At 45.6% G+C, this 503,441-nt stretch overlaps 1 protein-coding gene and 1 long non-coding RNA gene across 3 annotated transcripts; one reads left to right on the plus strand and one right to left on the minus strand.

Moving 5' to 3' along the window:
- Window positions 1–12,826: 12,826 nt before the first annotated feature.
- Window positions 12,827–381,961, minus strand: GPN2 (GPN-loop GTPase 2). Of its 2 annotated transcripts, none has more exons than XM_069622875.1 (6): window positions 381,653–381,961; window positions 162,927–163,371; window positions 147,568–147,724; window positions 54,007–54,167; window positions 26,403–26,533; window positions 12,827–13,307 (listed from the first exon to the last, which is right to left on the minus strand). In XM_069622875.1, the coding sequence occupies exons 2-6, from the start codon at window positions 163,335–163,337 to the stop codon at window positions 13,235–13,237; spliced, it is 933 nt and encodes a 310-aa protein (XP_069478976.1). In that variant the 5' UTR covers window positions 163,338–163,371; window positions 381,653–381,961; the 3' UTR covers window positions 12,827–13,234. The 2 variants fall into 2 exon arrangements, with proteins under 2 accessions (XP_069478976.1, XP_069478975.1); XM_069622874.1 differs by lacking the exon at window positions 381,653–381,961 and adding an exon at window positions 257,156–257,249.
- LOC138503271 (uncharacterized) lies at window positions 332,207–464,844 on the plus strand. Its single transcript, XR_011279594.1, has 3 exons — window positions 332,207–332,329; window positions 332,467–332,551; window positions 464,422–464,844. It is a non-coding gene; the product is annotated as an uncharacterized lncRNA (long non-coding RNA).
- Window positions 464,845–503,441: the final 38,597 nt, after the last annotated feature.

Below are 503,441 nucleotides of genomic sequence, written 5' to 3' on the forward strand. Positions count from 1 at the left end.
AAGGGGAAGGGCGAAACAACTTTTCCACTCTTGGGTTCACTGCCCGAGTTTGAGCTGGTGACACCAAATGAGGGGGCCAACCTTCTCTTAATAGAATTAAGGAGGGGGATGGCCTGGCTGGATGGAGGCTTCTCCTTAAGAAGATCCTCTACAAAATCCTGCTCAGGCACAGCTTGTGTGGAAATTTTAAAGTATTCTGCTGCCTTTTTTAACATGGAGTTGAATGCTATTTGGTCATCTACAGGTGAGGCCTGCCGAACCAGAGTAGGAGGAGGAGAATCCAGGCACAAAACATCAGTGTCCTGATCTTGCTGTGTCCGTGGGTTTCTTCCCAGTTGGCTGTAGTATCCTGTTGTTCCTCCTCATAGCTTTGTAGAAATGAATTTTCTTCTTCTTCATTATAAATGTCCCTATATGTGTCCATATGGACAATGTCTTCCTGCTGAACAGGGGCAGAAGACTGATCTTCTTGAAATTGAGAAGGAAATTGGAGGTTAGGGTCTAACCCAGGCCTCTTAGGGGGAGGAGGATCAGAAATACTGAAAATCTTCTCCAGCCGATCCATACACCCTTCGAACTTCTCTGTAATCCATTTAGTGGACCCAAACGGCCCTACGGGTGGAAGAACGGTGTCCTCCACCTTACGGTGTTGAAAAGAGTCTCTTAGGGTGTCGGAAAGAGGCTCTTGGCTATCCTCGTAGTTATCGTAAGAATCGGGATCCCAATCCGCATCTGAAACTTTTTCTGCGGCTTGTCCCATAGCTTTAGGCGGAACTGGGGTAAGACCCACCGCCGCCGTAATACTTTCGATACTGCTTTCAATAGTCGCCGAATCGGCATGAGATAGTATCTCCGATGTACTATCGGTAGGTGTACTACCTTCCGCGGCACTAGAGGGCCTAGGGGTTGGTTTTCCGGGTAGAGGCCTAGCCGTAGTTTTCGGGCCTACTGCGGTCTTCGGGACCATCGCAGCGTCGGGTTTCCGCGCTTCGACATGTGAAGTTTTTGGAGTAGCGTCCTTACTTGACTTTGATTGCCCATTTGCACAGCGCTGCTGCGGGGAAGGCTTTGGATCTGACCGATCCGAGGAAACCGGCGAAATTTTCGGCGGCCCTGTTGGTGCTTTCACATTTTTCGTCGAAGACGTCGAAAACGGTGTAGAGGTGGTTTACTTATTGTGATGCGTTTGTACACCCCTGTCGCTGGGTGTTGTCCCTGTAGCAAGACCAGAGTCAGGCCTTAAAGGGTCGGGGACGGGCGTGGCGGACCTAGAAGTGTCCGCCTCAAGGTGGCAGACCTAGAAGTGTCCGCCTCAAGGTCTAGAACATCCACAACGGATGTTTGGTCATCCGAGGTACCCCCGTCACTCTCAGCGGGTGTGGCGGTGGGGGAAGGGGGTTCCACCCGCGACATACCGTACGCAGCCCACCGCTTTACACAGCGCTCCTTAAGGGTCTTAGGCCGAAGGAGTTTGCAGGCCGCACACCGCTTTTTCGTCATGCTCTAGGGGGAGACAGGTGTTACACGTCCTGTGTTCGTCCTTCCAAGGATATCTGACCCTACACTTAGGGCAGAATCTAAAAGGAGACCTTTCCATAGCTAAAGGGAAAGAAGACCAGACCAAAAGGGAAAAGAGGGGAAAGGAGGAAAGACATACCAACAATATGGCCACCCCGACCCCACTCTCCCTACTGTATATCCCGGCCAGAGGGCCCGACCACGCGGAAAATCTGGCCGCCGGATCTTAGGCGCCGAAATCCACAGCCGTAGACAAATCCCTGGTAGTCTTCATCGAAGATGTTCTTGTGACTTAACGGGGAATAACCGACAAGTCGGTAAAGATAAACAATGTCTTTTGTAAGAGCTCTGCTTTAGGGCGACCAGTTATCTGGGTGGAAAAAAACAATCTGAGGGACCTCAGCGCGTGAGGGATTTTGGGTACACTATACGTCACGATAGGGATAGTGTTACAGACACGCCTATGCCGACGTCCCCTTTCGGTCCCCGAAAGACAAGATGCAATACTCTGCGGTTACCACTGGATGTCGGACCATATGCAAAGCATGTGATTCTAAGCAGATTAACAAGCATCAGAACTCTTTTTTCTTCCCCTCCTGCAGATACTAAAGAAGGGATTCTTCATCTGATTTTCATTTCATCTGAATTGTTTAACTACTCCTGTCATCTCAGTTCCACCTACTAATCATATATTACTTTTCTCTATTTCAATCAATTCTAAGCATTCAGCTATTAGACCAAATAGCCTCTTTTTTAGGTCCACTCTCTACTTCTGTTTTACTGGACTCCATTACCTCTACACATTTATTGTCCAAGGCATTTTCCTCTTCCAATGTCGTTCCTATGAAGGAAACCTTTAATTCAGCTATTCGTTCTTTCTTAGATAAGGTTTGCCCAGTCATCTCCTTTGTTTATAAAGGTAAACCACTGCAGCTATGTTTATCACAGTCACTTTAGGGATCTTAAGAGATCAGTTCTGTAATGCTGAGCGCAAATGACAAAAACAAGAATTCAGCTAATTATCATTCCTAATTAAACTGGAGTGTGGAAGCCCTTCTACCGAGAACCAACATGAGTCAAATACCCTGTTCTGTCGAAATTCCTCCACTCAGCAGGGTCTACAACCATGTTTTAGCTCACTGCACCCTTCACAGAGAAGACATATCCATTTGCATATCAGTCTGGTCCCACCCACAAAGGCAGTTCAGCACTGAAATGCTAGGGAATTCTCCTCAGAACAAGAGTACCATCAGCAACCGTAGTGACGTGTTTTGGCCTTGTTGGGCCTCCTCAGTGAGGTGAAGCCGAGCCTTTCTAAAGCACCGTGAGCAAGATGTCGACGTCTGGATTACCCTGGGTTACTTACAGCAGCATCTTCTGATACCTTTCTGGTTTCCCTGACTAGAAATATTTTCCTTCTCTTTCTTCCTTTCTGATAACTTGCTTCAAACCTTCATTGTCATCTGCAGATTATTCTGTTATCTTTAAAAGGGCTAAACATTAGTCCTCTTTTAAAGAAGGCTATGCTTGATCCATCTAACTTTCATCCAAACTCTCTTCTCCTTTACTTATCCAAAGAGTTAGAAAGGATTGTACACGTTCAAATTTCTTCGCATTTGAATACTCAATCCTTTTTTCTTTTTCAATTTGCTTTTCGTTCTGGTTTTTGAAACTGAAACCACTATTCCATTTCCGATAAAATTCTTCATGCACACCATCTCAAGCTTTCTTCAATCTTGGTCTTACTAGATGTCGGCACCACCTATGACACGGTCGACCATTCTATCTTGCTTCAATCTCTCAGGTTATCTATCCTGCTCATAAATTATTTTCTTCCCATATGTCTGATCATGTTTTTATAGTATCTTGGAAAGGTTGGATGTGCACACTTCCCCAGGTCTCTGTGCTGTGGCCACTTTTGTTCACTTTGTATACTACTCCTCTTTCTTACCCAATTACTAGCGTTGGGTTTCAAGACACTTGTATGCTGATGATACCCAGATCCTCTTTTTCTTTCCTTCTTTAAAAGATTCCTTGCATCAACAGCTATCTTCTTGCTGACAGTCTAATAATTCCTGCATGGCTTCCCATTTTTTTCATTTTCATCTTTAAAAATAAAACAACGGACATTTTATATTTCCCAGCTACTGTTAGGTAAGATTCCCACAGAGCTGGTAGATCTTCCTTTCCTGGTTCAACCCCAGGCTTTTTGCTTTTCTAGTCGGATATTTTTTATTAATACCTCAGTGAGTGGGAACCTTTTTCCACACTCACCTAATCTTTAACTCTTCTTATGGGTGTCATTTTTAAGACTCTCCATAGTGTCTTTTTAAAGTTATCATGTTTAACAACTTATTGGCAATAAGTGCCTGTTGTTGCTGGGTTGCCCTAGGAGCTCCCCATTTAATGTTCTTGTGCTAACCTTGAGTGAACTACAGTTCCCAAGGGTAGAAAGGATCTTTGGATCCCTTTTACATTTTATTCTGTGAAACCAGCACACCCCACCTTATGTGGAATGCTGGGGAGATATAATGAATCCCCTTTTCACATTAAAACGGTAACAATTCTGTTACAGTGACAAACTTACCTTTAATGGCTGGTGGCAGTGATACCTTTTACTAATTTGAAGCACCTTTACCGCGGGCTGTGATCACAGCTGCAGTAAAGGCACCTAAGGGTGCTAATTTTACCAAAATGACCCCGGTCTTCTTTTTTCTGCCATTTTAGTGGTTCTTGTTGTTTCTTGTTCCTTCCCCTGACCTTCAGGGCAGGAAATTCCTTTGGTTGAGTTTTGTCTTTGGCAGGAGTCCCCTGGACACCCCGCCTAGGCTCCAGTCAGTCTGTAAGCACAGGAAGCGGGGGAGGAGTCCAAAACTTCCCCATCCTTTGTCTTACGCCTTGCTTCAACTGGGACAAATCCCAGTGTGGGGCTGGCTGTCCTGATTGGACAACCAGACGCCCCTTTCTTGTAAAATGTGGGGAGAGAATGCAGAGGTTGTGCTGTAGTTCCTGATAAATACTGGAAACCTGGAAGCTGAAGTCATGTCGACCACTGGAACTTAAACCAAAGAGGATGACGAAGGAAAAGCGGCAGAGACGATTTCCAGCGATTGGAGAGCCTGCTGTGTAATCCGAGCCTGCTGCAGCCCTTCCTTCCAATCGACCTGGGGACTCCGAAAATGACAACCCGAACCCAGAGCCTGGTGAGACCCACTACACTCAGGAAGCCCTGCATTTTGAGCCATCCCACAGGTTGCAACGACCTTTCGTTCCTGCAATACTCCAATACCCTGGGACCTCCAGCTATTGTGCAGTACATGGTCGTCCGAATTCCGAATCTCGCTGAAACTTTGTGGGCATCTTGGTGCATCTCCAGGGACACGAATCGAGTCCGAAAAGTCCCCTCACAAGAGTGCTGGACCTTTAAAACAATGAGAATTCAACCGCGATTTTCAGTCTTCTTCTGTGCTCCTTGAAAAGGCGCCAAATCCGCAGAACCGCATTCAGCCGCGAGAGAAATCTTGCCTAGAGCCTTCTTCATCGATCCCTGATTCAAAGTCCCTTCTGAGGTCATGTGTTCAGTCTCCAGGACAAGGAATCTACTGACTGGGTATTTGGCTGCAGTCCCTGAAGTTCTCCTGCTGCAATCTCTTCTTCATTGCTGAGGTACTGTGTTGGCTAGGGTATATACTTACCTTAAACCTTTTGGGATTTTGTGTAGTCTTAGGGTGTTTTCTGTGATTGGGGGGTCCCTCGTCCAGTGCACCCAGTCCCACTGCTAGAATCCTGTTGGGGTGTCTTCTGTAAAGCCCCTGGACCCTCTTCTAACTCCAAAGTAAAGTACTCACCTGTTTGCCAGTTTTCCTAAGGAAACTCTGACTTTTGCTATTAAAGAACTTACTTTAACACTGCCTGTTGGTCACTAGTCCTAGTGACCCCCCTTCTGCCACTGAGAACACTCATGCTCCAAGAATAAGGGAAAGACATTGAAGGGATTGGGACTTCTGCCTAGAAAAGAAATCATTTGTTTAACTTACTTGTAAAGAGTTGGTTGGTAACTGTAATTCTAAGAGTGAACAGTTACAAAAGTTCTTACTGATCTTGAATGTGTGATGCACTATTCTTAAAGGTCTGGTTAACATCTTTTTCTCCCTTAGCCACTGTTTTGCCAGTCTAATAGAAAGTAGATGTGAAGGTATTTTACTCTCCTGTGATTAGGTTGTGCCTCTTTACAAAAGTAATGTGTTGGTTTCACCAGATTATTCCTGTAGGGTAATTGTATGAGTGTCCTCCAACTGTTGGTATCGCCAGGTTAGTCCTGTTAGGATAACTGTTTGAGTGTCCCCCAACTGGGCCTTGCTTCCCATGACTTGCCGTTAGCCTGTCCTTAATAAGTCTACATTAGGTTGTTGCAATAACTATTCAGTAAAATGTGACATTGGGTTTTACTTTCCCCTTCATTGTGAAGTATGTGGGTTTTACTTGCCTTGTGTTAGCTGCGTGCCATCCAAAATAAGTTACCAGAGTTATTGCTTACCTCAATAAGGGGTTGCCTGATTTCAAAAGCATCTGTAATTGTATATTACATCCTTAGGTTTTACTCACCTGGTATAACTGTGTGTTATGACAAAAGTAGTTATAGGTTTTTACTGCACCTAGAATAAGTGTTTCACTATTCACCAAAAGTATATTGTCCAGTTGACTGTTTATGTGATTTGTTGCTGTACAACTGGAAGGGCCTACTGCCCTTGTATTACTGAATGTAATCTGAAAGTAACCATCTTTCAGATTGGTCTTTTACTCCCAAAGAATAGGCTTGACTTATACTAAATGTGTATAACCAGGTTTGGACTTCCCTAGATCTACTGTTAGGTGTTCCAAATAAGGTCTATACTTGGGTCTGTGGATTTCAAGTATAGTGTGTGCTATATTGTGATTTCATATAATGTGTTAGTACTTACTTACCCCTAGATTTATCTGGGCCTACCTGTATTTAAATAAATCCTTTATTTTTACAATACGTAGTGTTTCAGTGTTTCTTTTGATCATTTGTATTACAATTTCATTTGTACTGTATCTACTGCGCTCTCTGCCTCCTAAGATAAGCCTGGCTGCTCTGCCTACGCTGCCATGTACTCAGGTGGTACAGCCATATACTAAAAGTGGAGTCTTGTACTGCCTCAGTTGAATGGTTTTGAAGAAGTTGGTAGCACTTCAGAAAAACTGTCCTAAAAGCTACTACAACAATACATCCTCGACAATGTATTTCCTTTCCACTATTACAACTTACAATTTCGAATAATGCCAGTAATATTGGTTTCATTTTTTAGTCAAATCATTCATACTGGGAACAAATTCTCCTGGTTGTGCGCACTTATCAGTTTCAGTTATTAAGATTTCAAAAATCCGTCATGTTAACTTTCTCATCTACTAAAGGAAACCATGGTCCTTTCCCACTTAAACTATTGTTGTTCCCCTTTAGTTGGTTTGCCTAGTTATGCTTTGTTACCTTTCTGTTCTATTTTGCACTCAGCTCTTCAGGTACTCGTCAAACTTAATTTCTCTGCCAGAACGTCTCCATATATATTGCTCAACTTTACTGGCTTCCCATTCAAGCTCGTTTTTAGTTTTACTTTCTTTGTGTTTTTTTATTGCATTCATGCCTGTTAAGAATAAGAATGAAAATCCTCAAGCAAGCAAGTAAGACATAACAAATTACTTTATTCAGTTTCTTCATGAATAGCTTTAGAGGTAAGGAACAAGGGCATGAACAGCGAGAGTGGAGCCCACTGGCTCCGACCACCCAGGTTACATCTCTAACTGCCATGGGTGCAACACTCATCCACACAGCAACATTCAAACACTGCAGAACATTCCATCTGTGACCTCATTCAATCCCTGCAGCACACACACAAGACAGGATGTAACAGATCTCCCTTGCTTCACTTACTAGTACAACACACAACAAAACCAGATCCAACACACCTCCCTTTCTTCATACACCAAGACCCAATCTGCACACTACCAGCACACAGACAGACACCACAAAGCAACCAAGCACACCATCACCACAGTCACTGGCAAAGAAGGATTCAACACCTTTTAACTAACTAGCCAGCGGAATGCCCACATCAACTATACTACACTCACAGCCAACCAAACTGACAAAAACGTTATATCCATCGCTGCCACCAATGGATCTTAGGGCTGCCTCCCCAAAGTACAAACCTGCCCACATAGGGCCACCAACCTACACATCAAACCACCAGGAGAACAAGGCACCTTTTATCCATCGCTGCCACAGAGGGATCTTAGGGCGGCCACCCCTAAGCACGAGCTGCCCTACAATTTGGGCACTGGCACACAGGCATCCCACTCAAACCAAGCATATCTAACAACAATAAACTGAAAACCCAGCACATGCCAGAGCCATCACTTGCCAAACTTCTTCATCACACAACACACATGATGCGCACACCTGACATCACCAAACTCGCTTACATGTAACACAAAACAGGAAATGTGGAAGTAAACACGCAAAATCGATCACCACACAGGGTAAATACAGGACAGACCAACAAAACTCCACACCGATCCAGGTTTGTTGGCCAGACAAACCAGACCCTAAGCACTACAATGCTACTCTCCGCAATACACCTTGCGGACAAAATAGGTGCTGATGCCGCAAATCAACACCTAGATGTTATATGTGCAGATACCGTAGGTATGTTAAGGTACCAAAAAGTACTGCCCAATACAAAAATAATGATAGAAAAACGTACCATTCCTCTGGTAAACAAATGATAACTGGACAGGACTCCGACTCTCAACTGGTCAATGCATACTCCAAATATTTGTAATACCAAGATAACGAGCACATCCAAACCAGAACACCAAAACTCCAGAAAGCAAGACATGTTTGCCTTTTCCCACTGATTGACACTTACAAAGGCCCAGCAAGACGAACATGCCTTTTACCACCGGGTCCAATGAACATACGCACCTGCATGAATGTGGAATTCCTCCCAAACCACACCAGCAAAAACACACATGCACCCACCACTGTTGCATGTCCTACAACACATGTGTCAACAACCATGACAACATATCCAAAACTCATCACTAAGCACCGATGCGCGCACACATACATTCCCAATCCAAGCGTTGCATGTCAGATGACATAACCCAAAATTGCATGGCATCCATCAAACACAGGTCTTAGCAATAAGCTAGGATACACAAACTATTATGTGAAATACGTTAACTAAGCATCACATATAAGCACACCCACTGAATAAGCAATTAAACAAAAGGACAGAACACAGCTGTTGACTGATAAAAGTACACATTGTAAAATACTTTCTGTTGAACTAACTTAACATCGAAGTCCAAGTAGCAATCACCTGAAAATCCTCAAAATGTTAAACTATCTTATCTACTTATACCCCTCGATCACGCCCAAACCGTAAAACAGTTAATCGTGCTAACTTCTTTAAAAGTCCAGTCCATGAGTCCAAACTGCACCTGTCCTAATATTCCTCAAAATGTTAAGCTAACAAAAACGGTGCAACTATTACCCACTAACAGCACACAGGCAAGAAACTTCACCGTGCATATAAAAGCAGACTTCATTGCCATGAATATTCCCTGGCGCTTTAATGACAATCAAACAAGCCACACGCTCAAAACAATTTGTTCGCTCCACAAATCAGAAACAATTTCGAAGATGAGAACTAACAGGCAAGCTCTCATTCTCTAAGTACATCCTTACAGTGAGAGAAACACACAAAAAACATTTCCAGAAGTGCACAATCCGTGCAGACACTTTACTTCTCACCAACATCAACGGAGAATAGTCAGCAGAATATTGACTACTGAAGAGCAATGAATGTCAACATAATCACTGCCGAACTGAAAGATGCTTCTAGTAATCTCCCGAACTGTGTCCCGGCAAGCAGACAAGCTAAATGATCCGCACCTGCCTGCTTGTGTGAGACAGCGGCGTACATATCGACATTATTCCTCACGTCAAGATGCCGCTATGAGCTCCGACATGACTCCCTCAACGCAGCTGTCCGTGGTTCTTCTTTCGGGAAGAAACTTCCTGCTAACACATAATGGGAATCGAGGGGTCCCTTCCTTCAAACCCACCTCAGCAAAGCAAAACGGATGTCCCCAAAAAGAAAGCGAACGCTGACCAGCATACAACATTCCACAATCACCAGCACCCATGCCGTGCTGATGACATCATTCAGGCCACAGCCGGGGCATAGCGCAGAGCTCTGCTCGACAAACCCCCACAATGGCTGATGGTGCAAACACCCGCTTGGCACAGACCTCCAATGGCAGTCACTCCAGTAAACAGGCTTGCCACTACCAGCAAACACTCTGGTAATCTCCAACGTCATCTTTATAGAGCGCAAAAACTGCCTTCACCACATAAGAAAAAACACTTAGCAGAGGGCGCTGTCCTTCTCCTTGCAAACAATCCTGAACCTCTGCGGGCACCAGAGACCCACACAACCTCTCACGAAGACAACAGTTCTTACTCCCCCACCCCCAGTGTTGTCTTCACTCAAGAGGGAGAGGGCACTCACGTCTCATGGGTGCACTGGCAAATCATTCAGAGGTACTCTTCTTGCCCACTCCTTTAGTTGGAGGGCCACACTCTCTTGGGACGCTCACTATTTTACTTGCCCTGGGCGGTGGGTTGACTCCTTGGGGGCAGTGGGACCTCTCCTCCATTCTCCAAAACGTGCGCCTTCTGACTGCACTCCCCGCAGCAGCTGACCTGCCCCATCTTGTGCTTCTTTACATCTGCAGATGTCTTTTCCACCTTCATCTTCCTTCAATTCTTGGCCTTGGATCAAGGAACAGCTTGTCACTAGTTGTTAAGCATGAAAGTCCTCGAGGCAGCAGGTAAGGCATAACTAGTTACTTAATTCACTTTCTTCATGAATAGCTTTAGAGGTAAGGAACAAGGACAGGAGCAGAGAGAGGGGAGCCCACTGCCTACCACCACCCAGGCTACATCTCTAACTGCCATGGGTCGAATACTCATCACCACAGCAACATTCCAACACTACAGAACAATCCATCTCTGGCCTCATTCAATCCCTGCACACACACAGGACAGGCCACGACAATGCCCTTGCTCCAGCTTACCTTTATTGGTTGGTTTCTTTATATTGACTGTCTAAATTTCTTTTCTGCTCAACTTATTTCTCCTCCTACTCCTTCTAGCTTTTGATCCTTTAAGCTCTTGGCTCTTAAACCTTTGGATATTTCTATAGGTCCCACTCCGAGAATATTAAAAAGCAACATCTGCTTCATACTGCCTTGTATCGATTGTGCAGCTTTTAGGACTTTGTTTGCATTGTTGCTTGTCTTTGTTTGTGTTAAGCCTATGGCCCTCATTAGGAGTGAGCCGATCCAGCTCACTCTGAGTCTGCCAGTAGGGGCTGTGAACAACCGGCAGTTCTGACCTGCTGGTAGTTCAGGCCCCTACCAGCAGATACATCACTGAAGCACCTGTGCTGATGCTTCAGTGTTCCCATTCCCAACGAGTCCTACGGGAATTTACTGTTCGCCGCCCGTAATATCCTGGTATTACCCGGATATTGGGTGTCGGAAACGGTAAGCAGAGTTCACCGGTACTAAGAGCAAACTCATAATGAGGGCCTATTTCTAATAATATATTATTGTACTAGTTTGCTTACTGATTCTTCAGTGCTTAAGTTAAAGTCGGTATATAAATAACTGGGAAAAAAAGAATCAGGGGCTTCCTTACTAAGTATGGCAGTTATTTTTGTTCCATGTGTTTTTGGATCAAAAATGTATGTTTAGGGATCCTTTTGTAGGTTTTAGGAGCTAGTAAAGCACTCATCTTCGCTAGTACTTCTTCAGACATAGGTAAAACTCTTGAGTTAGCAGCTGAAATGTTGATAGCTTTTTGTGCTATTAGCATTAGTGTTAAACGTAGTTTCTATGACAAGCAGACACTACTGCCTTGTCAATGTTTAAATATTTATTTTTGACAGATACTACAGGCCAGTAGAGTTGCATTTTAGGCTGCTAAGAACTTGACATGGAAGCAGACATTGCAGCAGTTACTAGCAGTCGGGTAAAAGGTGGGAGATGATGGTGTACTTAGGATATCCATCTCTCTTTGCATCTGCTACTGCCCAGACACGATACACAACATAATAAATCACCCTACAGTCTTTATAATTATAATTGGTTACTTATAACGTGCTTAGTACCCAGAGGTTTCTAAACGCGGACCCCAGGCATCGAACCTGTGTTGCTCCGTGTCGTCTTGCTTCCATGGAACCATGTGTCTGTACTTTGTCACTTACTTTTGGCCCTTCCTACTGTGAACGTCATTGAAATCTTGATGTCCTCTTTGCTTATTCTTGTGGTGAGTTGCTATTTTCTCTGCTACTCTCCCCAAAAGGGGGTCCCTTTACAGGTAGGACAAGAAAGTACAAGGCAAGGACATGATTGGTCTGGGATGTTAATGGGTTGGGGTTTAAATCTTCATACTGTACCAGGATTTGTAACAGTGAGCCCTGCCTCCTCTAAAGATGAAGTGTGAAAAATATTTTAATCTGGCAGGCTTCCCATCAGTCATATTCTTCTAGACTACCAGCAGCGGATCCGCATCCACAGGCTGAGCCATGGGTTTGTAGTAGTTCTGTGTTTTAAGTAATTAAGTCACCATCAGAATCCGAGAATGAATACACTTAGGCCAGAGAATCCTGCTCGACAGTCCTCTGCCCCATTTCAATAAATCCACCATCTTACAAACAAAACCACATGCAAAACGTATTTCCCGGTCAATGCAGAACCCATCTGGTAATACCCACCATCACTCTGCCTAACAAATATATTGTCTATGCAAGAGATAATTGTTTTGATATACAAATTACTTACTTTCTCATTAGTCCTTTCTCATTATCATCTGTTTGGCTCTATTAAGCAAAGTATCCCACTAATATCCCACTACAATTGTTCCAATGCATGCATTTTTAAAATGCATCTGTGGACAATCAATCTTTTATTTCAGTGATATCCATATAGCTGATTCCACACACCATTCTGCCAAAGGATGCATGTTGATATGGGGGTTATAAGACGAGATTCTGCCAGCTGAGTTAAAACATGAGGTACGAGTATACTGGATGTTGGAGTTCCTCGTGTGTTGGGTACTTTTAGAGAAGCGCAGAAAATCCCACAGAAAGAACCACTTCAAAAATGTTCTTTTTCGCTGGAAGAAGGATATTAAATAGTATCCAGGGATAAAATCTCCAAAATAATTATGTTTTTTATTGCTAAAGACCTAAATACAAATTGAATATCTCTTTGCACACAAATAAAATATTACATGAAAAGCAAATCTATCCCAGTCATGGGAAGAATCCTCCAGATTTCTTTAAGAGTCATCGTAAAACAGGATCGTAGAAAACCAGTGACGTCCGCTTTCAGCATCACAACAACCACTGTCTGAACAGTTGGCCCCAAGGCCTTTCACAGTAGCTGAAAGACAGCTAAGCATCCCACAGAGCCTCCCAGTAGCAAGCTTGCGGCATGGAAAAGAGTGCTGCATTTTGCATCAGTCCCTTTATACCCGAATTATGTCATGTTCACCGGAAAAGCTTGTTCAGCCTAAAGAGCCTCCAAAAGCTAAGGCGTGTAAGTTATGGGATTACTGAAATCACAACTCCATTGCTTCTTGCTCCACTGTTCGATTCTCAGGCTCCACATACCTATCCTGAACGGCCAGCGTACTGCACAAGAGCACGTTAAGGAAGCAAAAACAAGCATCAGGCATTCATCAGTAACATATTGCGCACCAGAATTTGCAATGCAAGAAGAGCATGATTAATAGTAGGAGTCGGCAAATAGGATTGTAAAACACGGACTGTTTGATAAAAACAGACAACACATACCTTACTCAGATGGGGATTATAAAAATAGACCAAATTCATAGCAACAGTTGACCCTTTGCAACATTTAATCATTTGGTGTCATCTTTATCCAACTTAATTGTGCTCATTTAAGCAACATCTGATGGGCCATTTTTTGAATTGATTGCAGCTGGATTTAAACCCACAATATGCAATGTGCATTGTAAGGGCGCAGGAGGAGGAGACTGACACAAATGTGGCATGGTTGTTGGCATAAATCTTTATTAGTAATGAAAATAAAGAGAAAATCTAACTTTCCCTAACTCTAAGAGTGGTTTCCCTACCTCAACTAAAAGTGATCATTTGTTAAGATGTCGGTGTAAATCAATAGTCCACCGTCCTGTGTTCATAACCTACCTCTGTCCCTCACATATATAACTAAACTAAAGAGGTAGCGAATCTTCTTGGTCCATAGGAATGGCCCCCTTTGTCTGGACAGCGGTTCACAGTTCCAATTGTTAGGTGGTTATCTTTACCTGACCTGAAGGAATTACTCCCTTCCCCAGGTCTCAATCTCTTTGCCAAGGTACAAAACAAAGTTACAGGTTGTAAGGCCAAAAAGCAGTTAAGTTCTCCATTCAAACTCAAAAGGTAAAGTACAAACATTAATATTCCTTATTGGGTTCTAAGTGATTTTACCGAACCCAAAGGTTCGACTTCCCAAAAGTTTGAATTTCTTTTTTTTATTTTCCGCAAATATATATTTGGGGGGAGATCCCCCAAATTCCCCCCTACCTTACCCCTATATATTTTTTATATACTTTACCCCCCCCATATATATATATGCAGGAAAATGGGGCTTGAACTTTTGGGAGTCGAACTTTTGGGGTTCGATAAAATTGTACAATACCCCTTACTGCCCATTGTTGCTTCTTCACTATTGGGTTCCTAGAGAATGCCTCCCTTCTCCAGGTGTCTGGCTCTCAGTGTTATTCCCCATACAGAGCCTGGGGGAATGACACCCTTCCCCTAAACTCTCTCTTCACTTGTATGATTTCACAACACCATGGGAATGGCTCCCTTCCCCTGGCCTTTTTCAGGCACTCCTTTACAGTTCACAATACCAGGGGGAATGCACCCCTTCCCCTGGCCTTTCTCAGGCTCTCTTTTACACTTCAAAATACCAGGGGGCAGGGGGGAATGTTTCCCTTCACCCGGCCTTCTTTGGCTTTGTTCTCACACTTTCTTGGTTTTTTACTTTCACATTTCACAACACCAGTGGAATGACTCCCTTCCCCTTGCCTTTCTTGGCTTTAGTTTTACAGTTCACAACACCAGGCGAAAAGTCTCCCTTCTCCTGGCCTTTCTCAGTTTAACAAGGCAGTTGTTGTGGGTCCCAGAGCCAAGTTTCTTTAGTGGCCCGTACTGGGCAAACCTGGTTCACTACCCTGCCAGGTAGTGCCACAAAGAAGATGAGCAATGAGGATTTTCTCCTCCTCAGGTTGCACGTCCCAGACCTGACTTTCTTCACTGTATCTTGTTCCCCTTATACCCAGTTCACTATCCGGCAAGGTATTAGAATGATTCGAGATTCTCTGCGATATTATTACTGGGTCCCAGACCCTGCTTACAAGGTTTATCTTGTTCCCTTGTAAGACCCAGACTCTGCCACTCTCAGGCTCTTGCGATGGGTCTGATCGCTTTCCTCGTTCTTCTCCTGCTTTCGCAGAGCTCGCATTGACTCTGTAGCGTTGCTTCTTGGGCGGGCTGCGCATCTCTCAGCGGCTGCATGGTTCGGTGGCTTCTCTCGCCCGGACACCCATCCTTTTTGCTTTTTGGTCTTCCCGTGAACGGGAGACCAGGTAGCGATGCATGGATTCTCCCTCTCGAGTCCTGGTCAGTAGCCCCATCTCCTTCCCAAGCTGGACTTCCTCCTCGCATGCGGTACATCCGGGGAGGATCTGACTCCCATGTGAGTCCTTTACTTTTTATCTGTAATGGATGATTGAATCTAGACTGCTCTTTCCAATCCCTTGGAGGGCTTGGCATGACTCTGTGCCTCCTCGTCTCAGCGTCTCCATTGGTGGTGTTAGTCCAGTCAGCCCTAATCTTCCTCGTCTCAGTAGGTCTATAGCTCTTATTGCAGACGTACATGGAGGTGTGTAACATGGAGGTGTGAAGTGAGGATGCTGGGTGAGGGGTGTCATACAGAGTTTCCCTTAGATGGTCGTACCTGTCCTCATGGGATCCTCCCCCCACTGCGTACCACCCGGAGGAAAACTATCGGGTAACAGCCTCACCACCTTGGCCTCATCAGAAGGGATTCCCCTCAGGTAGAGGCGACAACATCTAAGGATTTGTCACACCATATAGATCTTCGCAGCAGGACATCTAAGTAATGTCTCAAAGGTTTGTTTCCTGAGCCATCTATGATTGACATAGAGGCAAACTAATTCAATATTCTATTTCCAATCAAAGTACCAACATTTCAACTGTAAAGCTCATCCAGAATTGAACAAGCTGCTTTAAAAATAACATCTACTCTGTCCAGCTGTAACCATAGTGAGTATATTAATATCCAGGAAATAATCAAAATGGAGAGTCTCTGGCCAGTAGATATTGCTTGTAGGATTACTTTATATTGGGCGGCGCCTGTGGCTGTGCTCAGGTGGCACTGTGCCTGAAGCATGACAGCAGTGCAAGACTGTCCCTACAGTTAGGGTCCCCTGGGGGTACCAGACATGCACAAGTGCAAAGGGGGGTTTAAAACATGCCAGACAATCCCTCGCAAAATGTAGTACCTAGAAAACAAATTTAAAATTCAAAACTCTAGACATGAGTTTTTTTCATTTGTTATACGTCCCTCAAACGAGAATGAAAGTACACTTAGATCCCTGCCCCCCACTCTACCTAAAGGAAATCCCGCTTCAACCTGTGCCGGCGACATCGCAAGATCTATTGTTAACATTTCTCTTACCTCCAGTTCCTTCCCAGCAGGATTCAAGACCTCTTACATCAAGCCCCTGCTCAAAAACCCCCCACTAGACCCCCTTGTGCCAACCAATTACAGACCCATCTCCAACACCGGATTCATAGCTAAACTAATTGATCAAATGACCTACTCCCAACTATGCCATTTTTGATGAAATCCGAGCAACTCCTCGACCCCGCCCAATCCAGTTTCAGACCCCTAAGAGGAACTAAATCGTGCCAAGTCGCCATCTGAGATGTTCTTAAAAGGCACTCAAACTCTGAAGGTTGCGCTGCACTAATCCTACTCGACCGCTCAGCAGCCTTCGACATTGTTGACCACCCCCACCCTCAAGGACAGATTCCACTCTCTTGGCATCAGGGATGCAGCTCTGCAGTGGATAACCTCCTTCCTCTCCAACAGATCCCAAATAATAAACATGTCTCCTTTCCCCTCGACACACCGCCCTGTTGCCTACTGTGAGGCAGACTTGGTATCACAAGAAGGGCGAGGACACAAAAGAAACAAATCACCAGTTGTATTTACTTCAAAAGGGGGTTGGAAGAACTCTGTCCTAACACTAAAGATGGGAGCACACTCTACCATCTAAATGAAAGGAAACCAGTTCTAGTCTGTCGTTAGTCCAAAAGAATAACAATTAAACTAGAAAACCTATTGCCTGCCCTCACTCCAATAACGTACAAGTGAAATAGGGAACTGTAATGCAAATGGAAAATCAGCGGGAAACAAAAGGATGACAGAATGGCATCAAATGATTTTTGCCCACGTTGTATAACACGTGGGTGGGGTGGAGCACTTGAAGTATGGGCATACTCTGCTATGCAAGTACATCTGGGGTAGCTGGCTCGGCCCTCCGGAGCCTGCTTGGCAGTCAGGATTTTTAACCCCTATCACCCCCCAGCCCCCCAAGTCCAGGTCAATCCCCTGCATCTTGCAGCACAAACACAAACGTTTCAAGCTTTTCAGCACAAACACAAAAGTTCTAAAGGAAAATGTATTTTAACTCTTTTATAGGCCCCTTCAACCGGGCTCTGGCCTCTCACTTTCAATATCTTTCCTGGGTTCCCCTCTTTTGGGCTCAAACCGTTTCACTTCACTGTCTCTGGGTTCCCTTCCTCTAGCTTTATTCTTTAGTGTTTGCTATGCCTTATGGTACTCGTAGGCTTAAGAATGTCTCTCTTTAAACACAATTTCTGAGTCTCCCTCGTTCAGGCTCAGACCCCTTGCAAACACAATTTCTGGGTCTCCCTCATTCGGGCTTGCACCGCTTTCACAGTGCACAGTGTCTTATGAATGGGAGCACTTTCGATTTTCGCCGGACCACTGTGTTACTTTATTTTACAGTTCAATTTCACTTAATTTCAACAAATAACTTCAAGTCCCATAATGCCTTTCATGGGCTTTTTCATTTCTTGCTTTCTTTCTCAAATTCAATGCTCAGGTTCCCGCTCCAGTCACATACACGCTCACCAGGATTTCCTCTCTCTTGATATGAGACTCACCTAGTTAGCAACTTCTCTGGAGCTCTCTGGGCCATGGTCATGGTCTTCCCACCTGCCCCTCAGGTATCTGGGCTTCCTTTCATATGCCCAGGGGAAACAAGTACTTCTGTGGACAGAGTCATCAGGATATGATCTGCCCTTTCTGGCTCTTGGAAGGAATATCTCCTCAGCCCTGCTGCAGCCCTTCATCAACACAGGATCAGCGCCTTGGCCCTCAGATCCCTCCCGCACTCTCCAGGGTTCTTTCAGCACTCTCCTCTGCTCTTCAGCTCCTCTGGTCCACATTGCATACCCAGCTCGCTCAAAGCGTGGCTCAGTGCTCCACCTTTTATATTGTCAGGGAATAATTGGAGTCAGGTGTGGGTGGTTGAAAAGGGAGGCCTGACTATGCCTGTCCTCGTTAATGGGACAAGATGGAGACTGCCCATAGGAATCCATGGTACATTGATTCCTATGGGTAATCTACATAGCCAATTCCTCTTCTTCTTCGTCCCACTGAGTTTGACAGACGGCAATAGGGAGGAAGTATGGGAGTTGTAGTTTTCCCTAATGATGAAGGGACACCTCTAAGTGTTTGTCAGGGTGAAGGAGACAGATGTGTGGTTGTAGGTCAATGGGTTTTAGATGATAAACACCCCGTAGTGACTGTGGGGATGTCGGATAGGGATAGATTTCTTCTCCTACGCCTCCCTTTAATGTTAGTACCTGTTGAAATTGGGGAGGGGGCAACGGGAACGGATTCATAACAGGTGGATGAAGTGTCCGGTAGGGGTGTAACAGAAAAGGGGAATTCTGCGTCTCTCCCAAGGGCATTCCTCCAACTGTCCCCAAGGACCCCCTGCTCAGGTGATCCTCCCACACTGGTCCACCCCCAGAGTCTGGTTCCAAAGGCGATGGACGAGCCCTGCCACATGAACAAAAAATCCCTGGGGTCCATAAGTGAGAAAGCCCTCAGGTTTCTCACACTACGGAGTTGCCTCGCTGCCCTCTGCTCTTTAACCTCTACCTGATGCCCCATTCCATACTCATCCAATCCTATGACCTACCTTGCTATAACTACGCAGACACCCAAATCGTCTTCAAAATCCCAAAGGGCAACACCTCTGCATCCCCCAATCTTGCTCATGTCTCTCAGAAATCGAACACTGATTGACTGCTAACCACCTCCTTTTCAACCCAGGAAAAAACAAGATCTGGGTCTGTGGGATGACTGCCCTCTTCCCCAACCCACCCCCTGGCCGCTCGCTCTAGGCCCACCACCTCCAACACCGTAAAAAATCATCTTGGATGCATCATGGACATGGACCTGACCCTATCACACCACAGCACCTCTGTGGCAAAACGCTGCTACCTACACAGAGTATCTGCGATCCTTGCCATCGTCCTCTCACGTTTAGAGTATACGAACGCCCAATACCTGGGGGCTCCTGTATCACAACTAAGAAAACTACAACAGCAGCAGAAAGGCTCCTCCTCACCCCAGGCCTTAGAGAACACATCACACCGTCCTCTGTGCCCTTCACTGACTGCCAATAGGGAGGCCATCCACCTTCAAGGCAATGCGTATCACCCACTGAGCTCTCCACAACACAGTACTGGAATATCTGCAACATAAATTTACATGCTACAGGCCCACCAGAAACCTAAGATTAGCCGCAGCACTCCTCGTTATCCCAGTGGCAAAATCAACCAGAAGAACAAGTTACTTACCAACTGTAACGTTCTTTTGACTGAATGTTCCTCCCACGTATTCCTCATTTTATGATATTCGTATCTCGCCAGCTACGCTGCTTCGGAAAAAAACATTCTCGGCAGAGGGCGCAGTGCACAAGGTTGTGGCGTTGATGTCCCTCGACGGGCTCTGTACCGTGTCAACGTCACCATCAGTATACGTAGCTTGTGCCGCGCCCGTTGGCTTCTGTTCTGTTTTTTCGAGGAAAATATTCGAGGAACACCCAGGCGTGCCTCATGACTGAAAAACTCTTTGTGAGAGAGAAGTGTCACTAACGTAAACTGTACTGTGGGGTAGGAAGGGAGGGTCGATGAGGAATACGTGGGAGGAACATCCAGTCGAAAGAACGTTAAGTAACTTGTTCTTCGAATGGATTGTGTCCTCCCACGTATTCCTCATCTTATGATAGACTCCCATAGCAGTGGTAATTTTAGAGGTGGGAGTACCAATTATTTTTCTCATGGACGGAATGGAGTACCGCCTTGGAAAATAAACCTTCACTGGAAGAAGAAGCATCTAAGCAGTAATGCTTGATGAAGGTATGCATTGATGCCCATGTTGCAGCTGAACAAATATCTGCTGCAGGGACTCCCCTCTTCAGAGCCACAGAAGTAGCCATACCCCTAGTGGAATGGGCTCAAAGCCCATCTGGCGAGTCCTTTTCTGCCAATCTGTAGCACTCAACTATAGCCAAAATGATCCAGCGGAATATGGCTGGTCTTGTCACCGCTAATCCCAATTTATGGCGAATATTACCCACAAAAAGTTGGTCATCTGAGGCAATTTTGACATTCTCGATATATAAAAACAGAGCACTTTTTGGGTCCAGTCTATGAAACCTCTCCTCTTCTTTGCCCAAATGAGGAGGAGGGTAGAACGTTGGTAGTATGATTTTTTGTGACAAGTGAAAGCCAGAAACTACTTTTGGTAAGAAATAAGGTTTAACCTTAAGTACCACTTTGTCTTTCTGAAAAGTAGTGTACGGAGGTTTGCATGAGAGAGCCTGCAACTCACTAACCCTGAGGGCTGATGTAAAGGCCACAAGAAGGACAGTTTTTAATGTTAGAAGCCTCAAGGGACAGGAATGCAGAGGCTCAAAAGGTATACAAGTTAGGAACTTAAGTACAAGAATTAAATCCCAAGTCGGGACATGAAAAGGGACTGGAGGGTACACATTAGTAAGCCCTTTCAGGAATTCAGGAATGGAATTTTGAAGTAGGAAACCTCTTCCGAGGAACGCTTGAAAATGGACAGGGCAGCCAGATATCCTTTAATTGTTCCGATATCCTTTAATTGTTCCGATCTGGAGCCCCAGATTGGCTAGATGCAATAGGAACGAAAGCACCATTGGGATGCCACATTGAAAAGGGTCCACATCCTTATCCCTGTACCAGATACTGAATTTATTCCAACGACACCGGTACAGGGATTTAGTTGCTGGCCTTCTGGCCTAAAGCAAAATTTCCATTACTTCATCAGGAAGATTTCAATCCTTTTATCTCAACCTCTCAGAAACCATGCGTGAAGGTTGAGAGTCTTGACCTCTGGATGGAGAACCCGACCTTCCTCTTGCGAGAGAAGACCCTCACTTTACGGAAGACGTATTGGAGGGCAGATGGACATGTCCAGATGGTCTGGGTACCACGTCATCCTAGCCCAATCCGGGGCAATTAGGATCATGGTTCTCCTGAACTTTCTTAACCTCCTGATTACGTGAGGAATCACGGGTACTGGCGGCAACGCGCTCAGAAGTGGAAAATCCCAGTCCACCACAAACGCGTCTCCTAGATCTCCTCTCAGAGGAAATCCCCTTGAGCAGTACTGTTCGCACTTCCGATTGACCCTGGTCGCGAACAGATCCACTTCAGGGGTTCCCCAAAGGGTGAAGATCTCTCGAAGGACTTCCTGAGCTAGTTCCCACTCGTGCAACACTCTGTTCTGCCTGCTCAGAGCGCCTGCCGCTGTGTTCTGCTCTCCAGCTAGGTGAACTGCCGATAGAGAGATTCCTTCTCGTATTGCCCAGAACCAGAGCTGCATTGGCTCTCTGCACAGTGGTAGTGACCCTACTCCTCTCTTGTTGAGGTAGTACATGGCCACCGTGTTGCCCGTCATTATCAAGACATTCTTTCCTTGTACAGAGGGCTAGGAAGGCCTTCAGCGCTAGCCTAATGCCCCTCAGCTCCAACAGGTTGATGTGTAGTTTGGACTCCGATGGAGACCAACGACCGCTTATAGTCACATCATTGGTGTGGGCTCCCCACCCCGTGAGTGAGGTGTCCGTCACTACAGTTATCTCCGGCCATGGTTGCCTAAAGGATTCTCCCTTGAGAATGTTTTCGTTGCAAGCCCACCAAAGAAGGTCTTGAGCAACTATGCTTCGAACTTGCAGAAGATCTGACATATTCCCCGAGAATTGGGGCCACTGAGTCTTGAGAGCCCATTGAAGGGTTTTCATCCTCAATCGGGCCTCTGGCACGAGAAAGGTGCAGGATGCCATGAGACCGAGCAACCTCAGAAAATTGAAGGCCGGAAGATGTTGAGCATTTTGGAACTTTGTTACCATCGGCAGAATGTGGAGTGCTCTCACCACGGGAGGCGAGGCTTTGCCCGAGGAAGTATCCAGGACTGCACCGATAAACTGGAGCTTTTGGGATGGTATCATGTGGGACCTCTTGAAATTGAGGGAGAAGCCCCGTTTGTGAAGGGAGTGACAGGTGATTGACAGATGTTCCTGAGCTTGTTCGGGAGAACGTGCTCTGATCAACCAATCGTCAAGGTAGGGGTAGAAGTGAATCCCCCCCTCTCCTGAGACTCGCTGCCACAACCGCCATCAGTTTGGTGAAAACCATCGGGGCGGAGGTCAACCCGAATGGCAGAACTCGAAACTGATAGTGAGAACCGCCAACCGTGAACCTCAGGTACTTTCTGTGCTTGAGAAGGATTGGCACATGAAAGTAAGCATCCTGAAGGTCCAATGATACCAACCAGTCTTGGAGCTGGAGAGCCTGAAGGATCTGAGAAAGGGTTACCATCTTCAACTTGTCCTTCCTGAGGAACCTGTTCAAGTTTCTTAAGTCCAAGATGGGTCTCAATCCTCCGTCCTTCTTTGGGATGAGAAAGTATGGGGAATACCAACCCTTGTTCCTCTCCGCTACAAGTACTATTCTATTGCACCTTTCTCTAGCAGGGTTAATATTTCCTGCACAAGGAGCGGATCTGGAATTTTGACAGAGTTGGCTCCCGGTGGATGGTTTTAAGGCCTTTTTAGGAAGGCAGTAACCTTGAGATATTGTCTTCAGTGCCCAAGCATCTGAAGTAATGCCCTGCCATTCTTTCAGATGCTGTGAGATTCTGCCTCCCACCAGTGTCTTGTGTGATAAGGCCTCAGAGTGACTTGGAGGCAGCTGCAGGAGCAGCTGAGGGCAAAGATGCTGTTCCTGAGGCTGGTTTCGCACCTTTTCCTCATCCATCACGAGGGACATTTCTTTTACCTCTTTGTATGGCCTGTCCTCTTCCTCTACCACAAGAGGAGTAGTATCGAAAAGAACGACCTCTCCAGGAAGATGAGCCCGACTAAGGTTTCTGAGGCTGTCGCATAGAGGCGCTAAGAGATTTAGCCGCCGCTTTGGAGGTCTGCAGTTTTTCTAAGCTTTCATCAGCTTTACTGCCAAACAGCCTCAAGCCATCAAAAGGCATGTTGAGTAGCGTGGCCTGCACATCAGGTTCAAACCCTGACTTTCTCAACCACGCAAATCTACGTAGCACTGTTCTTGCAGCCATGGATCTGCTGATGCTATCAGCAGTATCCAGTCCAGATTGGAGACATTCCCCCATTGCCTCATTGCCATCTTTTATAATATTCAGGAAGCCTTCCCTTTCCTCGCCTTCCGGAATATGATCAGCTGCCCCCGTGATGCAGTCCCACAGGGTATGGGTGAACCTGGCCAGGGTACAGGTGACATTTGCTGACTTGAGAGCCATGCTACCCGAAGTAAAGACCTTACGGGCCCAAGCATCCACCTTCCTATCCTCTCTATCCAGGGGGATAGATGGATAGGCTGTTTGTCTTGACAAAGTTGCTGTCTGAATAACTAGACTTTCAGGCGTGGGATGCCTCTTTAAGTAATCAGGGTCAGTACTAGAAGCTCTGCATTTCTTAGGAAAATTACTGTTAACTGCAGAAGCAGTCTCAGGAGCCTCCCAGTTTTTTTTCACTGTCCTCTGAAGTGCCCTATGGAAGGGGAGAACTGGGTCCTTCTGGGGGCCCTGGTCCAGGATATCAGTCATGTCATATCCTGATCAAATGTGGGTGAAGATCTACCCCAGCCCATGTATTCAACAACCCTATTCATCAAACTCCTGTACCCTGAATCTGCATGTTCTGCAGGGTCAGGTTTTGTAAATTCTAGCTCTGGTGATGTATCAATGCCACTAGCAGAGTGAAGGGTGTCACACAGGTCTCTCATTTTCGATTCTGGATCGATTAACACCTCTGGCACCCCCTGGTGCCAAACTATACCCGAAAAGTAGAAACTTCTTCTGAGGCACTCTCTTCTTCAAAGATAGAAGACAGACTTCTAAAGTCTGATTTAGGTAAATCTTCTTTCCTGTGTCTGAATTTGTCTCGAAGGAATCGAATAAGGTGTCAAAAACTCGAGGACTTCGTAGACTTATGTTTCTTCGTCGGTGTATCGCTTGATTCACGAAAAACCTTCGACGATTTGACGTTGGGTCGAGATTTTCAGGGTTTACCCTTACTACTGGATTTTTCTACAGTAGTTTCTGACTCTCCTGCGTCATCCAACGGAGCGACCGGGGTCTGGCTCTTTCTAGGTTTCTTTGTGGGGGTTGAGGCCGCATTCTCAAAGACCTTCATCATCTGCCTTCTAAATTCATCCCATTTCCTTGGGGAATCCGACTTAGACATTTTACCAATTCGGTAGACGTATTAGAGGAAGCAGAGGGAGATCTATGTCTCCTCTTCATCTTCTTCTTCTTCAAAGAAGAAGATGAAGAACGTCCCGATCTATTACGTGATCAAGACCTCTTTGAATGTTTATGCCGATCCGAATCTTTCGATTCGCCCCCGACTTTTTATGTTTTTTTGACGAGGACTTCGAAGAGGCCTTGGAAGCTTCCCGCCCCACTGCCAGTTTACCTTTTCTCTCACAGAGTCTTCTCCGTCATCGACTGACAGGAGCCACAGTCGCCGGATCGATGGTCCGAACAAATGCGGTGAGGGTCTGTAATTGACATTTTCGATCACAGTCGGTACATTTTTTTAACCCCGTCTTCGGAGTAGAAGGGGTAGAAGAAGATGACATTTTCTTCAAGAAAATGTCGAAGCGTGCCGTTAACTCGAGAGCGTAACAATCGGAAAAACGGAACTGTAGCCATGGCACAAGCTACTTATACTGATGGTAACGTCGACATGGGACGGAGCCCGCCGAGGGACATCGACACCACAACCTTGTGCACAGCGCCCTCTGCCGAGAAATTCTTTTTACGAAGCAGCGAAGCTGGCGAGATAGGAATATTATAAGATGAGGAATACATGGGAGGACAAAATCAATTCGAATAGGGGGTTCGTCTTTCTCAGTCCAAGCTCCCACTATCAGGAACTCAATCCCATTTACCATCCGCTGCATAAAGGATCACCTTGCCTTCGTGAAGGCCCTCAAAACCTGGCTCCTTCCCACAGAATCCTCACAGCCTTAGACCATCTCCTAGGTTAACTATCAGCCCCACCCTATATGAAGGCTGGGGCACCAGCTGAGTTGACAAGGTTGAACCAAGTCCCCCATGGAAACCTTATGAGAATCTCTGCAGGGCTTTTCCTCTACAAGGTCTCAACCATGCTTCTCTGTAACGTCTAACACTCCATCGCAATGGAACGAACATAGCTGTACATGTCCCGGGGCTCAGCCATTCACCCCGATACATCTGCAATAAACACTGCTCGACTTCACCCATCCAACACACATCACTTATTCCAACTGAATGCAGCAGAGTCCCACGAAAACATTCGGCCCAGATGTGCACATAATCAGTCTCCTTGTCTCTCCTTCTGTCGCGAAAGTCCGTCACAGCACCCATCTTCTCTTCCGTTTTCTATGGGCTGCTAGTATGGACCGAGCCACTTCCCACTTACGTTTGTGCTGGCAAAAAAATAAACAAAATGCACATGCACTTTAAAATACCAGGGACCTAGCTACTACCTACCTATCATTGTGCTCGCTAAAAAATGCACAAATGTATTTTAGAATCCTGCCTTCACAACTTAGTCCTCCAAAGGGCGCTCATCCCCACAACACTCTGAGGCCATACCAATGGCATTAGGCGCCATACAAATGCAAATTAACATAACATACCTCTACCAATGTACTGCAATCTCTTGCTTTACGAAATGCGATTCATGCTGACATGACAAACTTTACAGTTTGCATTAGAGAGCAAAAAAAAGAAAAATAACTTGACAACTCTATATTCAGGATAATTCACCCCATGACAATTAGTGGATATTTGCACAGAACTGAGCTCAAGAAAATGGACTTGCACGTTCAGCAAAAACTCACAATCATACACCACAGTCTTGATTAATCTGTATCAGTTACAATAAAACATAGTATTGGGAAGAAAGTTAATTTGATTAAACCTCATAGTTGTATGTGGCAGTAGCTGTAGCTGCAACATGAACAGTTTCATTGTCCTGTGCATAGCACACACCAACATCACAGTACAAAGGATACGATGTGAACTGGAAGTCTGCCCCCACTGCGGCAGACATCATGGCCTCCAGGGTCCTCTTCTCTGCGTCCCCGAAACAGTAACCATTTGCCTTATCCACAGCTTTAATCACATTCCGCATGCTGTCCTTGTCCTGCATAAGAGAGAAGTTTCCAGGTATCAATGCCTATTTTGCAAAACAAAGGCCAGGTTTTGAAGAATGGAACACTGTATGCACAAGTGGAACATGCACACTTTATGCCGTGCCCTCCGCAACCACCTAGCAGACTTTACATCCGCCTCTGATGGCACGAACTGGTAAAACGTATGGCAACGATGACAGACCGGCATATGGAGCAAAGGAAAGTAAGGACGAGCAGTCAGTAAATGCTCTTACACCCTTCCCCGCTGCTCTGGGACATTAAAGGTTTTCCAGTCGAAACAGACTGTAGTTCGCTGATCCTGTGTGCTGGTGTCTGTGCAAAATGAAAGGCTGTCATACAGAAAACATGGTGAATGCCCTCCAATGTCATGGGTTTAGGAGCCCTAGGTACCAAGACAAAGATCAGATCCAAAGTAGGAAGCGGTCACCTGATCAGATGACAGATGTGCAATTGGACACTGTGGTGGCGAAAGACAGAATTTTAATTCCTGTAGGTTCCTAAAGCTGCCTAGTAAGTACTACACCTGCCACCTGCATGTTGCAGGATGTCAGGTGTGAGTTAAACAACAGAACATGTTCTAAAGAGAGATCAAGGGATTAGATGCTTGCATTAAGGCACCAATGGTGCCACTTATTGCGCTACTGGGTGCTTTCAGGCCATTTGGCCACCTAAATAATATTGCTATTTACCTGGAGTGGCCAAAAAGTCTCAAGGTTAGGATCTCATGAACCATGATGCCTAGTTCACTGATCAAGGTGTGGAAGAACCTCTTGAGATAGCAGTTCCTCACGGATCAGCAGTGACTAGATGCGGAAGAAGAGACAATTAGTTGTAGACAGGTGGGCAGTAATGGGTAGACACAGGTTATGCTCTCCTATAGGTCCAGGTAGGGTGTGGGGGTGATCATAAGTTACTGTCCTGTTACTGGGTAATAGATCTTGGTTTATTAATGATTTGGGTTGATTTCTTTATGTACTACGGGCCTCATTACGAGGATGGCAGTTTGGGGATAACGTGGTGGTCATTCCATTAACACCACTTTTCCTGCACCGCCAAATAAGTTTGGCAGAATTACCACTGGCGGAATTACCAAAGCTTCATGGGGGAGCACACATGGTTAAAGGGTTGGAGGACCTAGCTGTTGCCACATCAAGAGGTGAACAGTGTAAAACAGGCTTCCCTTAGAGAGGCAGAGTTTCACTCTCAGAAGGATTAGGAGTTGGCAGCCCAGCAATCAATAAGGATCCTCAGAGACATGCCATCTCCCCAGTTCCTTCTACAAAGTTTCAGGTAGGTTATCCCAAGACTGGCTTTGAGTATTTGTTAGGGAGATTTTCTATAAGGTCAACAGGTCAGGGTCCTCCGGTATATCTTCCTAACTCAGGTACTACTAGTGATTCCCTCAAGCTTAGCGGGCCCTTCTGGAGGTAGCCGTGGCAGAGCAGTCCAGGCTTAACTCGAACAAGGTGGAGTTGTGTGGTTCACGGGTACAGAACACACTTTTTGTTCGATACAACATATAAAGTTCTGCGCACTAAATTTATATGAAAAACAATCGTGATATTAAATAAATGGGAAAAAAAATGAAAAAAATAATAACACACCAGCAGGGAAGTAATTTTTTTTTAAAGACACAAAAGGCCACAATGTGGGAATCAAGTGTCACTTATTTTTAAATAAAGAGTTTTTTTAGAATCAAAGTCCTACCTGAAAAAGAAACAGCAGTAACAGGTAGGACCAAATGTTTTCAGTTCAGGCAGTCAAGTTCACAAGAGACCAAGAGGAACCAGCATGGCAAATAGGGGCAATCTTTGGCAGGACAGTTACCTCCATGCAAAGGTTTCCCCAAGGAGCAGTTCCTGGCGTTTCATTGGAGGAAGACCCACAAGAGTTTGTGAAGATGAAGAAGAGGACAAGGGATGAAGAAATCAGCATAAGCACAAACTCATATGCCAAGAGACAAGAATTACACTCCTATTGTATTGTCAGTGTTCCATTCTTTTATTTCGTTAATCGAATAGTGTTCAAATATTCTATGTCAAACCTTGATTACTCCAACAAATCCATTATTGTGTACCATAGTTTTACAAAACTGTAATACATCCTACCAGAATGGCCTAAAAACATCTACAAACACCCACTGTTTCAGACAACTCAGAAATGCTAACACAGATACGCAACTGAACACTGTGGCTTTTCTTCATTCATACATAAAGTGCAGAATATCAAAAAATTATTGGACACCTCCTCAAGAAATCCATATGGCAGCAGATAAATGTCTGAGCTATGATGATAAATATGTTGCAGAATTACGATCAAAAACCTCACTATTTCGTGAAGGGATAGAACCTATTTCCACAACTAACTTGAATAACTGGGATGGACTGACACAACTTAAAAAATGACTTTTAAGAACAGAACTGCATGGAACAGTGCTGCTCGAATACCAAACAGCACTTCTGGATAACAAAGAAATTATTTTACAATGGAGTTACATCTCCAATAAATGCGGGAGAGATTGGATAATCCTAATTATTGATACAGCGAAAGGGGTGTCTGAAAAAATCATAGATCTGACCAAGAAATTAAACTGTTAGTACCATTGCAAAATCATAAAGCGAAATTAGAAGAAATTCAGAAAGAGATCAAAGACTTTAAAGTTGCAGTTAAAGAACGCAATCTTAGAATGAAAAAAAGCTTGCAAACTTTAGCCATGAAAATGCTTTCCCGTATTCAAAATATGGTTTTGTTTTCAGAAACAACCTAGAACAACTAGAAGGAAACAACAACAATTAAAAGAATGCGTTTCGGTAATACATCATATAGTTCAGGAGAAGATACATAAGAAGAGGAAACAAGAGATAGAGAATACAAGGCTTACTCGAGAGAAGCATCACAAAGAAACAACTTTAGCAACAGGAGACCAGGAGGCAGAAGGAATAGAGATAGAGGACGCAGAACATACTAGACAAGGCCGTTTTTAAGACAGGATAAGGTGCCAGAACAATGGAACCCAGAACCGAGAACAAGAAGAAGCCGGAGAGCTTGGTAACGAATCTCTCGAGTTATGAACCCAACCTACAAGAGATGCAAGTCCTCGAACGAAGTCTAGGATATGTCGGTACTAATTTACACGACAAATTTGGATCCAGAATCGAATTTAGTCAATTCATGAGAAAAATTCACCTAAAAGAAATATTTTGAGGAAGCCAACTATAAAAGCGAAAATAAATAGATCAGGACTCAAAGAAAAATCGACCTTCACGCCCCCCTAGCAGATCGTATTCAGCTGAATCTCGAGTATTCTTAAAAAGTACTACCAGATGTTACTAGGTTAGAACAACAATACAACTAACGAACATTCATGAATATCTCCAAACAAGAAATAGCAGCAATCAATCAGTTGAATAACAATAAAGAAATCATAATTCAAAGAGCTAATAAAGGGGAGATATCATCCTCTTGTACAGGACAGATTATATACAAGAGTGCCAAAGACACCTGCAAGATGAGATGTGTTATCTAATATTAAAAGAAGATCCTACATCCTGCCTCATATCTTTGATTAAAGAGAAAGTACACACAACATTTGAGAGAGAATGGATTATCTGACAAGGGGTAGAGTTTCTTGTAAAAGAGAACCCCAGAATGCCTAAATTTTACATACTCCCAAAAATACAAAAAACATTAATCAAACCACTGGTGAGACCAATAGTGTCAGGCATTAACTCGGGCCTAAGACCACTCTCACAATTTGCAGATGTGTATTAAGGCCATATGTCAAAGAAATGCAATTTTTTGTTCAAGTACGACAGCAATCATCACAACAATCGAAGGCATGACTTTCGAATATGAGAATGAAATTCTGATGAGCCGAGATGTCACTTCGCTATACGCTATGATTCTGGAAGATGCAAACTTAGAAATTATAGAGACATTATTGATGGAGAAACGAAGGGAGGGAATAGTCTCCAACTAATTTATCCTGTATTGTTTGTCAATGACTCTAAAAGAAAGCCATGTCAATTCCAAGATACCATATGCAAACAAATTCCTGATGACTGCAATGGGCGCCACAGTAGCACCTAACGTGGCAAATGTATACAGAGAGGTGTTGGAAAAAAATAAATTATTCGCTGACACCAACCCCTACAAGAACACTATTCGACTATGGAAGAGATACATCGACGATGTATTGTTAATATGGAGGGGAAACGAGAACACAGCAGAACATTTTGTACGTTGGTTGAATGAGCAAGACCGATACTTGAAATTAACAGTGACCTATAGCGAATCAAAGAGATTTTTCTGAATGTTACGATCTTTCACCACAAGGCAAGGAATACATTATGAGTAAAACCGTATCACAAGCCAACAGACAAAAATGCCCTTCTTAGATTTGACAGCTTTCACCCCAGACACACTAGGAATAACTTGCCCTTTGGGCAATTCCTTAGGTTGAGAAGAAATAGTTCCAATATACAACTGTACAAACAAGAAGCAGACATCTCAAAGAGAAATTACTAAGGCGAGGCTATCCCAAGAAAATAATAAACAAGCCTATAAAAGAGCTAGCAACAACAATTGGGAGGCTTTGCTTGAATACAAACCGAAAGAAAAGGACTATGAAAGACTAGTCTTTGAGAGCACATTTAGCCACCTTTCTGACGAGATCAAGAAATCCGTAATGAAGAACTGGAGAATCTTTAAGAAACAGGAACAATGAACGATATAAGATTTCCAGCTCAAAAAGAGAAATCTAACCGAAATATGCGAGTTAGAAAAAGCCAAAGGAGACACACCACGCGGGAACTGTAGATGTTGCACATCCATCAAAAGAAGCGTAGAATGTGACCTAGGCTTGAGATCATCATGGCAACAAAAGTCTCTAACAAATTGTAACACAAAGATAGTGATATATGCAATCTGGTGCACATGCAAGCTCCTATACATTGGAAAAACAGGGAGAATGGTTCGAACCAGGATTACAGAGCATAAGAGCTGCATAAGAAATAAGGTTGAAAATGCTCCACTGGTAAGACACTTTAGTGAGAAGAACCACACAACAGACGATCTACACTGGATAGTGATTTACAAACTACCCATAGGTAAAGATATGACAATAAACAAAGAAAGATTATTTAGGAAAGAACAAGAATTTATTTTCCTAATTAAAAGCAACCTAAAAGGGCTCAACGAGAATATCGAGTGGTTGCAATTTAGCTAATCTCGCTAATCCAAGAGACATTCGCGCATGAAGACTATCACTAGAGAAAGATAGTGCGAGCAAGAAGTCGCATACATTCTTGAGTAAGCGAAGCACCTGCTGGTACGAGTTCAAATGCTTAGAGATAGCAACCTACGATTAGAAACACTCAAAAATACGGGACATGTACAACAATCCAGTCGTCCGTTACAGTTTATTCAGCACCAGGCAGTTATGTAAGAATTAGAGAAGCTAAACTAAAACGCTGGTCACAAAAACAACGATAGAGCGTGTTCAATCAATATATATCAACCAGTTCAGCAAGTAAGTATAACAGCGCAAAATTAAGACTGCAAAACAAAAAAGTTAAAAATAACAAAGAAAAAGAAGAACTGAAGAAAATACAAGTACCATGATGCCTTGCGAGTAATGATGAAGCCGCACACATTGTAAGCCATGAAACGTAACATCACAGGAAATAGGTCACATGAAGTTTACAAAAAGAGCACAGACGAACTACGAGTCAGCAAGCACTCCAGATTTACTATGGGGACGTTTGAATTTTGAAATAGGTAAGAATAAAAGACGAGGAACACACATATGTTGGTTGTTTGAATGTTGTGCGAACATGCGCAACTAAGGCAGGTATGTCTCCACAGGTCACAACTACAATGTGGTTACTCCCGGAGGGAGAATCACCTCACAGCCACATATGAACGAGCAAGGCATAAACAATACAAAGTACTATGTAAGTGAATTTTAGATCGAGATGCAAAATAGTGGTACAACACAGAGATATATAATAACAAAAAGCACCAAAAGAAGTTACTATAAATAGTGTTACAAGTTGTTTATGTGTATTTGCAGCCTAGGGAATGCCTGCAAAAATCCAATTAATAGAGCCCTCTGAGGCAGACCACGAGGAACGGGAGAAGAAATCCCATGTAAAATATATGTTTGAAATATAGCATGCAAATATCAAACATTACCTACAGCATATGGAGAGGGAAATGTTTTAAATGTGAAAGCAATTTAGAAATTATAGCTATTGACCAGTAGGCATAATGGAGAGATCAAACAGTCAATCCATCAAAAATGTAGACACGTGTCTGAATTGTAAAACTGTAGAGATAGGACGTTCGTCGTGTTTGGCAGCATGCTAATAATTAATTAGCATCCAGGGACGATTATGTTAAATGTTCTATGTCATACCTACAGAAGATTCAGTAACACAAGATATGTGTTTGGTTTAATTACAGGTGGATAAACTTAAAGATCAAAAGTAAAGCAATACAAGACAAGAATCGAAGAGCTTACGCCAAACACGTTGATTTATGTGAACCTGTAATAAGCAAATTGGAACTCTAGAATTCTAAGAAACACACAAGAGAGAATGTGTATACATATATAATCGACAAGCACCTTAATGTTTGCAGACAAATTAGCCCCTGAAGAAGTTCCAGAGATTAAGTCTCATGCCAAGAAGGAACAAAACATGTTGGGTAGGCTGCATCATAAAATGTTTTTTAACATAAATGAGATGTATTAAATTATTGTTTGAGTTTCAGCACTTTATGTATGAATGAGTATGAATGAAGAAAAGCCACAGTGTTCACTTACGTATCCGTGTTAGCATTTCCGAGTTGTCTGAAACAGTGGGTCTTTGTAGCTGTTTTTGGGTAATTCTGGTAGGATGTATGGTATATAATAATGGAATTGTTGGAGTAATCAAGGTTTGACATCGAATATTTTTAGATCATTTGAGCAACGGAATAAAAGGATAGAACATTGACAATAGGAGTGTAATTCTTGTCTGTTGGCATATGAGTTTGTGTTTATATAGGTTAGAATACCAGGTGTGCTCATAGAGCCTTCTTCGCCCTGGAGCCGCTCCTTTAGTACGTTAGAGATGAAGAAATCAGTGCCAGAGGGAGAGGAGAGCAAGAACTTGTGTTAGGACCGTTTTTCTGAAGTCCAACTAAGGGCTTAGTAAAACCAATTAACTGCAACAGTACAAGACTCTACTCTTAGTATAAGGCAGTGCCATCTGAGTATATGGTAGCGTAGACAGAGCAGCCAGGCTTATCTTAGGAGGGAGAGAGGGCTGTAGGAAAGTACACAGAACCTGCAGTATTCCAAGGATTCAATAGAAACACAGAAGTATTATTAAAAAAAATAAAGGTTTATGATAAATACAAGTAGGCCAATTTAAGTCTTTGGGTAAGTACTGGTCACAGTCATAAACACATCTATAAAAAAAACACCACAATGCTTGAAGGTACCCAGCCCAAAGCATAAGCACCTTCTTTAGAATACCTAACAACAATTCTAGGGAAGTCAGACCTTATCATACACATTTAGTATAGGCCACACCTATTCATGGGGAGTAAAAATCATGAGATACTTTCAGATTTTTTTCTGTAATACAAGGGTAGTAGGCCTTAGCAGTTGTACCGTGATGCTCAGCTAAGAAATCACTTAGTAAACCAACCTGCTAGCATACTTTTCTGAACAGTGGAGCACTCATTCAAGGAACAGTATATACCTATAACTACATTTACGATAACACACAGTTATACATAGGTGAGTATGATCTTTTGGTGTAATATACAATTACAGTTCTGTGGAACACAGTTTAAGATAATCAAGAACTCTTTACACTAATTTAGCATGCACCAGGCAGACCAAGGTCAGCTACACCTAAAGGACACTTTTCTAGAATTGCACACCGCTATTCTAGGTAGGTAAATCCTAATGTTGTAATATGCTATTACAGTTGCTTTTCAGATCAGTGGAACACAGACTGAGGTAAGCAATAACTCACTTAATTTAGGATGGCACACAGCTAACTCAAGGTAAGTAAAACCTATATACTTTTTAAAGGAGCTATCAGCAATTTAAAAGGTAAGTATAACCTAAGGCAGACTTCTTCTAGACAGGCTAACAGCAAGTCAGGGGGAGCAAGGACCAATTGGGGCACTCAAATATATATATCCTAACAGGAATAGTAAAGTGGAGCCAACACCATTACTTTTGGGGGAGAGGTACAACCAATTCAAAGGTGAGTAAATTAACCTTATATATACACTTTTCAGAATTGCACAACACACATTCAAGGTAAGTAAGAACTTTTGTAACTGTCCACTCTCAGAGTTACAGTTACCAACTAACTCATTTACAAGTAAACATTTAAACACTTGTCTCTTTTCTAGGCAACAGGCCCACTCCTTAGAAGGTCTTTCCCTTATTCTTGGTGCATGAGTGTTCTCTTTGGCAGAACTGGGGTACTAGATCCAACAGACAGTTTAGGAAGGTACAGAAGTAGCAAAAGTCAGAGTTCCTTAGCAAGACTGGTCAAACAATTAAGTATTTCACTTTAGAGTTAATTGAGGGTCCAGGGGCTTCTGGGAAGACACCCTGGGAGGATTCCAGCATTGTGCCTTAGTGAACTGGATGAGAGGACTACCAATCAGCGCCTTGATGCCTTCGGGTCTTTGACGCGCTTTATATCTTGGTATACAATACAATCACAAGAACACCCCAAAGCTTTACAGAAATCACAAAGGCTAAAGGTAAGTAAATACCCCATCCAGCACAGTACTTTTGCAAAGAAAGAGGAGTTCCAGCAAGAAGACTTCAGGATCCGCAGCCAAAAACCCGTTCGTTGAATTCCTTTATCATGAAGACAGGACACTGGAAGGACTTTTGCAGCAGGGATCATGGCAAAGGCTCTAGGCAAGATGATCTTCACATGGTTTACTCAGCACAGAAGAAGAGGTTGCAACAGGGGAGGCTTCAGGATCACCAACTAAAAACCTGATTTCTTTATCATGACGGCTGAAGATAGGACCCTGGAAGGACTTTTAAAGCAAGGATCAACAAGGAAGGCTACAACCAAGAGTTTCTTCGCGGCTGGATGCGGTTCTGTAGTTTTGGGAGCCAGGCGAAGACTGAAAATCGCTGGTTGGATTCTCGTCGTTTGCAAGGTCCAGCACTCTGGGGAGGGACTTTCAGACTCAATTCACATCTCTGGAGGTCCAGCAAGATGCCCATAAAGTTCCTGCAAGGTTTGGAATTCGGAAGACCGTGCAGTGTCCGATGGCTCAAGATGCAGGTTTTCTTGAGTCTAGTGGATGCCACCTGGCTCTGGGTCGGGGTTGTTTTTGGACTCCCCAGGTCAATTGTAAGGAAGGGTAATACCAGGCTCGCCGGTCGACGGAAATCGTCTCAGCCACATTTTCTTCGTCTTCCTCTTTGGATTTGGTTCCATTGGTCGACTATCTCTTCAGCTTCCAGGATCAGACTTTTATGCAGGAACCCAGCCAATCAAACAGCCATGTAACATTCAAACTTGGGGGTTGGCAGTGCTTTCAAGACAGCTAAGCTAGCCTCCCAGTTTGAACTGGATTTTCGCAGTCAGGCTGGAAGACAAAGGGCTGCAGAGCTTTGAACTCCTCCCTCACTTCCTGCCTTCACAGACACTCTGGAGCTTGGGCGGGCTTGACCGAGGTCTCCCGCCGAAGATAAAATGGACACAAAGGTTTTTCTCACCCTGGAGGTAAGGGGAAAGAACAAGAAAAGACAAGGAACACTAAAATGGTCAAAAAAGGAGACAGGGGCCATTTTAGTAAAATGGGCACCCCTGGGTGCCTTTACCGCAGCTGTGAAAACAACCCGCAGTAAAGGTGCACTGAATTAGGAAAAAGGTTCACTGTCACCAGCCATTAAAAGTAAGCTTGTCCCTGTAACAGAAATGTTACAGTTAAAAGGAGAAAGGGGATACACTGTATCTCCCCAGCACTCTACATAAGGTGGGGTGTGCTGGGTTCACCTAACAAAATGTAAAAGGGATCCAAAGATCCTTTCTACCCTTGGGAACTGTAGTTCTCACAAGGTTAGCCAGAGAAAGTTAAAGGGCAAGGGAAACCCGGCAACACTAAAAAGGTGGTTCTATGTCATTTCATCGACGGTCGTTATTTTGATGGTTTTTTTTAACGAATATAAGAACTCATTGACATTTTTTATTTTGGGGGTTCGGCTCACCCACCCCACCCTCAAGCCCCTCATCACCTATTGTTTTTAACTATTCCCTACCCCACTCCCCTTATATATACTTTCCCAACCCCGCTTATATATTTCAATGAGTTTTTTTGTTAAAAAAATTATCAAAATAACGATTGTCAATGAACGGACATTGTACCAAAATGGTATATACCAAAAATTGTCAAAGAGGATAAAATCAGAAAGACACTAGGGGGAGTCTTAAAAAGGACACCCATAAAAAGAGTAAGAGATTCTGTGAGTGTGGAAAAAGGTTCGCACTCACTGAGGTATAGGGAAAAATAATTCACCAGTAAAGCAAAATGTTCTGGGGGTGAGACAGGTCAGGAAGATTTTATCATTGCTATGAAAATCTTACCCAACACCTTGGAACCGGTTAAGCAGCTCTGCAGGATGCAGTTGCATTGGTCAAGGATCAATGAGGGAGGCTGATAAAGATGGGACCCCATAACATTGGGAAGGATGATTATTGGATATTTGGTGATTCCCTGGTCTGGACTAGAGAAGTAGAAAGGCAGTACTGATTCGGTTGGCAGTTACCAGTGAGGCAGGGTTTATCACGTTGTCCTCGGCTACGGGGATCAGCTTGACGAGAGCCCAACGAAGAGGGGATGTTGCAGAAAGATTAAAGAAAGCACACCGTAGAGGAGCCAGCCACGGAAATGACCCAGGAAGAAGACTTAGGCAGTGCTGTCACTGCAATGGAGGGAGCACGGTCTTGGGAGCTTCCCCAGAGAGGGGTGACGGAATCAGAGTACTTACCTGGGTTCCTGTGTGGAATATCCCTGGGTTGGTTTGGCTTGGAAAGTCTTTGGTGTCCTGGAAACTAAGGGGCACCTGCTTCTGGGTCCAGTGGTGTCAGCACGGTCGAGCGGCTGCGATCCAGTTGTACCCCACTGGATCAAGGGAAAAGTGTGCCACCGTGGAATTCCTTTGGAGAGGCAGAGCTTTGTTGTGGGATTGTTACAGGCCTTCGATCCTTCCTTGAGCGGCAGGCTTTCCATAGTGCAGGGTCATAGATCCAAATGTACACCAGATGAGTGGTTAGGTGAGGTCTGCTTTTATCTCCCTTGGAACCAGTCAGAGAACACTGCACCCAATCACACACCAAGCATCATTTAAACAGTGTGGTGTTCAGCCAATGGCAGACCTCCCATGCCCTCCAAGAACATCCATGCATTCTGAAAATGTCTCTCACACAAAGTAACAGCTTTAAAAAAAAATTGTGCTTTATGCCAGTTAACAGCCTCTAAGCGCTGGACTGTGCTGGTCAGTGCAGTCTTGTTCCCAAGACGAGCACGTTGCCCCTGATGTAGTATCCTGGCCTAAAGGAATACATCCACACTGTCTGAGATAGGAATCTGCATATGTCAGTCAGAACTGGTTTCAGGGTGACTACAGCGCCCCGTCATCCTGGTACACGCACACCCGGTGGCCAAAGATGGACAAAACCTCTCCGTCCTAGAATACTGACCCACACATCTTTCGAAGTTTTGGAAGCCATCAAATCACGATTGGTCAGTCTAACTCCCCTTTTGTGGATGGACATGGAGACAGATGACAGACAGAAACACGGTTTTGGGATATCTGAGAGACCCTCATCCAGCCTAAACCATGTCCCATTCACTCAGCCTTTGTGAGCTCTGCTCAGAGCTCACATAGGTAGAACAACTAAAATGGCTGTTCCTCAGTCAAAATACCAACATAAATACCACTGAGAAAAATGACAGGTTATAAGACTAAAAATGCCATAGAAATCACTTTGTGTCTGTACAGGGAGAAGCAGCTAGCAATGTAACAATAAAAAGGTTAGAGAGTAGAACAGAAAAGATAAAAGCACTCAGCTGCCACCAGCCTATGACCCAACCCGCTATTTGGGTGTGATAACGCACCCAGGCTAAAATGGGGTACTCTGGGGATGTCACTGCCCATATAGTCTTATAGGTTACTAAGGATAGCACACCAAAAAGATCTTAAAAATCCATTTAAGAGCCCGAAAAATAATAAAGGCACTTTTAATTCCCAAGTCACAAAGATTGAAGAATAGCATGAAACAGGAAATATAAAAGCTGCCACAAAAAAGCCTAATTCATTAAACACATTTAACCAAGAAAAAGTGCAGGAAAGGAAAAGCCAATAAACTAAAAACATCTAGCTTGTGAATTTGATGTACAGAGTGTGACCACAGATGAAAACTAACACCAGAAAATCGGCAAACTGTACAAAAAAACCCCATTTGAAATCCAATAAAACACTGGATCCCAACGGAAAATGGGAATTTAGCGTGGGGACATGAAGGACATATTTCTAAAAGCTTAGCAGTTTGGAAGGAGCCCGCACCGGAGCAGTCTGTTCACTATTGTTATCCTTTCTCTTGGAGGTGGAGCGGGTTGAAAAACACATTGTATCCCGGAGCGCAGCAGAGTCGCTGCATAGTCCTGCAGTTAATGGTAGTTTGAAAGGAGCCGGCATCGCAGCAGCCTGTTCACTATTCTTATGCTTTCTCTGGAGGGGGAGTGGGTATAAAAACACATTTTATCGCGGAGCGCGGCAGAGTCGCTGCTGAGTCCTGCAGTTACTGGCAGTTTGGAAGAAGCTGGCACCAGAACAGCCTGTTCACTATTGTTATCCTTTTTCTTGGAGGCGGAGCATGTTTAAAAACCCATTGTTATCGCGGCGCGACGCAGAGTCCTGCAGTTACTTGCAGGAGTGGCATGTGGCCATTGGGGGCCCCGAGTACTTGAACTACTTGAATTACATCTGTGTGCCCCCAGGGGGGTCCATTGTCTTTTTGAAGCACGTGGCACTTTGCGTCGTGCCTCGTCTTGCTTGTACAATCTCTTGCCATGACTACTTAAGACATTCGCACCCGCACTGTTGCGCTGGCAGTGCCTAGCTCCTCTGGCCCTTGTACTTTACCTTTGCCAAAAAATCAAGTGAGTTCTTCTTTAACTTTAACTCCGGTTGGTGACCGGACCGCAGACTTAGGCAAGTCTATATCAGAACCGGAACCAGCAGTGGAAAGTTACACTTTTGCTTTGGACGTCTGCAGCCACTTGCAGATGCAGCAGCCAGATTCTGAGGGGATCATGGTGGAGTCGTAGGTCCATATCGCCTCTGCCGTTATGCAAACGGCTGAGACCCTTTTGATAGAAAGGAGGGGGGATGTGACCTGCTGTAATCGCATTGCAGCAGTTCCTGCGCCTGAACCCTAAGAGTCCTTTTTCCCATTTTTGGCGTTTGTAACGCTAGGCCTAAAGTGGTAAATAAGCCACCTGGAGCCAAATCGAGGGAGCAGAGGGTGGCAAGCAGCAGCGATCTTGGTCATTAAGAAACCCAAAAACAGGAAAGGTCTCCATAAGAATGCGGGCTCCTGACAATTCCTGCGCAATTCAACACTCGAGCGACTCCCTTTTGAGCTCCATTGCCCGAGGGTGCAGCAGTCACAGCCTCAGCAACAATCTATGGTAGGGTGACCAGATTTAAAAAGTAAAAAACCGGGACAGGACAACTAACATAAAGGTAGGACTAACTCTTGAAAGTGGCTGTCAAGGCACTACGCTTCCGTAGCGTTTGGAGGAGAAGGGGGTTTAAGTGTTAGTGTTCAAAGAAACACACATTCTAATTAATTTATCACAAACTAACACTATCTTAAGTTGTAAAATGCAGCATTTCTTCTGTCTGAGATTGTGCATTCCTGCCGGTCAGCCATGAAGACCTACTACCAAAAACCGGGACCACTGCAGTTTCCAATGGGAACATAATCTTGAGAAAGGGGGACAGAGCAGCAAAAATCGGGACAGTCCCGGCAAAACCAGGACGTCTGGTCGCCCTAATCTATGGATATGGGGCAGTCTGCACCAAAACCTGTGTTATCATCAAAATCACTGTAACCACAAGCCTAGCTCTGAGTGAGGCTAGGGAAGAGGGCGATTACACAGAAGGTTTAAATAACTATGACTAAGGTCGTGGAGATGCTGGAGTAGCTAGCCTGGGTGGGGTTGGTTTGGTGCAGCAGAGCCCCCCGTATCTTTCGGGTCTTGACACATGGTCCGCACCCCATGCAAGAAGCGGCCTCTGTGTGCCATGCACTGCTTCATGTCCCGCATAGCCCCCCTAGAGCGTGTGAAGAAGGGCGCTGGGGTGCTCAGAGGTTTGATCATCGCTATGTGGGTTGACAGGAGTCCCCCCAGTTTAGAACCATGGAGGAGCGACGTGCTCCTCTTCTAAATAAAGGTTAAGCAGAGGCCCTGTTAATCCCCCCACCCCCCAAGTCAGCGTCTTCAAATCAGTATTCGCTTTTGACTTGGGAGTTGAAAGACTGTGTAAAACTGACATTAAATAGGTCAGCAGTTTTGAAGCTACTAACTAAAGTACCTATGCTATCACACCATGTCTCAGCTGACATCCAGCAGGTGGAGTGTTGGAACAACCTCAGACTGGATAAGGTTATTCTTCACTTTGATTGCCATCTGGTTTTGGACCAGGTCTTATCAGCCACGGCCCATTTGAGATCATGGGGATTCTCTATTGTTGCCTACTCTGGTAACCTGCAAACGTCTAGTTTGCCCTTTCTTGTTGACAAGCATGTCACGCATTGTATTGATCAGGTAGCAAAGGTGTTGCAGTGTCGTCCCATTGTAACAATAACTTGCTCAAGGGATGACTGCTGGCAGACAAGCTACTAGACATTTAATGGGAAATGTGGAATCTCAGGATGACATGGACTGGAATTAGGTAGCAGCTTGTTTGAATACGTGTAGTCATTAGCAACTCAATGCGAGCAGGGCTTTAGCTACTAAACCATTCAGTTGCGTTTCATGGAACACAAGGGGTTATATGTCAGTTTGCTCTCCACTTCCGTTTTGCCTATTTTTGAAGCCAACTTGTTTTGCGTACAGGAGTGTTGGCTCCTGGAGCCCCCAAGTGTGGATGGATATCATTGCTTGCTGAATCCAGCCTACAAGAGGGACAAAGGGAGACCGTCTTCTGGGCTCTTGTTTGGGATTCAGAAGGACATTGGAGTAATAGCCACTCCTTATGCAACTCCGAAAGCATTTGTACAAGCAGTGGAGTTAACCTGGGATAAGGAGATGTATTCAGACATGTCTTTTACTCTGATAGTTATCTTTACTGGAATCCCAATACGATTACACAAGATGCTTTGTTTAATGCAATCAAAGATTTGATTTATGTCTGGCAGACTGCAAAAACGGACTCAATCCTGTTGTGTGGTGACCATACTTGTTTTGTTTGGAGCATGTTGGCTTGAGCAGGTCTAGCAATAGCCTGATGGCAAGGAAGCGTGGAAGCGCATGGATGGAGTTTATGAATGCATGGGAATTAAACATGGTGACGGGTGACATACCTCTCAATCCAACATGGCATCGAGTTAGTTCGAGTAGCATCTTGAACTACTTCTTTGCCTTGGGGGAAGTTATACAGAATGTCACCTCCCTGACAATTAAAAAAAACTAAAGTTAGCAACCACAACCCCTTATCTTTGGAAGGTGGGAAAATTGGAAGAGGGTAGATTCACCTATGACCAGGCGCTAGAGGCGAACTCATGGAAAATAGGGAGAGTATGGAGAAGTTCTATGTTGCACTGCTCCATCTTTTATCACCAGGCAAACTTGAGGTGGCTCTGTTAACCGTCCCATATAGGGACATTTTGGATCAAACTCTATGCACTTATGCCTCACCCCGGCCAGCCAAGAAGTGTACTGAGGAACCATGTCTATGATCATGTAATTCAGTTAAAGAAAAGGGACTTGAGGCGTGCTTTACGCCTGTTCAATTTCTGATGCTGAACAGCAAAGGGCCTTGAAGCTTAAATATAGACAATGGCTCTGATTTCATAAATATGACATGCTGCTGAATGATGCATCCAAGATGCTGCAGCTGGTTAAATCTAAGGATGTTCGCTCCTTCTGTCACGTACCATCAATAACCTTGCCCAACTGCTTTCTCTTGCCTTGATCAACCCTACTGGGGTGCAAGGGTGGATCGAGCACTTCACTAATGTGTATAATGGGGGATCCTGTGGAGAATCATTGGCATTTGGAACTTCCATCGGGTCTGTGGCAATGGGCCTGCTCTGAGAAGCATGTTGCCTCAATAATTACTCGAAGTAAGAACTCTCGAGCGCCAGGGCCTGATGGTCTGTCCAAAGCGGTGTTAAATCTTGACCCATAACTGTAGGCGCACATATTGGGCATACTTTGTGGTCAAATAACTTTGCCAGATAGTAAGCCAAAATCGTGGGCAAAATCCATCATTGTCCCGATTTACAAAAAGTTTCAACAATTGCTTCCGTCCAATTATAGGCTCATTGCGCTTCTAGATGTCCCTGCAAAAATGTATGCTACTATCGTTTTAAGGGAACTGACTGACTGGGCTTGTGGTGCTGGGAGATAAGACCCACTGCAGACGGGATTCAGAAAGGGAACCGGCACGAATGCCAATATTTTAATTCTAGGTATGTTGAAAACATTAGCCATGGTGAGGTCGAGACCAATATATATGCCATTTATCGACTTCTCCATGGCATTCAGCAGTATAGACAGATCCCGCTTGTGGATCAAACTCAGATAGTGGGGGTGCCCCGACGACTTGCTTACTGAGTGCATCTTAACGCCCAGGGTAAACTGTCAACATCTATTGTTACCACGCACGGTCTCAAGCAGGGTTGCGTCTTGGCCCCGCTACTTTTTATTCTTTTTCTCTTGGATCTTGACGAGATCTTTCAGAACATCTGCAGCTTCTCCCCATGTTTGACTAACTTTAGTTTGGATTATTTTTTGTATGCAGATCTTGTTTTGTTTGATTACACCTGGATAGGCCTACAGTACCAGCTGGACGCCTTGGTAGCATATGCGGATCTTACCAAGATAAGTATCAATATTTAAAAAAATCTCATATTTTCACTCAGGCCAGGGATGAAACAAAAGTATAAGACCTTTCGCTGGAACATGAATGGCCTGTCCCTGGAAAGAGTGTCGAACCTCTGCTACCTGGGCTGCAGATTGTTTGAATTACAGAATAAAATCCAGTTTCAAAGTTACTATCCCTCCAAAATGCTAATGCTAGCTATCGAAGCCTGTGATATGAATCGCAAATTCAGCAATTTTTCCTTTTCTCCAGTCCTTACATTTTACAAAATGAAGGTCCTACCAACTATAACTTATGGGGGCAAGAACTGGGGTTTCACCAATATCCTTGGACTGTGATGCCTTGGAGGGGCTGTTTTGGAGGAAAGTCTTGAACCTACCTATCGGAGTTCCTGCGGCTGTTAGCCACTATAAGCTAGGTCTATCCTCCATTCAATTTTATCTCAATTGGAAGAATCTTTCCTTATTGAGGAAAATTGTTTGTGCAGAGGCAGGCTCGATTTGGTGGCTACCAAACTTGGTGCTCGACAAAAAATCCTGGAATGCCTTAAACACTTGGGAGAACAGGTGTTATACCATTTCTGAGAGGTATGGACTCTCCAGGGATATAACCTTGTACCAACCAACTGTTCTCAAAAGGAGACTCCAAGAATGGGACTGGATAGACACTATTGGCAGAGTTAGAATATATCATCTATATTGAGACTTTCTGATTGATGTCAGACCAGCGGGAAAAGGTCCTGAATACTTGAGTAAATCTCCAGGAAATTCCTGGCGATTTAGGGTGATGAGGCTGCGGTTAAACTTGTTGCCGACTAACGAAATAGCAGGTGCTAGAAATAAAATACACAGGGCCTTGAGATTGTGCAGATTTTGCTCCTCGCCAGATGAGGAGGAAACTGCAATATATTTTGCTGCATTGCCAGTGTTTTAGAGGGGAGGTGTGTGTTTTACTTTGATCACCTGCTCCAACATTATGGCCAGGTTCCTACCGAAAGAGTTTGGCAATTTATTATGAATTCTTAAGGTCGCAATAATTGGTTGGTTGCTGCAATTCATTTCTTAAAACACGTTTCAGATTTGTAACATATTATGATTGATTTACGACACTAATGTTTATTTGCTGTTTATTTTTTGGGGGTATTGATTAACTTTTTCATTGTGGTATTGTTCTCTTTTTTATGTTTTGTTAAAGGTTACTTTGTTAATCAAATAATAAAAACATTTTTTTTTTAAAGCTTTAAATTCGGAATGGCCCCACATTGGCAAATAAATATTTAAACTGTAAATAGAAGGGGTCTATTAGTCTGAATAAGAGAACAAAAGGGGGAACAAAAGGAAAAAAAACATTTGTGCAGTACCAGATTGTAAAAGACACAGGGAATGCATGCAGCAAAATAGGAAACCGACACGGGCTAGAGAGAAACACAGGCTGATTGGGCAAAGGAGTGAAAGCAAAAGAATTAAGTGAAAATGGGAGCAGCAATGAAAAAAGCAACAAAAAAATCATGTATGTAGAGAAGGAAAATGCCACATGAATGAGGGAATGCAGGAGAAAAAATAAAGTAAACGGAAAACGGACCAGCCGAAAGTGTGAGAGAAACATTGACATGACAAGAGGGCGAACGTTTTTTACTGCACAACAGATGAGAAAGAGAAGAGACCAAAAAACCAGAACAAAGGGAATAAAAGAGAAAATAAAGAAAAGGGAGCAATGGAAAGCCAGAAAAGATGTAAATTGCAGAAAAACTTGCTATTAGCTCAGCTTGAAAATGGCAGAGCTAAAGAGAAATGGAAGGAGAGGTAATAAGAGTCCCATAAAACAAAACATAGTGGCGAGGCGGGGGAACGCAAGTAAAAGAGGGTATCAAAATCCCACAGAACAGATACAGAGCAAAATGGGGAAAATGGGAAAGGGATATGGAATGGAAGTGATGGATGAGCATTTAAAGTGGACATTGGTTACCCATCACATACCAGCTGATGAGATTCAGACTCCATATCATCCAGCACACCAAAAGTTGCACCGTTTCAAGTCAAAAGACCCTAAATAAACTGGCATTTCTGACTAAAGCACTACCAATAGCACATAAAACATGAAGGAGCTTAGCCACAACTCCTGTCTTTTTTCCCAATCTCACCCAAACCCCAAGCCGCCGGCAAACCGGGTCTCTAAGTGCTTTAATGTAGCATATCTTGAGCACTTTCCCCCGGCAAATCCTGTGACCCCCATCCCAAGATCCACGATACCCTTACTCAGTCCAGTCTCCCTGTGTGGTACAGGACATGTATATACATCTCTGTCTGCTCTGTACTTGTATTATATTCTGTTAATGGTACACCTCGGTTTATGTATATATGCTGTATATTTTGTAACTTACTGTGTAACTACTGTTTTATTGTAACATGTTTAAGAGTATGCGCCCGGTTGCGCCCGGTTGCCCCAGGGCCTGGTTTTCTGCGCTTTATAAATAAAATAAAATCCAAATCAAATACTTGCACTTAGGACTCTGGTTCTTCCGAGCCTAGACTCGGGAGACTGCAGAGATCGCACCTGCCTCCCATCTGACCCACTCAAAACACCCTCACCTCCTCTTTAGGGTGCAGAACTGTGTGGTGTAGAACTGTGTGCAAAGAGGCTGCCAAAACAGAAGAGGTGAGTCATAAAAGATCACTTTACATTACATTGAAAGTTGCACCCGACACACCAATGCGCACAGCAGGAATTTCCCATTGGAAGCAAACAGGACACACAAAGCCGAGTCGCGATCGCAGAGCTTGTAAGAAGCAGGACTTCCGATTAACATTAAGATGGCTGTCAGGTCTCTTGGGGACAAGATTCATTTTTATGTCCTGGAAATGGAAGAAAATCTTATTGTTATCTAATTGATTTACAGATCTCTTCTGGTATAAAAACAATGGGCCTCATTACGAGTCCGGCGGTAACCGTGCCTGAAATTCCGGCAGGTTACCGCCACACTCGTATTACCATTCCGCCTCCGTGATTCCCGGGGCATTACGACCCCAGTGACCCAAGAATTCCGGAGGCGGAATTCGGTAAATCCCCATTCCCATTGAGTCCAGTAGGACTCAATGGGAATGGGGAGGTGGAAACACCGGCAATATCTCGTGATGGTGCCAGTGTTTCCACGTTCGCCTGCAGGCGGGTGGTGTTAAACCCTCCAGGTCAGACCTGGCAGGAATGACACCTCCGCCTGCAGGACTCGAGATCACCCGGTATAGAAACAACAGTGGTGGCGGATTTACCGCCACCGTTATTTCCATACCGGGTGACTCATAATGAGGCCCAATGAGTTTTGGCAAGGCAGCACTGCCATCAACCACACAGAGATATGTAGTCGCCACTTAGGTTTTACCTTCTCCCAGTTAAAGCAGGCAACGTGACGAAATGACTACTGCTCTATGAGTATATGGATGAGCAGTGGCTAAACCGCCTACTCAGCCCCACACCACTACTAAACCAGAAGAGATCCCAATCAGAAACGTGAAACAGGCACAGCCCGAAAGGTACACCTGCTTTGCCCATTTGGTAGCGCAAGCCGAGGGCAGGCTATATCTTCAGCTGGGGGCGTGAACAGATAACAGTAGCAACCCAAACGACTTAAGTACAATGGTTGCAAAATAAAAATGTCTGATCAAGGTTCCATCATAATATAGACTTTTAATAAAACAAAATGCTAACAAACTAATTCGAAAATACTAGAAAAAAACCACCCCTGTAAAGAAACAGAATGCACGCTGTTGTGAAAGGGCACTCTGGGCAGATTGTGGTGTTCAGGCCAATAGATTACCAACAATGTGACTATTCAGCAATATGTCTTTGAAGAACAAGGTAGAGAAGGGGGGCATTACATTCACTATTGCCCCAAAGGTGGAAAAGGGGGATGGCCCTATGGCCCTCTTCAAAGCACCTGAAGACTTGCCTTTGGCACTTGACAGCGTTGAGCTGGGCTTCTGCGAACCAAGGTGGTGGAGCCCTTCTCTCAGCCCCCACTCCCACCTGGCTACTCTAACTCTGCCCTCATCCCCTCCCTGGGAGTCAAAGGACTACAGTGGTCAGCACCCAAGCGTGAGAGTGGCTTTATGTCATGTCAATGCTGCCTTTGAAGCACTGGTTCTCAGGAGACCTTCTCAAGGACGTTTCTGCGACTTGGGAGGACGGTGTTATCCTTCCTGCACAGGGATCAAAAAGGCAGCACCCTGGCCACTGTACTACAGGGCAGCTGTGGAGACTGTCGGACCACACAACAATACACGCAAGTCAGGTCATAGCTGGGCCCTGCTCACTGAGCTGACACACTACTGTGATATCGAAGTACTGCAGCTGTAGAATTGTGTGTTCTTAGTAGTGGCTAGGCCATAACCAGACATGGCTTATATTTATAGATTCACATGCCTCCAGTCTGAAAAAGGCATACAATTATTACGTTTAGAAACAGAGGTGCAGAAGATTAAAATGCCACCTCTACACCTGCAGGAATATTGTGTTCCAGCAGTTGTCAGAAATGCTTTTGTGTCCTTTGAACCAGCCCTATGTCTCTGCAGAGCTGAGGAAGAGGGCGCTGGTAGGCTGTCTTTGCAAAGGCACGCGTCTGCACTATAATTTTAGTATGGAGCATTTATGTAAGGTGGTTGGAGTAGCAAACCTCCCTTTCAGAAACAGAATTACTTGCATCATTCTATATAATACGAATTAAATAATCCCAGGCTATTCCGCTCTTAGTAGATGGCATTCTGATGTATCAAGAATAGGTCACCTGGCCACAAAAGCGCTGATATGATCACATTTAATGCTTGGTGTGTGCTTTCCTATACTTTTGTCACTGCATCCATGTGAAAGGATTGTGGTTTATTATTTTCATCTACAATAAATACATTGAAAAAATAAAATCGGGTGTAATCATGCTTTTTTACAACTTGGAAGGACACAAGCCCACAACGGTATGGGCAAAGTACAGAACTACAGTTATTAATCAGTGGGAGCCCCACACAAAGTAAACAACGAGTTCAGCCTCAGAAGTGATTAGCGAGGGGCATTTAATTAGGAGCGCCAACAAACAAGTCCACCGAACGAGAGATAGAGGGAGAAGGGGACGAAAGAAGAACCGGAGAGCAGAGCCAAGCAGAGCAGAGCAGCAGGAGAGAATGTCAGAGGCACAACAGAAGAGGCAGTAATCCAGGTGACAGCACTATATAGATAAGGACAGCGGGGCGTCAAGAAGCTACTGGCCAGACTGCTGCTCGTCAAAGCTATAGAAACTTCCTAGGAGGTAGACTTTTGGGAATCTTGAAAAAAGGCTTGCTGGTGTGATAGGCAGAATGTCCCTAGAGAAAGAGAAGGGCAGTATACTCCTTAATGGCAGAAAGGGGAATATATCCCTTAACATTGACTTGGGGCCCTAAAACCCTGTTTCAGGAAGAAGTGGATCAAGAACTATCAGATTACAAACAGTGAGCTGGACGCTACAACCCTATGAAAAGAAGTGGCAAAGACGTGCTGGGCACTATATCCCTTGTTACTGAATTTGATACAAAAGGCTAGGTATGCCTGTGACTGTAAATGTAATCAAGAAGTGGCTCTGTTATATCCCCGAGACTGTTAATAGTATAGAACCATGGTGACACCAATAATCGCCACTGGAGTGGGAGCCCTGCCACCTTATAATGTGACCCATCTAGTCACCTTGTATTTGAACTATTCCAAGGAGGAATAGCTTGTTTGTTTTAAACCCCCTAGACCTCAAAGGTGTTTATTCCATCTCATACCTGCTTTTGAATAAATAAAGGTTAGAAACATATTGCTTGCGCCACGTTGTTGGTCATTCGTCACACCACCCAGTCAGCCCGTCACCATAGATAATTCCTTATTCCTAAAGGACCTTTTTATACTTCATATTCTTCCCTGCCAGCCGTTTTCTGGTAGCGGACATTCATAACAAGCTGAGCTTTGGGATTGTCTACATGCTAGGGGTCCCTAGAAGACTACCTATCGTACTAGGAGACTTCAATATTTGGCTGGACATTCCCACCAACTACATGACCCATCCACTGGTCAACAGTCTTGACGCGCTCAACCTCTCCCTTCATATGAACGGTCCAACCCACTCTCTACAGGGCACACCCTAGATGCTATCTTCAGCTCCCATGTCCTGTTCCATCTAGCCCCCCCTTACCACTCATCTTGTCCAACCACTTTCTCGTCCCTTTCACATCCTCTCCCCTGCCCCTCCCCAATCGCCTCCCCTCCACCAGACCTCCCCCCATCCCCGCAAATGCTGGAACAAAGTAAAGATCGTTCTGGACCTGGCAGAAGCCCTACTTCTCAGAACCCCTACAACACCCCGCCCCCTGACAGATAGCCATCGACTCCTTCGACTCATGGACCAATGAATCACTAATTCCTCTCACCCCCTCACGCCCATCTTCTTCACGCAATGGACCACTTCCCAAATGGTTTACTCAAGAACTGATGAATGCCAAAAACCTAAATATATCTCTGGAACGCAAATGGCAAGCAGAAAAAAACAATCTCAGCAGATCAACTTTCACCTCGCACCATCGCAACTACAAAGCTCAAATCTGGAAAGCCAAAAAAGCTTACTACAACAATCGGGTTCTCACACTGTGGAAACCGCAGCAAAGAACTCCACAGAATTATATCTGAATTCGTCAAACCCACTTTCACCTCTTCCCAATCTGCCCCATCACAATCGCTCTGCGACTCTCTCTCCCTCCACTTCTACACCACCGCTCTTGACAGGACGACCTCCCCTAACAACAAACTGTCATTGCACTAATTCTCCTCGACCTGTCTGCAACCTTCGACACGATTAACCAGTCAATCCTCCTTGACCGTCTCCACACCCTTGGAATCCGTGGCACCGCTCTCAAATGGATCGCCTCCTTCCTAAACAACAGGAAACAAATAACCCGCCTCTCCCCTTTTGTCCCAGCTGCTCGCTCGGTTAATACTGGAGTACGGCAAGGCGCATGTCTATCTGCTCTCTTATTTAACCTCTATATGTCCACCCTTCCTCGAATCATCCGCCTGCACAATATTTTGTGCTACAACTACACCGACGATACCCAAATCATCCTTAAAATCCGCCTCCTCTTAAACCCCTCTAAAACCGAAATCCTGGTGTGCGGCAACACTGAGCTTCTACCTCATCCACTCCCTTGGCCCCCTTCCATGGGCCAACCCCTCACCCCCTTCGTCACAGTAAAAAATCTAGGATGCACTATGGACACTGGCCTAACCCTCTTTCGACAGATCAACAACGTGTCTGAATGTTGTCACTGCCATATCAAACATCTCAGGCGCATTTTTCCCTACCTCTCCTTCCCAAACAGACTTCCCGCTGTTATATCTACAGTAATGTCGAGACTGGACTATGCCAACTCCCTATACCTAGGTGTCCCTGCATACTACCTTAATAAACCCCAAAGAGCACAAAATGCTGCTACTAAACTACTCCTCGCCCTGGGTCCAAGAGACCACACCTCTCCAGCTTTCCGAACCCTCCACTGGCTCCCAGTCGGACGCAGGGGCCCTTTCAAGACCTTGTGCATCATGAGATCGGATGGAATGGATGGAACGGATGTATGTGGAATGGATGGACGGAAGGGATGGAATGGATGTATGTGGAATGGATGGAATGGATGGAACGGATGGGATGGAATAGAAGTGACGGAACAGATGGAAGTGACGGAACGGAGGGAAGTGACGGAACGGAGGGAAGTGTCGGAACGGAGGGAAGTGTCGGAATGGAGGGAAGCGACGGAATGGAGGGAAGCGACGGAATGGAGGGATGGAAGGGATGGATGGAATCATAAACCCACACAAACACTCCCATCCCATATCATTCCGCTTACTTTCAACTCTACACCATCACACAATTAGAATGCAGCTATACCCCTGATCAATTTGGCCTAGCTGTTCACATACGAACATTACCCCATGAACACCTCATCACTCTAATACCCCCGACATTCTGGTCTAGCTGCTCACATAAGCGTCCTACAGGCCTAACACAGCCAGAACCCAGTCTGGGTGTCCACCCACCAGTCTGGACACATTCAACTGATACCTTCAACACCTAACGCTAGGATGCAGCTACCATCTAGCATTTACATCAGCTGCGCACATAACTGGTGCACCCACGCACCCTATGACACTTTCTCTCTCTACTGACCAGGACTGCGGTCCCCGAGGGCGTTCAACCTACCAGCGCTTTGAGATCATACCAATGATATATAGAGAGCTATATAAATGCCACATAACATAACAGACCAGAGAAAGCCTCTGCACTGGGTTGCCCCTGATCTCCGGTGAGAAGCAACTGCCTTAGCCAGACTAACCTCCCTGAGTTTCTTTGTGGAGATTTATCCACCTCTGAATAGGGAAGTAAAAGTACTACCCGACGAAGTCCTGGTCCGACTTCCATGGCTGTGCCAGTCACAATGTCAGTATCAAAATGAGTGCTTAGCATAAAAACGTGTTTGTTTTGGTGTTTGTGATTTTAATTCTCGTGGACAGGGTATTCCAGGAGCACAGAGGGATGCTGATGACGGGGGTTCCAAATTATTTGTAAAGCTTTGTTCTGCTTCTGCATGCTGAACGAACAGGGTGCCCAATAAGCTGGGAAGAGGAAGAGAGAGGACAGACAAGTTCTTCTACGTCATGGTATGGTGGAATGGCTGTTGAAAAATTAGGCAATTAAACAGAGTTCAACAGGAGTGGGGAAACAGTGAAGGAGAAAAGGACACCCCTTTTGATTGAACAAACAATAGCAACAGGAAGTTAAAAATAGTAAGTATAATATTCAAATGTTGAAGAGTGAGTTAGATAATCAGATAAGAGCATTTTCGATGCCAACTTTAATCATGACTTGGACGGCAGAATGGAATTTGGTGGGGGAAGTGATAGATCTATTTTTTAAGTTGAGTACAAAAAAGCAATTCTTCACAAAATATGCAATAGCAAGTTCGAAGAGCAATGAATCCAAGTTACATTCCAGTTGTGTAAAAGACAACGAAGATGCCAGAATGAATAAGTGTAAGAAAAAAAACAAAGAAATTCTTTCTTAACCAGGCTCAGTTTAATCATATAAGAGATGGCCACTGTTCCCTCGCACCAGAAAAGCCCCCTCAAGCAGTGCAGTCTATGTGATTACACTGTATGCATTTTCTTTATGTACGCTTTAAGTTATTATCTTCATTTAGATTGCTTCTAGAAAAGCAGGGTAAATTGTATTTGAAAAAGAATAGCTGCAATTTCTTTGCAATTGCTTTGCCCTTGCATGTTGAGATCCTCCTGGGCACCAAGCCTTCCCACCCGCTGCAGGCTGGGCCCCATCTCTTTAAAACACCACAGTTTCTGTCTCTGCATTATATCCTCCAGCTCATAATCTTGGTTACCCTAACCAGCCAAATCGGACTTCCTTCACTTCTTCTAATTGTGTCTCATTGCTCCCTGCCCCCCTTTACTTCTGATCAAGCACCCATTGCGTCACACCTTAGAATCTTTCTGTCTCCACTGGTTTTTCCTTTATCCTCCCTATGCCTGGTCTACATATGTCCCCTCTCTCCACAAATGGTTCAAGTTCCTGGTCTTTTTGCTACATATTGGTCTGTGTTTTCATTCTATACCAGCTCCCTCTTTGCAACTTATGCCACACCCTTCCCTTTTCCTTGTTCATTGTCTGCATGCCCTGTACCTCTTTGCTCCATCCATTAGTCGCTATGCCAACTCCCCATCAGGTTTTATTTCCTGTGCCAAAGGGCCCTGGCCAAGACTGGTATCTAGTACATGTTGCTATGCTAGTCCTTTCTCCATCATTATGACTGTGCCAATGTCACTCCCGTTTTACTGCTGGTTGCATCCCCAGCTCTTTGGTCTACATTCGATATTTTGTATGTTTAGGATTGAGACAAACAGTTTTGTATTGAATAAGAGCCTAGATAGGAATTTCAGAAATCAAATCCGTGTAGAAAGGCATTGGACTTCTGCCAGGGACATCATCTTTAAACCACCTATCCATGCATCATTTGAGTTCTGGGTGACTGAGGCACCACTCAATATATTGTGTAGCTAACAATATTGATTTGAGCCCTAGGAAATAGGCATTTCTTCTAAAAAACAAAATATGCTTTGCTTTGTGTTAAATTGTTTATCTTTTGTTTAGGGTTAGATAAATACAGTGACGAAGGCCCTCTTTGATAACAGGGGGGTTGTTCTTTCCACCACCCTTTACCCGACTAACAATCCGTCAGCAAACCGTACCTGTACATTGAGTGGCACGAAAGAAACCAGGCTGTAATCTTCGATCACTTCAACAAGCTTCTGGTTAAGACGTCGATAATGTTGAAAGAAGGGATCAGTAGCCAAGTGATCCACCAGGTAAGAGAGGTCCAAAACCTCTGTGTAGAAGTCCAGGTTAAAAGCTGCAAAGAATCAGATGGACAGTTGGTGAGGTAATCCAGTCACAACACCTAGAGATGTAATGATTAATACAGATCATGCAAACAGACAATGGCACTGTGAGTGAGATCATGCATAAAATGTGCACCAATGTGACCTTCTTGCCCCATTTAAATATATTCCTGAAGTGAGCTAAGGAGGTCTTGTGTAATCCAATAAATTATACTCAGTTTGTAGACCACAGAGATTTTTCACAACCCACAGGCATTTTCCAGGAATGCATGATTGCTTACTTGTCATCTCCGTTGGTCATCGTCACAGTGGCTACTTGAGAAGTACCCTGGGCCCGGAGACAGTGAACAAAGTAAGGGGAACCTTATTAACCCCCTAAAGAAACAGAGGTAATCTATAACATTATATCAGTTTTTTCCTGATATATGCGACATATATTAAATATTTGTAATAGTCTTTCCGACGCTTTTATCTGTTTGGATTCAGATGCTTTGCTGACATCTAGTGGTAGGTGGGCGGTATTGCACAACTTGTTTTTGAAGCTCAAAAATGGCCGTTGACAGCGCTTGTTTGAAATACTATCCCTAGTGTGACGTGTACTGTACCCATGGTGCTTCACACATCTAGGTCCCCATATTGTTTTGTTTCTGAAATGATGAAGCATAAAGCTTATGCGCAAGTACAGGAAAGAAAGGTGTAAGATGTCTATCTACCTTCAACTCCAAGAGAGGAGGAAGGGTGGGCGCATGTGTATCTAAGCAGATACAAGCGTCACAAAGACAATTACAGGTATGTAATATAGGTCTTCTCAGGCTTGTGGATCGGCTGAGAATCACATGCTTTACATAGACTTGCGACCAGTACTTGGAGAAGTTGGAGGGTTGCTGGAAGGTACAGAGGCAAAGAGAGGTCTTAACAGGCTTTCTGGGGCCTGGGTCCAAAATACCTTCAACTATCCCTCCGTAAATACCTCCCCTCTCGAGCCCTTTGCTCCTCTACTTCTAACTCCCTCAGGGTTAGTCGTTTTGCACCTTTTCCTTGCACTTCTCCCCCATTTTCCTTTATCATGGTTCGTTGAGTTGAGTGTGCTCTGGATGCACTTGAAAATCCATTTTAAAATAGTAGATTTAGAGACAGGTTGTGTCTTTGTTTTGTTTAGGTAGTACATTACAGTTCTCCAGACATCTAGTGTATGGAGGCTTCTCTCTGCTGAATTGGGTGGGTTTTTGTAGAAAGCTGGAAGTTCTATAGTTTGATTGACATGGAACTTTGAAATACATTTAGGAGAAAAACATAGATGTGTTCATAACAGTACTTTGTCATTGTGAATAATAACAAACAAATCTTGAACTGAGAGAGCTCACAGTTCATTCGTCGTCCTTGTTGAGGTGATGGCTACAAGAAAAGTAGTATTAAGTGAGATGTTTAAAACTGGTTTTAAGCGTTGGCTCAAAAGGGGGTCCCATGAGTTTGGTAAGGACAACATTCAAGTCCCATGAAATTGGGGGGTATAGTCTTTTAACCCCCTCCACAAAGGCTTTAACCACTGGTACTTTCCACCACAATAATTTACTTTGAGAGGTGGTGTATGTTGAAAGTGCAGCTAGATGAACTTTACGAGAATTAAAGACTAATCCTGAGTCCAGAAGATAAAGCAGCTAGTGTACTACATGTGAGGGTGAGCAGTCAATGGGGTTGATGCTGCATGTTTTGCACCATAAAACAAGGCGTTTCCACTTGTTCAGTGTTTGTGGACATGGATGATGCATTGTCCCCTGATGCTGTGATAACGTGTTTTAAGGGCACAGTAGTTATTTTCAACAGGTGTGTGAACCATGTTTGATGTTCCCACATTGGCGCGTTTAGTATCATCTTGACATGTTCCTGGTGCAATTTGTGGATTCTTTTGTTTAGAAGCGGTGTTGGCGGAAAAGCATACGTACATCTCCCTGACTAATTCATCCACAGTGCGTTCCCCTTGGACCCAGTCAGGGGATACCCAGATGCGTAGTCTTGGCATTGTGTGTTCTCCTGTGTTACAAAGAGATCCATGTCTGGTTGGCCCCAGTCTTTGAAGACATTGTGTAGAATGTCTGCGTGCAACTGCCATTAGAGCTGAGGGAAATTGCATGTTTCTGCTTAGCACGTCTGCTAGACAGTTGTGGTCCCCTGGAACATGTTGTGACAGGAGAAACATGTTGTGTTTGAGGGCTCAATTCCAGATATTCTGGGTGTGTCTGGACAGACCTGGAGAGTGTGTCCTGTCTTGTTTATGTGGCTGTTGTGCTGTTAGCTGCTGAAACACTTATAAAGTTTTGAATATCGCTAGTAGCTCTAGCAGGTTGATATGTTTGTTTGACATCGTTTGCGTCCAAAAACTGTGTGCGGGTTGATGGAGAAAGAGCACTCCTCACCCTGACAGCGATGTGTCTGTTGTTAGAGTGGACTCTACTGCTGGATTGGTAAATGATTTGCCCTTCAAAAGGTTTTCCTTTGTCCACTTTTGCATAGGATGCATGCGCAATTGTGCGTGTGGTACAAGATAGATGCATGAAGCCATGATTCTGAGAAGACGCATGTGCTTTCATGCGGTTATCTGACGACCAGACACATACTTTGAATCGGTAGTGAACTGACCCTTCCTTGAACCTTAGGTATTTTGTGTGCGTTGGCAACATTGAAATATGAAAGTATGCATCTTTCATGTCCAATGTTGCCATGTAATCCCCCTTTTTTCTTTTTTAGAACTGGGATTACTTCCTGCAGTGTTGTCATCCTGAATTGTGTGGTATGAAATACTTGTTTGTAGGAAACAGGTCTAACACAGGGAACATAGTTAAATCCTTTTTTGTAAACAGGAAGTATATTGAATAAATACCTTTGTTTACCTTTAGAAGTGGAACCAGCTCTTTTGCTCCTTTCTGTAGAAGTGTTTGAATCTCTGCTTGTAGTATCAAGTAATTCTCTTGTGATATTCTTCTTGATCTTGGTGGATGGTGGCAACGTTCTTCTAGGAATTCAATGGAATATCCATTGGCCACTGTTGACAACACCCACTGGTCTGATGTTATGCATGGGCGAAAAGTGTAATGTGACCCCCAACTGGGGATACATGGGAGGGCACCTAAACAAATGTGTCATTTGTTGGAGGGGGCAGAGGAGCCTCTTGATGCTTAACCTCTGCCCTGACCTTTACTCCGCCAAAACCCTCTTTGATGTGAGGTTTGAAAGCTGGTTGATTGACCTTGAGTTTAATACCATGGGGAGGAGACTGCTCCAAACCCTGACTGCATAGACCTTAAATAACCCTGGCCTCGAAAAGAACAGCAGGTATTAAACACATTGCGTTGGACGTAAGGTCTATTGGATATTTGCCCTAACGTATGTAAGGTCTAATGCTCCTTTTAGCAGTTTCAAGCGAGTCAACTGCTTTACCAAACAGGACAGATTCCTCTATTGGCATGTTAATTAGGGTGGCTTGTGTCTCTGGCTTAAACCTGGAATTGCAAAGCCATGAGTGGTGTTTTAGTAGGGTACCCTCTGCTATTATTCTGCATGCAGATTCTGCGGCATCTAGGGTGTTTTTAAGAATATTATGAGCCACTGTTTCCCTTCATTAATAGTTTTAAGTAATTATGACTTAAGCGGTTCTTGAACAGAATCCAATTGGTTTTGCACTGAGTCCCATTGCACACTATTGAAGCTTGCAAGCAACATATTGTTATTAGCTCTGCGTGTAGAATAGGCTGCTGGCGTAGCTACTCTTTTCCCAAGGCCATAAAGAGGATTACACTCTGTATGGAGGAGCTTCAGCATTAGACAAGGGAACCCCTGCCCTTTTTCTAGTAGTGGTAATGACTAATTAATCCGTTTTTAAATGGCCCCTAATATAAGTGGGTCTATAGGTGCAGGTTTAAAAACATTTTCCACTCTAGGGATTACCACTCTTGTAAGGGCTGGCGTAGTAAAGGAAGGTTGGATACACTTTTTTTTTTATAGATGTAGCAATGGTATTGATTGGCTAACTGATTTTCTCTCATTAAGAATACTATCCACAAAGTCTATGTCTTCCACAGACTCGTGTTTTCATTTTGAAATGATCTGCAGCTTTCACAAGCAGATCATCAAATACAAGTTAGTCGTCAATAGGAGAATTGGATCCAGGATCCTCTGTGATAGTGGGAGACTGCAAGATACAAGTGTCAGGGTCATAGTAGGTGGGATCACTAGGTTCATCATTCCATGTACCCTGGTCATCAATGCCCTGATCATCCTGAAAGTTGTCAAGTTGTGCATCCTCAGTCACACCAATGGATGTTGAGAGATGGCAATGTATGCTTTGTGTGTACTTTAGGGGTCTTAGCTGGTGTTTTCCCTTCTGTTGTATATAGAGACTTTTATCTTACATAACATTCCATAAAGGTGAGAGCAGGAAACATTATCCATTGTCTCCTCAAAACGGTCTCTGTTCCATGTTCTAGTGCTGGGTGTTGCTGGAAGTGGAAAAACAATTTCCTCTGGGCTAACAGTATGTTGTTTCTTTTGAAGAGAAAGAGACAATGGAGAAGTAGCCCAAGTGTACTCTGAGGATTTATGTGATGTTTTTGCAAGGACCTGTAGGTGGTTCATTGAGATCTCTGTGCCTTTTTGTCCAAGTTTGGCAGGTTTGTGCTTTCAACGTATATCTTGAAACCTTTTCAAATGAGCGCAACCGCAAAACACATTCCGTCGAAGTTTTATGACCGGCAGTTGGCGTCTGTTACTCTTTATCGCCATGCGCAGGATGCAAGGTCTGGAGCGCAGGGGGGCTTTGGACTCGTCGAGCCAGATGACCCCGAAGAGCCTTCTGTTGCTGTGTGGCCTTTTTTTGACAGATCGTCGGAATGGCTAAGGGATGTGTGCTTATGGTGTTTGTGCCCCTCCCCCATGTAGAGTGCACTTGTGGGCCAGGTGTTGTCCCCATAGCAGAATGCTGGGCCTTCCGTTCGGGGTTGGGGACAGGCACGCAGGAGTCTGCAGACTCCTCTTGAATGTGTTCGGCATCCAAAGGGGAGCCATAGCTGCCTAGGTCTTCCACATCTGATTCAAGTGCGCCAGAGGGTGAACACGACTTGGCCTGTAGTCTGCCTACCGTTTAGTTTATTTTTTTATTTTTATTTCTCAAGCGCGCTGGACCCTTAGGTAACTGGGTAGTGCATCTCTTTGAGCGTCTTGGGCCGAAAGAGCTTGCATGCTGCACAGCGCTTCTCCGAGCGGTCACGGGAAAGACAGTGGTTACACACGTTGTGTGTGTTTTTCCACTGAAATTTTCGTTTGCAGGAAGGCCTGAACTTAAAAGGAGTTCTTTCCATATTTAATTGTAAAGGGAAAGGCAGCTAGACAACGGCAACAAAAGGGGAAAGTGAGAAGAGGCATTCTCTAGAAGTGAATATGTTCAATCCCCCCACTGTCCCAACTGCAAGGCTGAAGTATGGTGTAGGCCGAAGTCAGCTGCGAGATGTTGAAGAGTCCATCGGACGTCTTCAGTTGATGGTAGTTGAATTTCACTCATCGAAAAGTGTGTCAAGAATGCGTTCGGCAAAAGACGTGAATATAGATATTAAATTTAAGTAACAATATTAAAAGTAGCAAAAAGCTACAGACTGCACATATGAGCAATCGACCACAATGGCGGGAAAAAACAATCTGAAGACATTGAAGCATGAAGGACCAGGGGTACAGTACATGTCACACTAGGGATAGTATTACAAACACGCCCTGTTGACATCCCTTTTTGAACTTCGAAAACAAGTCATGTAATACTCCACACCGACCACTAGATGTCGGCCTATGCAAAGCAAGCGATGCAGATTCAGAAGCCTCGGAAATGTATATATATGTAAATGTTCATTTATTTTTACACAGACACACCACTCGAACTTTGAGTCCGACGGTATAATCAAAATTACAAATGTATTAAATGCCAGCAGAGACATAGGGCCTCATCACGAGTGTGGCAGTCCAGAAACAAGGGTGCCGGTAAATTTACCGGCACCCTTTTTTCTGGGACGCCACACTACAATTCTGCCTGCAGGTGCCCGGCGGAACGCACCCTGCAGGCAAGAGTTGTCACGGAAGCACGGGCACCGTTAGCAACAGTGCCGGTGCTTCCGAGTCCCCATTCCCGCGGGGGAATGGGGATTTACCAAATTAGACGCCTGACTTTCCGTGCCGCCAGGATGTGTAATGTTCTGGTGGCACCTGGAAGTCAGGCACCGGAAACAGTGTTTCGGGGTTACCGCCGACTGCGTAATGAGGCGCATAGACTACATAAAACAGTTCTAAATAACCCAAAAATGGGGAGGCTTTAGGGACTACAGTTCAAAGCAGAGGGTCCGAACAAGACGTTGCATTATAAAAAAGAAACTCCAATTGGAGCATTCCCTAAACACAATACAGATTCATTAGTAAGTTGGATTTTCAATATTAGCCCTGGTAGGGGGATTTTGGGATGCCACCCTCTTATGGTGAACAGGGAAGATACAGAGTTTAGCCAAACCCAATTGAGGTGAGGTAGCGCAGCGGCAAGGCTTAGTCCCAGCAAGGGCGAGAGAGTGGTCTAGGGTTACAATGAGCACACACAGAACACCACCAGTAATTTCAGTTAAACGCAGAAGTATATAAAAATACAATTATCTATTAGGTAGGTCTTTAGTTTCCACACTAAAACGATAAAAATACCAGGCAAATATTGTCACACTAAACCTTTATAAAACAGATATATACATAGATATATAGATTAGCATTTCATACAATGACCAGTGCAACACAGGTAGGTAGATCTGATGGGCCTGGTGGCTGCAACAGTGTCACTACCACTGTGTCTCCACTCTAGGCGTTTCTCCGACTGCTGCTGTACTTTAAATCTAGGTGTGCTTTTAAAATACTGGTGTGTTCTTTAAATCTAGGTTTTGTCCCACTACCACTGTTTCCACTCTAGGCATTTCTCCCACTGCCGCTGTACTTCAAATCTAGGTGTGCTTTTAAAATACTGGTGTGTTCTTTGATATAGGGTTTGTCCCACTACCACTGTGTCTTCACTCTAGGTGTTTCTCCCACTGCTCGTAAGTTTCAGTTCCGGGTTTTATACTGTTATTACTGTGCTTTGTGAGAGGTCAGAAATGTGAGGCAGACAACTTGGCAAAGGTTTTTCACAAGATGCATTGTATTAACTCAATGGATTACAAACGCCTCACTATCCCGGACCTAATGAGGATTTCCCTGCCTATCAAAATAAACTAAAGGAAACACTAACAAAAGCAATCTGTCCTTCGCACTTAAGCATACATCAAACTCATAAAGAGAATATATGGAAATTCAAATACAACAGAAATAACAGTTATGTTCAACATAAACATAATAACTGTATATCCTTGTACCCTGGTTGGATCCCCTTCCCCAGAATCAAAGCAGGACTTTCAATCAACCGTTCAAATTGGAAAGTTACGGTTTGTAACCAAGTTCTGATTATAAAGGTCTTCTTGCTGCAAAAGTCTTTGACTTGAATGTTGACCAACAGTTCAACTAGACAAGTCTTTATCTTTCCACTTATAACAAAAGAGTTCAACACAACTACTACTTCTTAAGGAACAAAACACTTCCACAATTCATTTGTATCAACAACAATGTTTTGTCAGGATGATTCCACAATTGTTCATGAAACACTTCAGTGGTCTTGCCACTTCTTCAATACTCTTAACCACAACACAGTACTTCAATGATTTCTTCCTGGTCCACTAACCTGCCAGGACTACCACTACAAAGTCCCTATCCTGGTATACTCTCCTGCTAAGAAAAACAGCTCCTAACACTGCTACAAGTACTTCTGTGGTAAAGTCTACTTCAAACAGTTTGATCAAGTCTTTTGACTTTCAACATCATCAGTATGTACTACTTCTTCTGGGAAGACATGATACACATTGGTGCTGTTGGTTCCACTCTTGTGATTGCTACATGCAATGCAGGTTATGCTCCTCGCCTCCTGAATGCTTTCTATCAGGAGGGCTTCTTGCCAGCCTCTTTTAAATCAAACACATGCTGACAATATCTCTGTGTCACACTTGTTCTTCTTTGGTTTAGACAATAGTTGTTGAGGTTCTTTTCAACTATTGCCTCTTCCTCACTCTGGCAATAAGGGTTATAATTAGCTTGCTTCAGTATTGCCCTCTATTGGCTTAGGCAATTTTGGTTACTGTTAACTTCTATTAGTATTGCCCTCTTTTGGCTTTGGCATCTAGTTTGACATTTATAAGTACAATTATAACCACCTTTTCTGTTCACAAAGTTCTTATTCTGCCACTTTAACTTCTTTACATCGGTTCGGTATTCAAATCAATGTTAGTGGCCAGAGGGAAATTACAGAGCGTGCCGGGGTTATCAAACAGTGGTGAACTCACGGGTTGCTGCATACGCGTCTATTCGCTCTGCTGCCACAGTGCCATTTGCTTCCTCCGCCTCCTCCGGCACAGTAAACGGCTTCAGTGTCGGAAAGAAACGTTCCTCACTCCATGAACACTTTGCTGCTCGCCTGCCACCGGAGCACAACTTATTGTGAAAAGCTTTCCCCCTAACGCTTCCCACAGTGCAAACCTCTGCATTCATGACCATTAAAGGCGGGAATCCCTCTTGGGACCGTCATCCGCTCTGTAGATAGCGGCGGCTCAGTTTCCCTTCTTCTGCTGCTACCACTGCAACGTGGCGGCTCTGCAACCACTACACCTCCTGCTTCTCATGTCCTGCACCTGAGGGGGTCTTATATATTCAAATGTCTCGCTCAGATGTGGGTTATTAGCAACACTAGACATCACTTTGCAGTTTAGTGCCTTTCGAATCCTTCTTCGTCGTCCTAGTACTTGAAGTGTCAATGTTCAAATTACATTTTTCTTTAAAAGTTTCAATTCCACAGTAGGCCATTAAGATCGTAAGCTCTCCAGGGAAGTTAGTGAAAGGGTTCTCCCAGTCCTCCTGACCAGATTCCCCTCTCATGTGATTGTCCTGCAAAAAACCACCCCAAGGTCAGGAAGCGTCTGCCTTTCCCTGGCCACAAGAGAAGGGACCCATAAAAGGTTTTCTGGGAGACTCCTCTCTGATTCATCACAGCTTCCACTCTAGGTGTTTCTCATGTTACTATTGCGCTCCAATTCAAAGTGGTTCCCACTTCTGGTTTATAGATGATCTAGGTTGTAGTCCCATTACCTCCGTCCCTCGACTCTAGGTGCTTCACATTACCGCTAGATTTGTAATCTAGAAACTCCTCCCTCTACTACTGCTGTCAAACTGGGTGACCTAGCACCACTTTGCCATCCCCCTCCACCCCGGTGACCCACCCTAGTCATACTCCAAACACAACCATGGCTGCCAACACAGACTCAAGCTGGGCACACCGATGACCAAGACTACCGAACCTCACACACAACTCTCGTCTATCAGAACCACACTCGCCCAGAGTCACTTTCCCGCACACGGCTACATACCACTCACCCTCCAACTCACAAACAAGGGGAGCTCCCAGGCAGTCCAAACAGCACCCCTTTTGCACTGCCTCCAAAAACGTTGCACCCACATTCAGGAACCCTCCGGACAAGCCGCAAAACCTTTTCATCTACAACCCTTCCACCCCATTCTTTCCCATAGACCGACCCTGTGCCACCTTCTCTCACCACACACCCTCCAACTCTCAGACTAGAGGAACTCTCTAGAGAACCATCCCAGGCCCTTACTCAACTACCTCCGCCCACACCCTCCTCATTCCCAACCCCCATTCCCACCTCCCCTACGGGAAGGCTTAAACCCACTCACCACACACCCTCCAACTCTCAGACCAGAGGAACTCTGGCACACAAAGTTATACTCCAACCCTTCCCCTTACCAAACTACCATCGGCCACACCACCCTCACCTCTAACCCCCTCTTCACGCCTACCCCACCGGAAGAACTACACCCTGCCACCTCCACACATCACAGAGCTTCAAACTCTCAGACCAGAGGAACCCTCTGGTGCTCCAGAAATCTGACCGCCACAACACCAGCACAATCCATGCACCAAATTTCAAAAACTCTCCTTCCACTACCGTCCTTCCCCAAACCGCTGCTCTCTGGCAAAGGCAGAACCCGAGGGACCTCCTCGCATCGCACCTCAACAAACTCTCAGGCGAGAGGAGCTCCTCCGCATTCCAATAGAACCCCCTCAACCTCTTCAACCATCCGACCTCGTACCCACATTCCTGATTACATCTGACCCATCCCACATCCATTGAAACCCCCTTCCAATGTATTCCGGGAGCGCGGTGACAGCCAAAGCCCACTGCCACTGCTCACCAACCATGCCACTTGCAGGACAACCGGCCAAACATCCGTTGCCCCTGTCACTTCCACACCTCCCCAGACAATCATGCCCCTTCAAACAAACCCTTTCACCACCCCAAGACCACCTCCTGCTACTCCCTTCCTTTCTCTCAGCGTAGCGCGTCTTGTCCTATTGCGAACCATCGTCTCAACCCCCCCCTCACCGCCGACCCTCCCCACCCTCTCGGACACTCCTCTAGCACCCAAATGTTCAAGACACAGAGGCAGGGACTGCCCTCTCACCCTCAGCTCTACACGCCCCTCCTGCCCTGCATCAGTTTACCTACCACATTTTTCCTATCTCTTCCTGCACGACCCCTCTGGTGCCTATGCCTCCAACTTCCCTCTTGACTACAACTTCTCCCCTATCCATCTCCTACCTCCTACTACACCACCACCTCACCCTTCCTCTGGGACCCAAACCCTAACAGCACCAGGACCACCAGCACTATGCCCCCCCACCACCAAACACCCCCACACCAAACCTCCCAACCCACGCCAGTCCTCTCCCGAAGGCCTGCGACAGCACACTCCCTCTCTCGATCCACCTCCCACTCTCACCCCTCCCAGCAACAGAATTGTATTGTATTGTTTATTTGTATAGCGCTCCAAACCATCGGGTATCTGGGTGCATTATACCAGTTACATTTGTACAAGATATAGTTACAGTTACATGTTAATTATATAAAAACATCAACATAATATATACAACATTGGCATTTTACAGGAGCAGGAAATAATACAGGCCATTATGTATAAGCAGGCAGGAAGCAACAAGCAGAGCCATTATAGCTTAGTTGGTTTCAAGGGTGGCGAGCAATTTTTTAGCATTTGCCCTGAATTGGGAGAGAGCAGGTACAGTTCTTATGGCTGTAGGAAAGTTTGTACGATAATACAGGGAAGCCCTCCAGATTTCTGGCAGGAGGAGCCAGGACGCTGGTTGAGGTAGTGAGCGGGGAGGGCTAAATGGTGAATGTGATGGCATGATGGTCAGTCCATGCGCATGGTGCATTGGCGAGGATATTAGTTTCACAATTGAGGTCAGCTATCCCATCAAGGGTTCTGCCTTTGTTATGGGTAGGTTTGTTGATACAGTGGGAAAAGCCTAATTCTGTTATTGGGTTGGCTAAAGACATGGCTGGGCTGTCGTTAGGGTCCAGGAAGCCGAGGTTAAGATCGCCAAGGTGTAGGATTTGTGAACCAGGTTTAGTGTCTGTGGCAAGGAGTTGTCGCAAATCTTCCTCTAACGTGGAGAAAGGACCGGGTGTGGTCTGTAGATAAAATGGATCTTAAGGGTGCGCGAGGCCAATAGGGGGAGTTTCACAGAGAGAAGTTCCGCAGAGGGGAATGGAAGGTGGGGGAGGGCTCTGATTCCAAGGTCAATTTTGCTGATGATGGCGACGCCACCACCTTTGGAGGATTCTCGGTCGTATCTTGTGATGGTGTATTTGTCAGGGATGGCTAATGACAGGGAGGGGCCTGCAGCAGCATGCAGCCAGGTCTCTGTAATGGCAAGAAAGTCTAGTTGATTAGCGGTGATATGGTCGGCCACTTCTAATGTATGGGCAGTCAGTGACCTGGCATTGATAAGGGCGCCTTTGATGGCCATGCTAGGATTGGTAGGGTTGCTGCTGCTAGCAGTACCCTTCATAATGCAGGGAGCGCCCCTGTTAGTAGCATTCTTGTGGGCCTTCCTAGTTTTGCTAGTAGTAGTGCTGGTAGTAGGCTTGATTGAGGTTTTAGTAGTTGGTGTGGAGATGTGAGCTTGGATGAATCTGGATCGAAGTCTCAGATTTCTGGTTACTGAATCACATGGTTGATTAGGAATCAGTCGGGAAGCGAAACGTTGGATCCATTGTAACAGTGAGAGGTCTGTGGTGTCAGTAGCAGGAGTGATGCCCGTTTGTATCTTATTGTGGGATTGTGGTGGCCATTGTGGTAGGAAGTAGGTGGGTAATATAGATTTAGGGTGTGGTAGAGTAGAGGACATGGAGATAGTTACACTTTTCATATTAGTTGATGGGCCCAGTTTAATAGGAGTATTGTGCCACATAATGCTAATGTAGCTGACTAGCGCTAGTAGAAACAGTGTGGTCTGTGTAGCCTCAGTTGCATTTACTAGAGGACGTGAGTTTGGAAATGGTTTGGCGTTGTACTGAGGCATGTCTTGCTCAAAGATAGGCTGCGCTGTGTGAGATACGCTATACTAAGGCGAGTACCCCATGTGGGGAGTCTAGGGTCAGGTAGGTGTGAGTCAGATGTATATAACAGTTTCATATGAGAAGCATAGTCATATATAGTATCAGGCAAGTACATTTAGGTTATTCACAGTTGCTGGCAAAGGAGAGGGCGGCAATGTCAGAGGAAGGCTTAGTACATATAAGTTCAAACAAGTACATTTAAGTTATTCACGGTTGCAGGCAAAAAGGCGAGAGAGGCAATGACAAGAGAGTGCTTACTATCCTAAGTAACATGCGATTTACAGACATTACGTGCCGAATGGTGGCAGGTAAACGCTTGGCAATGTACCGTGAGTAAGTTAAAAATAGTGTGTGATCACGGAGAGAGCGCTTAGGTGAGTAAGTTAGGGGGTTAGCACAATAGGTCCGTTGAGAGAGGCTCGAGCAGTCCACAGTAGTCCTATGTGGTTTAGAGCGGTCGTAGTAGCAGTGCATGCATGTGGCGAGTGGGATTAAGGTTAACAAGTACTCCGTTATAGCAGTCACGATTGTCAGTGGTTTCAGGGCGAGAGGGTTGCCACCCAAAGTGAAATGAAGAGGCTTGATAATAACCAGTGAGGAGAGTTAGGCACAGCTTAGCTCTAATGTAATAGCAGGAGTATAGTACAACTCACCGGACAGGAAAGATATGAGGGACACGTGGATTAGATGATTCACATGGGCAGTGTGGAGTGCCCTACGGCCCGGACAGAGAGGGCCTTGTGCTAGGGGGCCTTAGGCGTGGGGGGCCGGCTTCCGCCTTCGCTCCTAGCCTATAGGAGCGTATTTTTAGCTAGTTGGTAGGCAACCACTAGTAAACAAAACACGACGCTCATGGCGGCGGCCGTCTTAGGGTCCTTATTTCTTCGGTAAAGGCTCCATTGAGTCACAGCTCCATGTGGGGGACAAGCTAGTCTCAGGCCAGGTAGGCCTTGAGAATTGTAGGTCTGCAACAATGGCAAATGCAGATTCTTGGTGCAGCAGTCTCAAGAATCCTTGTGTGGAGTTCTTAGCTGCTCCTGCAGCGCTCGTAGTCACAAGGACGAATCTTAGCTGCTCCTGCAGCACACGCGGATTCAGGAGGGAGAGGGGAGACTGCTCCAGCAGCTCCGGTGAGGAGGGGGTTCTACCCTGGGCCTGGAGGGTGGTGATGTGAGCACAGACATGGAGGGTCTTAGTCATGCGGGGGCGACTTCTGCCTTCCGGCTTCGCTCCTAGCCTATAGGAGCGTAATTGTAGCTAGTTACTAGGTAACCACTAGTAAACAAAACACGACATTCATGGCGGCGGCCATCTTAGGGTCCTTACCACCAGCTAACCAACACCATCCCCCCTGCCACACCGGCCCACCCAGTTCCACCATTCACACCATCCTTCCCAGGGACCAATACCATCCCACCAGCCACTATGACCACCCCAGTCCTCCCAGCACTGAACACCCTGAGAAGCACCCCCCCTGCCATCTCCTACTAACTCACCTACCTCCCTATCAATGCCCACTCCGTGGCCAAAAACAAACACAGCATCTATGACCTCATAACCTCTGACAACCCAATCTCTTTGTCATCACTGAAACATGGCTCTCGAATGATTTCCAACCGATAGCACACAAAGTATTCCAGCGGACTACTCACTCACCACCTACAACAGAGCATCTAGAGGAAGAGTAGCCATTCTCCACAAACCGATCCTCGACAAACAGCAGATATCCATCACCTTCTCCGAAACACAGCTCTACACCATCTTCAACAGCTTCCTTCTCATCTCCAGGCCCCCGCGGATACGACAGACATTTCACCAACACCCTATGTGACACGCTAGCAACTACATTAGTCAGCCACCAAGCACTCACCCTACTGGGGGACTTCAATGTCTGGTTTGATGTGCCCAACAACCCCATGACTCAACCCGTGGTCGACAGCCTAGAGGCACTCAACCTTACCCAGCAGATCACAGGACCCACTCACACTGCCGGCCACACGCTTGATGCCATTTTCAGCACATCCAATCTCATTTCCACACCCCTAGACCACTCATCTGGACAGACCACTCAGCCATAACTTTCTCTCTGCACCCAATCGCCCCCTCCCCCTACCTCTGGAGGCTTGCTCCTTTCAATCTCAGTTCAAGTGCTGGAACAAGGTCAAGTGAATACCTGACCTGGCAGAAGCCCTGCAATGTGCCCTCCCTTCACTCCCGCCCACCGATAGACCCCAACCCATCGACCTCTTGACTCCTGGCTAAAGAACTGACTCCTTGCCCTCACCCCTTCCAGTTCCACCTACTCCCGCAAAGGACTGACCCCCAAGTGGTGCAGCTCCCACATTTGGCGCTCAAAACTGGTAACCGGTATCTGGAGCGCAATTGGCGAACCTTCAGAACCCCTCAAAGCAAACCTGTGTATGCTCACCATCACTGAAATTATAAATCAGAGATCCGAAAAGCCAAAAAAGTCTACTAAAATAAAAGAATCCTGAGCTGCCACAGCAGCAGCAAATCATTTCACAGGATAATCTCTGAATTCCTGAACCCTTCTTGCACCTCTTCCCAGACCACCTCCTCGGAAACGCTCTGCAACTTCCTCTCTGAACACTTTTACAAAACAGCCCTAGATAGGACGGCCACCATTAAGGTCAAGCTCTCCAACCTCACCGCCTGCCCAACACCCACTTTTCTAGAATCAACCCATTCACTCTCCGAGACCCCTCGGTTGTGCTCTTTCAACCCAATTTCGAGCGAGGAGTTCATCAAACTGCTATCTGACAGCTGACCCGCCGGCTCCCCCTAGACCTGCCTCTCTCCTCAAAGAAATCTTCACCTCCACATGTGCAGGAGAACTGGCAAGGTCCATCCTTAATGACTCGCTTACCTCTGGCAACTTCCCAGAACCCTTCAAAATCGCGCATATCAAACCCCTTCTAAAAAAAATTCCCTCAACCCTCTCCAACATCCAATTTCTGGCAAAGTTCATCGACCGCACTGCATCTCCCAGTTCAACGATTTTGTGGAGTCCAACAACCGCCTAGACCCAGTGCAATCAGGTTTCCTTCCTCACCATGGAGCAGAAACTACACTGATCTCTATCTGGGATGACCTCAAAGTCACTGCAGACTCAGAAGGATGTGCAGCACTCGTTCTCCTTGACCTCTTGGCAGCGTTTGACACTGTTAACCACACAATCCTCCTCGACAGATTATACTTCCTAGGAATCCGAGACTCTACACTCAACTGGATTGCTTCATTTCTCACTAACAGACAGCAAATCACCTATCTTCCCCCTTTCCTCTCTACCGCACGCCCCGTGAGCACTGGAGTATCCCAAGGCGCCTGCCTCTCACCCCTTCTCTTCAACCTTTACATGACGCCTCTGCCCGGCTCATCCGCTCCCACAACCTCACCTATTATAACTATGCCGATGACACCTATATCATCCTGAGGATTCCCAAATCGACCTCTGATCCTCACCCTGACCTTGCAGCCTGTCTTCCAGACATTGACCTCTGGATGACTAGTAACCATCTTCTTCTGAACCCAGGGAAAATGGAGATCATGGTGTGCGGCAAGACAGCTCTATTCCCGTAACAGTCTCCCTGGCCACCATCCCTCAGCTCCCTTCTCCTCACCCCCCGTCCCCCAACTTCGATCACGGTCAAAAGCCTTGGCTGCACAATGTACTCTGACCTAACTCTGTCAAACCACATTAACAACGTATCTAAATCCTACCACTTCCACCTTAGTCTTCTGAAACACATCTTCCCTTACCTCACTTACCCCAATAAACTAACAGCAATTATGTCCATTGTCATGGCCAGACTTGAATATGCAAACTCCCTTTACCAGGATGCTCAGGCCTACCAACTAAACAGACTCCAAAGAGTCCAAAACTTGTTAGTCTGACTACTCCTTGCGCTCGAAGGGATCCCATCTCACCTGCTCTCCGCACCCTACACTGGCTCCCGATTGGCTGAAGGGCCAGCTTCAAAATCCTATGCATTACTCATCACTCGCTGCTCAAAACCGGACCCAAATACCTACAAGAAAAGATTACACCTTTCTACCAAACCCGCACTCCAAGGTCAAGCACTGCCCTCCTCCTAGTGGTCCCCGCCGCCATGTGAGCCAGGAACGGGGGATCCGCCTACTCATCCCTGGCATCCACATTGTGGAACTCAGTGCCTACCCTCCTTCTTCACACTCAAGACTACATGGCTTTCCAGAAAGCACTCAAAACCTGGCTCTTCCCCGGAATTGGTGCAAAGACCGATTTGACCTTCGATGACCCATGAAATCTGCCCTCCCGACCTACCATTCACGGCCAAGAATTGGCTTAGAATCCATCATTATGGGCAGGTAAGAATAAACGGGAGACATGGAACCTGGTTTCCAGTAACAAATTAAATATAATGCTATTAAACTGTTGGCCCCTTACATGTTTGGCAATGATGCCAAGTTGCCGATGCGTGGATTGTGCCTACCCTAAACCGGCACGGAAATTAATGGCCATAAATTCAATCCAGGGGCCTAGTAGCACTTACACATGACTAGGCTTAATCTGTGTCTTCCACAAGGTACGCACTCTGCTCTCAGACCAGGTGATTGTATCTTTATTTGTATGGAAATGAATTCACAGAACTCCAGACGCTGGGCCTAGGAGCAGTTATTTTTTTATTTTATTTTATTCTTAGCTTTATTCGGCATTAAAACCACTAAATAAACAGAAAATAGGGTGGCGAAGATTGACCGAAGATGGGGGAGGGAGTATAGAGAAGCTAGAAACTCCTATGAAAATGAATAGTGGCAATAGGTTAGGCATCATATCCCTGAATATAAAGGGATTAAACTCTCCTTTGAAGAGGAAAAAACTGGAGAGGTACATAAGGAGGGAGGGACCCGATGTATTTACAACCATGTATGCCCCAGATTCGGGTCAATATGCCTTTATCGAACACGCCCTGGCCAGACAAGAGACAATCGCGAAGGGTCCTATAATATTGACAGGGGACTTTAACATGGCTTGGGATCCAGAAAAGGACAGATCTACGAAAACCAAAGGAATCCAGGGGAAACTTTCAAAAAAAAGTGGAGAGGCTAGCCCTAGTGGACATATGGAGGTGAAAGTAAGGGGACAAGGAAGGGTTCACATTCTTCTCTCATGTCCACCATACATTGTCATGAATAGATTATGCATGGGCCTCCAGGAAACTCCTGGGACGAGCAAGGGCCATAGAGGTGGGGGCAATCTTGTCAGACCATGCACCCTTGACATTGAAAACAGGTAGAAAGCCAGGTCCCCAGGACTTTGGAAATTAAGGTACCTAGTGCACTTGTTTAGGGACAAGGTTCTGAGGGATGAATTGAACGAGGCGATTGTGCCCTTATTTGAGGATAACAACTCGGAAGACACGAGGGGGGTGTGGCTAGCGGCCATATAGACAGGCAGCATTTCCACAGAGACAAATCATCCACAAAAACGCCCAAATTTGCCTGAAAACGCAGGATCGGGTAGATAAGCAACCCAACAACAGCATACGCGAAGGAAGCATAATAGCTGCCGCTGCAAGCCGGGGACGAGCCATTTGAAAAGTGTAGCCGTGGCTCCCAAGATGGCGGCCGGGACCCGAGCGACCTGGTAGTTCAGGTCCTGCCGGCAGATGTGGGACGAGGGTGAATGCATAACGGCCTGAGCAGTGAAGACAGGGCGCGAGGCTCCGGAGAGCCCAGAAGACAGAGAGACACCTCGCAGAGGAAGGAGTGTGAGCTGAGGAGCAGACTGCAGGGGAAGGATTCACACCGCAGACTTGACTGAGGCCAGGGAGAGAGCCCGACACGGGGTGCAAGACCCGGAAGCAGCACAAGGTCCTGCAGCGCTCAGATGTAGTCGGTAAAACCCCCCCAAGCACCCTGCTGAGAGAGAGCCCCAGCCACAGATGAGAGCGCGGCACAGGGGTGGGGAGACAAATCAGGGAAAAACTGCATTACACTGGCAGCACACACTGCAGAACTAACCACAAAGAATAGATTGGCTCACCACAGGGAGAGGTTGACCCTGACAAGGCAACGCCAGCACAGATCCCGAGGGAGCCACCCAGACACGGAACACTGGACACCGCTCCCAGCGGTATGGAACTGGAACCCTGAGTAACACCAGTGAAGCAGCAGGGGAAGAAGGAACACATACCCATAAAGGCCTTTTGTTACTGCTAGCTAATAAGAATCTGACACTGCACAAACAGCGGTGACCCAGGGAGCTGCGGGAGAACAGAACCCTAATAGAACTTAACGGCGAGACCCAATATGGCGGCCGCAAGATCCCAGTGAGACTTTTTGCGGCACATGAGACTGAAGCTGAGTGAGTGTAGGGTGAGGAGCCGGCACAACCAACAAGTGAGGAATAAAACAACCGCTGCCCCGGGCGCTGACAAAGGCGAGACGAGTTAGCCACGAGAACAAGCGTCACACTGCCGTCCATCAGGGCTGGACAGCCGGCCGCGGGACGCCGCTGGTGAGCACTTGTGACTGGGCTTTGGGGTTGTCACTGACCCCTGCAGGCTGTGCTCTTACCCCGTAGGATGCAGAAAGTAGCAGAGGAGCATTAAGCTCTGGTGACCCGCGGGCCTGCACCTCTCTAGCAGTTGCAGAACACAAAACTACTGGAGGAAGTGACTGGCATGATCCTGCTGAGCACCCAGGAAAAGGAGAGGTGCATGAAGGTGAGGAGCTGGGGGGCACCCGCACTACGTAAGAGAGCCCTGCCTAGACCTTATAAAGTGATCCTGGGAGTGCTGACATACCAGGAGGGGCTGCTGAGCGAGAGCCGCCCGGGCAGCGTACATCGTCAGACATCTGGTGCCATCTGCCTAAAGGGGTGCTGATAAAGACCAAAAGTTGTCAAGGGCCCGAGTGGTGTGCCAGGTAACGAGCCTGCGCGTGCCACCTCTGTGATCTCTGGGAAGACGCCCCACCAAAAGCAGACGACACCTATACCGCCAAGCGTAAGCGTAAGCACCCCCATCGAACACCCGAGACCAGGGGCGGGGCCGCGCTGGCCAGCGTTGATAGCAACGCCAACCAGGCACAACATAGACCCCAGATGCCTGACAAGGGCCGCAAAGGAAAGGCCATGCAAACCGTAATGGAGGTCTACGTGAGCAAGGGAAGGAGACGGCATTAAGATGTTCAGGGAGCCCAGGCGAAGTGGCTGTGGCACCACTAGTGGAGTGGCAAGAAGAGGGGCCTTTCCTGGCAGCAACAGCAGCCCTGCAGGTGACACTTTAGCACAAAATCGATGCAGTCATGGTGGACGTCGACCTGTTGAACCAAGAGGTGCGTGCATTGGAGGACCGCCTGGGCACAGCGGTAATAAGAGTGCAGGACAACATTGCCAACATCACTGCCACTCAAACCCAGGTAGCTGATGTACTTGCACAGGTGCAAATCCTGGAACACCGAGCGGAGGACACGGAGGGAACAATTTTCGTAGATACTCTGCCTTCCGGAAGGGGAAGAAGGCAGAGACCCCACATCCTACATAGAGTAAAGATTCACTGTAGAAAGGGCTTCACAGGTCGCTTGGGAAAAGACCATCGCCGGGCGCACCCCAGAGACCGATAATAGGAAAGATAATGAACTAGAAAGATCGAGAAAGGATCCTTGCCTTCTCTAGGGAGGGGGGCACTATTATGAGAGGATTTTCAAAACTGGCAATCTACCCTGATTACACAGCATTGGTCCAACGGCACAGAGCAATGTTTGGCCCCACCAAGGAATGCTTACGCCGTGCAAATATGTGATACATGCTGATCTACCCAGCTGAGTTGTAAGTACAGCACAATGGAAGATCGCTCTTTTTTGATAACACTGGAAAGGCGCAATCCTGGATGGATGCGCAAGGGATACTGCAGCTCCCGGTCGATGGTCATGCTAGACCCATAGCAAGGTAACACAAGAGAAGATCGCTGCCTATGCTTCTGTATCCCCTCTACCCCCTCCCCTGCGTGGCTGACGGATTCTGGAAACAAAACGCGTGGGCAGGCAGTACCAGGGCACCGGGACAACCAAGGTGCTTGAGCGTCTGCTGCTGGCTGAGACTGCCACACACCCCGACGCAACCCAAGATGCCGCGTTTTAGGCATTGAGCTGATGCACGAAACCTGAGTGGAGGGAGGCGGGAGAAGCGTCTGAGCCCGAGTCGGCGAACTGACGATGGGCTATTGTTTGGAGTTCAAAGTTACTGTTGGGATGTTATAGACGCTGTCAGGCACCTAAGAGAAGAAGGGCTCAGACCAGCGCCTAAAGGTGGGGGGCGGAGGCCGGGCAGCAGGGAAAAGGAGTATGCATCTGTCAAAGGGGGTTAGGGAGATGTTGTGTTATGGTACTGGTTGCAATATGGCAATCACGGCTGGGACAGACAACAAGCAATTGTGGGCAAGGTCGGAGGGTCCGACTCCCTAAACAGTATAGCAGCAGGGCAGTGGGAGACGGGTGGCCCTGGTCTAGGGATTTGGTATGGCAACTAATGGGCTGCGAATAATCACTTGGAACCTAAGGGGCCTTAATAACTACATTAAGAGACTGAGGGTGCACGCCTATCTGATCAGGAAAGGCGTTCAAGTAGCAATGCTGCAGGAAACTCACCTCACCACAGACAGACAAGTACTGGCTAAGAAATGGGGAGGCAAAATGTACGGCTCGCCCTTCTCAGGGGAGACTGGTCTTAGTACATGGGCTATTAAAAGACAGGGACGTCTGCCTCATCGACACATACGCCCCGAATCATGATGCCCGGCTTTCATCAAATCACTATCTCTTCCTACAGAGAATCCACATGAGTTTGGGCAGCGACTTTAACTGCACTCTAGATCCTACCCTGCACAGGTCAGTTAGGAAACACAAGAAGCCAGCACTGCCAGCCAAAACCCTGGGCGCCCTCCTGCGAGACCTCAGGCTGGTGGACGTCTGGAGGGAAACACATGGAAACACACGGGGATACTCACACTTTTCGGCCCGACACGGGGTACACACGTGACTCGATTACATTTTCACAGGGAGAAAGCATCTTGGAGAGTTCACACAGACCGAGTATATGGCCAGTGTACTCTCTGACCACGCACCCCTAACAGTAACATGGCAGAGCACACTGCAGAGACCTAGAATACCCACCTGGCGGCTGAGGGCAGAGGCGCCATTGCATGACACTTTCAATGATTACTTGGGTGAACAGGTAGAAGAGTACTTTGTCTCCAATATGGGTAGTGTGGCACGGGCAAACACCCTATGGAATGCACTTAAAGGCATGGTCTAGTAAAAAATGTTATTGTCCCTACGGGTCGGCCATGTTTTTTAAAGCCTAAGTGGCTCGATTGTAGAAAACTTTCCCATGGACCATACCCGAGTTTTCGTCCATTAAACGCACGCGAAAACAAGCACCAGGGAGCTGCCATTTTGTGATAATCCTATCACTTGCCGCGTCGCCCTGGCTGACCTGCTTCTGCGGCACTAAATCAAATTCCCCGCCCCTGAGCCTGACATCAGCAGACTCGTACCACCCATTTCCCAACGCCAAAGCACGTCTCGTGTCAACAATCGCTGCGCCTCAGCTAATGACGTGTCACCATGGAAATGGCAGGAGCCTCTTTCCTCAATAAGTATAAACAGACCGTTTCCCAACACACAGCAGCAGATTTTCGATTCCATTCCTCTCTCTGTGTTACTTTGAGTATTCTGTGACTCGTTTCTGTGCTCTGGTCAGCTACCTTCGCCGCTTGTAGCCCGTGTGAACACCTGTACCATCTCTGTAAATTATTTTACTTTGTTTACCACACAATGGCTACAATAATGCCCTACATGTACGAGCCCGAGTATACCGAGGAACTACTGGAAAGGGAAGCACACGAAAACGATGGGGATTCTTACGGCAGTTGGGAGGACGATTCAACAGATGAAGAGCCTGGGCCTAGTCGCATGGACGGCGTCTCCACATGGTGCACATGCAATCGGTGCGAGCTAATGCCAACCGAGGACGAGAACTGCTGCTGCCGAGAAAACTCGGGATGCCTGGCCTACATTTCGGAAGGCGAGCCACGACCGCAATGCATCACCGAGCTGCCAGACTTCAGGGCAGCCTGCCTCACACGGGCCGTGTTGAGAATAATGATGGTGCTTATGCACGAACTTCGCGCAACTGTTCGTCCTCGTAATCCGAGTAACGAGTAAGTATACTCTGCTCGTCATGCCACTCCTATTTCATGTTCTTCTACTATATCCAAAATTATATATTCATATCATAGTAACGCATGAAAGTCGTTCAATAGTGTGCATTGTCTAGATAGCATTTGTCCGTGCAGAATGCCATTAGTTACAAGAATTGTCATTGACAACAAACGTTTATTAAACTTATCTTGGTCATTTAAAAACAGTTTGTTTCATTCCTTTTCACAGGTGGTACAGGCTGGTGGCCTATCGTTCCTTTACATGGTGGCTCCACGGGAGGCTTGGACACCGCGTTCGAAGAGTGATACCCGCCTGTGCCGTTCGTGCCATAAGAGAAACGTTCCCGAGTGACAGCGGTCAGTACAGGGGATTTTCTCTCGCTGTGCTGCAACCTGACCTGTATAATCTTTAAAGTCTTGTATTTTTGTATCATGAAAATAAGATACAAAATAAAACACCACATATATTTTAACAACGGTTGTTTCGATTTTTTAAATGAATCAAGTGTGTCTCCATTCAAGGATGGATGTCAAACATCTGTGCTCCGAATGGGTGAAGGTCTGGTCGCTGTGAAGCAGGGTGGTCACTATCTATCTAAGCTAACATAAAATATTCTCGATAATGCATGCACTAAATAACACTTGTTCAAAGTCTTTCAGTAGGTTATGTCTCTATAAAAGTAACACATATATCTATACTAACAATTACCATTGGATTATACATGCCTTAGGTTAAGGGTCTTGACCACTATAATACACCGGTTGAAGTGTGGGTCTGTGCTCACAAGAATCTCCGGTATGTGGCATTTGTTATTGATAAGCAACGATATACTATCAAAGGCAGTTCGCACCCGTGGATGAGCGATGGCATGTGGCGCTGGCATGTGGGGCGCGAACGGCCAAGGTGCCAAACAACATGTACACTTCAAAAGGTATCCTACGCCAAGAGGCCATCGGTCACATGGCCTCCTCAGACCCCGTGTCTCCAGCCAGGCCTCCCCTTGAAGCAGGACGCCCCCCTGCAATCCACATAAGTGTGTCTCCATTCAGCAGTCTTCCTGTGCCTTATCTGCACGCCCCAGGCCCCTCCATCCCACCCACCCTCTATCAAAGGCGGTTCGCGCCAGTGGATGCGCGCTGTCAGGGGCGCGAAAGGCCAAGGTGCCAAACTACATGTACACTTCAAAAGGTATCCCACGCCAAGGGGCCATCGGTCACATGGCCTCCTCAGACCCCGTGTCTCCAACCAGGCCTCCCCTTCAAGCAGGCCGCCCCCCTAATACCACAACATACATACGTCATTCATTCACAAACACACCCCTGTTTCTAATACTTTATAAACCACTTGATATGTCTCATGAGAACATCTTTGTGCTTTGCAAGTCAACTTCTGAACGTGCTACCTGGCAACCACTGAGATATACGCTAATCTGCTCGTCGTTGTGCTATCCGTGAACTTCTGTGACCGCTTAGAGCAAACCCATCAGTGTGCTACCTGTGGCCACCCACCTATTCTCCTGCAACATACTGCTCTGCTTGCTGAATCCAACTGTTTGTTGGTCAAGGTAAGGCCATGTATCCTAGTCATATTTCGCAGATTTTAAAATTTCTATCTATTTGCGAGTAGAGTACACAATAGTGCTATGTTCATTGGTCTCATTGCTATTAACCTGAGTTTCCATTGGTATGCTATCAATAGATCTATTTATTTTCATCTGTGTCTATTGTCATCGAATTGCATCCTTCGGGGGTCCAGTCTATAATGTAAGCATGTTTCCTTCTCGTGCAAGACAGAACATCCAAGGGACGAGTCACATGTTCAGATTTTATTCACATTTATACATTTCTGCAACTTATGCAAATACTAAGCAGCACATAATGAACTGGTATAGTTCCTGCGACCAAAACAAACCTTGCATTGATCATTGTATGATTCATTTACTTTTGTATCAAATCTTTATTCATGAAGATTGTATAATAATGTCGATATTTACTTTTCAGATTTATCAACAATGCCTGCCTGTTCGATTAGCGGTTGCCCTTCGAAGACCCATGCGAAATCTGAAGGCACTACAATGCATGTATTCCCGAAAACTGTTGATCGAATAAGAGAATGGGTCAGACATTGCGGATATCCACTGGATGAGCTGGAAAGTAGAGTCCAACAAGTCTTACAGGACAAGAGGGGTGATCGATACTGCATCTGCAGCCGGCACTTTTCCTTGGACATGTACACAACATCTTGGGTAACAAAGAAGAATAAACAGCGAACGACACGGAAATTGCTCGAAAACGCTATTCCCACTCTATTCGTCCACATTCCGCCACCGGTGAGTCAAGTGTCCGGATTTAGCTTTAGGCCTTGTGGTAGTGTGTAGGTAGCCGAATGGATTAATTGAAATTGTAGGTGTTCTATCCCTTGTAATAATTTCGATATTGATATGAGTGTATAGCTTTTTGAATAATGACATTTATCAATATATTCTTTTTTTTCGATTTCATAACCCACAAACAAAATGTATATATATAGGAACAGGGAACTGTGCTGTATTGTGCATTTTTCAAGTATTCTGTCGCCTTACATGGCTATTTTTAATATTGGCATTTCATTATCAATCATTAATTTACCTTTACAACTTCTTGACTATCCCTTGAATCTGAAGCAAGAAGATTCTACTTCCTTGACGTGGTCGCAGTTATCAACCACTTCTACCGCGTATCAGGTAATCTTACTAGGCTAATCCGCTACAGACTTGTTTTATGCATGTCAAGTAATAGTTTTATTCTATCGTGTAATTATTTTACCGAATGTTTGGTTAGTGCTTTCCAATTGATATACACCTTAGTTATCGTCCACTGGTGTTTGTTTTCAGTTATAATTAGTGTTATCCATACTAATGCAAGTACTGTCTTTCAGGGAGATGCTGAAGCGTCCGCCACATCTACAACATTTCTAGATGTTCTTCACCATCAGGAGGTATGGATACTGACAGCTCCATCGAGCGTCATCATCAGAGCTGGAATTCTTGTTGTTTGATTGTTCTACACAATGTTTCATTCGTGGTTAGCCGTTGATATGTACCTGTGCTGTCGACCTCAGGTGTGTGTTATGTTTTCACTATTGTACTCCTCACTAATGCAAGTACTATGTTTCAGGCAGTTGACGGAGCGTCAACCCCTGCACTTGATGCGGAGCCTGACATTCAAGTAATTCCAGGGGAAGTGGAAGCGGGACCATGCGTATACGAATCGGCGCAACAGCTTTCGGAAGTGCGCACTACATTTGCAACATCCATAGATATTCTTCAGCAGCACGAGGTATGGATACTGACAGCTCCATCATGCGTGATCATATAACGTGATTCCATTTGCTATACTTTCTTCCCTATTAACGCAAGTGCTGTGTTTCAGGGAGACGACGGAGCTTCCACTACAATCACAACATCCCATTTAGATGATGCAGATGTAAATAAATCGGAGAAATAAGTCGATGAAATGTGATCATATTTAGATTTTCCTTGATTGTTTTAGACAATGCATCATTTGTGGTTATCTCTTTATATGTACCTGTACGTTCGACCCCAAGTGTGTGTTATGTTTCCAATATTGAAAACCATACTAATGCAAGTACTGTGTTTCAGAGAGACGACGGAGCTTCCACTACAATCAAAACATCCCATTTTGATGATGCAGATGTAAAGGAATCAGAGAAATAAGACGATGAATTCTGCATATTTATATTTTCCTTGATTGTTTTAGACAGTGCATCATTTGTGGTTATCTCTTTATATGTACCTGTGCCGTCGACCCCAAGTGTGTGTTATGTTTCCAATATTGAAAACCATACTAATGCAAGTACTGTGTTTCAGGGAGATGCTGATGCCTCCTCTCCAATACAACCATTCATGGCAGTCCATGCAGAGCCAGAGGTATGGATACTGACAGTTCCATCGAAATAGATCATCACAGGTCGAATACTTGTCGTTTGATTGTTGCACACAATGTTTAAATCGTGTTTGGCTATTGAGATGTACCTGTGTGTTCGTCCTCACGTGTGTTTTATGCTAACAATATTTTGATACATAGTAATGAAAGTACTATGTTTCAGGAAGACGATGGAGCCTCATTCTGTGCTGTCTATGCGGATACAGAAAATATAGTCGTTGCAGAGCAAGAGGAAGGGAGGACATGCGGAAACGAATCGGAGCTACAGCGTGCAGATGTTAAAGGTCGAGTCAAAAAAGTTGCAAAGAAAAAAAACAAAAAAAGGTTAGTTACAAACAGTTCATAACTTTAAAAAAATGTTTGTGCTGGGGACTATTTTATGTTTTTTTCCAGTCAATCGGACTACACTTTATCTTGTGTTTAAACTGAACATCCCTTTTCCAATCTCTCCTCTAGTTTCCCGTGGGTGTCAGAACTATACATACACAGACAGTGAAGCGAATGAGAGATGTTGCTTGCCAGACCATGTGCACTATGGAGGAACTATTAATTGAGGCGAGGCGTGCTCGGGCTCAAGATGCTCATGTCCAATTGCCAGAATATGAATTAACTGTGTTTGGAGAATACAGCAAAGTTACATTGAACCATTGCTACAGTGCGACCGCACCACCACAAGAAGATGATATTGAATGTATTGAAGATAGCTCTGAAGTAGCTGCAGATCAATTCACACAATCTACACCCGCCAAAAAATTGCCACCCAAAAACCTGTCGACATTGTTGTGTTCTCCCATCAATGTTGAAGTAACAGATGTCGAAATGACAGAGAATGAACCAGCCGCAGCATCCATAGACGCATCAGAACTTGATATCAACAATATTACTTTCCAATGTGTTGAAATCTCCGCAACGTCACAGGCCGAAACAACGTTGACGCAGGATGACAGTCTAATGAAAGAGAGCAAATACATTGTATTCGACAGTTGTTTGATGGATATTATAAGTATGCTGAAATGTGTGCATTCCGTTAGAGAGAAAGTATGTGGGAAGCCATTGATTAATGTGACTCGTCAAATAAAAGGCAGTAACGTCAAAATAAATGCCGCCTGCAGATTAAATCATAGGTTCTCATGGTCTGCACAAGCGATTCTGGGGAAAATGCCAGCAGGCAATCTACTGTGTGCAGCTGCATCACTTTTTAATGGCTCCAGTTTTAGAAAGTTAGAGGCTTTCTTTCAGTTTGTGGGACTCCATTTCATTTCTAAATCACTGTACTACATATACCAACGTGATTATCTGTTTCCGGCCATTAGTGATGCTTGGAAAATTAAACAATTGTCTCTAGCAAGTACATTCGAAGGGAAACGTTTCAGGCTAGCCGGCGATGGACAGTGCGACAGCCCTGGATTTTCTGCCAAGTACTGCACCTACCACTTTCAGGACATGGATAGTAAGAAAATGTTGAGTTCGGTGGTCGTGCAGGTAACACAATGTACATCCTCAGTGGCCATGGAGAAACTAGGATTTATAAAATCAGTGGAATATCTACAATCAAGGGGAATGCACATTGACCTCATAGCCACGGACAGACACGTTTCAATTGCCAAGACAATGAGAGAGCAGTTCCCGCTTATTAATCATCAATTTGACGTATGGCATCTTGCTAAATCAATCAGTAAGAAAATCTCGGCTGCAGGAAAAAAAAAAGGTTTTGAAAGTATTTTGCAGTGGTCCCAGTCTATCACCAACCATCTTTGGTGGAGCTCAAAAACTTGTGAAGGGTCAGTGGAAATACTACTTGGAAAATGGCGGTCACTGATGCACCACTGTACCAACGTTCACCGCTGGTCAGAAAACCTACATTTCAACCAATGTGAACAGGACCCTTTGTCCCCAGAGGAGGCAAGGAAGAAGAAGTGGTTGATTCCATCTTCACCGACACACAAAGCCACTGAGAAGATTGTTTTCGACAGAACTCTATCAAGAGATTTGAGAGGACTGACAGAATTCTGTCACACAGGAGGTTTGGAGGGGTTCCACAATATGTGCCTAAAGTACAGGCCAAAGCGCTTGCATTTTAGCTTTCGGGGCATGAAACATCGCACTCTACTAGCGGTCTTGGCCCATAACAGCAATGTCGGATGTGAACAATCTAGGACTAGGGGTAAAGTAAGGATGCCACGCTACACTAAGGTGTTTTCAAAACGAAGTAAGCAATGGGTGATCAAACCAGTCTATGATGAAATGCAGTTCGACTTTGTGAAAGGCCTTATTGTTGCTGTGTTAGAGAAGCACAGATATGGAATTTTGGACGTTTCTGTGCAGAGCAGTGATCCATTGCCACCGAACATTGCAACTGTGCCATGTCCACCCGAAGCAGAGCTGGTTGTGAAGTACAAATCCCGGTTTAAATAATTGCAATACGATTGTCTTTTTGTAAATAAATGTTATTGTACTAACTTCCTCATTTGAAATGTCTTACTGGCTAGTTCGGGAATAAACTTTGCCTAAGACTCAGCCATCCCTAAAAATGAAATAAGTTTCTCTTTGTTTTCTGGACTAGGAAAATTCAAGATGTTATTAACTAAATCCTCTTTAGGTCTTATTCCTTTTTCTGATATTTCATGACCCAAATAATATTTGGTACATCTATTGAACTTACATTTATCTTTACTCAAGGTAAGTCCTGCATCTTTAAATATATCTAATACCTTGTATAATCTATCATCATGTTCCAATTGATCTTTACCATAAATTAAGACATCATCCTGAAAACACAAAATTCCTTGCATTTGATGAAAAAGATGATACATTACAGGTTGGAACACTGATGCCGCAGATACAAGACCGAAAGGCATTCTTTTGCACCGAAACAAACCTTCACTGGTAATGAATGCAATAATATCTCTTGACATGGCATGTAAAATTATTTGGTGTAAACTGACTTTAGATCCAACATACTCATAATCTTAGCATTTCCAATGGTACCTAAAATTTCAGCTGTATTTGGTAACTGGTGCCTATCAGGAATCAAACATTTATTGACACATCTAAGGTCTATGCACAATCTCAATTTTCCATTTGGTTTGTACACTATCACTAAGGGCGACCCCATTTTGAAGAGTCTATTCTCTCAATCACACCATCACTAAGCAATCTTTCAAGTTCTTCCTTTACAACTGGCTTTACATTCAATGGAACTGGTCTAAATTTTTGTACATATGTATAATGCAGTGGTAATGACCCAACATTTTTGTTAACGGGGGAACAATTCATGAATGGGAAAGTATACGTAGAAAAAAGGGGTGCAAAAGCACAGAGAATTGTTTACCCCTCTCTAAATCGACCTGGGAGTTGCGAGAAAGGAGTGTTTGTCACACATACATTTACACAAAATAGTGAGTGCAGTGTTTTCTCGCTGACCAGAGAAATGCTAGCAAAACAGAAAGACATATGAAATGATTTTTAGCAAAATAATTTTTCTTTTTAATATAATTCAAACGTATTAAAAGAAATGCATGGATTAATACATATTCATCATTAAAACAGAGGGGTATGTCAATCAGTGGACAAAAAAGTTTTTTCAGAAACAAATTAACTGATTAGACGACTATATTTAGACGTCCTTTGAGATATTGATCAATATACCCATCTGTTTTAATGATGAATATGTATTAATCCATGCATTTCTTTTAATACATTTGAATTATATTAAAAAAGAAAAATTATTTTGCTAAAAATCATTTCATATGTCTTTCTGTTTTGCTAGCATTTCTCTGGTCAACGAGAAAACACTGCACTATTTTGTGTAAATGTTAATGTATGTGTGACAAACACTCCTTTCTCACAGCTCCCAGGTCGATTTAGACAGGGATATACAATTGTCTGTGCTTAATTTTTGTACTACAGGTATTGCATCATGCTTCGATCTAATTTTGTGAAAAAAATATTTTAAACACACCCAGTTGTTCTCTAAATACTATATGATCATCAAATGTCTTTATTTGTGTTGTTGCTGGTGCCTGATCTGCCGCATAAACAGACTCCTCCGCAGCCGCATCTAACTTAATCTTCAATCTAGCCTGGTGAGACCAGCTTAATAGTGGTTGCATTCCTTTCACTGTACCATATATTTTTCCTTTTGCTGACCTGTCCTTAAATATAATTCCTGCCCAAAACCATCCAATAAGATCAATTTGCTTCCCTCCATGCGCCAATGGGTTAATGTCAATCACATTTAAGCCTACACTGGTTCCAAATATTTTCTTAAACATATAGTTGGGTAATAGAGTATATTTTGCACCAGAATCAATTACCATTTCTAGTTTCTTACTATTTAATTCTATCATAGTCATGGGATATTCCTTGTCAGCATCATCATCACCATTCTTGTTCTCACAGGGAACAACCTCTTCCACTGAAAAAGTACATTCTTCAGAACTTTCACATAGTTCTTCCAATTTATGTTTTCCTTTTAAGTTTTACAAAACTTAGTGAGATGCCCTCTCCTATTACATCTCTTGCTTAACTCCTTTATGGCTGGGTATTTATCACTTGAAGCTAAATGAAAAGAGCTATTGCACCTGTAGAATCGACGTTTGTCATGTTCTTCTCCTTTGTCTTTAGTCTTTATATGTTTCTTCTTCACATTCATTATTTCTTTCTTGATGAAACCTTTTTTCTTTGTATAGTAATTTCCCTCTATAGCCAATACTTCTGGAATCTGTGCCATTTTCTCTTTCTTATTATCGTCATCATTTCTCCTTTCAAGATCTTTCACACACTTATTGGTATGCTCCACCTCTTTTGCAACTTAAATTACTTCTTCTAAAGGAGGATTTCCTTTTGCCCAAAGAGCTTCTCTTATTTTGCTATCGTTGCATTCTAACATGAACTGATCACAAAGTCTTTCATTAAGTGTAATCCAAAATTCACAGGATGTGGCCAAACCTCGCAAAGCAATGATATATTGCTCAACTGTTTCATTCTCTTCTTGCTTTCTCTTGCCAAAACGATATCCTTCTAGAATGATGCTGGCAGTTTTATCATAATGGAAATCTAATATTTTGATACATTTTCCATATTCAGTAAGTCCAACGGCATATTCTTCAGAAAGTGCTGGTAAATTCTCAAATATTTCTTGCCCATAATTACCCAAACAATGTATCAACAGGCATTTTTTCCTTTCATTAGAAAAATTCAATCCATGGGCTGCAAGAGCATAAGGATCGAATCTTTTTTTCCATCGCTTCCTTTGTATTTATGAAATAATCTGGAGCTGGTATACCTTGCATAGGGACCAGCTATGTTTCTATCCTTGGAGGAATTGTTTTTTCAGTACATATATCTTGATGTTTGTTATTTATGGCTTACTCAATATACTTTTATGTATATTATGTCCAATTGTTTCAGCAATTATGATTTAAAATTGTTCACTTATTATTGTGATTGTTGTTTCTTTATCACCTTTGTTTTTTTATATATAAGGTGTCAATCTGCATACGTTCTTGTTATTCTTGCATGGTAATTATATGGGATACAGCAAGTTTTAAATGTCACTTTTAATTTGCATTATGTTTTTCAATCCATGCATTTATTGTGAGTTCTGTTTGCTGCTAATAAGTTTTGTTGCGCTCTGAATTGTTTAATTGTTCGATGTATCATTTCATTCATGTTATGAAAGCGTAATACAATTGCTATTGTGCTCCGCAGCGTTATAGCTGTGAATGCCACAAAATGGAGGCATGTACGTTTACACTTTTATGTCCTTTCCTCTGAAAGCAGAGGCGATTCACGTAACTCTGCTTTTTGCTTACGCGCGGTCACACAGAATTTTAGAGTCCGTGCAGCGCTGGTGAGTAAACTAGACTTTTGAATAATGCGTACCGTGTTTTTCAAATAATGCAACTTCAGCTGTATGGTCTGCAATGGTGCTGTATGTGGTTTTTGTTCACAATTACAACATCTTCAATGTTGGCACTTATTAAATATTACGAGTATTTCCCCAATGGCACACATTTATTTTCTTCTGAAAAGTTAAAGAGCTTGTATGATACTTTCGCATTTACTCTAGTTATATAACATTAATCTCATATGAAAGATCCTTTAAGATTGAAAGCTCCCAACTCTGACAGAGACATTAAATATAGTCACGGTTCAGTCTCATGCCTGTTCTATGTTTAAAACACACACTCTGGATATTTTAATCCAATGGGGATACTTATTCACTGCAAAGCACACACACTTTGGATATCTTAATCCAATGGGGATACTTATTCACTGCAAAGCGCCTGACTTACTTGTTCTCAGTGAAACTTTCTCTTTCATCAGATGTGCCTCTTTGCCAAGTCCAAATTCTACCATAAACAAATGAAGCACTGTAGTTGCACAAAAGTCTTCCAAGGTTTCCAAGAAACGTCTTTCTTTCTTAAAATGCTTGATCTTCCTGACAATATTTTATAAGCAACATCTACTCAGTGGGTTGTTGTTTTTGAATAATCCCATCCTCGTCGCCACTGAAATATCTTCTCATACCACTTTTGTAGTTTTAATATGTTTAAGTATAGGATTAATAACCCACCGGTCACATCATAAACAGCTTGATAACTGATGTTTTTCTGTGCATCATTTCTACAACCAATACATTCTAACATTCTAGTATTCTGGCTTCCTAGTACATTCTACATTCCATACCTATAGCCCATATTTACATGTGAATAACAATGTAAAACATAACACTATTAAATTACTAATGACTTACACAATGAAATACTACACAGGAACATTAGGGGTCCCATACTGGAGACCAAAAAGGACAACATCCTCATCAGATTGTTCCTCCTTCTCATAAATATCAGTGAGGGACTTAAAGAAATCCTTCCTTGGGAGAGGAGTATTGTATTGTTTATTCAGTTATATGGCGCTTCGAGCCCTCAGGCATCTGGGCGCATTACAAGTTACATAGGTTACAGTTATTAGACATCAAATATATTTACTTCGTTTTATATCCATATACATAATATACAGTTTCTAGTATACAATATCTACAGTTTCTTGTTGTGAGGATACAGACAAGCTTGTGTTCAGTGGTCGCAAGAGTGCAGCCAAAGTTTAGCATCAGTCTTAAAGGAGTGCAAGGATGGTAGGGCTCTTAAGGAGCCAGGAATAGAGTTCCATAATTGGACCGCCATGACTGGAAAACTAGTTCCTCCTGTTTTTTTTTGTTTGAATTTGGGGACTCTGAGGCTGTTGGTTTGCGCCTTTCTGATGGGACATTTTGAGGTATGTCTAGCCACAAGGTATTGTGCGTACTTGTTGATGAGACATTTGTAAGTGAGGTTTAGTGATTTAAACTTTATTCTGTCTTTTATGGCGAGCCAATTGGTGGAGCTTCTAGCGTGTGAGATATGCTGAGTTTTCGGGATACCGAAGGCAGTTCTTAATGCGTTATTTTTAAGTGTTTGTAGTTTATTGATGTTATGTTTACTTGTGCCCAGATTTAGGGCATTGCAATAGTCCAGCTTTGATAGGATGAGGGGGCGTGCAATCACAGTGCAGCTTTCAGTGGACAGGCATGGTTTGCATGCATGGATCAATTTACAGGTGTAACTGGTGGCAGAGGCTGTGGCGTTGACTTGTTTATTGAGGTTTAGTGCCGATTCCAGATAAAAAACTAATATTTTTACTTCCTTAGAGACTTTATTCCATCAATGATGAAGGAATTATATTGGGGAGAGAGTTTGTTTAGTCTGTTAGTTGACTCAATGAGTAAGAGCTCGGTCTTGTCATTATTGAGGCACAGGCCATGGGTGGCCATCCAGGTTTGTATGATTAGGTATATTTTATTGATTAAAGTTACATCTGTGTCGTAGTCCACTTGGATAGGGATGAGAATCTGGGTGTCGTCAGCATAGTTGGTATATGAGACACCCATATTGTCTAGTATATCGAAGAGGGGCTTGGTAAATATATTATTCAGGGTTGGAGAGACACAGGATCCCTGTGGTACTCCACATGTAATTGGAACTGGATCAGCTGCAGAAGAAGGTGAGAATACCCTCATAGATCTGTTATCAAAGAATGAGTTGATCCACATAGTAGCTTCCTTTGAGAAATGGGCGGCTGATTTTAGATGGTTACACAGAACTTTATGGTCAACCAAATCGAACGCGGCGGATAAGTCCAAAAGGAGAAGAATGGAAGCTTCTCCTTTGTCTTTTCGGTCATCCATTTGGTTCTTAAGGTCAATGAGGGCGGTCTCTGTCCCATGTCTTGGTCTAAAACCTGATTGGAGGGTACCTAATAAGTTGTTAATCTCCAGATAAGATTGAATCTGGAGGTAAGCAGCCTTATCAAGGATTTTTAGGAGGAACGGTACCGTTGTAATTGGCCTATAGTTAGTGGGAATGCTCGGGTCTAGATTCGTTTTTTTTAGTAGCGGTAGTACCCAGGCGTCTTTCAAGGTAGTGGGTACTGAGCATGTTTTAAAAGAAGAGTTGATGAATGTGGTGATGAAAGGAGCTAGGTCCTTGACCGCTTCTTTAATAATCAGTGCTGGACAGGTGTGCCCAAGCCATCTGGAGGGTTTAAGTGAGGTGATGATATTTTCTACCTCTGCTGTTGAGATAGATTTGACTTTAAACTGGTTACTTGCTTCAATTTGTTTTGGTGGGGACTTCTTGCAATATGGTTTCTTGTGTCGCTAATGCAATCTTATGTACTATTTTCTCTTGAAGCATAGATATTTTGTTGCAAAGGGCAGTTTGGATGTCAGTGCACCAAGTTTTTTTTTTGATGCACAAGTCTTTGGGAGTGGTGGTGGATTCCAATTCCCTAGTGCTCGAGTTAGCTTTTTCATTGAATGTATCTTTTTTGGTTTGAATGATTTTCTTTTTGTACCTGTCTGCAAGTGAGGTGAGATTTTTCTTATTCTGTCCAGACTGGTTATTTTTCCATCTAGCTTCAGCATGTCTTCTCATTGCGTAAGGCTTTCAGGCTGGGAGTAAATCAGGAGTTCAGGTGAGCTTTAGATTTCTCTTTACTGAGTTTAAGCGGGGCAATTGAGTCGATAGCTAAATTGATAGTATTGTTGTACAGGTCAACCATAGCCATCGGGTCAGGTGAAAGGTTTGCTAAATTAGTAATAGGTTAGATGAGGGGCAGGAGGTTATTGACTGTTATGTTCTTTTTATTTCTTGTTAGGGCTGGTGGGGCCATAGTCTTCGCTGAGTTGGGTTGTGGGTCGTCTTGTATGGTGAACGAGATCAAGTAGTGATCTGTCCAAGCACAAGGTTCAATAGTGGTTATAGAGGATATGCAGTTGATATCTGCAATCCAGTCCAAGGTGCGACCTTTTGTGGGTGTAGGTGCATTGCTCCTAAGGGTGAGGCCTGCTTCTGTGTTAGCGTTTGCTAAAATAGTTGCATTGGCATCGTTAGGATTGTTCAAGCCTAAGTTAAAGTTTTCGAGTATAATAGTTTGAGACCCAGGTTTAGTATTAGTATTAAGGAAGGTCGTCATGTCTTCTTCAAATGTCCCAATAGGGCCAGGGCGTCTATAGACAAGGTGCATGGTGATGGTGCGTGAGGCTGATAAAGGTAGTTTAACGGCGGGTAGTTCAGCAGAGAGAAATGGCATGTGATCGGTCGCTCTCATGCCCAAGTTGGATTTGAAGATGAATGCGATGCCCCCCATTTGGAGTTTCTCTATCTAATCTGATGATGGTGAAGTTCTCTGGGACAGCTAAGGAAAGGGCAGGGCCAGCTGCTTTGTGGAGCCACATCTCTGTGACGGCTAGGAAATCTAACTGGTTGGCTGTAATAATGTCAGCGATTTCGGTGGCATGGGCTACTAGGGATCTGGCCTTAATGAGTGCTCCTTTAATTTCGTGTGTTTCCTTAGTCATGTTCTTGACTGGACATTTGCGGAGAAGGAATGAGGGGCAAATCTCAGCATTGGGTTTAGATTTATGGATAATTGTACACGGCTTGAAGGGAGTCTGGATGTTCCTACAGTAGAAATGGAAGAGAGATTAGTGAGTCTAGAACCTAATCTGTGATTTCTCCAACTTGTGATGCATGGTTGGTTAGGTTTAGGCCTACTTGCGAAACGCTGAATCCAATGGACTGGTGTTATTAGATAAGAAGAAGATTTAGTGTCTTCAATGATCGGGGGTGCTTGCTTCTGTGTGGGAAAGAGGTGCAGGAAATAGGTCGGCCTGATTTGGTTAGAGTGTGGAAGGAGTTTTCTCATCAAGGGGGGGCCTAAGGGTCATGTTAGTCATGGTTGTGTTTCCACCCTGAAATGAGGATGGTATGGCAGAGGTGTGCACCTTGGGAATTGGGTGAGGAATGGTGCTTATAAGGCAGATGAGCATTAAGCTGGTAGCAGTCTTTGTCAGAGCATGATTCATGACTAGATGTTGCACAGACAAAGGAAGGTCTCAGTGTGTGTTTTAGTAGTGGATGCAGTGGCTAGACCGGCTAGATCAAATTTAGAACAAGTTACTTACTAACTGGTAACGTTCTTTCGACTGGATGTTCCTCCAACGTATTCTACATCTTAGACATGTAATGTCCACACCTGTGCACTTCGGAAACTTTTTCGGCAGAGGGCGTCCTGCGTCAATGACGTCGGGTCGATTTCCCTCGAAGGCCTCCGTCGAGGGCGACGTCAGCGGATGTTATAAATACGACGCACGTCGCCCGTAGCCTCAGTTTAAGTATTTTCCCCCAGAACATGTGGCACCAGTCTCATGCCTGCTCGACTGCACTTAGCCTTGGGGAAATGGAAGCTGCAATCGCATAGGAAATTCTCCAGAGGGGCAGGCTGGGAGGGCAATGTGTAATACGTTGGAGGAACATCCAGTCGAAAGAACATTACCAGTTGGTAAGTAACTTGTCCAACGTATTCCACATCTTTGACAGACTCCCAAAGCAGTACCAGTAAATGGAGGAGGGAAAATAATTTAGAGCACCCAATTAGATTGCAGAATAAAGAACTGCCTTCCCAAGGCCATATCCTGACCATGGATTGTATCCAGGGAGTAATGTTTAACAAAGGTGTGGATTGAAGCCCATGTGGCTGCATCACAAATGTTCCTAATAGGAACCCCCCCGTTGGGGGGCTGTGGAAGTAGCCACGCCCCCAGTGGAATGAGCTTGCAACCCTTCAGGAGGGTCCTTACCCTCCAATCGGTAACACTCCGCAATGGTGAGGATAATCCACCTGGACAAGGTCTGTTTGGTAACAGCCTGGCCCAATCGATGTCCAGCATATTCTACACAGAGTTGTTCGTCCACTCTGACCCTGGACATCCTAGAAATGTAAAAGCTCAGAGCTCGCCTAGGATCCAATCGATGGAGTTGCTCCTCTTCCTTACCAGGATGAGGAGGAGGGTAGAAAGATGGAAGAACCACCTTTTGACTCAAATGATATTCAGATACTACCTTAGGTAGAAAAGAGGGATGTACCCACAGTACAGCCCTGTCCTTATGAAACACAGTAAAGGGTGGCTTAGATGAAAGTGCCTGCAATTCACTCACTCTGCAAGCAGAAGTAACTGCAACCAAGAATACAGTCTTGAAGGACAGTAATCTCAAAGGACAAGAATGCAAAGGTTCAAACGGAGCACCCGTGAGAAATTTCAAAACCAAATCCCAAACCAGCACCTGGAAAGGAGAATGCGGGAACACATTAGTCAGTCCTTTAAGAAACTGAGAAATCAAAGGACTCTTAAAGTAAGAACATTTTTCAGACAAGCGCTTAAAGATAGACAGCGCCGCCAGGTAACGCTTAATGGTACCCACTTGAAGGCCCCTGTGGGCCAATGAAAGTAAGAAAGACAAAACCATAGGAACGGAGCCCAGAAAAGGATCAACATCGTGACCTCTGCACCAGTCGCAGAACTTAAGGCAACGGCACAGGGATTTGGTTGCCGGCCGCCTGGCTGAAAACAATATCTCCATCACGTCATCCGGGAGGTCCCAATCCTTATACCTCAACCTTTCAGATAACAAGCGTGAAGGTTGAGAGTCTTGACCTCTTGATGGAGAACATGTCCCCCCCTCGCACGAGAGCAGATCCTCTTGGTAGGGATGAAAACGTGGAGGGCAGATGGACATTTCTAGAAGGTCCGGGTACCACGCTCTCCTGGCCCAATCAGGAGCAATGAGGATCATGTGAGAACCAAACCTCTGTAACCTTCGCAACACTTGAGGTATACGGGGACCGCAGGAAATGCGTACAGCAGTGGGAATGACCAATCCACTAGGAACGCGTCCCCTAAGGCTCCTCTTGGAGGAAATTTCCTTGAGCAGAATCTCTCGCACATCTGGTTGACACTGGTGGCGAAGAGATCCACTTGCGGGGTTCCCCAAAGGATGAAGATCTCCTGAAGGACTTCCTGAGCCAACTCCCACTCGTGAGAGACCATGCTCTGCCTGCTCAGAGTGTCTGCCGCCGCATTTTCGTCTCCGGCCAGATGAACTGCCGAGATTGCAATTTTCTGCTGGATGGCCCAGAACCAGAGCTGCATTGCATCTCTGCACAACGGGAGTGACCCTACATACCCTTTTTTGTTGAGGTAATGCATGGCCACTGTGTTGTCCGTCATGATCACGACACTCTTCCCCCATACAGAGGGCAGAAAAGCCTTCAGGGCTAGTCTGTTGGCCCTCAGCTCTAACAGATTGATGTGGAGTCTGGACTCCGACAGAGACCAACGACCGTTGGCGGTCAAGTCGTTGGCATGAGCGCCCCATCCTGTGAGGCAAGCGTCCGTCACTACTGTCACCTCCGGCCACGGTTGACAAAACGGCCCCCCCCCCCCCATCAGGTTCCCCTCGTTGGCCCACCACAGAAGATCCTGGGAAACCGAGAGTGGAATCTGAACGGGATCCGTCATTTTGCCAGAGAACTGCGACCATGCATCCTGAGGACCCATTGCAGGGATCTCATGCGCAGCTTGGCCTCTGGCACCAGAAAAATGCAGAATGCCATGAGGCAGAGCAACCTTAAGAATTCAAAAGCTGGGAGACTATGGCCATGTTGTAACTTGTCCACCATCTGCACAATGTGTTGAGCCATCACCGTGGCAGGCGAGCACTTCCCAAAGGACGTCACTAACACAGCCTCGATGTACTGGAGCTGTTGGGAAGGTGTCAGATGCGACTTCTTGACATTCAGGGAGAAGCCCATCCTGTGGAGGGTGCAGCAGGTGAGACCGAGGTGATCCAACGCTTGCTCGGGAGAGCGCACCCGGATCAACCAGTCATCCAGGTAGGGGTAGACGTGAATCCCCCCCTCGCCTGAGATATGCTGCCACCATCACCATTAGCTTGGTGAAGACCCTCGGGCGGAGGTCAATCCGAATGGCAGGACCCGAAACTGAAAGTGCGAGTCACCAGCTGCAAACCTCAGGTACTTTCTGTGCTTGGGATGAATCGGCACATGAAATTAAGCATCCTGTAGGTCCAGAGACACCAACCAATCCTGAAGATGAAGGGCCTGGAGGAAATGAGAAAGAGTAACCATCTTGAACTTGGCCTTCATGAGAAGTTTGTTCAACCAACACAAGTCCATGATGGGTCTCACTCCCCTGTCTTTTGTGGGGATAAAAATATAAGGGGAATACCATCTCTTGTTCCTCTCAGCTAAAGGTACCAGTTCTATAGTGCCTTTCTCCAGCAGGGTTATGATTTCCTGCGCAAGGAGTGGATCCGGAAGCTTCAAGGAGTGGATCCGGAAGCTTCAAAGAGTTTCCCCGGTGGATTGTCGCGAGGCTGCTGAAGGAAGGGTCGTCAAACTCAGACCTTTCCTCCTCTTCATAAATGTCAGCCAGAGGAAGTTGAAACCCAGGTCTGGTGACAAAAGAGGGCCTAGAGTCCAAAACAGGCCTCACAGACTTCGCCGTAGCCTTCCTAGGAGGATCCACCACATCGGGGTACTCCGAAAGGTAGATTGTGGGCAAAAATACCCACAGGTGCCGACAGCGCCGTGGGCTGATACGATGGCAAAGCGTTGACGTCCGAGTCGACGCCGGCATCGAGCCCTCAGTAGGTTGCTGCGGTCTCGCTGGGGATGAGGACCGAGACCTAGAAGCACGTCTCTTGCAACTTTTCAAAACCTTGTCCGTACGGGACCTCGAACGCTCCTGATGCGAGACGCGACGTGGACCCGAGCCCGAAGGTGTGTGAGCCACGGTACAGGACCAATCCTGGCCAGCTTCGTGAGAAGGCGTGACTGGACCTGTGCCCTGCGATTGAAAAATCACTATAATTTGTTCATTAAAGGCAGCCCATTCCTTCGTCGGGCACGCTACCTTCCTCGACGCGGAGAGTCGCCCCTCTAGTTGTCGGTGGAAACCCCCTTGGACTTCGATTTGGATTTGCGGGACTTGGCAGGCTTAGAATCCCTACTTACCTGGAGCTTCCCCTTCCGCTCCCACAAGGCCTTGGCAGTCAGCGACTGTCATTTCGAGTAGTCGTCAGTGTCGTGCGACTCGCCCAGGCACCACAAACAAATGCAATGCGGGTCGGTGATCGACATTTTCGACTTGCAGTCCCGGCAGGTCTTGAAACCAGACCGCGGAGTCGGAGGGGTCGAAGAGAAAGACATCGCAATGAAGATAACACACGAGGCGTGCCGAGTCTCACGATCGTGGAAAAAACGGAACTAAGGCGCTGTGACAGAGGCCTTCGAAGGAATCGACCAGACGTCATCGACACAGGACGCCCTCTGCCGAAAAGGTTTCTGAAGTGCACAGCTGTGGACATTACATGTCAAAGATGTGGAATACGTTGGAGGACACAATCCATTTGAAGTGGTACGCAAGCCAGATAAGTGAGGCAGTTCTGTTGGGCGAGGCAATAGTACAGCATAGGCAGTCTAAGAGTTGGGTAGTGAGTCTGCATAATCAGTTTAAGATGACAGTACAGTGGGTACAGCGCAAGCTGTTCTAGCAGGCAGTTGGCCGAAATGAGGCAATTGCTGTTCTAATATGCAATACAATCAGAAGAATTACATGCTATTTGGTAGTTAATACACTATGTGATATGCAGGGGCCAGCTGTGAAGTGACTGTTCTAATAGGCCGCGCAGCAGTGAAGCACACGCTGTGCTAGTAGGCAGAGCGCTGAGAACGGACACTGGCAGATCAGGGATGAGGGTACATTTTGTCACAGTCTGTTATAGTGGACAGTCAGCTACAAAGGCGCAGGCTGTTCTTCTATGCAATACGATAGTTAGAGATTGTTTAGTTTAGTTTATTTATTTATAGAGCGCACCGAGCCCTGATGCAACTCGGCGCTAAGATTACATGTTACAATAGTATAGACATTTGTCATAGCAATGAAAAGACATGCATTAATCACCGTAATAGCATTTCTGATGATTGTATTTGCTTAGATTCACATGCTGTACATTTGGTCCGACATCCAGGGGTAACCGCAGAGTAGTGCATCTTGTCTTTCGGGGACCATAAGGGGACGTCGGTATAGGCGTGTCTGTAACACTATCCCTATCGCGATGTGTAGTGTACCCAAAATCCCTCACGTGCCAGATCCCTCCGATTGTATTTTTTCTGCCATGAGGGAGCCCAAGGCTATAGTGAGTGAGTACATGAAGATGAGAGAAGTAGTTAGATGTCTACGTTCCTTCCACCACGAGCGGGGAGGTAGGGAGGGCGCATGTGAATCTAAGCAGATCCAATCATCAGAAATGCTATTACGGTGAGTAATGCATGTCTTCTGCTTGTTAATCTGCTTAGAATAACATGCTGTGCATAGACTAGCAAATTGGAGGTGGGTTGTGAGAAGGAAAAGTAGAGAAAAGATGTCCTAATACTGCTTGTGCTACCTGAGAATCAGACCTAGAATGAGTGTCTAGGCAATAGTGTTTGGTAAAGGTGTGTACAGAACTCCAGGTTGCCGCTTTGCAAATGGACTCAAGGGGAACATTTGCAATGAATGCTATGGATGCCCCAGTGTCCCGAGTAGAATGTGCTCTAGGCTTAAAGGGCAGTTCTCTCTTAGCAAGAGTGTAACGTAGTGTGATGCATTTGACAATCCACCTTGAGATAGCTGATTTAGAGACAGGATCTTTCCAGGTAGAACAAAACTGCCCTGCGCACATCTAGTTTGTGTAGGCTTCTTTCCGCCATGCTAGTAGGATTCTGGAAAAAGGTAGGTAGTTCAATCGATTGGTTCACATGGAACTTTGAGATGAATTTAGGCGCAAATCTGGGGTGAGTGCGCAGAACTACCTTATCCCTGTGGACTGTAACAAAGGGGTCTAGAACAGAAAGAGCCTGTGGTTCTATCCCTTCTAATAGAAGTGATAGCCACTAGGAAGGCCGTTTTATAAGTCAGGTCTTTTAGACTTGCTTTATGCATTGGCTCAAAGGGAACTCCCATGAGCCTGGCCAAAACAACATTTAGGTCCCACCCAGGAGCTGGGTGAGAAATGGGAGGATAAATCCTTTTAACCGCTTCCATAAAGGCCTTAATCACAGGTATCTTCCACCACAACACCTTTTGTTGTGATGTGGTGCAGGCTGAGAGAGCAGCCAGATAAACCTTTAGGGAATTGAAGACCCACCCAGTGTCCGACAGATGGGTAAGGTACAGCACAATGTGTGTGGGTGAGCAATCGATGGGATTGACGCCCTTGGAATTACACAAGATGACAAAATGTTTCCATTTGCTGGCATAGCAATAACGTGTGTTAGGTTTTCTAGCTTCCCTGAGTATGTCCATGCACCTCTGAGGGAGCTGTAGGTGTCCAAACTCTATGACCTCAGGAGCCAGGCTGCTAAATTCAGAGTTTGTGGGCATGGGTGTAGGGTCTCCCCCCTGTCCTGAGACAACATGTTGTACGGGCAGGGTAGTTTTACTGGTGGGGAGAGGGACATTTCCATCGAATGAGCGAACCAGGGTTGGGGGGCCCACATGGAGGCCACCAGTATCATGGTAACTGGTTCCTGGTGCATCTTGTGCACAATCCTGGTGAGAAGGGGAGTCGGGGGGAAAAGCGTTGACAAATTTCCCTGACCATGTTATCCAGAGACCATTCCCCTTGGAGCGGTTCTGGGGGTACCTGGAGGCGTAGTCTTAGCATTGGGTGTTCTCCTGAGTTGCGAACAGGTCAATCTCTAGGAGCCCCATTCTGCGAAGACGTTGGACATAATGTCTTCGTGCAGACGCCATTCGTATTCTTCGGGCAGAGGAAAATCTTTGCTGAGCACGTCTGCCAGAACATTGAGTTCCCCTGGAACATGTTGGGACAACAGAAACATCTTGTTTATATCCAAATGTTTTGGTACAGCTTGGATAGCCCTGGAGAGTGAGTGCCCCCCTGTTTGTTCAGGTAATACATGGCTGTAGTGCTGTCTGTTAGAATCAGCACTGTCTTCCCATCTAGTTGCATCTGAAAGGCCTTCAATGCCTTGAACACCGCTAATAGCTCCAGTATATTTATATGGTTGGACGCTACATGAGGGGACCACACTCCATGTGCTGTCTGCTGACGCAGGTGAGCCCCCCACCCTGTGAGAGATGCGTCTGCCGTGAGAGTGGCTTCCACTGCAGAGGTGGCGAAGGTCTTCCCCTTCAAGAGGTTTTCTCTTGACCACCACTGCAGAGAGAGAACGAGGGCTGGCGAGACAACTACCAGATCTTCCCATTGTCTGCTGGCCTGACACCACTGGCTGTTGAGCCATTCTTGCATGGGACGCTTGTGCAGCCACGCGCGGGGAACCAAGTATATGCACAATGCCATCATTCCTAGCAAACGCATGGCTTTGCGCACAGCCACCTCACGACTGGCTACATATTGAGGGATCTGAAAAAGCATGTTCTGAAACCTCTCGTTGGAGGGGAAGACGAGGCCGTCTTTCGTCCGTATCAGAGCTCCCAGAAATTGTTTTATTTAGCTGGGGACTAGACTGGATTTCTTCTCACTGATAGAGAATCCTAGACTGAACAGAAGGTCTACGGTCTTTTGTGTGTTAAAAAAACATGTTGTACGAGTCCCCTGTTATGAGCTAGTCGTCGAGGTAAGGGTAAACCGGGACGGATAACCTGCGCAGGTGTGCTGCAGCTATTGCCAGGACCTTCGTAAACACCCTTGGCACCGAGGCGATGCCGAAGGGGAGTACCTTGAATTGGTAATGCCTGTCCTCTATCATGAACCTTAGATATTTTCTGTGCGCTGGCAACATTGAAATATGAAAGTATGCATCTTTCATGTCCAATGTTGCCATGCAGTTCCCCTGTTTCAACAGTGGGATCACCTCCTGTAGCGTTACCATGCAAAACCTATGAGGTTTTATGAACTTGTTCGCTGGGAGCAGGTCTAGAACAGGGAGCATGGTGAGGTACTTTTTGGGTACAAGGAAGTACACTGAATAAATACCCTTGTTTACCTGAACAATAGGAACGGCTTCCTTTCCCTGCAGCACTTCCAGCTCTTGATTCAGGATCTCCAGGTGTTCCAGTGAAAGGCGCCGTGAGCGCAGTGGTCTGAATTGTGGAGGTCGGGCGAATTCCATGCAGTACCCGTGGGCGACCATCTTTACGACTCACTGGTCTGAAGTTATCCCCTCCCATGCCATGAGGAAAGATGTTAAGCACCCCCCGACCGGGGTGACATGGGAGGGGACCTGGATCTGATGGTCATTTCTGACCGGAGGCTGCGGCTCCTCTAGGATTGGGGCCTCTACCTCTGGCTTTACCATGTCGCTGATCCCTTGCAGGGGAGTATGCCGGGCTACCTGATGTTTGTACGGTTTTGAAGTTTCTCATGCCATAGTTGTTCTGACTTGCACGGGACGGCCCACGAATGGACCGCCGAGAGTTATTTCCTCTCTGGGGGGGAAGGTCTTTGAGTGATTTGTTGCAGAGATTTAAGTCTTGTGCTCTTTTTTGGCTGGTTCTAGGGCCTCATTGTTAGGGAGAATTCTCTGTTAAGGCTAATTTCCAAAAACTAGTGAGTCCCCCAGCAGCTTTGCTGGATTTGTGGGGTTTATTTTTTTCTCCTGCTAAGAGTGAGACTCTTTTTCTCCCACTCTTAGACATGATTTGAGATATCCTTTGACTTTGTAATGTGTTTTATGGGCTATGGGGTCTTTTACTCCATAGGGCTTCATGTATTTTTGGTATGTGTGTTACACAGCACCCTCTGTGCCGTAACACTGGGGTGTCATAGTGACCCCCAAACATAGACTCCGTACCCTGGGACTGGCTACTGTCTCCCAGGGCATGTAAAGTCACCATTGGCTTTACTAGTCCTAAATTGTGAACAGAACCAGTACAAGCCATTATATTGTGTGCATACTGGTAGGGGCAATTCGATTGCCCATGGGTCTGTTGTTCGAGGGGGCACTGTCCAGTCCCCCCTGAGCGAGTTTTGGCTGGTGGCAGTGGATACTACTTTTTATATTCAACCGCAAATATATTCCTATGGGATTTTCCCAATGTTTTTTTAACATAGCCTCGAACATACCGCCGGTTTATTTATTTGATATTAATTCACCGGTTGGTATTTTTTGCCAGAACTCGGTTCCAAGATGGCGTTTGTGTTCGCTTCTGTGACTGCAACCCAAGTCGAGCCCTTTGTTCCACTTTTTGGCGGGCTTCTCCACAGAAGCCTCCAAAAGTGGTGCCACTCTGTCTGGGTACCACAGGGGGTGTGGGAGGGGGTTTAGGCACCCTGGACTGAGTTGCCTCGGCCACTCAAGTCGCACTCTTGTGTGATTGGCCCAGTGGTGAGCCGCCCGGCTCACCACTTAGCATGTTTGAGTGACAGCTAGGACTGATGAATGGGGGTTTTCTGCATAAAAGCAGGGCTTTGAGGACTGGGACTTCAGACGTCGCCACAGGACCAAAGAATCCGAAGAGGGAGAAGCTGAGCCGACCTGCAACGACGACACCACCGGTGGAGCCCTGCTGAACCGACTCACCACTTCTTCCAACGACAGAGGAAATCTTCATCTCAAAGAGTCTTCTTCCTTTGACTGGTGGGGATAACCAGTTTGCCCGCCTTTTCGCCTTCCCGGATCATCTCGTGGCCGCCTTGCCTGTGCCAAGCACCCCGGCAACCAGAATACCATGTTTTTCCACTACCGCGAATAAAAGGGTAGTACTTTTTTACCAGAGAACTCCGCGGCTGGTTTCTTCCCTGGCAGTGCAACGACCTTCAGCTTTCCTCCACGTCGAGATCATCTCTTCCTCTGGACGACGCCGCGACTTGCACCCGCTGCCAGGAACAACTGCCCCCGCTGGAGGATCCTCTCCACTTTAAAGATACTGTGTCCGCCTGGCCTCCCTCGCAACGGTCTGTGTGGGATGACTCTTAAAGCCTCAACTTACCACTTGGGTTGGCCCTAGGCTGGCTAACTGAACTTTTCTAAACTGAAATAATTCCTTTCTGAACTCTCTGCAAGACTCTTCAAGACTTTTAAACTGTGTGATCTTGGGCGCATTAGTGTTCTACTCTCTCCAAGAGGGAGCCTGGCCTTTGAACTTTTTGCTCACAAGTAGACTTTGACTTTCCTGCCTTGCTGAGTGCTTCTAAAGGATTGTGTTGTGTGCTGTTCCTAATTTCTGCCTTTTCCCTCCCTTTTTCTTAAACTTATTGGAGTGCCATCTTTAGTTAAGCGCTCACCTCTGTCTGGAAATAAGTGGTGTTAACTAAGACTTGTCTAATAAGGAATAAGGGATGTATATATAATAATAGTGACTGTGTTTTTGAACTTACTTATAATAATAGTGCTAGAGTGTTTCTAAGTGTGTCTTTAAATAAATAATTATATACTTGATACCAAAGCTCTGGTCAGTGTTTGCTTGTGCTACTGTATTTTGGTACCTATCTTCTATACTCTATATACTGTCTAACTCTTCTTGAGAGAAGTCTGGCTGCTCAGCCACAGCTACCAGGTAAATCTGGTTGAGACAGACTGCTACTAATTGGGTTTACTGCCAACACCTGTAGTCTTAAGCCTTTTGCAGTGGTCCCTAAGGGAACTGCACAGGTTTTTGCCTAACACTCATCGACCGCCTTTCCGAAGAGGTTAGCTTCTTCAATTAGTTTATTGATGAGCGAGGCCTGTGTTTCGGGCATAAATCCTGAGGTACGCAGCCAAGCGTGCCTTTTGAGTAAGGTTCATTGAGCCAGAGACCTGCCTGCTGTTTCAGCCGTGTTCAGAGTGTTCTTTATTACATTCTGGTTCACCTGCCTTCCTTCGGCCACAATAGAGATAAGCTTGGACTTGATGGGTTCTGGGACCTCTTGGAGGCCTTCCTGAAGTAGGTTCCACTGAGTGTCAGCATAACTCGCTAGCAGCGTGGTATTATTCACAATACATGTGGTATTTGCGGTAGTCGAGGTGACTTGCTTGCCTATGGCATAGAGCCTCTTGGATTCCCTATCTGGAGGTGCCTCCCCCATGGCAAGGGGGTACACCTGCCCGTTTCCGGGTGGTAGTCACTACCAAAGAATCGGGGGTGGCGTGCCCTATAATGTATTGTGGGTCCGAAGGAGCTGGACGAAATAACTTTTCAACTCTTGGGTTCACTGCCCGGGTTTGAGTTGGTGACACAAGGGAGGGAGCCTATCTTCTTTTAATAGAATTAAGGAGGAGAATGGTCTGGCTAGAGGGAGGTTTTTCCTTAAGAATATCCTCTACAAAGGCCTGCTCAGGCACTGCCTCTTGAGTAGAGATTTGAAAATGCTCAGCTGCCTTTTTTAACATGGTATTAAGGGCCATCTGGTTGTCTACAGGCGAGGCCTGGTGAGCCGGGGTGGACGTAGGAGAATCCAGGCACAATAACATCAGTGTCCTGATCTTGATGGGGAAGCGTCCATGGGTCCGCCCCCACTTACTGGGTTTCTTCCCAATTGTCTGTGGGATCCGACTGGTCCTCATTATAATTCTGTAGGAAGGAAGTTTATTCATCTTCACTGTAAATGTCCCTATAAGTGTTCATCTGAACGATGTCATCCTGCTGAATGGGGACAGAAGGCTGATCTTCTTTGAAATGTGCAGCAGATTGAAGATTAGGCTCTCCACGAGATCTTTTCGGGGGAAGGATGGTCAAGAAACACTAATAACTCTTTCTAGACGGTCCATACACTCTTGGAATTGCTCCCTTTTCCATTTAGAGGACCCAGAAGGGCCTACAGGTGGAAAAGCGTCGTCTTCCGCCCTTCGGCGCCGTCATTTGTCTCTCAGGGTGTTGGAAAGAGACTCTTGACTGTCCTCATAGGTATCGTGAGAATCGGGGTGCCATGATTTATCCATAGACTTGTCCGCGGCCTGCCCCATGTTTTTCGGCGGAACAGGAATAAGCCCAACCACCGAAGTAATTCTCTTGATGCAGTCTTTGATTATCGCCGAATCGGCGTGAGATAGCGGTTCCGAAGGTCTATCAGTAGATTTATTACCTTCCATGGTGTTAGAGGTCCTAACGGTCTGCTTTTCGACTTCAGGCCTAGTCGTGATTTTTGGGCCTACCGCGGCCTTCGGGGCCGTCGTAGCGTCAGATTTCCACGCTTTGGCGTGTAAATCTGATTTAGGGTTAGCGCCCTTGTTTGTTTTCGAATGCCCAGTCGCAAGACGCTGCTGCGGATGCGGGGAAGGCTTTGGATCTGTACGATCCGAGGAATCGGCCGAAATTTTCAACGGCCCTGCTGGCACTTTCACCTTTTTCGACATACTCGTCGAAATAGGTGTAGGAGTTGTGTGCTTTGTGAAATGCGATTGTACGCCCCTGTCGCCGGGTGTTGTCCCTGAAGCGAGACCAGAGTCAGGCCTTAAAGGGTCAGGGACGGGCGCGGCGGACCTAGAAGTGTCCGCTTCAAGGTCTATCGCATCCGCAATAGATGTTTGGTCATCGGATGTACCCCCGTCACTTTCGGAAGGTGTGGTGGTGGGGGGGAAGGGGACTCCACCCGCAACATACCGTACGCGGCCCACCGCTTTACACAGCGCTCCTTAAGGGTCTCAGGCCGAAGGAGTTTACAAGCCACACACCGCTTCTCGTTGTGATACAAGGGGAGACAGGCGTTGCACGTCCTGTGTTCGTCCTTCCAAGGATATCTGACCCTACACTTAGGGCAGAACCTAAAAGTAGTCCTTTCCATAGCAAAAGGGAAAGATGACCAGACCTAAAGGGTAAAGAGGGGGAAAGAGGAAAGACATACCGAAAATATGGCCACCCCGACCCCACTCTCCCTACTGTAAAGGTTGGCCAGAGTGCCCGACCGCTTGGAAGCCCCAGCCGCCGGATCTTAGGCGCCGAATTCCACCGCCGTAGACAAATCCCCCGCAGTCTTCGTTGAAGTTGTTCTTGGCGTCGAAGTGACTTACCGGGGAATAACCGACAAGTCGGTGTAAGATAAACAATGTCTCTTATGTAAGAGCTCTGCTATACGGCGACCAGATATCTGGGCGGAAAAAAATAATCTGAGAGACCTCGTTGCGTGAGGGATTTTGGGTACACTACATGTCACGATAGGGATAGTGTTACAGACACGCCTATGCCGACGTCCCCTTTCGGTCCCCGAAAGACAAGATGCAATACTCTGCGATTACCACTGGATGTCGGACCATATGCACAGCATGTGATTCTAAGCAGATTAACAAGCATCAGAAACAACATTTACAAATATACAAGATATGAGCGATATGTACATCAAATTTACATAGTAAAGGGTATTTACAAAGAAGTATAAGTCAGAGCAATCTTAAGCGTTGGGTATAGATTCTTGCTCAAGGAGCCAAACATTAGTCTTATTCCGGAAATAAGTGGTAGGACGGTTCCTCTCTTAAAGGAAGGAGTGAGGGCGTTCCATTGTTTAGCTGCAAGGATGGGGAAACTAGCCCCAGCTGCACTTTGTCTAAATCGAGGTATGTTGACACAGTGTCTCATGGCAGTTCTGATAGGCCGTGAAGATGTGTGGCGGGAGAAGGTATTAGCCAGGTAAATGGGGGCCTTGTTAGAGAGGCACTTGTGAGTGAGGGAAAAGGTTTTGTAAGCTATTCTTTGGTTGATATTGAGCCATTTTAGCGATAATCTAGTTTCAGAGATGTGATGATTCCTTGGACTATGTAGAGCTGCTCGTATGGCATTATTTTGCAGGACTTGCATTTTATTGAGATGTGCATAGGTATAATGCATTAAAATAATCTAGCTTAGAAAGGAGTAGAGCTCTAGATATTGTGATGCAGTTGGCTGGGGATAAGTAAGGTCGGCAGGCTGTTATGAGCTTGCAAGTATAGGCGGATGAGGAGGCTAATGCATTGGTTTGTCTGATTAGTGTTCGTGCAGAATCAGTGTAAATTCCTAGTGTTTTCACCACTTTGGCGACTTTAATGATGTTGCAGTCGATGTTAAAAGAGGAAAATGACACGTCTAAATTATTCAGGTTGGCCTGCGATCCCAGGAGGAGCAACTCTGACTTATCGTCGGCTATCTGTGAACTCTGACTAGTGTATATAAGGTACCATAAGAGAGATACAGTGGCTAGGCAAAACTGGTAGAGATAACATTGCAGATAGAATGAGCAGTACTTAATAAGACAAATGCAGCTAAGCATCAAAGGCTGTTAAAGTTAACATTAGTACGTTACAGCGTAGTTATGCAGTATAGAGCGACGAAGGTAAGCAATACATCAGGTAAAGATGCAATACAGTACAGTGTAGTACAAACGTAGTACTGGCGTATTTATACAGTATAGTACGGCACAGATATGCAATACCATAGTTAGAAGTTGGCTATTCAGAAGGAGGTCCCAAAGAGAGATACAGTGATTAGGCAGAGCTGATGGCGATACACTTGCAATTAGAGTGGCCACAACTAAATATGACATGCGGCTAAGCATCGTAGGCTAATGGGGAAGGTAGAAAGGTATGGGATTATACGCCAGAGGCAGCGGATATATAGCTGATACCAAATCCAAATTCCTGATCTAAGGGCACTATAAGTAGGTAACCTTCAAGATATATGTGGCAGAACAAAAAGACAACAGTTGTATGCTAGCGGAAAGGCAGTTACAGACCAATTTACAGTTGCAGATTCGCTGAGCAACGACAACAATGATCAAAGCAATAGTAAGTTAGTGGAATAGGCATACGAAGCGGTTAAGTCTCAGTAAAAGTTGGGTTGTAAGCATGCTGAACACGGCAATAGTAGAGATGAAATTTAAGAGTCTTCTTTATGGATGAAAGTTAGTGGAGAAGATTGTTTGGGGTTAGTGTTCTGCGGAACGGGTTAGGGGTGATTGTGTTGCTTACCCCAGGACAAGGAGGATTGGGAGAGTCTGAGGAGTATGATGAATCGGACAGGGGTTGTCGCCTCGCGGCTCTGATGCGGCACAGACAGGCAAAAGACAGGCTCTGGCCTTATGAGGCGGGTCTTGCAAGGAGTGAATCTCTTTTCAGCTACAGGTCATAAAGACTTAGCAGTAGCCTTCCTCGGAGGGTCCACTTGCTATGGGACATTCACTGGCAAAATTGGCACAGATGGCGTTGATGGCTATGACGGCAGCGGCAATATCGAGGGCCCCGGCGGGAATGGTGCTGATGGCGTTGATGCCTTCATGGACTTCGAGGTTGTCGAAGGCTTCGCTGGTTTAGCCGGAGACGAAGACCTTGACCTTGGCTTGGCAAGTCTCGAGTGATCTTCCGATGCCTTGTCCGAACTGGGCCGCAAAGGCTCCCAGTGTTTATCAGGCTGTTTACCCAGGCCTGAAGGAGTGCGAGTATCCAGCCGAGGACGTTCCTTGCCGGCTTCGTCGGAAGGCGCGGGCGGAACAGTGCCATGTTTATCAAACATTTTTATCATCGCTACCCGGAAAGCATCCCACTCCGCCGGGGTTGATGACTTGGAAAGGCATACCATCCGTTTTGGGGAGGCGTCCGACGACGAGGAAAGCGACCAATGGTGCCACTTCCTGGAACGCCTCGACGAGGCCGAGTGGCGGGAACCACTCCTAGAATGTGACCGCTTGGACTTCTTCCTCTGAGAAGAGTGACCTTTCGACTCATCGGTTGAAAGTCCAGCAGGCCGGGATTTACGGGACTTGGATAAGTTGCCGTCCTTCAGTTTCCCCTTTTGTTCCCGAAAGGCCTTAGCAGTCAACGACTGACATTTCGAACAGTCGTTTGTATCGTGGCACTCGCTGAGACACCACAAACAAATCCAATGTGGATTCGTGATCGACATATTGAAGCCGCAATCCCGAAACATTTGAAATCCAGACTTCGGGGTTGTCAGGGTAAAAGATGAAGACATAGCTCCACTTCACAGTATGCAGGAGGCGTGGCGTGTTTTCAACGAAGCAAACATGTTTGCGGAAAAAACGGAACTGAGGCTACGGGCGCCGTGCGTGCTACTTATAACATCCGATGATGTCACCCTCAACGGAGGCCTTTGCAGGAAATCGACACAACGCCATCGACGCAGGGCACCCTCTGCTGAAAAAGTTTCTGAAGCAGCCAAGCTGTGGACACCATGTCAAAGATGAGGAATACATTGGTGGACACAATCCATTCGAAATTCATGTTACAATGGCACCTAACTCAAGACAAGATGCACACATTTTACCCCTCAGTGTCCAATCTTTGTTGGAGACAATGTGGAATGGTGGGGATTTGGAATCATATACAGGATCACTGGAGGGTAATATGGGAAGCACTAGGAGAGGCACTGGGTGTGAAGGGAAGGGGCAACAGAGGTTTGTCTATATTGCGGCAAGGGGGTAGTCGGAAGACTTGCCCTCCAGAGCGGACCGTAAAATATCTGTGATTCTGATGATGGCAGGGGTGCTGGGGGTGGCGCAAAGATGGAAATCAAAGGACACCCCAACAGAATATTAATGGGTCTGAAAAGTCTGGAACTTTGCTCTACCGGAATAGGCTACCTACTCTATGCAAGTAGACCATAAAGGCTTTCTGGGGGATTGGTCTCGGATTCTGGGGTTTCTTCAAAAAGGGGCAAGGGGGAACTGGTGCCGAGGAGGATGAGACTGCTAGGCCTGATGGAATAAACCAGGTTAACTGACAATAGGAGGTGACGACAAAGGAACTTAAAAGGAATCCCCACAATCGATGTCAGACTCTCGGGGAGGGCGGAAGGGTGATGGCGGAGAGGTTTACAATGTTATGGAAAAATTGTGAAATGTTAATAAAAAGTTACATGAAAAAAATATAAAATTCTTAAAGGAAAACGGAAAAATAAGCAATGTCATCTTGAAATAGAACCTAAAATAGGATACAACAGAAAAAATATATTAAAAAGTCCATAATAAAATTAGAATAATAAGGCTATTAGGAGTTTCGTTCTTCGCAGTCATTCCCGATACACACATTTCAAAAGAAAGAAATGGAATTGAGGTCAACCGTATTTATACAAAGATCCACAGCAGCAGCAGTCAGTCTGACATTTTTCAGTTTAAGAAGCGTGATTAAATAACAGGCCCTCAAATCAGCATACCTCTGGAAAAATAATAAACAGTGAACAATAGTTTCCTCAGCAGTACTAAAAGCCGGACATAATGCCACATTGTCTTGCTTCCATTTTGGGGTAAATGAGGCTAACCTCAAAGTACGGGTGCGTAACTGTATGAAGAGCGCACGTGCATATCCTGGTCTAACACACTCAAGATACAGCTCAAAACCCTGATTCTGTTTATTTTGGTAAAACAGATGGCACATGCTTAAATCCCGACTGGTCTGCCTCATCCTGGTGATGCTAGCCTCATTGCAAGCCCTTCTTACCACTGCCTTAGCCCCCAGTGACAGTCCTACAGGATTTAGCCATATATCCGCTTGCTCCAACGCAATGAGCGTGGAGCAGACAAACTTGAACCATGGGAGCGAGCCAGAACCAGAAATATTCGACAGATTACTCAGCGCTTCTCTGTATTTAACCAATTCGGGGGCACGCCAAATCCTGATCCAATGCATTAGAGGTTTGTTCGCTAAAACCTCAGAAATAGGCAGAAAATCACTTTCTTAACGAAGGCTAGCCATCAGGGCTCCACGAGGTTGCATCAGTAAGGCTCTTAAGAAATTATTCTCAGTTGTACTTAGAGAAGGAGCCTTATGATGACCCCATTTCTCTGCCCCGTACATGGCTGCAGACAGGCCCTGTATCCTATATAGCTGTAGGGATGGGGAGATTGCTCCTCCTCCTCTCCCTTCCTCCCTCCCTTTTTTCTTTGCACTTACTCTATTAGAATAGTCCCAGACCTAATATGATAGCATAAAATGTTTGTCTTCTCCTCCTTCGCTTACTTGTCTCCCCAAACTCCCCCCGAACACTTCTGAAATGTCGTCAGGCCTAATATGATAGTCGCTTGTTTTGTTCTTCTCCCTCTCCCTTTACTCCAACCCTGCTCCCCCACCTATTGTTAAATTCCGGCACTACCTCAATTGTCATCAGGCATAGTAATGTAGCCGCTTGTCTGTAACATTCTCCTTCCCATCCCCCCTCCCCTCCTTATTGTCAATAGCTCTACCTCCATCACTAATGTATCCTGACCTGTTTGATAGCAGCTCGTTTGTCTCTTCACCACCCTTCCCTCTCCCTAATTTGTTTTCTCCTCTCTCTCCCCCTCCAGCCCTATCTGAAATGTCAGGCCTAGTATGATAGTCGCTTGTTTTGTTCTTCTCCTTCTACCTTTACTCCCCCCCCCCACCTATTGTTAACTTCCAGCACTACCTCAATTGTCGTCAGGCACAGTAATGTAGCTGCTTGTCTGTCTCATTCTCCTTCCCATCGCCCTCCCCTCCTTATTGCCAAAAGCTCTTGCACTATGTGAAATGTCACCAGGCTGATTACAATAGTTAATTTCACATTCTGAATGTATCAAGGACTTGTAAGAATGTCACTGTATTCTCCGTTGTTTCCTCCCTGCCTTTAATCGCTTTGAAACACATTGTGTGCAGGCGCAATATAAAAACACAAATAAATTCAATCCAATTCAATAGCTCTTCTGCCATGAATGTAAAAGAAACGGGAGATACCCCCACCCTATTTTTTAAGTGTCACTTGTAAGGAACTCATGGTGGCAACAAGTAAGACAGACAAGTGATCACAGTTCAAGGGTGTTTATTAAACAATGAATGCTGTATGCTAGTTGGAAAAACGCCTAATCTAAACCTAAAGCTGGGATGGTAGAAAGCGTCAACCATCAAATGAAAATAAGGCAGTCCTATTGGCGTTGTGTCAAAATAAAAAGGGCGTATACTAAGAAACCTATTGCCAAACCTTAACACTATTACGAAAAGGGTGTGGGATAGTTTTCAAGAAAAGAAAGAAGTGTTCTCAAATAATATGCCAGGATGCTGTAGCCTGGGTCTCCCATGCCCACGTTTTGAGCACAGGGTAAGGTGGTATCTTGGAGTGCAGTACAGTCTTTGGCTTCTCCAGCACGAGACAACAGTTCCAATGGCAGTTCTCAGGACCGTCGATGGCCAAGTCTCGCTTCCTTTGAAAGTCTCTTGCCTTCGAGGGCCTGACATGTTCAATATGCAAAAACAAAAGTTCCTTTAACAAACAAATAAAGTTCAGTTTTTCAATGTTCGCTGGGTTCACCCTTGGGTCCCCCTCTTCTGGGCGTTGACCTTTCATGCATCATCGTCCACAAATAATATAACAGTTCTTTTCTCAATTAACTTTTCGGTGATAGCTTCACCCCTGGATTCCCTCGGTCGGGCTCGGAACCCTGTTGACTGTCAGTGCTTGTGTGACGGCTTCACCCCTGGATCTCCCTCGGTCGGGCTCAGACCCTTTCCTTCCCTTAATTTCTCAATGTCTTTTCAAACAGCTCATAGTAGACATCCCTTGGCCGGGTTCACATCTGTCAACACACTGTTTCTCGGGAATTTAGACTTTGCTCCTCTCGTCAGCATCCCTCGGTCGGGTTCACTCTTGCCTTCTCTTTTACTCACTGTCCAATGTTGGTGGGATTCGCTTCCCTCGTTTCCTCTCACTGCGGGATTCACCCTTGCTTTCTAACAGTCTGTAGATCAAAGTCTTTTGATTGTATGGGGATTTTGCTCGACATCCTGTATGACCGCTTAGATCTATCTTGGCCGCCTTCCTACGGCCTTCTGGTACTTGTACTTTCAATCAATAATTTGTTGAGCAGACTCTCTTGAGTTAGCACCCACGTGGTGCCAGTCCCCTCTGCAGCTAGTCGTCCCTTTTACAATTTTACAGCTCACTTTGTTTTCAACTTGCCATTTTGCGACTCTCAATGAACACAGCCCAGTTCTCACTCCAACTCACCGGCTATGATGAACCACTTGGCCTTTTGGCTTCACTAGAGTCAAGACAGGTACCACAGTTGCAGGAGCTTCCCTCGCTCCTGCTTATCGGCATAGGCTTGCCCTGTGTACCGTTGACATCTGCTGCAAGACACCTGAGCTATTGTTCGCAGTCTTAGGCTTCAACAAGGTTCCACAGGCCTGGGATGAAAAGGGCAAGGTAGTTTCTCTCCTCGCCACCCTCTCGATTCCTGCCGCCTTTCTCCTTCGATTGAACTGCTGCGCCTGATTAGCCGTCTCATCATGCTGTCTGCCGTGCTCGCCTTTCCCACCTTGCCCGCACTGCACTCGATTCAGGTTAATTGCCTGACTTTGCCTGATCCACATGTCGGGACATGTCAGGTAAACAGTCTTATTACAAGTCTGTTGATTTCTACATCGGGGAAAAGGGTTGGTGTTGGAAAAGGTGAGCAGTAGAGTTTCTACATGTTCTGCGTGGTAGGATGGGGATAAGGATAAGGTGTTATCGGGAATTATAGTCTTTGTATTGGAAAGGGGAGGTATTAGAATGTCAGAGTATTCTACGGGACGGGAAAGGGAAGGTTTGTGAAATGCACGAGAATGACTGGGATGGAGAACAGAACATAGGGGATTGTGGGAATAATAGTGTTCTGTCCTAGTAGATTGGGTGTTTGGGACAAAATAACTAGAGGGATGTGAAAAGGAATATCCGGGGTTGTTTGGATAAAATGCAAGCGGGTTACAGATGTTAGAGGATGGGTTTTGTATGGAGGGTTTATTGGACCTGGGTAGGAGAGATTTAATGGGAGGGGGAGGCAGATGTATTGTAACCTACAAAGGCCTCAGGGATCTTGTCCTCTTTTCCCTCCTCTGTACAGTATCGCGCCTAACCTTGGATATCCTCCCAAACATAACATCGGTCTCCCTCACTCAGGTGATCCTCACTGGATACAACAGTGATGGCTGTGTCCTGGCCACCCGGATAAGGGATTCCTGGGCTCTATCTAGGAGAATACCTTCACGTTTCTCACATGCTATGGCCTTGAGTTGTTGGGCCGTCCATGACAAATCTTCAGACAATTTAACTCCAAGATATTCAATTGGAGCCGACTTGTTCTAAAAGGCTCCTTTCAATTGAAATCTTGAGCTTGTTTTTCCGACCTGCCCTTTGACCAAACACCATTACCTTGGTCTTTTCAGTATTTAAGACCATGTCAAGCGCCTTACATTCGTCGTTAAAGACTGCCAGATCATGCCTCAGTCCCATTGGGGTGGTTGACAGGATCACTGCGTCATGAGTGTAGAACACAGGGAACCTGTTGTGTGAGAAACCAAAGGGTGTCTCACCCACCAATACCTACGGATCTGACATCCAGGGGCCGGGCCAGGGCCATTGCTATTGGATCCAGACCCTGGGGGTGGACCAGTGCGGGAACATAACCTGGATGAGGGGTCCCTGGGGAGTGGGAGTGGGGCACCCAGAGGAGAGACTCGGTATCCCAGTTCCCATTTTTCTGTAGAACACCCTCATTCCATTTTCTATCTAAGAACTTTACTCCCCCGCCCCTCCTTTCCTGCACACACTCTGCTACACGGACCACACCCTGGAAGGGAAGACAGGCTCACACACAGCCAGTTTGGTTGACATGTTCCAATATTAAGGTCAGACGGATTCAGGCACTTGATCCTGACAACTCACACCAGAATCCTATTACCTTTCCCCACTTGGATAAAAGGCAGAGCTTGAGAACACAAGTAGAGCAAGGTGAGAAGGGCAACCGAAGCGAGCAAGACCAGCAGAACGGAAGGGCAGGACTTCCCGGTAAGGCGACAACCATAGAAGCAGAGCAGACAGGGCTAGGAGGCGAATGAAAGCCTGTGGCCCTACTAGCTGGTGGGTGAAGGTCGCTTCAGAATCCCAAACTGGCAACTCCCTACTACTGCAGAAGGTCACGCCGGTACCTCCTTCATGTGCGGTGTGAGGACTTCAAAGGAAGGGAGCCGCACTGGGCCAAAAGCCTTGACTAGACGGAAGGTCTTGATAAACTGCATCAGCCGCTGCCGGTGAGTGAAATGGGAGACTGGCTTGTGTTGATAAATGAAAAGGACATTAACATTTGAAGTGCTCGCTAGGTTGTCGAGAAACCGTGAGCGAATGCACATTGTTGCAAGAACGAAGAATGCACAGATTGTGCGTCTGAGAGAAGCCGCAAAAGAAATCTGAAGCACACAGAGGATGCGAATAGTCAAAGTGGTCATATGAGGGTAAAATCAAGGGTACAAGCCCACTCCTCGTACAGTCAAAAGTCTTTGAGAAAAGGTGAAACGAACTATAAAGCTAACCTAAGGAATTATTAGCCCTGTGATGCTAACTAAGAACTGCAGATACCAGAAGGCCTCGGTAGAGGACACCGGTATAAACCTTTGAACTGTATGCGTTATTGTGGGCGTGTAGGACGGCAGCCGTGAGAAAGAGAAGCCTGATTGTTGAAAGTAAACGCACTTCCTACAATATAAAACGCACTTCCTACAATATAACAGAGTGACCCGGCGAGACGCGATCGCCTATCGGAAGTCTTTGTATTGAACTGGCAAGTACTTTGAAGTGGAAGCGTAGTAACAAGTGTGATGCTAGCGGTTTGAAGGCTCGGGCCCGATTGAGGGAATCCAGAACTGCCTACAGAGCAAGGTCTGAGCCCGTAGGAGGGGCCCTGTTTGAATCAGTGAAAATGAACCAAATATTTGCTCCTGAGTGTTATAAGCTAGTAGATCTGGTTAAGTTAACTGAACTGTGATTTGAAGGTTACAGTGAACCCGACAGAGGGATGCCAAGCAAAACACATTGATTCAAGGGATCCTGCCTTTTCTGAAGAAACGGCTTCCTGATGCCTACAGACTCAAGGTGTGCTCACAGACATGCCACTATTCTGCCTTGTCCCAGGATGTAACGTGGGTAAGGGAGTGCATTAGTTCAGAAGTCCTGAACTACCGAAATCCTTTTGGACATTTCAGTTTGCACTACACTCTTGTTATACATATCATTGCCCCACACCCTTCTGTTATATAGAGTAAGGATTTGGCAATAGGTTTATTAGTATAGGCCATTTTGTTTAGACACAACACTACTAGGACAGCATTTCTTTACTTTGATGGTCGTAACTCGCTCCCATCTTAGATTTAGGTTTAGATTAGGCGCTTTTCTCACCCATATATTGTTCAATAAACACCCTTGGATTGTACTCTGTGTCGGTCGTACTTCTGATAACTATGCCTTCATTACATATGGTGTCAGGTGTGGGATGTGACTCAATTGAGAAAAATTGGGGGACCCAAACATTTCAGAAACTTGGTAGTCAAGCCTCTGATCCCTCAGTTGCCACAAGGGAGTCAAGTAGAGAGGCCACGATCCCTCCAGGAAAGAGAGGACTGCTTCCCACTGACTTGGTCGGGATACACCTCCTCAATTGTTACATCAGGTTGGCTCAGAAGTCTGGCCTAGCCTGGAAGTTTGGTATAGACATATTGTCCGGAGTCATAGACCTAGACTTTACAGGGGACATAAAAGGATAAAAAGTGTTGATCCAGAACTATGGGGAAAACCCGTTTGAAATAAAAACAGAGAGATAAGATAGCCAAGAGTATTCTTGAAAAAGCAGTGTTCCCACGGTGTGAAGATGTCAACCATGTTGAGGAGATAGAAAGAGGGAATTAGGGCTTTGGGGAAGCAGATAAAACCATAGACATCTAGAATCTCAGGGATGATGAGACAACCCCCCTCCCGGATTTAGCATTTGCCCAGCGAAACAATCTCATGCCCGCTGAAGCTTTCCTACAGGCCCTGCCCGAAGGAGGACGGAGGAAAGGCAGCCCCTTTCTTCTTCCTAAAGCAGGGATAGTTATACAGAGGAGACACCACTGTGGATGGTCTTGTCTGAACCCAGTTGATGATACCTAGGAGCCACAAGAAAAGTGTACTGGAGATGGCCCAATCCCATCTGACAGGGGGGACATCTAGGGTAGGCTAAAATCCAACCTCATGCAGGGGGGAGATTCTATTGGCCAGGCACTCATGCAGATGTGAAAAACTTATCTCAACATGCAAAATTTGACAAATGACCAGTGCCCGTATTCCCCTTCCTGCCCCTTTCAACCCTTTAGCCATAATAGAAATCCCCTTCTCCGGAAATTGGGATGGGCATTGTGGGTCCTCTGCAAACCGCCAAACTTGGAAATAAATACATCCTACTGATAATGGACTACGTCACTCGGTACCATGAGGCGTTCCCGATGAGAAACAGCTCTACTCAACAGATTTTAAAACATCTAATACCATTCTTTGCCCGAGTGGGCTTCCCTAAAGAGATCCTGACTGATCAAGGATTCAACTTTATGAGCAAGTTAATGGGAGAAGTAAAAGAGTTGTTGCATATTACCACACTAAGAACCTCTCTCTACCATTCCCAGACTGACGGGTTAGTAGAAAGATATAATAAAACCCTGAACATTATATTGAAATAATTAGTAGACGAGGATGGAAAGGATTGGGATCGCATGATACCCTGGGCCCTGTTCGCCATGAGGAAAACCCCTCAAGCATCTACGGGGTTCTCTCCCTTTGAACTACTCTATGGTAGAGAACCTCGAGATGTCTTGGATATGCTTAGAGAGACCTGGGAAGAAGCCACTATACCTCTATTCCAAACAGCCACTCATTTAAAGGAACATATGACCTTAGTCAGAACCCTGGTGCAATCCCATATGGAAAAGGCCCAAGCACATCAAAAACAAGCATATGATAAGAAAGTAGATCTCCGTTCCTTCTCTGTAGGGCAGAAGGTATTAGTTATTTTACCCACTAAAGAGAATAAGCTCATCTCGAAGTGGCATGGTCCGTATGAAATCTTAGAACGTATAAGCATCTGCACATACAAAGTGGTACAACCGGATAAAAAGAAGAAAACCCATTTATACCACATTAACCCCCTAAAAGAGTGGAAGGAGAACCCAACAACCACCACCTCCTCCATTCTAGCTTGTCTAGCCCCAGAGGAAAGAGATGATGGTGATCCTATTCCCCAAGATATATCTAAAGAAAGACAGGGATACTTAATGGATCTTATCAAATCCTTCCCGGATGTATTTAGTAAAAAACATCTAGAGTCCAGGGCACATACCATTACATCCAAACCCTTAGAGGAAAAATAGTCCATCTGAAGCCCTATCGACTCCCTGAGTCCCAGAGAAAGTCATTGAAGAGGTAGAATCTTTGTTAAAGGCCAATTTCATAAAACCCTCCTCTAGTCCCTGGTCTTCCCCAATCGCTCTAGTGACTAAGCCATACCAATCCTGACGGTTTTGTATTGACTTCTTCCAGCTAAACACCATCTCAGCCTTCAACGCCAATCCTATGCCACAAATCGACGATCTGATCGACAGGCTGTGTAGTACTGTCTACCTATCAATACTGGATTTAACAAAAGGTTACTGTCAGGTGCCATTCCATGGACCTGATAAAGAAAAAAAATGCTTTCTCCACCCCCATTGGATTGTTCCAATTTCAAGTTCTACCATTTGGACTCCATGGGGCTTCAGCAACCTTTCAAAGACTCATGGATATCATACTCAAACCATATTTCCATTTTTGTGGAGCCCATATGGACGATATCGTCATCTATAGCCAGACCTGGGAAGAAAATCTTTGGCATCTCTATACAATCCTAAGAGCCCTCTGACAGGCAGGATTTACAGCCAACCCCAAAAAATGCTGACTCGCCCAGTCAGCAGTCAAATATCTAGGATTCTTTGTGGGTAATGGCTGTGTCCAACCACAATGCGAAAAAGTAAAAGCGGTCTTAGATGCTCCTACCCCAAAAACCAAGAGATCTCTGAGCTTTTTTAGACCTCATCGGGTATTATCGAAAATTAATTGCGAAATGTTCCGATAAAACGGCCCGATTAACTACAAACTTAAGAATGCGGAACCTCAAAAGATCCATTGAACCAATGATGACATTTGTATTACCAACTTAAAACCGGTTCTGTGTCAAGCCCCTATCCTAAAAGTAGCCGATTTCCCCTGAGAATTTATCCTACAAACTGATGCCTCCTTGACAGGTTTAGGAGCCGTGTTATCCCAAGTTAGTGATGGTTTTTGAACACCCCATCTTATTTGCCAGTAGGAACCTATTCCCAAGAGAGAAAAACTATTCAGTGATAGAACTGGAGGACCTTGCTATCAAAGAACAAGTTAGTCTCTTACCTGGTAACGTTCTTTCGATGGGATGGTCCGACGACGTATTCCATATCTATGACAGTAATCACCACAGCTGTGCTGCTTCGGAAAATCTTTCGGTGTCTGCGTCCATGACGTCGATACGCCTTCCTCGAGGGCCTCCGTCGAGCCGACGTCACCGGATGTTATAAGTAGGACGCACGACACCCGTAGCCTCAGTTGTAGTTTTTTCCCAGAACGTGTGGCACCAATCTACTGCCAATATGACCACAGAAAGCCTTGCGGAAACGTAAGCTGCAATCGCATAAGAAATTCTGTAGTGGGGAAGGCAGGGAGGGAGCGATATAGAATACGTTGTCGGACCATACCATCGAAAGAACGTTACCAGGTAAGAGAGTAACTTGTTCTTCGAGGGGATTGGGACCTCCGAAGTATTCCATATCTATGACAGACTCCCAAAGCAGTACCAACGTAAGGAGGTGGGAAAAGAATTTAGAATATACAAATTTAGAATGCCCAATCAAATTGCAGAGTAAAGGACCGCCTTGCCAAAGGCCAGATCCTGCCCATGGATAGAATCAAGGGAGTAGTGATGTACAAAAGTATGGAACGAAGCCCAAGTGGCTGCATCACAGATGTTACGAATAGGAACACCCCTCTGCAGGGCAGTAGAGGCAGCCATACCCCTAGTCGAATGGGCCCGTAAGCCTACAGGAGGATCCTTACCCGCCAGGCAGTAACATTCAGAAATTGCCAAGATAATCCATCTGGACAAAGTCTGCTTAGTCACAGCTTGTCCCAAACGCCTTCCAGCGTAACCAATAAAGAGCTGATCGGCCACTCTGACCCGGGACATGCGTGAAATGTAGAAACTTAAAGCTTTCCTAGCATCTAACCTATGGAGCCTCTCCTCGTCCTTATCAGGATGCGGAGGAGGATAAAATGCCGGAAGAACAACCTTCTGGCTCAAATGAAAATCCGACACAACTTTCGGAAGAAAAGAAGGACGAACTCTAAGGACAGCCCTGTCCTTATGAAACACAGTGAAGGGTGGCTTAACTGAAAGTGCCTGTAACTCACTCACTCTGCGAGCGGAAGTGACCGCAATTAAAAATACAGTTTTAAGGGTTAACAGTCTCAAAGGACAAGAATGCAAAGGCTCAAATGTAGCACCCATTAGAAACTTGAGAACAAGGTTCAAATCCCAACCGGGCACCTGGAAAGGTTACGGAGGGAACCCATTAGTGAGCCCTTTCAGAAACTGAGAAATTAAAGGAATTTTAAAATAAGAACACTCCTCAGATGAGCGCTTAAATATGGACAGCGTCGCCAGGTAACCTTTAATGGTACCCACTTGCAAGCCCCTGTGGGCTAAATAAAGCAAAAAAGACAGAACTACAGGAATGTCACATGAAAAAGGATCCACATTCTTAACCCTGCACCAGTCGTAGAACTTACTCCAACGGCAATGGTACAGGGACTTTGTTGCCGGCCGTCTGGCTGAAAGCAACACCTCCATCACGTCTTCTGGGAGGTCCCAATCCTTATACCTCAACCTTTCAGAAGCCAAGCGTGAAGGTTGAGGGATCTGACCTCTGGATGGAGAACCGGACCCCCCTCCCGTGAGAGCAGATCGTCTCGGTAGGGAGGACGACGTGGAGGGCGTTGGACAAGTGGAGAAGGTCTGGGTACCACGCCCTCCTGGCCCAAGCCAGAGCAATGAGGATCATCTGGGAACCGAACCTCCGTAACCTCCGCAGCACCTGCAGGATGACGGGGACTGGAGGAAACACGTACAGCAGTGGGAAGGACCACTCCACCACAAACGCGTCTCCTAAGGCTCCTCTTGGAGGAAATTCATGCGAGCAAAACCTTTCGCACTTCCGGTTGACAAAAACAGATCCACTTGAGGGGTCCCCCAAAGGACAAAGATCTCCAGGAGAATCTCCTGAGCCAACTCCCACTCGTGAGAGATCGCGCTCTGCCTGCTCAGAGCATCCGCCGTCTCGTTTTCGTCTCCGGCCAGATGAACTGCCGAGATCGAAATTTCCTGCTGGATGGCCCAGAACCAGATCTGCATCGCCTCCCTGCACAGAGGAAGTGACCCTGCCCCCCCCACTTTTCTTGAGGTAGTGCATGGCCACTGTGTTGTCCGTCAGGATCAGGACATTCATTCTTCGCATTCTTCGCACAGTCGGCAGAAAAGCCTTCAGGGCCAGCCTGATGGCCCTCAGCTCCAACAGATTGATATGGATTGATATGGAGTCTGGACTCGAACGGAGACCAACGACCGCTGACTGTCAGATCGTTGGCATGGGCTCCCCATCCCGTAAGGGATGCATCCATCACGATTGTCACCTCCGGCCAGGACAGCCAAAATGGAGCCCCCCTCATCAGATTGCCTTCGTTGCCCCACCACAGAAGGTCCTGGGCGACCGAGGGCGGCACCTGAACGGGGTCCGACATCCTGCCGGAGGACTCTGACCACTGCATCTTGAGAGCCCACTGCAAAGATCTCATCCGCAGTCGGGCCTCTGGCACCAGAAGAATGCAGGATGCCATGAGGCCGAGCAACCTCAAAAACTCGAACGCTGGGAGACTCTGGGCATGTTGAAACTTGCGCACCATCTGCTGAATGTGGTGAGCCCTCACCTGGGGAGGAAAACACTGCCACAGGGACGTGCTGAGCACTGCTCCAATGTACTGGAACCGCTGAGTTGGCGTCAAGTGAGACTTCTTTAAGTTGATGGAGAAGCCCAGCTTATGAAGGGAGTGGCAGGTGACGGACAGATGATCCAGGACTTGCTCTGGAGAGCGCGCCCTGATCAACCATTTGTCCAGGTAGGGGTAGACGTGAATCCCCCCTTTCCTGAGATGAGCTGCCACCACCACCATGAGCTTGGTGAAGACCCTCGGGCGGAGGTCAATCCGGACGGCAGGACCCGGAACTGAAAGTGCGAGTCGCCAACCACGAACCTCAGGTACTTCTTGTGCTTTGGATGGATCGGCACATGAAAATAAGCGTCCTTGAGGTCGAGAGACACCAACCAGTCCTGAAGTTGAAGGGCCTGGAGGACTTGGAGAAAGAGTAACCATCATGAACTTGTCCTTCCTGAGGAGCTTGTTCAAACGGTGCAAGTCCATGATGGGTCTGAACCCTCCGTCTTTCTTTGAAATCAAAAAATAAGGGGAATACCATCCCTTGTTCCTCTCCGCTACAGGCACCAGTTCTATGGCATCTTTCTCCAGCAGAGATTGAATTTCCTGTGCAAGGAGCGGATCCAGACTCTTCAAAGAGGTTCCCTGGTAGATTGTCGTGAGGCCTCTGCCGGAAAGGAAGACAGCAGCCGTGGGCTATGATCTCCAGAACCCACACATCTGAAGTAATGTCACGCCATTCTACAAGATGCTGCACCAGCCTTCCCCCAACCGGAGAAGCATGAGCCTCAAGACTGAGCTGGAGTGGCTGCGGCAGTGCCTGAGGGCAAAGAGGCAACTGCTCGCGCGGCCTTGGCACCTCGAGTACCTTGTTTTCCACCTCTGGCACTCCTACGGTTGCCCCTTTGACTAGCAGCTCCTCTCGATTTACTAAAGGACGAGTAATATCGAAAGGAACCTCCCCTCAATTGCTGTCCCCTAGGACGAAAAGGCAGAGGTTGGCAGACTGCAGCGCCCAACGACTTTGCTGCAGCTTTGGAGGTCTGCAACCTCTCAAGACTCTAGTCAGCCTTGCTGCCAGAAAGATGTACACCATCAAAGGGCATGTTGAGGAGGCGGACCTGCACATCAGGGGCAAAACCTGACTTACGCAACCACGCAAACCTGCGCATCACGGTGCTCGCCACCATGGACCGGCTGACGCAATCAACCATGTCCAGACCCGACTGAACGGATTCACACATGGCATCCTTGCCATCCTGCACGATAGCAAGGTAACCATCCCGTTCCTCCCCTTCAGGAATACGATCAGCCGCTAGGGAAATACAGTTCCACAGAGTGTGCGTGAAACGAGACAAGGCGCAAACGGAGTTGGCAGCCTGAAGCGCCATACCCCAGAAGAAAACACCTTCTTCGCCCAGCCGTCAAAACGTTTGTCGTCCCTATCAGGAGGGATGGTAGGGTACAACGCCTGCTTTGCGGGGGCTGTAGCCGCCTGCACCACCAAACTCTCCGGAGTAGGGTGCGTGGTCAATTAGCAGGGGTCGCCACTGGCTGGGTGATATTTCCTCGGCAAGGACTTGCTCACTGCCGGGAGACTCTCCGGAGCAGTCCAAGCCGCAGCCACCCTTTTCTGCAAGGCCATATGGAATGGCAGCACTGGGTCAGTTGGAGGACCTTGGTCCAGGATATCAGTCAGGTCATCCTGCTGAAAATCCCCAGGGGGGGCAGACCAACCCAGGTATTCAGTGACCCTCGACATGAGGCGCCCATATGAAGATTCGGCATGCGTGCCAGGCTCCGGCCTACCAAACTCAACCTCCGGAGAGGTGTCTAGACCACTGGCGTCGTGCAGCGACTGACGCAGGTCCTCAAGCTGACTGTGACCGGAAACAATGTCATCAGGAACTAATGCAGGAGCCTCACCTTCCTCAGAACCCTCATCCACCTCAGAAATATAATCTAGAAGCTGGAAAGAGGGTACAGAAAAAGGCACAAAGACATGTTTAGCCTTAGCCATCACCTTTCTTGGGGGTGCCACCGTGCCACGGGGTACCTCCGACAAGGCTGCCTCGAAGCGCGTTGAGGGCGTCGATGGAATAGGCGTCGACGTCGAGCGCGGCGCCGACAGCTTCGACAGCGTTGACACAGGCCTTGAGGGCGGAGCCCCGAGCGTGTCTCTCGACAGCCTAGGAGTCGATGGCATCGACAACTTCCTCGGAGGCGGGGCCTCGAGAGAGTCCGTCGATGTCTTCTTCGAAGACTTCACAGAGTCTCGCGGTCTCAATGGCGTTGAGGACCGGGACCTGGAACGGGCATGCCTAGAGCGACCATCCTTGTCCGACCGGGACCTCGAAGGCGCCCGGTGGTCGCGACGACTGCTCGAGCCTGAAGGCGGACGAGCGGTGTCTCTAGCACGGCCTCGACCGGCGACCTCAGACGGCACGGCCGGACCAGAGCCCTGCGATTGAAAAATTGCCAACATCTCCTTTCGGAACGAATCCCATTCCTCCAGAGTGGAATGCTTGTTGGGACAAGCTACCTGCCGACGGGCGGAGTCCTCGGAAGAGGATGGGGAAGGCGACCTGTGACGGCGCTTTCTGGAGTACCTCGAAGAGGCAGAGGAATGGCGGGACCGAATCCCAGACCGAGAACCCCTGGACTCACGACGACGATGCGGAGAGCCATCCCTCGAATCGTCCATCGAAAGACCAGTGGAACGCGACTTCCGGGGCTTGGCCACCTTACCGACAGACAGCTTCTTCTTACGCTCCCGCAAGGTCTTCGAAGTGAGCGATTGGCAATCGACACAGTCGTCTGTATGATGGTCCTCCCCGAGGCACCAGAGGCAAGCATCGTGCGTATCCGTCAGGGACATCTTGGACCCGCACACCCGACACTTCTTAAACCCGGACCGCGGGGTGGAAGAAGCCGAAGACCTCATATTCGATAGCAATGAAGAAACAGGTTCGAAGAACCGAAAGAACAGGATTCAGTAGAATCGAGGCGCGCCGAGATCTCCGAAGCGAACACGTTCACGGAAAAAAAGGAACTGAGGCTACGGACATCGTGCGTCCTACTTATAACATCCGGTGACGTCGGCTCGACGGAGGCCCTCGAGGATGGCGTATATACGTCATTGACGCAGGACACAGACGCCGAAGATTTTACGAAGCAGCACAGCTGTGGTGATTACTGTCATCGATATGGAATACGTCGGAGGACCCAATCCCCTAGAATGGGCGATTATACATCTTCGCTACTATTTAATGGATAGGAAATTCAGACTGATAATTGACCATTCTCTGCTAGTCTGGATAAGCCAGAGGAAAGACTCAAATCCTAGAATTATGCGATGGTTCCTAGACCTTACTGTTTCACTGTAGAACATCAAAAGGGAAAGGAACAAGGAAACGTGGATTTCCTTTCACTGTCAGGTTTCCCTCCTGTGCCACTAGTGCAGGAATCAGACTTCCCGCATTATGTAAAGAAAGGGATTCCCAGACACGTTATAGGCGCACGTTCCCAGCTATTGTTGCTCATAGAAAGCGGAGAGCGTTCAGTCCTTTGATGGGGTCACGGCAGGGTGCCTGGAAGTTGGCATGACAACGCTGTCATCCTAGGCACCATTGTTAATCCCGCCTCCTGCGTGGAACAACGCGGAACGCTATAATGTGACCTCGGAACCTATAACCGTGATGACCCTGCGCCGAAAACCAGCTGGAAGATGATTGATTTTTGGAGCCATCAGATACCCACTGCTGCAAGCGGGTCGTCTTAGCGTACACTTTGCTAATGGCATCCAACAAGGAGATGGGTCTATAGTTATCTGGTAAATTATTGTCCCCCTTCTTAAAAATAGGGAGTATATCTGCCTCGTGCCATGATTTTAGTACGTTACTCGTTCTGGCATCCACATCAAACACCCGAACCAACACAGGGACCCATATACCAATTTCATTCTTCACTAGATCAATAGGTATTGAGTCTGGACCTGGGGCTTTCCCACCACAGAGAGAAAGAATTGCCTCCTCAACTTCCTTAGTTGTGAATGGGGGTGGGGAGGTTCTCCAGTAGGTGGATTAAGTAGATACCCATATTCAATTCTGGGCCAACATCCCCATATGATTTATACAGGCCACTAAAATGGAGGAACCAGGAGTATGCTGAAATGTGAAAACAGAACGGCTCCACAGGGTTCAGATCTTTCCCAGTAATCAGCTTCCAAAATCTCACTTCATCCCCACTGCAACAGCAGCTCACCAAATCGCCCCACTTATTCTTAGCACATTCCGCTTTCTTGGTTTTTAGAACTGTCTTATATCTATCCCTCAAAGTTCTTATACAAGCTTTATTAGATTCAATTGAGCTCCTCAGATAGGTTAGCAGTTTAGATTTAGCGTGCCGACAGTCCTCATCAAACCAATCCCTATTTCCTAGGGCAGCATTTCTGATATTCCAGACTGGTTTGGTAAAGAAAGGATACAAAGCCTTCACCATGTCATTAAACAGCTCCAGAATGTGGGAATCCAAAACAGAATCCATAAAGATGCCTGCAACAAATGGCTCAATACTTCCACAGATGTTTGGTCTATTAACACACAGATTATTGAAGGACCACTTCACAGCTTTTCTTGCATGCCCTGTAATCTCCACCTGAATAATCATCTTTACTCCTGGGTCACTGATGGTGATCACAACCCTGTAAGTGGTGTTTTGCGCTATCACCACGCTTAAGTTCCTCCAGACTAATCACACTATCCCAGTCTTGCATGCTGATCATAACAATTGATCCTCAAGCTCCACTGATGGCCAGCAAATGTGTACAGTGCCGGCTTATCAGGGGAGACTATCAGTACAAGCCCGAAGATCAGCCTCATACAACAGTCTAGCAGCCTCAAATCTAGGAGGCTTTTCTGACTCCAAAGGGAGAATCCCATAGGAAGTGTCCTGGTAATCTCATAACCCAATTAAATCATCAATAGGTTCAAACTGGAGATTAAAATCTCCCATTGCCAGAATTAGGGGAGTCATTTCAGTCGTGCTTTCATATTCTGTGATTATGTCAACCATTTTCTTAATGCTTTCCAGAGTGGCAGGGCCACAAGGTCTATTTATAGATGTTAAAGATCAAAAAGGGGGTCTCAGAGTGGTTATGGGCCCCAAGAAGGAGAATACTGACTAGGTCCAAGGCGCATCCAATCCTGGAAACTATTTGGGAAATATGGAAAGAAGGCACAGGGATGAGAAATATTACCACATGGCCACCACCATTAAGCCACTTATGGTCCCCGGGTATAAACAATCACATCCATAATGTTGAGAGATTCGAGACCTGGTATGAGGCGGGGTTGGAAAGGGTGGGTCAGCTTGTGCGGAGCAAATCCTTTATAACACTACCGGAACTAACAGAAGCGCTAGGAATAGGAGTACTGTCCACATTCCACTTTTTACAGATAAAAGGAGTACTGACCAAAAAGGAATGGAAGGATAAATTGAGCAGGGAACTTACCCCCTTTGGAAAGTTACTCGATTCCAGAACAAGCATGAAGGGCCTAATATCCGTCATGTACAAAACATTAATAGAGGCAGGAAAAGGTAATACACAACATCTCAGAGTAAGAATGGAGAGGGACCTGGGGACAGACATTGACGATGACACATGGGACAAAATGTGCCCTGCAACATTCAAAACTTCGATATCATCTCAATATAAAATGCATGCCGTTAAGCTTCTACATAGGTGGCAATATGACCCAAGTAGGCCCATCCAGAATGTATCAAACAACTAATCCCCTTTGTTGGCGTGAATGTGGAGTAATCGCAGATTATTGGCACATGTGGTAGGAATGTACAAGAAAGAAGGTCTACTGGGACGAAGTCCTGGGATGGATCAGGGACATAGATGGCATCCAGCGACTCGTTGATCCTCACCTTGTCTTGTTTGGGTTTGAAAAATGCAAGGATGAATGGAGAAAAGTACAGGGCCCGGCCCCACACCTTTTGCTTGCCGCCCGAGCGCTTCTAACAATCAAATGGAAATCCGCCACAACCCCTTCCGAAAAAGAATGGGTCAACGTGGTAATGAATATGTGCACTATGGAGAAAATAACGCCATCCTTGCATGGTAAATCGACCCAATGCGATATCCTATGGGCAGATTTCCTGAACAAATACGCACCCGACGTAGCGCATGGGGAAGACACTACCCAAGCTTAGTTTAAAATACATACACCCACAGTAAAGTAGTAACACCTTCCCCGACCCTAACAATACATACAGAATGACTCAGAGAAAGACCAAAGAAACTAAATGGAACACATAGAAGCGCCCCCAATAAAGGAGACCCCAAATAAACCAAAATGTCAAGCAAGAACCCATTGACACACAAAATCAAGAATGAACGCACAGACTCACGTCACTACAGTGAGTTATAGACCCATCCCTGGGGGGAGGGGGAATTGGCAGAAGGGGAACGATAGAAGTAACTCGTTGTGTTTTGTCAAACTCAACTGTGAGATCAAGTATGAAATTATGTTATGGTATCATCAGGTACAATATTTTCCTGTTCTCCACCTGTTTAATTCTACTTTTCTTGTTTCTTTGTTATTCTGATGTACAAATAAGCATGTATGAACAATCATTGTTCATTTACTCTCGAACACGAGAGAATTGTTTTGTATGCAAAAATCAATAAAACCCAATTAATTTTTTTTTTTTAAAAGATCAAAAAGGGATCTTCTGCTCGAGGAAACAGCTTCCAAACACTGGAAATCATCAGATTCCGTTGAGATCGTTTTAAAATCTGTATTAAGTGATGGACCCACCAGGGTTACCAAACCACCCTTTGGTCCGCCTTGTGCACCCTTTTTTGCAGGAAAAGAGTTAATAACCCATTATTAAATATCAATCACGGCCCACGTTTCTTGCAAGAAGACAAGACCAAAGGAGTGAACAAATCTTACCCACTCCGTATATAGCAGAGACCCCGCCACATTCAAAGATAACAACTTAAACTCTGCGGGCACAATAGTAATGTGCGAACCCAGAAGGGGTCTCACCCACTAGTCCCCAGGGATCTGTCATCCAGGTGGCCAGGACAAGGCCATCGCTTTTGGATCCAGTTCCTGAGGGTCTTTGGGGAGTGGGACACCGGATGGAGGGACGCGGTATCCCTTCTCTGTAACACATCTACCCCATCCTACCCTGTAGGATATTTAGGAACCCAACCCCCCCCCTTTACAACACAACACTTTCACACAGATGGCCCGCGATGAGCGAAAACAGACTAACACCCGAGACGTATACCTCACGTATCCCAATGGTCAGGCAATTACTGACCATCACACACGCCTGACTTCCATTAAGCTTCTCCACACAGATAAAATGCTGAGCACGAGAGCACACTCTGAGCGAGGCAAGGCACACGAGGAAACAGCAGTTCCAATATGGCAGTTTAACGAGAGAACAAAGACGGCAAAACAGAAGGGGATCGCAAGGAGGAAAGTTCCCTTGACCTTTTCGACAAGGAACCGTTACTTTTATGAAACCTTGAAAATAGAGAGCGTAAGACCAGGAAACAAGACTGAAGAATACTGCATTGGGTGTCGGAGGTGCCTAGGGGCCCTCACATGTCAATCAAATAATAATAATAATAATAATAATAATAATAATAATAATAATAATAATAATTTCGCATTTATATAGCGCTACGAACCCTCAGGTATATGAGCGCTGCTTATTATTACCCACGGTGTGTGGTGCTCATTTATCGACCTCGGAAGGATGAAAGGCTGAGTTTGGCCCTGCCGGGATTCGAACCTGGGTTAGCAGGCTCTGCACGGATGTCAAAGCGAGTGCTCTACTCGCTGTGCCACTTGACCAGCAAATACGATATACAAATCAAGGCAGGAAGAAGCGCCAGCTGCCGTGGTACTGTCCTTGTCTCCAAGAACAAAGCAGCGTCAGTGAAATCAACACAGCCGGTGAGTTGGGGAGACTGATACAAGACCGATCTGTGTTGAAGCCAAGGTTGCAAGCAGCACCATTGTATGGCGACCGCTGGAACAAACATTGTTAAAACGCGTGTGGTAAAGGACGCAAGTAAAGCAAACTGCTGATGAGTAATTGAACTTTTAAAACAAGATTTACTACCCTTGACAGAGTGGTCTGGCGCCGCGTGGGTGCTCACTTAAAAGTCTCTGTAGGGTATTGAGCTGAGAATTGGCAAAGTGAAAGTGAAAAAGAGAGCATATCAAGAAGAGAGCGAGTAATTATGAATCGAAGTGGTTCTGCGGCAGGTTGAGCAAAATCCTGCACACAATCGAAAAGTAAAGAAAGCTTTGAAAAAAATAGAGAAAGTTGGTCTGAGCAGAGTGGAGGTGGACCGGGGTGAAAAGTGAATCACCCGAGAAGTTGTTCATGAGAATCCTGAGGAGAAAGGAACTTTTGAATGTTTTTTTGTCGCATCAGGCCCTCTGAAGTAAGAGATTTTGAATGGCAAAGATTTTGGTACAGAAGGCTCTGATACTGAGATTTGAACTGCATCCTTGTGTTAGAGAAGCCAGAGACTGTGCTAAGCTCCAGTGTGCCACCTTGTCACGTGCTGAAAACGTGGGGAAGGAGAGCTAATGGCTTGAATATCCTGACACATCATTTCTTGAACACTTTCCTTTTTCATAACTTTGTTTCCCACACTATTTGCATTTAGAAGTAAGGAGTGGCAATAGGTTTTAGTGTAGGTCCTTTTATTTTGACAGACTTGACTAGGACTTTATTATTTGATGGTTGTAGCTTGCTCCCATCTTTAGATTTAGGATTAGACAGACATTTTTCAAACCCAAATGAAGTTCAATAAACCCCCTTGAACTGTGATCTCGTGTGTATGTCTTACTGTTTGATTCCATGTCTTCCTTACAGTAACCGCCAGGAGCGACAGTACAGGATCAGTTAACACACAAGGATTCACAGATAACCTGTTGAGTCAATCAACACTCTCTAATCCCTCATCCCACTCTCTCGCCTGTTTGGACTGGCCTTTCCTTCCATGGCCACTACAATGACTGACTATACTGGAGTCCACCATGGGAGCACTCTGGCTTAAGGTGATATTGATGCCAGCAGGGAGGAGCATACAAAACTCAATAGACTATAGTAGCACATGTTCTTACGCTATAACTGGGCCTGACCTTTTACTTCCTGCAGCTATGCACTGCGCTCTCAGACCAGGTGACGTCTATCTTTACTTGTCTGGAAATCAGTGCACAGAGCGGGGTCTGTTCTTACCTAAACCAGATTTGCATTGTATTCTCTGATCAGGTGATGCCTGCCTTTATTTGCCTGGAATTAATGACCAGAACTCCACCACCAGGGGTCTAGTAGCACTTATGTTCTGAAGCTATGACTGGGCCTGCCCTACGTCTCTACCGGGTACACACTACGCTCCCTGAACAGTGAGGTCTACAGCACGTTCAGCTCTTGCAAGGTTCTATGGGGAAGTATAACCTGGGGAGGAAGGATAGCTCAGGGGCAACACGTTTGTCTTGGAAGCAAGACAACACATCGCAACACAGGTTTGAATCCTGATACCGCGCTTAGAAGCCACTTGCTGGTATTAAGCACATTATAAAAAGAACAATTATAAAAAAAGAACAATTATAACTTACAACTGAAACGATAAAATAGAACGGGAACACCCATCCATTTGCTGTAAACAAATACCCGGAATTCTGGGTAATGGGACCACTAGCATTCATGCTCTACCATAAGAAATAGACCGGCTTTGGCTCACCGTCAAGGTAATAAGCTCTTTGGTCAGGAGACAAATAGGCAAAACAAGCTGCTACAAGTAACAACGATGCACCCATAGTTCCAGTACACATAAACATGTTAGACAGATATAGTACCAACAAGACAGTCTCGTCTGTCTTTGGCCATATTTTGCCTTCTTCCTGCCTTGTCAGGTCAGGAAATCCCTTGTGTATGTGTGTCGCCCAGGAAGGGGGTTGGACGTCAGCAATATCGAGAAGCATGAGATCCAGAGCGGAGGAAGGGAACCCGAGCGAGCGCCGAGCCCGACAGCGTTTCCCTGCAGACACAGAGGTAACGGGGAGAACCGAAAGAGCGCCGGGCATCGTTATGAAGCGGGAAAAGCTTGTCCCAGTGAAATTGACGAGATACTGAATTTAAAACCATTTAAGTGGAACTGTAATAAAGCGATAAATAGAACGACGAATAAGCCTGACAGAGGGGTCATTAAGGACTGACCACCAAAGCTCTAGGAAAAGGGGAAAGTACCCATTGGTTTAAGAAGTAAAGAGTGGAACAATGTTAGGTAGGATTTTCATATTTATGATAAATCTTCCTAACCTATGTCAACCCCAGAACTTTTTCCTTAGACTTGGTGATCATTTTTCCATGTCCCTAAGTGAGTGGGAATCCTTTCCCCCTCTCACCTAGTCTTTTACTCTTTTTATGGGTGACCCTTCTATGTCTCTCCATAGTGTGTGTATGGATTTATAGTTCCCTTTAACTTTTGGGCTGTATTATTATTATTATAATTGGTTATTTATAATACACTTCATACCCAGAGGTTTCTAAGCGTGGACCCGGGGATCAAACCTGTGTTGCTCCGCGTCGTCTTGCTTCCAAGGTGAGCGCGTTGCCCCTGAGCTATCCTCCCGATAGTCATTTACTATGGCAGCACACAGCATATTAAATGCAGTGGTGCTGGGTTGCCTTTGGGCTTTCCTTTGTAATTGCTCTTATTATCTCTTGGGTGAACTAATGTTCCCAAGAAGTAAAATAGGATTCCCATCCCCTTTACATTTTAGTGTGCCAGCACACCCCACCTTATGTGGAGTGCTGTGGAGATACAATGTATCCCCTTTCTCACTTACTTGCTAACGTTATTGTTACAATAGCAAGTTAACTTGAATGGCTGGTGGCAGTGGTTTTACCATAATGACTTTTAGGTAATATTACTTGCAGGCTGTCAAAACAGCCACGTTAATGCATAGGAGAGTCAACATTCTGCTAGAATGGTGGCTTTCTTCTTTTTTGCTATTTTAAAGTATCTTTGTTGTTTGTTAGGTCTTCTTGTGCTGTCCTAGGCAGGAAAGATCTTGGCTGAGGTTTTGTCTTCGATGGGAGCCCTTTGTCTTCCATCTTGCCTGATAGGAACCAGTTCCTACTGGCTGTCCTGATTGGACTGCAGGGAGAATAGGCAGAAGTTATGCTGTAGTTCCTAATTAAGACTCTGATTCTGGAAGCTGCTGACAAGTCGACCATTGTAACCAAATCCAAAGAGGAAGATGAAGAAAAGACTGCTGTAACGAATTCACCATCCAGAGAGCCAGCTGTGCAACCAGAGCCTGTTTTAAACTTTCCTTACGATTGACCTGAGGGTCCCAAATGTGATGACTCCTACCCAGAGGCTGGTGAGACTCACTAGTCTCAAGAAGACCGGCAAAACGAGCCATCCCTCGAAGCGCTGTAACCTTGCTGGGCTGCAAACTGCCAATACCAGGGGACCTCGAGCCCGAGTGGAGTGGAAGGTCTTCCAAAGTAAGAGTCCTGCTGAGACCTTAGTGGACTCTTGCTGGACCTCCAGAGACACGGTTCAAATCCTTGAAGTCCCCACACCAGACTGCAGGACCAGATTAGTGAAGAGAATCAGACCAGCGATATTCGTTCTTCATCAGGTACCTGGAAAAGGGCGCCAAATCCACAGAGCCGCGAGAAGCCTTGCAGAATCCTTTGTTGAAAGCCTTTCCGGTCTACTGCTGTTGCCAGTTCCCATCCAGTGTCCGTTTTTCAGTCACCAGACCAAGAATCCACCCACTGGGTCCTGTGCTGTTGTCTCGGGAAGACGACTGACTCCAAGCTCTTCTTCTTAGCCGAGGTCCTGTGTTGGCTTGGATAATACTTACCTTAAGTCTTGTGTGAATATTGTGAAGCTGAGCGGGCGATTCAAGTATTTGGGAGTTTGCCCATATCATTTGCCCAGGCCTAATGCTGGAACACATATAGGGAGAATTCTGTGAAGTCCCTGAACACCTTCAACTAACTCTTGTCTGAAGAGATATCCTCTGGAACTCTGACTTTCCTACAATGGAACCCTATACGGACCTGCCTACAGCTGGTTCCTAGACCACTATCGTCCCTCTTCTGCCTTTGAGAAAACTCATACTATAGAATAGGGAAGCAGAATAGGGACACACTTTGATGATAAGGCTTCTGTCTTGAAAACAAGTGTGAAAAGTACTTACTTGCTAAAGAAGTTAGTGTTGTAACTGTATCTCTGTAACGGAATAAGTTACAAAGTGTCCTTGAGTTATTACTTAGCTTTAAATTACTGGTTAATCCTTTTAAAAAGTACATAAGTTGTTTTACTTCCTTTGAACTGTGCTTCATTCTTAAAAGTAATTGTGTTGGTACGGTTTTACTATTCTAAGCTGAATGAGTATAAAGGCTTACCAATAGGGTGTACCTACCTTGAATAACTGTTCTTCCTAAAAGTGTACTATTGGGTTTTGCTTCCCGTGTTCTGCTTAATGCCTTTCTAAAACAGTCGTGGAGTAAATGTAAGGAAATATGATAAAGCGCAGACAAGTCCAGTGAGGGCATCAAGGCGCTGGGGGAGAAGCAAGAGGATAGAGCCTACACATAGTACTCAGAACAGAAAAGTTTTCAACTGCTTACGAAAAGAGAAATTGCGGGATAGATCTGATCTCCACCGTGAGGGCATTCCATAAGGTCAGTGCAAGCACAGAAAAAGAGCGTCCCCCAGCCCGGGAACTCGTGGGATACAGAGCAAAGAAAGGTTAGCCGATCGAAGAGCTCTACAGTGTTGATAAGGAATCAATTTGGATTGTAGAAATTCCGCCCTCTTTGTGAGTTGCTCGATACACAAGGCATAGAACCTTAAATTTAATGCGGCTTCGTACAGGATCTGAATTAAGTTGACGCAGGAGTGCATGAAAATGAGCAGGTCTAGGCGACTTCAAGGCCAGACGAGCTGCCGAATTCTGTAGAGTCTGCAGACGCTGAATCAGAAATTCGGGCTGGCCGAAATAGATCCCATTGCAGTATATGATATCATATTTTATTTGTATCGCGCTCATACACAAGTGTTTCAGAGTGCGATATAGACAATAGTCAATAGACCCCATAATGGAGGCCATAATAATTTTGGATCTTGATTCAGGCGGGAGATAGGGGAGAACCTTTTTCAATGTTTTAAGTTTGGCAAACCTGGTTTGACAGATACCCGTAACTTGGGCAGCTCTAGATCCTGAGAACATGATTTTTATGCCCAGACTTTTGACTGTCGTAATAGGTTCAGGGCAGCGGCCCAGGCAAGAGGGCCAATAATCAGAAGACTAGGAGGAGATGGCACAGGCAGAGCCTACCAATAATACCTTGTTCTTGTCGCCATTATGCTTAAGCCAGTTGGTTGACATCCATTGAGAAACTGCCAAAAGACAATTCTTAAGCTTATGAGGAGGCTCAGTAGAAGAGGCCTTAACACGAAACAAAATTTGGGTGTAATCGGCATATGAAAAAAAATGGATGCTGTGACTAGCAATCAATTTTTCTAAAGCCAACATATATAAATTGAACATAAGAGGTGAAAGAGGCAATCCCTGCGGAACTCCACAGTCCAAAATGGTCTGTGAGTTGCTTGAAGCCCCTCTGAAAAGTATATGGGATGTTACTTACCTTGAACTGCTGATAGCTTTTCTTAAAAGTCTGCTAGAGTTCTTACTTACCTTAGAACTGTCTCCTACACTATCATTGGTTAGACTGTCTATTCCCGTATTAGTAATAGTGTAATACGTTTATATACCAATGGGTTATACTGACCTTGAATAGATGGTGCTCTTCTAAAAAAACTGTAATTGGGTTATGCTTTCCCAGAATTGCTTTAGTGCACTTCTAAAATATTTACACTTGGTTCTTACTTGTCACCGAGTAGCTTAAGGTCCCTCTAGAAAGTATATGAGTTGAGTGTCTCCCTCTGAACTGTGTTCATAAAAGTAACAGTGGTGTTGGAATTGTATCCATTCATAATAGAAGGTTGCATATGTTGCAAGATATACTTTAACAGTGTTGGTCTAATTAATCAATTCTGTAATTGAATTACACTGTATGTTATGACCAATAAGGTCTGCTGCCGATTGAATTTCTTCTGATATTCTAAAAGTATAACTATCCTGGTCTTAGTCCCTAGGAATAGCCTAGTGCCATTCTGAATGTATAACGTAAGGTTTAACTCACCCTTGATTTGCTTGTTGCTCTTCTTAACAAGATTATACTTTGGTTTGTATACCATAAGTATCAAGTTGGCTTTTTATAATTGTGTTTATATGATATGCTATAGTACTTCCCCAAGATTTATCATGGCCTAACTGTATTTAAAATAAACCATTTTACAATACTTAGTGTATCAGTGTTTCTTTGAAACATATGTAAGCTACGATTTCTTTGTACTGACCTACAGCCCTCGCTCCCTCCTAAAATGAGGCTGGCTGCTCTGTCCATGCTACCCACATTCACAGGCGGTACAGCCTTATACTAAGAGTGGAGTTTTTGTACTACCTCAAACATGGTTTTATGAAACCCTTAGTTGGACTTTAGAAAAACTGTCATAACAAACAAACAAGAGAGAGAATCCTATAAGAAGGATACATACGTGGAACAGACTATAAGAAAGGGCGTTGAGGAGAACTGTCTACAGTCAGGCCCTAAAGTGGAGATGAAACCCAAGTGTATTGTGAAACAGTTGCAAGAACCTGGCAAGAGACTCTCTAAAGTTATCATACCAAAGAGAACTTTTGAGTAAGGAAGGGACATTTCAATAAGAGACGACCAGGAGAAGGAAGACATTCTCCTGATCTTCTTTAAGTTAGTTAAGTGGTAGGGTCAGTTAGAACTAGTTTGGACTGTGGACATATTCATTTGGGTCTTTCTGACGAGCACCTTCAGTTCATTTAGATAGGCAGGGATACCCCCCTCTAGCAATAGGGAAATATAGGCCCTATACACATTATTTTAATAAACATGAGGAAAAATCAGGAATAATGTCGCTCAAGTGTTAGACTACTACTCCTCCTAACCCACCAGTGTCCGTAGGAATTATGGAGGGAAAGTTACGAAATGAACCAAAGTTATTTCTACATTTCAAATTGGTCTTCTTTGGAATAAAAAACCAGAATCCCTTTCAAGGTAAACAAGCAGGTTTCAATAGAACTGTACATCCCCAAAGCATTTTGGCAGTTTGGTTAAATATAATTACAAAGCTATATCTGGGGTGTCTTTGTGACCTACGGGAAGATACAGTGATAATTGCCAAACACTGATCTGATGTCATTTATTAGTAAAACTGGTTTCTAGTGACTTGCACAACTATCAGAGTTTGTGTGTATCACTGTCTGGGATAACGTTTCACCTGCAACAAACTGGCACCCTTTCGTCTTTGCTGGACACCTTTTCAGGAGGGCCAGATATGCACCCAGAGGGTATAAGAGGGGACCAGTGCTTCAGAGGAAACCCTTCCAGCACAATTGGGAAATCACATCAGGGAAGTAATGGCTGCAGTCTCTTATCTAAGGAAGAAAAGGGGCAAGCGAGGGGGGAGAGTTTAGAGTAGTTCGGGAGAAAAGTTACAATCGAGAAAGGAGTTCCACCATGTTGGAAATTCCTAGGCCACAGACACTTCCTGTGTCCCTCCCCATTTCCTGCAGACAATGCACTCTGGAAAGGCAAAACCTTGGACAGGGCCTCAAAGCACCCCTGGATCAAATAAAAGCTGCCTTTGACTCTCCCTGTACCTTCAAGCTGCGGCAAGCCATCTCAAATGACTTAGTGTGACTGTAAGGACCAACGATAGCTGTTTTTGACACTCAAGTGTTTGAATGCTTCTACCTTTGGGCTTGACTGCTCAATGCTGACTGAGTCTCCGGACATGGTTGCCAAAAGGGTTCTCCCTTCAGAATGTTGTCCTCTGAGGGCCCACCAGAGAAGATGCTGTGTGACCCTGCTGGGAACCTGAAGTAGGTCCGACATCTTTCCTGAGAACTGGGGCCACTGAGTTCTGAGGGCCCATTGAAGGGATCTCATTCTCAGGCGAGAAAAATGCAGGATGCCATGAGGCTGAGCAACCTCAAAAAAAACGAAGGCCGGGGGAGACGCTGGGCACTCTGAAATTTGGAGACCATCTGTAGAATGTCTTGAGCCCTCACCTCGGATGGTGAGCTCTTTCCCCAAGGATGTATCCAGTACAGCTCTGATGAACTGGAGCTTTTGAGAAGGTGTCATATGGGACTTCTTGTAATTGAGGGAGAAGCCCAGTGTGTGGAGAGAATGGCAGTTGACGTTGAGATGATACCGGACTTGTTCGGGGGAACGTGCCCTGATCAGCCAATCGTCCAGGTAAGGGTAGAAGTCAATCCCCAATACTTCACCCGTTTGGATTACTCTGTAATTCCAATTCACTGGTATGGCACAAACTGGTTATTTTCGATCTGCTCAATGATAACCACCCCGATTTCCTTGGTATTACCGAAACGTGGCTTACTAAGAATTCGGTTTCCGATACAAACCACACTGTTCCAGTAACTTGTTCCATTTTACATCTAGATCGGGATACTGCTCATCCTGGAGTGGGGGGTTGCATGGGTTTTTAAACAATCATTGAAATGTACTTCGATTCCAGTTAAGCATAGTTTACAAATGGAGTTACTGCTTGTGCAGCTCTCATTCTCTCCCACTATGTATTAGTGGGCTATCGCCCACCTTCTTATGCGCAGGTTTCCAAGTGGCTTTTTTTAACTTGGTTGCAGCATTGCATTTACAATACTGGCAGGTAGTTGTACTTGGGGATTTCAACCTTTCGGTTGATAACCTATCTGATACGATTGCAGCTAATGTTTCGGTGTTCAAATCTTTTTATTGCAGTCTGAAAAAACATGACATCACAAAAATGGAACTCCAAATATGCACTAAGAAATTAAGTCTTACTTAAGTCTTACTGATGCTTATATTACAGCTCGGTAGACAGAAAAACTGCAACTTTGCAGCAAACCACACCACCCACCCTCAGTCACATCCACAGCACATTCTTCTGCTAGTTTCCTTTTAAGCGACCCTCCCAACAGTCTATCGCAAATTGCACAGTTTTGTCCTTTATGACAGTTTCAGCTGTCCCAAGGCTCTGAGCCTCGGGGGACATGAGCAAACCTTGTTGGTGGTCTTTATGTATTGTAGAAAGCACTTCCATTTTGTGAAAAGGAGTGCAGCTGTATTGTGCAGCATATATGTAATTTTCTCACACATGAGACGCCGCCACATGCCTCTTAGTCATTCATCCAAAGAGGGGATCTGCTTGGATTTCCATCGAGCTGCAATAGTGTTTCTGGCCACTAACAACATTAGCATGAGTAGCCGAATGGAGTGCCATTGCGTTCCAGCAACACTGGTTCAAGGAGGTGCCCACCTCTCTAGCAGGCAGACCTCTGGGGAACATTCAATCAGCAGACCAGTTATTTGCTTTAGTGTGTCCACCACCTCTTCCCAGTAAGGTTGTAGCTTGGGACAGTTCCACCATGTGTGTGTATGTATGTATGTGCCTGGCGCGCCACACCCCCTCCAGCACAGCCAAGATTCACTGGACCCTAAATGAAAACCTCTTTCAGGGCAAAAGTACCACCTCGCTAGCATTTTATAGTTTTGTTCAGCATACGGTGTACTGCCTGCTATCTTTGAGACTCCTTTCCATATCTCCACCCAGTGTGCCAGCTCTAGCTCCTTGCCCAAATCCCTATGCCAACCCTTCGTGTACAGTCTAGCTAGTGCTTGCATGTTAAGACATGCACACAACTGCGATATTAGACCCGCTGACCCTCCAAGGGTGAAAATCTGTTTTTCAAATGTGGTAAGCGGTCTCGTAGCGCCAGTCCTGTTGCTACTCTGGAGAACCCAGTATGGCAGCTGCATGTATGTGAAGCGTTCTCCCTCAGTTACTCGAAAGGTGTCTTTGCAGTCTGCGAAACTCGAAAGGTGTCTTTGCAGTCTGCGAAAGAGCTGATGTTGTCCCCCTCAAACATGTGCGCAATGTACACACATCCCCCTTCCTGCTACGCTCGGAAGGCCTCGTCATCATATGCTGGGGTGAAATTTACATTATGATGGATCGGAGTGGCCGGTCCAGAGTATGTCGTCAAGCCAAGTCTCCTCCCCACCATGTCACAAATTCTAAATGTGGTGGCAGTAGAGGGAAGCTCGTATAGGCACGTGGGAGGTCTTGTCGGGGAACCCACAACATGTATCTCAGGGTGTCTACCAGCTACGTGCTCTTCCACCGGCTTCCGGGGGTTTTGTAGACTCTGGATCGACCCATTCCCGCAGGACCCCCAAATGAGCTGCATGATAATATTTGTGAAGTTGTGGTAAAGCCAAACCCCTGCGATTTCTCGCCCTAAATAACGTAGCAGCTGCAATTCCTACATGGTGATTTTTTCCAGACAAATGTGTTTATTTCCCACTGTAGATTCTCGAATACTTTCCTGGCTACCGCTACGGGAAGGGTTTGAAAAAGCTACAGGAGTTTGGTAGAGCAGTCTAGCCAGCAGAGATAGCTCTTGTCCATTCAATTTCAGCAAGCTGCTCTTGAGCACCGCAAGAGTCTCAGGATAATTTGCGTCATATAAGTTCCTTGCCCGCGCTGTAAGCCTAATACCCAGGCATTGGATGGACTTCGTCGCCCACTCAAATGGTGATATGCCCAGTAAACTTTGTCTCGCCCGCGGGAGATGTTATCAAGGTTTATTTTAAACCCTGAGACCGATCTGTACTCATCTAAAAGGTCTAGCGTCGGCACGAGTGAGACCTCCGGCTCAGACACCCCTAGGAGAATGTCGTCGGCATATAACACTATTTTGTGTTCCATTCTTTCGTCTCTGATACCCTGTATATCTTTCCTATGTTTTTGCTCAGCTAACGGTTCTACTGAAAGTGCGAAAAGGAACGAAAGCGTAAATCCCTGCCTCGTTCCTCTGTTTACTCTGAAGCTTCGAGAGAGTTGCCCATTGACCACCACCTTCCCAGTTGGGGGTCTAGACAGTGCAAATACTCCCCTTATAAAGTTCTCACCCAGATCAACCTTATGCAGCACTGCCCTCAAGTAGTTCCACTCAACCCAATCAAACGCTTTTTCAGCATCTAAAGCTACCAGCATCGTTGGTATCTTTTTCATATGCGCGATGTCGATGAGATTTATTACTCGTCTGCCACAAATCCCAACTGGTCGGTCGTCACCAAGCCTGGTAGGACCTGATCCAGCTCAGTAGGATAAATTTGGCATATAGTTTCCTATCAATGTTCAGTATCATGATGGGGCGGTATGATGAGCAGAGACCAGGATCCTTTCCCTCCTTCGGAATCACTGATACCCTCGCTTCCTCTATTGAGCCCAATACATTTCCCTCCCTCCAGATTGTATTAAATAACGCATGAAGCGGACCCAGAAGCAAGTTCGAGTAAGCCTTGTAAAATTCTGGTGAGAATCCATCTAACCCTGGTGCATTGTGTGTTTTGAGGGAGCCAATGGCTTTTATGTCCCCTTCTAATCCTTGCCTCTGCTCTTGTTTCAGCTTTGGTAAACTACATTTTCCCAAGAATTAGTCAATTGCTTCCAGCCTTGTAGAATCAGACATATACAGCTCACTAAAGAAGTGGTCAGATATTTTTTGCTTCCCCAATTCAGAGGAGGCAGTGCTGCCGTTGGGTGCTTGCAGGGTCCCCACTGCTCTCTTACTGACTCGAGCCTTGAGTTTCCAGGCTAGCAATTTGCTTGCCTTGTTCCCCTGTTCGTAGTGCCGCGGTTTGATTTTCAACAGAACAAATTCCGTTTTGTTTCCCTCTATTAAATTGACCCGACTCCATATTGCTTGAAGTTTTCTGTAAATCCTCTGAGATCCCGATTCCCTATGCTGTCCTTATAGGTCTTTCAACTGCGCTAAAAGGTTCTCCAGCTTCAGAGCTTGTGCCTTGCGGAGCCGCTCCCTTGAAGATGATCACTCCCCTGATATAAACCATAAATACCTCCCACTGTGTCTCTTCTCTTGTCTCCCCATGTGCATTTTCTTTGAAGAAAAAATCTATATTCTCCCCAATCACCTGCCTGTACACCGGATCAGTAAGCACAGCTGGATTTAGCCTTCAGTAGGAGGACCTAAACTACCTCGGTTGCACGTCCCATGAGCTGGAAACCGGGGCATGACCTAAGTAGTGTGTGATTGTGCCTATTTCTACTGTCCTCACCCGGCTAATGTTCTGTTTCCCAATGTGATATAAACCAGCCAGGAGTACGCTTTGTAGAAGGAGAAGTCGTGCACTCCGGGATGCATGTGCCTCCAGGCGTCTATTAGTCTGCCTCCTATAAACCCCTAACAAGAGCTCTGGAGGGTTGAGTTGTGCCCATGTATGTGCCCCTAGAGACATCCCAATTTGGGTTAAAAGTCATGTTAAGATCACCTGCTAAAAGTACGTTCTCTGAAGCGAATTCGACTAGGTCTCGTAACACTGCACAACAAAATTCAATTTGGCCGCTATACAGCAAAGAAATTGAGGCAATTGTGAGAAGCGCACCATTGAACCACCCTTCCACAAAGAGAAACCTTCCTGACTTGGCCTTCACCAGATTGAACTGTACTCGTTTGCTCACCAGAATGCCTGCTCCTTTACTCTTGTTCTTTGCGCACGCAAAGAATTGATGAGGAAAGTCTTTTGTGGGAAGCCCATGTGTGTCTCTCCTCACCAAGTGTTTACCTGAATGCAAGCTATGAGCTCTGATAAAAGTCTGCCTCTTTTTTTGTGGGGTATTAAGACCCCGTATATTGTATGTCAGCACCTTCATAGTTGCTGCGTTACAGGACTGTGCAGATGACCCGGATATGCTCCTGCAACTTGTTCTCCCCCACTTCTTTTAGCGCCATCATGTGTTGTGACTGGACTTTAGCCCCCACCCAACCCACGCCACCCATCCCGATACCCCACCCCCAAAAACAGAGGTTTTAGGTCTACTTAAAACCACTCCTCAAAAACACCATTCATTAAGCAAGACTAAGGCGCCCAATTCGATCCCCCTGGGAAAACAACAGCTCCTTCAAATATAGATGTAATCATATGTCGTTGATGTCAGGCCTCTGATGAGTGTGACGTTAGCGGCTGCGAGTCTTGTCTTACACTAGCCTCCGCAAGGTCACGTGGACGTCTGAATGTTGGAATTTTGGACCAGCAAGTGTCGCTTGATTAACATTGCTCACTTCCAATTTGTAAGCCCAGTATCTGTGCCGCCTCCTCTATGGTTGGGGAACTCGTGCATCTCGTTTCTCATCCATTACAGGCAAATACTAGACCAAAGGTAAAAGTCCACCTGTAACAGACCCCTTCTTATTGCAGCTTTCCTGTGATCTGTCGGAAGGCTTGTCTTTTCTGAAGGGCGAGTGCTGCTATATCTTGAAAGACTGATAGGGAATGGCCTTGGAAGCAATAGTGACTCCTCAATTGAGAGACTATCTTGAACAGTCCGCTATGTGTGATGTTTTTCAGTCTGGCTTTCTTTCTGTAAAGGTGAACAGAGTCAGTGCTGGTCTCGTTATTGACGACCTGTCTGATCTGTGAACAGGGAGGCGTTGGACTGGTTATACGGTTAGATCTCTCGGCAGCGTTTGACACAATTGACCATGCCATATTGTGTCAAGGCCTTGAGGAGGTCAGTATTGGTGGGACAGCACTTGGTTGGTTTATGGCTTTTCTTGCTGACTGGACACAAATGCTTTCCCTTCCTCCCTTTCTCTCTTCCCCATCCTCACTTTCTTGTGGGGTTCCCCAGGGTGCAGCTACCTCACCTTTGCTGTTTAATATCTATTTCCTCCCTTTGGCTAAACGTATTCATGCCCACGGTTTTCATTTCTATACTTATGCGGATGATACCCGACTGATTCTCCGAATCGATCGTGACAATGACTTGATGGCTTCTCGCTTGAGCAATTGTCTTACTGACATAGGCAGTTGGATGAATGCCAACTGGTTCAAGATAAATTCTGAGAAGACAGAAGGGATGGTTCTAGGGAGATCTCCAGTTGCTCATTCTATGTGGGTGAGGGAGTTTTGGCCAGTTTCGTGGGGCCCTTTGCCTACTATGGTTTCCACAGTAAAGAATCTGGGAGTAAAAATCACCTCATTGCTCTCTATGTCTACAGAGATTAGTGTGAGATGCAGCTATGGTCATTTTAAACTCTGGGGGGAATCATGCTCTATATTCCCGAGAATCTGAGAAGCTTGGTGGTCTGAGCTACTATTTCAGGATTGGACTACTGTAATGCTTTGCTACTTTCACAACCAAAATTTCTGACTCAACACCCATATTTCTCTAGTGCTACTGGACCTCCACTGGCTCCCAGTGGATGCTGGAATTAAATTTAAGTCACTCTGCCTGATCCACCGAGCCCATTATGGCTCAGAAGCTTTGTATTCTCCAGGAAAGGTTTGTCAAATATGCCCCCTAACGCAATCTCTGCTTGGCCGATCTTCTGCTTCTACACGTCCCCCGGGTGTTTAGTAGCACAATTGGTGGTCGGGCATTCTCAGTGGCGGCTCCAGTTCTTCGAAACTCAATCCCTTTGTCTCTGACCATCAGTCCTTTGGCAAAAAAGAGACGTTTCTATTTGTTCAGTAATCATGAGTGCGACCTCCAGTGCCAAGATACCCCCGGATCATAGCTGTGCTTAACAAATTAATTTAACATAACATAAGTAGAACATTTCTGTCACTCTAAAACAACACTTGCTCTTCTGAAGGGTTAACCCTGCTCTGCAAAGCTCATTAAATACCAGGTAAGAGCTCACCTCTCTCGGGTAGGCTCTTAGTGCCTGGATAAGGGGAAGGAAAAACATTTGCCACCCAACCCACCCTACAATAATAACGGAAGAAGAGGGGTGCAGGCAGGAGCCGATACGCCGAGTACTCTTTCGGTACACGGTCCAAGAAAAGAAGGAGCAGGCAGAAGAAGGAACGCTGAGTACTCTTTCGGTACACGGTCCAAGACATGTCATAGGTGGCATGTGCCCAGGAACGAAGGCCCAGGGATAACAAGGACTCAGGAGGAGCCTTGGGCAACTTCGGGACTGGACACAAGGAGCCCAAAAACATATGGCAGTGTATTTATTTTGGATCAGAGCACAGTCAGTCTTCCCTACCTAAGTAATCAGAACGTCATCCTATGCCATGTCATCCATGATAGAAAACGACTCCTCTTGATTTCTTTAAAACTGTATGCATAGGACATGCTGAAAAAATGCTGCTGCAGAAACCAGCCCAAAAGGCATACGTTTAAATCTAAATGTACCCTGGTGCGTGATGAAACGTAGTGTAGAGCTTTGAGTCAGGATGCAACACTAACTGATGGTATGCCGATGCGAGATCTAGAGTGCTAAATACTTTGGTACCAGCAGTCATACTGATCATTTCAGCAATGTTGGGTAGGGGAAACATATCCACCACCGCGCACTTGTTAAGTCCTGAAATGCCTACACAAAGTCTCCTACTTCCATTGCTTTTGCGGACCACAACACTCTCTCCAGTCTCCATAGTCTGGGGCCATAGACCCCAAATCTGCGGTCCCCTTTACTCACGCACCTACTGCGTGGTACCTGGGGCAGGTTCTTGTCAAAGGAGCGCAACTGCCGAATTGACACATGACTTTTAAATGTTGTCTGATAAGTATCTTGGTTGTATTTTGCTAACACATTTAAATACCAGACAGAGAATTTTAAAGTCAATCCGCTCTTTTTAACCGCTAACCAGTGTAAAGATCTTCTTAGGTCAGAAATGGGGGCAGATTTATTTACCCTATACACTTACCTGACAGCCGCATTTTGGGCTACTTGGAATCTTTGCAGTTGATAGGCTGGTATGCCTGATAACAGTGCATTACCATAGTCCAGTCTTGAATTGACCAGTGTGCCTACTACCACTGCTCTATCTTCATTTGCAATGAATGGCAGATGTGTCTCAAGAGACGCAAGGAATGGAATGCAGACTTCACCTTTGCACCACATCCCATCTTGTCCTCCCAGACACAGCCCAGGTTCTTCATTTTCTTCGCCAAGAGAACATACCCAACTCTTGCAGCTAAAGGGGTAGGATTTTTTTTTTTAAGCCTAATCTTATGACCGTATTCTTTTAGGCAACCAAAGTAGTAACTGAAAACAAGGTCATAGCCATCCTATGGAAGAAAGACAGATTGGCTGACTGCTGAAATTAGATCTGGAACTTTGGGATCAATAACAATATATAAGCTGTTTTGTTCGTACCAACCTAGGAGGCACCCTCCCTTCTCAGACAGACATACTTTGGCTTCGGTTACTCTCCCCAAACACCTTAATGTTGCCTGAAAATAACCCACTGTGCCAATCCATACCCCTTGTTAGGTAGGAATGTGTGTAGTAACACTGTGTGAGACTACACAACACTTCATCTGCTTGGTATTAGGAAACCCACCTTTTGGTATAGGTCTGTATTACACAAGTTGGTAGTGTGACTGAGCAGCCAGGTCATTCAAGAGGGGTGAATGTGAGCTGTAGAGCTGTAGCAATGAAATCCACAAATACAAAGTATCCAAGTAATACTTACACTCAAGGTTTCATTCATTTATATAACATCAATTTTTAAATAAGCGTTCTTTAAAAAAAGGGCAAGTTATGTAACAATCAAATATACTTTAAAATACTTTTCAGAATCAGCACATTTTAGTGGATACTCTTTGGATATGCTTCTTACACAATTCCTACGCCCAGAGGTGACTTCATTCTCAAGGACAGTCATGACATTTATATATCACTAGTTATACTTTGCAGATTTGGAGGTTGCAGAAAGGAAAGGTTTAAGGAAGGAAACACAGGAGGTAAGTACCCCAAGTCTAAACAGTACCTCTGGTTTGAAGAAGAGTGGTCCAGCTGGATTCTGTCATGTCCTGTTGCAGCGGTGCAGACCCTGGGTTCCTGAGCCTCAGCCGTGGGGACAATAGGGAGGACGCCTGGAGGGCTCCTGCGGCGCAAATTTGGAGGTCGTCGGCAGGTACGGGCTCTTGTTGGATCAGCGGCACTTCACGGTTTTAGCGCTCGGTAAACAACACCACTGCGGATCTCTGATACCGGTTGGGCTTCCTTTACTCTGCTCCCTGGTGAGGGGACTCGAGCTCTGGTCGTCCTGCTTCTAAAGGGTCGTTAGGAGACTTGTGGAGCTTCTGGATGGATTTCAGACACGGCACTCGTCTACGGTGAAAAGGTACAGCCAATCAGGGAAGATGGTCCAGTGGAGTTCGCCTCGGGGTTAGTTGGTCTCACTAACCCAAGGGAAGAAGTCGTCCCTTCCGGAGCTTCTATTGTCGATGAGAAAAAGGAGTTTCAGCACAGCAGCAGGGCTTCACCAGGCAATTCAAAGCGCCAGGAGGATGCAGCAAGCTTCTTTCACAGTTTCTTCGTCGGGTCTTTCTCCCAGTGGTCGACTCTGCCTCTGGTCCCAAAACCCTTGCCTTTTAAGCAGGTTTCTCCCATTCATGCACAGCCTAGGCTGTCAATCACACAGCAGGGTGGCTGTCCTGAAAGAACAGCCAGCCAATCAGGAGTGGTTGCATTCAGGCATTCCTAGAGACAAAGGTGCTGTGTGTCACCATACAAATAAAAGTAGATGCCTATGGAGTCTGTCAGACTGCAAAAATAGAGGAAACATAATCCAAATCCGGTCAAAACACATGAGAGAGTGAGAAAAAGGTCTCACTCATTCCGGGGTTAAAATAAAAAAATCCTTAAGTCCAGCAAACGAGCTGGGGGTCTCTAAGGTGGGAGGAGTTAAACACTTAAATGAAAGTTCTCCCTAACACCCCTCAATAGACATTAGCTTTAATTTGTGGTTTTGATAAATGAACTAAATTAAACTGTTCACGCCACACAGAGTTAAATAGTATAGTCTGAACCTGGGTCATCTAACATGAAGACACCCACAGCATTCACAAGCACCTCTGCATGTGGCTTCCCATCGTTTTGAGCTTGGACACCAAACTCACTCACAGACCAAAAGGCACCTCTACATTAATCCTCAACCGTCTCTTCTGAACTGTCACAGTCCTGTTCAACCAATATTTCTTTTACTCCCTTTCGGGAGAAATTCTGACTACAATGGGCAAAATGTCCCTTCTAGCCACATCTAAAACACAATGAATTGTGCCCTGGGCATGTGTCTAATTAGCAAAATGGGAGATGCTCCCACAAATAAACATTTTTTAACATGAGGGATTTGATCCACCTTTGTTTCGGATACTTAGTTTCTGACGCTCCCCACATTCCTTCTTTTTGTTGAAAGGTTTCACTTATGATGGAGTCTTTTTAGCAGGGGGAGTAACCCTTTTCAATTCATTACCCACAACATTTGAAGTATTCATAACAGACTCTGTTCTCCTTCTCTTCTAATTCTTTGATGAACGCCAACATGTGTGCAATTATTTTGACAATATCAATAACATCCTCAAAACTGGGGTCGCAGTTTGCCCATATTTCTCTTTAATTGTATTCTCCTGACCTTCATCATGAATTGGTCCATTATCCTTTTGTTGTAAGAAGGTCCAAAATTACACTTATATGCTAGCTCCCTGAGAGCGGTAACAAAATCTTCATTGGACTCCTCTCTGCCTTGATCTCTTATCCTTAAGTAGTATGTTTATTTTATTGTATTTATTGTGTGCATTAGATAAAGAAAAACGTTTCACACATTTTACACATAAAACAGGTTAACTTGATTTTAAATTGGGGGAAAAAAGGAAAAAAAGTTTTTTTTAAAACAGTAGAAAACCTTAATACAACCATGACTGTGCAAAACTAGATTGACACACAAATCCGTTCTTTCAAGTAAATAAATTAGGTTGGAGTTCAATCATTCATAACATTTTATAGCTCACTGTATAAACAGTTCCTTGCAGGTCCAATCTATAGACTCCAAGTTATTTTCAATTCATTAAGATTAAAAACACCACAAGAGGACTTACAAAGATTTCATAATAAAATGTAAAATCCATCCTCTAATGCCAAATTCCCAAAGATAAAAAAAAGTACAACCATTTTTTCCCTAAAAATAGAATCCAGCCATACTAACATACCAATAATAATCTCCAAATAGCAGAGCTAAAAAGTTAAGTGCTGCTATAGCTAGGACTGCCGCTGGTTCACAAAGTAGCAAATGCCATACCCTTTCCCATGAGACATCAAGAGACATCCCCCTTCAGATGCGCCTGTCGCTTCTCACTCCCGTTTCTATCCAATTGCATCAGTCTCAGGCCTCTCCCATTCAGGCAACAGCCCAGTCCCTATTCTTCCCCATTTTGTCTAATTGCATCAGTGCCTGTCTCCGGTTTCCTTACCCAGCTTTCCAAATTGTTCAATGAGGTCCATCTTTGACAGAACATTCACGTGAGGCAGTTCTACATGCAGCATAGTTGAGAGCGAGGTGCACAGGACAGAGATGAACTTAGCGGGATCCGTGCAGTAATGAGAGTCCACCAAATGCACAGCTGAAAGCTGCAAAAGAAAAGAAAGCAAGAATGCATATAAAATACCACTGACAAGAAATAGGACACCATCCAAGAAAACATTCCTGTCAGGAAGCAAGGATAGAAATGACAATGGGGGAAAGAAATGTGACGCACATCTAGTTGGGAGAGCAGCAAAGCCAGAGATGAAAGGACAGCCAAAGGAGTCACAAGAAACCTAAAGCAAGCAGAGCGTGTGGCCAAGGCTCCCATCATTATACTCCCCTCCCCCATGAGAGGCTTTATTCACAAACCAGTGGCAAAGCGTACCATTTACACACTGCAGCGACCAGGCTTTACTTGCGCAACACTGTCACATGGCACAACAATGTCACATGTGCAAGATTTAAAATAAATAAATATACAATATCAATGCAACTAAGCAGTCATGCACAGAAGGCAAATGTGTTGGAATGTCTTTTACCATATTTGCTAATCTATCATAGTCCAACTCAGAATGCAATGCCTGTCTCTTAGCCCGCACACATCATTGCACAACTAGGATAGAGCAAAAGAATGGAACGGCTTCGTTAGTGCCCTTAAAAGGTTTTCACGGAGATCATTTGCAATTGTCACATTTTGAAAAAGTTTGGTATACTACACAATTGCAGGTAAAGACCACAGGCAACAACACCACAGAAAACTGTACTAATACCAGCTATGAATTCACAGGAACAGTGCGGTTGCCAATTTTTCTACCATATTAGAAAATGTATTTCTTTTTACATTTGTAAAGCGCAGTAAGCCCGGGGACATCAAGACACTGATAAGTAAGTTCAAACTTTACAGCATTCACAGGCAGGAGAGCTGAAGCATAGGTTGCAGCCCATACCGGCCTGGATCTGCACCATCCCCCTCTGCGCTCATGGAAACGAGCCAACCAATCAGAGAACACAGTGTTGACAATGCTCTCTCAAACCTCAGCTGATCAATTTGTGTTCAATAACCAAAGACAGACTACTACCATGATACTTGCGAGGAGGTGGACAGGCACATAAAATTGGCCACAAGACGACAAGTAACGCTCTACAAAACACATAACTAAGTACATAAATAGGTCCTTTAGAAAAGCCATTGCACAGAGTTCTGGGCTAATCACGGAGGAAGTAAGGAAAGTATGATCCTGCTGCATCATCTACATGGCCGTCGTCTTTAAGCCCCCAAGCTACCTTGCTGACGAGCTCTACAACTCTGGAGGCCTACAATCAATCAACAAAAAGCAAGGACATGTGCAGTCTTCAAGCCCACCGCTGCAGGAAGGAAAGACCTGAAAATAGGCCTTCTCCGTCTATGTATCGAGACTCTGGTACCTCCTTCCTATCAACGCCAGACTCGCCCCTCGCTTCTAAATCCCCAGAAGGGGCTCAAGACCTTCCTCTTCAAGGAACACCTCGGTCCACACCCCATCCACTTTCCACCTAAACGGAGACTGAGCAATCTGCTCCCCTCTCCCCCATGTTTCTTTTCCTTTTTGGTCCAAGGTTTATATTCCGTAGAAGCTACTAGACACCACTGCCCAATTTAAAAGCTGAGAACAGGCAACCCGAAAGGGAAATTAGATAAAATAAGAAACAACATAGGTTCAACTTGTCTTCCTGGATCTCAAACCTGCACCAAAACAAAAAAGATGTTTTCCTGAGTTTCTATTAACTCCTCCCAAACACCACCTCCTACAATAACCCTAATCTGACTCCTCGGCTAATGCCCAGAGGAGGTGATCCAGATTCAGAGAAGCCTGTCTGGCTCTTTTCTTAAAATGTCAAGCCCTTTTCCTGCATTCTCCCTCTGTTTCCTGTGGATCCTTATTTTATTACTGAATTAAACAGTTTGATAATCTTTATTTCTAAAGAATTTTCTTTTATATTTACAGTTGAATTTGGTTCAGTACTAATGAATTTCCGCTGACAGTCCATCAGTCTTACTTAAATGTATTGAAGAACAGAAACTCTCCATTGGCTCCATGGAATGTGAATCAGAATACATGGGCTATGCATCCAGAAGATTTCGCAAAAATCAAAAACGCTGTGTCAAACGTGCAGAAAAAAAACGTAGAACAGCAAATGGAAAAAAAAAAAAAAAAAAAAAAAAAAAAAAAAAAAAAATCACAAAAAAAAGAACAACACCGAGTCCCGAAAGTGGCAGCGAAGATCCGATTGACGTGGCACAACTTTCAGTGGAATGCCAATCACATCTGGGTGCAGATCATAAAAATGCAACCAAACTAAAGGAAGATAAACCAACATCAATCCCTGGCGGCATTCACAATATAATCACAGTCGATGTACACAAAGAACCTGCAGCTATTGCGCCCCAACTAGATCGAAAACATGATTTAGACAATAAGAGCAAGACTGAAGGGGCCGCACCCAAAACTCAAAAAATACTTTCTAACTATTTTTATAGTGCAGGAAGGAAAAAAACATCGACCAGCGGCACATCCTCATTTAATCCTACTAATAACCAAAATGTAGTATCTAACCAGTTAAACGGTGGAATGGTTAAAAAGGATTGCCAGCTTTATTCAAAAACCTTACAAAGAAATCTAGTGAATGCGCACATATTGAATCCCAAAAATGTACCAATAATTGTAAATGGAAGTGGTAAACTGACCAAATTATCTAATGATATAACTATTGTTAAGACTTTGGCACTGAATGAGTCACCAATGGATGATTCTGCCTGCGCCGTACAGAAAAAACAAACTACCATGACAGAGCTGCAGGTTAACTGTTTCCAACATACAAGAGTCTATGCGCATAGCATTAACAGCAGGTATTCCCCCAATTGAAATAATCAACCAGCTTCCAACTACTCAATCTCTTGGCAATGAACCTAATGCGCACAATGACTCAATTGCCACTCAAAATGAATCTGCGGGATTAGATGGTGACCCCATTAGCAAAAATGTAAACGATCTAAAAAGTATTCTCAACCTCAAAGATCTGATCACAAGGAACAGCCCAATGACACTCATATAGGAAGTAGTATTCTTGCAAGTGATAACATCGATGATGCCAGACCCTCATGTTCCAATGCGAACAATATCAATCATATTAACATGATTGGGTTCGAGGGCAAGCAGGAAATTTTAAGTGGTGCACGAATTAATAGAAGATACCTTTTAGATCTCCTTTATGTCATTGCATCACTAAGAATTATATCTTCCAATGATATTGACCACATCTCATTAGCTCCTACCAACAACTTTCGTATGACATGTCATTTGCTTTCTGAACACGTACTCAAGCTTATTTGGTCCTTTAGAAGGGAACTCTTAGAAATGGGATTTACATTGTTCACCTTTAATGATGAAAAAATGGCAAACAAATTTTTCTATGCTAATCAAAGCCGCAATCCAAATGAGCAGAAAATGAAAGGTGATCATTCAATCAGTACCAAAAATGATACATTTTGTATATCTCAACTCTTAACAATTAGTCGTACCAACAATGAAATGGCATGGATAGAACCACTGCTAAAAACGATTTATAGGGCTAATCAAGATATGTTTACATCATAAGATAAGGTGAGTTCTGTTCTTACTATTCTGTCTTGGAATTCATGTGGGTATAATAATATTTCTATTTGGCTCTCCACACTTGCAGAACCATTACCAACCATTTTTTTGGTCCAAGAAACAATGAAAATGGATCCATTGATCATCCCTGATAACCATTCATATTGCTTTCCCGCCTCCAAAGGTGCGGGTGGCAGGGCCTTTGGGGGTCTAGCCATCGCAAGTAATAATGCTGTTGAATGTAAGGTAACCTTGGTCTATTGTTCTGTTCATGTCTTAGCTGTAATTCTGTGCCTCGACAAGCGTGAAACAAATGTAATTCTAATAATCAACGTGTATTGCAATCCTCTGAAATATTCTATCTTAGACATCTTTGATGATTTGGATTGCTGTTTTGATCAAGCCTCAATGTTACACTCTAAATATGAGACTATTGTAGGTGGGGATTTTAATTCACGTTGTAATGAACAGACTACTAATGATTCTGTGAGTAAGCTATCCAATTCAAACAGCTCTAAAAGAGGAGCAATATTTTGTGAATATTTTGAAAATTGGGGCATGTCATTTGTCACATTCAGGGAGTCCTTGAATGTACATACTTGGAAAAGAGGCTCTAATGGCTCTGTGATTGATTTTTTTTTTGTGTCTCCGAATTACTGCTATCCAGAATTGATTCTGTCAAAATAGGAGACATTATTCACAGTGATCATGCCCCCATTTTTCTTACATCCTCCCTTGATACCAATCAATGGCACTCGTACATCCTCTTATGACCTATTGAAAACAAAAGGGATAACATTTCCCTAAGATGGAATCCAACTTTATGTAGGAAATTAGCAGAACGGGTACATGACCGCCTTAATAGTCTGTTGGACTGGGATTTTAATAACTCATATTCCATCAATTATGTAAATGTAATAATCAACAATTGTATTGAAGATGCCCTTAATCAGTATAGAAATAAAATTCCTCTTAATGTTTCCACTCACAAACATAGTTTCAACTATAACATCAAAATGATAAAAATATATAAAAACCGTGATATTAGACGATTAGAAAAGGAGAACTTTCCTGTTGCGTTATATATGTTAAAAAAGAAGCGCATCATTCAGGAATACAAATTCAAAATGAAAGGTGCACATTTGCAGCAATACAATGAACAAAATTGAAATATGAGCAAAGCAATTTGTTGTCGTAACTCACGAGACATTTGGACCACGTTGAAAAAGGGAAATACGTTAGATAGATCTGACAAGTGTGAAATAAAAGCAGAAACATGGATATCCTATGTAAAGGAAAAATATATAATACCCGCCCGTTTTGCAAATATAAAGTATGACACAGTTCCTGCCTCTTGTGCCAACTACTTTGCTTGGTCCACAAATGACATCTTGTGGGCCATTAAAAAATTGTCTAACTCCCGTGCACCGGGTCCCGATGGGATACCCAGCTGTGTATATAGATCAGATCCCGTTTTTTGGAGTAAGATCCTAAAGATCAAGTTTGATAATATTCTTCAAAAGGGCCTCAGTCCGAATTCTTCGGTCACGTCCATTCTTATCCCTCTCTATAAAAAGGGTGACTCCAGATTACCTGAGAACTCTCATCCCTGATGCAGCAGCAAAGGTTTTTTTTTCTATTTTAATTATCCATGACTTAGAAAAACACTTATCTACTCACAAAATGTATTTCAAATGTCAGGTAGGATGTAGGCGCCAGATGGGCACAACTTTAAATGCAACAATCATGTCCCATTTGATTGCTGGTATTAAAAGAAAAGAGCTTGGCAATGTTTATATTGCTTAAATTGACACGTCTTCTGCTCTTTTTCACCACTTAGCAAGCCCCGCCCACCTGGTACCTTCCTGCTTGCTGCTCTTTTTCACCACTTAGCAAGCCCCGCCCACCTGGTGCCTTCCTGCTTGCTGCTCTGTTTTCCTACTTAAGGAGCCCTCCAGCCTCTTTTCCTTTGCAGATGGGGAGCAGGTGCAAGTGGATCTAGGTCACCTAGTCTAAGCACCACCCACCTTCTTAGCCCTACCTCTTCCTTCCTGCTCTTAACTATTAGATCAAGGGCGTCTCTCGCCCGGGCGTCTGCAGTGAATGGCAGATGAAGAAAAGGGCAATTCCTGTTTGATCTATACGGACCAGGATGACCCAGGGCCCAACCCCCTGCTCAGACAGCAGGTAAGCATACACCAACCCTGCTCCCCCTCAACCTCCTCCAGCCTACTTCTGCAGCAGTCTGTCCTGATACAGTCTGGTTTCACCATCACCGTCTTGTGGCCAATGCTGGATTTGACTTTTATGGACTTTATTCATTCACGGTGCATCACTCTTTCTCAACTCTCATGCTGGACTTCCTTTGCATCTGGTACTCATGGTGGACCCGAATCATGCTGTTCCCATCTTCATCTTGTATCCTGGCTTGCAACATTATGTGTTACTACTGACTTCTGCAATTGTATTCGCTCTCCACTATTGCTTCCCCACTCTTTTTGACTGCTTACTGTCCGTTCTCTTCTCCTTTCCCTTCTCCCTTTTCCTATCTCCTCCCCTTACTTTCTTCTATGCACTTACTCTATCAGAATTGTCCCTGGATCTAATATGATAACAACCTCGTCTGTTTCCTCCCCACCCCCCGTCCAGCACCATCTTTAATGTCGTCAGGCCTAGTATGATAGTCGCTTGTTTTGTTCCTCCCCTCCCTTTCTGCACCCCTCTCCCTCACCTTTTGTTTTTCTCTGGCTCTACCAGAAATATCGTCAGGCCTAGTACGGTAGTCGCCAGTCGTTTCCATTTCCTTCCCACTCTCCACCTCCCTTCCTTATCTATGTCTTAGCTCTTGCACTATCTGAAATGCCATCAGGCCGAGTACGATAGTTAATTTCACATCCTTAATGTTCATGGCCTGTAAGAATGTCACTGTATTTTCCCTTGTTCCCTCCCTTGCCTTGAAGCGCTTCGAAACACATTGTGTATAGGTGCTATATAAATAAACTATCATATCATATCATATAATTTGACACAGTAGTGCGAGAAGTTCTATGGAATAAAATGAGGAAGTTTGGATCATCAAATTTCATGCAAATACATCCTGTAGAATTCGCTTAACCCGGGGAGGTTCTCTAACTGAGTCTGTTCCCCTTTATCTTGGTTTGAAGCAAGGTTGCAATTTTGCACCCATGCTTTTCAACCTGTATCTTGCAGACATTGACGACCTTTGGGAATCTGTCATCACATATCCAGCAAGGCTTTGCTCTCTTCGACTACACTGGTTAGCGTTTGCTGATGACCTGATTATTTTCGATCTAACTCCATCTGGCCTCCAAACCAAACTTGACATATTCTCAGCATTCGCCTACAATCATAACCTTATTCCCAATCCTAGCAAGACCCATGTTATGATTCTCCAATCTTGCAAAAAGCTTAATAAATTTTGATGGCGTATTGGTGACACCCCCATAGTTGAACTAAAAGAGACCATCTACTTGGGATATTGTTTGAGCAATGTGAGTACCTATAACTCATGGGTATACTATCTCAAGCATAAATCCTGACCCTTACTGAGCCAAATGAAGTTCATTTTCTCTACTCTGTAAATTTTCAATTATTCCGCTTTTGGATTTCCTCACACTGAAAGTGGAACCAGTTATTCTATATGCATTGGACATTTGTCCCAGTAGCATGCTGAAAGAATTGGATATATTACAGGGTAGTATGATAAAAAAAAAGCTCTGCATCTGTCTTTACCCATTCCTAACTGCATTATCAGACATGAGATGGGTCTTATTTCTCTATCTACCAGGTTTACATGGCGTGCTCTGTCTAACTACTCTAAAATTCTGAATTGCCCCGAGAATTCTATTTATGAAGATTTCTTGGATTTCAAAAAGGGGTGTTCTTCTAGATCTATTAAAAACTACTATGTGACCATGGAGAATGCTCTAATAAATGTGAGTGTTAATAGCGAAGATTTGCTCAGGTGTCCAAATTATGTGAAACAAAAATGATTTCAGTATGATTGGTGTAATACCATTGACCAAATTTCCACTCTGTCTTCATATAAGGAATATGCTCAATTTCCCCATAAAAGAGATGGTTGCAGTGATTATCTCAGGATGTTCCCATGTAACATAACGAGAAGATATTACATGCGTTTTAGGCTAAACCATACTCTTGAAAGAACAAAGTATTGGGTGACAGGTAAAAACAAGTTGGGCATTTCGAATTGTCGGTTTCCAGAATGTACAGAGTGGAATGAAACTTTAAAACATCTCATTCTAGAATGTCCCTTTTTAAGTATCAAAGGACAAAGTCCTTTTTAAGATTTATCAATGTGAAATATGAAGATTGCCTAACCTCACTTTGGAATAGACTCATGAAAGGCAATGAAAAGGCTTTAATTTTTGCTTTGGTTGTTTTTCTAAAGTTTATTGAGAAAGAGATTTTGTTACTTCATTGTTAAATTGTTCTTAACCTGAGTTTAATTTTATCTGTTTTTTTAATATATTGAAATGTGTTGTCAAATTGTTAAATGGATGTAACTGTGAACATTTTGTAAAGGTTCTTTGAACTACATACAAATAACAAAAAATATATTTAATATACATATAATGATAATGGCCTAAAACCTGTGGAAAGTGTTTTGACTATTTACACTATTTGACTGCAGTTTCAAAGTCCTCTTTCTTTACTCGATGCACGGGATGCTGGCGGACCACTTGGTGATGGTTATATTCCACATAGTTAATGGGTTTTAACACAAAAACTTTCATCACCGGTCTCATGCAGCGATTCCTACAAACACTTCCAGAAATTATAATTACATATTCTTAAATGGTTCCTAAACACTCTACTTATAATCTTTGACCAAATTACTCTACATATTGTTTAGCGTTATAGGTTTTGGACACAGACTTAAATTGAACTTTCTGACTCATACTTTCCTTAGTTTCGTTACATAGGGAAATCCCACCTTAGTATAGGGCAACTTAGGACTTCAACCATCCTGACATTTTATTTAATAAATTATTTCTGCTTGAACTTTGAATGTGTTGTCTGTGTCTTGCTTCATGATGCCTTCAGTCGACGGAAGCATTTCCGCACCCTATGCACCACGGGCAAACAACTGCTAACCCTAACACCTCCCCTTGGTTGCTTGTAGATTGCTTAGCAAATTGCCTGCCTTCCTCCTTCCTCGTCATCACTCAGTTCCTTTACATTGATCCCTTGCAATCTGCATTCCTTGCTGCATAACCCCCTACGGAATTTAGTGTGCCCTGTGATTCCCTGAAGCAAGGTGAGTGCTCAATAAATACAACCATAATAATAATAAGAAGAAGAAATGTCAAAGGGAAAACTCAAGCTCAAAGCAAGGAGGACAATGACAATCTTTTATAACACGCTTCAAACCGGAGACCATTTCTAAGCGCAGGACCAGGATTAGGAGCGGGACTCGAACCGTGTTGCTCTGCATTGTCGTTGCCCCTGAGCTATCCTCCCGGCCCACATGAAAGAGAACCATATTCAGGAAAAGAGAGGAGCGGTCAGTGAGAAAGTTTATGAAAAAATAGAGAAGGAAACAAAGCCAGCTGGTGTCTGCTGAGCAAAGATTAGTGGAGAAGACAAAATGGTGTAAACAACCAACTACATCAGAATGCCAACGTATTGTGTGAGGCACTGATTAAGCAACAAGAAGAGAAACTTGAAATGCAGCAGGTATCTAACACTGGGAACCAGAGTGCGCGTCACACCCACCCTCTGTTTTTCTACAAAATTGGTTCAGAAGTCCCGGGCTTTAGAGGCAGCGGTTAGAAGCAGCGGCACCGGGGTCACCATGCCCTACCTAGGAGAGCCACATCATTGGTTTTCCCTCCTACCCCCACCAAGAAAAAATTGTGCTTTTGGAGGGGAGTTGGTTCCTGGTTACCTTAAACAGACTACAGCTACCACAATTCCTTGAGACCTATTGAGACAAAGTTGAAACACCTGAAAAGACAGCTCCCTGATGATTGTTAGAGACATGAAATCGGTTGGAGGAGAACAGCAACTTGAAATGCAACAGGAATCTAACACTGGGATATACAACCTTTTGCCCCCCCTAGCAGCAGCCACTCTCCAGAATCAAAGGTTTTTGAAAGAAAAGTGCTAGCGGAGATTAGCCGGCTTGAGAAACAGTAAACTAAATGTTTTCAGAACCTGAGTAAATTGGAACGTGAGGCGATTCAATCATTGGCTTCTAATACACAAATAGTGGTGAAGAAGGCAGATAAAGGAGCAATAGTGATGCTTAACAAGAGCGATTATGTTAGTGAATGTGACAAACAGCTAGCCAATACCAGATACTAGGTTAATTTGGAAGGAGATCCAACTAAGCAACTACAACAACTGATCACAAATAAAGTATCCAAAGCAGAAGAACGGGGATGGTTATCTAAACAAGAGGCCGATTTCTTGATCAACACCAAACCTTCCGTGCCCACCTTTTACTGCCTCCCAAAAATCCATGAGACACTGGTTAACCCCCCCGGGGTGCCTGATTGTGGCCGGTATCAACTCAGTACTTGAACCACTGTCGAAACTTGCCGACCACTATTTGCAGGGTTATGTGAAGAATATGCAGTCTTACCTGAAAGACTCTAGAGATGCCATTAATCATTTTGAAAATACAGCGTTTAATCCAAATACATCTCTATTACTTGGTCTGGATTTTGTCTCTCTATACACGAATATTCCGCAGCAGGCCACCCTGGAAACAATTGAGGAGATCCTACTTACTCGAGAAGACACCGATCCAGTACCAACGTCATTCCTCATGTGGTGTATTGAACTAGCCTTGACTAAGAACTATTTCGAGTTCAATGGAAAGTTTTTTCAGCAAATAGAGGGGACTGCGATGGGGGCTACTATGGCGCTCAGCGTGGCAAACCTGTATGTTGAAGCATTTGAAAAATCTCATATTTACAATGCTACCAATCCATATCTACAACACATTACAAAATGGACACGATTTATAGACGATATATTGGTCGTCTGGACCGGGTGTCTAGAAACAGCACAAGCTTTCTGCAGGTGGTTCAAAAGCCTCAATAGGCATTTGACAATTTACCATGACAGCTGATCAATACATCACCAATTTCTTGGATCTCACCATTTTTCACCATCAAGGAGTACTTAAGGTGAGACCGTTTCACAAAGCAACAGATCAGAACTCCCTCCTACAATACTCCAGCCATCATGTTAAACACTTGAGGGACAATCTCCCCTTTGAGCAGTTTTTGCGCCTCAAGAGGAATAGCTCTAATACCGAAACATACCAAGCAGAGGCAGAGGTTCTAACTAAGCAACTGAGAGACCAAGGATATCCGAAGAAATTGGTGAGGAAAGCAGCTAAGCGGGCTTATAACAACAACCGAGACGCACTACTGGAAGAAAAACCAATAAAAGCACAAGAGGACAGAATGGTCTGTGCAAATACCTTTTCCAATCTCAGTATGAAAATAAAAACCATCATACAGAAAAACTGGAAAGTCTTTGAAACCAAAGAAACACCCATGCCACGACCGTTGTTTGCTTTTAGAAAAAGTACATCTATTGGAAATAGAGTGAGCAACAATAAATTGAAACCAGTGAAGAGTGATCAGCCCAGTATCGCGGCCCTATGGGGGTTAAATCCAATTGTGGGTCACTATCCGTGTGGCTCTTGTGGAGTTTGTAAATTGACCAAGAAGACAACAGAGGTGGACATAGGAACTGGTAAACCTTGGCAACAGAAAACCATGACAAATTGTAACTTGGACCATGTAATATATCTAATTAGATGTAAATGTGGGTTGCCCTATGTAGGGAAAATGATGAGAAAGATCAAATCAAGAATAATGGAGCACAGAAGCTGTTTAAAGAACAAAACAGAAAATGCACCGATGGTTCAACATTTCCTCTCGATGAAACATGGGCATGAAGATTTCACAGGGACAATTCTGCAAGCGGTAAAAGGAGGTTTCATTAATAGTGACTCCAGACTGTTCAAACTTGAACAACAGATGATTTTCAGAATGAGGAATGATCAACATGGACTGAATGAATTGATTGAGTGGAATAAAATAAGAAATTGAAGTTTAGAAATAAGCTGTTTACCATTCTTGCATACTTAAAACTCACTTGATCTCAAATAGAGTCTAGAGATCTGTGGTTTGGTGGTTTACTGTTGGTTAATTTAGTTGCCAAATGCATGCGTTCTGCTTGTTTTGCTTCCCTTTCCTCCCCTCCAAAGGTTAGGAGACAGAGAGTACTAGGTAAATATGTAAGGTGAGAAACAAGCTAAGAGGGATGAAAAAGTCTATACATGTATGTGATCATTGCCGACTAGACTTCTAAAAATGTATATTTTTCAGTATCACCAGTTTTGGGTATCTTTATTGTACCTCCAGATTTGATTCTGACTGTCTATGAGCTCGCTATGATGGAGAGGTCCTCTAGTTCCTAGTGTGTGCTCCATTGGGGGAGGTTAACCACAGTACGTGGGTTCAGGTTGAGTCGGTTGTCTTTGAACATTTATTTCAACTTAAGCTTTGCTCTGCCTGATTGTGGTTGTTCTATCTTCGGTTTGAAGATTGTATTGCTTCATTTTAGTTTGATTTATCTGCAATAATAGTGACCCCTACGCGAGTTGTGGATAGTTGGTGGCAGGTGGGCAAAGCCTGTATGCCCGCATTATAAAGGCGCCGGGCTTCGTTCCAATATGGCGTCCAGGTCTATGCATCCCACACACTACCAGGTGATTGCAGTAGACTTAGACATGTGCCTGCAGGGTTACTATGGTAACCAGGACATCGAACTTACAGCGCCCTTTAAAACGGAAGTCCGTCTTTCTTTGCTGCACGCGAGTGATTTTTTGACTTGACACAGGCGCGGAAGCTAAGTGGCGGATTTCTAGGACCTGGACCAGAGATTCTATCCAGGTAATGGCTTATTTTGCAGTTTATTTTTCAGTTATTAGAGACCCCCGTTTTATAGCACAGGCGGGTCGTGTAGAGCTAGTACACCTTACTGCTCTAGAGTTTGTTTACGTGCTAAGGTGCTAGTGGGAACGCACGTTTTGTGGTTAGTTAACCCTGCTTTCATGACGTATTTAGAGACCTATATTGATATATTTATTTAACCATAGCGTTACAAGCTTGAGCGGTTTATGTGTATGTTTTTTGTACATACTGAGGGATTCTTTCTCCTTGGTTGTGTAGGAGGAGTGACGCTCCTGCAGCGATTTAGCGACTACCATCTGCCTTCTGACTTCTGGCTGTTTGTGGGAATAACTACTGCAGGTAATTGGTATTGAATACCCCTGCCATTGCTATGTTCTAAACGAGTGATTACGCTCATTGTAGGTCAGGGCCGTGGTCAACACAGAGCTAATGAGTTTGTAGCATGGCTCTCTGTCTTTACTTGGTACACGGGTGTCCTAGGTTTCCCACGGTAGTTGGGTAATTTCAAACTTTTCCTCTCTATATTTTAGATTATGGAAGGACATGTGGGAAAAGCTACACCCCCTTAGATACCAGTGTTTACAAAGTATTGCGACACCTTTCCCTGGTTTTGGAGCAGGATAATTATTTGTCTACTCTCCTATACTATTAGAACGATTGATTCCTGATTCAGGTGGGTGTTTTTTGACACATTTTTACCTGGCTTCCCTTAATATGCCTTGAGTGTGCCTCTTCTTTCATTGTGTGTATGGCTAATCTAGACTTTGTGCTTTATTTTTGTAGCTGCCATTTAGTGGGGAGAGTATTGTACCCCATTACAATTCATTGCAAGGATTATTCGTCCCCGCAAGAACTCTCTGAGGTAATTTGGTGATCTTAGGTGGTGGGTTCTGAGTTCATTGATGAACGTTCTTGAGACTTAATCTAGCAATTATAGCTTAATAGTGCTCTTTTTCTTTTAAATTTGGGCAGTTTGTGGTTTTAACTTTACTCAAACTGGACGCACAATAGGAACTGGATGCACACTAATTTTCTCCTGACGAAAGTTCTGTATTCAAGACATAAAGAACTGATACATGTCGAGATGAGTTATCTCTGTGGAAGAACAGAGTGAGAATAGAGACATCAATTGTAAAAGTAATTAATGATTGAGAAATATGATGTATCATTTTTTCTGCATTTTTTCTATGCTCCAAATTGAGGTTTAGCCTATGAATTGGTTTGATATTAGAAATTTGTATTCTGAATATATTCGATTTAATATTGGTTTTATATATGTGATTGTATTATTAAAATATCAAAACAGTTTATTTCACTGACCTGCCCTTTTAGTTCCATTTTCTTATATTTAATAATATCTAACACTGGGAACCAGAGTGCGCGCCTCACCCACCCTCTGTTTTTCTACAAAATTGATTAAGCAACAAGTCGAACAAAGCCAGTATTTAGCTAGTTTGTCCCATTGGTAAAGGTTGGTACTTGGAGTCAAGGATGTGGTATTCTGATGGCGAGTTTGGCCATGTGCCATTTTGGATCTGTTTATCTCGGAGCTTCTGTGTTGCATCAAACATTAAGCTGTGCAGAGTCTGTGCTGTCTGGACATTTTCAGAGCAATATTAAGGGTCACCACTATGTGCACAACCACAAACCCTCCTAAGAGTATCGAACTAGCTTGCCACTACGCTTTTATCAGGCTCTGATTATGAAGTGGCAGTGGTAGGTCATAGGTGAAATGGATGGGGCAAGAAATGATACATATAGTGGCTCATTTTCAGCACGGCGCACCGTTATTTGAAAGCGTAAAGTCCTTTCACGCTTTGAATTAATGGTGCCCCCCCATTTTGTTAATTTGTATGATGGATAGGTTGTGTGGAACGCAACTTGCGTTCCCACCGCTCCCTTCCTGTTCGCCATAAAAATCCTCCAAAAGCTGGGGTCCCTACGTGGTCTGCCTGCTTTATGTGCAAACAAAAAGCAGGCAGGCCGCATAGGAATCCATTGCAAATGCTGCCTGCCATAGCATTTTCTTCATTTGCATAGTGGAGTACAAAAGCGGAGGGCAAGAGGCGACAAAAATGCTTCTACACCTCCTTTTGTCCTCCGCTTTTGAAATCCTCCGTGCAAATGACGAATATTTGGTGGCAGGGAGCCATTTATATTGAGGTGTTCACGTAGCGTCTCCCATCAGTCAAATTATGAGATCCAATAAAGTGAGCTCTACAGGCTCACAAAGATAGGGTAATCTGTGGCATTGCTATGTTTTTCCTTGGTTGGTACTGCAGCACAAGAGGTTAGGTAGGAAAGGGAGCTTCAAACCATTTCCAACCAGGCCTATGAAAGTCAGCTTTAGAATAGACACAAGTAGTCCCAGAGGATCCATTTGTGCACAGCGAACCAGGGTCTGTGGTATGGGCCGACATGTTCTCCTATGCTGACTCAACATGGTAACTGGGGTTTGCCTTGCCGATGACCGGGGTAGAGGGCATTATCATGGCTGTGAGATGCTGGAAGCATTACTTATCTGTGTTTGGAGTGGGTGCGAGAGGATGGGGAGGTTCGCAACAAGGTATGTAATTTATCGGTGAACTGACTTTTCACAAGCACAAATTACAAACCGCACCCTCCTCCTCCACCACCCACCAGTAAAAAGAAACAACAAATTAGCCCATCTCTTTCCTTAGATAACTCACCCGGAAGCACCACTTGGCCAGTTGTGCAAAGACATTCCTCACTGAGCTCTGGTGTGTGTATAGTTCCACCTGTCCTGGGCAGTCAAACAAGAAATAGTGGCCCTTCAGTGCAGCCAGCTTCTCCTGCAGCCAATCTATGTTGGCCTCTAGATATTCCATGCAATAGATCAGGCCGCCGTTTGGCCCCAACTTTAGGTTGTCCATTACATCTGCCAGGGTCACCAGCTCAGAGATGTCGATGGCACACTCATAGGGAGTCCCGTCGTTAGCAGGATCCAGGTTCACCACAGCTACTTTGCGTCCCACCTTAGTAAGAAACTCCTGCATTGCCAAGCAATAGGTTGTCTTCCCGGAACCAGGTGGGCCAATCACTACCTGGCCAAATTTGGTGGGTGACTGCTTCTGTGACATCACACCTACTTTGCTTCATCACTTGGAGTGAATTCTGAAAAAAAAATCAGATCAGATTTTACTTGTTTCGCATTCCACACCAATTGACATATATCATCTGCTTGCGGATCTCCCGAGAGGTTCCCCCATCTAGTAAAGCATTTAACAATTAAACTGCCTCCAGGTGCTGCATAGCTACATTTCGCAATAGCACTGCATCTGTAAGAGCATTAACTGCTGGGTCGTCAATAGGAACAGGGTAAGCATGCATGTATGTATTATTCCATGAAAGGGGGAATTTCCTCACACAATGAATAACTGCGCCACACATGTATTTTGGTGAACAGGTTTTAGATTTTAGTCATAATGCATACAAATTCTCAGAAGTCTTATAGCAACAAGGTGCCCATTTGGATAACACGTGTTTCAACACAGCAAGTGTCTTTATCAAATCAGGGCTAATTGTAACTGAAAAGTCCAAAAAGGAAGAACAAAAAGAGAAAGGGATTGCCAATTCCAATGCACATTCCATTAGTCATGGAGCAAATATAACAATTAGTAATGCCAAAAGAAAAAATAATGCAGTGTAACAATTGACAGAAAAAAGAGAGGGGGATCGGGTAGGAGTTTGCAGAAAAACAGAGAGACAAAATGTAAATAAGGTCAGTTTAGAAATATCTACAGTTGTTCTTCAATAGTAAATGTCCATGCAGCAACCAATGGAAAGTATCTACAGTACGTTTATATTTCACTATTCAATGATGCTGCATAGTTGTGCAAACATACAATAGCCAATAGAGTTTACAAACCTAATACATTGGTCGTTCAAATTCACTATTCCGTTATTGTTAAGTGGATCTGCAGCATCTGCGTCAACCGCGGCATCCGCACCATCCGTACCATGTGTGGCATTCACAACAAACGTCTGTACCAACCGTAGCATCCACCAGATCCGTGACATCCGCGCCATTTTCAGCATCCATAACATCTGTGACAAATGCGCTGTCTGTGTCATCCGCAGCATCCATGCCATCCAAGACATTCGCTTGGTCCGTTCAATTCACTCCATCCGTTCTGTCCAATCCATCCGATCCATGCACTCCATCCGATCCATCCACTCCATCCGTTCCATCATTTCATCCTTTCCATCCATTTGATCCGTTCCATCTACTCTATCTGTTCCATCCATTTAATCTGTTCCATCCATTTCATCTGTTCCATCCATTTCATCTGTTCCATCCATTTCATCTGTTCTATCTATTACATCCTTTCCATCCTTCTCGTCCGTTCCATCCTTCTCGTCCGTTCCATCCTTCTCGTCCGTTCCATCCTTCTCGTCCGTTCCATCCTTCTCGTCCGTTCCATCCTTCTCGTCCGTTCCATCCACAAGTCTGTTCCATCTGCTCCATGCGTTCCATCATTTCCATTCTCTCCATCCGTTCCATCCACCCCGTCAGTTCCATGTGTTCCATCCGTTCCATCCACTGCGTCCGTTCCATGTGTTCATCCGTTCCATCCACTCCATCCGTTCCATCCAATCGTCTGTTCCATCCCTTTCATCCGTTCTATCTATTACATCCGTTCCATCCCTTTCATCCATTCCATCTACTCTATCTGTTTCATCCACTCAGTTTGTTTAATCTGCTCCATGCGTTTCATCATATCCATCCCTCTCATCCGTCCATCCTTCCCGTCGGTTCCATCCCTCCCGTCGGTTCCATCCCTCCCGTCGGTTGCATCCCTCCCGTCGGTTCCATCCCTCCCGTCGGTTCCATCCCTCCCGTCGGTTGCATCCACTCCGTCCGTTCTATCTGCTCCATGCACTCCATTATTTCCATCCACTCCATCCATTTCATCGTTCCATGAGTTCCATCGTTCCATCCACTCCATCCGTTCCATCTACCTCATCCGTTCCATCTACCTCATCCGTTCCATCTACCTCATCCGTTCCATCTCCTCTATCCGTTCCATCTCCTCTATCCGTTCCATTCCATTCCATCCGTTCCATTCCATTCCATCCCATCCCATCCGGTTCACTCACTCTATCCGCTTCACTCACTATACGTTTTAATCATTCTATCCGTTCCATTGACTCCTTTTGCTCTTTTTTTTTTCTTTGTTCGAACAACCCTGGATTTCTGTTTATTGTGATTATTCATTCATTCCATTTGCTCTATGCGGCGATTGTTTATGGAAGAGCCATGTTTTCAGTAATTTGCGGAACGATAGGTAGTCTTCGGTGTGTCGAATGTCGAAGCGAGTTCTACAGAGTGGGAGCCAAGCCTGAGAACGAAGATCCTCCTAACCTGACTGAGTTGGTATTTGGCAACACTAAAAGAAGGGCGTAGCTTGATCTTATAGTGCGCGGTAGGTAGTAGGGTTTAAGCTTGTCCTGTAGGTATAAAGGGCCGGTTTTGTGCACTGCTCGGTGATGCATAGGGTTTTCAAGGTCGCCCCTCCTCCAAACGGGAGCCAGTGGAGAGTTCTGAGAGCTGGTCTCTTGGGCCAAGTGCTTGAAGCATTTTGGCTGCAGCATTTTGTGCTCTTTGTAATTTAAAGTGGTGGTATGCTTGGACCCCGAGGTAGAGGGAGTTGGCATAGTCCAGTCTCGACATTACAATAGATTGGATGGCGGCAAGTCTGTTGGGAAAGGAGAGGTACAGAAAAATGCATCCAAAAATTTTGAGGTGGTAGTGGCAGGACTTGGAGACGTTGATTTGGCGAGAGAGGGTTAGGTCCGAGTCGAGAGTGCATCCAAGGTTTTTTACTATGGTCGAGGTGGTGGATGGATTGCCCATGGATGTGGGCCAAGGTAAAGGGTGGGGGAGAAGCTTGGTGTTGCCGCACACCATAATTTCGGTTTTAGTGGGGTTTACGAGGAGGTGGTTTGTTGTCTTCCAACGATCAATGTCAAGGAGGCATGCTGCGAGGTCAGACTGACAGTCGGAGTTTGAGTTGAGAAGTTTTAGGATTATTTGGGTGTCATTGACGTAGTTATAGCACAGGATATTGTGCGGGCAGATTATTCCTAGGAGGGTGGACATATAGCGGTTGAACAGGAGGGCTAATAGGCATGCTCCTTGTGGAACTCCGGTATGGACTGGTCAGGCGGCAGAAGCAAAGGTGGAGAGGAGGGTAATTTGTTTCCTATTGTTGAGGAAGGATGCTATCCATTTGAGAGCGTTTCCACGGATTCCTAGGGTGTGGAAGTGGTCAAGGAGGATTGAGTGGTTGATTGTGTCAAAGGCGGTGGAGAGGTCTAGAAGGATTACTGCAGCGCATCCCGCAGAGTCCACAGTGATCTTAAGATCGTCCCAGATTGAGGTCAGAGTGGTTTCGGTTCCGTGGCCTGGACTGAAGCCGATTGTGCAGGGTCTAGGTTGTTGTTGGATTCGACAAAGGAATTTAGTTGGGAGTATGCCGTTTGATCAATGAGTTTAGCAAGGAACCTGGTAATTTTTGGGGTCAAAGGAAGTTTTTTTTAGAAGAGGCTTGACATGTGCAGTTTTGAAGGCATCGGGGAAGATTACCGAGGTGAGGGAGTCATTTAGGATGGTTCTTGCGTACTCTCCAGCACAGGTGGATGAGAATATTTCTTTGAGGCGGGGCAAGGACCAAGGGGGGGAGCCAGATGGTTTCCAAGCAGAGAGAAGGTTGAGAAATTCATCTCTCCATAGTGGTGTGAACGAGTCGAAGGTGGGTTGGGGTGTTGTTGTCGTGGCAGGCGGGGGGTGACTGGTAAGGAAGATGGATTACGTGGCGGAGGGTGACTGGTAGAGCAGATGGATTATGTGGTGGGGACAGGAGGGCCAGTTTGTTGTTAAGAGAAGTTGTTCTGTCGAAAGCAGTGGTGTAGAAGTGGAGAGAGAGCAAGTCGCAGAGTGACTGAGATGGGGTGGAGGTACAGGTTGGTTTTGTGAATTCAGAAATGATTTTGTGGAGTTCCTTGCTGGGGTTTTCACAGTTGAGAATTCGAGCATTGTAGTGGACATTTTTTGCTTTTCAGATTTTGGCTTTGTAGTGGTGATGGTGCCGTGCCAGGGTGGATCTACTCTGGTTGCTTTTGTCTTTCCGCCATTTGCGTTCGATGGATTTATACAGTTGTTTTGAAGTCTTCAGTTCTGGTGTAAACCATCTGGCATAAGGGCCACGGCGAGCGGAGGATTGGCAAGTGGGCGTTATAGTGCATCATACACCTTTGAAGACTCATGGTAATCGTGGGAAATCGAACAAGTTACTTCTTACCTGGTAACGTTCTTTCGATGGGATGTTCCTCCGACGTATTCCTTATCTTGACAGATCATCTCCAGCTTGCTGTCCTCAGAATTTTTTGTTTTCAGTAGAGGGCGCTGCGCGTCGACGTCCCTCGAGCCGATGTCCCTCGACAGCCTCCGTATCGGCGCCGACGTCATCATGCGTATAAATAGACTCGCGCAGCGTCTGTTGCTCAGTTCTGTTTTGACGTTTAACAGTAGCTTTATATGAATTGGTTATTGACCCGGAAGGAGCGTAAGCTGTAACCACAAGGGAAGTTTTACTGAGGGGATGGATGGGAGGGGCGATAAGGAATACGTCGGAGGAACATCCCATCGAAAGAACGTTACCAGGTAAGAAGTAACTTGTTCTTCGAAGGGATTGTGTCCTCCAACGTATTCCTTATCTTGATAGACTCCCATAGCAGTGGTGTGTAACTGGAGGTGGTAGTAAAATTGCCATGTTTCCCTTTAAGAATGAACAGAGTGTAACACAGCTTTGCCAAATCTAGTCTCTTGGCTAGAGGAGGAATCCAGGTTCTACAATGTTGTGAAGGTATGTGCAGATGACCATGTGGCAGCCGCACATATGTCTCGAATCGGTACCCCTCTTTGGAGGGCCGAAGAGGCTGCAATACCCCTGGTTGAATGAGCCCTAAGATTTTGAGGAGGCTCTTTCCCTGCCAGTTTGTAACATTCCAGAATGGCCAAAATAATCCATCTGGAAATGGTCTGTTTTGTTATTGGCAATCCCAATTTGTGCCCTGAGTAACCTACGAACAGTTGGTCTGCTTGCCTAATCCTAGCAAGTCTGCTGATGTAAAAGCTCAAAGCCCGCCTTGGGTCCAGCCTATGTAGCCTTTCTTCCTCTGTCCCAGGATGGGGAGGAGGATAGAATGAAGGTAAGGTAATCTTCTGAGTGATCTGGAATTCAGAAACCACCTTTGGGAGGAAATTAGGCTTCACGTGTAGGACAACTTTGTCTTTATGAAAAATTGTATGAGGGGGTTTACAAGATAGAGCTTGTAATTCGCTCACCCTCCTAGCAGATGTCAATGCCACTAATAAGACAGTTTTAAGGGTGAGAAATCTTAACGAACAAGAGTGAAGTGGTTCAAAATGAGTACCCATCAGGAAATGTAAGACTAAATTCAAGTCCCATAAGGGAACTTGGAATGGTCTTGGAGGATAGACATTGGTTAATCCCTTCAGAAATTGTATTACTAAGGGTAACTTGAAATACGATGGCTCCTCTGCAGTGCGCTTGAAGATCGATAGCGCTGCAAGATAGCCCTTGATAGTGCCAACCTGAAGGCCCGAATTTGCCAAATAGAGTAGAAAAGATAACACTGTTGGTGCACCACATGAAAAGGGATCGATATTCTTTTCTCTTCACCAGCTGCAAAATTTGTTCCAACGGCAGCGGTATAAAGTCTTTGTTGCTGGCCTTCTGGCCGAAAGCAACACCTCATGACGTCATCTGAGCGGTCCCAATCCTTGTATCTCAACCTTTCAGATACCAAGCGTGAAGATTGAGGGTTCTGATGTCTGGATGGAGAACCTGACCTCCCTTCTGTGAGAGAAGATTCTCCTTTAAGTGGAAGACGAATTGGAGGGCAGATGGACATGTCCAGAAGGTCCGGGTACCACGTTCTCCTGGCCCAGTCCGGGGCAATTAGGATCATGCTTTACGGAACCTTCTCAACCTCCTGATCATTTGAGGAATGACAGGGACTGGAGAAAACGCGTACAAAAGTGGAAACTCCCAGTCCACTACGAACTCGTCCCCTAGAGCTCCTCTCGGGGGAAATTCCCTTGAACAAAACTGAACGCACTTCTTGTTGATGCTGGTGGCGAACAGATCCACTTGAAGGGTTCCCCAAAGGGTGAAGATCTGTTGAAGGACTTCCTGAGCTAGTTCCCACTTGTGGGAGACTGTGCTCTGCCTGCTCAGAGCGTCCGCCGTCAAGTTCTTCTGTTACGCTCACCTGGCTCCCACAGAGGCGTCGATCGGAACTGGACAGCTGCGGTCTCAACCAATGTGACGCGTAGGGCTGAGATGACGGACTGGACTGGCCCACCTAGCTTCGTTTGCTTGGCCCGTAGGAATATTCTTCTGCAAATGGAGAAAGGGAATTAACCACCCGTGGAGTTGAGCGTGAATCCCACCACCCCCGCTGTTCTCCCAACAGATCACTTTTGATGTCCCTCTCTTATAGTCTCACCTGATGGTTTGAAAAGATGAGCTCTCCATCCTGCATTGAGCGCAGGGGCGCGTTGATAACCAGTTGCTTCACTGGCTCGAAGGAATTGGTGAGTTCCAGAACAATATTGACTCCGAGATTCCCGGCAAGACGCCGTAAGTATAAAGTTTGTAAGAGTTCAAATGCCTGACTTTCACTCTTGTCCGATTCCTTGCAGGTTGCAGCTTGACTCTAATGAAGAGTTCCTCGTGGCAACCGGTACTATTCTGGTAAGGATTTGTATTTTCCAACACAGTTCGATAAAATAATGTCAATATGTAACCTGTTGCTTTCTCCCTTATTCAGGCGCTGAGAGAAAGTATGCAGTCTCGGGGAATAATACCTCGGGCGGTAAAATCGGGTAAGTCTATTGTGGTGAGGAGGGTTCCCCTTGTTAGTCCCTTTGTTTCACCTTGCTGTCCTTTTGTTTCCCCTTAGGGGCCGGGGTTAGGCGAAGATGCAGGGAAGCTGTGCCACCCGTGAAGAGGAATAGTACCCCCGGTGGTAAAATCAGGTAAGACTATGGGGGGGTACTAATATTCCTCTGTGTATTCCCTTGGCTCACCTTGCTGTTCTTGTCTTCTCCTTAGGGGCCGGCGGGAACATGCAGGAGGATGCGGTGGAATGTGAAGATGCTGCGAAGACCGGTGAGTTCAGCGCGGCGCTGCAGCAGGCGAGGCGACACGCATAAAATCATAAAATAACTTCTTTCTTCCAGCTCGAAGGCGCGATGGATCGGGAATTCAGGTAAGGATCAAAGGTATTGCTCTTGTTCTAACCTTTTCTCCTTCTTTCTCTCTTTTTCTAGGAGCTCCAAACTCGAGGCGGGCGTGGCAGAAGGCTGGATGCAGACTTGCAGGCACGGTGAGTGTTACGCTGCTGGATGCAGAATAACGCGAAGCGTGTGCTGCTCTTCGGGCGTGGTTTAAATAGCCTCCAAAGTAGTCCCAGGTAAGCATTCCTCCCCAGCCCCATCTGAGTAAAAAAAATAGTCCCTAGGTAAAATAGTCCCATCCAAGCCTCTTTTGGCTTGGAGCTCTTGCAGCATGGTCTGCATCAGGTAAGTTTGCAGCATGGTCTGCATCAGGTAAGTTTTAATCTATGAGCCTGGCGCCTATGGCGCCAGGACTGACTCTTCATATGAGCCTGGCGCCATAGGCACCAGGACTGGACCCAAATAGCCCCTAGCAGGGGTTGTTGGGCTTGCTTGGGATGACTTGATGCCTGCTTCCGGGGTTGCTGGACTTGGTCTGGGTCCCCGGGGGTAGGCATCGTGACAGCACTGCCCCCGCAAGGCCCCTCCTAAAGTCATTCTTCCCTGAGGTTTTGGTTTGTCTGGGAAATTCCGGTGAAATTTTTTCACCAATCGGGGTGCATGAACATGGTCACTAGGTTCCCATGACCTTTCCTGTGGTCTTTAACCTTTCCAGTCGATTAAATAAAAAAAGTTTTTACTTTATCAGCTTGGAGTCCAGGATGTTCTTAACTTCAAATTCAGGTTCTCCGTCTACAAGGATGGGGTCTGGTGGCTTGGTTAGTCTTGTCCCTGGTTGCACTGGCTTCAAAAGTGACACATGAAAGACGGGGTGAGTCAAGGTCTGAGGTTCTAGGATGGTGCCCATATAGGATATAAAAGGGGCTTTGTTCAGTTCCAGAGTGTACTGAATTATTGTATGCATATTCGGCGATCCAAAGAATGTCTTTCCAATTACTCTCAGTCTGATGTAACATACAATGCAGGTATTGTTCGAGAGTGTGGTTGGTCCTCTCCGTTTGACCATCAGTCTGGGGGTGGTGACTGGTCGATAACCTCACATCGATTTGCGCCAATTGACAGCATTTTTTCCAAAAATGTGAAATGAATTGACTGCCCCGGTCAGAGACCAATACGGACGGAAATCCGTGTATGCGAACAATGTTTTCGAGGAACTCCTTGGCCAGGATTGAAGCTGAAGGTAATCCCTTTAAAGGAATAAAGTGGGCCATCTTGGAAAAAATATCCACAATAACTAGAATGGTGTTAAATCCATTGCATGGGGTAGATCAGTAATTAAGTCTAACGATAAGGTGTGCCATGGTGTAAACGGAATGTCTAAAGGTTGTAAGAGCTCAGCTGGTTTTTTCTTTTGACTTTTGTTTTGGGCGCAAATGCCACAAGACATCACAAATGATTTAATATCGTTTCACCAGGTGGGCCACCAGAATTGTCTTTTAATTTTAGCTTTGGTTTTTGCAGTACCTGGGTGCCCCTCCATTAGTGTATCATGATAACGGGAAATGACTAGCTCTTGTACTTACTTGTGTGGCAGAAATAGCCACCCTTGGTAATAAGGCAGATCATTGGTGACAGAGTAGTCCGGGCCTTTCTTTACCCAGTCCTGCAGGGCTGTAGGATCAAAGAGTTGCTGGATCTTTACCTGAATGTCCTCAAGTGTCTGTAGAGTAGTCATGCTAAGAATCCTTTGTTTGGAAATTATAGGTACTGGTTCTGGGTTCACTTCTGCCTCTCCCATCCCTATGCGGGACAAGGCGTCTGCCTTACCATTCTTAGAACCTGGTCGATAGGTTATCACGAAATCGAACTCGGCAAAGAACAATGCCCATCGGAGATGACGTGACGATTGGGCCTTGGCTGTCTTTAAATACTGTAAGTTCCGGTGATCGGTGATCACAGTAATGGTATGCCTGGCACCGAGAAGATAGTGCCGCCAAGCCTTGAAGGCGGATTTAATGGCTAATAACTCCTTGTCGGTAACTGCATAGTTTAACTCGGGTGCCGAGAACCTTCTGGACCAAAATGCTACTGGATGAAGCTGGCCAGTTTCAGGGTCCTTTTGAGACAGGACAGCTCTCATGGCTAGACTGGAAGCATCAGTTTCCACTATGTATGGAAGTTCAGGGCGCGGGTGCTTTAATACAGGTGCAGACGTGAATTTCGCTTTCAGCTCTTGGAAGGCATTTTCAGCTTCTTCAGTCCACATAAAGTGTTTATTTTTTCGCAAGAGTGCTGTGATGGGATGTACAACATGTGAAAAATCCGGGTTGAATCTGCGGTAGAAATTGGCCAAGCCGAGCATGCTTTGTACTCCTTTAACTGAACTTGGTGATGGCCACTGAAGGATTGCGTCCACCTTTCGTGAGTCCATTCGGACTCCCTTGGGGGTCATGATAAACCCAAGGAATTCAACTTCTGTGGCATGAAAAACGCATTTTTCCAGTTTTGCATATAGTTTGTGCTGGCGCAATTTCCCAAGGAATGCTCGGACGTGCTTCACATGGTCAGATTCTGAAGAGGAGTATACTAGAATATCATCGATATATACTACAACACAAACGTCAATGAGTTCATGAAGGACATCGTTCATGAAGTATTGGAAGGCTGCTGGTGCATTGCACAACCCGAAAGGCATCACCTGGTATTCGAATAACCCATACTTAGTGCGGAAAGCAGTCTTCCATTCGTCGCCTTCTTTTACACGTACCAGATGGTATGCCCCCCGGAGATCTAATTTAGTGTATATACAAGCGTCCTTCACTTGGTCTAGTAGTTCAGGGATCAGAGGCAATGGATATCGGCTCTTAACAGTTATCTGGTTCAATGCGCGGTAGTCTATGCACGTTCTGAGGTCACCTTCCTTTTTGGGCACGAAGAACAAAGCTGAAGATGCAGGGGACTTGGATGGGCGAATAAAGCAATTGGCAAGGTACTGGTCTAAGTATTGTTGTAGGTGAAGGTTCTCAGGTTCCGTAAGGGTATAGATCCTGCTACAAGGGGGTTGTGCACCGGGTATGAGATCGATTTGACAATCGTACGATCTGTGGGGAGGTAAGGTGTTTGCCTGTTCTTTTTGGAAGACATCCTGGAATTCTTGGTATTCTGGAGGTAGTTGCATGACTGCTGTGGTTACTGTGGCCAGGCCTGCGTTCTGACTTTTCTTTGGGTAACAGGTTTGTGCACAATCCAGGAAGGTTATTCTCTTCTCTCGCCAATCAATACAAGGATTATGTGTTTCCAACCAAGGGTATCCCCAGTATTATTTGGAACTGTGGGGCTTTGATTAGATCAAACACAATAGTCTCTCGATGCCCATCCTGACCCAATAGTGTCATCTCTGCGGTGGAATGAGTTACAGGCCCAGAGGCAATTTCAGCTCCATCGACTGTGGTGATGACATCTGAGGTGGTTTTTCGGCAGAGAGGTAGATTCATCCTGGAAGCCAATTCATAGTCCACATAGTTTCCTATGGCCCCGCTATCAATGTATGCCCTTACTGCGTGCATACGCGATGGCTGCCCTGGATCTACGAGGACAATTGGTATGATTAAATGCGAGGTCTGAGTATCCTTCTTCAAGCTCGGCAAGCGGACCTCTACACTTGTCGGGCGTGGTCGTTTCCCTGAGTCTGACTCCATAGGGCTTTTATCAGCAGCTCCTACCACCTTCTTGGGTGGTTTTACAGGGGAATCCCGTAGAAAATGCCCAGAAGTTCCACAATATAGACACAATTGCATTTGCTGTCTCCTTTCTCTTCCCTTCTGGGTTAAGGGTCCTTTAACCCCCTCCGATTTGCATGGGTTCCGAAGCATCTGCTCCTTTGGGGTTAGCGTGGGTTTTGACCAACACCCGATTCTCAAACTTGACTCGATCAGCCTTTCTGTTCTGAAGTCTGTGATCTAACTGGACCACTAAGTCTATATATTCGGCGCAGTCTTGAGGTGGGTTCACAACTTGAGCCAAGACATGCTTGAGTTCTCCTCGAAGCCCTCGATGAAATAACGTGATTCGTTTTACCTCAGGCCATCCAGTTTCCACTATCAACCTATTGAAGGTTGCGATGTAGGATAGAAGGTCCTGGTTACCCTGTCGTAGGGACAAAAGTTTGTTATCCAGGGCCTGTCCTTGGCAGTGCCGGGCAAATAGTCTTTCCATGCTCGTTTGAAAGGCCTGAAAATCCCGAAGAATTGGTTCATCCTGAGTGACTAGTGGAATTGACCAATCAGCTGCACTGCTGCTGAGATATGACAATACGAAGGCTACCTTGGCTTGATCGTTTGGGAAGGCTCCAGGTCTGCATAAAAAGTGCAAGCGGCATTGGTTCATAAACACGGCAAAACTTTTGGGATCTCCAGCAAAGCGTTCGGGTGGAGCTAATGGAATATTTCCTGGTAGGTTCATTTGCACATGGTTACTATATAACACAGGAGCTGGATTTCCCCCGGAACCAGGTAGGGGTGCTTGTCCAGCCTGGCTTTGCAATAGTTGCCTAGCAAGGTCATCAGTTCGCTCCTTTGACAAAATCAGTTCTCTCCTAAGAGCATTGGTTTCTTGACGGGCGGAATGAACTTCATCCCTCAGTTCCCCCTAGTAATTGGGCCAATTGGTCAGTCTCTGAGGTATCCATAACGCCCGGGTGGGAATTTGTGGGTAGGCTTCGCGTTCTATTACGCTAACCTGGCTCCCGCAGAGGCGTCTATCGGAACTGGACAGCTGCGGTCCCCACCAATGTGACGCGTAGGGCCGAGATGACGGACTGGACTGGCCCACCTAGCTTCGTTTGCTTGGCCCGTAGGAATATTTTTCTGCAAATGGAGAAAGGGAATTAACCACCCGTGGAGTTGAGCGTAAATCCCCCCACCCCCGCTGTTCTCCCCACAGATCACCTTTGATGTCCCCTCTTATAGTCTCACCTGATGGTTTGAAAAGATGAGCTCTCCATCCTGCATTGAGCGCAGGGGCGCGTTGATAACCAGTTGCTTCACTGGCTCGAAGGAATTGGTGAGTTCCAGAACAATATTGACTCTGAGATTCCCGGCAAGACGCCGTAAGTATAAAGTTTGTAAGAGTTCAAATGCCTGACTTTCACTCTTGTCCGATTCCTTGCAGGTTGCAGCTTGACTCTAATGAAGAGTTCCTCATGGCAACCGGTACTATTCTGGTAAGGATTTGTATTTTCCAACACAGTTCGATAAAATAATGTCAATATGTAACCTGTTGCTTTCTCCCTTATTCAGGCGCTGAGAGAAAGTATGAAGTCTCGGGGAATAATACCTCAGGCGGTAAAATCGGGTAAGTCTATTGTGGTGAGGAGGGTTCCCCTTGTTAGTCCCTTTGTTTCACCTTGCTGTCCTTTTGTTTCCCCTTAGGGGCCGGGGTTCGGCAAAGATGCAGGGAAGCTGCGCCACCCGTGAAGAGGAATAGTACCCCCGGTGGTAAAATCAGGTAAGTCTATGGGGGGGTACTAATATTCCTCTGTGTATTCCCTTGGCTCACCTTGCTGTTCTTGTCTTCTCCTTAGGGGCCGGAGTGCGGCGGGAACATGCAGGAGGATGCGGTGGAATGTGAAGATGCTGCGAAGGCCGGTGAGTTCAGCGCGGCGCTGCAGCAGGCAAGGCGACACGTATAAAATAACTTCTTTCTTCCAGCTCGAAGGCGCGATGGATCGGGAATTCAGGTAAGGATCAAAGGTATTGCTCTTGTTCTAACCTTTTCTCCTTCTTTCTCCCTTTTTCTAGGAGCTCCAAACTCGAGGCGGGCGTGGCAGAAGGCTGGATGCAGACTTGCAGGCACGGTGAGCGTTACGCTGCTGGATGCAGAATAACGCGAAGCGTGTGCTGCTCTTCGGGTGTGGTTTAAATAGCCCCCAAAGTAGTCCCAGGTAAGTATTCCTCCCCAGCCCCGCCCGAGTAAAAAAAAGAGTCCCTAGGTAAAATAGTCCCTTCCAAGCCTCTTTTGGCTTGGAGCTCTTGCAGCATGGTCTGCATCAGGTATGTTTGCAGCATGGTCTGCATCAGGTAAGTTTTAATCTATGAGCCTGGTGCCTATGGCGCCAGGACTGACTCTCTATATGAGCCTGGCGCCATAGGCACCAGGACTGGACCCAAATAGCCCCTAGCAGGGGTTGTTGGGCTTGCTTGGGATGACTTGATGCCTGCTTCCGGGGTTGCTGGACTTGGTCTGGGTCCCCGGGGGTAGGCATTGTGACATCTTCTCTCCGGCTAAGTGAACTGCCGATAGAGAGATTCCTTCTTGGATTGGCCAAAACCAGAGCTGCATCGCCTCTCTGCACAGAGGCAGTGATCCTACGCCGCCTCTTTTGTTGAGGTAGTGCATGGCCGCTGTGTTGTCCGTCATTATCAGGACATTTTTCCCCTGTACAGATGGCAGAAAAGCCTTCAGCGCTAGTCTGATTGCTCTCAGCTCTAACAGGTTGATATGTAGTCTGGACTCCGATAGAGACCAACGACCGCTGATGGTCAAGTCGTTGGCATGGGCTCCCCACCCCGTGAGGCATCCGTGACTACTGTTATCTCCGGTCATGGTTGCCAAAACAGTTCTCCTTTCAAAATGTTCTCCTGACAGGCCCACCACTGAAGGTCTCGAGCCACCTTGACCGACTGGAGTCTCTGTAATGGTATCATCTGGGGCTTCTTTAAATTGAGGGAGAAGCCCAGTTTGTGAAGGAAGTGGCAGACATAATCTAGCTGGATCTGAGCTTGTCCCGGAGATACAGCTCTGATCAGCCAATCGTCCAGGTAGGGGTAGACGTGAATCCCTTCCCTCTTTAGACTTGCAGCCACTACCGACATTAGCTTGGTGACGACCCTCGGGGCGGAGGTCAGCCCAAATGGCAGAACTCGAAATTGAGAATGAGAGCCGCCAATTGCGAACCTCAGGTGTTTCCTGTGTTTGAGATGGATTGGCACATGGAAATAAGCATCCTGAAGGTCCAGAGATACCAGCCAGTCCTGGAGCTGGAGGGCCTGAAGGATCTGAGAGAGAGTTACCATCTTGAGCTTGTCCTTCCTGAGGAACTTGTTCAATTCTCATAAATCCAAGATAGGTTTCAGTCCTCCGTCCTTCTTCAGTATTAAGAAGTAGGGGGAGTACCAGCCCTTGTTCCTCTCTGCTACAGGTACCGGTTCTATGGCACCTTTCTCCAGCAGGTCTACAATTTCCTGCAAGAGGAGCAGATCTGGAGCTTTCAGAGAGCTGTTCCCCGGTGGATGATTCTGAGGAATGCGTAGAAAAGGCAGGCAGTAACCTTGGGCAACTGTCTCCAATGCCCAAGCATCTGACGTAATAGCCTGCCATTCCGTCAGATGTTGAATTAGCCTGCCCCCTACTGGTGTCTTGTGAGGAGAGTCCTCAGAGTGATTTAGAGGCGGCTGATGCAGATGCCGAGGGTAAAGAGGCACCTGCTGCTGCGGCTTTTGTATTTTCAACCCGTCCACCTCGGGTGAATCTTTTTTTACCTCTTTGAACTGACTGTCCTCTTCCTTTTCCGAATGCGGAATAAAAGCGAAAGGACTTACCTCTCCAAGAGGTTCCTGAGGGGCGATATGGCGTTTGAGGGATTGCAGCTCCCAGGGATTTTGCTGCTGCTTTGGATGTCTGTAACTTTTCTAGGCTGTCATCCGCCTTCTTACCAAACAAAGAAGAGCCGTCAAAGGGCATATTTAAAAGTCTGGCTTGTACATCTGAAGCAAACCCAGTCTCGCAAACATGCAAATCTGCGGGTTGTAGTACTTGCCGCCATGGCCCTACTGATACTGTCAGCAGAATCAATGCCAGTTTGAAGGGATTCGCACATTGCGTCTTTACCATCCTTAATGATGTTTAGAAACGCTTCCCTTTCTTCTCCTTCTGGGAGGCAGTCAGCCGCTGATGAAGCACACTCTCAAAGTGCATGGCTGAACCTTGCGAGCGTACAAGTAGCGTTAATGTATTTCTACGCCATGCTACATGCAGAAAAGACTTTCTTAGCCATAGAGTCGTATCTTTTGTCATCCCTGTCCTGTGGAACAGTAGGATATGCCGATCTACTGCCTGATGCAGTTGCTGCTTGAACAACCAGACTCTCTGGAGTTGGATGTTTAGACAAAAATTCAGGGTCAGTAGCAGATACCCGATAATTTCTTGTTAACTGCCGGGATAACCTCAGTAGTTTCCCAGTTAGCCAATATTTTTCTTTGTAATGCAGCGTGAAATGGAACCACAGGATCCTCCTGTGGGCCTTTAGCTAAAATGTCTGTAAGGTCATCCTGTTGAAATGCAGGTGAAGGTGTAGACCAACCCATGAATTCTATAATCCTTGCAATTAAAATTCTGTAAGGGGTCTCGGCATGTTCCCCTGGTTCTGGATTGGCAAATTCTAATTCTGGGGAAGTATCTAACCCACTTGCCTCATGTAAGGATTCTCGAAGGTCCTTCAACCTATTTTCCTCAGAGGTAAATTCCTCTGGTTCAGGTGTTGTGGTTCTCTGCAACCCAAAGGGTCTTTCTTGATCCGAATCCTCCCCTTCTTCATAAATTGAAGACAAGGGTCTGAAATAATCAGATCTTGGAAATGGCTTGAATCCCATTTCCAGAGCAGAAGGGGCCAAATTTGTTGTAATTGGTTGAGAAAACGTCGACGTCGTCGACGTGGACGTTAAAGGCTTCGAAGACACCGAAAAAGGCGTTGAGAAGATCGGAAGAGGCCTCGAAGAGCTCGAGAGGATAGGAATCCTACTCGAGGTTGTCGATGACATTCTCGAGGTCGTGTTAGAGGCCCTGGGTATGACCACTGGCTGTGAGGTAGTGACGGCCGTGGGTTTGTTCTTTATCAGCGTCGAAGACGGCGTCGATTCGATCGACCTATGCGTCGATGAGCCCTTCGATAATGGTGTAGATGACGCAGATTTATGCGTCAAAGGGACTTTCGATGATGGCGTCGATGGCACAGTGGCTTTGCTCGAGGGTGCGTGATGCTCTCGAGTAGTTTCTTTCGCCGGGTGCAACGACTCGCAGCGTTTCAATTTTTCCGGTCTTTCACCCAGGGTATCACCCTCAGCTGTCTTCGAGGGGGTCGAGGCCGCTTTCTCAAAGACGTTAAGCATCCTTTTACGGAATTCCTCCCACTCAGCCTGAGAGCTATGTTTTGTGGGGCAGGTGACTCTTTCCAGGGAAACAGAAGAAGACGAGGAAGGGGATCTTCGACGTCTCTTACTCGAATGCTTGGATCTCGAAGAGTGGTGGGAACTGCTTCGAGATCTAGAATGAGAATGTTTCCTGTGTCGGCGAGGAGACGAATGTCTCGACTCTGCCGAGGAAACTTTCGAAGGAGTTTTAACTGTCTTACCTCTCTCAAGCTTTCCCTTACGCTCCTTCAAGGCTTTCGCCGTCATGGACATGCAGTCCTCGCACTCCGAACATTGGTGCTCCGATCCCAGGCACCACAAACAGATCCTGTGAGGATCTGTCAACGACATTTTCTTTCCACAGTCTGGACATTTTTTAAAGCCGGACCGTGGAGTCGTCGGTTCGGATGAGGAAGCCATCGAGTAAGTGTTGGTATTCTCGAGGAATAATGAAGAATATATCTGACTAACGAACTGAGCAACGCGATTCCGAGGCCCACGAAGCGAGGAAAAACGGAACTGAGCAACGGACGCTGCGCAAGCCTATTTATACGCATGATGACGTTGGCGCCGATAGAGGCTGGCAAGGGACATCGGCTCGAGGGACGTCGACGCGCAGCGCCCTCTACTGAAAAATAAAATCTGAGGCCAGCAAGCTGGAGATGATCTATCAAGATAAGGAATAGGTCGGAGGACACAATCCCTTCGAATTTCAGTTACTTAGGAACATTTTGCCTACTCAGTGTTTGTGTGTAGCACTGAAACAAAAGGAAAGAGCTTTGCTTCTATAAAAGATCATGGATTTCAGTCCTCGTTCTAGTACTTCCTTACATATGAAGCCCCACCTCCCCTACAGGAACTAATTCTTTTTTAAGAGGTATATATGTCCCCCTTACACACAATACATCAGTTTTTTTCCGTTTTTTCTCTCCTGTCTCCGTCAAAGACTGGTTGCCGGGCTCCGGTGGACGACGTTGCAGTGCCCTCCGTGCTGCGGTCTTCTGCGGGGCAATGGCGATTTGCACAGTGGAAGGTAAGGATCCCGGGCCTCCTGCGGGCTGGGGGCTCGGTTGAGCAGGCTGTGAACAGGATCCCCCCCTGGCCTTGGGGTCCTGGGGTGGACTTTAATTTCCTGCGCCCGGCGGCTTCAGACGTCCATGTAGGCTGAACAGTGCAGATTCCTAGGTTTCTGGTACTCTCTGGGTTCCCGTTTCCATCTCTCGGCCACTCCCCTCTTCCAGCATCTGCCCGTTTGGGGGCAGGGTTTGTCGCTCGTTGCCTGGCTGGGGCTGCTCTCCTTTTGAGTCCCGGGGATCGGCTTCCTGCCACGCTCTCTTGCCAGGTTGCGGTTTCTGTGGCCTTCGGCTGTTTTCTGCTCTGGGTGTGTGGTTTCTGTGCTGGAATGGACAAGCATTCTGGGAAGAGGAGGCATGTGGACTCTCCTGGGTATGTGAGTCCTGCACATTATCATTCCAGAAAAAAAGCAAAGGAAGCAAAAGTCCTTGGCTTTGAAGTTTTCCTTGACCATCAAAGGCCTTATGAAGCAGGCCATTGAGGAGCATGATGGCTATCGGGTCAGGCATGGGCATAGGGCCAGCCCCTCCTTGTCCTCTTTGTCGTCCTCTTCTTCCGCTGCCTCAGACAAGTCTTCGTTAGTTTCTGAGTCTGATGAGGCAGAATAGAAATGTCTCTCCAGACACGAGGTTGAGACCGATTTCCCAGGTATGGGATTCCATGGGTTTTTTGGTCCCAGTGGAGGGCGAGTGCTGTTCTGACCCCAAGATCCGGCATTAAAAGCCCACTCCTAAACTGGGGTTTCCCCTTACCTTGGATATCAAGTCAAAGGTTCTCTGGGAGTGCAAGGACGCAGGTGAAGCCGTCTCCATGCCACGCTTTATGGCTCATCTGTATCCTCTGAAGGGTGCTGAGGATGTTCTGCCGGACTCTGTTGCTGTGGTTAATATCCTGTCCAGCTTGGCAATCCTCAATGGCAGCTGAGGACGCTGCTCTTCAGGATCCTGTGGACCGTAAATCAAATGCTGCTCTGAAGAAGGCTCATGTGGGTTCTCATCTTGCCCTGCATGCCAACATATATGGTTCTTATATGGCTGAAACAGTTCTAAGGTGTTTCTGGCTTCTCTTTAAGGCCATGGAAGATGGTTCAGACTGCGCTCCTGTACTTGATATGCAGTGCCAGGTTCAGCTCCTTTCTGATCTATTTTATGATGGTGTCAGGGGAACCGCCATGGCCATGGGCGCCTACATTTCTGCTCGTCGTCAACTTCATCTACGGGACTGGAAATCTGACAACTCCCACAAGGCTGACGCTCTTATGCATTCGTTTATGGCTAGTAAGCTTTTCGGGGACTCCCTGAAGGACAAGGTTCATCAGGTGTCCCGGGCTGATAAACACACTGGCAGGTTGTGGCGTAAACCAGGTCCTATGGTCCGGAGATCTTCGGGTGCTGCTCCTCGGAATCGTGGGTCTGCGGGCAGCCATTGCCTGTTTCATCGCTACAGGGGATTCTGCCCCAGGCCGGGGGTTGGGGCGTAAGCCAGCGGACGACGATCAGAAGTCCAGACAACCAATTTGGGCTTGTGGGAGGCTGCCTCCAGCGTTATTTTCCTGAGTGGGAGCAGTGGTCCTCAGACACCTGGGTCCTTCAGGTTGTCCGGGAAGGTTACCGATTGGATTTTCTTTCTCCTCCTCCTCAGCAGGCCTGGATCACGACTATGCTTCCCCAGTATCCCGTCAAGAGGGTGGCCATGTCTTCAGCGGTGGACGAACCTCTGGCCAAGGGGGCCATTGTGACGGTGCCCCAGCCCCAGTGCGGTCTGGGTTTCTGCTCTCTGGTGTTCTTAGTTCCAAAGACCCGGGAGAAAGTTTTGTCTGATCCTGGACTTGAAACATCTGAATGCTTTTGTCAGGACTGTTCATTTTTGGATGGTGTCTTTGCAGAAGATGATTACTCTGGTCCGGCATGGGGACTGGATGGTCTCCTTAGATCTGCAAGATGCATGTCATGTGCCCATACACCCATCTTGCATGCAGTTGATCAGGGTCTCTGTGGGGGGGCGGAGGGGATGGTCATTACCCGCTCCGGGTCCTTCCCTGTATGTTGAAATCGGCTCCTCGTGTGTTTACGAAGGTGGTGGCTCCTTTGGTGGCTCACTTACATCTGGCAGGGGTTCAGCTATTCTCTTACCTGGATGACTGGACTGGTTGGTCAAGGCGGATCTCTGCTACACTGTTCTATCCCACCCTCTGCTTGTCTGTCAGTCGCTCCAGGAGTAGAGGTTCCTCATCAATTGGGGGAAATCTCAGTGGGCCCCATCCCAGGACCTGGTATTAATAGGGGCCCCGTTCTGCACCCGCAGTGGGAAGGTTCTTTAGCCCAGGCCCAGGGCTCTCCGGCTCCAATCACTTCTTTCCGGGGTCCATTCCAGGAGCACATGGCTTCTTGTGTCTTTCTGGTCCCCTGGGCCCGTGTCCATCTTCGTCCACTGGTGGTCCATCTTCTGCTTCACTGGTCCCCCCTCGTCGCCTTCTCTGGAGATGAGGGTTCCGATTTCGGACAGCCTGTGTGTTTCTGTGAGTTGGTGGTTGAGGCATTCCTCCCTGTTGAGAGGGCTGGGGTTGGATCGTCTCCCTCGTGTGGTTCTAACCAATGATGCCAGCGACTTGTGTGTGGATGGCTTCCCTGGGTCTCTCTCTGATCAGGGGCTCTGGGTCGGGGAGGGTCTATTTCGCTCCTCGAATTGTAGGGAATTGGTGGCTATTCATTGGGCTCTCCTGTGGTTTGCTCCCTTGTTGCTGGGCCGGGTTGTGTTGGGTCGGACTGACAATTCCTCTGCCATGGCATATGCCAACAATCAGGGGGTTTGGGGACCGGGGCCCTGAATTCTCTGGCGAGTTGCATCAGGATTTGGGCAGAGCAGCATTTGCTTTCGCTGGAGGCGATACACATTCAGAGACTGGGGAATGTGGTGGTGGATTGTCTCAGTCAGGTGTTCCCGGTCATTCCGGAGTTGGTGTTGTCCAGCCAGGTGTCTACGGGGATTTGTCGCTGGTTCAGGACTCCAGTGTTGGATCAGTTTGCTTCCCCCTCCTCGGCCAAGGTTCCCAGGTTCTGCTCCCAGTTCCCGTCGGTGGGAGCTTGGGTGGTGGACACCCTAAATGTCGAGTGGCCTTGGGGTCTCCTATCTGCTTTTCCTCCTTTTGGCCATCATCTCCCGGGTGGTGCAGAAAGTCTGCCAGAGTTCTTCTCTGGTGTTCTTGGTGGTTCCCGTTTGGCCTTGAATGGGGTGGTTCCCATTGCTCATGGATCTCCGGTTGCGGGAGGTCTGGAGGATTCCCAGCTGGCCGGGCTAGTGATATTGATAGTTTATTTGTATAGCGCCTATACACAATGCGTTTCAATAGGTTGCCTCTGAGCCACTGGTCTGCTTGGTTCCTGAGAGGAAAAGGTTATTGACTTTGGGTTTCTCGGCTTCGGTGGGGGAAACCATTCTTTATTCCAGGATGCCTAGTACTTTGAAAGCCTATCATCAGGCATTGGGCCCATTTTCTTGGCTGGTGTGGTAGGGCAGGTGTTTCCCCCCTGTGGTTGGTGTTCCAGGGGTGTTACAGTTTTTGCAGGATGGCTTCGATAAAGGTTTGGCGCTAGCCACTTTGCATGCTCAATGGGCTGCTTTGAAGGCCCCGTTAGGTTACGGTGTGCGCCTCTGCTGGATATGGGTCTGGTGTGCCGGTTCCTTAAGAAGCTGTCTTCTTCTAGGCCTCCTTTGTGTTCGGGTTCCCCTACTTGGGAACTGCCCCTGGTTTTGCGTTTCCTTCAGTCTTCTCCCTTTGAACCCATTGGCCTGGTGGATATTAAACTCCTTACTCTTAAGACGGCTTTTCTGGCGGCCATCACCCCTGCTTGGCGGCTTGGGGAGATTGGGGCTCTTCTTTGCCGTCCTCCTTTTCTGCGGGTGTTTGGCTTGTTGAGATGTGATACCTGGTTCTTGCTTAAGGTTGCCTTGAAGTTTCATCTGGCTCAAGAGGTGGTGCTCCCTGGCCTTTTTTCCAGATCCTGTGTCTCCTGAGGAGTTTTTTTGGCATTCCCCTCAATGTTCGTCGTACTGTCCTGAAGTACCTGGCAAGGATGGAATCGGTTCGACGTCCTGACAGTCTTCTGGTGACATTTGGCACGGCAGGGGCTGGGAGGAAAGCTTTGTTTATTTCCATTAGTCGGTGGATCAAGTCAGTGATTTCTATGACCTATTTGGCTTCTGGTCTTTTTATCCCCTTTGGTGTGGAGGGTCGTTCTACCAGGGGTATAGCTACTTCCTGGGCAGATGCTCAATGGGTTCCTTGGCATGAGATTTGCAGAGCCGCTATCTGGGCACATTACAGGCTTAATGTGGGTGATTGTAGGGATGGTACCTTTGGGGCGGGGTGCTGTCTGTGGCCCAGCTGTAGTGTTCGCTTGTTCAATTGCTCATTAAACTTAGTGTTTTTGCATTGTCTGCTGGTTTCCTTTAGGTTCCTGCTTATCTTCTGACCCTTCCACTGGTTTTGGCTTGGGTATACCTCATAGGTAAGTACTGGGTCGAGGAAGAGGGACGTATAAGTAATGCTCAGATTAATTACCAGTACTCTTTATTACTCCTAGTCCTACTCTTCCCCATCACAGTACTGCCGTGCACCGCCCCCTCCCGTGGTGTGGAAGTGTCTGGTGTATTTGCAGGCTTGCTATGTACTGATGTATTGTGAGTAAGTGAGAAGTATATATCTCTAAAAAAAAAAAAATTCCTGTAGTGGAGGTGGGGCCTCATAGGTAAGTACTGTGGCGAGGAAGAGTAGGACTAGGAGAGTTATGAAGATTACTGTTAAGTAATCGGATCACCGACATGGCAGTTGTGCCTCAATCCGTTTTCAGGTACCTGATGAACGCTTAAAATAACCTATGTCAGAAAAGCGAATAGTTTCAGCATTTTGCGCAATAAGGTTAAAAAAAAGTATTCCTTGTTGCTATTGTCCTTTGATCATTCTAAGTACATAACAAGAGCACAACATCAACAAAGACTTTGCCCCACAACGGAGGTCGAACTGACAATAAAACCTCAAACACTTTGTTGGGAAACATCACACAACAATGTTTCATTTCAGCTTGCTTCTGGAAGTGGAAGGCAGCAGCTCTAAAAGACATGTCCCCACAGAGACAATGCACAAATACCTATTCCATGCCAGGACGAATCTGCGGACTAAGCAGTAACTTGTTATTCATAGGACGTCTATGTAAGTGTCTGGCATAGAGTTCCCAAACAGGTTCCAAATATTGCTTAATCCATCATTTGTAATGGTTAGAAATTGTGAAAATATGATTTCTGATATTGTCTCGACCAATGCCCTTGCATCCCTCATCAGTTTGAGACATGAAGCCCTGTGCGTCTGGGATAGTCAGCTCTTATGCTTCCAAGATGTAACTTTGGTAGATCTATTTTGTCTTTGCATGTTTTAACATTTCACCCATTGCATTGCAACAGGCTAGTGTGCAATTGCTTTTCAGTAGGATAGTGTGCCGAAACACTTTTTTTCTCCAGGTGTGCTCTTTGATTTTCTCTACAATGCACTGGTGTGACCATTTGAACTAACATATTAATGACTAATAGAACAATATTTTGGCATCTAATAGTTAAGGTGGAGGCCTGGCAAAACTGTCAAACTGCACATGAAGCAGTAGACCTCAGACCTTGGCAGTCACTTTTTACTGACAGATTTGCCCCTGCGGCGGTTAAGAAGATCATTTATGGGTCTTGGGTGCTTTGGCATTTTACTTCTCACAAGCCCATAGACGGTGTGTGCTTTATAGAAACAAACTTTTTCACAATAGAAGAAAAAAAAATCATACATGATTCACATGTTGTACATATAGTCCGACATCTAGTGGAAATCGCGGAGTATTGCATCTTTCTTTCGAAGATCGAAAGGGACGTTGACATGGGGGTGACTGTAACACTATCCCTAACGTGACGTGCAGTGTACCCAAAATCTCTCACGTGTCAACGTCCCAAGGGTGTTTTTTTCTGCCGTGAGGGAGCCTTATAGAGTGAGTGAGCGAGTAGAGAAGAGAGAAGGTGTAAGAAGCCTATGTTTCTTCTACTCCATGAGGGGAGGAAGGGTGGGTGCATGTGAATCTAAGCAGATACAATCATCAGAAATGCTAATACGCTGAGTAATTCATGTCTTCTGATGCTTGTGAATCTGCTTAGAATCACATGCTGTGCATAGACAGGCGAGCAATACCCAGAGATGAGGGTGGGATGTGTGAAGGACCAGTAGCAAAGAGATGGCTTAGCACCGCTTGTCCCACATGAGAATCAGACCTAGAGAGTGTATCCAGGCAGTTATGTTGTGTAAAGGTGTGTACAGAACTCCAGGTTGCTGCTTTGCAAACGGAATCTAGAGGAACATTTGCAATGAATGTTATTGTAGCCCCTGTGCCCCGAGAAGAGTGTGCTCAAGGCGTGAAGGGTAGATCTCTCTCTTGGCAAGAGTGTAACAGTGTGATGCAGTTTACGATCCACTTAGAAATAGCTGATTTGGAGACAGGGCCCCGTTTTCTACCAGCTGCCACTGAGACGTAAAAACTAGTAGATAACTGCTCTCCTTACATCCAGTGTGTGGAGGCTTCTTCCTGCGACGTTAGTGGGGTTCTGGGTTCAATGGACTGCTTTACATGGAACTTTGAGATAAATTTGGGCGCAAAACAAGGGTGTGTGCGCAAAAACCACCTTGTCTTTGTGAATTGTGATGAATGGGTCCTGAAATGAAAGGGCCTGCAGTTCACTAACTCTCCTTATACAGGTCATAGCCACTAGAAAGGCAGTCTTGGAGGTGAGTGCTTTAAGGCTAGCCTTGTGCATGGGTTCAAAGGAAGGTCCCATTAGACTGTTAAGAACAACATTCAGGTCCCACTGAGAGCTGGGTTGGAAATAGGAGGATGAAGACTTTTTACCCCTTCCATAAAGGCTTTAATTACAGGAATTTATCACCATGAAACCTTGCTCTGGGATGTGGTGTATGCCGAAAGCACGGCTAAGTGGACTGAAAATCACTCCTGAATCTAACAGGTGGGTTAGGTAAAGGACGATATCTTTAGGTGAGCAATCAATAGTATTGACGCCCTAGACATTACACCAGATAACAAAGCGCTTCCATTTGCTGGAGTGTCAGTAGCAATGTCTGGTGGTAGGTTCCATGTCTCTCTGAGTATGTGCATGCATCTCTGAGGGAGCTGAAGGTACCCAAACTCTATGACCTCAGGAGCCAGACTGCTAAATTGAGAGTTTGATGGTATGGGTGTAGTGTCTCTCCCTGATCTTGAGATAGCATGTTGTACGGGCACGGCAGCTTCCTGGGAGGGGAGACTGACATTGCCATGAGAAGGGCGAACCACGGTTGCTGGTCTCACATAGGGGCCACCAGGATTATCGTGACTGGTTCCTGGTGCATCTTGTGCACTATTCTGTTGAGTAGGGGAATCTGGGGAAAAGCATAGACAAATCTCCCAGACCATGTTATCCAAAGATCGTTCCCCTTGGAGCGGTTCTGTGGGTACCTGGAGCCGTAATCTGGGCATTGGGCGGTCACCAGAGCAGAGTGGCGAATAACTCAATCTTTGGGTAGCCCCATTCTGTGAAGATGCTGAGTAAAATGTCCTCCTGTTGCCACCACTCATGCTCTACGGGTAGGGGGAAGTCGCTGCTGAGTATGTCTGCCAGAAGAGTGAGTTCCCCTGGAACATGTTGTGAAAGAAGGAACATGTTGTGTTTGAGTGCCCACTTCCAAATGTTCTGGGATAGTTTGGACAGCCCTAAAGAGTGAGTGCCCCCCTATTTAAGTAGTACATGGCTGTACTACTGTCTGTGAGGACTCAAACTGTTTTCCCCTGGAGGTGTGTTTGGAAGGTCTTTAGGGCCTTGAACACTGCTAGTAGTTACAACAGGTTAATGCGATTGGATGCTACTGCTGGAGACCACACGCCGTGCGGCGTCTGTTGAAGGAGAAGAGCTCCCCACCCTGTCAGAGATGCATCTGTGGTGAGAGTGGTTTCTACTGTGGGGGTGGTGAAGGTTTTCCTCTGCAGAAGGTTTTCCCTTGACCACCACTGTAGAGACTGAACGAGGGCTGCCGAGACAGCCACTAGATGGCCCCACTGGCCGCTGGCCTGACACCATTGGCTCGATAGCCACTCCTGCATGGGGCGCATGCGCAAGCGAGCGTAAGGAACTAGGTAGATGCAGAAAGCCATCATCCCCATCAGTCGCATGACTTTGCGTACAATCACTTGGTGACAGGCTACATAGTGAGGGATCTGGAACAGCATGTTTTGGACCCTCTCGTTGGAGGGGAAGACGAGCCAGTCTTCTGTCCAAATTAGAGCCCCCAGAAACTGTTTGACTTGGCTGGAGGTTGGACTGGATTTTCTCTTGTTGATAGAGAATCCTAGGTTGTAGAGGAGATTTACTGTCCTCTGGGTATTTGTCTGGCATGTTCCGTACAAATCCCCTGTTATGAGCCAGTTAAGGATAGACTGGGATGGACTGCCTGCGTAGGTGAGCCGCTACTATCACCTGGACCTTTGTGAACACCCTTGGGGCTGAGGCAAAGCCGAAGGGGGGAACCTTGAACTGATAGTGGGTGTCCTCAATCATGAACCTGAGGTACCTTCTGTGTGCTGGCAACATTGAAATATGAAAGTATGCATCTTTCATGTCCAATGTGGCTATGTAATCCCCCTGCTGCAGCAGTGGTATAACCTCCTGAAGTGTGGTTATTTTGAACTTTTGAGGTTTAACATACTTGTTTGCAGGTCTAAAACAAGGTGCATGGTAAGATCCTTTTCGGGTACAAGTACTGAATAAATACAATTGTTTACCTGGAGAAGGGGGGTGACTTCAATGGCACCCTTTTCCAGCAGGACCGGAACTTCTTCCAGCAGGATGCACAGGTGTTCTGGCGACAGGCGTTACTTCTTGGTGTGTGGTAGCGAGGTGGTCAGAGAAACTCGATACAATACCCGTGGGCAACAGTCTTTAGTACCCACTGATCTGAAGTGATCTCCTCCCAGGCGTGGATGAATGAAGACAAGCGACCCCTGACTGGGTAAGCGTGGGAGGAGACCTGAACCGGCGAGTCATTTTGAGGTGGAGGCCGGGGAGCCTCTAGGAGTAGAGTTTCTGCCTCTACCCTTGCCCCTACAAGAGCCTCTCTGTTGGTATTGGAAGTTACCAGAGGATCCTTGACCAGAGGACCAGGAATTATTTCCTGAGCCGTAATGCCCTTCGGGCGAGGGGGGGAGATTAGCCCCGTAAGGACCGGCGTGAGTTGGAGCCTCCGCACTGGTGAAAGGGCTTAGCCGTGATCTAGCTAAGTGATTTCAGGGTCTTGTGTTCTTTCTTTGCCGTCTCTAGGGCGTAGTCAACCGCTTCGCCGAAAAGGTTTGAATCGTCCACTGGCTTATTAATTAGAGAGCCCTGAGTTTCTGGGTTTGAAACCAGAGTTTTTTAACCAGGCATGGCTTTTAAGCAGGGTGCGTCCAGTGGTCTCAGCCGAGGTCAAAATGTTCTTCAGTATGTTTTTTGTTACTTGTCTGCCTTCAGCCACGACCACTGGCGTGATCGGGTGGGCTCTGGAACGTCCTGAAGGCCATCCTGCACTAGGCCCTACTGGACATCACTAACTTGCCAGTTGCGTGGTGTTACTTGGGATCCTTGTGGAGTACGCTGCAGAGGTGGTGACCCGCTTGTCCAGAGCGTAAAACTTCTTGCAGTCCTTGTCTTGAGGGGATTGTGCTGAGGATAGAGGCACCCCTGTCCTTTTCCGAGTGGTCGTAACGACTAAGGAGTCGCATGTAGCATGACCCCTAATGTAGAGGGGGTCTGAGGGCGAAGGGTGAAATAATTTCTACATGTGGGGGTTAACTGCCCTAGTGAGAGACGGGGACAGCAAAAAAGGGGCCAGGCATTTCTTTATAGAATTCAGTGAAGGGATAGCTTGGCTAGTTGGAGCCTTCTCCTTGAGGATACCCTCCACGAAGTCTGAGTCTGGAGCGGCTTCATGCGTTGCAATTTTAAAATGGTCAGATGCTCTTTTTAAAATGCAATTGAAAACATCTGGTCATCCACAGTTGACAAGTCTCTTTGAGGAGGGGTAGCAGGGGCATCTAGATAGATGGCGTCTGGGTCGACAGTATGTGTCGGTGAAAGCCAAGTACCCTGATCCTCCCCCTGGTCCCAGTGTAGGTGATGATCAACTGGGCCCTGCTCAAAAGGGTTAACACCTCTTCATAAGACTCCTCCTGGTCTTGGTCATCTGGGACCTGCAAGAGGTCTTCTTGTTGTCCCTGTGCAGAGGTGGGGAGTCTCTGCAATTTGGAGGGGATGGGGCAAGAGTCCACTTCGCTAGGTCATTTGGGTATAATATACTGCTCTGAAAGGTCAATGAACTGGGACATTTTGTCCATGTATTGCTCAAACCTTTCTCTAGTCCATAGAGACGCAGCTGAATGGTCAGAAGGAGGAAAGGATTCCTCAAAAGTGGCAGACTTTCCTAAGAAGGCCTTAGAGAGGGGCTGAGGGGCTTCAGAATAGTCCTCTCGACAGGAGTGGGTGTCCTTGTACCCCTTGGCCGCTGAAATGACCTCCGAAAGGCTTTTGCAAAAGTTTTAGCGGCTGTTTAGAGGGTCTTGACGCACCTGAAGGCGCAGTCATGGTAAGGGACTCCCCCGGGTCCTTTGGCCCTTGCGCGCTCTTGGATGGTCGGTCAGCGATTGAGGATTTTTTAGAGGGAACGCCCGTTCCAGAAGGGTGCACTGTCGCATGCTGCGCATGTTGTTGTGTGGAGGGCGTTCAACCGCGAGTTTCAGCAGGAGCCGATTAAACATTTGACGGTCCTGCGGGCGTTGAGCACTTCTTCGACTCCGTCAAAGAGGCCTTAGAGGTTGTGTGCTTTTGTACATGTGGTGCTTGGCTTACCTCGTCATTGGGCTGTGATTTCCCCATAACAGTGCCAGTGGCCTGTCTATCCGGGCCGGGAACAGGCATCTGGGAGCACACAGGCTCCGCTGAGAGGTCGATGGCTTCCAAATCAGAGCCATGTCTGCCGACAGATGCCTCGTCGCCAGAAGTGACGGCATTGAAGGGGGAAAGGCCTTCAGCCAGCATAGCGTAGCCCGCCCACCGTTTAGTCCACCTGTCTTTCAACGTCTTTGGTCCAAAGAGTTTACAGGCCTTGCATGAGCGCTTGTCGTGGTCAAGAGGAAGACACTGATTGCATCGGTGATGGGTGTCCTTTCAAGGAAACTTGCTTTTACATGACAGGCAGAATATAAAGGAAGCCCACTCCATAGCAGAGGGTGGCAGCAGCCAGACCAATAAGAGAAAGAGAGGGGTGAAGGAAATACATTCTCAGAGAGACCCCACTCTCCCTACTGTAAGGGCCTGACCGGAGGGCTGAGGCCACGCAGTCTACAGTCGTCGAGCAGTTAATAGTCGGCAAGCAGATGAAACCCACGAAACAGTTGTCGAAGTGACTTAACGGCCATAGGCCGTGGAAATAAACTTTATCAATATAAACTCTTACGAGCTACGCATAAGCGACCAACTAGGTTGGCGGAAAGAAACAATCTGGTGGGACCACGACACACGAGGGATTTTGGTTACACTGCACGTCACGTTAGGGATAGTGTTAAAGTCAAGCCCATGTCGACGTGCCTTTCGATATTCGAAAGAAAGATTCAATACTACGTGATTTCCACTAGATATCGGACTATATGCACAGCATGTGATTCTAAGCAGATTCACAGCATCAGAAATATTTGGACACCATTCAATGATTTTTATGGTGAATGAGAACTTGACGGTAGTCTGTAATTGGTCTATTTGTTGGATTGGTGGTAAGGATTGTGATGTTGCTCTGGGATCTTTATGTCTGTTTGTTTCTGTGTTTTGTTTGTTTGTTTGTCCTGTCTGTGGGAGTGTCTTTGTATCTGTGTGGTAATGGTGTTTTGTGTGTGGAGGATTTCTGTTTAGGTTGCTATGCATAGGGAGGAGGAATTTGTATTGCCTGAGAGTGTTATTGATGTTTTTGATGTATTCTATTGGCTGTGACATGTTACCCTATGTATTATTGAGCGTTGGAAAGTATTTTTTTTGTTAAACTACTCATAACTGTTTTTCTTTTTATTGCATTTGAAATCATTAAATAAATGTTTAAAGAAATATTTATATACACATTACTCAACTTAATCGTATTTCTGATGCTTGTATCTGCTTAGACTCTCATGGTATGCATAGGCCGACTAGTGGTAGTCGCGGCGTATTACATTACTTGTTTTCAAAATTCGAAAAAGGGACGTTGACGGGGCATGTCGGTAATATCTATCTATGTGACGTCCACTGTACCCATGGTGCTTCACACATCGAGGTCCCTCAGATTGTTTTGTTTCTGACATGAGGTAGCATCAAGTGCAGCACGCGTACAGATGTAAAAGCTGATAAGAAGCAATAAAGACAGAAAAACATATATGCACCTTCTACTCTAAGAGGGGCGGAAGGGTGGGCGCATGTGAATCTAAGCAGATACAAGCATCAGAAATACGATTACGGTAAGTAATGTATACCTTCTTAGGCTTGTGGGTCTGCCTAGATCACATGTCATGCATATACTAGCGAGCAGTATCTGGAGAAGGCGATGGGTTGTGAGAAGGTATGGCAGCAAATAGATGTTTTAGCACTGCTTGTCCCACCTATGAATCTGCATTAGAATGTGTGTCCATGCAGTAATGCTGAGTAAAAGTATGTATGGAACTCCATGTAGCTGCTTTGCAAATGGCATCTAGAAGGACGTTTTCAATAAATGCCAAAGTAGCTCCTATAGCTCTGGTCGAGTGAGCTCTTGGTGTGAAAGGCAGGGTTTTCCTTGATAGGGAATAGCAGAGCTGTATGCATTTCACTATCCATCTGGAGATGGCATAATTTGAAACAAGATCACCCACCCTGCCCGGTGCTATAGAGACAAACAATCTGTTTTTCTTAGAGGGTTTGTCTTGTTTACATAGTACAATACTGCCCTCCTTACATCCGGTGTATGGAGGTTTTTCTCAGCTGAGTTGGATGGATTTTCAAAGAAAACGGGTAGGTCAATGGATTGGTTAACATGGAACTTGGATATGAATTTAGGTGAAAACATAGGGTGTGTTCCAAGTACCACCATGTCCTTGTGGATAACAAAGAAAGGGTCTTACACTGACAAAGCTTTTAGCTCACTAACCCGTCATATTGGCTACTAGGAAAGCTGTCCTGTATGTTAGGTGTTTTAGGCTGGATTTATACATAGGTTCGAAGGGTGGCCCCATGAGCTTTGAGAGTACAACATTAACATCCCAACCTGGAGGCGGGCTGGAAATGTGGGGTAAAGTATTTTTACTCCCTCCATGAAAGCCTTAACAACAGGGACTTCCCACTAGGACACCTTGTTTTGTAAAGTGGTGCACGCGGAAAGAGCCGCTAGGTGAACCTTGATGGAGTTAAATACTAGGCCATAGTCTAGTAAGTGGAGCATGTAGTAAAGAATGTGTGATGGGGTACATTCAATCGGGTTTACACCTTTTGATCGGCACCGTATTACAAATTTTTTCCATTTGTTGAAGTAGCAGTGCCTGGTGTTAGGTTTGCATGCCTCCTTGAGGCTATCCATACACCTTTGAGATCATTTTAAGTGTCCAAACTCTAGGACTTCAGGAGGCAGGCTGCCAAAATCATAGACAGAGGATGTGGGTGAATGTTGTCCCCCTGTGCTGGGATAGCATGTTGTAGGGGCACAGGAGTTTGACTGGTTTGCACATCGCCAGTTAGAGCAGATGTGGAAACCAGGGTTGTCTCACTCACATAGGAGCAACCAGGATTAGAGTAGCTTGTTCCTGGTGCATCCTGTGCACTATTTTGCTCAGGGGTGATATTGGTGGAAAAGTGTAAGCACATTTCCCTGACCAGCTCATCTGCAGGGCGTTCCCCTTGGATCTGGGTTGGGGAAAACTGGATGCGAAGTTTGGGCATTGTGAATCTAGATTTGTGGTGAATACATCTAAAGGAGAATAACCCCAGAGGGAGAAGACATTGTCTTGAATTCATCTGTTGAGTTGCCACTCTTATTCCTCACGTAAAGGATTTCTGCTTAGAGAGTCTGCCAGAGGATTGAGTTCCCCTGGAACGTGTCAAAATACTAGGAACATGTTCCGTTTGAGTGCCCACTTCTAAATCTTTGGGGCTAGCCTGGATAGACTTGGAGAGCGTGTGCTCCCTGCTTGATTATGTAGAACATGGCAGTGGTGCTGTATGTGAGGATTTGCACCGTTTTGCCTGTTAGATGCAGCTAGAAAGCTTATTGGGCTTTGAGTATCGCTAGTAGTTCTAAGAGGTTGAGGTGGTTCTAGGCTGTGATCTGTGTCCACAGGCCATGTGCTGCGTGGTGAAAGTAATGGGCTCCCCATCCGGAGAGTGAGGCATCTGTTTTAAGTATTGCTTGGACTGGAGGATTGTGAAAGGGTTTTCCCTTTAACAGATTTTCCTTTGACCACCAGCAAAGTGCTTGTACTAAAGTTAGCGAAACAACCACTAGATCGTTCCATTGACCGCTTGCCTAAGACCATTGTCTTGCTAACCACTGCTGCATTGGGCCCATGCGCAACTGTGCGTGTGGAACCAGATACATGCATGAAGCCATCAAACCGAGCAGGCACATTGCTTTGCGTACGGTTATTTGGCGAACGGCAAGATGCGGTATTTGCAGCAGTATGTTCTGAACTCTTTGATTTGAGGGTAGACTAGCCCCTCTATTGTCTTTATGATAGCTCCAAGGAACTGCTTGGATTGGCTTTGAACGAGGTTCGATTTTCTCTCGTTGATTGAAAACCCCAATTGGAACAGAAGGTTGATTGTTCATTGGCTATTCTGCTTGCAAATTTGAGGGGATTCCCCTGTTATCAGCCAGTTGTCGAGATAAGGGTACACTGGGATTAATTCTCTGCGTAAGTGCGCCACCACTACTGCCAATACCTTGGTGAATACCCTTGGAGCTGAGGCCATGCCGAAGGGGAGCACCTTGAATGGGTAGCGTTGATATGCTATTTTGAAGCGCAGGAATTTTCAGTGCGCTGGGAACATTGAAACATGAGAGTATGCATCTTTCATATCCAATGTTGCCATGTAGTCCCCTTGTCTTAGCAGTGGGATTACTTCTTGTAGCCTTGTCACGCAGACCTTTTGTGGCTTGACATATATGTTTGCAGGACGCATATATTGACCAGGGAGCACTGTAAGGTCTTTCTTTGGCACAAGGAAGTATGTTGAATAGATACTCTTTTACCTGGTTTGCCGGGATGATCTCTATAGCATTGTTTTCCAGCAGTGCGTTGTCCACTTCTAGCAGAATGCGTTGTTGTTCCTCCTTGTTTGTCTCTTTCTTGGCGGGTGGTTGGATGGTCTCTAGCCTCCCACCAAGGTGGAAAGAACCACTTGTCTTACGTGATCACCTCCCATGGGTGGGTAAATTGACAAATGTGTCGTCCTACTGGAGAGGCATGGGAGGGGACCTAGAGAGGTTGTCATTGCTTTCGGGGTGGGGGTGGAGCTTCTGGTTGAGGAGGCTCTGCCTCTACTCCTGGACCTTCTGTGCCCCTTTGAAAATTATGCTGGGAGGACTGCCCTGTGAGGTACCCCAAGATGAGGTTTGTCCACCCTGACTATAGTTAGAGTACCGTTGAGAGTTTTGCCCTCGAAATTGGTGTGAATTAAAGGCACCTCTTTGCACAAAAGGTTTGTTAGTAAGGTGTCCCAGGGACTTAAGGGTATCGTACTCTTCTTTAGCACTTTTCAGTGTGTCCTCGACTGCTTTCCCAAATAAGGCATTTGGTTTGATTGGCATATTGAGTAGGGTGGCTTGAGGTTCCAGTTTAAAGCTGGATTGTCTTAACCATGCATGGTGGTGATAGTACCCTCTGCTACTATACGGCCTGCATTATCTGTTGCGCTCAGATTATATTTCAGGATGCAGTTGCTTACCCTGAGACACTTTTTTAAAAGCTGTGTTTTAAAGGGCTCTGGGACTGAGTCGATTTATTGTATGATCTCGTTCCATTTATGGCAGTTATAACTTGCCAAGAGCGTGGTGTTATTACCTATTCTTATATGATATGCAGCCAAGGAAGCTACTTTCCTGCCCAGTGTATAAATCTTTTTGCTCTCCTTGTCACGAAGGGCTTCAGCAGAGGCTAAGGGTGTGCCCGCCCTCATTCTTGTGGTCGTTACGAGAGAGTCAGGCTTTAATTGACCACTGATGTATAATGGGTCAGAGGGGGCTGGCCTGAACATCTTTTCAATTCAGTGTTTACTGCCCTTGAAAGGTGGGGGGTGAGTAGGCTGAATGTGCCTCTGGATGGGCTGGTGGAGTGGTATAAACTGTGCTGCAGACCTTTATCCCCAAGGATGTCTTCGACAAATTCCTTGTCCACTTGTACTTCTTGGGTATCGATCTTGAAATGTTAGACAGCCTTTAGGAAGATCTCATTATATTGCAGCTGATTATCCACGGGGGTGTCAACGACGCATTGGTCATTATGGTCCGGAGATTGTATGATGTAGACGTCATTGTCATCATATGAGTGGTCTTTGTCATAAAAGACCCCTTGGTCTGCTAGTGAACCAGGACCTTGAGAGCCAGAACTGTTAATGTAATAGAGATCCTGGGACATGTCCTGCGAGGTGCTAGGCTGGGCAGTGTATAGATGTGGTTTTTTTTTGGCAGCAGGTTGGTCTTTAGCAGCCTCCCCTTGTGAGGGCCCTTGGAGGTTGGACAGTTGATCAGGGTGACGATCAAAGAAATCTACAAAGCATAACATCCTTTGCATTATTTAGTCAAATATTTCAGGTATCCGTTGGGTGGAGCTTGGAAAACCTGTGGGAACAGGGGTAGAGATGCTCTCTGATGTAGAGGGATGTTTAAGCTGCATGGCACCTGAAAGGGTGTCACTAGAGGAAGAGGGCTCATTGGCCTTTAAAATAGGGGATTTAGAGAGTAAGGGCGTCAGAGATTCTGAATTTTTTGACGCCTTGGACTTGAGGAGAGTGTCTGGGGCATGTTTTTAATAAGCTCCCTCATTTTTGAGCTATTGGAAAGGGCTGTTGAAGCGTCTTTCAATACACGCTCGCTGGTACCAGAGGGTTTGTCTGGTTTATTTGCGATGTCGTGAACAGACTTTGGGGGCCTGTCATGTGATGAACGAGATTGCCCAGAGGACAGGGATTTCTGAGACCTTCCCTTTAACACTGCTTGTGGCTCAACGGTTGACGAAGCGGTCGACTGTCGGCCATGAGGGCGTGTGCTTTGTGTGGCGTGTAGTGATGGTGCCTGAGCCGCGGGTGTCACCTCCGTAGCAGAATCGCCGGCCTCCCTGATGGAGTCGGGGGCTTGCACACGGGAAACCGTTGGATCCCGATCACCCTCTGCGTCACTTAGGACGTAGACGCTGCCATCGCTGGAGGCTCCTCAACATCCATAGCGGCTGTTGGGAAGGAACCAGGGTCCTCCCACGTACTTTAGTTAGGCAAGACCTATTTTAGGCACTATAATGGACTAGGCGGGAGGGGCACTGTGAAGGCTCTTTCATGCAGATATAATCACACATAAAGACATGGGCAGGCACTGAAGAAGGACTTGGGCAGACAATGAAAAAGGCAGTTATTGTTTAAATATAAAGCACAATTAACTATTAGCTGGATAGATTTGTAATGTCAGATCCTATGCATTGTAACATCTTAGTGTGGTATGAGTCAAAAACTCTCCCTCCCTCCCAGAAAGAATGGGCCTGTGCTCAAAATGGACTGCAGGGGCTTCTGCTGTGTTTGCCACTAAGGCTAGCCCTGGAAGACGACAAACTGACTCACCAGCTGTCTACCGTCAGTCAGGGGTCCATGCGGGCTAAAATGGGATTTACATGCTCTGTGCGACAAAATGTAGAAATGGGACATATTATAAGTATTAAGTGTGGGGGGAACCTACAGGGCCGAGTAGAATGGGTGGAATATGGAGAGAATGACTGGAAAATGTTTTTATAAATAAAATGTTCATAGGTAGCTAAATGAAGGAAAGCATGAGCTATAGTGTATTCTTGCATAAGCTAGCAAAATGTACAACAGCACGCTCTGACAAAACTGCTGACAAATAAGAAAAGAAGGTTTTGAAGGTTTTGGAGCATCCCTATTATGGAAGGAGGACAGACTGGGATGAAGCTGTGGCCCGTATCCAGTGACGCCACTACAGCAAGACGGGCCTATATAAACTCCTGCCTGGCATCACTTTGGCAGGAAGGAACGGAATAGGGTCAGGAGAAGACTGTTCAGGCAGCAGAGTCCTTTGCTACCATCCTCATTTTTTTAAGATTAAACTTGTTATCCTTACAAGATAAGATAGACTCTTGGCCTTATTTCCCTAGAGGGGTGTATTTATTCTGGTGTGAGCGTAATAAGGGACACCCTTACAAGGCTTCGGCCTGCATGGCGTGATGGGCCCAGTGCTTAGTCTTAATGTCCTTTAGTGTCTTGGGCCGAAATGTTTGCATAACTTACAATGTTTTTTGGGTTGGTCCCTGGGGAGACAGAGGTACACACCTTGTGCGAGTCCTTCCAGGGAAACTTCCTGTTACAGGAAGGGCAGAATTTAGAGGGTGTGTTTTCCATGGTACAGAAAGATGGCAGCCCAGCGATGGAAAAGGAAGAGTAGGGAAGTAGGCATTCTTTAAAGTAAAGAAATTATGACCTTCCTCCACTCACCCTACTGTGAAGGGTCGAGGCCTGTTGAGGCTTAAGTAGGCCACAGTCAAAGTTCGTCGACACGGTCTAAGTAGTCTGTCCTTGCAAGCCGTCACCGAAGATCTTACTGTGCTACGGCCGTCGAAAGGATAGAAAGCTAACTTTTAAAACGTGTATAATCAATGACGTTAGCCAGAAAGAAGGAACTCTGCAACTTGCGTCTGACCATGATGGCAGAAAAAATAAAATCTGAGCGACCTCGGCGCGTGAAGAACCATGGGTAGAGTGGACGTCACACTAGGGATAGTATAACTAACACGCCCTGTCGACGTTCCTTTTCGAGTTTCGAAAAACAAATGATGTAATACTCAATGACTACCACTACATTTCGGCCCATGCATAGCATGTGATCTAAGCATATCCACCCGCCTCCGAAATATATATATTTCCTGGTTGCCGCTCTTTTTCCCTACTTAAGGAGCCCTCCAGCCTCTTTTCCTTTGCAGATGGGAAGCAGGTGCAAGTGTATCTAGGTCACCTGGCCTAAGCCCCGCCCACTGGTTGCTGCTCGTTTTCCCTACTTAAGGAGCCCCCCCAGCCTCTTTTCCTTTGCAGATGGGGATCAAGTGGATCTCGTGGGGGGGAGAGAGAGAGAGAGAGAGAGAGAGAGAGAGAGAGAGAGAGAGAGAGAGAGAGAGAGAGAGAGTGTGTGTGTGTGTGTGTGTGTGTCTGTCTGCTTCCCCCCTCCCTTCCTCCCACCACGCCCCCATTGGTTGGCAGGCCCTTTAAATAGGCCAACCAAGTCACCCCATGCCGTGACAGCCCCCTCGGCCAACGATCAGAGGCTTTGCCCTTCCATGCGTTGCCCCAGGTATTTCTTGATCGCGTACCCATCTGCGCCCCTCCATCCCTGCGCGCTATGCGCGTGCAGTTGCCAGCTTCATCCTTGTATCGCTCGCACTTCGCCTCCCTTACCTGCGTGGTCCCTTGCAATCTTCGATCGCACATGCCTTCGCTCCCTCTACTTACCTGCCTCCCGCTCGCCCCGACCTACGTGGTCCCTTGCAATCCCTGATGAAGTGGTTCCTCGCACTTCCACCCTGGGTTTGCTCTAGGTTCTCCTCTAGGTTCTCTAAATGACTGCTCTGTTCCTGATGCCCTGGTAACCTAATTTGCTTACCGGACTGCCTTGTTTTCTGCCTGCTCTTCCATCTGAGCTCTTGTCTACTTAGTCAATCATCCACTATTGTCTTGTCCTTTACTTCTAGTCTGCTTGCACCCCTCCTTGTGTCCTCCCCTAGTGTCTCCGCACCCCTATCCCCCCCCAACTCCTTTTCCTCTCTCCTTTTCCCCCACCTACTATGGTGCCCTCTTTCTCCTATCTTTTCAAACTGCTTCTTTATCGACTATCCTGCTCTCCTCACCAAGTCTGGTAGGAAGAAGTTCAAAAAAGATACCCTGGTCTCCAACGCAGGCCTCCCCATCGCTGACACCTATATTAGTGCTTCCTCCAGAAAGACCCTCATTGACATCCTCTTTGTCGTTCCCTCGCCAGACCTATGGACTCTTCTCTGTTCTCTCTCCTTTCTCTTCTTCTCCCATTAATGGTGCCACCCGGTGGGTTCCATGTGATAAAATCGCGGCAAAAATTGCTGTGATTACAAAATATTGCGGCAAAAATGCTGGGGTTTTTGCGCCGCAATCCATGTAAAGTCCCCCGCAACCCCCGGACCCATTATACCATTTAAGGGGATCGGGGACACCCCTGCAGCCCCCGCTCCCCTTAAATGGTTAAATGGGGCATACCTTTACCGAATCAAACCACAGCATTTTTACCGTATTTCTTTTTTACTGCAACATTTTTGCGCCCATTTTATTACCTGATACCACCCAGTGGGAGGCCCTCCTGGCTCACTTCCACTGCTCTAAGGTCATCATTAATGTTTACTTGAATGGCACCATCTTGGCCCAAGGCCCTCCGGCCAACCTTCTCCTCTTTGATAGGCGCTTCCTGCGCTGCATCAATTTCCTTTCTTCTCGTGCTGTCCCTTCTCTCTTTTCATCTCCCTTGCCTCCCCCCCTCTACCTCCTCCTTGGCTACCTTTCCCTCCCTTCCTCTTCTGCCTCCCCCTGGCTCCTTCTACACCTCTGCAGGGCGTACCTCTGATTTGTACACCTCCCTGGAAGTCTTTCAAGGTTGGCAACCTTCTCCATATTGCCACTCTCGACTCTCGCTCAGCTGTTAAACACTCCTCTGACATCTGCCACCTCCTGGAAGAACTTGATCTCTATATCCTCGGTCTTACCGAGACGTGGTTCACAACTAGCTCTGTCAAAAGTGTTGACACTCTCCTCCCTGATGGCTACAAGATCCTCTCCATGCCCGCGTCCAACAGTTCCAGAGGGGGTGTAGCCTTGATCTTCCTGGAGTGGATTCCTGCTTCTGTCATTCCTGTCAAGGCCTACTTCTCTTTCGAATGCCTTGTCTGCAGGCTCTCTTCCTCTCCTGGTCACTCTCTTACCGTGGCTACTATCTATCGGCCACCTGGTCAGATCACCTCCTTCCTCTCCGAGTGGGCAGACCTCTCTTCCTCCCTCCTGGCATCGACCACTAAACTCCTCCTTCTTGGAGACTAACATATACCTGGATGTTTCCTGTCCCTTCTCTAGACTCCTTCGCGACCTCTGTGACTCACTCTCTCTTTCTATTCTCCCCTCTGGCCCGATTCACTCTGCAGGACACACTCTGGATGTTCTGATCTCCTCGGAACCTCCCCCTCTCCATCACCCTCACCACTCCTCTCCTCTCCTCTCTCCTGGAGTGATCACTTTCTCCTTTCCTCCCATCTCTCCCTCTCTACCCCTCAGGCCAAGCCAACTCCAGCACTGCCACCTACCTTCGCGGTCATCCAACCCATGAAGTGTGCGTCAGTTGAGGCTTTCGCTGGCACTTTCTCTCCCCCTCCTCCTCCACTGCCTGACTCACATCCTGACACAGCCCTTTCCATGATCCACTCTTCTATCTGATACTCTTGATGTTCTTGCCCCCATCATGAGGATCCGTTTGAAGCACAAAGCCACGTCCAACTCCTGGTATTACTCAGACGTTGTCACCCTTAAACGCACGTGCAGGGTGGCCGAGCGGAAATGGCTAGCTTCTTGCGCATCCTCTGACAAACTGGCCTGCCGCCTGTTCCAAAGACAATGCCGGCTCTCTGTCCACACTAAGAAGAGAGCCCACATTCAAGTACTCGTCTCTGCGGCATCTAACAACTCGACCAAACTCTTTAAAATCTGCAAGGAGCTGGCCAACCCTGCTGCAGTCTCTACCTCTCCTGTCCTCTCCAAGGCACTCTGCACGGATCTGGCTTCTCATTTCATCTCCTCCTCCCTCTACTCTCTCCTCTACTTCCGGCCCCCCTGTGGCCACTCTCCTCCCTCTTTCTCTTCCTTTCCTCTGTTCTCCATTGACAAAGTTTCTAGACAAGTCTGATCTATGAAAGTGTTGTCAAAACAGGTTCTTCCCTGTTTTTCCAAAACCATCAAGGACCACATCGGCACCCTCGCTCCTGCCCTGGCTGACTTCAGCAACCACTCCTTCACCACTGGAGCCTTCCCAGCCCCCCTGAAGCACTCTATTGTGCACCCTCTTCTCAAGAAACCCTCAGCCGACCCCTAGTTTGATAGTGGTGGTATATTATCATTCACCAGCTCCTTTCTATCTATTTACTGTCTGCAGTCCATTGGTGGTATATTCTTCTCTTCCCTTTCCTGGCTGTCTAGTTTCAAGGGCAGTGGTGAGGCTAGCCTCCAGCTAAATTATTGAGTTTAGTACACCCAAGGGGCAAGCATAATCCCTGCTTTGGTAGTGGTGTTATATTATCATTCCCCGCTCCTTCCTATCTATTTACTGTCGGTGGTCCATTGCTGCCTGTTTTTACGAGGTGGGCCAAGTGCTATTGCTGTGTCATACCTTGCTCTCCCTTCCGATTGATCTGTGGGTGTTCTTTGGTATGATTCGATGTGGTTTGTCTTTTAATTGATAAGTGGATATGTTACAGATCTGTATATCCTTATTTTATAAGGGTTGATGACTTAGGGAATCAGGGTAGGTTCTTCCCTCGGCCTAGTTCCTCTGTGTATTTTCTTATGGGCATTATTTCTGGTTATGGGGTGAAGAGCCACGATTTGAGGAGTTTCATGAGTTGTAGGTGATCTCTTGTGTTCCGTATGTTCAGTGGGACTTTGTTCTGTCAGTTGGTTCTGATCCTCTTGAGTTCTGTCTGGATGTTTGATGGTGTGTTTTTGTTCAGTCAGTTGGGTATGGTGTTCCTCTTTCAACGGGAGGGCTGGCCTGGGGGGTATTGTAGGTTAAAGGTTGGGTGTATGGGTTGGCCTAAGGGTGACGGTAACTGGAAGGGGATGATGGTAGTAGTTACTGGCTTAGGTGCTTAGTGGATGTCCTGGGTGTCAGTTTCCTAGGATTCAGTTGTAGCAGTTACTGATAATCCCTAGATGACTGAGGGACAAGAGGTGGACAGTTTAGAATTTTACAGGTGGTTTACAATGAGATTGTATTCTTGGGTGTGGGGTATCAGAAAGCCGAAGTGATGTAGGTTTCAGCGGGAGCGAAAGATGATTGAACAGCCTGATTTCTGATCCTTGACAGCAACGGGTAGGTTTGGTTCCGCAAGGTGGGCAGTGATCAAGATTGGGACATCAATCTATCGGGAGAGGGATTTGGCTTCGCAAATAGCATGGGGTGATCAAATATCAGGTTGGGGAGTCCTGGGGGACAGGGGAGGTAGGTAGTAATTAACGCCCAATTTGACGCCTAGATATCGGGAGGAAGGTTCAAGGCTCAAAGTGACTGGCAGCAATGAAACACCTAGACTGGTAATCCTAGGCAGCAATTGAACACCTAAGCTGGAGTATCTGGATAGCGGGAAAGGCTCCGGCCTCACATTGTGGCAGGTTTAAGTTGTGAGATGGAGGAGGGGACACCTAGATTTGTCTTTCTCACAGTGTACGTTGATACAGGAGAGAATATTTGTACTCAAGGGTCTTGTATTGAGGTGGAGAGGCCTAGGTTTCAGAGTGTAGTATATTACAGGAGATCACGCTGAGATTCGAGTCCTGTATAGTGGGAGAGAGGCATAAGTTTCAAATGTAGATCAAAGGCAGTTTCAATGCATTCTCAAATATAGGGCAGCCCACTTAGAAGGGTGCTGTTTAGTGGGAGAAAGGCCTAAGTTTCAAATGCAATTTCAATTGTAGTTTCAGTGAACTTTCAAATACAGGGGAACACTTGGAATGGTCCTGTATAGTGGGAGAGGTGCTTAAAAATTGCAAATGTAATTTCAAATGAAGTTCAAATGCAGTTTTGATGCACTTTTAAAATAAGGGGGCACAATTAGAAGGTCCTGTCTAATGGGAGAGAGGCCTAAGTTTCAAATGCAAATTCAAAACTACGTCAATGAAGTTGTGTGCCATCTGCAGCAATTTTCATGAATGGCCATTTCTCTGCACCCATACCCATTACTAGTGGTTCAAGACAGGGTTGCCCAATATCTCCCTTACATTTTGCCCTCTGCATCCATACTTTTGCTCACAGAGCCACATATGATGCACACAAAGGGTCTTGCAGTGGGGGGAATCTCAAAATAAATGAACACTCTTTGCAGAATTTTTTTTTTTATAGCAGACCGTAAGGCTACATTTCTGCATCTAGTGCAAGAGTTACCCAAATTCTGAGCTTGGTCAGGCTTTACAGTTAATTACCAAAAGTGACATGCAATGGGTATTACTGTACCGAAATCCATGATTAAAAATCTTGAACAGCCGTATAGTTTACCATGCAGCCCAAAAAGGTCAAATCCCATTCCAAATTGCTTAAACATATGTCCCGGAATTCATGTCCTCTATAAATAGAGCTTTGACTAGACACGCCCCCAATTGAAATATCATGGATGGGTGAGACTACTTCTGTAAAGATGAGCCTTCTATCATAAATATATTTCAAGCTCTCCCTAGCCACTTTTCTCCCCAATTTATTTTCAAGATGTAGAATAGGAGTTCTGCGTTTGTTTGACAAGCAAGCCGCCCAGATAGCCCGTACAAAAGTAATGACTTCCGAATATAGGGGTGGTCTCACTCAAATATCAGCCGTTATCTATTTGCATCATAGGTTCATGTGGTTCCGTAGTGGTGGGTTGGGTAATTAGTTAATAGATTGAAAGGGATTGAGGAGCACATAGTTGAACCCCTTTTGCCAGGGTCGATTCATCTTCAGCCACAAGTTCAGCATGCCCTATTATGTAAATCGATAACAATTGATATCAAACTCTCATACTGGGAACAAGCCCGTAATAAATTTAAATTGTCACCCTAGCCATCGCCGTTTACTCAGATAGTGGGAAACGCAGATTTTCCTCTGGGTTCGCCTTGATTAGGGTTCTGGATATGGGTGAAGTGAGGTGTAACTCTGCTTAAACTGTTCTATGACCAGGGAACCGCCTTAAAGCTTGAGGAATGAAATGCAGGGTGCCAGATTCCGGAATCAGGAAGATTTAATTACCTGCAATTACATAACGGGTTGATGTATCCTTAGAATGGGCTTTGGAATCCTGGAGAAACTACTAAATGTTAAGATATCCTGTTGACTGGATGATCCACGAGAAGAGTCTAGACCCATGCACAATCAAGAACATGCAAGCCTGTTCAAACTGTTTTGACATCAAAGGCTAATATTTGGGCAAGGCTTTGCAAGTCCTTCCTATCTGCGCAGGTAAAAGAGAAAAGATAGAAAATATGTTTTTGCTGATATACAACTCCCTCACGGTTCCATAAAATGATTCTTTTAATGTCTCCCCTTTGCTGGCACTGCGCCTTACCACTTGGAACGACTGTCCTTCAATGGTGGGAATGCAGAAGAGTTCAATCCTTCTTGCATGAAGAGCTCAGTAATATACAAGTGACTACTCCTAGTGACCTTCCGATGGACCCCAGTGTTGTATTGTTGGGCGAGGTCGATGAGGGAGAAACTTATGGCATGAGGGGGATGAGGTCTGCCTTAATTACCTAATGTCTAAAAGGGACCTGAATTACCATAGAGGCACACTGTAAGTCACCCAAGAAACACCTGCCCCCCATGACATGGGATTGGTGGGCCAGTTTGTGGAATCATATGGTCATGGATAAAATGATTAGGGGTGCACTGAAATTCGGCTTCAAGTTAGTATTCGGCCGAATTCCAGCTATAAAAGTGATTTTCGGAAAGTTATATTTGGCTTCGGCTAAATACTTAATAAGTTTTGCATTTGAAGCTGAATTTCAGTACTTGGCTGGCGTGGTGGAAAACAAAGCCGACCTAGCAATAAAAAAAGCCAGCAGATCACCACTCTGGGACAGACCCCACTCGTGCAGCATGCTCCAGACCCCATGTACTGTCACCTCGGTCCGTTCTGCCTGCTCAAAAACCAGCCCCCAACTCCATCCAAGCTGCCTACATTCTTTTTGCTTCTTCCAGACGGTGTCACGTCCCAAGCCCTTGTGCTGCTGTTAAGACAAATACCCCCTTCCCAGCGGCAGGCATACGTTGTGGGCCCCATAATGACGGTTCTCTCAAACTGTAAAAGCTCTGCTAGAAGAAAGAAAATGATAAGCAGTCATTAAGGGGCCCACATTGTCTGCCTGCCGCTGGGAGGTGATATTTGTCAAGGGACGGCCCATTTAGAAGACCATTGTTTTGGGCAAGACATTCTTAACATTTCAGTGTTAAGAAATGCAAGTTATTAGAATAGTTTTTTTATAACACGCTTAATAACAACTAGTGGTTTCTAAGCGCGGGATCGGGATTCTAACCTGTGTTGTGCTGCATTGTCTTGCTTCCAAGACAAATGTGTTGCGCCTGAGCTATCCATGCTCCTTTTTATTTTGAAAGCACACAAAGCACCAGTTACCTGCCTAAATCTACACCCTCCTCCAGGCCACTTAAAACATATCACACAAAGCAGTTTAAAACTACATTATTTTCAAGTGTCCATATTTAACACACCAACACGCTTTTATTTTAGGTAGAATGTAACATTTTCATTACACCATATAGAAACCCTGTATTTGTCAAACAGGTAACCTTTCCATTCATTACCTTTTGTTACGAGTGTAAGAATTGAAAGTACATTTTCCAAATGCAAAGGTCATTTTTTGCCTTCTGCTGAACTGCATTTTGGCATTTGTAGTCTCCCATTTGAGATGGAGGTGAATAATGCTACAATTGTACACTTTTTGCCTAACTTGTTTCTATAAGGATTTTTATATTTGTGTGATTACCTTACTTACGAAACATTTATAAATGAGGATTTGGTAAGAGGTTGCAATCCTGGAGAGGTTTCCTCGTTGTGGTCATGTGTTGCTTTACAGTGCACAAGTAGAGGATACATGTGGGTAGGCAGACTTTTTTCAGAAGGCAGATGCTACCCAAATTGGGTGTTTTTGAGACTGGTAAACTTGCTCAAGATTTTACCTACAAGGATTTCAACCAGGTTGTCTTGTTCCAAGTGCAGACATTTACCCACAAGACCACATAAGAGAGTCATCATAACACATGTCTTGTATTGGGATTTTGTTTTCCTGGGACTACTTTACTACAGAGTACTACTTTACTATCAGGTAATCTGCCCATTCTTCCAGCTATTGATTGCCCTAGATCCTCGTGCTCTCATTTTCCGACTTTCTCGGAAGATATGGTCTCTAAAGCACTGCTAGGGAAAAAGCCTGTGACCCTTCCGATCCACTCCCTTTGGCAGTGATGAAACAGCTATCGGTCAATCTCTTAGGTGAAATCACCACCGCCATCAATCTCTCCTGCCAGTCGGGATTTATTCCATCAGAGCTTAAGGCTGCTCTTTCCGTCTAACTTCCGCCCCATTTCTCTCTTTCCTTGTCTTATGAAACTGCTCGAATCACTGGTGTCTCCTTTGCTGTCTTCCTTTGTTGAGTCGTCCATGATACTCGACCCAGCCCAGTCTGGTTTTTGCCCTGGTAGGGAGACAGAAAGCGTTCTTGTCTCCGTTCAGGACGACAAGGGCAGGCTGGTGGATGGGGGCGGTGTCGGCGCCCTGATTCTTTTAGATCTTTCAGCCGCGTTCAACACTGGGGATCATGCTACCTTGCTTACCCACCTGGGCCAGATCGATGTCTCGGGTCGGGTATTGGCGTGTTTCGGCTCCTTTCTGGAAGACAGATCCCAAACTCTTACTCCCCCCTCCCCTTTCTCTCTAAATCTTCACATCTCTGCTGTGGTGTACCTCCGGGTTCTGCTTTGTCCCCTATTCTTTTTAACATCAACATCTTTATGCTGATTTGCCTCATCTGCTCCTACGGCATCAGGTTCTATTCATATGCGGAGGACACCCAGCTTCTAATCCGCCTAGATCTGGATCAGGCGGAGGTGTCGGCTCCCCTGCACGAGTGCCTGACCGCCGAGGGCAATGGATGGGGCAAAATTGGCTGAAACTGAATGTGGATAAAACAGGTGCTGGGTTCCGATCTCAATCCCTTGCTATCAATTTCTTCCTTCTGGCCCTCGTCCCTTGACCCACTTCCGGCGCCTTCCACAAAGGTAAAAAATCTTGGTGTTATTTTGTCAGCCAACTTGTCTCTGGGCCCCCCAAGTCTCCTCGGTATGTAAGCAGGGACATTTCCAGTTGAAAAGTCTTAGGAAAGTGCTCCACTTGATCCCTCCCCTGCTGCGTCCACCTGTAGTAGCAGCAATGATTCTTAGTAGGTTGGACTACTGTAATTCTTTGTACCTTGCGCAGCCTAAAGGGCTGATTGTCAGATTAAAGCGCCTCCAGAATCTGCTTTGGGCACTCCTTATGGGTCTCACATATCCCCTATACACCCGTTCTCTCCATTGTCTCCCGGTGGCACAGCAAGTTCAATTCAAGGCGCTGTGCATTGTCCACCGGGCTTTGCATGGCCATAGGGCCGAGTATCTGAGTTAAATTTGAGCGGTACGTTCCTAACCGCTCGCTGTGCTCAGCTTCAGCTGGTCTTCTCATGGTGCCCTCCTTTTGTCGTGCGCGACTGGAAGGACGTGCCTTCTCTGTTGCAGCGACTCTACTATGGAACAGTCTTCCACTGACCATGAAGTCACTGTCTAATCACTTTGCCTTTCGGAAGGATCTTAAGACCTATCTTTTTTGACTCTGATGTTTCCCTAAGCCTCTCCGTGCCCTCATGCTCGTTACTCTTTCCTCCTCCCAGTGCCAAGATGCCTTCGGGTGAACACGTGCTCTATAAATAAACATAACATAACAGATTGTTGTTATTAAAAGGTGGGAACCTTTGATACTTTGCCAGCATACTTATTGGTAACTCTCTACTTGCAGGTAATTTTTCTGGCGTCGATAAAAAATGTTTTAAATGCCAATGCTCTTTTTTGATGTGTACTTTCTTGTAAGGAGAAAAAAATAGAACCAAACATATATTTCACTTTAAGATAGGTACACTTACAGTGCATATATTCATAAGTGCCAGCTTTTGATTTGGTTCTACATTAAAATCATTAAAATAACAAATTCCGAAAAGCTTGAGATTCAAAATTGTGAAGCAGACTTGCTCACATTTTGAGCCTCAAGCTTTTCGAATTCTGTTGTTTTGTCCTAGTTTCGCATTTAATGTATGCGGGGAAGACCCCTGCAACACCTTAAGCCCATAATGCCCAACTAGGTGAGCAGGGTAATAGTTTCAGCGTAGTTGTACAGGTGCACTGCCCACCATGAAGGCGTCGTGGGCGCGCCGGGAATTGAGTTCCTGCCTCCTCAGTTTCTCTCTTCTTATAGATGCTGGGCATCCACCGTTTTGCTTTCACTCTCAGAGCAGTTCTGAAAGTTGCGGGTTCCGCTGCTTTCTTTGGCTCCGCCTCTGTCAGGTGTTACGCTGCCAGTGGTCTACCCTGTTTGCATACGTATCTCTCTGCCTCACTGTGTGCTCCCTTTCAGTCTCCTCGTCTCGTCTCTCCTTTTCTTATCCAAAATCCAGCCTAGAAGTAATTTGAAGCCCACCAATGGTAAGGATCTGCAACATTCAAACAGCCAGTAATTGTTCAATAAGGGACAACTATTGGTTTCACGGATGGTTAATGGGATCAGACAGTTTGTGTGTGTGGGTTTTTCTTTTTTTACTCCCTCTCCCTCTCTCCGTCCATCCATCCATCCCTCCCTCCCTCCATGGTAGGCAAGAGATTAAATCTGATTCTCATCAGCTTGGCTCTATAGGCCTGGTCCGCAAATTTCTTTAAGTTTCTCTGTGGCTGGCCATAAGGTTTCATCTCACCCTTAACTGCTTGAACAGTTTGTACTCATTCCCTTCCTCCCCAGTATTTATCCAGTCATGTTCCCAAAGTTTTTTCTTGGTTTTGCCTGGGTTGGGCAGTAGTTCTTCCTCCGAGGTCTCAATTATGGTTAATAGATTTCTGCAGGATTCAAGCCACGAGGAGTCTAAGATGTTATCACTTTTTGCTATTTCAACTCGTATCGATTGAAAGCAAACAGCCAGGTTCGGTAATATAAAGGATTCCTGTAAAAGGTTAGAGATTTCTAAACCACTGCTGCCTTCAATGATATTAAACCCAGTTCTCTTCTTACAATTTGTATAGGAGTTGATTTTGGCAAGCCCAGTACCTGTTTCCAAAATGTCCCTTCTAGTAGCGGCCACAGGTTAGGGTGAACAGTCACCAATGTCTCTCCTCTGTATGTTAATATTGGTACCACCTTAGCTTTGTAAAAATCGATTACTGGTTGAAGAGAGAAATCATAAGATTTTCTCTTCAGAATCTTTGCTTGATTAGCCAATGGCTCTACTTTTCTTGTCAAGGCAGCTATGATGGCCTTCTCTCCTTGATTCCCTGAAATTGACAGACCCAGATATTTGAAGTGTTGCACGCATTCCAAATTTGCCCCATCGATTTGCCAGCTGAACATTCGCCTCCCTTTGCTATGCGCTTGAATTTGCATCACTATCATTTTTCCTCTGTTAATCGAGAGTTCTTTCAGCTTTGTGTATTCTTCCAAGCGTTTCAATTGCATCTATAACCCGATTTGGGTTCTATCCACCAAGACAAGGTCATCGGCATGCAGAAGGTGCGTTATCTCGTAGTCCCCTATTTTCGGATGGAAGCACCTGCAATCCTTCATAAATGCTGTTAGATCTGATATGTACAAGTTGTAAGCATAGGGCGCAAGTGGGCAGCCCTGTTTTACTCTCCTACCCGCTTTGATTTAATCTGTTAGTGTTCATTCCGTGTTTAGTTTTATTCTCACAGCAGTGTCTGCATGCAAAGCTCTTATCTGGGCTACCAGGTCTGGAGGACAGTTCCATTTTGTTAGTGTCGCCCACTCGGCTTATGCTGTCAAAGGCTTTTGTAAAGTCAACGAATGCCAAGTAGCATTTGCTCTTCAGCATTTTGTTTTTCAAGAGAGCTAGCAGGAACAATGGGTGAAAGGTCCCAAGGACTTTGCTGAAACCCAATTGAAATGTGTCTTGGTGGCCAGCGTATTTTTCCCATGTTTTTTAGTCTCTGCAGGAGAAGGGTTGCATAAATCTTTCCCAGGATGTTAAGTAGCACAAGGGGCCTATAATTGCCCAGATAGGCACGATCACCACTCTTAAATATCGCCATCACTATTGCTTCCTTCCAGGAATCCGGTATTGATCCTGATGTAAGGACTGATTTCAAAATTGAATCCAGTACGTCTGCCCATTCTTTCGAATTTTCTTTTAACGTTGCATTGGAAAGGCCGTCCGGGAAGCTTTCACTTTCATGATTAAGGCAACTATGTCCTCCTAGTTATATTTTAATGACCTGGGCACCTGCTTGTATGAAGTTGTTAGTTCTCCTTCTGGTGTTGTGTAGAGACCCTGAAAGAACAATGACCAGTTTTTTCTGAGACCCCATTTATTAAAGCATGGTGTTGGTTGCAGACCGTAGAATTTATAATTGCCCATATCTATCTTGCATTGTTTTTCTTCTTCAGGGCTTCCAACATCTGGGTATCTTTTATAGTTAGTTCCCATTTCTTAACTTTCACCCAGTATTTGTAGGCGTTTTGCAGCAAAGCAGCCCTCTTCATATCCTTAAGGATTTTTAATTCCTGTCTCAATGAAATTGTTTTCTTTGCCACATCCTCATTATAGGCGTGTCTGTGTATAGTCTGATGGTGCTTAACAGAGTACTTGGGATTTTGATAGGGTACAAGTAAGGGACGGTAGTCGATAGCTTTCGCGCCTTGTTGTTGACTGTTTGCTTTTAATTGAACAATTTGGCCATCGCGCTAACGTCTTGTTTGCAGAGTCTAAGCGTTGTCCCATTAGGCTCTACCGACACTTTGCAATGTTGTTTCTTCGGGTAGTAAGTGGCCTCCCCAGACCACTGAGCTCTCAGGAGATTCTGATCGATTTACGCCGTGTAAATTAGCTCCAGTGATTCAATTTTCCTTACCATGCTTGTGGAGGCAAAGATGTAATCAATAACTGAAGACCGGGTTCCCCGAGTGCCATGTGGCGTTACATATCTTCCTCTTTTCCAACTCTCCATTTAACATATGCATGCCTCTTGATTTCATCAGGGCCACCCTGTGACCTCCTCTTTTATTTCGCTGTGACATGACGGGCTTACAAGTTTTACCAACCTCCGGCCTACCCTCCTTGCAGGCCAGATTTAGATCCCATTATTTTTGCAGCATTTGATTCTCCTCACATGTTTTCGGATTCCAATGTATGTTGATTAAAACTAGGAATCATGGTTCTTTCTGCTAATAATTTTTAATGGGGGCTCGTTGTTTTAAAGTCATCTCCTGCAGGTATGGACCATGGTTTAATGAACTAAGAGGTTCAACAACTGATCAGTTTTTCACGAATGCCAACAAACCCACAGCAGGGCGGCCCCTTGTTCATTTAATAGCTGGGTTTATGAAAGAAACAAATCCATCCAGGGTAGGATTTTTTGAGAGCCACGTTTCCTGAAGACATTAAATCTGCATTGGTCCAATTAGTGTCACTTTCTTTTAACAGGCGGGAGAAGCCTCCGTGTTCTAAGACATCAGCAATTCCAACTCTTCCGCTCGCTGCAAAAATTTGTTTCCTGTAGCTTTTAGGACTTGCGTAATGCAGAAATTGTAATAATGTATCTGCTGTCACCACCTTGTCTTTAGGCACATAAAAGTAACCATAAATCCCATGTGTAAAAAATAAGGGCGATACAAAATTACCCCATTGCACTGCATTGAAAGATGCTGTGGTGAAGGTTAAAAAGTTCCATAAATGTAAAAGATATCAGTTTCCCCATAAGAAATGAGCAAAACGGAAGCAAAGCTGAAGGCTTTACTCCCCTTCACAATGTCTAAACAGGTTAAAAAACAAATAAAAAATATTGGTAGTAAACAGAAACTATGGAGGGAAATTTGCCAAAAAGAGAAATCTTTCCTAAAAGACATGATAACAAAAACTAGAAAAGGCAAAAAGTGGCACAGTTAATCAAGTGCAAGCTCCAAGCAAAATATAGGTCCCCGGTCACCTAGCACAGCGTCAGATGTAATGTTCCATTGAATAAATGTGTTTAAGCGGTTAGGATAAGCTCCACAATTTCATTAGGTCTTTGTTTGCTCCAGACCCATGAATTACGAGCAACAAAATAAAAGAGCCAGTATTTTTCATGATCCAAGCTGTGTAGCAACCCCAGTCACCCGACTGGCATAAGTAGGAGAGCTAGTTCCAGGCCGTCTAAGAAATTGTGCAAATACATATCAGTCTCAGGTCTGTCCCCCAATCACTTTTAATCAAGTTAATTATCTGACACAACTGGTCTCCAAATCTGATCTCAGTGAATTTATGAGACATTTGAAAGTGCTTCAAATAAGTGTTTTAAGTATAAATAAATAAAACAATAAATACAGGGCCTAGGCTTTTAGGCACTGTGAGGAATCTAAGGCAGTCGTCCCTTCTCCCCAAGGGGAGCCTCCCCTTTGAGGCTAGGGAGATGAGACAGCTCCGCAAGATCCTGCATAGGGGTCTGGGCATGCCAAACCGCAGAGAGAGAAACTCACTTTCCTGTGAGGAACTGCCCATCATCCACTATAGCAGCATATATGGTTCTATCGGGTGTGAAGAACAGTAATAACTAGGGATTTGGCTGAAGGTAAAACTAAAATGCATCATTATGCACAAGGGAAAGCATCGGTCTCTTAAGGAGAGGGGAAGAAAGGCGGGAGTCAGAAGGGTAAGAGAGGGGGTAAGGACAGGGGGGAGTGATAGGAGGAGAGAGGAGGAAGAGTGAGAGAGGATATCCAGCGTTTACGACGAAGGACAAGCAGAGGAGAAGGGAATCCTAACCCCCCAGGTGGCGTGATCACAACGACTTTGTGGTGGGCCGTGAGCACATTGAACTGCGCCAAAACAATCCAGCTGGGAGTGGACAAAACTCCCTGGTGCCCGCACCCACAATCGGTCATAAGAAGAGAGCACAAGATCCAGAATGGAGGAAGAGAACCTGAGTGAGTGCCGACCCACACAGCGTTCCGCTGAAGATACAGAGGTAGTGGGAGAACCGGGAGGCAGCCAAGGTATCCTTCTGAAGCGGGAAAAACGTGTCCAAGTGAAATAGATAAGATACTGAATAAAAAGCGATTTAAGTGGAACTGTGATAATGCGATAAAGAGACTAACGAATAAGCCTGAAAGAGGAGTCATTAAAGACTGAGAACAAATAGGGGAAGTACACCACGGTTTAAGAAGTAAAGAGGTAAGCAAACAGAGTGAGAATCCTATAATTATGAATGGGAAATGAAAGCAAATGAACCAGGTAGGAGGAAAGATAATCTAAGTGAGAAGCACCAAGAGAGGGGGATGGTCAAGTCACAACAAAGTACACCAAACTAAGAAGGCCTGTGTTACAAGAGTCAGGGAGGCATACAGGTCTGAAACAGACTAGAAGAAAGGGCGTCAAAGAGGACTGTCAAAAAGCTGTCCCTAAAGAGGATAAAACCCAGGTGTATTGTGAAAGAGTTACAAGAACTTATCCAGTAGGTGGCAAGTGACTAAAGATATCATACTATAGAGAACTTTGGAGTAAAGAAGAGATATTTCAATCAGAATGGAGACATTCTCTTGATCTACTTTAAGTTAGTTAAAATGGTGGTAGGGTCAGTTAGAACTAGTTTTGACCACGGACATATTCATTTGGGACTTCCTGACGACTAACAAGCCCCCTTAGTTTAATTAGATAGGCAGGGAACACCCTCTAGCAATACGGAAAGACAGGCATTATCTGTATTATTTTAATAAACATCAGTAAATATGTCCCTCAAGCGTCAGACTCCTCCTTCTAACCTGCCACAACGGTCAATAACGGTGCTCACCAGATGAATGGTCTGAAATTTAAAATCTCGTTAAGATCAGTTGTTGGTTAATAAGTTCAGGGAATACAAATTGAAGGGCAAAAATTGAGCAAAAAACAACCTGAATCATCCTTCAAGGTTGTTAAACAAATGACCACACAAGATAGCGAGGATTCCCAAGTGCCCAATACAAACAGATTGATAACCACCAAGCACCCTGCTTAATTCACTCATCACATTCTCCACCTGCTCCCATCGCCTACTTCCTGTCCCCCCGTCCACCCGATAGGCAGATAGCATGGGGAAAATGGCTAATAATAGTGAGGAACTCCAGATAATGGCGCCAATACAACTGATCTTAAATGATGCCAAACTCCAAAATGTAGGTCCCCTGTCTGATCAGATGTCTTTATCCACGCTTATGGACTGGCTATGTCAGGTTGGCAGTAGTAAACTGGCAGAGCTCCCTGCCCAAAATGCCACACCTGCAATAATGTGAAGTCCCAGCATTTAGTGCTGCATTGAGCTGCAGGTTTCTCAAAGGACTTAACAAGTATCAAACATGGTTTCCAACACTGCTCAAAGCGGACTGCCCAATCTGCTGTACACTAGCTGACGTCATTAACCAGCACAACAAGGCTGCCCTTCAGTCTGTGACTTGGCGCAGAAAGCAGCATTTACCTGCTCTGCCCCGATTTGCCAAAGATCCCGCTCAGCAGGCTGCAGTTCCATCACTGCATAGTGGCTTACACTTCTGCGACCGCAGGGCTCCCTGGGGACCGATGTACCACTGAATGCTACCACTGCCACCAAAGCCCCTGGGTTCAGTGTGACTCCAGTGAGAATTCAGGCACTTTACAGAGACAAGCAAAAGTAGCATCTCCCTCTGCAAACTGTCATGCTGAGCTTGCTGTGGGAGGCACTACTGAGTTTGAACCAGTGTGTCCCCTCCAGAACTGTGTTAGTCCAAGGAAGAGTCAGCTAAACCTTTCTTCATTAAGTGATGCAAGTAGAAGCAGAAGGCTGCATGAGCAGCATTCCTTATGCTTTGCTTGGGACGTTCCTCCAACCCTTGCTCCGCAGTTCCAAATCATTGCACGTATATAGTGTTGACTCGATGTGGCTCAACAAGGGAATTGAGCACAATGCCTGATGCAAATGACATTCGCAGAAAAGTAACGACAATGTAATTTCCAGAACATTCGATAAGTTGCTATTTGGCGAATGAGCATCTGAGAAGAGAAATCTTTCAGCCTCATAAGAAGTAGATCATCAAAAGTACTTGTACAAAATGTAATTATAGTTAGTTTAGGTTTAGTGTTAGGGATAGGAAGTTAGGACTTTCAATAGAAGTACCTTCGGACAAGTGTACACTCACCCAGCAGAAATAGATCCAAGGGTGACCGAACCTGTTCAGATGGGTGGAATATTCAGTTCAGTCCATAGTGAATCATCAGCACCAAAGGCTACAATATTCTGCACCCCTCAAGCCTTTTAGCTGAGGTTGTTTAAGTAGAGCTAGGGAGAATAACTGGGTAGTTCAGAACTACTTATATTGGGTATTATATCCACTTCCACCACTCTGAGGACTGAATACACTAGATAAAAACTACATGGCGAAGAGCAAAGTGTTTTGGAGAAACTGTCGGTCTAGCAGCGTCTGTAAAGGACCAGGGTCCTTACACTGCTTACTCTCACTTTGAAGTATTGTTGAATTGTAATGTAACGCGTTACAATGATCGGGGGACAGACCCGAGACTGATATGTAAACACATACCCTGATATGTAAGTACAACCCGTTTCTACTATTATACCTATGAATCAATGGATATCCTTCACCATGCAAGCAAGAGAGACTTACTGCAAAATATATATAACAGGCACACATGGGGTAAATTATATGAACATCAAGGTGGTTTCAAGTTCACAAATCTGTAAAAATACAATAACCTACAAATGTTATACCTTTTTGTTGCTAGCACAAGTATCAGACAAGCCAAATAAGGATCTAATTTGTCTGAGGTCATCAAAAATGGTTGCGCTTCAAGACCTTCAAGTACTTGCCCTCAACCCCCCACACGCAGTATCATAGTACCCGCTTGCAGATAAAAAAAAAGCCTTGGGCAGCCACCCCTTAGATGGGACAGAGTGGAGGAAGACTGCGGAGGGAGCAGTCCGAGAACTGCCCGTGCATCCTCAAGCTCTGTATAACAGATATGACTTATAGACATGGGTTTCAGCTTTTACATTTACAGAGGGCGGAGGGGTGAGCCTTATGGTGAAACCTTTCGCCCAGGTGAGTTACAGGGAGTGACATCACAGACACATGCCTGTGGACGGTGCACTGGCAATACCTTGTTTTCTAATGACAGTGCTTTCCACCAAAACTAAAAAGTAAAGAATAGCAGGAAATAAAAAAAAATCATAACCATTAGCAATCATTGCAACAATTTTACATACCACACGCTAGTGCCTGGACCATAGATTATGCAGCGGTCTAGTCCCCCTTCTGTAATGGGGCAGATGAACTTAAAAGGGAAGGCATTAAAGGCTGCCCAAGCAATGATTGTCGTCATAATTAATTCAGAGCCTTGTATCCATCTCTTCTGTAGTACAATGAGGCTACCCAAATGGAAGACGTTCCATTGTGCAAAATCCAGTTACATTACTTTTAATTTTACACAACTTTCCGTGCAAAATGATAGTTCGCATTTATTAACCTTTATTTTTCACCTTTCCTTAACCCACAGAATCATTTGAAAGATACCTAAATTTATAACTGCTGTATTCTCATATAGCACTTAATGTCAGACTCCTCCAGATGCTAAGCGTTGTAATAAAGGTGTTAATACCCCAATTTCAATTTTGATTTATTGAACTCAAAAGGATAAAATCATGGCAATGTCGACCCGGCAGCAGGAGTCAAACTTGTGAAGTGCAGGCCACTCTGAGGTAACAGGCAAGGCTTTACTTTTGTAGCTATCAACCTTAGTACAGCTGTTGGATGATGCAGGTTTGCACCCTGGTTGTGCCTGCAATTAATGCAATCCTTCTGAGGATTAAATAATGAGTAGCACTATGCCTGCTTGTCTAGGGCAGGCAATAAATGAGCTGAGCTACTAAAGGGTTTAAGCTCTAGTGCTTCCCCAATCTCAGAGCAGGCAAACGTGTGAGCCACAGACAGCACCCATGTGTTCTGGGTGGTGGGAGAACAACTAAAGCAACTTGTGTAAGAAAGAAAGCCTTAAGCTTCGGCATCTAGCCTCCATACCTAAATTGAGTTTCTGGCCCTCCACCACACCACTAATAAACTGTGTAGCAGATGCAGGCCCTGCGGCCAAGGGCCATATGCTGATGGTGGAGGGTATTCAGAGTCAAAGCAGGCTGATTGACTCCTTACAGAAGTGGCCTTCAAACTTGTTTGGCCTGTGCCCACCCTGAGCAAAATGTGGGCAGGCCGGGACCCCCCAAAAATGTCAAATGGCTATGAACTATTGTGTGCCGTCACTGCACCCTACTTCCAATATAGTCTCGGGGGTCATCAGCCTGCTCCCATCACAGTCGCTAGGCTCCCTCATCCTAACCCAGTCTCTAGGCTTTCCCCACCCCACCACAGACCCTGGGCTCTCCCCACCCTTCCCCCACCAAAGTGCCTGGGCTCTCCCCACCCTGCTCCCACAACTATCCCATGCCCCCTCACCCTGCTCCAACCACAGTCCCTGAACTCCTCCCACCCCACTCCAAGCACAGCCCTAGAGTCAGTGGCAGATAGTTCTGCTCCTCCACCTAAAAAATCACTATTTCCCCCAGATATGCTAAAGCGACCGAGTATAGCAAGTGAGCCCAAACCAATGAAGGTGGGTTCTGGGGGGGTTCTCCCCCACAGAATTATTTTTAAATAATGGGTTAAAATGTTGCATGCTTTAAAAAAGAAAATGGGTAAAAAGCCGAACAGTTTCCAATTGGCACTGGGGAGCCCATCGGGCAGGCATGGTATTTATTTACTGGACATCTAAAATAGATGTCAATAAAAAGATACCATCCCTGTCCCCTGGGCCCCACAGCTCCTAACACACTCAACGTGATTATGTGTATATGATAGGCGCTGAAGGGCCCAGGCATGGTATTTTTTTACTGCTGATTTTGGCAGGTGGGTAGGGGGATTGTGCAACAAAGGCATTTTTTAAATGCCTTTGTTGTACAACCCTCCTCCCCTTGCCCCTCTCACTCGCCAAAATCAGACAGACAGACAGACAGACACACACACACACACACACCCTCCCCTCCTCCCTCCCCTCCTCTTTTGCTCCCCTCCCCTTCTCCTCCCCTCCCCTGTAATGGAGGCTAGCTCGGTGTTGCTAAGCAACATTGTGTTTATTAAATCCATGCACTTCCGCCGGCAGGCAGACGCCGGCCTGCCTCTGCAAAGGCCCGACGAGATAAGGCCCTGTTGGCACCCCTGTTAGCGCACCAGAGCGCAGGGACTCTATTCCCACCACCAGGGCTCACGTTGGTAAGCACTACCTGACCAATAAACTTTTGCCTCTACTATTATTCTGTAAAATTGCCTCGAGTATATCCACTCCTGCCCGGGAATTTCTTTTTTCCCCTCATTGACATTGCGCCCAATTAAATACTATGCTCCTCATCATCCCTGGCATTGATCGCACTGTTAACTATATGGTCTCATATTCGCTAGCGCCCCCCTTGCGAAGTACCGCCACCCCTCGATCACTGCCCTATGTCTACCGTTTGCACTGAAACGTATGTGCCCAAAATTCTAACATTCAAGGCCTACAGCAAAACAAACCACATCACACAGGCAACGACAGTATAACAGAGCCATTCCTGTAGTGTCCGCCATAGCTCCAGGATTACCACGTGGTGGCCATTATTGACTGTGATCGTTAATCCCCCCCACCCCCACACTGGCATATACGCGCTATCTACCCCACTATTAATAACTCACCCACCTTAGCACCTGCACGCATATGAACGCTAACTGCCCAGCGAGCCAAGGTAGCGGTCACTGACACACGGATATGCTCAAACCCTGCTAACTGCAACTAGTCTCATCCTAGGAAACTACTGCCATATAAGTCTCACAGTAATTGCTTTAGATGCTATGTCTAGCCTACTGCCCCTCTATACTCTAGTGGCCCACTGTTTGCCCATTGTATACTGCTTGCCCTAGTGCCCTACTGCATCTCACTTGGCCTGCCCTTTTGCTTGCCTACTGCATTTTGCCTGTCTAGCAGTCTCTTATTTGCCTTTCACATTTTACTTGTCTAGAGGCCTATTATTTGCCTATTGCATTTTGCCTGTCTAGCGGCCATTTTGCCGGTCTAGCGGCCTATTATTTGCCTATTGCATTTTGCCTGTCTAGCAGCCTATTATTTGCCTATTGCATTTTGCCGGTCTAGTGGCCTATAGTTTGCCTGCCTAGTGGCCCATTGCTTGCCTATGGCTTTTTGATTGCCTATTACCCATTGTTGGCCTACTGCATTTTGCCTGGTCTAGCGACCTATTGTCTGCCTATCGCATCTGGCCTGGTCTAGCGGCCTATTGCCTGCTCACTGCACTTTGCCTGGTCAAGTGGCCCAGTATCTCCACACTATATCTTGCCTTGACCTAGTAGCCTATTGTCTGCCTATTGCAGCCTACCTAGCCTACCTGCCTAATACTGACTCACGGTCCACTGCCAGACTGCGAGTCCTTCTGATTATCTATCCTATATTAAAAACCCTTGCTCAGTTTAACCAGCCACTTTGCCACCAGTCATGGCCACTCTAAGAAGAGTAACACTTACAATGGCTACTATTCTCCCACTATTCCATAACTATCACCTTCGTTCAAACCTCCCACCTGCCATACTGCACCAAGTATCGCCGGCCATACCGACCACTGTCACCCCCTTATAGAATCACCCGTCACCTGTAGAATGGATACAAAATTCGCTACCCCCCACACCACTTATTCCATGCCCCACTCATTTGAGAAATGCAAGACTAGGTTCTCGCTTGAGATTCAAGTTTAAGCCCCCTAGGACCTTCACCTTGCACACTAAGGACAACAACTTTCTGCCTCCAGTGGCACATACCGACACACTCAATGACCACAGCCTCTCCACATCTTCTGATCTCCCCCTAGGAGACTTAGCCTCCACTGCCCTCAAATCAATCAAGGGCGCTCTCATCAACACTCGATCCTTAGTGGCACACGCTCCTGATATCGCTGACCTGATCACTTCCAAACACCTTGACTTCCTCGCAGTCACTGAAACATGGCTACATCCCGCTGCGGGTCCTGCACTCTTGATCGCTATCCCTGAGAATTACACCATTATCCGGGCAGATAGAACCTCTGGGATTGGGGGTGGTGTGGCCCTCATTGCGAAATCCAGCTTGAACATTAGAGAAGTCTCCAACCCAGGTTTACCTTCTGCTGAACTTCTCTCAATCAAACTCCCACTATCCAACACCCAGACTATACTAATTGACCTTATTTACAGACCTCCTGGTGCCATCACTTCCTTCGAGGAGGACATTTCCCATCTATTGACATTAAACACTAAACCAGGCTCACAAATTATTCTACTGGGTGACTTCAACTTAGGTCTACACAACCCTAACGATAAAAACGCCTCCTTTCTCAATGACACTATCACGCAATTAGGTCTCACACAAAGTATTGATAAGCCTACACATTCCAAAGGCAAAACTCTGGATTGGCTGGCCGACGCCAACTGTGACATTTCCCTGCTTAACATTACACCATGCGCCTGGACAGACCAACATTGTATCACCTTCATCATTCCCAAAGATACTCTCAAGAGCGCACCCACGCCCATTGTACCAACAATTAGGTCTAGGAACAAACGTAATATCACCATAGAGAATCTAAGACCCCTTCTACAACCTATCACCAATACCCAGACCATCACTAAAACTAACCCTACTTCCTTAGTCGACCTCTACAAGGACACACTGGAACAAGCTTTAAACCAAATAGCACCACTTAAACTAAGAAAGGCTAAACCAATTGCTCATTTGAACAAATGGTTCTCGGCAGAACTGAAAGCACTTTGGAATATTAAAAGGACATCGGAAGCCAGCTGGAGAAAAGCCCCTTCTCCCTCCACTAAAGAAAGGTTCTCCACCACAGCCGCCACCTATAAAGCTGCCATTACGAACGCCAAAAAAGAGGTTTTCAATACTAGAATTCACAACGCCAAATCTGGTACTAAAGAGTTATTCTCTATCCTAGAGAATTGGAATCACCAGTGCCTCCCTCCGATGACTATATCAAGGACAAAACATGGTGTGACAACATCAAACAAGCTCTATCAAACAAAATAGCTCCCCTTCAAGCCAAGATAGAACACAAAAAAGCCCACCTTGCCCCAAAGACCACTCTCGCAATGCTCCCAACTCTCCCCGACCTGACTGTCCCCCTTTCCACTTCTCCCCAGTCACAGAGGATGAAGTAGTTAACATAATTGCTAGCCTCAAACCTTCCAATTGTCAAAGCTCCATTCATCACCTCCTTGATCAATTCATCATTTAAGAACTTGTCTGTCCCTAACAACCTTAAAGAAGCATGGGTTTTGCCACTACTCAAAAAGCCTAACTTAGACCCTAATATACCAACCAACTACAGACCCATCACGACTGTCCCCTTGTCTTGAAAATATTAGACAGGGTGGTATACCTCCAAATTCAACAACATTTGGAAGAGAACAATCTCTTAGGCCTGCGACAATCTGGCTTTAGGCCCAGGCATGGGACGGAAATGGCCCTCCTGGACCTAAAAATCCAATGGACAAAGCTAAAGACAAGGGCAAACTGGCCAGCCTGCTCTTGTTGGATTTGTCTGCAGCTTTCAACCTGGTTGACCATCAAATTCTTACCAAATACCTCTTACCAGTTGCCACATTCTCACAGAATGCCACCAATTGGATCCAATCCTTCGTGTCTGACATAATGACAAGGGTCTTCGACCCATCGGCTGCGGCTGACTCTGTCCCCATCCAATGTGGAGTCCCCCAAGGGTCTTGCATTTCCCCCACGCTTTACAACGTTTACTTTTTTTTATTGTACATGGTTAAAATTAACCTTTCACAATCATATCCACATCATATTTTCCTACTTCACATATAACAAAGACAAATCATTAATCAGTTAAATTAAGATTAGGCAGACCATACTATAAAAACCTATATAAAACATAAATTACATTTCCAAACAATAGAGGTAGAGGTAAAGTCTTACCATGGCAAACTACACCTTCTTTTATGCAAGAACACCAGATAGAACATCTCTCTTTTATCAGATTTCTTTCCCCTTTCTCCTCTGGACTAATTCACACTGCTGAGACCAGTCTAGAATGTACTAGTGTTGCCTAATTAGATAACCTCAACCTTAAGCCTAAGCTTATAGCCCAATCTTACAACTTTGAAGCATTTGTATCACCGCTATTGTCATACACTGTGACTGCCCATCTATCAATCTTTCCCAAAGTGAATCTTGCATATAATGTGTTGTGTCATGGACAAATTTACTAAAGAAGTGCTGTCTAGCATGTCTTGTACCTTCACAGAACATCAGCAGATGTTTGTTGATGGATTGGGATTCTGGGTTTTTGCAGATCTGACATAGATTTATGGCTAAGTCCCACATTCCTCTTTTTTTGCCAAAACTTCACCAGTATGAATAACATTCAGCCTCAGTCTTACAAACGTGTTCCTGGTTCTTCAATCAGGAAACTTTATCAAGTACTTACTCAAAACTGTTTGCAAGGGATTTGGATTGGCCCCCAATCTTATTTTTTCAATGGCATGGATCCATTCCATTTCATACCATTTCCTTTTTGCCTTCATTGAATCCTCCAGTACAAATGTACTCTATATCGGCACCCAGCAGTAATTCTTTCACCAGAAGATTTAAATTACCAAGAAGTTTTGATTTACCCATTTCCATATGGACTTTTATATCTGTATACAGAGAGTCTTCCTGTACTGTATTAATCCATTGCAGTAGTGATATTAAGTTCCACCCTGCCTGGGTTTTTAGAGATCTTAAGCCTAATTCATACCCAAGATTATCCATCGAGAGGCTCATTGGCAATCCCAGAGCGCGTTTCCACAAAAGCCCTACCTATTTTTGCCATGAGGTATTCCACAACTGGGGTTTTGCCTCCAAACTGTAAAGCAAAACTGGAATTACTTTTGCTTGGTAAAATGTTAGTACCGGGATAAGCAAGAATCTTCCATATCTCCAGAGTATTTTCTTCATCTGGGCAGCAAGGGATTTTATTTTAATTGCAATGTCATGCTCAACTTTACATAGTGCCGGAAGGGCATATATTTTACAACCAAGATAAACCAACTCTTCCACCCTTGTTATTGTTTCACCCCCCAGTGACCATTGATGGAATGCAACATTTTTATTTTTCTGTCTGAAGACCAGCACTTTCGATTTGTTTGGATTTAGGGAGAGCACATTTTCACATGCATAGCGGTGCAGACCATTAAGCAACCGTTGTAATCCAATGGCTGTTCTGTCCAGGACAACCACATCATCTGCATAGGCAAGCCAGTCGAGTTTTACCCCATTCAGTACTGGACTTGCCAATGCATAAGACGCCAGATAGTCCCCCATGTCTGCTGTATATAAATAAAAAAAATAGTGGGGCCCCCAGACACCTGTGCCTGAATCCCCAATTCACTCTAACTGGTTCAGACAGATGGCCCTCCGCATCCAAGCGCACTCTGATTTTGTTCTCTCTGTGGAATTCTATGAGCATCCCTAACATTCCTTCCGGTATACCCTTTGCCCTTAGCTTCTGCCAAAGCCTTCCCCTATCCACTTGATCAAAGGACTTCGAGAAGTTGACCCATGCCCCATACAATTGCTCTTCACCACTCTTCTGCTTTTTTTCACTTAACAACTTTAACACCATACCATTTAGAGCAGTGGATAGGCCCCTCCTAAAATCCGTTGACATCTTTACAAGATCTTCGTTTCTCTTTCCCAAGTCTCCAGTTTTCCAAGCAATATTTTCATAAAAAGTTTGCAATCTATGTCCAGAAGGGCAATAGGACAGTAGTTTGCCGCCACCGTCCTATAACCCCCCTTGAACAAGGGGATTATGGTTGCAGTTCCCCAGGAGGGTGGCAGTTGTTTTCTAGCCAAAATCTCCTTAAAAAGCCAATTGAGCAACCTCGCACATAAATCCAGGCTGTTCCTCAAAACCTGATAGGTGAGGCCATTTGTGCCCGCCGCTTTCGAGATCGACCCTTTCAAAATTAGTATTTCAATATAGGTTTCATCGAATGTTAGGCAGCAATTCTCTTGTGTGTTATATTGGAATATAGTTTTTTGGGGCTTCCCAAAAGCCGAATTTAGGTGGCGGATCCATTCTTTCTCCGGAATCAGTTTACATTGCTGGTTTACTGTTTTTTCCTCCAATTGATGTATGACAGACTAGAACTCCTTCGAATCCCTTTTCCCTAGTAGCTCTAACATATGTTCCCTGTCCCCTTGATATCTTTCTATGTTCCTCATCAATGACCAATCTTTATAGTTCTTAATCAGGAGTCTTTCATCTGCTTTTTGGGCCTCTCTATTTCCCTTATTTTTTTAAATCACTCCTATTCAGCTCTTTTTTCTTTTTCATCGTTTCTTCATTGTTTGGGGCCACCTCCGTTTATCCTCGTCGGGCAGATTGACCAAATGAACTTTGTGAATCCTGTTGGGGAACAGTTCTCATATTGAATATGCTCAGGATGGGCTGATAACCTTTCATTGAGTTTTACCCCCCTGCTTTGTATTTATGGAGGTGCACTCTTCCCTTCCTACAGTCATATCGTTGATTGTCTCCCTCTTGTGTTTCCAATAATATCTCTGGGAAAGAGAACTCTAACCAGAGGTGATCACTACCTCCCCCTTCTCGGATGTTCAAAGTGGCTTTTTGTTCAAATAGCGAGCTTGATAAAAACAGGTAATCCAGAGTTGACACTGAATTCTAGTTGGTTTTGCTGGCGTGTCCCCTGGAAGATTACCGTTTGATATTTTTAAATCCCAATCATTTAGAAACTCCACACATAGATGACCATTCTCTGTCACTCTCCGCACAGTTTGTTTTGTTTGATCTTTTGACAATTGAATACATTGGGAGTCCAGATCCCCTCCCAATATTATGTCAGCCCCTTTGTATAGTGTTTTCATTTTCCCCAGAGACTGTGCTATGATATCTAGAAAAACACAGAGCTCTGAACACACGGGATTCCAATATATATTACAGAACACTACTACGTGGTCACATTTCTTTTCTCAAGGTTACTTTACAAATTTGCAAACCATGTATGTTAGACTCAACTGGGGTGAGGCCATAAGCATACACCCACTGGGACGGCATCTGGCTTTCTGAGAGGCCACTTGGACCTCTACATGATACCCCTCAACTGCAATTTGGTTGATCATCCTTGCAACATTAAGACATCTCCCTCCCCAAAAAGATAGTTTTTCATGGACCTGGAAGTGAGATTATTAGGACCCCATGTGTTCCAAGAAAAGACATTCAAGCCCGCATTTTTTAAGAGGTTTTTGGCCTAGCCCAAGTTTCTGTAAAACCTGTTAGAATACTCGGGAAAAATGTCAGAGTATTTTCTTTATTTATAACTCTTGGTATTCCTTCAGTTCTTGGTGGGATAGTGAGGTGGGTAGGGTTACATTTTTCACTTCCCTGTTTTGGAGTGCATTTCGGGGCCCCTAATCCGCATGATGTCAAAGCCTCCGGCTGAGAGTTTGATATCAGTAAGTCAAATTTCTTTAAGTCAGCTTTTGCTTCTTCGATGGCTGCATACACCTCTCTTGATACACATTCTGCCTCTGCAACAAGGGGATGGTCTAAATCCAGAAATCTCACAGACTCAATGTCTTGGCTGTTAAGTAGGAAAAGACTCTGTACTTTCTTCAACACTGACATAATCACTCCTCTGTTTAAGGATTTTATCTGATTTTTATTTGCAGTGAGTGATAGCCAAATAATCGGCATAGCAAATGGCGACGGAGCTTTAACTTCCCTTTCCATTTGTTCTCTTGGATTCTCCACGAGATCCACAGTGACTGTGCCTAAATTAGATGGCTGTCCTACTTCCTTGAATTTTCCTGTTCCATTCCCTATGGCCCCGATCGTCCTGCGTTTACATTCGCCCATTTTTATTTCCTCTACAATGTCTAACATTTTATGTTGTACTTGGACCATTTTCAAGAATATCGGGACAGTCTTCTGAGTAGTCTTCACTCCTCCAATGGTATCATACTTGTGTAATTGTTTTGTCACTCCTGCCTTTAACTTGGTCCTTAAGAATATCGGGGCTATAGGTATGCCTCGCTTTGGCTTTGATGTATCATTAGTTATTGTCAAGCCAACCCTCACACTTTCCGTTTATGATCCTGTCGATGTCATTGATTACCTATTTTGTTTCCCCCTTATAAGTACCGGTCTTTCCTAGCCCCTCCTGACATTTTTTACTGCTTTCACCATGTTCTTTTGACTTCTGAATCATGTCGGCATTCCCCCGGATACCATCCTCGGGGTCTAGCTCGATTATCTCCTGTTCAACCCCTGTTGACTTTGTCGAGGCATTGGCCATTTTCTTCAAGAATGAGTTTGTATCAGAGTTCTTATTTTTCCCTCTCTTCTGGTTCTTCGATTTTTTTTCCCTTTTCTTTTGGACTACCTTCTCTTTCAGTCTTCTTTGTCTCCTTGCTTCACAACATCTTTACTAAGCTCCTCTTCGACTGTCTTGACGACCTGGGTGTCACATACACAAATTATATTGACAATACCCAGGTCCTCATCACCCTCACAGGTTGCTATGAGAAAGATGTTGTAAAACTAAATGAAATCTACCTTGAAATCCAAGCCTGGATGGCTACACACAGCCTTTGTTTAAATGACGACAAGACAGAACTTCTGATCGTGGGTTCCCAGGCCCGTCCCAACAAAGTCGACCCACAGTCCTTCACCATTGACGGTAACATTATAAAAGTCTCAAAAGAAGTCAAAACACTGGGAGTGTATCTCGACACTATCGCTCAAGAAACAAATAAACGCCACCATTTCACCTACCGCTTACACTAATAAACTTATCAATGCATGTAAACCATTCTTATCTACCAACAGCTGTCTCACCCTGGCTAGGGCCCCGATTCTGTCCAGATTGGATTATTGCAATACGCTCTTTCTCGGTTCCACCAATCACAATCTGAATAGATTGCAGGTTCTCCAGAACAGCGCCCTTAGATGTGCCCTCAATCTACCCCGCAAGGTCCACATCTCCACCTTTAGAAAGGAAGTGCACTGGCTCCCTATTCGTGACAGAATAAAAATACGAACACTCGTCATCACACACAAATGCCTCTCCTTGACAGCACCACATTACCTATCAGACAAATTCACCATACAAGGCACTTCCAGACCGACCAGATCCCCATATCTGTACCAACTAAACACTCCAAAATTCAACCTGAAAACAGCACGGGGAGCAGCTGGAGTGATTATGTCAGTGTTGAAGAAAGTACAGAGCGAATCCATAGACTTGGACCATCCTGTAACCTGGTCCCACATGTTATCTATTGTATTTATTACTGTCATTTGCTTCACCCTGCTTGTGTAATCATCTGTAACCTATGTTGTTCTACAAGTTAATGCGCCCAGTTACCCCAGGGTTTGGTTGCGCTATACAAATAAACAAACTAAACTAAATACACATTCACACAGCAAGCACTCAATCATTCACACGAGCACCCATCATCATACACTCACTCATAACACAAGCATACACGCATCAACACACATATTGAACTACAAAATAAATTAACAAACTTGCCTTCTGCCCCAGCTCTGATGTTTCCTCCCCTGTGCTCCAGCTCCCACATCATGTAGCAAGAGCTTCCTGTTTCATGGACACACATGGCGCAAGTGCTCCTCCTCGCACATACAGACATGCAGTTTCCCAGCCAGCACTGAGCTATGCAAGGCTGGTGAAGCAAAGCACACCCAGCCTTGCATGGCTCATTGAGCATGTGCAGCTGGGGAATTGAACTGTCAAAGGGAAACATTGCTTCCCTTTGACAGTTCAGCCATCCCAGGAGTGCTGCCCTCAGCTGGAAATAAAATCAGCTGAGGGAGTGCTCAGCGTTTCAGTGGGCTGGCTACTCCAGAATGGGTGAGGGGGTGGCTGGGCCAACGCCCCCTCGCCCTTTATGGACGAGCCACTCCTGCACAGGGCTACCCCCTACACTGCTCCTCTCTACCCCACTAGCTGAATAGTCCCAGGGCTCCCACTAACCCGCACCCTACATAGTCCAAGGGCCCCCCACCCTCTCCAAAAATAATCCCAGGGCTCCCCCATCCGCTCCAAAAACAATCTCAGGGCTCACCCCATCTGCTCCAACTCCAGTGCTCCCCCCACCCTTCCCAGATATAACCACAGGTCCCCCCACCCGCTCCTAAAACAATCCTAGGGCTCTGCCCGCTCCAAAAACAGACCACGAGTCTGGGAGGTTCTGAGAAGCATGCATCCTGACAGTTACGACCTAGGGACAGTAATGGCCCCCAAAATGAAAAGCATCAATGACCCAGAAGAGTATATAAAACAAGTGCAGGATCTGTGGACACAGGAGACGCGAAGGTCCTGGGATGAATGCGTACCCGTTTTATCACATATTGATAAAGGGACTGCTGACAGAAGTACAGACAGCATTAGATAAAATTGTGGGTATCGAAGCTAAGGGCTGGCCAGAAATACAGGCAACAATAGTGCACTATTGAAAACGAAAACAAGAGAGGGAGAGGAAGGTGGCAGAGAATGCTGCAAAAGCAGACAATAAATTGGTGCGAAAGAAGCTGGCAAAGTACACCATAGAAGGGGCACTGCTTGTACCCAACACCTCCACAGTGGCACCCGACCTGCAGGGAGGGTTTCCTGTAGGACACACGCCACAAACAGGGGGTTCGAGAATTGCGAGAGAACATTCTCAGTCCCCCCCTTGTGGAAATGTGCCAATATCATCCCGATCTTTAAGAAAGGGGCGAGGGACAATCCGAGGCACTATCGCCCAATTGCTTTACTGGACACAATAGGAAATATTTTTGCTTCGTTTGCTCTGGAAAGATTTCAAAACTGGACGTTTATTACAAAAATTAACAACCTGTTTCAGACAGGAGTCATGAAATCTATGGGGACAACGGCAAATATTCTCCTAATGAGCATACTGAAAATAAAAGTATTAGAGGGAAAACCGAGAGTGTTTATGGCCTTTGTTGACCTGGTCCAAGCCTTAGACCAGGTCAGGGCGAAGCTATGGCACAAACCGATTATGTGGGACTGCCCATCTTATATCTTGGGGCCAATCAAGGACTTGTACACCGAGACTTCAATAAAAGTTTGTCTGTCGAATGCTGGCCACTTGTCAGATTCAATCATCACAGGACGCAGGGTAAAACAGGGATGTCCGTTAGCCCCGGCATATACAACACCTATACGGCAGATTACAAAGTCAGTGATCAAGATACAAAAGCTTTCCCTCCTACTTTTGCCGGTGTCCCTCTGTCGAGATTAATATATGCAGATGACATCATTATTGTGCATCAGACGCCGGTTGGTCTCCAGAGGAAGCTAAACAACTTGATCTGCTTCATTAAAGGGAACGACCTGGAGATCAACAATGCAAAAACAAAGGTTATGTCTTTTCAGGTGAAACAACAAAGGAATGAAAATTTGAAATGGTTTGCGGAGGCCGTTGTTCTGGAACGTGTTAAGAGCTTCAAATTCTTGGGAGTAGTACTAAATTCTAGTGCCAAGGAGCTCCCGATGCAAGAAGCTCTCTACACCAAGACGAAAACCATGATCTCCCAAGCTAAAGCTGTAAACAAAAGATACGGCTGCTTATCATTTACACCAGTCTTGAACTTCTATAAGGCCAAAGCTATACCCAGCATTACTTAAGGGGTGGAAGCAATTCCCAATTTACCAGTGTCTCTTTGGCCAAAACTGGAGGGTATGTTCTGGCATCAAGTTTTATCTCTTCCACAATCCACTCCGATATCTTCCATTGGAATCGGTGGTAATGAGTAAAACCATCATGCTATACAAGAAAGTTATCGATCCGAACAGTCCCATGATCTTTGAGTTAATGAGAAAAGAGACTGGTTCTAAAGGCATGCAAAGATGGGTTTCCTGCATCAATACCTCATTGGAATCATTGGGATGCACAAAGGAAGACCTGTTGACCATCCCTAATAAAATCAAAAGAAAACTGAGCACGATTGGATTCTCACGCAGGAAATGGACGACAAAAACAAGCTGACAAGGGGGGTGCTGTTGCACACAACGAACATGGCTGCCTGAGAGGAGAGCTCTGGTTCAAACATAAATCCTGTTTTGAATTAATCCTTTCAGAGCCGCTCCAAACGCTTGGAAGAGGTGGATTCATGTGGCGGAAGACCTCCGGAGCAAGCACCCAAAAAATCGTGTGACTACATGAAATAAAACCCGCAATATCCGGCTGGAAGCGTTTTGGCAGACAGGAGGTGCTGTCGCGGCCACCCGCCGGCTCCACAGAACATCTACTGTGTTTTGTGGAGGTGCGCCGGGAAGAACAGGCCGCAGTGGGGGAGGGGCGCAGCGGTAAACTCGCACCTTGTCGCCCGAGAAGCGAGGGGCAGTGCAGCCGTCCCCGGCTTGGGACACGGAGAGGCCGCCGACGGAGAACACCAACACCCGAAGCTGATTCCATCGGGAGAGGAGAGCGGAGGGCCGGCTGAGCAGCCGAGGGAACATCACACAGCTCTCGCGGCCGTGCCACGCGCGGCAACGCAGCTGCCGCCGGCGGGCCACCTCCCTTGTCCCCGGTGTTGGCGGACCGAGGGAAGCACGGAGGAGCAAAGCGGAGGCACATGGGGGGTTCGTGTCGCAACCCTCACATCAAGTAAGTGCAGCGGGCGGAAAGGCCCCCCCCCACAATGACGAACACCAGTGCCACGCCATAACCCTCGGGGTGAGACCACGGGGAGGCTCAATGGCAAATCCCAGGAACTGTTGCTGGCACCAAATTGAATTAACATAGCGCCATATGTGCACAATGTATGAAACACGGCGGAGACCGCTGAGGACGCTCCCGTGAGGTTGCAAGGGGCTGGGGCTGCCACGGCTGAGGGGGCATTGAAGGCTGCATTCCCCCCCCGGCACTTGGAGGTGCTCGCCGAGCAAGATAACATTACACCCCACGAGGTGTGGTTACAAGTGCACTACTAACATCCCGGTATATAGAAGCAGAACTTGGCGACTCCTGCCGAGCACAACCCCATCAATCCTCGAGTGGTGCAGGGGGGACACCCCGCTGAGAGCCGCGTGGGGGCAATCTCTGTGATCAAACTTTCAGGATCCGCCCGGCAAAGATCCTGCCCTATAGAAGGCACAAATAAATACCCAAACACCCTGAGGAAGGAGGGTGTGAAGAAGGCCAAACGCTTCCACACTACCCGCCTTTTTGCTCTTCTTTGAACATTTACACGGCAGTCTATACTACGTGGGAGGACACAGTCCACTCAAAGGCCGTATACCACACCACATGGGACGCACCAAGAGGAAAGGCACAGGAGGGAAAAAGACTGGCCCGATGGACTCCTTCACCAGCTCCCAGCCACATAGGGCGGCCGATGGGGCGCCACAGGAACACGACAAACAAGGGGAAAATCCCCTAGACCGCCTGGCGACACTGGTCCAAAATGGATTCATGGCAGAAACTGGGTGACATAGTCGCAACGATTGGGTCTCTGAAGGCTCGAGTGAAAAAGGAGACCACGCGTATCACAGAGAGCAGGATAAGCACGAACGAAGACACAATCACACAGCATGGCCGCGACATAGCCCACCTCCAGACAGAGCTACGAAAAACTCAAAATAAGTGCGAAGATTTAGAATCAAAATCTCGAAGGAATAACATCCGGATTGTTGGAATTGCAGAAATTTTTGGCAAAGGCGACATGGAGAGACAAGTGGAAAACCTGCTGAGAAATATCCTAGGTGCAGACTCTTTCTCCGAACACTTCCTTGTGGAGAGGGCCCACCGCACGTTGGCACCATTGCCGAAACCTGGGGCACCTCCCCGCACCATAATAGCACGTCTCCTCAATTACAGAGACAGGGATTTGATACTCAGACTGTCTAGAGAGAAAGGCACTCTACATTTTGAACACAACAGAATCCATATATATCCAGACTTCTCCGCTGGTATACAGGCACAGAGGCAATCCTACAAACTGGTTAAAAAACAGATGCGGATACGCAATGTACCGTATGCCCTCATGTTCCAGCGAAAATGAGAATCCAAGATGGTGGGAGAGCTCACTTTTTCGAAAACCCTACAGAAGCCATGACATACATTGAGGCCTCCATTCCACTACCTCCCAGGGACCGGATGGTCGACCAGAACGCCAGACCACAACCCGGAGATGAGATACCAGACTCAGCTGACTGACCAGAGCAAATCACTGGCTCCCAAAATGGGGGGGGGGGAATCAAGAAGGGGGAGGGAATTCTTTCTTAAAGGGATTGCCGGCTCCCTACCGCCCAGAGAAAGGAAAACTCTGCAATATGGACGGACTGAATGAAGACTTATGATTAACTGAGCCGAGCCTCCGTCGGGGCAAGCCAGGTGTATGCAACGGGCGACCCTCAGGAAGGACTCCACCAGTTTAAGGGAATGAACGTTACAGGGCATCATTGTAAAGTTGGGAGAGATGATGTGGGTGGGGGACCAAAATATCACAGGATGTTCCGCTCTGTTGAGCAATGCAGGAAGGGGCAGGGGATTGAGGGTTTGGGACTCAGTTGGAGGAGTCCTACAAGTTAAAAATCGTGGTGACATTGCAGCACATGGAACTCTCCTGAGTAACAGCAAGTCAAGAGACGCAACAAGGGTATACAGACATGGCTAATCCTGTCAGAACGGGCCGAGGGCTTAGACTAAAACTTCTTACATGGCACGTCCGCGGGCTGACCAACCGAGCCAAATTGAACAAGGTGGGAGCCTATGTTACTCGTCACCATCCCCAGATTATCATGTTACAAGAAACTCATGCGCCCCAGAAGGTCAACGCTGAGCTCTTGAAAGGGTGGGGTAAGCATAGATACTATACTGAATACTCTTCACAGGCACGAAGAGTACTTGTCCTGATCCATCCCTCTGTTGGGTTCCAATTGGGGAAAAGTAAAATAGACCCTCTGGGTCGCTACGTAATAGTGTGGGGAAGCATTGCTGAGGAAGAACTGATATTAATAAACACATATGGTCCAAACGTCGATGACCCTGACTTCTACACAAATGTAATGCAAGAGGTTGGCTTCTCTGGAAACGAGCAAATATTGTGGGGGGGGAGATTTCAATACCATATTAGACACTACCCTATATCTCTCCACCTCCAAACACAGGAATCCCACAAAAACAGCTGGTATTTTACAACAAATCATATCGCAACTAACACTGGTAGACGCCTGGAGAACGCTACACCCCCATAAAAGACAGTATTCCTTTTACTCCTCGGTGCATGACACAGAATCTCGCCTAGATTACTGGCTGGTGTCCGCATCTCTTATGAACCAAATCGACAATAGTGAAATACTTCGCCGCACCCTGTCGGATCACTCCCCTATCCTGTTAGACATGGCACTAGGAAACCTTAAACCCCCGGTCAGGAGATGGAGAATGCCTCCCGACATCCTTAAGGATCCTGCGGTGGCAGAGGAATTACATACAGAGGTAGAATTCTTCCTTGAAACTAATAAAGACTCAGTCAATAGGTCTGCGATTTTATGGGAGACATTTAAGGCATGGGTGAGGGGGATCCTGATTTCCAAATCCACGGGGCTGTTGAAGGCGGTCAGGGGGGAACTGTCGGAAGTAGAGAAACGGTTGGGGGAGTTAGAACAGCGATATACAACTGTACATGAAGACAGCACCCTTGCGGACATCAATAGTAACCTACAAGAATTCAATAAACTAGCTACCAGGGAATTGCTGTATATGGCTACTCCAGTCAGAGCACGCCGGTATGGCGAGGGGAACAGGGCAGGTTGCACCCTAGCCAACCTACTGAAAGCCAAGAGACACCATACTACAATTTCCAGCATAGTAGCGGGGGACAGCACGGTAACAACAAGTGAGGAGGGCATAAATAGACAATTCTCCCATTTTTACACAGAACTGTATGCCAATCATGACCTGAAAACTCCCAACGACATTAGGGAATATTTAGACAGTATCACGCTCCCGACGTTGTCAACAGAAAATAGACTGCTGCTAGACAGGCCCCTTACGGTCGATGAAATAAAGGAAGTGATTAAATCACTAGCCAACGGAAAGGCACCCGGTTCCGACGGACTGGGGGTTGAGTTATATAAGGAGATCAGTGAGGAGCTGGCCCCGATACTACTGTCTGTGGGGGAGCAGGCCATAGAGGTAGGGACACGAGAGAGGCCATAATAACGGTACTCCTTAAGCCCAGGCGACCGCCGAACGAGATGTCCTCGTACCGGCCCCTATCCCTTATAAACTGTGATGCCAAGGTATTTGCAAAGATTCTGGCCACTAGACTCCTGCCCAACATGCCCGTGTTGGTACACCCGGACCAATGCGGATTTCTCCCCACCAGATCGACGGCACTGAATCTGCGTAGGTTATTTGGTGTCATGGCCCAGATCAAGCCAGAAGCCCAGGCGGTGGCTGTATCTCTAGATGCCGAAAAGGCGTTTGATTGGGTGTCATGGTCATACCTGTTCATGGTGCTTGAGAAATTTGGACTAGGCCCATACTTCCGAAAATGCGTCAATGTACTATATACTAACCCGGGAGCCAAGGTATTGACCAATCGCACCATGTTGGAATGGTTTGAGCTGGGCAGTGGTACGAGACAGGGCTGCCCGTTCTCCCCCATACTGTTCGCCCTTACTATGGAACCAGTCACAGCAGCAATTAGGGAACACCAGGGACAGAGGGGTATATGGATGGCGGGCCTGACCCAATCAATATCACTATATGCAGATGACGCCCTACTATACATCCGGGAACCAGACACACACTTGGGGCCAGTGATGGAGACCGTGCACAAATTCGCAGAATACTCAGGATACAAAACTAATTGCTCCAAATCCGAAATCTTTCCCCTGACCCCAGCCATTAGATGTCCAAACAACACGCACGGCCTACAATGGTCCACTGACAAGATAAGATACCTGGGTGTTATTGTGTCGGGAGACAGAACATCCTTTTTCTCGAACAACCACGAGTCCCTATTGAACACGATTTCTACTAAACTCCGTTTCTGGGCTAAACTTCCCATCTCACTTATCGGCCGGGTCGCCATATTGAAAATGGTCATTCTCCCCAAGCAGCTATATATATTTACTAACATCCTGATATGGCCTGGTAGGCGGTTCTTTGACACTCTCAGATCCATGGCGGTGGAGTTTGTCTGGAGCGGGGGGCGGCCAGAATGAAGTGAGAAAAAATGGTGGAACCCTTTAACAAAAGGTGGCATAGCAGCTCCAGTCTTTGAATTGTATTACCTAGTGGCACGGGCTCAGTTCGTTAAACACTGGTATGACGAGCAGGACACCTCACCCCACATTTGTCTAGAAAAACACGCTACACGCCCAACCGACTTAAGGTCAGTCATCTTTAAAGGAAAACACAGAGATGAGTGTCCATTCGACCCAGTCAGTACAACAGCGCATGCATGGTCCAAACTGTACCATAGGCTCGGGTTGGAGACACCTTACTATGCTCAGGCCCCGTTCTGGAACTTCCCCGGTATAGCAACCACATATGATCCAGATGTATGATATGATATGGCATTTGTAACGCGCCTATACACAAGTGTTTCGAACAGAAATGTTTGTACAAAAACATGGGACCCGGAGGAAGAATTTAAAATCAAAGGCATATTCCCTAATGGCAAATTTATAACGCTGGAAGAGTTCAAAACAGGGATGGGAAGGGAGCAATTGATGATATTACAATACCAAAGAATGAGAATGGCTTTTAAGGCTAGGTGGCCAATGTTCCCAGATGAACCCCCACCGCACCCGTGCCTGGTGGCCCTGTCAACCCGGTCGGGAACCAGTGTCTCGGGGCTATACATGGCTGTACAGGCCAACACTCCAACGGTAAATATGATGACGTCCTCCTTGGAAATGGATCTGGGTACTACCATAACTGACAGAGCCTGGGAGAGGTACTGGGAACTGACCAAGAGGGTATCCATGAACGCGGGCCTCCGGCTGATCCAATTTAAGGTGTTGAACAAGTTGCACTACACCCCGCAAAAAATTGCAAAATTCACAAATACCAGTCCCGCCAGGTGTCAGAAGTGTGGGGCGGATCAGGCCGACTCGATACACATGTACTGGAGCTGCCCACACATATGTGTATTCTGGGGGGGTGGCGAATATCCTAGAGGAAGTAACCCTCACAGACCTCACACCACAAAAATATCTGTTTGGGGATATTGGTAAACAGTCAGAGGTAATCAGAAGACTCTTTAATATTGCATGCGCGGTGGCAAAAAAGTGCATTCTGCTAAAATGGAAGAGTGCACAGGCACCACAAGTGAGCCACTTTCTTAAGGAACTGATCTATGTTAATGAATGTGAGGAACACTACGTCATATCACTCCCGAACTCATGTAAACCGAAGGACATTTGGGCCCAGTTTAGAGTATATCTATGCGAAGCAAACTCGGCCAGTAGCAGCCCGGCAGGGCCCAGTAATATGTCTGATCTGTAATACCGCACACTATGTTATATAACTGAACTGAACTGAACGTCTCTGTTATGGATATACAGGGAATGTCATGTTGTTGCAATGTTGTGTACCACAATAATTAAATAAAGTTTTTTTTTTTTTTTTTAAAAAGCTGGCAAAAAACATTCCTTCGCCGATATTAAGACTGAATCAGCCGGCAAAATATCTTCAAACATTTCTGAATAAAAGCCTAAGAGAAAACTTTTTGCGGATTAGACTAAACTTGCTAAAAACAAATTAGGTCCTCACAATAAGGAAATAATCAACTAACAATCAATGTCGGTTTTGCAAAGTCGAGGAGACTGCTGAAACCGTAAGACATTTACTTTTGAATTGTCAAGATTTATTGGAACGGCGCAGGACCTACTTAGGTCACATCTTATTAGGTCGCCATTTTTATGATGAAGAGGAATGGTGGCGCTGCCTGTTGAGTGGTGAAAGGACTTCATGGGTGATTGCTGGGACTACATTTTTTGAAAGCATTACACTGGAACTGTCTAGAGACATATGAGGACATCAAGGATAAATTGGCCCGGGGGGGGGGGGAGACGCAAGGAACTTAAAACGGAACATCAAGCCAGTGAGGCTTTGGAATTTAGAACGAAAACTGGCTCATGGACAGATTATTCTCCTGCCTGCTAAAGAACGCCAAAGAATGTGACTTTCTGTTCAACTATGAAACTCATCCATTGTAGCAAATGATTCTTGTAAAAATTGAATTTTCAATTGAAACAAGTAAATAAAAAAAATGTTCAAAAAGATAGTGAACATATGAGTCCCACCCCTAATGGGAGTATTTTATAAACGAGCAAAAATATGTTCAACTGTAAAACAGAAATATTTTTGTGAGAAATACATCTTTGCACCAAGTTATTCATGCACATTTAAAGATAAATGTGTCCTCTTCCATAATTATAGTCGGTTTGTCCTGTAGTACTACATGAACTACTGGTCCATAAACATCCATGGATTTCTTTTGGTGAAAGCAGGGGCACAACATGTCCCATTTTTTATTGTATTTGTACTCCCTATTCTTACTTTTGGGAGCGTTTGCCTATTTTAGAGTAAAAGTGGCCGATATACCCTTATCTGTAGGGCTGGTTGGGTTTCCCATTATCAAACAAGGTCACGGACACGCAAGGCTTCTCTGGGTTGGTGGTCACAGTTCCAGTCACAAAAGATTTGCCACTAACAATAGGGACAAAACACATTGTAGGTCCACTATTGTACTCCAAGGACACTCACAATAACATACTAGGGAGAGATAGACTCAGCAAGTTCAATGCCACTATATCATTCACATAGAGAGGGATGGTATGCACAACACCAGGCGTCTACTATACCAGAGTGGCTGTGCTCTTGTTAGCAGCACACGCTCAAAGCCCATTGCGAGGTCAACCTATGTACCCGAGCATGTTTTTGTACACAGTGTAGATACTGCTGGGATGGGTCCTGGGAATACAAGGTAAGGTGCTCCAACTGGCATCAGAATTCTTGTTCAGACCACAGTGTCAAAGGGACAACATGAAAGGCACCACACTCGTGCTACAGTTAGAGGGGCTAATAGTCCATAAGAACATGGTGATCCTGTGTGGGACACACAATGACATTATGGAATGGTGCACAGTGTTCTGCATTGGCCCAACATTAACAACAACAGGAGTAACGGATTAACAGCTGTTCGACAAAGAAGAGGAGGGAGAGATGGTATTTCAGCTACAAATACCTTGCACAGTCAAAGTAGTTGAGAAGCTGGTACCAATTCTGACACAACTGGTGAAGAAGGGTAGTGTCCACGCAGATGACAATCTCAAGAAGGTCCCCAAAGAATTATGGACCAAGGGGCCCCATGACATAGCGGTACTAAAAGGAGGGTGGGCGGTGAAAATAAAACTGAAGGAGGAAGCACTACTCCCCAGAGCTAAACAATATCCCTTGTCTAGAGAAGCGGGTGAGGGAATATACTCAACCTTGCATGATCTCCAGGGGCAGGGTATCATACAAACTTTTTCCCCGCCATGTAACATGGCCATATACCCGATAAAGAAATCCAAGGGAGGGTCCTGGAGATTCATACAAGATTTATGCCTCCTAAACAATGTTGTTGAGGCCGAATTTCCAGTAGTTCCAAAACCAGCCACAATATTGTGTGACATCCCAATACAGGCAAGGTACTTCATAGTCATTGACTTTAAGAATGCCTTCTTTTCCATTCCACTGAACTCTGATTCACAGTACCTGACAGCGTTTAGGTATCGGGCAACGAGATTCAAACACACTAGACTGTCCCAGGGGTACTGCAAATCACCTAGTATTTTTAATAGAGTGATCCAAATGGACATGAGCAATTTACAAATTCCAAGCATAGCGATCCAATATGTTGATGACTAGTTGATATGTAGTGAGCCAGAGGACGAGTTTAGGGCAGACTCAGTACACCTGTTGACATTACTGGCAGAGGAGTACAAGGTGGATAAGGGAAACCTACAATACTGTCAGGAGGAAGTAGTGTACCTGGGGCAAATAATAGCCATCAAAGGTCGCAGGATAACACAAGAGCGTCTGGAGGCAATTCACTCAACAGCACAGCCACACACAGTGAAGAAAATACAGAAATTCCTGGGGTTGTGTAATTATTGCAGGGCATGGGTTTTTGACTACTCAGCCTACACCAAGCCCTTGCTGCAGGCCCTAAAAGAAGCTCAGAAAGAGAAGAGGGGGTTCAAATGGATTGCCGAAATGAGAGAATTTTATAGAACTTAAATAAGCATTAGCACACGCGCCCAGTGCTCCAGATAAGATTTTGAGGTAGGAGTATTTTACGCAGGATTTTTCAAATTAGAGAGTAAATGCAATTTCAAGAGAGTAAAAATGAGTTTTCTCCTCTCCTCTGCAAGAGAGTAAAACGTATCCAACACATACACCTAATGCATACGTAAAATCAGACCCATAGACCAAAAGCGTTGCAGATCAAAGTTGTCTGGCTTGTGCAGAGCCCTTCACTCCACATGAAAACGGCACACCCCGTCTGGGCACACGGTAACAGCACATCACTCCACTTGATAATGGCATATATCCTCCTGAACATGCTAGCTACGGATCTCCTCTTGACACATACGCCACGTACTCTGTGCACTTGGTAAAGGCACATCTCCTTTCAGAGATGTGCTGTTAGCATTTGAAGAGGAGTCCCTTCTTTCTTACAAGAAATGCAATAATGAAGAATGACCGTTCACAAAAGTTACTATCAGTGCTGGAAATAGACAAAATGTACTGGGGCCAAATGTACCCGGTTTTCCCCCTCCCATTTTCTTATTCAGCCTGACACGAACATGTCCTTGCCAGCCCCCACCACAATGCCCAACAGTGCTGGCATTCTGCTCTGTTTTGCTGTAATAAATCAAGTAGCATTCGAAATGGGATAATAACCGTTACCACAGTGCTTAAAAGCTGAAGGAATTTGGCTAAAAGCGCTTTGTAAGAACACATACTCCCGTTCGACCTGTTATTGGCATAGCCTCCGTACACATGCAGCAGCGCATCTCCTATCTGCAACTGCTAACAGCATCTCTTTTCTGCATGCGCCAGTGGCACATGGCCTCCCTGCATGTGCTATTGGCAAATATATTCAGTTCAGGCTAATGGAACTGTTCATCCCTGCATGGGGTAATGGCCCACCCCTCGTGGTATAGCCCAAAAGCAAGCGCACGTCTTACTACAGCCAGGATAACTTTATAAATTATACATTACAGAGCAGGTTTGCAACAGGCAGCAAGTAAAGGAATAATTGCAGATGTGTTGGCTCCCGCCCCTTTATTTCAGCACTTTGAGGGGAGAGGTGGGGGTGGCTGGTGGCTAGGGGGATTAAGCCGACCTACGTGACCTCTCTCCCATGCAGGGGCACAACAAAACCTACATTTCGGGGGACAGGAGAGGGGAATTAAGTTGTGATGGGAGGGGCCACTTCAGAAAATAGGCAGGGCAAACTTGGAGGCTCTGCCCCGACTGTTCTACCCACCTCCTCCCATGGTCTGGTGTGGGGAACAACTATTGAATAGTATATTTTAAAACGCAATATGCAGAGAGGTGATGGAAGACTTTCTTGAAAGTAACAGCTTTAAAGTTTTACTGTGTTTGTTCAAGTACATTTTTCTGAGCACACACAGTAAACTGCCAGTTTGGGGGGCAAGACTTGCCTCACCTCCCTGCCTATCAAAATGCAAGTGCACACATCCAGGGGTGCACCTAGGCTAAAATGTAGGCTGGGGCTAACCCTTCAAATGTTGGGAGAGGCACTAACTTCAGAGACTGTGGAGGAATGGCAAACTTACTTGTGTAGGGCATCTAACTTCATTACTCATTGTAATAAGAATATTCTACAGTTAACTGCTCTCTCCTTTGAGTTTGAAACACCCACTTCTTGCAGAAACTGAAGGTCCTAGAAAGTGTGAAAATGGCAGATGGTGTGTAATGAAAGACTCAATATCCTAGCATAACAGGTCATTGCAGAGTGTGGGGCAGTACTCTGGACGGCCAAAGCACCTTCAGTGGCTGGGAGCCACAGGGGAGAAAATGTAATGTTGGTTCTACCACAGTCCGCTATACTAAAATCTCTGGTGCACTGACTGGCTGGTGACACTATGTCTACCTGTCAAATCCAGTGTTACAAGAATGGGGGAGGGCCAGTGCAGCAATAATGTAATTCTATGCAGCAGTATTGGAGCCACTAGCAGAGGAGCACCAGTATACACCAATGTGTCCCTACACTTATTAAAACTGTCCTTTTGTAAGGGTGTAAACTTATAAGCACTCCGATTTGTGCAAGCAAAGTCAGGTGAGATTACATTATTTGCCCAGCATCACGCACTTATGCTAAACAGCGAAGCTGGGATTTTAACCCGCTCTTTCAATTTGGGCATGGCCACCTTCTTCTGCGCTTAACTTGGAACAAAACCTTTAGTTTTGGGTGTCAAGACCTACAATAATACTGTCCACTTGCATAGTAAAGCATCATAACATGTAAATCCTTATAGCAACATTTTGTGCCAAAATAATATCACTGTACCTTTATGGTCCACATCCTGCATGGAAAACTAGAAGATGCAAAAGGCAAAACATCCTGGATTTAAAACACCCCAAAAAATAAGTTGTGCCATAAACTCACTTAGGTTTGGAGATTCGTCACACACTTCCAGCGTGTTGTCATGTATGGTTATTAAAGAATATTCAACTAAGGACATCAAAGCAAACTTTACTTTTGAGCATATTAAGCTATTAGACATTATGGGCATGAACTCATTTTAAAAGGGTGAATGCTTTATTGTGTTGCTCGATTAGCTGTCACAGATTTGGTCTTTCAGTTGGAAATTCACCATCATGCATAAGAACTCACCGTGGAAAACCTGGCACCATTCCTAATGATTCCCGACCTTCAGACGCCCTCCTCCAGCAATCCAGACTTTCTCGCTAGCACCTTCAAAAACATTATCACCAATGCTATAGACACCATTGCTCCCCGGGCCCCTAAGAAAGCCAAGAAAATCAAGCACTCCAACACTTGGTTCTCCAATGAGCTGCTCAAACAACGCTCAGAAAAACGCTCCGCCCTCTCTACCTGGAAAGCTAAACCCTCAGATTCTAACAGGGAGGCCTTCAAAACCATCTACAAAAACAATGTCATCAAAGCTGAGGCACTCTCATTTAACTCAAGGATTAATGACGCCAAATCCAACTCCAAAGAAATATTCTCCATCTTCAGAGAATTGGAAAAACCCTCCACCCCTCCTCCTACGCTCATTAGGGATGCAAACTGGTGCAACAGCATTCAATTAGCAATGCTAGACAAGCTCAACACCCTTCAATCCAAAATCATTGGCCACCAAAAAGTGCTTGAAAAGCTAATAGCTAGCCAGCACAGCAAAGCGCCCACCTCACCTGGCCTGAACGCACCTCCCCCCTTCGCATTCAAAGACATCACGGAATCGGAGGTCATTACCCTGCTCAAATCCATTAAGCCCTCCAACTGCAAAGGTGATGCCTGTCCAGCCCAACTCATCAATGACTCTGCGCCCACATTGGCTCCCTTTCTCACTGCCGTTATTAACGCCTCCTTCAGGACAGGTCTTGTTCCCAAAGATCTCAAAGAAGCCTGGGTGCGCCCACTAATAAAAAAGCCTTCACTCGATCCCACCATCCCCAGGAACTACAAGCCCATCACCACGGTCCCATTCCTGCTACAAATTCTCGATAAAGCTGCATATATGCAAGTACAAAAGTATCTGGAAGAGAACCAACTCCTAGGCCTGTGGCACTCAGGCTTCCGCCCACGACATGGCACTGAATCAGCCCTCCTCGATTTAAAGAACAATATGGATGACATGAGAGATGTAGGCAAACCTGCACTCCTCCTGCTCCTTGACCTATCAGCTGCATTAGACCTGGTCGACCACAACACCCGTGCCGTCACCTTGCCTCTGCAGCTAACTTCTCCCCTAAAGCATGCGACTGGATTACTTCCTTTCTCCAAGATAGGGCTATGAAAGTCTTTTCTGAATCAACCTCTGCCACCCTCAGCATCCTCAAATGTGGAGTCCCACAAGGATCCTGCATTGCGCCAACACTTTATAACCTTTTCACTAGGCCATTGTTTAGCATCCTGGATTCCTTGGGCATTTCATACACCAATTATGCGGATGATACGCAGGTGTTAATCCCACTCACAGGTGACTACAAAACTGACCTGTCTAATCTCACGGCCATTTACTCAACTATCCAATCCTGGATGGCCGACAACTGTTTTGCCTAAATAGTGAAAAAACAGAACTCCTACTTATCGGCTCACCCACTAGCCTGGGTAACCTCAGTCAGGAATACTCCTCTTTCACTATCGACAACACACCCATCAAGGTATCTGAGTATGTCAAAACACTTGGTGTGTACCTAGACTCTAACCTCACCATGGACAGACAAGTGAATACTATCTCCACCTCCTCAGCCTACTATACGAAAATCATCAACGCATCCAGACCATTCCTGTCTCAACAGAATTGTCTCACCATAGCCAGAGCCATTATTGGCTCCAGACTAGACTATTGCAACGCCCTACTATGCGGGACGTCATGCAAAAACCTCTCAAAACTACAACTAAAAATAATGCCCTGAGGGCAGCCACGGGGACCTCTAGGAAAGAGCACATCTCCGATATCAGGAGACAGGTCCACTGGCTCCCAGTTAAACAGAGAATCATTTTCAAAACTCTCTCCTTGGCACACAAATGCCTCCATGATGGTGCCCCTCCGTACCTTGTACAGAGGATTGTCAAACACACTGCCACGAGACCTCTTAAGGAAGGCTACTCTAACCTTATCCTTGTGCCTAAAACGAAAAAGGCCCGTGCAGGGGGATCCAGTTTCCCCACGATAGCTGCTATACAATGGAATGCCCTTCCACCTAACCTATGAATGATTCAATCTCACCTAGCCTTCCACAAAGCACTCAAAACACAACTCTTCATCTAACTAATCAGCTGTTTCCTATGTGCTACATAATCTGTGATGAGTAATGTAAATTCTTTCTGTGATGAGTAATGTATGAGTACTGTAACTGTAACCAAGAGACCTCGTGGACACATGTAACCTGGCCTACTGAAATTGCTTGTAAAAATTCTTATAACAAGTGCCACGATGCCTCTGGCTGTAGGAGCGCTATACAAATGCAAATAAATAAAATAAAATAAATAAGAAAGGCTATGCTGCTGACATAAGAAATGCTACAATGCCATCTAATGGTGGAAAGAATGTTTTTTTAATGAATAAATCGAAGAGTACACGGTACGCAGTAGAACATTAAATCATCCGTATTTGTAACTAAAAGGGCAAGATACGCATGTTATCTGGAGGGCTGCACGCACCAGTACTGGCCACCCCCAGCTATAAAGACAAATTCCACTTATTCTCCCACTCGGATGGTTCAGTAATGACGGCTGTCCTTTTGCAAAAGAAACCACAGGGACACAAACCGCGTCTCAGATACAATTACCATTAGACTATTCAGCGCAAGCCGCAGAGCTAGTTGCAATGATAAGTGCATTAAACATGATGGAGGGATATGCGGCAAACATATTTTCCAACTCTGCCACGTAACATCTACCATACATTAAGGATTGGCCCGATGGGAATGTAGGGGTTTCAAGACAGGTGATGGGACTCCAGTACATCATGTCGAATTACTTGGGCAGTTGATAGAGGCGTTGAAAGTGCTAGTGGAAGTGGCAATAACAAAATGTGCAGCCCATACAAGACAATACCAAATATCTTTGGGGAAGAAATGGCCTACAGAGCAGCCAAAAAAGCAGCATACTTACCAGAGGGAAGAAGGGTACTGTACTCTGCGGGCAAAAGAGGAAAACAAATGATGTCAGGGGAAGAGAGTGTGGAATATTTTTATCCACACCAATGCGCCACACTGCACCCCTTTGCCAATGTGGAAAGAAAACTGCCAAAAATGGAGACGATAACCCCTGGGCGCACTAAATCTGCAAAATTGTGCATGGTTCATAAACCACAAAAGAGCTGCACACCCTGACACACAGGCAAAGTCGGTGTAAAAACACCTGTCAACTGTCACCTGGCACCTGTCAACTGAATCAAGGCCACAAAAGTGGGCTAAAATCCGAAAACGCCTTGAAAACACAGTTCTCTTAGTAAATTGCAACCTTCAAAGTGCTGTTTGGCACAAAATTCTGTCATCTTTCCAGTGAATTATGGGAAGGAAAAGTGTGCTGAAATCAAAGATTCTGCAGGCAGTCAGAGGAATCCACGCGTCACTGCCTGACAGCTGCCTAAGGAAATTGGCTGTCAAACCCAGTTTAAATGTGTTTTCTTTTTCCTGAGGAAGTGAAAAATCCGCCTGTTTAAAGCATTTTTCTGTGATGGGCTTAATTCCTTTAAAATGTCAAAATCCATTATAAACTCTGTTCATTTTATATCTTTTAAATAAAAGATTGTAGGTGAATCTTACAGGAACCCAGTCTGGAGCTAAGCAACTATTTAATTCTGATCTGACAGTGCCTGGCCTGGGATAGTTGACATCTCAGCTGACACTCCCTTGCTACAGGAAGTATTAAGTGATGCTAATGATTCCCGCATAATGATAACAAGTAGTACAATGGGACCTCAGTAGAGTTTCGTCTGGGGCTGAGCCGAGGACAATGGCAAGCTGCCCAACTGATCTCTACAGGGGAGCTTCCCTCCAGGAAGGGGGACACACCTCCCTAATCAAAGGACTGGACAGCTGCTGCCTGAGAAGGGGAGGTTACAGAGGAGAACTTTTAAGTTAAATCCTTATGTGGAATTAAAAGTTAAAATTCTTTAACTGAGCAACCTAAAGAGGCATAAATCTGAAAATTGATAGACATGAACCTACTTTCAGGCTCTTGATTTTAAGACATTGATGAAATATGTACCATTTAAGGAACCAAAGTTATGAAAAAAGTCTCATTATAGCAGAACAATTAATATTGCAAACCCCAAGAGTGTGTGTACATGGTCCACTGATAAACACCCAGAGATGTACCGAGTTAGAAATGATTAATCCAAACTGTGATGTTTAAATTTGATAAAAATCCATAGAATGAGAAAGACAGCTCGCACACAGATGGGGATTGAATGTGAATGTAGACAATCAAATATGAAATATATGGGTCCAATTCTATTAGGGTACATAATGTTAGAAATGTACATTTGTGCAAAGGTTATGTTTTGATAAAAATCAAGGTGGGAGTTCCCAAATCCTGTCATAAAGATGACAGCTCTGTTCAGACCGCCAACCAGGACAAAGCACATTCCTGTAGCCACTCACAGACATGGGGGTGTGTTTTTGAAGTTCTGCCCACGCCATAAACTTTGTAATGGATAAATATAGGAGTTTCACTACACATAGACACTGCTTCCAGAACCCATCCAGATGTCCGCGCGGCACCTTATTCCAGAACTCTTCATCTTGTAGCTGACTCATGAATTCCTTGAAGATACAGATTTCTTTGCAGAATCCAGACTTAGCATTGCTGAACTATTACTAGCGTGACCCAATTGCAAACATACAGAGATTAAAAGAATAATTCTGATTCAGCTTGGCTTGCTACCATTAAGGCTTGCCCGCTGAAACTTACATCCTGTAATCTGCCGTGTCCAGTAACCAGAAGGGGCCCTTCCAAATCCAGTCTGAGGTGCAGTCCAAAATTGACAAGAACCGCGCCGCGGATCCAATCCCTCCACAGGTGCCCTGCTACCGGTAGACCTGCCTGATCCAATGGCCAGAGCTGACAGTCCAATATAATTATAAAGGACTGTAAGTATAATAGGAAGAACAGTGACCCATAGTATATCTGCATTGTATTATCTCAATCTCAACCCATCCCAGCTTTAAATTCAGAACCCTAGTATTGTTAGAATCCTTCTTGTGCTGATTGTCTCATCTGTCTTACAAAACCATAACTCCTTAGTGATTTTGAATAACTAAAGTAAATCCCAGAAATTGAGTATCCACCAAGGACTGCTTGCCCTGGCCACGTAGCTGTGAAGTTTCATGTGTGGCATCCTCTTTTTCATAGTCAGTAATATAGTGGAAAAAAACCCATCTGTCATTTTTAAAACTGAATTCCTGTTTTCATGGTCGCGCCTATTTTGCAAAAACGCCTCTTACTAAAACCTCTATAACTTCTTCAATTTTAAAGATAGAAACGATATTTCAACTCTCACTGATACCCAAGACCCTTAGCTACATCCACAACTGCGGAACAGTGTAGTTGACCCGTTTTCCTCCAATATCGCATAGTAAAAGTGTTCCCGCGAATTTGCAATTTAGCCAAAGTTACATGTGTCTTTTGCCCATTTCAAAGTGCTTTTTCCATGCCATCCTGATCTGAAGTGTGTATTGTTGTTCATATTATAGTTCATGTGTGTTAGGACTTATTTAGAGTTGCTTTCCTTAGAATGTTTCTCCATTTAAGCATTTTGCCACCCTTTTGCATTATTTTACAAAGCATAGTTCACCTGTCATTTTAAAAGTGTCCTTTGCCAAAAACGGTTTTCTCTGTTGTTGGGGGAGGGAAGATTGTATCTAATTTCTAGACCTTGTCATTCATTCCTGAATACCTGCTGATTACTCACATTTGTGTAGGTTTGCTCATTTGTACTTCAGTACTTTACGGGGGGAAATGGTAACCTAAACGCTATCTGTTCACAAACCAAAACTGTTCTTTTTCCTGTGCTTTCTATGCTGCATCATTTTACATTAACTCAATTGCTTGACTTATATCCTAAATTGTATTGTCACTGTTAGTTGATTGCTGCTATATATATGTGATATGGCATTTATAACGCGCTTATACACAAGTGTATAGATATATATATTAAACTTATGTGTGATTTAAATATTAAATAAATAAAATAAATATTTACCTTTACAAACTAGCCTGATTCCTGGTTCAGTGTGACCTGGGGGGTATTTTGAGACAAGTGTGATATGAGTGGTATATCATTCAGAATATTGAACTTATAGACAAAAATAATAAGGGTTTCATCGCACGCTACATGCTAGGCGAGACCTGGGTGAGTGCCTGATTGAAATCCCTTACATGAGGAAAGAGCAGGAAAGAGAGAAGGAGGAAAGTTTCAATGCAACAACAATTGTTTAGATAACAGAATTGCAAGGAAAGGAACTGAAGGACTCGTGGTTATAAGGAGGGTGTTCTCTTCCCCAACAGACTTAATATGGAGGCAAAATAGTACGGGAAAACCAGCGATGCCTCGGAAATTGCTGAACTTAGCTCTCAAGCAATTGCATTTTCCGACGCATTCATCCTAAGAAAGTATATCATCAGAGATAAGTGAGGGGTGGTATGTACCAAATCTGCATGAGTGAGTGGCAGAGTTTATGGTGAACTGTGTGGTCTGTCAACAGTTTTTTTCTGGGCATACATTCAAAACCATACGAGGAACGATACCACAACCAGAAGGGCCTTTACGGCACTTGCATATCGACTATGTTGATATGCAAGAAAGATGCTCATCTTATAAATAACTAATTGTGGTCATCTGTTCCTTTTCGTGCTTGCTTGAGGCTGGGCCCTGTGCAAAGAACGACGCAAAATCTGCAGCCAACTGCTTGGTAAGGGACGTGCGTCCAAGGTTGGGAATATGTGAAGAGATAAGGTCGGACAATGGCCAGCATTTTGATGAGATTACGCACCTCTTAGGGATAAAACACAAGCTTTTTTCAGTGTACCGACTGCAGGCGAACAGGATTGTTGAAAGGCTCAATGGTTTGCTTAAGAACGATTAGCGAAGCTAACCTCTTCTGTGCCAAAACTGGCTTTCTTGCCTCCCCCTCGCTCTTTTTGCCATTTGCAACTCAACCAATTGGGATCATCACTTGATTCTGCACCAAATTTTAACGGGTAGGAGGATGCATGTGCCTGTCCCTTCTGCACGTTCAATTTCGGATGCTTACCATAGCTCAGAGATCCTCAGAGACGAAATGACAAATTATTTAACAGAAATGACAAATGCGCTCTGCTTCATCTCCTGTCAGGTTCAGCGACCTACATATCGTCCGCAGCGCTGTAAGGAAGTGGAAGGAACCAAGGTTTTGCGGTCCATTTGAAGTTGTCTTCGCAACCCCAATGGCGGTGAAGATAAAGGAAAGGAGGGCATGGATCCATATAACCGACATCCACAAAGACAACAGCAGCACAACGGAAAGACAAGAGAGGAGCATCAACTAATGGGAAATATAACCCAATTATCATTGACTCTGTGTACTGCTATAAGACTCTATAGAAGGCCCATAAATGAAGGAGAAGATAGGCAAGACACTACTAGGATAAATGGGAGAAGAATAAAACTCGATGCAAGTGTAATAGGGGTTGGATTGTTCCGTTTTTGTCTTCTCTTGCTCTTCTCTTTCCTAAAGCATAGGGTGTGGAAGGGCGACCCGCACTAATAGAAGTACATCTCGTATTGAAGGATTCTACAGTGCTCTTGGGGAAGATGGAGACCTCGCATCTCAAAATATATGTTATAAAGAGATGAAGAGGGTGGGGTGAGGAAGCACCAATGGCACAGTCTATGTGTGCTCACTCATCCCACACCTCGCAGGGACACCAAAACAATTCCTGCCACAGGTAGTGACAGTAAAGGAAGGGGGATGTCTGATGCATATGTCCCTGTGCAAGGCCAGGGGGCTGTTCCAGGAGCATACAGTAGAAGTAAAATTGATAGATTGGGGGGGGGGTGTACGCAGATAACTATATACAACTAGAAAGCATGGCCTAGGGAAAAACTACCAAGCACATTATATTAGACTATACACCGAAGGGGTGCAGAGGGGAAAACAGGTGGTCACTGCCCACAAGAGAATTATCTGTAGGAATTCAACAAGACACAATATACCATGGTGCCACACCAGACCCTTAATGCAAATACAAGGTTCGGTGTACCAAAATGGAAAATGGGAAAAGGGGATGGTACAATGACGCACAGAAGGGATGGCGAGGTCTGAAGGCAGGGTGGTGAAGAATATAGATGGCAGATGCAGGAGAATATGGGATGCCAATATACATGGATAGATGAAAAACATCACCCCAGGGTCAGACTGGGGCAAGAAATAGGCCCGGTCACCCAAAGAAAAGTGGCCCACCCATCACCTCAAAAAAGTGGCCCACCCCTCACGACCCTTGACCTGATGACATTGCCGGAAGTGATGTCATTTGACCCCACTCCAAAGTGACATCCCAGGAAGCGATGAAACACGACCTTTCACCCCTTGACAAAACAGAAGTGGCATCAAATAGCATTGTTCCCAAGTACGGTAAATTACTGTGAATCCAAGCAGACGTCCATGGCCAAATGATAATATGTTATTGTATAGCATTTACACTTAAGCTCTTTTTTATAGAACAAAAATGCATACAATATCACCCAACCTGCATTGGTACTAATTTATCGACTTAAGAAGCAAGAAAGGCTTTTTGAAGGAAAAACAAAATTGAAAAAAAAAACACTTTTTTTTTGTTCATTTTTTAGTTTTTCCAAATCGGCCCATGCATGGCCAGAAACCGCCCCCACTTCCCAGGGACGATTTCGGCCCGAGCACAGGCCGAAAGGCCGAGGGGCCAATCCGACCCTGCATCACCCAGTTTATATAAAACCGCTCACACAGAATTATTTGTGTTTCAGAGCAAACGAAACGGTGGAGCGAAACGGTGGAGCTGGGGATGAACACTGGCTGCGGGAGGACGATGAGCATTGCGGCGTTGCAGAAGGGGACAGCGGCAGTGATGGACATATGGTGGGCCTGTGGTACAAGAGAGTACGTCCAGCTAATACCAGACTGGGGAGGATTATGTGCACCTGTGATCCTCCGTAGTCCTGCATTGGTGGTGCCCCATGCAGATTTTATGCTATCCACTCAGAAATTGAAGAATAAAGCAAAAGGGCAAACAGGAGGAGAAAAACCAAAGATAACAAGAAAGAAGAGAGCAAGCAAAAAAAAATCAGCAGAATCTGGCCAGTGCTTGGACGCTATGCTACCACATTTGAGACTCTTCAGCAATGCATCCATGTTTTTCATCTCGCTCCTGCTTCCCAGGGTGCAATGCACCGGTAACACGAAATGGATTCAAGTAACGCATTACGAGCTGCCCCAATTGGATAATGCTACCGAAAAAGGACTGAAAGCAGTGCGAGAAGAGCTCCGAGCTTTGCATCTGATGGCCCTACAAAATCATTACGTGTTGGACCTTATGACTGCTATGGAAGGCAGTGTGTGCCACAAGATCAGGAGGGAATACATGTTGCACAGCAATACCCGCTAATGATGCTGCCAATGGGACACTTACAGAAGCTGTTGATGAGATACGAACCATACATGAAAGAATGATAAAAGAGACGCAGGACACAACAAACACACGCCACAACTTGTCCACAGATTGGCTGGCAGCAATGTTCAAAATAACTGTCCCTGTGCTTGTCGTGATGCTTGCTTCCATCTGTATCGGTCGGTGGGTCATCAGCCGGTGCGACTGCCACCAAAGAAATGCATGTTACATAATGACAGCTAATAAAATTGAGCTTGGTAAAGTGTTGGATGAGGAGCCTCCAGGTGTGAATGAAAGTGAGGATGATGTAGAGTTAATGTTAGCAGCGCCCCCACTAGGTTTAGAAAACTACGAAGCCCTTTGGGCTGAATGATCGCCAGATGGGAAAAAGATACTGGTGTTCGGTGGTATCAAGTGATTTTTTCGAAAACTTTTACAGCAGGCATTTTTTCACGAAACTATACCACCGAAAAAATATAAAATTTTAAATTAAATATATATGGGGTGGGGATTAAAAACATAGGGAAAGAGGGCAGTTGGGACCTCAAATAAAAAATAAAAAGAAATTGTGTTTTTTTTCTCCGTATTATAGTTTCCGTAAATAATGCTTCTCTTGTAAAAGTAAAAAAAGAGAAAAAAAATAATAATAATCACATAGAAACGTGTTCGGAGAATGCCTAGAAGTGTACAAAGGAGAAGGGGACATGAACAGGTTCACACGGGTGTGGGTGTGCAAGGAAAAGCGTAAGGAAATTAGTGGGAAGGAGATTTCAATCAAAAGACTGATCGAAGGGGGAATGTATTAAAGGTGCTGATTCACCGCCAGGTAGGGGGTGCACCTACCAAGTAAGCAAGAGGGGATGGGGCACCTCATAGGGGGGAAATGCCAGCTTTTTCTTTCCACTTTTCTTTTTTCCATTTCAGGCTGGGGTTCTGTGCTCCCCCAGGAATGAGGCTGCGGCCCCCCCGGGCCGTGAGGGCACACTGCTGTTTGAATACCACTGCCTTACAGAGTCTAGGCCCAGAGACGCCCCCTTGCATACCAAATTTGCAGCACTTCTTTTGTGTCTTTTTTCCGTTATGCAGGTACCATAGCTCACAAGGCGTCAGGAGCAATGATCAGGCTAAGGGTCAATTCGGCATGTGATGCACGGGTACACAAATGAAATGCGGACACACCATGAAATAATCCTTGCAGGGAAATGTGGGGGTAGGGATGCACTGTGTATGCAATTGGCCCAGTGAGCTTTTGTATATTATTACGAAAAAGGTAAAATCCCAGGTAAACACAATTAGCAGGGATGTCCCCAGGTTGGGCCTCGCCCAGGAAACTTGCTCTGAACACATGATCAGCGCACCACGGGTTAGGGAAGAGGGAGATGGAGCTCAAGCTTCGCGTCACCGGCAGACCGAAGCAGCCAACACGACACTGGTTGATGTAATGACAGGGTGGCATGCCAATCCTACAGGCACTCAGCGCTAGAGAGGAAGTGGACCTGAGCCAGAGAACCGTTCACATTGCTACAAGTGCCTGCCGTCAGGTGGATATGGGAATGGGAAGCTGAAAAGAGTGGCGTTCTTGGGAGGACCAATCAAACTGTATGTTTCTATGTCCCTGGGAGGTGGCCAGTCTTCAGAGTATCCACTACAAGGTTTGCAAAGGCCATTATACAGCATGTACCATGTGAATGTCTCCCTTCCCACCAGAAGCAGGGTGTCTTGTGTTCCTTTGACAATGGTGCTGACCAATGGCTGAATAATAAAGCCCCAGCATTCAGCACTAATGCCATTTTAATTGCAAACTATTCCCAGGAGGAGTGAGAAGCGATGTGGCGCCACATGTGGAGGCGATGAGTTGGGATACCGTTAATCTGGTTGCTCCACTCACGTTCTACTAACATACGTTTAGCTCTAAGGATAGCCAATGAGTTAGCCAATGAGTTTCTTGGAAAACATGAACATCCTGAACTGCAACTGTTTCGAATGCCTTGACCATTTTATGTGTAGTATAAAACTAATGTTCGCTGTATGCCCAGATGTCAGCTCCAGTCCACTGTTCTGTTTCATTTGTGCTTGCCCAGCTGTAATAAACAGCATTGGTTCTTGCCCGCTGTGTGCTCCTTTTTTATCAAGATTTTTATATGGTGGGATCGGAGGACCCCTGATTCAGTAGGATAGGATATGCACAAACGTGCATGTCCCATCCTACGCCAGATTTTTATTTCCACTTTTCTTTTTTTTATTTCAGGCTGGGGTAGTGCACTGCCCCCAGGAATGAGGCTGCGGCCCCCCGAATGGGTTGCACCCTACAGTTTGTATACCAGTTTTACTGAGTCTAGGCCTAGAGACGCCCCCTTGCCTACCAAATGCAGCTTTGTGATTCAGAGCTTATGTTAATATATTGTGCTGTTATTTTTAGAAAAGCCTGACTAGTTGCTCCATAAATAACAATAGTCCAATATAGGTATTTTGCAGCAAAGTTATTTGCCACTTGCCTTACTTTTGGAAACTTATCACAAGGTCACTTCCAAGGTGCCATCAAATATCAAAGACTGATGATGCTCCATGGGATGCATGCTGGATACTCCCCTGGTGCTCAGTGGCTGTGCACAGGGCCAATTAGACCACCGAATATGCTCTGTCCAGAGCCACAGAGCACATTACATTACCGTCGATTATATTTACAAGTGACTGGAGCGCTTGTTTAAAAAACAAAAAAACAAAGAGCTCCAGTCACTGGTAAGCAAAGCAACAAAAAGCGCTTTGTGTAGCTTAACAAATATAACCGACGGTAATGTAATGTGCTCTGTGGCTGTGCGCAAGACAGATATCACTGAATCCGCCCTGTGCACAGCCAGAGCACATTACGTCACCATTGGTTATATTTGCTTAAGTTATACAAAGCGGTTTTCGTTGCGTTGCTTAGCAGAGACTGGAGCGCAAGTATAAAATGTTTTTTAAAAAATTAAAAATAAATAAACGTCCAGCTTTATGGGGCTGAGTGAGGCTGGCCGGATCGCAAAATCAGGCTAGACATCGCCGGATCTCGGATCCGGCGAGAACCGGCCCAATGGCCAGCGCTGACAAACAGTAAATCGTCTTATTCACATAGAAGATGCATTCGCATCCAAAAACGAAATCTACATCAGCTGGGTGGGGTGAAGGTACTGAAAACCTTCAGCCTGCCATACTCGGCGCCATTGCTCGTGGTTTAGCTAAACGCTGGGGTCTTGGTAAAAACGAGAACGCATTTTGGCGGAGGAGAGGTGTATTATTATCGGATGTATGGCCACAGAGGAAGGCTAGGCAAGCTCGGCACTATTTCTTCACTGTAGCGTTCTGGTAGTGATTACGTTTGTATTGTTAAGTTTCATAAAGTGTGACCCATGTGAGTCCTTCCTTATACATCACTATTATCGCCTCCCACCGATACGCACTCACCCCTTACTGCACATCCCGTACTGGGTTCTGCTAGCACTGCACTGTAGTCAAGAAGATACTCTGTGAATAATTAGAGAAACGGACCTAGCATCGCCTCCTAGTCACGTTACAGGACACGTGCTGTTAAATTGACGTCCTGCGGAATCTCGTTATTTCACAATCTCCTGTTCTATACCTAGAGTCATGGTGGTGTAATAAGCCGCGGCAAGGCTGGAATCGGTCTATCAGGCGCGCAACCTCATTGAGCTGATCGGGCTGAAGCCTACCTCCCCGCCTCCCGAAATGTTAGAGGTTCAAGGATCAGGAACATGCTTCTGGGCGTATTTTGTTTCTTCCGAGACAAATCTATCTGCTTGGCAGGATAATCAAGCACTGCCCATTTCCCCCTAGTCACAGCCCCCTGAGACAAACAGCCAGCCTCCTTGGCTCGGCAGCCTGTGCCATAATGAACTCAACAGTAGCAGCATAGCCTTTCTTATGCATGATGGGTCATTTGCAACTGAAAGACCAGTCACCTTGCACCTAAGTGAGTCCATGACACAACTTATTTTATTGTGTGTCTTAAAATGCTGAAAATAAAGTGAGTAAATAGATATTTTGCCTTTTGCATCTTATAGTTTTGCATTCAGGGTGTGGAAAATAAAAGGTACACTGATATTATTTTGGCTCAACATGGTTGTGGTGGTCTAAATGATGACAGGACGTCTGTAGTGCCTCTAACTGTTTATTGGGCAGTTACAACATAACAGGTAAACTGTTGTCCATGGAGAGTGGCTGTACTTACAGTTTTGATCACGTGCCCTCTAGTTGCTTCACTGAGGGCAGGGTGTGCACAATGGTGGCACGCTGTAAAGCTTCCAGTGCACCCATGTGGCCTCCTGTGGCCTTGGAGTTACGCTCCTGGAAGTTGGGGCCCTTAGTTCTGGTGTTTGTACTCCTCTATGCAGGAGCAGCACTGGGGCAGTCTGATCACTGCGCTCTACCCCGCTGAAGTCCCGGAAGCAGGTCCTCGCGCTTCTCGCGGACCCCAGATCTCACGAGAGATAGGCCTGCTCGCGATCTCGCGACATCTCCACACACCTCCTTTGGTGGGAAAAAGGATAGGTGGTTGTTATTGCATGCCAAAGTCTGCAAACTTGCTGGGTTTTCTTTTCTCTCGCTGTGGTCTGCCTTGATCTGGGAGCGAAGCGGGGCTGCGGGAGACCACTTGGGGAGATGCGGGTGGATCAGGTTCGCCTTGTCTTGTTCTTGCTGTTACTCACATGGTGGGGTAGACGAGTTGGTGCCTGAGAGTTCATCGTGGTATGGTGTCTCCGATGCATCGCTTTCTGACTGATGGAGGTTGTCGGGCGGCTCTTGTTGGCCTTGCTCTTCTCCAGTTTCCAACAGTGGCTGTTCGATGGATTCCTTTCTGCGATACATAGCCACCCTTTCTAGATTCCATTTCCTTCCGTCGCTGGTGCAGATGTGGTTGGACCCCTTCGCAATGACTTCTATGGGACTACTGTATTTGGAGCCGGTCGTGGTGTCTTTATGGGGAAGGCGTATCTGCGTGTGTCCCCTTGGGCCTTCATGGCTTCTTTGTTTCATTGCATGCGAAAAACTATATCTTTCATATCCACGTCTTTGTCATCCCTCACTTGGTGGAGCCAGGGTGGCACCAGCATGGATGCTGCCCTTCTCCCCCTCAGCAGATGGAAAGGTGAAACGCCGGTGATGGCGTTGGGAGTGATGTGGTGGGCTGTGACGGCTTCCTTGACGGTCTTGTACGGGTCTAGGCCCTAGGCGTGCGCCAGATGCAGCGTACCTTTGACGAAGCGGTTCGCCCTCTCTACAAGCCCATTGGCCTGTGGATGGTAGAGGCTTGCTCTCAGCTGTCGGGGGTTGTTGAATTTTAGGAATTTCGCCATTTCTTGAGAAACCAACTGGACCCCATTGCCCGTTAAAATCTCCTCGGGGAGGCCCTCGCGCTGGAATATGGCAGTGAGTGCCTCGATGACTGTGCTCGTGGTGATGTCCGAGGTGAAATCAACTTCCACCCACTTGGAGAAGTAATCAACCATGACTATCCCATATTTGTGTTCTGGGGACATGCTGTCCAAGGGCCCGATGAAGTCCAACCCTAATTTGCGCCACACCCCTTTAGGGACTTCGGTGGGACGCATGGGGGCTTGTCTCACCGACAGGCGCTTGTCGCTGTTCATGCATTCGTGGCATCTCTCAACCATTTGCTGTATGTCCTGATCCATGCCGGGCCACCGATAGGCGTGCGTATCCTGCGCCTGGTCATGTTGCACCCCAGATGGCCTGAGTGTGCTCTGCATAGTATCACCTTGCGGATGCCGCCGGGCGGGATCACTTGATCACCTCTCAAAATGAGGCCGTTCATGGCAGTGATTTCGTCGCTCACTTTCCAGTAGGAACATAGACATCAGGGATTTCTCTTTGATCGGGCGACCCATCGTGTACCCAGGCTGCTATGCGCCGTAGAATGTCGTCCAGCTCGCACTCCTCCAGCCAGTGGCGCTCGCTCAGGTCCATGTACTCGCCGTCCTGCAGGTCACTTATGAAGGCCACGACACACTCATCCTGAAGGAATGTAGTCCCAGGGGTGTTTTGATTTAAGAGCCTGGACATGCAGTCCGCTTGTGCGTTCTTCCAGCCGGCAATGTGGGCTATCTCATAAGTGTACTCTTGAAGCTTTACAGCAGGGGTGCACAACTGATTTTGACAGAGGGCCGAAAGTACTTTACATGAGGGCTATAGTGGGCCGAAAAGTAAAAGTGGGCGGGGCGGTAGGCGGGACATGTCAGGAGGCTTTTTCAACCCCCAATTTGTATTAAACACATGGAAAAAGATATGTTTTTGAGGGGTAACGATTTTTATTGCATTTCAAACTTACATTTTGTACTACACATTTTCCATTGCTATCATTTATTTCGATTTAGTTATTGTATATCGTCTGTTTAATTAAATTATATATATTTTATTGACCCTTGAATGGACATTCCGTTATTTTGGACTGCTATAGTTTGCTGTTTGGGTTACCCAAGAGGAGTATGGCCTTTGTTGAGTCAGGTTTCCTCAAAAAAGCAAATGCAAAGGATGTACATCTCCTAACTGTGCCTGTTTTAGCTTTATTATTGAGTTCACTCTTGGAGTGCAACACTATGCCCCATGGCTCCCATCCCCAACCAAACACTATGCCCCATGGTCCCCTCACCCCCAACCAAACACTATGCCCCATGGCTCCCATCCCCAACCAAACACTATGCCCCATGGCCCCCTCACCCCCAACCAAACACTATGCCCCATGGCCCCTTCACCCCCAACCAAACACTATGCCCCATGGGCCCCTCACCCCCAACCAAACACTATGCCCCATGGCTCCCACCTCCAACCAAACACTATGCCCCCTGTCCCTCACCCCCCAAGCAAACTATGCCCCCTGTCTCACCCCCAACCAAACACTATGCCCCCTGTCCCTCACCGCCAACCAAACACTATACCCCATGGCTCCCAACCCCAAACAAACACTATGCCCCATGGCCCCCTCACCCCCCTAACCCCCAACCAAACACTATGCCCCATGGCTCCCACCTCCAACCAAACACTATGCCCCCTGTCCCTCACCCCCAAGCAAACACTATGCCCCCTGTCTCTCACCGCCAACCAAACACTATGCCCCATGGCCCCCTCACCCCCAACCAAACACTATGCCCTATGGCCCCCAACCAAACACTATGCCCCATGGCTCCCAACCCCAAACAAACACTATGCCCCATGGCCCCCTCACCCCCAACCAAACACTATGCCCCATGGCTCCCACCCCAACCAAACACTATGCCCCATGGCCCCCACCCCCAACCAAACACTATGCCCCCTGTCCCTCACCCCCCAAGCAAACACTATGCCCCATGGCCCCCTGACCCCCAACCAAACACTATGCCCCCTGTCCCTCACCGCCAACCAAACACTATGCCCCATGGCCCCCTCACCCCCAACCAAACACTATGCCCCATGGCCCCCTCACCCCCCTAACCCCCAACCAAACACTATGCCCCATGGCCCCCTCACCCCCAACCAAACACTATGCCCCAAACACACTCAAGCATGCACCCATACAGACCTGAACCCCCCACCCCCCAAATCAACACACACACAAACATGCACCCATACAGACCTGAACCCCCCACCCCCCAAATCAACACACACTCAAGCATGCACCCATACAGACCCGAACCCCCCACCCCCCCAACTCAGCACACACACAAACATGCACCCATACAGACCCGAACCCCCACCCCCCAACTCAGCACACACACAAACATGCACCCATACAGACCCGAACCCCCCACCCCCTCCAACTCCAAACCCCCAACTCAGCACACACACACTCAAGCATGCACCCATACAGACCCGAACCCCCCACCCCCCCAACTCAGCACACACACACATGCACCCATACAGACCCGAACCCCCCACCCCCCCAAATCAGCAAACTCTCAAACAAGCACCCATACAGACCCGAACCCCCACCCCCCAACTCAGCACACAAAAAACATTCAAATCAAAACATCCATACACATCCGACACCCCCCGACCCCCGCATCTCAACATACACACAAAATACATTCAAATACAAACATTCACACACCCCCACATCTCAACATACACACAAAATACATTCAAATACAAACATTCATTCACATCCGACACACCCCCCCACCCCCGCATCTCAACATACTCACAAAATACATTCAAACACAAACATTCATACACATCCGACACACCCTCCCACCCCCGCATCTCAACATACACTCAAAATACATTCAAATACAAACATTCATACACATCCGACACACCCCCCCACCCCCGCATCTCAACATACTCAAAATACATTCAAACACAAACATTCATACACATCCGGCACACCCTCCCACCCCCGCATCTCAACATACACTCAAAATACATTCAAACACAAACATTCATACACATCCGACACCCCCCCACCCCCGCATCTCAAAATACATTCAAACACAAACATTCATACACATCCGACACACCCCCTCACCTCAACATATACACAAAATACATTCAAACACAAACATTCATACACATCTGACACACCCCCCCACCCCCGCATCTCAACATACACTCAAAATACATTCAAACACAAACATTCATACACATCCGACACACCCCCCACCCCCGCATCTCAACATATACACAAAATACATTCAAACACAAACATTCATACACACAAACATAAAGCAAAACAAACCCGACACACAAACACAAACAGACCACTTACCGGAGACGTGCTGGAAGGCAGGCAGGCAGGCAGGTAAGCTGGAATCGCACTACGGCTGGCATGGTCCAAGGCTGAAATGCCTTCCGGCATCAAGCCTTATGGGCCACGCCAGCCGTAATGCTGGCCCTCCATTGGTGCAGCACACACGCATTACGTGGCTCGTAGGAGCGACGTGATGCGTGTGTGTGCTGAGCCAATGAGGGCCAGTGTTTTGACCGGCCCGGAAGACAACAAAGACTTTCCTAATGGAGGGCGGCCGCGGGCCGCCCTCCATTAGGAAAGTCTTTGTGCCTCGCGGGCCGGTCAAAAGGGCATGGCGGGCCGCATGTTGTGCACCCATGCTTTACAGCGATCCTGGCCAGCCGCGGGGTGGCAGTCTTGGTGCCGCCTGGCCTTAGCATGTGGATGAGGGGCTTGTGATCGGTGACCAATCAAAATTTTGTGCCCCAAACATAAGATCTGAAGTAGTCGACGGCCCAGGCACATGCCAGCATCTCTTTTTCTACGGTGGAGTAATTTGTCTCCGCTGAAGATAGGGCTTTCGACGCAAATGCGACGATGTTCTCTGTGTCACCCTTCTTCTGGGTCAGTGTGGCCTCTAACCCGTACGCGCTGGCATCCTTTGTGATGCAGGTGCCCCATTCAGGGTTGAACGGTTTCAAACAGGGTGCGTGTAGGATCCTTCTTTTGATTTCAGTGAAGGCTTCATCTTGCTGGGGCCCCCAGACGTAGGTTGCACCCTTCTTCAGGAGTTCCCTCATGGGGTATGTGGTTTTCGGAGAACCTCGGGACAAATTTTGCGTAGTACTCCGCAAGGCCCAGGAACGAGCATAATTCTTCTCTGGACATCAGGGCCGGGGCGTCTGTTATGGCCTCGAGCAGGTTCTTCTTGGGGCTCACCCCATCCTTTGAGATACGGTACCCAAGGTACTCTACCTCGCTCACTCCAAAAACACATTTCTCGTGGCGTAGGTGGATGCCTGCTTCTTGAAGTTTGCTTAAGACTGCTGTGAGTGCTTTGTCATGGGTCTCAGTGTTCTTGGCATACACAAGGATATCATCCTGAAAGTAGGAAACGTTCACGACTCCCTTTAATAGTGAGCTCATCATCCTTTGGAATGCGGACGCTGCCGAAGACAACCCAAACGGCATGCAGGTATATTTGAATGTGCCAAATGGGGTGATGAATGCCGTTAGGGGGCGCAAGGATTTGTGTAATGGAATCTGGTGGTAAGCGTCACGCATGTCCAGCTTCGATAAGATTGCTGCTTCTTTCATCATGAGCACAATTTCGCTGATACTGGGGAGCGGGAAACTATCGATAGCGACCTCTAAGTTTAGGCTCCTTAGGTCGATGCATATTCTGAGGTTGTTGCAAGATTTCTTCTTAACCAGGACCACTGGGCTCAACCGCTCAGAGGATTCCACTGTTTTTGGTCCCTTCCAAGACCATCTTCCGGATGTGGGCTTCTAACTCTGGTCTCGCCGTAGCGGGTACTAGCCTGACTTTGTGTTTCACTGGCATTGCATTAGGTTTTAGGCGGATTTTGTGGACGTAGTTCCTCACTTTCCCCGGGGTTTCGGAAAACAGACCTGGAAAAACTTCTTTAAAATGTTGCGCTGCACCTGCAGAGACCATGAGTACCTGTTCCGGGGTGCTTGGGTCCAGTCTTATACTGAGCCTATGTTGGTCATCCCATCCAAGCACGGCGGGGCCTTTGGACGAGAAGTACACCTTGGTGGCGGTGGACCTGCCTTTGAACTCAATTTGAGCTCTGATGTAGCCGAGTAGATCGACGGTTGCGCCCCCGAAAACCGTCGGCTTTTGCCTGGTTGTTCTAATTTCCACTCTTGTCTTGTCCCAACATCTCCTTGTACGTGTTGATGGGAAGGATTGTGAGATCTGAGTCTGCCATGACGCGTGTTTCCATGGCGTCCACTTTAATGGTGCAGTGGGGCTTTTCTCTCCTGGCGTGGAGGGCGTTGACCATGATGACCATGGGTCTGTCTTGTAGCTCGTCTTTTTCACTCGACTCGCGGTCGCCATCGACGCGAGTGACAGCTTTTTACCGCCAGGTGCAGGCCGGAGCCACGTGACCTATTCGTCTGCACTTGGAGCACTCCTTGTTCCTGGCAGGGCAGTCGCAATCTTTCGCTGTGTGTTTAGTGCTGGTACACCTGTAGCATTTTGGTGCATCTTTTTGCCTTGGGCCCTTGTCTCTGGGGCTGTCACGGGCCTGTTTATCTCTGCGCCCTCTCCATTGCAGCGCTGCAAGTTTGGGCACTGGCGGGTGGCTTCAAGCTTCTTTGCGTCTGCTGGGGGTTTCTTCGTCCGCCCTGGCAATTTGGATGGCCTTGTCAAGGGTCACCTCCTTTTCTTGGATGAATTTGGCCTGCACTTTCCTGGAGTTCATGTGAACCACCAGCATGTCGCGGATGACTTGTTCTGCGTTTTCGCCGAAACCGCATAGGGATGCAAGCTTCCTCATCCTGGTGATGTAGTCATCCACAGGCTCGTTCCCCTCTTGCTTGCGGGTGTAGAACCTCAGCTTGTGCAGCACCACGTTCTCCTTATTGGTGAACCTCTTCACGATGCGGCAGATTGCCTCCTTGTAAACAACGTCCTCATCCTCCACTTCAATGGCCTTTAGACTGGCAAAGATGTGCTGGCCTTCAACACCCATTGCGTTTAGCAACATCGCCTTCTTCCTGGCAGGTGCGTATCCCATGCCACCTACAGCCTCCAGGTACATGGAGAAAAGGGGCTCCCACTGCATCCATGGAATTGCCTGGGTCCCAGGTGAGGGGAGGAATGCAGGTGGTGGCGTGGCGCCTTGCATGGTGGGCCCGTGGGTCTTTTGTATCCTCGTCGCCAAATATGTGGTGGTCTAAATGATGACAGGACGTCTGTAGTGCCTCTAACTGTGTTTATTGGGCAGTTAGAACATAACAAGTAAACTGTTGTCAATGGGCGGAGAGGGACTGTACGCACAGTTCTGTTCACGTGCCCACTAGTTGCTTCACTGAGGGCAGGGTGTGCACAATGGTGGCACGCTGTATGCTTCCAGGGCACCCATGTGGCCTCCTGTGGCCTTGGAGGTACGCTCCTGGAAGCTGGGGCCCTTAGTTCTGGTGATCTGGTGTCACTGGGCTCCTCTGTGCAGGAGCACTCTAGGGCGGTCTGGTCACTGCGCTCTCCCCCGCCGATGTCCCAGAAGCGCGGGTCCTCGCGGATCCGAGATCTCGCGAGATCGCCTGCTCGCGGTCTCGCAATGTCTCCACAATGGTGCTATAAGGATTTGCATGTTCTCATGATGCTTTACTATGCAATTTGTGTATTTTGCAAGTAAACTCTATAGGACAGTATTATTATAGGCCTTGACACCCAAAATTTTAATATTTGTTCCAAGTAAAGCTTGGAAGAAGGCAGCCATGCCCAATTTCAAAGTAGGTTAAAATCCCTGCTTCTCTGTTTAGCTTAAGTGTGCGATCCCAGGCAATTTTCATAATCTCACTCTGACTTCAACTGCTAAAACTCTTGTGCTTATAAGTGATTGTGTTTACACCCTTATAATAGGACAGTTTTAATAAGTGTAGGGGCACATTGGTGTACCCTAATGCTCCTCTACTAGTGGCTCCAATACTGTCACATAGAATTGCATTATTGCTGAATTGGCCCTCCCTCAGTCTTGCAAAACTTGATTGACAGGCAGACATTGTCTCACCAGCCAGTCAGTGCACCAGAGATTCTAGTATAGCTGACTAACTGTGGTTGAACCAAAATTACATTTTCTCCCCTGTTGCTCCCAGCCACTGAAGTTGCTTGGGACGCTGCCCCACACTCTGCTATATGCTGTTATGCTGGGATATTGAGTCTTTCATTGCACACCATCTGCCATTTTCACACTTTCTAGGACCTTCAGGATCTGCAAGAAGTGGGTGTTTTCAGACTTGAAGGAGAGAGTTAACTGATTGTAACGTTGAAGCTGCACTAGAATAGTCTCATTACGGGGGCGCTGTTGAGCAGCCTGGAAAATGGCTGCCTAGCTTTTCAGCTCTGCGCCACAAGCGAAATCTATCCAGTAAAAACAGCGGATTCCTCGCTGATTAAGATGCTAAAATTCCTCATCTGGCTTCTGAGACACGGGGGCACCGACGACCCAGCTTTCGGCCTGCTGGGGACCCTGTGTGCAGAGAGCTAACCCTCTCTTTGATGGACCGCAGCGGAGTCTCACGCTGGGCTCATCCCGCGCCGAACACTGAGGATCCTGCCTCTCCTGCCGCGTTGGCTGCAACCTCCCACCTTCACTATCTCTGGGCGGACCCACGTCCATGTGCGATTGGGACCAGCGCCTCATGACACCTTTGCCTACCCGGGTGCCCCAGCGGGGTGGGCTCAGTGACCCGCAACCCTGCATTGTGCCCGACGGGCTAACGCTGCAACTTCGCCTGACCCTCAGGCCACCTGACGCTGCACACACCCCGTTGCAGAGAGAGGTTGGGCTCCTGCAACCCCTGGCCCATCCGCTCTGTGTCTGGGACTGGCGGGCGCTGGTCCCAGAGTGTGGGGGTTCCGTACGCTGTCTACAAGGAGGACATTATCTTGCTGGTGCGGATCACCTGGGCCATGGCTGCTGCCTGTGGCGGTCTCCATGTCCGGCATCCCTGTGCCCCGAGACCTGCGGCCGCCTTGGGGTCCCATCCGCTGCCTTCTGGGCCCACATCACGCCTCTGACAGACCCCCGTCCGGCCCGCTTACCCGAACTTCTGCTGCTTCTGCCCTTGTACCTGCCACTCCGGGGTTGACATTGTGCCGAGGGCGCGCTGGGTTACAGCGGACACTGGACCGCACATGGTGATTATCCGCACAATTGATTTCTACAGTACGTGCTGCGATGCTGCTCCTTGCAGCTTACAACACGGCACTCCCACGGGTGCTTTGCCAAGCAGTTACATCCACTATCCACGTTCTCAGGCGGGGTCGGACCTGTGCCTGCTGCACTGCTAGGTGGCATGAGGTGAGTCCGCCCATTCCTCCTCTTTTCCCTCATGCCCAGCTCCACCTGGCCCGGCCTTCTCCACAACATCAGATTGAGCCACCTCTTCCCACCCGGCTCTGAACCTAACGCACCTCGTTTGGAACCACAGGCTATATTATGTTTCTGCGGTTGGCTGACTGATTGGGCCCTTGCAGTGCGGGAGCGCCCCTTATGTGGGAAGCCTGATTGTCTCCCCCTGCATCCTGCGGAGCCTCCTCCTCTTTTTGGGATCCCCTCGACCACCAGACCAACTGGCACTGCCTTCCCCCCCAGAGGGTCTAATTTCCATTCCGTCAGCTGGGCCTAGAGACCGAAGCTACTCCAAACTGATGACGCCCAACAAGGTTGAAACATGTCTGGGGATGCTTGTGGTCTCGTGCAGAAGGGATGTGACCTAGCAGTTTGGGCTGGACTACCCCTTTGGGGGTGGGACCAAGGCTGATTTGCATGTGGTCTTTCCCCTTTTGTAATGGCTTGGCAGGCGAAGAACGATGGTCTGGAGGGTTGCCCAGAGCAATGCCAGAGGTTAAGATTTATTCTAAACCTTCCAACCATCACCTCTTTTGTTTTGCTTTTGTCACCCCGAGTGGGACGGGTATGCCCAGACGTGGGTCCCGTGCCTGCTGGGCCTAGAGACCGAAGCTACTCCTCACTGATGACGCCCAACAAGGTTGAAACATGTCTGGGGATGCTTGTGGTTTCGTGCAGAAGGGATGTGACCTAGCAGTTTGGGCTGGACTACCCCTTTGGGGGTGGGACCAAGCCTGATTTGCATGTGGTCTTTCCCCTTTTGTAATGGCTTGGCAGGCGAAGAACGATGGTCTGGAGGGTTGCCCAGAGCAATGCCAGAGGTTAAGATTTATTCTAAACCTACCAAACATCATCTCTTTTGTTTTGTTACAGCAGTAACCCCATATTCCTGAACCCAGACTTTTCCCTCAGAGAGCTACGCCTGATACCACCCATCCGGTCCAACTCTCCTCCACCACTCTGTTCCTCCAGGGGCATCCGTTGGCAGGGGGAGGATCGATAGGCCTGGTCCCCGAACCATGACAAAGGGAGCCAAAGAGGGATGGAAAACTGGTGCCATGGACAAATTCACCATGTCGACCCCGAGGTCTGAACAGAGCACTTTGATGCTCACTGAAGGGGAACCATCCATGCCATCCTCTTCCCCTCCCCCGGATCTTACCAATATGATGGAGCCCATGGCCAAAAACTTTGCTGCCATTCATGAAAAACTAGATGACATTAACGCAAACGTGGCGTCACTCCAAACACAACTGGATCTCAAGGGCGCCCGCATGACTGAGACCAGGATAGGGGCCAACAAAGACGGTCTGCATGCCCTTCAAGATACAGTGGTGAACCTCACCCGAGACATGAAGTTTGTAAACACAAGTGCAATGACTTCGAGTCACGCTCATGACATAACAACGTCCGCATTGTCGGTGTCCCCAAGGACGCCCTTAAAGGGAAGATGGAAATTGCCACTAAGAACCTGCTTAAAAACCTTTTGGGAAACCCGGACCTTTCTCTCTTTTTTGCAGTGGAGCGCGCCCATCGGGCCCTGGCACCCCCGCCCTAAGCCAGGCGACTTTCCCAGGCCCATTATAGCGAAGATTCTGAGCTTCTGGGACAGGGATCAACTTCTTAGGCTGGCCTGCGAAAAGGGGGAATTAAAGCTAGGATCCCAGATCATCAGGATTTTCCCGGATTTTACCATTGGAGTGCAACAGGAACAGCGCCAATTCAGCGTGGTCAAAAAGATGCTCAGGGAGAGAAATATTCCTTATGGCATGCTATTCCCAGCTCGTCTGAAGCTCACCTTTCGAGACAAACTATTTCTTCACTGTCCCGGGCAAAGCTGTGAAATGTATTGAGGCACAGATCCCTATGGCTAGTCCAGTAGCTAACCCGATGGTGGACATCTGACACATTGGAGGATGACTGGTTCACGTGATATGACTTCAGCTGCCTGATAATTTCATTGCTATGGGCCTATAGAGGCTTACTAAAGTAACTGCTGCCATTTCATACCACAACTAGGGCTATCCATTCTCCCGTATTGTTGTTTGTGGTCGCGGCAATGGCAGTTGCAATGTTTGAGTTCAGGGTTCAGTGGTCCGCCGATCCTGTTTGGACCGCATCTTGTGGGAGGGGCGAGGGTGGGGTGTGGCACTGCCAGTTTGGGGTTAGCAGTGGGGGTGGGGGGAGGATGGTTTCTGTTTTGGCGCGGCATGGGAGCATGTTGGTGCTCCTGGCTCGTCTCCTGAGGGCTCTTGGGGGGGGGGGGGACTTAAATCAGTTGGCAATTTGGTGCTCTGGAGGGGAGGTTTCAGTATTTACAGCTTGGATGGTTGTTACAGCGCATCTGGCACATGTTGAAAAGACACACAGAATATGTCACAGCAACTGAGATTTCAAAGTTGGAATGTCAGGGGGCTTGGGAATGTAGTCAAGACTCGTAAAATCATTTTAATATGCGACAGAAAAACGAATGTGCTGCTCCTTCAGGAAATGCATGGCAAGGAAAAAATTTGCCGCAGCATGGCCAATGGCTGGGGACCCAATAGATATTTCACAACTTTCTCCTCCCAATCTCGGGGAGTTGTAACCTTGGTGCACAAAATCCTTAGGTTTGTGGAAAAAAAAGCCTCAAGTAGATCCTGAGGGGATATTCATTGTTTTGCACTGTGTTGGAGGGCATGGAAATGGTGCTAGCCAACACTTACTGCTCGAATATTGACTCCCCAGAGTTTTTTGAGGCGTTGGAGCGACTGTTGTCTGTATATGTGGGTGTGCTGAGCTCGGGGGAGGGGACATGAATCTGATATTGGACCGCACACTCGACAGAACCAACCCAGCCCCTCTACCACATTCTAGAGTTGCCCGCCTGCTACACTCTCTCAGGCTTTCACTAGACCTTTGTGACCCATGCCCTGTTAGGCACCCACACACCCGAGACTATACATTCTACTCCTCTGTGCACGATATGTCCTCCCGCATCGATATGTTCTTGATTTCCAGTTCAATATTGGGGGTGTCACGGATTCGGATATTAGACCCCGAACTCTCTCAGACCATTCCCCGATATTTCTGACATCGTGGATGGGGTGGTAGATGGGGCACCTGTCCCTGGAGGTTTAAATCTGCTGCACTTGCCGATATAGTCTTCCGTGCATGTATCAAGGCAGACATAGATACCTTTTTTGTCAGTAACGTCGCAGGGGATACCTCCCATGGAATTCGATGGCAGGCCTTCAAGGTGTTCATTAGAGATATGGCGATATTCGCAGAGACTCGGAGGAATCGGAAGATTCCCTCAAGAAACTGGAAATCGAGTATGCTTGTTCCCCCAACCTAATACTCTCCTAGAAATCAGATCGGAACTAGAAGCATTTGAAACACATGCTGCGCGCGAGGTTCACTACTTCTCCCACCCCGTGGCTTCTAGGAAATATGGGGAAGGGGACAGGCACGGTTGGACTCTGGCCAGACTAGTACAGGCGGAAAGAGGGCAATCCCACGTTGAATCATACTGGATGGGAGGGGTGAGGGCGGAGCGGGTGTTGGCGAACACTGTGGTGATGGAGGTGTTCTGGGTTTTCTACCAAAAAGCCTTTGACATGGTGTCCTGGGAGTACCTGTGGTTGGTCCTGGAGAGGATGGGGTTTGGCCCTAATATGATTCAGTATATTCAACTTCTATACACACTTCCGGTGGCTAGAGTGATGTTTAACTCCTTCGTGTTTGAACAAATTCTTCTGAGCAGAGGCACCCGCCATAGGGACCCCTTCTCCCCTATCCAGTTTACCCTGGCCATTGCGCCCATGGCAGATTTCATCAGAGAGCGACATGGACACCAGGGCCTCCGACTAATTGGCCAGAAAGAATTCGAAAAAAGCCTAAAGGATTTAATATTTCAGCAACATTCGCTTACCTGGTGTGCTACTTTGCAGCTTTCTTCTTTGGGAACTACCACTCAACTTTAAAACAAAATTCAGCATTGCAGGCGGAGCCCCAATGCCTTTCAATGTCACTGGATTTAAAAGTGCGGTTCATCCACATGACTTGTGTCTTAAAAAGCCAATGATATTGTATGTCTTAATCATTGTCAATGCATGTAGTCTGATTTGGAAAGAATAGTCTGCAAATGAAAGTAGAGTCATCTCTATTAGCAAAAGGGGCAAAATTGGTTCCTGCCCTGTTGCTGCAGAAATAATGGGTCAGTAAGACCCTTTGCCCCCCACCCACCACCCAGGCCCTTGTATCCGGCACCAATGATGGGATGTATTGCATGTCTCACTCAAAGCCTCTTGGCTCTATACAGTCAGATATCTGGCAGGTCACACCCAATGTATTTTTTCTTATCGAACAGAGTGAAGAGTTAGAGTTTATAGATCAAGTAGAGGCTAAATGCCTGGTGTAAGTACACACAATATATGCGATAAATTATATTATACCATCTATGCATCAATGTGCAATTTACCTGAATAAGAAACCAACTTGTGAAAATGGCCCTTTCTTCTGAGTGTTTCATTTTTATCCGGAACAAAGGCGTTCAATAATGAATGTATATAGAGAATAATTAATTTGTTCTGTGCAGAGTCAATAACCCTTTGGCAGAAGAAAGTTGCCAGTGTGCAACATACTAACCCATGAAAAAGGAAATGATTTGTTGTTTGTACATTGTAATGTTTCTTTATGTTTTTTAAGAAAAAGAACACATGTGGAACACAGGAAACTATTGTCATAATGAATACATTCATAGTTACCAGAAAAAAAACACAGATGTTTTGAGTTTGGTTTACACGCACCAACAAATGTAATAATCGATGCGTGCCGGGTTTGGGTTCATGGAAAACAGCAGATGGAGGTAGCATGTGGTTCTTATATACAGAACGTTGTTTTCACTCAATATACCACAGACCCCTCGATACCAAAAAATATATTGGGTGTGACCTGCCAGATATCTGTCTATACAGTCAGTCCACTCACAAGGCAACCCCATTTATTTACCTTTCCATATACTTTTATGGCTCTCGCCTACAAATATCTGTTTTCATCCGCCCTGGCGGCTCAAAAGGTTGAGCGAAATGGGTCTCTGGTTTGTAGGTATAGGCGCAGAGTACCATACCGCCCAACCTTTTCCCCTGGGCGGGTGAAAATAGACATTGTTTTTGGAGGGCGAGAGCCTAGGTGTATGGATGGATTAGGGGCTTGGCAGGTAAGTTAAGTGATTTCATGGCGGGTGACACACGCCAAAAGCATTTGGGTTGAGGGGTCTGGAGTACAGGGAGTCAGTGGGTGCGACTGGCCCCTTTAGTTCCTTAGCAATGGGGCAGGAACCTTATTTTGGCTAAGTAGATCTGTTTTTGTTTATCAGTTTCTGACTGTAAATCCCAAATGATATTGAAGTCATGTACCTTGTATCCGCTGAAAATTCGCCTACTCAGACCCGAATATAAGCAAGCAATGAAGAGAAATAAGAAATTCAGAACCATCCCTGGGTTGAAACTGTGCATTTAATGGCATCGTTTTCAGACGACATTAGAAAAAAGCAGTATGATATGATATGGCATTTATAACACGCCTATACACAAGTGTTTCAAGGCGCGACAAGGCAAGGGGGGGGAACAGAGAGAAGACAGACAACGATCCTACTAGGCCAGGTGACATTGAGATTGTGCAGGGGGGAGGGGGCAGTGCAGTACATAGGATAACAGTGAAATAAATAAAGACAATAAATAAAAGTGCAGCCAGCTAGTGGCAAGTACAAGGGTAAGTGCAGACAACCAGGGTCAAGTGCTAGTAAGGGCTGTAGGGATACAGAAACAGTCCCAGAGTGCAAGGGTTGCCAGGGGGGCAGTGCAAGTGTGCAACTGGCGGGGAGGGGACCTGGGCCTGAGATCAGAGGGTAGCCAGGTAACCAATGCAGTTTCAGATTCAGCCAGGGGATCAGCAGGGGAGAGGAGGAGAGAAAGCCAAAGCAAAGAGGAAGGTTTTGAGATGCTTCTGGAACAGGAGATGGACCTCCTCAAGTTTCAGAGAGGCAAGGAGGCTGTTCCAGAGGGAGGCCCCAGCAGAAGAAAGAGATCTACCACCAACTCGCTGCTTGGCGAAGCGACTGACCCTGTGGGAGTTGAAGGTGAATGAGCGAAGAGCTCCGGAAGGAAGATATTTAGGGAAAGAGAGGTGAAGGTATTGAGGTCCCAGGCCCCAGAAGGCCTTGTGGACAATGCAGAGGGTTTTGAACTTAATCCTCGCCACCACTGGGAGCCAGTTCAGAGATTTCAGTCCTGGAGGGATACGATCCCTGGGATTAAGGCCAAGGACGAGTCTCGCAGTCCTATTTTGGATGAGTTGCAGAGGACGGAGAGTAGAGGCAGGAAGCGTTAGAAAGAGGCTGTTGCAGTAGTCCAGCCTAGAGAGAACAAGAGCTCTGGAGACAGTGAGCTTCTGGGGGACGGAGAGAAAAGGAAGAATACCTCTAAGGAGGTGCAGCTGGTAGTGTGACTTTTTAGAGATGTCAGAGATGTGAGGAGAGAAGAAACGTGTGGAGTCGAAGATTACCCCAAGGTCTTTAGCCTCACAGGTGGGAACAGGAACAGGGCCAAGAGAGGCCGGCCAGAGAGTGACTGGTAAGGAGGAGGCAGGTGTGCCGATGAGGAGAATCTCAGTCTTACTGGCATTAAGGCAGAGATCATTGGTGCACACCACTCCTGGATGGCGGACAGACAGTCAGAGATGAGAGAAGGAGAAGGGTGGCAGAAGGGAGCCTGAAAATGAGTTGAGTGTCATCCGCATTACACTGAAAGTTGGGGCAGAGAGTGGCAATGCCGTGGGCAATAAGTGCCAGGTATTGGTTGAACAGCCAGGGAGAGAGGTTAGACCTCTGGGGAACACCACAGGTAGAGATAGAGGAGAGGAAGGACCCAAGATGGACCTGGGAGGGTCGATCGGAGAGGAAGGTGGTCAGCCAGGACAGGGCCTGACCGGTGATGCCCAGGTTATCACAGAGCCGGTTGAGCAGGATGGCATGGTTGACCGTGTCAAAGGCAGAAGAGAGATCAAGTAAGATGAGGACACAGGAGGTTTTGGAATCAAGGTTGGAGAGCAGGTCTTCATGGATGTTCAGGAGAGCAGTTTCCATGCTTCTGGCAGCTCTGAAGCCAGACTGATGGTCATGGAGACAACCAACAGATTCAGTATGAATATTAAGCTGGGCGCTTTTCCAGGAGTTTGCCAAGGAAAAGAGTGATGGAGATTGGATGAGAGTTAGCCAGGCAGGAAGGGTCAGCAGAGGTTTCTTAAGAATAGGGTGCACAAGGAAGTGCTTCAGCGATAAGGGGAAGACTCCAGTGGCGAAGGAGTGGTTGCAGAAGTCGGCCAGAGCTGCAGCCATGGTGTCAATGTGCTCCTTGATGGTTTGGATGAACAGGGGTGAACCTGTTTTGACGAGACATTCATAGATCGGACTTGTCTAGAAACCTTGTCTGAGGAGAATAGGGGAAAGGCAGAGAAGGAGGGAGGAGAGGTGGCCGAAGAAGGGCCAGAGGAAGAGCAGGGAGTAGAGGGAGGAGGGCGAAGAGAAAAAGAGAGAGGACAGGATGTCCTGAGTTTTAGAGATGAAATGAGAAGCCAGGGCTGTGCAGAGGGCCTGAGAGGGGACAGGAGAGGTAGAGACTACAGCAGGATTGTCCAGCGCCTTGCAGATTTTAAAGAGTTCGGCCGAGTTGTTAGATGCCGCGGAGACGCAGGCTTGGATGTGGGCTCTCTTCTTGGTGCGGACAGAGAGCCGGTATTGCCTTTGAAGTAGGCGGCAGGCCAGTTTGTCAGAGGATGTATTGGAAGCGCGCTATTTTATCTCAGCCACCCTGCACTTGATTGATTGATTGATTGATTTATTTATAGAGCGCTTTACACCAAGGCACTTATGTTTAAGGGTGACGAGGTATGAGTCATACCAAGAGTTGCACTTGGCTTTGGGTTTCAAGCGGATCCTCATGAAAGGGGCAAGAACATCAAGAGTATCAGATATAGCAGAGTGGAGCATGGCCAGGGCTGTGTCAGGGTGTGAGTCAGCCAAGGGGGGAAGGGATGAAGAAAGTGGCGGCGAAAGCCTCAACTGACACACGCTTCATGGGTTGGATAACCAAGAAGGTAGGTGGCAGTGCTGGAGTTGGCTTGGCCTGAGGGGTGGAGAGGGTGAGATGGGAGGAAAGTAGAAAGTGGGCCCTCCAGGAGAGAGGAGTGGTGAGAGGGATCCAAACGGGAAGGATGAAAGTAGAATTTGTATGCAGCTCTTCACAAATAACATCACAGCAACAGTCACATAACCTGCTGAGCTATGTTTGCAGCTTTTGCTTTAGGTTTCCTCACTGAACTTTGAAATAATTCAACATCTGATGCGGATTCCTGATAGTGCTCAAAATCACTGCATTATCAATAGTGCAGTTCATATACATGACTTTAAAGTCAAGTGTTCCATTTCCAGCCACGTTGATACCAAAATCTCATGTGGGTTGCACAGCCAGAAAATAACTGTAAACATCCCTAAGTGGCAAAATGAGCTTGCTGCCACATTGCTAAATAACTAAGGGGGTTGTTGTCTTTTTTGCCCCCCTGTACTCGGTGCCTGTGGTCATGAACCGTACTGTTGGAAATGCAGGAGTTTTGACCAGTATCAGGGATCTCAACTGACGCAATTCTTTGAAATTGAGTGTCAGATCCTAAAACAGAAAGCTCAAAAGGTAGCTCAACATGCTGAGTGATTGTTGCTGAGTTATGTGTTTAGAGGTGTCTGTAATTCCATGTTTTTTTCTCCAATTCCTTCTGAAAAATATGCTGTAAAATTCATCATTTGAACCTGGGGAGGAAATGATTTGGGTTGTTTCTCATATATTGGAGGTTAGTTAGGAAATTCCTGCTTCCATAGTGAAAATCAAAAGCTGGCACCCGTATTTGTAGGGCTCGCTCAGCAGAAGCACAGTGCAGAGGGGCTAAATGTGTTTTTGTTTCAGTGGTCTGTGTTATGTCTCTGTGTCAGTGTGAGGTAGAAGACAAGTATATGGGAGACTAAGTAAGTTCACTTCCTGCTATGCAGCTCCAGTGTACTGATGTGAGCGAGCCAGGTGGGGGTTGGGCCAGTCTGGGACAAGTCGCTGTCGGTAGCTCGACTCAAGTTTGAAGTCTAGACCCATCTGCTCACAAAAAGAGTAAAGAAAATTGAAAATAAATATTGCAGAGGTTGGGCTCAGCTCAGTTAAACTGATCACTGAAACATGTGTGCTCAAAGAGGTGCGGGCCAATGCCTCCGCTTCTGCTGCCCTTCTGTAAAATCCCATGCAACCATAGTTTGCTGTCAGGGACCAGGCACATTCACACGCCACAGCCTCCCTCTCTGAGCTCCTCCAACATCTCTGGCTCAATGGCCTCCACACATCCTGTGCCAACCCTATTCATACCCACCCATCTTTCAAATCAATACAGAGGGAGGCAGGTTCCTTCAGTAGCCTAACCCACAAAAAAGGAAAAATGCTGCCTTTTCCTTTTTTCTTATAGCATATTCGTTATTGAATTTCCAGACACATTTGGTGCAGAGTAACAATGGGGACCTCCCCAATACACTTCAGCCTCCCCGGTTATGAGCCGGCCTTCTCCACTTCATCCATTCAGTTCCAGCCATTTCCTCCAGACTTGCTCATGCTTGCGTGGGCAACCTCTGTGTTTATACACCCGATGTTCCATTGCACAGCAGTGGTCCATACCCTCCAACCAAGTTGAGAACCTCGGGGCTTGTATACGTGCCCAACTCGCTGCAATGTCTCTTTTGACCACCATCATTGCTGTCTTTATCAGTTCCCACTCCTTGCCACCAAAGTCTGTATCCCTGCATGTTTACAACAGGCAAAACTTAGGGCAATTGGTATGGGTTTTTCCCACCGATTCCCGCACCCTCTCCCAAAGTGACTTAGTCCAGGGCATGAACACACGGTGTGACTGAAGGTGCCCTCGCACTCTTCACATCTAAGACAGTTGGGATCCCCTGCTCTCCCCCTTTGGAGCATGACCCTGGTGAAATAAACCCTATCTATACACTTGAACTGAACCAGTCTCAACCTGTTAGAGACCTACTAACATACGCTATATAACATAACATAAGCTCTAAGGATACGACAGAGTTTAGCCAATGAGTTTCTTGGGAAACATGGAAAATATGAACATCGTGAGCTGCAACTGTTTCTAATGCTTTGACCATTGTATGTGTAGTATAAAACTAATGTTCGCTGTGTGCCAAGATGTCAGCTCTCATCAATCAGTTCCAGTCCACTGTTTGATTTGTGCTTGCCCAGCTGTAATAAACAGCATTGGTTCTTGCCTGTTGTGTGCTCTTTTTTTATCACCATTTTTATATGGTGGGATCAGAGGACCCATGATACAGTAGGATAGGATATGTACAAACGTGCATGTCCCATTCTACAGCAGCCTTTTCTTTCCACTTTTCTTTTTTCATTTCAGGCTGGGGTCCTGTGCTCCCCCCAGGAAGGAGGCTGCGGCCCTTTGGGGGGTTCGCACACCACAGTTTGAATACCACTGCCTTACAGAGTCTATTCCCAGAGTCTATTCCCAGAGATGCCCCCTTGCCTACCAAATGTTGCAGTACATCTTTTATGTCTATTTTCTTTTAGGTGGGTACCATAGCTCACAAGTAATGGTTTCAGGTGTAATAATCAAGTTGAGGGACAATTCGGCATGTGACGTGCACTATATTATTATATATTGAGCAAACACTGTGGTCTATTAAAGCAATTAGGAGAGATGCTTTTTGTGTAGTTAACACCTCCTAGAATCGCTTTTAGGTGATCGCAATTTTTGGCAGTCAAACAAAGAAAGATCCATTTAGTGATTTGCCTATGATCACATAGTTTTGTCAAACCGGAAAGCCCAGCTGTAAACTTAAACACCCTTGAACTGTGATCACTTGTGTCTGTCTTTACTGTTGCCACCATGAGTTCCTTACATATGGTGTCAGGAGTGGGATGTGACCCAATTAAAACTATTTGGGGAGCCCTACAATTTCTAAAATGTAGTCGAGCTTCTAACCCCTCTGTTTCCACAATAGAATCGATAGGTTTCGATATTTGTGGCAGTACGGAAGCTGTTGTTCCCCCTGAGAAAAGAGAAAGGATTCCTACTGATTGGGTTTGATACGCCCTCTGGGGTGTTACATAAGGTTAGCACCCAAATCTGGCCTAGCATGGAAGTTCGGTATAGCCATTTTAACAGGCATCATCGGATCCCAAATTCCAGAGAGACGTAAACGTTCTCTTACTGAATCATGGTAAAATCCTATTTGAAGTACATCGTAGAGATCAAATTGTTCAAGGAATTTTGGAAAAAGCACTAGTCCCTCAGTTTAAAGAAAGTGAACCAGATGAAACAGAAAGAGGTACATTAGGCTTTGGAGAAACTGATAAACCTTCTAACGTCGAAGAAAAGAAGGGAGAAGAGCCTACCATCTATCCCGATATAGCCTTCGCCCAGCAAAACGATCCAGCTCTTGCTGAAGCCTTTCTTCAGGCTATTCCAGTAGGAGAAGGTGTAGAAAAAGGGAGCCCCTTTTTGTTCTTAAAGCAGGCATTGTTGTATAGAAGGGAGACATCTACTGAAGCATTGATAAAACCACAGTTAGTAATTCCCAAAACCCACAGAAAGGTTGTACTGAGATTGCACATTCCCATGTTACCGGGGGCCACTGAGGACAATCCAAAACCCAAGCACACATCAGTGGGAGGTTTTACAGGCCAGATATCCACGCCGTTATAAAGACCTTTATCCAGACGTGCGAAATATGTGAAAAATCCAGCACACGCATCCCGTTACCTGCCCCTCTGAATCCTTTACCATTCATGGTAGTGCCCTTTTTAAGAATCGGGATGGACATTATTGGACCTCTAGAAACATCCAGACTAGGCAACAAATACGTCCTTGTGATTGTTGATTATGCAAATAGATACCCCAAAGCATTCCCAATGCGAAATAATACCACACAGCAAATCCTTAAAACACCTCCTACTGCATTTTCCAGGGTTGGCTTTCCCAAACAAATACTGACCGATCAGGGTTCAAATTATATCAGCAAGCTTATGGCAGAAGTCAAAGAGCTACTCCATATTACCACCTTATGAACTTCTGTGTACCATCCCCAAACTGATGGCTTGGTAGAAAGATTGAACAAAACCTTAAAATTAATCCTGTAAGAATTGGTAGACAAGGAAGGGAAAGACTGGGACCGAATGATCCCGTTGGTGCTATTTGCAGTGAGGAGAACCCCACAGGCATCTAGGGATTCTCCCCTTTTGAACTACTTTATGGCAGAGAGCCCAGATGTCCTGGACATGCTCCATGAAACCTACGAATAACGAGAAGAGGCACCCATTCCCATCTCACAAACGGCGACCTGAATGCGAGAACATATGAGACTTGTTTGCGATCTAGTCTGCACTCATATGGAAAAAGCCCATAGCCAACAAAAATCTAATTACGACAAGAAAGTACGATGGAGATTGTTTTCCATAGGACCAAAAGTATTGGTGCTATTAGCCATCTCAGAAAACAAGCTTGTTTCTGAGTGGCATGGGCCCTATGAAATATTATAACGAATGGGAACCTGTACTTATAAAGTAGCCCAACCGGACAGAAAACAGAAGGTCCATTTATATCACGTAATTCTCTTAAAGGAGTGGAAAGAGAAGCCGTCAGCTACCTATGCCAAAGTACTGTCTTGTTTGGTTCCTGAAGATATAGACAACTTTGAACTAATTCCTCTAGAGCTATCTATTCAACAAGATCTAAAAGATGTAGTTACAGCCTTCCCTGATGTGTTTTCAGAAAAACTAGGAAGCATCAAAGGTACCTACCACTATATTAGAACACCCAAGGGAAAAGTGGTTAATAATTTAAAACCGTATAGACTCACGGAGACTGGTAACAAGATAGTGATTGAGGAAGTCAACAAAATGTTGCAAGCAAATATTATCGAGCTTTCTTCGAGTCCATGGTCCTCCCCTATCATATTGGTCACCAAAATTGACCGTTCTTGGAGGTTTTGCATAGATTTCCGTCAAGTTAATGCAATTTTCGACTTCAATGCCTATCCCATGACACGCATCGATGACCTAATCGATAAAGTTGGAGCAGCCACCTTATCCACCATAGACTTAACAAAAGGATACTGGCAGGCCCCAGTATATGGGCCAGATAAGGAAAAGACAGCGTTTTCAATGCCTTTAGGACTGTTTCAATTCAAAGTCCTCCCTTTTGGCTTTCACGGCGCACCAGCCACTTTCCAACACCTAATGGATAAAATCTCATGACCCTATTCTGATTTCTGTGGAGCTTATATTGACGATATAATTTCTAGTAAAACCTGGGAAGACCACCTTTTCCATCTTCATACTATTATGAGAGTCCTCGGGGAGGCCGGCCTAACTGCTAACCCATCCAAATGCAGGGAATGGGAACGTACGCCCCAACATGAGAAAGTGAAAGCCGTTCTAGATACACCTACACCCAAAACTAAAAGGGATCTTAGAGCCTTTCTAGGGTTAATAGGATATTACTGTAGGTAAATCCCAGACATTTCGCACAAAACAGCTATGCTGACATATAAAATTAACATCGCCGAACCCCAGAAACTGATGAGGATGATATAACATCTTAAAGCAAACTCTATGCCAGAACCCAATCCTGAAGATAGTAGATTTCTCTTGCGATTTTGCGCCTCATTACAAGTTTGCCGGTCCGGAAACAACAGTGCCTGTAAACTTACCGGCACCGTTGTTTCCGGACAGGCAAACTACGAATCTGCCTGCCGTAGCCGATGTGCCCGACAGGACGGAACCTGCTGGACACATCGGCCACGGTAGGCAGACTGTTACGGAAGCACTTGTACCTTTAATAACGGTGCTGGTGCTTCCGTGTCCCCATTCCTGTGGAGTTGGGAATGTGGACTTAAAATATACCGACGCCTGACTTTCCAGACCTCCAGGGTTGTACTCCCCCGGTGTTACTGGCAAGCCAGGCACCAGTACATTTTACAAGTCTGGCGGCAACCCCCCGGTAGCACCAGCAGTGTTCCTGCCGGACTTATAATGAGGCCCTTTATATTGCAGACAGACGCCTTCCTTACAGGGCTAGGAGCATTCCTATCTCAGGTTTGCAACAGATTAGAACATCGCATCTTATTTACAAGTCGCAAGCTCTTCCCACGGGAAAAAAAACAACTCTGCTGAAATTAGAGGCCCTGGCCATCAAGTGGGCCATTATCCACCTTAGATACTACCTATTAGGAAGAAAGTTTGCACTAGTCACAGACCATACTCCCCTAGTTTAGATTAGCCAACACAAAATCCAACTCACGTGTCATGCAATGGTTTCTAGACCTGCAGCCCTACTGTTTCACAGTGGAACACCAGAAAGGTAACGACCAGGGGAATGTAGATTTCTTGTCCCTGTTCCCCTGAGAAGCAGATGCGACTACTTTGCATAGAGGAAGGGTATATGAGAAAACGAAGGTGTCTCACCCGCTAGTTCCCAGATATCTGTCATCCCGGTGGCCTCTGACACGCCAATCGCTATTGGATCCAGTCCTGGGGTGGACCAGTGTGGTAGGATTACCTGGATGAGGGGTCTTCGGGGAGTGGAAGTGGGACACCGAAGGATGAGACGCGGTATCCCCTTCCGTATGACACCTTTTCGCCATCCTACCCCGTAGGATATTTAGAATCTCTACCCCAACCTTTCCTACACAAACACTTTCTAACACTGTGAAAGACAATGGACTAACATCAGAGCTGTTTACCCGACATGTCCCAATACAAGGATCAGGAAGAGTCAGGCAATTGACAATAACCACACACCCCTGACTGTCCTTTCCCTTCCCTATAGGGATAAAAGGCAGAGCATGAGAGCACACTCGGAGCAAGGCCGAATGCACAAGGAAGCAGCTAAAACGGAGGAGAAAGGCAGTGAGGCCTGAAAGGACAACCAGGATAGAATTGCCCTTGCCCTTTTCAACCCATACCCGCGAAGACTCCGAGAAAGGAAACGTAAGACCGGAAATCGCAGCTGGCGAGTGGTATGATGGATGTCAACGGTACATGTGACCCTCCCACACTGATAGCCAGAGCGGGGAGATGCGGTTTCCATCGTGGTACCGTCCTTGACTTCTGCGGCAAAAGAAACACCAACGAGTGCAGCACAGCCAGTGTCTCGGAGGAAACTGATAGTGGACCGGACTGTGTTAGGCTCAAGGTAACAGTGACAACATTGTATATGAAGTCAGAAGATAACAGACAAGGAGTGGTCCGGCGTCACGTGGGTGCTCATTCGAAGGACTCTGGCTGGTAGCCCTCTCCTGAACAAGGAGAATGTATTGTGCTAATATTGTGGAAACTACAAGTACCAAGAGGCCTTAGGGGAGGCCAGTGTGAGGTGTCAAAATGGTCATACTAGGGACAAACCAAATCCCTTGTACAGTCAAAAATCTTTGACACATGGAAACTAACTGAACTGTGTTATAGTGGCAAACGTGAACCCGACTGTGGGATGCATGCGAATTGGGGGTGAATAGTAGCACACCTGTGAACATTGTGACGACAAGCGTGAACCCGACTGAGGGATGTCCACAGTGAGTTGTTGGTCTGAGGCCGACTGAGGGAGGCTAACGGTCAAGTTGTTGGTCTGAGCCCGTCTGATGGAGGCTAATGTTGAGAGAAGGATCGGCGCCCGGCTTAGCGGGATACAAGGCTGAAGAGTACTCACCTGACATGAAGATTAACAGAAGGAACTTTTGTTTTGTTATTTATGTCACATCAGGCCCTCTGAAGCCAGAGACTTTGCATGAAAGAGACTTGGTCATACATGGCCATGATATTGAGAAAAGGAACCTTATCTTCGTGCTGGAGAAGCCCAGGAACGTGCTGTGCTCAAGAATCCCGCCTTGTCCCGTGCTAAAAATGTGCGGGAGGGAGACCCCAGACATAACATCCTGACCTATCATTTTGTGAACACTTTCTTTTCTTGTGAACATTATCCCACACTATTTTGTAGTATAGCGGTAAGGACTGGCAATATTTTTTTTTATATAGGACCTTTTTATTTGACTAGACTCTACTAGGACTATATTATTATTATTTGATGGTCGTAGCCTGCTCCCCTCTTAGATTTAGGTTAAGATTAGGCATTTATCTCACCCATTTTACAGTTTAATAAACACCCTTGAGCTGTGATCACTGTGTCTGTCTTGCTTTGATACTGTGTCTTCCTTACAGGTCCTTCAGATGGACCTAGCCAATATACAACCTGAGAGCATGATAATTCAGTACATAGGTGACATATTAGTGTGCAGTGAGATAGAAGAAAAATGCAGAGAAGACTCAGTCCAGTTGAGACAGACATGGTATCAAGAGAGACACAGACTCAAAAGCATTCGGTTTAAAAACTTTATTTAGTAAGGTTGCTGGGTTGGTGGAATGCCTGACTGGCACTGACTCTAAAGGGATGGTTCCCTTAACTGATGTTTCTAATGGTCATCATTGTCTAACAGACCAAAATAAAAGTCTGTCTGTATCTAAATCTATGCTTGCCCTCAGACTGTTCAAAAATGTGATAGGAAGTATTTTTAAAAGTAAAAATTGTGATTCAACAAAAATGGCAAAACCGGAGTTGGTTTCAGGTGGTCTTCTCACCAGGTGCAATTTGGTCAATGTCACAAAGGTGGATTTACTTAACAAAGCTGTCCGCAAGACCTTCTACACAGAGTCCTTACAGTGCTCTTAAATACCTTCAGTGTCCTCGAGTTCCTTGGGATTCCCTTCCCCAAGTTTCAACATATTCACTTTACATTTCTCAATAGGCCCCTTAGGGTTCCCTTTCCCAAGCTCAGGCCTCTTCCAGTTTTCAACAGAAAACACAAAGTCAGATTCCTCAATAGGCCTCTCAAGGTTCCCTTCCCCAAGTTCAGGCTTCTTCCAGTCTTCAAAACAAAATACAAAGTCAGATTCCTCGATAGGCCTCTCAGGGGTCCCTTCCCCAAGCTCAGGGCTCTTACAGCTTTCAAAACAAAATACAAGGTATCACAGTTCCTTTTGGTTTCACAGGGTGCCCATCCTCAAGTTTAGGATCCTCTAGTTCCAAACACCACGTCAGCTGGTCAGGATATGCCTTTACTTTACATATAGTCTTTCTTACACGCCATCCTTTCATGCAATAGAATCGGAGGCTTTTGAAAATGCCAAGCTGTTTGGTTTTCCTCAGCGTGACCACTCTGACCCTTTGGCCCTCTCTTGCTTTCTTACTCTTTTAGTTTTTAGCTTCAGGTGCTTCCTGCACCACTTTCATGTGATCATTTCCCTTTATTGTGCACACTTGCACTGTCTTTTATTCTTCCTCTTTGTTGTGCATTTTGCACGCTTCTCCACGGGCTTCTGGCCCCTTTTCACTTTCTTTTCCTTTTGTGAGTCTTGCATCTTTTCCATGGGTTTCTAGCCCCTTTTACACTTCCTTTTTATTCTGGTCCCTCTTACTTATATCATTCCAATGTCTGACTCTAAAGTCACTTATTATTTCACACACACACGTTTCCTAGTTTCGCTCTTACACTCTTACTTTCAATTGTTTGAAGTCTCCCTTTTAACTTCACTCGAAAACTCACACAAATGCGATCCTCTATCTTACGCGTTTCAAAAGTTACTTTGTATCACGCTCTTCACAACTCGGCTCTGTAAGGCTTTCAGGTTCACTGGGTTGACTTCTGTTCTTTGGCTTCACAGCGGTTCTTTGTTCTGAGGTCAGGGTCTCACCGCCTGCCCCTCAACTCTCCTGGGCTATTTCACTGGCACAGAGGAATGGGCACCTGCACTCGCGGTCTCTGCAGGAGACCAGCACACCCCTCCGCTCCCATAGACAGACTCTCCTGGGCTCCCTGGAGACACGGCTCCCTCACCACACTTCTGCTCCTGTGAACTGCAGCTTCTCAGTGTCTCAGCACCCCGATCTCTGGCCTCTGGTCCTGAGCAGCTCTGGCATCTTGACTCGCCTCCCAACCTGCTCTCCTGCTTGCCCTCCTACTCGCTCATCCATTTGTGTAAGATGTAAGGGAGGCATGGTATCAAACAGTAAGATAGACACAAGTGATCACAGTTCAAGAGTGTTTATTGAACTTCAATTGGGTTTGAAAAATGCCTATATAATTCTAAATCTAAAGATGGTAGCAAGCTACAACCATCAAATAATAACGCAGTCCTAGTTGAGTCTGTCAAAATAAAAGGGCCTATACTAATACACCTATTGTCAATCCTTACTTCTAAGTACAACTAGTATGGGAAACAATGTTATGCAAAAGAAAAGTGTTCAAGAAATGATATGTCAGGATATTCAAGCCATTGGCTTCCCTTCCCCACGTTTTGAGCACAGGACAAGACGGCACACTCGAGCTTAGCACAAGCTTTGGCTTCTCTAGCACAAGGATGCAGTTTGTAGCCTCAGCATCAGGGCCTTCAGTCCCAAAGTCTCTTTGCCATTCAAAGTCTCTTATTTCAAAGGGCCTGATGCGAAAAACAAACATTAAAGTTCCTTTCTTCTTAGGATTTAACATGTACACAATTTCTCCGGTGATACACTATTTACCTTGGGTCTCCCTCTGCCAGGCACAGACCCACTTTGACACAATGTTCTCAGGATTTTCACGTGCCCAATTTCTCGGGTGGTTCACTGTTCACCCTGGGTCCCCCTCTGCTGGGCTCAGACCCAATTTAATACAAAACCTTCACTCAGTCTCCCTCTGCCAGGCTCGGACCAATTTATCTACTTAAACACAAACTTTCTTCACTGAATCAAAATCGAAGACTTTCGACTGTGTACAGCATTTTGCTTCACCCACCGCAGGACCACTTCGATTCACAATTCTTTACAACTCGTTAACTTCTGCCACTTCTCAGCTGGATACCTTACAGAGACCTTCGATTGAGCAGACACACGATGCCGGGCCACTCTGTCAAAAGGTATCATATCTTTTATTAATTCAAGTACTCCTTACATTTCCCATGAACCAGGCTCCTCCCATATGCTCCTCCCACAGGCTGACATAAGAAAAGAAGGCTAGGGTCCATCACGAAGCAGCATCCATTGAAGCAATACTCATGGTGAGGCAAATGCTTGGCTAAGTAGCCCACTTTATGTATTTTGTTCCTGCCTTCTGTGCCCTGTTGCCCACCAGAGCCCCGCCTGTGTACTTGCACACCGTTACCTCGACTATCCTCCATTTTGTCTGCAGATGCGGCCTGACCCCAAAATGACGGTCGCAACACGGCCCAAAAACGAGGCTGCCCTGGGTTGCTAAGCAACCTGCTACATTGATCAGCCAATCCCCTACACCGGTAGGCGGAAGTCGGCTTTGGAAGAAGGCCCGTGGAAAAAGGCCCTGTTCTACCCCTGTTCGCCCCGGGACGCTGCAGCAACGCGGCCCCACTTTATACTTCGCCCTACCTATTCCCTATGATCACTCGGCCCCTTATCGACTTTTGCTGCCTGTCTCACCTGTGCGCCCGACATTCTTGGTCAATGATACCCTACGCTGGTAAGCTGCTTACCCTCTGCTACACTGTCTAAGGTTCAGCTCCGGCAGATTCACCTGTATAATTGACATTTGCACTGAACGAACACTGCGAAATGTTATTATGTTATTTGGCTTTTACCGTAAGATAACACTACCCGACCAGATATTTAGTGGCCTCCACTGCTAACAAAGTAAATACTGTATTGCTGCATCTCTGCTAATTGACTAGGATCCCTGATATGGGTGACCTAACAATATTTGTGCAATGAGCAGGCAAAATTGTGGTGACGGTGTCACATGTTGCCTACTGGCTAAGCTAGCAAATTGCACTCACATGTCATAGCAGTGCTTATGCACACAACTGCAAAGATCGTCAATGCTATAACTGTCCACTAATCCATACCTTCGAAACTGCTTAGGAAATACAAATGCCTACACTACTTGGACTAGCCAGCAGTGTTGCATAGCCTAGTAGTTCTTAGACATGCTATCCTTAGTATAACGTCCTAGCCATTTGATGTTCATGTTAATGCTTATGATAATCTACATTAACTAATATTTAAATCATATGCCTAGTCCATGATCGATTGCCCGGGCTACTCATAGTATCTAACCTTACTCTATGCGAAGATAGCACCGTTATTGCCAAGCTACCGCACTTTTATATTGTACGCTCTACTAATACATTATGTTCCTACGGCCTAACCCAATCTACCTGGGTGCCATTCTCATGTTAATGCTACTCTACATAAGGTCGACACCAACTAGGATAGCAGATATACTGGACAACCTTACCTTGTCTCCAAAACTACCCTTGTACAAGTCCAACGCACCTTTCCTAACGACCCCTTGCAACACTATGCTTAGAAATTCTAGACTCCGAGCACGATTACCTAGAATATTTGACCCGCCTATTCTAACTTCCAGAGTAAAGTACCCTACAAACATGCATCTAAACCCAGTCACACTACTAATAGTAGCAACAACAAACCCCACACAAAAATAACTAAGACCCACACCCGCTTAGCCGCTCCAGACAGCACCACCCCACCATCCCCAGATAAATCTACCCCTAAGCTTAAAGGAGCCTTAATAAACCCAAGACCTGTAGTCGCTCATGCCATAGAAATAGCAGAAGCTATCTTAACAGAAGACTCCGACTTTATCGCAGTCACAGAATCCTGGCTTCACAAGGCAGCAGGCGCTGCACTGTCCCTAGCTGTACCAAATAACTACACCATCCTTAGAGTTGGCAGAAGAAAAGCCCGAGGTGGAGGACTAGCTATTATTATCAAATCCAATCTCTCTATGAGAATTTCACCTTCGCCTTATATCAACTCTTGTGAAGTTATGTCAATCAAAATACCTACAGCCAACTCGCAAACGCTGAACATACACCTTATATATAGACCCCTTGGCCCTATTAATACTTTCATTGAAGACCTCTCTACGATTTTATCGGAAAATCTAAAGGATACCTCCCAAACGTTACTGTTAGGAGACCTCAACATAGGCTTTAATAATGCCAATGACCAACATGCCACTGCAGCGGCCAACACCCTCTCAAAACTCGGCTTCATCCAGAGAGTGAACAAACCAACTCATAACAAAGGGAGAAGTCTCGATTGGGTTGCAGATCATAATTGTAATGTTTCCATCACTTCCTTCTCACCCCAAATTTGGACAGACTACTACCTCATATCTTTTACAATAGCAACTAAAAGACCCACCCTACAGGCACCTCTTGCCCTTCCCACATTTACGAGAAGCAAGAAAAATATTACAGCAGAAAAACTGCTCCCTTGTATCCTGCCTACTCTCAACTCCCTACCTGACACTATGGATGCCAGCACTCTAGTCGAAGAGTATAAAAAAGCTATGACCACAACTCTCGACAACATCGCCCACTAAAACTTAGAAATAGTAAGCCTAAAAACCACCTCAACAATTGGTTTACTCCCCATATACAAAATCTAAGACTAGACAAAAGGAAATGCGAAACTGCCTGGAAACTCCATCCCACTGGAGACAACAAATTAAAGTTAACAAAAATCTCATCCCAATACAAGAAGGATATACTTCTGGCCAAGCAAGACACTTACAATACTAGAATCACACAAGCAAATTCGAGCATGAAGGAACTCTTCACGATTCTAAAAGAATTAGAAAATCCCATCACAGCCTAAAACAACTGTGTCAAAGAAAAAACATGGTGCTCCAATATCCAGAATGCGTTAGCTAACAAAGTGGCTAACCTTCAAAACAAAATAGCACTAAAGAAAGCCTCACTAACTGTCACCACACCAACCCCCCAACAAAACAATTCCACTTAAAATTAAGCATGTCACCCAATTTCACTTCTCCAAAGTCTCCATTATAGAGATTGAGAAGGTTATACTGAGTCTCAAACCATCTAACTGCAAAGGTGACCAATGCCCAGCACAATTTATCAAGGATGCTGCTAGGAACTTAGCACCTTTCATTACCAAACTTATTAATGCTTCCTTCAAATCCGGCACAATACCCAGCAATCTTAAGGAATCTTGGGTACTCCCACTACTTAAAAAACAAACGCTAGACCCTACCATACCGACCAATTACAGGCCCATCACCACGGTGCCATTCCTATTGAAAATCTTAGACAAGGTAGCATATATCCAAATCCAGAACTTCCTAGAACTTAACCAACTTTTAGGCTCTCGCCAATCTGGTTTCCGGCCACTACACGGCACACAAACGGCTCTCATTGATCTTAAAGCCCAAATAGACAAATTAAGAGACAATGGAAAGCTTGCATTACTCCACCTCCTGGACCTGTCGGCGGCTTTCGACCTGGTGGACCACAACGTCTTATGTAGCCACCTGGACTCAGCTGGCCACTTCTCCAGCGAGGCTATAGCGTGGATACAATCCTTCCTCAGTGATCGAACCTTGAGGGTCTTCTTGCTCTCTGCAGCCGCGGACCCCATCCCCATCACTTGCGGGTTGCCCCAAGGCTCATGTGTTTCTCCAACCCTGTACAATATATTCACCAAGCCCCTGTTTGATGAGTTGGACCGTCTGGATATCACCTACACTAACTATGCAGATGATACCCAGATCCTCCTACCACTTACCGGGGACTACTGCAAGGATTTAGAATTGGTGAATGGAATTTACAGCATTGTTCAGACATGGATGGCCACTCACGGCCTCTGTCTGAATGATGACAAAAAAGAGCTTCTCATCCTGGGATCCGCATCTCTTCATACTAGACTTGGCACAAACTACTCATCATTCATTATTAATGGGAACCTTATCAAGGTTGCCAAGGAAGTAAAAACATTAGGTTTATACTTAGACTCCACCCTAACATTCACTAAACAGGTAAACTCCCTAGCCTCCACGACAGCATACACATGCAAACTAACTAAAGCTGGCAAACACTTCCTCTCAGCCAACAGTTGTATGACACTAGCCAGAGCCATGATTTATCTAGAATATACTATTGTATGCCTTAAAAACTGGAGCGAATACATACATTACCAACAAAATACAGATACTCCAAAACAATGCCCTTAGAGCTGCACTCAGTATCTCTAGGAAAGAACATATTTCCCAAACAAGAAGAAAATACAAGTGGCTATCCACACTGGAGAAAATCAAACTAAAAACAGCCTCCCTCAACCATAAAAGCCTAAACAACAAAGCACCACGATATCTAGAAGATTTTCTAGAAAAATATCTACTAGACCCACGAAACTAGTCAATTCTAACTGCCTTCAAGTGACTCGCTTTAAACTATCCGCTATTGGAGGTACCAGTTTCCCAGTTAAAGCAGCTCAACTATGGAACTCACTATCTACCACACTCAGACCGGACCAAACCTTCACTAAATTCAGACAAAATTTGATCAAATGGCTCTTAGAGAATGCCGACAAATGAACTTGTAGAATTCAACCTCATGTGTAAATATCTGTACATTTCTGTTGTATATTGACTGTCTATTTTTGTCCCACCACTGCCTACTGTTTGTACTATACACTAATAATGACTAGATTAGATGTTCTGCCATTACTTTGTAACTAATGGAACGTATGTACTAAGCTGTATGACTTCTTATTGCCTGCGCCCTGATACCTGCGGGTCTGGCGCGCATAATAAATAACAAACAAACAAGGCAGAGTCGACCACTGGACGAAACATCCGACGAAGGAAACTGGAAGAGAAGCTTGCTACACCTTCCTGGACCATTAAACTGCCCGGTGAAGCCCTGCGGCAGTGCTGAAGCTCCAACTCAGAATCGACTAGAAAAGCCCCGAACTTACGACTTCTTCCCTTGGGTTGGTGGGACCAACTGACCCCAACACGAACCATGCGGGTAGACCTCTCCCTGCTGGCTTTACTTCTTCGCTGCTGCTGGAACCAAGAGACAGGGGTCAGGAAACCCAGAATCGAGTGCATCGTCTTTAAGCCGGACCCGAGCTCCAGGAAGATCTTGAGGGCCCTCCCGAAGCAGGACGACCCAAGCCTGAGCCACCTCAACAGAGTGCTCGACCACATAAGCAAAGGGGGCCCATCCCGTGTCCAAGATCCGCAGTGGTGCTATTTGCCGGTAGCTGAAACTGCAAAGTGCCGCTGATCTGAAGTGAGCCACGGACGACATTCGAACTGCAGTGCAGGACTCCTCCAGACGTCCTCCCTCTTGTCCCCATGACCGAGGCTCAAGAACACAGGAACTGCAGGACTGCAACCAGAACAGAAGCCAGCTGAATCCTTTTTCTTCAGATTTAAGGTACTGTCTTAACTAAGGGGTACTTACCCCTTGTTGTCTGGAGCTTGCTTGTTCTCACTGGAGACTTGCATTCGCTTCTTTTTACAAAGTTGATCTCAGCTCTGATCTTCACATGTCCAACAGCTTGTGGCCCAACAGTGATTTATTTACAAACTCTCTAAAATCTTTGTGCAAGACTTTGTGCTATCTAAAGAAGTGCCTCAGCACCATATACATTGTTCAAATTGGCTGTCCTGGCTCCCTGCAGATTCTTCTAACCCATTGACTTTGATTCTAAGTGTCCCTCATAGGTGGTGCATAAATGTACCTTGTATTGCTGGGAAATATCTAATCTAGACTTCATTGGGAGATTAAAAAAGGTATTCACATGCTTTGAGAACCTGGTAACCTTTTCCCTCCCCTAACCTTTTCCTTTTTCACAAACTCAAAATTTACCAAGTATAAAAAGTGATATGTAAATGCCTTTACTGCCTAGTAATCGAAGTCACCTCTGAGTGTAGGAAGTGTATTGTCAGCATCTCTAACGAGTATCAACTTGCTTATTCTAAATCTGAGAAAGTGTTATGAAGTGTATTTTTATTGTTGCATATTGCCCCTTTCTAAAGAAGGCTTATTTAAAATGGGCACAGCGGAAGTGCCAGCAGAAGTGCCTGACGGCTGACAGCTGTGCAGCCGGGCAGCCGCGGCACCTTCCGCTCGTGTTTTGGTCGGAAGTAGGAAGGGCTAGACCGACTACTTTTCAAAATTGATTCTTCATTTTTGTTCCGCAAGTCCTTACAATTCTGCTGTTTGTTCCCTGGGCTTTTGAAGTCGCTTGGCTTCTACTGTGAACCAGCAGCCATGTGCACGATATGAAGTAAGCCATTTCCAGGACTCTGTAACCTTTTGATTATTGTTCTTGTTTTATTTTGTTGTAATTTGGCTTCTATCAGTAGCATTGCTCATTGTGGCACCTACATATCTTTTTCTTGGCCTTAATAGTATAGTGTCCATTTGATTGACTGTAGTTTGTTTTTCACTTTGCCTAGAAAAAAGTGTGTCCATGCCCACGTGGGTACGAAAATAACTTCTGTACAGGGGGCCAACTGAAGTCCATACTTCGGATTAAAAAAATTCCAGGCATGTACAACGATATCCTCTCTGCCCCACTTGTCTTTACCCCAGTAAAAAACACACTGAAGCAGGCTCTGGCTTTGCCGCTTCTACCATAACTGCCTTCACCACCCCTAATTACGGACACTACTATATTAGGTGTGGTGTGGTGGATGGGGAACTTTCTCCAATTTTAATAGAGTCTGATCCGGCTTGCGCAGTGCCAGGGGAACCTAACTATGAGGCCTGCGCAGTCCCTGGGGTAACTAACCATGAGGCTTGTAGTGAAAAAGTGGCCATGGGCGCTGCTCCTGAAAACTCTTTTCCAGATTCGCCACTGATCTTCTCTGAGGGGGTAATTTCTTTAATGACCCTCTCCCAGCACGTTGTGGATCGGCTGGGGGAGGGGTGGGGGGGGTGAAGAAGAGGGTGTATTTTCGGCCCAGCCTCTGAGAGAGGTTGGGGCGCATGAGGATGACCTTGGTGGCCTTGAAATTGGACAAAGTATTCTGCTGGTTTTATTACAAATACAGAAATTGGGAGAGCAGTGATTATGTAGAAGCCTGTCCAACTGTAACTTAAAGAATAACGAGGGACAAGTGAAAAGGGATGTGGAGGTCGTGCCTGCACAGTTGCAGATGCTGCAGGAGGATTTTTCCTGCCCCCCCCCCCCCTTCACCAGTGAGGCCGCCTGAAGTCATCTTGGGGACGGCCACTGTTCCGGTGGTGCGGGAGGCTCAATGGAACGTGTCGGCAGGAACTGCGACTGTGGACCTGACCGAAATAGGGAAAAGAAATTCAAGCTGCTGGTTGAGAAGGAGGTAAAAAAATGCTCGCATAGATCATGGCACAACTTGATTGATAAAGAAGTGCTGGCCTCCCAGGACTTAGATGCTGTGGTGGTCATAATGGAACATAACATTCCGATGTGCCTGCAAATATTGGGACTAGTTAGAGATATGTCCCTGCTCTAGACTCACTATCCGAAGCCATGAACCACAAAGGTACAAAAAAATAAACAAAAAAGCTAATAAATAAAACGAGAATATAATGCTCCTGGCTCCAAACAAGGAGCGGGTATTTACCAGCTATTTTCTAAGAACCACAATCCCCCTGTAAATGTGGTACACAAGGGAACTTCCATACCTAATAAGGTAGTGCCTTCAAATCTGGGTGGCTCCACAGTGAGGATGGTGTCCTATTTCTTTAACCTCCCCAGCAAAACCCTTGGAACACGTCACTGCAAGGCCATTAACTCCGTTTACAATACTGGACTCGGCCCCTGTCTGTCCTCCTAGCCTTGAGTCAACCCATGAAGATATGAATGTGGCAGAGGTGGTGGGTAGTCACTCTGAAGTACATCCAGTTAGACTCTCCCCTGCAGAGGACATGCACATTCTTGTTAGGCAGTCATTGCTTAATCTCCTGCAAATATCCCCAAATGCTGCTCCAATGCAGTTCCAACATCCAGTGTGTAATCTAATGCGAAATAATTAGGAAAGCAGAGTATGGCCGGTCCTACCCCCACTTTCAAAGGCCCCGCTGGCGCAGACCCTGCCTTTGGGGGTCGCTGTGGATGTGTCCCGCAATCAGGATACCTATGCTGGAAGCAATTCAGGGGCGCCTGCCCAGCAAAATCGTGTTTCACTGGAAATCTCTGGTAAAACCGACTTCCAGTGTCAATTGGGGGGACCCTCGGGTGACTCCCGGACGCTGATAGCTAGGGACTGTCCTGGCATTGCTTTGCAAGGAGGGGGCAGTGGCGTAACTAGGAGTCTAAATAAAACCCAGGAGGCTGCCATGGGGCCAAACTTGTGAAACGGTGGGGCTAGACCCCACGGGGCTGAAAGTTGGAGGGGGATCCATGGAGGGCCCACAAAACATTCCATAACAGAGAGTCTGAGGATGTGCAATGGAGACAACCTCAATATCCTGATGACCCAAGTATTATACTTTATTTTATGTTCTCATATTGGGGTCCTGAGTCTCTGAATCGGTGGAGGATCCTCTCTTTAATGAAATTCCCGCCTTGTCCCTTATTTCATCAGGGGACATTAAACTGGTAGATTTTATACACCACGAGCATTTTGACTATGTCCACATTGTTTTTTACTCCCGTGTTATTTAAGATGCAGTACTTACGGAAGTGGAGGCCTTCAAAACATTTGGTTATGATGTATTGATCTATAGCTCAGGTTTTCTGAACACACAGGTTGGGGGCTCTGCGTAGGTGCATAAAGGAAGGAACAGCAAAGTCCCCCAATGGTGGATTGCTCAGACGCGGGGGCCTCGGACAGAACATGATCCTGTCTTGAGATGGCTAGCCCTGAGTCTCCAAGAGTCCATCTCTAAATTACAGGCTTTCATGGAAAATTCTTAGCCAGTCCACAGAGCTTTCACTGCTATCTTGGAACTCAATGAGCTCTTGGTACCTTAGGAACTCGCCTGATCTGTGTACTTTACTTTGTGGATACACTTTTCTGTGTATTCAGGAAACTTGTCTCACCTCTTCTGCCGTTTTGGACGGCTTCGTAGTTTTTCACGTAGCCGCTTTTAAGGGCCCCAAGGGTAGACCATCTGGTGGTCTAATTCTGGCAGTTAGGACGGACATTGATGGGAACATACTTACATGCTTAAATATCTCAAACTGGTCCCTAGCCATCCTGTTGGAGTTAAACTTGGGAAGGTCCTATACTAACATACTGATTAGTAACATCTATTGGTCACCGGAGTACAATTTAACTGAAGCTTTGAAGCTGCTACATATGGTTATCCTGCTAGAAATATTATAATTGCTGGTGATTTAAATGCGGAAATGTGTAGGGAGGGAACCCTGAATGACCCTATGGGAACAACCAACCTTGGTTCCCGCCTCCATGCCTACTCATGCAGGGGGAAATAAGGGCATGACGAGGACAAAAATCACAGGGATTGCTGTGGCATACTTTCTTTAAAAATTGGGGTTTGCTCTGTGCTAATGATTTAATAGCTGACTCCTCTGATTCCTACACTTGGTCCAACTGAACATTGTTTTCGATTATTGATTATGTGTTCTTGTCAAAGATTTTAGTTGAGGTGGTAAAATCCTTTTCTCTCATTCAAACGCAGAGAAGTTGTGGTATATATTGACCCACTCAACGGCATTCACCACATCAACAAGCTGCATTTGCACAAGAAACAGCAACCTGGCTGCGCTGGCTCCTGTGTGCACCAGAACCTCAAAACTGCGTTTGGCAGCAACAGCAAAAATGGCTGCACCATCCGGCCTAGCACACTTCAGGCAAAATGGAACACGGGAACACCCTGAAAAAGTATGCCAGTGTGTTCTGAAACCTATACATGGAATCAACATATCTTGACCCTGCTCCTTCTGACCCTTGACCTCTTCACTCTGCCCTCCTGGTTGAGGAGATAATGTTCATCCGGCACCTGTATATTTTACTGCCCCTACTATACTAGGACTGTATATTTACTGCCCCTACTACCATCTGGGACCTGTATATTTACTGCCCCTACTATATATACTATATACTTTGTAACTATGTCTGTGTCTTGTAAATTATAATTGCCTACTACTTGTGATATCTGTATATGTAACCTGTATTTTGTATGTAACCATTGCTACTTTGTAACCTAAGCTTTGCATCTTCTTGACTGTTGCGCCCGGTTACCCTCGGGTCTGCCGCGCATTACAAGTGAATCAAACAAACAAACAAACAAACAAACAAGCAAACAAACAAGTGAACAGGCAGCACTGCTTTTCTGCAAAAGCCAAAATCCCCTTCAAAATGAAATGTTTTCACCCTTTCAAAATGCTGTCTTTATGCTAATTCCATCTGTTCATTTGGAAACCACTGGGATTCAAAAGGCCCTGTCATGCCCCGGATATTTCACTGTGCTTCACCAAAACCCGGCATAATTCCTGAGTGACAGGCTCAGTGAAAACAACTCAGAGAAATCAAGAAGCAACTTCATTTTCACTCACACGGGAACACGCGTTTATTTTCCTTCAAGATGTATCCAGGCACAGCAGTTCAAAGAGACTTTTAACTCTCTGAGCCAGGTCAAGTGCAAATGTATCTATACTTTAGGTAAGACTCCTGCTTCAAGGAAATGAAATGACTACAGCTGAAAAGACAGTGTGGGCAATCTGAGGCAGCTACCAAGCCCAATGTAAAGAAAGAAATGCTAGCAGTTTTGAGACATGTGGAAAATGGGCTTTGCTGACTGAAGAAAAATTGGCCTGTTTGAAAATAAATTGTTTTATAAAAGCCTGATTACTTAGCAATGTAAAGGGATTATGTTAGTGGTGATAATACACACATAGGCTATCTTATTTCATAGGTTTGTTTAATTCAGGACCCAAAGTAAGAAATTAAAGAGTTTAAACACATGGGCAGGATTTGTAAGCTCTCAGAAAAACCAGTCATTCCAGTTGTCAGCCATGAAACTTCCCCCAAAGGGAAGGGGACTATCATAAAAACTCTCAGCAGATACTGACAACCCCCTGATAATTACGGGATTGAACAGACTTTTAGCTCTGCTGGGACCCACACAATGGAAGTCCTGGGACACTGACCTGTCAAGTGTAAGGAGCAATAAAACCTTCAATTAAGATTAAATTGAACGAAATGACAGTTGGCAGCAGTTTAAGCTAAAGAAAATAAAAATGACCCAACAAAGGAACTGCCTTTTGGTGCCAAAGATTATTTTATAAAGAAACTTTAAAGACTTTTTATCTTGTCAGCAAGAATTAGTAAAAATCTAAAAAGTTCGCAATTTCAAATCTAATTTTATTTGCTGACTTTTAAAACTTGGTAGAACTCATTGCCGCATGGGGAACAGAAGTTACAAAATATGACCGATTCCAAGGAAAGTATTAATGTTGCGAACACAACATTTTGTATCCCTCGGGATAATTCGCATCTGTGTATAAAATTGTGGAATTTTAGGCCAAATCTTTCATGTTTAAAATTATCAAAATGTAACAGAAAGGCGAAACAAGGTCGCACAGAATGGAGGTTTGGACTGAAATGTGATGCACAAAATATGTAACCTGTGTATCTGATTTGCTAAGAGGTTGCAATTGTGTAAATATGTGTTTGTGGCCAAATTAGATTTCAGTTCCAGTAACTATGGGAGGTTTCTGGACACTGTAAAAGTCACCCCATAAACCTGACATCATTTTTCTGAAATCCAACCAGCGGAGAGCAAGGCAGAGAGTAGCTCCCCTGCCCAATCCAAGTAGTTTAGGGGTGTGCGTAGTTAACCCTGCCCAGCCTCTACCTTGATGATGTCATTTTATACTATATACTTTCGCTTAACTAACCCAGTCCCCTGTCATCTACAGGTGGACGTACCTTTCTTTTAACATCGACCCTACCACAACAAACTGTCCTGAAGATCGTTCGGTACCACTCAGCAGCGCTGTTTCACTCAATACAGCCACTGCCACCTGCCATCAATACCGAACCAGAAACACCAAATAGTGTGTCGACAATGTTAATGTATTGTCATTTAAAGCAATACATGAAATAAATATTTCTGTCACTCTGCCTACTAACTCACAAATATGCAGACCATAATGTGCTCAATAATGCATATCTTCAGCGCTACTGCGCAGTTTGTATAAATGTTTAGTTTCCTGATAGTATAAATTAAAACTCCTTTTTTTTGTTAATCCTGCATCTTCAGGTGTTTTGTCTGTTTAGCTAGTAGCTACCTAGCTTCGCTGCAAACCTGGTGACCATATGTCACGCCTTTGGTTAGGGTAGCTTTGACTCACTCTTGCTTCTACAACACTATGACATGGACATAAACCATTAGCTTATTACAGTGGGATTTTAGACCCAGTGATGAGAGGGCATTACTCCTGCGAACAAGCATTAGCTGTTGCTACTTTCGTAATTGAAAAAGCTGCAAGTATTACAATGGGGTTCTCAATGACGTTATATGTCAAGCATTCCTTAGTCACCATTTTGGAGAAATCTAAAAGCATGTTGACTACACAAAGAGCGTCAGGATATGAGGTGATCATTTCAAACCCAGCGATCAGTGTAGAGTAGTGCATCCAGCGACATTCATAACAGAACAAGTAGAGAAGGAGAATTATGTACATGATTGTTCAACATATACTGAGTTTTATGACGATATTCCCCTCGTTAAAGAAAACATTCTTGGAGGGCAGGACATTCTATTCATTGATCGGTCTTCAAAAATGTATCAAACGACAGGAGAAAGGCATATGGGATTGGCAGTAGTAAAGTTAAAACTTTAAAGGTTGAATTTGAAGTAGTGATAAGTGCAAGATTGCATTCACGTTGTTCAGCAAAAGCTGCAGTATTAGTGGGACTTATCACCGCACTTCAGAGATATGAGATTGAGGAAGTGACAGTGTACTCTGACTTCCCCTATGTGATGTCAACCATGCACGCAGGGTTGTCAGGCTGGATAAGGAAGGGCTTCCTCTATGCAGACGGCACACCAGTGCAACATGCGCCGCTATTGGACGAGCTTATTAAGATACTAAAGTTCCCATTGGCTATCGCCGTGGTGAAGTGTGCAGCCCATACTAAGAGGGCAGACATGATTTCTCACTGTAATGAAGACGCAGCCATTGAAGCAAAAAGAGCAGCATATTTTCCAAATATTAATAATTTTGAAGTCAAAAGTGTTAATTACTATTATTCTTTATTTGTTTGTGATTCTAAAATAATCTTTACAATAAATTATAATACATTGCTTTTAAAATGTAACATCATTTATACATACATTTAATAAATAATTACATTTAACCTCACACTCAGTTAATACCAATTTAAAATCTGTTTAAATAAATAATGTATAAACAATAAACAAATAAACAATGTATATCTTTAGTGTACACAAGAGTGCAGGTGGTGTACAAATGTAAAATAAAATTTTAAGTCTGGCTAAATCTATACATTCAAAGTTTAAAATCATCTCAATCAATATTTGCAATATTTAAAATTCATTAACTTCATATTACAATTATTTCAATTTCAATTTTACACCTGCCCAATCAGTATTTATACATGAACATTGTAACAACATTAAAAATATCATCATTATGGTTTCCTAATCATGTCATAACTAGAGGTCTACGTATCACAAGCCTGTTAAATTATTCCCCACCGTCTTCCTCGGATTGGGATTTCACTTTGTCGATAGACAATCGCTTAACAATATTGCGCCAAACCCAGTAAAGGGTTATATGAAGGCTTTCTAAGTCTGAGTTAAGGCAGTAAATCCAAAATGTGTCGCTCTTTATGAACTCATAATTGTGGACATATTCCCCCAAAATAGTCATATACATATCGCCTATAATTTGACATTCAGTGAATACGTGTTTTGGAGTCCCTATAACTCCCCGGCTTTTTACATATACTCCATACTCTTTTTTTCAGTGGGGATTTTTAAGCGAGCTCCCACAAAAACCAGCAGGGGTAACTAGTTAATACAAAGTCTCAAAATTCGTTTTCGTACTGCCAGGGAAGGACTTTGTCGAAGGTAAGGTTGCAAGCATAAATACATATGCGCCACATGTACATAGGGCTTTAGCCTAGATAACCGAGTATAATTACTGGTCCAGTCCCACTGGGCCAGTTTATTTCCAAACAAAGATCTTAGAGTTTCGTATTTAGTTCCGCATTAAAATTTAGGGTACTATCTTAAGTCCTTGTACAGATCCTGAATCATAGTGGTAAATTCATCATTAACCGTTTTCCAATTTTTTCCCACTCTCTGCTCCCACAAGGGCCAATAGTTTACATCCAGGATTTGAATTTGCCTTTAAGTGCAATCCACCCTGGCACGTGAGTAATTGTCCCCGCGGTGATACCAAACCCAGTTCTAATCTTATATATTCTACTGAAGTATTCTTTGCCCACATCAGAACTGTTTTCCAGAAATAGCCCTCTGGTTGATCAAGACATCTTAAATCTGTCATGACCAAGGCCTCCAGTCCATATAAGACCATAGGACAAAAGCTTTGCTGGTATTGTGCCAATATGCCCTCCAAAGAGTAGCCGGCAGTCTGGTGAGCAAACCTCTCTGCCAGATTTGACAATCTATGTCATTTGGTCATTTTGGCGTTGATAATATGTTTATATGACACATTTTGGCTCACGTCAAGGCTCAAATAGGAATATTTGCTCACATATTCAATAGGACCCAGACTCGTATGTACCTGGTGTCGGTTCATCTTTTTTGCAGAAATCAGTATGGCCTTGGTTTTTGACATATTGATGGTCAGCTTGTGTTTGGAGGCAAAATCAACTAGGATTTCGAACATATTCTTTATTCCGCCTAATGTATGACTAAAAATAACCAACTTGTCTGCATAGATCAATCCTGGAATGGTAATCCCACTTATTTTTGGACAGCAGCCAGTTGACTGAGCTAAAGCCGTGGGCAAATCACTCATATAAAGATTATACAGCAGGGGAGCCAAGACACAATATTGCTTGACTCCCCTGGTCAGACTCAGCGAGGATTTAGCCAATCCAGCATTGTCCTGATGTACCCTCATGGAGACTTCTCAGGACATCTAAAAGCCAGCTAGGACATCCATTGTCCACCAGCCTAGACCATAATCTAAAGCGGTTGACCCCATCGAATGCTGCTCTGAAATCTATAAAAAATGATATATAAAGCCTGTGATAGAGGCAGCTTTAATCAATCTATCCAGGATTCTCAAATTTTGCGTAGTTGATCAACTCTGTCGAAACCCCATTTGGTTGAAGTGTAGCAAATCCTTTTCCTCAACCCATCATTGAAGAGGCCCCCTAATCAATGAAGAAAAGACCTTGCCCGTTACCTCCAGCTGCGACAATAGCCTATAGTTCGAAGGCAGCAGCCTTTCTCCTTTCTTATAAATAGGTAGGAGGATTGACGGCCACCAAGATTCAGGGATTTGTTGCTCCTCGCATAATCTACCGAACAAGACATGAAGAAATCGCGCCCACCTATTTGGATTTTCTTTTAGGACTATACTAGCAAGACCATTTGGGCCTCGAGCTCGAGACCCCTTGAGGTTCTTAACAATATACTCAATTAACTCTATTGAAAAAACATCAATGGCCACTCACAGGCAACATGGTTGAGTTTCATCTTTTCCTACTTTGTCCACCATATACAGTAGCCAATCTTTTTGCTGAATAGGATTCCAGATTGTCTCAATATATCCCCTTTTGAATGAGAAAATCTTCCATATATGGGCCACCATTTTTACTCTGCAATGCACCAATCATGTCTTGCCAATGAATATTTCTAACTGCGGTGCGCTAGCGTTTTATCCATCCTCGATATACAGCTTGTATTACTTTGGCCTGATGTCTTTTGTCGCTCTGCGCACAACCTCCATTAGAGAGTTTTCTTAGCTTGCTTCTCATTAAGCGTTTGTCATTTGTTGGTATGGTTTTCAATTATGACCAGGTTTTCTCTCCGGTCCTTCCCAGCAAAAGATGCCACATTTTTCACTCAGCTTTCTATTTCATTTCCATTTGCCTCAGCCAACCAACTATTATCTTGTGCAATTGCCTTACTAAGTTGGTAATGTGTTTTGCTGTCCAGCTTATCCGGTTTCCCGCATGATTAACGAAAATCCCACTACAACAACTTTTTATCCTGGTTTTATTTGTGGAGAGCCAAAGTCAGTGTCAAGATGGCATGATGGCTGAAGCTGTTTAATTCTATTTTAAGTTCTCTAGTTTTCAACATACAGGTGTTATTGCTGAACAAATAATCTAGCGTGGTTTTACTCTTATTTGAACACCAAGTGAACTTTCCCAGCATATCTCCCTCTGTTCTCCCGTTTAGCATTGTAAGCTCCCAGGTTCTTAGGAATTTTACCCATTGGTTCCCCTTAAGATTGCCCTCTTTTTGCATCATTTGACATGTTTTCATTACATGTCTATCTAGGGGGCTTTATTTGTCATCTACACATCTAGGATTTAGTTCACCTCCTACTAAGGTTATCTGCTCGTCCCCCTGCCCGAGCCTACATCCAGTAGCTCACCCAGGGCTTCCTGTATGTCTTCAAGATTGTGAGTATCTGGTGTAACATACAAAGTCACGATCGCCATTTTAAGTTCCTTTTCTGCCACTTGGAGGGTTAACTCAATTCCCATCATAGAGCTACTTGTAGAAGTGAGTGCCCGAGGTCGGGTGCCCAAAGTATGGCTAATGCCTATCAAAAGCCCCCCGAAAGGCCTGCCTCGAGGGCCTCTATTCGCTCTTATTTGGTATATTTTAAATCCCTCCACAACCAGGGGGACTCTAGCCATGTTTCCTTTAGTAGGAAAATGTCCACACTTGCAAGTAGTTTAGCCAAACCCCCCTTTCTTGCAATGTGGGCATAACCTCTTGTATTCCAGCTTGCAATTTTACAACTTTATAGAATCATTGATCTCTGGGGTGGGAACACAAGGGATGTTTAAAGGCACCATGACAGGTAGGTTAGTTTTACCAGCCCATTTGTCCAAAGGGCCGTTCAGAAAGACCTGTCTTCTGGACCCGTCTCCCTGGTCTCTACTGACAATCTTTGGGCTTGTATTATGTCTCTTCAGGCATTTGTCTTTGTTTCTGGCCGGTTTGGGTGATGGAAGGGGCAATCTGGGAAGGTGACCTGTTTTGTAGAATTCTGTGTTACAACCTTCATTCCCTTATCCTTTGTTTCTTCTCTTTCCATCATTGATAATTCATTACATAATGCGTCCAATGCATCATCTTCATTTTCCACAAAGATGGTCAAGGAATCAGAGTTTGGGTTAGTGGCTGGCAGGAGGGGAACAATAGTGTCTTCATTTCAGGCATCTTTTTTACCCCTGTGGCTTCACCGATTTTCTTATTTCATCCATGTTCCGATCCTCCCGAGTTGCCTCTTGTGTGGTTTTTATAGCTTCAGGGTGTGAGCCTAGTATAAAATCCGCAATTTTGTCTGTAAGTGATTTCAGCTGTAGTTGGTCAGCTGTAATATCAAGGCAAAGACTATTTAGGCTTTTGATTTTGGATAGCATTGTTGCCATTTTTTGCAATATAATTTCCACATCTGAGTCCATATTATGATCTAGTAAAAGACTGGAGGTGGTCACATCCAGCGTGCTAACATCATTGGTTTCTGTCCTGTTTACCAGATCTGCCATATTAGGGGTGTTTGATAGTCTAGTTATAATAGGATTTTCATTCAAGTGCAGATTTGGCCCCACAGAACTTTGCTTGAACGATGTACACATTTTTAACAGCAAGCCATTATTATCAATTGATGAAATAGGGCTCAGAATGTGTTTGTCGAATTCTTCACAGTCAACAGAATCTGATGTTTTGCATGGGGATTTCCCTTGCTGGTGGCCACCTTTTGCGCGTTAGTTTGATTAGGCTCTGTTGTGGGTAGAGGAGCAGGTTGCGCATTCGGCATAAGGGAACATGGTAGAGAAATTCTTCTTCTATTCATGACTTCATAAAAGGCTGTAAGTAATGGTTAGTTGTTGTTCAGGTTTAGCACAGTAAACTGTTGCCTTTCCTTTGATCCCTTGTTGTATTTAGATGGAAGTATACTGCATTTCATGGGAGCCATCCAGCTAAGAGTGGATATGTCTGGATTTTTTATTCCACTACGCAGCCCCGGTCGGCGTTGGTTAATAAGTTTATCTGTGGGGCGACGACGGCCCATACTGCAGTAAGTCAAGTACAAAGAATTCAAACCAACAGGAAAAGGAAGTAATAAAGAAAGCCAAGAAGGAAAAGAGGAAGCGAGGCAAGAAATAGATGGAAGGAAAAGAAGGGAGGATGGAGAGGGGCAAGGAAGAGCGGGGCGGGGAGAAAGGATGGATGTAAAGGACCTAAGAGGAACTTAAATAAGGAGGCTCAAAGGCCCCTAGCCCTGCAGTCACTTCCCCAGTTAGAACGCAGAAAAAGTTTTATGCTGAGTGCGCAAAAGGTTTGAATCCAAACAACCTCCTACACTCTTATTAGGGGAGGAGGGGGAGTTCAAAGGCTCAATGGCCCGCAGTCATCTCCCTCCAGGAGTGATTCTTAGTGGTTAACAACTGTCAGGAGTGATTTGACCTGCAAGTTTAGGTCTCTAGTAGGGTGGGGTTATATCTTATTTTACTCAGAGGGGGGTCTTATTATGGCGTTGCTTCCACTTTGACCTCCGTGGTACTCTGTGGGCCTCATTACAGGTTCGGCGGCAACCCTGCCGGTGCTACCGGCGGGTTGCTGCCGGACCAGTAAAAATTTACCGGCGCCTGACTTCCTGGTGCCACCGGCTCATCGAGTCCGGCGGCTGGGAAGTCAGGCGCCGGTAAATTTGTTAATCCCCATTCCCATAGAGTGCCATATGACTCTATGGGAGTGGGGACATGGAAGCACCGGCACCGTTGCGAACGGTGCCAGAGCTTCCGTGACGGGTTTGCTTACCATGACTGCTGCACCTGGTAAGGTCAGACCTGTCGGGCACAGCGGCTCCGGCAGGCAAACATGTAGTTTGCCGGTCCAGAAACAAGCGTGCCGGTGAGCTTACCGGCACCCTTATTTTCGGACCGGCAAACTTATCATGAGGCCCTGTGAAATCATGAAATATTGGGCACGCAGAGATGTACCAAATACATGACCACCAGCAACTCCCCACTCCCAGTTCGTAGCTCACCCAGAGCACATCACAGCTTATCGCCGTCACAGCACCTTTCAAAGCACTGATCGTGTTGCAAACACCTCCCCTGGTTCTGGGATCCTGGGACTGCCATGATTTTTGGAGTAAACCGAGTAGGCCGAACATTAGCCATCGAGACCACAATACACTGAATGCTAAAGCACCAAACTCGAATGCTGCCCTCAACGTTCTCCAAGAGATTAGAGGAAAGCACCTAGAGTCAAGCCACACTGCGCAATCTCAAAACCTCCTGCAGCCGCTTCCAACTCTCATGACCTCTCAGAAAGTGTTAAGCAAATGTCAGAATGATGTATGATGGTGAAAGAAGGCTTTAATATGTTATCCATTGTAGTTAATTGAGCTGCCTGGTTGAACTCCGCAAAAAGAACAGGATTCATGGAAAAGACAGGGGTTTTCTTTATCCCCCACAGAGGCTATATGGAGACAAGAGTGCACTGGAAAGCCAGTTATGCCTCTTGCACTATTGAGAGTTGCGCTGGATCGGTGTCACTATCCTGCGCATACAAAGATAATCTTGCTGCCATGATCACAGAAGACTGGTTTTCACCAAATGTATTAGAACACGTTGTACAGTTTATTGTGAACTGCATTGTTTGTCTGGAATTCACAGCAGGGCATACCTTGCAAACAGTGAGAGGAGCAATACCCCACCCCAATGTTCCAGGATCTTCTTATATACCAAAGAGAGAAACACAAATTAAGAATATCAAATACTAGTGACTCCCATCCTCTCCCCTATTTTTTCCTATACACAACAGATTGCATAGTTATACAAAACACTTTTATTGTAAAATTCATACATTAAAAGTATTGCACGAAATGTCACACCACATAAAACCCACTATACACATAAAACAAATACTGCACAAATCCAGATACATATGCCTTAATAATTCGACCTACGCACGGGCTTTAGTGCAAATCTACATTGTCATGTAAAAACAACCCGACATGTTTCAGTCCCCAAACATAGATGCTGGGACATTCTTCAGGGGTCAAAAAGCCACAATTTCTAGAATAATAGACAAATGGGTGAAATGGTCTCTACAGCATAGTGTAAGGAAGGCATGGTATCAGCAGTAAGACAGACACATGTGACCACAGTTCAAGGGTGTTTATTGAACTTCAAAAAGGGTTTGAAAAATGACTATCTAACCCTAAATCTACGGATGGGTGCAAGCTACAACCATCTAACAATAATAACGCAGTCCTACCGATGTCTTGTCAAAATAAAAGGGCCTATACTAATAAAAAGATTGCCATTTCTTACCTCTAAATACAAATAGTGGGAGAAACAATGTTATGTAAAAGAAAGAAGTGTTCAAGAAATTATATGTGAAGGATGTTCTGGCTGTTGGCCTCCCTTCCCCCCATTTTCAGCATGGTATAAGGCAGTACACTCGAGCTTAGTCCAGTCTCTGGCTTCTCTATCCCAAGGGTGCAGTTCAAACATTATCAGGGCCTTTTGTGCCCAAATCTTTGTCTTCCAGAGGGACTGATGAGACAAACAAACAATAAGTTATTTTCCTCTCGGAATTTCACACATACTCAATTTCTAAGATGATTCACTATTCACATCGGATCCCCCTCAGCGGCGCTCAGATCCCCTTTAATGCAAACTTCATAGGACTTTCATGCGTCCAATTTCTGGCGTGATTTTCTATTAACCCTGATCCCCCTCATCCAGGTTCAGATCCTTTTTAACACAATGTTCAATCAGTCTACCACCGCTGGGCTCAGACCAATTTAATTCACTTTAACACAAACTTGCTTTATCCCAAAAGCTTTCAATTGATCTCCCATGTTCGGGCTCGGACCAACTTCCTCTATTTTGTCATCAACGTATTCAATTGATCTCCCTCATTCAGGCTCGGACCAACTTCCTCTATTTTGTCATCAAATTGCTTGGCAGTATCAACATCGAAGACTTTCGATTGTGCACAGGATTTTGCTTGACCCATTGCAGGACCACTTTGATGTACAGTTTCTTGCCACTCTCTCACCTTTCTCAACTCTCAGTTGGATACCTTGCAAAGACCTTCGAAGGAGCATGCACGCAGTGCCATACCCCTCTGTCAAGGGTATCGTATCTTTGGTTCAAATTCATTCACTCCTCTCTTGTTCAGTTTTTACTTGCGTTGGCTATCACATGCGTTTCATACACTATTCGCTTCAGCGCTCACCGTACAATGTTGCCCCTTGCAACCTTGGCTTCAACACAGACCGGCCTGGTATCAGTCTCCCCAACTCACTGGGTCTGTTGATTTCACTGGCACTGTTTTGTTTTAGAAGCCAATAACAGTACCACATCAGCAAGCGATTCTCCTCTGCTTGGTTATTGATGCAGGAAGGCCACGGGTATCTTCGACACACAATGCAGGATTCTTCAGCCTGGTTTCCTGGTCTTATGCTTCTACTTTTGAGAGTTTGTGAAAGTAACAGTTCCTTGTCGAAAAGGTCAAGGGCACTTCCTTCCTTCCAATCCCCTTCTGTTTTGCCATCTCTCTCCTCGTGTTAAACAACCATCTTGGAACTGCTACTTCTTCCTGTGCTTTACCCTGCTCAGAGTGGGCTCTTGTGTTCCGCTTTTTATCCGTGTGGGGAAGTGTAATTGAAGTCACGGGTGTATGATGTTGCAGTAATTGCCTGACCCTGTCTGACTATTGTATTGGGACATGTCCATTTGCTCTCATAGCGAGCTGTCTGTGTGAAAGTGTTTGTGTTGTGAAGGGGGGCGGGGTTGAGTTCCTAAATATCCTACCTGGTAGTTTGGGGTAAAGATGTTACAGGGAAGGGGATACTGCGTCTCACCATCTGGTGCCTCACTCCCACTCCCCAAAGACCCCTCACCCAGGTGATCCTCCCGCACTGATCCACCCCCAGGAACTGGATACAAAAGCGATGGCCATGTCCTGGCCACATGGATGACAGATCCCCAGGGACTAGCGGGTGAGACACCTTCAGGTTTCTCACAGTAGCTGTCATGACCACTGTGAGGGGGCACAAGTTGTGCCATAAGCAGGCTCCCACCAGAACCCTGAGGGCCTTAAAACCACTGCAAAAGGGCTCCTGGAGCCAGTCCTGGCGCCTTTGGCACCAGGCTCATATGTAGGAAGGAAGGGCTGTTCAAACTAGGTCCCATTTATGTACATGGGCCTTTAAATCCAACATGGAAGTACCCACACAGTCTAGTTCTAAGAACCAAGCCATGTGGTCTAGTGTTTTGGGTGTGGCAGGCCTGGAACAACCTTCCCTGGTACTACTTTACCTGGGCTATATAAACCACACCCAGACTGCAGAATACGCTTCGTGTTATTCTTTTATTTTATTTTTTTTTAATTTATTTTATTTTTATTGGTTATTGGATCGGGGCTCATTGATGGCGATGCCAATATCCGAGAGAAACAAGTTAAATATAATCGCTGCCAGCGGGCAGCCCTGTTTAACTCCACAGAAGGTGTTAATTTCCTCTGTAAGAGATCCACATTGATCGAGGCGCACTCTGATGGAAGTAGCAGTGTGGATTTCTTTGATGGCGGTTAATAGACTTTAAGGACAGCCCCAATTTGACATCTTTGTCCACAGTAGTTCTCGGTCGATGGAATCGAAAGCATGGGAGAAGTCTATCAGGGCTAAGTAGACCTTTCTCCCAGATCGGATGGCTTCCATCTTTAGCAGATTTATTAGCAAAAGGTTTAGGCCACAGCCGACCCCTTTTACGAAGCCCATCTGTCGTACATCACTTTGTGTTATTCTGCAACCAGCAGCATGACGCTCACCGTGTCCAGCTCCTGGTCTTCAGCATCTTCCTGTAATCCTGTAAGAACAAGAACAAGATTATTCTGTGTTACCTGAGAAAACACCATCCAGCACTCAGCATCTCAACTGGGCTGCAATCTGTGGAAACCGAGAGAAGAAGAAACATCACTCACCTGTGAGTGCTAGCTTAAGGACTTCCGGCGAACCGCTACCACAGCTGCTGTTCGAACATTGCGACCTGCAATAACGAGAAAGGGAAAACAATTTTAGAATGCACGCTTCCAAAACATTGAATTCCATCAGTCTTACCTGAATTCCATCGCGCTACGCCACGCTTCCATCCGGAGCACCACAGCAATATCTGCAAAGGAAAAGAGACATATTCAGCTTCGCTTTCAATATTAAACAACCGCACAGCGCTGTACTTACCTTAACGGGTTCCGGGGCCTGTTTTTCATCGCGCTCTCATCCACTCGCAGCACCACAGCGGCCTGTGAGGAGAAGAAGAAGAAAACACAGGTTAGCTTTAAAAGACAATAAAGGCGCTGCGCTTCGTGCTTTCTCTTACCTAGAAACGTGCCTCTCCATCCGGCACGCCAGCATCAAGACCTTTGCACCTGAAAAGAAGGAGATAAAGACATTAACAAATTCCCACCATAAACAGAACAAAGACTTACAATTAACAAACCCACCTGCCTACCAGCAGATTCGGGGGCACATCGGGCCTGGGCCCAAGGATGGCGTACCGCACCGGTGAAGCAACTTGGGCAGCTCGCCAACAAATGTCAAGCGCCCCTGCACAAGAAACGCAGGACGGATAGCTCACCCTACAAATAACTAAGGTGAGAAAAGCACCCAGTGGGAAGGGACTCAGTCAGTGGGAGGTGGGAGATTCACCCATTAGAGACAGTTATCACAAATCCTCCCTTCTGTAATTGCAGATTCATTATTCAGCACTGGGCAACTACGCATCCAGGGTTCCAGATCTCAGAGCCTTACAGACGCCCCCGGGGATATCAGGTGAGCGTAACAGTAGCAACCACACCATACACTGGTTTAAACTTAAACACTAAAAAGAAAAAGAGGAAAAGGGGTCACCAACAAATTTTATTCCAACAAAGTTCATAAATAATGATTATCACAGACTACACCAAAAATGGAGAGTAATCTAGTATGTGCCAATTAATGCACCATCAAACAGCTAAGTTTGATCCTATATGCCTGCTTCCTGTGCTCAGTATCTTCTTTAAGGCTTCAATGCGATCAAACTCCTCTTATGTAGGACTGATGTTAGTTAGGAACGGGCATCAAAAGATTACCCATACCCCAAACGCTGCAAAGACACAAAAGAGTGCACCCTATGTCAAACACAAGCCAACCTTTCTCACAACATTCCACCAAAATTATTGCTCATCATTTCTCAAACCTGAAAGACACTACCTACCTTCTTGGGTCTGATAGCAGTATGGCATTTTCTTACTTCACAAACTCAGGTCATTATTTATAGCACCATAACAGAGACCACACTTAGGAAACCCTATGGCATACGCAATATGGGAAATAAAACTCGTATGCTACTTCATCAGTCACTCCCTATCCTATATGCAGTGAAATAGGCGGGTGAAAATCGCCCGGCAAAAAAGAGTCACAGATGATATCTTTACTCTCACGGCAGCCCGATGGCATCTCAAAACATTTAGCACTGCCCAAACATTCCGAAAGTGCGCATTTAACATTATACACCAAATGTGCTTGTTTCTACCAATATTAGCCACTGCATACGGCCGGCAGCAGGGCTGACCAAAATACAAACTTCAAATTGCTTCCATTGAAACCACATTGCCATGCACCATGTCCAGCCACAAATGTTTTCTATAGGCAGTCTCCACTTACCAATTCTCCATTTCACCAGCACTCTCAAAGCACCTTATCTCACTCCACGCCGGAGCTACAAAAACAAACACTCAACGCGTTATCCCAAAACCAGAAACAAATAACCGGCATCAGCATTGTCCCCTAATCAACATAAACATAGGACTACCATACCACAAACTGCTTAGCAAGGACAAACAGGCCTTGTGACCTAATAAGAGTGCCATTTTGGACGTTCCCTTGTGGTCGGAAAAACACAAACAAACCATCTACAGCTCTGGAGACCACAAAAACCCCTTTGAATTGAAATGGGAAAAACATTGTTTAATGTAATTCAAACCATCATGAAAACTCATGGATGATTTGTATTTTCAAGATATGACATAGCGTACCATGAATCAACAGACCATGACAGAACAAATGAGCCACACATTTACAGGCATTCACATTTGTAAATCTGTTGAGACATTTCATGAACACAAGGTCATATTGCACATTTTCAGGAAGGTTCAAAACATTTTAAACAATTGCTCTAGCTTCAAAAACACATACAGTACAATTATATGGCATATTTTACTGAGGGAGCTGCTTTGTTCTATCTATTTGTAACTCTCTCAAACCTATTTGCTTTTGAGTTTGTATTATTGATCCCAGGTGAAAGTCAGGCAGGGTTCTTACTTGAATATGCAATGTGAGGCACTACAAATATCAACCATCACAGGGCTTCACAGTCGTATGGCAAAGAGGAGACCTATTCCCATAAGAGAGTCAAGACACTTCTTTCTCTAGTCATGGGCATTATTGTGTCAGATAAACATTGGTCACTCCAATCCCTCATTCAGTCCTGGGATGTGACTGTTAATTCTAAAGATAATTCTCTGTTCAAAGGTCAAAAGCCTTTGGTTAAAAATTTCCCTAGTGGGAACCTTAATTTCTTTGAGAATCACCAACTCAATATTGTCATCGTTATGTCCCATATCTTTGAAATGTTTGACTAAAGGGGCTTGGACAATGTTATTCTTTATACAACTGCGGTGCTCAATCAGTTTGGTTTTGCATTTCCTGTTGGTTTTCCCAATATACATTAACCCAAATGGGAAGTAATTATATACTCCACATTTTCGCTGTTGGAGTTGGTCTGACCTTTAATGACCTTTTTGTCCTTCAAACCAATGTCCACTTCATTTGTTTTTATGGTAAATTGGCACATGACACATTGGCCACACAGGCAATGCCCAGCAATCGGCATCATTCCCCAGTAATTGTTTCGCCATACTCAATCGCTTGTCAGTGATGGCATTCCAGATAATCATATTCCTAATGTTCTGGCTTTTCTTAAAAGCAACCAGGGATAAGTCTCTTTTTCAGTGAACACCTTTTTCCAAAGCATTATGATGACAGATTTTATAAGAGAGATCTGAAAAGGTTTTCACAAAGACTTGTCCTGTTTCCCTTTTGGGGTTGGAGGTTGCATCCTCCAATAGAGATTCATGGTTGTTATTATACGCTCTTTTGGCTGAGTCTTTCACTAGACGGCTCGGATAACCTCTCGCCACTAGCTTCTCAAAAAGGACATTGCCACTATCCTTGTAATGTTCTTTCATGCGGCTACTATTTTTTAACCTAAGGAACTGTCCAAACGGTAAGTTAGTCTTGATGTGTTTAGCATGATGCCTAGAGAAATATAAGAGAGCATTCCGATCAGTTGGTTTGCTAAAGGGTTTGACCCAAAGTGTTCACTCTTGATGGAAGATGGATATATCCAAAAAGTTAATTTCATCTTTGTTCATCTCCTTGGTAAACTTTAGAAATCAATTTTGGGTATTCAACCAGGTGACAAACCTGCAGGTATCTGTATCAGAACCTTCCCATATAATGACGATGTCTTTGATATAACTTAGCCATTGTTTAAGATGACTTTTAAAGGGATTGTTGTCTTCATACATTATTTGCTTCTAAAAGAATTCCACTGAAAGGTTAGCTAAATTCAGCGCCATGGCTGCCCCCATGGTGGTACCCTCTACTTGTTGGTTGAAATGACCCTGAAATTGGAAGACATTTTTTGTTAACACATATTCAGTGCACCACATTATGAATGTGTTGCTCACGGGATGATCATCCGTTCTTCTCAATAGCGTCTCTTCCACTACTTCTAGTGTTGCCCTTTGTGGTATGACTGTGTAAAGAGATTGTATATCTAGGCATATTCATGGTTTATTACCTATTGCCTTATTGGTATTTAGGCATGCTGAACAATGTTGAATCTTTGTGTCCACCTCACAGTCCATGACAGGCAACCAAAACATAACTCAAAGCCTTCTCCTGGTCAATCTAGCTCTCAAATGGCTTTGATGAGCTTTCCCTTTGAGACTTTTCCATACATTCTTGGTAGAACAAACATTGTTTATCACTACCATGTGTGGGGGGAAAGTCTGGAATTTAAAATTGTATGTACTCGCCTAGCATACTTCTGCATTATAATATTAAGTAGGTACTGCAAAATGCCATGTTTAAACTAGTGTTTCTTGCTTGTGCGAGGTGAGGCTTTAGGCTTTACTGCGCATGTCTTTGCGATGAGGTCTCTTCACCTAGTATGTATCTGTGCTCGCCTTCACATCTCTCGCTTCTGAAGTGTTTCCCTTTTGCCATCTGCAAGCGTGTTTTAGGCTCCTGATTTCTTAGGAAAAGCAGCTTTAGTGGACGGAGGTCAACATACTGTAAGTGTGCTTGCCTGCCTCAATGTGTGTCAACCCAGTCCTGGTACGCTACGTATTCCAGGACCTATTTCATTTGTGGGGACAAAGCTTATCCCTGGCTGCCCATTAATTGGGGAGGGAGTTGTTATATAGGGTATATTCTGCCTGAGTGTGTCAAAGTCCCACCTTTCCAACTCAGCCCCGCCCAAGGAGAAGCACTGCCTGGAAAAACCTTGTTGCTGGGGTAGGATATCTCATACCAGCTCTTGGGATTAAGATGAACAGAGACCATTTGGCCCAATTGTCAGGATCAGTAGAGGATATTGCAAATGCAACTGCATTTCCCTGACTCTATTATCCTAGGAATAAGTAGCCATCCGAACCATTGTACTTCAGAATCGTATGCTATAGATATCATTCTAGCCTCACAAGGAGGAGTTTGCGCAATAGTAAAGAGTGAGTGCTGTACGCCAGTTACTTAAGTAATATTACTGACATCATCATCCACATTAGTCACACTGTAAGCCTCATTCACACTAGTCCAGAGGCTTCCTGGACATTTGGGTCTTGGATTGAGTGTCTATTGGGACCTCTGGGTGCGTCTATTGGTCAGATTTCACTCAGTCATAATTCTAAGTCTGTCCCGTCTACTTGTCTTTACATCACAAAACTATTTTTTTGTGTGCTTTTAGTCACACAAAAAATGACTTTTTACACATTTTTATCAATTTCAATTACAAATAAGAAATCAGAAAAACAGATTAAAACTTACTATTAAAACACATTTAAAATAAAGAAAACAAACAAAGGAAAAGATGTTGTTTACAAAAATCCTGCACATAAATCTTAAAGCGTCAATTGTATACATTTTCATTCGTTCAAGAGTTTTAGCAGTGCTATGGATAGTTGAATATCCTTTCCTGCCAAACGTCTATGCCCAAATTCTTGCGTAGATAGCCAATTTACATCATGGACAAAACCAGAAAAATATTTGACCCTAAGATTTAGAGTCAATGAGCAAGAAATCAATAAATGCTGCATATGTTGTGAAAACTATTTTCACATAGTGCAAAACGATTATGATCTTTTTATATCAGAAGAACTGTCAACTGCATGGCCATGAGTTTTCGCCCATCTGGCCTTTTTCAAGGAAGATTGTCACAATCTTTTAATTGTCAGGTTAGTTGTTAGTTCCCATATGCTGAGCATCACTAGTTTTTCGATCACTTTTTTTGCACTGTTAACTCTGCCTGTCCATAAAGTGATTGAAAAAACAGTGATGTAGGCCCATCTAGCTTCGTTTGCTTGGCCCTTAGGAGTACTCTTCTGATGGTTTGGAAAGATGAGCTCTCCATCCTGCATTGAGCGCAGGGGCACGTAGATAACCAGTTGCTTCACTGGTTCGAAGGAATTGGTGAGTTCAAAAACAATATTGACTCTCAGATTTCCGGCAAGACGCTGTAAGTATATAGTTCGTAAGAGTTCAAATGTCTGACTTTCACTCTTGTCCGATTCCTTGCAGGTTGCAGCTTGACCCTAGCGAAGAGTTCCTCGTGGCAACTGGTAACATTCAGGTAAGGATTTGTATTATCCAACACAGTTCGATAAAATAATGTCAGTATGTAACCTGTTGCTTTCTCCCTTATTCAGGTGCTGAGAGAAAGTATGAAGTCTCGGGGAATAATGCCTCCGGCGGTAAAATTAAGTAAGTCTATTGTGGTGAGGAGGTTTCCCCTTGTTTGTCCCTTTGTTTCACCTTGCTGTCCTTTTGTTCCCCTTAGGGGCCGGGGTACGGCGAAGATGCGGTGGAGGCTGTGCCGACCCGTGAAGAGGAATAGTACCCCCGGTGATAAAATCAGGTAAGTCTATGGGGGGTAACTAATATTGGCTCTGTTTTTTCCCTTGGCTCACCTTGCTGTTCTTGTGTGTCCCTTAGGTGCCGGAGTGTGGCGGGAACATGCAGAAGGATGCGGTGGATAGTGAAGATGCTGCGAAGGCCGGTGAGTTCAGCGCGGCGCTGCAGCAGACGAGGCAACACGCATAAAATAACTTCTTTCTTCCAGCTCGAAGGCGCGGTGGATCGGGAATTCAGGTAAGAATCAAAGGTATTGCTCTTGTTCTAACCTTTTCTCCTTCTTTCTCTCTTTTTCTAGGAGCTCCAGACTCGAGGCGAGCGTGGCAGAAGACTGGATGCAGACTTGCGGGCACGGTGAGCGTTACGCTGCGGGATGCAGAATGTGCTGCTCTTCGGGCGTGGTTTAAATAGCCTCCAAAGTAGTCCCAAGTAAGTATTCCTCCCCGACCCCACCCGAGTAAAAAATAGTCCCAAGGTAAAGTAGTCCCTTCCAATCCTCTTTTGGCTTGGAGCTCTTGCAGCATGGTCTGCATCAGGTAAGTTTTAATCTATGAGCCTGGTGCTTATGGCGCCAGGACTGACTCTCCATATGAGCCTGGCGCTATAGACGCCAGGACTGCACCCAAATTGCCCCTAGCAGGGGTTGTTGGGCTTGCTTGGAATAACTTGATGCCTGCTTCCGGGGCTGCTGGACTTGATCTGGATCCCCGGGGGTAGGCATCATGACAGCACTCCTCCCCAAGGCCCCTCCTAAAGTCGTTCTTCCCCGTGGTTTTGGTTTGTCTGGGAAATTTCGGTGGAATTTTTTCACCAATCGGGGTGCATGAACGTGGTCACTAGGTTCCCATGACCTTTCCTGTGGTCCGTAACGTTTCTAATCGATTAAATAAAAAAGCTGTGACTTCACCAGCTTGGAGTCCAGGATGTTCTTAACCTCAAATTCGGGTTCCCCGTCTATAAGGATGGGGTCTGGTGGCTTGGTTAGTCTTGTCCCTGGGTGCACTGGTTTCAAAAGTGACACATGAAAGACGGGGTGAATTTGCATATTAGTAGGTAAGTCCAACTTGACAGCCACTGGGTTGATAATGGCCTTAATAGAGTAAGATCTCAAATATCTGGGGTTAAAGGTCCGTGTTCCGTTTAGAGGTATGTGTTTTGTGGCCAACCATACTTGGTCCCCTATCTGGTACTGTGGAGTATCACTTCTATGCCGATCAGCATTTTTCTTGTATTTTTCTTTCGCTTATTTTAAATGTGCAGTTGCTTCCTTAAAGGCTTGTGTAATCGTAGCGTGCAGATGGTCCACTAAGTGTTGGGGGGAGTCAAGGTCTGAGGTTCGAGGATGGTGCCCATATAAGGTATAAAAGGGGCTTTGTCCAGTTCCAGAATGTACTGAATTATTGTATGCATGTTCGGCGATCCAAAGAATGTCTTTCCAATTACTCTCAGTCTGATGTAACATACAACGCAGGTATTGTTCAAGAGTCTGGTTGGTCCTCTCCGTTTGACCATCGGTTTGGGGGTGGTGACTGGTCGATAACCTCAAATCGATTTGCGCCAATTGACAACATCTCCTCCAAAAATGTGAAATGACTTGACTGCCCCGGTCAGAGACCAATACGGACGGAAATCCATGCATGCGAACAATGTTTTTGAGGAACTCCTTGGCCAGGATTGAAGCTGAAGGTAATCCCTTTAAAGGAATAAAGTGGGCCATCTTGGAAAAAAGATCCACAATAACTAGAATGGTGTTAAATCCATTGCATAGAGGTAGATCAGTAATAAAGTCTAACGATAAGGTATGCCATGGTGTAGGCGGAATGTCTAAAGGTTGTAAGAGTCCAGCTGTTTTTTTCTTCTGACTTTTGTTTTGGGCACAAATGCCACAAGACATTACAAATGATTTAATATCCTTTCACCAGGTGGGCCACCAGAATTGTTTCTTAATTTTACCTTCAGTCTTTGCGATACCTGGGTGCCCCTCCTTTAGGGTGTCATGATAATGGGAAATGACTAGCTCTTGTAGTTCCCTGTGTGGCAGAAATAGCCGCCCTTGGTAATAAGGCAGGTCATTGGTGACAGAGTAGTCCGGGCCTTTCTTTACCCAGTCCTGCAGGGCTGTGGAATCAAAGAGTTGCTGGATCTTTACCTGAATGTCCTCTAGGTTCTGTAGAGTAGTCATGCCAAGAACCGTTTGTTCGGAAATTATAGGTACTGGTTCTGGGTTCACTTCTGCCTCTCCCATCCCTATTCGGGATAAGGCGTCTGCTTTACCGTTCTTGCAACCTGGTCGATAGGTTATCACAAAATCGAACTCGGCAAAGAATAATGCCCATCGGAGCTGGCGTGATGATTGGGCCTTGGCTGTCTTTAAATACTGCAAGTTCCGGTGATCGGTGATCACAGTAATGGTATGCCTGGCACCGAGAAGACAGTGCCGCCAAGTCTTGTAGGCGGATTTAATGGCTAATAACTCCTTGTTGGTAACAGCATAGTTTAACTCGGGTGCCGAGAACTTTCTGGACCAAAATGCTACTGGGTGAAGCTGGCCAGTTTCAGGGTCCTTTTGGGACAGGACATCTCCCATGGCTAAACTGGATGCATCAGTTTCCACTATGTATGGAAGTTCAGGGCGTGGGTGCTTTATTACAGGTGCAGACGTGAATTTCGCTTTCAGCTCTTGGAAGGCATTTTCAGCTTCTTCAGTCCACATAAAGCGTTTGTTTTTTCGCAAGAGTGCTGTGATGGGATGTACAACATGTGAGAAATCCGGGATGAATCTGCGGTAGAAATTGGCAAAGCCGAGCATGCTTTATACTCCTTTAACTGAACTCGGTGATGGCCACTTAAGAATTGCGTCCACCTTTCGTGAGTCCATTCGGACTCCTTTTGAACTCAGGATAAACCCAAGGAATTCAACTTCCGTGGCATGAAAAACGCATTTTTCCAGTTTTGCATATAGTTTGTGCTGGCGCAATTTCTCAAGGACTGCTCGGACGTGCTTCACATGGTCAGATTCTGTAGAGGAGTACACTAGAATATCATCGATATATACGACAACACAAACGTCAATGAGTTCACGAAGGACATCGTTCATAAAGTATTGGAAGGCTGCTGGTGCATTGCACAACCCGAAGGGCATCACCTGGTATTTGAATAACCCGTACTTAGTGCGAAAAGCAGTCTTCCATTCGTCGCCCTCTTTCACACGTACCAGATGGTATGTCCCCGGGAGATCCAACTTTGTGTATATGCAGGCGTCCTTTACTTGGTCTAGTAGTTCGGGGATCAGAGGCAATGGGTATCGGTTCTTAATAGTGATCTGGTTCAATGCGTGGTAGTCTATGCACGTTCTGAGGTCACCTTCCTTTTTGGGCACAAAGAACAAAGCTGAAGATGCAGGGGACTTGGATGGACGAATGAAGCCATTAGCAAGGTACTGGTCTAGGTATTGCCGTAGGTGAAGGTTCTCTGGTTCCGTAAGGGCGTAGATCCTGCTACAAGGGGGTTGTGCACCGGGTATGAGACCGATTTGACAATCGTACGATCTGTGAGGTGGTACGGTGTTTGCCTGTTCTTTTTGGAAGACATCCTGGAATTCTTGATATTCTGGAGGTAATTGCACGACTGATGTGGTGAATGTGGCCCGGCCTGTGTTCAAGTTTTTCTTTGGGTAACAGGTTTGTGCACAATCTGGGAAGGTTATTCTCTTCTCTCACCAATCAATAACAGGATTATGTGTTTCCAACCAAGGTATCCCCAGTATTATTTGGAACTGTGGGGCTTTGATTAGATCAAACACAATAGTCTCTCGATGCCCATCCTGACCCAATAGTGTCATCTCTGCGGTGGAATGAGTTACAGGCCCAGAGGCAATTTCAGTTCCATCGACTGTGGTGATGACATCTGAGGTGGTCTTTCGGCAGAGAGGTAGATTCATCCTGGATGCCAATTCGTAGTCCACATAGTTTCCTATGGCCCCGCTATCAATGTATGCCCTTACTGCGTGCATACGTGATGGCTGCATTGGATCTACGAGGACCATTGGTATGATGAAATGCGAGGTCTGAGTATCCTTCTTCAAGCTCGGCAAGCGGACCTCTACGCTTGTCGGGCGTGGTCGTTTCCTGAGTCTGACTCCATATGGCTTTTATCAGCAGCTCCTACCACCTTCTTGGGTGGTTTTACAGGGCAATGCCGTAGAAAATGCCCAGAAGTTCTGCAATATAGACACAATTGCATTTGTCATCTCCTTTCTCTTTCCTTCTGGGTTAGGGGTCCTTTAACCCCTCCGATTTGTATGGGTTCTGAAGCATCTGCTCCTTTGGGGTATGCAGGGGTTTTGACCAACACCCGATTCTCAAACTTGGCTCGATGTCATGATCTCTGCTTCCAAAAGGTCAGGGTTTTCCCAACTCCCTTGGAAGCAGATCCATAACCCAGGTTCCGAGTGCCAACCAGTCCCAATTGGGACCTTTTGGACCCAGTCCTGGCGCCAGTGGCACCAGGCTCATAAACATGCCCAGTCCCAGCGCTGGAAGCGCCGGGCTCATAATGCTTGGGTGGACTTACCTGCAGCAGACCATGCTGCTTACTTGCCTGCCAGTTGAGCCTCTGATCCTCTTCTGTTTGGAACTACTTTTCCTGTTGGGTGGGGCAGGAGCCACTCCCTAGGTTCAGAACACTGGAACTCTTCTGGAAAGCAGGAACTCTTTTCTTACCTAGGCGTGGCTGTGGAAGGAGACACCTAAGCACTACAGGAGGCTATTTAAATCACACCCGATGGATGAATCTTGCTTTGCGTTATTCTGCATCCTCTGCAGCAGAACGCTCATCGTGTCTTCTGCATCTGATCCTGGGCCTAAGGAAAAAGGCTTACCATCCTGAATCCAGTCTTCAGCAACACCTATAAAGACAAGAAAGAACAGGTTAGCATTACGGTCTTCAGTGACAGCGCTTCACTTACCTGGTCTATCGGCTGTCACCAACGCCTCGCGCTGCATTCCGGCATCTGAAAGACAAAGGCTTACCTACTCTTCGTGCGCTCCGGAGGTCTTCGCACTGCATTCCGGCATCTGAAAGACAAAAGCTTACCAACTCTTCGCACGCTCCGGAGGCCTTCGGCGCTGCATCCCGCATCTGAAAGACAAAACAAGGTGCGTTTAAAGACATTGGGGAACTTTAATACTCACGTGCCATTACTCCTTTCCACATCTAACCCAGTGGGTATTCCGGCACCCTGCAGCCGCTGCGAACTTTTACCTGCAAAATAAAAAGACAGTTAGAGCGCATCGTGAAGCAGTCAACAAGCGCTTACTTACGTGCTTCCAGGCGCTTCTATTCATCACACGGGCTCCATCTTCAACTCACTCCAGCCCGTCATCCGCCATCGCCGGAACCCTGCAAAACAAGAGACATCATTACTAAAGACTTTTAAAGACATTAGAATTACTCGAAACTTACCGTTCGTGCAGTAAACGACGGACAGCAGTCCTCTGAAGTCAAGAGGCCTGCTCCCCTTATCCAGTGAAGAAACTGGTTACAGCACCCTGCCCCGAGGCAGATGAAGAGCACGGCGTTCACTTACCTAAGGTGAGAGCGTTAACCTTTGGGGTTCTACAGGAGAAGAGAAAGGGAAGAAGAGAGAGACATTCAATAACCCAGTTCATTAATCCCATATTTTCTATCTGCAGACATCTTACCCTTCGAGTCAGACATACAGTGCAACAGTGCACAGAGGTCCAGCCCAAAGAGCCAGCCGTGGGTTACACATCACCTTTGAAGATACGGTATACGCCCAGTCAAGACCGGCGCCTCTACGGGAATCAGGGGAGCGTTACACTCGATCAGCCTTTCTTTTCTGAAGTCTGTGATCTAACTGGACCACTAAGTCTATATTTTCAGCGCAGTCTTGAGGTGGGTTCACCACTTGAGCCAAGACATCCTTGAGTTCTCCTTGAAGCCCTCGATGAAATAACGTGATTCGTTTTACCTCGGGCCATCCAGTTTCCACTACCTATTAAAGGTCGCGATGTACGATAGAAGGTCCTGGTTACTCTGTCATAGGGACAAAAGTTCGTTATCCAGGGCCTGTCCTTGGGAGTGCCGGGCAAATAGTCTTTCCATGCTCATTTGAAAGCCCTGAAAATCCCGAAGAATTGGGTCATCCTGAGTACTAGTGGAAATGCACTGCCGCTGAGATATGACAATACAAAGGCTACCTTGGCTAGATCATTTGGGAAGGCTCCAGGTCTGCATAAAAAGTGCAAGCAGCATTGGTTCATAAACACGATGAACCTTTTGGGGTCCCCGGCAAAGCGTTCGGGCGGAGCTAATGGAATAGTTCCTGTAGGTTTATTTGCACAGGGTTACTCGATGACACAGGAGCTGGATTTCCCCCGAGTCCTGGTAGGGGTGTTTGTCCAGCCTGGCTTTGCAGTAGTTGCCTAGCAAGGTCATCAGTTCGCTCCTTTGACAAAATCAGTTCTCTCCTAAGAGCATTGGTTTCTTGACGGGCGGAATGCACTTCAGCCCTCAGTTCCCCTAGTAATTGGGCCAATTGGTCAGTTTCTGAGGTATCCATAACGCCCGGGTGGGAATTTGTGGGTAGGCTTCACGTTCTGTTACGCTCACCTGGCTCCCACAGGGGCGTCGATCTGAACTGGACAGCTGCGGTCTCCACCAATGTGACGCGTAGTGCCGAGATGACGGACTGGACTGGCCCACCTAGCTTCGTTTGCTTGGCCCGTAGGAGTATTCTTCTGATGGTTTGGAAATATGAGCTCTCCATCCTGCATTGAGTGCAGGGGCGCGTAGATAACCAGTTGCTTCACTGGTTCGAAGGAATTGGTGAGTTCCAGAACAATATTGACTCTGAGATTTCCGGCAAGACGCCTTAAGTATATAGTTCGTAAGAGTTTAAATGTCTGACTTTCACTCTTGTCCGATTCCTTGCAGGTTGCAGCTTGACCCTAGCGAAGAGTTCCTCGTGGCAACTGGTAACATTCAGGTAAGGATTTGTATTATCCAATACAGTGCGATAAAATAATGTCAGTATGTAACCTGTTGCTTTCTCCCTTATTCAGGTGCTGAGAGAAAGTATGAAGTCTCGGGGAATAATGCCTCCGGCGGTAAAATTAGGTAAGTCTATTGTGGTGAGGAGGTTTCCCCTTGTTTGTCCCTTTGTTTCACCTTGCTGTCCTTTTGTTCCCCTTAGGGGCCGGGGTACGGCGAAGATGCGGTGGAGGCTGCGCCGACCTGTAAAGAGGAATAGTACCCCCGGTGGTAAAATCAGGTAAGTCTATGGGGGGTAACTAATATTGCCTCTGTTTTTTCCCTTGGCTCACCTTGCTGTTCTTGTGTTTTCCTTAGGTGCTGGAGTGTGGCAGGAACATGCAGAAGGATGCGGTGGATAGTGAAGATGCTGCGAAGGCCGGTGAGTTCAGCGCGGCGCTGCAGCAGGCGAGGCGACGCGCATAAAATAACTTCTTCTTCCAGCTCGAAGGCGCGGTGGATCGGGAATTCAGGTAAGGATCATAGGTATTGCTCTTGTTCTAACCTTTTCTCCTTCTTTCTCCCTTTTTATAGGAGCTCCAGACTCGAGGCGGGCGTGGCAGAAGACTGGATGCAGACTTGCAGGCACGGTGAGCGTTACGCTGCGGGATGCAGAATAACGCAAAGCGTGTGCTGCTCTTCGGGCGTGGTTTAAATAGCCTCCAAAGTAGTCCCAGGTAAGTATTCTTCCCCGACCCCATCCGAGTAAAAAATAGTCCCAAGGTAAAGTAGTCCCTTCCAAGCCTCTTTTGGCTTGGAGCTCTTGCAGCATGGTCTGCATCAGGTAAGTTTGCAGCATGGTCTGCATCAGGTACGTTTTAATCTATGAGCCTGGCACCTATGGCGCCAGGACTGACTCTCCATATGAGCCTGGCGCCATAGACACCAGGACTGCACCTAAATGGCCCCTAGCAGGGGTTGTTGGGCTTGCTTGGAATAACTTGATGCCTGCTTCCGGGGCTGCTGGACTTGATCTGGATCCCCGGGGGTAGGCATCATGACACCCACGCAACCCCCAGACCAATTATGCCATTTAAGAGGAGTGGGGGACACCCCTGCAGCCTCCGCTCCCCTTAAATGGTGTAATGGGGTACACCTTTAACGGGTCAAACCACAGCATTTTTGCCACGATTTTTTGTTCAGACGAAATTTTTTCTGCAATGTTATCACTGGATACCGTTAAGTCACTTACTAACAACATCACACAAATGATTTTACATATATGAATACAAGGTGATGTGCATAGAATTGGAATTACGTGGTCAAGAGAGCATCCAGCTCTTCTGTCACTCCAGCCTACACAGGGACACGCTCTTCTGGCAGCTCTCTGGCCTTCTTTGGTCTCCTTGAAGGTTGAGAATACCAGACCTCTATGTTCTTACAGCCCAGGGTCTGGCTCTCGGTTCACTGCTCCACCTCTCAGAGCCTGACATATCCTCCCTCTATGGTACTTGCTTCTCTGCTAGAATCTGCCCGATCTGACTAGCTTGCTATTTCTGTTCTATGCTTTCCATCTGGCTTCCTCCTACGACCTGTGTCTCTCGTCATCAACCTCATCTCCAACCCCTCTTTGCAAGGACTGGAAACTCTTCTACCTTTCACTTTCAGACAAACCTCCAGTCCCCTGTTATTCTTCTTTCTCATCCTTCTTATATATTCCAACCTTCTGTCCCCTTCTGCCAGCCTCTTGGTATTTTCCACATGCCTGCTTGCTGTCTCCACCAACCTCTTTTCAGTTGCGACCATTCAACTCCCGATTTTCTCCACCAACCTCCTTAAACTCTCCTGTTGGCACTTGCAGATCTTAACCTGTCTCTTTCGCCCTGTCGCCAAACTCCTCCAAATCCTTCCCAACCCTTTCTGTATTTTTGTCAAATTTCTTCTCTCTATATACAACCTTCTCACTACTCTCTTCCAATCTTTTCCAATCTTTTCCAATCTCCTGCAGACTATCACCAATCTCCTCCTCTGTGTCACTTTGAACTGAATCTACTCCACCACCGTCCTGTAAGATTTCGACATGCTTTAAATGGCCTGAGCTTCACCTTCAGCAGCCTCTTCTCCACTGCCACCAACGACCTAATACTCTCCTGGTGTCACCAGCCTGTAGATTATGTTCCCTAGTTCCAGGTATCCATCCAGTATGGGTATCTCCTGGGGTTCCTCTATCCATCCCAGACTTTCCCTTTCCTGGCCTCACACATTGTCCTGGATCTTTCTGCCAATCCCCTCTGACCACTTTCTGGGCCCGTGTCATGATGCATACCCCCGGGCATCCAGACCACGTCCATCAGCCCCAGGAGCAGGCATCATGTCGCCTTGAGAAAACCCAGCAACCCCTGCTAGGGGCTGTCTGGGTTCAGTCCTGGCGCCTATGGTGCCAGGCTCATATGGGACATCAGTCCTGGCGCCATTGTCAAATCGATCTCATACCCGGTGCACAACCCCCTTGTAGCAGGATCTATGCCCTTACGGAACCTGAGAACCTTCACCTACGACAATACTTAGAACAGTACCTTGCCAATGGCTTTATTCACCCTTCCAAGTCTCCTGTATCCTCACTTTGTTCTTCGTCCCAAAAAAGGAAGGTGACCTTAGAACGTGCATAGACTACCGCGCACTAAATCAGATAAGGGTAAAAAACCGGTACCCATTGCCTCTGATCCCCGAATTACTAGACCAAGTAAATGATGCTTGTATCTACACTAAGTTAGATCTCCGAGGGGCATATCATCTGGTACGTGTAAAGAAAGGCGACGAATGGAAGACGGCTTCGCACAAAGTACGGTTTATTCGAGTATCTGGTGATGCCTTTCGGGTTGTGCAATGCACTAGCAGCCTTCCAGTATTTTATGAACGATTTCTTTCGTGACGTCTGTGTTGTCGTATACATAGAGGATATCCTTGTGTACTCCTCCTCAGAATCAGACCATGTTAAGCACGTACGTGCAGTCCTTGAGAAACTACGCCAGCACAAGTTATATGCAAAATTGGAAAAATGTGTTTTTCATGTTACGGAAGTTGAATTCCTTGGATTTATCTTGACTCCAAAAGGAGTCTGAATGGATTCACGAAAGGTGGATGCAATTCTCAAGTGGCCATCACCAAGTTCAGTTAAAGGGGTGCAAAGCATGCTCGGATTTGCCAATTTCTACCGCAGATTCATTCCGGACTTCTCACATGTTGTACATCCCATCACAGCACTTTTGTGAAAGAACAAAGTTTCTTGTGGACCGAAGAGGCTGAAAAGGCCTTCCAAGAGCTGAATGCGAAATTCACGTCTGCACCTGTCTTAAAGCATCCACGCCCAGAGCTTCCATACATAGTGGAAACTGAGGCATCCAGTTTAGCCATGGGAGCTGTCCTGTCCCAGAAGGATCCTGAAACTGGTCAACTTCACCCAGTGGCATTTTGGTCCAGAAAGTTCTCGGCACCCGAGTTAAACTATGCGGTTACCGATAAAGAGTTATAAGCCATCAAATCCGCCTTTAAGGCTTGTCGACACTATCTTCTCGGTGCCAGGCATACCATTACTGTAATCACCGATCACCGGAACTTGCAGTATCTAAAAACAGCCAAAGCCCAATCATCGCGCCAACTTCAATGGGCATTATTCTTTGCCGAATTCGATTTTGTGATCCCTTATCGACCAGGCTGTAAAAATGGCAAGGCAGATGCCTTATCCCGAATAGGAATGGAAGAAGCATATGCGAACCCGGAGCCGGTGCCTATAATTTCTGAACAAAGAATTCTTGGCATAACTACTTCACAGACACTAGAAGAAATTCATTTAAAAATCCAACAACTCTTCAATCCAGCAGCTCTGCAGGACTGGGTAAAGAAAGGCCCGGATTACTCAGTCACCAATGACCTACCCTACTATCAAGGACGACTATTTCTACCACACAAGGAATTACAGGAACTTGTCATCTCCAATTATCATGATTCCCTAATGGAAGGTCACCCAGGTATCGCAAAAACGGAAGCCAAAATTAAGAGACAATTCTGGTGGCCCACCTGGCGAAAAGATATAAAGTAATTTGTGATGTCTTGCGGCATTTGCGTCCAAAACAAGAGTCAGAAGAAAAAACCAGCTGGCCTTTTACAACCTTTGGATATGCCACCTACACCATGGCACACCTTATCTTTAGACTTTATTACTGATCTACCTCCATGTAATGGATTTAACTCCATTCTAGTTATTGTGGATCTGTTTTCCAAGATGGCCCACTTTATTCCTTTGAAGGGATTACCTTCTGCTTCAGTCCTGGCCAAGGAGTTCCTCGAAAATATCGTTCGAATACACAGGTTTCCTTCTGTATTGGTCTCTGACCGAGGTAGTCAATTCATTTCACATTTTTGGAAGAAATGTTGCCAATTGGTACAAATCGACGTAAGGTTATCAACCAGTCACCATCCCCAGACTGATGGTCAGACGGAGAGGACCAACCAGACCCTTGAACAGTACCTTTGTTGCATGCTTCACCAGACCGAAAGTAATTGGAAAGATATTTTATGAATTTCCGAATATGCATACAATAACTCAGTACATTAAAGAACCGGACAAAGCCCCTTTTATATCATATATGGACACCACCCTCGAACCTGAGAACTCGATTCGCCTCAGCACTTAGAAATGCCTGCAGTTAGTCATTTACATTCTACTATTACACAAGCCTTCAAAGAAGCAACAGAACATTTGAAGCAAGCAAAAGAGAAATACAAGAAAAATGCTGATCTACATAGAAGTGAAACTCCACAGTACCAAATTGGAGATCAGGTTTGGCTAGCTACAAAACACATGCCTCTGAAAGGAACTCAGACTTTTAATCCTAGATATTTGGGACCTTACACCATTAAGGCCATTATCAACCCGGTGGCCGTCAAACTGGAATTACCCTCCAATATGCGAATTCATCCTGTCTTTCATGTTTCACTTTTAAAACCAGTTCAACCAGGAACAAGATTAACCAAACCACCAGATCCTATTTTGATAGATGGAGAACCTAAATTCGAGGTGAAAAACATCCTGGACTCCAAGGTGGTTAAATCAAAACTTTTTTACTTAATCGATTGGAAAGGTTACGGGCCACAGGAAAGGTCATGGGAGCCTAGTGACCACGTTCATGCACCACGATTAGTGAAGAGATTGCATCGGGACTTCCCAGACAAACCAGGACCAAGGGGAGGAACGACTTTAGGAGAGGCCTTGAGGGGGAGTGCTGTCATGATGCATACCCCCGGGCATCCAGACCACGTCCATCAGCCCCGGGAGCAGGCATCATGTCGCCTTGAGAAAACCCAGCAACCCCTGCTAGGGGCTGTCTGGGTTCAGTCCTGGCGCCTATGGCGCCAGGCTCATATGGGACATCAGTCCTGGCTCCTATGGCGCCAGGCTCATAGGTGCACACTTACCTGATGCAGACCATGCTGCAAGAAGATCCAAGCCCATGTGAGGCCTGGAAGGGACTACTTTACCTTAGGGACTATTTTGTTACTCGGGTGTGGTCGGGGAGGAATACCTACCTGGGACTACTTTGGAGGCTATTTAAACCACGCCCGAAGAGCAGCATACGCTTCGCGTTATTCTGCATCCAGCAGCGTAATGCTCACCGTGCCACCAGCAGCATCCAGCCTTCTGCCACGCCCGCCTCGAACCTGGAGCACCTAGAAAGAAGGAAAGAAGCAAAGGTTAGAACAAGAGTATTACCTGATTTCTTACCTGATTCCAGATTCATCGCATCTTCAAACGAGAGGAAAGACTTTGTTTTAAACGCGTCGCATCACCAGCAGCAGCGCCGCGCCATACTCACTGTTCCACGCAGCATCTCTTCGATCCGGCGCTGTCTCCATCTTTACATCGCCGAATCCCCGCACCTAAGGGGGACAAGAAACAACAAGGTGAGCACAGAGAACAGACAGAGACAATCTCTTTAGCCGCCATTTGCTTACCTGATTTTACCGCCGGAGGTATAATTCAATAGCACGCCACATCTTCTAATGCCGCACCTGTAAAATAAGGAGAAAGCAGCAAGTTTAACCCTTGCCATTATTTACCGGACAGTTTTGGGTAACACAGACTTTTACCGGAGCACTTTCAGCTGTCAATCTTCTTATTGGGTCACAACTGCAAGATAAAAGAGGAATTGGACAGGAGTGAATTCCAGACATTTTGAACTCTTACGAACTATGTACTTTCGGCTCTTCGCCAGGACCTTTTGGAGTCAGGATTCGTCTACAACTCTTCCAATATCTTCAGGCCAGTGAAGTAACTGGTCATCAACGCGCCCCTGCGTGCTTCGCAGGATGGAGGGCTCAACCTTCAAGAATATAAGGTGAGACTGCTGAGGGCGCTTCAGAGGTGATTAGTGGGAAGGACAGTGGGGGTGCTATCATTTGAATCCACAAGTGGCTAAATCTATCTCTCCACTTGTAGGAGAATATTTCTACGGGGAAAGCAGACAAGATTAGGAGGGCAGATCCAGTCAGTCATCGCTGCACTACGCATCACGTGGGTGGAGGCCACAGCAGTCCGGGTCCGACCGACGCCCCTGTGGGAGCCAGGTGAGCGTAACAGCCCACTACTCGCCTCCAAAGTCTTCTCTGCAGTTGTAACTTCTTCATAACTCCAATGACTGCTCTTCAAACTCAAACTGCCTTCCTCATCCAAACAGCCACCCTGATTGCCGGCGATCTCTGGCTTTTATAGTGCTCTCCCTTCGACCTATTGGCTGGGCTCTGGGTGAGCGCCTGCACCTGCGTCCTGTAATTGGAGCAGGGTTGTGTGTTGCTTTTGGCTGCACTTGGCTTCCATTTTGGCATAGCGGGCTCAAATAAGCCTTAATCTGGCCAGCGTGCAATCTTGGTTTCCACTCTGCCTTTCCTGCTACTCTGCTGCAGCCTGTATAGGATAAAGGTCTCCTGTTTCTCCAGTGGCTGTCTGGTGTGCTGGAAACAGACTTGACAAGCTCTTAATTTCCCCTGAATGTGTAGAAGGAAAGGCTGTCTTGCGGTGGATTGGTAACATTGTATCCTTGGCAAGGGAATGGTTTGCCAAGAGGAAATGGAATTGTAACTTTGTATCACCTGCAGTTAAAGTCAAGGTTGGAAAGCCGTGAATTAATCTAATTGTTTTCGGGGCTCTGGAAGCAACTCTCTGAAGAGTCTGGGTGCTGCTAACAAATGAAATAAATGAATAGAAGCCCATGTACATGGGCCAAAGTGCAGGTTTTCATTAACACAGTAAGGCCACTATATATTCCAAGGCAACAGCTTCCTCTAGCGGTGACAACAGGCGAAGCAATGCAAATTCTCATTGTCTCTATGTATCCTAAGGCAACAGTTCCCTCTAGCGGTGACAACAGGCGAAGCTATGACTGCATTAGACAAACATACAGGACAAACATACATCTGGCCTTTTATTATATTGTTAGATTAGTATTAACTTTAATAGTATTGTATGTGTGAAACGGAGCTTGCTTAAAGGTAGTGTTTTCTTTTCTTCCTTAGGACTTTTGGTCATCTAAAGAAAACATCATGACCTCTCTGCTTGGAAAGGGGTCTGCAGCCACTTTTCCTGTAGCTGTCTCCTGACATGGGGGCAAGGGGTGAGTGATTAGGGGATCCACTCGAGCGCTGTCATTTGGGGTTCACCAGGGGTCACAACTGTTGCAACCCCCGGGACTCCCTTGCGACCCCACATTTTAAAAGAAAAAATAAACACCTTTTTTTCTTTTGCCCCCCCCAAAAAAAACTGGTGCTCCTGGTGTAGCGGGCCCTCCCGCGGCATCGGGGAACCCACCACACCAGGTCTGGTGGGTCCCCAGCCCATTCATCACCCATCACGGTGAAGGCTGAGCCAGGGAGGCACTCGGTAGGGGTTGGAGCTGACCGTGACATGTGGCACATGTCACATGGCACATTCAGCTGCAACCCCTTCTCCCTCTGCTTCCTTTTAGCTCACATACAGGAACCAGGAACCTCTTGCAGCTTTTTGGTTCCTGTTTGTGAGCAGCACGGAGGAGCCGAGGGGGTCTGGAAGGACGGACTGAAACTGTAAGAAAAGGGGAAGAATGCTTTTTTTGAAATAATGTGTGTTTTGCATGTGTGAAGTGTGTCAGATGTATGTATGTGAATGGTAGGGTGAATGAGAAGTGATGTGATGTAAGTTCTTGAATGGTCTGGGTGTTTGGGTGTATGCCTGTGCACAGATAATGTAATGAGTGGATGTAAGAGAAAGTGTGAGAGACTGGTGGGGGAATGAGAAGTGATGTGATGTGTGTTTTTGAATGTTCTGGGTGGGTGGTTGTGTGCCTGTGTAGAAAATGCAATGAGTGGATGTAAGAGAAAGTGTGAGAGACTGGTGGGGGAATGAGAAGTGATGTGATGTGTGTTTTTGAATGTTCTGGGTGGGTGGATGTGTGCCTGTGTAGAAAATGCAATGCGTGGATGTTAGAGAAGGTGTGAGGGACTGGTGGGGGGAATGAGAAGTGATGTGAAGTGTGTTTTTGAATGTTCTGGGTGGGTGGGTGTGTGCCTGTGTAGACAATGCAATGAGTGGATGGAAGAGAAGGTGTCGGTGACTGGTGGGTGAATGAGAAATTATGTAATGTGTGTTTTTGAATGTTCTGTGTGGGTGTGTGCCTGTGTAGTGTATGTAATGAATGGATGCAAAAGAAAGTGTGAGTGGCTGGTGGGTGAATGGGAGGTGATGTGATGTGTGTTTTTGAATGTTCTAGGTGGGTGGGTGTGTGCATGAGTAGAGAATGCAATGAGTGATTGTAAGAGAAATTGTGAGTGACTGGTGAGTGAATGAGAAGTGATGTGATGTGTGTATTTGAATGTTCGTGGTTGGTGGGTGTGTGTCTGTGTAGAGAATACTATGTGTGGATGTAAGAGAAGGTGTGAGTGACTGGTGGGTGACTGAGAAGAGATGTAATGTGTGTTTATGAATGTTCTGGGTGGGTGGGTGCCTGTGTAGAGAATGCAATGAGTGAATGGAAGAGAAGGTGTGGGTGACTGCGCATATTTCCAGACTTCCAAACATATCCATGCACACATGCTTTTCTTGAACATCGTAAACACTGCGGCACCCCATTCCAACATGGCGTGCACATGATTACATATTCCCGAATGCGTCTAAGTGACCCTCACGTTACAGCGTTCATTTTTACACATGCCTTTCTTGAACATTGTAAACACCACGGCACCCCATTCCAACATGGCGTGTACACGATGACACACTCTCGAATGTGCTCATGTGACTCCCACGTCACAACGTTCATTTTCTTCTTACATTTCCGGGTCAAACCTGGCAGTGCACACAACAAGGTCATCACGGCAATCGTACCAGAGTTTTTGGATCAGATTTGGAACTTCGAAAACAACATGTTTTACATTGAGGTAAGAAGCCTTGCCCTAAAGGCAGAACCTAGCAGTACTAACCCAATAATATTCACACTTTTAAGCGTGCCATATTTCTTTGCTATTCACAACACCAGGCATCATTGACATAAAATACATATATTGTTTTCACCTAGGGATTCTGCTGAAAGCAGCTACCAGCAGTACTGAAAATAGAACGCTTGAACTCTACATATCTCCCACGTGAAATAAGCTGCTCCAGTAAGTTGTCAAGTTGTTTTTTATGTGTTCAGTAAACCGTGTCTCGAACACCAACTCCCCCACAGTCACCCATTTTTAGTGTTCTAATAACAAAGAAAATCCAACAAACAGGAAACATTTAAACTGGGAAACCATCTTCCTCTTTTCATTGAAAGTAATTTTTTCTCGTCTTCATTTTTTTTAATTTCTTCTAGGCACCGTGGGTTAACGAATATCACCATGAGCACAATTTAACATCTGTGAATTAGCAACCTCTTTTCCCTTTTATTTTTTCAATTTTTGAACCAATTTCAATTTAAAATCCCCTGAAGAACCGCCAAACACCAGACAGTGAAACACGTGTCGGGTTTAGATTGAAAGGATATAGACCCAAAGGGTACAGATTGAAAGGATATAGACCCAAAACAATTATATCAGTGCTGAAAGTAACTAAACTGTAAAGTAACAGTGCCTATTTGGATGCAAATCTCATTGGATTGAAAAGTAACTAAGGGTTCAGATTGAAAGGATATAGACGCAAAACAATTATATCAGTGTTGAAAGTAACTAAACTGTGAAGTAACAGTGCCTATATGAATGCAAATCTCATTGGACTGAATTAAGCAAGTCAAACTCTGTGATGCAACAGTTTTTGTCCTGCATGTATCCATAATTTAACTAATCACTTCCTGGTTGGAATAAAACAAAGGCTAAGACAACAGACAATCTATTTGGCTCAATTTATTATTGAAAAAGATTTTGAAAACCATTCATTTTTTGATAAAACTTCTTTTTTCTTTTTTTTTCCTTGCTGACTGAGTACATAGTCTCTTCTATTGCAGAGCGCAAATTACTTGAAGGTCTAAATAGTTAATTGTGGGTGACTGGTGGGTGAATGATAAGTGATGTAATGTGTGTTTTTTAATGTTCGGGGTTGGTGGGTGTGTGCCTGTGCAGAGAATGCAATGAGTGGATGGGTGTGTGCCTGTGTAGAGAATGCAATGAGTGGATGTCAGGGAATGTGTGTGTGAGTGACTCAGGTGACTGAGTATGAATGTGATGGTTTGTTTATGAATGTTCTGGCTGGCTTGCAGCACCTGTGTAGAAAATGCAATGGGTGGAGGTAAGAAAAAGTGTATGATTGACTGACTGGGGGTTGAATGAGTATGAATGTGATGGTGTGTTTTTGAATGTTCTGCGTGGGGGTATGGGTGCCTGTGTAGAGAATGCAATGAGTGCATGTAACAGAAGGTGTGAGTGAGTGACTGATGGGTGAATGAGCAAACATCTGGTAGTGTGTGTTTGACTGTTCTGGGTGGGGTTTGGTGTGCGCCTGCGTCGTGAATCCAGTGTGAGCGAGTGCGAGAGGAGATTGAAAGTGAGAGGTCCCCAGAAATACGGTCAATTCACTCAATAGAGTCAATCAGGACACCTCCCTGGAGGGAATGAGACCAAGACCAAGTGCTGATGTTAAGAAAAGGCTTTTATCTAAATAGGGCAAGCAGAATCTACTCTGCTCATGCCAATAGCGCTCTGCCGAAAACATGTTACAAATTGTTTTTATACAACAATATCATCATCGAACAGGGGGAAGGCCTAAGGGGCACCTAATCGATTGGGATTGGTCACTAGGGGCGAACACCTATAGGTGCCATAGGATTGGAGACGCTTGGTTGGCTTGAGGATATGTGATGTAGCAATGACGCTTCTCTGGCCACTCAGTGAGCTGGGCTCATCGAATTGGCATGTAGGATCGGCAACATGTTATGCTGGGTATGCATTAAATGACAATTTGACATTTGCCCTTTTGCCACATATTCCCATTCATTCACTACCATGATCTGCTTGTCCAGTGAACTCAAAGGCTTGCAAGTACAGGTTAGTTTATCTGTGGACACAGGTCACAGTATAACCATTAAATGCAGCACTTGATCTGTTGGTGGGAACCTTAACCATACGTTGATACAATGCAAGATGTATTGGCTAAAAAGGTGAGGCCTTTGAGTCCACTGCATGGTCTGGACTGTTCATCTGATAACCAACAAAGAGGGCTCCACATCTAAGACTGGAATTACACTTTAAAACAGGTCACAAGAGGCACATACCATTGTGGATATAAATCTCCTTGTGGGGGGTTAGTGGTCGGTGGTTCAAACATAATTAAACCTTTGCTAATCTCCTTTGACACCACGAGGGAAATCGAAACACTTCTGCGGTACAATTCTGCGTTGCATAAAGAGACAGGTCCTTCAGGAACAGGTTTTACATATGGGCTCTTTACAGGTGGCCGATTTCTCTACATTCTGGTTACATTTGTTTAAAGCATACTATAGTTCTTTTAAGCTTAATATCCCCATTATTATAACAACTCATTAGGACAGTAAACATATGTCAAAGTTAATGTTCATTCTACACTAAACAGTTCATGGTTCAGGTTCTACACATGTGGCCTTAACACATATCGTTATAATATGAACATCAGAACAATTGGTTGCGGTATTAATTTCACATAATATCATTCATGTATTCACAGTTAAACTAAAAGATGAGGTAGCTTTATGCTGGCGTGTACAGCGTTATGCTGGGTATGCATATCGTTACGGCAAACCATTTCAATTAGCAGCATCATTCCATACTTTACTCTATATCACACTTTTAAAATTGAATTCTAACGTTAGGGCTTTCTGCTACACACATATTATATAGTGCGTTACCATACCTATTATTTTACTACAATCTTTATATTATTTTGCATGAGATAAAAACCGGCCCATGAGTGACATTTCCTGACTAAATGGAGAAAGGCACTTCGGCTCTCGTTTTACTAGGGCGCGAACAATCAAATATACTTGGGGGTTGCTTCAACTGTTTGATCTTTGTTTTAAGGAGTGTGGGGACAGTATTCCTTATGGCTAGGGTCTGCTGGGTGGGGGGCAGGTTCATAGAGATGAATGACTGTCGTGCTGGCCTTTGTGCTGGGCCATGTCAGGATCAATGAAGTAAGATGGAAGGCAGAAGATACAGTGTAAGGTTTGTTGCATTCTTGCGGCTAGTCTCTCATGAGAACCGAACAACTACAGAGACGGCAGAGGGGAGGAGGTGGGGGGAGTAGCTCGCTCGCTGTGCGCGTTTACGTGGGAAGTGCGTGCCTGCATTTTAAGTTCACGATTGTCTCACCATTACAAAATGGAGTCGATAACTTGAAAAATTGAGTCTCGTTCAACTCTGGTTTCATACTGTCTTGAGGGGGCGGTCACAGTTCCTAGGGGTGTTCCCGCACGGGTGCTCCGGGGCCGGGGCCCTGGACCCACAGCAGCCGCTGCTGGGCCTACCCCAGAAGTGTGTAGAATGGCGGGGGGGTTCCGAGACCCTCCCCTCCCACACATTCCCCTCTTTTGTTGCTTAACTAACAAATATTGTAACTGTCCCAACCTTTTACGCTCTTCCTCCTCAGCTATTGTCTCTTCCCATGCTGGTGTTCCCTTTATTGGCATCCATGCTCTGCATACCGCTTTAAGACTCCCCTTCTCCTGGCATACTCATCCGGGGTACAGGTCATATAAATACACCCTCCATCTCCCTCCAGATTCACCCATACCTCCTTGTACCACTGTAACTCCCTGGGCTCCTTGATGGTTGTGTGGTGTAGGTTATCCACCCTATGCCCCGTACTGTATATAGCAGTAATCCTGTATTTGGGCTCTGAACTATCTCCTGTTTCCACTTCTGCCTCGTGTTTGATTTGCGCCACTCCATTTGCATGGCCCATTGTTGCCATCATTAGCGCACCATTAGGGACTGCATTGGCGCAGCATCTGAGTCCTAATTGGTGCACAAAAAAAATGAGAAGCAAAAAGACGATGAGCTGTATGAGGAGCTTCACTGTCATCCCAAGCCATGATGGTACCCAAGAAAAAGATTGTCGAACCAGGTGCTAGACTGGGCTCCTCCTTCATCCTTCATACGTTCCCTAAGGTCATGCGCTGCTGTCATGTGTGAGAGCGAGCCATTCTCCGCGTCTGCAGAGGGTGCAAAAGTGCAACATGCGCTCCTGATTTTTCTGCAATCACCTCCATCGATTGCTGTTAACAGGTCTAGCACATACCTGTCCTGCATGGTCATTAGTCGCAGGGCTCTAAGTTCCACTTTGATAACGTTGAACCCCTCTTCAGTGTCATTGGCCAGTTGGATGAGCTACCACCTGGTGATTTGAAGCCACTTTGCATTGTCTCTCGCTTGGATACTGGGAACAAGAGACGCAAAGAACGTTTCAACAGAGCTGAACAACCGGAAGCGATCGGGGATCTGTGCCAAGAACTTTGATGATTTGGCAGGGATATAGCTTGATGCTCGTTTCTTCCTCCACATTGTGCTCTGCAATCCTTCTTCGTCCTTTGTATACATGGGAACTCCTTCAGGCGGCATTAAAGAAAGTTTGGTTGATGCCGCTGTTCGCGTGCTTCCATCTTGGATGTGGCTTTCGGGAATTACCATCAGCGCGGAGTGCAGCCTTGCCAATGAGTATGTGACCCTCCATGACTGCGGGAGGTGTAGGTATGTCACGTTGCCACAAACCCAATATGTGTCCATCATTGCGGCTTTGCCCTTCTTCATATCAGGTATTATGAGAGTTTTGTTGCAATTTTTGTTTTCTCCCATGTTCTTTTTACCCGCCCACGAAAGCAGAGTTCGTAAGAGATGTCTTTTTGCAGTTTGAAGGGTTTCTCGATGGCAGTAACCCAAGTGAGCTTCACTATATGTTCAGTCCATATGGGAGCGCATGTTCTTTGTACCCATGAAAGTTTTTCTTCAGACAACCCTCGCAGTGCTTCTGCTTTGCACAGTATTTCTTCATTCTGCCGCCTATTGTCCCAGTGCAATGTTCCTTTTATCACCAAAAAAGGCTCCTTTACACACATTACTCCTTGCGGCCGGGAGTAACATGTTTGCTCGTTTTGCAACAGTTCAACTGAGACGGTGTGTGCTTGAGAAGTATTTTTGATTCGACATATCGCAAGATGTAGGAGACACTGAGCCTCTGCAAATGGGATTTCTTGTGGCAATAGGACCTTTGGGGTGCCTGAAACATGGGGTATAAGTGAGCACACGTAGCAACTCTCGTTAGTTGTTTGCTTTGCCGTGTTGCTCATGTCAGCATACCACTTGTTTGTTTGGTGTGGGTGCTGAGGATCATCGACTGTGTCTAGGTCGAATTTATAGTGCTCTTCACACTTTTCTGTTGTGTTTCTCTCTTTTTCCTCCTACGTTCACCTCCCTCATTCCCCAGGGCCGTTTTGCAATCCTCTCCCCCCCCCCCCCCCCCACTCTGTGTACTCGTTATAGTAGCTGATGGCTATATGTTTCTTATTACTGCTCTCTTCGCTGGTTGTTATATTACCTAATGGTACAGTTTCTGGCACCGGCTGATGTTTGTGTAGGGGCGATTTTGTACCCATGTGAGCTCAGAAGGTGTTTTGTCATTCATTGTATAAATGCTAAAGTCAGATTCATTTACATATGGGGGCTTTTGAGTGGCCTGTTTAGTGTGGCATTTGAAGTACCGTTGTATTCATTCCCATCACCCCGGTGGGCCCAGATTAATTTTACACCATCCCAAATTAAATGGGTTCCTTTTTTGATTGTTTTCGTGCCCACACCCGCCTGGCCCACATCAATTGAAATATAGGTATTTGTCCAATACAAGAACAAACCAAATAGTGTCGTAAGGAATACCACTGCACACACAAACAACACACACTCATATGAATAACTAGGATACACATGTCCTCGTCGTCTGTTCCTATCTACACTACTATTTGTTGCAGCTGGGGCCTCTTCAATGCCCATTGTAGCTCCTAATAAACGAGATACAAGCATTTGTTAATCATGCATATTAAGCTTTCAATATTTACACCGCTTACTCGTAAATTATTTCCATGTTTTATTTTTCTTGCACTTGCTTTTCATATCATAATATGAGAAAATATTTTTGCATCCCTTCCTTCCCCCTCCCCACACCTTGCGTCTGGGTACGAGAAACCAAGGGAGGTGGTTCGCTGTCAGTTCAGAATCAGCAATAAAGAAAACACGCTCATATGGGTGCATATGTACATACTAAAAAAAAGGAAAAGATAGAGAGAGAAAGAAAGGAAGAAGAGAAGAAAGAGCATGGAGGTACATCTATTCTCATTTATTTTCACTTCAACAGTTGGTTTCGTATCTTCCTGTCACACTTTTTATCATTATTCATCGATATTGCGCATCCTTTTAAATATTCCCGTTTACTCTTTGTTTTGTCTCTGTAATGCGCTTACTATTTATTCGTGCACTCCTGCTTCTTCGCTTTCTATGTTTGTGCGCTTTGCTCATTTCTGTTATCTTCATAATCTGCACAGTTTGTACTCCCATGGGCTTTGCAAACATATGTCAAATGCACCCAATACCTGAGGCCATGCACCTTTACTGCTGTTGGCGTGCAGTATATTACCTTATATGGACAATGGGACCTTGGCCCGTTCCACCGTCGCACAAAACTCCTCACGTATACCATGTCACCTGTCATCAACTGGCAGTCTGGGCTATCTGTGGCTGGGGTGGTTGTATCTGTGGCGTTTTCCTGTGTAAAGGGTGGTGCTATTTGCTTAGCTATGCCTCATGCAGCTCTTGTCAAGTTCCTAGGATACTCATGGAATTCTTCTCCTAGGACTGTGGCACTTTGGTGTGCATCTGATTGTCTGCGCAGGGTTGAGTGGGCTGTGTGCATCCTCCTACCTGTCACAATCTCATGGGGCGACAGGTGGTGGTCCTTGCTGGGCTGATTCCTCATTTCGAAAAGTGCCAAGGGTAAGCAATATATCCAGTTTTTCTTAAGTGTATGGCACAATTTTGACAATCTACTCTTAAGCAATCAGTTCGTTTTCCCAACAATTCCGTTCGATTGCGGATGATAAATCGTACAGAGCTTATGAGTTATACCTAACATTGCAGTAATATGCTTGAACATGTCGTTTACAAAGTGTGTCCCGTTGTCGGAATGTATGACATCACAGATGCCCCAACGGGGGAACACTTCCCTGCCCAAGAACTTGGTGGCGCATCGTGCATTTGGATGAGCGCAGGGGCCTGCTTCCACCCATCGGGAAAAGGGCCATACCACAACAATCAAGTATCTGGCCCCATTACACCTCTCTCCCATGTCTGCATAATCTATATGCAGTTCCCTGAATGGCCCTTCAGGCTTCGGTAATGTTCCTCTGAGTGTTCGTAGTGTCATGCCAGAGTTGTACATCTGGCATGTCATACATTCTATTATCAACTTGCCACGTGTTCCTGTAGTCCTGGGGCGAACCAATCTTCTTGTATGTCTGCAATAATATGCTGCTTTGCATTGTGGGCTGGGAAGTGAAACTGCTTGAATGCCACCTCTAGTAATTTTGCGGGCATTACTACCTTACCAGTGTTATTCTGTCTCCATAATAGATCAGTGGATGACTGGCTACACCCCCTTTTCACCCATGTTTCCCTTTCCTCACTGGGTGCATCTTGCTGAAGCTCAATGATTTGGGAGACTGGTAATGAGTTAAATCCTTCCGGTTGTATCTCTTCTACCACCTTTTGTAATATGTACTGACCTGTTGCAGGTTTTAATAAATAGGAGGCTTCCTTGGCGGCAGCTTCTGCTGCCGCGTTTCCCAATGAGATGACGTCATCACAGCAGGTGTGGGCCTGACATTTCACAACTGCTACAAGTGTAGGCTCTTTTAGCGTGTCAATTAATTCCCCTAATAATGTTGCATGTTGTACTGGGGATCCGTCTGCCCTCCGGAATCCTCTCCTCCCCCATCTTGCTAATCCTCCATGTACTGTTGTTGCCATGTAGGCAGAGTCGGTGTAGATGATGACCGCAAACACCTTTGCTGTATGCAAAACTTCAATGAGTGCCACTTGTTCTGCTGCTTGGGCTGAGAAGTGTGATGGTAATCTTTTCTGTACAATCACTTCAAATTCCCCATCTTCCACCCGTACTTCGGCAGCTCCTACGTGTTTTTCTCCTGTGTCACAATCTATAGAGGCACACCCATCTACAAAATAAATTTCTCCTTCTGACAGTTCGTTTTCATGTGCTTTGGGCGTGTCGTCATCATTTCCTGTGTATGTGGCGCAGTCATGCTGCTGCATGTCTTCTACTGTGCATGCTTCTGTGATAAACGTGGCAGGGTTTACGCTTTTGCACCGTACGATATGAATGTTCGCGCTGGATATGATCAACTCATATGCTGTGGCCCTTTGGGTAGTTAATGTGCTTTTTGATCTTTCTAGGATGGCGAAAAGAGAATGTTCCACATATAACGTGACGGAGCATCCCATCATGATTGTGGAGCTCTTTTCAATTGCGAACGTGGCGGCTGCGAGAGCCTGTTCGCAAGCAAAATGTCCTTGCATTACGGCATCTAGTGTCCCGCTGTAAAATGCAAGGGGCTTGTGGCCCAGGGATGTCTTTTGGGTCAGTACTGCCGTCATGAGTGTGCCGTTGCAATGTGAGAACAAATAAAATTCCTGCTCATAATTAGGTGTTGCAAGAACTGGGGCAGTGGATATCAATTCTTTGAGTGTGTCAAAAGACGTGTGCATTTCTTGTGTCAACTGTAATTTGGTGTTCTCTCGCTGTGCTTCTTTGAGTGCTTGCAGCAGGGGTTTTGTGCATGCTGCATAATCTAGTATCCACACTCTGCAATAATTGCACATGCCAAGGAATTTCTGCATTTCCTTTACTGTGTTAGGCTCTCTTACTGCTTTTATTGCTGCTGCGCTGTCGGGTATTATTCTCTTACCATCTTTAGATATCAGCTGGCCTAAGTACAGCACTTCTGTCAAACAATATTGCAGTTTTTGTCTGTCTACCTTGTATCCTTTCTGTGCCAGGTGTGTTAACAGGGTAATGGAATCCTCTCTGCACTCTTTTTCATCTTTTCAGCAGACCAACAAATCGTCCACGTACTGAATTATTGGACTTGTATATTTCCGAGATCTTCGTGCAATATCCTATAAAAAATACTGGGACTTTCGCAGTACCCTTGGGGCAATCTGCAGTGCTCATATCTTTCCCACCTAGCATGAATTCTGTCAAGTACCAGGAGCCTGGGCCCAGAGGAATTGAAAAGAAAGCATTCTTCAGATCCACTACTGTAAAATGGGTAGCTTCTGTTGGGATGCTGCATAGTATTGAGGCAGGATTTGGAACAAGAGGGAACTCTTTCTGTACTACGTCATTGAGGGGGCGTAGGTCCTGGATCATCCTCCACGTCCCTCCCTTTGCTTTCTTGATTGGGTAAATGCACGTGTTGCAGGGCGAGTTGGATGGCACTATTATTCCCTGTTTCATCAATGCACATATCGTGTCTTTTATACCCTCTTCGGCTTCTCTAGATATGGGATATTGTTTCAGTCATGGTAGAATAGCTCTGGGCTTGGGTTTTATCTTTACAGGTGTCACTTCATGCAGCACCGTACATCATGTGGGCCTGTGGTCCACAACTGCTGCGGAACTTGGGACATGGCGACCTCAATGTATTCTGATGGTGCTTTGATGACTGCTACGAGTGGTAGTGGCACTTCCCTTCTTTGAATCATTATGTCACAAGGGATTGCTATTTCCATCACTATCTCCCCGTCATCTTCTGTGTCACTGAAGAGTTCTTTGTCTGTTACCTCCCGCAGAGCCATATTGGCGTCAATGCACAGCACTGTTCTCCACTGGCATCCCTGCATGTCCATTGCAATTACTACTATTCTTTGTGACGACACCTGTACTGCATGTATATCTAAGGATACTATTGAGCCTGGCACTATTTCTCGGCCTGCGATGGGGCGGAAAATGAATTCCGAAGGCACCCTCCAATTTTCATTTTTCAATTCTGGCACCACTCTCGATAGTATTCTCAACCCTTGTATGAACATGTCGGGATTTACAGGTATGCCACGTGTTTGCGGAAAGTTGGCTTGCGTGTGTATTGCTAACATGGCGTGGATTGCACATATGCCTGGTGTACAGCACAGTATTCCTCTGTCTGTGAAGGATATGGTCATGTTAAGTTTGCTGAGAAGATCCCTTCCCAGCAAATTAATGGGCCATTCTTCGTAGTACAACAGGGGCGCCCACACAGTTTTTCCCTCCACTATTATGTCTAACTCCTCAGTATATGGAACCTCGACCACCGCCACAGAGAATCCTTGCGTTTCCAAAGTCTGATTAGAAAGCAGGAACTGGCCTTCTTTAAAGCATGATTTTTCTGCTCCCGAATCTACCATAAAAAGAAATTGTTTGTTTCCTATCGCTGCCCCTACCAGTGGTTGTTCTGCTGCGTTAAGGGTTGTCGACAGTACTGGACACGCAAGTGTTCCCTGTGGGCTGTCCTATGCTGAATGCCATGGGAGTCCTTTGCATCTTGTACTCATGGTGGCCCTGAATCATGCTGTTCACATCTTCATCTTGTATCCTGGCTTGCAACATTATGTGTAACTACTGACTTCTGCAATTGTATTCGCTCTCCACTCTTGCTTGTCCACTCTTTTTGACTGCTTACTCTCTTTTCTCTCCTCCTTTCCCTTCTCCCTTTTCCTATCTCCTCCCCTTACTTTCTTCTATGCACTTGCTCTATCAAAATTGTCCCTGGACCTAATATGATAGCAACCTCGTCTGTTTCCTCCGCCCTCCCATTACTGTTTTTTTCCTCCCCACCACCCCTCCAGCACTATCTGAAATGTCGTCAGGCCTAGTATGATAGTCCCTTGTTTTGTTCCTCCTCTCCCTTTCTGCACCCCTCTCCCTCACCTTTTGTTTTTCTCCGGCTCTACCAGAAATGTCGTCAGGCCTAGTACGGTAGTCGCCTGTCTGTTTCCATTTCCTTCCCACTCTCCCCCTCCCTTCCTTATCTATGTCTTAGCTCTTGCACTATCTGAAATGTCGTCAGGCTGAGTACGATAGTTAATTTCACATCCTTACTGTTCATGGCCTGTAAGAATGTGTTTGTATTTTCCCTTGTTCCCTCCCTCGCCTTGAAGTGCTTTGAAACACATTGTGTATAGGCGCTATATAAATAAACGATCATATCATATCATATCAGCATCAAAAACATTTCCTATTACCATTGTTGTTCCTCTACACGGTGTGGGTGCTCCATTTGCAGTGGTGGCATACATGTTATTACGCATGGGGGCAGTACTTTCGTGAGACTGGGGGTGTAGAGATGTGTGTTGTGGGGCTGTTTGACGCTCATTCATGTACCTAGGGTCGGGCTGACTATCCCTTCTATTCCCATCCATTGGTAATCCGTAGGGGCTCCCTGGGTGAGTGTGTCCATTCTGTTGTTCATTTGGGTATGAGTTATTGGGTCTGACGTGACATTCTCTCATGAAGTGTCCTCACCCCCACTGTCCTTGTCCTCATCCTTGGGCCCCTCCATACCTGGCACCCCCTCCTCTTGGTCCCCTGAATCCTCCTCTATTGTCCCGCCCACCTCTCAGCGGCCATTGTGGTCCCTCATACTGGTTATCCCCGAACCATGAGTCCTGGCTGTTACCTGTCCAGTTCGCTGCCATTTGCACTGGTATTCCCATCTGCCCATCGTGCTCCTCCCGCTCCCTTCCTGCCACAATGGTTGCTGCTACTGCACTAACCTTCAATAGTTTGCTTTGTACTAATTTAGCCTCGTCTGCCAACCGCCGCTGAGTTATCTCCTTTTCCCTCTCTTTGATCCTCTTGCAGTGGTGCACTATTTTGCTTTGAATTTCAGGCCATCCCTTGGCTTCTATCCCAGCTATTTTATCTAGGGCATTCTGTACTTCCTTTGGGAGCCCTCTTTTTATCATAAAGTAGAACAGGGAAGTTGATTGGTCCCAGGCCGTACCCGTTTCCGCTCTCCACATGTCCTGCACCCGAAGAATGAAAGACATCGCGTCTTCCTCATCTCCCATTGTGCACTGCATGACTGACTGTAAATTTGGGGTGTCTGGAAATGTTTCTCTTAGGGCGTCCCACACTCGTGCTCGTACTGTGTTGAAGGAGGCCCCATCATGGCGGTCGCAATCTAGTGTTTTTCCGGGAAACCCCACTTTCGCCCAGACCCTGTTTGCCTGGTCTCCCACTGCAGATACCAGCAAGCTTTTAACATCCCCCACTGCCAAGGGCACTCCTGCCGTGTGTTTCTCAAACGCATATATCCACTTACTGGTGCCTTCCGGACAGTGGGGGTAACTGCTTGAGCAAGTTTGCCTTATCCATTTGGGCCCATGGTATGTAGTTGGGCCTCCCTGCCCCCCTGTGTATTAGTGGCAGCTGTAGATTTTTTCCCCCTTTGCTGGTGCTCGCCTTCTTCCCATTCTTCCCTATTACCGCCATGCGTCCCGTTCTGCTCCTTAACCTCCTTCTCCATTCTTCCATGGGGGACAATCCCTCCCCAAATGCAGTTCCACCTGTGGCAGTTCCCAACCTCCTTTCTTCTTCGTCCTGCTCCTCTGTGTCACACCAGTATTCTTCTTCTCTGTCTGATACCGCCCCTCCCTCTTCTAACTTGCGTTCACTGTCAGCTGCTTTTATTTCTATGATTCGTGTGGGGGTATTATTTATTCGGAATAGTATTCCCCCTTTTTCCATTCATCTTCTGCTGCCCCTTCACTTGGCCGAGACATTGCGTCTCGCTCTGCTCAGGGGGTAAGCGACCCTCCCTGTTCCCCCAGGGCCCTAAAACGGGACAGCTCAGTCCGAGCCATTGTTAATCGTGAATCTAGATCTTGTGTTAGCTTCTCAATATCGATTGTAGGGGTACTTACTTGTCCTGCTACTCCTTGTCCCTCATACAGGGGTGGTGCTGTGGCAGAAGGCTTAGGTATGGAGGGTGGTGTGGGCTGTGCTACGTACACAGGATCACTATATCCTTCTGCGGGCACTGGTTTTGTCAATAAAGGGTATACATGTGTGGCCTCTACCTTATTCTCACTGCGTAATTTGCCCTTCAATGCCAGTTGTTGTCAGGGGAGGCGTGTTACACTAGCCACTTTTCTCTGGGGGGACTTCCTCGAACAGCCGCCACAGGTCCAATATCTCCTTTCTGTTTTGTAGCTGTTTACCTTTGTATTTAATGAACAGACAGGTGGCAACCATATCTAACACCGCTTTATCAAAAGACCCCCCTTGTGGCCAAACTTGGGGCAGTCCTTCCCCCTTCAGTTCTGTGACCCACTGATCATGGTACTTACTGATTTTTCTGCGTATCCGGGCAGAGTCTTACAAATATGGGCTAGGGGCGTCTCTGCGCCCATTATACCCGGCTGCACGTGTTACTCAACTGACACCCCTTCTCTAGGCCCTTACACTTCTTATATGACATACTCAATATGTTATGCAACCTTTTTCAAAGCAGTGAACCTTTACACGTTTTCAGCAGTTCTAAATCACATCAATTTAAGCACCACACTCTTGTCCACAATGTCAATCCAATGTCATTAATATTCTCTAACAACAAACAATGCTCACATAAAGAGACCACGACTTAACGAATTTCACATACAACAGAAAACATAGACAACATAAATTGTACTTCGCTTTCCCTACTGCCCCTTCTACCCCAGCTCCATTGCACTTCCCTTGAACAGTTCTCTCCCCTATACTCTACTTCAATCCACCCAAGAGGGAGAGAGGAATAGATAAGATAAAGTCGGAAAAAGCGTTTTTAAATACTACTCCGGGTCTTGCTTTGAGAACCCTACGTTTTTCTTCTTTTGCCTCAGTTTTCCCATATCCACTTATTCTGTACTAGTAGAGATAGCACTATGCGGCGCCGCCTTCCACCCCCCAACGGAGATAGGATCCCTTTAACCTCTTCTCACCTTGTTCTCTGTTACCGTCCTAATGGCCATATGCGATAGATAAAAGTAGAATGGAATACAGAAAGGACCCAGACCCCTCAGATTACCCTCTACACTACGAGTCTCTGCACCTGTTCACCCCAAATTATGCTATTTGTCCCAAACCCTCCTAATCTGACTCCCACCTTCCTTTCAATATAACCCGCACTTGATACTCACGAGTCCGTCTTGATCCGAGATCCACTGAACCCGAACGGTCAGTACGCCGCTCCTCGCTTAAAGACCACGCCCTGCTCCGGCGAGTGGTACGGTGGGTTTTGTAAAGGGGGATCCCGTACCCTTTCGCCCTATTGCATGCGCACGTCTAGGTGTACCGCTTGCCGTTGGCGGGTATCTCTTGAGGGAGCGCACTCTGGGTCATAAACAGGGGGACGTCTCGTGCCAGAAGGACGGAAAGAACGCTATCGTGTCGGGGTCACCAATGAAAGTGAGAGGCCCCCAAAAATACAGTCAATTCGCTCAATAGAGTCAATCATGACACTTCCCTGGAGGGAATGAGACCAAGTGCTGATGTTAAGAAAAGGCTTTTATCTAAATAGGGCAAGCAGAATCTACTCTGCTCACACCGAGAGCGCTCTGCCAAAAACATGTTACAAATTGTTTTTATACAACAATATTGTCATCGAACAGGGGGAAGGCCTAAGGGGCACATAATTGATTGGGATTGGTCACTAGGCGCGAACACCTATGGGTGCCATAGGGTTGGGGATGCTTAGTTGGCTTGAGTACACGTGATGTAGCGATGACGCTTCTCGGGTTACTCGGTCAGCTGGGCTCATCGAATTGGCAACATGTTGTGCTGGGTACGCATTAAATGACAATTTGACATTTGCTCTTGTGGCCACACATTCCCATTCATTCACTACCATGATCTGCTTGTCCAGTGAACTCAAAGGCTTGCAAGTACAGGTTAGTTTATCTGTGGACACAGGTCACAGTATAACCATTAAATGCAGCACTTGATCTGTTGGTGGGCACCTTAACCGTATGTTGATACAATGCAAGATGTATTGGCTAAAAAGGTGAGGCCTTTGAGTCCACTGCATGGTCTGGACTGTTCTTCTGATAACCAACAAAGAGGGCTCCACATCTAAGACTGGAATTACACTTTAAACCAGGTCACAAGAGGCACATACCATTGTGGATATAAATCTCATTTTGGGGGGGTTAGTGGTTGGTGGTTCAAACATCATTAAATCTCTGCTAATCTCCTTTGACACCACGAGGGGAATCAAAACACTTTTGCGGTACAATTCCGCATTGCATAAAGAGACAGGTTCTTCAGGAACAAGTTTTACATATGGGCTCTTTACAGGTGGCCGATTTCCCTACATTCTGGTTACATTTGTTTAAAGCATACTATAGTTCTATTGAGCTTAATATCCCCATTATTACAACAACTCATTAGGACAGTAAACATGTGTCAAAGTTAATGTTCATTCTACACTAAACAGTTCATGGTTCAGGTTCTGCACATGTGGCCTTAACACATATCGTTATAATATGAACATTCTAGTCAGAACAATTGGTTGCAGTATTAATTTCGCATAATATCATTCATGTATTCACAGTTAAACTAAAAGAGAGGTAGCTTTATGCTGGCGTGTACAGCGTTATGCTGGGTATGCATATCGTTACAGCAATCCATTTCCATTAGCAGCATCATACCATACGATACTCTACATCACACTTTTAAAATTGAATTCTAACGTTAGGGCTTTCTGGTACACACATATTATATAGTGCGTTACCATACCTATTATTTTACTACAATCTTTATATTATTTTGCATGAGATAAAAGCCAGCCCATGAGTGACATTTCCTGACTGCATGGAGAAAGACACTTTGGCTCTCGTTTTACTAGGGCGCAAACAATCAAATATACTTTGGGGTTGCTTCAACTTTTTGATCTTTGTTTAAAGGAGTGTGGGGACAGTATTCTTTATGGCTAGGGTCTGCTGGTTGGGGGGCAGGTTCATAGAGATGAATGACTGTTGTGCTGGCCTTTGTGCTGGGTCATGTCAAGGTCAATGAAGTAAGATGGAAGGCAGAAGACACAGTGTAAGGTTTGTTGCATTCTTGCGGCTAGTCTCTCATGAGAACCGAACAACTACAGAGACGGCCGAGGGGAGGAGGTGGGGGAGTAGCTTGCTCACTGTGCGCGTTTGCCTGGGAGAACTGTGGGCCTGCATTTTAAATTCACGACTGTCTCGCCATTACAAAATGGAGTCGGTAACTTACAAAATGGAGTCTCGTTCAACTCTGGTTTCACACCGTCTTGAGGGGGGTCACAGTTCCATGGGGTGATCCCGCACGGGTGCTCTGGGGCCGGGGCCCTGGACCCACAGTAGCCGCTGCTGGGCCTACCCAGGAAGTGTGTAGAATAGAGGGGGGGGGGGTTCTGAGACCCTTTCCTCCCACACAAGATGTATGGGTGTGTGACCCGTGGGTGAAAGGGGATGCTGGAGCATTTTTGCCACATCCTTTATTGACTTTGCATGTTTTACTGGTATTTTTGGGCAAAGGCAAGTTCATATCTACTATTCCCTGGCTGGACTGGCATTTTGGTACAGTCAGTCTCGCCATTGCTTACTGTGGATTGAAATGTATTACTCAGCATCTTTAAAAAAGCAAGCATGATAAGTAGTATTACCTCGCTAGACTGATGCTTTGGCGTAGCGACTGTTTATTCTTCACTGTATCATGACTTTCTATTGACTGAGCATCTATGATGAATCAAGCAAGATAAGTGTTCTTATGGGTCTAGAGTGGCTTACATTGGAACCACTTTGGACAGGTTTTCCTATTGTGACATGTCACTTTTAATGGCCAAACCAACGGGAGTATGTGCAGATCCAGTTTTGTACCCAGTGCCAATAATGATACTATAGAAAAACATCTCAAAGCGAACACAAGTATGGTCTTATATGGGAATACTAGCATATGCTGGTGGAGTCATGGAAATGTATGGGCACAGCCAGCATACAAATGTTTTTATACTGGCATAAATTGCAGGGACCAGCATGATAATGCATTGGGAAATGCCCTGTGCACTTTTGGTGACTTGCATCTACTGTACCTTTTTCATGATTGACCCTACACCCTACAAAACCGATTGTTAGCCCTTTATCCACATTGTTGGCCTTTTACCCAAGTTTTCCCAGAAAGTGTGCTTTGTAATGCACCATTTTAACCCATTATTCAAAACATTTACTCTGGGGAGGGAGAAGAATCCCTCTGCCCCCACCCCCCACCCACACACACATTTTCGTTCGTTTTGGGCTCCTCGCTATGCTCAGTCGCAATCACATACTTGTGGCAAGTATTTACACCCTCCAAAAAAACAACTCAGGCACTGCCCCCTTCTCTCTATGTTATGTTAAAGATTTAAGCTTTGATTGAAAAACATATTTCCTTCTTTCACTTGCAGTAGTGCATGCCCCTGCAGCAGCATAATCATCATGGACATTCTGCACACGTGGTGGTCCGGACCGGCCTGGGGTGTGGCGAGCCCTGTGCTTTGTTAAGGAGCCGGGGGCCCCACAGCATGTTTCACAGGGGAGCGGCCAAATTTTGTGTTTCGCTATTGGGCACCACTGGGTCTGACAAAGGGGTAATGTGCAGTGTGCGCCTTGAAGTCTGACAGTGAGTCCCCAGCTGATAAGCAAATCGTGCGTGTTTTCAATTTTAAATAACTGTGTGGTGCTATGAATTTATGTGTGTAGCAATGATATTATATTGAATGGTGTTTTTTTTAAAATGTCCTCTGGCACCCAGTATTACGCTTAGATAATAAAAACTATTGGGGGGTCTTGGGTATATTGAAAGAAACTTTCCCAGGTCTTATACTCCAGCAAAGATAACATTATCAGGTGCACAGACCAGTCTAATAGGTTTCTTCTATCGTAGTCAGGGTTGGATTGGCCCCTATGCCTTTCAGTCCGGTTTCCAAAAAGCCTTTCATCCTTCTTAGGTCGATAAATGAGTACCAACACAGGTTGGGTGATATTGTATGCATATTTGTTCTATAAAAAAGAGCTTAAGCGTAAGTGCTATACAATAATTTGGCCTTGGACGTTTGCTTGGATTCACAGTAATTTAGTGTACTTGGGAACAATGCTATTTGATGCCACTTCCTGTTTTGTCAAGGGGTGAAAGGTTGTGTTTCATCGCTTCCCGGGATGTCACTTTGGGGTGGGGATCAAAGAACATCACTTCCGCTGATGTCATCAGAGGTCAAGGGTCATGAGGTGAGGGGTGAGCCACTTTTTTGAGGCGAGGGGTGGGCACTTATTTTTGGGTGTCCAGGGCCTATTTCTTGTCCCAGTCCGACCCTGATCGTAGTGGTAGCTGACTCGGATACATTTATAACCAGGGAATTTTGTTGATACTAAATCTTGGTCAATGATTCAATTTTGAAGCCTTTAACGTGCAGCATTTTTCTCCTGGGTAAACAGCAGCGCAAGTCTCCCCAGCTCAGTGCTTTTTTGGCTTGTTTAACACAGCAGCGCCACAGATAACGTGCACTTCTGTATCCATTCATCTACAGATGTTTCATACACTAGCTGTAGCCTGCTTAACACATTTCGGTTACCCTGTTAGAAATACTGCATTATGTATGTTTCACATATAGACCCCAGGTCGAATCTGGAAATGGCATTCCCGGAATGTGTCATCGTGGACAAATCATGCCTCCCCCTGTGCCTCAGTTCTTATATCTGGCTGAAATGAGAGCACCTGGAAACACGGGTGCTAGATGCATCTACACAATCTGCAGGTCGTTTGCCATCACTTCCTATGATGTCACTTGCTGGCAGAGTCAAATGAAATCACTTCCTGTAATGTCAGGCGCGTTGTAACTGCCAAATCATATATCATCAGGGGCCCAAGGGTCGTGTGACGTCACTTCCGCTACCCCTGTCATTTTTGTGAAACGACGTCCCTGATCCACTCCATACTGACCCTGGGCCCTCCGTCCTCTAGCTTGGGGACATACCCAGCCACCATGACCATCCCACCAGGGACACCCAGGGACAGGCATGAATACACGTGCCTGTGTGCTTTTATAAGTAACACAGGGCGAGGCCAGTCAGTGGGGTGCACTGGCCAATTACGGCCATGCATTACCAACTGTTCGAGTTAGTCTTGTAACGCTTTCCTGGCATCAATGGGAACCGGTCTGAACTTTGATTTGGATGGTACTGCGCACACTTTAAACTTCGTATCCTCTGGCAAACACAGCGTGCCATTTCTGTGCGTGATTATCTTCCTCCTGCCAATCGAAGTCCAACCTTAGGTAACTAATGGGTGCCCTTGATATAGTACGGGTCAACTTGCATTTTGCGTGCCCTCTTATTCAGTGGTCGAAGTGTACGAAAAGAAGTAGTGGAACTATGTTTCCTGCTGGCCTGCACTGCTCCCCACAAACCCCATCATCAGGTCCCCTCCAACACACAATACACACCACCAAACACTTACACCTGCTGTTTAAGGGAACTTTCAGTGCAGTGCACTGAAAGGGCAAGTTTCAACTTCTTCCTACACTTTTATTTTAAAACGAAACCATTCCGGAATGGTTTCTTTTTAAAATAAAAGTATAGGAGCTGTAAAAGGTCATAAAAAAGTAGAGGAGCACCGCTCCCGCTGACTTCGACCACTGCCTTCCAGCGATGGCCATAACTTTTTTCCGCAGTAATAACTGATGTTGCTATCAGTTTGTCAGCTGCAGTACCAAAGCATGCCAAAAGAGGACACCGCTGAGCTACGTTCTGCACCTCATATAAGCCTTCTTTCGCCACGGGGCGTTTTGGCGCGCCACTGGGGAAGCAAAGCCCCTTTAGGCGCGTCATTCAGTTGGGCGCCGCGTATTTGGTGCCATAGCAATTTTGCCGCAGCTGCTAAATGTCGGCTTTTACCAGCCACGCGGGAAATGATTGGCACATTATTGCCAGCAACATTCTGCTTTATTTATTCAATTGTATGGCTTCATGGTAAACACATAAAAGCGCGAATTTTCCATAAATTGTGATCTAGCCGAATGCCATTTTTTTTGCAGAAAACTACAACAAAGCACTCTTGTGCAGTGTTTCACTATTCCTTTACTGGGCCGGAAGGTCAACTTTCTACCATGACATTTATTTTTCTCTCTTACACAGAGTGCGTGGGTTATTTGGGATGAGGTGCCCCGTTAAAGGGTGTTTAGATTTATGTATGTTTGACTAGAATTTCGGCAGTTCAATCCTTCAACTGCCCTTTTCCCCTTTATATCGCTCACTGCCATGTTATTTTGTATCTCTGTCTGGCCATTGTCGAACTTCCAAATGTATCCACGAGATGTCAGCATGTGCACACTTGCACGTTCCGTGACGGCAACATTTCCTGGTGTCCAACAGGGCGTGCTGGCAGGGGATGGATGCCCAAGTCGCCGCGCCGTAATGGCCGGCACCAAAGGAGCTGCACACAATCGTCCTGCTTCGAGCCAAACCTTAGTAAGATATGGCATTGTACATCGGGCCAGTCTACAGTATTACACATGTGAGGTAAGCTGAAGATATTTTATGTAAGGTTCCGTGGGATGGCTGCTCCCAGGCTGGCCCTCGCCCTTCGCCACTGTGCCTGTTTCCCATATGCCCTCTCCCCTTCTCACTCACCCAGTTGTTCAGCAAGGATGTGAGAATAGCAGTTAAGGAGGGGGTGGCGGGCTGCCTGCCAATTCCCCTCATTACCCTAAGTGTAATGATGTGGCTTCTGATTTAGAGAATCAGCTCCTCAGTATATGCAAAATGTCGGCTCACGTTTCTTCTTAGCATGCAGGCAGGGTCAGAGGAGTCTACCTTCCACAGGTGCCCAGGTGTTTCTCCTCTGGTAGGTAAATACTGACATGTGTGTGTGATCGAGTCCCGTGCAAAAATCCCTGGCCATTAGACACAGAAATCTGCCCCATTGCTGCCAAAGGAGGCAGCTGCAAACTGGTGGACCCTCAATTTTTTGCAAGTTGTGGCTGGAGTGGGCAGTTTGCCCACCCCCTCCTCTGCTATTCCGAGGGAGAGCAGAATCTATTTTTCAGTGACACCCCCACACCCTGAAAAGGACATCAAATGCATTAGCAGCACTGGGTTAAGAGTTTCTATTCTTCAGCCTGAGCTTGTGTAATAAAGGTGCCAGACAGGGGGCCACACCTACCAATTGCGGGAATAAGGGGGAGGGGCCGGGACACCTCGTAGGGGTGAGACACCGGTCCCTGGGTGCTGTAGCCAGCCCCAAGGACCAGACATGGAAGGGAGGGGGAGACACTCTGCATATAACACAACATGGATACAAGGTAACCTGCGGCACGAAAGTGTGAAAGACCAAACCACAGGTAAACGCTCTTCATGGGGGCACCGAGGTGGGCTACAATTCATAGGCCCCCTTTGAACACATGGCCCTTGCACCAGGGCTGAGGGAGGGGGGAAGTTGAATTCAGGCTGCTCGTCTCAAGCTTATCGCTGTCGCTGGGAACAGCACCCGGTGATGTAATCAAGGCCAGCGAGCCAGTCCCACGGCTGCTGGGGAAATCAACCTGACCCATAGAGGCACCACCCCGCATATCGCCAATGCGGTTTCACCCCCCCCCCCTTGGGCAGTGGGTATGGAACGAGGATGTGGAATGGTGGGGCGCACCAAGAAGAGCCAATCAGACTGTAAATTTTGGTGTCCCTGGAAAGTAACAAGCCCTCATAGTGTCCACAACGGTGTTTGCCAAGGTTACTATCTTGCAGGTGCCGTGTGAATGTCATCTTTCCCCTAGTTTGGGGTGTCTCATGTTCCTTCCTTTCTAGTGCTGACCAATGGTAGGTTAATAAAGACTAAGAGGTCAGCACAATAATTGTATTACTAATTGCAAAATGTTTGCAGGGAGGGGCAGGAAGCAATGTGGCGCAACACAGGGAGGAGATTAGCAGCAGGGGGGGTAGGTATGTTTGCTCCAATCATGTTTAACTAATCAATGTCTAGCTATAGGGTTATGACATAGTCTAGCCAGTCAGCTCTGTGAGAACCGCGAAGACGTGAAGTTTGAAGTGCAACTGTTTCTAACTCCAGGCTCATTGTATTAGCACAAACAAAAAAGTGATGTCCGCTGTGTAATTTTGTCAGCTCTTATCAATCCATTTTGTTCCACTGTGCTGTTTGATTAGTGCTTACCCAGCTGTAATAAACAGTGTGCGCTCCTTTGTGGACTATTACTGGCACATTATTTATTACAAGCCCTAAGGACCCCAATACACTTGTATCAATGGAAGGCTCAGGCTTTCAAGGGCAGGCTCTCCATTCAAGTATGGAAGAACTTCAACCCTTCAGACGAAGCTCACTCCTGAACTAAAAGAAGGATTGCCAACAGACCCATGAATGGTAGGAATATGCCTTGTCCACTGCTACAATGAGACACATATTCTCTCACTTAACTGAATAGGCTCAAGACAGAGGCTTGCATTTGACATATCGTGTAAACCTGCTTTTATATCCATCCACAGGAGAAGACTCGATAGTTTCAAACATGAACAGCCACTACTCCATCTCTTACTGTTATATGTATTCGAGTAACTCCAATGCATATTCCCTGTGTCATCTTATTGCAGCCGTTGTCTCTGGCCAGGCTGTGGGGTCTCCAGAAGAGATTGATCTGGCTGGGCGTGGGAAAACACAGAGGCGAAAGTATGGTAAAAGCCTTTCCCCCAATAAAAAAACACAAACATCAAGAGTCACAGGACTGTCATATCTTGGACACCTCCAATAAAAAGCAATGGCAATGCCAACAGTTTGGGTATTTGTGTAGGCATTGGAAAGGCACTTGCCAGGCACTGCTGTAGTAGTATTAACTGTCCATTGATGATAGCAGAGCAAAATGGTGCGAGCATTTTGGCATCTAATAGCAGTTCCTGGCAAACCCCTAATACTTCTATACAAGCCAAACTGTTAGCTTTGCCAATGCTTGTTTTGAACAGGACTTCATTGAAGGACATATAAAGTGCTTATGAAGCGAGTGGCTGAAGCAGACCTGGTTTAGACATTTTTGTTACACCAGTAGTGTGTTTAGAACTCCAATTAAGTAATGTACTCAGAAGAGTGCTTTGAGAAAACACTGGAAGGAACTTCCAGTGTAAAGTTGGATGGTAAGGCTTGATTAAAGCCAGCTGAAAGAGTTCCCAGGAGGAGGTGTTTTGGGTGGGGAGGGGCAGAAACTGGGTGTGAATATCCGCTTTTACTCATTATGTCCCTCCTCAAATACCATTTTCCCCTATCTGTACTCTAATACAATCGTTTCGGCGTATAGGTGGCTCTGCCACCTAATTGCCCAAACTAAAAATATCAGCTCATAAAGAACAAAGAGCACATTCCTGCCATTGAGAGAGATTGATTTGCTCTGTTGCCGGTGGCGTGTCGGAGGGGAAGCATGGCAACGGGTGGGTAAGTGCAAGGAAGACATTATTTTGGGGGTGTTAGTAAGGGTTGTGGGGAAGGCGTATGTCAGAGGAAGGAGGGGCAGACGGCCCCCTGACAAAAGACACACTGCAGAGCAGACTTGAGTTTGCTGAGAGAGAGCACCTGAGGGAGGAAAAGAAAGACCTGCGGTAAGAAGGCTCACAGTGAGTTGATCTCAAGAGAGAGGTGGCATTTTAATCATCTGCACCTCTGCTTCAAAATGTAATAATTGTGTGCCCCTAGTTTGCCTGGTGGCACATTAATATCTTAATATAAGCCATGTTTGGTTAGGATATGATGGCTACTGTGGTCACACAATGATAAAGTCACAAGCACTTGGATGTCATATTAATGTTAGCTCTTTTGATCCCCCGATGGGAAGTCCCCTCGAACCGGTTCTCCAAAGACAGTCTTGACATGATGAAGGCCCTCTCACACCATGTGCTGATTACTGGGGTCCTTTTGAAGTAGGCAGACATAGTAATGGGTAGAGGTAGAGTAGCCCGGAGGAGAGGTTTAGTCCAGAGAGAGGTTCCACAATCTTGGATTCTGCTAGGGCTTCCAAATACCCCACCCACTCTACACTTCCTGCAGACAAGACACTCTGGGTATGACATTAGCAGGTAAAGGAAATTTGTTACAGCACACACTTAGCAACAGGATTGCGGTGGACCGGACCAATCAACAGTAGCATTTTCATTATATAAAGGGGTAAACTCTACCCTTTGTGGATTCATCTTTGGACTTCAAGAAGGATTCACCCGAAACCCTATTGGGAATACAGTCTATTTCCAAGTCCTCTGCACCAGAGGTGAAGACAGAGGGCTCTAAAGGAGAGGAACACTCTGTTCTGTGCACACTTCAATGACACATTCAGGGTGAACCTGCTGAAGACCAGTGCCTCTCTGCTGCCTGTGCATTGGACCAGGATACTGTTCAATGGAGTGAAGGACCCCTGCAGGTGCCAGACAAGCTTCCCGGAGTGCATGTGCAGAAACAAAGGACTCGCCGGATTGAGCCTCCCAGCAACTCAGAAGCCCAGAAGCAGCCCAGAACCACCTTGGTGTTTACCCCCTTGAGAGCATTTTGAGCCTACAAGACCTGCAATGCTGCTTTTGGCAGTAAGTTAACCTCGAGGAGGGCAACTTTAAGCAGTCTCATTTAAGGGCAACTATCAAACGAATGCCCAGCTTTGGACATAAGACCCTGATATCCGTTCAGTCTTTGGCCTCTTTCTTAGGGTGACTAGATATCCCGGTTTTGTCCGGATTGTCCTGGAATTGGACCCTCTGTCCCCCGTCCCGAGAGATTTTTGTATTTAAAAACCCATCCTGGGTTTGGGGTAATAGAGGGTAACCACTTAAATCTTTACAATGTACAATCTACAAACTATTTAACATAACAGTTATAAATCAAACAAACATTTTAATAGTTTTAACCACATCTCTGCTCATAGAGGCAGGACCAAGACTCACCACAGCAGATAATTGCCTTCCTCTCACTTGTTCTCCTCTTCGTCATCCACAGATTTCTCTTCTCAGTCAACCGAGGAGACAAGGACCAGAGGGGGAAATACATGGATGAGTCGTCATAGGCAAGGTTTTGGGAGATGCTGGCTCAAGAATGCAGTTCTCAGCTGATGAATCCCTCTCTGTCAACCCTTATCCAATTGTTCTGAAATTGAAGACAGCCATACAGCTAGACCTCCTCTCTATCTCAAGGTTTATGGCGATATCTCCCTCAGGCAGGGGTGGAAGTGGAAAAAAGGAACTAGTGGTACTCTGGCCGCATCCAAAAAGGAGGAAGAGGGATGGTCAGACAGATGGGCCGACAGATGGCCCAGAGGGCACTGTGGTGTGGCGAGTGGATGGGTCTTGGGTGGTGACCAGGATCACAAACTTTGGCTCAAATAGTTGGATTTCAAGGTCTACAGTAATAATGTCTTATCGAGTTTACTTACAGAGAAATTGCATAATAAAGCCATATGACAGCATGTAAATCCTTATAGCAACATGTTAAACCAAATGAATATCACCGTGGCTTTAATTTTCACATCCGGAAGAGTAAACTGTAAGTCCCAGAATGCCAACCTGAAAAATCTAGTTAACCCCAAGGTACTTTCAGTGATTTAAGACATGCAATAAAAGAAGTTTAGTAATAAACAAACATAGATATGCAGATTCTTTGTCACAAACTTCCATCACGTTGTTTTTCATGATGTTGAAAACATTTGATTGGTGACTTAAAGCAACGTTATTGTTTTGCATGTCAAGATAGTAGCATCATGGATATAAACAAATCTTTAAACGGGCGCTTTGTGTTGCTCACTTTAACAAGCACAGATGTGCAAGGCAACTGGTGTTTTGCCAGCTCTTTGAGTTTGAAATGTTCCATCATGAATATGCAAGGCTCTGCCACTGATAAAAGAAATGTGTTTGCAACCTGAGCACCTTAACGACCTGCAGAGCCACAGCCGCTGTGTGTGTGTCTGCCCAGCTGTGACTTCGGAAACTGACAGTGCTTGAATGTCCGGCCTGAGCCTATTGTATATTGTCTCAGGAGAAAGACAAAGCGTCAGGGGCGCGTTTCTTGAGCCTTTGAACTAAAGGAAGCCTGCGGGACAAGGGCGCGGGGTGTTGGCGTCCCGCTCCCACTCCTCTTCTTTTGGTGATTTGGCCCAGGAGGGCCTCCATACTTACCAGACTCTGGCCACGCCCTTTTGGGTTCATCTAGCCCCATGCTAGCCCGCAGGGTGAAGCCTGCAGGAGGACAAGGGCGCGGGGTGTTGGCGTCCTGCTCCCGCTTTCTTCTTTTGGTGATTTGGCCCAGGAGGGCCTCCATACTTACCAGACTCTGGCCATGCCCCCTTGGCGTCATCTAGCCCCACGCCTGACCGCAGGGTGAAGCCCGCGGGACAAGGGCGCGGGGTGTTGGCGTCCTGCGGGGGTGTTTGCAGACTCGTGGGGGTGTGACCTGGATTCTGAGGTAACTACTGTGGGGAGGGCAAAAAGCCCACAACGTCCAGCATTGGGGCTGTGACCCAACAACTCAACTACTCTCCTACAGGTATTCAAGGTCCAGCACAGCAGCCTAACAACCCACCAGTCCCACCTTTGAGCGTTGGGACCTCCATTTCCCTATCTGGAACTGATCTGTAAGACCCTAGTCCTTTTTCAACCCCCTCTCTTCTCAGGCTGGCATCATGGTTGGCCTTCTCCAGGATGTCACCTTTGGAGCCACGGAAGGAGGAGCCATCTCCTCCCCTTTCCCCCCTCTACCTCTCCAAATCCTCCCTCTTATCGAGTCTTCAGGGCACCCCAGCCATACTGGTACACCGGAAGCCTATCATGGGCAGAAGGATGAGGGGAGGGACATCGAATAAAGCACTGAGAGCTATGCAGGGGTAGGGAGTATGTACCAGGAGTTCTTGCGGGAATGGAGCACCTGTTCAATTGTCCTCAGCCACTGCGTGTGCCAAAGTGGGATACTCAGGGGAGTCCACGCTAAAGCCACCCTCCTTCGCCAGCACACAGGTGGGACCCCCACTATGTCCCTCTAGGAGCTCCTGTGGTCCCGTCTCCCTTTTTCTCCCCACGACCAGCTCTGCAAGCCCCTATCTGGAGGTACTTGGGACACCTGTTAACCTGCTAACCCCTGGAGGGGGTCTTGACTGTGTGGCCACAGCTGGACTTCTGGCTACTTTGGCTAATGGCTGTGAGAGGATATCAATGGGCATTTCGAAACTGACTGGAGGGCTTGTGTTGTTGGCCCCTTCTTTGGCTCCACCTCTGTCACCGTCTTTGTTGCTGGGTCCTCTCCATCCATCCTCTGGTCTAATGTATGATGTCACAACCCCACTATCGCCACAGGCTCTCCCTGAAATTGAAGCCCACCACCCCATTTCTTCTGTGCCCATGTCTTTGGACCTTGGGGCTAGATGGCTTGCGTGGGGGAGAGAAGTCAAGCCTCTTGTCTAGAACTGGGAGTGAGCCCGCGTCTGATGTTCCTTCGGGGGCCAGCTCCTTCCCCCACCTTAGCCCTCTTCAGGCCTTTAGAACCCCCAAAAGAAGTCCACTGTCTACCAGCCCCACCTTCCCCAGTATTTACAAACCTGCAAAGCTGTCCCTGTCACCTCGTACTATCGGAGTTGGCCGAGATTAAAAACCTCTTATTAGTCTTAATTAAGGGGACGCAGGGTTCCAGGGGGGAGGAAGGTACAGATAGGGAAGGAGAGAGATCAGCAGGGGCTGGCACAGGGGGGCCGATCCTTGCCTTTGACGAAGGGATTCATCATCCGATCCCCTGCCCGTCCACGGCTTCCGCGGTCAAGACTCTCCCACCTACGAGAAGTCGACCAGAGGTGGGTTTTCCATCATTGCCACGCTTACACAGGGAGACCACTGACCTAGTCTCAGGGGCTAAGCCCACACCTTTTCAGAACCCCGTGGGGAGAGCCCAGGGACACATGTGTCCTCTGGGGTGGCAGGTTGGTGCCCTAACCCCTGATCAGGGAAGGCCTTGGTCGGGGCATCACACATCTTAAGGCTGTAGTAGTTCTAGGTCCTTCTTCATGGTGTCTCAAAACCTTCGACTGGCACAAGAGGGATGCCCTGCAGAATAAATGTCTACATTGGGTGTGGGTCGTGGGGGGAGTGTGGGTTTGTGTCCAGGGGTTGTCTGTTAGAGTGCTCTAGATTGTCCAGTTTCTCAGCCAAATTGGATATTGTCAAACTAGTTTTCACAGAAGCGCATTTTGGCAAGGGATGTATTGGACAAATGCAATGACCACTGGCGGACAGGGAAAAGTGGCATCACAGTCAGCGCACCCCCCACATCTGCCCTTTCAGGGGCAAATTTGACTGTCCTGGGCCCGAGGCACTGTGGGAGCTACCAGAGGGAAGGGGAGGATGGTTCCTGATCATTGGTCAAAAGATCTGTTCGGGGGCACTTATGGAGGGTCCAGTTTCTGCATGGTTTTGTTGTGTTTTTCCTTGATGTGTTTTTTGCAATCATGTATTAGAATTGTTTTTTAGGATGTACTTTGATGGATGGCCTTTCAGGCCGAATAAAGTTGTTTGACTGGTATGCTCTGTAAAAATTAAAAGAACTAGGGTTGCGTCATACCAATGATTTATATTACACTTCCATCTCTGCCCTCAGGGGTGAGGAACAAGCTATGCCCTCTCCTCTGGAAATCGACTCGTCGTTATCCATCCTTACGGGTGGTCTTTCTTTATCCCCAGAGAAAGACGCTGTTATTGACCCTACCGAAAAGAAGATTGATGCATCAGTTGGCAAATACTACCCTTGGGGTGCATGTGTCTCTTTGGGCCCCCACTTATTCATCGTACACAATACAATCTCTGCTCAGGGGCCTTCTGGGGCTCTACTCCTGCATATAGTGAGGACTGAAATGCTCTTTTCCTTTCTGGAGCAATGCATCATCAAGTGAAGTTCCTATCTGATAAGGCTTACACTGGGGTCCGCACAGGCTCTTTCACCTTGGGAACAGTGATGGCAGCAATAATGCACATCCATGTTAGAGACTTGCAGATGGAGAATTTGCAGAAACATGTAGTCCTAAGATCACAGAAGGTGTCAACAGCTTCTCTGTTGGCACCTAAAAACAGGGAGTCACGCTTGAAAAGGGCAACTTTAAGCTGTCTCCTTAAAGGGCAACTATTAAACTAATGTCCAGCTTTGGCCATAAAACATTGATACCCATTCAGTCTTTGGTCTCTATCTTGGTGAGATCCCCCATGGTGGGTTACAGGAAATTTCAGTTACTGTTCTCGTTCCAGGGCTTGAAATTCTATGGCAAAGTGTTGGAAGATAAGGTGTACTGGGCACAAAGAGGAGAAACTTCTGGGGATTCTCAGACAAAACGGGAGACGCAGTCCTCACGGGAAAAGCAAACCACCGCCTTACAGTAATGAGTCCAGCTGTCTGCTTTCTGAGGCATACAGCCTACAGGGGCAGGCAGCTGGCTCTTGCTCAGGTCAGAACGTCTTCCCCTCCCAAAACAGCACACTCCTGATTGACAGTGCTCCCTTACATCTGCCCCAGTGGGAAGAAGGCTCAGTCGCTTCAGTGGTACCTGGAATTCCTCCATAATCGGTCCCCGGGCAGCTACAGAGTCAAATGCAGCTAATGATCTCCAGTGACAGGAATTCTGAACATGCCCTGGCCTTTGTATCTGCTGAAGGGGTGCTATTCTTGGATTTTCCCACACCCCAAGGTTTCATGCAAGTAGTGGTTGATCTTGTTCCTCCAGGGGGTGAACAAAGTAAGTGACCAACATCACCATGAAGATGTAGACCTTTCAGTGCATCTTTCCTTTGATAGCATCCAGATGTTGGTTTGTCTCCCTGGACCTCAGTGTTGCTTATCTTCATGGACCGATAGACCCAGAGCATTACAGGTTCCGCAGGTTCCCCAGAGGAGGTCTCCATTTTCAACATACTGTTCTCCCCTTTTGATCCACTCAGTGCCAAGGGGTTCACACAAATCTGATGGACAATCTCCTGACCCAGGGTTACTTAGGTCAGGCAGTGAGAGAGCCAATGGCCATGGTGACCTCATTTGTTGGGTTTGACGTTCATTCATAATGTTTTGGATGGTTTTTTTTCTTCAGAATTGTGTTTTGAAAAAAACATAGGAATTATGGGTAAGGCTATATAAGGAGTAGAGGGGGGTCGGGAATAGTATACAATGAATGGGGAGGGGCGGTTGGGGCTGTAACCCCCAAAAAATAAAAATGAAATCTTTCTATGAATTTTTTCAGAAAAAAATGTCAGCAAAAAACCCATTAAAAAAAAAATACTGTCGATGAATGAACATAAATCTCAGGAAGTCCTACCCAGAGCCCACTGTGAAAAACCCAAGGGCTTTTCCCTATCAACCCCCTTGGTATCCTCTTCGGTGGTGGCTACGGAGGGGTTATTGCTGTTGGGTCCAGACCCGGGGAGTGGACCAGAGAGGGAGGAAGAGACCCAAGGTGAGACATGGTGTCCCATTTCCATAACACCTCCCTACCCGTCATTCCCTCTTCTACCAAATACCATTTTGAATCCTATACCGTTGCCCCCTCCCCAATTCCAGGAGGTACCAACACAAAAGGGAGGCATAGGAGAACACATATATCATCACATGTTTTACAGCACCAATATTGGTCCCCTTTTCCGAACAGCATTTTTTATACATTTCCTACCACCACTCGGAAACACCACAACTCCCATAATTCCTCTCCACTGTTTTCCCCCAAAACCACTGGGACGAAGAAGAGGCAAACTGGAGCTATGAAGATTAGCCATAGGAACCAATGTACCATTATTCCTATGGGCAGTCTCCATCGTGTCCCGTTAACCAGGCCAGGCAGAGTCCGACAAGGCTGGACAACCACTCAGACCTGACTCCTGTTAATTCTCTCAGCCAGTATAAAAGGTGGAGCACACATGCACAGTTTGAGCAAGCTGGGGATGCTGGAGGAAGCACAGAGGGCAGGAGGAAGCAACTGCAACTGGTGGAACCCTGGAGGAAGAAGGGCTGCCAAAATACTGAGCCTGTGAATACAGCGAAGGCAGCATTATGGCGAGGAAGCTCTGTCTCCAGGGAGCCAAACCAGGGGCAACTGGGGTTACCTGGCAGTGCACAAGCCAGATCTCCTCCTCTGGGTTGTATACTAAATCCCAGCCCTTTGAGGGGCAGGTGGTGAGACCCTGACCTCTGGAAACATTCTATTTAAAACCTGTCACTCCCAAAACCACGAGAAAGCTGTTTGAGGGGAGCCGGTGAAGTGGGAGTAAAATAAGAACATTGCATTATGGTACTAGAAGTCCAGAGAATCTTTTTATGGTTGAATGTTTATGCAAAGCGAGAGGGTCCGAGCCTGGCTGAGGGAGACTCATGTGAGAAGCTACAAGAGAGGTTCGAGCCCGACCGAGGGAGACCCGTGAGACCTCTTTGGTGTTTTAAAGATACAAGCAACCCTCCCGGGTGAACGGCAAAGTTGAGGAGGTGCAGTTGGGGTTACCTGACAGTGCCCAAGCCAGAGCTCCTCTCATGGGTCAGATACTAAAGCCCAAGCCCTTGAGAGGCAGGTGCTGAGACCCTGACCCCAGGAAACATCCTATTTAAAACCTGTAGCTCCCAAAACCACCAGAAAGCTGTTTTAGGGGTGTTGGCGAAGTGGGAGCAAAATACGAACATTGCATTATGGGACTTGAAGTCCAGACACATTTTTTATATGGTTGAACGTTTGTGCAAAGCGAGAGGGTCCGAGCCTGGCTGAGGGAGACCCAAGTGCAAAGTAAGTAAAAGGAGGGTCCAAGCCCGCTGAGGGAGACCCATGTGAGAAGCTAAAAGAGGGGTCCAAACCCAACCGAGGCAGACCCCAAAGCAAGAGGGTCTGAGCCCGGCTGAGGGAGACCCAAGTGCAAAGTAAGTAAAAGGAGGGTCCAAGCCGGCTGAGGGAGACCCGTGTGAGAAGCTAAAAGAGGGGTCCGAATCCGACCGAGGCAGACCCCAAAGCAAGAGGGTCTGAGCCCGGCTCAGGGAGGACCAAGTGCAAAGTAAAAGGAGGGTCCAAGTCCGGCAGAGGGAGACCCAGGAGAAGTTTAAGTGAACTTTTTGTGCAAAGCGAGAGGGTCCGAGCCCGGCTGAGGGAGACCCGTGTGAGAAGCTAAAAGAGGGGTCTGAACCCGACCGAGGCAGACCCCGAAGCAAGAGGGTCTGAGCCCGGCTGAGGGAGAGCCAAGTGCAAAGTAAAAGGAGGGTCCAAGCCCAGCAGACGGATACCCAGGAGAAGTTAAGTGAACATTTTATGGAAAGTGAGATGGTCCGAGCCCGGTTGAGGGAGATCCAAGAACAAAGTAAAAGGAGGTTCCGAACCCGGTTAAGGCAGGCACGTGTGAGAAGTAAAATTAGGGGTCTGATCCTGACTGAAGGAGAACCACAATACCTCTTTTGTGTTTTAAAGATACAAGCCGCCCTAACGGGTGAACGGCAGACTTGGGGAGGTGCAGTAGTAGTTCTGGTATCAGCCTTGACTACAGGATCAAAGCTGCGAAAAAAGAAAACTAATTAACACAGCCGGTGAGTTGATGAAAGCAGTGTACGTCCGGTCTGTGTTAAATAAAACTTTACGGCAACAGTATCCAACAAATGAAGGTTGTGCGTATGCCGATAATACGCAAGAGAGAGCAAACTATTGTAAAGAACTGGAAATTAAAGATACAAAGTAACAGAGTGGTCCAGCAAAAGAACATTGCCCCATCGAAAGTCTCTGTGAAATGTCTGATGCCGTAGAAGTGGCGGGAAGAGAAAGAAATTGAGTTGCAAGATTTGAACTGTTGTTAAGTTTGATCCCACCAGAGGGAAACCACCTGTATATGAGAGATGTATTTCAACTGTTATGTTTGATCCCGGCAGAGGGAAACCTTGATGTGAGAGATATTTTTGAACTTTGAAATAGGTACCGTGCTCGAAACTAAATTTACCAAGAGGCCTTGGTGTAGGAGATCAAAAAGAGACGTTTGAGGAAAAAAAGGTATAAATGGTCATGCCAATGTAAAAGCAAAAGCGTTGCAGTTTCGAAAGTCTTCGACAGCGGAAGGAAAGTGAAAGTAGGCTTCAGCCTGACAGAGGGAAGCCTTTGAAGGTGTGATTAAAGCTTACGGAAGGGAATCCCCACAAATTGTTATTGAAAGTTTTGAGCCTGGTGGAGGAACCTGTACTGAATAGTGGTAACAAGAAGGAAACTAACTTTTGTTTAACAGTATTGACTTTTTGCAGAAGGCCAAGTGGTCCTTGCTCCACGAAGCAAACTGCATCCTTGTGTGCGAAGCTAGTGTGTGTCGCAAGGTCCAAGTGTGCCAATTTAGCCCATGCTACAAAACGTGGGGAAGGGAGTTTACTCAGCCATACGGACATTTCTTTTGAACACTGATTTTCCTTTTTGCATTTACACATTCCCTTTACAGATGTATTGTATTAGAAGGGAGGTCAGGCATTAGGTTTATTAGGATAGGCCATTTTATTTTGACTAGGGACTGACTGGGACTATTTTCTTTTTGTTTGATGGTCGAGAATACTCCCATCTTAGTTATAGGGTAAGATAGCAGTTTTCAAAACCCTTTTAAACCATCAATAAAGGTTTTGAAACTTGCAACTCTTGTGTTAGTGTCTACTTTTGATACCATGCCTCGCTCACACCACACAGAACCTCGTGTTCATCGGGGCACAACTTCAAAACAACATTGGTCTGATTCATATTCTCATGACCAGATCAATCTGCATCATTCACAAAGTGATGGGCTAATGTAAATTTAAGGAAGCCTATGTCTGATGGCTTCAGGTTCACGGTCTGATGACTGCTTCAATATGTGTGATCCATGGATGAGACTCTATCTCTGGCCCCTCCTTTGGCATCTCCTATTGCATTGTTTGCCTAGCTCAATTAACCTATAGAGTTTGATTCCTGCATCTCCACCGGTTGGTGGTCTCTGTTCAAGGCTGGTTGTACCCAGTAGTCTCCGCAAGGGTTTCCCTCTGGACCCTCCCTTACGACTGTTATCACCACTGCCTTGGGGAAAGAAAGATCTTAGTCCACCAGTTCACCCAATTGGATGGAGCCGGAAGCTGTCATTCGAGCCCTCCTGGGGTTCACCTCCCAGATCAGATCCCATCCAGTGAGGATTATGTCAGACAACACAACTACAGTGTCTTACCTGACTGCTAACAGGCCTGGTCTCACCCTCCCAAACATGTATCTCTCTAAAACTGATTTCCTGGGCTGGAGTCTCTAGAGCAGGGGTCCCCAACCTTTTGTGCGCAATGAGCAAAATTGGCATATCAAATTAAATGGTGAGCAACATCAATTTTCCGACCGAACATATCGCCGCGCAGTTGGCGGACAAATGATTGCAACACAAATTAGAAATGTAACAAAGTTAAAACTGTGTATAGAACATTTAATTTACAGTACTTAATAGTTATCTAGACCACGTGTAATCTAGTCAAGGAAATGTGCAAGGCCTTTAACTTCATTTGACATTAAGTGGTTTTTTACAAGAAATGTTGAGGAAACTGAGTGGTCAGTAGTACATTTTTAGACATGTAGGACCAGTCCAGCTGTTCAAAAATAAAGTAGGAGTAAATAAACATTACCAGTGGTTTCAGGTTCCCGGACAAAATATTATTGCAAATGTATGGATGGTAAAAATGGCCACAAACGGAGCACTGATTTCTCAGGTCTACTGAGATTCTGCCTTGGATTTTATGGAATCTTTAATGGCAAATGGTGCATTCCTAAGCATGCAAGATCGGCAATACTGTTCCACAGTTATTGATGACTGTATTGTGGATGGTTTTTTTCTTCTGAAATGTTACATTTCTTATTGATCAAAGAGTAAACACAATCCTCTTGAGTACATTTTTCAATGGCCAGGGTAGGCACCACGAAGAAGATATCTGACAGCCAGAGAGGCTGGTTGGCGATGCCTACGCTCGAAAAGGAGGCATTGGAAAGAATTACTAATTCACAAGAAATTAAGATATTCTCTTAAAACTGTTGAACAGTTCAGATGCCACAAAGGAAAGTGTCAGTTTGATTGAGTCTTTAGGAGAAACTATTGAGGACAGAGCTATTGGCAAACCGTGCCCCCAAGTTCAGGAGTTCCAGGTTATAGAAAGGGATGCACCATGGTTCGATGCAGAATGTAGAATCTCGAAAAGAAAACGTAACCATGATTTAATGAGGGGTGTGTACACTGCTGGTGAGATTTATAGTTTCAAAATGGCATATAAAATTGCCTTAAGACAAAAAAAGAATTTGGAAAACAATGGGAGCTTTTTTGAACGATACCAAATCGTTTTATGTTTATTGCTGTTGTCAAGACAGGCATTATGCCATCCCCTTAGACAAGTATTTCTTGGACCACCAGCCCCTCACGGTTATAGGCCAATTCCCTTACTGGACATTGGGGCTCATTACGAGTTTGGTGGCATCTCACCGGTACCGTTACTGCCACTTGGTCCACTGGTATCACTGCCAGATTACAAGTGGTGGTTTGGCGGTGTTAGTCCCCAATTATGGATCCTCCAGGGTGGATTTCGTCGGTATTTGATTGATAGAAACCTAATGCGGTGTAATTTACATTTTATTGGAGTCTGTGACAAATCTGTGGATGCTGTCCCTTCTCCCCTATGGGGGACACCATTCCCATGGGGCCAGGGCGGTACGTCCTTGGTACAATAGTTCCCCTGAGGGTGGTGCACAGGGAGAGGATCACACCTACCCTGAGAACGCAATATCCTTGCCAAACACCGGACCCTAGAACCCCCCTACCTATAACCCAAAGAACAACCCCTTCCCTAATAGACTCATGAGCTATAGTCGCCCTGCCATTTCCCTAGATAAGTACTGGAACTATGAAGAGCACAACCGACCCAAGGGAGATCAAGGGTAGAAATACTGAGACGAGGAAGAATGGGCAAGAGTTGAAAGATATGCTATTGACAACCACTGAGACAAAGAAGATGCATGGAGGAATGTAGTGTACCGCATAACCAACATGAGCATTCTAGACAACTTGGAATAAGTACTGGGATGAAGAGGAGGAGCGGAGGCATGAAGAGTTCTCCTAAGAATCACAATGAGCAGTTTAGTTGTTGCTGGCTGCTCATTGGCCAATGCAGAGTAGAAAAGAAAGAGGGACTCAGGAAGAAGTTGTCTAGTCCTCCATGAAGGAGCTGCAGGAGCCAGCACAGTGCAGGAAGGTGCAAGGAAGCACACCAGGATGCCAAGAGGGGAGCTGGAAGGACAGGGGCCAGTCCACAGTGGAAGGACCAGAAGGCAAGCTGACAGAGAGGAACCTGGTGTTCCTGCAGACAGGGAAGCGTGTGAAAGGAAGACCACACTGCCCTGGGAAAGATTGACACTACAGTGTTCCCGGGCAGACCAGAGCCCACTACAAAGGGGGAGCACTCAGGCTGGCTGGTGGGAAAATAAGATGGTGCAGTCAGCATCTTAATAGTCACAGTACCTGGCAGGCATGTGGACCATGTCTGTCCCCCAACAAGAGAAACTTAAGGGTCTAGGACCCACCAAACAAAAGCAAAATGAGTCCTCTTCCTTTTGGCGGTACTTGGGAGGAAAGGGCTCCAAGTACCCTCATGCAAAGAAGGGGGGTTTGGGACCCACTACACGAGAAACACACAAGTCCTCTTCCTCGTGGTGGTACTTGGGAGAAGAGGGCTCCCAGTTCCCGAACATCAAGAGGGGCCTGGGGAACAATCTCATGAGAAGAAGGGAAACCGCAGAGTAATTTACTAATGACCATACTTGGCAGGGAAGTGAACCAAGTTGGCCCAAGCGGAAAGAGAGAGAAGCAGAGATTTGAGACCTACAAGAGAAGGAACCAGGGCAAAGGAGTCATTGCCCCTGGTTGTGGTCCAATAAATAGAGTGTTGCCAAGAGAAGGAACCAGGACAAGGGAGTCGTTGCCCCTGGTTGTTGCAAAGTTTGTGCACCAGAGAAATATCTAAGATCTTCATGGAACTTGTTTTACATTTAAGAACGTTGGGTTTGGAACCTTTGTTGTTCGAAACTTTTGTTACTTGGAACTCTTTAATTGGATCTACAACTTATTCTTCTGAATTTAGAAGACCTTTTGTTTTTTATAGGTTAGTCAATAGTTTGAGGGATGGAAATAGGCTTTGGGAAAGCCAGGTGTTTCCCCAGTCCCCCACCCTTTTACTTTCAATAAAAGTATAGGTCAATCAACATGAGCCCACTGTGTCCGAGTCCTACTTCGAGATTCATAAAGGTCACTAATGGTTTTTTAAGTCTTATCCAACATGATACGCAGACATCTCAGCATCTGTCCAATATACAAGATTGTGGAATTATACATTGTTTTCCAACACCAATTAAGGTGATAAGCAGGGATGTCAGTTGGTCCCAATGTATTCCTTTTGGATGGTGATTCTAGTACTTCCCTTAGCAAAGTTAATCCACCCTCCAACTGAATGGCTCATTTTATAGCATGCTTCCTTATGCAGAAGACACATCTATTTTGGACTTGCCCCCAGCAGGTCTCCACCAGGGCCTGCTAAACACAAGTTACTATTTTGGAAATTACAGTTTGAAATTAAATATAATAAAAAACAAAAATGATGGTGTTCAGGCAAAGCGTGAAACCTTGCAGCTAGTTTTAAAATGAATGTAGAGATGAGGGGGGCAGTCTCATTTTTATTTGAGCCTACTCTTCTGAAAGAGCAGTGCTTGCGTCAGTCATTTTAAGAAGATAGGTGAAAAGACATAATTAATGATTAAATGGCTTTTTACGTTGTTATTTCAAGTTTGCTGCATTCTGTTTGGAGAAGTGTCTGGAGGTATATCTGCTCCATGATTTTAAGGGCGCAAAATCTAGGGTGGTTAGAACTGTCATTTCCTGGAGGAGTTGCAATATATATGCATGTGCCAAATAGCAGGTCTCCCTGCAGATACACCTGCTAGCGCCTTGGAGCTGATTTGGGGGTGTTCAATTTGAAAGTGTCAGGCCAGTTAAGATTTTTTTTTCCTTATTTTTTTAAAAGCACATCTGGGATTTTCTGCTAATCATAAAGTGAATTCAGATAAAGTGCGAGTGTAGCCTCCCCATGTGAAGAAAAATACTGTGGTTATGGGCGGTTGTAAGGCACTTCCCATTTGGGTATGGATGGGATATAACTAAATTTGGTGCATTAAGTCACCTCAAAATAGCTCAAAAGCAAGAGCTTGTCTGATCGAAAAAGAGTCAGAAGTCCAAAATATACATAGGCTGCCCACTTTAGCCTTATATACAGCCTTACGTACACATATAAGAGGACAAGGAGAAATCTGTGAAATATGATCACCAGAATGCAGGAGGCTGGTGGTAATGATACATTTAAATGTACCCACTCCTCAATAAGTTAAGAAGGTGTGCAGGAGGAAGCACAAAGTGCGCTTGCAAAATAGGAGTCAAAGATTTGGTTAATTTGCTGTTGTTTCTCTGTTCTCTGTTTTGCATAAGCGTGGAATGCATTGGAGCTATGTTATATATAATTAATTGTAATGATCAGGCTTTTATATATAGCAGGTTTGAATATGTTAAAGTTGCTGTTTTATTTTGGGCTTGTTCTGTGTGAATTGTATGAAAAATATGAAACCTGTTTTTAAATGTTGCTGACTTAATGGAGAAATACGATTAAATATTAATTAGTACTTCAGGTCATTTCATGGTAGGCCTTGAAGATCACTTCATTGGGCCTTTGGAGGTTACTTCCAGAGAATTATTTGGAAATGTTATGGCAAATGTTGTGTTTTTAAAGCTCCAGAACGTTGTTGCATTGGTGAAAAAGTGGTTAGGAATAAAAATAAAACCTTTCTCAATTATTTGGAGCCTATTTTCTCTGCCCAAAAGGAATTTTACACAAGACTTAGTGGGAAACATTGGTTAAACCTTTGAGCATTTGATGACCACTTTATAGGAGGGGTGTGTTGGTGTTAACTAAGTATTTGAATCAATTAATTGGCTTGTTAGTTTAAACCGATTAACAATAATTTGATTGGAATACAAGTCAAATTAATTATGAAAAATGTGACATGCATTTACCGTATCTGCCCATTAACCATGTGCCAGATGGGCAGAGTATCAAACGATGACGATTTATCCGCTAGGACACTATGTAATAATAAATACAGGTGACACCAAAATTAATATTGTCGATAAATATGCATGGTGGCATCAAACACAAACTTCACTTGTACAGAAAGTGTGCATGCACATTATTTAATAAAAGTAACTTGGGTATGCATGCCACCTCCTTGTCCATTATTCTCAAACTAGCTGTACCAAGGAACAGAATATGCCAATTTTCTCCATGACACACACATGGATCAAATATTGTACTCATTAATACATTTGTCAGCTGGGCAAAGTAACTGGAGATGACAGGGTTTTTAGCAATGACACTACTATACCAATTACTGAAAATATATGTGCATGGTGGCACCAAACACAAATCTTGCATGTATAAAAATAAGCCAGCTGGAAACACAGGGGCTCATTGGCAAACATTCTTGCACAGTCCAGGACTCTGTCATGACTACAGTGCTACTGAGGACTCATCCATTCAGCACCTCCTTCTAGGCCTCCACATCATGGCCCAGAGCAACTGGCGAGCAACAATTTAGGGTGCCGCGAGCAACATGTTGCTCCCGAGCTACACGTTGGGGATCCCTGCTCTAGAGGCCGCTCACATCAGAGAAATCCACAACAAAATGGCAGATTCCCTCATCAGAAGCTATTTCTCGTTGCAGGAGATGTGGATCAGCCCAGCAGCCTTCCAGTTGATGGTTCAGTGCTTTGGATTCTTGGAAGGAGACGTTTGCCTCCCAAATCAATCACAGGCTCCCCATGCTTTGCATCAGTGTCCCAGAGAAGGAAGCTGGGGCGACCAACGCACTCTACATCCCTTGGCCTCTAAAAAACCTTTACATGTTCCCTGCTATCCCCCTGATTCATAGGAATTTGAGATGGATCAGATTCAGTCAAGCCTGGATTCTCCTGATGGCTCCTTACTGGGCTCTGAGATCATGGGAACCCTTCTTTCTGATCTTGGCGATGTCTCCCCCATCTTTCTGCCCAACTCTGTACTATCGATCCTGGTAAAAGACCTGACGTAGCTTAGCAGTTGTCGATGGGTGGCTGCTCTGTCCATGGTGGTTTATGCCTCCAAGAAGCACTCCTGTTTTTGCATCTATGATAGGCACTAGAATACCTTTGCAATCTGGGGTGGCAGAAACAATCTTCTTCCTCTTCACCGTGGGTCCCCACACATAGCAAGGTTTCTTCAGGAAGGTTTTCAGCTGGGTCTCTTTGTTTCCTCCCTCAGAGCTCAGTGAGTGGGCATTCATGCCTTCCAGGCACCTTGGGTGGATGTTTGAGAATGTGACATTCTCATCTGTAGGCTTTTGCATAATCTTGCCATGTCTCAACCCCAGGGTGAAATCATTACTATGCCCTGGGCCATTCCACTGGCACTCTAGGCCTTCCTGGGTCTCCCCTTTGTGCTTCTTTGACCCACAGACCTGTAGCACCTGACTCTTAAAACTGCCTTGTTGATCTCCATCATGTCAGACGAAGGATAGGTTAGGATAGGTCCTTGCCTCTCCATCTCGCCAGAGGCAGTCAGTTTACAGCGTGATCCCACTTTCCATCCTAAAATGGGTCCTCCTTTTCACAACTCGCGGGACATTTCGCTCCCGGCTCTATCTCAGTACTTACCTCAAGAGGCCAGAGAGCAGTTGTCCTCTTTGAATGTGAGGGAGCTGATCCTTGTCTACATGGGCAGCACATCTCTTTTCAGGTCCTTGCACAGTCCCTGTGTAACTTTTGGAAGCCCCAGGAAGGGGCACAAGGTCTTTTCCCTACCCCATAGCCATTGAATTAAGGGCACGTTCTCTGTGGGTTACTCTTTCTCTGGCTCCTCTTTCCCCATTGCGGTAGCGGGGCCTTCTACCAGAGTACTAGCCGCATCCTGGGCGGAGGCAAAGGGGCTGTCTCTTCTTGCCATCTACAGAGCTGCCGCCCTGGCAACACCTACCACTTGTGTCCATCACCTTCAACTTTCTGTTCCGTGGAGGATGGATCATGTCTTTGCCTCACCAGTTTCTCAATCTGTGCTTCCATAAAGACCATGGTTTGTATTCTATGGGCATTAGAGGTACACTGGGTTCACAGTATCCTTCCTCTGCCTTTTTCATATTTGGGAATCTTCATTTAGTTAGAACTGGGATGAGGAAGAGGGAACATGGGGATAATGCTTGTATGCTTGTATTACTTACAGGTAATCTTCATTAGATCTAGAACTACTCTTCCTCATCACAGTTGTGAAATACCTCCTCTCCCCATGGCTGGAAATCATTTTCAAAGTGTCCCCATACTACACATTTTTACCAAGCCCAATCCTTTTTCTATGGGAACATTTGGAACTACAACACAAAATAGGCACACAGTCTAGAGGCCTACTAGGAAATCTCCAGAGTTCCCTATAGGACAGTCCACCTCTGCTGCCAGTCCTCAGTCCCATGCCCCTTAGCCAGTCTCGATCATTTCCCCCGCTCCCCCTTAGCCCATACCCTAAAGCATGCAACTGGGGCTCTTTTTCACCTCAAATTGAAGCCTGAGCTCTTCATCACTTGCACTGACATTGCTGCCAGTCTGAACCTCCTAAACATCTGTAAAATCGGTTAACCTCCAACATTTTACACCACCAGAACACTCATTGCGACTTTGGTCCTGAGCAGGCAGGATTGCTTCACCAGTCTCCACCTGGGACGGCCCCTCACTCTCTTTGCTCCACCAAGTCACTGAACCTTACAACACAAACTCTAAACCTCCCACCATCACCACTCACCGCTGGACAGCATCATGATGTGGGGTGGCTATCCAAGATAAATCGCTTCCAAATGTATGTAATGCACCAATAAATAAAATACAATATCCTTCTTGTGTCTAAATCCATCCATGAGCTGACACCTGTCCAACTTGGCTGACTCTATCTACAGATACTCCCTCTCCCCTCTGGACTGTACATTCTCAAGCTCTCCTCGACCTAACGTTACCCCTGCACCCTGTTCTGTCACCTGCTTATTCTCTTCGCCTCCCGGCTACACCTCACTGGAACTCTATATTCCTGAACTCTAGGACATTCCGGCAATGACTAGCCTCAAGATTGCCCTTATGAACCACCTTCTCTCCCACGATAGAGGCCTAGGGTCGAATGCTATCATCTCCGGCCTCTACCCAAGAGTATTGTTATGACTGAAAATGTATTTGAAGTCGGTATTTTGCTCTCCCCTTTACTGTTTCATTTCCAGCTCCTTTCCCACCACCAGTCAGTGTCATGTATTTATATTTACTACTACATCATGGCTTTGTAAATGTTAGCAAAGCACCCAGCAATGGGTCTGAGTCAGACATCAATACATCCTTCATAAAATGCTTTTTACGTGCCAATTAAGCTTCGTACTGGAGGGGAACTTCCAGCAATGGCTACTGGGAGGCCCTGTATTGTGAGTGACTTTGCTCAAATGGCTTAATCTGTCTATATATAAAGCAGAAAATATGTTTGTTTGTTCCTTATACAATTCCACACCGTTCCACCAATCTGCACCAAATTCTGCATAGTTACCTGTTAGGACCCTCCAGACATTACTGGCTACATGACATTTGGACACCCCACTCCTCCTTTCCCTGACTTTCAGCCCCTTCACATGAGAGATGGTTGCCAGAAATCAGCGAAACATCAATGTGGAGGTAGAAGAACCAGGCAAAGCTAATTCTATACGTCTCTGCGCAAGTAACAAAACTCAGAAGCCTCGAAAACCACGTGTCAAGGCCCTAGGATGCACCATTTCTGAGATATTTGCACTGCACTGCAACGCACTGCACCACGCCAGGTTGATGCGACAGGTGGAAAGAGCACAGAGAGGGTCCCAGTATGCTGCAGCACGCCAACTCTTGCCTCCCCTTCACGTCTGCTCCGGGGTATGTCAGCCATCCACACGCGCCCATTCTCAGTACAGTTAACTTCAGAGTGCAAAGCACATCAAGTGATAAGCGACTCGGAACAGCAATCTACAGGATCATTGATTTTCAACATTTGATGAGAGTGTTATGTCTGTCTACAGAACCAGTGCAGAATACTGCTACTTTTTGCTAGTTTACAATAAATAAATATAAAATACAGCCAGTGTTTTTAAAGCAATCCCTTGCTTCATTAACAGCCCATAAAATATGAGGTGCTATTAAAGTTTTTAGCAATAAACTACTTATTGCAATATTGATATGATATGATAGTTTATTTATATAGCGCCTATACACAATGTGTTTCACAATGTTGTTCAACTTGGGTTACTGAAGTAAATTTCGGGCCAGATCAATGACCCATTTTTGAAACCAGTGTCTCTAGGGACTCTGTATTCGTGATTCTAATAATGAACAGCATATTTTAATTTCCTCAGACCAATCATAATCTGTTTTCTATGTTGTCAAATATATTGAGGTATGAAGAACTATTTCCTCAGAATTTCAAAAAGTGTATTCACTACAAACATGTAAGGAAAACATTTATGACTTTTTTGTTGCCTTTTATGTGAAGCTGAATAATTGTAAATAGTTCAAGTCAAGAGTAAGAGAAATAATAATGTGTGTTTATATAGTGCTTTGTCTTCCCACTTCTAAGCGCTGTAATAACAGGTGGTAACCCACTTTAATGACCTAGCCTTTTTTTTTTTTTTTTTTTTTTTTTATTATTTGAACTTTACTCGGTAAAAACCAAGTTTTGTCAAAATTGACAATAGTAGAAAGTACAGATGTTCCTTGAATGCAATTACAATGGCCACTAGCCACCCGCCTGCTACTGTGGCGGACCATCTTGGAGGTCTTGCCGTCTAATTTGGTCAAACACCCGGTCTATGAGTTTAGCAAAGGCTTGCGACCACTTGTTGTTTTCACCGGAGATCAGTCTGTTCCACAACTCGTCTGTTTGAAATATCCATAAATTCTCATCAAGGGCAGGGAGATACAGGTTTCTTGATTCCTTCGTGTTTGCGCATTCCATCACCAAGTGTTTCAATGTTTCCGTGGAATCGTGCTTTTTACATAGTCTACACTGTTTATCCCCTCCGCCTCCTCTAATGGCACTAATCTCTCTGGTTGGGAGGAGGTTGAGCCTTGCTCTCATAATCTTGATTCTCAATCCTTTATCAGGGAACTTGGCGCAGTATTGTAATGGTTTTTTTGCCTTATTACAGGTAGGCGGGAGATGGTTTAACAGTTTGTTCCCGGTGGCATTTTCGATGGTCGTGATCCAGTCCAGATCTTCTAGTTTCTTTTTGATTCTGTCGGGGTTATCTTTTAGCTCTTTTTCTGAACATAGAATTTTTGCCAGATCGTCCCTTCTCCTTTTTACCCAGTTTTTCACGGCCGTGCACTTCCCAGTTTCGATTTCCTCATCTATAGAAGCCAGAATGGGTGGTCCCTCGGCCATGATGATTTTTCTATATAGGCTCATCGCTCTTTGGTCCACCATAGACGCCAAGGAAAGCAGCCCTAGATCTCTCCTGATCGCCTTGGAAGTGCAATCGACTGAATTGTTCTTGAAGCAGGATTCAGTTTGCTAAATGCAAACTGGCCTCATGGTTAAGGGGAACACGCAACTCGTGAGCTACCCACCACCGAAGGATACGATGCTAGGCTGTTTTACATGTAGGGTTTAAAATGTGTTTTTAACCATAGCACAGGGCAGGTTCAAGCCAACTTGGTGCCCAGGGCGAAACACCAGAATGCGCCCCCACCCCTGACTGGCACACGTCACTCCCAAACTACACCTCTGTGTCGTGCGACAATACCCCTCCTCAATATGAATACATAATTGCTATATAAATGAAGCTGCTTTCATTACATTGTAATGCAAGTACTTTATGAAAGATTTCTAATGTGAAAACACAGCTGTTGCTGCCCAAGTAAATGGTTTTTCTGTCACATGCTCTTAGGAAAGGCCTCGCCTGAATCCAGTTTCAAACTGTCTGTACTGGCACACTGTTGTGTGACAAGCCTGCCGGGGTCTGAGGGCCCACTGACCACTGGCTATGTGTTGCAGGAGTTCTCTTCACACCACCTCACTTGTTTTTCGCAAGGGGCAATACTAGACTAACAACATGAATTATTTTCTGATGGAAGATTATCATTCCAAGATGGACAGTCTGATACACTCTTATTGTACCCGTTCAAAATACCTCTGAGAGTGGGAAAGGGGACAAATAGCACCAGTGATGGTTCCCGTATGCTTTGCATTAAACCGCAGAGCATTTCAAGACTAGAACAGTGATCGGAGATCTCTATATTGCATAAACAAGTCAGTGATAAAAGGACTGTATGTGTGAATCTCTAAATTCATAACAGATGCATGACTTGGTGCTCGCATCAGTGTTCACAACACTCAACCCAACATTAAAATGTTGGATGCAAGTATAAAATGGCTGCAACATCAGACACTCAAATGGGGCACAAGAGATCTTTTGCTTCTTGTTTCTGAAGAATTTTAGATGAGGAAGGGCTGGGTCTCAGTGTGAGCATGCCCAGCCCCCAATACAGAAACATCTTTAGGGCATTATATCTACAGACCGGACGGGATACCACACAAGAGCGACCCAATAAACAATGCACAGAAGGGCACACAGAAAGGATTGTTTCTCTTACAAACTTTAGCCTTACCATTAATAAGACTATGAAGCATTTTAAATAAAACCGGCTTCTAATACATGGTACAAAGTCCACAGTTCCTCATCCTCCTCACTATTACGCAGGCCTCCAGGGTTAGTTCTGAAAAAACTAGCTGACCCATGCTTTATCTAACAGAGCTGGCATTAACATCTCTTATTAGTGCTGGCCTGCAGCTAGAGAACATCATGGTGTGGCCGTGTAGAAAGGGCGTTTGGCCTAGTGGATGTACAATTTGAGGCAAATCAAGGACCACATTGACACCCTGGCTCCTGCTCTAGCTGACTTCTGCGACCAGTCCTTTGCCACTGGAGTCTTCCCTTCCTCCCTGAAGCACTCCCTTCTGCATCCTCTTCTTAATAACCCTCTGCTGACCCGTCGTGCCCAGCTAACTATCGCCCAATCTCCATCACTCCTGTCCTGAGCATCTTCACACCGAATCTGTTGGTTGTCTCCATGACCATTAGTCTGGCTTCCAACCTGCCAGAACCTGCCAGAAGCATGGAAACTGCTCTCCTGAACATCCGTGAAGACCTGCTCTCCAACCTTGATTCCAACACCCCCTGTCTCCTCATCTTACTTGTCCCTCTTCTGCCTTTGACACGGTCAACCATGCCATCCTGATCAACCGTCTCCGTGATAACCTGGTTATCACCGATCAGGCCCTGGCTTGACTGACTTCTTCACCCCACCCCCGATCGGCCCTCCCAGGTCCAACTTGGGTCCTTCCTCTCCTCTATCTCTATCTCTACTCGTGGTGTTCCCCAGGGGTCTAACCTCTCTCCCTGGCTGTTCAACCATTGCCTGCCACTTCTTGGTCACTGCATTGCTGCTCTCTGCCCCAACTTTCAGTGCTATGCGGATGACAGCTCATTTTCAGGCTCCCTTCAGCCACCTCTTCTCCTTCTCTCATCTCCTACTGTCTGTCTGCTATCCAGGAGTGGTGTGCCACCAATGATCTCTGCCTTAATGCTAGTAAGACTGAGATTCTCCTCATCGGCAAACCTGCTCCCTCCTTTTCTGTCTCTCTCTGGCCAGCCTCTCTTGGCCCTCTTCCTGCTCCCACCTGTGAGGTTAAAAACCTTGGGTCAACTTCGACTCCACACTCTCCTTCTCTTCTCACATCTCTGACATCTCTAAAATGTCACACTACCAGCTGCACCTCCTCTGAGGTAATCTTCCTTACCTCTCCTTCCCCCAGAGGCTCACTGTATCCAGAGCTCTGGTTCTCTCTAGGCTGGACTACTGCAACAGCCTCTTTGTAAATCTGCCTGCTTCTACTCTCTGTCCTCTGCAACTCATCCAGAACAGGACTGCGAGACTTGTCCTTGGCCTCAAGCCCAGGGATCGTATCTCTCCAGGACTGACATCTCTGCACTGGCTCCCAGTGGCTGCGAGGATTAAGTTAAAAACCCTCTGCATTGTCCACTAGGCCTTCTGGGGCCTCAATACCTCCAACTCTCTCTTCCTAAATATCTTCCTTCTCGAGGTCTTCGCTCATCCGCCCCCAACTCCCTCAGGGTCAGTCGCTTCTCCAAGTAATGAGTCGGTGGTAGATCTCTTTCTTCGGCTGGGGCCTCCCTCTAGAACAGCCTCCCTGCCTCTCGGAAAATTGAGGAGAAACATCTCTGATTCCGGTCGCACCTCAAGACCTTCCTATTTGCTTCTGCTTTCTCTCCTCCTCTCCCCTGCTGAACTCTTGGCTGAAACTGAAACTGCACTGGTCACCTGCTACCCTCTGTTCTCTGGCCAAGGTCCCCTCCCTGCCAGTTGCACACCTACAGTGCCCCCTGGCAACCCTTGCACTCTGGGGCTGTTTCTGTATCCCGACAGCCCCCTACCAGCACTTGACACCTGATGTCTGCACTTACCCTTGCACCTACCACCAGCAGATGTCTGCACTTACCCATGCACCTACCACCAGCTGGTCGCAATTCTTAATTATTGTTTCTATTTATTTACTGTTACCATATGTACTGCACTTCCCTTCCCCCTCACACTTTTCCCTTTCCCCACCTCCCATGCACTTACTCGATCTCAATGTCACCTGGCCTAGTAAGATCGTTGTCTCTGTTTTCCCTCTGTTCCACTCCCTTGCCTTGTCGCGCCTTGAAACACTTGTGTATAGGCGCGTTATAAATGCCATATCATATCATAACTTCTTTGATTGCTTCCAGAGTTTAGTGTGGTCACAGTACGGCATGCTTGTCAGAGCCACATAAACAAAACGTTCCAGTATGCTATTGTACGGACATTGCACACATCAGACAAAAATCGGCATATGTGCTGTTACATATGGGAGCGCCACATAACCACCATTAACCAACAGGGTGGTGGCGTGTGCAGCACACAAAACATTGCTGCCCACATATCACTGCATTGATTTGCCATGGACTCATGTCTGCATGGTGACACACAATGAACAATACTTTCCTAGTCAAGGTGCCACGTCACATTGAGGAGCCATCTGGTGTGCGTGCTAGGCAGTGGTTGGCTTGTTTAGAAAATTAAAAGACATTTGATGCCAAGTGCATGCATTTAGTCCATGTCCTAAAACAGCCACTAGAATACTTAAGCAAGAAAATGACAATTAACTTTCCCAGGGATGCTCCATGTGTAACTAAAAAGTAATATATAAAAAAAATAACATTTTGGTGTGTCAAATAGAGACATGAAAATAAAGAAAATAGTTTCAAACTTTCTGTGTGGCATTTTAATTCTCTTTGAAGAATGCATAGGTTTGGTCAGCTAACTGAAACTTGTGCTGGCTTGGTGAATAAAAATTCCCCATGTTCAGTTCTTAGTACTGAAATGTTAAGCACATACTGCGTAAAAACAATGGCTTGTTAAGTTAGCCATCGCTTATAAATTGCTCCACTTGAAAGGCTATCAGCACAAAGAATCAGGGGCACAGACTCCAAAGCATCTCACATGCTGCGTTTGGAATATGCATTCCTTTGTTGGCATATTCCAAAAGCATTGCATTCATTCACAAGTCAGCAGAGAGCAGCCAGCCGCACATCACAGAGGAGCACTCACCGGCAAAATCAGACTCAGCTTTCTAGGTGAGCCCCTTACTGCGCCCCCCTCCTGAGCTATTTAGCTTTGCCGGGCCAAGAAACGGGGCTGCCATAGCACAATGCCTGACAACTGTAGATGACACCGCAAGCTTCATCTTAGAGTAAATGAGTAACTGCGAAGTTGAAAGTCAAACGACATCCCAGTATCGCACTTCACAGAGACAAAATATCACTGATTCGAATCACCGAGGTGCCCAAATGACCAGAAAAAAAATAACTTACTGTAAAAATACAGGATATAGTTCTGCTTCATGAAACGAATGTGCGGTCGCACACGCCTTGTTTTTAGCCAGCTGTCGCCTCATATAAAAATGTTAAAGACGCTCTCAAGCTCGTACGGTACCTGTCTGACTTCATATCTCAGTTCTGTGCCGGTGGTTTGCTGGACATTTTCTACAGCTTTCCGTAGGACGCCCTCCAGTCTGGTACTTCCGTCCTGGCTCCAGGTGCTGTGCAGGTAGGGCACGTGCAGTTACCTGGTGCACTGTCCAGGCCCTCATGTGCAGGCGCGAGCCATCGTCAGTCAGGTCAGCCCAGCTGCCCATGCTCAGCCCTGCTGGGAAGAAACGAAATGTGCAGCTAGCGCCAGCATACCTTGGTCGGTGGTGGCAGGGGCAGGCAGCCGATTCAATGCAATACACCCATGCAGATTCACGTGATGCACGCGATCATCGCTAATTTTGTATCCTTCCGCCAAAGAGGCCCTATGCCCAGAGGCCTACCGGGGATGTCCCTGTGTCCCGGTGGGGCAGTCCAGCCCTGCAGGTTCTCCCTTCCTGGATTCCAGATTGCCCTTTCTCCTTGGATATGAATCAGGTAAAAAAAAACATGGCTGGCTGCCTTATACCCTCCTGGAAGGAGAGGGCTGAGGGGCATTTTTTCTAATTTTAGATTTAATGGACAGCCTTCATTTAGTTAGGACTGTGACGATGAAGAGTAGGACTAGGTGTTATGAAGATTACCGGTGAGTAATTTGAGCAGTATTGCTAGATCTATGAGGTTGGGGCCGATTTTACCACCTTTTTTTTTTTACTGCGAGAAAGCGGTACAAAAAAGTACGATTAAAATTGGCCCCAAAAAATTCAGCAGAGTTGTAGTCAGGCAAAGGGAGGATACCGTATTGCTTCGTTTCAGGAGGATAGCCCAAGGGCAACGTGCTTGCCTTGAAAGCAAGACGGGTCAACACAGGTTTGATCCCCAGGTCGGCGCTTAGAAACCTCTGCGTATTAAGCACATTATAAATAACCTATCATATCATATCAGGTTGCTTTTTCAGCACCAGGCTTTGACAAGGTTTATTTCTCTGTTCATATTGCTCAGTAAACATGGGTTGCACTTTTGCTTGTGGTGCACTTTTGTAACATGGAAACTGCTTCTCAGGTAGCCTTCCTCAGTCTCTCCTCGCGGTAAATTTGCCTTTACATCATCCTCAAGGTTTCTGAAGCTCTGCCCAGCAGCAAGCACTTAGAAAGTTCACACTGATCACAAAACAGGGCGCGCGCTTTGGTTGGCCAGTACAAGCCGCTCTGTCAGATTTCAGGATTGGTCATAGTTCAGAAATGTGGCTAGGTGGTGTGGCTAAGTTAACCACAGCAGTCAAAATGAAAGGCCTTTCTTCAGCTTACACTATGCAAGCAAGATGTTTACAGGATGCCTAATTTAAGCATTTACTAAGCCCAACCCAGTCATGTATAGTGCTCGAAACATTGGAATTCAACAAGGCCTATACGCTGATTTGAAAATATTAAGCAAATGCTTAAAGCTGCTTATCAACTGCTTTTTTAAAGCAAGTGATATAAAAGAAAGCATTTAATACAACCAAATAATGTAAAACATTTTATATACATGTTAGTAACTGTTTAATAAATGTGAATTAATAAACAGTCAGTGAATATATTTTAGCAGCTTCCTGAATGCTTAAAAAGCAAATGAAATGCTTATCACTGCCTGGGAACTGTTATTTCAACATTTCACCAGCTTGATAAGGGTTTGAGAAATGTTAAGCAAGCGTTTGTTTCTTTGTCTAGGTCTAGGGCACAATACCACATAATCTGCCACCTTAAATGCCAAACTTGGTAAATGTGGCAGGGTTAGAGAAGAGTGCGCTGTCATGCCGCACCACAGTCCCCAAAAGTCGCAATTCCAACCCCAAACCCTCGACCACATCCATGCCGCCCTTTGAATTGAGAACTACAAACAAAACCGACTGAAACTGTTTGGATTAGAGAATTTCATGCACTCCCTACCGAAGTCTCTAATTGGAGATTCTGCTTATGAGCATCTTGCAAATATTGACCTTTAAAGAAAGTGACGCACGTGCAGCCACGCAGGGCCCGGAATGACTGAGATGAAAGCATTGCTCCAGGACAGGGTGGGCCTCGGATTCCAGACGTCTGACGCCGTCACACGCGGCTGGACAGCATCACTCAACTTTGAGCCGTGTAGATAATAATACCACAGTAATCCCGTCAGCGAGTTTCCGTTTCCCCCAGGGCGAAGGTGGCCAAGGGGGGACCAAGTCAGGCTCTTCTGACTGTCCCCTCCCTGCTAAGCCATTGCTCTCAACCCTTTGTGTCGCTGAGGCGGGCGAGAGCCCATTGAAATGAATGGGCGTGTAAGGGGCTGGGCGGGTGGTCAGCTGATTGCAAGGCGGGTGACACCTGCTAAAAGCGTGTGAGTTGAGAGCTATGGCTAAGCTGCGCAGACAGGAGGCAAACTGATCCCTGCATGCTCTGAGACATCTCCGATTATCTGTTACTTTCTATGGGCCTCATTACAAATCAGGCGGTCCGGAAATAACGGTGGCGGTAAACCCACCGTCACCGTTGTTTCCGGACCGCCTGATCCCGACTCCTGCAGGCGGGAGGTGATGTTCCTGCCAGGTCTGACCTGGCGGGTTTAACACCGCCCGCCTGCAGGCGGACGAGGAAACACCGGCAGCATCACGAGATGCTGCAGTGTTTCCATGATCTCCATTCCCATTGAGTCCCATTGGACTCAATGGGAATGGGGATTAACCGCATTCCGCCTCCGTGATTCCCGGGAAACCGGGGTTGTAATGCCCCGGTAATTCCGGGAATCACGGAGGCGGAATGGTAATACGAGTCCGGCGGTAACCAGGCGTTTTTACCGCCTCAGTTACCGCCGGACTCATAATGAGGCCCAATGAGTTCTTGAATCGGGTCATAAACCTTTGTGGTTGAGTCAATGTAGTGGTCTCTCCCTCTCTCTTTCTTTCTGCACTCTGTTTATCAAGCTGTCTCTCTACCTCACTGTATGTGACTCTTGTGGAGAATGACCAGATGCATGTTTGCTATAGTTACCCCATCCGTTACTGGAGGCAGCAGGACCAGACAAAAAACACAGGTGTCTTGAAGGCAGTATAGCCAGTGCATGAGTTTACTGAGGTATGCTGGTGCCCAGATTTTAGGGAAGTGGCATTAATTAATTAATCTTTAATAATGCAGTTCATACCGGAGATCAAGTTTGCCGGTCCAGAAACAAGGGTGCTGGTAAGCTCACCGGTATCCTTGTTTTCCGGGCCGGCAAACTACATGTTTGCCTGCAAGAGCCGCTGTGTCCGACAGGTGTGACCCTGCTGGGTGAAGCAGTCACGGTAAGCAAACCTGTAAGCAAACCTGTCACCTGCCATAGAGTCCTGGGAATGGGGATTTAATAATATACCAGCGCCTGACTTCCCAGCCGCCGGACTCGTAATGAGACGGTGGCACCAGGAAGTCAGGCACCGGTACATTTTTACGGGTCCGGCAGGGTTACCGCCAGGCCCGTAATGAGGCCCATTGTCATCGCATTTTGTCACCCCACTGAGGGCATTGATGTTGGTAGGCTGGGCGGGAGGGCTTGGATTCCAACAATTGTAGGCAAACAGAAGACGAGGCAGCAGGGGTCTACAACTATGTTATTTTCTATTTTTTTAGAGCAGGTGCAGTCAGTGGCCAGCACAATATGTTAAACCTTTCCTTGGTATTGAAAATAGAAGCAGATAATTGGCATTAAACCGAGCTCTACTCTTTGGAAAAAATACAGACATTTTGAGAAACAAAAGAAACGATTACAGAAGGAAATTGCTCATTTGTACTAACATTGGAAACTGGTTGTTTTTTTTTTTTTTTTTTAAAAAAAGGTTTACCATGTTCATTTAGGAGGGTAAGTAGAAGGGCTTTGTGGTCCCGTTTTCTTGTGCATGGTGTCAACATTCCCAGGCTCACAATGATACTCTGCCACTGTATCTTTGATGTACGCTCCCGACTGTTGTTATTAAAAGGATTTCCAGGTGTGCAAGCTTCCCAGATCACCATTCCTCTTGCCTTTAAATCTGTTTGTGTCATATTCAGTTTCTTTTCCTGCTGATTCTCTCCACCATGTCTGAATGAGGGGGCCCGTCGGTGCTTATCTTTGGGTGCACTGATCTTCATGTTGTTGGCTTGCAGCTGGAGAAATTCCTTCCCTGCCACTCGGTCCCGACTCGAGATGGCCTTACTATAGCATAAAGCCCTGTACATGCAACCAAGCATGTCTGGGCCTTATGGTAACAGTCGCAGCAGGGTATCATAGCATAAAAGAAAAGAAGAGTGTCAGATTGTTCGCTGTGCACAGAAGGACAGTCATCTGACCCTTCTCTCCCTACCTGCCCTGTTTGGCCCCCATTCACCTGTGCCTTTCAAAGGTCTAATACACAATGCCTGCATGGGGAGCTCAGGGTATACTTTCACAATATAGATGTTTCCATATTATTCTATTCAATAGTCTACTCCCAGGTAAGGCAGCATTGTATCTAGCCACAAACTAAAATAAAGTCTAGCATGACGTGACATGGAACAAACTACTAATAACCTTTTTTGAAATCAAGTGACAAGGCTTTTTCAATTTTTCCGTACTAGTCTGACCACTCCATTCCCTTACCTTCTGTTACAAACAACATTCTCCTTCATACACAGTTTAATTTTGACTACGCCAAGACTTTGTGGTAATTTACTTTAAAATTTTACTTGAATTGTTTTATGGGCTGGTCCCCCCACAAACCCTCTTTATCCCTTCACTACAACACTTACACCCAAATCCCTCCCTCCTTTTACCCTCTAACCCACAAATACCTACATATTTGAAGTCAATTTCATGGTAATTTCCATGAAGTAAATTACCACAAAGTAATGTGCTTCATGTAAAGAACGGGAGACCACGCCACTCTTCTCTCAGGTTTGACAGTTATAGAATTAACATTGTGGCATTTGACCTGGGGTACAATGCATAGCAATACCCTTGCGGATAAGCTACTGAACTTCAAGGATTGCCCAAGCACACGCTCAAGCCACTCATGCAACCAATATTGCATTGTATACTAACTTTTCTCCAATTCTCCAAATCTGCTCTGAAAACACATCCCATGTATCACAAAACTTTAGGACATATCCGTCTCCTCCCTTTTGCAGAACTATCATTCACCTAAACGGACTGGTATGCACCCACGCTATCACAGTACCTTATTCCCTGATGTAACCCCCCTCCTTGTATTTGTAGCATATGTAACAATCTCTTATCTTCCCCTTGCCCATTTCTTAACTCCAGCCGACTTATCCTAACAGTGATAGGGGAGCTGATATTGGAAAAACACTGTCTCAGCTCAACTTATAAAAAACTAAAATGTTCAGTGTATATATAACAATCGTCTATTCTTCAAATTCATTAATAATTCATATTGCAGGAAATGTTAAAGCCCAACAACCGATCAAACTTAATTTACTATTACAAAATGAGGGGGATAGTACAGATGTGCAAAAGAATAGCGCGAGTGCCGTGCCTAAACAATGAGATCCCAAGTTCCTAGAAATTAGAATACAATTTTTCACAACATAACAACCATTAAAAACACATCACATCATTATTTCTACTAAATGATGAGTACAATATTACATCAACCAAACATCTACATGCATGCTTCAATCCTTTTCATTATTGTTGGGGTCTTCATCAGGACGGAATTTCCCCCCTGAATTTGTTTCAATCAATTTCTGTCTTGGTCTGCAGCAGGCTACTGTGTAGATACATCTGACTCAGCAGAGTACGTCACTCATGGGAAAGACTAGGGTGCTCTGAAATAACATGGTGGTGATTTGGTGCAGTGTAAAAGCATATGAACCTAACACTTCTAATGATCCCTTCCAATATATATTGTAGTCAAAGTAAGGGTGTTATACCTGCCTTACTGAGCAAAGCTCATTATCAAAACCTAGAATAACCATATACATTATTTTCGGAAGTAGGGCCAGCATTCTAAGCTTGACAGACTGGAACTTCCTATTGTACTCATTGGAAAGACTCCTATGAGAAAGGGGAAGGGGACAAATAACACCCATTGTTCTTCACATAATTCTTAGAAGGTTGAAACTATTCAACGTTGAAGTCTATCAACCTTTACCACTCAATCCTACTCTCCAAAAATGACTGCCTGAGTAATTTACACTCTCAAACGTTTGTGAACCTACCGCATAGCTCACGAAAGAAGAGCCCAGAAAATCTTCTGTGCTTACTTTTAAATGCCAGGTTAGCAGCTAAAAATAGGTTTCTAATACACAACCTATTCACAGAGTTAAATCTGGACCTGCTTCATTTAACAGAAACATGGATTCTGGGCAGTAACACTATCATTGTCAGACCTAACACCTAGTAACTATAACTAGAATCACCAAACAAGGTGACTGACTGGCTGTTTTCTCTAAATATGAACAAAACATATCAACACTAGAGCGCTCAACAAATTTAATGGCAGAATTTCTGGATTTACAACTCCAGGGTAGATAAGCTGCTGCTATTAATCTATTGCTAGTATACCGACCCCCTGGCTCCAAAATGAATTTTCTCAACGAGCTATGAGACACATGTGCTGAATTATTTTTGGAAAACAATAGTGCTAGGCGATTTTACTTTAGGGCCAAGTCCAAGACAGACAAAACTGTCCTACATCTGTGGGACTCTTTAGATGACTTTAGTGTTTCTGCACTAGTTAATCACCCCACCCATAAAGCTGGCCATACATTAGATCAGCTTTTTGCTTGGTCACCAGAAATCTCAATCTCGACGCCAATGCCCTTTTCCTAGACTGACCATTATGATATCCCATTGTCAATCCCAGTTATGACATTAAACAAAAAGATAGCACCTTCTAACCCTCCATTCATGTTCCGTTTCTAGAATAGAATGTCTACAGAATCGGTATGTGGTTTATAGGCCACATTACCGAAACCCCCAAACCTATCTTAGATACCCTAACAAACGACTTGAAAATTTAGATCACTACCTACAGGGATTATTGACAGACTAGCCCCACTCTCCTTGATCAAACCTCATGATTTGCAAATAGAAAATAAAAATGGGTTCTTTTTAGATCTTAACATCTCACGACGCAAAGTCAGGAACTTGGAGAGAAAGTGGCACCATTCTTGTAATGGAGTGGACTACAGAATACTTAAGCAACATCAACTGGCCTATAAAAAGACACTGTAAGAGCAAAGAAACTCAATGGCCATAAGATTGCCTCTTCTCCCAAATTCTGAAGGTCTTCGCAGAGGTCATTGAGAACTGAAATGAGCCTAATGCAACTACTACTATCCCATCCGAATTATTGGAAGAATACTTGGACTCTCAGTTTACAAAAAAAATTGAGAACATTTGGAATGACCTTTACTCTGCTAACCTAAGCGAAGGTATCCCACATTCTGAGAACAGACTAAGGAAAACATTAGTCAAAGCAACATATGACACTTTCACTGTATTAGGCAGTCAAGGTCTTCTTCAGCTTTTTGCCTCTGTTAAATGTTCCTGTTCACCACTCGACATACTTCCCTCTAGAATTGCTCTCGATGTAAGCCCCCTTTTCCTTGATGAAATCTTAACTCTGTATTAATGCATTTTTGACCTCCAGTATTTTCCATGATGTCTTGAAATCGTTCTTTTATCAAACCTCTTTTAAAAAAAAGCCATCTTTGGATCCCACAGAATTGGGCAATTTCCGCCCCATTTGTCAATAACCTTTCCTAAGAGGGTTGTGGTGACTCAGATCCAAACGTTGTGGAAACAATGGACCTATAGACAATGCCCAGTTAGGTTTCAGACCACTGCGCAGTACAGAGCTAATTTCTACCTTCGTTCTGGACCACCTATGAGGGCAATCAGATAGATATGAAACTGGTGCAATGATACTGCTTGGGTCCAGTCCTTACTGGGAGAACTTTATCAACAAATACATGCAGGACCTTTTTTTCCAAGTCCCATCTTCTGAAATCTGGGGTACCCCAGAGATCACCTTACTCCTTAAATTTGTACTTACACCATTCAGGAATAACCTTCTTTAATTATGCTGATGACATGCAGATCCTAGTCGATCTTAAGCGGGGGATGACAGGATAAGAGACTGCATGCTATCTGTGAAGTGTTGAATGGACTTGAATTTCTTGAAAAAAAATCCAGATAAAACCGAAATTCTGATATTCAACAAGAAACCTAACTCCTGGACATTGTCCTGTTGGCCAAACATATTTGGAAAATATTCTGCCCGCGAAACCAGAGTTCAAGAATTTAAGTATCATCTTGGACAATACGCTAACTCTGAACAGCCAAGTGGCAGAGGTAAAAAAATCTGCTTCATCATAATTCCCTACCTATCGTTCCCGCACCAGGTTCTGGTAATGAAGGTTCAAACAATTCAACGTTTGGCATCTATTAACCTTTTTCAGGCAATGCCACTCTAAAAAATTACTGCCTGAGAAACATACACGCACAAACGTTTGTGAACCTAACACATAGCTCACAGAAGAAAAACCCAGACAATCTTCTATGCTTACTATTAAATGCCAGACCAGCAGCTCAAAAGAGGTTTCTAATACACAACATAATCACAGAGTTAAATTTGGACCTGCCTTTTTTTAACAGAAACATCAATTCTAGACAATAACACTATCATTCTCTCAGCCGTAACAACTAGTAACTACAGCTAGATTTCTAAGTCCAGATTCACCAGAGAAGGTGACCGACTAGCTCTTTCCTTTAAATATGAATGAACGATATCAACACTCGAGTGCTCAACAAATTTAATGGCATCATTTCTGGCTTTACAACTCCAGTGTAGATAAGCTGCTGCCATTAACCTATTGCTGGTACACAGACCCTCTGGAATTTCCTCAATGAGCTATCAGACAACTGTGCCAAATTATTTTTGGAAAAAACACCAAACTAATAGTGCTAGATGATTTTAACTTTTGGATCGAGTCCACAAAAGGCAAAACTGTCATACATCTGTGCGACTGGATTTCAATAACAATATCTATCTGAGACTCCATACGATTTTAATGTCTTGGCTGCAGAGAATTAAAGACACTTCAGCCAGAATCCTCTTGAAATACAAGAAATGTAATCGTATCACTCCAGCTGTGCGCTCCTGACACTGGCTTCCTGTGAAAAAACTGATATTTAAAAGCATGTGTCTGTTTTTTAAGAGCTTTCGATAGCCCATCGCTAACCCTCTCTTCACTAAATTGAGCCTACACACATCATTCCACTCTTTAGGATGTAACCGGGACAGAAAGCTAACTGTTCCCTGATATAGGAAAGAAAGATGGGGGAGGGCAACTCTGAAACACCCTGCCTCTCTCTCTTTGTAGAGAGCCCAACTTATGCCTCCCTGGAAACAACTTAACACCTTTCTTTTCAGTGTGATTGAGTCTCACTATTGAACATGTTTGTTTGTTCATCTCTCCTATAGCGCTGAGATACCTTTGGGTGATTGTTGTGCTTTATAACGCACCATACATAATATATGAGGGTCCCTGGCTGCTTTGGATAAAACAAAAGATCATTTTAGGGGCATAAGAATGACCACAGATCATTCATTATATTTGACAAATAGGTCTGTGGTAAAAGGGTTGGTTTGCTTGAATCTCTAAGTACATAATGCACACTGGCCTCAATGTGCATTTCATTTTTCACAAAACGTACCCTAACATTAAAGTGTTTGTAAAATGACCCATCTATACCCATTTTGACAGCCGCAGGAGTTGAATGTAAGGAGATGTATGTAATGCTGTGTGACCTAAATGAGCCAGGATATCAGACGAGAAGGCAGTGAGCGGGATATCCGGGCTGTGAGCATGCCCAAGACCCAATGCACAGACCTGCTTAGAGATTTGCATATGCATATATTACTTGCCCTATATTTAAGGTCAAACTATTTATTCCATTGACTTTCAAAGATTCTATTGCTAATAGCTTTTGACTGATACATCTTTTATGACATTTCTAAAGATGTTTTCTGGCTTTGTGCAAATTCGTCCAGTAGTTAAAAGCTATTGAAGTGGTTTTCTTGGTTTGTGCATTGGTTTTCCCATAGGTAAAGTGTGCATTTATTGAGCAAGCAAATAGCCTAAACCACTGGATGGATATTCTTCTAATTTGCTTCAAGTTTGTTTCAGATGCAGCAGAAAGTGGTTCAGGTTTGCCTTTGGATAGTGGTCTGGTGGGAATCCGTTCAGCGCTTTCTTTAAAATTTGGAAAGCTTAGTGCCCACGTTGCTAACATATTCTTTATATATCTCCCATGGTGCATTGCAGCAACTGAGTTTTTTCAGCAGGGAAAAGCCACAATTTTTCTTTTCAAAGATGGAAGGTGTTCTCGTGAGTATTCTTGCGAGAACGGGAAATCACAACGTTCTTAAAATTAGATTAGGAGGAGCTGAAGGGCATGTTTGACTTCAGGGTGCATATGGGTAGAGCGGCACAGTAGCATTTGAGAAGTTTCAGAGTTTGGGGCAGGCTGGGATATTATTTCTTTTCATTTTTTGGGACATGACATTCTTGCAATAATTTGATATGCTTTTTGAAGTCACAGGAATATGACTGGGGCTAAAATTATTTTAGGAGAGTTTGTGGGGGGCTTGTGATATCATTTTTTATCAAAAAGAGTTTTCGTCTTTTCACGTGCAACAATGACGTACTTGTGAGAATCTTGTTGCACATGAGAAGTGTGCCATTTCCAATGGAAATTTCTCATGTGAGGTATCCTTGTGTTCCATGGGAAAATCTTGTGAGAACACAGATGGAGGACAAAAAACCCTTTTCAAAATGTCTGCTAAAACATACTCCTGGTGCGTAGCTTACCTATATTTTAATAATACTAAATATGGCATCTTTTATGATTTGAAAAGAAAAACTTTAGTATTAAAGGTGCGTGAGATATAGCATAACAAACCCCTTGGAATTTAGTGAAAAATGTTTAGTTATGAAATAGTTAGTGTGAATCAGCTCAAAGTAGCAAAACCCATGAAATTCGGCATGTGTTGGAAACTATGCCACCCTAAACTTCGATCCCCCCGTTGGGCAGCCCATAAGCACACATCACAGATGACATCACTCATTACATTTTAGATGGCATCAATGGAAACTAGAGCTCAATAATGACCTTACAGATGCCATCCCATTTGTCATCACGTAGGATATCATGGGAAACTACTCATTAGAGTAAAAAAAATAAATCACTTGGTCTATTTCAGGACATATTAAAAACATTCTGTAAGTGTACGTGTAGAACAAAAATGAACAGAGATGCAATATGCCTGTGACCTGCTATGCCGAGAATGTGGCCCCCCTAGTGTGTTGGGGGCATGGCTTCGACCATTCTACAGCAGTTGCGGCCATGGACTTCTATGACAGTAAAGTGGCCACTGGGCATGGCAAGGAGCCACACATAATGGCTACTTTGGGTGCCTTGGAAGGGCATGAGGCATATCCAAAGGAAAGCTACAATGACATCACTAATGACATCACATAAGATATAATTGGACACTATCTGTCAGACGTGGTATCATCTGTGATGCCATCTGTGTGATCATGGGCTGTGCAATGGGGGCTCAGAGTTAAGATGGTTTCTAGCACATGCACAATTTAAGGGTTTTGTTGCATTAAACTATCACCTTCACATCACTTCAACTAATGTTTTTTCACTGCATTTTGATGGTTTTGCTGCTTGGAGCTGATTAATCTTAACTGTTTCATAACTAAAGTTTGTTCACTGAGTGTGTGTGTGTGTGTGTATAATGTTGGGAAGGAAATGAACCTTTCCCACGCCCTAGGAGCTTTAGAGTAAGGCGAGTCCCATAGATAGACATGCGATGTACCAGGGGGAAGAAGGCTGTGCTAAGCGACCGCGTACAAACACAATATTGCATATAAGGAGGCGCCATTTTTTGTAGTTATGTTAGATACATTCAGTCCTGCATGGCCTTGCAGTAAACACAGGCCCGATGAAGAAACCTGAACAGGTCCAGACGCTGATGGTAGAAGGACCCGCACTGCTCATTCCCATAGAAACTTCCCTTTGTTCCTTAACTGTTGCGATTATTTGGTATCTGAAAAGGAATGAACCCTGCAAGGCTGTGAGACAGCACCAGGCTCCTTGCTCCACTCATTCATCACAGCCAGTCCACCAGCAGACCTCCAACCTCCACCCAGCCCACCAGGAGTTATGACACCCACCACTGACCTAGTCCAAGACCCCTGAATCCCACGATAGTAGGTGACCTCAGACCACCAACCATTAAACCAGTAGTCATAAAAGATCTGAAAGAACACAACCGTTTCACCTTATTCCATAATGACACCCTTTGTAATACGAGGTACAGGTAGGAATACATTATAGTTCAAAGCGTGGGTAGAAGCCTTGGGTGCGGAGAGTGCGATATGAACTGAGCGAGAAATGTGTTGGTCAGGTTGATCGTGATCCTCCCCCTGTGCCAGTCCCTGAGTTTCCCAGGTGCACGTCATAATGATAGAGTAGCATTGTCTTGCAATAGTAACTTATGAGGAACATGACCTTAATTCCCTGGAGAGATGAGCCCAGTTGACCCCACGTGATGGAAGATGGATGGACGGCCTGGGACAAATTGCAGGCTGGCATCCCCTATGGAGCAGTCCCATGTATAGGGTCTCACCAACCAGCCACGCAGAGTTCTACTGTATGTATGACGTAGTAATGATGATGTGTTGCCTTATAAACCTTTTTTAAAAAAATGATTTTTATTACATATTTTCTCATAACAACAAAACACAACAACGATCACTACAATATTATACAACTGATAAATTCCGTGTTTATCTAACAACTAAATTACCCCATCCCCCCAACTCAGCCTGCACTTTACCTGTCAAACTGGACATTTCTAGTCATATTGCATCTACTTCCCCCAATGTAGCCTGAGTGGCATCTTCATCGCTATGGCATGTAAACAAAGTCACAGTTAACGCTATCCATCTTTGGATATCCATACCCAAATCAACGTTTTGCTCACCCAATGCTTTTTCCCATGAACCAGTTTCCGCTTTAGCCCATTTCTCCACCACCCATCAATGCTCGGTTCCTTAACATCTTTCCATCTCAGAGCAATGCTGCGTTTGGCTAATATATACATCAAGTCTGTCCTTCTTACTTCTCTTATGTCTGCCCAGCATGCAGGCTTTCGAGGTCTGAATATCAAACTCAATGCCACCCTGGGCCACTTTTTATGCCACCTACCTCCAGAACTGCTGCCCTATAGTACATCCCCAAAACATGCGCGTAAGGCCCGCATTTTCTACCTTGCATCTGGGACATTCTTGCCAGTTCGCACCTCTAAATGTCTCATTTACAACAGGTGTAAGGTATGCTCTTTGAGGAATATACAATTGTATTAGCTGTAGTTTGGCATTCCTGGATACACAATTTTCTTTTTCCAATCACTGTCCTCAAACGTCTTCCCCAATTCCCTTTCCCATCTTTCCTTGCACTTCAAATCTGTTCTAGAGTTTTGCTCTCTTAATACCTCATAGACCCTAGAGATCGTGTATCCTCCCTCTGCCACAGCCATCAGTGTCTTAGCTTTTGTACTCTTTATGGTCTCATCATTGCTATTCAGCCATCTAGTTCGCAGCACCTCATCACTGTGTTATGCAATAGAAACTGGCCCTTATGTATGCCCGTGGTCTCACACAGTTCTGCGAATGGCATCAGCCCACTTTCATTCCTCAGGTCCCTTATCGTGGCTATGCCACACACCTCCCATCTTGATCGCACCATTGCCCTGCTGCCTGGTCTACTCTCCAAACTAGCTGCTATTGGTATCTGTGGCAAAAGCGGATCTACTAGCCCCATCATTCCACAGGCCCTCTTCCACACCTGAATGCTCAATTCCACCAAAGAAGGATAACCGGTTTGTTCCCGTGAGGGAATCCAAAGGAGATCTCTAAAGTATCTCTTTTTCACCTGCAGATGCAGTGGCGCCATCTCCCCGTAGGATCATCAGCCATCCATTGCAGAACAAATTGCAGCTGATATGCCAAGCAGTATAGCTTGAAATTTGGTAACCTGAGACCCCTTGTTCATACAGTCTTTGTAGTATGCTCAAAGCCACTCTGTTCCTCCCTTCCCGTCACAGGAAACCCCTACCCATTTTTTCTAACTCCCGGAAGAAAGTCCTCAGAATATCATACGGGACATTCCTGAAACAATGCGTGAGTCTCGGCAGAGCCACCCTTTTAAGCAGCGCCGTTCTCCCCATCACCGATAGTGGTAGCTTACTACAAAACTCAATGGACTTCTCTAACCCATTTTTAGCCTGCTCCGTATTGAAATCATGCTCCCGCATTGGGGTCATGATAGATATTGATAACCAAATACCGGAAACAAGCCCCTGCTCCAGGGCAGAGGAAGGACCGGCAAGTCCTCTGCAGCCACAGTCGCTGTCGCCGCCATTGGGAACAAACAAGACTTATTTTTATTTATTTTAATACCTGTTAATGCACTGTAGTTATCCAGTACCCCCAGGTCGTATGATAAGTTTGTCTCTGGGTTGCATAGATACAACATGTCATCCGCATATATGGACACCACATGCCTTATCCCCCCTATATCTATACCTGCATCACTGTATTCCTGCCTCAAATATGCGGCCATTGGTTCGGCCGCTGTAATATATAGCATTGGGGACAGTGGGCAGCCATGTCTTTGTGCCCCTGTACATTTGCCATTTCTCTGAATGCATGATCCTATTCGGACTCTGGTCATTGGTTTAGTATATTTCAACTGCACCCATCTCATGTATTGCAGCCCAATCCCCATCTTTACCATTGTGGCATACAACCAGTTCCAGTGTACTGAATCAAATGCTTTGGCTGCATGTAATGAGGCCACCGCACAGTCAGCAATGCTATCAGCTGTACTGTAAATCACTTGGTGCAGTCTTCGGAGGTTCTCCGTAATATTCCTCCACGTACCCAATCTGGTCCGGATGGATAAGGATATGTATTACCTTTCGGAGTCTGTTGGCTAAGCTTGCTATAAGGGTCTTACTATCTTGGTTCACAGCGATAATGGGCTATAGGAACTGCAATCTGTACTTACTTTATGTGGTTTAAGTAACGAAACTATCAGGGCCTCTCAAACTTTCCAGGTGTATGCCATCTGCGTGCGACTCATTGTACACTTTAGCCATTAGTTGGGCCAGTGTGTCAGCATAGGCTTTGTAAAACTCGCTAGGGAGCCGATCTCTGCCCGAAGCTTCCCCGTAGGCAATGTTCTAATCGTAGCTACATCCTCCTCCAGGGTTATGGGCGCATCCAGTGACTCTGCTTGAAGGGCATCTAAACGAGGCAGGGTAGGGGTGCCGCGTACAGTGCGTTTATAATATTCAGAGAACACCTCATTTATGCCAGCCTGTGTATTCAACTCATCTCGGTCTCCATTTAGGATGGAGCATATGGGAGATCTAGTGTCCTGGCATCTGTACAGCCAGGCCAACATTCTGCCAGGCTTGTCTCGTTGCGCATGGCTCCTCTCCACATATTTAGCATAATTAGTACCCGGCGCGGGCGCAATCAGAATGAAAGAGCCATTCTGATTGGCCCTCGCCGAGTCATTACCAAGCCGGGAATCCCTCTGTCGGGATTTCACGGCCTTTGTCCCTGGCGGGGGGCGTGGCAACCCCTCAGCCAATGAGGATGCTCGAAGCGGGGACATCCCCGCTCCAAGCCTTCCCACGGCTGAGAGGCTGCCTTTGACCCCCCACCGGGGACTCGGGTAAGGCTTTGGCTTTTTTTTTTCTCCCTCCCTTCCTCCTTCCTCATCCCACTTACCTTCTATCCCTTGTCCCCGGTGGGGGATGATGGCAGCCTCCTGCCGTGTTGAGACTCGGAGCGGGGCCATCCCTGCTCCGAGCCTCCACACGGCTGGAGGCTTCTATCGTCCCCCGCCTGGGACCCAGGTACGTTTTTTTTTTTTTCTTCCTCTCCCTTCCGCCCTCCCAACCGCATTTACCTTCTTTTTTTTTTTTGGAGCGGACGTGCTGGAAACGCTTCTGTTTCCAATGCGTCCGATCCCGATAGCCGCTATGGAAAGGGAAAACGGACTCTGTTTTTCCTTTCCATGGCGGCCATTTTCTTTGACGTCTTTTTCTTTCTTTTTTTCTCCCGCGTTTCGGGACAATAAAAAAAGCTTTTAGTGCCCCGGTCATGCAGTTTTTGCAGGCCAGGGTACTAATAGCTATATGCCCCTCACGGCGGGGGCATTACCTTCGTTCGGGCCTATAACTATGGGCCCCGGGGCATTACCTGAGTCGGTAATGCTCCCGCCGCTCGGGGCATATTGCTTAATTAAACTTCCCCAAGCTGTCCCACTTTATTAGACGTGCTTGCTTCAGTTTTATCACTTCCTCCACATACTCTATATTCGTCTTAGCTCCCTTCTCCAGTACCATCAACTTCTCTTCCATGCTTTTGAGGTCGTTGATGATGGTTTTCTGTACACCCCCCGATTCAGCCATCATCCCCCCTTATGACCACCTTGTACCCACCTTTCTTACGCTCCCTTCATTGATTTTAAGAAACTCAACTGTACTCTTTCGGATATGCTCAGCAAATGATTTATCCAACAGTGCTTCACTCTGCAACCTCCATGTGGGTATGGGCAGTCTCAGAGCGGACACTCGCCATCTCACCACAAGTGGGGAGTGATCCGACAAGACCCAGGCCAAATATTCTGTCTCCGAGAAGTCATTGCCATGTTCCACACTAGTGAACACGTAATCAATTCTGGTATAAACCTTGTGTGAGGCTGTGTAATGAAAGTATCCCCGGCCTTCCCCATGTTCCGCCCTCCATAGGTCCCTTAACTGAAAATGCCTCAGGAGCAAGTTCTATACCTTGGCCGGAGGGGACGGCCACTTGTGTTTCTCATCTGATGTGTCTACTGTTGGGTCCAGCGTGAAGTTAAAGTCTCCCCCCCCCAATCATGGTCCCATTTCTGTATGGTCCCAACCTTGCATACAATGGGCCTCATTACAACCCAGGCGGTAAGTTCCCTACTTTACCACCATGGTGTAAACCCTGTTTACACCATGGTGGATGGCGGATTTACCGCCCCATTCCAAGGTGAGTGGGGCGGTAAATCCCCATTCCCCATTTACCCTTCCCCATTCCCATTTTTGCCCCATAGGGCATAATGGGAGTGGGGAAGGCGCTAATTACGGCACCGTAAATTACAGTGCCGTAATTAGCACCAAGGCGGGTTAGCGCCTTGCATTTTAACGCCTGCTAAAAGCAGGCGTTAAAATGGTAATCAGGCGTTAAGGGTTAACGGCGCCGACGGCGCCGTTAAACCCTTAACGCCTGGGTTGTAATGAGGCCCAATGATCTAAAGAACACTGTGGCATCATGGTTCGCGGCATATGTCTTCACAATACATATTTCCCTGATCTCCAGCATACCGTGTAGCATTGCCATTCTGCCCTCATCATCTGTTTTCTTGGCTAGCACTTTAAATGGTATAGCGGGATCCACCCAAATGAGGACCCCTCTAGCGTATGACGAATAAGTGGAGCCCACCATCACTCCACCCAATGCGCACACCAGGTTTTTCTGCTTTTGTGCATCTAGATGTGTTTCCTGCAACAATGCTATCCCTATTTTGTTCCTCTTAATATACATACTCACTCTTCTACGTTTCACATAATTATTAAGCCCCCTGACATTCCATGTCATAATTCTGATGGTGTCTGCCATTGTAATGTCATGGCCGAAGCATCAATGAGGCAGCCAGCCAATCGCCAACATCAGCAGGAGTTCGATGCACCATTGGTCATGTGTGCCAGGCTCCTCTTCAACAGTCCCCTCCCCTACCCCCAAGGCCCACTCCAATCCTACCTCAAAACCAACCCCTCTCCCTTCCCACCCACCTCCCATCCCCGCAAAACACTCCCCCTCCACTGCAAACCAAACTCAAACATAACCTGTCCAGCTGTGCTAAGCATGCTAGGACTTCCCCGTTTCCGCTCCATTTGACCCAGTCGCTAGACTAGTCTCCTGGTGCCCCGCGGGTGGGCTCTGTATGAAAGAGGCCCCTAGGGGTCCCTCGTGTTATGGAAACAAGGCAATGACCATACACGAAAAGATGCGCCAGACACAAGGTTTCAAATTCCCAATGCTAGGGTTTATTACAAGCAAAAGATAGTAGCAATTGGCCAATTCTGATCTCACGCCCCGCGACGTGAGTTTCCTAGACCTCGAGGGACGCAAGAGAGCGAATTACGTACATCAGTTACATATATACAAAATGCATATCATACAATCAGCAAAGCCATGTTCAACACCCCTCTGTATTAAGTTCCTTTGAACTCGGGATGACGATGGACATATCCGACGAGTATGACGATCATGATGCTTTTGATGTCTATTCTAGTAACAATGTGCAATTTAGAAAGTGTGGAGGCATCTTTTAGAACACAGTGGTTCTGTTCTTGGAAGCAATCTGCACACGGGGGAAGAGCCACATTCCAAGCTTTGCTATCTATGAGGTACTATTCGTGTCCTGGGAGCCGACACGTTCTAAGGGGTTTTGCGAAGGGGGGGCCGTAAGAGAAGCATAATTCAAGCCTTTAACTGTATTATTCTAACATATTCTACCATCGTACGAGCCTGGCTGGCAGCTGTGAAGTGATTAAATGCCCTGCAGCTTCCTCCCAAGGCTACAGAGAGGGAACGTGGGCATTCCTTTCTGGGCTACTCATGAGGAGTTCAGCAAACTCTTCAGTCCCGCAACCTTGTCCTTTCATATTCAGACAACAATGTTAACAGTTGAGCAGAGTAAGCAGAATCTGCAAGAATTGCAAGCTGCAAAGCAGTTTTTAGACAGAAAGCAATGAGCAATGGTTAACAAGCAAAATGGCGATTCTGCTACGTTTAAAATGGCCGCTTGTTGGTCAAGCATAACAGTCTATATTTCTGTAATTCGGTGCATAAAATGGTTGGCCCACGGCCATCAAGTTACGTCTATCATTCAAATGAAGGGTATTCATTTTTCCAGATTGACAAACCCTCCTTTTGGCCATGTGCCAAACGTCTTATTTATTCATTGTATCCTCCTCTTCTGAGGAGGAGTCTGGGGTATCTGCATCTGAATCATCTCCATCATTAATGTCTATCGCCATGAATTGTTTTACTATTTTTGTTTCCTCAGTGTCTCTGTTATACCGGCCATGCGTTTGTTTTCCTCTCAACACCATGTGCATACATCCCTTAGTACATCCATCAGTTATTTCAGTGCATATTATTGGTAAGCATTGTATGCAACAACAGCATGTTATGAATATCCCAAGTACCATCATTAGTATTGAAATTAACTTCCATCCCCAAGACCGCAATAATCCCCATAACCAGGATTCTATCCCCAACCCCCAGCTTCAGTAGAGAGTGTGGAACTTATGACATGTAATTTCCGGATCTCTTTAAATATCGTAGGGGAGTAATCATCGATATACACACAGCATGCAGTTTTTACGAGCTTGCAAACTCCCCCACGATCAACTAATATTATATCGAGAACCATCCTGTTTTGAAGTGCCATCAGTCTTATTCCTTTTTCTTCTAACGTCATATTCAATAAAATATCTGTTGTGGAATCTATTGTTTTTTGTAATATTCCAGACAGTTTTCTTATATTGTAAGAGTTTTCTATTTGGGACAAGAACGGTATAAATGATTTGGCTATATCCATTGCTATCATTCCATCCTCACTACTCCTTTGAGTTCTACCTTTTGTTCGTCTGGCTACTTCTGCTGTCTCCAAGAGGAACACTCCTGGAAGCAGTAGACCTAGGTAGCATGTACCTCCCCAGTTCCTAGGTAACCATGGATATGCTTTTTCTCCACATATAAAATAAACAGGGTCTCCCACGTACACGGGTTCTATTTCATGTTTTAAAACCACTGTGTTCAGGCAGTTACTAAACGTTCCTTCTTTATAGGAACCCTTTTTCTGTAGACATAGGGGAGCAGTTTTGGGGCTGTGATCCACTGCATAGGCAGGGGGCACAGCATCTTTGTTCCATTCATCCCTCATCCGAAATGTCATTACTGATGCTCTTTCTGCTGGCGGGGTTGGGCTATTCTGCCTATGTAATCTATCTAGTCTTGTTGTTTTTCGTGTATTCTTTCTCACGGGTTCTAGTGCAAATACGCGAGCTTTTTGGCATATGGAACAACCCACAGGTCTCATGATTACTTCCTCAAATTCATTCATATTGGTCTCATCTAGCTGACCCGTATTACTCTTGTTCCATTTCCCAAAGAACATTGCACTTAACGTTACTTCACAGGAATAAATCAATGGCAATGGTTGTGCATACCATCCTATCCCTTTCCCACCGTGCTGTGGTAAATGGGCGCAAACCCAGCAATCTTTTTTCTTTAACACCGCATGGGTCATGTTCATGATGAGCAACAATGTATTGTTGTCGTAACCTTCTCTATGTCTTTCTTCCATTGGGGACAAAGTACCAGTGATTACATGAACCGGGCTTTCAGTAGCTGTTTTTGGCAAAAGTGTTTCTAATGGGTGTACGTACTCCAGGAACCATAATGTAATAGCTGTTATTGTTGGTACTATCATACTTAAGAAACATAGGACCAATGTCCAAATTAGTACCTTATTCTTCTCATCATGCTTTTTCCCTAAATTTACAGTCTCTAAATCTATTATCTTTTCAGCAGGGGTGCAGGAGGAGGCTGAAACCGGTCTTGACTTGTTCTTCATCGTCCTTCTTCTTGCTGGCGAAGTTCGTCGTGAATGTCTCTCGTTCTTGATGCTAGAAAAGTTCAACGAAAAATGTCACAGTTCAATTCTCCCAGACTTTTCACAGCCTGGATCATTTATCCACTCCCGAGCAAGATTAGTTGTTCTTTCTCCCACTGCTCAGACGATTTCTGAACAGTTCTTTATTGATAGAGTACCATGTGCATCCAGCTTGTCCCACTCTGGCTTAGGACACAGGTACTCTATAAGCGCACCGAGGAGCCGTGAGTTTTGAATTGTCCGACTTGCACAATTCTCACACTTCTCTCCTCTATGCCCCTGGTTCCTACTCCATCTGTGAGTAGAACCAAAGGCCAAAAAGAAAAGCACCAGAGATCTGTGGATCGCTTTGCCTGTCGAGGCCGCAGATTATATCGATTCACTCCTGCTATTGTATGATCCGTGAATAGTGCCCTTGCATTTCCAGTGTCAGGCTCAGTGTCAGCATGTGGCACAATGATGGGCAGTGATGGGCGTTGTGGCAATGATGTAGTTTCTTTCTCTGGCTTTGGTGCATTCGCGAGAACTGGTGGGCGCCAAAGGGGTGCACGTGTTGTTTCTGCTCGTCTTTGCAATGCAGGGTTTGTGTCGCTTGGCAGTGATGTTGTTTCCGCTGAGCAACGTTGGGGCACTTTTCGCCCTTCCCCCTTACTGGCAGCCTCCTCAAACTCTGTTTCGAGTTTCACTTCTCGTTTGCGCTTTGTTTCAACTTCCACTTCTCGCTCAGGCTGATGCTGTGGCACTGGACTGGCAATAGTTTCTTTCGTTTCCGAGACCGTTGTCTTTTTCTCGTCGTCTGGATCAGGCAAAGTTTTCAGTGATGCTGGGAACCTTTTGGCATGGGTAGCATGGATCCATGCCTTACGTCCGTCCACTCGGATGGCCGTCTGTGTTGCCAAAAGTACTTGATAGGGGCCACGCCACCTGGGTGCTAGTGCTGTCTTCCGTTCAAAGTTCTTGATTAGCACCCAGCTCCCAGGCTCCAGTGAGTGTCCTGGTCCTGTATATCGCATCGGCAACGCCTCCTGCACCTGCTGATGAATCAAACGCAACTTTTGTATTAAAAGTCCACAGTAAGTGCTTAACATAGGATGCTCGACCTCACATAATTTTCTAGGCTGCAGTGCGCACCATACATTTGCTGGTCTCCCTATTATAATCTCATAAGGGGAGGGCCCAGTCTTAGCCTGCACAGACGTGCGCATACACAACAGCGCTAGGGGTAATGCATCCACCCAACTCAACTTGCTCCCAGCGCAAATTTTCGCTATCTTTGACTTCAGGATTCCCTTGTGTCTCTCCACAAGCCCGGCAGAACTGGGATGCCTGGAACTGTGGAATCGCTTCTCTATTTGCAGACCTGCACAGATCTGTAGCACTACTGCGCCCACAAAGTGGGGGCTGTTGTCTGACCACAGGACACGAGGCAACCCAAACCGGGAGAAATACTCCTTCAGCATTACTTTTGCTGTGGACATGGCAGTACAGTCTTTTAAAGGATATGCCTCCACCCACTTGCTGAATGCACAGATTACCACTAACACGTACTTGTAGTTCTGGCACCTTTCCATTTCTATGAAATCAAAATGGACCACCTCAAATGGCATAGATGGTGGGCTGAAACTACCTGCTGGAGTCACGGTTCCCTTTCCTACATTGTGTTGCAGGCACGTGATACAATTCTGCACTAGCCTTTCTGCATTCTTTTTTATGTGCTCATTCTTCCATACTGTGGATAAATGCTGTACCATTTTCTTTGCGCAAATATGGGTAGGGCTATGCGCCATTATAACCATTGCAGTTATGTAACAATTTGGCAACATCCAGTTCTTTGTTTCCTTGTCCACCCAACATCCTTCCAAATCTAACTCAGCAGAGCCCTTGGCCCACCGCTGAATCTCTTCGGTCGTGGCCTCAGCCTGCATTTCTTTGACTGTGGCAACTCCATTCTCTATCATACAAGGTACTTCCTCAGTCTGTACTGTCATCATTTTATTCCTCAAATCTGTGGCTGTTTGCTTCGCAATCCTGTCTGCAAACGTGTTTCCCTCTCCCACTCTGCATGTTACTTTCTTATGCGCCTCACACTTTACTATAGCTAGGCGTTTTGTAAACGTGAGTGCAGACAACAATCGCACAATCAAAGGGCCATGCTGAATCATGGCTCCATGTGATGTCAAGAAACCCCTCTCAGCCCAAAGTCGGCCAAAATTGTGAACCACGCCAAAGGCGTACTGGCTGTCAGTATAAATATTTACGTTCAGATTCTCAGAGAGTTCACAGGCTCGGGTCAGTGCTATTATTTCTGCGGCTTGTCCCGAATTGTAGGGGATCCTTCTGCTCTCTACAACTCTCTTTAGGGTAGTAATTGCATATGCAGCCGTTGATGTGCCATCAGGTAATTTAAAACAAGAGCCATCGCAAAATAACTCCCCATCTGGCTCTTTTTGCGGGATATCGCTCAAATCAATCCTTCCCTTTGTTTCTTCTTCAGTGATCATTAAACAATCATGGGGTGGTGATTCGTTGTCACCAATTTCTGCTATGGCCAGTGGCATTAATTCTGAAGGATTCAATGCGCTACACCTCATAATTTGGATGTGGGGTGCAAACAAGATGAGCTCATATCTTGTCAGTCTAGCTGAGGTGAGGTGTTGCGTCTGCGTCCTATTTAATAGAACGTCTATAGCATGTAGCACCATCAGAATTAAAGTGTGCCCCAATACCATTCCTTCCATTTGTATCACTGATGCAGCAGCCGCTGCGACGGATCGCAAACATCGTGGTAGTGCGTGCGCTACAGGGTCCAGCGTGCAAGAAAAATAGCTGCACGGCCTATTTCTTCCACCTTGTTCCTGTGTCAAAACCGCCAATGCACATCCTTCACTCTCACTCACAAATAGTCTGAAGATCTTTTTATAGTTAGGAGTGCCTAAAACTGGCGCAGCACACAATGCAGCTTTCAATTGCTCAAACGCTTTCTGACATTCCTCATCCCACTGTAAAGGCATCTCTGCATCCTTTTTAGTCAACTTTATCATTGGCTTCACAATCAACGCAAAATTACTGATCCACTGCCGACAATAAGAGGCCATGCCTATTACAGCTCTCACTCCTTTTTGAGTTTTTGGAATAGGCATACTAGAGATACTTTCTATGCGTTCTGGTGTTAATCTTCTCCCTTCTTTCGAAAGTAGGTATCCCAAATAAGACACCTCCTTTTGATTATACTGGAATTTCTTCAAACTTGCCTTATGACCATGGATCGCTAAATGTGTCAAGAGTAATACAGTACTTTCTTTGCAGATCTCTTTCGTGTCAGCAGATAATAACAAGTCATCTATGTTCTGCAAGAGTATGCAACCTTCGGGTAATTCTAGCATGTCTAGGTGCTCTTTTAGCGCTCTGCTGTAAATGCTTGGGCTTTCTGTATATCCTTGTGGAATGCGTGTGAATGTGAATGATCGACCTCCTAGAGTGAACGCGAACAGATATCTACTGCTTTTATCCACTGGAATGCTAAAGAATGCGTTCTTCAAATCGACTACACTAAAGTATTCTGCAGTGGCCGGTATCATTGTCAGTATTGTTGTGACATCTGGGACCAAAGGGAATTGTGGGTCTACCACTTTGTTTAATGCGCGCAGATCAATTATGAAATGATAGGGTACTTCATTGCCTCCTTTCTTGTAAACTGGAAGAATCGGGCTGTTGCACGTGCTTCCTGCAATTTCCTCTACCACCCCCAATCTCACCAGGTCAGTAACAATGCTTTTCAATCCCTTCTCACCTTCAACAGAAATCTTATACTGGGGAATTCGTGGTAGTGTTACACCTTCTTTCAAAGTTATTTTTGCTGGCTCTATTTTCAAGCATCCTACATCATTATCATGCATTGCCCACAGACAGGTTGGTACTCTACTTAGCTCTTCTGGCAACTCTTTTGACATAACTTCCGTCACTGGCGCATCGTGAGGCCACATCGTGAGGAACACCCCGTCTGCCGTACAATGTATGACTGCCCCCAATTTTCTCAACAAATTTAATCCTAGCAAGTTCTCTCCATAATTCTCTGTCAAAAGAAATGGACACTGTTCCGTAAATGGTCCTATTGTAATTGGGACAGCTTCGGACATGGGGTTAATTACTGGTGTACCTGCGAACCCTACAGAAACATTCTTCTGCCCCGACAGTGGTATCTTCGGAACCAAGTGGTGGTCTATCGAACACTTCTGTGCCCCTGTATCTACAAGGAAACGGTGCTCCTTATTCCCGACTTTCCTTTCTACGGAGGGTCCTCTCTGATTCACAGGAATAAACACTGGTTCCGACCCCTGTCGTGGGCTGTCCTATCGCGAAAATAACACATCGTCCGATGTGTAGTCACCGCTACTGCTATAATACGTGTTTGGTTGTGTATCAAAAATATTCCCATTTCCCCCTCGATGTCACCCACTCTGAGCATTTCTCTGTTGGCCCTGCCCGCCCTGATTTTGGTTCGAAACACTTTGGTTCAATGTCTGGTTCTGTTGTGCCTGGTTTTGGCCATATGATTGGGTTTGAGTACCTCCATTGGTATATCCCTGCTGCTGCTGCATGTTACTTCTGCTTGGGCCATTCGACCCCTGATGTCCTCTATGAGGCCTTCTCTGACCAAACCCACCTCTATTCTGTAGGTGCGGGCATTGCGCTCGCCAGTGTCCTTCCTCCTTACAGTACGCACATTGATTTAATCCCAATGACATCCCATGCATATTATTCAAATTTCCCTGGCCTTGTGCATTACCTCTACCTCTATTGTATCCAATGACCTGCTGCAGCAACACCCCTACTATCGTTTGCATCGCTTCCTTCCTCATCTCCAATGGGTACCCATTACATATCTCACTTACTTCTTTTACTGACGTTCTTTTGTTCGACATCCATCGCATTGTTTCCCCTACCCATACCTGCAATCTTCTGCTTGGGCCATTCGACCCCTGATGTCCTCTATGAGGCCTTCTCTGACCAAACCCACCTCTATTCTGTAGGTGCGGGCATTGCGCTCGCCAGTGTCCTTCCTCCTTACAGTACGCACATTGATTTAATCCCAATGACATCCCATGCATATTATTCAAATTTCCCTGGCCTTGTGCATTACCTCTACCTCTATTGTATCCAATGACCTGCTGCAGCAACACCCCTACTATCGTTTGCATCGCTTCCTTCCTCATCTCCAATGGGTACCCATTACATATCTCACTTACTTCTTTTACTGACGTTCTTTTGTTCGACATCCATCGCATTGTTTCCCCTACCCATACCTGCAATCTTTGTTTATCGCCTATCTGTCCCGGTATCGGCAAATGCTTTGTACCACCTGGAAAAACTCTCGGCCATGATTTTTTCATACTCAACCTTGCCGCCTCCTTCCTACCTTTCTTAATAAACTCTCTACTATACTCAGGTATAGCAAACATTTCAGCATATCTGTCTTCCATTTCATTCTTTACTTCAATCAGTTTGTGCACATGTTCTCTTACATCCTCATCTCTTTGCTCACTGCGTGCTAACTTATTCAAATCTAACAACCGCTGTGGCGGTAAATTCCCAAGTATCTTTTTCCATTCTCCCACCAGAATTTCCCCCATGCATTCCAACACTACCTGTCTCTCGTCTCTTCCTCGGTACCCATACAATGAGGCCAATGCTGCCGTCTCATCATTTCCTTCTATGTACATTTCTGCCTCTTGCCGTAATTCAATCTTTCTATCTTTGCTGATCGCGCTTCGAGTTACACGTCCAAATCCTGTTCCTTCAGCCCCGCCTCTCGCCTCCCCAGTCTCAATCTCGACTTCGGGAGGGGCAGATGGTGCTGAATCTGTCTCTAGAGCGGGAGGTGCGGATGGGACAAGTGGCACAGGTGGCAACTGTGAAGGGCCTTGCTGGGTGCTGGGAAATTGTGTGCCCGCGGTCTGCGCTTGTGGGAGTGCTCGTGCTGTGGGCGGGGCTTGGGTTAACGCTTGCGTGAGGGGAAGTGCTCGGGCTGAGGGAGGGGGTATGAGAGCTATAGGTTGGGCCCGCGCAGTCACTGCTGGCGTGTTTGGTTTCGATTCTGGTTTTGGGCCTCGACCCGTGTTAGTTAACAAATGTTCCATTAATTCATCTGCTATGTGTAGTTCCCGCTGCGGGTATATTCTGTCTATGTTCATCTGGTCCCGTCTCCCTTCCCGTCTTAGACTCTCAGTCCACTCCTCCTCTCCCTTCTCTTCTGCTATCTCAAGCTTCGTTTTATGCCTACGCGCATGCTTCTCTCTACTCCTTAATCGGAGCATCGCTTCCCTCCTCCAATCTTTGACGCTCTCAAAAGCTGCAGGTCGCGCTTTCTTTCTAATCAGCACCCTCTCTAGGTTATCTATCCTCCCCATCTCAAAACTACCATTAATTTGCCACTGATGGTCGGGTTGCTTTCTAGTTTGCCTATGCCAAATTTCACAAAATATTATCGCACCCACACCATATTTCGCATACATATCATAAGCCGGCGTTCCCCCAGGCAGTGCACTTTGGCCATATTCCAAGGACTGTCTACCGCAGCTGAAAAGCCCCGCTAAAGTGGACAGTACTCCAGGCATGTTTCTTTAACCTTCCCCTTTGGTTAGCCAACTTTACCTGGACGTTTGAGTTTGCAAAATCAACACTCTCCCAAAAATCAGGGTTCTCTTTGAATCGGGGAATGACTCACCTTATAAAACAAGTCACCTGTTCTAACGCACCCTCTCCCCACGTCGTATCTGCGCTTCTCTGGCTTCTGCCTCGTCTCGGGACCCTCGCCTCCTTTGCCCTCTGGCCCGGTACGTCGATCAGGGATCAGTTGTGTGCAGATCTGCGGAAGGAATCTCTCCTCTCTTCTACAGGGCGCCCCGTACACTTCTTGATCCCGGCTCGACCGCCCCGTCCTCGCCGTTCTTCCGCCTTTACTCCGTTACAACGTATACGATGGGGCAAGTGGGGGAGGGTCCCTATTCGGGCACCATCTTGAAAGGGGCCCCTAGGGGTCCCTCGTGCTATGGAAACAAGGCAATGACCATACACGAAAAGATGCGCCAGACACGAGGTTTCAAATTCCCAATGCTTGGGTTTATTGCAAGCAAAAGATAGTATCAATTGGCCAATTCTGATCTCACGCCCCACGACGTGAGTTTCCAAGACCTCGAGGGATGCAAGAGAGCGAATTACGTACATCAGTTACATATATACAAAATGCATATCATACAATCAGCAAAGTCATGTTCAACACCCCCCTGTATTAAGTTCCTTTGAACTCGGGATGACGATGGGCATATCCGACGAGTATGACGATCATAATGCTTTCGATGTCTATTCTAGTAACAATGTGCAATTTAGAAAGTGCGGAGGCATATTTTAGAACACAGTGGTTCTGTTCTTGGAAGCAATCTGTACACGGGGGAAGAGCCACATTCCAAGCTTTGCTATCTATGAGGTACTATTCGTGTCCTGGGAGCCGACACGTTCTAAGGGGTTTTGTGAAGGGGGGCCGTAAGAGAAGCATAATTCAAGCCTTTAACTGTATTATTGTAACATATTCTACCATCGTACGAGACTGGCTGGCAGCTGTGAAGTGATTAAATGCCCTGCAGCTTCCTCCCAAGGCTACAGAGAGGGAGCGTGGGCATTCCTTTCTGGGCTACTCATGAGGAGTTCAGCAAACTCTTCAGTCCCGCGACCTTGTCCTTTCATATTCAGACAACAATGTTAACAGTTGAGCAGAGTAAGCAGAATCCGCAAGAATTGCAAGCTGCAAAGCAGTTTTTAGACAGAAAGCAATGAGCAATGGTTAACAAGCAAAATGGCGATTCTGCTACGTTTAAAATGGCCGCTTGTTGGTCAAGCATAACAGTCTATATTTCTATAATTCGGTGCATAAAATGGTTGGCCCACGGCCATCAAGTTACGTCTATCATTCAAATGAAGGGTATTCATTTTTCCAGATTGACAAACCCTCCTTTTGGCCATGTGCCAAACGTCTTATTTATTCATTGTATCCTCCTCTTCTGAGGAGGAGTCTGGGGTATCTGCATCTGAATCATCTCCATCATTAATGTCTATCGCCATGAATTGTTTTACTATTTTTGTTTCCTCAGTGTCTCTGTTATACCGGCCATGCGTTTGTTTTCCTCTCAACACCATGTGCATACATCCCTTAGTACATCCATCAGTTATTTCAGTGCATATTATTGGTAAGCATTGTATGCAACAACAGCATGTTATGAATATCCCAAGTACCATCATTAGTATTGAAATTAACTTCCATCCCCAAGACCGCAATAATCCCCATAACCAGGATTCTATCCCCAACCCCCTGCTTCAGTAGAGAGTGTGGAACTTATGACATGTAATTTCCGGATCGCTTTAAATATCGTAGGGGAGTAATCATCGATATACACACAGCATGCAGTTTTTACGAGCTTGCAAACTCCCCTACGATCAACTAATATTATATCGAGAACCATCCTGTTTTGAAGTGCCATCAGTCTTATTCCTTTTTCTTCTAACGTCATATTCAATAAAATATCTGTTGTGGAATCTATTGTTTTTTGTAATATTCCAGATAGTTTTCTTATATTGTAAGAGTTTTCTATTTGGGACAAGAACGGTATAAATGATTTGGCTATATCCATTGCTATCATTCCATCCTCACTACTCCTTTGAGTTCTACCTTTTGTTCGTCTGGCTACTTCTGCTGTCTCCAAGAGGAACACTCCTGGAAGCAGTAGACCTAGGTAGCATGTACCTCCCCAGTTCCTAGGTAACCATGGATATGCTTTTTCTCCACAGGGTCTCCCACGTACACGGGTTCTATTTCATGTTTTAAAACCACTGTGTTCAGGCAGTTACTAAACGTTCCTTCTTTATAGGAACCCTTTTTCTGTAGACATAGGGGAGCAGTTTTGGGGCTGTGATCCACTGCATAGGCAGGGGGCACAGCATCTTTGTTCCATTCATCCCTCATCCGAAATGTCATTACTGATGCTCTTTCTGCTGGCGGGGTTGGTCTATTCTGCCTATGTAATCTATCTAGTCTTGTTGTTTTTCGTGTATTCTTTCTCACGGGTTCTAGTGCAAATACGCAAGCTTTTTGGAATATGGAACAACACACAGGTCTCATGATTACTTCCTCAAATTCATTCATATTGGTCTCACCTAGCTGACCCGTATTACTCTTGTTCCATTTCCCAAAGAACATTGCACTTAACGTTACTTCACAGGAATAAATCAATGGCATTGGTTGTGCATACCATCCTATCCCTTTCCCACCGTGCTGTGGTAAATGGGCGCAAACCCAGCAATCTTTTTTCTTTAACACCGCATGGGTCATGTTCATGATGAGCAACAATGTATTGTTGTCGTAACCTTCTCTATGTCTTTCTTCCATTGGGGACAAAGTACCAGTGATTACATGAACCGGGCTTTCAGTAGCTGTTTTTGGCAAAAGTGTTTCTAATGGGTGTACGTACTCCAGGGACCATAATGTAATAGCTGTTATTGTTGGTACTATCATACTTAAGAAACATAGGACCAATGTCCAAATTAGTACCTTATTCTTCTCATCATGCTTTTTCCCTAAATTTACAGTCTCTAAATCTATTATCTTTTCAGCAGGGGTGCAGGAGGAGGCTGAAACCGGTCTTGACTTGTTCTTCATCGTCCTTCTTCTTGCTGGCGAAGTTCGTTGTGAATGTCTCTCGTTCTTGATGCCAGAAAAGTTCAACGAAAAATGTCACAGTTCAATTCTCCCAGCCTTTTCACAGCCTGGATCATTTATCCACTCCCGAGCAAGATTAGTTGTTCTTTCTCCCACTGCTCAGACGATTTCTGAACAGTTATTTATTGATAGAGTACCATGTGCATCCAGCTTGTCCCACTCTGGCTTAGGACACAGGTACTCTATAAGCGCACCGAGGAGCCGTGAGTTTTGAATTGTCCGACTTGCACAATTCTCACACTTCTCTCCTCTACGCCCCTGGTTCCTACTCCATCTGTGAGTAGAACCAAAGGCCAAAAAGAAAAGCACCAAAGATCTGTGGATCGCTTTGCCTGTCGAGGCCGCAGATTATATCGATTCACTCCTGCTATTGTATGATCCGTGAATAGTGCCCTTGCATTTCCAGTGTCAGGCTCAGTGTCAGCATGTGGCACAATGATGGGCAGTGATGGGCGTCGTGGCAATGATGTAGTTTCTTTCTCTGGCTTTGGTGCATTCGCGAGAACTGGTGGGCGCCAAAGGGGTACACGTGTTGTTTCTGCTCGTGTTTGCAATGCAGGGTTTGTGTCGCTCGGCAGTGATGTTGTTTCCGCTGAGCAACGTTGGGGCACTTTTCGCCCTTCCCCCTTACTGGCAGGCTCCTCAAACTCTGTTTCGAGTTTCACTTCTCGTTTGCGCTTTGTTTCAACTTCCACTTCTCCCTCAGGCTGATGCTGTGGCACTGGACTGGCAATAGTTTCTTTCGTTTCCGAGACCGTTGTCTTTTTCTCGTCGTCTGGATCAGGCAAAGTTTTCAGTGACGCTGGGAACCTTTTGGCATGGGTAGCATGGATCCATGCCTTACGTCCGTCCACTCGGATGGCCGTCTGTGTTGCCAAAAGTACTTGATAGGGGCCACGCCACCTGGGTGCTAGTGATGTCTTCCGTTCAAAGTTCTTGATTATCACCCAGCTCCCAGGCTCCAGTGAGTGTCCTGGTCCTGTATATCGCATCGGCAACGCCTCCTGCACCTGCTGATGAATCAAACGCAACTTTTGTATTAAAAGTCCACAGTAAGTGCTTAACATAGGATGCTCGACCTCACATAATTTTCTAGGCTGCGGTGCGCACCATACATTTGCTGGTCTCCCCATTATAATCTCATAAGGGGAGGGCCCAGTCTTAGCCTGCACAGACGTGCGCATACACAACAGCGCTAGGGGTAATGCATCCACCCAACTCAACTTGCTCCCAGCGCAAATTTTCGCTATCTTTGACTTCAGGATTCCCTTGTGTCTCTCCACAAGCCCGGCAGAACTGGGATGCCTGGAACTGTGGAATCGCTTCTCTATTTGCAGACCTGCACAGATCTGTAGCACTACTGCGCCCACAAAGTGGGGGCCGTTGTCTGACCACAGGACACGAGGCAACCCAAACCGGGAGAAATACTCCTTCAGCATTACTTTTGCTGTGGACATGGCAGTACAGTCTTTTAAAGGATATGCCTCCACCCACTTGCTGAATGCACAGATTACCACTAACACGTACTTGTAGTTCTGGCACCTTTCCATTTCTATGAAATCAAAATGGACCACCTCAAACGGCATAGATGGTGGGCTGAAACTACCTGCTGGAGTCACGGTTCCCTTTCCTACATTGTGTTGCAGGCACGTGATACAATTCTGCACTAGCCTTTCTGCATTCTTTTTTATGTGCTCATTCTTCCATACTGTGGATAAACGCTGTACCATTTTCTTTGCGCAAATGTGGGTAGGGCTATGCACCATTATAACCATTGCAGTTATGTAACAATTTGGCAACATCCAGTTCTTTGTTTCCTTGTCCACCCAACATCCTTCCAAATCTAACTCAGCAGAGCCCTTGGCCCACCCCTGAATCTCTTCGGTCGTGGCCTCAGCCTGCATTTCTTTGACTGTGGCAACTCCATTCTCTATCATACAAGGTACTTCCTCAGTCTGTACTGTCATCATTTTATTCCTCAAATCTGTGGCTGTTTGCTTCGCAATCCTGTCTGCAAACGCATTTCCCTCTCCCACTTTGCATGTTACTTTCTTATGCGCCTCACACTTTACTATAGTTAGGCGTTTTGTAAACGTGAGCGCAGACAACAATCGCACAATCAAAGGGCCATGCTGAATCATGGCTCCATGTGATGTCAAGAAACCCCTCTCAGCCCAAAGTCGGCCAAAATTGTGAACCACGCCAAAGGCGTACTGGCTGTCAGTATAAATATTTACGTTCAGATTCTCAGAGAGTTCACAGGCTCGGGTCAGTGCTATTATTTCTGCGGCTTGTGCCGAATTGTAAGGGATCCTTCTGCTCTCTACAACTCTCTTTAGGGTAGTAATTGCATATGCAGCCGTTGATGTGCCATCAGGTAATTTAAAACAAGAGCCATCGCAAAATAACTCCCCATCTGGCTCTTTTTGCGGGATATCGCTCAAATCAATCCTTCCCTTTGTTTCTTCTTCAGTGATCATTAAACAATCATGGGGTGGTGATTCGTTGTCACCAATTTCTGCTATGGGCAGTGGCATTAATTCTGAAGGATTCAATGCGCTACACCTCATAATTTGGATGTGGGGTGCAAACAAGATGAGCTCATATCTTGTCAGTCTAGCTGAGGTGAGGTGTTGCGTCTGCGTCCTATTTAATAGAACGTCTATAGCATGTGGCACCATCAGAATTAAAGTGTGCCCCAATACCATTCCTTCCATTTGTTTCACTGACGCAGCAGCTGCTGCGACGGATCGCAAACATCGTGGTAGTGCGCGCGCTACAGGGTCCAGCGTGCAAGAAAAATAGCTGCACGGCCTATTTCTTCCACCTTGTTCCTGTGTCAAAACCGCCAATGCACATCCTTCACTCTCACTCACAAATAGTCTGAAGATCTTTTTATAGTTAGGAGTGCCTAAAACTGGCGCAGCACACAATGCAGCTTTCAATTGCTCAAACACTTTCTGACATTCCTCATCCCACTGTAAAGGCATCTCTGCATCCTTTTTAGTCAACTTTATCATTGGCTTCACAATCAACGCAAAATTACTGATCCACTGCTGACAATAAGAGGCCATGCCTATTACAGCTCTCACTCCTTTTTGAGTTTTTGGAATAGGCATACTAGAAATACTTGCTATGCGTTCTGGTGTTAATCTTCTCCCTTCTTTCGAAAGCAGGTATCCCAAATAAGACACCTCCTTTTGATTATACTGGAATTTCTTCAAACTTGCCTTATGACCATGGGTCGCTAAATGTGTCAAGAGTAATACAGTACTTTCTTTGCAGATCTCTTTCGTGTCAGCAGATAATAACAAGTCATCTATGTACTGCAAGAGTACGCAACCTTCGGGTAATTCTAGCATGTCTAGGTGCTCTTTTAGCGCTCTGCTGTAAATGCTTGGGCTTTCTGTATATCCTTGTGGAATGCGTGTGAATGTGAATGATCGACCTCCTAGAGTGAACGCGAACAGATATCCACTGCTTTTATCCACTGGTATGCTAAAGATTGCGTTCTTCAAATCGACTACACTAAAGTATTTTGCAGTGGCCGGTATCATTGTCAGTATTGTTGTGACATCTGGGACCAAAGGGAATTGTGGGTCTACCACTTTGTTTAATGCGCGCAGATCAATTATGAAATGATAGGGTACTTCATTGCCTCCTTTCTTGTAAACTGGAAGAATCGGGCTGTTGCACGTGCTTCCTGCAATTTCCTCAACCACCCCCAATCTCACCAGGTCAGTAACAATGCTTTTCAATCCCTTCTCACCTTCAACAGAAATCTTATACTGGGGAATTTGTGGTAGTGTTACACCTTCTTTCAAAGTTATTTTTGCTGGCTCTATTTTCAAGCATCCTACATCATTATCATGCATTGCCCACAGACAGGTTGGTACTCTACTTAGCTCTTCTGGCAACTCTTTTGACATAAATTCCGTCACTGGCGCATCGTGAGGCCACATCGTGAGGAACACCCCGTCTGCCGTACAATGTATGACTGCCCCCAATTTTCTCAACAAATTTAATCCTAGCAAGTTCTCTCCACAATTCTCTGTCAAAAGAAATGGACACTGTTCCGTAAATGGTCCTATTGTAATTGGGACAGCTTCGGACATGGGGTTAATTACTGGTGTACCTGCGAACCCTACAGAAACATTCTTCTGCCCCGACAGTGGTATCTCCGGAACCAAGTGGTGGTCTATCGAACACTTCTGTGCCCCTCTATCTACAAGGAAACGGTGCTCCTTATTCCCGACTTTCATTTCTACGGAGGGTCCTCTCTGATTCACGGGAATAAACACTGGTTCCGACCCCTGTCGTGGGCTGTCCTATCGCGAAAATAACAATGTGTAGTCACCGCTACTGCTATAATACGTGTTTGGTTGTGTATCAAAAATATTCCCATTTCCCCCTTGATGTCATCCACTCTGATCATTTCTCTGTTGGCCCTGCCCGCCCTGATTTTGGTTCGAAACACTTTGGTTCAATGTCTGGTTCTGTTGTGCTTGGTTTTGGCCATATGATTGGGTTTGAGTACCTCCATTGGTATATCCCTGCTGCTGCTGCATGTTACTTCTGCTTGGGCCATTCGACCCCTGATGTCCTCTATGAGGCCTTCTCTGACCAAACCCACCTCTATTCTGTAGGTGCGGGCATTGCGCTCGCCAGTGTCCTTCCTCCTTACAGTACGCACATTGATTTAATCCCAATGACATCCCATGCATATTATTCAAATTTCCCTGGCCTTGTGCATTACCTCTACCTCTATTGTATCCAATGACCTGCTGCAGCAACACCCCTACTATAGTTTGCATCGCTTCCTTCCTCATCTCCAATGGGTACCCATTACATATCTCACTTACTTCTTTTACTGACGTTCTTTTGTTCGACATCCATCGCATTGTTTCCCCTACCCATACCTGCAATATTTGTTTATCGCCTATCTGTCCCGGTATCGGCAAATGCTTTGTACCACCTGGAAAAACTCTCGGCCATGATTTTTTCATACTCAACCTTGCCGCCTCCTTCCTACCTTTCTTAATAAACTCTCTACTATACTCAGGTATAGCAAACATTTCAGCATATCTGTCTTCCATTTAATTCTTTACTTCAATCAGTTTGTGCACATGTTCTCTTACATCCTCATCTCTTTGTTCACTGCGTGCTAACTTATTCAAATCTAACAACCGCTGTGGCGGTAAATTCCCAAGTATCTTTTTCCATTCTCCCACCAGAATTTCCCCCATGCATTCCAACACTACTTGTCTCTCGTCTCTTCCTCGGTACCCATACAATGAGGCCAATGCTGCCGTCTCATCATTTCCTTCTATGTACATATCTGCCTCTTGCCGTAATTCAATTTTTCTATCTTTGCTGATCGCGCTTCGAGTTACACGTCCAAATCCTTTTCCTTCAGCCCCGCCTCTTGCCTCCCCAGTCTCAATCTCGACTTCGGGAGGGGCAGATGGTGCTGAATCTGTCTCTAGAGCGGGAGGTGCCGATGGGACAAGTGGCACAGGTGGCAACTGTGAAGGGCCTTGCTGGGTGCTGGGAAATTGTGTGTCCGCGGTCTGCGCTTGTGGGAGTGCTCGTGCTGTGGGCGGGGCTTGGGTTAACGCTTGCGTGAGGGGAAGTCCTCGGGCTGAGGGAGGGGGTATGAGAGCTATAGGTTGGGCCCGCGCAGTCACTGCTGGCGTGTTTGGTTTCGATTCTGGTTTTGGGCCTCGACCCGTGTTAGTTAACAAATGTTCCATTAATTCATCTGCTATGTGTAGTTCCCGCTGCGGGTATATTCTGTCTATGTTCATCTGGTCCCGTCTCCCTTCCCGTCTTAGACTCTCAGTCCACTCCTCCTCTCCCTTCTCTTCTGCTATCTCAAGCTTCGTTTTATGCCTACGCGCATGCTTTTCTCTACTCCTTAATCGGAGCATCGCTTCCCTCCTCCAATCTTTGACGCTCTCAAAAGCTGCAGGTCGCGCTTTCTTTCTAATCAGCACCCTCTCTAGGTTATCTATCCTCCCCATCTCAAAACTACCATTAATTTGCCACTGATGGTCGGGTTGCTTTCTAGTTTGCCTATGCCAAATTTCACAAAATATTATCGCACCCACACCATATTTCGCATACATATCATAAGCCGGCGTTCCCCCAGGCAGTGCACTTTGGCCATATTCCAAGGACTGTCTACCGCAGCTGAAAAGCCCTGCTAAAGTGGACAGTACTCCAGGCATGTTTCTTTAACCTTCCCCTTTGGTTAGCCAACTTTACCTGGACGTTTGAGTTTGCAAAATCAACACTCTAACAAAAATCAGGGTTCTCTTTGAATCGGGGAATGACTCACCTTATAAAACAAGTCACCTGTTCTAACGCACCCTCTCCCCACGTCGTGTCTGTGCTTCTCTGGCTTCTGCCTTGTCTCGGGACCCTCGCCTCCTTTGCCCTCTGGCCCGGTACGTCGATCAGGGATCAGATGTGTGCAGATCTGTGGAAGGAATCTCTCCTCTCTTCTACAGGGCGCCCCGTACACTTCTTGATCCCGGCTCGACCGTCCCGTCCTCGCCGTTCTTCCGCCTTTACTCCGTTACAACGTATACGATGGGGCAAGTGGGGGAGGGTCCCTATTCGGGCACCATCTTGAAAGGGGCCCCTAGGGGTCCCTCGTGCTATGGAAACAAGGCAATGACCATACACGAAAAGATGCGCCAGACACGAGGTTTCAAATTCCCAATGCTTGGGTTTATTGCAAGCAAAAGATAGTATCAATTGGCCAATTCTGATCTCACGCCCCACGACGTGAGTTTCCTAGACCTCGAGGGATGCAAGAGAGCGAATTACGTACATCAGTTACATATATACAAAATGCATATCATACAATCAGCAAAGTCATGTTCAACACCCCCCTGTATTAAGTTCCTTTGAACTCGGGATGACGATGGGCATATCCGACGAGTATGACGATCATAATGCTTTCGATGTCTATTCTAGTAACAATGTGCAATTTAGAAAGTGCGGAGGCATCTTTTAGAACACAGTGGTTCTGTTCTTGGAAGCAATCTGTACATGGGGGAAGAGCCACATTCCAAGTTTTGCTATCTATGAGGTACTATTCGTGTCCTGGGAGCCGACACGTTCTAAGGGGTTTTGTGAAGGGGGGCCGTAAGAGAAGCATAATTCAAGCCTTTAACTGTATTATTGTAACATATTCTACCATCGTACGAGACTGGCTGGCAGCTGTGAAGTGATTAAATGCCCTGCAGCTTCCTCCCAAGGCTACAGAGAGGGAGCGTGGGCATTCCTTTCTGGGCTACTCATGAGGAGTTCAGCAAACTCTTCAGTCCCGCGACCTTGTCCTTTCATATTCAGACAACAATGTTAACAGTTGAGCAGAGTAAGCAGAATCCGCAAGAATTGCAAGCTGCAAAGCAGTTTTTAGACAGAAAGCAATGAGCAATGGTTAACAAGCAAAATGGCGATTCTGCTACGTTTAAAATGGCCGCTTGTTGGTCAAGCATAACAGTCTATATTTCTATAATTCGGTGCATAAGAAGGTTGGCCCACGGCCATCAATTTACGTCCATCATTCAAATGAAGGGTATTCATTTTTCCAGATTGACATGTATAGTAGCCCTAAATCTACCTCTTTAGGGGGTAGTGGGGCTGCGCTTACCGTTCCCTCTACCGGGTGTCAGTGGCACCTCCATTTCGCTCCTGCTTCCTCATATCTTATCGCTACACCATTATTAATAGGTTGTTCTCTCTGCATGGTCTGAGCATATCTATACTCTGCATTTTCTTTTATACAATTTCAATTTTATCTGTATCGCTCCAGGCATTCCCACGGTCATCAGGTTTGCTGACTGTGCTCTGCTGCCTCCGGTATCTGCACTCCATCCATCCTCCCGCTATGACTTCCTGTATCAACAAGTTCTCCACATAGGCAGTAGGGTCTGATCCTTGAATTCCTTCCGGCAGTCCCACAATCCTAATGTTGTTTCTACGTACACGACCGTCCGCCTCTTCCGCTCTATCTTCTAGCAACTTAACTTTTTGCAGGAGGATGTCGACGTCCCGCGTCACTTGTACTCTAACTTCCGTGTTTTCCTTCACCTGCTCCTCCAGCCTGCCTATGCGTTCTGCTATAGCTCGGACGTCCTGTCGTAGGAGTCCTACATCAATAGCAACAGCATCTATCTTGCTCTCTAGCATTGATTGAAGCAATGGCCATCAGGATCTGCTGGTTGCTTGGGTCCGCCATGTTTCCAGGGGGTGAGATCAGTCTGCTTGCTGTGTCCTTGTTATCTCTTTCTGATCGAGGTGCTCAACCTTTTGTGAAAGTTTCCAATGTTGTTTGCTTGTTCTTGGCTTTGTTGCCCTTGGTTGTCACCCTGCTTTGCTGGGCCTGTGGAGCTCCCGGATCCCAGTCGTTCCAAGGGGAATTTCCTGCACTTAACAGTTAAGGCCTAATATACTGCTGGTCAGGAGAGCCCGTGTTATTGAGTGGCTCCTCCCCCTTGCCAGCCACCTCTGTGCTATTTCTGGGTTGTGAAGATTCTCAGAGAATTGAATCTACTTCCTGAAAGAAGCAAACAGGAAAAGAGCCAAAAATGAACATTCTATGACGTTAAATGGGATGGGACACTGTCTCATAATATTTTATGATTTGAAACTTAAGTCTGATTTGGCTAACAGTGGACTATTGGGCAAAAAGGTTTCAATTAATTACAAATAACAATGTAATGTATTTTAACAATGACATCTTTATTATTATTCTTTTTCTATTAATGTTGTAATAGATGTGTACGAAATAATGTGTCATTTGATTGTAAAAAGCTGCTTTCGGCTAGAATACAATAAAAAATGATTTAAAAAACAAGAAAAAAAAGTAGCACCTCTTTCTGCTCCCAGATCCTTGAGCTTTTTTATGCTATTCAATTGGTTAGCTCCCCCTCAAGGGATGGCAACTTCCGAAACTCTTGAGACAAAATTAAAATAAATGAATGTGTCATCTTAAGCCATGGTCCTTGTTTTAGTACTAATAATCTTCATTGTACTGTAATACGTGTTATAAAAAACTTTAATTTGAAAGTCTACATTTTGTTTGTGCACTTTTGGTCAAATCGACTAATCTAACAATATAATAAAAGGCCAGACGTATGTTTGTCAGATGCAGTAGCTTTGCCTTTTGTCACAGCAAGAGGGAGCTGTTGCCTTAGAAATATACAATGCCAGATGTAATATTAACACTGAAAATGTCTCTCTTCACGCACTTTGGCCTGTGCACATAGGCTTTCACTCTAGTTACATAACAATATACATATATATGTGTATGTAGTGTTAGATGAGTAGGGATGTGGGGGTGAGTAATCTGCATGTATCATTAATAGCTTTCAGGATATTTTTGATAAGGTATTCTTTCCCTTTAATACAATCATAAAATCTTTTAGCTGCTCTGGACTTTGATGGCGTCTCATATTATATGTGGTACGACCTGTAATCTGGCTTTGAAACCTTTCTTTTCTTTCATTTCTTCCTGTTTTAAATGCTGTGGTGCATTATGTTGTGACAGAGGAGTCTGATAGGAATCATGCGGTTAATTTGGATTTTAGGTAATATACATCCCACTCTCTCATCTTTTTTCATTTTATTTTAACATTGGTGGCCATATCACCTGTATTCCTTTGCATTGTATCAATAACGTATTTACAGCCCATACAGCAAACGATCATTCACTCACATATGTGGATATTTAAGGCTACTATACTGCAGGTGTGGCAGGCACTGCACCGGCCACACCTTTCCAATACAGTAGCTATTTTGACCCTTTTTACTCCCTTTGAGTGCTATTATCTTAGCTCTCCTTAGTATGGAGGGTGGGGGAGGGGTGATACCTGTGTGTACCTTGCTGTAAATCCCTTGATTCTGCCCTATTTCCTTACATTATACCACTGGCCCTGACACTTGATAGGCGCCCTGGCTGATTACATTCGGAGGGGCCTTTCTCTTTGAAAACGCTTTTAGCCAATGAAAATGTAGATGGATTTGTGCTTTATTTATAGATTGAACTGCCTTGGAAGTGGAGAGTTTCTGATGTTGCGAACACTAGCACAGTATTCACTTTTCACTTTATTTGTGCACGTATCTTTTTTTCAATGGTGTAAAAAGGATAGTGTATTGCACTTTTTTTTCCCAAACAAAGAGGTCAATGATTGAACAGGAACTTTGAAGTGTACTTCATTAAAAAAGCTGCTTTTCCTTAGAGACTGAAGTGGAGTGCCCTCAGTTCTCTGTTTTGTAATTCTCCAAGGATGTCAATGCACCTGCTTACCCACTCAGTCTTTTCTCTTCTACAATTCTGTTCAATTAGGCTATAGAACCTGTGACACTGTCAGGGCCATGACCCTGACAAGGGGCAGGCGTGTTGGGTGGTCTGAAGAAAGCTCATTAAAACACAAGTTAGAACTTTCCCATATATCTCAAGTGGCAATTGGGGGGTCCCTAGTCCCTAATAATTCAACCTATGTGCCGAAGATGACAACCCTGATACTACTTGTTATATCTCAATGCCTCCCCAAACAGCTGCTGCCAATGGCGGCTTTCTCTTATGTATTTCCAAACGGCAACTTCCTGGATTCTGGAATATTGGTCCACAGAGGAGCAGCCTAATCCAGTAGCTCCTGCCCCTCTCCTAAGGATAACTTAAGGATAACGAATGCTAAGAATACAATTGAAACGGCTGAGAATCCGATCCCTAAAGAGGCTAAACATACCTCTACAGAGACGGGGGAGGTTCCAAGCTCACAAGACATTTATACTCTATTGCTGAATGTGGCCTAGTGAAGTCTACTCTAGCTGACCTTCTCCAGAAAGTAAACCACCTGGAAGGATGGGTTTCCAAAACAGAGCTGAGACTAGCAGTTTGGATCTGAAATAGCCGGCGGTTACAGGGCATATAATGATCTGAGAGCTGAATTGTCAAAGTGAAGGATAGGGCAGTGGACCTGGAGCTGAAGACCTGCAACCATAACCTACTTTTGCTGGGACTGGATGAGCATGACGAAGGCGGATCAGGCATTGTGGATTTTTATTGTTAAGGTGGTCACAGAGTTGTATGGGGCTGTTATTTTCTCTTTTTCCGAAGTGGACTATGCCTACATAGTGGGGAAACAAGCTCTGAGCAAATAGAGACACATTGTTCTGGTCCTTACCAAAGTCTGTAGCAGAGAGCAGATTTTGATTGCTGCAATAGAAAAGGGACGTGTAATGTTTGGTGGAAAGCCTGTTTCTCTGTTTCCGGATTACACAAAGGAAATGATGGAGAAAATAATCTTATTTAAATAAGCCAGAGCTTCAACTAAGAGAAGAATATTAAAGTCATCCTGACCAAGTTGGCATTTTTAATTGTGTGGCTGCCTGATGGAGTGAAATCGACCTGGGATGTAGCTGGAGCTCTAATGTGACTAAAGAACCTACAGATGGGGTCTGATTGCGCTAAGAGCTCGGAGTCACTTGATGGGGAGTAGGGCCCATGGTTGCCCTTAACTTTCCTTTTCTTTTTAATATGTTTACAGATAACTTTTGGATTAACACTGTTTTACATGCCGAAAACCCCTTTTTTGTCATGAGAAAATGATGCCGGGGGTTGATGGCAGTTAATGGCTTACTTGAAGCCTGGCTGCATGTCATCGGTTTGCTGCGGTCACCTGGGCTGCCTTTGCCCCCGGTGACAGCTCTGCCTGAGGTTCCTTCCTCTAACCTTCGTTGTCCGCTTCAGCGTGACAGCATAACTTCGCTTCGTTTTTTCAGTTCCGGACGATCCTGTAGTGATGCGGCATCCGTAGACTGTAGACGTGGCAAAACCGAGGCGGATCTACGCACGGAGAAGGATTAGCCTGGTACTTTATTTTGTCATCTTTCTGTTGCGGCTCTGGTACGGCATGTGTCGGTGCCATTAAATAACTCTGTTGGCGACCGAACACATCCTTACTTGCGTTGTGAGTGACGACTGCACTTTAGAAGACAGCTCCTTACATGACCGGAGTGCAATGTCATGCACTTTGTACCTGGGCTCCAGAGAGACCTGGCCTGTGGTGGGGGTTCCCTGGACAATTGGGTAGAGTTTACCAATGGTTTTTAGGTTTGTTTGGTGGGCAATTTCACCCAATTATATAATGTACAGATATTATTTTAGTTGTGTGATAGAGGGGTCACATGAGGTAGTGGAGAGCTGCGTTTTGGGCAAGAGTAATGAAGGCTTTATGTTTTAATTATAACTTGTTATCAGTATTATGCATGCAGTTCCGATGTCTTGGTTATGTTTAGTATCATAAAGTATATGAGGGTTGTGGTGGATGTTTTTTTGTGTGGTTTATGTTGGTGAGCTGGACGTCACTGGTTGGGGTTAGCATTACCTTAAGAGGGTTTGGGGTATTCCTTCTTCCCTACCTTTGTGTTTTCTTAAATTTTATATCTCCTTCTGTGCCTCGGAAAGGGCTTTACAGTCTTGGCCATGTCAATATGGAGACTAATATTTTAATGACCCTATCAAAAGGAAAAAGGGTTTAAGCCACTTAAAACGTCTCTGTAGCGATATCGCCTTACTGCAGGAGACTCATCTCACCGATATAGAAACTGAGACGCTTCAGAGGAGTTGGGTGCGCAGGTGTATGGGTCAAGCCTTAACTCACATTCTAGGGGGCTGGCGGTTTTAGTCCACAGGAATGTGCTCCTTGAGATGCTTTTACACAAAGAGGATAAAGAAGGGAGAATATGTGTGGTTCTAGTTCGTATGCAAGGGACTTTGATGACTATTTGTAACATGTATGTGCCAACAATGGGGGATGGTTCCTTTTCAACACTGTGGCTCAATACATTGAAAACATGGGAAGTGGCAATGCGGTCCTCAGAGGGGATTTTAATGAGTTGATCGACCCACTTTTAGACAGAAACAACAAATGCACCTTGAAAGCTAATAATAGGCAGCAAGATGCACTGAGAGAGTTGATTTCAGAACACAACTTGGTGGATGTTTGGAGGCTGGAGCACGATTCGGAGAGGGTTTATAGTTTTCACTCTGAGGCCATGATATTTACTCAATACTGGATATGAGTTTGAAAGCTGAGTCAGCCAATACACATTTTCTGATGAGTAAACTAAGAGTTATACATATATCTGATCATGCCCTGGTTGAGATATTGATCTTCTTGAAGGTCCACATTAGCAGGAACACCTTATGAAAAATGAATACTTCTTTATTAGATGACAGGGAGGTGGTGGAGGAAATTGTACAAGAAGCGCCATTTTTTGTGGATGCAAATTTAAATGGGGAGGTGGAAGTAAGAACGGCCTTTAAATGTAGTCTGTGGGAGCTCCTGATTGGCCTATCCAGTAAAGGAAGAAAGGTTAAAGTTGATTCCATTAAAAAGTTGGAGCTGAAGGTTAAGGATCTTGAAATCTCTGTTATGGGCGCACCGGATGAGTACCAGAAGAGGTTATTAAGACAAGTCAAATATTAACTGAATAGATTGCTTTCTGAGAAAGGAAAAACAATGTACAATGTAAAGATATACACATTTAGATACAAAGCATCCAGACCAACAAAAAAAACAATTGGACAGATGGCCTGAATTGGTAAAACAGGCCAAAGCTGAGATAGATGCACTGTTCCGGACCAGGTGTGCCTATTATGAGGGAGGAGAGAAATGTGATAGGCTACCAGCTCATCGTCTGCGGGTGATGATGAAAGACAGAGTGATTTCGTCGATTGAGAAGGATACAGGGGGTCTGACCTTTGATCTCCAAAGAGATTAATGAGGAATGTTGATGCTTTTACGAGAAGCTATATTCAGCAGAAGGAATTGTATCTGAAGAAGCAATGGGTTTCACCTGTCTTTGCCTGAGTTGATGTAGAGCAGGAGATCGCTCACGTGATGAGTTGAAGAAAACAGGGTATAGCCTTAATGCAGGGAAGTTTCCCAGGCCTGATGGTCTTCCAATGGAATTTTACAGGATAATGCCTGATAACGTGTTAACATTAATGGGGGAGATGTGCAACACGTCAAAGGAAGATGGAATTTGCCTTCAATCAACTCGACACACAGTTATTTTGATCCTTCTGATGAAAGACACGTCCCCAATATCACCTGGGAGTTATAGACATATCAATTTAATAAACACAGACAATATGATTTGGCCAAAAACGATGGCGAGCCGCCTGGAAGACATCCTGTTCAGGTTGGTCAACCTGAACCAAACAGGGTTTGTGAAAGACAGGCATGTAGCAACGAACATGAGAAGACTTGTTCAGACCCTCGGCGAAGCCAACGGATTAGAGGAGGGGGCTGTGGTTCTCCCGCTACATGAAGAGAAGGCATCCGATCGGCTTGAGTGGGGTTACATGTTCGAGGTTTTGAGAATGATTTCCTTTGGTGATGGTTTCTTGGGCTGGATTAAGCTGTTGTATGCTGGCCCGACGGCAGCTGTCTCGATAAATGAAATATGTTCGAACAATATTAAACTGGAGAAGGGGACTCGTCAGTGGTGTCCCTTGTCGCTGCTTTTGTTTATTTTAGCGATGGAACCACTGGCTGCTGCATTTAGAAAGGATGAAAGGATAGCAGGAGTGAATTATTATGGAAGTGTATGTCAGGTCAGAAGATTTGGTTATATGCAGATGACCTGATTATTATGGAAGAGTATGTCAGGTCAGAAGATTTGGTTATATGCAGATGACCTGATTATTATGGAAGAGTATGTCAGGTCATGATGACCTGTTGCTGCTACTTAGGGATATGGACTGCTCGCTTCCAGCTTTAATGGAACAGATTGATTACTTCAAGGGGATCTCAGGCTACAAAAGCAACTGGTCTAAATTCTCACTTCAAAGTTCTGTATGAAGGCTGAATTGCTTACTTACGAATTTCACTGGTGAGCTCAACATATTAAATATTTGGGCATCTGGCTCTTAAGCAATGTAGGCCAAACCATGGGGGAGACCATGAGATTAGTGGTGGAGGATATGATGACTAATCTGGGGCAGTGGAAACATCTTAATTTGTCATTGCAGTGGAAGGTCTGTGCATTTAAAATGAAAAGCCCGACCAGATTTAATTACATCTTGAGCATGACCCATTAATCCCAGGAAAAGGACTTTGTGGAAATATAGAAAGGTTTTCATCTGGAAATAAGCCTCCTTGCATTAAACTGTGGAAAATTGAAATGCCAAGGGTTAAAGGGGCACAAGGCATGCCTGATTTTGCTGCTTACCACTTGGCGTTTGCTGCTAGACATATTGTTCCCTTATTGAAAGAAGTTCCAGATGAGTGGTCTCGCGCTATATTTAGTAAAGTAGCTCTGCTGGAGCCCAAGGCAAACTTGTCAACTAAGTGCTTATGAAATTCTGGTTCTACTCCTTTTTTTTAAATAAACTTTATTTAACATATGGCAGTTGAATACATTGGTACATACAGTTTACAGCCTGTGTATAGTATGTTGACAGTAGAACAAAGGGAAAAAGATTGGTGTCTCTATTTTCTGCAGTTACATTATTATTTGTCCCGGTTAGCTACATTGTTATAATATCATGCACATTTGGCGATTAGTCTTGTGTACTTTCTTCCATATAAGATCTGTTTGGGGCCCATATATATTTGGGTCGTTATGTTGCCGTTGCAGTTTGAATATAATATTCCTCTCTAGCATTTACATTCGCCATTTCGGTAAGCCATTGTTTCAGTGTTGGTGCCTCTTTAGGCTTCCATCATAACAAGATACATTTATTTGCTATTACACAACCAATATTAAAACATCTATGGGTCTTAATGTTTACTTTCCCTACATCCCGTAGGAGGTACTTCAATGGTAGGAGTGGCGGGGGAACCTCAATCATCTTGTGCAGCGTTTTTGCAATGTTGTGCCTGAATTCTGAAATCAGGGGGCAACTCCAGAACATATGTATAGTGTCCGATTTATCAGAGTTGCATTTCGGGCAAGGTTGTACTTGTTGTGGGTGTAGTGATGCGCATGGGGGTGTTATGAAGCCGGTTCAGTACCTTATATTGTATCAGCCTTAGTCGTGCGTTGAGTGATACTTCTCTTGTCAAGTAACACATATTCTCCCATTTATGATCGTCTATCGTTGTTCCAGTGTCCCCCTCCCATTTTCCTCTCAGCGAGTTGGATCGTCATGCCCTGTTGTATTTTAGAGTATAGTCTCGCTAGTAGTTTCTTCTTGTTGTCAGGCTGTATTATCATTTCTAAATACTCGGATTCAGGCTCCAGGGGATATGATGGCCATTTTTGTTTAAACGCAGCTCGCATGCGGTAATACTGTAGTGTTTTCACAGGGTTGTTTCCGAGTTTACTCTTGAATTCATTCGGTGTGACAAACAGCCCTTCTGGGAAGAGGTCACCCAGTTTCACTTCCCCATCTGGGTCCCATGAGTTTCGGATATCTATATCCATTTTGGGGGGGGGGTCAGGGTTGTGCCATGGTGTAATATGTTTACTATACGGGTTTGTGATCTTTAATTTAGAATGTATTTGTCTCCATGTATCTGGCACAGTACATAATGGATCAAAGGGGCTGGTTGTACTGCAATATGTTTCAAGTCCATCGCAAGGACAAAGTGCGACCAGCCATAAACCTCAAAGAGATTAACAGTTGGCTGGTTTACAGATATTTCTAGATGGAGGGGATCCACCTCCTAGGGGATATCCTCAGAAAAGGCGACTGGTTAGCAAAGCTAGACCTAAAAGATGCATACCTCCCTGTATCGGTAGCAGTAGAACATCACCACTTTTTGAGGTTTACTTGGAGAGAGCAGTCCTGGCAGTTCAGTAGCCTACCGGTCAGCATCTACTCAATCCCTTGGGCCTTGATGCGGCCAGTAGTCATGGCACTCAAGGAGAAAGGAGTGAGGATGATCATATATCGGGACAAGATCCTACTCAGGGCAGAAGAAAGGGAACGCCTGCAAGCCAAAGTGCAGTTGACAATCTCTGTATTGACCGAGCTTGGGTTCCTAGTGAACAAGGAGAAGTCGGCTCTCAACCCCAGCTTGAGAACAGAGTTTCTAGGCTTCGTAGTGGATACCAGAAAGGCGACTTTGGAATTGCTGACTCACAAGATAAAAGCATTAAAGAGGGAGTTGAGAGAGGTTCTCAGGAAACCAGTTATATCGCTTCAGAGTCTAGTCAGAGTAGTGGGTCTGCCAGCAACATCGATCCAAGCGATTGTTCCTGGCACGCTCCACTACAGGGCCCTGCAGAGACTAAAGATCAGGCACCTCCAGGTGGCATGCGTTACCACCAGTTAGTCCCACTAGACAAGGAGAGCAGGGCAGAGCTGCAAGCGGGGCTCCGCAATACTGCTGTGCCATATTCAGAGACGTTCCGGAGCTCATCATAGAGTCTGACGCCAGCAGATCAGGCTGGGCAGCCACATGCGGGCAGATGTAAACAGGATGTGGGTGGTCCCCAGGGGAGCTAGAATTACACATCAACTTCCTAGAGCTGCTAGCAGGCTCATTTGCAGTGAAAGCATTCGTTAAATTGAAGGCGCACTGCTGAATCCTCCTGTGAATGGACAACATATTGTCAGTCCGCTATATCAACAGGCTAGGAGGAACAAGGTCCAGAATGCTGGTGGAACTAGCAAACGATTTCTGTCACTTCTGTCTAGACAGGAAAATCTCGTCCACAGCGGAGTAACTGTAGGGGCGCAGAACACAATAGCGGACTGGAACTCCTGCTATTTACAGGATTGCAGCAATTGGAGGTTACACAGAGCAGGTTTCGAGAAGTTATAGGATGCCTGGCTTCCAGGCTGAACACTGACCTACCGAAATACTTCAGCTGGAGGCTAGATCTGGAAGCACTAGGGACGGACACATTCCTCCATCATTGGGCAGGAGGTGTTCTGTAAGTGTTTCCACCCTTTGCGATGTTGTTGAGGGTACTAGCAAATATTTGCAGAGACAAGGCGGAAGTCGTGATAGTGATGCCAGAATGAAGGTCGCAAACAATTTCTAGTTCTGATTGAATCATCGGATTTCCTACGGAGGATTTCCCATCAGATGGACTTACAGACGGGTTTCCGGTACAGGTGGCATATGCCAGGGATTTTGGAACAGCTGCTGAGTTTATCAAAGTTTCTTGGGACCCATCCACCACCAGGAGATATAGGCCACATGGCAACCATGAGAGAGATGGTGCGTTTTCCGTCCCTGTAGTGCAGGTGATTAATTTCCTGGCAAGTAGGAGTGTACAGATCTGGGAAACAAAGAAATTCAGATTATGGAAAACTGCGTCCCCTGCACACTTTCTTAAAGGCAATAAGCCTAAATGGTATTTGTCACAAATATTTTGTTGTACAATTGATTATTCTTGTGACTTAAATATTCACAATACAGTAGATAAAGGTTTGTCCAAAACATTCCAGTAATTCTTTTTCATCTGAGAAGATGATCTTCTCCTTTCTATTTAGTATTTTTAAGTTGGCTCAACTCGTTTCGAGATTCACATACTCTTCATCAGTGGCATACATTTCAACATAAATTTTCACAAGAATCTACAAAGAACAAAAAATGTATCAAATGTTTTACCAGTGTGATTATGTGAAAAAACAATTAGCATAATTAATAGAATAAACAGAAACCTATCGGGCTTATGAAGTTGATCTGATAGGCGACCTCTTTATATCCTTTTGTATTTCATGCACGTTGATGCAATGTCGGCGTTAAGATTTGTAAACAATAATCCTTATATGTCGCAGTTCACTGAAATTTGACGGCAATAACCCTGAACCGTCATATTATGTACAACAACCAGGAAAGGAAATTCCAGGACTCTGCGCCAGTTAGTAAGAGGTTGTATTGAAATGTATTAATTTGTAATAAGTAATCTGAACACAAATAGTAACAGTTGTGCCCTGATGACACGTGTTTCGGCTCCTGTTGAGCCGAAACACGTGTCATCAGGTTATAGGGCACAACTGTTACTATTTGTGTTCAGGTCACTTATGACCAGGGCACATCTGTTACTACTGTTTGTGTTCAGGTCACCTATGACCAATTAATACATTTCAATACAACCTCTTACCAACTGTCGCAGAGTCCTGGAATTTCCTTTCCTGGTTGTAGCATAATTAATAATCAATATTTTTGTTGATAGTTACAAAAAATGTTTTTGATAATAGTCATCATCATTTGTAGAAATGGACATCCTGTCTCAAGTGCCAATATGAACCTAATGATGCTTAGGTCGAAAAAAACACTTTTACATGAGGACATGTTTTGTGGCTAAATACTTGAGCTTAATTTTCTTAAATCAAAAAAGTTTAGGCTTAGGTATCTGAGAGAAAATTGTATCAAAAACATAACACATTTTATGAATGGGGGGCTTAATGTATTCATACACAACAATAGTACATCCTAAAATAGTGTGCATATAGGTAAGGAAAGCCTTACTTTTGAATACTGAAGACTTATTAGTATAGATGAACTCACCCTTCTTCTAAGGGGTAAAGAACCCTTTAGTTTTAAAGGAAAATGGTGTGGTAAAACCAATCCATCATATTTGCAGGGGTATAGCCGTCTATGTTCTCCTATGGTGAGAATGAGAACGTACGTTTTTTAAAAAAAGTAGAATGTATGGGCATAAGGATTCCCCATGCTGAAGTACTTACTTGAAAGCAGTACAGGCGTATACTGCTGCAGCGGAGATGCGGACAGGAAGACCAGCTCTCTGTCCCCCTTTTCCGCGGCAGCGTTTATGTACTGATTGTAACAGTATGATGTCATTCACGCATGCGTGAGCGGCGCCCATCATCGTGACGTCACTCACGCAAGCGCGAACGACGCCAAGTGCCTGGTAAGTAAGGGGCATAATTATGCCAGCGGCTGGCATTAAATATGCTGTTTTGTATATTAAATGAATGCTAAACTAGGATGGAAAATGACAGGAGCAAAAAGACGCTGTCACGCGTGCACACACAAGCGGCGCCATAATGAGGTGACAACATCCGCGCGTGCATGTGCGACACCGTCACTCCAGTGGCGATATTAAGTAAACTCAAGTGAACTTGAAAAAATAAATAAAGGTATATTTACCGTATTTAGAAAAAATGGGCCATGTTAGTAGGTCCACCATCCATCTTGTTGGGAAATGGAAATGAAGCAAATGATGGTATGTGTTGAGGAATTAACTCGACTACATGGATCATAAAGAGAACTCTCAAGGGCAAACATGCTGTATCATGTGGCAAATATTAAATGTCAAATAAAGCCGGGATATGTATTCAATGAACATGACTTCTAAAATGTAAATCTGTAAAACAGGGATGTAAGAAGGTGCTAACCCTAATATGCGCACGGAAAATGGAGAAGCTATGTAGGCTGCCATTACTAATGGCTACCAATTAAGTCATACATATTAGAAAGAGACATAATATGTTATGTGAAGTGAGTTGTAGGGTCTACCTCGATCTGTTAAAACAGGGATGTAAGAAGGGGCTAACCCTGATATGCGCATGGGTCTAAAAGCACATTAGGGATGTGTCAAAGAAGAACTGTTAAAATCCAGTGTTTAAATTATGAATGGGTATTGTTGTGATGGATACAAACCATGATAGATACACAAGCTTATGGTGTATATACATATTTGAATAAATGTGTATACAATAATGTAGTCATTACCATAATTGTCTACCCCAAAACAGATGGGTGTACAATCTACTGTTTAGCAGCTTTATATACATGTTTAACTAAACATGTATACAATAGAATAGTCGTTTCCATAATTGTCTAACCCAGAATGGATGGGTGTGCAATCTAATGTCTTTGTATGCTCCTTTCAGTTATGGAACTATAAGAATGGACCCAAGTAATAATCTTCATTTAGACCTAGAGGGGTCATTGCATCGAGTTTGCTAATCCAAAACAGTTCCCTTTGTGCCAATAGTTACCTCCCCGATTGAATGGACTTAGGCCTTCCAGTATAACGAATCTCATTTGGGAAATTGTGTCTCATCTCTCGGAAATGTCTAAAGACAGGTGATTTCAAATTTTGTGTCCTGATACATGATTTGTGCTCCGTCCACCTATCTTTGGCCCTTCTATTCGTTTTGCCAACATAATATTTGCCACAATGGCAGCGTATGGCATAAATGACATTCTTAGTGTCGCATGTTGCAAAATATTTAAGCATGACCTTCTTGCCTGTGTGCGGATGCTGAATATGGTCGCATTTTATCGAGTTGTTACAATGTTTACAATGTAGGCAAGCAAAGTGAAAGGGGCCCTTAGGGGTCCCTCGCGATATGGAAACAAGGCAATAACCATACACGAAAGGATGCGCCAGACACGAGGTTAAAATTCCCAATGCTAGGGTTTATTGCAAGCAAAATAGTCCCAATTGGCCAACTGTGGTCTCACGCCCCGCGACGTGTATTCTCTAGACCTTGAGGGACGCAAGAGAGCGAATTTCGTACATCAGTTACATATATACAAAATACATATCATACAATCAGCTATGACATGTTTAACACCCCCCTTTTATTGGGTTTCTTTGAACTTGGGATGATGATGGACATTTCCGACGAGTATGACAATTATGACACTTTCAATGTCTATTCTAGTAACAATGTGCAATAAAGAAAGTGCAGAGGCATCTTCTAGTTGTTGAACAGAACACAGTGCTTCTGTTCTTGGAAGCAAGCTGCACACGGGGGATGAGTCACATTCCAAGCTTTGCTATCTATGAGGTGCTATTCGTGTCCTGGGAGCCGACATGCTCTAAAGGGTTTCGTGAAAGGGGGCCGTAAGAAGAACATAATTCAAGCCTTTAGCTGCTTTATTCTAACATATTCTACCACAGTATGAGACTGGCTGGCAGCTGTGAAATGATTAAATGCCCTGCAGCTCTCCCTCAAGGCTACAGAGAGGGAGCGTGGGCATTCCTTTCTGGGCTGCTCATGAGGAGTTTCAACGAACTCCTCAGTCCCGCGGCCTTTCCCTTTCATATTCAGACAACAATGTTAACAGTTGAGCAGAGTAAGCAGAATTCGCAAGAATTGCAAGCTGCAAAGCAGTTTAGACAGAAAGCAATGAACAATGGTTAACAAGCAAAATGGCGATTCTTGCTACGTTTAAAATGGCCGCTTGTTGGTCAAGCATAGCAGTCTGCATTTCTATAATTCTGTGCATAAAACGGTTGGCCTTCGGCCATCAAGATACGTCTATCATCCAAATGAAGGGTATTCACTTTTTCAGATTGGCAAACCCTCCTTTTGGCCGTATGCCAAGCGTCTTATTCATTCATTGTATCCTGTTCTGATGAGGATAAGTCTGGGGTATCTATGTTTGAACCTTTCATGCTATCATAAGCATCATCTTCATCATTAATGTCTATAGCCATGAATTGTTTTACTGTTTTTGTTTCATCAGTGTCTCTGTTATTTCGGCCATGCGTTTGTTTTCCTCTCGACACCATTTGCATACATCCCTTATTACATCCCTCAGTTATCTCAGTGCAAACTATTGGTAGGCATTGTATGCAACAGCAACATGTTATGAATATACCCAGGTACCACCACTAGTATCGAAATTAGCTTCCATCCCCAGGATCGCAATAGTCCCCAAAACCAGGATCCTATCCCCCAACCCTCTTCTCCGGTGGCAAGTGAGGAACTTAGGATATGTAATTTCTTGATTGCTTTAAAAATATTAGGGGAGTAGTCATCCACATATACACAGCACGCAGTTTTTACGAGTTTGCAAACTCCCCCACGATCAACTAATATTATGTCAAGAGCCATTCTGTTTTGTAGTGCGATTAGTCTTATTCCTTTCTCTTCTAACGTCATATTGAATAAAATATCCGTTGTTGAATCTATTGTATTTTTTAATATTCTAAGACAGTTTTCTTATATTATAGGAATTTTCTATTTGAGCCAAGAATGGTATAAACGATTTGGCTACATCCATTGCTATCATTCCATCTTCACTACTCCTTCTGGTTCTACCTTTTAATCGTCTGGCTACTTCTGCTGTTTCTAAGAGGAACACTCCTGGAAACAGTAGACCCAGGTAACATGTACCTCCCAAGTTCCTAGGTAACCATGGATATGCTTTTTCCCCACATATAAAGTAAACAGGGTCCCCTATGTACACTGGTTCTATTTCATGCTTTAAAACCACTGTATTCATGCAGCTATTAAACATTCCTACTTTATAGGAACCTGTTTTCTTTAAAAATAGGGGAGCAGTTCTTGGGCTGTAATCTACTGTATAGGCAGGGGGCACGGCGTCTTTATTCCATTCATCTTTCATTCGAAATGTCATCACTGATGTTTTTTCTGCTGGCGGGGTCGGTCTATTCTGCCTATTTAGTCTATTTAGTCTTGTTATTTTTTGTGTATTTTTCCTCGTGGGATCTGGTGAAAATACGCGAGTTTTATGGAATATGGAACAACCCACAGGTCTCATGATCACTTCCTCAAATTCATTCATATTTGTCTCATCTAGCTGACCCGTATTACTCTTGTTCCATTTCCCAGAGAACATTGCACTCAACGATACTTTACATGCATAACTCATTGGTAACGGTTGTACATACCAGCCTATCCCTTTCCCACCATGCTGTGGTAAATGGGCACAAACCCAGCAATCTTTTTTCTTTAAAACCGCATGGATCATATTCATTATCAGCAACAATGTATTGTTGCCATATCCTTCTCTATGTCTCTCTTCCATTGGGGACAAAGTACCAGTGATTACATGAACCGGGCTTTCAGTAGTTACTTTTGGCAAGAGTGTTTCTAATGGGTGTGCGGACTCTATAAACCATAGCATAATAGCTATTATTTTTGGTACTATCATACTTGGAGAACACAGGACCAATGTCCAAATCAGTACCTTATTCCTTTTACCATGCTTTTTCCCTAAATTTACAGTCTCGTAAACTATCATCTTTTCAGCAGCGGTGCAGGAGGAGGCTGAAACCGGTCTTGATTTGTTCGTCATCGTCCTTCTTCTTGCTGGCATAGTTCGTCACAAATGTCTCTCGTTCTTGATGCCAAAAAGTTCAACGGAAATGTCACAGTTCAATTCTGCCAGCCCTTCACAGCCTCGATCACTTAATCACTCCGAGCAAGATTAGTTGTTCTTCCTTCCACTGCTCAGACTATTTCTGAACAGTTCTTTATTGACAGAGTACTATGTGCATCCAGCTTGTCCGGCTCTGGCTTAGGACACATGTACTCTGTCTGCCTCAGTACTTATGTGCGTCCAGCTTGTCCTGCTCTGGCTCCTGACACATGTACTCTATTATAAGATCACAGAGGAGCCGTGAGTCTTGAATTGTCCGACTTGCACAACTCTCACACTTCTCTCCTCTACACCCCTGGCTCCTACTCCGTCCGTGAGTGGAACCAAAGGCAAAAGAAAAGCACCAAAGATCTGTGGATCACTTTGCCTGTCGAGGCCGCAAATTATACCGTTTCACTCCTGGTATTGTGTGATCCGTAAATAGTGCCGATGCACTTCCAGTATCAGGCTCAGTGTCAGCATGCGGCGCAATGATGGGTAGCGATGAACGCCGTGGCAATGATGTATTTTCTTTCTTTGGCTCTGGTGCGTTTGCAGAAGCTGGTGGGCGCCAAAGGGGTTCACGCGTTGTTTCTGCTGGTGTTTGCAATGCAGAGTTTGTGTCGCTCGGCAGTGATGTTGTTTCTGCTGGGCAACGTTGGGGCACTTTTCGCCCTTTCCCCTTTCTGGCAGCCTCCTCAGGCTCTGTTTCGAGTTTCACTTCTCGCTTAGGCTTTGTTTCAAGTTTCACTTCTCGCTCAGGCTGGTGCTGTGTCATTCGATTGGCAACAGTTTCTTTCGTTTCCGAGACCGTTTCCTTTCTCTGGTCGTCGGAAGTTGTCAGCACTCCTGGGAATCTTTTGGCATGTGTCGCATGGATCCATGCCTTGCGACCGTCCACTCGAATGGCCGTCTGTGTCGCCAAAAGTACTTGGTAGGGGACGCGCCACCTGGGTGCTAATGACGTCTTCCGTTGAAAGTTTTTAATCAGGACCCAGCTTCCAGGCTCCAGCGCGTGCCCCGGTCCGGTGTATCGCACTGGTAACGCCTCCTGCACCTGCTGATGAATCAAACGCAACTTCTGCATTAAAAGGCCACAGTACGTGCTTAACACAGGATGCTCAACCTCACATAATCTTTTGGGCTGCGGTGCGCACCATACATTTGCCGGTCTCCCCATGATAATTTCATAGGGAGAGAGCCCAGTTTTAGCCTGTACAGATGTGCGCATGCATAAAAGTGCTAGAGGTGATGCATCTACCCAACTCAACTTGCTTCCGGCACATATTTTTGCCATCTTGACTTTTAGGATGCCGTTATGTCTCTCAACAAGTCCGGCGGAACTCTGATGCCTGGAGCTGTGGAGTCGCTTGTCAATCTGCAGACCTGCACAGATCTGTAGTACTACTGCGCCCACAAAATGTGGGCCATTGTCGGACCATAGGACACGTGGCAAGCCGAAGCGGGAGAAATACTCCTTGAGCATTACTTTCGCTGTGCTCATCGCCGTGCAGTCCTTTAAGGGATATGCCTCCACCCACTTACTGAATGCACAGATCACCACCAAGACATACTTATAGTTCTGACACCTTTTCATTTCTATGAAATCAAAGTGGATCACCTCAAATGGCATAGAGGGCAGGCCAAAACTGCCTGTCGGAGTCACGGTTCCCTTTCCTACATTCTGTTGTAAATACGTAATGCAATTCTGCACTAACCTTTCTGCATTTTTCTTTATGTGTGCATTCTTCCATACTGTGGATAAATGCAGGACCATCTTCTTCGCGCAAATGTGGGTAGGGCTATGCGCCATTGTAACCATTGCGGTTACGTAACAATTTGGCAACATCCAGTTCTTGGTCTCTTTGTCCACCCAACATCCTTCCAAGTCTAACTCAGCAGAGCCCTCAGCCCACACTTGGATTTCATCGGCCGTGGCTTCGGCCCGCATTTCTTTGACAGTGGCAATCCCATCTTCTATCATACAGGGTACTTCCTCTGTCTGTACTGTCATCATTTTATTACTCAAATCAGTGGCTGTTTGTTTCGCAATCCTGTCTGCAAATGCGTTTCCCTCTCCCACTTTACATGTTACTTTTTTATGCGCCTCGCATTTCACTATTGCCAGGCGTTTTGGAAACGTGAGTGCAGACAACAATCGTACAATCAAAGGCCCATGTTGAATCCTGGCCCCATGCGATGTCAAGAAACCCCTCTCAGCCCAGAGTCGACCAAAGTTATGAACCACGCCAAAGGCGTACTGGCTGTCAGTATAAATATTTACATTAAAATTTTCAGAGAGTTCACAGGCTCGGGTCAGTGCTATTATTTCTGCGGATTGTGCCGAATTGTAGGGGATTCTTCTGCTTTCTACAACACTCTCTAGGGTAGTAATTGCATATGCGGCAGTTGATGTGCCATCTGGTAATGTAAAACAAGAGCCGTTTCAAAACAACTCTCCATCTAGCTCTTTCTGTGGGGTGTCACTCAGATCAACTCTTCCCTTTGTTTCTTCCTCAGTGACCATTAAACAATCATGGGGTGGTGATTCGTTGTCACCAATTTCTGCTATGGGTAGTGGCATTAATTCTGCAGGATTCAATGCGCTACACCTCATAATTTGGATGTGGGGTGCAAACAAGATGAGCTCATATCTTGTTAGTCTAGCAGAGGTGAGGTGTTGCGTCTGTGTTCTATTTATTAGAACGTCTATGGCATGTGGCACCATCAGAATTAAAGTATTCCCCAATACCATTCCTTCCGTTTGTTTCACTGACGCAGCAGCCGCTGCAACAGATCACAAACATCGTGGTAGTGCGCGCGCTACAGGGTCCAGCGCGGAAGAATAATAGCCGCACGGCCTATTTCTTCCACCTTGTTCCTGTGTCAAAACCACCAATGCACATCCTTCACTCTCACTCACAAATAGTCTAAATATTGTCTTGTAGTTCGGTGTGCCTAAAACTGGCGCGGAACATAATGCAACTTTCAATTGTTCAAACACTTTCTGACATTCCTCATCCCACGGTAAAGGCATCACTGCATCCTTTTTAGTTAATTTTATCATCGGCTTTACAATCAACGCAAAATTACTGATCCACTGCCGACAATAAGAGGCCATGCCTATTACAGCTCTCACTACTTTTTGAGTTTTTGGAATAGGCATACTAGAAATACTTTCTATGCGTTCTGGTGTTAATCTTCTCCCTTCTTTCGAAAGTAGGTAACCCAAATAAGACACCTCCTTTTTATTATACTGGAATTTCTTCAAACTTGCCTTGTGACCATGGGTCGCTAGGTGTGTCAATAGTAATATAGTACTTTCTTTGCAGATCTCTTTTGTGTCAGCATCTAATAACAAGTCATCTATGTACTGCAAGAGTGCGCAACCTGTTGGTAGTTCTAGCATATCTAGCTGTTCCTTTAGTGCCCTGCTGTAAATGCCCAGGTTTTCTGTGTATCCTTGTGGAATGCGTGTGAATGTGAATGATCGACCTCCTAGAGTGAACGCGAACAGATATCTACTGCTTTTATCCACTGGAATGCTAAAGAACGCGTTCTTCAAATCGACTACACTAAAGTATTCTACAGTGGCCGGTATCATTGTCAGTATTGTTGTGACATCTGGGACCAAAGGGAATTGTGGGTCTACCACTTTGTTCAATGCGCTCAGATCAATTATGAAACGATCTGGTACTTCATTGCCTCCTTTCTTGTAAACTGGAAGAATCGGGCTGTTTGTAAGAGGATTCAATTCAACACTACAGCTAAGTCAATGCCTAGTCTGGGATACTGAATGGAAACCCTTATTGATATATCTTTATGTCCAGTTCATGCGTTCTGGATGACTACCCCTATATAACACCCCTCCCTTGGAATCCCCCTGACCCCACTGAGCTAAGAAGTAGTTCTGTTTTGCAAGTTAAAAGGTTTATTTGATAATTTAAACAATATATACATATATATATATATATATATATCACACTTTATAATAAATTAATAATTGGATATCACACTTAATCTGATCAGTAATCAATAATGGATAGTCTGGCACTAGCACACTTCTTTATAATCAATGATGAGTGGTTATAGGATGGATAAGATAGCAACAAGACTTTATGGTTTCAAATGGATGCAAGGTGGAATGAAAATGCAGTACAGAAAATACTCAATATGCGTTCAACAAAACAATGTAATCACTTTTCTCTGGCAATCCCCTCCCCCCTTTATGCAATGCAAGGAAATGGAAGGAAAGCACACAGTTCTCAGAAATGCAATCAAATGTAATTCAGTTCACCCCAGCAACTTAGATTACAGATCGGAGTTTTAAACACAGGCCCAAAATGCTTTTATATGTGCTGGCAATGAAGTGAAAAATATACTAAAATGCTTTTAATTCCCTCTAGGAGGTTCAGGGTGAGTGAAATATACTTGGGATGAGTTCAGGCTCACTTTAGCAAGGATCTAGGAGTAACTAGCAGGTTAAACGAATTTTTGGCAAATGAAAGCACGGAAGCGGCTGTTTTTACACGTGGAGAAATTTGCAAATCGCGGTAAAATTCGCGAGTGCGTTTGTCACGATTGCGGCAAAACTATAGGGACTAGCACTATCGTTTTGGGGTCCTAGGACAGCCTAGGATCTCAGCTTCCAGATGAAAGTTACTGCAAGTCTCTAGGACAAACGGTCACGGAGATATGAGCGATCTGGTAAAGGTCGCTTTTCAGATTTGAAATTTTAAAGTTCAAAGTGACAAGTGACAGTTTTGCAAAATGACAAGGTACAACTTCTAGGAGACAGTTCTGGTTAGATTAAAATAGATTGAATTATATTATTTTAACTAAGAGATCAGTTCTGCACAGTCTTGCTAGGTACTCACACTATATTCTTGAATTAGATGGGCCTCGCCACGAATCTGGTCAGGTTTTAGACTGGACTCTGGTCTGGTCTCTGCACTTCACAGTGATCTGGGTCAGCTCTCTCTCTGGATTCTGGAGATTGATGGATTTAAAGTCTGGATCTTTCTGCACAGCTTTCTCTAGAGATTGATGGAGGTAAAGTATAGATTTTCCGGCAGAGCGTCCCGCAGCAGATGGAAAGGAATGTCCCTATCTGTCCTGTCTGTCTGCTTTTATCTGTTTTTAAAATGGGTGTGTGTGCAGCATCACTAGACCCTACCCCTCTCCACTTATCATTGGCCAAGCTCTCCCCTCTCCCATGATTGGGGAAGGAACTGTGAGTCAGAGTGATGCTGTAGGTTTTATGGGTCAGAGGATCCTCCCCTGTCAAATTGCACACAATCTATATTTGATAAAAAAAAACATATTTGCACAGGTACACATTCGTTTAAAATTACACGCACCCATCACATATCACAGGAGGTATACCCTGTCCAAATCTGCTCTTCCTGGGGGCTTGCATTCAGAAATGGCAACATTTGCACTTTTTAACTGATTTTGCAATTTCGGACATTAACCCAAATTTACACACATGTGCGCAAGGAGTATGGACATTAGTTGATGAAGTGTCAGATTTTTCACATGCACACATTTTGAGTAATATCCTCTTTTCCGCTAAAACCCCCCTGAACATACCACCGGGTCCTAACACGTCTTAAAATGTGGGCAGAAAAATCACAAGAATTATGGTATCATTTAAATAATTTTCACAAGTCCGCTCTATGAGTTATTCATCTTTTTCTAAAACCATATTCTGGCTATAGGGGTGTGTCTTTTCAGGTCACATGGTACAGAAACCAGTCTTTCCAGTTTCTGCCAAGCTCAGAGACCCTGCCCCTCCCAGCTTCTGCCAAGAGGAAGCTGTTTTACGACATCTGCAATAAACCATCTGCTTGGGTGAAGGGGGTTGCATTGTTCAGAGCTCCTGTATTCTGTGGGGGCTCCCCTTAATTCAATTGTCAGAGAGATGGCATATCCTTAGTGTGGCCAGCAGGAAACAGCCAGGCCTGGGAAGTTACTTGTGAATCAAGTTTCACTCCTGATGGGGGTAGTTGCCAGGCAAAATTGGAATCTCTTTAAGCCAGTTTTTAGCCACATGTCATTTCTGTTCCCCAGTTTTCTGCATTCAAATAACTAACAATTTTTTACATATGCAGCTAGAATGCTGATCCTAGGTTTAAAACTATGACATTTAAACAATTGCAGCCTATGTGACACTCAAAAGTAGGTCACTCATTTCTTTTAAACATTTAGATTTTTAGTGTCTTTCAGTCCAAATTTACTTAAACTGCTGAAATCCACAGCTCAGCCAGTCTTGTGATGAACATTGTTTTAGGCTCATCCTCTTTCCAGATTTTGTATGCCCACAAGACTTTATTCTGCCAGATGTCCGCTGGTGTTCAGTGAGATTTTTGGATGTGTTGCAAATAGGCATTTTGAGCTGGCATTCAGAGAAACAAAAGGTGATTTTAAAGTGCGGTTTTTCCTTTGGCACACATTTCACTCATGGCACCCCGGCCCATCCTGCTCGCACTGGTGGGTGGCAAGTTAGGCAACCATTTTAGTGTGCACAACTGCGCGGTTTTCATAGATTCTGGCGCACATGTGGGCTTTTTCAGCCATCTTGGATTTCCTAAGCCCACAGCACCAAATGTTGTAGCCTAATAGTCCAAACGTGGGTCAGAACACCCAACAAATCCCCCCACGTGACTGCCCTTTGAATTTGAGTCGATGGGGAGTCGGGTGCACAAGGGTTTTGACCCACGCACTGGTCTGTCCGCATAATCTTCTTCCAATTCTGCAAATGGCATAGTTCAGCATCTTTTCCTCCATCCGGTCGGATCGATCGGTTCTCCTCGCCGGTCCTGATGGGAATATTGGGCGGTACACTGGGCCCCCTTGCGTCATCCTCCCAGCCTCCGGATCATCCTCCTTGGCCGGTCTCCAGGTTTTCTTTCTCCTAGGATGACAAAGGAAGAGTGGCAATACCTACTCATAGACGTCTTTCCACCACTATTGAGATAGTGGGGCAGCATATGCATTTCATCATAACGAAACATTACATTCTTATTTTGAAAAAAAAAACAGTATAACTAAGAGACAGTTTCATGCAAATCACAATATTTTAGAGACTAGATGTGGTATGTTTTATGGTTGGAACTGAATTAGTCTGAGACAGTACCCGCTAGGATTCCAGAGGATTCCTCCAGTTGTTGCAGAGTGTGCCTGGGATGGCAACATTTCAACTGGTTTATGTGGACCCACTTGTCTTCCCCCGCTGCCAAAGGACCTTTGGGGATGTGGATTTTGTAGGCCACAGGGGAGATTTTGTCTATAATCTCAAAGGGTCCCTTCCATGTAGGCAAGAATTTCCGCTGTTTTGCCTGGTTTCTTTGGAAGTTGTATAGATAGACCCGGTCCCCCACCTGATATTCCTTCCTGGAAGTTTTCAGGTCATAGTGGGTCTTCATGCTATCAGCTGATCTTTCTAGATTCCGCTGAGCATAAGCAAAAGCATGTTGAAGGTGTTTCCTTAAATTCTCCACATACTCATGAGTAGTGGAGGCATTTATCAGTGTCTGCTCTTGGGTCCTATAGAGCAAATGCTGCGGAAGCACCATCTTGGACCCAGTCATCAACTCAAATGGTGACATTTTGGTTGCAGATGAAGGGGTAGATCTGATGGCCATTAGGACCAGAGGTAATCGGATATCCTAACTTGGCCCAGAATCTGCCACAAACTTTTTTAAGATGCTCACAATTGTCCGGTTGTAGCGTTCCACTGCTCCAGAAGAAGCTGGCCTGTAAGCAATATGTAACTTCCTTTTGACCCCCAGTATCTCCCACATCTTTGTCATTACTTCACTGGTGAAGTGGCTACCTCTGTCTGACTCAATCCTTTGAGGTATACCAAATCGGGAAAAGATGTGGTTAATCATCAGGGCAGCTGCAGTTTCTGCCTTGCAATTTGGGGCTGGGAGACATTCCACCCACTTGGTAAACAAGCATGTCACAGTCAACATGTACTTATTCCCCCTAGCAGAGCGAATCACGGGGCCTACAAAGTCGATTTGTAAATCTGACCATGGCAGTGTCATCCCCCTCTTTTGGAGGGGTGCACGGTGCGTGAGGGATGATGGCTGAAATTGTGCACACACAAGACACCCCTTCAAGTATTGGTCGAGGTCCTGCCCCATGTGTGGCCAGTATGCAACCTCTCTTAAGATTTCCAATGTTGTGTGAAACCCCCTATGACCGGCGGTGGCCGCATCATGGGCGTGACTTAACATCAGGCTTCGGAATGAGGTAGGAACCACCCACTGATCGTGGCCAGCTTTGGATTTCCCTACCAACAAACCGTCTTGGATCCGGAACATTTTTGGACATTTCATCAACACTCTTAGGTCCTCTTTCCCAGTGTAATCGGTATCCGTCAGGGGAAAGTTCTCAGGGTCCTCAATGTGCTGGTAAAATTTACCAATTATTGGATCCCCTTTCTGAGCTGTAATCAAATCAGCATCAGGGGTCTCCTTACTCCATTGTGCAATTGAAAGGTCGTTGTGAGCATTTGTCTGGGACCTAGTGATAGCAGTGACCTGGATTTCCCCCAACAGGGACTCAATCTCAATTAGATCCCCTTGGATGGCCCCGGTTTTGGCCAGCTGATCAGCTAAGTCATTTCCAGTTTTGTCTTGTCCCTCTACTTTGGAATGACCCTTGATCTTTTTCCAATAGATGGTCATCTCTTTCGAGGTGACCAGATCATCAATGTTTTGGATCAACTTCCCATGTTTCAAGGGTTTGTTGTTAGCACATAACATGCCTCTGGTTTTCCAATTAACCAGGTGCTCCACGAACCCGTTCCGTACATAATCCGAATCGGTGATTATGACCAGTTCGTGGAGTTGATGCTGGACAGCAGTGAGGATGGCCTGATGCACAGCCATCAATTCTGCCACCTGACTACTTCGGGGACCAATTTTGTATCCAGCGGAGGGTTCTGGGGACTCATTCACCCATGCATTCCCTACGCCGGCCACCAGTTCTTTCTCCCCGTTGTTGTCAACATGGTAAGAGCATCCATCCACATAGACAGTGGGCATTCCCTCACACTTGTCCTCTTCAAAGACTTGGGGAATTAAGGTATGCCTCCGTGTTGTCCTTGATTTTTAGACTTTTAGACTTTCGTCCTCGAGACAGTTTTCTCTGGCACAATCATGCAAGTCAGCCAGACCTTGTGCGAGGGGACTCTTCTTGTTTTGGCCATATCTGACCTCCACAGGAAAGCCTTGCATTGACAGAATCCAGGAAGTAATTCGGGAATTACTCACATTCCCAGCTCGGATTCTGTCACTTTGGAGATATTGCAGAGGCTGGTGTGGAGTCTCCACTATGATGTGTTCCCCCTGGATAAACGGGCGGTAATTCTTCAATGCCCACACCGTTGCCAGGAGTGCCTTCTCACAATCGTTGAATTTTTCCTCCACAGAGGATAAAGTTTTGCTCGCATAGGAGATTACTTTATTGACCTTGTCATGCTTTTGGTATAATACGGCCGTCAAGCACGTATTAGAGAACCCTGTCTCCAGGAAGAACTCCTTGTTTCTGACAGGGTAAGCTAGGCAAGGCGCTTGTGAGAGGCTTCTTTTGAGTTGTTTTACTGCCTTGGCTTGTTCTGGACCCCATTCCCACTTGACCCCCCCCCCCTTCAGGAGATGGATCAGGGGTCTGGTGATCTCTGCGTAGCCCTCAATGAACTTTCTGCTGTAATTCGTCAGTCCAAGGAGGCTCCTTAGTTCCCGCAGAGTTGTGGGGTCTTTCAGTTTCTGAAGTGCTTCCACTTTCTTTTCCTGGGGACAGAGACCCTGAGGAGTAATCTCATGCCCCAAGAAATTAACACGGGTTCTACACCACTGTGCTTTCTGAAAGGAAAGTTTTGCTCCGGCGGCCCTCAACTGCGTCAGAACATAACGGATCTCCGCTATGTATTCCTCCACAGATGAACTTTTGATGAGGACATCATCTACATAAGCCAGGTTACCCCTCGCACCCAGGTCGGGCATGGCCTTATGTAGGAAAATGTTGAATTCATTGCCGGAGTTGAGGTATCCGAAGGGAGTCCAGGTCCATGTGTATTGCTGGCCCCCAAAGGTAAAAGCCAGTTTATATTGGTCCTCCCTACTGACCGGCACGGTCCAGTATCCATTGGTCAGGTCTATTGCAGTGAATACCTGTGACCCCTGAATCTGGGCCAGCCCTTGGTCAATGTAGGGCAGAGGCCATCGGGAAGTATGGACCCGTTTGTTGAGCTCCCTGAGGTCGGCGCAGAGTCTTCACTGGCCGTTTGGCTTCAATATTCCCAGCACCGGATTATTGAAGGTGCTGTGGATGGGACGGATTATTCCCCTGGACTCAAGGTTCTTAATTATTTCAGTAAGGGACTCCATTGATGCGAGAGGCAAGCGATATTGCTTCACAAACACTGGAGTCATGCCAGGGTCCGTGGGGATTGTTGTTGTGTGGATGTCGGTGCGACCACAGTCATATGAGTCTACCGCGAAGAGATCTTGGAAATCCAAGAAAACTTGTTTCAACTTTTGCTTTTGTTCCAGAGTCACACAGGCATCAGCTAGGTTGACTCTCTCTTCCACCATCTGCCTGAAGCCTGGAAAGACTTCTGGTTTGGCTATCTCCGCGGCCTCCTCCAGCTGGGTGGAGAAGTCCCTGGTCAGAGTGCTGATTTGGACCGGAGGCTTCAGGTGGGACAGGCAGCCCTCATGGACCTGGAATATCATCTCATCCCTCCTGAAGTCACAAGTCACATCTTCCTTACCATAGGGGCAGGAAGTGTACACCAGGAAGTTCCCCCCATGCCGGGTAAAAATCCTGTCTGGTGTTGTATTGTCATCACTGTCACTGTCAAAGCAGTCCTTGGGGATTGGCCCTAACAGTTCATTACCTAAATCTATGGAAAAATGTCGGTCATCAACCGCCATTCCAATAATGGTGCCTGCGGCTAGAGTAATACTCTTTAAGTCGCTGTTATCCACCTCTATTGGAATGGTGTCATGTTCTATGTTGACTAATGGAGTTGGGTTTACCCCCAACCCTTGCTGTTGGAGAGAAGCGTTTAGATGTATGTAAGCATCAGGGTTTTTCAAATGTTGTCCTCTTTTAACTTTCACTTCCAGGGAGAATTGTCGGGTCCTTTCTGGGATGGTGACTTCCTCTTTAATCTGAATTTCAACTGCATAAGGTAGCAATTGAGCTGACCTAAATGCTTTTTCTGGATCATCAAAGCCCATGGGATTATCCGCTAATCGGGACCAAGTTTATTAGGTCCAAACTAATGGCAAAGCGATTGAGAATATCACTGCCTAAGTAAAAGGCGGCAGTAACGTCTCGCACGACCCAACAATTATGGACTATGCTCTTGTTGCCAATGGAGATTTTGAGCATACACCTGCTTGGCAGGAGATGTTTGGAATTAGGCGCTTCCAGGTCCATTTCCCATTTGTCTATCAGTTTGAAGGTGGGAATGGCTGGATCTTTTGGGAGTTGGCGGAACATGGCTTCGCTGATGAAGCTCTTACCGTTGTTCACACACACTCGAGCGAGAACAGAGTCCTTCCCATCATTTAATTGGACAGGGATGAACAACTGCTCTCCAATTTGCTGTATATCAGCCAGGCTCTGAGCTGATTTCACATCTTTCTGGACTATAGGAGTGGGAGTTTCTGATTGTGGATTAGTATAGAATCTCAGAGTGTTTCCTTCCAGCGTGGAGTACCACTTTAGACTGGAAGGAAGGTTGATTTTCAGAAATAGAGAGGACCCCCCATCACCAGTCTGTTGTCCTACTGCTATTACTGTCACGTCTGGAATTTGGCTATTCTGGAAGTGAAATTCTACTTGGTCAGATTTTTGTTCAACCATGTGGCAGGTGCCGTTTAAACTAACATGGTTGACACTCTGTTTTAATTTTATTGGTCGGCTAGTCTGGGTCCAGAGGACCTTGTTTACACAATCTATTAGGGGTGACAACCTTCTCAGGAGGTCGTTCCCTAGTAAACAAGGGGTGCCCTCTGGAGTCACAACTATGACCGGGTGTTTCAACTTGTGTCGCCCGATCTTAATGTCCAAGTCTGCAGTCCCCTCAATGGGAATTTCCTTCCCGTCAAAGTTCTGCAGTTGTCCAGGAAGAGAGGTGAGAGGAATTTGGTAATTCTCTCCCCTTCCTGCATTCAGTTCGTCAAAGGCCCTTCTGGACAGAAGGGTAGCTTGAGATCCAGTGTCCACCAGTGCCAACATTGTACCCTGCCCCTGTACTTGTACCGGGGCATAGTATCTTCCCTCCTTCTCCTCAAGGGGGCACAGATAATGCACATTTTTGGACAACTGGTGGGCTAACTTTCTGGTTTTGGACATCGCTAGCGAAGAGATTTGGGCAGAATTCTGTGGAGAGCCTTGGGAATCTGAAAGAAAAAGTTGGCAACTGGAGATCAGAGCCATTGCGGGTTCCCCTGGCTCTGGTTCTGGGCCGCCCCCCGCCCCCTTTTTGGAGGCAGTCATCAGGATGGGTTTGAACCAGGGGATTTTCTTGCGGTTGGTTCTGGGATGAGATGGTGGGCGGCGGTAGCTCAGTCTCCACATCTCCCCAGTCTGTATTTGCATCCCTAGCGACCCATTTTTCTTTGGGAGGAGTTCCCCCCTCTCTGAAGGAGAAGATCCTTTTCATAGGATCCTCTAAGGATCCCTCTCCCTCAAATTGGAAGATCTGTACCTCCTCCTCAAACTGTGTCTGTTTGGGTCTTTTGTTTCTCCTACCCCCCCTCTGCTCCTTAGGAGGCAGACTTTCAGGGGCAGGAGATTTTGTTTCCGGTTCCTGGGTTTCCAGGGGATGTTTACAAGTGAGGAAGGAAGCTTCCTCCAAGGCTTTACACCCCCCTTCCCCTTGTGCCTCCTCCCTGGGAACCGATGAGTTATCGGGGTGCTGCCCCCGTCATTGTTCTGGAGCACCAGGTCCAGAGTTGGGTACGTTCTGCGCCGGCATGCCGATCTGAGGGTTCTGCTGAGCCCTCAGTATGTGACCCAGATCCCGCGCCATGTTTTGAACCTGGCGCTCTAACTGGGAAACCCGCTCAGGCTGATACGGGGCCCTGTTTTCTCCCCTGGGCTGATCCCGGGAAGGGTAGCTATCCCTTCTTTGGTAGTACCCCTGGTTGGGAAGATTTGGATACCCCTCCACCCTTGGCCTCCCCTCTCCCGGATTCGGTTGTCTGGGCTCAGGGAATTGGGGAAAGAAGGATGGATGATTTTTGGGCTGGAAGTTGGGTGGATACCTGGGGAAAAAGTTCTGCCCAGGGTTTGGTGAGTTTCTGCCCTCCTGTGAGAAGTTGGGAGGGAAGTTCTCTGGGTTAGGTGCTTGGCTGGATCCCCCCCCCTTGGGCTGGAGGAGTCCACACATAACCCAGGATGGGTCTGTTTCCCTTGTACCGGGGACTTACTTAATCAGGAGAGCGAGGGACCCCATTTGTGGGGCTGCCTCCCTGGCCCCCTGTCTGTGACTGGCCCGAGGACCTTCTGGGCCTAGCATTATTAGGTGCAGGTAGGTTTTTAGGCCCCCCCATCTCCAACTCTAAAACGGGGGTGACCTTTACCTCTGCCACCTTGGCAGCAGCAAGGGTGTTGTTGGCTTTGGGGTTTTTGTGGGCATTACTTTTGCTATCTACCGGTTTCTGCACCTCATAGATCCGGGTCGCCTGTTCAATGACCCAGTCTAAAGATCTTTTCTCGTGAAAATCCCTCACGAGCTGGGTCATTATGTATTTGGGCAAGGCATGGAAAAACGTATTAATAAATTCTCTGCTATCCGTGCGCACCCTTCTTGTGGTCTGTGCAAAGGCACGCTTTAACTCCTGCACAAATTCTTGTGGGGCCTGATCTTCCCCAGCACTGGGCCAGTCTTTGCTGCAGGAGGGTTACCTCCTGAGTCCCATCCCTACTGGCCTGCTCCTGTCTTGCCAGAGCCTCCTCCACCCTCCTGGTGTGCTCTAGCAAGTCCTGGTGTTCTTTTTGGAGGTCACCTAGTCCCTGGTGGGCCAGATGATTTTCTTCCATTTTTCTTTTTAAATGGCAGACTTCCTGGCCTAAGGCGTCTCTTTCCTGGCTAAGAGCCTGCATTTGTGCCGCCAGGTCGTCCCTCTGCCTTTGAAAGGCACCAGCTTTCTGGCGTTCTTAATCAAACTCTGCCTGGGTATCCAGGTCTTTCATAATCAGCTTGTTGCTCTCTGCCTTCACTCTATCTAGATGACTTTGCAGGGTGGCTACCTGCTCCGTGCATGCCCTGTTAAAGTCTAATTGTTGCTCCAGCTTTTTCTGGCTCTGCAGTAGGGAGTCCAAACCTTCTTGGTACTCCCTCTGCAAGGCCAGAAATCTGGTATCCTGGTCAGCCTTTTCCTGTTGCAGGATGTCCATATCCCTCTTTATTTTAATGGTGTGCTGTCTACTCTCATTTTCTGACTCCTGGCTCCCCTGCAGCCTCTGCTCAGAAGAGACCAGGTCAGATTGGACCTTCTCTAACGCCATCTGTCTCTTATTCGCCAGATCTTGGCTTTCAGTGCATTTATCCTGCATGTCTCCCATATATAGGTACAGGTATGCCGCTATCCTAACCATCTTGTCTTGTTCATCCTTAGCTTTAGGAGCCATGTATAGTTCACTCAGGGCCACATGTAAGGGACCCGGATCTCTCCATATATCTGACCCTGTTTCCGTGATCTGGGGTGCGATTGCTTGCAACCAGACCGTCTGGTCCTGGTGAGTCCACTCACCTCTCACAAATAACTTATGTAAGAAGTGCTCTCTGGCTATTTTCATATCTACCAAGGTCGTCATTCTAGAGATTGGTCTCTGTCCTGACTTACAGAAATTAGTATTTTATTTTTGCAAAACAGACCTTTTTCGTAGAGCGTTCCTTTGAGGAGTGCTTTACAGCGTAACACAGCGTGGTGATCCGACTGGATATGTGTATCTGGTCAGCTGGCACACTGTATTAATCTGCACAAGTGATAGATCTAATCCAAACGTCCGGCACGAGCCCCCAATTTGTAAGAGGATTCAATTCAACACTACAGCTAAGTCAATGCCTAGTCTGGGATACTGAATGGAAACCCTTATTGATATATCTTTATGTCCAGTTCATGCGTTCTGGATGACTACCCCTATATAACACCCCTCCCTTGGAATCCCCCTAACCCCACTGAGCCAAGAAGTAGTTCTGTTTTGCAAGTTAAAAGGTTTATTTGATAATTTAAACAATATATATATATATATATCACACTTTATAATAAATTAATAATTGGATATCACACTTAATCTGATCAGTAATCAATAATGGATAGTCTGGCACTAGCACACTTCTTTATAATCAATGATGAGTGGTTATAGGATGGATAAGATAGCAACAAGACTTTATGGTTTCAAATGGATGCAAGGTGGAATGAAAATGCAGTACAGAAAATACTCAATATGCGTTCAACAAAACAATGTAATCACTTTTCTCTGGCAATCCGCTCCCCCCTTTATGCAATGCAAGGAAATGGAAGGAAAGCACACAGTTCTCAGAAATGCAATCAAATGTAATTCAGTTCACCCCAGCAACTTAGATTACAGATCGGAGTTTTAAACACAGGCCCAAAATGCTTTTATATGTGCTGGCAATGAAGTGAAAAATATACTAAAATGCTTTTAATTCCCTCTAGGAGGTTCAGGGTGAGTGAAATATAATTGGGATGAGTTCAGGCTCACTTTAGCAAGGATCTAGGAGTAACTAGCAGGTTAAACAAATTTTTGGCAAATGAAAGCACAGAAGCGGCTGTTTTTACACGTGGGGAAATTTGCAAATAGCGGTAAAATTCGCGAGTGCGTTTTTCGCGATTGCGGCAAACCTATAGGGACTAGCACTATCGTTTTGGGGTCCTAGGACAGCCTAGGATCCCAGCGTCCAGATGAAAGTTACTGCAAGTCTCTAAGACAAACGGTCACAGAGATATGAGCGATCTGGTAAAGGTCGTTTTTCAGATTTGAAATTTTAAAGTTCAAAGTGACAAGTGACAGTTTTGCAAAATGACAAGGTGCAAAGTCTAGGAGACAGTTCTGGTTAGATTAAAATAGATTGAATTATATTATTTTATCTAAGAGATTGGTTCTGCACAGTCTTGCTAGGTACTCACACTATATTCTTGAATTAGATGGGCCTCGCCACGAATCTGGTCAGGTTTTAGACTGGACTCTGGTCTGGTCTCTGCACTTCACAGTGATCTGGGTCAGCTCTCTCTCTGGATTCTGGAGATTGATAGATTTAAAGTCTGGATCTTTCTGAACAGCTTTCTCTAGAGATTGATGGAGGTAAAGTATGGATTTTCCGGCAGAGCGTCCCGCAGCAGATGGAAAGGAATGTCCCTATCTGTCCTGTCTGTCTGCTTTTATCTGTTTTTAAAATGGGTGTGTGTGCAGCATCACTAGACCCTACCCCTCTCCACTTATCATTGGCCAAGCTCTCCCCTCTCCCATGATTGGGGAAGGAACTGTGAGTCAGAGTGATGCTGTAGGTTTTATGGGTCAGAGGATCCTCCCCTGTCAAATTGCACACAATCTATATTTGATAAAAAAAAACATATTTGCACAGGTACACATTCGTTTAAAATTACACGCACCCATCACATATCACAGGAGGTATACCCTGTCCAAATCTGCTCTTCCTGGGGGCTTGCATTCAGAAATGGCAACATTTGCACTTTTTAACTGATTTTGCAATTTCGGACATTAACCCAAATTTACACACATGTGCGCAAGGAGTATGGATATTAGTTGATGAAGTGTCAGATTTTTCACATGCACACATTTTGAGTAATATCCTCTTTTCCGCTAAAACCCCCCTGAACATACCACCGGGTCCTAACACGTCTTAAAATGTGGGCAGAAAAATCACAAGAATTATGGCATCATTTAAATAATTTTCACAAGTCCGCTCTATGAGTTATTCATCTTTTTCTAAAACCATATTCTGGCTATAGGGGTGTGTCTTTTCAGGTCACATGGTACAGAAAGCAGTCTTTCCAGTTTCTGCCAAGCTCAGAGACCCTGCCCCTCCCAGCTTCTGCCAAGAGGAAGCTGTTTTACGACATCTGCAATAAACCATCTGCCTAGGTGAAGGGGGTTGCATTGTTCAGAGCTCCTGTATTCTGTGGGGGCTCCCCTTAATTCAATTATCAGAGAGATGGCATATCCTTAGTGTGGCCAGCAGGAAACAGCCAGGCCTGGGAAGTTACTTGTGAATCAAGTTTCACTCCTGATGGGGGTAGTTGCCAGGCAAAATTGGAATCTCTTTAAGCCAGTTTTTAGCCACGTCATTTCTGTTCCCCAGTTTTCTGCATTCAAATAACTAACAATTTTTTACATATGCAGCTAGAATGCTGATCCTAAGTTTAAAACTATGACATTTAAACAATTGCAGCCTATGTGACACTCAAAAGTAGGTCACTCATTTCTTTTAAACATTTAGATTTTTAGTGTCTTTCAGTCCAAATTTACTTAAACTGCTGAAATCCACAGCTCAGCCAGTCTTGTGATGAACATTGTTTTAGGCTCATCCTCTTTCCAGATTTTGTATGCCCACAAGACTTTATTCTGCCAGATGTCCGCTGGTGTTCAGTGAGATTTTTGGATGTGTTGCAAATAGGCATTTTGAGCTGGCATTCAGAGAAACAAAAGGTGATTTTAAAGTGCGGTTTTTCCTTTGGCACACATTTCACTCATGGCACCCCGGCCCATCCTGCTCGCACTGGTGGGTGGCAAGTTAGGCAACCATTTTAGTGTGCACAACTGCGCGGTTTTCATAGATTCTGGCGCACATGTGGGCTTTTTCGGCCATCTTGGATTTCCTAAGCCCACAGCACCAAATGTTGTAGCCTAATAGTCCAAACGTGGGTCAGAACACCCAACATGTTGCACGTGCTACCTGCAATTTCTTCAATCACCCCCAATCTCACCAGGTCAGTAACAATACTCTTTAATCCCTTCTCACCTTCAACAGAAATGTTATACTGGGGAATTCGTGGTAATGTAACGTCTTCTTCCAAAGTTATTTTTGCTGGCTCTATTTTCAAGCATTCTACATCGTTATCATGCATTGCCCATGGACAGGTTGGTACTCTACTTAGCTCTTCTGGTAACGCTTCTGACATAAATTCCGTCACCGGTGCATCGTGAGGCCAAATCGTGAGGAACACCCCATCTGCCGTACAATGTATAACTGCCCCCAATTTTCTCAACAAATTTAATCCTAGCAAGTTCTCCCCACAATTTTCTGTCAGAAGAAATGGACACTGTTCCGTAAATGGTCCTATTGTAATTGGGACAGCTTCTGACAGCTTCTGACACGGGGTTAATTACTGGTGTACCTGCGAACCCTACAGAAACATTCTTTTGCCCCAACAGTGGGATCTCCGGAACCAAGTGGTGGTCTATTGAACACTTTTGTGCCCCTGTATCTACAAGGAAACGGTGCTCCTTATTCCCGACTCTTATTTCTACGTAGGGTCCTCTCTGATTCACGGGAATAGACACTGGTTCCGACCCCGGCTGTCCTATTGCAAAAATAACACATCGTCCGATGTGTAGTCACCACTGCTGCTATAATACGTGTTTGGCTGTGTATCAAAAATATTCCCATTTCCCCCTCGGTGTCCTCCACTCTGATCATTTCTCTGCTGGCCCTGCCCGCCCTGATTTTGGTTTGGAACACTTTGGTTCAATGCCTGGTTCTGTTGAGCTTGGTTTTGACCATAGGATTGGTTTTGATTACCTCCATTGGTATATCCCTGCTGCTGCATGCTATTTCTGCTTGGGCCATTTGACCCCTGATGTCCTCTATGAGGCCTTCTCTGGCCAAACCCACCTCTATCCTGTAGGTGCGGCATTGCGCTCGCCAGTGTCCTTCCTCTTTACAGTACGCACATTGATTTAATCCCAATGACACCCCGTGCATATTATTCAAATTTCCCCTGCCTTGTGCATTTCCTCTACCTCTATTGTATCCAATTACCTGCTGCAGTAACACCCCTACCATTGTTTGCATCGCTTCTTTTCTCATCTCCAATGGGTACCCATTACACATCTCACTTACTTCCTTCACTGACGTTCTTTTGTTTGACATCCATTGCATTGTTTTCCCCACCCATGCCTGCAATTTTGTTTTTCACTTATTTGTCCCGGTGTCGGCAAATGCTTTGCACCACCTGGAAAAGCTGTCGGCCACGATTTTTGCATATACAACCTCAACGCCTCCTTCCTACCTTTCTTAATACACTCATGACTATATTCAGGTGTAGCAAACATTTTAGCATATTTATCTTCCATTTCATTTTTCAGTTTAATGAGTTTGCACACATGTTCTCTTACATCTTCATTTCTTTGCTCACTACATGCTAACTTATTCAAATCTAACAATCGTTGTGGCGGTAAATTCCCAAGTAACTTTTTCCATTCTCCCACCAAAAATTCCCCCATGCATTCCAACACTACCTGTCTCTCGTTGATTCTTCGGTACCCATATAATGAGGCCAATGCTGCCGTCCCATCATTTCCTTCTATGTACATTTCTGCCTCTTGCTGTAATTCAATCTTTCTTTCTTTGCTGATCGCGCTGCGAGTTACCCGTCCAAATCCTGTTCCTTCAGCCCCACCTCTCACCTCCTCGGTCTCAATTTCAACTTCGAGAGGGGCGGATGGTGCTGAATCTGTCTCTGGAGCGGGAGGTGCGGATGGGACAAGTGACACAGGTGGCATCTGTGAAGGGCCTTGCTGGGTGCTGGGAAATTGCGCGTCTGCGGTCTGCGCTTGTGGGAGGGCTCAAGCTGTGGGTGGGGCGTGGGTTAATGCTTGCGTGAGGGGAAGTACTTGGGCTGCGGGAGGGGGTATGAGAGCTACTGGTTGGGCCTGCGCAGTCACTACTGGCGTATTTGGTTTCGATCCTGGTTTTGGGCCTCGACCCGTATGGGTTAACAAATGTTCCATTAATTCGTCTGCTGTGTGTAGTTCCCGCTGCAGGTATATTCCTTCCATGTTCATTTGCTCACGTCTCCCTTCCTGTCTTAGACTTGCCGTCCACTCCTCCTCCTCCTTTTCTTCTGCTACCTCAAGCTTCGATTTGTGCCTACGCGCATGCTTCCCTCCTCCAATCTTTGATAGTCTCAAAAGCTGCGGGTTGCGCTTTTTTCCTTAACACCCTTTCTAGGTTATCTATCCTCACAATCTCAAAGCTACCATTAATCGGGCACTGATGATCCTGTTGCTTTCTAGTTTGCCTATGCCAAATTTCACAAAATATTATCGCACCCACACCATATTTTGCATATATGTCATAAGCCGGCGTTCCCCCAGGCGGTGCACTTTGGCCATTTTCCAAGAACTGTCTACCGCAGCGGAAAAGCCCCGCTAAAGTGGACAGTACTCCAGGCATGTTTTTAACCTTCCCCTTGGTTAACCAACCTTTCTCTGGATGTTTGAATTTGCAAAATCAACACTCTACCAATAATCAGGGTTTCGTTTGAATCGGGGAATGACTCACCTGATAAAACAAGTCGCCTGTGTCCTGACGCAGCCCCTCCCAAAGTCGTGTCTGCGCTTCTCTGGCTTCTGCCTCGTTTCGGGACACTCGCTTCCTTTGCCCTCTGGCCCGGTACGTCGATCAGGGATCAGATGTGTGCAGATCTGCGAAGGAATCTCTCCTCACTTCTACAGGGCGCCTCGTACACCTCTTGATCCCGGCTCGATCGTCCCGTCCTCGCCGTTCTTCCGCCTCTACTCCGTTACAACGTCTACGAAGGCGTAAGTGGGGGAGGGTCCCTATTCGGGCGCCATCGTGAAAGAGGCCCTTAGGGGTCCCTCGCGATATGGAAACAAGGCAATAACCATACACGAAAGGATGCGCCAGACACAAGGTTAAAATTCCCAATGCTAGGCTTTATTGCAAGAAAAATAGTCCCAATTGGCCAACTGTGGTCTCACGCCCCGCGACGTGTATTCTCTAGACCTGGAGGGACGCAAGAGAGCGAATTACGTACATCAGTTACATATATACAAAATGCATATCATACAATCAGCTATGACATGTTTAACACCCCCCTTTTATTGAGTTTCTTTGAACTCGGGATGATGATGGACATTTCCGACGAGTATGACAATTATGACACTTTTGATGTCTATTCTAGTAACAATGTGCAATAAAGAAAAGGCGGAGGCATCTTCTAGTTGTTGAACAGAACACGGTGCTTCTGTTCTTGGAAGCAAGCTGCACACGGGGGATGAGTCACATTCCAAGCTTTGCTATCTATGAGGTGCTATTCGTGTCCTGGGAGCCGACACGCTCTAAAGGGTTTCGTGAAGGGGGGCCGTAAGAAGAACATAATTCAAGCCTTTAGCTGCTTTATTCTAACATATTCTACCACAGTACAAGAATGGCTGGCAGCTGTGAAATGATTAAATGCCCTGCAGCTCTTCCTCAAGGCTACAGAGAGGGAGTGTGGGCATTCCTTTCTGGGCTGCTCATGAGGAGTTTCAACGAACTCCTCAGTCCCGCGGCCTTGCCCTTTCATATTCAGACAACAATGTTAACAGTTGAGCAGAGTAAGCAGAATTCGCAAGAATTGCAAGCTGCAAAGCAGTTTAGACAGAAAGCAATGAGCAATGGTTAACAAGCAAAATGGCGATTCTTGCTACGTTTAAAATGGCCGCTTGTTGGTCAAGCATAGCAGTCTGTATTTCTATAATTCTGTGCATAAGACGGTTGGCCTTCGGCCATCAAGATACGTCTATCATCCAAATGAAGGGTATTCACTTTTTCAGATTGACAAAAGATGCAGACCTTAGGTTTACTTAGGGTCCTCTGTGTTGTTACTTTGGTTCTTTCTGCTCTTATAAGCTGGTCTCTAAAGTTCTTCCCTCGCTTATAGGCCATCATTGGCGGATCTGGGAATAGATGTGATAGTGTCTCATCCGATTTGATCAAATTCCAGTTTTTGTGAATAATTCTTTTAATTTGGAAAATCTGGCTTGAGTATTTGAGCGTATGTATCAAATTTGTATCCTCTTTCTTCTGGTGACCTTGTAGGAGTGCATTTCTGTCCTGAGCTTCAGTGTGTGTGATTGCCTTGTCGATAGTTTCAAGTGGAAATCCTCTGTCCATGAACCGTTTCTTCATGGTGTTATATTCCTCCTGTAGGGTATTGGTCTCTGAGGTCATTATTTTAAGTCGTAATAGTTGACTGTAAGGTAGGTTGTCTTTTAGATGTTTTGGGTGATTACTAGCATGGTGTAAGCAGCTGTTGACATATGTAGGTTTTCGAAAAAAATGTGTTTTAATGGTTGTACCAGTATATTCCACCGTGACATAAAGGAAGTTCACCGTAGGTTTGCCGATTTCAATCGTAAAGCCAATTCTTGGGTTACAGGTGTTTAAGTAGTTCCAAAATTCTAGCAATTCCATTTCTGTCCCTCTCCAGATACCGAATATATCGTCGATGTATCTCAACCAAAGTTTTATTCTGTTCTTCCATGTCGGGTTGTCAAGTACATGCGTTTTTTCGTAATGGTACATAAAGATATTCGCATAAGATGGGGCTACTGCAGACCCCACCGAAGTACCTGAAATTTGAAGATAATATTGTCCATTGTACCTAAAATAGTTATTGTAGAGTATGATATGTAGCAGTTCCAAGGCAAAGACTTTTTGGATATTGACTTCTCTATGTGGCAATAGGAACCATTCCATTGCTTCAATACCTTCTGAGTGGGGGATGGAGGTATATAAGCTATTAACATCCATTGTAAAGAGTAGAAAATGTTCTTCAGCAAACTGTAGTGATTGTAAAATTCTCAGGAAGTGAGTAGTATCTTTCAGGTATGTACTGATAGATTGTACCAATGGTTGAAGAGCAGTGTCCAGGTAGATAGCAAGTGGTTGGAAAATGCTTTCTGTCCCTGCAACTATTGGGCGAAATGGTGGGTCACTGAGGTTTTTATGAATTTTTGGGAGTCCAGAAAATACTGAAGTAACAGGATGTTTCTGAATAAGGTAATCTGCTGTTTTCTCGGAGATCCAATTCATTGTTTCAGATTTGTCCACAGTTGTTTGAATAATATGTATGATCCCTACCGCTGGGTCATTGTCTAGTAGTTTGTAGGTACGAACTTCTTCCAGGAGTTTTAAGCATCCCGTGTCATACAGTGTGGTATCCATCAACCCAACGGCACCGCCTTTGTCAGTTTGTTTTAACGTGAGGGTGTTATCTTCTGCTAATTGTTTTATGAGTTTCAGTTGGTGTTTTCTGATGTTGCACTTTTTTGGGGGAGCATATTTAACGCGTTTCAAGTCCTTCATAGTTCTCTGTTTAAACAGATTTATGAATGAGTGGTTCACCTGTGGGTGGAAGGTACTTTTGTTCTTCACTTCGAGGTATCTTGGTTGTATATTGTCTTTGATATTGTGGAAAAATACCTTAAGCTCCATTTTCCTTATTAATTTAAATACATTGACTTCTTCTTCAAAGAAGGAAGTGCAAGTAGTTGGTATAAAGGAAATTCCCAAATTCAGCGTGACCTATGGAGAGACGTCCACCACACAGATCAGGGCTTCTCCTTTCACTCGGGAGCCCACGCGTCCCTGTCCAGGCTGGATTACTTTTTCCTTCCGACTCCCGAAGCGTATAGGGTAAAAGCGGCAGAACTCCTTCCCCACGGCATATCTGACCATTCTCCCCTGGAGATACTGCTCCAGACAGACAGACCCCTGCCTCCCAAGACTTGGCGGCTAAATAATTATTATTTAGGCCTTCCAGAATTCGTGGAGCACATCACCGACAAATCCAACGAATTATTCGAAATTAACACAGGCTCGGTAGAGGATGCGGTGACATTATGGGAAGCCCATAAAGCGGTTCTTAGAGGGGAAATAACGGCCTGGACGTGTAATAAAAGGAGGGAACACCATAGGAAAGTTATGGAAGCAGAGGAAGCCATAAAGGAATGGGAAAATAGATATGTCGCCAACCCCACCCCTGACACCCACCACTCCCTCGCCAAGGCCAGAGCAACCCTGCACAACACAGCACTAGATAACGCAAAGCAAGCGCATAGGGAGTCAAGGACCAGAATCTATGAACACAGCGATAAAGCCGGCAAGCTACTGGCCTGGCTGGAACGTCGGGAGGAGGGGAACAGACATGTCAGGCAGATCATAGTAGACGCCAGTGGACTAGCCCAAACAGACTCGGAAATAGCAGAGGCCTTCGCTAATTTCTATGCCACACTCTAGGCCGCCCCAACATCGCCGGTAGATCCGTCCCTTCTTGACGAGATCGTGCTCCCGAAACTCTCGGAGCAGCAGACAACATATATGGACACGGAACTGGACGAGGCCGAAATCATGGAGGCCATGTCACAGCTACAATCCAGGAAGACACCAGGCCCAAACAGCTTCCCGGCCGAGACCTGGAGGAAGCTGGGGAGCAACCAGATGGCAGCCCCCCTCTGGGACTTATTCCTGGTGGCCAAAGGACAGGGCACCCTTCCATTGGACCTACGAAAGGCCAACATTGTGGTCATTCCCAAACAAGGAAAGCCCCCTGACCGGTGCACATCATACAGGCCTATATCGCTAATTAACAGCGAAGCAAAGATCTTGGCCAAGGTACTGGCCAACAGACTTCAACAGGTTATACCCTCACCGGTGCATCCAGACCAGTGCAGCTTTATGCCGCAAAGATGGACCAGAATGGACTTACGCAGGTTGCATCTACTCCTGGAAAAAACCCTGAGCATCGACGCGCCACTTGCTCTCTTAGCAATTGATTTCGAGGAAGCGTTCGACTCGGTGGTGTGGGAAAGCCTGTGGGCAACAATGAGGCGCATGGGCATTGGCGAGACCTTTCTCAGCTCAGTTCAACTGCTGTGCGTGGCGGCAGTGGCTGCGGTAAGGGTAAATGGCTGGACCTCTAGGACCTTCCCACTGGGCAGAGGCACCCGACAGGGCTGTCCTCTATCCCCCCTTCTATTCGCCCTAGCGATTGAACCGCTTGCCCAATGGCTCCGACAGGTTACCACATGGTTGGGCTTTTGCTGGCCAGACGGACGGGAGGACATGGTATCCCTATATGCAGATGACTTGCTACTCTATCTCAGCAACCCAGATCACGCATGCCCAATCATAACCCAAATGTTGACGACTTTTGGGGAATTCAGTGGACTCAGAGTTAACTGGGGGAAATCAGTCTTGTTCCCAGTGAAGGGTGACGACCTGGCAGTCCCCCGGGGCATGCCATATCAGGTGGAGAGAGGAGGCTTCCGCTATCTGGGCATATGGGTCTCAGGGACTCTCTCGGAATACGTAGCGCACAACCTGCACCCACTTATCGACCGCTTTGCCGGGGATGTACAGCACTGGATGCTCCTTCCTCTCACACTCATGGGCAGATCGGCCCTCTTCAAAATCATGGCGCTCCCACGCTCCCTTTATGTACTGCAGAATGCCCCATTAGCCATACCAAACACGAAATTTAATCGGAAACTGATATGGAAGGACGGGCAGCCTCGAATCGCATTGACCACGTTGCAACAATCCATCTGGGAGGGGGGCATAGGACTTCCACACCTCAGGTCCCACTACTGGGCCTGTCAACTAAACGTAGTCAATGACCTCCTTCATGGAGACCCCGAACGACCACACATTAGAGCGGAGGATCCCATAATCCAAGGCACCCTACCACTGGAAACACCATACCAGACCCTTACCAGACCCCCCCGCACAAACAATGTCTACCCATATCGCGATGATCTGGAGGCAGGCACACACCCACATAGGCTGGGGGAACAGGATCACTATGGCACAACCATTATGGCATAACTATGGATTGAAGGAGGTACGGAAGCTGACTGCATGGACCCGGTGGGTGGAGGTTGGGATAACCACAATAGGAGACATTATTGCGGATGGTTCCATCCTTCCATTCGAAACCCTGCAGCAGAGGTTCGGAATATCTGCCACAGAACATTACCACTACCTGCAATTGACTCACGCCATTAATGCACATGGGCAAGAGCTCGACGACATACCAGATTACACACCTCTGGAGCGCAATTTACTACCACAACACATCCCTGAAAAAGTCACCACTATTCTGTACAAGGCGATTAACGCGTTTGCCACTCCGGATCTAGTCAGTCTTAAAAATAAATGGGAGGGAGACGTGGGGCCCATTGAACCAGAGGACTGGATCCAAATATTGATGCACTCACGCGAAATCGCAATAGACTCCAGAATAAGACTGGTACAACTTAAGATACTTCACAGGGTGTACTACCCCCGAGGGGCCCAATTTGGCTAGGGGAGGGCGGAGGACCCTAATTGTCTGAAATGTCGGAGAGAGGAGGGCACTTTCATCCACCTCCTCTGGGAATGTCCTAAAATCAAATCCTTCTGGGCGCAATGTTGTCAACTGTTAACGAGAACCCTGGGGCGCACAATAATCCCACAACCTGCTGTAATGTTACTAGGGGCCCCAGATGAGGATATTTCAGATAAATGGGAGGGTATCTTTCTCTCCAATGCAATGGGCCTGATAAAACGCGATATAGCACAGAAATGGGGGGCCCCGGAAAGCCCATCAGTGGCCCAATGGTCAAATGAAATGGACATATGTGCAGCGACAGAGCATAGAATCTATACAGCACAGGGATGCCTGGCAAAAGCCAGCAAGATCTGGGGAAAGTGGGAAAACCAAGTGATATAGTCCTCGCGGGTAAAATAGAAAAAGAAACGGACATAACAACTATACGGGACATGTTGAGGAATGCAGATCCCGAAAGTAAAGTGCAAAGCGGCAAGACAGGAATGGAGTGATGAACCAACCCGGGAGTTGGGGGAAGGGGTGCGGGGGGGATTTGTTGATGTTCTGTATGTATGTTTAAAAACCAATAAAATGTGTTACAAAAAAAAGATTACAGCTCAAGCAAAGTATAAGGTTTCGGTGCGCATACACATGGAGCCTCACCCCATGTTGCTGGGCGGCTACTACACATAGATGCAAGAGTCAAATAGGGCACATTCATGGAGCCTCACCCCATGTTGCAGGGCGGCAGCTATACAGAGATGCAAAAGTCAAATAGGGCACATTCATGGAGCCTCACCCCGTGTTGCAGGGTGGCTACTACACATAGATGCAAGAGTCAAATAGGGCACATTCATGGAGCCTCACCCCATGTTGCAGGGCGGCAGCTATACAGAGATGCAAAAGTCAAATAGGGCACATTCATGGGTGGTCAGTGACTCACCTCAGAGCGTCCATGGAGCTGACAGGGGCAGACAGGGCCTTAGTCATGGGCCTTCGTAACAGTGGCCGGTTCCCGCCTCCCGGTTGCTCTATGCCCGTGACGTACCAAGAGTAATTCCACAGCGATTTCTTACCCATACTTTCCACATAACGCCAAGTTATGCATGGCACTGTGCATCAAGCAGTACAAGACCATTACTGCAGGGGTCACACCGCACAGCACATTGCAGCTTTTAATTGCATGCAGAAAACCATTTCATGCCGTGTCTTCCGCCACCATAGCATGATGGGTTAGAGAAGTGATGGCTCTAGTGGAGATCGACATGGCAGTTTTCAGGGTGCATTCTGTCTGGGGAGCCATGGCTACCAATGCCTTTGTGGCAGGCCTATCTTTGCAGGATATCATGAGATTTGTGGATTGGTCTAGCGACTCCACCTTTAAGACCTTCTATTTTATTATTATTATTATTATTATTATTATTATTATTATTATTATTATTATTATTATTATTATTAAGCCAGTATCGGCCATAGCAGTGACAGTAGTGGAGAACTTTGAACAAGCATAATGCTTCCCTCCCATCTTGACATAGAATGAAAATTACCCAAGCTTACAGAACAGGGAATCCTGATTCTATTAAAGAAACAGAGGTGGGCATTATCCCTCCCATTGAATATGCATGGTGCAATGATTTGTATGTTCATTCTTATGCATATGTCGAGCTTATTCCCCTCCCTAATTGCCAATTCTCTTCCATTGCAGGTGAGGAGCAGAAGAGCAGCTAAGCGAGGAAATAACGAGAGGTGGCAGTCAACAGTGCAGTTGGTGTTTCAGCATCGTCTTACATTGAGGCACACTAGGGACAGGGCTACTAATGGAATTTCAAGCTGTTGCCATAGTTTCATTTGTTGGACTAAGTGTTCATAGAAAGTGTCATTTTTCGAGGCACCCGAAAGAAGCGGAAGGGACCGAGGCAGGGCACGACATGTGAAAGAGTGCACCGTGACTGGACAGGAGCAGAGCGCTCAGGACTACTGTGAAGAAAGGAACTATGGGGGTTTGTCGTTTTTCCCTTTTTTCTTTTTTCTCGTTTTATCTGCAGCTGTTACTGATGTTTTAAAAAAATGAAGTTTATAAGTTGTAAAGGGCTGCTGGAGAGTAGCTAATAAAAGAATTGAAGCATAATGCTCGCCTCCGTGCCTTTAATAAAATCAAGACTTCCTGTGCTATAAGCTTGGGTAATCTTCGTTATGAAGTGCAGGGAAAGTCAAATATAAAAACACAAAATCTTCATAATTTAAGCCAGTTTGCTTGCACACTTTACATCAAATGATTTGTGTGTTATCTTCATACAGGCTTAGAGTTAAATTATTCTACTGCCACAGTATTATGGCTTAGGAGAAAACTCAACAGGTAGTTGGTCTCCTTCTGCTAAAATCTAGTTTTTGGGTTCTGTGTCTTTCTCAGAAATAACACATTTCCATACCAGGACCTTCAGTCACTGGTGTGTAAACAAAAACATGACTTTCATGAAACCATCATTTGCTCTGTCTTTCAAAGAAATGTGAATTGTTAAGGCTATGACTGACAAATTCCCTTCTTGCTACGATTTCCCCCCAAACAATCCAAAAGACTGTACTCAACCTTGTTACACTCGCTTCCCTGCATTGTCCTGTCTCGCGTCATGGCTTCTGCGCTAGTGTTTTAGTGTTGAGCCTGACGACCTGTATTTGTGTGTATACCATATGCATGATAAATGCATGTTTTTCCATCTGTGTTTATCTATACATAAAGTGGAATCGTTTCTGTCGTCTTAGATGTATACGCATCTTTGCTCGAAGTGACGGTACTCATAACTTGCCCCTTATTTGAGCTATTTGCTTCACATATACACCAGTTAAAGCCTGACCTCTAGGTCTGCCTCTGTGTGTATAAATGCTATCCCCGTGTGTGCCCAAATTCATGGAAGTGTCATGCATGTGTCATGTATGTGTCAACATGCTATCACATCCTACAACACATTTGCCTCAAATGTGAACACCATTTTAAATGATGGAGGTTTTCACCTAATGCTTTTAACGCCCTACAAATAAATCCAAGTCTGTCCAAGTCTGTTTGTGCTTGCTTTTCATTGCCCCTCCCCTTTTAATATCCAATTATTCATTCAATGGGTAACTTTCAAATACTTACCACATTTTCTCTATATCGTATGTTCAATGGAACAGAATTAATTGCAATGTGTGACCTTTACACACTAGAATTGTCTTGCCACCATAGTTATATTTAATAGCACAATATATGCACCTCGTTTTATTTCACATTACCCTTCAATAGGCTTGCAGAGGTTTGCATTCCCAACTGACTTTTCAGAACTTGCTATGGAAGTTGTAAAATATTGTGCAGATACGGCACTGTATCCTGTGATTGTGCAGATACTGCATTGTGTCATGTGTTGTGTACCATACCTATGCAATGTGCACTGTACCCTGTCCTGTGTATCGTACTGGTGCACTCAAGTAGAAACATTGTCACTAAGGTTTGGTGACTAATGTCTCAGTGTGATGAACAAAATCGCATCCTGGCTAGTACCAAAGATTTCTCAAAAATGGATCATACAAAAAACTGGAAGCAGTACCTCTGGTTCAGTTTTCATCTTTACCTCTTCTTCAAAAACAGTTGCTTTATGGCACCATCTTGTTTTTTCTGATTTTAAAGGAAAAATAGGCTGTCATCTTGTATCGCTTTGCTCTGTTTTGGGACTGAGCTGGATCCAAAAAGCCTTTTCTATGGACTGACGCCGCAAAATGATCTTCCATAGACTGGAATGGAACCAACAATTATTTCATCTTACTTTTGGACTTGACCAGAACCTAAAAAGTGTCTTTCATGAAAAGGACCCAAAATGTGTGATGCTCAAGTGTATAGTATGCTTGTTCATGTCACTCACTGTTGCTTCTGGCTTGTTACATGGATGGCATATTCCTCTGCTCTGGGTTCAAGCTTTTGATGGATTGGCATGTAGCTTCTTCCTTTAACAGGATTCTTTGCACATTTGGCCTTTTGCTGAGGCTACAGCCTTGTAGAGGCTGTGGTTTTGCAGAGGTCAGGGATTAGCAGTTTCTGTTTCTTTGTTGTTTTTGAAGAAAAAACAGTGTTTATTTTCTTTGTTCAAAACAGTGATTCATGTGACTATGAGGGCCTTGGCTCAGAAAAGTAAAAAATGAGACACCTTAACATTCGGTTAAACATGCACGCATGTCAAAAGCAACTAATGAGGGGTAATTCTGTATCTTCAGCCATTCTAATTTGGCTGCAGCACTGAATCTCTTTTCAGTAACACTGATTTCTTTCAGATCAAAGGCCCTCGTTACGGGGTTGCCGGTAAAGCCCACCGGTAGTTGGCGGGTTACCGGCAACCCCATAACACCGTTTCCGCAGCCTGACATCTCAGTGCCACCAGGATATCAGGGCAGGCGGCGGAGCAGTAAATCCCTATTCCTGTGGAGTCCACTGGAATGGGGTCACTGAAACGCCAGCACTGTTGCTAACGGTACCCCTGCTTCAATGAAAACACTGGTGGTAGAAGCCTGAACTCCCAGCAGGTCATGCCTGCCGGGAGTTCCACGCCCCTACCGGCAAACACATGTTGCTACCGGCACCCTTATTTCCAGACCGCCAAACATGTAATGAGGCCCAAAGCCTGTCTGAAATAACTTAAATACCTCTTCCTATTACCAGTGAATGCATTTGGACAGTCTGGGGAAATTGATCACTTAGTTATCAGTTACACATCTGTCCCTTACCTGAAATTCAGTTTCAGATGGAGATTACCATTTGCACCTGGCAATTTGTGGCTCCATTGGTACAAAATCACAGATCCTTTTAGACTTTTCTACCCTAGGTGTGTAAGTTTGAAAGATATAACTATATTTGTGAAGAGTGCTCGTATCACTTCCTGCTCTGCTCCTTAACTATTAAATATGTAGCACATATTATAGAAGTTGTGGGGTTTTGATAACAAAACAAAAAAACTCTGGGTGAATATGTGTGCACATTTATTGCTAATTTGCATACCCTCAATGCATTGTCCATTAGGCTCTGAACTGGAGGTGAACCTCCAGTGATGGCTACTGGTTGTCGCTGTGCTGTGTGTTACTTGGCTGAAATGTTTAAATGTGCTTTCACATTTCAAGGTTTTTTCCCCAAGTCTTTTAAACACACCATAACGTTTCTGCATTTGCATAACATGCCCCAATTGTTCAACCACAAGGGTCCAAACTATACTGATCTGCTGATCCCTAATAGAGGTAAACTTGTTTGCAGTTATCTGAATCTTTGAGAGCTGTCTGCCTTTCTTTAAAAACGCTATGCATAAAATAGCACTGCCCTATAAATGAAGACATTTCATTGAGCAAAGGCTTGAAATTTGAGTTAATGTGTATGCCCCAATGCATTGCTCATTTGATTCAAAACTGGAGGTGAGCTTCCAGTAATGCCTACTGGGTGTTGCTGTGCTGTGTGTGATGTGGCTAAAATGGATAATGTTGCTTCTACATTTCAGGTGGAAGTTTTTTTTCTCAAGTCTTTTAAACCCACCATAGCTTTGCTGGTGTTTACTGAACATGCCCCAATGCGCCAACCACAACACTGTCACCACTACTGCACTGATAATCCCTAATAAACGTTAAATCGCGAATGTAGTTGTCTGTAGCCTTAAGAAAGATCTGTATTGGGTTAGTAAAGCTTTGCATAAAGTGACACTGCCATGTAAGACAAAGACAGTTTCCTGGAGCAAAAGACTTGTATTGTGCTGATTTACATACCCATAATGCCTTGCAGATGTGGGTCTGAACTGGAGATGCTTGACTTGCTTCAAATTGATAATTACATTTTCACATATCTGGTGAAAGGGTTTTTTCCAAGACTATATATATATATATATATTCAATAAAAAAACTTTGTTAAAGTGACATTGCACTAATAAAAATCTGGGAAATTCAATGAAAAAACTTTGTTAAAGGGATGTTATGGTTACAAGTAAAACCGAAACCCCCCCAGAAATCCGCCAGTTATGGTAAGCTAAGCAACCATAAGTCATGCCAACACCGTGCACTGCTAAGACTAACACCCAGGACATCAAAGATGACATTAGTGCAACTTAACCTTAACCATAACGTCCCTTTGATAACGTTTTTTCACTGAATTTCATGGGGTTTTACCAGTGCACCCTAATTTGATACAACTTTCGAATATCATACTTTTAAAAAAAATAGTTTTTATTGATTTTAACAACATAAACAACCAAAAGCAACCAGACAATGATCAACAGTCATAGGTACAACAATAATATGACCTGTTCATCGCCTCCCTTCTACTCCCCCCACCCTCCCGTGCTTACTCCACTACATCGTCTTCCATCATGTCCTCTAAAGGTGTGCTTCTTCCTGCGCCTTTTGACGAGTCATCTCCCCCTGAGCCGGTCTGAGCCGGCTCAAATAATGTGGCGACTAGAAGCCTCCAAGCCATCAGTGTCTCCCCCAGGTCATCCCCACCTCTGCCCACTGCCTCGCTCCACACCGCTGTCTCCGCGTCCACCCATTTCTCTTCCGAATATCATACTTACCCCCAATATAGCAGCATTTTCAGCCGATGTACAAAGTGTAACCTTAAAACTACGCTATTCCCCACCTACTAGCAACATTTTATTTACTTTGTTTATTTTTTTCAACATAACAAACACAAACAAAAAGACTGGACAGTGGTTCAGTGAATCAACCGCCTCCCATCATGTCTAGTTTCATTTCCACAGCGTATCATGTTCCCCCGTATCGACCACAGTTGTTGTACATCCTCTTCACCCATTTAGGATACCACAATTGTAACTCTTATCTGTTCATTAAGGCCTCACCTACTCCATATGGATACCTCCTCAGCTTGATGGGCTCACTTGATAAGATACTGTTTGTATGGATCCCAGATATCCTTAGGTCTAGCGCTGGGATGAGTTATCCTGCTATATTCCATTTCCAGTTCGTTACGATTGAGTACATCTTTCAACCATTGTTCTACAGTGGGACTCTGAGCCCTCCCCCACATCATTGCTACCCTCCGTTTTGCCAACTTAATAGAAGTCCTGCCACTCTCCTCGCATTCCCCCGAAATTCGTTCATTACAACCTAACAGTGCCACCTCCAGATCAGGTTCAACCCTCTCACCTATAATATCGCTAAACACCTCAAAGACCATTTCTGTGACACAGAAGGGCAGCTCCAAGCAACATGGATCCAATCAGCAGGCGCAGTGGCGCACCAAACACATTAATCCAGGGACTCAGGCAAAAATCTATGCAGTAATGCCGGAGTGTAGTAGAATTGATGAAGATATTTAATATGAATCAGCTTACTGTTAAGGCTACCTTCCTTGTTTGAGCACAGCAGTACCCCCACACCTCGTCAGAAAATGTACCACCCATAGACATTTCCCATTTCCTACAGGCAGACTCTGCCCATTCCACCCCGCCCCTAAGACCCTACCATAAAGATTAGACACAATCCTGCAGTTATGCATCCCTTCTATCCCTTCTACCACTTCCGGTTCACGTGGAAAGCTTTGAAATAAGCCCGTCAGAAACTCCTCTAGTGTAAAATATAAGAACAACTCCAAAGGTGTGACTTCTCTCTTACCTCCAGGTCCTCCACAGTCAGAAACTGCCCCCCCACCCCCCGGGAAAGAAATCCCGAAAGCAAGAGGTGCCCAGCCTTTCCATACATTGAACAAATCCACGTTCACTAGTCAATGGCAGGCCTGGGATGTGAATGATTTGGAGCTTCGGCGTGTATAGGACCTCCCCTTTCGTCTTTTTCTCAATACGAGCCCATGATCTGCAAGACAATTCTTTCATATTATCTCCTTTGGATGGTCTATTGGGAGCAGTTAGTATAACCATACGTAACAGGTATGGCGCCGCCAGGGCCCTCTCAATCGCTGCGTGGCTCCTATCCACATCTTTCCCAAACCAATACACCAAGAACCCAGCCTGAGTCACCTTGTAGTACTCTTCAAAATCTGGGAGGGCGTACCCCCCCTTGTCTAATCGTGCAACCAGTTTACCCCATGACATGTGTGTCTGCTTGCCCGCCCAGATGAACCGGGAAATATCTGATTGCACCTCCTGGAAGTATGACTTAGGCAGCGCTAATGGCACATTTAAAAACACATACAGCAATCCGGGTAGCAAAAACATTTTACCAGAGAAATCCTGCCCTAAAGATTAAGGTGTAGCCCCATCCACCTTCTTACACTGTCCCAGTGTGCTCCAGCACCTTCTCATAGTTTCGCTGATACAAAGCCTTCGAGGACCTCGCAATATCTATCCCTAAATATCAATGTAGACCTCGTGCCACTGAAATCAGAAACCGTCATCGAATTTCTTTACACCATGGGTGCGTGGAAACAGCACCAACTTCTTTACATTAACCTTTAAGCACGAGTAATCCCCAAAACTCAAAACATCCAACACAATCGGGCCCAGATTAGCCTGCGGCTCTTTGACATAAATCACCATATCATCTGCATGGAGCGAAACCACCACTTTGTGTTTGCACAGCTGGGTGGGCAGTCATAATTTCGAAAAAAAAATGTCGACAGACAAAAATGTCGACAAAAAAATGTCGAAAAAAAAATGTCGACTTTCGTTTTTTTTAATTATATATTTATTTTAGGGGTTCGGGAGTTAGAAAAAAGGGAAAAATTTAAAAAAAAAATAAAAAAGGGGGTTGGGGGGGGGGGGGGAACCCCCCATTTAAAAAAAGAAATGCATTGAAAAAAAAAGTCGACATTTTTTTTTTCGACATTTTTTTTTCGAAATTTTGACTTTCGACATTTTTGTTGTCGAAATTATCACTATAAACCGCACAGCTGTACCACTCTGTGTATGTGCCGCTCCCTGATCATTTCGGCTAATGGTTCAATTGCCAAGGCAAACAGCAGGCATGAGAGGGGGCGCCCCTGTCATGAGCCTCCCTCCAGTGGAATGACCGAGGTAAAGTGGGTATATATATATATCCTAATTCTTGCGGTGGGGAAGGTGTATAACAAGGAAACTATAGAGATAAAACCCTCCCCATCCCCATTCTATGTAGGACGGCAAAAAGAAAGGGCCACTCAACCGAGTCAAATGCTTTTTCAACATCCAATAGTGATATGATATGAGATAAGTAGTTTATAACGCACATGTACACAAGTGTTTCTAGGCGCAACAAGACAAGAAGGCGGACAAACAGCGATCTTAGTAGGCCTTGCGTCATTCAGAATGCGCAAGTGCATGGAAATGGGGAGGAGAGAAGTGCCAAGGGTGTGTGGGGGATGAAGAGAAGTGCAGGTGACTCAATAAGTACTGTCAGAGGATGGCTCTTGAGTGCGAAGAGAAGGGACTGCATGGTTACAGATACAGCCCCTTAAGTGCCGGGGAGCCTGGAGGCAGGGCGAGGGCAACTGGACATGCAGGACTCTGGGCCCGAGTTCAGGGGTTGCCAGGTGACCAGTGTGCTGAGCTATCAGGTGCATCAGCAGGGGAGTGGAAGAGAGAAAGCGGAAGCAAAAATGAAGGCCTTGAGTTTCTTCCGGAAGGGGGGTTGGTTCTGCTCAAGTTTGAGAGAGGCAGGGAGTCTGTTCCAGAGGGAGGCCCCAGCCGAGGAGAGAGATCTGCCCCCCATTCTCTGCTTGGAAAAGTGTCCGACCCTCAGAGAATTAGAGGTGGATGAGCAGAGAGCTTGAGAAGGAAGATGTTTAGGAAGAGAAAGTTGGAGGTAGTGCGGTCCCAGGCCCCAGAAAGCCTTGTGGACGATGCAGATGGTCTTGAATTTGATACTTGCAGCCACAAGGAGCCAGTGCAGAGATTTCAGAGCTGGAGAGATACAATCCCTGGGCTTGAGGCCAAGGACAAGTCTTGCAGTCCTGTTCTGGACGAGTTGTAAAGGTCGAGGAATAGAGACAGGCAGATTTACAAAGAGGCGGTTGCAATAGTCCAGCCTGAAGAGGGCCAGGGCTTTAGTGACAGTGAGCTTCTGGAGGAAAGTGAGAAAGGGCAGAATACCTCGAGGGGGTGCAGCTGAAAGTGTGACTTCTTAGAGACATCAGAGATGTGAGGAGAGAAGGAGAGGGTGGAGTCGAAGATTACACCAAGGTCCTTAGCCTCAGAGGAAGGAGCAGGAAGAGGGCCTTAGCTGGGCGGCAAGAGAGAGAGAGAGGAAAGGAGGGACCAGGTGTCCCGATAAGGAGGATCCCAGTTTTACTGGCATTAAGGCAGAGATCATTGGCAGCACACCATTCCTGAATTGCGGCCAGACAGTCTGGTATAAGAAAAGGAGCAGAGGTGGCTGAGGGGAGCCAGAAGGAGAGCTGGGTGTCACACGCATAACACTGAATGTTAGAACAGAATGTAGTGATGTGGTGGGCCAGAGGGGCCAGGTAGTGGTTGAATGGCCAGGGAGAAAGGTTAGACCCCTGGGGAACACCACAAGTAGAGAGAGAGATAGAAGAAAGGAAAGACCCCAGTTGGACCTGGGAGTGTCGTCAGTGAGAAAGGAGGTCAACCAGGACAGGGCTTGACCAGTGATACCCAGGTTGTCACAGAGGTGATTGAGCAGAGTGTCATGGTTGACCGTGTCAAAAGCACAGGATAGATCGAGGAGAATGAGGACAGAAGGAAGATTAGAGTCAGTATTAGAGACCAAGTCTTCATGGGTGGTCAGGAGAGCAGTTCCCGTGCTTCTGGCAGCTCTGAAGCCAGACTGGTGGTCGTGGAGACAACCAACAGATTCAGTATGCAGATGACGCTGGGAGATGGCCAGCTTTCCAGGAGTTCGCCCAGGAAAGGAGTGATGAAGATCGACCATAGTTAGCAGGAGAGGAAGGATCGGCAGAGGGCTTCTTAAGAAGGGGGTGCACAAGGGAGTGCTTAAGGGGGGAGTGCTTAAGGGGCACCACCACAATAGAGTCCTTCCGTTGAACCACAGACATTAAACCAAACATTTGTCTCAATCCATATGAAGTGGAGCGCCCCAGGATGAACCCTGACTGATCCACACAAACACATCTATGCATCAGGGGGGGCTAGCCGGTTGGCTAGCATTTTGGCTAGAATTTTATTGTCCAAGTTAATAAGTGAGATTGTGAGATAGGAGGAGCGCTCATCCGCCTCCTTCACAGGCTTCAACATCACTGCAACCACAGCTCCATGCATAGATTCTGGCAGCTGACCTTCATGCAAGTCCTGTTGGTATACCTTCAACAAGTGCGGGGCTAACTTAGGCATGAAATACTGGTAAAATTCGGCCATAAAGCCATCAGACCCAGGGACATTCCCCAAGGATAGCTCCCGAATCGCCTGAAGGATTTCTTGTTCTGTAATGGGTCGACAGAACCAGACCCTCTCCTCCTCAGTGTACCAATAGAGCGCCACCTAATCAAGAAACCTGTTGAGTTCAACCCGCGCGATCTTGGCATGCGAGGACTATAGGTGAGTGTAGAATGAATACAATTCGTAAGCAATATCCCTGTCTGGATATAACGGAACCTCTTGCTAATTTCTGACCAACATAATGTGCGTCTTTGGTCCATCAGCTTTAGCAACCCTTGCAAGCAACCTTCCAGGGTGTCTCCCCTCCCCGTACCGCCTGACTGCCATTTTCCCCAATGGGAACTTTATTTCCCTCTGCGCCACTTCCCTAAACCTATCCAATTCTTCCCTAATTTCTTGCTGCCTAGTGAATTCCCCATCCGGCTCCACATTTGCCTGCAAGCTCTGAATGCGTTGCTTGCTTTCTGTCAGTTCTCTATGGATTTGCTTCAATAACCCAGGCTCCTTTGAATTACCTCCTTACATTTCCCTCTTACTACAGACTTAAAGGATTCCCACAGTACCGAATAGGAGGCAACAGAACCCACATTATCCTTGAAAAAGTCATTAATAACTTGTGTTACCGCAGTGCGAAACACCTCATCAGACAATCCTTTGCTTTTAAACTACCAGGCCGCTTCCCAGCCAATGGCCCGGGTATCTCCAGACTTAACACCACTGGTGAGTGATCCAACAATGTGTGTGCCAGAATCTCAACCTTCCTCACCCACCCCGTCATTACATTCATAATTAAGAAATAATCCAATCGTGATGCCGACTGGTGGACCGTGGAACCGAACGTATAGCCCCTCTCTTCCCCATACCTATTCCTCTAAACATCATTCAAAACCCATACCCAACTCAAGGCTTGCAGCTTACTGGTCCACTTCTGGCATGCACTACATGTCCCAGCTGTTCTATCTCAATCCGGGTCCATCACTTCATTGAAGTCACCTGCCCAAATAATTGCACCCTCAGGACTCTTGTCCAACTCTTGTCCGACTCTCGTCCTTTCTCTCTGACTGTCCTTCCCAGGTGAAACTTGGGTCCTTTCTCTCCGCTATCACTCTCTCTACGTGTGGTGTCCCCCAAGGATCTAATCTATCCCCCTGGTTTTGCATTCTCTACATGGTACCTTTGGCCCACATGATCTCTGACTTCACCCCCATCTTTCAGTGTTATGCGGATGACACTCAGCTCTCTTTCAGGCTACTCTCGTCCTATTCTTCCTCCTCGCTCATTCCAGACTGTCTTTCTGCAATTCAGTCCTGGAATGATGTGTGAGAAACCTGAAGGTGTCTCCCTAGCTAGTCCCCGGGGATCTGTCATCCAGGTGGCCAGGACACGGCCATCGCTATTGGATCCAGTTCCTGTGAGTGGACCAGTGAAGGAGGAACACCTGGATGGGGATACTTGGGGATTGGGAGTGGGACACTGATGGGTGAGACGCAGTATCCCCCTTCCTTCAACACCTTTTCCCCATCCAACTACGTAGGCTATTCCAAAACACTGCCCCTGCCTTTTCTAACACTAACTCTTTCGCACAACACGAAAGACAACTGACTAACAGCAGAGCTGTTTACCTGACATGTCCCAATACAAGGGTCAGGCAAAATCAGGCAATTGACCAGAATCCCACACACCTGATGGCCCTTTCCCTTCACCACAGGGATAAAAGGTGGCTCACAAGAGCACAAGACGAGCAAAGCAGACCGCACAATGTGAGAGCTAACTCAGCACTGCAGTTCAAGAGGAGGAGAAAGATGGCGCATACCGAGGGTGACAAGGAGAGAAGCAACCTTTCCCTTTCCAACCACGGCCCGTGAAACGTCCGCAGAAATAATTACAAGGCCGCGAACAATAGCCAGCGGGTGTTGCAGCAGTTGTCTATGGTACACGAGACCCTCCTCCGCTGGTAACCAAGCCGGAAAGAAACGCGGGTCTCTGTGGTACCAAACATGTCCCGAAGCAGAAGAAAGCCAAGCGGTTCATCACAGCCAGTGAGTCGAGGAATGAGTTGATAAGAAACCAAACTTTGATGAATGAAAAGTAGCCAGTGGCTAATTTGAACTTTGAGAGATTTAAAAGAACTATTTTTGAAAGAGGGGGAAAACCAGCAACAAAGGAGGCCGGTACCATGGGTGTGCTCACGCAGGAAACTCTGGGCGATTAAGCGATGGTAGAGACTACCGTAACCAGAAGCCCTTGGGAAGAAGTGAAAAGAGGTCAAAGTGGTCCTAGAGGGGTCTTGTAAAATCTTCTGTACCGTCGAAAATCTTTGAGCTACAGATGATTGCGAAGCTAAGGGAAATTAATTTCGTTATGTGAAATGAGCGCATTAACAGTGTGTTGTAAAAGTTGGCAAGAGTGAACACGGCAGAGGGAAGCAAAGCCTGAAGAATTGTTTGGAAAGAGTCTAATACTCATGAAAGTAAGAAAAACCAAGGTGAACCCAAAGGAGGGAGTGCGACGTCTGGAAGGGGTCCGAGACCGAAGGAGGGAGATCCAGGGGTGGAAAGTTATCACCCAAAGTTCAAGGAACTGTGTAGTTGATTTGTTGAATACGATGTGTGAAGGGTCTACGCCCGGAAGAGGGGGGCCGAAGGGTGAAGTCATCACCAAAAGTATATGTGAAGCAGAACTTTATGTTTGCTTGTTGGATAGATCAGGCCTCCAAGGCAAGAGACTTTTTATTGAGAAGAGACTTGGCCAAGGAAGAACCTGATAGCTGATGCAGAACAGTCGGCTTGTGCTGGGAAAGCTCGAGCGTGTTCTGTGCTCAGGAGATCTACTTTGTCACGTGTTCAAAATGTGGGGAAGGGAGACCCCTGGCAATCACATCCTGACTTATTATTTGCAAACACTTCTTTGTTTATTGAAAACCTTATCTCACACTCTTTCTGTAATAAGTTGTAAGGATTTGGTAATAAAGGGGCACCTGGCTAGGCCCTGATTTTCCCAGGTGGGTATACACTTGTAAACTAACACATCAATCAGGGTGAGAGATTGCAAACACTTTTATATTTAAACACCTACAAAAGCACAAACAAATTCATCAATTTATTGGGGGTCGAAGAAGAGAGAAATCAGTCTCAACTCAATAATTTTTTTATCAATATGGAACATTGGTTTATCAAAGTGAAGAAAAACCCATGGACACTTGTCAATTCACAATTCTGAAGAGCGTATGAATCGATACAGTCCAGTCACTTTGACTGGATAAATAGTGGAACTTATAACATGTTTTTCCTTTTTGATCGGCAGAGATACAATTTAACAAACAACTGATACGGAACTGTCTGCTCGTGTTGGGAAAGCTCGAGCATGTGCTGTGTTCACGAGATCCACTTTGTCCTGTGCTCAAAATGTGGGGAAGGGAGACTCCTGGCAATCACTACCTGACTGGTTATTTGTGAACACTTCTTTCTTTATTGAAAACCCTAGCCCACACTCTTTCTGTAAATAGTTGTAAGGATTTGGGAATAGTTTTTATTTAGTATAGGCCTTTTTATTTTAACACAACACCAGAAGGACTGGTATTGTGTCATTTGATGGTCGTAGCTAGCTCCCATCTTAGGTTTAGGCATTTTTCCACCCTGCATTTACAGTTTAATAAACACCATTGAAATGTGATCACTTTTGTCTGTCTTTACTGTTGCAACCATGAGTTCCTTACAGCTGCTAATGATCTCTGCCTTAATGCCAGCAAGACAAGAGTTCATCCTCATTGGGACACCGGCTCCCACTTTCCCACTCCCACTCTGGCCGGCCTCCCTTGGTCCTGTGCCCCCACCCACCGGTGAGGCAATAAATCTGGGGGTCATCTGTGGCCCTCCTCTCTCCTCCTCTTCTCACATCTCGGAAAACTCACTACCAGCTGCACCTTCTCAGAGGTATACTACCTTTTCTCACCTTCGCCCAGAGGCTCATTGTCTCCTTTCTAGACTGGACTACTGCAACAATCTCTTTCTCAATCTTCAAACTTCTTCTCTCGGACCTCTCCAACATATCCAGAACAGAACTACAAGACTTATCCTTTGCCTCAAGCCCAGGGTCTGCATCTCTCTGCCGCTGAAATCACTCCACTGGCTCCCCGTGGCTGCAAGGATCAAGTTCAAGTTCCTCTGCATAGTCCACAAGGCTTTTTGGGGCTGGGGCCCCTACTATCTACAACGCTCTCTTCCCAAATACTCTCCTTCTAGAGCCATCTCCTCAGCCTCCTCCAACACTCTGCAGGTGAGCCATTTTTCCAAACAGAGATTTGGGTGTAGATCCTTATCCTCTGCAGGTGCCTCCCTGTGGAATAGCCTCCCTGCCTTTCTCGTCTTGAACCGGACCTCCTTAAGTTTTGGAAACTCCTCAATGCCTTCCTTTTCTCCTCCTCTTTCTCTCTCCCTCTCCCCTGCTAGCCCCCTCTCTCCTTGCCTCTTTCCCTCCTTGTATCTCCTCCCCAACCTGCTCAGTTCGCTGACTGGTCGCCTGGTGCACCTCCAGACCCCTACAGGTCCCAGGCTCCCCCACCAGTCCTGCACTTGCCTCTGGGCATCTGCGCTTTGCTCGGCACTACTGCATTATGCTCCATGAGAGGGGCAACCACTCTGCACTTGACCCTTGCCCCTACTGGACTGAGCGCACTTGTCCCCCTCCCACTCCCTTGCACTTCCTGTCTCTGCACACTTGCACAACCTTGAATGTACTAGGCCTAGCAAGTCTGTCTGTCCGGTCCTCCCTATGTCTCCCCTCTTTAGACAGATCTCTCCTTATTCTTTGTCACGCACTTACACTAGTATATATGCCTCTGGCCTAGTATGCTAGTTATTGTTGTTTGATCATTAGGAATCTTCAAGGCCTAAGAATGACGACTGTAATCCCTTCTTCCCTTCATGCCTTGAAAGCGCTTTGAAGCGCTTCACTTGTGTATAAGCGATTTACAAATAAACAATAACAATTACAATTACTGCTGAGATACCCACTACAACAGGTCTACTGTATCCTGATTAGGCTCATAAAAGTTAATTAGGGTGATCACTTGGCCATGCATAACCCCAGTCACCAGTAGCGACATACCCTCCTGGTCTTTAGCCACCCTTTTCTGGTGAAAGCCAACCATTCCATTTATCAGAGTACAAAGCCCCCTGGAGTAAGAGGAGTATGAAGAGAAATAACGGTGACAGCCCCACCCCTGGCCAAATCGTGCTTCTCCCGGCAACACCAGATGCGTCCCATGAAGGAACGCTACTTCTATCTGATGGTGCTTCATGTGCAGTATTAGTTTACATGATATACCTGTGGGAGCAAGGGCACGGGAGTTGCGCTCTCGCTGGGAGTTCAGTGAGCGTGGGAGGAGCAGCTATATCATCAACAGTGATTCTTTCTCTCCAGCAACACAAAGTCTAATGAAATCCTTAGATACAGTTGGAAAATCCACTAAGGAAAAAAGAAGTCTGCGCCGAGTCCTTCTTGTCCTGACACACTTGCCGTGTCTCCCTTTGCTGGGCGTGAAGGGGTTAACCTCTGCTGGTTGGAGCCTGGAGGAGGAGCTGCCCATTTCAAAAGGGCTTCGAACTCACGGAGTCTGTGCCGAGTCCTTCTTGTCCTATGTGCTCTTCGTGCTCCGGCGTGCTCCAGCTGGGCACTGGTGAGCACTGTGAACCTCTTAGCTGCCAACGCTACATATGCTGCACATGCCATTTTGAAGTTCGGTGAAAACAAAAACAAAAGGGTTTTGCTACGCCTCTTCACGCCTCACGAGAGCTGAGCTGATTTACGGCTGTCCAAGGAAGAGTACAACTAACTGTGGTACAGCCATCGGGCTCATTGCAACTCTGTCTAATATTTTCATTACAAACAGCAAGAGGGTGGGGGGGGAGAGTCAGACTCAGGCATCTCCTTAAGCTGCTGGGCGTTCCCCACCCTCTGCATTGCATATGCCACACACTTTTCCCATACTCTTTTGTGTCATGCTGCGATATGGGGCGTGTGCCTTGTGTGCTGGCTCTCTCACTGGGAAGCACTAGATGTACTGGACTATAGGGCCTTCAGGGTCATGTGAAATATTATTTTTTCTTTCTGTTAGCAGTGTATGAGTCGGGGAGCTTGCTGCTTTTGACACTCACAGCTTCCAACCCATGTTGACATTAGGGGGGCTTCGAAGTAGTCCTTCTCCCTCCTCTCTGGGAGAAAGCTGCTTGGGGGCTGCGAGTCAATCTCCCCACCCCTCCCCTTTCTTCTTCTTTACTTGCCCACACTGACTCTTTAAAGGCATGGTCTAGTAAAAATGTTTATTGTCCCAACGGGTCGGCCATGTTTTTTTAAGCCTAAGTGGCTCGATTTTAGAAAACTTTCCTATGGACCTTACCCGAGTTTTCGTCCATTAAACGCACGCGAAAACAAGCACCAGGGAGCCGCCATTTTCTGATAATCCTATCTTTTCCTTGATCGCCGTGGCGGACCTGCTTTTGCGGCACTAAATCAATTCCCCCGCCCCTGAGCCTGACATTATCAAAACATTCATATTCCCCGCCTCTCCCCGTGACGTTACTGTGCTGCGTAGGCAAACGTGCCCAGTCATCTTCTGCGCGACTCCACACAGAACCCAGAAGCCAACACAGATCAACTCACAACACAGCGCGCCACAATTCGGAATATGAAACTGTACTTTACAATGAAACAGCAACACGGTACATTTGGTAAAGTACATTTATTTGACATTAAATGTTTAGAGAATATTCAGCAATTGCCATATGAACTCCGGAAGCCATTTATTTTCTTTTATCTGTATCCGCAATAACTGTTCTGTTTCATCTTGAGTCACGCGGTGTTCCTTTATGGTACACAGGGTGTTCATTTTCGTAAAAAGAATCACTTTGGAAGCGCGGTGAACCGCAAGGCTGTTCCATCAACTAGGCACTAGTCCAGCCTAAAGGTTGTTATGTTGCTTCTAGCCACTAGTACAGTGTAAGGGCATGTGGGCCCTTGGCGATCGTCCCATAATATGGTGATCGTGCTCCAGTTGTTGACACGAAGCTGCAGGTGTCTGCTGAAGAATCCATCCGCCGGTGTCTCAAACAGATGGCAGTGGCAGTAAGGGATCAAATACCTGTTATGAAAACAAAAAAAAGATAATTAGTCTCGCTATCCGAACTTCATTAATATTACTCATTTTATTTATTACGGCCGATCAGAAACTATTTGCTTGCAAGGGTAGTTCAATGGAGTATGTTCGTCTCTAAAATCAATGTGAAAAGTAGCAAGATAAATCGAGGCCAACACACAATGATAAACGACAGTCTACATGCATGAGGAACGATATGATATATGATATGGCATTTGTAACGCGCCTATACTCAAGTGTTACTAGGCGTGACGAGGCAGGTGGGGAACAAGGGCAGACAGACAACGATCCTACTAGGCCAGGTGTCTTTCTGATCGCGCATGGGGATGGGCTGTACAAGGTTAGTTGAATACAAATTAAATAATAGGGCCAGCTGGTGGCAAGTGCAAGGTAAATGCCGGGAGAAGGGGCTGAAGGATACAGAGACAGTCCCGTAGTGCAGGGAAAAGTGGCTGGGCCATGGAGCGAGATCGGTGAGACCAGTGGACCTGCATGCCCATGTGCCCACTACGAACAGTTTTACTTGCTTTTCCTAGCTCTTCATTCATTCATTTATTCATGCATCCATTCATTAAATCTTCATTCCGGTATAAAAGCGTGTAAAGATTTACTTACATTATATTTGAAATTTCCATTGTGTCTCTTCGTAATGCAGTCTGTAAAACGGACCGTGCTCTTAACAATGATTTTTCGTAAACTGACCTAAAACTGAAACTCGGTCTAGTTTCTGAATTTTCTGCCTTATCGTCTCTTACGTTATTGCGCACTCCCTTCAAATGTAGTTCCTTCGGCATGGTCCCTGTCTCAAGATCAAAAAACAATAGACCCTTATACTTACAGTGCGACTTGTGGGCCTCATCTTGGCGCTGTCCTTCGCATTCTTTATTTGCAACATCACGCAGTATAGGCATCTATGAGAACTTGAAGTTTAGAATCCGTCTATGTAGTGCGCCTCAATGTGCAAATGGGAACTGGCTTCTCTCCCAAATGCCACGGCCCGCTTGGCTGGCGCGTTCTAAGTGCCCCAATTTTGTCACTGTTGTCTGCGAGCTCTGCAGCCCAAATTGAGACATTTAATTTTTGGCGGAAGGTCAGGGAAAGTATAAAGTACCACAGGAGTTGAGTTAAAAGTGAGATTTATTGTTTGTTTGTTTGTTTTATTATTTGCAATACGCAAGCCTCCCCTCCGTTAACAGTGCGCAGCATTTACATTTACATGAGATGAGACATGAGAAAAATATATACATATACATATGTGTGGTGAATAGAGAGAATTCAAAGATGACACCCAGCTTGTTCGCCACCCATGATGGTGAAGTTAGGGGTTAGGTTTACAGGTACACTGTACAATAACATTTATTTACAAAAAGACAATCGTATTGCAATTATTTAAACCGGGATTTGTACTTCACAATCAGCTGTGCATCGGGTGGGCATGGCACAGTCGCAATGTTCGGTGGCAATGGATCACTGCTCTGTGCAGAAACGTCCAAAATTCCATATCTGTGCTTCTCTAACACAGCAACAATAAGGCCTTTCACAAAGTCGAACTGCATTTCATCATAGACTGGTTTGATCACCCATTGCTTACTTCGTTTTGAAAACACCTTAGTGTAGCGAGGCATCCTTACTTTACCCCTAGTCCTAGATTGTTCACGTCCGACATTGCTGTTATGGGCCAAGACCGCTAGTAGAGTGCAATGTTTCATGCCCCGAAAGCTAAAATGCAAGCGCTTTGGCCTGTACTTTAGGCACATATTGTGGAACACCTCCAAATCTCCTGTGTGACAGAATTCTGTCAGTCCTCTCAAATCTCTTGATAGAGTTTTGTCGAAAACAATCTTCTCAATGGCTTTGTGTGTCGGTGAAGATGGAATCAACCACTTCTTCTTCCGTGCCTCCTCTGGGGACAAAGGGCCATGTTCAGATTGGTGGAAATGTTCATTTTCTGTCCAGCGGTGAACATTGGTACAGTGGTGCATCAGTGACCGCCATTTTTCAAGTAGTATTTCCACTGACCCCTCACAAGTTTTTGAGCTCCACCAAAGATGGTTGGTGATAGAATGTGACCACTGCAAAATACTTTCAAAACCTTTTTTTTTCCTGCAGCCAATATTTTCTTATTGATTGATTTAGCAAAATGCCATACGTCAAATTGATGTTTAATATGTGGGAACTGCTCTCTCATTGTCTTGGCAATTGAAACGTGTCTATCCGTGGCTATGAGGTCGATGTGCATCCCCCTCGATTGTAGATGTTCCACTGATTTTATAAATCCTAGTTTCTCCATGGCCACTGACGATGTACATTGTGTTACCTGCACGACCACCAAACTCACAATTTTCTTACTATCCATGTCCTGAAAGTGGTAGGTGCAGTACTTGGCAGAAAATCCAGGGCTATCGCACTGTCCATCGCCGGCTAGCCTGAATCGTTTGCCTTCGAATGTACTTGCTAGAGACAATTGTTCAATTTTCCAAGCATCACTAATGGCCGGAAACAGATAATCACGTTGGTATGTGTAGTACAGCACTTTAGAAATTAAATGGAGTCCCACAAACTGAAAGAAAGCCTCTAACTTTCTAAAACTGGAGCCACTAAAAAGTGATGCAGCTGCACACAGTAGATTGCCTGCTGGCATTTTCCCCAGCATTGGTTGTGCAGACCATGAGAACCTATGATTTAATCTACAGGCGGCATTTATTTTGACGTTACTGCCTTTTATTTGACGAGTCACATTAATCAATGGCTTCCCACATACATTCCCTCTAATGGAACGCACACATTTCAGCATACTTATAATTTCCATCAAACAACTGTCGAATACAATGTATTTGCTCTCTTTCATTAGACTGTCATCCTGCGTCAACGTTGTTTCGGCCTTTGACGTTGTGGAGATTTCAACACATTGGTAAGTAATATCGCTGATATCAAGTTCTGATGCGTCTATGGATGCTGCGGCTAGTTCATGCACTGTCATTTCAACATCTATTACTTCAACATTGATGGGAGAACACAACAATGTCGACAGGTTTTTTGGTGGCAAATTTTTGGCGGGTGTAGATTGTGTAAATTGATCTGCAACTACTTCAGAGCTATCTTCAATACATTCAATAACATCTTCTTGTGGTGGTTCGGTCGCACTGTAGCTATGGTCCAATGCAACTTTGCTGTAGTCTCCAAACACAGTTAATTCATGTTCTGGCCATTGGACATGAGCATCTCGAGCCTGAACACGCCTCGCCTCAATTAATAGTTCCTCCATAGTGTACATGGTCTGGCAAGCCACATGTCTCATTCGCTTCACTGTCTGTGTGTGTATAGTTCTGACACCCACGGGTAACTGGAGGAGATATTGGAAAAGGGATGTTCAGTTTAAACACAAGATGGAGTGTAGTAGAATTGACTGGAAAAAAACATAAAATAGTCTCCAACACAAATTGTTTTTTAAAGTTATGAACTGTTTGTAACTAACCTTTTTTTGTTTTTTTTTCTTTGCAACTTTTTTGACTCGACCTTCAACATCTGCACGCTGTAGCTCCGATTCGTTTCCGCATGTCCTCCCTTCCTCTTGCGCTGCAAGGACTATATTTTCTGTATTCGCATAGACAGCACGGAATGAGGCTCCATCGTCTCCCTGAAACATAGTACTTTCATTACTATGTATCAAAATATTGTTAGCATAAAACACATGTGAGGATGAACACACAGGTACATCTCAATAGCCAAATACGATTTAAACATTGTGTGCAACAATCAAAGGACAAGTATTCGACCAGTGATGATCTATTTCGATGGAACTGTCAGTATCCATACCTCTGGCTCTGCATGGACTGCCATGAATGGTTGTATTGGAGAGGAGGCATCCGCATCTCCCTGAAACACAGTACTTGCATTAGTATGCTTTTCAATATTGGAAACACAACACACACTTGGGGTCGACGGCACAGGTACATATAAAGAGATAACCGCAAATGATGCATTGTCCAAAAGAATCAAGGAAAATCCAAATATGATCACATTTCATCGACTTATTTCAACGATTCCTTTACATCTGCATCATCTAAATGAGATGTTGTGATTGTGGTGGAAGCTCCGTTGTCTCCCTGAAACACAGCACTTGGATTAGTATGGTTTTCAATATTGGAAACATAGCACACACTTGGGGTCGAACGCACAGGTACATATAAAGAGATAACCGCGAAAGATGCATTGTCCAAAAGAATCAAGGAAAATCCAAATATGATCACATTTCATCGACTTATTTCAACGATTCCTTTACATCTGCATCATGTAAATGAGATGTTGCGATTGTGGTGGAAGCTCCGTCGTCTCCCTGAAACACAGCACTTGCGTTAATAGGGAAGAAAGTATAGCAAATGGAATCACGTTATATGATCACGCATGATGGAGCTGTCATTATCCATACCTCGTGCTGCTGAAGAATATCTATGGATGTTGCAAATGTAGTGCGCACTTCCGAAAGCTGTTGCGCCGATTCGTATACTTGAATGTCAGGCTCTGCATCAAGTGCAGGGGTTGACGCTCCATCAACTGCCTGAAACATAGTACTTGCATTAGTGAGGATTACAATTGCGAAAACATAAAATACACCTGGGGTCGACAGCACAGGTACATATCAACGGCTAACCACGAATGAAACATTGTGTAGAACAATCAAACGACAAGAATTCCAGCTCTGATGATGACGCTCGATGGAGCTGTCAGTATCCATACCTCATGCTGGTGAGGAACACCTAGAAACATTGTAGATGTGGCGGACGCTTCAGCATCTCCCTGAAAGACAGTACTTGCATTAGTATGGATAACACTAATTATAACTGAAAACAAACACCAGTGGACGATAACTAAGGTGTATATTAATTGGAAAGCAGTAACCAAACATTCTGTAAAATAATTACACGATAGAATAAAACTATTACTTGACATGCATAAAACAAGTCTGTAGCGGATTAGCCTAGTAAGATTACCTGATACGCGCTAGAAGTGGTTGATAACTGCGACCACGTCAAGGATGTAGAATGTTCTTGCTTCAGATTCAAGGAATAGTAAAGAAGTTGTAAATGTCAATTAATGATTGATAATGAAATGCCAATATTAAAAATAGCCATGTAAGCCGACAGAATACTTGAAAAATGCTCAATACAGCACAGTTCCCTGTCCCCATATATATATACATTGCGTTTGTGGGTTATGAAATCGAAAAAGAATATATTGATAAATGTCATTATTCAAAAAAGTATACACTCATATCAATATCGAAATTATTACAAGGGATAGAACACCTACAATATCTATTAATCCATTCGGCTACACACTACCACAAGGCCTAAAGCTAAATCCGGACACTTGACTCACCGGTGGCGGAATGTGGACGAATAGAGTGGGAATAGCGTTTTCGCGCAATTTCCGTGTCGTTCGCCGTTTATTCTTCTTTGTTACCCAAGAAGTTGTGTACATGTCCAAGGAAAAGTGCCGGGTGCAGATGCGGTATCGATCACCCCTCTTGTCCTCTAAGACTTGTTGGACTCTACTTTCCAGCTCATACAGTGGATATCCGCAATGTCTGACCCATTCTCTTATTCGATCAACAGTTTTCGGGAATACATGCATTGTAGTTCCTTCAGATTTCGCATGGGTCTTCGAAGGGCAACCGCTAATCGAACAGGCAGGCATTGTTGATGAATCTGAAAAGTAAATATCGACATTATTATACAATCTTCAAGAGTAAAGATTTGATACAAAAGTAAATGAATCATACAATGATCAATGCAAGGTTTGTTTTGGTCGCAGGAACTATACCAGTTCATTATGTGCTGCTTAGTATTTGCATAAGTTGCAGAAATGTATAATTGATGTGACTGAAATCTGAACATGTGACTCGTCCCTTGGATGTTCTGTCTTGCACGAGAAGGAAACATGCTAACATTATTGACTGGACCCCCGAAGGATGCAATTCAATCACAATAGTCACAGATGAAAATAAATAGATCTATTGATAGCATAGCAATGGAAACTGAAGTCAATACCAATGAGACCAATGAACATAGCACTATTTTGTACTCTACTGGAAAATAGATAGAAATTTAAAAATCTGCGAAATATAACCAGGATACATGGCCTTACCTTGACCAACAAACAGTTGGGTTCAGCAAGCAGAGCAGTATGTTGCGGGAGAATAGGTGGATGGCCACAGGTAGCGCACTGATGGGTATGCTCGAAGCGGTCGGTCACAGAGTTCACGGATAGCACGACGACAAGCAGATTAGCATAGATCTCAGTGGTTCCCAGGTAGCACGTTCAAGAGTTGACTTGCAAAGCACAAAGATGTTCTCATGAGACATATCGAGTGGTTTTTAAAGTATTAGAAACTGGGGTGTGTTTGTGAATGAATGACGTATGTATGTCGTGGTATTAGGGGGGTGGTCTGCCTCAGGGGAGGCCAGCCTGGAGACACGGGGTCTGAGGAGGCCATGTGACCGATGGCCCCTTGGCGTGGGACACCTTTTGAAGTGTACATGTGGTTTGGCACCTTGGCCTTTCGCGGCCCGGACAGCCCCCCATGCCAGCGCTCATCCCCGGGTGTGAACTGCCTTTAATAGAGAGGGGTGGGATGGATGGCCCTGGGGCGTGCAGATAAGGCACAGGAAGACTGCTGAATGGAGACACACTTATGTGGATTGCAGGGGGGCGGCCTGCCTCAGGGGAGGCCTGCCTGGAGACACGGGGTCTGAGTAGGCCATGTGACCGATGGCCCCTTAGCGTGGGACACCTTTTGAAGTGTACATGTAGTTTGGCACCTTGGCCGTTTGCGCCCGTCACAGCCCCCCATGCCAGCGCGCATCCACCGGCGCGAACCGCCTTTATATCAATATACAGTATATCGCCTTTATATCAATGATAGTATATCGTTGCTTATCAATAACAAATGCCACATACCGGAGATTCTTGTGAGCACAGACCCACACTTCAACCGGTGTATTATAGTGGCCAAGACCCTAGGGCCTGTATAATCCAATGGTAATTGTTAGTATAGATATATGTGTGACTTTTATAGAGACATAACCTACTGAAAGACTTTGAACAAGTGTTATTTAGTGCATGCATTATCGAGAATATGTTATGTTAGCTTAGATAGATAGTGACCACCCTGCACAGGTGTCTGACGTCCATCCTTGAATGGAGACACACTTGATTCATTTAAAAAATCGAGACACACGTTAAAATATATGTGGTGTTTTATTTTGTATCTTATTTTCATGACACAAAAATACAAGACTTTAAAGATTATACAGGTCAGGTTGCAGCACAGCGAGAGAAAATCCCCTGTACTGACCGCTGTCACTCGGGAACGTTTCTCTAATGGCACGAACGGCACAGGCGGGTATCACTCTTCGAACGCGGTGTCCAAGCCTCCCGTGAAGCCACCATGTAAAGGAACGATAGGCCACCAGCCTGTACCACCTGTGAAAAGGAATGAAACAAACTGTTTTTAAATGACCCAGATAAGTTTAATAAACGTTTGTTGTCAATGACAATTCTTGTAACTAATGGCATTTTACACGGACAAATGCTATCTAGACAATGCACACTATTGAATGACTTACATGCGTTACAATGATATGTAGATGTCATTTTGGATATAGTAGAAGAACATGAAATAGGAGTGGCATGACAAGCAGAGTATACTTACTCGTTACTCGGATTACGTGGACGAACAGTTGCGCGAAGTTCGTGCATAAGCACCATCATTATTCTCAACACGGCCCGTGTGAGGCAGGCTGCCCTGAAGTCTGGCAGCTCGGTGATGCATTGCGGTCGTGGCTCGTCTTCCGAAATGTAGGCCAGGCATCCCGAGTTTTCTCGGCAGCAGCAGTTCTCGTCCTCAGTTGGCATTAGCTCGCACCGATTGCATGTGCACCAGGTGGAGACGCCGTCCATTCGACTAGGCCCAGGATCTTCATCTGTTGATTCGTCCTGCCAACTGCCGTTCGAATCCCCATGGTTTTCGCGTGCTTCCCTTTCCAGTAGTTCCTCCTCGGTATACTCGGGCTCGTACATGTAGGGCATTATTGTAGCCATTGTGTGTTAAACAAACTAAAATAATTTATAGCGGTGGTACTGATATCTGTTCACACGGGTTACAAGCGGCGAAGGTAGCTGACCAGAGCACTGAAACGAGTCACAGAATACTCAAAGTAACACAGAGAGAGGAATGGAATCGAAAATCTGCTGCTGTGTGTTGTGAAACGGTCTGTTTATACTTATTGAGGAGAGAGGCGTCCTGCCATTTCCATGGCGACACGCCATTAGCTGAAGCGCAGCGAATGTTGACACAAGACGTGCTTTGGCGTTGGGAAATGGGCGGTACGAGTCTGCTGATGACAGGCTCAGGGGCGGGGGAATTGATTTAGTGCCGCAAAAGCAGGTCCGCCAGGGCGATCGGGGAAAAGATAGGATTATCAGAAAATGGCGGCTCCCTGGTGCTTGTTTTCGCGTGCGTTTAATGGACGAAAACTCGGGTAAGGTCCATAGGAAAGTTTTCTAAAATCGAGCCACTTAGGCTTAAAAAAACATGGCCGACCCGTTGGGACAATAAAAACTTTTACTAGACCTTGCCTTTAATTGTTTTCAGAACTAGTAATGAGTATATGAACTTTTGTGCTTTTCCATCATCTCCATTGCAGCATTGTAGTGCATGGTTTATTGTGTTTAGCAAATTGTGTTTTTATACTTTTGCCCAGTACAGGGCTTCATGGTAGCCCTTTAGGCATGGCTGGGTATTTGTTATCCATTGACAGTTGTGGAAAGTTTATATTTATTGATTTTTAGATTTTTCTTCTTGTTCCACTGTTCCTCTTTTTATCTGTTGGCTGGCTTTGAGTGGTTACCAGCTCTCATTGTGAGCCAACAGGCTGACCTTTACTCCCACTTAATCTAGTCCATTAAGATTTGAAATATGGGAAAAAGAAAAGCCGGGGATGAAGGGAGATCTGGGGGGGGGGGTTGGAGGCCCTGGGGGGGGGCGAAAAAAACGAAAAATGTTAAAACTGTAAAAGCAGGCAAAGTTGGAAAACCCCTGGTGATCATCACATCCTCACAAAAATCCCTTGATTCCTATATGGATGTGATGGCTAACAAAATTGTAAGCTGCATGAATGCAACTGAGCGAGTCTCTAGCGAGGCTGCTCCGCTATTAGAGGTCCTTTGTCAAGGTAATAATGGGGCTATTGGCCCCGAACTCTTGCACCCTGAGAAGAGGCTGGGGGCTGGGGAGGAGGGGAGGGTTACCAAGGAACTGGGGGCAGGTCGGGAGTATGACCAGGAATTCATTTCATTGGGCATCTCAAGGGTGAGTAGCCCAACATTCGAGGCTCACGATAGTTTGCCTCTGGACTCCTAAATAGCATGTGAGGGAGACAAGGAATGGTTGGAAGCCCTTCTTGATGAAAAACTCAAATCTTTTCAGGTGATACTGCAATCCCTACGTGGACTGAAGGAGGGGTTCCTAAACACGTTAGCTATTATGGATGACTCCATAAGAGCTATAACACTGAAGTTATGTGATCTGGCCAAAGGAGGGTTGGAAGGGGTGGTTGAAGGTAGGCCTTGTACCTTGTGTGAGCTAAAAAAGGGAGGTCGCCCTCTGAGCTGTGACAGGGGCGGTAGAAAAGCAGGGCCAGCAGCAAACACCAGTTGCAGTTATTGTGGACGTGGAAGAAGGGTCAACAGCCAAAAAGGTGGGGTGGGGGCCTAATTGCAACGTAGAGATGGATAAAACCTTGAAAGCCACAGTACCTCCACAAAGGGTAGGGGATCAGATAATCCTAAATCTTCTGCCTGAGGCGGTTCCTTATGTGGGGATAATTACTGGTCTGCCCGGTCTACCAAAGGGCGGATATGAATCAACTCTCTCCCTAATTAATAAGGCATCGCATTGGTTTAACACTAACCTGATGGGACCCAAGATAGACACCGCCATTATTCGTATAGCCAGAAGAGTAGACTGGGTTGGCAGCAGGCCCAAAAATCTGTCAGGAGATTGTGTAGTGGTGACCTTTTCGGATGCAACTATGGCCAATTACCTTTTAAATTCCAATCTAGCTTGAGGACTTAAGCCTAATGGAAGCCAACTATTTAGTAAGCTTCTTCCCCTGGAGTATTGCTATGTGAGGGTAGGGGGGAAAGGGATGTGGGTCAGTCCCACGAGAGCAAGGTCAGGGAGGAGGACAAGGGGAAAGGAAATCCCTTAGCTTGCCTGGAAACAGACTGTCAGATAGTGGGTGGTTGGAGTAGGATTCCATCTAAGAGAGGGAACTCTACTGACAATGTAAGGGACCCCCCCCATGCTTTGGAACTGGCAAATCAATTTGAGATCCTGACTTCATGCGAGGATCTGGTTTGACAGTCGGTTGCACCAGTTGGTCCCCAAGTCTTGGTAAGTGGTGTGGTAGAGCAACAGAATGTCCCAATTCGAACTGGAGGTGTTGTGGCAGACAAACCGGCTGAGTTCCATCTGCTCTCATAGAACATTGCAGGTTCTTCGGGAAAGTTGAGCAATGGGTCCATTGTCGAACTACTCCAAGCGAGTGAGGTGGTACTTTTACAGGAAACCTGGGCAATAGACACCCCATATTTAGATGGGTTTGCCTCCTTTAGAATCCCAGCTAAGAAGAAGTCGAGGGGTAGAAGTTATGGAGGTTTGTGCATCATGATCAAGTCCGCCCTAGACTGTGGGATTAGGGTGATTGACACAGGGATGGATTTCCTGCAGGTGGTGGCCCTATCTACAGTGAAGGGGGATTCGATCTGCATCATTAACTTTTATAATAGTCCACACATTTCGGAGGCGGACAGATTGACAAAAGTGAAGGGGTTCATGGAGGACCTACTGTCTGCGGGCATGCATAAAAATAAATTCTACGTTTGGGGAGGAGACTTTAATATTAAAATGGAGATGGGCGTGGCTAAGGATACTCTAGATCCTCTGGAGGACATGTCTGTGAATATTCTGGTCCCTTGTATGATAGATGAGAGAGTGTGCTCAAAGGGATTGCAGATGTGCTCATGGTCGTTGGAATGGGGGTTGCGTACAGTTAATGGCCGCCTAGCTCCGGATATTCCGGGCATGGTGACCCTCAACAACCATATGGGCTCCTCAACAATCGATTATTTTTGCATTTCTGTTGGTCTATCAGAACATACTACAAGATTTGGGGTGATCCCCAATGTGAATAGTAACCATCACCCTATATGCTTGCCTCTAGTGGGTCTGTTGGGGGATGGGGTCTCACTGGATGTGGCACCCGGCCCAATAAAAAGGGTGACCAGTGGATCCAGAAGAATCAAATGGGGGACCATCGTAGAGGAGAAATTACACTACAAATCGATTATGGAGAATGAACCCCATTTGGTGGATACTCTACCTGCGAAGGTAATTGTTGATAGATTTGTAGAACTAGAGGGGGCTCTAACTATCAAATTTACAAAAGCAATTAAAGCCAAGGGGAGAACATCACATAAGGGCTGGTTTGACGAGGCGTGTAAAGAGGCAAAACAAGCGCTATTATTGACCCTCAAGGACCCAGCATCCAGTAGAAGAGCATTAACTCAGGCCCATTACCAGAGTGAGCTCAGACGAAGGAAAAAGGAAATTGAAGGGGTGGCCTGGGAAGGCTTCCTGGATGCCGCTAAAAGAAGGAACTAGAAGGTTTTTTGGGAGTTTGTGAAGGGTGGTCCAGTTGGGTGTGGAACACATGCGGGTAGTGGGACCCATGTGGAGGAAGGAGCATGGATAAAGCACTTTGGGTTCCTTTTCGGGGTTACTCCCACTGAGGGGCCTGTAGATATAGCTGCATCATCCCTAAATTTTGAAGTGGAGGAAGTCAGGAAGGCTATTTATCCACAAGCCCATAATCGGGCACCAGGCCCGGATATGATTCCTGCAGATATGTTTCAGGCCCCCTTGGATTTGTGGGTACCACTTCTAACGATAGTGTTCAATGCTTGCATGAAATCCGGTAACTATCCCCGTTCATGGAAAAGGGCTATAATCTTCCCCATATTCAAAAAGGGTGATATGGCCGACCCTGCGGCTTATCGGACAATTTCACTGTTGGACTCTTCCTTTAAAATTTTTGGAAGAGTATTGTTAGCCCGCATTGAAACCTGGCTGACTGAACAATCCATTTTATCAGACATTCAGTTTGGGTTCAGGCCAGGAGTTGGCACTATGGAACAGGGCCTAAACCTCTACCTGCTAGTGGCTAATTCGGTCTTTTGCAAGGGTGAGGCAGTGTATTTGGCGATTATGGACCTGAGCACGGCCTTTGACAAGGTAGACAGGGTAAAGCTCTGGGCCGTGCTCGGGTCGCTGAGTTGGCCGGGGGATATCTTGAGGGTGTTGGTCGACATACACACGACAATGAGGCATGCATGCGCAGTGGACCGGGGGGTCACTGCACGGCATGCTTCAGTGTTGGATGCGGTGTGCGGCAGGGCTGTGTGTTGGCCCCCATATGTTTTTGTCTGTACATAAATGTTTTTTCTGGAGTCCTCATCAACATTTTTTCTGACTTTTTAGTCTGGGGGTGGGGGGGCTTTCCCTGTACGCCGACGACACAGTATTGATTGCCAGAACACCAAGAGCTTTACAGACCCTGATCAATGCATACACAACATTTATGTGTGAATTGGGTCTAAAAATCAACACCAAAAAATCGGCTGTGATGGCGCGCGTGGGCAGGAAGCAGCCCGTGGCTATGAGACCGATGCTATGTGTGGGGGAGGTGATACCCAGGGTAAAGGTTTTTGATAACCTGGGGATAAGCTTCTCTGAAGCTTTATCTGGAAAGGCACATCTGGCTCAACAATCTACGAAAATGAGTCGGCAAATTGGGGGTATTTTCCGTTTTATGTCAAGGTGTGAGGGAGAACCATTAGAAGTGATATCTAAGATTTACAGTGCCCAAACATTGGCCGTTACCATGTATGGCGCCCCAATATAGGGCTTCCAGAGGGCTGACGAATTGCAAATAAAAGAGAACAAATTTATTAGGAGACTGCTGGGGCTCCCAAACTCTGCTGCAGATATTGCAATACATTGTGAAATGGGAATGGAGTTTTGGAAAGACCTGTGAGCGTTGGCCTCGATTTTGTTCTGGGTCTGGCTATGGGCAAATTAATTTGCCTCCCTTTGCCATTTCATCATTCGATCTATATTGGGAAAGGGGGGGTGGCAAAAAATCCTTTGGCTGGACTATATCTCCAAAGCCCTTGAGGAGGCCAACCTTGGCACTCTTTTTCCGCCTGAGGTATTAATAACAAAGGTAGAGGGGAAAAGCCATAAATTGGTGCTGAGTGAGGCTGTTACAAGGAAAAGAATACTCTTGGAGTATGGAATCAAATCCGGTCAATTACATACGTTGATCAGCAGGTCCCTTGTGATTCCCATACGTAATTTGGGGTTCCCGCAGAAAATACTGGTGGTTAATCACAAGGGCAAGGTTTGACTGCCTCCTTTTGCAAGGAAATATAGCAAAATGGAAAGGGTTGCCGGACTCTGCTAGTTGCCCGGTGTGTGGACACCAGCGTGAAGATCTGGCACATGTATTACTGTTTTGTATTGGTTATGCTGGGATACGTAGAGCCACATTGTTACCGGCCCTAAAGAAGGCAGAGATCCATAATTATAAGGCAGCACTCATCTTTCTTTTGAGTGCAGACACCATTTACAGTGCCTGGGCACTGCTCTCTTTTTTGAAAAGAGCAATGTACTTTTGAAAGGGGCTGATGGGGCTCCAGGGAGATGGAAGCTTTTAATGTAATGATGAAAAAAAGGGGACGTGCTAATAAGAAGCTAATCTATGCCCTAACAAATCTGCTAAGTGGTATTAAAATGAAGCTGACTCCAGAAGATGGAAAGGAGTAATGAAAGGGCTAAATGAACTTTGGAACGCGGAAACACACCAAATGTGATTGTTTAACATTGCTTTCTGTCTCCCCCCCCTTATTCTTTCATTCTTTTCCTGATGGGATTTGTCGTAACTTTGATTTGACTCCTGATTCCCATTTTCTGCCTGTTCTGGTTAGATGGGTTTTCTCCTTTATCTATCTTTTGTCTGATAAGGATGAACAGGAATTTTTTAGTTTTTCTTTTGTTTGCCTTTTAAAGGTTTGTATAAACCAATAAAATTAAAAATAAAATTAAAAAATAAAATAAGGGGACGTGCTTCCTCAGCAACTTCTTAATTGTTATATTCCCTATTAGGGAAGGGGATATTGGAACAGTGGTTTTTATTAATGTCATGTTTTACTATGAACAGATTCATCATTGTATTTATATGGATTCTTGTACCTGATTTGTTTAGGAGAATCTTTTAAAACATGGACATGTATATTTGGGAAAATGTGATGATGTTCTATTTGTATTTTTATGTTTAATTGATCTTTTCATTCCAATAAACTTTTTTGACTGATTGACTGATAAAGATGAGCAGTTCAACCCCTAACATTCCATGTCATGCATTTAATAACTCTAACCGTTCTCATACAGTTCTGTTACAGCAAATGCAAAATACATCTCCAAGCCCCTGCGTCTCTTACCAAGACAGTTCCCATTGCAAGGGTCGACACAAGTCTGAGCACGGGTGATCTCAAGAAGCACTGCCCTTCTAAACAACTCCCGCACCCCCAACAACCTCCCTCCCACACTGGCAGCCCCAACACACCAGTTACCCCCTCCCCACCCTACCCCAACAACTGTCATGAGCCTCTGCTCGAGGTCGCTCTAGCACCCAGCCACCCCAACAGTAATAATAGCTCCCCCTCTCACCACCTCGAACAAAAATAATATCCAACTTATCATCAGTTGTCAAGGCATGAACAAAAATTACGGGGAGTTACCCCCTTGCTCATTGTTCCCCTGCGTCTTGGTGCCCTGGGTAATTTTTCAACAAAGGTAGGAGCTTCGTCTGGTGTCTGGAAGAACAGTACCCGACCCTCGTGTTCCATTCTGAGTTTTGGCAGGGAAAAGCATGGCGTACATCATGCCCTTCTCACTGAATCTCCTCTTGACATCAATGTATGCCTTCCTGGATGCCTGTACTTTATCAGAGAAGTCTGGAAACAGTTTGATGGCATCCCCTTTGTACATTAGCAATCCTTTTTCCCTGGCTTTCCGACGGGCAAGATCTCGGTCTCTGTAGTTCAACATGTGAGCTATAGTCGGTGTACCCGGAATCAGTTTCTTCTCCCTAGGAATCCAATGCGCTCTCTCCACACTGCTGAAAATTCTTCACCCCCCCAGCGCCTCTCAAAGAATAGTCTCGACCAAAGGCTCCATAGATCGTTGGTCCACTGACTCCAGCACACCCACTATCCTCAGGTTTGTTCACCTGGATTGTGACTCCAGGTCCTCCTGCTTGTCAACCAGTTCTTTGAGAACCCTCCATACTTGCACCAGTACCCGCAATGTGGCCGATGATTCATCTTTGACAGTCGACATCCGTCCCTCAACATCATCTATTTTCTCTCCATGCTTGTCCGGACAAACTTGCATGTGGTCCTCCTTACACGTCACAGAGTCTATCTTCCCATCCAATGATTGTATGCCAGCCTGCAGTTGGTTGAACAAGGCTTTAATGTCATTGAATGCTCCACTAGGGTCAAGAGCTGAGGATTGGAAGGTCCCCACATGGGATACAACCAATACCTTTTGGTTCTTATCTTGGCTGGGTGTCTCGAATTGAAGCTTTGATTGCTGCTTCCACAACTTGTTTGACTAGGACATGCTTCCACCCACCTGGACTCTGCGCTGGTTCTACCCCACCGCCGTCCACTGAGCTTCCTCACCCTCTAATGTTAATGAAATCCAGAAGATGCATCAGTGCCCGTCTCTCAATCCCGCAGTGGGAAGACCAGTTTTCACCAATCGCCAGCACGCCTCCCCTCCAAGCAACAGAGAGGCAGCAAGGCAGCAAGGCAGCAACTTTGTTTCAGCCTTTAGCCTATTATGTTGGCTGTAAGTGAGATGGCCTTCATCAGGACAAGGAATTGCAGTATGCGATCAGACAAACTCTCCTGTGGTTCAATTCGAAAAAGACAAATATAATCTGCTCAGTCCGGGTCTGTGTCTGGGATATTAATTAGTGCTCAATAAGTAGCCAAAACAGAATCCCCAGAGGGGAAGCTTACCGTGGCTGAATTCTTCAACAAACCACCCTGCAAGGGTGGGGGTGGGGGGGTGTTCAAAGTGCTTTCAAGGCTGTAATTAAGGAGCATGAGAAACACTGTCCCCTACCTTATATGTAATGCACAGCCAACATATTCCCCTCTTCACCTGGCCCCCAATAGCGGTGCTTGCTTCCCCTTCCCTTACTTCCCTCCCCACCCTACTTCCTGGCCTCTCCTTAAAAAAAAACAAGAAACAAATTAAACTAAACCACCCCCCCTTCACAGTTAAAAAAATAGAAGTAAAAAAAAAATAAGCTAATAGACTCCATCTACTTTACATTTTTCAATAAAGTAGTTTAACTCTATACGATTCTCCAACAATCCCATTAGCATTTTCTACTATGCTAATGGAAATAGTGGACAATGGTAAAAAGCACAGAAACAATTTTCTGTCCCAAAAACTTTTCTCTAGCATAAATAATCATAATCCATGGCCCTTCATGACTATCCGCAGTCTCTGCAGTCCACTCTCTAGGCCATGCATTATTAAAACCACCGGATTGCATGTGCACATTATCGCACAATACAGCCATTCTACCCTTTTTACTTTTATGTTTGTAGCACTCACTGATTGCTAGACTTTTGTGTGATTTTTTTTAAAGCAGGAAATCAGTTAAAAATACCTCTGCACATAACCCTATCAACATATTAAACTTCCAACTGCCACTTAAATTAGAGATAAAAAACTAAGACAACAAATTAGTTCGGGGAAGTTTAAGGAAACCTATCTGTTATTGACATAACATCGGAAATGAGAAAAGAAGAAGGACATCAGGTGAGCCAAAGGGACGAAATAGATATGAAAGATCCACAATGATAGGATAAAACCCTAGAGTACTCTGTAGGTACAATGAGGTGGTGGTGTACAAACAGCCCAGTTGCAGCTGGTAAGGGCAGTTAGTGAAGAAAACAAATGAGCCAGTCCAGTGCCCACTCCACAATGGTAATGGTATCATGTAACCGTTTAAAGAGGATACAATTGTTGACCATGTGAGAGGTGGAGGAGACACCAACCGCACTGTCCTCTATGCTACTAAAATCATTGCTTAGAGGGATGGGGAGCAGTGCTCCTCTACTTTTTTTAATTGAGTGTTATTGTTCCTATCCTTTTGTTTTAAAAAGAAACCATTCCCAAATGCTTTTGTTTTCAAATGAAAGTGTAGGAAGAAGTTGAAACTTACACAGAACGTTCCCTTAAACACCAGGTGCATGTGTTTGGGAGTTTGTATTGTGTGGGAAGGGGCGTGTGGGGAGTGGGTGCAGGCCAGCAGGGAACATAGTTCCACTACTTCTTTTCGTACAGTTCGACCACTATCATAAATACCATATGCACTTTAATTATATAATTCCACCATATTACAAATACTGTATACTCCTACTACATTACCTATACTTACTATGCACACATTACTACATACAATGCACCTTCAAATAACAAAACTCACCCTGAACACCCTGCAATTGAAATTATGTCAGTGAACACCAAAATTGCTCTGCAGACTCAGCGGCATCTGCAAACCCCTTTTCACCTAGAAAAACAGCTCCATATCATCTTTGTTCCACTTCCCTACCCTTTCCACACCCTCAGCCAACAAATAACAACAAATGTGTTTTCCAGAAATTTTACCCACTGCGCTTTCCACGTACACCAGCCACTGTCCGCGGATCCAACATGGCGACCGCTTCGAAAAATATGACGCACCTCATGCTTTTCACCATCCAATGAGCGGGCGCTTACAATATCTGCAAACATACCGTTACCCCCTGATTGGCCCAGACATGTCTATGGACCCCGAATCGGGTAGTGAATCCAAGGACCGAATCCCATATTTCACTAATGAATTTATACCTACTTTTTTGCCATTTTTAGAAAAAAACACTTGTTGGATTAACACCAAATTTTCAAACGCACGCTTTTGGGACTAAGCCAACACTCTTGCTGCAAATTTGGTGAACATCTGTCCAGTGGTTTGGGCTGTAGGTGTGAGCAAATGTATTTGCTTCATTGTGTCTATGAGCATTTCTGCACATTATGGGACCCACCTATAACCTCCCCCCCCCCCCTGGACGAAACCCCACCAAACTTCGCAGAATCGTTCTGAGGGGGCCATATACTTTCTTTGAGAAGTTTGGTTAGGATTCGTCCGGAGAGGCAAAGTTATAAACAGTCCAAAAAGTGCTCTTTTTATGGGTTGAGCAACTGAACCATAACTTCAGTGCTGCTATCGCATAACTTTTCTTAATAGCTTTTGAAAACCTGGTGGCCAAACTGGGGAATGCAGGGCGTGTCACACAGAGTACACAGAGTTTGGTGAACTGGGAATAGATATTAAGATGGTGAAACTAAGTACATAATGGAATTGTGCTAAATCGACATGTTGAATCGGAAATACACTGATATTTTTCAGACGGGGTGTGCATTGTATTTTCAAACTGGTAGTATACTGGGAATGTGCAGGCTGGATATATATTGGGATATTTCAAACACAGAGAGAATTGTTAATGGTATTGGGTAAAAGCACTCTGGGAGAACAGCCCAAATAAATTATGCCACTTGCTTGAATTGTGCAAATTTGACATGTACTGGTATTGTTGACACTGGGATACTGTGCAGAATAGGACAATATGGTGATATGCTGTTTTTATGCAAACTATCAAAATAAAAGGATTGCAAAATTAAGAAAATTGACAGGTACAGGCGAACACCAGCTTGAGGAGCTGGAGCTCCTATGAGGCTCTCCCCTCAGCCGTGCACTGCACGCCAGCCACGGCCCGCCAGGAAGGGAACCGGCACGGCCCCTTAGACAACCAGGAAGATCAATACCACCAAAATGAACTTACCTTAGCAGTGGCCAAGCCAGGTCCCTACTAACATGAACTGGCACACTGTTTAGGTGTCACTGATGATCCACGGTGACCCTGCACAGAGAAAGAGGCAGGTCCTATTGAGCCTTATAAAGTTTTTGCTGTATGTAACACTTCCCTGGTGGGAAAGACAGGGCCAGACTGGACAGGGTAAGTAGACCAACCAGCACACAGGGAAGGTTTAAAAGCAACATGATGTTGAGGGTTGTTCGGATGAGGTTAGAGGACGCGGTTGCAGACCGAGAGACCAGCAGCAGGAAGGATATTTAGAGAAGAGTGTGGAGGCGATTTTTTGAGCAGGTGAGGCATTGGTTAGTGAGTGCAAGTGTTACTGCATTGTTAGACTGTGCCAATGCAGACATAGTGCAAACTGGAAATATCCTGGGGGTCTGTAAACGTGGATCATCTCAAGCTGTACAAACTTGCCCCTCCATAATTGGGAACGTTGGCCTCTCTTTCCTGCACCGCCAGAAGAACGCAAATCCTGCTGGGAGAAGGAAGTTAAGGCTCGGCATGGATGGGTAATTAAACATAATTTTGATTTATTAATAATACCGTATAGCCTAATTAAGGTTTTTTTGTACAACATACAATCTGATCTTAACATTCAGGAGGCAATGACAAAGAAAGAGTTTTATAGCCGGTCAGAGAGCACAGCAGTAGAGCGCTCGCTTTGACATCCGTGCAGAGCCTACCGACGCAGGTTCAAATCCTTCTGAAGTCGATAAATGAGCACCACTCATCGTGGCCAATAATAAGTAGTGTTCAGATGCATGAGGGTTTGTAGCACTATATCAATGCAAATTATTATTATAAAATGAAAGAAAACACAAACATGCTTGCTGCAACACGGCCATCATAAAAGGTTCATGATGGATTCTATCCTACACTACATTTTTGGCAAGTGATCAGTGGTGGACTGGGATCCAAAGAGGCCCTGGAAATAATTTTAAAAGTGGCCCCATATTACAAATTTTCAGCAAGCCCAACCCTTTTCCTATGAGAAAATGTGGATATAAAATGGGTTACTACATAAAGGAGGCCCAGGGTGCAGAGGCCTACCGGGAGATCTACAGAGTTCTCTATAGGCCAGTCCACCCCTGCAAGTGATAAATTAGACCAACGTTATTTCCTTCATAGAACAATGCCCATATAGTGGTGGGATCCGTTTGACAGATATCGACTCTGCTTGCTAGTAAGGAGGACCTTGTGATGTCACTAAGACCCTCACACTCCATAACCGGGTGCTTAACTGTTTCCAAGACAAGCTCACCGCACAATATGCAGAGACACGGATCTCTCGCCAGGCCGCCCCGTCCCCCGACAACTTCAAGGGAATCCACAATGTTAAACTTTAGTCGCAGATACTTGGTAACAATCCAATTATTTGGATATACCAACAAGTAGCCAGGAGTCTTGTTGTAACTTAAATATTCCACAATATACCCGCGACCAAGAGATTTAGTTGGCAAATTGATGAATGATTGTTCCTGGTCAGTCTTACGTAGATATTTGAGCTTTCTAAAGGGGTACACACAAAGTTTGAGGCTAAACCGCTCATACCATTTATAAGTATCCTTGCGTAAGATAGTTTGTGTACAGCCTGGAAACTCTTTCTTAGTCAAATCAAAGTTTAGTCATAATAGTGAGTTACTGGGAACGTTTGCAAGTTTCAAGTGCAGATTTCATTGGCGCAGAGCCAGAATGCTGTTGCGCTGTTCATGTTGGCTTCGAGTATAACACATAGTCGATGGGAGTGGATAATGGTAAGTTAAGCATGGTTCTGAGGCAGCGCTTTTCCATAGAACTTAACTCAGACACGTGTTTCATAACCCACATCTCAGCTCCTTATAACATTACTGGGCGAATTTTGGTCTAAACATAATGGAAACTGACCATGAGTTGCTAACGAGGCATACCGAAATTGTAAATGAGGTGCAATGTGCACATAATATATATTAGTAGTGTGATCAGTGGGTATCCTGGAAACTGGTCATGATATACAAACTGGGCATGACATAAACTAGCAACGATCTCTTAAGAAGGCATGCTGAAAACTGGCTCAAATGCACTAACTAGGCATAAGGTAAACTGACAATGAAACGCTAGGTGGGTCCAAATAACACACAGAAGCAGCGACTAATATGTATTCATCAAAACATTTGATGCCCTGTCCTATCATTTTCAGTTTCACATAGAACAGTTATATTAGGAAAAAATCAAGACATTTATATAGTATTTATCTTCATATAAGTTTGTAATTGATTCGTTACCTTGTATTGTTATTTCATGTTTAAAATTTAATAAAGATTATTGAGTTTTCACGATTTCAAAGATCTATCTATTCCTCTTCTTTTAATGGGTCATTAGAATCCCGATAATGCATAGAGAGGTTTGTGGGCTTGTGCATATAATGAAGACACCCATGATAGAGAACTTGAGTATTTAACTTCCCAGCGTTGCCTGAAAGGGGGCTTTGAGAGCCGCACCAGGCTATTCCTTGGCCAATTGAAGGTAGAGATCAGAGAGTAAGGTAATATTCTGCTTTGCTGATATCACGATTGAGTACCCATCAGGGTCAAATTTCCAATGTTTTTTGTTTGTGTATTTCATCAGATGACGTGATGGATTAAGATTCAGGTTTCACACAGGTGCTCAGACTAAAACTAGCAACTCATCTAGCGCTCCTATTTCCCAGACTGATGTTTCCCCCATAATTCCTTTAATTCTCATCCTGCTCTTGACCTGGTGCTCCTTCGGGACGTCCATGCTTTTAACCACTCCTTCGACATTGGCAAAAACGTCTTTAAATTGCCCACTAAATACCTGCACTGCCTGCCAGGACATCTAGCCTGGTGGCCAACCCTTAAAGTGCGAAGCAATGGCCAAGTGTTCCTAGGACCTCTAAATTAGCATACTGTATCTGACCTGTGATGAGGTGTGTGGGGTGTGTGTTGTGTGTTGTGTGTGTGTCGTGCGTGTCACGCGCTGGGGGTATTTTTGGTTTTATGGTTGTAATAGCCGCTTAGTTCTCTTTTACGTGGCCTGATTCCGCCCCTCTCCATTGGCTCATGTGGGACTTCGCTGGGCACGCGCTCAACGACCTTCTCTAGTTTAAGGAGATCAGAGTGTTTTCAGTTCTCACTTCTG

This window comes from Ambystoma mexicanum, chromosome 11 (assembly GCF_040938575.1).
Source record: "Ambystoma mexicanum isolate Mex_15411 chromosome 11, UKY_AmexF1_1, whole genome shotgun sequence".
Lineage (NCBI taxonomy): Eukaryota > Metazoa > Chordata > Amphibia > Caudata > Ambystomatidae > Ambystoma > Ambystoma mexicanum.

Bases quoted from the DNA above. Each gene is read 5' to 3' on its own strand.
- GPN2 (XM_069622875.1), bottom strand. From the start codon at position 163,337: ATGTCACAGAAGCAGTCACCCACCAAATTTGGCCAGGTAGTGATTGGC. The intron at 26,534-54,006 runs GTACGGTTTGCT...TCTCTTATGCAG, and splicing joins TCGTGCCACTCAATGTACAG to GACAAGGACAGCATGCGGAA. The intron at 13,308-26,402 runs GTATCCTTTGTA...GCTCTTGTGCAG, and splicing joins GCAGACTTCCAGTTCACATC to TACGCTGGCCGTTCAGGATA.